The sequence below is a fragment of the Heterodontus francisci genome, chromosome 15, assembly GCF_036365525.1.
Source record: "Heterodontus francisci isolate sHetFra1 chromosome 15, sHetFra1.hap1, whole genome shotgun sequence".
NCBI classification, from domain to species: Eukaryota; Metazoa; Chordata; class Chondrichthyes; order Heterodontiformes; family Heterodontidae; genus Heterodontus; species Heterodontus francisci.
The window spans coordinates 19,946,529-20,523,244 of NC_090385.1; the positions used below are offsets into that span (position 1 = coordinate 19,946,529).

General features: G+C 43.8%; 1 protein-coding gene across 3 annotated transcripts; it reads right to left on the reverse strand.

Moving 5' to 3' along the window:
- Positions 1–45,331: 45,331 nt before the first annotated feature.
- On the reverse strand, positions 45,332–447,369 carry ar (androgen receptor). Of its 3 annotated transcripts, XM_068047213.1 has the most exons (8): positions 444,584–447,369; positions 242,950–243,101; positions 179,329–179,445; positions 157,342–157,638; positions 123,944–124,088; positions 70,320–70,450; positions 53,293–53,450; positions 45,332–50,069 (listed from the first exon to the last, which is right to left on the reverse strand). In XM_068047213.1, exons 1-8 carry the CDS (start codon positions 445,996–445,998, stop codon positions 49,914–49,916), a joined length of 2,571 nt encoding a protein of 856 aa, XP_067903314.1. In that variant the 5' UTR covers positions 445,999–447,369; the 3' UTR covers positions 45,332–49,913. The 3 variants fall into 3 exon arrangements, with proteins under 3 accessions (XP_067903314.1, XP_067903317.1, XP_067903315.1); XM_068047216.1 differs by lacking the exons at positions 45,332–50,069; positions 123,944–124,088 and having other exon boundaries at positions 53,362–53,450; XM_068047214.1 differs by lacking the exons at positions 45,332–50,069; positions 53,293–53,450; positions 70,320–70,450 and adding an exon at positions 97,426–97,514.
- Between the last annotated feature and the right edge of the window lie 129,347 nt (positions 447,370–576,716).

Here is a 576,716-nt window from a genome sequence, read left to right on the forward strand (position 1 = left end):
ACACAATATTCCAGTTGAGGCTGAACCAGTGTTTTATAAAGGTTCATCATAACTTCCTTGCTTTTGTAGTCTCTGCCTCAATTTATAAAGTGCAGGATCCCATATACCTTTTAACCACGTTCTCAACCTGCCCTTCCACCTTCAACGATTTGCACACAAATCCTTCAGGTCTCTCTGCTCCTGCATCCCTTTTAGAATTGTATTCTTCATTTTATATTGCCTATCCTCATTCTTCCTACCAAAATTCATCACTTCACACTTTTCTGTAGTAAGTTGCCATCTGCCCATTCCACCAGCCTGTCTATATCCTCTTGAGATCCATCAATATCAACCTCACAGTTCACAATACTTCTAAGTTTTGTGTCATCTGTAAATTTTGAAATGGTGCCCAGTGCTCCCAAGTCTAGGTCATTAGTATAGATCAAGAAAAGCAGTGGTCCTAGAAGTTTGCAGAGGACACAAAGATTGGCTGTGTGGTAGATAGTGAGGAGGATAGCTGTAGGCTGCAGGAAGATATTGATGGTCTGGTCAGACCGGCAGAAAAGTGGCAAATGGAATTCAACTCGGAGAAGTGTGCGGTGATGTATTTGGGGAGGTCAAACAATGCAAAGGAATACATGATTAATAGGAAAATACTGAGAGGTGTAGAGGAAGTGAGGGACCTTGGAGTAAATGTCTCCGGTCCCCTGAAGGTAGCAGGACAGGGTCGATAAAGTGGTTAAGAAGACATATGGAATCCTTTCCTTTATTAGTCAAGGTATAGAATATAAGAGCAGAGAGGTTATGCTGGAACTGTACAAATAATTGGTTAGGCCACAACTTGAGCACTGTTTGCAGTTTTGGTCACCTCATTACAGAAAGGATGTAACTGCACTAGAGAGGGTACAGAGGAGATCTATGAGGATGTTGCCGGGACTGGAAAAATGCAGCCAAGAGGAAAGATTGGATAGGATGTTGTTCTCCTTGGAACAGAGAAGGCTGAGGGGAGATCTGATTGAAATGTACACAATTTTGAGGAGCCTGGATAGAGTGAATGGGAAGGGTCTATTTACCTTAGCAGAGGTCAGTGACTAGGGGGCATAGATTTAAAGTGATTGGTCGAAAGATTAGAGGGGAGATGAGGAAAAGTTTTTTCACCCAAAGGGTGCTGGGGGTCTGGAACTCACTGCCTAAAAGGGTAGTTGAGGCAGAAACCCTCAACTCATTCAAAAGGAGTGTGGGTATGCACCTCAAGTGCTGTAATCTGCAGGGCTACGGACCAAATGCTGGAAGGTGGGATTAGAATAGGTGGGACATTTTCGGCTGGCACAGACACGATGGGCCAAGTGACCTCTTTCTGTGCTGTAAACTTTCTATAATTCTATTATTCTAGTACCGACCCCTGGGGAACACCGCTGAATATCTTCTTTCAATCCAAAAAACAATTGTTCACTCGTACTCTATTTCTTGTCACTCAGCCAACTTTGTATTCATGCTGTTCATTTTATTTCAGATGCTTTAACTTTGCTGGCAAGCCTAGGATGGTGTGTGGCTTGGAGGGGAACTTGCAGGTGGTGGTGTTCCCAAACATCTGATGCCTTTGTCCTTCTAGGTGGTAGAGGTCATGGGTTGGAAGGTGCTGTCAAAGAAGGCTTGCTGATTTGCTGCAATGCATCTTGTAGATGGTACACACTACAGTCACTGTGTGTCGGTGGCGGAGGGAGTGATGTTTAACCTGGTGGATAGGGTGCCAATCAAGCGGGCTGCTTTGTCCTGGATGGTGTCAAGCTTCTTGAGTGTTGCTGGAGCTGTAACCATCCAGCCTTGTGGAGAGTATTCCATCACACTCCTGACTTGTGCCTTGTAGATGGTGGACAGGCTTTGGGGAGTCAGGAGGTGAGTTACTCGCTGCAGAATTCCCAGCCTCTGACCGGCTCTTGTAGCCACAGTAATTATATGGTTGGTCCAGTTCAGTTTCTGGTCAATGGTGACCCCCGGGATGTTGATAGTGGGGGACTCAGTGATGGTAATGCATTTGAATGCCAAGGGAGATGGTTGAATTCCCTCTTATTTGAGATGGTCATTGCCTGGCACTTGTGTGGTGCGAATGTAATTTGCTGCTTATCAGCCCAAGCCTGAACGTTATCCAGATCTTGCTGCTGACACGGACTGCTTCAATATCTGAGGAGTCGCGAATGATACTAAACATTGTGTAATTATCAGCGAACATCTGACCTTATAAAGAAGGGATGGTCATTGATAAAGCAGCTGAAGATGGTTAGGCATACGACACTACCCTGAGGATTTCCTGCAGTGATGTCCTGGGACTTAGATGATTGGCCTCCAACAACCACAACTATCTTCCTTTGTGCTAAGCACGACTCCAACCAGTGGAGAGTTTTCCCCGATTCCCATTGACTCCAGTTTTGCTAGGGCTCCTTGATGCCATACTCGGTCAAATGCTGCCTTGATGTCAAGGGCAGTCACTCTCACCTCACAAGTTCAGCTCTTTTGTCAATGTTTGGACCAAGGCTGTAATGAGGTCTGGAGCCAAGTGGCCCTGGCAGAACCCAAACTGAGCGTCAGTGAGCAGGTTATTGCTGAGTAAGTGCCGCTTGATAGCACTGTCGATGACACCATCCATCACTTTGCTGATGGTCGAGAATAGACTGATGGGATGATAATTGGCTGGGTTGGATTTGTTCTGTTTTTCGTGTACAGACATACCTGGGCAATTTTCCACGTTGTTGGGTAGATGCCAGTGTTGTAACTGTACTGGAACAGCCAGTTCTGCAGCACAGGTCTTCAGTACTATTGCCGTGATACTATTGGGGCCCACAGCCTTTGCAGCATTCAGTGCCTTCAGCCGTTTCTTGATATCAAGTGGAGTGAATTGAACTGGGTGAAGGCTGGAATCTGTGATGCTGGGGACGTTAGAAGGAGGTAGAGATGTATCATCCACTTGGTACTTCCGACTGAAGATAGTTGCAAATGCTTCAGCCTTGTCTTTTGCACTGATATGCTGGGCTCTCCCATCATTGAGGGTGGGAATATTTGTGGAGCCACCTCCTCCTGTTAGTTGCGATTTGTCTACCACCATTCACGACTGGATGTGGCAGGACTGCAGAACTTCGATCTGATCCATTGGTTGTGGGACCACCTAGTTCTATCGCATGCTGCTACTGCTGTTTGGCATGCATGTAGTCCTGTGTTGCAGCTTCACTAGGTTAACACCTCATTTTTAGGTATGCCTGGTGCTGCTCCTGGAATGCCCTCCTGCACTCTTTATTGAACAAGGGTTGATCCCCTGGCTTGATGGTAATGGTATATGCAGGGCCATGAAGTTACAGATTGTGGTTGAATACAATTCTGCTGCTGCTGATGGCCCACAGCGCCTTATGAATGCCCAGTGTTGAGTTGCTAGTGTAGTGTTGAGTTCTGAAGAAGGATCACTGACCTGAAACGTTAACTCTGCTTCTCCCTCCACAGATGCTGCCAGACCTGCTGAGTATTTCCTGCATTTCTTGTTTTTATTTCAGATTTCCAGCATCCGCAGTATTTTGTTTTTATTTGAGTTGCTAGATCGGTTCTATCCCATTTCGCACAGTGGTAGTGCCACACAACGTGATGGAGATTATCCTCAGTGTGAAGATGGGACTTCGTCTCCACAAGGACTGTGTGGCGATCACTCCTACCAATACTGTCATGGACAGATGCATCTGCGACAGGTAGATTGGTGAGGACAAGGTGAAGTAGGTTTTTCCCTCTTGTTGGCTATCCCTCACCACCTGCCACAGGTGCAGTCGAGCAGCTATGTGCTTTGAGACTCAATCAACTCAGTCAGTAGTGCTGCTATCGAGCCACACATTGTGATGAACATTGAAGTCCCCACACAGATTACATTCTGTGCTCTTGCCACCCTCAGTGCTTCTTCCAAGTGGTGTGCAACATAGAGGAGTACTGATTCATTAGCTGGCAGGTGGGTGGGAGGGGTGGTGTTCAGTAGGTGGTAATCAGCAGGAGGTTTCTCTACCCATGTTTGACCTGATGCCATGAGACTTCATGGGGTCCAGAACCAATGTTGAGGACTCCCAGGGAAACTCCCTCCCGACTGTACACCATTGTGCCGCCACCTCAGGCGGGTCTGTACTGTCTGTGGGACAAGACATACTCAGGAATGATGATGATGGTTTGGGACATTGTATGTATGATTCCATGAGTATGCCTAAGTCAGACTGTTGCTTGACTAGTCTGTGGGACAGCTCTCCCAATTTTGACACAAGCCTCCATATATTAGTAAGGAGGACTTTGCAGGGTTGACAGGGCTGGGTGTGCCATTATTGTTTCCAGTGCCAAGGTCGATGCTGAGTGTTCTGTCCAGTTTCATTCCTTTTAGCCTTTCCTCTAGTGGTTTTGTACAACAGAATGTCTTGCTAGGCCATTTAAGAGTCAAACATATTGCTGTGCGTCTGGAGTCACATGTAGGCCAGACCAGGTAAGGATGGTAGGTTACCGTCCCTAAAGGGAAATAGTGAACCAGATGGGTTTTTATGACAAATGACAATGTTTAGAGTCACCATTTTAAAAAAAGTTCCAGATTTATTAATTGAATTCAAATCCCACGATGTCCCCAAAGCATTAGCTAAGGCCGTTAGATTACTAGTCCAGTGATATTACCACTACACCACCACCTCCCCTGGATTCCCTTTTATGTTAGCTGCTAGTCTCTTCGCATACTCACTCTTTGCCTCGAATTTCCCTTTTCACTTCCCCTCTGAACTTTCTATATACTGCCTGGTTCTCACTTGTATATTATCAAGCTGACATCTGCTATACACACCCTTTTTGTGCTTCATCTTACTTGGTTGTCATCCAGGGAACTGTGGCTTTGGTTGCTCTACCTGTGTCCCTTGTGGGAATGTACCTCAACTATACCCGAACTATCTCCTCTTTAATGGCAGCCTACTTGTAGATCTCCGACAACGTTGCTCATGGTGAGTCAGTGCGGTCTCTGTTTTGTAACATTTGGGGTGTGTATGGCTTGTAGTGCATAACTCAGGACCAGTATTTACTGTGACGCAATTCGTCAAATTCGATTTTTATGTATCCCTGGGGTTTTAATTGGTCAATTTCACAACTCTGTCCATTATCATGTGAAAAATATAAATGAATGGATTTTCTATTTTATACAGATTCTTTCAGCTATATGTTTCATTTTAATTTTTTTAACCAATTTTAAATATGAGGATATACAGAAAGGTGGAATCCAATTGCACCAATTGAGATACAGTAGATTTTTGAGGCTAAAATTAACTGTCTTCAGACACAGGAAGACCACCCACCCCAGAGGAATGGGGGTCTAATTTAAATGGCAGTGTCATGGCACAATGACATACATGGCATTTTAACCACAGGCCCAACTGTGGCTCATATGGTCTCTGGCCCACCAGAAAAAGCAGGAGGCAGCAAGAATCCGGGTCTTTTAAAGAAACATTTTAAGGTGCCGCTTGGGTCCAGGAGGAATATTCCTGGACTTCTCCTGCCTTGGACTTCACCCCCTCTCCCGATCCCTATTTACTTTGTTGGGGACTGTTTCTATGGCTGCACTTGGCGGTCTGGCCCCTACCGTTAGTGTCAGGAGGTTGTGAGGCTTCTGGCTGGGACTCTACTGATGGAGCTCGAGGACTGGGGAGGTTCTTAATTCAGTAATGCTGATTTGCTGACAGGAACTCAAGTCCAATGCCTGAAGATCCCTCTTGCAATGCATTAGTGCTGGGTATAGATTCAGTTGGCTAATAATCTGTGAAAGACCAGGCTGAATAGTCCCAATTAAGTACCAAAAGCCAGATTGGGGAGCTCTTCAGTGCATCTACAAAAGCAGTCATTATTGTCACTTCAAAAGCTCTTAGGGCCTTCTCTTGATGCTGAAGACCCTTGGTCTGTTGTATGCACCTCAGTGATCTTCATGACATCTCCTCCATAACATTACAGGTGTTGTTCATGGACTCCGATTTATTCACTGTCTCCAGCACATGAGGAGAGTGTGTGGCATTGTTTCATCAGGGCTTTGGTTAGCTGGGAGGCGGGAAGGATGGTAAGATAGTGGCATAAGGGGTTGGGAGAGAAGCCTGATTTGTTTACATTGCGAGCGGATATTACCAGAGGCGGCCAGGATGGTGGGAGGAGGCCACACTGGAACGTGGCAAGAAGGTAATTAAGCCTGTTGAACAGTCAATTACCTGCAGTTTTACCAGTTTTTTTTTCATTTTATGAAGGGTGCATGGGAATATTGGAGCTTCAGAGCCTCACCAGCGATAAAGAGGCAGAAACTCAGCAGAAGGTCAGTATTGGCTGCAGTCAACAGCCGTTGCAAAAGATAGCATGGCTTGGTAGGGTGCATGTTACTGAGTAGACTGTGGCAGTAGCCATTGGGAGCCATTCTGGTTGAGTGCCCTCTCTGACTTGCCACTTGTATGTACAGAGCAAGGCGAATGGGAGGCCCAGAGACCTGAGCGCAGCAAACTGCTACTGGCCTCATTCATTCGGGCTTTGATGTCCAGTGAGGAGGGACATCAGAGAGGGAGAGAGCTGCAGCCACTGGGAGTGGGGCTGCAACACCCAGAGGAGAACCAAGATCATGGGCCTGTAAGGAAGCACGAATGAGGAGGGTGCAGAGGGGCATGCAACCAGCCTCTTGCGCACAGACAATGGTACGCACCTGAGAGGGTCCACGATCAGAGGTTCAACTTCTTGCAAATGTCGGAGCAGCAGCGTTGCTAAAGACTGCACTTCTCAGGGAGGCATTCTCTCTGTGGTGGTCACAGAGCTGTGTACCATGATGGAGGATGAGCTGAGCCCGACGGGAAGTGGAGGCACCTGTTGCATTGAAGGTCACCGTGGCACTGAATTTCTATGCCTCAAGATCATTCCAGGGATCTTCTGGCGATATATGTGGGATCTCCCAGTCTGCGGCTCATCGATGCATCAAGATGGGCAAGAGGGTCAACTAATATGTGCAGTTTCCCCACTGGTCTGGACCGTCCATGTCAGGAGCGCCCTGAGAGAAGCCCTCGGATACTGCAGACAGCCATTCCGCTACCCTTTCAGGACACACTTGGCCATCCCTGCTCAACTAAAGGAGTCTGAGGACCTGGTGATGACTCCAGGCATCTCCTCCCCCTCTCGCCCAGCCATTGCTCTGCAGAGCTCAGGAAGGTGGCAATGGCATGCAGGACTTTGCACATCCGTCATCCAGTGGGTGGTTTGCTGGATGTGGCTCTCCATGAGGGTCACCAATCTCTCAATGGAGGAAGCCATGCATGCACAAGCAAGAGACATGGCTGTACTCATGGCCTGGATGGGCTCCTCCATCGTCCGTGCATGGGTGCACAAGCCTCTGGAAGCTCCGCTAGATGCTCACACACCTCATGCTGCAGTTCTAGCATCTGCCTCCTTGTTGATAACTCCAGAGGCATTTTATCAGCCTGAAGCTGAGCATTGCCGGCCCTCCCACAGTCCTAGGTGTGAGTGGTCACAACTGTCACTGCCTCCGTAAGCTGCTTGGGTGTGTCTGTGATGTGCACACCAGATTGTGACCCCATTACTACTCGCACATGACTACTCACCGACGTGAGAGTATCTATGCTGGTGAAGTATACAGAGGAATGATGTGATGGTGCATCTCGAGGTCTCGTCCCCCTTTTCAGAGGTGGAGGGCTGTCATGCAGGCTCAGCAGCTGGCTGCTTTTTCCATGACCTGTGTGAGACAGAAGGTTGATGAGGGGGCTCTGTGCTTTCCAGCACGTCCTTTCGACTACTCATCATGGAGTTCTATGGGACCAGTGGTTTACACATGAGCACTGTGCTTTGTGCTCACCGGAGGGTCTCTTGCGCCCATCCATTACGCCTTTCATTCTCCCGGGGCTCCACATTCATCTCACCATCCCCGACTGTCTTCCCTGCCTCCAAGCCACCTAGCTCCAACACCTCTTCCTCAATAGGAATGAGGATGGCCATATAGGGCATGTCGCCTCTAGTTCTTGATCCTTCCCCTGCGTTGTGAACTCTTCTCCTGCAAGCAGATACATTCCCATCGTTACTCACTCAAAGACACGCATGACTCTTATGTTGGTGACAGTCTAACCTAAAGACCTGCTACCTGGCCTGAACCCGACGGGACCCGACGACATGTGTCGGGTTCGGGTCGGGTCGGACCCCTCTTCCGGATCCGGATTTTGGGCTTGGGTCGGGTAGGGCCGAATGCAGGTTGGGCCGGGCCAGACACACACGGTAAATGCTCTGTTGGTAAGTATTGAAATTAAAAAACTTACCTGAGCTAGGAGTCCGGGCCGAAACTGAGTCTGTGCAGTGAGTGAGTGACGCCACTATGATGTCATCACGCATATGCTGCAGCTTCCTGGAGGTTCCGAGTCCGAAGGTAAGTAAAGGGATGGTTGGGTCGGGCCGAGTCGGGGTCGGGCTCAGGGCAAAATCGGAGGGACTGCGTCCTCAGTGGTTTGGTTTTGCTTTTTCCCAACCTGAGCAGGCCTTTAGTCTAACTGTCCATCATGGTACCACAGGCATGCCTCCTGCATGCAGCCAATCAGTACTGGCTGTTCAGGAGTCACCTCTGCCTGACCGGTGTCCTGCACAGAGAGACTAACATGCATCTAACAGCCAATACTGATGCCTGGGCAACTCCACTAACTGGGTGGCAACCCCTTCTCCAATCTCATATTCATCTTTAGTCACATTTAAAGCTGCAAGCTAATATTATGCACGGCACTCACTTTGCCAGAATGTATCAGGTCATTGAACCTCTTTTGGCACTGCAGCCAGTTATGGGAAACAACACCAAAGCTGCAACACCTCCTCTGCTATCTCCATCCAGGCCTGCTTGGTTTGGTGAGGGAACAGGACTTCCCTCCGAGCCCTTGAAGCCTGGAAGAGCAGTTCAGGGAGGTACAGAGGAGGTTTATCAGGATGAACATAGGGTCTAGTGAGAAGGAGGAACTGTATGAAATCAGTATTAGTAGGGAAACGGTGTTAGGGAAATTGATGGGTTTGAAGGCCGATAAATCCCCAGGGCCTGATAATCTACATCCCAGAGTACTTAAGGAAGTGGCCCTTGAAATAGTAGATGCATTGCTGGCCATTTTTCAAAATTCTATAGACTCTGGAACAGTTCCAACGGATTGGAGGGTAGCTAATGTAAATTGGAGGGTAACTATTTAAAAAAGAAGGCAGAGAGAAAACAGGGAATTATAGACTGGTTAGCCAGACATCATTAGTGGGGAAATGCTACAGTCTATTATAAAAGATGTAATAGCAGAGCACTTGGAAAACAATGCCATGATCTGATAATGTCAACATGGATTTACGAAAGGGAAATCATGCTGACAAATCTACTGGAATTTTTTAAGGATGCAACTAGTAGAATAAATAAGGGGGAACCAGTGGATGTAGTGTATTTGGACTTTGAGAAGGCTTTCGATAAGGTCCCACATAAGAGATTAGCATGCAAAATTAAAGCACATGGGATTGGGGGTAAGGTACTGACATGGATAGAGAACTGGTTGGCAGACAGGAAACAAAGAGTAGGAATAAACAGGTCTTTTTCTGAGTGGCAGGCAGTGACTAGTGGAATAGCGCAGGGATCAGTGCTGGGATCCCAGCTATTCACAATATATATTAATGATATAGATGAGGGAATTAAATGTAATATATCCAAATTTGCAGATGACACAAAGCTGGGTGGGAGTGTGAACTGTGAGGAGGATGCAGAGAAGCTCCAATGTGATTTGGACAGGTTGAGTGAGTGAGCAAATACATGGTAAATGCAGTACAATGTGGATAAATGTGAGGTTATCCACTTTGGTGGCAAAAACAGAAAGGCAGATTATCTGAACGGTGATAGATTGGGAAAGGGGGAGGTGCAGCGAGACCTGGGTGGCCTTGTGCACCAGTCACGGAAAGTAAGCATGCAGGTGCAGCAGGCAGTTAAGAAGGTAAATGGTATGTTGGCCTTCATAGCGAGAGGATTCGAGTACAGAAACAAGGATGTCTTGCTACAATTATACAGGGCCTTGGTGAGACCACATCTGGAGTATTGTGTGCAGTTTTGGTCTCCTTATCTGAGGAAGGATGTTCTTGCTATGGAGGGAGTGCAGCGAAGGTTCACCAGACTGATTCCTGGGACGGCAGGACTTATGTATGAAGAGAGATTGGGTCGATTAGGTTTCTAGTCGCTAGAGTTTAGAAGAATGAGAGGGGATCTCATAGAAACCTACAAAATTCTAACAGGACTGGATAGACTAGATGCAGGAAGGATGTTCCCGATGGCAGGGCAGTCCAGGACCAGGGGTCACAGTCTAAGGGTAAGGAGTAAGTCACTTAGGACTGAGATGAGGAGGGATTTCTTAACCCAGAGCGTGGTGAAGCTGTGGAATTCTCTACCACAGAAAGCAGTTGAGGCCAAATCATTAATTATATTCAAGAGTCAGATATAGTTCTTAGGGCTAAAGGAATCAAGGGATACGGGGAGAAAAAGGGAAGAGGGTGCTGAGTTTGGACAATCAGCCATGATCATATTGAATTGGTGGTATAGTGGACAGTGAAGAAGGTTGTCTAAGATTACAACAGGATATATATAAATTGGGAAAGTGGGCAAGGGATTGGCTAATGGAATTTAACGCAGACAAGTGCAAAGTGATGCATTTTGGGAAGTCAAACCAGGGCAGGACATATACAGTGAATGGCAGGGCCCTGGGGAGTGTTAGTGAGCAGAGACCTCGGTGTGCAAGTACATAGTTCCCTGAAAGTGGCATCACAGGTAGACAGGGTGGTGAAGAAGGCGTATGGCATGCTTGCCTTCATCGGCCGAGGCATTGAATACAAGAGTTCGGACGTCATGTTACAGTTGTACATAACGTTGGTTAGGCTGCATTTGGAGTACTGTGTGCAGTTGTGGTCACCGCACAGGCAAGATGTGATTAAGCTAGAGAGGGTGCAGAAAGGATTCGCAAGGATGTTGCCTGGTTTGGAGGGCTTGAGTTATAAAGAGAGATTGGATAGGCTGGGTCTGTTTTCCCAGGAGTGAAGGAGGATGAGAGGGGATATAATAAAGGTATATAAAATTATGAGAGGCATAGATCGGGTAGATAGCCAGTGTCTGTTTCCCATGGTAGGGGTGACTAAAACTAGAGGGCATAGATTTAAGATGAGAGGGAGGAGGTTTAAAGGGGATCAAAGGGGTAAATTTTTCATACTTCAAAATAGTGCCATGGGACCTTTTACATCAACCTGAGGGAGCAGGTGAGGCCTTAGTTTAATGTCTCATCCAAAAGACAGCACTCATTCAGTGCTGCACGGAGTGTCAGCCTTGATGTTTGCATTCAAGTCCTGGAGTGGGACTTGAACCCACAATCTTCTGATTCAGAGGCAAGAATGCTACCAACTGAGCCTTGGCTGACATTGAACAAGGGGGCTGACGAGGGCTCAGACCCACTGCCCTCCTTAGAGACAGCAGCATCTGCAGCTCCCACAGCACCAGTTACACTTCCATGGGTTTGGCATCATCTGCTCTCCCACTGATCAGCAGGAGACCAAACTGTAGAAGGGCAGTGGCACAATAAAAACCCTCTCCATTGAATCGCCTAGCCTGTCCACACTGCTGCACAGTCTTTCCTAGATGTAAAACTGTATTTGATCAGGAATATAACTGCATGATCATAAAAGCAGGGCCAAGTGACCTGAAATACCCCATTATATATGAGACAACAGTTCAAATTTTCTTCCACTTCTGGAAATGTGCCTTCATTCATAAATTAAAATGTATACTGTATACACACACTGTTGCGAAATTCAAACAACATTAGTTCTGTTTTGGGAATTTGGTCAACTTCATACATACTGTTGAGTCAAAATTCTCTTTTGATATAAAAGGCACATAAATAGTAACCCTAAACCAGTCTAAGACACAAGTACATAAAGGCACATGGCTTCCTCCTCAAATGCAATATACAATAAGATGGCATGCCATTTGCCGTCCAAAAATGCTTTTGTGAGTTTTATTATAAAATAAAGCTGGATAAAATATTCCTGAAGTACCTTCATATCTTGCCATACTTGGCTGCCTAATGTTTGAAGCATTAAAGTGTACACATAAAGATCTGGACAAAAACATATTCTTGTAATTGAACAGAAGGTTAATTGGTACAATATGTACAATTTTGGTTCATATTAGTAATTTCTATGAAGCTGCAGACACTCGTGGAATTAATTGTAACATAGCCAGAAATCAACAAATAGTATGTTCTAATATGTTGCTGCGAAATAATGTTTTAAAAATTGAAAACAAAGACTAACCAAAGAACAACCAGCAAGTTATTAGTTGCATATTCTTTTGTCCAATAATTGTTCATATTACACCAACCAAACTTTCAGTTTAAGTAGTTCTTTACGTCTTACGGTTCAGTGTCTCTTTCTTTCCCTGACCTCTTCCTTCTTCAACTAGAGACACTCCAGACTGTGAACTTTTCCACAGCCACTATCAGCACTCTAATATCAGCTAACAGGATTTCCTTTTCTACATCTGTTTACCTCTTCCTTTCCCTTTTGAGACAACAATCTGAATTTTTCTCTGAATTACCAATCTTTATCTGCAGTTTGGAGCGATCAATAGAGTAAAATTGTACAATAATACCCAACACTTGGTGGAATTTAGAATTGTATTGGAATTATTCTCCCACATCGGCTGTCCCTTTTAATACCCATTGGGATCCTGCACTGCAACATTAATATGGAGTAACATGGATATGGTTTATTTCTCTGACCCAATTTCCCCAACTTCTGCCACAAACCTGCCCCTAATTTAATTATATAAGTGCCATCAGACAGATCACTGAGGCATGCCTGTGAGAGATACTGCTTGAGACCATTTTACTTGCCATAACTGAAGATTGGTGCTACTTTTTCAGCAAATCTAGCTGTTTGGTACTTTAAATAGGTTCTGTCAGAAATTTTGCTATTTTTAGTTAGCTCTGCGAAAGTACAACTTTGCACTGTGGATATGGATTTCTCAGTAGGAAACTCTTTACTCCTATGTTGAGAAGGAAGAAGAGGAGGTTCAGGTCATGGAAGAGACTAGATTGGAAGCTGTTACAACCAGGTGAGAAAGAGGTCTAAGGTTCCCTTTCAGCCTTCACCTGGTCTTACTGTAACAGGGTTTAATTTTAAACACACCGTGTTTTTAGCTCCCCCTTGGTGAGTCCTTGTTCACCTCCTTCCAATTACAAGGAAAGGAAACCAGCACAAACAGACTTTCTTAAGTTTAAAGAAGAAAAGTTGAAATTGATTAAACTTGAACTCTAATTCAGTTAATGCCTACGGATACATGACGCGCCCACGCTAGCATGCATATGCAATACACACATGCAAATAGAGACAGAAAAGAGCAGAAGAAAAATAAAGTGGAAAAGTTTGAAGCAATATCTGAAGAGTTTTTGTTATAGTTCTTCCAGCTCACTGTAGAGTCCTTGATTATAGGTAGATCTTACCTTTTGATGGGGCCCAGTATTCTTCTTAAACCTTGTTGACTGTAGGAGACTTTTCTCTCTTGGGGTTCATGTGTCTTCAGTGGATTCAGAGGCTTGTGAGAAAGAGATGGGAGCAGACAGGAGAGATCTTCTCAATCCAGGAGCAAACAGTCTTTCTGTGTTCAAAATGTTGGTACAATTCAGAAAACCCAGGTTACCCAGCAGGTTAGTCATGTGACTAACTGGTCTGACCACATCTTGGATTGTATCACCTTAGCAGTCTCTGGAATACTTCTCTTACACACAATACCTGGTGATCAAGGTCCATTGTGGGTTGAATGTGTGAGGGAACGGTCCTTTGTCCTCCCAATCACCGTCTGTTAATATGCAAATGTCTTTTCCAGCCATGGCTGATTAACAAGACCTTTCTTCACTCCAGTAACAGTTTAAAATCAATGTTCATGACAAAATTAATGTGCCTCATCCTTGGCAGGTGGGGGCCTAGCACGACAAAGCACATAGTGCGGCTTTACTGAAGACCTTTGTTTCTTGTACAAATCAAGGTGTTACTTACTTAGACTTCTCTGCACATCATTCCGTCAGAAGATTGCACTTTCCCTAGCATGCTATGTGGCCCAATTTAACCTCTTTAATGTTTTCTGTACACAAAATATTTTCTCAAAAGTTTCCAACAAAAATTCAGTACCTGTAATCACGACTTACCGCCCTTCGCATCCTATAATGATGCAAGTGCTTTGTCCCTCTAAATCAAGTGTGCTTGAAGACTAGAATTCCTTTTGGCAAGCAATGTGAGTTGACGAGTGATTTTCAGTTACTATGTTTCAGTTTTTGCATATGTGAGTTTCCCTGACACGCAGGGGCTAAAAGAGATGAGCAAGGGGTGGAGTGAAAGTGTTACCACTGGTACAGGATGTGAATCGGCAACTGTGCCTCGACTTACCATGATCATCTTTGAGATCATTGAATCTCTTTCTACATTGTGTGGCAGTTTCTAGAGTGATGGAGGTTGCACTGACTGCCTCTAACACCAGAGCCACTCTCTTATGGGGTTTCTTAGTCTCAGTTCCCAACAGCCCTACATTTGTGACCCTCATTTCTGTCAAAAGATCCTCATTAGATGCATCCAAAAAATCTGAGGACCCTTCCAGGTGTTGACACCTGCCCAAAGTTGCAGATCTGTCAGATATCTTATAATCTTGGGTGCTCAAAAAAAAAGTACCCTCTGAACTGCACGTTGTTTCCCTCCATTCCAGTGGCAATAACCCAATAATGAGTGGGATTGCCACCCCAAATCTTCCCTGCAAAGGAAATGAGGGCATCGGGGGAAAAAAAACGGGCACTTGAATGGCAGACGGTTAAGTCCCATCCTACTGTTTACTGGGAAATTGAAGGAAAATCCAGCCAAATGTGCAAAGCAGGATTCAACATTTCATTGTGGCAGCACTGTCAAAAACTAATGGCATGCTCTGTGTGAAGTTGGATGTAGCTAATGGGCTACACTTGACATGGTTTGTATTTCTTCTCCTTCACTGGAGGTACTGTGGAAAACCAGTGTAGGTACGCAAATATGATTTCCGCAGTATTTCCAGCAAAGTTACAGTGGCAGAGCAGGAGCACTCCAAGGAAATTCTAGACAATAACAACTTGTACTTATATAGCACCTTTAAAGTAATAAAAAGTCCCAAGGTGCTATATAAGTACAAGTTGTTACTGTCCAGAATTTCCTGACACTGAGCTACATAAGGAGATATTAGGGCAGGTGGTCAGGATGTAGGTTTTAGGGAGTGTCTTAAAGGAAGAACATGAGGTAGAGAGATATATATTTTTTTATTTTAGAGATACAGCCCTTCGGCCCACCAAGTCTGTGCCGACCAACAACCACCCATTTATACTAACCCTACAGTAATCCCATATTTCCTACCACCTACCTACACGAGGGGCAATTTACAATGGCCAATTTACCTATCACCTGCAAGTCTTTGGCTGTGGGAGGAAACCGGAGCACCCGGTGAAAGCCCACGCAGTCACAGGGAGAACTTGCAAACTCCACACAGGCAGTACCCAGAATCGAACCCGGGTCCCTGGAGCTGTGAGGCTGCGGTGCTAACCACTGCGCCACTGTGCCGCCCCACAGGAGGGAACTCCAGACCTTAGGGCACAGGCAGCTGAAGGCACGGCCAATGATGGAGCAATTAAAATCGGGGATGCTCAAGAGGGCAGAATTAGGGGAGCACAGTTATCTCGAAGGGTTCTGAGGCTGGGGAATATTACAAAGATAGACAGGGGTGAGGCTATGGAGGGATTTGAAAACAAGGATGAGAATTTTAAAATCAAGGCGTTGCAAGTAACGTTTGCGACTCACAAGTGCCAGGCAGTGACTATCTCAAATAAGAGAGAATCTAACCATTTCCCCTTGACATTCAATGGCATTACGATCACTGAATCCTCCACTATCAACATCCTGGGGGTTACCATTGACTAGAAACTGAATTGGGGTAGCCATATCAATACTGTGGCTACAAGAGCAGGTCAGAGGCTCGGAATCCTGCGGCAAGTAACTCACCTCCTGACTCCCCAAAGCCTGTCCATTTTCTTTTGGGCCTCCTTATCTCGAGAGACAATGGATACGCGCCTGGAGGTGGTCAGTGGTTTGTGAAGCAGCGCCTGGAGTGGCTATAAAGGCCAATTCTGGAGTAACAGGCTCTTCCACAGGTGCTGCAGAGAAATTTGTTTGTTGGGGCTGTTGCACAGTTGGCTCTCCCCTTGCGCCTCTGTCTTTTTTCCTGCCAACTACTAAGTCTCTTCGACTCGCCACAATTTAGCCCTGTCTTTATGGCTGCCCGCCAGCTCTGGCGAATGCTGGCAACTGACTCCCACGACTTGTGATCAATGTCACACGATTTCATGTCGCGTTTGCAGACGTCTTTATAACGGAGACATGGACGGCCGGTGGGTCTGATACCAGTGGCGAGCTCGCTGTACAATGTGTCTTTGGGGATCCTGCCATCTTCCATGCGGCTCACATGGCCAAGCCATCTCAAGCGCCGCTGACTCAGTAGTGTGTATAAGCTGGGGATGTTGGCCGCTTCAAGGACTTCTGTGTTGGAGATATAGTCCTGCCACCTGATGCCAAGTATTCTCCGAAGGCAGCGAAGATGGAATGAATTGAGACGTCGCTCTTGGCTGGCATACGTTGTCCAGGCCTCGCTGCCGTAGAGCAAGGTACTGAGGACACAGGCCTGATACACTCGGACTTTTGTGTTCCGTGTCAGTGCGTCATTTTCCCACACTCTCTTGGCCAGTCTGAACATAGCAGTGGAAGCCTTACTCATGCGCTTGTTGATTTCTGCATCTAGAGACAGGTTACTGGTGATAGTTGAGCCTAGGTAGGTGAACTCTTGAACCACTTCCAGAGCGTGGTCGCCAATATTGATGGATGGAGCATTTCTGACATCCTGCCCCATGATGTTCGTTTTCTTGAGGCTGATGGTTAGGCCAAATTCATTGCAGGCAGACGCAAACCTGTCGATGAGACTCTGCAGGCATTCTTCAGTGTGAGATGTTAAAGCAGCATCGTCAGCAAAGAGGAGTTCTCTGATGAGGACTTTCCGTACTTTGGACTTCGCTCTTAGACGGGCAAGGTTGAACAACCTGCCCCCTGATCTTGTGTGGAGGAAAATTCCTTCTTCAGAGGATTTGAACGCATGTGAAAGCAGCAGGGAGAAGAAAATCCCAAAAAGTGTGGGTGCGAGAACACAGCCCTGTTTCACACCACTCAGGATAGGAAAGGGCTCTGATGAGGAGCCACCATGTTGAATTGTGCCTTTCATATTGTCATGGAATGAGGTGATGATACTTAGTAGCTTTGGTGGACATCCGATCTTTTCTAGTAGTCTGAAGAGACCACGTCTGCTGACGAGGTCAAAGGCTTTGGTGAGATCAATGAAAGCAATGTAGAGGGGCATCTGCTGTTCACGGCATTTCTCCTGTATCTGACGAAGGGAGAACAGCATGTCAATAGTCGATCTCTCTGCACGAAAGCCACACTGTGCCTCAGGGTAGACGCGCTCGGCCAGCTTCTGGAGCCTGTTCAGAGCGACTCGAGCAAAGACTTTCCCCACTATGCTGAGCAGGGAGATTCCACGGTAGTTGTTGCAGTCACCGCGGTCACCTTTGTTTTTATAGAGGGTGATGATGTTGGCATCGCGCATGTCCTGGGGTACTGCTCCCTCGTCCCAGCACAGGCATAGCAGTTCATGTAGTGCTGAGAGTATAGCAGGCTTGGCACTCTTGATTATTTCAGGGGTAATGCTGTCCTTCCCAGGGGCTTTTCCGCTGGCTAGGGAATCAATGGCATCACTGAGTTCCGATTTGGTTGGCTGTATGTCCAGCTCATCCATGACTGGTAGAGGCTGGGCTGCATTGAGGGCAGTCTCAGTGACAGCATTCTCCCTGGAGTACAGTTCTAGGTAGTGCTCAACCCAGCGGTCCATCTGTTTGCGTTGGTCAGTGATTATGTCCCCCGATTTAGATTTGAGGGGGGTGATCTTCTTGATGGTTGGCCCAAGAGCTCTCTTCATGCCATCATACATTCCTCTGATGTTTCCGGTGTCTGAGGCCAGCTGAATATGACTGCATAGGTGTTGCCAGTAGTCGTTTGCGCAACGCCTAGCTGTTCTTTGTGCAGTACTTCTGGCTGCTTTAAGTGCTGCGGATGTTAAATCGCTGGGGGCTTTCTTGTAGTTCAAAAGTGCAATGCGCTTAGCGGCTATGACAGGTTCCAGCTCTTCATTATGAGATTGAAACCAGTCTGCATTTCTCTTCGCACTTTTGCCGTAGGTGGTCAAAGCTGACTCATAGATGGCGTCTCTGATGTGGGCCCACTTGGTCTCAGCATCCCCTGTGGGAGTGTTTTGAAGGGCTGTTACAAGTGAATTTAGAAATTTTTGTAACAGCTGTGGGTGAGAAATTCTGCTCGTGTTGATGCGCGGGTAGCCCTTCTGCTTGGAATGATGCAACTTCTTTGGTCTGAGTCTAACCTTGCTGCACACCAGGGAGTGGTCGGTGTCGCAGTCCGCACTGTGGAAGCTGCGTGTGATTTGAACACTGTTTAAGGCGGCTCGCCTTGTGACAATGAGGTCTACAAGAGCAGGTCAGAGGCTCGGAATCCTGCGGCAAGTAACTCACCTCCTGACTCCCCAAAGCCTGTCCATTTACAAGGCACAAATCAAGTGTGTGATGGAATACTCTCGACTTGCCTGGAAGGGTGCAGCTCCAACAACACTCAAGAAGCTCGACACCATCCAGGACAAAATACTTACCTGGAGAGTGGCGGCAGGTGGACCTGGGAGGAGGCTGATCCGGAGCGGGACCTGAAAAGGAAAGAGTGGGCCTCAAGGCCCTTACTTACCTGGAGACCAGAGAGGCGTCAGGCAGACCTGGGAGGAGGCTGATCCAGAGCGGGACCTGAAAAGGAGAGACCGGGGCTCGAGACCCTTACTTAGCTGGAGACCGGAGAGGCGGCAGGTTCTCTCTCTCTCTCACTCTGTGCCGGCGCACGCCGAGATTTGAAAGAGGGGGGGAAAAAAACTTAGTGACATCACGGGAAATCTGCAGGGTGATTGGTTGAGTAAATAACAGCTGTTTGTGCATTTAAATAGCTTTAAAAAAGGGGAAAGTTTTTAAAAAAAAACTCATAACTTACCGTATAAGTGATAAGGTTAGCACTATTAAAGTGCGTTTTAAAAAAAATTAGTGTAATTTATTAAGAACTTTAGATTGTAGTGGGTAGTGTTTGGAATAAAACAAGGCCCCTACTGTAGTATTTTTTATAGGGAGTAACTAAATAATCTAAAGGTAAGTCATGGTAGGAAAGCTCACACCCGTGATATGCTCCTCCTGCACTATGTGGGACAACAGGGACGTTTCCAGGGTCCCTGACGACCATGTGTGTAGGAAGTGTATCCATCTGCAGCTACTGACTACCCTCATTACAGAGCTGGAGCTGTGGGTGGATTCACTGTGGAGCATCAGCGATGCTGAGGATGTCGTGGATAGCACGTTTAGTGAGGTGGTCACACCGCAGGTAAGGGCTGCACAGGCAGAAAAGGGATGGGTGACCACCAGGCGGAGTAGTAGGCGCAGGTAGGTAGTGCAGGAGTCCCCTGCAGCCATCCCCCTCTCAGAGGGAAAGCAGCAACAGCGAAATTCGTGACACCACAGATGGCTCTGTTGTACAGCAGGTGGGGAAAAAGACTGGGAGAGCCATAGTGATAGGAGATTCAATTGTAAGGGGAACAGACAGGCATTTCTGTGGCCGCAAACGAGACTCCAGGATGGTATGTTGCCTCCCTGGTGCTAGGGTCAAGGATGTCTCGGAACGGCTGCAGGACATTCTGAAGGTGGAGAGTAAACAGCCAGTGGTCGTGATACATGTTGGTACCAATGACATAGGTAGAAAAAGGGATGAGGTCCTGCAAGATTAACTTAAGGAGTTAGGAGCTAAGTTAAAAAGCAGGACTTCAAAGGTAATAATCTCAGGATTACTTCCTGTGTCACGTGTTAGTGAGTATAGGAACAGGAGAACAGATCAGATGAATGCGTGGCTGGTGAAATGGTGCAGGAGGGAGGGATTTAGATTCCTGGGACATCGGGACCGGTTCTGGGAAGGTGGGACCTGTACTAGTGGGACGGATTACACCAAGGCAGGACCGGAACTGGTGTCCTCGCAGGGGCGTTTGCTAGTGCTGTTGGGGAGGATTTATACTCGAATGGCAGGGGGATGGGAATCTGAGTGGGGACCATCTACAAGATGCATTGCAGCAACTCACCCAGGCTCCTTTGACAGCACCTTCCAAATCCATGACCTCTACCACCTTGAAGGACAAGGGCAGCAGTTGCATGGGAACACCACCACCTCCAAGTTCCCTTCCAAGCTACACACCATCCTGACTTGGAATAATATCGCCGTTCCGTCACTGTTGCTCGGTCAAAATCCTGGAACTCCCTTCCTAACAGCACAGTGCATGTACCTACCCCACATGGACTCTTCTTCTTTGGCCTCCTTGTCTTGAGAGACAATGGGTAAGCGCCTGGAGGTGGTCAGTGGTTTGTGAAGCAGTGCCTGGAGTGGCTATAAAGGTCAATTCTAGAGTGACAGACTTCCACAGGCGCTGCAGATAAAATTGGTTGTCGGGGCTGTTACACAGTTGGCTCTCCATTTGTGATTCTGTCTTTTTTCCTGCCAACTGCTAAGTCTCTTCGACTCGTCACTCTTTATCCCCGCTTTTATGGGGGTCCGCCAGCTCTGGCGATCACTGGAACTGACTCCCACGACGTGATCAATGTCACAGGACTTCATGTCGCATTTGCAGACGTCTTTAAAGCAGAGACATGGACGGCCGGTGGGTCTGATACCAGTGACGAGCTCGCTGTACAACGTGTCCTTGGGGATCCTGCCAGCTTCCATGCGGCTCACATGGCCAAGCCATCTCAAGCGCTGCTGGCTCAGTAGGGTGTTTATGCTGGGGATGTTGGCCACCTTGAGGACTTTTGCGTTGGAGATATGGTCCTGCCACCTGATGCCAAGGATTCTCCGGAGGCAGTGAAGATGAAATGAATTGAGACGTCGCTCTTGGCTGACATACGTTGTCCAGGCCTCGCTGCCGTAGAGCAAGGTACTGAGGACACAGGCTTGATACACTCGGACTTTTGTGTTCCATGTCAGTGCACCATTTTCCCACGCTCTCTTGGCCAGTCTGGACATAGCAGCAGACCCCTTTCCCATGCGCTTGTTGATTTCTGCAACGAGAGACATGTTACTAGTGATAGTTGAGCCTAGGTAGGTGAACTCTTAAACCACTTCCAGAGCGTGGTCGCCGATATTGATGAATGGAGCATTTTTGACGTCCTGTCCCATGATGTTCGTTTTCTTGAGGCTGATGGCTAGGCCAAATTCGTTGCAGGCAGCCGCAATCCTGTCAATGAGTCTCTGCAGACACTCTTCTGTGTGGGATGTTAATGCAGCATCGTCAGCAAAGAGGAGTTCCCTGATGAGGACCTTACGTACTTTGGTCTTTGCTCTTAGACAGGCAAGGTTGAACAACCTGCTATCTGACCTAGTGTGGAGGAAAATTCCTTTTTCTGAGGATTTGAACGCTTGTGAGAGCAGCAGGGAGAAGAAGATCCCAAACAGTGTAGGTGCGAGAACACAGCCCTGTTTCACATCACTCAGGATAGGAAAGGGGTCTGATGAGGCGCCGTTATGCTGAATTGTGCCTTTCATATTGTCATGGAATGAGGTGATGATACTTAGTAGCTTTGGTGGACAGCTTCCACGGTGCGGACTGCGACACCGACCACTCCCTGGTGTGTAGCAAGGTTAGACTCAAACCAAAGAATCTGCATCACTCCAAGCAGAAGGGCTGCCTGCGCATCAACACTAGCAGAATTTCTCATCCACAGCTGTTACATAAGTTTCTAAATTCACTTGAAAAAGCCCTTCAAAACACTCCTACAGGGGATGCAGAGACCAAGTGGGCCCACATCAGAGACGCCATCTATGACTCTGCAATGACCACCTATGACAAACGTGTGAAGCAGAATGCAGACTGGTTTCAGTCTCACTTTGAAGAGCTGGAACCTGTCAAAGCCGCTAAACGCATTGCACTGTTGAACTACAAGAAAGCCCCCAGCAAGTTAACATCCGTCGCACTTAAAGTAGCCAGACGCGCTGCACAAAGAACAGCCAGGTGCTGCGCAAATGACTACTGGCAACACCTATGCAGTTGGACTCCAACACCAGAAACATCAGAGGAATGTATGATGGCAATAACAGAGCTTTTGGGCCAACCATCAGGAAGATCGCCCCCCTCAAGTCTAAATCAGGGGACATGATCACTGACCAACGTAAGCAAATGGACCGCTGGGTGGAGCACTACATAGAACTGTACTCCAGGGGAAATGTTGTCACTGAGACCGCCCTCAATTCAGCCCAGTCTCTGCCAGTCATGGATGAGCTGGATGAATAGCCAACTAACTCGGAATTCAATGATGCCATTAATTCTCTAGCCAGTGGAAACGCCCCTGGGAAGGACAGCATTACCCCTGAAATAATCAAGAGTGCCAAGCCTGCTATACTTTCAGCACTCCATGAACTGCTTTGCCTGTGCTGGGATGAGGGAGCAGTACCACAGGACATGCGCGATGCTAATATCATCACCCTCTGTAAGAACAAGGGTGACCGCGGTGACCGCAACAACTACCGTGGAATCTCCCTGCTCAGCATAGTGGGGAAAGTCTTTGCTCGAGTCGTTTTAAACAGGCTCCAGAAGCTGGCTGAGATGCCTACCCTGAGGCAGTGTGGCTTTCGAGCAGAGAGATCCACCATTGACATGCTGTTCCCCCTTCGCCAGCTTCCGGTAGAAATGCCGCGAACAACAGATGGCCCTCTACGTTGCTTTCATTGATCTCAGCAAAGCCTTTGACCTCGTCAGCAGACGTGGTCTCTTCAGACTACTAGCAAAGATCGGATGTCCACCAAGGATACTAAGTATCATCACCTCATTCCATGACAATATGAAACGCACAATTCAGCATAACGGTGCCTCATCAGACCCACATGGACTGCAGAGATTCAAAAAGGCAGCTCACCACCACCTTCTCAAGGGCAATTAGGGATGGGCAATAAATGTTGTCCTAACCAGGGATGCCTACATCCCATGAATGAATTTAAAAAAATTTAACCCAGGAGTCAACATAGGTCAGCGAGTACAGGGATGATGGGTGAACGCTACTTGGTGCAAATTAAGACAGAGAGAGCAATGTTTGGATGACCTCAAGTTCATGAAGGGTAGAATGTGGGAGACCAATCAGGAATGCATTGGAATAGTCAAGTCTAGAGGTAACAAAGGCATGTGTGCTTTTCAGCAGTAAATGAGCTGAGGCAGGGGTAATGTTACGTTGGTGGAAGTAGGCACTCTGAGTAACAGTGCAGAGATTCTACTCTGAGTTCCTCACGCCTCTTGTTAGAGGTGAAGGTGGAGGAGACAGGGGAGAGGGCTTTAAGAATAGCACTCTCCTGTGAAATAAAATCATAATATAATCTCAAGTCGTCTCGAAGCAGCAGTATCCCATCACCTTACATTCAATTCACCATTTTTCACTGTGCAAAGTCTCTTAGGAATTATACTAACAATTTTGTTTTATCCAATAATGTATGTAAAACACGATCTTACTTGTGCCACCACTACCATTAAAAGTTTTTTTTTATATTTTAATTTAGTGTAACACTAAGTGGCGAATTTAACTAACGGAACCATTTATATTGTTTATTGAAAGGTAGTTACAGATTCTGAAACAAACACATATCAAAAATTATTTTCAGCAGAATGTAAGTGAGCATATTCTAGCTCATCTGGCACATTATAAACATACCATTATTATGAACATTAAAACTAAAGTTTGCTCTTGATGGGCATTAACAATGTTTTTGGACAGTAAACATGAAATTCTGTGTGACTACTATCTAAATACCGAAAGGAAAATCTACCGAAAGGATCACTTAATTCTGTGCATTTTAAACCCCACACAGCTTATCTGTGTCTTATCTACACAGAGAGTTTGCAGTAAAATATGACTAAATGTGTAATCAAGAGGCATCAATTGGAGATTATGATCAGGCAGCATGCAATTTGCTGGTGTATCTCCACACATAAGAATTCAACAGTAGTACAGGCAGACATTTTTTTCCCCTATGGGATGTTCCTGCAATGAGATCAGCTGTACTCAAGACTAACGAACCTTGCTGCTCATCAGCCATCCAGAAAGGGTAAAGCACCATAGAAAACAGCCGCAAAAAGGCAAGGATGAAGACAAAGCCACTGAAACATGCAAGGCAGTGACGATCTACATTGGCAACTTCATTTTGTGTAATGCCAATAGCACGCTGAGCAGGTGAAGCCCCAGAGCAGCTCTGTTTTCCAGGATTTCCTACATTTAGCAGTGTGTGGATGAAAGGCGAGTGTTGGGGTCCTGTGGTTGCTTTACATGTTGGTAGGAACAATAAGTCTTGGTTTACAGGAAAGCTGAGATAACCTGCAGAACAAGGAATTCATTTCTGGATTTATACCAGTTTTGACCGGTTCACTAGAAACAGCAGGATCATCAATCTTAACATGTGTATCCGAGATCTGCGCAACAACTACATTTCATCGATAATTGGAAGTACTCTCAGGACAAGATGTCTTTAGGAGATTTAAATTGTATGGGTGCATGGTTGCTGGCAAGGTTTTCTGAGGCAACTCAGGAAAAACTTTAACTGAACTTGGGGATAGTTGAACTGGGTTAACCAGTGCACAACTGCAGCAGATAAGAGTAGTACCTGACTGTAAGAGAATAAACTTAAAATATTGAGCTCAGAGCCTTTGTATATTAATGCTGTAAGAATTGTAAACAAATTTTAAAAATAGACATACGCATTGGAGACATGGTTTAAAAAACTTGCATTTACATAGCATCTTACACTACCTTGCATCCTCCCAAACAGCTTTACAACCAATTTGTACACAGCAAGATCCCACAAACAGCAATGGGATCATAAGCAGATAATCTGTTTTTGTAATATTGATTGAGGATAAATATTGGCCAGGACCGTATTGATAATTCATCTGATCTTTGAAATAGTACCATGAGATCTTTTATGTCCACCTGAGAGGGCAGGAGGGCCTTAGTTTAACATCTCATCTGAAAGACGGCATCTCCGACAATGCAACACTCCCTCAATACGAAACTGAAGTGTAATCTTAGATTTTTGTGCTCAAGTTCTGGTGTGGGACTGGTTAGATGAAAATAATGGTTTAGAAATTAATTTAAAAGTATTCAGAAAAAATAAGTAAAGGTGGAGTGTAGAAATAGTTATCAACGAAAGTCTAATTGCTCAATAAAGATGTGATTTGTTACATCAAGTGCAGCAGAAGCAATTTGGGTTCATCTCAATCGGGCTCAGGGCCATAGACTAATTACTGGTACTTGTTAAACAGCTTCAGGACAGACAACTGATCATGATGAGGCACTCTGGAAACAAATTGCAAACTCTTATGTTAATTTCCTTATTGACGACAGCGACCATCAGAGTTTGCAGCTGCCCTCTTTTAAAGTGGCACCAACATTTAACTGCAAATTAAATCAATTTAAATCATCTTAACAAATCAAATTAAAATTTGGTCCCAGGATGATTGATGCACTCCAGTTCCTCCAGCGCTCAATGGTCGGGGCAGGCCTCAGGCTTACTGATGGACACCTCCTGCTCCTTCTCCAGGGACACCAGGGCACGGAGGTAGGTGCAGGAGAGAGGCATGCAATTGGACTGAACAACCCCACTGTTGTAACAGGTGATTTGTTTGATGGGAGACAATAATTCAGACACAATGTTAAACCATCTGATGATGTGGGCAATGCAGCTTGTAGATGTGTAGAAAATTACACAAGACTGTGTAACATATTAATAAGAAAACCAGAGACAGTCATACACTAGATCTCGAGGATTAGCAATTGCACTGGTAAGGTTACAGTTCAAGTTTCTGAAAACTATTTGCATAATCAGAAACATTAGATCCTCAATGAACCAGCATAATCAGGCAGCGTAATAGAATGTGATTATTTTTTCTTTCCATTAAAAAACATTCCTTGATGCATTTAAGACGAGCAACTTAGTGCAATTTTATTAACAGCTGAAAACGGGCTTATCTCCAAAAATAAGAATTCTAATAATTGTCTACTCTCCCATCCGTGAATAACATGATTTAAAAATCACCGAAAATGACTTTTAGGAAAAAAACTATACTGAACCATTTAATAGTCAATTTCTTAGTAACTTAGGTATTTTCTGATATGAAGAAACATTTTAAAACATGTCTGTGTTCCTAAGGAAATGAGGGCAATTTGAAGAGCCTTCCCTAAGCAGTGCAATTTCAAGCTTGGGTGTGGCCAGTTTTAAATGAATTGAATCTTTAACCATGAGGGTGTGGTTTTCGGCATAACTAGATATGCCAACCAATTTATCGGGAGAGGCAGACATTGTAAGTAAAATTAAGCCTCACTCATCATGCAATTTTTAAAAATAAATCTCTGGATTTTCTTTTCTTATAGTTGCGCTGTCCATCTCTCGCTCTCAGTGGAAATCAATCTTGCATGTTCCTGATTTCCCACTACCATATGCTTTAATTGATGTCTGCGCTGACCAATCAGCCATGGCCGCCCAAAAGAAGGCAGAACAAACTCTGCTGGGCTTTGCTACAATTCGTCCCCCCAACACTAATTCTTAAAGGGGCAATGCACCACACGCAATGTTTAGGGTCGGAATTTTATGGCCCCCCAACGAGCGAGCTGGTGGTGGGGGGGGGGGGGCTATAAAATTGAGTGGGTGGCAGAGGGACCATTTCCCACGCCTTCCCACCCCCACTGCAATTTTACGTGGGACAGTGGCGTTGAGAAATGGCCCGCCCGCCCCAGGCCAATCAACTGCCACTTAAGAGCCACCGCTGGTATTTTACTCCCAGTGGCCGGGCGGCAAAGGCCTCAAAAATGCCTTATTGTGGGCTGTGGGTGGGGGGGGCCTACAGTTCAGGCACGCTGTAGCACACGGAGGGTCCCCCCCAACAGCCCCCACTGCACAACAATTGTCTCCGGCGAGGCTCCAAAAACTTAGTTCTGGGGCCATCCTTCCTCTTGATGCCGTTGGCCGGGTGCAGCCCCAGCAGTGGCCACTGCTCCTGGTGGCACTGCTGAGATTAAGAGCTGCCAGCCATCTGATTGGCCAGCAGCTCCATTAGGTGGGACTTCTTGCCTCAAGGAGGTGCAAGTCCTGCCCAAGGCCAATTAAGGGCCTGGGGAGTGAAAAATCCCAGTGTGACTCCCCAGGCCCGGCAGAGGCAGACTCGCCCCTGACTTTTGGCTGGTGGGCAAGGCCTCCTGCCCAATGTAAAATTCCAGCCTAGGATTCAATGTGGATTACTGTAGCTGCAGGGTGAATAAGTTTTTTTGGTGCTTTTCTAATAAACCAATGATGCTCTTCCCATCAAACTATAAAACAAAAGGAAACCTAAAAAAATTAACTATCAGCCTTGCCCAACTGCCATCCCAATCACCAATCACTGAAATACATAGCAACATGGTGATGACAGGTAGGATTTTTTGAAGTTTTCTGTATTGCATTTTCAGATGCAGGAGGCCGAGTTTTTAAACAACTGCGGAGGTGGGACTGGAGTAGGATGGGCTCGCTATTTCCCACCTCGGGGCCATTTTTGAAGACCTGGTTGGTGGTGGGAAAGATAGAAAACCCCAACCCCCTGCATTTGGTGGGTAGCCAATTAAACCCCTTAATGGGCCTATTGGACTCCCTGTTAAGGCAGAATCCCGGCCAATGAATAGAGGAAGCCTTCTGGCGGCAGCAGACCAGGGGCCAGTGCTCCACCTATGATTTTTACCCTCCACCTCCCCCCACCGGCCACTATTGCAAGATAGCTATCGCTGCAGCCACAGGCTACCCGGTGGAAAGGTTCTCCCTCCACATTGACAGCCTGGCAGTTATGGCCACTTTTTATTTTTAAAGTTCTTTGGAAGTCTTCGGAGGGCACCTCAATCTTGGGGCACCCTCTTTCACTGACCTACATCGGCAGCTCCCACCCGTAACAGTGGAGCTGCCGATACGTCAATGCTGGACAGCCTCCTATCACCCTCCATCCTCAATTGGACCGGGTTCCCAGAGGCAGGCACTTAGTTGACTGCCTCCTCAAAAATCAGCTTCTGGGTCCCGACACCAGCACATGTGGGTTCCCAAACCATGTTTCCACCTGTCAACGGGACTGGGACCCACAAATGAAAATTCAGTCCAGTAATTTAGATTTTATAAAGAGCTCTGTCCTGTTAGAGATTAAGTCATTAATGAGGTTTTTAAATCAACTGTCAATCTATATTGGTTCGTGTTTGAAAAAAAAAGCAACTCATGATTTTTTAACCAAATTTCTTAATTTTTATGAGTTTGTCTCTTGAGTTTTGAAACAATGGGGTTGGCATGTCTGTGTAACTTGCTTACATTTAGAAATAAGATTTTAAAAAATTCATTCATAGGATGTGAGCATCGCTGGCAAAGCCAGCATTTATTGCCTATCCATAACTGTCCTTGAGAAAGTGGCGGTGAGCCGCCTTCTTGAACCGCTGCGGTTCATGTGGTGCAGATGCACCCACAGTACTGTTAGTTCCAGGACTTTGATTTAATAACATTGAAGGAATGGTGATATAGTTCCAAGTCAAGTTGGCGTGCGACTTGGAGGGGAATTTGCAGGTAATGGTGTTCCCATGCGTCTGCTGCCTTTGGTTCTAGTACACTGGTTTGGTCAATTTTGCCCAGATTGCACTGATATTACTAGCAGCAAGCCTGACTCAGAATCAAATCACCCCGTGGGGTAACAGTGACCATAAAACCATTACTTTTCACTTGGTCATTAGAACACAAAAGATATTGAGAATACACTGTCAATCCCAAATTTTAAAAGGGTTAAATTTTACGAAATTGGCAGAGTACTTAAATTAGTCTAGTCTACTAAGTGGGGATACCACTGATAAACGACGTCTTTTGACAACACATTAAATTACAAAGAAGCTATGTATACCACTAAAGTCAAAAGAAAGTCACAAGGTAAGGCTGTGCCAAAGTGGCTGACAAGTCATGTACAAAGGCAAATTAAACAAACAACAATGTTTTCAGAGATTAAAAGAGCCATCAAACATCAGCATGTAACTGTCCTATTAGATTGCTGTGGCATTGTTGTAGGCTTAATTTCTAAAATAATTTCATAGATTGGCATGTAATATTACATTTATATTACTGGAATCTTTAATATAATGGAATTCCCATATCATCTAATATATCTTGTAATTTTATGTAATTATGTATGTGCAAGATTTGACCATCTGCAGTAAGTTAAAAATTAGGCTCACACCTTCCCTGGTGTTGTGAAAGCTTGTACAGACCAATATGAAAATTTGCACTGTTAACCTGTGTGGACTGAGAGAAAAAGTTACCCATGGAAGACCCAAGTTAAGTAGCACTAATGTTTCTCTTTACTGCCAAGGCACTCATTATGGGAAGCAATATGGGAAACTGCCTCCCAAGGATGTGTTTTGTGCATCTCATGTCACTGCTGCTAGTGTATCTGCTGGAACAGAATTGTCTCTGCCATGTACTTGCTGTCAGAAGGAACTCTTATATGAAAAACATAAGGTTAACTGAATTCTAGCTAATTTGATGATCTAGCAATCACTTGTGTGGGGGCTGGAGTTTTCCACATTTGTGCTTGCAAGACCACAATTTTTCTATTAAAATGAACAGTGGAAATATTTGGAACCGGTGGTTGTACAAGAGAAAATCTCTGGTAGTATGTGGGATATAGGAATTAAGGGGTTAACCTCTGCCAAGTTTTATCTGTTGAATGAATCTATGTAAGTTATGGCCAGATACAAACGCAAGTGAGATGTTTTAAAGTAGAATGATTTTAAGTGATTTTGCGGTTATGCTCGGGAATAGTTATACTTTGTATATGTATCAGATTAGAACTAAGTTATGGACTTTGTGTTTAGAATCATGTTGTTCAATGTGAAATGTATATTTGTATACTGTAGTGAGGAGATGGTGTTTATTGTCATGACAATAGCAGAAATAGCTTTGCTATGAGATTGGATGTCTTGATTACTGCCCATTCTGCATTTCAATTATGACAGACTCAGTCACAATAAGGGATAGACTTGTAGGCCCCATGAGGATGGTAATGCAAATAAAGATATTCAGAGACCATTCAAGACTGGAATGTTGATGGGGATAGCAAAGATTCTCCATTGTGTGACAATATCTTGGGCCATCAAGCTGTCTGCAGAAACAATGTACAGAGGGTAAGGTCATATCTGTTGTAATCCAACTATATAAACTAATCAAGAAGAGATAATGTATAAAAATGAGGTCATAACCGACCAATCAAAAGGGAATAAGGTGGACTGAAACCAAAGGGACCCTCAGAGGGAACCATAAATAGCAAGGTGCTGGGACAACTCAGGGCGCCCTGATTCAAGAAGAAACCAACCTACAGTGAACAGAACATCCTCCAATCAACAGAACACCTCAAAAAAGACTGCGCCACAGCAGCTCAGAAAGCAAGGACCGAGGACACCCTACACTCAATGTATAAATACTGCTGTTGGTTAAGTATTGCTTGTATATTCTTGTTGTACTTAATAAACTCTCTATTTTTTTTTTAGATTAGAGATACAGCACTGAAACAGGCCCTTCAGCCCACCGAGTCTGTGCCGAACATCAACCACCCATTTATACTAATCCTACACTAATCCCATATTCCTACCAAACATCCCCACCTGTCCCTATATTTCCCTACCACCTACCTACACTAGTGACAATTTATAATGGCCAATTTACCTATCAACCTGCAAGTCTTTTGGCTTGATTATCTTGATTAAGAAACCAGAATCTGTACCTTGTGAGTCAAAAGCTAGTCAACATCCCACCTAAATACACAAAAATCTTATAGGGTGAAGGTCTGAGCCTGAGGTTAACTCATAAAACTTACCTATATAAAGATTCAGCATTAGTGGTGTATGCCAATTCTATTCCTGCTCACAGTTGTGCTAATGGCCCAAAGTTAATCTCCCAATTATATGTCAGTACTCAATCATTTAAACAAAGAAAGACATAGGTTCAACGCCCAGTTTGTGCTGGCTTAACAGCGCATAGCTGGGGTGGGAGCAGCACAGGAAATATAACTGGTCTCAGCACTCATGGGGCTTGAGGAAGAATCAGGATGCCTGCTCTTGATGACTGACTACTAATTCCAGCTGAAAAATCCAAGTGTGGGCATGAATGCACTCAACTCATGTTCCATGGCTACATGCTTGTTAATACTCACATTCTGGAGTGACAAAGAATGTTTTTTCCATGAAATAAGGGAGGACAACAGTTGCCATGGACAAGTCAGTGCCTTCAGGAAGGGGTGGGGAGGGTGTTTGAACACTTTCAAAATATCAATTGAAATGGAAAGAGCTAAATGATAATTTTTTTACTCTGAATTTATAAAGGAGTCCTTATTGTGCAAATCCACCATTCAGCACCCATTAAATCTGAGAGACTGCTTGCTCTCACTGTTATGTGCAGATTATCTTTTAAAATATGGTCTGTTAGCTGTAAAATCACCAATTACGCTTATAGAATATGGAAACAAACTTCATTCTAAGCAAATGTTTCATTTAGCTTGAAATTTCCAGGACTCAATCACCTATGAGTATTCAAGTTATAATTTATTTTTAATCTGATAGAATATTGCGATTGGTATGATAGTGTTGTCATGGATAGTATTAATGGAAGGCTACGATATAAAATTTATACAATTCAACTTGTAATACACAAGCCAATCACCATGAAATTATTTTTGCAAAAACATCTCGTTACATCGAATTTTTGAAATGGCCAAAAAGCATAAAAATAGGCAAGTCATTAATATCACTCAGTTCTCATAAGGATTCGGTGGCTCATTTGCATTCCCGGGGCGGGCTGTCAGTCACCGGCAATGGCGTTAACTGCCTGTGCGCAGGCGCTGACGCTATTTTGAAAGGGCTGTCAGCCCTACTGGCTAATTTAAATATTTAAAGCTCAATTGAATTAAAATAAATATATCTATTTTACCGCTTTCCCACCCCCCGTGACAAATTATTTGCCCTTTTCCTTCAAAACACTTACCGTTACCATCTGACCTGCCCCCCAAACTGCACAAAGTTTCAAATACAACCCTTCCCACCATCCCCTACACCCATGACATTAATTTGACCCCATTCCCCCCCCCCCCGCACTGATAAACATACCTTCCCCCTTCCCACCAGTGTTGCACGTCGTTTCCCCGGATTGCGTTCCAAAGGTGCAGGAGCACCGGCCGCCGGGCCGCAGATCACAGCGGGACATCAGGCCGCAACATGAGCTTAATTAAAACAATTATTTTAATTTATTTAAATATTCAAACTGGGGTGCCGTCGCCATGCGGTGGGGGGAGGACACCATGAGGCCTTACCACCGCTGGAAATATCGGGCCGGGCCCTCCAAGCGTCTGGGTACATGGCGACCCTCTCTTAGAGGCATTTTCCGGCCCCCCTGCCATGAAACCCGACCTTGAGGGGGGGGGTCGGTAAAATCCAGCCCAGTGGCTTTAACAACACGATATGAAAAGGAATGTCTCCATATTTTCATATACGAAAGTATCTTGATGTCTAAAAGCCAGAATAATCATGCTGTCTGTGATATGAAAGAATAGTAGACTTAATTGTGGTAAGTGCCAAATCAACAAAAAAGTAGAAAGATACACTTTTTTGTACAACAAAAAGGTAGAAAGGTACACTTTTTGGTACAAGATAAATAAGCAAAACTGCTCTGCGCTGTATATACAAATGTAATAGAAGATTAAATACAAAACTTTAATGTTTACAGAACACGCAAATCACTACCATGCACATGGTTTCACATTTAATATTGCTTTACACCTTTCATTAATGATTATATTGTTCAAAAAAGAGGAAAGATACTGGGGTATATTTTGCTCTTTTAATATGAAAACTTTTCATTTGTTCTTTTCTAAATTTTAATAGCTGCTAATTAGGATGGCAGCCAAATGATGACTGTGCTTTGAAATTTTACATGAATTTACTAGCAAAATAAATTATGAAGCACCTGCAATAATGTTGGTTTCACAATTCTCAATTATTGAAATTGTTTATCAATTGGAATAAATCTGTAATAAACTGTTGATTCGGTTAGACCAGCTGAAAATAAAACAATCATTCAGACAGGTTGTGAAATTCAGAATATAGATTTGCAGACAACAAAGTGGATAGTGCTCTAAAAGAAACAATCTTTTTGCTTTTGCAGGACAATTAATCACTCTACAGTGAAGACAATAGGGGTCATGGATGGAAAATACTGTGGGGTCCACTGACCTCTGCAACTAAGTTCCCAATATGTACTCCAGATGGGAATGTGAATTTCAAAAAATTACATTAATGAGTGTTGCAATACATCAAGGACCATGTGAACGCTTGAGCTTCAAAAAAAGACAGGCAGGAAATGTACTAAAAAATTACATGATGAAAAGTATTACTGCCAAGGGAAAACTACAATTTAAAACTTCAAAGCACAGTGCAAATAAATGAGAAATTGAGTAATTGTTTCTTACTGAGAAATTCATTTCCAAGTGAAAATTCACCCTGCCTTAAGCCAGACAACTATTTTCATAGGGTTATGTGGCAATAGGAGATTCAGGATTGCAACAGGTAGTTGAGGCTCCTGGGCGGAAAAGTACTAACTCAATATGGGAGGAGACTTTTACTACATTATTAGGGACTCTGTTGAAGGGGTTTGTCTTGATGAATTTGGAGAGGAGTGCCGATGGATATGCAGACCAAGGGCTGTATTTTATAAGGCCTCTGACATTGGGGGTCATGGCGGGGGGGCCTGTAAAATTCTTCCGGGAGAGGCCCGCCATGACCCCTGACGCCAAGAAGGCCCCGCTGCATTACACCGGAGGCAGTGAGGCCTCGGTGTGGAGCGGCGGGGCCTTCATTTCAATATTAGATAATGAAGTCAGCGTGACTAAGGGAAAGAGTAGGCAGGGAGCAGATGATGAAAGCAAAGGGACTGGTGGTCTGAGGTGTATTTGTTTTAATGCAAGAAGTGTAGTAGGTAAGGCAGATGAACTTAGGGCTTGGATTAGTACCTGGGAGTATGATGTTATTGCTATTACTGAGACTTGGTTAAGGGAAGGGCATGATTGGCAACTAAATATCCCAGGATACCGATGCTTCAGGCGGGATAGAGAAGGAGGTAAAAGGGGTGGAGGAGTTGCATTACTGGTCAAAGAGGATATCACAGCTGTGCTGAAGGAAGGCACTATGGAGGACTCGAGCTGTGAGGCAATATGGGCAGAACTCAGAAATAGGAAGAGTGCGGTAACAATGTTGGGGCTGTACTACAGGCCTCCCAACAGCGAGCGTGAGATAGAGGTACAAATATGTAAACAGATTATGGAAAGATGTAGGAGCAACAGGGTGGTGCTGATAGGAGATTTTAATTTTCCCAACATTGACTGGGATTCACTTAATGTTAGAGGTCTAGATGGAGCAGAATTTGTAAGGAGCATCCAGGAGGGTTTTCTAGAGCAGTATGTAAATAGTCCAACTCGGGAAGGGGCCGTACTGGACCTGGTGTTGGGAAATGAGCCGGGCCAGGTGGTTGACGTTTCAGTAGGGGACTACTTTGGGAATAGTGATCACAATTCCGTAAGTTTTAGAATACTCATGGACAAAGACGAGAGTGGTCCCAAAGGAAGAGTGCTAAATTGGGGGAAGGCCAACTATACCAAAATTCGGCAGGAGCTGGGGTATGTAGATTGGGAGCAGCTGTTTGAAGGTAAATCCACTTTTGATATGTGGGAGGCTTTTAAAGAGAGGTTGATTGGCGTTCAGGAGAGACATGTTCCTGTGAAAATGAGGGATAGAAATGGCAAGATTAGGGAACCATGGATGACAGGTGAAATTGTGAGACTAGTTAAGAGGAAAAAGGAAGCACACATAAGGTCTAGGCGGCTGAAGAAAGACGAAGCTTTGAAAGAATATCGGGATTGTAGGCGCAATCTGAAACGAGGAATTAAGAGGGCTAAAAGGGGTCATGAAATATCTTTAGCAAACAGGGTTAAGGAAAATCCCAAAGCCTTTTATTCATATATAAGGAGCAAGAGGGTAACTAGAGAAAGGATTGGCCCACTCAAGGACAAAGGGGGAAAGTTATGCGTGGAGTCAGAGAAAATGGGTGAGATTCTAAACGAGTACTTTGCATCGGTATTCATCGAGGAGAGGAACATGACGGATGTTGAGGTTAGGGACAGATGTTTGATTACTCTGGGTCAAGTCGGCATAAGGAGGGAGGAAGTGTTGGGTATTCTAAAAGGCATTAAGGTGGACAAGTCCCCAGGTCCGGATGGGATCTATCCCAGGTTACTGTGGGAAGCGAGAGAGGAAATAGTTGGGGCCTTAACATATATCTTTGCAACATCCTTAAACACGGGTGAGGTCCCGGAGGACTGGAGAATTGCTAATGTTGTCCCCTTGCTTAAGAAGGGTAGCAGGGAAAATCCAGGTAATTATAGACCGGTGAGCCTGACGTCAGTGATAGGGAAGCTGCTGGAGAAGATACTGAGGGATAGGATCTATTCCCATCTGGAAGAAAATGGGCTTATCAGTGATAGGCAACATGGTTTTGTGCAGGGAAGGTCATGTCTTACCAACTTAATAGAATTCTTTGAGGAAGTGACAAAGTTGATTGATGAGGGAAGGGCTGTAGATGTCATATACATGGACTTCAGTAAGGCGTTTGATAAGGTTCCCCATGGTAGGCTGATGGAGAAAGTGAAGGCGCATGGGGTCCAAGGTGTACTAGCTAGATGGATAAAGAACTGGCTGGGCAACAGGAGACAGAGAGTAGCAGTGGAAGGGAGTTTCTCAAAATGGAGACGTGTGAGCAGTGGTGTTCCACAGGGATCCGTGCTGGGACCACTGTTGTTTGTGATATACATAAATGATTTGGAGGAAAGTATAGGTGGTCTGATTAGCAAGTTTGCAGACGACACTAAGATTGGTGGAGTAGCAGATAGTGAAGGGGACTGTCAGAGAATACAGCAGAATATAGATAGACTGGAGAGTTGGGCAGAGAAATGGCAGATGGAGTTCAATCAGGGCAAATGCGAGGTGATGCATTTTGGAAGATCCAATTCAAGAGTGAACTATACAGTAAATGGAAAAGTCCTGGGGAAAATTGATGTACAGAGAGATTTGGGTGTTCAGGTCCATTGTTCCCTGAAGGTGGCAACGCAGGTCAATAGAGTGGTCAAGAAGGCATACGCCATGCTTTCCTTCATCGGACGGGGTATTGAGTACAAGAGTTGGCAGGTCATGTTACAGTTGTATAGGACTTTGGTTCGGCCACATTTGGAATACTGCGTGCAGTTCTGGTCACCACATTACCAAAAGGATGTGGATGCTTTGGAGAGGGTGCAGAGGAGGTTCACTAGGATGTTGCCTGGTATGGAGGGCGCTAGCTATGAAGAGAGGTTGAGTAGATTAGGATTATTTTCATTAGAAAGACGGAGGTTGAGGGGGGACCTGATTGAGGTGTACAAAATCATGAGAGGTATAGACAGGGTGGATAGCAAGAAGCTTTTTCCCAGAGTGGGGGATTCAATTACAAGGGGACACGAGTTCAAAGTGAAAGGGGAAAAGTTTAGGGGGGATATGCGTGGAAAGTTCTTTACGCAGAGGGTGGTGGGTGCATGGAACGCATTACCAGCGGAGGTGGTAGACGCAGGCACGATAGCGTCTTTTAAGATGTATCTAGACAGATACATGAATGGGCAGGAAGTAAAGAGATACAGACCCTTAGAAAATAGGCGACAGGTTTAGATAGAGGATTTGGATCGGCGTAGGCTTGGAGGGCTGAAGGGCCTGTTCCTGTGCTGTAATTTTCTTTGTTCTTTATTAAAATTAAGCTAAAAAGATGCACATCAACTTACCTTGCCCCAGCGGCTGTCCCACGCCGATATTACGGCCGCTGGCTGCAACTCCCCGCCTTGGGAACTCTGTTCTGAGGGGTGACGAGTGGGGAGGAGTGAGATTATCATTCCGGGGGGGACAGGTGGGAGCAGGAAAAACATTTTTTATTGGTTGTGGGGTGGGGGGGGGGGGGGGGGGTGATGGTGTGACGGGGTTGAAGGGCAAATATTACGAGGTGGGAGGTGGGGGAGCTCAGGTTGGGAATAAAGTTTCTTTTCGTCTTAAAGGCCCAAAAAAACATTGGGGAAGGGGTGGGGGTGGGGGTGGTGGGGAAAAGGCCTCCAGATTTTATTTTTTTTAAAAATAAAATGCACAGGAATATAACTTTATAAATTTAAAGCTTCTCTAAGGGCTTGAAGCCCTTTCAAAATGGCGGTGGTGCCTGTGCGATGGCGCCAGATGTCATTGCTGGGAACGGAGCGGCCGCCCCCTCTAGGTCTTCAGGGGTGGCTGCTCCTCCCCCTCCATTTAAATGAGCCCCAGCGCGAAACATCGTGGCGTCTTAACAATGGCGAATCTGCACGAGCGGATCGCTGAGATCAGAGTGCGCCTCCGCAATTTGCGGCCCTCTCATAAAATTCAGCCCCAAATGTCTGCTCCATATGTTCTACTACTTTGACCATACAGACTGATTGCGCACGTGCTTAATGGTTCGTTTAATGTCAATAAAATATCCAAATTGATGTGCATTCTTATTTGCTAACATTATCTCCCTCTGCTCTCTTCACAGTGTAACATCCAGCAGCACAGAAACACTTTCTACAGCACCACCTGTGAACATCCATACTTGTGCCAAGCATCATGTCATATTCGAGCAGCTTACAAAAAAGATAGTGGTGCTGTGAAAACATTTTCGGAAAGATGGGACTGACTAAGAACTAAGAAGAGGCAGATGAGGTAGGGAATGTTCAGAGATGGGCAAATACAGAGCAACAGGCTGGCTAGCTGCTTGACCTTTTTTAAGTTGTTTCAGGCTATCGACTTTATGCGGTTTGCTCTTGCGCATAGAATGCAGGAACACATGCAATGCCAAGCAGTCACTTGCCTCTATACAACTGATACTCATGGTAGTGGAATGTACTGTGGTTGGACTGCCTCAAAAACACACATAAGCAAGCATGAGGGAAGGAGTCAAAGTAGTCATAGATGCCCACATGCTCGAGAATTTCAAGGGTGCCCGTGAAGTCACAGGCTTTGGCATGCATAGAGAAACACAAGAGCAGTTGCTGATTTGCTTTCATCAGTGGCAGTTCAACAATATCAACCGCCTTGCACAGCTATTGCAGGTAACAAATTAAGTAGTAGTAAACTCTGATTACAGCAAAGCACCCCTCCAATTCTGAAATGTGAACAGCAGATAAAAAAAAGTAGATAGAGGTAGTGCTTCTTAGGAATCCCATGCAGCTGGCCAGTGGATTGAATGGTTACCCACCTCAACTCTGTGAACTAGGGGAGCATTTAGGATTTTGGCATTACGTGAAACTACACAAAGGAATACACAACTGAAAAGTGAGAAATGCAGCAGAAAAATGATACTGAACACTTCAGCATATAAACAGAAAACACCACCTCTACCGAAACACCAGGTACACTCAGCCAACAGGTTCGTTGAAAGACATGAAAACTATATTATTTTGAATATGTTATACTGTCGTTATGCATGTAATAGTTATTTGTCCAAAAGTAAACACCCTATACTACTAGAAACAAAGCTTGAAAACCAACTCGCAGTAATGCTATTCAAAATATGCCCCATTGAAAAAAAGTGTCCAAGTACAACATTCAATCGGAGAAAGATGAGGCAAATGAGGTTCTCACATGTTGCTGCCTTCGGGAAAGGAGTAGAGTCGGACCTGTGAGGAATCAGCTAAACAGCAGGACCAGATGAATACAGAACCAGGCTCATGGCCTGCACATACCTTTGGGGGAAGGGTGGATTTCGACCTGTGAAGGAGCAGCTAACAATGGAAACAAATAAATACAAAGCCAGGCTCAGGGCCTGCACTTACCTTTGGGAGAGGAGGGGAGACGGACCTGTGAAGGAGCAGCTAAAAAGCGGGAGCAGATAAATACAGAGCCAGGCTCGTGGTCTGCACTTACCTTCAGGAGAGGAGTGGAGTCTGCCCTGTGAGCGAGCAGCTAAACAGCAGGAGCAGATAAATACAGAGCCAGGCTCGGGGCCTGCACTTACCTTCGGGAGAGGAGTGGTATCGGACCTGCGAGGGAGCAGCAGAACTGTGGGAGTAAATAAATCTCGAGCCAGGTTCGGGGCCTGTACTTACCTTTGGGACAGGAGTGGTATTGGACCTGCGAGGGAGCATCTAAACAGCTTCAGAAGTTGGCACGCACTGACCGTATTTGAAAAAAAATTCAATAGCTGAAAATTAGAAACAAAAAACTTAAAATTTATGTAATTACCTTACAATTAATTAAGGCAAATAAGCAGAAGGGAAGTAAGAAGCTGCTGAGTCTACAGTTCTGTTTTATTTTTAAGTGGTATTACCAAGGCTTAAATTGGTGCAGTAAGTGCTGGTGAGGAGAGTCATGAACTAAACCATTAAATAAGTAAATAATTAATTAGCTATTTATAACACAATAAGGATAACAGGGCAGGTGATGTGCTGCAGCTGGAGTGTGTGGGAGCTTGTGGACACCAGCATGATCCACAGCAACCACGTCTGCAGTTAAGTGTCTGCGGCTCAAGGAACTTCAGCTCAGAGGTGGATGAGCGAACTGAGCATGGCACCATGGTACAGGAAACCATTCAAACAGGAGGAGTAAATAGGAATGTAGTGGTAGTAGGGAATAGCGTAGTCAGGGGGATAAACACAGTTCTCTGCAGCCAAGATTAGTGTAGGATTAGTATAAATGGGTGGTTGATGTTCGGCACAGACTCGGTGGGCCGAAGGGCCTGTTTCAGTGCTGTATCTCTTTAAAAAAAAGAGCGAGAGTTCAGACAGCTGTGTTGTGTGTCAGGTACCAGGGTTGGAGATATCTGCTCTGGGCTGAAGAGGAACTTGCAGTCAGAGGGGGAGGATCCAGTGGTTGTGGTCCATGTAGGTACCTACGACATAGGTGGAACTAGGAAAGAGGCTCTACTGAGGGAGTATGAGCAACTAACGTCTAAATTAAAAAGCAGAACTTCAAAGGTAATAATCTCTGGATTATTACCTGAGCCTCTGCAAATTGGCATAGGGCAAATAAGATTAGAGAAATGAATGCGTGGCCCAAAGGCTGGTGTAGTGGAAGTGGGTTCTGGTTCGTGGGGCACTGGTACCGGTACTGGGGAATGTGGGGGCTGTACTATTGGGACGGTCGACACCTGAACCATGCTGGGACCAGTGTTCTAGCGAGCTGCAAAACAAGGGAAGTAAAGAGGGTTTTAAGCTAAATATTGGGGGCAAGAGATCAAATTTGGGAAGATATGGTAAATCCAAGAATAGAGACAGGGCAATAGAGAAAGGTATTAATATGGGAAATGATAAAGAGACCATGACAGGAAGGCACAGAGTGTACAAATTTAAGAGTAAATCAGCAGATAAGGCTAGAGGTTGCAAAAATAATAAAAGGCCAAAACCAAAGGCCCTGTATCTGAATGCACATAGCATTCGAAACAAAGCAAATGAACTGATAGCGCAAATATAAATAAATAAATATGATCTGATAGCCATTAAAGAGACATGGCTGCAGGATGACATAGATTGAGACCTGAATATTGGAAGGTACATGACATTTAGGAAGGACAGGAAGCTAGGAAAAGGTGGCGGGGTGGCTCTGTTAATTAATTATGGCATTGGCGCAATAGAGAGGGATGACCTAAGTTCAGGAAACCAGGATGTCGAAGGGGTTTGGGTAGTGATGAAAAATGATAAAGGCAAGAAGTCACTTAAGGGAGTGGTGTACAAGCCCCCTAACAGTAACTACAAGGTAGGACAGGGTTTAGTTTAGTTTAGAGATACAGCACTGAAACAGGCCCTTCGGCCCACCGAGTCTGTGCCGACCATCAACCACCCACTAACCCTACACTAATTCCATATTCCTACCACATCCCCACCTGTCCCTGTATTTCCCTACCACCTACCTATACTAGGGGCAATTTATAATGGCCAATTAACCTATCAACCTGCAAGTCTTTGGCATGTGGGAGGAAACCGGAGAACCCGGAGGAAACCCATGCAGACACAGGGAGAACTTGCAAACTCCACACAGGCAGTACCCAGAATTGAACCCGAGTCGCTGGAGCTGTGAGGCTGCGTGCTAACCACTGCGCCGCCCTATGAAGGGTATGAAGGAAGAAATAATGGGAGCTTGTTAGAAAGCTATGGCGATAATCATTGGGGATTTTAATCTACATATAGACTGGACATAATATAAAAAACAGCAAAGAATGACTAAAATATTAATAAGGAGGGAAAAATTAGAGTACAAGAGAAAGCTAGCTAGAAATATAAAAGTAGACAGTAAGAGTTTCTATAGATATTTTAAAAAACCAAAGAGTTAACAAAGTGAGTGTTGGTCCTATAAAAAGTGAGTCTGGGGAATTAATAATGGAAAATAAGGAGATGGCAGATGAATTAAACAGGTATTTTGCATCAGTTTTCACTATAGAGGATACAAGTAACATCCCAGAAATAGCTGTAAATCAGGAAATGGAAGGGAGGGAGGAATTCAAGAAAATTACAATCACCAGGGAAGTGGTACTGAGCAAATTGATGGAGCTGCAGGCTGACAAGTCCCCGGGTCCTGATGGACTTCATCCTAGGGTCTTAAAAGAAATGACTAGTGAGATAGTTGATGCGTTGGTATTAATTTTCTAAAATTCCCTAGATCCGGGGAAGATTCCATTGGATTGGAAAATAGCGAATGTAACTCCTTTATTCAAAAAGGGAGGGAGACAGAAAGCTGGTAACTACAGGCCAATTAGCTTAACATCTGTCATAGGGAAAATGTTAGAAGCTATTATTAAAGACGTTATAGCAGGGCACTTTGAAAAATTCAAGGTAATCAGGCAGTCAACATAATCTTGTGAAAGGGACATCATGTTTAATCAATTTATTGGAGTTCTCTGAACAAGTAACAATTGCTGTGGATAAAGGGGTGCCGGTACTTAGATTTCCAGAAGGCATTTGATAAGGTGCCACATTAAAGGTTATTGCCGAAAAGCTCATGGTGTAGGGGGTAACATTTTGGCATGGATAGAAGATTGGCTAGCTAACATGAAACAGAAAGTAGGCATAAATGGATCATTTTCTGGTTGGCAGATGTAACCAGTGGTATGCCACAGGGGTCTGTGCTGGGACCTCAACCTTTTACAACTTATATAAATGACTCGGATGAAGGAACCAAAGGTATGGTTGCTGCATTTGCTGATGACACAAAGATAGATAGGAAAGTAAGTTGTGAAGAGGACATAAGGAGGCTACAAAGGGATTATGGATAGGTTAAGTGAGTGGGCAAAGATCTGGCAAATGCAGTATAATGTGGGAAAAATGTGAAATTGGCCATTTTGGCAGTAAGAATAAAAAAGCATATTATCTAAAAGGTGAGAGATTGCAGAGCTCTGAGATGCAGAGGAATCTGGGTGTCCAAGTGCACGAATCGCAAAAGGTTAGTATGCAGGTACAGCAAGTAATTAGGAAAGCTAATAGAAAGTTATTGTTTCTTGCAAGGGGAATTAAATGCAAAAGTAGGGGAATTAAATACAAAAGTTATACAGGGCATTGGTGAGACCACATATGGAATACTGTGTACAGTATTGGTCCCCTTATTTAAGGAAGGATGTACATGCATTGGAAGCAGTTCAGAGAAGGTTTACTAGACTAATACCTGAAATGGGTGGGCTGTCTTATGAGGACAGGCTAGACATGTATCCACTGGCATTTAGAAGAGTAAGAGGTGGCTTGATTGAAACATATCAGTTCCTGAGGGATCGTGACAGGGTGGTTGTGGAAAGGATGTTTCCTTTTGTGGGAGAATCTAGAACCAGGCGTCACTGTTTTAAAATAAGGGGTCACCCATTTAAGACAGAGATGAGGAGAATTTTTTTCTCTGAGTCTTTGGAACTCTCTTCCTCAAAAGGTGGCAGAAGCAGAGTCTGAATATTTTTACGACAGAAGTAGATAGATGCTTGATAAACAAAGGGGTGAAAAGTTATCAGGGTAGGCGGGATTGTGGAGTTGAGGTTACGATCAGATCAGCCATGATCTTGTTGAATGGCGGAGCAGGCTCGAGGGGCTGAGTGGCCTACACCTGCTCCTAATTCATATGTTGGAATGCAGTGCCTGCTGCTACTCAATTCATGCCCACTGTGAGGGGTCACTTGCCATGGGAATATTACACAAAGTGCAATTACAATTTTTCTAGGGCTACTGTAAGGCTCCCTGTCTCTTCCACAAGCAGTCAGCACCCCCAATTCCTTGATCGATGAAGACTTTGATTCACAAATGTGCATATTTGTATTTAATCTTTTCTGGTGAATTGGGGTTTGTGCAGAAGTGTCAATCATGGTTGCACCAAGTAACCCAGAACTCAATGAGTTAGCCGGCAATCCTTCCCTCTTCAAAGACCAATTCAATAATTAAGGCCACACATACTTCCCAGGAAGTGTATATCGGCAGACATTATTTTCTGATGAGAATCACATACCATTTAACTTTTCTCCGAGTATTAGCCCTTCCTTGGAAAGTGAACTACGGCATTGTTGGTCGTCACATGAATGGCTAAGATTATGCAGGCAATGGTGCTCTGTCCCTCAGGAAAATCACCAATGTTTAAAAACACTTGCTGCCCCTGCAGCTGTTGCTCTCTGGCAATGTGTAAAACAAAGCTTCAGTTTATTCCTTAATACAGTAATGGACAGCAATATTGACTGACTCCTGCATTACCCCCACAGGTGTCAGGAGGGAACATGGGGCATTAAACCTGAAAGGAAGTGATGGTAATGTTTGAATGTGCCTTCAGGTCTTTGAGAATTAGAAAGCACACCTCAGTCACAACATCCCTGCTAAGCCTGAGTTTCCTCATGTACAGGTTGGTTTGGTAGGTGGTGTGCCTCCTATGTAGCGTGTGCTTCTAGGCCACCCTATCCTGCAACTCACATTAAACTGTGGTATAACTATCAAAAGGTGCCGTAGCCATTCTAGTGGGTGAAAAAAAAACCTTTGCACTGTTCATTTACAGAAATACCAGGCTGGATTAAGATGTCGTGATCCGTGGTGGGGGGGCCTGAAGATGGCTCCAGATGAGGCCCACCATGGACCTCGATGCCCGCAGGGCCCGGCCTGATCCTCCCAGCGGCGGCAAGGCTCCGTGGTGGCAACCCCCCCACCCCCCCCACCACTGGGCGACGGGACTGCAATTAACATATTAAAATCAATAAAATGAACACAATTAAATTCACTTAGCTGCAATGTTGAGGGCCGGCTGCAATCTCCTGCGCGGCGGTCGGCACTCCCGCGCCTTCAGATCCCCATTGGGGAAACACGTCGTGACACTGGTGGGGAGGGGGGAGGGGGTAAGATTTTCAGTGGGGGTGGTGGACGGGGTCAAATACTTGTAATGGGTGTAGGGGATGGTGGGAAGGTGGGGGGATCTTTCGTTAAAAATTTAAATATGCCGGCAGGGCTGGCTGCCCTTTTAAAATGGCGCCAGCGCCTGTGCAGAGGCAGCTGATGCCATTCCGGCGATGGACAGCCCACCCCTTACATGTGATTGGGTGGGGGGGGGGGGGGGGGCTCCCTAGATATTTAAATGAGCCGCTGCACTTAAGATCACAGTGGCTCACCGGCGGTGAGCTCATAAAATCCAGCCCACTGTGCTGAAACATTCAAACTTGCCCTTCCTTCATGTGCTTGAGTCCCATTCTCAAAAGGAGCAAAGAATATAATTTTCTTTTATCAGTGCTTGAGGAAAACTGCCATTTAAATAATGTTAACAAGCTCTTATTTTGCTACTCACCTCATACCTATTTTAGGCTGCTTTTGAAAATCAGATTAATGACACTAATAGAAGAAAAGTCAGATACTTTTCCTCACAACTTTAGCAATATCTGTTTTATTGCTAATATTAACATTCAGAGCAAAATATACCCCACTGTGACAACCCTAATGATACAGCAGCACAATTTTTTCATTGCAGCAGTCTGTCCTGTCCAAATGCAAGCAGCCAGACAGTCTCCACCTGTCTGTATCATTTGCATAACAAATCTTTGACTAATAAATACAATAGCAAGGACAAAGACAGAGCACAGCATCAGTGTTACAGCAACATTTTCTAACACATTGCATGAAATTACTGTGTTGCAAAAGCTGTGTATGTATACATACTGTTCCACAATAGAATATACAGAAGTATGCATATTCCTTTTATTAACAAATGCTCAAGAATACAAAAAAGAATCAAATAGGCTGACAAAAATTGTCACTTTTAAGGTGCTTATTCTTACAAAATATTTCTATCCTCTGACCATTAAAGGGACAAGCACTATATATTGACAGTCATTAAAATTGAAAATGGGGTGACAAACATCATTCAATACATGGTATTGGTCAGGTAGGGAATTGTACCCTCAAAATGTACAGAAAAATCACGCTAAACAGCCACTTGAAATTGGCCAGGTTTGGCTGGGAAAAAAGGGGTTTAATATTACACTGCTCCAGTAAGCTTTCATTCAAGAATTATGAAACATATATGAGAGGACTGATGAATTACAAGTATTCCTCTTTGCAGGCCTTTTTGGACCATACTGTACAAAACTGACCATTTTAAAACAAAAGCAAAAATCTTCAGATGCTGGAAATGAAACAAAAACAGAAAATGCTGGAAACACTCTGCATCTCAGGCAGTATCTGCGAGAGGACAGAACAGTTAACATTTTGAGTGCAGAACCTACTTCAAAACATTTGCTTAAGGTCTACACCCAAAATGTTAACTGATGTGTTTTCTCCCCAGATGCTACCTATCTTAATGAGTGTTTCCATCATTTTCTGTTTTTGGTTATTTCAAAAAGTGGATGCTAATGCATCCACAAATATTCTAGCCACCGTACATACAGGAAAACACCTAGGCCGGAATGTACTACAAGGCAGTAAAATATCAAGTTGAAATGACATTAGAAATCATGGTGCTTTATTGTTGTCCATACAACGTATGCCAAAGCCTTGCAATACACTTTAACCTGTGTTATTCTTTGCATTATACATAAGTGTTGTTGGTGGGAGTTTCTCCAAAATCTTTTGTCAGCAATTTTTTTCTTTGCTGGTGCTGCATGTCAAAGTGGATAGTGATGACTGGCAAATTTCTGCTTCAAATTGTGATTTGACTGAAAGTAATTCAACACCATTTGACTTGCCCAGCAGTGGTAACAGGATTAATTTCACTGCACAATACAGGAATGTAACATACCCTGTTTACATAATGCAGTGCAACTTATCCTTTATAAAGTAACCACTATAACAGTATTTACTTGCATACTGATACCATCATACCTATTATTACAAAAGAATTAAAAGTGTCCTGATTTCTAAATCTGTAGGCTTTATAGATTCAGAAACTGATGAAGTGAAACATGGGATAAAAATGTAAAACATGGTGAGGTTGGGGGAAGGGGGAAGAATTTGAACATGCCTTGCAAAATCAACCCAGAAAGACAGGATCCTAGTGACATTATTCCAGTTAAAAGTAATTTATGAATCTTGTTTAATGAATGCCTAATAGCATTCTAACACATTAAGATCTCATATTTTCCTTTGTGTGCTAATTTTACCAAATTTGTAAAAGCTCTGACAAAGGTATCTACAAATTTGTGACCACTAAGGCAGAGGGAAATACTTATAGCTATTTGTTAGCATTTCAGAGTAAATCTTCCAAAAAAGAAAAACAAATATTAATAAATTTTATAATAAGTATATGCATGCCAACAGGCAGCTTCCTAATAAAGATAGCTGTTTAAGGGGAACATCATGGCAGACAACTGTTTAGTTCCTATACATTGTGTACTGTCTGCTTAATAGGAATGACTGGATAAAAGAAACATTTTGCTTGCCATAGTGGTGTTTCCATTAAGCGACATCTATTGAATGCATTATAATTACAGCCCTATTAACATATTACCATTCTAACAAAGATTTGTACATTTACAAAATATAACTTACTCATACTAACTGATCACCCCATTTTTGAAACTCTTGAGCATTTTGAAAGCTTTTTTTTTCTTGTGACATTCCAGGTAATGTTTTCAACAAATTTTGCAAAACACTTTCACAGCCTGAAAAGGCCAATGAAAAAAAGGGATATTTCAAATTTAATACAGTGATTCATTATATTTCATTCTTCCTGATGCCATGAATTATAGCTGAGGCTGGAAGAATTGTAGTGTTATGAGTCAAAGAATTTAGATATGGTAATATATGTTGAGTAAACATTAAATATTTATTTATAAATCTTGGACAATAAACACTGGTCCATTCCATAGCTCTCAAAGTTTACATCTTTTTTTCTAGGAGAACAAAAACTCTATATTCAGTTTATTTTTTTCTGGGAAAGAAACTGAAAAATATGTTTTTAGGGTTTTATTTGCCCTCACTCCCTCCAATCTCCCAGGTTACTGAAAGTCATGGATTCAGTGACCAAGTTCTCAAGGCGCTAACTCAAGACATTTAAGATATATTGCAACCCAAACACAACAACAAAAAATTAGCCTGTTCTGCTGACAGACCAACCTCATTCCTGCATACCCAAAAAAGGAACAATTAAGTCATTGTAAAATAAGTAGTAAGTCCTTTTAATTTGCTTAAAAATATTAACAAGTGCATTCCTCTTTCCTTCCCTCCCCCCAAAAAATACAACTTTTTGTTAAAGAATTTGCGTATAGAATTGTACACCTAGCTTTAGCCTGTCATGTGGCTGCACTAAACATAAGAAATTTTAATTCAGAAAGGAGTCCAAACAAGATATGCAGTACATTGGTACTGTGCACAGATGATGAAAAAAGGTTTTAACGTTTTGAGGCCTACAATAACATTTTTACACAAGTCATTCAGTTCTGAAAATACTGCAAAATGGAGAAATGCATTATCTTTATTCTATACTACTGAAGTTTGGAAATTTACACCGTTTTTCTTTTTTGTAGACACTAAACAACTAATAACATGCTCATATCTCAAAATAAAAAGGACAGTTACAATTCTATTTTTGAAAATTTTTACTGGCATAGATGTCTTTCTTTTTCAGATGCAAGACGCTTTCACCAAGTGGCCTATATTCATACGTCATTTTTGTAGAAGAGCAACAAGAGTTTCAATGATTTTCAGTAAGCCAAATGTGATGCAAATATGATGGTACCATACAAATGCACATATTTATGACATTTTCAGACACGGTTTTATATTATACTGTTTGTGTTTTTGTTATGCCTTTGCACATGTTTAACAAAGGGGTATGTAAAAAAAAAAATCAAAATGCAAAAGCAGCAAGGTAGATTGCATACCAAAGAAAAATTCTTTACACTTTTAATTAATAAAAATAATTAAGTAGTGTGTGCCTTCTATTGCCTGGTGGAGTTTACCTGCATTATTTAAAGGCAAAATGTTTAAGTCACTAAATATTCTTTCTGACTAAGTATGTGCAGGACAAAACAAATTTTGGCATGGCATAAGAGCACTAATTCAGATTTAATATTCAAATATGCAGTGAGTATTGTGCTACACTATGTGGATTATTAAATAAAAGAGTATTACAGAAACCTCATTTAAGTTTTTAAAAAGACTTTGGTCGATATAAAATTTTGAATTTCACTGCTTATTATCTTAACCAGGCAAAAGTTCAAATCCATCAACTAAGTATGTCCGCCATATACCAAATTCTGCACAAAAACAGCATAGTACTTGCATGTTCCTCAAAAATGAAATATGAAATACTTGGGGTTCAAAAATACAAATTCTGTAATTTTATGTTTTTGAATATACGTTTTTAAACATTAGAGAGAAAGAATTCTAGTAAATAATAAAAATGCTACCAACAAATCAATATAATGTACTTTTTTGTAGCTTTAAAAAAATACATTTATGAATTCTGGAACCTCCCCTACTATTCTACCATAACACATACTGTTCTTCTGACATTCAGGAAAGGAAATATTTTAGTGCAAATTTAAAAAGAAAATGCAATTTACATCAGATTTTGCTTTTTAGCAAAAATGTTTTTATAAATGTAATGAAACATGATGTGAGGAATATCTAACACCAGGCAAAATTAATATCTGATATGTTTTAAGGATGTAAAATGAAAACAGGTCACTAGGTAGTTTCAAAATAATAAAAAATGTAGGTAGCTTTAAGTAAAAATCAGAAAATGAAACTATTCTGAAGGACCAATGAAGAGGTGAATGCAGCTGATTTTCACTAAATGTAACCAAGGTATCAACCAGTAATTTGTGTGGTCCAACATAACAACTAGTCAATAAGATTACAACCAGCCTACCTCAGTTTGGTTGTATAACATGACCAACTCTGTAACTGGGTGGTCAACTGACCACTGGAAATAAAGGTAGATTTTGCACAATTCTTTTTCATTTCTTAATCAGAACAGATGTAGTATTTGACTGAACTGATGAATTTGAAAACGACAAACTCTAGGTAGTACAGTTACAGGCAGTATAACATATGTAAGCAATGACTGTCACTGTTCATGAAAAAGAAGCGGTTTGGCCATACCAGCGAGAATCTTTGGTACCTGGGCAGAGATTATCTCTGCCATCATTTCAGGGAACTGAACGCTCAGAGATTGAGACTGAACAAATAGATCGAATGTAAACTGGTGAAGTTTCCTCACTGTCTGTTAAAAACATAAAAAAATATAAACTGGTTAAGTATTAAGTATTAGCCATAACGTTTTTGCTTCTTTATTATTCTAATATTCGCATGAATTATAGAGAACGGTGCATATTTGTTAATGAATGAAAAGGCACTAGCAGCAAATAATTATCAGGACTTTATAGCTTGTAACAAACCATTCAAGTGGTCCATGCTCACTTATGAATTCTAGATTAGATTACTGCCCTAAATTCATATCCAGTTATCTCTTATTAATAATTAATATATACACACACCTGACAGCTTAAAGAAGCTATATGGTTATTTCTTTGACATGAAGGTATTCAAACATAATTTGAATTTGAAAGTAGCACTGTAGTAAAAACTATTTACGACTAAAGTAAATTGATTATTAAAGTAAGATCAACAGTATTACTGGCTGTGAGGTTTAAAGCAGATTGCACTTAAAATGTTTGGTTTTAAATTAATTTAAACTTTTTGGTTAAAGCATTTCTTTTACAAATAAAATTGACACATATGGCTGGATTTTGTGTGGCTCCATGAAGCGGGATTGGAGGTGGGGGGGTACCGAGTATCACAACGAGTGGTGGTGGGGGTGGCGGTGGACCTGTCACTAAGCGATCTTCCCGGGGCAGAATGGGCCGACTATGGCCTTCCCACCCAAAGGCCAATTGAGACCCTTTAGTGGCCTATTGAAGGCCAATTAAGAGCCTCTTCCCACCTCCACTGGGATCTTGGGGCGGGGTGGGGGGTCCACCTCCATGCGGGGAGGATGCCTTGCAACACGAGATGCCCTCCCTGCAGGCTAGGGGGTTGGGGGGCCCTTCTGCGTGGGCAATTTGTGGTCCATGGAGGACCCCCATTGGGAACCAAAGCACCCCTGGGAACCTCCTCCCCTGGACTACAAGACCACCCCCCCAGCACCATCTCAATGAGGCCTTCCGGATTGGCCCCAGCGACCCCGCCTCACCTACCTCTTCTCCAGGGCTCCAGTGCTGGGTCTGGCTCCGAGGTTTCTGCAGTACTGGTAGTGGCCACTGCTCCCAGTGGCACTGCTGATACTGCTGAGCTGCTGGCCCTCTGATCGACTGGCAGCTCATGGAGGCAGGATCCCCATCTTTAAAGGAACAGGGATCCCGCCTCCTGAAGCTCTGATTTACAAAGACTGCAGGATCACTCTGTGGGGAGGGGATTGCAAAAAGGCAGAGGTGGGGACCCACCCACCCCCACCCGCCTTTTCAGCCCAGTGCCGGGAGCCCCACCTCCAATAGAATTCTAGCCCACACAGTTTAAATAAACATATGCAGAGTATACTCAGGATTACGAGTTATCTTACTAAGTTATAGAAGCAAAATAAGGCAGAGTTGAAGGTCATGTAATTCCATTTGCTACCAGTGCCTTTAAGTTATGTTCTTTCTTTTATACTTCCCTTCTTCCAAATCATCTTGTGCCTTGTACCACCAGAGTGGAAGACCAACAGGGTTGAGAGGTGTTCTGCTGCCAGATCTCTGCCAATGCCACTCTTAAGTTGATGAACAAGAGGTGTGGGACAGTCACCTGATTAACTGATACTCTGATTTTCCATTTCTCCCTGTAGGAGAAATGGCTTCTTTTCTGGCCTCTACAGAGCATCATACCCAAATGAATGACTGAGTTTGGGAATCACAGTGTTGTGTGTGTTTGCAACCCTACGTTCCTATCGCACTGTGTGTTAGTACTTCACCATGCTGTGCCACATCGCTACTGGCTACGCAATTAATGAATGTGGTAAATACCTATTATCCCAATAGTTTAGCAAATAAACTGAACATTAAAAAGTGATTATTTATTATAATATCCAGGGCTCCTCTGCATGACATTATCTGAAGATGCAAAGGTGTAGCATATTTTACTATGTCTATGTATCTCTTTGGCCTCCTTATCTTGAGAGACAATGGGTAAGCGCCTGGAGGTGGTCAGTGGTTGTGGAGCAGCGCCTGGAGTGGCTATAAAGGCCAATTCTAGACTGACAGGCTCTTCCACACGTGCTGCAGAAAAATATGTTTGTCGGGGCTGTTACACAGTTGGCTCTCCCCTTGCGCCTCTGTCTTTTTTCCTGCCAACTGCTAAGTCTCTTCGACTCGCCCGCCAGCTCTGGCGAACGCTGGCAACTGACTCCCACGACTTGTGATCAATGTCACAGGACTTCATGTCGTGTTTGCAGACGTCTTTAAAGCGGAGACATGGACGGCCGGTGGGTCTGATACCAGTGGCGAGCTCGCTGTACAATGTGTCTTTGGGGATATGCCAACTAGTAAAACTCACCAATTATTCTTTTTGTACATTCTGTTTTTCTTTAGTTGTTTAAACATTAAAAAGGATGACATCATAAGCATATCATCTAACCTTAAAATTAATCTCCTGAAGTCACATGGATACTCACATATTGATACAATTAGGGGTAATTTTGTTCAATTTATGCTGTGTGTAGGTTTCACAATGTGGAATCAGCTATCAGCTGGAGAAAACATTTAACTCTCACTGCCTATCTCTATTCAGCTGGTTATACTGCTATATTTGAAGTGGACCACTATCCCAGCCATGTCCTTTTTCATAAAAGTTATGAATTAATCAAAGAGAGACTGCCTGCAAAAATATATCTAATATTCATCTCTCAAATATACAACTTTCACCACTTCCAAGAAAATACTGCATTTGATACTACATGTAGTGATGCTATCTCCATGACATTTTTTGTATTTTGCAGAGCGATGCCACTGTTGGGAAGAAATGGCTCTCAGAATAAGCATTTCAGTGGTATCATTGAAATTAATCTACAATCTACATGTCAAAGTTAGTATTTAAAGTAAATATTTACATCTAATGTCTCACTGTTTTAATTACTAATCTAAGTGTAGTTTAATTAGAAAACAGACTGAGCCACATGATTAATATCTCGCAAGCAGTACTGATCATAATTCATTGTGAGTTATAAGGTTAGCCCAGTCAAGATGGAAATCATATTCCATAATTCAACAGTAATTGTGTTTATTTTTGCTCATTTTTGTACTTAGTTAAATGTAACTTAGAAAACAAATGCTAATGGTAATTATAATTTGTAAAAATAAAAAAAACACTGCTACAATGCTGCTGTCAGCACAGGAAAATTTGTAGAGCTACCAGATCATTCAGCATTAATTTTGTCTAATCTAAACAAACTATTGGTAAACAGAATCACAACTTACTATCTGCAGTGTGTCTAGGAGCTTAGTTAGTTGATAAAAACGCTGGGGATTGTGTGTGGCATCCTTCCCTTGAAAGGAAATTACTCTGTCCAGTTCCTGAATGTAGTTCAAACGCAGCTCATCAAAGTATTTCTGGTTTTTCAGACCTTCGACTGGAACTGGCAATGAGACAGTGAAGTTTGGCTTACAAAGTTTCATGGACATGACATTTTAGCAGTATTTATCTACCTTATCCTATTTCAAATGTAACAGACAACTTCCCAGATTATCATTCAATTCAGAAAATGCAACCATGTGGACAATAATAATTGCAACCTTTAAAATTACAAACAAAATCAATAAAATACAATGATGAGCATATTCAAACTATTTTAATAAGTCTGCAACCTATACTAATCACAGCATCTCCATTGGCCACCATATATTGTGACCGAACAGCTATCCAATACCATAAATATCAACATGATTAGAACTCCACCTCCCCTGCACACCAACCCCCCTCCATCAGTATAGGGGCGGCACAGTGGCGCAGTGGTTAGCACCGCAGCCTCACAGCTCCAGCGACCCGGGTTCAATTCTGGGTACTGCCTGTGTGGAGTTTGCAAGTTCTCCCTGTGTCTGCGTGGGTTTTCTCCGGGTGCTCCGGTTTCCTCCCACAAGCCAAAAGACTTGCGGGTTGGTAGGTAAATTGGCCATTATAAATTGCCCCTAGTATAGGTAGGTGGTAGGGAAATATAGGGACAGGTGGGGATGTGATAGGAATATGGGATTAGTGTAGGATTAGTATAAATGGGTGGTTGATGGTCGGCACAGACTCGGTGGGCCGAAGGGCCTGTTTCAGTGCTGTATCTCTAAACTAAACTAAAGTATTGTCCATAACAAATTAATTTGGCAGCTGTTCTTGGTTGCCTTATTGAAAACTCTAATTTAGGTAGATGTGAAAACGTAATTAAAACAAAATAGAACGCTGCACGATTGGAATGTTTTAACACTATGGATAAAAATTCTGGAAAAGGTGTTCTGAAGCAAGAGCATAGCACAAAAGATCTGCTCATATACTGTGTATGGATGTTTCCACTATAACTTCCAATTTTGTCCTAATTATTACAATGCAGTACGCCTTAGGTCACTGTGGTCATACCGTGCAACTTATCACTTGATGCATGTAGATAAAACTGCAATCAGCTTATTAATTTGTGCATTCTTTTACGGTACTGCATGACTGCCACTTTCATTTTTGCTTCGATGAGGAGATTCTACACTCCCAGCAGGAATGCCACACTCACATGGTATGCAGGTGAATTCTCCAAACTGCACTTCCTGTGAACATAACTTGTCAGAGGGAGGGGAAATCATGGATTCCATTCTCAAATTCCATATCCAATGCCTGACTTCAATGTGACAAAAAATGAGTTTTCAAAGGCAGTACACTGTGCAGGCACAGCTTCCTTTGCATATGTAATGATGCTGATTGTTCGTAATATTCTAATTACATTAAATCACTTGTTTGCATCTTTTTAGGTCTAAAATTTCATGAAGAAGCAACCTCTATGTTGTAAATGTGATAAGGAGCAAAATACACCAGAAGTCTTAATCAGAGTTATCCCTCATAACTTACAAACAAAATACAACAATCAAAGAAATATTCTGAAATTCAAGTCAATAAGTATAGTGATTATTCTGGGTACAGTCACTTCAGTGCACTATAGGTTAGCTTGGGCCAGCCTGTCAGTCAGTTCTAGCATAGATTTTGCAGGTCTCTCAAAATCGGGGTTTGTGTGGGGGGGGGGGGGGGCATGCATCAATAAGATGAAGGCTTCCTCTCTGCTGTAATATTATGATGAGATTTGAAAATAGGTCCTATTATGGTTTTGTCTATCTATCCATGTGTGTGTATATAAACACAAGAAATAGAAGCAGGACTAGGCTAAATGGCCCTTTGAGCCTGCTCCACCATTCAACAAGATCATGGCAGCAGATCTTCAACTTCAACTCCACTTTCCTGCTCCATCGCCATATCCCTCGATTCCCTCAGAATCCAAAAATCAATTGATCTCAGGCTTAAATATACTCAATGACTGGGCATCCCAGCCCTCACTGATAGAAAATTCCAAAAATTCACAACCCTCTGAGTGAAGAAATTTCTTATCTCAGTCCGAAATGGCCAACTCCTTATCCTGAGACTATGGCACCTAGTTCTGTCCTCTCCAGCCAGAAGAGCCTCTCAGCATCTACCCTGTCAAGCCGTCTCAGATTCTTATGTGGAAAAATTCGAGTACTCCAGTTTTTGGACGTGGTGGTTGTGATTCACGATTACCCTGCACTTGGTCCCATTGAACAGGCAGCACATAAACTTTGTGCTGCCTCACTTCAATGATTTCAGTGTGCAGCTGAGCATGACCCATGCTGCTAAAAGCTGCATGCTCAACAAAGAGTCAAAGCAGTCTACATAGCTAGCACATGTTTCAGCAAGCCTACAAGTCTTAAAGGCAGCCTGTCCCTCTTAAAGGGGAGTTGTACTCATCGTACAGAAGTTGCTACTGACTGTTTGTGGAGGAAGTGGCTACAAAGAAAAGTACACCAAATGGAACAACAGAGCAGGAGAGCTCCCAAGTTTTTCCATGCGGCACTGGAGGCATTAGTACAGCAGCTGCAAAGGAAGGGAGAAGCAATGGCTGAGATTTTAACTGGCCCCTTGAGGCAGAGTTGGAGGTCATGGATTAACTAGACAGTTGGCAGCTGGCAGAGGCCACGTTGCCTCCCCATCACCAAGCAATCTTCCCGGGGGCGGGACAGGCCGATGACGGCCTTCCCACCCAGAAGCCAATTGAGGCCCTTAAGTGGCCTATTAACGGCCAATTAAGGGCCTCTTCCCACCGCCACTGGGCTCTTACTTATAACATTAGTGAGGGAGGTCCCTTATAAGAGGCTGTCAACTGGAGCTGTGCGGTTCAAATTGGCTGAAAGGACATCAAATGAGCTCAAAAGGCTGACTGACAACACGATCTGCCCACTCTGCATGCATTGCGTAGGCCATGTCAAAGATGGCCGTAAGCATTCTGGCTGCCATTATTTCTCTTTGGGGCTTATGTAGTGCCGGCACCAGCCAGCGGTGCTATGGAGCCCAATTTCGCAGCCAATGTGTTTCAGTAAAATCACCTCTAATTCTTCTAAACTCCAGAGTATATAGGTCCAATCTATTCAATTTCTGCTCATAGGAATCCCAGGAATTAATCAAGCGAACCTGATTGAAGTCTTCAAGATATTTACAGGAAAAGACAGGCTAGATAAAGATAAACTATTTCCGCTGGTTGGAGATTCTAAAACTAGGGGGCATAGTCTAAAAATTAGGACCAGACCGTTCAGGAGAAATGTTAGGAAGCACTTCTTCATGCAAAGGGTGACAGAGGTTTGAAACTCTCTCCCACAAACAGCAGTTGAAGCTAGAACAGTTGTTAATTTTAAATCTGAGATAGATAGATTTTTGTTAAGCAAAGGTATTAAGGGATATGGGCCAAAGCCAGGTATATGGAGTTAGGCCGCGGATCAGCCATGATCTCATTGAATGGCGGTACAGACTCGAGGGGCTGAATGGCCTATTCCTATCTTCCTATGAATCTTTGTTGCATCCCCTCTAAGGCAAGTATATCCTTCCTTAGGTACCGAGAACAAAAACTGCACACACTACTTCAGGTGTGGTCTCATCAAAGCACTGTACAATTGCAGCAAGACTTCCTCACTGTTGTACATTTGTATGTACATTGCATCACAGAATTGTTACAGCACAGAAGGAGGCTATTCGGCCCATTGTGTCTGCACTGGCTCTCCGAGCGAGCAATTCACTTAGTTACATTCCCTGTCTTCTCCCCATAACCCTGCACATTCTTCCTTTTCAGATAACCAACTAATTCCCTTTTGAATGCTTTGATTGAACCTGCCTCTCTGGCTGTGCATTCCAGATCCTAATCACTCGAACCAACACGCTACTTCAGGTGTCGTCTCACCAAAGCACTGTACAATTGCAGCAAGACTTCCTCACTGTTGTACTCCAACCCCCTTGCAACAAAGACCAACAGATCATTTGCCTTCCTGCTTGCAGCACCTTCACATTAAGCTCCGGTACTTTGTGTACAAGGACATCCAAATCCCTCTGACACCAAAATTTAATAGTTTTTCACTATTGAAAAAATATAGTTTTTCTATTCTTCCTACCAAAGTGAATGATCTCACATTTCCCCATATTATACTCTATTACTTTGTTGTGCACTCACTTAACCTATTTATATCCCTTTCCAGGATTTTGCCCTTTGCATTGGGACCCCAACATCGGGATCAAATGTGGATCACAACCCCACAGTGGGGGGAATTTGATGGAGGCTCTGCAGCCGGTCAGTGACATCCTTTACCCTGGCACCAGGGAGGCAACACACCATCCTGGATTCATGTCTGCGGCCAAAGAAACGCCTGTCTGTTCCCCTGACTATTGAATCACCTATCACTATGGCTCTTCCAGTCTTCCCTGTACCCGGCCCGGTGCAGCTGCTCCACCCGTGGTACCATGGACTTGCGTCTGGCTGCACTCCCCAGATGAACCATCGCTCTCATCAGCATTCATAACTGAATACCTGTTGCAGAGTGAGATGCAATCGGAGTCTCCTGTACTACCTGCATGTTTTGTTTTGACTGCCTGGCGGTCACCTATTCCCTCTCTCCCTGCATAATCTTAAGCTGTGGGATGACCACATCCATGAACGTGCTATCCACCTAGCTCTCATCCTCATGAATGCACCGCAGTGTTACCAGCTACCGCTCAAGTTCTAAAACCCAGAGATCAAGCTGCTTCAATTAACGACAATTAACAAATGGCTATCCAGGATATGGGAAGCATCCTGGAGCTCCCACATAGCACATTAGGTGCACTCTTGAGGTTGAAACAACCCTGCCATCCTTTATTTATTAGTTGACCCTCAGCTATCACTAAAAAAGAAATGTTACCAATACTAAATCACCTCAGATCTATGAATAAAACCTAACTAGTACTGATAAATACTAATCAACACAGTTCACCAGTTAAAATAAAACTTACTCACAAAAAGATAATACTCATCAGCTACTCACTTGTTCCTTATTAATAATACTTAATTTTCGATCTTCAATCTACAATCTTCAATGTGTATAAAAATAATAATAGGGTAATTATATTAGGTGATTTCAACTTTCCCAACATTAATTGGGATAGTCATTGTGTTAAGGGCTTAGATGGAGTGGAGTTCTTAAAATGTATACAGGAGAACTTTTTAGCTCAATATGTAGAGGATCCAACAAGGGAGGGTGCAGTGCTGGACCTAATTCTGGGGAATGAAGCCAGACAGGTGGTTGATATGTTGGTGGGGAAGCATTTTGGTGAAAGTGACCATAACACGGTACAATTTAAACTTGTTATGAAGAAAGAAATAGACAAGTTACAAAAAAAGGTTTTGGACTGGGGGAGAGCGAATTTTAGTAAAATAAGGCAGGATCTGGCAAAGGTAGACTGGAAAGTGTTACTTGTCCGGAAATCTACAGAAGTGCAGTGGCGGGCATTCAAAAAGGAAATGGGGAGGGTACAGGCCCAACATGTTCCCTCTCGGCTAATAGGTAGGAGCAACAAGCCCAGAGAACCATGGATGACCAGAAACATTCAGGGTACAATGAGAAGGAAAAGAGAGGCTTTTAGCAAATACAAGGAGAGCAAATCAATGGAAGCATTAATGGAGTACAGAAGGTGTAGGATGGAGCTCAAGAAAGCAATTAGGAGAGCAAAGAGGGGATGTGAGAAAGCTCTGGCTGGTAAAACCAGGGAAAATCCCAAGATATTCTATAAGTATATCAATGGGAAGAGGATAACCAGGGAAAGAGTCGGACCCATTAGGGACCAAGGGGGAAATTTGTGGGTGGAGCCAGAGGACATTGGTAGGGTGTTGAATGAATACTTCACATCTGTCTTCACCCAAGAGAGTGAGGATGTAGATATGGAACTGAGAGAGAGACTTGAGGTTCTTGAGCAAATTGTCATAGGGAGTGACAAGGTATTGGAGGTTTTGGCAGGCTTAAAAGTGGACAAATCTCCAGGTCCGGACGATTTGTGTCCCAGGATCCTGTGGGAGGCGAGGGTGGAGATTGCAGGGGCTCTGACCCTAATTTTTAATTACTCTCTGGCCACGGGGGAGGTTCCAGAGGACTGGAGGACAGCTAATGTGGTCCCACTATTGAAGAAAGGTTGTAGAGATAAGCCAGGGAACTACAGACCATTGAGTCTCACGTCAGTGGGAGGGAAACTATTGCTGAAAATTCTGAAGGAGAGAATCTATCCCAACTTGGAGAGGCAAAATTTGATTAGGAATAGTCAGCATGGCTTTGTAAGAGGGAGGTCATGCCCAACAAATTTGATTGAATTTTTTGAGCATGCCACAAGGTGTGTAGATGAGGGTAGTGCAGTTGATGTCGTTTACATGGATTTCAGCAAAGCCTTTGACAAGGTCCCACATGGGAGACTTATCAAGAAAGCAAATGCACATGGGACACAGGGTAACTTGATAAGGTGAATTCAAAAATGGCTTAGCTGTAGGAGACAGAGAGTGATGATAGACGGCTGTTTTAGTGACTGGAAGCCAGTGTCCAGTGGCGTACCACAGGGATCTGTGCTGGGTCCCCTATTGTTTGTCATTTATATAAACAACATAGATGACTATTGGGGGGCAGGAACAGTAAGTTTGCGGATGACACAAAGATTGGCCGAGTGGTTAACAGTGAGGTTGAGTGTCTTGGGTTACAGCAAGATATAGGCGGGATGGTCAAATGGAAAGAAAAGTGGCAGATGGAATTTAACCCTGAAAAGTGTGAGGTGATGCACTTTGGAAGGAGTAATGTGACATGGAAGTATTCAATGAATGGCCTGACACTGGGAAGTTCCGAGGAACCAAGGGACCTTGGAGCTCAGGACCTTGGACCTGTGGAACTCAGGAATAGGAAAGGTGCAGTCACAATGTTGGGGGTTTACTACAGGCCTCCCAACAGCCAGCGGGAGGTAGAGGAGCAGATATGTAGACAGATTTTTGAAATATGTAAAGGTAACAGGGTTGTAGTGGTGGGTGATTTTAACTTCCCCTATATTGACTGGGACTCACTTAGTGCTAGGGGCTTGGATGGGGCAGAATTTGTAAGGAGCATCCAGGAGAGCTTCTTGAAACAATATGTAGATAGTCCAACCAGGGAAGGGGCCGTACTGGACCTGGTATTGGGGAATGAGCCCGGCCAAGTGGTCGAAGTCTCAGTAGGGGAACATTTCAGGAACAGTGACCATAATTCCGTAAGTTTTAAGGTACATATGGGTAAGGATAAGAGTAGTCCTAGGGTGAAGGTGCTAAATTGGGGGAAGGCTAATTATAACAATATTAGGCAGGAACTGAAGAATTTAGATTGGGGGCGGCTGTTTGAGGGTAAATCAACATCTGACATGTGGGTGTCTTTCAAACGTCAGTTGATTAGAATCCAGGACCGGCATGTTCCTGTGAGGAAGAAGGATAAGTTTGGTAAGTTTCGGGAACCTTGGATAACAAGGGATATTGTGAGCCTAGTCAAAAAGAAAAAAGCATTCGTAAGGGCTAGGAGGCTGGGAACAGACGAAGCCCTTGAGCAACATAAAGAAAGTAGGAAGGAACTTAAGCAAGGAGTCAGGAGGGCTAAAAGGGGTTATGAAAAGTCATTGGCAAACAGGATTAAGGAAAATCCCAAGGCTTTTTATACGTATATAAAGAGCAAGAGGGTAACCAGGGAAAGGGATGGCCCACTCAAAGACAGAGGAGGGAATCTATATGTGGAGCCAGAGGAAATGGGCGAGGTACTAAATGAGTACTTTGCATCAGTATTCACCAAAGAGAAGGACTTGGTGGATGATGAGTCTAGGGAAGGGAGTGTAGATAGTCTGGGTCATGTCATTATCAAAAAGGAGGTGCTGGGCGTCTTGCAAAGCATTAAGGTAGATAAGTCCCCAGGGCCTGATGGGATCTACGCCAGAATACTGAGGGAGGCAAGGGAAGAAATTGCTGGGGCCTTGACAGAAATCTTTGTATCCTCATTGGCTACAGGTGAGGTCCCAGAGGACTGGAGAATAGCCAATGTTGTTCCTTTGTTTAAGAAGGGTAGCAAGGATAATCCAGGAAATTATAGGCCGGTGAGCCTTATGTCAGTGGTAGGGAAATTATTAGAGAGGATTCTTCGGGACAGGATTTACTCCCATTTGGAAACAAATGAACTTATTAGCAAGAGGCAGCATGGTTTTGTGAAGGGGAGGTCGTGTCTCAATAACTTGATTGAGTTTTTTGAGGAAGTGACGAAGATGATTGATGAAGGAAGGGCAGTGGATGTTGTCTATGTGTACTTCAGTAAAGCCTTTGACAACGTCCCTCATGGCAGACTGGTACAAAAGGTGAAGTCACATGGGATCAGAGGTGAGCTGGCAAGATGGATACAGAACTGGCTCGGTCATAGAAGACAGAGGGTAGCAGTGGAAGGGTGTTTTTCTGAATGGAGGGCTGTGACTAGTGGTGTTCCGCAGGGAGCAGTGCTGGGACCTTTGCTGTTTGTATTATATATAAATGATTTGGAGGAAAATGTAGCTGGTCTGATTAGTAAGTTTGCAGACGACACAAAGGTTGGTGGAGTTGTGGATAGTGATGAGGATTGTCAGAGGATACAGCAGGATACAGATCGGTTGGAGACTTGGGCAGAGAAATGGCAGATGGAGTTTAATCCGGACAAATGTGAGGTAATGCATTTTGGAAGATCTAATACTGGTGGGAAGTATACAGTAAATGGCAGAACCCTTAGGAGTATTGACAGGCAGAGAGATCTGGGCATACAGGTCCACAGGCCACTGAAAGTGGCAACGCAGGTGGATAAGGTAGTCAAGAAGGCATGCGGCATGGTCAGGGCATACAGTATAAAAATTGGCAAGTCATGCTGCAGCTATACAGAACCTGAGTTAGGCCACACTTAGAATATTGCATGCAATTCTGGTCGCCACACTATCAGAAGGACGTGGAGGCTTTGGAGAGGATACAGAAGAGGTTTACCAGGATGTTGCCTGGTCTGGAGGGCATTAGCTATGAGGAGAGATTGGATAAACTTGGATTGGTTTCACTGCAACGACGGAGGTGGAGGGGCGACATGATAGAGCTTTACAAAGTTATGAGTGGCATGGACAGAGTGGATAGTCAGAAGCTTTTTCCCACGGTGAAAGAGTCAGTTACTAGGGGACATAGGTTTAAGGTGTGAGGGGCAAAGTTTAGAGGGAATGTGTGAGGCAAGTTCTTTGCACAGAGGGTGGTGAGTGCCTGGAACTTGCTGCCGGGGGAGGTGGTGGAAGCAGGTATGATAGCGACTTTTAAGAGGCATCTTGACAAATACATGAATAGGATGGGAATAGAGGGATACGGTCCCCGGAAGTGCAGAAGATTTTAGTTTAGACAGGCATCAAGATTGGAGGGCCGAATGGCCTGTTCCTGTGCTGTACTGTTCTTTGTTGGCGTGTTTGTCCAGAGATCTCTGAAGGCAGAAGGGCAGGTTAATAGGGTGGTGAAAAAGGCATATGGGACACTTGCCTTTATCAATCGAGGCATAGATTACAAAAGCAGGGAGGTCATGTTGGAGTTGTATAGAACTTTGGTAAGGCCACAGCTGGAGTACTGTGTGCAATTCTGGTCGCCACATTATAGGAAGGATGTGATTGCACTGGAGGGGGTGCAGAGGCGATTAACCAGGATGTGGCCTGGGATGGAACAGTTAAGCTATGAAGAGAGGTTGGATAGGCTTGGGTTGTTTTCGCTGGAGCAGAGAAGACTGAGGGGTGACCTGATCGAGGTGTACAAGATTATGAGGGGCATGGACAAGGTGGACAGGCAGCTGCTGTTCCCCTTAGTTGAAGGGTCAGTTACGAGGGGACACAAGTTTAAGGTGAGGGGCAGGAGGTTTAAGGGGGATTTGAGGAAGAACTTTTTTACCCAGAGGGTGGTGACGGTCTGGAATGCACTGCCTAGGAGGGTGGTAGAGGCGGGTTGCCTCACATCCATTAAAGAGTACCTGGATGAGCACTTGGCCCATAGCCTTGAATGTTATGACGTGCCAAGTGCTGGCAAATGGGATTAGGTAGACAGGTCAGGTGTCTTTAATGCATCGGTGCAGACTCGATGGGCTGAAGGGCCTCTTCTGCACTGTATTATTCTGTGAATCTGTAAGTGATTAGGCAGGAGGGCAGGGGAGAACAGGGCGGTCATTTATTTTCATTGTATGCGGGGGAAGGGGGGGGGAGAATGGGTCAGAAATTTATTTACTGTGTAGTGGGGGGCAGGGTTTACGGGGTTCAACTGTGCAGGTCTGGCAGCCCTTTAAAAATGGCACCAGCGCCTGCGCAGAGGCAGCTGACGCCGCAACGTGATGGGGGGGTGAAATGAGCCGCTGTGGTGGCGCCCTGCGTGCGGGCCGCCATTATTTGCGCCTGTCGCCGCTCCTGGTGGCGGGCAAATGAAATTCAGCCCACTGTGTGGGGAACAGTCACCTGAGTGATTTTCCCCAGAGGACGGGTTCACCGTCCAATTAAAGATGGCAGGCAGACTCTTGAACCTCGAGGACCAATAGGAGGCCTTCCAGTACTGAAGAAGCAGCAGCTTGTAGTTCAGGAAAGTGAGAGAAAGGGCGCTTCAATTTTCAGGCACCATCTCTCCAACTTTTTATACTTTTAAATTTAAAAGTGTCTTCAGCAGCTGGCCCACAATTGTGGAGGGGGAGCTCCTCAACAGGCTGTGGCTGTGGCCAGGCAGGTGCGGAGGTCCTCAAAGCCTACCTGGAGTGCTGGACCCCAGTCTGCTGCCTCCGGGACCCTGAAAATTCCAGTCGGCCTCTGACAATAGGAGCTGAATTTTAATAGCTCGCCACCGTTCTCGGTGGTGAGCTTCAAAAAGTGCACGGACGAGACATGTGCCGAGGAGCGGCTGGGATATTTTGCGCTGCGGCTAATTAACATGGAGGGGGCGGACTGCCCGCCCCTGATGACGTAGTGGGGGTGGGCGCTTCATCCCCGGCAAAGGCTTCCGGCACCACCACACAGGCACCATTTTTAAAGGACTTCGAGCCCTTCAGTTTAATTTAAATTTTTTAAAGGTCCCGTTGCTCAAAAAATTTAAATAAAATTTTAATGTCACTTTGAATCCCCTCTCCACCACCCCCGCCATTGAATACTCAGTTTCTCAATTGCCCTACCCTCCCAAAAAAACATTTTTTGCAATCCCGAACTTTCTCCCCCAAACTTCGTTACTTTTGACCCTCAACCCCTTCCCACCATCCCTGCAACCAATGGGAACACATTTCCCCACTCACCACCCCCCACCCTGAAAAATTCACTCTTCCCCCTTCCCCACCAGTGTCACGCCTTGGATCTCCCAATGGAGATCTGAAGGCGCGGGAGTTCTGGCAGCCGGAACATCAGCTTGTTACGGCCACTGGGACAAGGTAAGTGTTTATGCATGCATTAACATTTATTTAAATTAAGGTTCTGCCGCCGAGCAGTGGCAGGGGGTGCCACTCCGAGGCCTCACCGCCGTGAGTAAAACGGGGTGGAGCCTTCCCGGCGTCGAGGCCCATGGCGGGCCCCTCTCTGAAGTATTTTCTGGGCCCCCCCACCATGACCCCCTATGTTGGGGGGCTGGTAAAATTCAGCCCTAGGTCTTTAGCTGCTGTTAATTGGCTACCTGTCACTTGTGGGAGAGTAGTCCTACTATGCCCCCCACCCATCCAGGAAAATAGCACGGGAGTGGTATGGTGCCAGCAAACCGGCACTCTGGCTAGTGGCACAAAATTTCGCACCGCCTGCCTCCACACTCGCCCCCCACCGTTGAGGCCTGAAAATCCTGCCCTATGTCTTCCTTACAGTTTACTTTCCCACCTAGCTTTGTATCGTCGGCAAACTTGGATACATTACACTCGGCAATATCTAATAATATTACATACAGGTTATTGCACATGATAAATAGGAGAATATATCTTCTTTGTCTCCTCTTCTGCTTTCACTACTCTCTTTTCTCTTCTGCTTCTCGTTCCCTAAATCTTTTTGTGTCACTTTCTGCCACCTTCTGCTTATTTCTCTATCTTTTTCTTCTTTTAGGTAGATTTGAGTGTGGGTGGTGGGGAAAGGAGACAATAGATTGCATTTAGGTAAATATTGTAGGGAAAATATGCCCCATGGTGGCTGTCCTATCATTTTCAAAATCATCACGCTGTAGAACCATAGAACTGTAGAAAAATTATGGCACAGAAGGAGGCCATTCAGCCCATCGTGTCTCCGCCGGCTGAAAAAACTAGCCGCCCAATCTAATCCCACGTTCCAGCACCTGGTCCATAGCCTTGCAGGTTACAGCACTTTAGGTGCATGTCCAGGTCCCTTTTAAACGAAAGCAAAATGCTGCAGATGCTGGAAATCTGAAATAAAAACAAGAAATGCTGGAAATACTCAGCAGGTCTGGCAACATCTGTGAAGAGAAGCAGAGTTAACGTTTCAGGTCAGTGACCCTTCATCAGTTTTAAATGAGAGTTTCTGCTTCCACCACCGTTCCTGGCAGTAAATTCCAGACATCCAACACCCTGAAAAGGTTTCTCCTCATGTCCCCTTTAATCCTACTACCAATCACCTTAAATCTGTACACCCTGGTAACTGACCTCTCCGTTAGGGGAAACAGGTCCTTCCTGTCTACTCTATCTAGGCCCCTCATAATTTTCTACACCTCAATTGTCACCCCTCAGCCTCCTCTATTCTAAGGAAAACAACTCTAGCCGATCCAATCTTTCCTCATCGCTGCAACTATCAAGCCTTGGCAACATTCTTGTAAATTTCCTCTGTACTCTCTCCAGAGCAATTATGTCCTTCCTCTAATGCGGTGACCAGACCTGTACGCAATACTCCAGGTGCGGCCTAACCAGATTTTATTTTTACAGTATACAGCGTTTTATACCAGCAATACATCCCTGCTTTTGTATTCTACACCTCGGACAATAAAGGAAAGCATTCCATATGCCTTCTTCACCACTCTATCTACCTGCCCTGCCACCTTCAGGGACCTGTGGACATGCACTTCAAGGTCTCTCACTTTTTCTACCCCTGTCAATGTCCTCCCGTTTACTGTGTATTCCCTCGCTCTAGTTGCCCTCCCCAAATGCATTACCTCACACTTCTCTGGATTGAATTCCATTTGCCACTTCTCCGCCCACTCAACTAAAACATTGATATCATTCTGCAGTCTACAACTATCCTCTTTACTATCAACTACACGGCCAATTTTTGTGTCATCAGTGAATCTTCCAATCATGTCTCCCACATCTAAGTCCAAATATATACCACAAACAGCAAAGGACCCAACATTGAGTCCTGTGGAACGCCACTGGAAACAGCTTTCCATTCCCAAAACATCCGTCGACAACTACCCTTTGTTTCCTGTCACTGAGCCAATTTTGGATCCAACCTGCCACATTCCCCTGTATCCCATGGGCTTTCATTTTACTGACCAGTCTGCCATGCGGGACCTTGTCAAATGCCTTACTAAAATCCATGTAGACCACATCCACTGCACTACCCTCATCAATCCTCCTGGCTACTTCCTCAAAAAACTCAATCAAGTTAGTTAGACATGACCTTCCCTTAACAAATCCATGCTGACTATCCCTGATTAATCCGTGCCTTTGTCCGTAGCAGTTCATCCTGTCCCTCAGAATTGATTCTAATAATTTGCCCATCACCGAGGTCAGACTGACCGGCCTATAATTATTTGGCCTATCCCTCGCACCCTTTTTAAACAATGGTATAACAATCGCAGACCACCAATCCTCTGGCACCTCACCAGTATCCAGTGAAGATTTGAAGATGATCCTCAGCGTATCCGCTATTTCCTCCCTGGCTTCCTTGAACAACCTGCGATGCAATCCATCCGGCCCTGGCAAATTATCCACTTTCGAGGATGTCAGACCGTCTAGTACTTCCTCTCTCATTATGCTTATCATATCTAATATTTTACACTCCTCCTCTTTAACTACAATGTTTGCATTAACCTTCTCCTTTGTGAAGACAGAGACAACATCATAAAGAACCCTGCCACATCTTCTGCATCCATGCATAAGTTCCCTTATACATCTCTGATAGGCTCTTCCTGTTCCTTAGTTATCCTCTTGCTCTTAATTTACTGATAAAACATCTTCGGGTTTTGCTTGATTTTACCTGCCAATACCTTTTCATGTCCTCTCTTTGCTTTTCTAATTTTGCTTTTCTAATTTCCTTTTTTTTTCACCCCTGCACTTTCTATACTTCTCTCGGCATTCTAAAATATTAAGTTTTTTGTGATCGTCATAAGCTTTCTTTTCTGCTTTAACTTACCCTGTAAGCTTCGAGACAACCAGGTAGTTCTAGTTTTGGCAGTACAACCCTTTATGTTTGTGGGGACAAGCCTACACCATGCCTGTAGTATATCCCTTTTGAATGCCACTCACTGGTTTGCCACTGATTTTCCTTCAAGTAGCTGTATCTAGTCCACTTTCGCCAGATCACCTCTCAGTTGTGTAAAATTTTCCTTCCCCCAATTTAGAACTTTTACTCCTGTTTTATCTTTGTCCTTTTCCACAATTATGCTAAAACTAGTTGTATTATGGTCACTATCTCCAAAATGGTCACCCACTGTTATTTCATCCACTTGCTCAGCTTCATTATTGAAGACTCAGGCTGGAATTTTATGCCACCCCGACAAGCGGGATGGTGGCGGAGGGGTGGCGTAAAATGGAGCGGGAGGCCGCCACTTTACATAGGGTGACGGGGGCGAAAAACAGCTCACCCGTCCCAGGCCAATCAAGGCCCTTAACTGGCTATTTAACGGCCACTTAAGGGCTCTTGCCCGCTTCCATGCAGATTATACATGTGGCTGGTCAGGCGGCTGAGGACTGAAGAAGCCGCTTAACAAAACCAGGCAGCTTCCGAGCGTCTCGGGGTGGAGGGCCGCCCGGCCTACCCCAACCACTTCCAAGACTCATCACTCGCCCCCCCTTCCCCCCAACCGACCACCCTTGCCTTTCCGGGGCCCCACCGATTACCCCCGGCGAGGCAACCAAAACTTACCTGCTGTCCCGGCTCCCAGGCATCCTCTCGTCATGCTGGGCTGCAGTCCCAGCAGTGGCCACTGCTCCTGGTGGCGCTGCTGGGACTAAGAGTTGCCGGCCCACTGACTGGCCGGCAGCTCTATTAAGCAGGACTTCCTCACGTAGGTGGATGTCCTACCTCACACCAATTGAAGCCTGGGGACCCGCAAAATACAGGTTGGATCCCCGGGCGAGGCGGATGCAACTTTTTAGTCGGTGGCCGGCTCCCATCCGTCTACTGTAAAATCCTGGCCTAAATCTAGAATTGCGGCCCCTCTCGTTGGGCTAAAAAAGTTCTCTTGAATGCAGTTGAAGAATTTTGTGCCCTCTGTGCCCTTCACACTGTATCCCAGTTGATATTAGGGTTGTTGAAATCCCCAACTATTATTACCCTATAGTTTTTGCACTCAGAAATTTGCCTACATATTTGTTCTTCTATCTCCCTCTCACTATTTGGGGTCTACAGTACACTCCTGGTAGTGTGGCTGCCTCTTTTTTCTTTCTGAGCTCCACCCATGCTACTCACTAGCATGCTTTCTCTCAGCCCCACACACTCGTGCAATATGTCTCACATTTAGTATATCATCCCTCCTCAAAGTTGTTATTGATTCCTTAACTAATAATGTTACACCCCCTCCTTTTTTATCCCCCTCTCTATCCCGCCTGAAAATTCTATACCCAGGGATGTTGAGCTGCCATTCTTGCCCCTCCTTAAGCCAAGTTTCCGTTATAGCAATGATATCGTGTTGCCACGTGTCCATCTGTGCCCTCAGCTCATCGGCTTTATTTACTATACTCCTTGTATTTAAATAAATACCCTTTAACACTGCCAAATTCCTGTGCTGCACACTTTTTAACCTTTGCTTCTTCTGTCTTTCAGAGTTACTCGCTAATTTTCTGCCTCTCGTTCCCTGCCCTGACATTGTTCTAGCTGATACTGCGCTCAGGTTCCCATTCCTCCGCCAAACTCATTTAAACCATCATCAACAGCACTAGCAAACCTTCCTGCAAGAATATTTGTCCCAGTCCTGCTCAGGTGTATACCGTCTGGCTTGTACAGGTCCCACCTTCCCCAGAACTGGTCCCAATGCCCCAGAAATCTGAACCCTCCCTCCTGCACCATCTCTCCAGCCACATATTCATCTGGTGTATTTTCCTATTTCTACACTCACTAGCATGCTTTCTCTCAGCCCCACATACTCAATCATTATGTCTCACTGTGACTCCAGTGGGTAAGTGCTACCAGGGCTGGAAACCAGGCTAGGACCTAGATAACCTGGGCCCCAGCCTTAGGTTGGGATTCCACAGGCCTTTTAAAGTATGGAGCCTTTGTCCATCCCTACCATGGTCAATGTCAGAGGAGGGGGCAGTTCCGGCTCTGGGGGTTCCCTAGTCGGCTCTTATAATCCCAAACTTGCATCTCTTTGTTCTAGTGCCTTCAAAAGTGTTTTTGTTCTTTGCATTCCTCTTTCGCCCTTCTCCTTTGACCTCTCCTCAAAATAAAAAGTGATTTTCCTGCCTTTTTTTGCGACACTCTCTGTAAAGAAAGGTTAGACAGTCTGAACTTCTTTCACACGTCTCAAAGGTTGGTCGTAGAGTGATACTGATTAGACTCTTGGTACAGAAATCCAACCTGCTCTGTTGGGTAGACATGAAAATGGAAGAAAAATAACTTGTGAAGATAAATGCAATACCCACAGCAAGAAACATGATTAAGCTAATATTGAGGAGTAAATTTTCACCTTAAACATTACCAACAATTGCAGTTAGGATACAGCTGGCTTTTCTGCATCTTGCTATGAAGTGAAGTAGCCCATACTTACTGATGCTAAAGAGTAGCAACACTTTCATGCAAAGGAACTCATCCTGAGACAGATGAAGCCACTGAAACTCCTGGGACAGTCGCTGCATTTCCACACAGAGATTATACATTGTTGATTTTTGCATTCGTTGCCTGTAAATGCATGAAACAATATGAACAACAGCTGGTGGCAGAGACTGCAGCATACAGTTTTACAATTTCTATGCTTCCTTTGTTGTTGGTACAAAAAAAGTAACAATGAACAATTTTTTTGTTATTTAAAATGATCAGCATCAGAGATAATTCCACCTATTCACTGTGCACTGAATTAACATCAACACTAACATTAAAATGGGTAATTAGGTACTTTCATAGAAATGGTTTAATAATTTTTACAAAGAAGTTTTATGTCTAGAAGAATGTTAGGTTACCTACTTTGCAGGGTATTCATCAGTCTTCTAATAAAAGGGTGTTACTTATGGGCTCTCCCTTTCCAATGCCAAATATAAAGTTCAGCTCCCCTGGGCAATATCAATCCTTTTTCCCAGGAAAACCAAACTTCACACAAAATATCTAAAATGGTTGTAATTAATTACAATGAATATGCATCATAGTAACAACACACATTACTGAACTTTTTGTATAACTGTCTGAACAGTGGTTTTCGAAAAATGCTTCCATTTAAGGAATGAAGAGGACCCTATAAGGGAGGCAAATTAACTTTAACTTTTTGCTAGGATTCACTGAGCAGCACCCACATGAGTGGGGTAAATGTTTAAAGTGAGATTAGACACCTGCACTCGGAGTGGATTAACTAAAAATCCATGTTATCTGAAAGATTGTAAATAAAGTTAGTAAATGAGGACTGGACTAGGTTAACAGCTTTGCACATATTCTCCAGAGGCAGGCCTGAGAAATGTTTGTGAAGATCTTTATTATTTCCTGGATAAAAAGAAGCATAAGAATGGAAATCTGAAATAAACACCCATGGCAGAATACACAATGGGACCATCAACATATGAAAAGGAGGATTATTGTTTTAGGTAAAAGCCAAATACTGCAGATGCTGGAAATCTGAAATAAAAACAAGAAATGCTGGAAATACTCAGCAGAACTGATAAAGCGTCACTGATCTGAAATGTTAATTCTGCTTCTCTCTCCACAGATGCTGCCAGACCAGCTGTGTATTTCCAGTATTTCTTGTATTTATTGTTTTAGGTGCTACAAACCCTTTTGTTATATACTATGCATATACATTTCGATTGCAGACCTATCAATAATCTTGTGCATGTGTGCACTTCCTTTAAATGCCGTAATTAATTCCTGCAACATTTTGCTGTCACACCTATTTTCATTATGCTATTTTCATGTTGTCTAACTATAATGCTTTTTAAGTCACACAAAAATAGATGAATTTTTGAATTGTATTGTTACAGTGAATTATGATTGGTAACATAACTAGTTTTGCAGGTTCCTTTTTCCTGAGTAAGTAGCACTGTGAATAAGCTAGGAATGTACATTCTAAAACTGGTCCTTAAATGTGTTGAGTTAATTGTTCTGGTGAGAGTCTGCTTTTATTTTATAGTAAATTAAATAATTTTGGCCCGATCCTATGGAGCTGATGCATAAGGGCTTCCTATCAGCACCCAACCTATAAATAAATAAAATTCTGTATAGGCGCTTCTTGCAAATCATATTTAATTCCCCACTTTACTTCAAATAAGTTGAGTTAATTCTCTTACTGAAACTTTTTTCTGTATTTTCTAAGTATGATTAAGTAATTTTACCCTACCCTTTGAGGCTGCTGCTTCAAGGCTTCCTGCACTCCCAAAGGAAAGCCATAGTCAAAGGAAGAGCATCACATGAAATTGTGGGCATGATGTCTATGATTTCCGTCCATTCTAGACTGTGTAGCAAGTGCAAGTATTGTTTCCTTTTTAAACTGCGAGGTCATGGAATTGGTATTCTGAAGTATGCTGATGACATGCTTTTTTATCAGTACAGCTCTTGACAACCCATAAGCAATGCCATAGCCATACCCACTAGTAATATATTAAATGTCTTGCATCTAGCACACACTTCCTGTAACACTTGTATATTATCCTTTCTCCATCATGGTATTTCCATCATGTCCTTCTCATTACTCAAAGATCCTTGGACTCCTTTGCACTGTTTACACGTCAGGGACATCTAAATACTCTCAAACTCTCAATACTTGTAAGCCTTCCTCCCCAGTTCTTCAAGATCCAAAGATCTCTTTCCTGATACTCTTAAGATCTCACAAATGAAGGGGTTCCTTTTGATTGGCATTTCCGTCGAGTGGGAACCTCTAATTTGACAGGATGGTGGAATATATGATTTGGCTTACTGCTGGACTCCTGATTACTGCCAGCAATAAGGAGAGCAGATTCCATGGGCCTGACCATCCCAGGTCTGGCAACACTGACTTGTAACCTTCCAGGAGATCATTAAATTTGATTTTTTGTGATTGTTTACAAGATGATGAGTTCTTTTACATCAGAAATGTTTCCAATTACAACTTTTTAGCATAGTGTTGCTTAAAAGATAAAACCTTGACATAAAAATTGTGCCATAATGCAAGAATTTTAATATAATTTTTTATATATAAATTGTCAGACTAGTTCATCACACTTTAGGCATCATAATTTGCCAAACAAGAAAATCTTTCAACCACTGTATAAAAAAGAGAAAGCTTGTTTTTCTCAGGATTTGCTAAAGTGAAGTAGTGCAACTGGTCTCTAAATGACAAACCAATTACACATATATGCACCTTAGCAGCAGCGCAATTGATTTTATGCAATAGGTGGTATAATGGTCTGTTCTTGTAAAATAGCACATTTATGAGTGGATTTATGAGCTAGGCAATGGACGATCCATTCGTAGCCTCTCTTTTCAGATGCTGACTGTCTACTGTCATATTCTTAACAATTTACAATGTTTTTCTTCCCAATAAATGACAGGCTATATAGGAGGCATCGTATCTTCGGATTAGATAAGTGAAGGTTCATTATCCATTGAATATTCACTTCATCAGCTTGCCTGTGGAAATTCATTGAGCATATTCAAGACAGAAATCGATAGATATCTGGATACTAATGACATCAAGGGATAGGGCGGGAAAGTGGCATTGAGGTAGATGCTCAGCCATGATCTAACTGAATGATGAAGCAGGCTCAACGGGCTGAATGGCCTACTCCTACAGTCCTATGTTCCTGGCTAAAACCAAGGCAATCAACAAAATTTGTCTTAATACTACAAATTCAAGAATGTGACAGCTGAAGTGTAAGTGTGTAAGCTTATGAAGGATCAGATCAAATCAGGCAGGTATCCAAGACAATCTCACTGTATAATCACAAAAGTGGACCAGCATGCACCACACTGGTCAGATACATAGCAAAAATTGTTATTTAAACTCGAGTGCCAGTATCACCAACACAAAAAGAATTTTCAAAAGTATTCCTTTTGCTTGCACATGAAATAGACCATTATGGTCTTGCCTGTTTAGAAGATACAGATTAGGTTCTCGTATTACAGAATGGCTGAACAGCAAACTGTTCCATTCAGTTTAAAATGCTGCTGAGAGCTTGTTCAAATATTTGGACCTCATCTATAGAAGCATATAAGTCTACAGCACAGAAGGAAGCCATTTGGCCTACCGTATCGGTGATAACTCCTTGCTAGAGCAATCCTGATTAAGAAATAAAGCCTGAGTTAAAAGCACAATTTTAGTTTAAAGGCCATGATTTAGTAGCTGTTACAGAGACCTGGCTACAAACTGATCATTGAGATTTAACTGAACAGACTGTCAAATCTTTAGAAAGGACAGAGAAATTGGGAAAGGAAGTGGGAGTAACAATATTGATAAAAGACATAATTACAGGGATTTTAGTATAGGTGATCGGGAAGTGGAAACAATATAGGTAGAGTTAAGAATGGCAAGGATGCAAAACTCTGGTAGTTGTCTATGGATCTCCTGATAGTAGTGATGCAGTGAGGCATCAGAGATCAGGAAGCATGTGGTGAAAAAGCGGTTATAATGGGAGATTCTAATTTTCCATAGTCGGGCAGAAGCAGAACAACTCAAGTAGCAAAGGCAATGAATTTCTAGAATGTATTTGGACAGCTTTTTAGAACAATATATTTTCTAGCCAACAAGAAAATAAATATGCCATACCAGATGTAGTGATTATTAAACTGGATAGAGCAGTTAATAGATAAACCTACTAACAGTAGGAAGTATTCGAAATAGTATTTGGTACAGTACAAAACCCATACATACCCTTAAAAGGCAAAGACTCCACTTGTGTAATTAAGCAACTATGGTAAACATATGAGAGAAGGGACAGTATCAAGCTAAAAGAATAGGTTTACACATAAGAAAGGAAAAGGGAAAATCCAGTGAACTGGAAAAGCTACTAAAAAGCAACTCAGGTATGCAAAACAGTAATGAGATACAAAAGAGGAGTATGAGAAACTTGCAAGGGATATCAAAGCTAACAGCAAAATTTTTAAATAACTATATTAGGAGGAAGAGTGAGAATGGAGAATTTAGGCCCATTAAGAACAGATGCAGGTAGACTATAATGAACAATAAGGAAATTACCGACTTGTTAACTAAGTATTTTGCATCTGTTTTCACAGTGGAGGAAAAGGATATAATACCAGCGGTACAAGGGACCCTAAAAATAAGTCAAGGGAAGAAACTTAGTGGATTTAATGTAAGTAAAATAAATGGTAATGAGAAAATAATGGGACTTAAGATGAACACATTTCCAAGGTAATAAATTGCAATTACATGAGTCATAATGTTCCAATACTCTCAAGATTCAAGAATTGTCCTTATGGATTGGAAAATTTCAAATATCATTTCATTATTTAAGAAGGGAGGGAAAAAGCAGGTAACTATACACCTGCCTGTTACCATCAACTGTGGGGATATTACTGGAAACTACTGTCAGAGACAGGGCTGAATTTTATTCTCCTGCCGCCGAGTGCGGCAGCGGGTGAAATAAATGGCGGCCTGCAACTGCGAGCCACGCGCTGCCATGCCGCCACGATCTACCAAGCGGTGGCTCAAGGTAATGCCTTGGTCAGGTCAGCCCCCAACCCCCCAATCAAGTGGCGGGGGTGGGCTCTGCGATACAGACAATGGCGTCAGCTGTCTGTGCGTAGGTGCCATTTTTAAAGGGCAGTCAGCCCTGCCGCTAAATTTAAATATTTAAAATCGTACCCCCAGTACACCGCAATAAAAAATATCGCCCCTTCCCACCACCCCATAACACCTACAGATAATAGTTGCCCTCACCCCCCCACCTCAAAAGACGTAAATGCAAGACTTGACCTTCACCCCCGCCAACCAAACTGTTCAAAGTGCAGAGGTCAACCCTTCGCCCCCTCCCCTACAATGCATATTTGACCACAAACCTCTCCCCCTACTCACTGAAAATCCTAAGTACCCCCGTTCCCCACCTCGGTGGCGCCAGCTTTCCCTGGTCGGGAAAGTGAAGGCGCGTGAGTGCTGGCCGACGCACAGAAGATCCCAGGCAGCAGGTAAGACTGCTAACAGTTTTATTTCATCGTGTTCATTTTCTTAATTTATATATTCAAAGTCGGGTCCCACTGCCCAGCAGTGGGGGGAGGGCCGCAAGAGAGCCTCACCGCCGCCGGGAAGATCGGGCTCGGCACTCCCGGCGTCAGGCTCGGTGGCGGGCCGCTGCCAGTACAATCTGATACAATCTCCCGGCCACCCCCTGCCACGGATCCCGACGTCGGGATCTTAACAAAATCCAGCCCAGAGTGACAGTATTTGGGCAAGTATCAACTGATCAAAAAGGGTCAGCATGCATTTGTGAAGGGTATATCACATCTGAATAGGATGTCTATGGATACTATTTACTTGTACTTCCAGAAACCAGTCAATAAGGCTCTGCAAAAAGAAATTCGTAGCAAAAATGAAAGTGCATGGAATTGTGACATGGATTGGTAATTGGTTGGGAGTAAGGAAACAGCGAGCAGGGACAAACAGTTCATTCCCTGATTGGCAGGATGTGATAAGTGGCATTCTCCAGGTCTCTGTAATGGGGCCTCAGCTTTTTGCCATGTCTACAAATGTCCTGGATGAAGGAATACAAAATTGTACATCCACATTTGCAGAATATGCCAAGTTCGGAGGCACAGTAAGTTGTGTGAATGGGAGCAGAAAGTTACAAATGGATACAGACAAAGTGGGCAAAGCTACGGCAGATGGAGTTCAATATGGAGAAGTGTGAGGTTATCCATTTTGGATCTGAGCACGACACTTCCAAACACTTTCTTAATGGTGAGAGAGCTGTGGAGGAGCAAAGAGATTTAGGTGTTCATGTGCACAAAGTTGCTACACAGGTACAAGAAGTAATCAAAAATGCTCATGAAATTTTGGCGTTTATCGCAAGGTGAGGTTGCAATTCAAACATATGGAAGTGATGCTTCAGTTGTACAGAAGCTTGGCCAGACCCCGTTTGGAGTACTGCATTCAACTGCGGCCACTGAATCTCAGGAAATGTATTGGAACAGGTTGCATAAACTTGGTTTGCCTTCCCTTGGGTTTAAAAAGCAGCGGGGAGGAACATATGAACATAGGAGCAGGAGTAGGCCATTCAGCCCATCGAGCTTGCATTCAATATGATCATGGCTGATCATCCATTTCAATGCCTTTTTCCCATACTATCCCCATATCCCTTTATGCCATAGGTATTTAGAAATCTGTCAATCTCTACTTTAAACATACTCAATGACTGAGCTTCCACAGCCCTCTGGGGGAGAGAATTCCAAAGATTCACAACCCTCTGAGTGAAGAAATTTCTCCTCATCACTGTCCTAACCTCATGGCCCGGCATATCCCCCACTCTACCACTACCATCAAGCTAGGAGACCAACCCTGGTTCAATGAAGAGTGCAGGTGGGCATGCCAGGAGCTGCACTAGGCATACCTCAAAATGAGGTGTCAACCTGGTGAAGCTACAGCACAGGACTATCTGCATGCCAAACTGCGTAAGCAGCATGCGATAGACAGAGCTAAGCGATCCCATAACCAACGGTTCAGATCTAAGCTCTGCAGTCCTGCCACATCCAACCGTGAATGGTGGTGGACAATTAAACAACTAACTGGAGGAGGTGGCTCCACAAATATCCCCATCCTCAATGATGATAGAGCCCAGCACATCAGTGCGAAAGATAAGGCTGAAGCATTTGCAACAATTTTCAGCCAGAAGTGCTGAGTTGATGATCCATCTCGGCCTCCTCCTGCAGTCCCCAGCATCACAGATGCCAGACTTCAACCAATTTGATTCACTCCGTGTGACATGAAGAAACGACTGAAGGCATTGGATACTGCGGCAAAAATACTGAAGACCTGTGCTCCAGAACTTGCGGCGCCCCTAGCCAAGCTGTTCCAGTACAGCTACAACACTGGCATCTACCATGAAATGTGGAAAATTGCCCAGGTATGTCCTCTACACAAAAAGCAGGACAAGTCCAACCCGGCCAATTACCGCCCCATCAGCCTACTGTCAAGTGATGGGAAAGTGTCATCGACAGTGCCATCAAGCGGCACTTGCTTAGCAATAACCTGCTCACCGATGCTCAGCTCCTGACCTCATTACAGCCTTGGTTCAAACATGCACAAAAGAGCTGAACTCGAGGTGAGGTGAGAGTGACTGCCCTTGACATCAACGCAGCATTTGACTGAGTATGGCATCAAGGAGCCCTCACAAAACTAAGGTCAATGGGAATCAGGGGGAAAACTCTCCGCTGGTTGGAGTCATACCGAGCGCAAAGGAAGATGGGTGTGGTTGTTGGAGGTCAATCATCTGAGCTCCAGGACATCACTGCAGGAGTTCCTCAGGGTAGTGTCCTAGGCCCAACCATCTTTAGCTGCTTCATCAATGACCTTCCTTCAATCATAATGTCAGAAGTGGGGATGTTCGCTGATGATTGTACAACGTTCAGCACCATTCGCGACTCCTCAGATAATGAAGCAGTCAGTGTAGTAATGCAGCATAACTTGGACAATATCCTGGCTTGGGCTGATAAGTGGCAAGTAACATTCGTGCCACACAAGTGCCAGGCAATGGCCATCTCCAACAAGAGAGAATCCAACCATCTCCTCTTGACATTCAATGGCATTACCATCGCTGAATCTCCCACTAGCAACATCCTAGGGGCTACCATTCACCAGAAACTGGACTGGAGTAGCCATATAAATACCGTGGCTACAAGAGCAGGTTAGAGGCTAGGAATCCTGCGGCGAATAACTCACCTCCTGACTCCCCAAAGCCTGTACACCATTTACAAGGCACAAGTCAGAAGTGTGATGGAATACTCTCCACTTGCCTGGATGGGTGTAGCTCCAACAACACTCAAGAAGCTCGACACCATCCAGGACAAAGCAGCCCACTTGATTGGCACTTCATCCAGAAACATTCACTCGGTCCACCACCGATGCACAGTGGCAGCAGTGTGTACCATCTACAAGATGCACTGCAGCACCACACCAAGGCTCCTTAGACAGCACCTTCTAAACCCACAACCTCTACCAATTAGAAGGACAAGGGCAGCAAATGCATGGGAACACCACCACCTGCAAATTCCCCTCCAAGTCACACATCATACTGACTTGGAACTATATCGCGGTTCCTTCATTGTCGCTGGGTCAAAATCCTGGAACTCCCTTCCTAACAGCACTGTGGGTGTACCTACCCCACATGGACTGCAGCGGTTCAAGAAGGCAGCTCACCACCACCTTCTCAAGGGCAATTAGGGATGGGCAATAAATGCTGGCTTAGCCAGCGACGCTCACATCCCATGAATGAATAAAAAAAAGGTGGCTTCCCCCTTATTTTGAAATCGTCTTGCCTGGTTCTAGACTCCCCAACCAGGGGGAACATTTTAGCTGCATCTACCCTGTCTATCTCTTTAAGTAAAAGCAAAATAATGTGGATGCTGGAAATCTGAAATAAAAACAAGAAATGCTGGAAATACTCAGCAGGTCTGGCAGCATCTGTGGTGAGAGAAGCAGAGTTAACGTTTCAGGTCAGTGACCCTTCTTCAGAACCCGTTCTGAAGAAGGGTCACTGACCTGAAACGTTAACTCCGCTTCTCTGTCCACAGATGCTACCAGACTTGCTGACTATCTCTTTAAATATTTTAACAAAGAACAAAGAACAGTACAGCACAGGAACAGGCCATTCGGCCCTCCAAGCCTACGCCGATCTTGATGCCTGCCTAAACTAAAACCTTCTGCACTTCTGGGGACCGTACCCCTCTATTCCCATCCTATTTATGTATTTGTCAAGATGCCTCTTAAACGTCGCTATCGTACCTGCTTCCACCACCTGCCCCGGCAGCAAGTTCCAGGCATTCACCACCCTCTGTGTAAAGAACTTGCCTCGCACATCCCCTCTAAACTTTGCCCCTCGCACCTTAAACCTACGTCCCCAAGTAACTGACTCTTCCACTCTGTCCATGCCACTCATAACTTTGTAAACCTCTATCATGTCGCTCCTCCACCTCCGTCATTCCAGTGAAAACAATCCGAGTTTATCCAACTTCTCCTCATAGCTAATGCCCTCCAGACCAGGCAACATCCTAGTAAACCTCTTCTGTACCCTCTCCAAAGCCTCCACGTCCTTCTGGTAGTGTGGCGACCAGAATTGCACGCAATATTCTAAGTGTGGCCTAACTAAAGTTCTGTACAGCTGCAGCGTGACTTGCCAATTTTTATACTCTATGCCCCGACCGATGAAGGCAAGCATGCCGTATGCCGCCTTGACTACCTTATCCACCTGCGTTGCCACTTTCAGTGACCTGTGGACCTGTACGCCCAGTTCTCTCTGCCAGTCAATACTGCTAAGGGTTCCGATGAAGGGTCACTGACCCGAAACGTTAACTCTGCTTCTCTTTTCACAGATGCTGCCAGACCTGCTGAGTGGTTCCAGCATTTCTTGTTTTTATTACTCCTAAGGGTTCTACCATTTACTGTATACTTCCCACCTGCATTAGACCTTCCAAAATGCATTACCTCACATTTGTCCGGATTAAACTCCATCCACCATTTCTCCGCCCAAGTCTCTAACCGATCTATATCCTGCTGTATCCTCTGACAATCCTCATCACTATCCGCAACTCCACCAACCTTTGTGTAGTCTGCAAACTTACTAATCAGACCAGCTACATTTTCCTCCAAATCATTTATATAGACTACAAACAGCAAAGGTCCCAGCACTGACCCCTGCGGAACACCACTAGTCACAGCCCTCCATTCAGAAAAGCACCCTTCCACTGCTACCCTCTGTCTTCGATGACCGAGCCAGTTCTATATCCATCTTGCCAGCTCACCTCTGATCCCGTGTGACTTCACCTTTTGTACCAGTCTGCCATGAGGGACCTTGTCAAAGGCTTTACTGAAGTCCATATAGACAACATCCACTGCCCTTCCTTCAATCATCCTCGTCACTTCCTCAAAAAACTCAATCAAGTTAGTGAGACACAACCTCCCCATGCTGCCTCTCGCGAATAAGTTCATTTGTTTCCAAATGGGAGTAAATCCTGTCCCGAAGAATCCTCTCTAATAATTTTCCTACCACTGATGTAAGGCTCACCGGCCTATAATTTCCTGGATTATCCTTGCTACCCTTCTTAAACAAAGGAACAACATTGGCTATTCTCCAGTCCTCTGGGACCTCACCTGTAGCCAATGAGGATACAAAGGTTTCTGTCAAGGCCCCAGCAATTTCTTCCCTTGCCTCCCTCAGTATTCTGGCGGAGATCCCATCAGGCCCTGGGGACTTATCTCCCTTAATGCTTTGCAAGACGCTCAACACCTCCTCCTTTTTGATAACGACATGACCCAGACTATCTACACTCCCTTCCCTAGACTCATCATCCACCAAGTCCTTCTCTTCGGTGAATACTGATGCAAAGTACTCATTTAGTTCCTCGCCCATTTCCTCTGGCTCCACACATAGACTCCCTCCTCTGTCCTTGAGTGGGCCAACCCTTTCCCTGGTTACCCTCTTGCTCTTTATATATGTATAAAAAGCCTTGGGATTTTCCTTAATCCTGTTTGCCAATGACTTTTCATGACTCCTTTTAGCCCTCGTGACTCCTTGCTTAATTTCCTTCCTACTGTCTTTATATTCCTCAAGGGCTTCGTCTGTTCCCAGCCTTCCAGCCCTTACGAATGCTTCCTTTTTCTTTTTGACTAGGCTCACAATATCCCTCATTACCCAAGGTTCCCGAAACTTACCAAACTTATCCTTCTTCCTCACAGGAACATGCCGGTCCTGGATTCTAATCAACTGACATTTGAAAGACTCCCACATGTCCGATGTTGATTTACCCTCAAACAGCAGCCCCCAATCTAAATTCTTCAGTTCCTGCCTAATATTGTTATAATTAGCCTTCCCCCAATTTAGCACCTTCACCCGAGGACTACTCTTATCCTTATCCACAAGTACCTTAAAACTTATGGAATTATGGTCACTGTTCCTGAAATGCTCCCCTACTGAAACTTTGACCACCTGGCCGGGCTCATTCCCTAATACCAGGTCCAGTACGGCCCCATCCCTAGTTGGACTATCTACATATTGTTTCAAGAAGCCCTCCTGGATGCTCCTTACAAATTCTGCCCCATCCAAGCCCCTAGCACTAAGTGAGTCCCAGTCAATATAGGGGAAGTTTAAATCACCCACCACTGCAACCCTGTTACCTTTACATCTTTCCAAAATCTGTCTACATATCTGCTCCTCTACCTCCCACTGGCTGTTGGGAGGCCTGTAGTAAACCCCTATCATCGTGACTGCACCCTTCCTATTCCTGAGCTCCACCCATATTGCCTCACGGCATGACCCCTCCGAGATGTCCTCCCGCAGTACAGCACTGATATTCTCCTGAACCAGTAATGCAACTCCCCCACCCCTTTTACATCCCCCTCTATCCCGCCTGAAGCTTCTAAATCCCGGAACATTTAGCTGCCAATCCTGTCCTTCCCTCAACCAAGTCTCTGTAATAGCAACAACATCATAGTTCCAAGTACTAATCCAAGCTCTAAGTTCATCTGCCTTACCTGTTATACTTCTTGCATTGAAACAAATGCACTTCAGACCACCGGTCCCGCTGTGCTTCGCAACATCTCCCTGCCTGCTCTTCCTCTTAGTCTTACTGGCCTTATTTACTAGTTCCCCCTCATTTATTTCACCTGCTGTCCTACTGCTCTGGTTCCCACCCCCCTGCCACACTAGTTTGAACCCTCCCGAGTGACGCTAGCAAACCTCGCAGCCAGGATATTTGTGCCCCTCCAGTTTAGATGCAACCCGTCCTTCTTGTACAGGTCCCACCTGTCCCTGAAGAGATCCCAATGATCCAGATATCTGAAACCCTCCCTCCTACACCAGCTGTTCAGCCACGTGTTTAGCTGCACTATCTTCCTATTTCTAGCCTCACTGGCACGTGGCACAGGGAGTAATCCGAGATTACAACCCTAGAGGTCCTGTCTTTAAACTTTCTACCTAACTCCTTAAACTCCCCCTGCAGGACCACGTCACTCTTCCTGCCTATGTTGTTGGTACCGACGTGCACCACAACCTCTGGCTGTTCACCCTCCCACTTCAGAATGCCCCCTGTCCGTTCAGAGACATCCTTGACCCTGGCACCAGGGAGGCAACATACCATCTGGAGTCTCTTTCACGTCCACAGAAGCGCCTATCTGTGCCCCTGACTATAGGGTCCCCTATAACTATTGCTCTTCTGCGCTTTGTCCCTCCCTGCTGAACAACAGTGCGAGCCGTGGTGCCACTGCTCTGGCTGCTGCTGTTGTTTTCCCCTGACAGGCCATCCCCCCCAACAGTATCCAAAACGGTATACTTGTTAGAGAGGGGGATAGCCACAGGGGATTCCTGCACTGACTGCCTGCCCCTTCTCGCGGTCACCCATCTATCTGCCTGCACCTTGGGTGTAACCACTTCTCTAAAACTCCTGTCTGACGCTTTCTGCCACCTGCATGCTCCTAAGTGCATCTAGTTGCTGCTCCAACCGATCCATGCGGTCTGTGAGGAGCTGCAACTGGGTACACTTCCTGCAGATGTAGTCATCCGGAACGCTGGAAGCATCATGGACCTCCTCCATCTCACAGGTGAAGCACTTTACCCCTCTAACTGACATTTCTAGCACTAATTAATAAATTAATTAAAAATAAATACTTATTAAATCTTTACTAAATTATGTTACAATTAACCATATGGTCCCTAGTGCTAGATTTCTACTATAAATATTAAATGCTCATTAAATACAGTAATCTCCTCCCTCTGGTTTAGTTACTCTCCTGTGACATCACTTTTTCAATTTTTTTTTACCAGAGGTAAGTTTTTTATACTCACTGCTCCGGAACTCTGCCCTCCGAGTCTTCTCCGTGAATGAAGGCTGCGAATCCCCGAGGTAAGTTTTTTATACTTACAGGTCCGGAACTCCGCCCTCCGAGTCTTCTCCGTGGATGATTTTGTAGGTTTCAATGAGATCACTCATTCTTCGAAACTCTAGAGAATACAGGCCCAGTTTCCTCAATTTCTCTTCATTTAACAGTCCCGCCATCCCGGGAACAAGTCTGGTGAACCTTCGTTGTACTTCCTCTACGGCAATAATATCCTTCCTAAGGTAATGGGACCAAAACTGCACACAGTACTCCAGGTGCAGTCTAACCAAGGGTCTATACAATTGAAGCAAGACTTCACTACTCCTGTACTCAAATCCTCTTGCATTAAAGGCTAACATACCATTAGCCTTCTTAATTGCTTGCTGCATCTCCAGGTTAGCTTTCCAAAGAACCATAGAAAAAGTACAGCAAAGAAAGTGTTTGCGCCGGCTGAATAAACTATCCGCCCAAACTAATCCCACTTCCAGCACCTGGTCCATAGCCCCGCAGGTTACAGCACCACAGGTACATGTCCAGGTACCTTTTAAAAGAATTGAGGGTCTCGGCTTCCATCACCATTCCTGACAGCAAATTCCAGACACCCACTACCCTCTGGGTGAAAAAGTTTCCCCTCATGTCCCCTCTAATCCTTCTACCAAAAACCTTAAATCTGTGCCCCCTGGTAACTGATCTCCCTGCCAGGGGAAACAGGTCCTTCCTGTCCACTCTATCTAAGCCCCTCATAATTTCATACACCTCAATCAAGTTACCCCTCAGCCTCCTCAGTTCCAGGGAAAACAACTCTAGCCTATCCAATCTTTCCTGATAGCTGCAACCTTCAAGCCCTGACAACATTCCAGAAAGTCTCCTCTGTACTCGCTCCAGAGCAATTATGTCCTATCTGTAATGTGGTGACCAGAACTGCAGGCAATACTCCAGTTGTAGCCTAATCAATGCTCTACACAGTTCCCGCACCACGTCCCTCCTTTTGTACTCTATACCTCGGACAATAAAGGAAAGCAATCCATTTGCCTTTTTCACCACTCTCCACCTGCCCTGCCACCTTTAGGGACCTGTGGCCATGAATTCCAAGGTCTACTCCTCTCAATATCCTCCCATTTATTGTATATTCCCTTGTTTTATTTGCCCTTCCCAAATGCAAAACCTCACACTTCTCTGGATTGAATTCCATTTGCCACTTTTCCGCCCACTCAACCAAAACATTGATATCATTCTGGAGTCCACGGCTTTCCTCTTCACTAGTAACTACACGGCTAATTTTTGTGCCATCAGCGAATTTCACAATCGTGCCCCCCACGTTTAAGTCCAAATCATTAATGTATACCACAAACAGTAAGGGACCCAACACTAAGCCTTGTGGAACGCCACTGGAAACCACTTTCCATTCACAAAAACATCCGTCAACTACTACCCTTAGTTTCCTGTCACTGAGCCAATTCTGGATTCAACCTGCCACCTTCCCCTGTATCCCATGGGCTTTTAACTTTACTGACGAGTCTGCCATGCAGGACTTTGTCAAATGCCTTACTAAAATCCATGTAAACCACATCCGCTGCATTACCCTCATTTATCCTCCTTGTCACTTCCTCAAAAATCTCAATCAAGTTAGTAAGACATGACCTTCTCCTAACAAATCCATGCTGGCTATCCCTGATTAATCCATGCCTTTCTAAGTGACAGTTTATCCTGTTCCTCGGAGTAGATTCTAACAATTTACCCACCACCAAGGTCAGACTGACTGGCCTGTAATTACCTGGCTTATCCCTCGCACCCTTTTTAAATAATGGTACAACGTTTGCAGACCTCCAATCATCTGGTGCCTCGCCTGTACCCTTCAGTGACTTATTGACAAGGACACCCAGGTCACTTTGCACATCTACACTTTCTAATCTCTTACCATTTAAGAAATACTCTGCACATTTGTTTCTCCTATCAAAATGGATAACCTCACATTTTTTTCACATTATATTCCATCTGCCATGTTTTTGCCCACTCACTAAGTCTGTCCAATCCCCTTGAAGCCGCTTTGCATCATCTGCGAACTTGGAAATATTACATTTGGTCCCCACATCCAAATCATTGTTATATATTGTGAACAGCTGGGGCACTAGTACTGATCCCTGTGATACCCCACTAGTCACAGCCTGCAGAGGCAGGAATGACCCGATTATTCCTACTCTCTGTTTTCTGCCTGTTATCCAATCCTTAATCTATGTCAGTATATAACCTCCTAGCTCATGTGCTTTAATTTTGCTCACCAACCTCCTGTGGAGGATGTCATGCAGGCCCCCACCTGCCAAGACTGAGGCTCACATTATTTCACCACATGAACATTAAACTTAAAATTGTGGCTGGTAAGAAAAGAGGGCCTATCACAAGGAATTGCCAAGCCCCTGACTGGAAATACATTTGCATGCTAGCAGACAGTGTTGGAACAAGGGACTCAGTCCTTTCTTCCCCAATACACAGAATAAGTGGTCAGACCAGTTTAGTCACGTGACTAACTGACTGTTGGAGTTTTTTGAATTTGAACTTGCTGAGAGAAAGAAACTCAGAAAGCTGTTTGCTACTGGACTGAGAACACCTCTCTCCTGTCTGCTCTCAGATCGTTCTCACGGAACTGAAGACCCATGAAACCCAAGGGAGAATAGTCTCCTACAGGAACAAGGTTTAAGAAGAATACTGGGCCCCAACGAAAAGCAAGACTACTTACAAAAGGACTACAGTGAGCTCGAAGCACAGTAAACAAGAAACTCTTCTGATATTGCCTCAAACCTCTCCTTTATTTTTCTTCTGCTCTTTTCCGTCCCTATTTGAATGTGCGTATCACGTATGCATGCTAGCGTGGGGCACGGCGTGTATCCAGAGGCGTTAACCGAATTAGAGTTTAAGTTTAAGGTTTAATAAATTTCACTTTTCTTCTTTAAACCGAACAAAGCCTGTTTATGCTCATTTCTTTGCCTTGTAATTGGAAAGTGGTGAACAAGGATTCACCAAGGGGGAGCTCAAAACACAATGTGTTTAAAAAAATTAAACCCTGTTACAGTAAGAGCAGGTGAAGACCGTAAAGACTCCTAGACACCTTTCTCACCTGGTCATAGCAGGGACTTTATCAAAGGCCTTCTGAAAATCCAAGTATACTATGTCCACTGATTACCCTTTATCAATTCTGTTCGTAAGATCCTCAAAGAACTACAACAGTTTCGTCAAACATGATTTCCCATTCATAAATCCATGTTGACTGTGCCCTATCAGATCATTATTATCACAAGTGTCCATTTATCACATCCTTTAGAATAGATTCTAACATTTTCCCTACAACTGATGCAAGGTTAACAGGTCTGTAGCTCTCTGTTTTCTCTCTCCCTCCCTTTTGAAATAGTGGGGTGACATTTGCGACCTGCTAATCTGCAGGAACCGTTCCAGAATCTATAGAATTTTGGAAATGATCACCAATGCATCCACTATCCCCACAGATACCTACTTCAACACTCTGGAATGTAGAACATCAGGTCATGGGGACTTATCAACCTTCAGCCCCATTAATTTCTCCAATACAATCTTACAAATATTAATTTCCTTCAATTCCTCATTCTCCCTAGTCCTTTGGATCTCTAATTCTGGGAGAGTTTTTGTATCTTCCTCAGTGAAGACGGACACAAAGTAATCATTTAGCTTCTCTGCCATTTCTCTATTCCCCATCATAAATTCTCTGGACTCTGCTTGTAATGGACCCACATTTGTCTTAGCCAAATGTTTCCCTTTTACGTACCTATAGAGGCTTTTACAGTCCATTTTTATGTTTTTTGCTAGTTTACATTCATATTGTCAGACAAACCCCCCTCCACCCCCCCCACCTGCCAAGACTGAGGTGCACATGATTTCGCCCCATGAACATTATAACTTAAAATTGCAAGACCCTGACTGGAAGGACATTTGCATAGTACTAGCAATGTTGGAACAAAAAGAACCCAATCGTTACTTCCCCAGTACACAGAAGAAGTGGTCAGACCAGTTTTAGTCACATGACTAGCTGGCTGTTGAGATTTGAACTTGCAACAAAGGTTTTGAATTGAGAAAGCACCTGGCTCCTGCTTTGATAAGCCCTCTCTCCTGTCTGCCCTCATCTCGCTTTCACCAGCTTTGGAAACCATTGAAGACACATAAACTCAAAGAGAGAAAAATTATCCTATGCGAACAAGGTTTATAAGGAACAGTAGGCCCCAACAAAATGCAAGACCATATCTTCAATCAAGGACTACAGCGAGCTCGAAGCACAATAACAAGATTGTGTCAAACTGCTCTACTTATCTTTTCTTCTGCTCTTTTCTGTCCCTATTTGCATGTGTGTATTTCATGTGCATGCTCGCGTGGGCGTGTCGTACATCCGTAGGCGTTAAGCGTATTAGAGTTTAAGTTTAAGGTTTAATAAATTTTACTTTTCTTCTTTAAACCTAAAGAAAACCTGGTGTGCTCATTTCTTTGCCTAATAATTGGAATGTTGTGAACAAGGATTCACAAAGTGGGAGCTCAAAACACAGTGTGTTTAAAATTAAACCCTGTTGCAATAAGACCAGGTGAAGATAGTAACAGATCCCTGAACATTTTTCTCACCTGGTCGTAACAGAAATTGGGTGCTAGCATCCGGATTGTTACCCACAGACGGACGAGTGAAATTGGAAGTGGGAAGCCAAATTGTTCCCCAATCAAAAAGAGCAAAATATCAATACAGGCTTTCTTGTGGTTGTGTGTGATTGAACACTAACATGTCTACAACTGAAGTGAGTAGCTCTCCAAGCAAGGGTGAAGTAACTTGGGGTAAGTTAAAAGCACTGTCTATGGAGGAGTTGAGAAAAATGGCTGAGCAGTGTGGGATCACTGTACATGGCAAGGCTAGGAAATCTGAACTCCTAAGGCTAGTGGCCAACCATTTTTCCCTTGAATCTGAAGATGCAGAAGCAGTGTTAGAAACAGAATCCAACAGGATACTGTTCGCAAAGATACAATTGGAACAAAAGAAACTTGAAGTAGAAGACAGGGAAAGAGAAAGGGAGAGACAGGAAAAAGAGAGGGCAGGAGAGGGAGAAAGAGAGAGCCTTCCAAAAGGAACGTGAAGAGAAAGAAAGACAGGAGAGAGAGAGAGAGAGAGAAAGAATATACCGGAAAGAATTCGAAGAGCGAGAGCTGAAGCGGCTTAAGTTAACCAGGGGACGAGAGAGTAACCCTAGTGAAAGCATGGCCAATATGGAGGAACATAATTCAGCGCTGGGTACAAAATTGCTAAAACTCGCTCAATTAATTCCAAAATTCAATGAGGAAGCTATGGAAGCGTTTTTTGTGTCTTTCGAGAAACTGGCAAGGCAGCTAATATGACCATCTGAGACCGGGTCTCTTTTACTGCAAAGCAAACTAATCAGAAAAGCCCATGAGGTTTATTCCTTGTTGCCAGATGAGAGTTCATCCAATTCTGAACGGACCAAAAATGCTTTCCTCGGGGCCTATGAATTAGTACTCAAAGTCTAACGCCAAAGGTTTAGAACCCTCAAAAAGCAAGCCAATTAAATTTATCTGGAGTTTGAAAGAAGTAAGCAGCTGGCTTTTGACCAGTGGCTGAGGGCTTTAAAAATGCAACTCAGCTATGAGACTCTCAGAGAAGTAATCCTGTTAGAGGAATTTAAAAACTCTCTCCCATTCTCAATAAAAACCCATGTAGCGGGCTCAGGGAGCCTTGCAAGCAGCCCTTCTGGCCCATGAGTTTGCTTTAATTTATAAGTCAGTTTCCCAGGGGAGAACCTTTCCTGATCACCCCCACAAATCCAAAAAAGACAAAGGGTGGGAAGGTGATATCTGCCCAGGCAGTCCTGGAAGAGAAAAGAAATCAGGAGACACAGGGGGGCCTCCTCCAGCCAAAAAGGAAGGTGCTATGAGCAAGAGTGAGACCCGGAGAACTGTGTGCTTCCATTGTAATAAGACAGGGCATTTAAAAGCAGACTGCTGGAATCTAAAGGGGAAACCAGTAGGGTTAATCAGGGCACACCCGGTCAGTGAAGACAAGGGCCTGATGGAAAACACAGAACAAGCTGTGGCTTTAACTGCAGTTAGAGTGCAACTCAGGAAGCTTACGATGGCCAGTGCAGGAAAAGTTAATCAGATTCCTGAAGGTTATCAGGGTTTTGTATTTGAAGGGAAAGTAACCCCATACCCCTCGAGTGGGGCAAGCAAGCCCATCGTAATTACTGGGGACACAGGGGCCACCAGATCCCTTTTACTGGGAAAAGGACTGACCTTTCCCTCAGAGAGTGCACTGAACACCAGAAAGGTGGTGAATGGTACTGGAGGGCAGTGTATGCCTGTACCTGTACAATGGGTGCACCTGGAGTGCAACCTAGTTACGTGACCGGTGACTGTAGGGATTGTCCCTAGTTTGCCTGTGGACAGGGTTGACCTGCTCCTAGGTAATGATCTGGCAGCAGTAAAGGTGGCAGCCCCCACCCCACACCCAGTAGTGAAAGAAAGACTGCAGGAGGTCAGAGAGACAGGGCGATGGCAGGAGACGGTCTCCTGCAATGTCCCTGAATGCGTAGTGCATCAAGCCATGATTAAACCAGCTCCCCCAGAGGAGACTGCATTGGCACTGCAGGGAAATGACCATGAGGTCTTCCTGTGCGAGCCTACCTTTGGAAAGTTAGCAGACCCAGGGAATGAATTAAATGGATTTTCCCTAGCTGAGGCTCAGTGAACCAACCCAGTATTGCGAGAATTAGCACCGCTGCCCAGTCTGAAAGTGAAGCAGAGGGAATCCCTGATTGCTACTTTTTAAAGAATGAGATACTGATGAGGAAATGAAGTTCTCCTCACAAACCGGAGGGCAAGGAGTGGACAGCAGTTCATCAGTTAGTGGTGCCGCAGAGGTACCAGGGAGAAATATTAAGAAGGGCCATGAGACTACAGTAGCTGTACATGCCAGTATATGAAAGACCAAAGTCCACATAAGGCAGCAGTTTGATTGGCCAAAACTCCACAAAGATGTGGTGGAGTACTGCAGGAGTTGTCACATGTGCCAGGTTGAGGGGAAACCCCAACTACAATGAAACCAGCATTTTTAAGTCCTGTACCGGTGTGAGGAGGACCCTCTAGCAGAGGGCTGGTGAACTGTAAGGGACCTACGCCAAGAACAAAAGGGGATATGCAGGCAAATGGCTGGCAAAAGTTTCGAAAGGAAAGGGGAAAAAGTGACCAAGAGGGCAGCTTAAAGGAAGTCCGGGAAGAATCCTGGATGAAAACCCCTACTGTCTGGTCAACCAACCCCGAAAAATGTGAAAACCTAGACCCCAGATCCTCCTATGTGAATGCAGACTCTAGAGGTACCCCACCAGAGTTGCTAACAGCATTTACAGGAACCTGTAGAGACAAAGAGAGACCTCTAAGGGGAGAGAAACCATGAGGGTGATGCCTCACCGAGTTAAAGTGTTACAGGAGAATGCAGTTAAGTATGCACAAATACCTGCAGGTAGGCGTGTCCCAGAGAACAAAGGGGAGAGTAACAAAGACTTCTCCCCTACAGCCAGAGGAAAAGGGGGTTCAGGATAGACCTCTCCGACCCTACTAACTCTCCCGAGAAAAAGAGAAAATTAAAGCAGCCCTGGCAGCCAGAGAAGACCATTTTTAATAGGCTTTAAGATTGGTGAATGAATGGAAATGAATGAGAGAAATGCATGGTTTTTCTTTCTGGGTGTGGAGGTGTCAGGCAAACCCCCCAACTGCCAAGACTGAGGCATACAGGATTTCACCCCATGAACATTATAACTTAAAATTGCAAGACATTGACTGGAAGGACATTTGCATAGTACTAGCAGTGTTGGAACAAAAGGGACCCAATCGTTGCTTCCCCAAAACACAGAAGAAGTGGTCAGACCAGATTTAGTCACATGACTAGCTGGCTGTTGAGATTTGAACTGAGAAAGCACCTGGTTCCTGGTTTGATAAGACCTCCCTCCTGTCTGCCCTCATCTTGCTTTCACCAGCTTTGGAAACTACTGGGCGGCACAGTGGCTAGCACTGCAGCCTCACAGCTCCAGGGACCCGGGTTCAATTCTGGGTACTGCCTGTGCGGAGTTTGCAAGTTTTCCCTGTGACCGCGTGGGTTTTCGCCGGGTGCTCCGGTTTCCTCCCAACGCCAAAGACTTGCAGATGATAGGTAAATTGGCCATTGTAAATTGCCCCTAGTGTAGGTAGCTGGTAGGAAATACGGGATTACTGTAGGGTTAGTACAAATGGGTGGTTCTTGGTCGGCACAGACTCGGTGGGCCGAAGGGCCTGTTTCAGTGCTGTATCTCTAAATAAATAAAATAAATAAATAAAAAGACATGTAAACTCAAAGAGAGAAAAAGTCTCCTACGTGAACAAGGTTTATAAGGAGCACTGGGCCCCAATGAAATGCAAGATCATATCTTCAATCCAGGACTACAGCGAGCTCGAAGCATAATAACAAGAGATTGCCACAAACTGTTCTACTTATCTTTTCTTCTGCTCTTTTCTGTCCTTATTTGCATGTGTGTATCGCATGTGCATGCTAGTGTGGGCGCGTTATATATCCGCAGTCGTTAACCGTATTAGAGTTTAAGTTTAGGGTTTAATAAATTTTATCTTTCTTCTTTAAACCATAGAAAGCCTGGTTTGTGCTCATTTCTTTGCCTAATAATTGGAAAGTTGTGAACAAGAATTCACAAAGGGGGAGCTCAAAACACAGTGTGTTTAAAATTAAACCCTGTTACAATAAGACCAGGTGAAGATAGTAACAGACCCGTTGACACCTTTCTCACCTGGTCGTAACAATATTCTATTCTCCCTTGCTTTATCAGTTTCTTGGCCCTCCTTTGCTGTACTCTAAAATACTCCCAATCCTCAGGTTTCTTACTATTTCTGGCAACTTTACAGGCCTTTTCGTTTAATTGTATACAATCCCTAACTTCCTTTGTTCGCCACGGTTGACTGCCTTTGCTTTTGGGATTTTTGTGCCTTGAAGGAATCCATAGTTGCTGTAAACTATGTAATAATTCTTTGAAGACTATCCATTGCACTATCATACCTTTTAATGTTTTTTCCCAATCCACCTCAGCCATATTGCCCCCTCATACCTTCATAATTTCCTTTGTTCAAATTTAACACTCTGGCTTCAGACTGAACTACCTCACTTTCAAACATAATGTAAAATTCTATCATATTATGGTCACTCATCCCTAAAGATTCCTTTACAACAACGTTATTAATTAGTCCTTTCTCATTACATACTAGATCTAAAATAACCTGTTCTCTAGTTGTTTCAACATACTGCTTTAGAAAAACATCCCTAACACACACCAAAAACCCATCCTCCACAGTATTAGTGCTCATTAGGTTTACCCAGTCTATATGCAGATTGAAGTCACCCATAATTACATGCTTCTCTAATCTCCTGATTAATACCATGCCCCATACTACCACTACTGTTTGGTGGCCTATAAACAACTCCTACCAATGTTTGCTGCCTCTTGCTGTTTCTTGCTTCCACCCAAATAGATTCCACATTTTGTTCTTCCAATCTGAAATCCTCCCTTACTAATGTACTGATACCATCCTTGATTATCAATGCAACACCACCTCCTTTTCCTTTTTGCCTGTCCTTCCTAAATGTTGAAATGAGGTCTTAATTGTTAATTGAGGTCTCTAAATGATAAAATGATTCCATCAGAGAGATATAGAAATTATAGAGTAATCCAGAACATGAGGCCAAATCTTAAAGTTAGAGCCAAGCCATTTTGGAGTGAAATCACGAATCACCTTTTCACATAAAGTGTAGAGGAAATCTAAAACTCACTCCCCTAAAAGTCTGCTGATGCTGAGTCAATTGGAATTGTCAAAAATGAGATTGGTAAGATTTTTGTTGGGTATGGTTGACAAGGGATATGGGACAAAGCTCAGTAAGTGGCATTGAGCTATACAGATCATCCATGATCTAACTGAATTGCGGGAACAGGCTCGAGAAGCTGAATGGTCTTCCCGTGTTCCTATGTTCCTAACTGTACCACTTTCTTTGCTATTTCTTACAACATATGGATTCTGTCTTAACACAATCCTTTGAGACATCCTTACATTTTAGCACTGTGATAGAATCCTTTATTAACACTGGCAGTCCATGTGTTCCCATTCTTGCTGATGGCTAAACCACATCACTATTATAGCGACCATTATCTACCCATAGTTTATTAATAATTTTAATTCTCTGAATCTGCTTGGGCTGCTATACATCTTGACTCCAATTTTTTGGCATTCTATTTTTTTCTTTTAATTTAATATTTTGATACCACTTGCCTCTTCTATAGTTTTCTTTTAAAAAATCCCTCACTACCTCACGTCCTTAATTTCTCTTTCTGCTCTGAAAGTATTTTCTCAATATTCAGCTAAGCCTTCTGCTTCTATTCCCACAGTTTTAACCCATTTCTTCCTATCTAGTCTTAAATCTAGATTATCTTCATTATATTTGTTTAAGTAACCCACCACTTGTCTACGTAGCCTCTCTGAAAGGATACTAGTTTTGTTTTGGTTCAGGTGGAGATTGTCCTTTCAGTATAGCCTTGCTAGGACGTCAGAAATGCTCCATCCATCAATATCGCCGACCACGCTCTGGAAGTGGTTCAAGAGTTCACCTACCTAGGCTCAACTATCACCAGTAACCTGTCTCTCGATGCAGAAATCAACAAGCGCATGGGAAACGCTTCCACTGCTATGTCCAGACTGGCCAAGAGTGTGTGGGAAAATGGCGCACTGACATGGAACACAAAAGTCCGAGTGTATCAAGCCTGTGTCCTCAGTATCTTGCTCTACAGCAGCGAGGCCTGGACAACGTATGTCAGTCAAGAGCGACGTCTCAATTCATTCCATCTTCACTGCCTCCAGAGAATCCTTGGCATCAGGTGGCAGGACCGTATCTCCAACACAGAAGTCCTCAGGGCGGCCAACATCGCCAGCATATACACCCTACTGAGCCAGCAGCGCTTGAGATGGCTTGGCCATGTGAGCCGCATGGAAGGTGGCAGGATCCCCAAGGACACATTGTACAGCGAGCTCGTCACTGGTATCAGACCCACCGGCCGTCCATGTCTCCGCTTTAAAGATGTCTGCAAACGCGACATGAAGTCCTGTGACATTGATCACAAGTCGTGGGAGTCAGTTGGCAGTGATCGCCAGAGCTGGCGGGCAGCCATAAAGGCGGGGCTAAAGTGTGGCGAGTCGAAGAGACTTAGCAGTTGGCAGGAAAAAAGACAGAATCACAAGGGGAGAGCCAACTGTGTAACAGCCCCGACGACCAGTTTTATCTGCAGCACCTGTGGAAGTGTGTGTCACTCTGGAATTGGCCTTTATAGCCACTCCAGGCGCTGCTTCACAAACCACTGACCACCTCCAGGCGCTTACCCATTGTCTCTCGAGACAAGGAGGCCAAAGAAGACAGCCTTGCCTTGTTCCAAAATTCACTTCAATGCTCCAAGGATATGACTCCTTCCCTCCTGCACTAGCCCTGCAGCCATACAATATTTTCCATCTTCCTCTATTAACCTGTCCAGCATGTGAAAGAGGAAGTAATTTGGAGATCAACATTCTTGAGATCTTGTTTATTAATTTGTGCATAATTCCTTAAACTATCTCTGTAAATTTTCAAATTTGCTTCTATCTATGTCACTGGTTCCAACATCTCTTTTGGGATAAAAACAAGAAAAGCTGGAAATACTCAGCAAGTCTGGCAGCATCTGTGGAGAGAGAAGCAGAGTTAACATTTCAGGTCAGTGACCCTTCATCAGAACTCCTTTGGGATGTCCTTCATCCTGGCATCAGAAACATGACATAATTTTAAATCCTTCTGACCATGATTGCAAAAAGCCTGTCTATACCTGACAATTGAAATCTGTACAAACAAAATACTGCAGATGCTGGAAATCTGAAAGAATGATGTTCTGATGAAAGGCCAACAACCTGAAACATTTACTCTGCAGCTCTCTCCACAGATGCTGCCAGACCTACAGAGTATTACCGGCATTTTCTATTTTTATATCAAATCTACACACCTAACTACAGAATCTGCCATGACTGCCATTATTCTCTGGCTTGCCCTCACTTTTCTAGGTTTTCTCTTACAGAAAGTGTCACAAATTTTTAATATATTATTGTTACAGCAATGGCCACCATCAAGCTATTAAATTAATAGAGCAGCATGCACCAGTAAATTACTGATTTAGTAGAACAGTGAACACCAAGGAATTAATTAAGAAATTGTGGAAGAAGGCAATTAATTGGAAACTTAATAACCAAGAAAGGGAACAGGACAGGAATGGTTGGAACATTGCCCAAAATCAGACCGGGTGGCCTCAAGCAGGTCAGGTAATTGGAGGGGTCCAAGCTACCCCAAAAACTGGATAATGAGAAACAAAAATCAGCTAACAACAGTGGATGAGTTGTGCCATCTGCTGCAGAATGACCAGCACAATCTGGGTCAGGAGTTCTTGTTCCCATAACATTGAAGGCTACCACTGCATAAACTTTTCATTTAACAGGATCCTTCCAAGATTCCCAAGGAGACATCTGCCACATCAGACAGTCTGCAATATAAACATGTATTAAATAAGCAAGAAATATTACAAACATACGAATTAGGAGCAGGAGCAGGCCACTCAGCCCTTCGAGCCTGCTCCGCCATTCAATAAGTTCATGGCTGAACTGATTACTCCACATTTCCACCTACTCCCAATAACCTTCCACCCTCTTGCTTATCAAGAATCTATCTACCTCTGCCTTAAAAATATTCAAAGACTCGGCTTTCACCGCCTTTTGAGGAAGAGAATTCCAAAGACTCATGACCCTCTGAGAGAAAAAATTTCTCCTCACCTGTCTTAAATGGGCGACCCCTTATTTTTAAACAGTGACCCCTAGTTCTAGATTCTCCCACAAGGGGGAACATCCTTTCCACGTCCACCCTGTCAGGACCCCTCAGGATCTTATATTTTTCAATCAAATGTCATCGCACTGTCAGTTTCACAGCTGACACCTGCTGAAGCAGGAACGTGCTTCGCTACTTCAGAAAGATTCGGAGTTTTCCAACTTTTTTAAAAAGCCTGCCAGAAAACACCGAATCTGTCCGAAGATGGGAAGCGCGTTCCTGCTTCAGCAGCTGTGAAACTGACAGTGCGATGTTTTTAAAAAGGTAAAAAGACAATGGGAAATTTCCCATCTCCAGTCACGGACCCTTGGTGAGGATGAGGAACGGCCCCAAGTACAGTTTATATCCGTGGGCCAGATAGAAACCTTCGACGGGCCGGATGCTGGCCCATGGGCCATATCTTGGACAACTCTGTTCTAGACTCTCCAGCCAGGGAAGCAGCCTCTCAGTATCTGCTCTGTCAAGCCCTCTCAGAATCTTATATGTTTCAATGAGATCACCTCTCGTTCTTATAAACTCCAGATAGTATAGACCCATTCTATTCAATCTCACCTCATAGGACTAATGTCTCATCCCAGGAATCAATCTAGTGAACCTTTATTGCACCCTCTGTAAGGCAAGTATACCTTCCGTAGGTACAGGGACCAAAACTGTACACAGCTGGACAGACGCGGAGCCTCCGGTAGTTGCCAGGGTTCGCAGGAGTAGAAAGTGCCATATAAAGTATCCATATGGGCATCAGGACTTCATATCAATCACCCAGCCTTTAAGTACAGAACAGTTTCCATTAAACAATTTTTAGGTTGTATTTGCCCACAACCATTATGTATGTCCAAGAAGCAGCCATCATGCGTTTATTGTGCAGTATGTTTAGGCGCAGTATTTGAATGTGAAGAAACATCTGATGTATAGCTCTTAGACAAACCTTGCTATCCTCTGCTTTCATGGCTGTTATACCCATTGAGAAACAGCTCAGCCTAGACACCAGCATCTATTTGCTTCCACTATTAAGAAATGTGCATCACGCAGCTGAAAAAGTGTGGGCAAAGGACAACGGCCATGCACAAAAATACAAATGGTATAGCCACTGCTTCCAACTTAAGCTTGTGCCAAAGTTGAAGGGCTCAGAAGAAGTGTGTGCATGAGAGAAAGATACTTTGCTCCTGATACCAGCAAACTATTTCTTCATTCGCAGCCAGTATAAGGAATTTGAATGATCTCCCTCCTTGGAGCTTGCACCTCTGCTTTTACTGGAGATTCCCGACTGCACCACCCTCTTCGGTATATCTTCTGTAGCAGGACTGCAATTTGTCTGTATCAAAGGGAGCAGTGCTACCCACATTTCTCCACTGTGACATGATCAGCAAGTAGTGTCCTTTTATGCCACAGCCACAACATACAATTTTATGGCAAATTGCATTCCTTCAAGAGTTTGACTCACTAGATTTTGCACATCTCCAGCCAAGTATTGTACAGGCCAAGCCTATCCTGTATCCAAAATCTACTTAAAATTGAGAAAAGAGCTCAATCCTGCATGCCCTTCTCCCAGTGCTATTAGGAAACCTGCGCCTGCCCAATGGGCATATGCAACCAAAGTTATGCTAGTATCATAAAATTAGGACTGCATATAAAATTAATTTGGCCATTCACACAAATTGCGCCCATGAAAACAATTATGCAAATGATACTAAGTCACGCAAACAGATACATATGCTTACGTAGGAGCCAATAATGTAATCTGAGCACAGTGTTGCCATGAGTGAAGCCCTTTTGGCACTTGCAGTACACTGAGCTAACCTCATACTACAACGCAAGGTCAACTTATTATGCTCTTGCTTGCACATAATGCATGACATGCTGAGAGCATAGGGGCAAGTTATTTGGCACCTGCACTTTTAAAGGGCTATTAGATATCCATAAAAATGCCTTACTAGAGAAGAGTGTGGGGAAGAGGGGTGTAGGAATAGCTGAAATAAGATAATGAAGCACCAGAGCATTCTGGATGAAGGTTGCAGAAAAAGTGAATGCTGTCCCACCTGTGCGCTAAGCCATGGTGCAGGCAAAATAATTTTAATTAATTTAAATTTATATACTCTGGTCCCATTGAGGTGGCGTATTAGGAACTGTCAGGACCAATTTGCTAAAGATGTTGGCCTAGAAATTCTGTGTCAACAGCTGTGTCACTGGAATTGAAGTATGGTGGACACCCATTCTGCTAATTAGCTTCAGTCATTACTTAATCATAAATACCAAGGATAGTCATTTGCATAATGGGGCACCAGAATTACCAGGAACGCATGTGATGCAATAGTCCTGTTGGCTGCAGTGAGTGGGCAAAGCTATGGACGATGGAGTTCAATGTGGGGAATTGTGAGGGCATCCGCTTGGATCTGAGAAAGTCAAACTGGAATGTTTCCATAATAATGAGAGAATAGGAACTATGGAGGATCAAAAAGATTTAGGTATCCATGTACACAAATCACCAAAAACTAACAGGTAAAAAAAGTAATGAAAAAGGCTCATGGAATTCTGGTGTCTATCTCAAGGCGGTTAGAATTCAAAAGGAAAAATCAATATTTCTGTTATGCAGAGCCTTGGTCAGACCCCGTCTGGAGTAGTGCATTCAGAGTTGGACACTGAGAAGCAGGAAAAATATACTGGCCTTGGAAGGCCTATAGCACCAGTTCACCAGAATATCAGGGCTTAAAGAGTTAAATTGGGACAGATTGCATAAACTTGGCTTGTATTTGCTTGAGTTTAGAAGTTTGCAGTGATCTAATCAAGGTATTTAATTGAGGGATTTGATAGGCTAGATACAAAGAAACTATTTTACTCTGTTGATTAAGAGGGCATTAAAATTAGCATTAAGCCATTAAGGAATGAAATCAGGAAGCACATTTTTTTTTACAGCAAGGGTGGTGGTAACCTGGAACTTGCTCCCCCTAAAAGCTGTTAATTCTGGGTCAACTGAAATTTTCAAGACTGAATCGATAAGATAGTTCAGTAAAGGTAACTAGGGCTTTGAAACAGAAGCGGCTAAATGGAGTTAAGGCACAGACGAGCAGGGGGTGTGGCGTAAAACGGAGCAGGAGGCTCCGGGAGACCTTCCCAACCCGCTCCTGTCTCCACTTTACATAGGGCAGTGGGGGCAAAAAACGGCGCACCCGCCCCAGGCCAATCAAGGCCCTTCAGTGGCCACTTAACAGCCACTTAAAGGCCTTCGCCTGCCTCCATGCAGATTTTACACGTGGCTGGTCGGGCGGCTGAGGACCAAAGAAGCCGCCTGACAAAACCAGGCGGCTCTCAAGCATCTTGGGGGGGACCCTCATGATTGGGCACCCGCTACCTCAACCACCCCCAAGACCCAACACGCATCCCCTGCCACCAAACTGACCACCCTTGCCTCGCCGGGGCCCGACCAATTACCCCCGGCAAGGCAACCAAAACTTAGCTGCCTTTCTGGCTCCCAGGCACCTTCTCTTCATGCTGGGCTGCAGTCCCAGCAGTGGCCATGCTTCCAGTGGCACTGCTGGGACTAAGAGCTGCTGGCCTGCTGATTGGCTGGCAGCTCTGTTAGACAAGACTTCCTACCTCAAGCGGGTGGAAGTTCCGCCTCACACCAACTGAAGCCTGGGAACGCGCAAAATACGGGTCGGGTCCCCAGGAGAGGCAGAAGCGGGTTTGCCACCGACTTTTCAGTCGGTGGCCGGCTCCTGTCCGCCTACCGTAAAATCCTGGCCATTGTTTTAAAGGGTTACTGCATCTGCATAGGAGGCAACTCAAATTACAGGATGAGTTAGACAAAAAAATGTAAGCGTGCAGAACAATGGCAAAGGAAATTTAAAATAGACAAGTATGAAGTAATGCACATAAGGAAAAACAAGCAACACATGCACTCCATGTACGGTACTGAAATACAGTGAAGCTGTTAAGACAACTGGGAGTTGACTCAATGCTTAACATGTCCAAACAATGAAGAGCAGCAATCTATAAAGCCAATAGAATGTTTAAATATATGGTGACAAAGGTGAAATATAAATCAGAGGAAGTTGTGACCAAACTGCTTTTTTGTCATAATGCACCTTGAGTACTGTGTCCAGTTCTGGTTGCTGAAACACAGGTCGCTAAAGCACAGGAGAAAGTGCAGAAAAAGAGTCATGAAGCTGATCCTTAAAGTCAGAGAACTGGGTGGTTATGAAGAAATTCTGGAGAGTATTGACTTTTCAGGAAGTAAAGGGTATATTTATATATATATATATATACCCTTTACTTCCTGAAAAGTCAATACTCTCCAGAATTTCTTCATAACCACCCAGTTCTCTGACTTTAAGGATCAGCTTCATGACTCTTTTTCTGCACTTTCTCCTGTGCTTTAGCATATATATTATATATGTATAATAGTTTAGAGAATGAAAAAAGTCAATTTGGAATATTACTTTAGGTTAAATTACAAGAGTGGGATAAGGGGACAAAGATTCAAACTAGTAAGAAGTAAAATTATGGCTGATATCAGGAAGCTGTTCTTCACATAAGGAGTGATCAATGTATGGAACAGACTTCCAGATAGAGCAGTGAAGGCAAAAGCCCTGGAATCATTTAAGAAACATTTGAAATGGGGAAGACTTTAGGATCCTTCTGGATGCATTAAGATGAACTGAATGGCCTTAATCATCTGTAATTGTCCTCTGGTTTCCCTATGCTGTTGGTATAGCCTTACTCCAAAATATAATGGATGCTAAATTGAAAAATTCATATTTACTTTAGCTCTACAAAAACGAATATTTCAGAACATCTATATTATTGAAATAATCTTCCAATCCTTCTTTGAGACTGGTGTGGTGCCAGAAGACTGGAGAATTGCAAAGGTTACACCCTTGTTCAAGAAAAGTGTGTAAGGATAAAAACAGCAACTGAACGAGTCAGTTTAACCTCACTGGTGAGAAAGCTTTTGGAGGTGACAAGCTGGGACAAAATTAACAGTCATTTTGACAAGTGCAGATTAATTAGGGACAGGCAGCACAGATTTGTTAAAGGCAAATCGTTTTTAACTAACTTGAGTTTTTTGATGCGGTAACGCAGTTGATGTGGGTTAGTTGAACTTCCAAAAGGCATTTGATAAAGTGCCATATCATAGACTTGCCAGCAAAGTTGAAGCCCATGGAATAAAAGGGACAGTGGCAGCATTGATACCAAGTTGGCTGAATGACAGGAAACAAAAAGTAGTGGTGAACAGTTGTTTTTTGGACTGGAGGATGGTATGCAACGGGGTTCCATAGGGATTGGTACTAGGGCCACTGCTTTTCTTGATATATATTAATGGTGTGGACTTGGGTGTACAGGGCACAATATCAAAATCTGCAGATGACACAAAACTTGGAAGTATTGTGAACTGCAGACTTCAAAAGAACATAGACAGGCTGGTGGAATGGACAAATATACGGCAGATGAAATTTAAAGCACAGAAACATAAAATTATACATGTTAGTAGGAAGAATGAGGAGGGGCATTAGAAAATAAAGTGCACGATTCTAAATGGAATGCTGGAACGGGGACACTAGGCTGGAGGGAGGAGGGTATATGTGCACAAATCGTTGAGGGTGGCACGGCAGGTTGAGAAAGTGCTTAAAAAGGCATACAGATTCCAGGGGTTTATAAACGGAGGCATTGAAGAAAAAAACAAGGTTATGGAGAACCTTTATAAAACACTGGTTTAGACTCAACTGCGAGTATTGAGTCCAATTCTGGGCACCACACTTTAGCAAGAATGTGAAGGCTTTAAAGAGGGTGCAGGAAAGATTTATGTGAATGGTTCCAGGGATGAAGGACTTCAGTTACATGGATAGATTGGAGCAGCTGGGGTTGTTCTCCTTAGGGCAGAGGGGGAGAGGAGATTTGACAGAAGTGATCAAAAGGTGTCTAGACAGAGTAGATAGAGAGAAACTGTTCCTTTTGGCAGAAGGGTCGAGAAGCAGAGGACCAGAGATTAAAAGTGATTGGCAAAAGAAACAATGGCGACATGAGGAAAATCTTTTTTACGCAGCAAGTGGTTATGATCTGGAATACCTGAGAGTGTGGTGGGGTCAGATACAATTGGAGCTTTTAAAAGGGAATGAAGTAAGCACCTGAAGAGAAAAAAAAATTGCAGGGCTAAGGGGAATGGGACTAGCTGAGTTGCTCTTGCAGACAGCCTGCAGGGACACAAAGGCCGGATGGCTTCCGTCGGTGCTGTAACCATTCTATGATTCTAATGTAATAACTGAACTCAGGGTTTTCCTCAATGACTAAAGTTGTGTTTTTATTCTGCCATGGTCATTTATAAAATGCTGCTGTGTAGTAGGACCTGTTATTCTTTTTATGACCATAAGAAAATGTTGCCAGCAAATGGTGACAAAAATAGAAAAATATCTAAAGAGCATTTGGAATGCTGCTTAATATAAATTACAATTTAATACGAACAGGATAAATTACTTTGGAATTTTTTTAGTTCTGAAATTTTACAGTTATTTCTTATTCAAATTATAATTTGGAGAGCACTTTCTTCACACAGTGAAGGTATATTTAATTAGCAGCTTTTACTTCTTATGAGAAAAACATTTATGCAAATAGAAAAGTATTGAATGGCACTTTCAAGATTCTTAAAACACAAGGAAAGTCTGCATGGAATACATTTTGTTCAAAGTACTTTTTAATAAAAAGAATAAATGACCTTTTTAAAATTTGACTTCTTTCAATTTATTTCACTGAATTATTTTCAAGCTAACAATAGATTAGGAAAGAAAAAAAGGAGAAAGAAAGGCTTGCATTTGTACAGTGCCTCATTACATCTCTCAGAAACAATCCAAAGTGCTTCACAATGAATTGCACTTCAAAGTGCATTCACCATGTTATTTTGGCAGGGAGAACTTTGTATCAGAAATTCCTCCATTTATTAGGGGTGGGCAATAAATACTGGTCTTGTCAGCAACGCCTACATCATGTGAATCAGTTAAAACAAAACTAGGCAGAAAAATTAAACGGGACAACGGTTCATCAGTCGGGAATCTTCAAATGAGCAAATTTGAGCCCCTGAATAGATATATCTCCATTTATTTAACAGCTGATCGCTACGTTCCTCTTACTGATCCTGGTGCTTTTATGTCCTTTTCTCCCCCAAACCTTTTCAACTGCTACCACTGGCTTTTCACATCAAATCTTTTGTGAGCTTCAGAATAATTCAACAAGGTCTGAAAAGAAACTGTATGTAAGAACAGTCATAGATAAGAAACTATTCTGTTCCTCCTTAACAGTTGATCAGTGTGTTTCTCTCTTGCTACTTCACACATTTTGGCCAACTGGTCTCCCAACTTATGTAAAAATACTTGCAGTAAGCGAAATACAGATAATTGGTGCATGGATAATTGAGGTTCCTCTGTATTTGCTTTTTGAATCATTTCAACAAGGTGTTTCAAATTTGAATTTGAAATTTGGATTTTCCTCATCTGTACTGCCCAATTTTGAAATTCTGCACAAATCCTACCTCATCAGAGAGGTGCTGAGTTTATGTTCTGATGTACTTTCAGCAGTGGGAGAAGCCTCCCAATTTCATTTTATCATTAGTTTGGGGAGGGGTGGGAGGAATCAGCCCAGCACACCATAATCTTGAGCTGTGTCATTGCGAATGGCTGTCATGTCATTTGACATAGATATCCAGGTTTATTAAGTGGAGATAATAATCCTGTAGGTAATGGAAGTGACTCAATAATATAAAGGTATGTGTACTGTAGCTATTTCTAAACTATTTGTTTCATATTTTTCTCCTATTAATACTAAGGCTGTTGTCATGCAGACCCCCACCTGTCTAGAATGAGGCAGATTAATTTTGTCATATGAACATTGATTTTAAACTGTTGCTGGAGTGAAGAAATGACTTGTTTGAAGATCACCAGACACTGGGCTGGAAGGACATTTTCATACTAAGAGATGCTGCTTGTGGAGACAAAGGGCTATTCCCTGCTCCAATTAATGCAAATGGATTTTGATCACCAGACATTGAAGGTGTAAAAACGTGCATTCCAGGCACTGCTAAGATGATACAATCCACAGAGCCAGGACTGGTTAAACCAGCTGGCCACATGACTAACTGGCTGGTCCAGGTTTATTGAACTAGCCACAGGACAGTTGAAATTCAGAAGGAGTGTGCAACTGAAGCTGGAACAAGGAATTCTCTCTCTCTCGCTTTCCCCCAAGCCACAGAAGACACGTAAACCTCGAGAGAGAGAGAGAGAGAGAGAGAGAGAAAAGACTCCTACATCAGATCAAGCTGAAGTGTGAAACTGGGTCCCAATGAATTGCAAGACTTACTGGCAACCAAAGATTCCACATTGAACTTAAAGGACTGTAACTACCAGATATTGCCTCAAACTTTTCCCCTTTATTCCTTCTACTTTTTCTCTCTATCTGCGTGTGTGTTTATTGCGTATGCATGCTAGCATGGTCATGTCGCATATTCGTAGTCGTTAACCAGATTTGAGTTTAAGATTAATAAACCTCTACCTTTCTTGTTGAAATCTAAGGAAACCTGTTTGCTTTCTTTGCCTTACAATTGGAGCAGTGAACCAGGATTCACTAAGGGGAAGCTAAAAACACGGTGTTTTAAAATTAAATCCTGTTATTGTTAAACCAGACAAAGGCTGAAAGGGAACCCCCCGAGACCCTGTCTTGCCTGGTCGTAACACTGTCCTGAACATCTATAACAATCAACATTAATTTCTCATTCACTGCTAATTTCCACACGACAAATCCCTCTGGAAGAAGAGATGGTCCTATGAAGGGATGCCTGAAAGATGTCCTGTCCCTAGATGCTGGTACTTGCATAACTGCATCCAAGATAGAAATGAAAATACCGTGATTTCATACACCATGAATGTTGGTGGAGGCTTCTCTTCCTAAAGGAAGCCGAAACACCAAACACAATAGCATAATTTAGGATACATGAATAGCTGGCTAACCAATGAAATGTGACAGAACATAAGAAATAGGAGCAGGAATCGGCCATACAGCCCCTCGAGCCTGCTCCGTTATTCAATACGATCATGGGTGACTTTCTGCCTCAACTCCACTTTCCTGCCTGCTCCCCATATCCCTTGATTCCGAGAGACTAATAATCTGTCTATCTCAGCCTTAAATTTACTCAACGATGGAGCATCCACAACCCTCTGGTGTAGACAATTCCAAAGATTCACAACCTTTTGAGTGAAGAAATTTCTCCTCATCTCAGTCCTAAATTATAGACCCCTTATCCTGAGACTGTACCCTGTGTTCTAGATTCTCCAACCAGAGGAAATAACCTCTTAGTACCTGTCAAGACCCTTCAAAATCTTGTTCGCTACAAAGAGATCGTCTCTCATTCTTCTAAACTCCAGAGAACATAGGCTCAATCTACTCAGCCTCTCATTATAGGAGAAACCTCTCATCCCGGGAACCAACCTAGTGAAGCTCCGCTGTACCACCTCCAAGGCAAGTATATACTTCCTTAAATATGGAGACCAAAACGGCACACAGTACTCCAGCTGTGGTCTCACCAAAGCCCGATACAATTTAGCAAGACTTCCTTATTCTTGTACTCCAATCTCCTTGCACTAAAGGCCATCTGCCATCCTAATTGCTTGCTACACCTGCATGCTATCTTTCTGTGTTTCTTGTATGCGTACACACGTCTCTCTGAACATCAACATTTATATTCTGCTTTTCTAATCTTACTACCAAAGTGAATAACCTCATACACCCCCACAATATACTCCATCTGCCACCTTGTTGCCCACTCACCTAACCTGTCTATATGTCTTTGCAGCCTCTTTGTGTCCTTCTCACAACTTACATTCCCATGAGTCGTCAGCAAACTTGGATACATTACTCTTGGTCTCTTCGTCCAAGTCATTAATAGATTGTAGATCAGGATAAGACTGGCAATGTACAAATTAATAGGAGTATGGTAGCATAGTGGTAATGTACCAATGGACTAGTAATCCAGAGGCCTAGGCTAATGCTCTGGAGACATGGGTTCAAATCCCACCACAGCAGATGGTGAAATCTGAATTCAATTAATAAATCTGGAATTAAAAAAGTCGAATGGTGACCATGAAACCAGTGTCAATTGTCATAAAAACCCATCTGGTTCACTAATGTACTTTAGGGAAGGTAATCTCACCTGGTCTGGCCTACATGTGATTCCAGACCCACAGCAATGTGGTTAACTCTTAAATGCCCTCTGAAATGGCCCAGCAAACCACTCAGTTCAAGTACCAATTAGGGATGGACAATAAATACTGGCCTAGCCAGCAACGCTCACATCTCATGAATGAATAAAAAAAAGTAATCCAGAAGCCTGCAATAATGATCCAGAGACAGGAGTTCAAATCCCACCACAGCATCTCGGGAATTTAAATTCAGTTAAATAAATGAAAATCTGGATAAAAAGCTAGTATCAGTAGTGGTGATCGTGAAACTACTGGATTGTCATAAAAACCCATCTGGTTCACTCGGGAAGGAAATCTGCTGCCCTTACCCAGTCTGGCCTCTATGTAGCTCTAGACTCTCAGCAATGTGGTTGACCCTTAACTGCCTTCTGAAATGGTCTAGCAAGTTACCCAGTGGTATAGGGGTGGGCAATAAACGCTGGCTTTGCTAGAACACCGACATCCCGTAAATCAATTGAAACAAAATTATGCAGAAAAAGTAGTAAAAAGGACAATGGTTCAGCAGCGGGCAATCTTCAAATGAGCAAATTTCAGCCCCTGAATAGGTATATCTCAAAAGGCAAAAAGGGGTGCATCAAAGAATAGCATTCCACAGGTAAAGAGCTAGAACTAAAGTGAAACTTAAAGAGAATCAAATGACAAAACTAAAGCAAACAATAATAAAGAAATGGGGAATATGGAAAGTGAAGTTGGGAGGTGAAAGAGCAGCTACTGCGTGTCCTTGATAAGTATGTACCTGTCAGGCAGGGAGGAAGTTGTCGAGCGAGGGAGCCGTGGTTTACTAAAGAAGTTGAAGCGCTTGTCAAGAGGAAGAAGAAGGCTTATGTTAGGATGAGACGTGAAGACTCAGTTAGGGCACTTGAGAGTTACAAGCTAGCCAGGAAGGATCTAAAGGGAGAGCTAAGAAGAGCAAGGAGAGGACACGAGAAGTCATTGGCGGATAGGATCAGGGAAAACCCTAAGGATTTCTATAGGTATATCAGGAATAAAAGAATGACTAGAGTTAGATTAGGGCCAATCAAGGATAGTAGTGGGAAGTTGTGTGTGGAATCAGAGGAGCTAGGGGAAGCGTTAAATGAATATTTTTCGTCAGTATTTACAGTAGAGAAAGAAAATGTTGTCGAGGAGAATACTGAGATTCAGACTACTAGGCTAGATGGGATTGAGGTTCACAAGGAGGAGGTGTTAGCAATTTTGGAAAGTGTGAAAATAGATAGGTCCCCTGGGCCAGATGGGATTTATCCTAGGATTCTCTGGGAAGCCAGGGAGGAGATTGCAGAGCCTTTGTCCTTGATCTTTATGTCGTCATTGTCGACAGGAATAGTGCCGGAAGACTGGAGGATAGCAAATGTTGTCCCCTTGTTCAAGAAGGGGAGTAGAGACAGCCCTGGTAATTATAGACCTGTGAGCCTTACTTCGGTTGTGGGTAAAATGTTGGAAAAGGTTATAAGAGACAGGATTTATAATCATCTTGAAAAGAATAAGTTCATTAGCGATAGTCAGCACGGTTTTGTGAAGGGTAGGTCGTGCCTCACAAACCTTATTGAGTTTTTCGAGAAGGTGACCAAACAGGTGGATGAGGGTAAAGCAGTGGATGTGGTGTATATGGATTTCAGTAAGGCGTTTGATAAGGTTCCCCACGGTAGGCTATTGCAGAAAATACGGAAGTATGGGGTTGAAGGTGATTTAGAGCTTTGGATCAGAAATTGGCTAGCTGAAAGAAGACAGAGGGTGGTAGTTGATGGCAAATGTTCATCCTGGAGTTTAGTTACTAGTGGTGTACCGCAAGGATCTGTTTTGGGGCCACTGCTGTTTGTCATTTTTATAAATGACCTGGAAGAGGGTGTAGAAGGGTGGGTTAGTAAATTTGCGGATGACACGAAGGTCGGTGGAGTTGTGGATAGTGCCGAAGGATGTTGTAGGGTACAGAGCTGGGCTGAGAGATAGCAAATGGAGTTTAATGCGGAAAAGTGTGAGGTGATTCACTTTGGAAGGAGTAACAGGAATGCAGAGTACTGGGCTAATGGGAAGATTCTTGGCAGTGCAGATGAACAGAGAGATCTTGGTGTCCAGGTACATAAATCCCTGAAAGTTGCTACCCAGGTTAATATGGCTGTTAAGAAGGCATATGGTGCGTTAGCTTTTATTAGTAGGGGGATCGAGTTTCAGAGCCACGAGGTCATGCTGCAGCTGTACAAAACTCTGGTGAGACCGCACCTGGAGTATTGCGTGCAGTTCTGGTCACCGCATTATAGGAAGGATGTGGAAGCTTTGGAAAGGGTGCAGAGGAGATTTACTAGGATGTTGCCTGGTATGGAGGGAAGGTCTTACGAGGAAAGGCTGAGGGACTTGAGGTTGTTTTCGTTGGAGAGAAGGAGGAGGAGAGGAGACTTAATAGAGACATATAAGATAATCAGAGGGTTAGATAGGGTGGATAGTGAGAGTCTTTTTCCTCGGATGGTGATGGCAAACACGAGGGGACATAGCTTTAAGTTGAGGGGTGATAGATATAGGACAGATGTCAGAGGTAGTTTCTTTACTCAGAGAGTAGTAGGGGCGTGGAACGCCCTGCCTGCAGCAGTAGTAGACTCGCCAACTTTAAGGGCATTTAAGTGGTCATTGGATAGACATATGGATGAAAATGGAATAGTGTAGGTCAGATGGTTTCACAGGTCGGCGCAACATCGAGGGCCGAAGGGCCTGTACTGCGCTGTAATGTTCTAAAAAAAAAAAGGGCTAAAATGCAAAAAGGAAGAGGCTAACAGATGAAAGTAAGTAAAAATTATAGATTTTTTTAAGCACTAGAAATTAGAATGTAACTGTCGAAGAGAATGTAAAACAACTTTTGTAGATAACTGTGACGATATTGTATTTAGTAAAATAGCAAATCTTGAGTAGGTAAGTCACAAAGTACCCTAGGCTGTTGAAGGAAGTCAGAGAGAAGATAACAGAGGGTCTGACCACAAATTTTCAAGGCTTCTTAGATGTACAAATTGGGCAGGAGACTGTCAGACAACCAATGTAACACATCCATTTCAGAAAGATAAACCAGCCTTCTAATTTAACAGTTAATTTTACATGATTTGGGAGAACACTTAGAATCCATCATGTGAGATCACATTTTTAAAAAAGCTAGGATTAATCAAGTCAGCTCAGATTTGTTAAAGGCAAATCCTGTTAAGGACAGAATTCTATATTTTGAGCAAGTTACTGATTTTATAGATAAATGGAATACAATAGGCTTTTCAGAAAGCATCACAAGACTTATTCCAAAAATCCAGATGTATATCAGTGAAAATAAAACAGCATAAGATGCAAAATGTTTTGACAGACAGGAAGCAAAGGGTAATGTTTGATGGGCATTGCTCCAACTGGAGAGGGGTTGGAGGTGGTGTACCCAGGATTTAGTACTATGTCCATATTTTTATTTGTCTCTCTTTCATATGGACCTGGGCTGAAGGAGTAGGATGATTTTTTTTACAATGAGGACTGTAAAGGATAGCAGCACATAGACAGGTTACTGGAATAAATAGAAAGGTGGCAGATATTATTTCATGCCATGAAGTGTAAGGTGATGTATTTTGGGAGGAAAACAAAGAATGGATTCAACTCAATGGAAAGATTCTGAAGGGTGTGGAAGAATAGAGACTCTTCTGGGTTCAAATGTATAATTTTCGGAAAGCTCGTAGGTAATAAAGCTATAAAAAAGGCCAATAGCATGGCAGGTTTTATAAATCACAGGCACAGAGTAAAAGGGGAAAGAGGGTCTGATAAATTTCTGCAGGCCACAACTGTACACAATTTTCCTTATAGAATGGATTAAAGCCATGAAGAGCATATAGATTCACCAGGCTGATAGCAGATATGAGAAAATATAGTTATGAACAGAGTCTTGACATACAGGGACTATTTCTACTGGAACTGATGCCAATAGAAATTCAATAGAGATGTTTTAAATTATGAAGAGTTGTAATAGGGTGAATAGGGAAAGACTATTTCCTCTGATTGGGAAACAGTGATGAGGGGCTATCAAGTTAAAAGACAGATTAGAAGAACTTTCTTTATGCAGATAGTCACTGCAGCATGGAATGTTTTGTCGCAGGGAGTCACTGTGGCAGAAACCATTGTGTCTTTCAATGAAAGAGTATGTAAACGTTTGAAATGGAGTAAAGTTCAATATTATGGAGAAAGAGAAGTGTGCTCAATTTTAGATTGCGCTAGCAATGAGCCATAGACATAAGCCTTGAATTGCTTAATTACAATTTTAACCATTATCACATTCTTCAACTGCTCCATCCTTTTAGATTCGACTTAAATGCAATATTCATCCCCACCACTACTCTCCTCTTTCGATCTGACCAAATCTACACCTGAAGTTATGCTAATGAACTGATCTAGGAAAACTGGTGGCAACTTCCATTCGTGTCTGTCTAAAACCTGCCAATAGCTGTTTAGGCAGTAATATGCCAAAGCGGAAAACCTAGGTTGATGAGTCAACTATTATTCCGAAAGCCCCTTTCAGTTTCCCTGTGCTAATACATTTGTTGTATTCTTACAATGCAATTTTTCACCTAATCTGAAATACTTTATATTGGTCCATACTGAATTTAATTTGCTATTTGTCTGCCCAATTGCATAACTGATCTAAGTGCTACTGTAAACGTTACTACTAATTTGTTATTTCTCTCATTATTAAGAGTCATTTGCAAATCTGACAAGGGTACATGTGGTTTTGCAACCAGATTATTCATGTAGATTAGAAACAATAGGGGTTCAAGACAGATTCTGTGCAGAACTCTACTTAACACTTCTCCCAATCTCATGTAAGAACTTTCAAGAGTACCTTCTGTTTTTCCTTTTTTAAACCAATCTTTTATGTTCTACCTTGGACTCCCAAGGCATTTAAGTGTTTAGTTGGACATTTTTCATGGGAGATCCAGGTCTTTGGTTGGAGTTCAGACTTCTTATAACTGACTATAAAGCTACTCTCCTGAACTGCGGAAACCAACTGCTGAACTGTGGTGTCATTAGACACCTAATGGAGAGATATGATGGGTTAGTTTTCCAGATACATAAATATGTGAAGGCAAGCACCTTATGAAGAGCCTGGGTGCTTTTGAAAGGCCAAAAGTAGGTATCTAGTTCTGGTAGCTTTGCACCATGATACGGAACCTGAAAAGGTTTGGAGATGAGCTTAAATGGTAAAAGGAAAATTGTCAGCTTTTCAGTCTATAACAGCCAGTTAGTTCTCTGGACATACTGCCTGTTTCAGAAAAAGCTAGTCTATAGTCTCACAAATTGATTGATGTAGGACCTGTACATTTTTGTACTGGAAACCTTTCCTGCTCAAAGAACTGGTTTAAAGTAAACTATCCCTCCTTGTCCTTCTTGACCTGTCTGCAGCCTTTGACATGGATTACCACACCATCCTCCTCCAATGCCTCTCCACTGTCATCAAGCTGGATGGAGCAGCTCTTGCCTGCTTTCATTCTTATTAATTGTAGCCAGACTATCACTTGCAATTGTTTCTCTTCCTGCTCCCATATCATTACCTCAGGTGTCCATCAAGGATTTATCCTTAGCGCCCTCCTATTTCTCATCAACATGCCATCCCTCAGAGACATCATCTGAAAGCACAGTGTTAGTTTTCACATGTACACTGATAACACCCAGCTCTACCTCACCACCACCTCTCAATTTCTTCACTGTTGTTAAATTATCAGATTGCTTATCCGGCATCCAGTAGTGGATGAGCAGAAATTTCCTACAATTAAATATTGGGAAGACTGAAGCCATTCTTTTCAGTCTCTGCTCCAAACTCTGTTCCTTAACTACAAACTCCATCCCTCTCTCTGGCACCAGTCTAAAACTGTTCACAACCTTGGTATCATATTTGACTCTAAGATGATCTTCCGACCACATATCCGCACCATCACTAAGACTGCCTATTTCTGCCACCATAACACTGCCCAACTTCGTCCCTGCCCCAGCTCAGCTGATGAAGCCCATAATTCATGCCTTTCTTACCTCTGGATTTGACTATTCCAATGCATTCTTGGCTGGTCTCCCACATTCTACCCTCTGTAAACTTCTGGTCATTCAAAACTCTGCTGCCCGCTTCCTAATTTGTACCAAGTTCCGTTCACCTATCTTCGCTGAGCTTGCTGACCTACATTGGCTCCCAGTCAAGCAATGTCTTGATTATAAAATTCCAAATACGTCCACGGCCTCACCCCTCTCTATCTCCTCCAGCCTAACACCCTCTGAGATATCTGCACTCATTTAATTCTGGCCTCTTGAGCATACCTGATTTTAATCATTCCACAATTAGCAGCCATGCCTTCAGTTGCCTAGACCCTAAGCTCTGGAATTTCCTCCCTAAACACCTCTGTCTATTTTGCTTTCGTCCTTTAAGACACTCCTTAAAACAAACATCTTTGACCAAGCTTTTAGTCATCTGACCTAATATCTCTATATGGCTTGGTCTGATATTTTATTTTGTAATGCTCCTGTGAAGCACCTCAGGACGTTTTGTGAGTTAAAGGTGCTATATAAATATATGTTGTTGTAATACTCTTGAGCTCAAGGATGGATGGAATTCTATGCTTCTTGGGAGCTACAAAGTACCAGGAGTACAAATCTATAAGTAAACACATTAATCCTGTGCTCCTGCAGGAAGCATGCTTAAAGGTCTACAATATTACAGCACCTTTCAAGCTCAGCTCCCTGCTTAGAGTGTAGAATTATTAAATTTATCATTTACTCTCTTCTGCAGGGGATGAACTCATTTGATTGTCCCAAAAGTTAGTATCTGCCCAACTTGATGTTGGTGCCATTTGGATCTGGTTAGATTCCTGTCATTAGATTAGTAACTTAGTTCATATGCTTGGATTTGTAGCTTAGTGGCTTGTCATTAAAATCTTATCTTGGGTATTTTTTGTTTGGGAAAAATTGAAAGGACAACTACAGAATCAGCAATCTGAAGTGATGTATAATGGGGATGTGAGGATTAAATTTAATATTTCCAAGTTTGCAGATGACATAAAACTAGTTGGAAGTATGATCTGTGTGGAGGATGCAAAGACGCTTCAAGGGGGTTTGGAGAGGCTAAGCAAGTGGGCAAAAATTTGGCAGATGGAATACAATGTGGCGAAATGTGAGGTTATCTACTTTGGTAGGAAAAACAGAAATACAGAGTATTTCTTAAATGGAAGAGGCTGGGTAGTGTTGAATTTCAAAGGGATTTGGGTGTCCTTATTCATGAGTCTATGAAAGCTGACATGCAGGTACAGCAAGCAACTAAGAAGGCAAATGATACGTTGGCCTTGTCATGCTAGGCTCCCACCTGCCAAGAATGAGGCATATTAATTTTGTCATGAACATTGATTTTAAACTGATACTGGAGTGAAGAAAGGACTTGTTAAACAGATCAGCCATGGCTGGAAAAGACATTTGCAAATGAACAGACGATGATTGGAAGGACAAAGGACCATTCCCTGACACATTCAACCCACAATGGACCTTGATCACCAGGTATTGTGTGTAAGAGGGGCATTCCAGAGACTGTTAAGGTGATACAATCCAAGGCGTGGTCAGACCAGTCACATGACTAAACGGCTTGGCAACCTGGGTTTTTCTGAATTGTACAAACAGTTTGAACTCAGAGTGTCTGTTTGCTCTTGGACTGAGAAGATCTCTCCTGTCTGCTCCCATCTCTTTGTCACAAGCCTCTGAATCCACTGAAGACACATGAACCCCAAGAGAGAAAAGTTTCCTACAGCGAACAAGGTTTCAGAAGAATACTGGGCTCCAACAAAAACTACCTACAATCAAGGACTCCACAGTGAGCTGGAAGAACTGTAACAAAAACTCTTCAGATATTGCTTCAATCTTTTCCACTTTATTTTTCTTCTGCTCTTTTCTGTCTCTATTTGCGCGTGTGTATTGGTAATGTATGCTAGTGTGGGCACGTCGTGTATCCATAGGTGTCAACTAAATTAGAGTTTAAGGTCAAGTTTAATAAATTTAAACTTTTCCTCTTTAAACCTAAGAAAGCCTGTTTGTGCTGGTTTCTTTGCCTTATAATTGGAAAGCGGTGAACAAGGACTCACCAAGGGGGAGCTAAAAACAGTGTGTTTAAAATTAAACCATGTTACAGTAAGACCAGGTGAAAGCTGAGAGGGACCCCTAGACACCTTTCTCACCTGGTATAACAGCTTTCATTGCAAGAGGATTTGAATATATGAGTAAAGATATCTTACTGCAATTATATAGAGCCTCGGTGAGACTGCGCCTGGAGCACTGTGTACAGTTTTGGTCTCCTTACCTAATGGAAGATATACTTGACATACAAGGAGTGCAACTCAGGTTTACCAAACTAATTCCTGAGATGGCGGGATTGTCCTAGGAGGAAAGATTAAATAGACTGGGCCTTCATTCTCTGTAGTTTACAAGAATAAGAGGTGATCTCATTCATTTTACAGGGCTCAAGAGGATTGATGCAGTGAGGATGTTTCCCCTGGCTGGAGAGTCCAGAACCAGGGGACGCAGTCTCAGTATAAGCGGCAGGCCATGTAGGACTGAGAGGAGGAGGAATTTCTTCACTCAGAGGGTGGTGAATCTTTGGAATTCTCTGCCCCAGTGGGCTGTATGTTCAAGTATTTTAAGTATGTTCAAGACGGATATCAATAGATTTCTCCATATTAAAAACATCAAAGGTTATGGGGATAGTGCAGAAAAATGATGTTGAAGTAGATCAGCTATGATCTCATTGGATGGTGGAGTGGGCTTGAAGGACTGAATGGCCTACTCTTGCTCCTATTTCTTATGTTCTGCTAACTAATAGTATGCCCTTAATACTAGATCCCATCAATTTAAAGTACAGCGTCTATTTATCGGAAGAGAGTGGGGAGTCGGACTAGCTGAATTGCTCTTGCAGAGAGCTGGCATGGATTCAGCCTGGCTTCCTGGAGAATTAATGCATTTGCTATGTATATATTTGAATCAAATTCTTCCTACACAGCATTCTGTATTTGCTGACTAAAACAACAATAACATGCATTTATATGGCATCTTTAACATTAAAAAAGGCCCACGGCACTTAAAAGAAGCATAATCGGACTGAAAAGGATACCAAGCTAATGAAGGAGATGTTAGAAAGGGTGACCAAAAGCTTGGTCAAAGAGGCGAGTTTTAAGGAGGATCTTAAAGGATGAGGAAGATGTTTAGGTAGGGAAATATAATGCATAAGGCCTAGATGGCTGAAGGCAAGGCAGCCAAAAATGGGGTGGAGAGGGGATATGCACAAGAAATGAGACCAGAGGAGCAGTTTGGTAAGTGTGGGAGGCAGGGTTGTAGAAAAGGAAAAAGTCATGAAAGAATTTATGTATGAATATGAGAATTTTAAATTGAAGGGAATGAGACCCTTGGAGTTAATGTACGACAGCATGGATGTAGGGTGAGGTGGGTGATGAATGAATAGTACTTAATGCAGTTTAGGATAAACCCAGCAGGGTTTTGGATGAGCTGAGGTTTATTGCAGGTGGAGGATTGGGGGGTCAGCCAGGATCACATTGCAGCTGTTGAGTTGGGAAGTGACAAAGGTATGGATGAGGGCACCAGCAACAGATAGGCTGATACAGGACAGATTCACACCATGCTACAGAGGTGTAAGTAGCCAGGTTTTGTGATGAAGCGTATAGGTTTAGAAGATCAGGTGGGGATCAAACAGAACACCAAGGCAGCAAACAGTCTGGTTCATTATGAAATAATGGTCGGGGAGGTGGAAGGAATCAGTGTCAACAGCACAATGTGACATTTGATTAGGCTATTTCAATGCTGCAACAGGGGCAGAAACCTGATTGGAGAGATTTGTATATGGAGTTGTAGGAAATATAGGCATGAATGTAGGAGGAAACAACACGCCCAAGGAGAGGAAGGTTTTAGATGAGATGGGAGTTTACAAGGACATAAAGGTTGAGGATATGTAGTTTGAGGAAAGAGTAATGACAGCAGTTTTGAAAGGGAGAGCAAGAGTAGGTGTGGACAGAAAACCACTTACAATGTCAGCTAGCAAGGGAAGGTGGCAGAAGGGAAGCTGGGCAGTCAGCTGTTTAGTGAGAATGGTGTGAAGGGAACACAATGTGGGTCTCAAGGACAAGGTGAGTTTGGAGAGGGCATGAAGGGAGACAGTAGAGAAACTAGTAAAATTCACAGGTTCAGGGATATAAAGAAGGAAGTTGGCTTGATCAGAAAAGGGAAGAGGAGTGCAGACGAATGGATGATCTCAATCTTAATGACAAAGACGTCGATGAGTTCCTTGCACTTCTTATTGGAGGTGAGGGTGGAAAGGGAAGGGATAGGGGCTTAAGGAGATTGTTGGCAGTAAAAGAAAACTAAAAACACCCTTTAAGCTAACCAAAGCTAAAACACTAAAACAATTAATCGTATATATTTGTGCAGTATACAATTAGGGCTAAATTGTGGCGAGTCGAAGAGACTTAGTAGTTGGCAGGAAAAAAGACAGAGGCGCAAGGGGAGAGCCAACTGTGCAACAGCCCCGACAAACAAATTTCTCTGCAGCACCTGTGGAAGAGCCTGTCACTCCAAAATTGGCCTTTATAGCCACTCCAGGCGCTGCTTCACAAACCACTGACCACCTCCAGGCGCGTATCCATTGTCTCTCGAGATAAGGAGGCCCAAAAGATACAATTAGGTTAAGCGGCTCTGGAGATTCTTGCTCCTTAAAATTTAGTGGTCGCTTCATTTCCATTTATATGAAAGCATACCCTATTCTTGCAGTTAATGGCCTAGAGATTTGCAGAGGCCAGCGCGATCTGTTGCAGGGAACAATCCTTGTGCCAGAACGGGTAAGGTTCAAGGCACACTCGATATTGGGACTTGGGACTCATTTACATGATGCCGACATCTGCTGGGTGCCCAGGCGGCTCGTCAGCAAAGAAAATTGGATTTCAGTTCACTGCTGCACCTGCAGTGATCCTCAGGTAGGTCGGGGGAGAGAAGGTGGGGTTGGGGAAGGCAATAGGTAAAGAGGTGATCAAGATAGGGAATGATTGGGAAGGGTTTAGCAACAGTCTTCAGCACTGACGTTGACCTGGGAGGACACTTTTGTGCCTCACAGCTCCACATTCAGGTTAAGTAATATTTAAAAAATATAACCTTTTAGGTGGCTGTCTCCAGCAGTCTCTTTAAGGACTAGGCTGCATATATACCACAGACAAGGCTTCAAACAGGCATTAGGCTGCCCATTTGCATCTTTTGTTGCCTTTACCAGTACGGGAGGCAGTGCACTTCTGCTGTATAATGAGCTTGTGTGCCATATTAGCTGCTTAGGCCCCTGTTCTGTGCTTGAAAAGTGGCTGCGCCTCCATCAAACTTCTTGGTTAATGCATTTTGAGAACTTGGCAGCGCTTGAGGGTAAGCTTTAGGCCTTATAAGGCTGAGATTAGATTGGTTCAGTTGATTCAGTTTGTAGAACACTTCGTGCTTAATAGTCAGGGAGCTTTTGCCACATGGCTCACATGTCCACCTTGGATGCATGGTTATATCTGGTTATGCCTACAGGTTTTGTGACCTTAAAAAAATCTGCTCATTTAATTTGTATACATCAGTGTTGCTTTTCCCTTTCTACATTTCTCACTCTGGTATTCAGCCTGTTTCTCGGTTATTTGATTATTGTATTTGTCACTCTTACTCTTTATGTTTCTCTATTATTCTCTTCTTGTGTCCATTTTATTTGTGTGTGTCTCTCTCTTACTCTGTGGTGCTTCCTCTGGTATTCCAGTGATCTCTGCCAACTGCATTCTTTTGTTCCAGTGATCTATAATGGTAACCTTTCCCCTCCACCCCCACCCCCCCACCAAACGTGATTTTTCACAGAAGTATTACAGATGTAGGAGCTAGGACCAGAGCAGAAGAAGGGTACAAAATGGAGAGTGGGGAGTAACTTAAGCCGGCAACAGATAGCCGTGGATGAGGGACTTATAAGAATGTGCTTGTCCTCTGTCTTCTATACATATTTTCTTCGTATTGGGTTAAGCTACTGCCTCTGGCAGTGGAGACTGTATCCTGGTTGCAGCTTTTAATTTTGTGTGGGGATGACATGATGGAATAAGTGGAAGACTGAACAGGGATTAATTAAGGATTGATTAATTAATGACCTCATAGTGAAGGCGCCCCTAGGTATCAGTGACCAGAAGATTGAATTTTACATTCAGTTTGAAAGAGAGAAGAGTGGGTCCAAGACTTGTATTTTAAACTTAAATAAGGACAGTTATGAGGGCATGAAAGCGGAGATATATTTCAGAATACACAGAATAGATACTTTCGAATGAGGGGAGGACTCACCATCTGTGGTCAACTAAAAAAGTTAAAGATAGTATCAAAGTTAACAAAAAAGCATATCATTACGCAAAGCTCAAGTGAGAAGATTGGACAGAATATAAAAAACAGCAAAGAATGGCTAAAAGATTGGCAAGGAAGGAAAAATTAGAGTATGAGAGAAAGCTAGCTAGAAATATAAAGACAGATATAAAGAGTTTCCACAGATATTTAAAAAAGAAAAGTTAACAAAGTGAGCATTGGTCCGATAGAAAGTGAGTCTGGGGAATTAATAATGGATAATATGGAGATGGCAGATGAATTTAACAGGTATTTTGTATCAGTCTTCACTATAGAGGATACAAGTAACATCCCAGATGTAGCTGTAAGTCAAGAAATGGAAGGGAGGGAGGACCTTAAGAAAATTACAATCACCAGGGAAGTGGTACTGAACAAATTGTTAGAGCTGTGGGCTGACAAGTCCCCGGGTTCTGGTGGACTTGATCCTAGGGTCTTAAAAGAAGTGACTAGTGAGATAGTTGATGTGTTGGTTTTAATTTTCCAAAATTCCCTAGATTTGGGGAAGGTTCCATTAAATTGGAAAATAGCAAATGTAAGCCCTTTATTCAAAAAGGGAGGGAGACAGAGAGCAGGAAACAACAGGCCAGTTAGCTTAACATCTGTCTTAGGGAAAATGTTGGAAGCTATTATTAAAGACGTTGTAGCAGGGCACTTCGAAAAATTCAAGGTAATCAGGCAGAGTCAACATGGTTTTATGAAATGGAAATCATGTTTAACCAATTTATTAGATTCTCTGAGGAAGTAACATGTGCTGTGGGTGAAGGGGTGGATGAAGGTGGATGTACTGTACTTAGATTTCCAGAAGGCATTTAATAAGGTGCCACTTCAAAGGTTATTGCGGAAAAAAGTGTATTTTAGTAATTTTAACCGAGTTAGAGTGATAAAGCTGATAAACTTATATCTTTCTTGTTTAAACCGGTTCATTTGCAACTGCAAATAACGTGCAGTGAGGAAAGGCTCACTGAGGTGATAAGCTAAAATCACTGTGTTTTAAAAGATAAATCCTGTTATGGCCAAACCAGGAAAGGGGCAAGAGGGGAGCTGAGACCCCTTCCTCACCCGGTCATAGCAGATGTGATACTGATGGACGATAACACATAAATTTAGTATGACACTCAATATTCAGAGCGCGCTGTTTTGTTAGGTGCTGTCTTTTGTATTAGATGATAAAACAAGGCTGCTGCTCAAGCAGATGGAAAAGGACCTGTGGCACTATTCAAAGGAAAAGAGGGAGCGCTTCTGATCACAGCCAATATTTTTTCAACCAATCAATACCAAAAACAAATCATCAGATCATTCATCCATTTACTATTTGTGGGGCCTTGCACACGCAGATTGGCTGCCATGTTAACCTACATAACAGAGAATACAGTTCAAAAGTAATCCATTAATTTTGTAGTGCTTTTGCACATCTGAAGATGCTATATAAATGCAAGTTCTTTCTTTTCTTTATCAGTGATAGTGCTTGGCCATTACATTTTATATAGTGACTACAGTCATTGGCAGAAGCTATAAAGACATTCTGGTCCTGAAATTCTTTGGAACACAAGCCCAGCAGTTAAGCTAGGAGCATACCCACTGGTGTCCTCTAGAACTGAACCCACCAGAATTTGTCACATTTCAGTGTAGTGGCTTAGCCCCCCACCACACCTTCCCTTGTTTATCTGTGAACTTTGTTTCTCTTTGTTATATTGCTCTCTATTTGCAGTTTTTATGACTGCCTTAGAAACACATAATGGAATTGCTGGCAGTGTATTTAAAAGCGTGCTACTTGGTGCTGGGTTTAAAAACAGGCTTTGCAGTTTTACTTTTTTTTGTATATGTGTTCTAAAAAGAAAGTAACGAGTTCTTTTTTCCTTTTTGAAGAGCCTTATTTGATGCTAATTGAGTTCCATAATCGGAGTCCTAAAATAGAAACCTGAAAGAATAACTGTGCTGATGAAAACTAAATAATTATAATCGCATTTGTTGAAACTGTGATGGCCTATTTATGCCAACCTACAAACTATGATAACATTGAAGATTTGACCCAATTCAATATTGGAAAATGCAATGATTGGAAGATAAATACAATCTTTCAGCTGCGCAAAAACAAACTGATATAATTGCGCTTGTTCTCGATAAAATAAAGGAACGGAGACCACATGTAACATTACCCATCTTGACTGCCATGACACTACAGTGTTGATTTTTAAGCATGTGCCCTAATAAAGAAAGTAACAAGTTCTTTTTTTTCCAAAGTACCTTGGCTGATGCTAATTGGGCTCGACAATGAGTCCGAGAAGAGAAACCTAAAGATAAACTGCGCTGATGAAAATGAGTAATTATGACAATGGTAGAAACTGTGAAGGACTATTTATTTTAACCTACAAACTGTGATAAGATTGAAGAACTAACCCAATTCAATATTGGGAAATACAATGACTAGAAGACAAAATCCAATCTTTCAATTGGGGAAAAGGAAACTGATGCATTTGCGCTTGTGCTTGATAGTATACATGAACGACAATCACATGTAGCATCACTCATCCCTAACAACATGACGCCACTTTATATGGCAGTTGAAATACAATGGAGGGAATATTATGGAGCTGACAGGCGTCTCGGCAGCTGGCTGGAGAGCCGGCAAGAGACCCACATTGCCTCCTTTGGGGAAGGCCTGCCATATGACAAGCCAATCAGGCCACCAGCGGGCCTTTCCTGAGATCAGGACCCCAGAGGCGGGAAGTCCCGCCTGTAAAAATGCTGTTAGCCAATCAGCTCTTTTGCTCAGCAGCACCATCGGAGAGGCAGTGGCTGATGCCAGAACAGCACCAACCAGAGGCCCAGGATCGCAGAGCGACCCAGGCAAAGGTGAGTGATGGTGGCAGGGTTTTTGTGGGGGAGAGGGTTATAGGAGGTCGGCAGCAAGGGCAGGGGTTCGCTCCTTCCCGATACCAGGTCCCTCGATCAGGCACTGAGTACCTCTGAATGAGTGATGAGTGACCCCCGGGAGCCAGCAAGCAACCCCACATGGGTTGACGTGTTGTGCTCTCCATGTGATGACAGGCCTGCCCGCTGCTGGGTTAATACCAGCAGCAGCAGAAAAAAGCCCTTAATTGGGCAAAATCATATTACATCATTCAGGAATTATATCAATATTGAAGCATGTTTCATGTAAGTTGGTTTAACCAAACAAACTGGACGAATTTGCGCAGCGGTCTTCCTGAGAAATTGACATTCCTCCCATATTTTATCTTTTGATAAAAAATTGTACACTGGCTGATATATTGGTGTAATTGCACCTTTTCCTAAACTTATAAATTGTCATTTTTTTTCCAAAAGCAACTGTAAATCCTGTTCCTAATGGACTTGTATCCAATGGAGCTGCATATCCGTTGGCAAATTGTAACTATTAGATGTAATATAAACTACTTTACAGCAATATCAATGTGCATGATTTGTCCATATCTCAGCTAAAAGTGAAGTGTAGGTAAACAAGGCCAAAAAAGCCCTACCCCACCATATTATTTCACCCAATATTTCAGAACCCTATGAGGCTTCCAAAGTGCTGGGCAGATAAGGAGGAGAAAAAAATAGCTGGAAGATTTTATGGGTGCATTTGCAAAGTGCACAACTCAAGAAAGTCAAAAATGGAATTTCATAATTGGCGCATGCTAAACAACAAATACTACATTTTAAACAGTTTAACATTTTAATGTCAAAGATTAACATGAACAAAAATAATACCAGTAATAACACAATTTTAAAAAGAAGCAAAATCCACACAGAATTCCCCAGAACAATAGTTAAACTGGCACACATATTTCCATAATTTGTAGACATTTGATAAGTAGGCAATTGTCTTTTAAACCTCAGTTGAGAAACCAGACTATTTCAGATTCCCATCATCAATGGTAGCCAATGATAACTGTGGATGAATTAATTTCCTGTCTTCCCCTCAGCCTGTATGAAGAACTGATGAAAATCAATTCATTTAGGTATGAGAGAATCATTATGCTCCAACAAACAACTTTTGTAGATGGCCGAAACAAGTACCTAGCAATACTGCCAGTTTTGCTGTATACTTTTTTAAAATTTAAAAACACATTAATCTAACAATGAGTCAATAAGATAGAATCAGTAGTATCACAATTTCTTAAGGTATAGAGCATTAAATGCATTTTTTTAAGCTTGGTCTGTCAAACCTTTCATTTGCCATTACTTTTAATTTGTCCAACAATATTAGAAGTTGATGTATTCTCAAAAGTGACAAGCAGTTCCCTTGAGGCATGGACAGGAAACAAGAGCGTTTCAGCAGTACTGAAAGCCAACAACAAAGTTAGGGCCTGAAATGATAGCAGACCAAGCATCAGTGATAGGCTTGGAGTCAAGCATAAATCAACCAGGTTCCTTACTCAGGGAGGGGAAGACTGCCACAGCTAAAAGCTAGTTTTTAGGAATTACTGACTGAATATTTAGTGTGAATACTTATAAATTATGTAATTTTAACCTGAGTTGGTGCACAGCACACTCCTACCAGAAATATGTTCACTTACTCATTAAATACCAAGTCTGGTGCAAAGTAGAGCATTCTGGAATTCACAATTCTATAGGACCTCCATCCCATTGCGAAGACCATAACTGCCATCCACGAATACTGTATGAGACTCATTTGGTCATCCACATGTAAATTGCGAAAACCTGCAGACAAGGAGCACTTCTGCTGAAATAATGTTAAATTATAGTACACAGCTGTGCAAAGAACAGACCTTCTTAGGAGATAAGCACAAAAAGCAAAATTAACAATGGCGCAAATGCATACACAGATATTTGAAGTTTTGTGCACTGATCAGACTGCATATTTTTAACCACAATCTCAGACTCATGTGGTTAATTTACATTGCTCGTATAGATTCACGCTGAATTCAAAAGGTCTTTATTTTTTCACTTTATTATAAGCAAATAAGTCTTAGTATAACCATCTTAGCTACATAAGCCATTTCCAGAGCAGCTTCTAACAATCAAATGTAGTTACCGATAATTTCTTGAGATGAACATGAACTACATCTAAACAATTCCCCATTGGAAAAAAAATGATTGCTTAGGCATTGCTGTCAACAAATATGTGATAGTGGCCAACAATGTTAGAGGTGCAAAATAATGGTGTTTGCTGCTGTTTCCAAGTCATTTCCAAATTGCTGCAAGATAAATTTATTGCATGGCTGCGAAAGCACTCAATTCATGCAGTAGGGCAATTAACCCAAAGATCAGACACTTAACAATGAAGTGCCCATATTGCAATACTAACACATCGCTTGTTCAATGCATTCATTTCAAATGATTTTATGCTGCTGCAGAGCTTGCAGTGAGAAAATTGAACGCTTCATTTAAAGGTTAACTGCAAATATCCTTTCCACATTCTATATTTTAATGTACTATGGGGACTGCATTCAATATACCACCAGTACTGGATCTGGTAGAGCTAGACCAATAATAGCAGTAAATAGCTTGTGCTGTCAGATGGCATGCAAAATTCACCGCCAAATACCATTTTTCTATTGCAGTGAGTCTCCCATATTATGTCCTAGTAATGATGGTGAAGGTGTGCCTAATGATGTAAGGTTTAGCAGGAAAGCATTAATAGGTGCCATCCACTTGAGAAAGATCACCAGACAATCAAACATGCATTTGGCACAATAGATGTCAAAGTCAGCCTGATCCTCAACTTTATGCATAGGACTCCTTCCAAGCTAGAACTGGGGATGTCTACAGTTTCAGCAGCTTTCTTTCCACAGATGTACCATCAAACTCACAGATACATTATTCAGCAGAGCTTTGTTTCATCAGATTGGTCGTTGATTAATAGAGGCAAAGTGACCGGAAAACACAATTCTAAAAAGATATCTGGGAATCAAGCAAGTTAAGTCCAAAGGATTATGAACTGGATCCATGCTGGCATTTGGGCAACCTGTGCATAATGCTGCGCCCATAATGAACCAAAAAGATTTATAGCATCTCACTGCGCATGTGGTATCTGACCACCAGCATAAAATCAGGCAGGCCAATGCTTACTTACCCAAAGGCTTTCATGATGGCTTTATTTTAAAGCTGTCATCAATATCACTCTTATATGAAGTTCAATAAAGAGTGGAAAGATTGTACCAACAAGATCAAGGTTATCCTATGTAAATCAGGCCACAACACCTAAATGCCAACAATGGACAGAAGCAGAATGCAAGTACATCAAAGCTTATGCTGCAACCAGAATGATCAAAGCTGTGCTTCACACATCTCGACTGATCGAAATCAGGCTTACAATAAAAATCCCCCCCCACCCCTACCGCAGTGTTTAACAGTAACAATCTGCATGGTCCACGATTTCACTTGAAAAGGAACTTCAATGTGCAGGTCAATGTCCAGCATAGCAAAGCCACGAAAGAGTAAGAGAGCAAATATGTCAATGAGGAATTAGCAGCAGTGCCAGCAATGGAGCAAGGAAGGCTGCTGTGCCTTCCTAGGAGTACCATAACTATATCAGTTTTTAATGGGACAACATATATCTTCAAAATAAATGTGTTGAAGCCATTTTCTTCTGCAATTTCATGCTCAATTGTTCAAATACATTCCATTAGCATTTTATGTTGGGTTCCTGTCTGTAGTAAATGACAAATACCCATCACAATGAATGCAAGGCACTTATTTCCCTTATTATGTAGTGTCAATTTGGCAACTTGACCTGGCATGGTACTGTTAGTTGATACTTATACTTCTTTCAGATATTTAACACATAACCTACCATTGCTTCTAAGTTGATTTCTTGTGGAAGCAGTTAAGAGCGCAAGCAGGCAGCAGGGTTTCATTGTATCAGCTGAGAGTCTACTGGCTAGACTTCCTTGGGATGTATACTAAGGGCCCTGCATGTGAATAAAGGGTGTCTAGGACTGTAATGACTAACTGATGTTACCAGTATTAAGCCACTTCCTCTCATGCCTGGCAAATAACTTACTTCTGAAGGGAGAGGGGACAATACAGACTGTGTCCCTCCTCTTCCTGACTGTTTTTGGTAAGGTATGCAGCATCTGGCCTGCAAAAATGACTTTCCTCAATTTGTAATACCCAATTCTACAGCAGTTTTAATAAGTAAACATATGTTTTGCTTAACTTCAGGACCATACCACTTTCTAATCGGAGTTTAGAAACATAGAAAAATAAGAGGAGTAGGCCATTCAGCCCTCCCAGCCTGCTCCGCATTCAATACGATCAAGGCTGATCATCCAAACTCAGTACCCTATTCCTGCTTTCTCCTCCGATCCCTTGATCCCTTTAGCCCTCAGTTTACAGCTGACTAGGAGCTCAAATTTTAGCGCACTGACCTAAAACAGCAAAATTGTTTGAATAAGTAGCAGGCTTTGTTATTTCAGTAAACCACAATTAACCCTTCGATAGGATACCAACAGTATGTTCCAGGCATATCTGTTAACAATACTGTACCATCTTACATGACCGTAACATCACCCAACTCCGGCCGTGCCTCGGCTTATCTGTTGCTGTATTTATGCCTTCATTACCTCTAGACCAGACTATTCTAATGCACTCCTGGCCAGCCTCCCACATTCTACCCTCTGCAAATTTGAGTGAGGTTATCCAAAACCCTGCTGCCCATGTCCTAACGCACACCAAATCCCGTTCACCCATCGCCCCTGTCCTCACTGACCTACACTGGCTCCTGGCTAAAAAACGCCTTGATTTTAAAATTCTCATCTTTGTTTTCAAATCCCTCCATTACCTCACCCCTCCCTATCTCTGTAATCTCCTCCAGCCTCACAATCTATCATGCATTTGGCACAATAGATGTTAAAGAGATCTGAGCTCCTTTATTTCTGGCCTCTTGAACATCTCTGATGTTAATTGCTCCACCACTGGTGGCTGTGCCTACAGCTGCCAAGACCCTAAGCTCTGGAATTCCATCCCTAAATCTCTCCAACTCTCTACCTTCCTTTTCTCCTTTAAGACACTCATTCAAACCTACCTGTTTGACCAAGCTTTTGGTCTCCTGCCCTAATGTCTCCCTGGGCTGAATCTTGTGTGCCCGCTGCTGATGTTGGCGGCCGGCAAAAAAAAGGCGGCCCGCACGTTGTGGAACTGCCGCAATCTTCCGTCCAGCAGCTCATTTGAATAGCTGGAGTGGGCCGCCGCCACCCCACCCCCACTCCCGGATTACATGGAGGGGGCGGGCTGTCCGTCCCCGCCAATGGCATCAGCTGCTTGTGTGCAGGTGCTGACGCCATTTTTAAAGGGCTGTCAGCCCTACTGGGAGATTTAAATATTTAAAGATAACGTGAATAAAAAAAACATTTATTTTGCCCCTCTCCCAACCCCCCAATAACCATAAAATTATTTGCCCTTCCCACCCCAAACACTTACCTGTACAATCTGACCTTCCGCCGTCAAACTGCACAAACTTACAACTCCACCATCCCCTACACCCATGACGTTACTTTGATCCCGTTCCCCCACCGCCTCACGCACTGAGAAACCTATCTCCTCCCCCCTCAACAGTGTGCACCTTGTTTCCCTGGACGGAGATCCAAAGACGTGGGAGTGCTGGCCACCGGGCCGAAGGTCGGAGCGGGAACTCAGGCAGCGACATAAGTAACAGTAATTTATTCATTTTCATTAATTTAAATATTCAAATGGGGGTCCCATTGCCGAGCAACGGGGGGGGGGGCCCGCCACGAGACTCGCCGCTGCCGGTAATATCAGGCCGAGCCCTCCCGGCGTCGGGTGCGTGGCGGTCCTCTCCCGGAAGTATCTTCAAGCCCCCCCCCCGCCATGGAACCCGACGCTTGGGGGAGAACTAAATCCAGCCCCTTATATGGTTCTGTGTCATATTTCGTTTTATATTGCTCCTGTGAAGCACCTTGGGATGTTTTATTACATTAAAGGCACTATATAAATACAAATAAAATACAAGCATAGCCATTCGTACCTGAACATCTGTGTTCGGGACTCATTATGCATCCATTTAGAGCTTCTGCCCATATAGGAGGCTGTCTCTTGGGGCTCAAACACTGAAATCAAGGATATTCTGTAATGGTGCAGCTAGTTAAAGGACTCCTGAAGCTACTGAAACTGAAGTGAATATTTGAAAGCCCTTGCACAAATGACAGTAGGTGTCAGAAAGTAGGCAAGACCAGCCAACCATGATAGAAACAGAAGGCGCCATAAGAGTTGCAGAGCCATCTCAACAGCCAGCACAAGGAAATATAGGGCTACTTTTGTCCTAAGCAGCTTCCACTGAGATCCAGCTTGCCATCATAGTTATTCTTTTCACTGAGGAGTGACTTTGAAGGAATTGGATTTAAGATTTAAAAGGCAGAGACAAAACACAAGCAATGGGCCAGAAAACAATATCACCTATGCATATTCTAAAGCAGAGAAATAAATTGATTGCACTTTATGTGAACATTGTCCAGACTTTTGTTCCAATGATGCAGAATAAGGTAGCAGCACAGCATAGCACAGCACACAACTACAGTGAATAGTAACTGGGACAGTGCCGAGGATAATATTGTGAACAGTATTTTGGGTCAGTTGATGCATTGAAGAGATCCTTAAATAGTTGGTTCAAAACATGTTGAATGTGTATCCTGTATGACCAGTTGATGCAACCATCATCTTGGCTGCAAAGGTGTTTATATGGCGACATGGGGAGGTGGTGGCATAGTGGTAATTTCACTGTACTAGTAATCCAGAGGCCCAGGCTAATACTCTGGGGACATGGGTTCGAATCCCACCATGGCAGATAGTGAAATTTGAATTCAATTAATAAATCAGTAATTAAAAAGCTAGTTTAATGGTGACCATGGAACCATTGTCAATTGTTGTAAAAACCCATCTGGTTCACAAATGTTCATTAAGGAAGGAAATCTGCCAGCCTACATGTGACTCCAGACCCACAGCAATGTGGTTGACTCTTAAATGCCCTTTGAAATGGCCTAGCAAGCCACTCCGTTCAAGGACAGCCCACATCCCATGAATGAGTAAAAGAAAATTCATCTGTGTCATTATCAGGGCCTTGCTCTGCTCTTCCTTGCAGAGTGGCCACCTCATCTTCGTCCATGGTTAGGCCTCTATGTATTGCAAAGTCATTCAGCAGACATAATTACAATCTTCAAGACAGACTGTACTATACTCTATGACCTGTCAGGATATTTAAGTGCAGTCAGGATGCTAAGAAGTTCTATAAAGACCCTCAGAGCTACGTGACTGCTGCATGTGTATTCCGATTCTGGTGTCGTTAACAAGGGCTGAATAGGGTAACACTGGTTTACTAGTGGCAACACTTATTTGAAACCAAAGGCAGCCTTCATCCTTATAGACAACCTTTGTCTCCAAATGAGAATGGCACAGTTGAGTGTCTTAGAAGTAAAACATTGTGGTTGATGCCTGGAAAGCAGGCACTACTGGTCATGATCAGGATATTCTAATTAATACAACATCCCACCACATCAGTTGGGCAATTTAAATTCAGTTGATTAATTCAATAAATTCTGGAATAAATAGCTAGTAGCAGTAATGGTGACCATGAAACCACCAGATTGTCATAAAATCCATCTGGTTCAAAAACATCCTTTAGGAAGGAAAACAGCCATCCCTACCAGGTCTGGCCTATATATGACTCCAGACCCTCTAAACTGGCCTAGAATGCCACTGTACAGAGAATTAAAACATTGTGGCTGATGCCTGGGAAGGAGGCATTGCCCAACATGATCCAAATTTTCTTATTAATTCAAGTCATTTGTTTAATACATCTATATATAGAAAATTGCCTGATATTGCAGATGTTACATTCTATAAACAGAGTCAATAATCCCCAAAAAAGCAAAAGAAGAATAAAACTGGTTAGACCATTTGGATGGAAAGCAAAGAGTTGATTTTAAAGGGAATAACACTGGATTCGGACACGACAAAGGCACACCAGACCAAATTGACCGAACAAAGTCTTCCTCACGAACATCTGGGGTCTTGTGCCAAAATCGGGAGAGCTGTCCCATAGATCAGTCAAGCAACAGCCTGATCTAGTCAGTCATACAAAATCATACCTTTCAGCCAATGTCACAGAGTCTTCCATCACCCTATGTGGGTATGTCCTGTCCCACCCGCAGACCAAATGGACCGAACAAAGTCAGACCCACCAGAGGTGGCAGTACAGTGGTATCCAATCGAGAGGGAGTGTTCCTGGGAGTCCTCAACATTGACTCCAGAACCTATGAAGTCTCATGGCCTCAGGTCAAACATGGGCAAGAAAATCTCCTGCTGACTACCACCTACCACCCTCCTTCTAGATGAAACAGTACTCCACTTGGAAGAAGCACTGAGGGTTGCAAGGGCAGAGAATGTGCTGTGGGTGGGATACTTCAATGACAATAGTGGCTCAGTAGCACCACTATTGGTCGAGCTGGACGAGTCTTGAAGAACATAACTGCCAGATTAGGCTTGTGTAGGTGGTTAATCAACATGAGAGAAAGACCTAATTGACCTTGTCCTCACCAATCTACCTATTGCAGATGCATCTGTCCATGACAGCACTGGCATGAGTGACCACTGCACAGTCCTTGTGGAAACGAAATCTCGTCATCACACTGAGGACACACTTCATACTGTGTTGTGTGGCACTACCACCGTCCTAAATGGGACAGATTCAAAACAGATCTAGCAGCTCAAAAGTGGGCATCCATGAGGTGCTGTGAGCCATATGCAGCAGCAAAATTGTATTCCACCACAATCTCTAACCTCATGGCCTGGAATATTCCCCGTTCTCCAAACGAATAAAAAAAAACTGTATCATTACCATCAAGCCAGGAGACCAAACCGGGTTCAATGACAAGCCTGCCAGGAGCAGCATTAGATGCACCTAAAAATTAGGTGCAGCCTGGTGAAGCTACAACACAGAACTATATGCATGCTAAACAGCAGATGCAGCATGCTATAGAAAGAGCTAGGTGATGTCACAATCAGAGAATTGGATCAAAGCTCTGCAGTCCTGCTACATCCAGTTATGAATGGTGGTGAATAATTAACAACTAACGGAAGGAGGATCCTCTATGGATATCCCCATCCTCAATGATGATGGAGCCTAACACGTGAGTGCAAAGGACAAGACTGAAGGGTTTACGGTCATCTTCAACCAGAACTGCTGAACAGATGATCCATCATTGCTTCCTCCTGAGGACAGCACTATCACAGACGCCAATCTTCAACCAATTCGAGTCACTCCACGTGATATCAAGAAATGGCTGAGCGCACTGGATTCAGCAAAGGCTATGGGCCCTGACAATATTCCGGCTGTAGTACTGAAGACTTGTGCTACAGAACTAGCCACACATCTAGCCAAGCTGTTCCAGTACAGCGACAACACTGGCATCTATCCAACAATGCACATGTATTAGGCACTTTGCAATCCTCTGGCCTTAGTAGTGACAATTATAGCTCTCTCTCTTTGGCAGGAGATACTGGGTATATGGGATGGCTGTTTCCAGTGGGTGGGTTGGAAGGAGGAAATAGGAGAACAGAAGGAGGAATGGTTTTATTTTAGGATAGGAACTCTCTGTCGAACATCAATCTGTACGCTGAGTATTTACCTGCTTTTTTCTTGCCTAAGCCCCTAGCCCACCGCAGCCTGCTCCACATCCTTACCTATTCACAATTCTCTGTGTCTTGTAAACGTCTAACAACATTTCAGCTATCTCTCCTGCTTTCCATCCTATCGCAGACTTTCCCTCACCTCTGTCAATAAGTGTGAGGAGCTCATGGACTTCTTTGACTAGCCCACTGGGCCAAACTTCCTCTAAAGATCCCCCCTGCCCTCACTCTGAACTTGCATCTTTCTCTAGTTTCTCTCCTATCTCCGCCCAGGCCTTCTCAAAGCTCACTTTGTCCATGAGTCCCACCGCCTTCTCCCTTGACCCTATTCCCATGAAACTGCTGACCACCCAACGTTCCTTCCTGGTGGCCATGTTAATGATTCCCTCTCTCTCCAGGTACTGTCTCTCTCCCCTCTAATCCACCATCATTCCCCCTTCTCAAAAAAAAGACTCCTGACCTTTCTGTCCTTGCAAATTAGCACCCCATCTCCAACCTCCCTTTCCCCTCCAAAGTACTTGAATGTGTTATAGCCTCCCAAATTTGTGCCTAACTTTCCTGGAGCTCCATGCTTGAATTCCTCCAATCAGATTTCCACCTTTCCCACAGTACTGGAATTGTCCTCATCATAGTCACAAGTGACATCCAATGTGACCGTGACTAAAGTAAACTATCCCTCCTGGTCCTTCTCGACCTGTCTGCAACCTATGACACAGTTCACCACACCATCCTCCTCCAATCTTCTACACTGCTGTCCAGCTGGGTGGGACTGCACTCACCTTGTTCCATTCCTATCTATCTAATCATAGCCAGAGTATCGTTTGCAATGACTTCTGTTGCTGCTCCAGAGCAGTTACCTCTGGGGTCCTCCAAGGATCTACCCTTTGCCCCCTTCTGTTTCTCATCTACATGCTGTCCCTTGGTGACATCATTTGAAAACACAGGCCATAATCTTACCTGTTCAAAATGGATAGTGATGGAGGCGGGCGGGGAATTAAAATAGCACAAGATGACGTTTTGTCAGGCCCCTGACGTCATGAGCCTGGGGGGAATGGCAAACCGAATGGGGACTCTGCTTGCCATCTGCAAAGGAGTAATTAAAGGCCAATTAAGATCATTGAGGAGCCAACTGACACTGATTTGACGTGCTCCTCAGAATTTTAAGAGCTGCACACGAGCCACACGGGGGTGGGGGGGGGCCTCGGAGCCTTGGCAATTTAAAGGGTGGCAACAGGGCTGCAGCTGTAGGGGTTTGCTGCACTGGCAGATGTTCACTGAGGCCTTTTAATTTTGTAGCACAGAAGGGCAAATATTTATGTTGGCTCGAGGCCCCCTTGAGCAGTTAGGCCTTCTGGCAGGGGGCTCATTGAATAGGGGCTTAATTCAGGGGGGTGGGGAGGGGAGGAAGGACTGGGTGGCCTTCCTGCAACAACAGGGTTACTCCTTTAAAGCAGAATTGTCCAGGTGGCATGGGGATCGTGCATTGCAGAGGAGGTTCCCCCCAGCGAGGTGGAGAACCTGGCAAACGTAAATGGACATCAGCAACCCACTGGCCACCTGCAGGGGCTGCCTCGTGCCGGGGAAGTGGCAGAAGGCTGTAGAGGGGTAGAGGGGACCGGGCGCAGAGACCAGCATGGAGACGAGGGTACCCAATGGCCAGGGTGCACAGACAATGGATGAGCTACCTCTAGATGTCAGAACAGCAGTGACTCCAAAGACTGCGCCTGTCCTGAGAGAGCATGGGCCATGATGGCGGCGGAGGTGAGCTCCAATTGCATTGGGCATCAATGCCGGTGGCTCTAAAGATCACTGTGGCCCTAAATTTCTATGCCTCAGGCTCATTCCAGGGCCCCACTGGAGACATGTGGCATCTCTCAATCAGCCGTACACCACTGCATCAAGGTAGTGACAGATGCCCTGTTCAGGTGGGCCAAACAGTACATCGAGTTCAGAACCAATGTGGACAGTCAAGCCGGAAGCTTTGGCACCATGGCTGGATTTCCCAGGTGCAAGGTCTCATAGACTGCACGCTTGTGGCCATTAAAGCTCTCTCAGGCCAGCCAGGGGCCTTCATCAACTGGAAGGGATTTCGCTCCCTCAATGTGCAACTCATCTGTGACCACAATGAGTGGATCCTGCAAGTTTGTGCTTGTTATCCTGGGAGCATTCACAATGCTTACATTCTCTGGCACTGCCAGATCGCACAACTTTTCACCCCCGCCAGCACACTTGCAAGGATGGTTAATTGCCAACAAGGGTTACCCACTGAAGAGATGGCTGATGACACTAGTAAGGAACCCAAGGACTGAGGCAGAGGAACGTTATAATGCGAACCACACACCAGAGTGACAAATGCAATTCAGGTGCCTGAACTGATGGAGTGGCTCTCTTCAGTATGCCTCAGCAAGGATCTCCCAGATAGTGGTGCTTTTCTGCGCTTTGCACAATCTAGCGCTGCAGAGGGGCGAAGCCCTGGTTGCCAAAGACATAGTGGAGCGTGAGGCATCCTCAGACAATGACGATGATGAAGCTGAAGAGGAGTCATAGCATGCTGACAAGTGTGAAGGGCTGCATGGAATGAGCCAAGATCAAGATTGCAAAGGAAGTTTGGGAGGCACTTATCCTCACTTGTTTCTCCTGACCCATACCACTTCAGCCATCCAGACAAATAAAGATCCAAACCCCAAGCACACAAAAGCCACACACCTCTGCTGGAAGCCCAGACCCCCTTGTCCACTAGCACTTGTTGCTTCTGCCACGTGCAGATGATGAGTTTACACCCATGGTCAACCCCAGCCAGCCGACATTACCCACCCTTTCACTTCTGAATGGTCACCATCACTGCACTGAGATGGTCATACGCAACTGTTAGCATTTACTACATTGACACTTGCACATTAGTGATTAATCATAACTTTAACTACCACCCATGAAGCCTAAATGCAGCTAAAGTGATGTTCCCCCTTTGCTTCCAGCTGAGGTAGAGGCAGGAGGCTGATCTTGCTGCCCCATGGCCTGGGATAAACTTGCTGGCCATCCTCTGGCTGCCAAAGGTCAGGAGGGCTTCAACATGCACAGGTGCCGGAGCTTCCTTTGTCGTCGTGGCTACCTGAGGTGCTGGTGTCCCTGGCACAGGAACTGAGGAAGCGATGCCCACATCAGGAGCGCTCTGAGAGGAGCACCCTGATGCATAAGGCAGCCACTCCTCTTCCCTCTCGAGACACACTTGTATCTCCTTGCTAACCTGAGAAGGATGAGGATCTGGTGGTCACTGCAGGCGTCTCATCCCCTCTCATCTTGCCACTGTTGGCCATTGTCTTCAGTCCCTGCTACAAACTCCGTTCCCTAGCCACCGACTTCATCTCTCTCCCTGGCAACTGTCTGAGATTGAGCCAGACTGTTTAAAACCTTGGCGTTATATCTGACCCCAAGATGCCCCTCAATAAAAAGCCCAGGATCTCGTATGCTTTATTAACCGCTTTCTCAACCCGTCCTGCCACCTTCAATGATTTGTGCACATATTACTCAGATCCCTCTGCTCCTGCACCCCTTTTAGAATAGTGCCTTTTATCTTATACTGCCTCTCCTTGTTCTTCCTGCCAAAATGAATCAATTCACGCTTTACTGCATTAAATCTCATCTGCTGCGTGTCTGCCCATTCCATCAGCCTATATTTTCCTGATGTCGATCACTATCTTCCTCATAGTTCACAATAATTCCAAGTTTTGTCTCATCTGCAAATTTTGAAATTGTGCCCTGCACACCCAAGTCTAGGTCATTAATATACATCAAGAAAAGCAGTGGTCCTAATACCAACTCATGGGGAACTCTACTATATACTTTCCTCCAGTCTGAAAAGCAACCCTTCACCACTACTCTCTGTTTTCTGTCACTCAGCCAACTTCGTATCCATGCTGCCACTGTCCCCTTTATTCCATGGGTTTTAACTTTGCTGACAAGCCTGGTCTGTGGCACTTTATCAAATGCCTTTTGGAAGGCCCTGTACTCCACATCAACCACAGTATTCTCATCAGCCCTCTGTTAACTCATCAAAAACGCAATCAAGTTAGTTAAATGGGATTTGCCCATAACAAATCTGCGCTAGTTTTCCTTAATTAATCCACCCTTGTCCAAGTGATTGTTAATTTTGTCCCAAATTATAGTTTCTAAAAGCATTCCAACGACCAAGTTTAAACTGACAGGCCTGTAGTTGCTGGGCTTATTCTTACACTATGTTTTGAACAAGAGTGTGGCGCATTTGCAATTCTCCAGTCCTCTGAGACCACTCCGTATCTAAGGAAGAGTGGAAGATTACGGCCACTGCCTCTGCAATTTCCACCCTTACTTCACTCAGTATCCTACGATGAATCTCATCTGGTCCTGGTGACTTATCAACTTTAAGCAGAGTTAGCCTATCTAATGCCTCCTCTTTATCAGTTTTTAGCCCGTCCAGTGTCTCAATTACCTCCTCTTTCACTATGACTTGGGCAATACCTTCTTCCTTGGTAAAGACAGATGTACTCATTTAGTACCTCAGCCATACTCTACCTCCATGTGTAAATCCCTCTTTTGGTCCCTGTCCTTTTACCACCCTTTCACTATTTATATGCCTATAAAAGACTTTTGGATTTCCTTTTATGCTAGCTGCCAGATCTTCTCATACTCTCTCTTTGCTTCTCATTTCTTTTTCACTTCCCCTCTGAACTTTCTATATTCTGCCTGGCTCCCTCTTGTAATATCAACCTGACATCTGTCATATGCTCCCTTATTCTGCTTCATCTTACTCTCTATCTCTCATCATCCAGGGAGCTCTGGCTTTGCTTGCCCTACCTTTCCCCTTCGTGGGGATGTAGCCCAACTGTAACCAAGCAATCTCCTCCTTAAAAGTAGCCCATTGTTCTGTTACAGTTTTGCCTGCTAATCTTTGATTCTAATTTACCTGGGACAGATCTGTTCTCACCCTACTGAAATTGACCCTCCTCCAATCTCATATTTTTACTTTACATTGCTCCTTGTCCTTTTCCATGGTTAACCTAAACCTTATGATACTATGATCACTGTTCCCTAGAAGCTCACCAACTGACACTTATTCCACTTGACCCACCTCATTCCCTCGAATGGTCCAGCAATGCCTCCTTCCTCAAAGGGCTGGAAACACACTGATCAAGAAATTTTTCTTGAACACACTTCAGAAACTCTTCTCCATCTCTGCCCTTTACACTATTACTATTCCAGTCTACATTGGCATGATTAAAGACCCCATTATCATTACTCTAAAGGTTTTACACCTATCTGTAATTTCCCTGAAAATTTGTTTCTCTTTATCTTTCCCACTAGTTGGTGACCTATAGAATAAACCCAGCAGCAAACTGGTATCTCTATTGTTTCTTAAATTCAACCAAATAGATTCAGTCTCTGACCCCTCCAGGACAACTACCCAGAGGAGGAGGCTCCAGAAACATCTCCATCCTCATTGATGGGGGAGGCCAGCATGTCAGTGCAAAAGACAAGACTGAAGCATTTGCATGCATCTCCAGCCAGAAGTGCTAGATTGATGATCCATCTCATCCTCCTCCTTGAGATTTCCAGCATCACAGATGCCAGACTTCGGCCAATTTCATTCACTTCATGTGATAACAAGAAGCGGTTGAATGCACTAGATACAGGAAAGGCTATGTGCCCAGATAACATCCCAGCTGTAGTACTGAAGATTTGTACTCCAGAGCTAGCTGCACCCCTAGCCAAGCTGTTGCAGTACAGCTACAACACTGGCACCTACCCGACAATGTGGATAATTGCCCAGCAATGTCCTGTCCACAAAAAGCAGGACAAATCCAATCCGGCCAATTACTGCTTTATCAATTGAATCTCAATGTGGTGTTGGTGACAGTGCTATCAAGCAGCACTTACTCAGCAATAACTGCTCACCGATGCTCAGTTTGGGTTCCACCAGGGCCACTCAGCTACAGACATCATACAGCCTTGGTCCAAACACGAACCAAAGAGCTGAATTCCAGAGGTGAGGTGAGAGTAACTGCCCTTGATATCAAGGCAGCATTTGACTGACTGAGGCATCAAGGGACCAAGCAAAACTGAAGTCAATGGGAATCAGGGGGAAAACTCTCCACTGGCTGCAGTCATACCACACACAAAGGAAGATGGTTGTGGGAGGTTAATCATCTCAGCCCCAGGACATTGCTGCAGGAGTTCCTGAGGGTAGTGTCCTAGGTCCAACCATCTTCAGCTGCTTCATCAATAACCTTCCTGTCATCAGAAGATCAGAAGTGGGGATGTTCACTGATGATTGCACAATGTTCAGTACCATTCGCAACCCTTCAGATACTGAAGCAGTCCGTGCCCATATGCAGCAAGACCCAGACAACATTCAGGCTAGGGCTGATAAGTGGCAAGAAATATCTGCATTACACAAGTGCCAGGCCCTGACCATCTCCAACAACAGAGAATCTAACCACCTCCCAATGATGTTCAATGGCATTACCATTGCTGAATCCCCATCAACATTCTGGGTGTCACAGAACAGAAACTTAAGTGGACCAGCCATACAGCTGGAGAGAATAGGGAGCGGCGGTGGACCTGCGAGGAACCTACTGGGGACAGAATAACTTTAGACTCAGGTTTGGGGCCTTCCACTTACCTGGAGAGAGTTGGGAGAGGTGGTGGACCTGTGAGGAACCTAACTCTATGCGCCGGAGTTTGAACAAGAGAGGGAAGAAAGAAAAAAAAAAAATCAAACTGTGACATCAGAGGAAAACAGTGAGTTGATTGGCTGATGAATATTTGCTGCTAAGGAACTCGATTTAAACAACTGGGTGTTTTAAAACGTTAAAATTATTCAGTATTAATCACAAGTAACAAGTGGGTGGCTGGTGAGTCTTATCTTTTGTTTTAAAATAAGGTTTATTTTTAAATAAGATTTATTACTATTGGTGAGGTTATTACCCCTACTGTTAGCGTTTTAATATTGGCCAGGTATATTAATAGTGGTAAAGTAGATTAGTATTGGTAAAGTTTAGTATAAGGTTATTATTACTATTGGCAGGGTTATTGGTATTAGTAGTAGCAGGGTTTATTTGTAGTACCAAGGTTTATTATCTAATTGGTAGAGGAATGGCAGGGCTGCTCGACCTCAGGAGTGCACATCCTGTGCCGTGTGGCAACTCCAGGATGCTTCTCGGGTCTTGGATAACCATATGTGCAGGAAGTATCGTTGGTTGCAGCAGCTTGAGCTCGGGTTGCGGAACTTGAGCAGCAGCTGGCATCACTGCGGCACATCCATGAGGACGAGAGCTTAGTGGATAGCATGTTTATAGATGTGGTCACCCTGCAGCTTAAGAGTATGCAGGGAGGGAGGGAATGGGTGACCATCAGACAGTCAAGAAGAAACAGGTAGGTAGTGCAGGAGACTCTTCAATGCATCTCACTCTCCAACCGGTATTCAGTTCTGAACAGTGAGGAAAGTGATGGTTCATCTGGGAGTGCAGCCAGAGCCAAGGCCATGGCACCACGGGTGGTTCAGCTGCACGGGGGGGGGGGGGGGGGCACAAGAAAGATTGGAAGAGCGATATGATAGGAGATTCGATAGTCAGGGGAATAGACAGGTGTTTCTGTGGCCGCAGTTGTGAATCCAGGATGGTATGTTGCCTCTCTGGTGCCAGGGTCAAGGATGTCACTGAATGCCTGCAGAGCACTGAGGGAGGAGGGTGAACAGCCAGCAGCTGTGGTCCACATTGGTACCAACAACACAGGTAGGAAGAGGGATGTGGTCCTGCAGAAAGAGTTTACTGAGCTAGGTAAAAAATTAGCAAGCAGGACCTCAAAAGTAGAAATCTCCAGATTATTCCCAGCATCACGTGCAAGTGAGTATAGAAATAGGAGGATAGTGCAGAGGAATGCGTGGCTGGAAAGATGGTGCAGGAGGGAGGGCTCTAGATTCCTGGGACACTGGGACCACTTCTGGAGAAGGTGGGAGCTGTACAGGCTGGACGGGTTGCTTCTGAACAGAGCCTTGTGGGGCAATTTGCTAGTGCTATTGGGGAGGGTTTAAACTAACTTGGCAGGGGTGTGGGAACCAGGAGGAAATATCAGAGAGGAATACCAAGGTGCACAGAATACTGGGATAGATAGATAGCACTAGAGTAGACAATAGTAAGTTATTAGGTGGGGTTAGAGTAAGGGAGAAAGTAATAAAGTCCAAATCAGGATTAATGTGCATGTATGTGAATACACAGAGTGTTGTTAATAAGATTGGTGAGTTACAGGTGCAGACTGGCATGTGGAAGTATGTAGTTGTGGTTACAACAGAGACCTGGCTCAAAGAAGGGCAAGACTGGGTATTGAATATGCCTGGATTCAAGGTGTTCAGGAGAAACAGGAAAGGGAAAAATGGGGGCGGGGTGGCGGTATTGATTAAGAAGAGCATTGCAGTGCTGGAGAAAAAGGATGTCCCAGAGGGGTCGAGGACAGAATCAATTTGGCTAGAGCTAAGGAAAAAAAATGTGCAGTTACAATGCTTGGTGATGGCTATAGGGCACCAACTAGTGGGAAGGACATGGAGGAATAAATTTGCAAGGAAATTACAGAGAGGTGCAAAAATTATAGGGTAGTGATAATGCGGGGCTTTAATTATCCAAACATAGACTGGGATAGTAGTAGTGTAAAGGGCAGTGAGGGGCAAGAGTTCCTAGCATGTGTTCAGGAAAATTTTCTACAGCAGTATATTTCTAGTCCAATGACAAAGGAGGCACTGCTAGACCTGATTCTTGGGAATAAGATGGGTTAAGTAGATCAAGTATCAGTAGGAAAGCATTTAGGGGACAGTGATCATTGTATCATAAGGTTTAGGCTGACTATGGAAAAGGACAATCCAGAGTAAGAATAATTAATTGGGGAAAAGCCAACTTCAATGGGTTAAGAACGGAGCTGGGGCAAATAAATTGGAGTCAAAGGTTGGCAGGATAAACAGTAGCTGAACAATGGGCTACCTTCAGCGATAGTTCGGGCACAGCAAAGTTATGTTCCCTCAAAGGGGAAAGGTAGGGTAAACAAATCCAGAGCTCCCTGGATGACAAAAGAGGTAGAGATTAAGATAAAGAAGAAAAAGTGTGCTTATGACAGATGCCAGGTAGAAAATACTATTGAGAACCAGGCTGAATATAGAATGTCCAGAGGGAAGTGAAAAAGCAAATAAGAGAAGCAAAGAGTGAGCATGAAAAGAGACTGGCAGTTAACAATAAAGGGAATCCCAAAGTTTTCTATAGACATATAAATAGTAAAAGGAGGAATTGGGCCCATTAGGGACCATAAAGGCAATTCACGCATAGCTGAGGTATTAAATGAATACTTTGTATCTGCCTTTACCAAGGAAGAAGATGCAATCCAGGCAATGGTGAAAGAGGAGGTAATTCAGACACTAGAAGGGCTTAAAGTTGATAAGGAGGACGTCATAGAGTCATTTACGGCACAGGAGGCCGCCATTCGGTCCATCGAGTCCATGCTAGATCTCCGCAGCGTAATCCAGTCAGTCCACTCCCCCACTCTATACCCATATCCCTGCAGTTTATTTTCTTCAAGTGGCCATCCAATTTCCTTTTGAAGTCATTCATCGTTTCCTCTTCTACCACCCTCGTGAGCAGAACGTTCCAGGTCATTACCACTCAGTGCATAAAAAAAGTTCTTCCTCACATTCACCCTCCATCTCTTGCCCAAAACCTTCAATCAGTGTCCCATAAACCTTTTACCGTCAGTTAAAAGAAACAGTTTTTCCTTGTCAACCTTATCTAAGCCTGTCATAATCTTGTACCCCTCTATCAAATCTCCCGTTAATCTCCCCTGCTCTGAGGAGAACAACTCCAGCTTTTCCAACCTAACCGTGTAACTAAAATCCCTAATTCCTGGAACCTTTCTGGTAAATCTCCTCTGCACCCTCTCAAGGGCCCTCACATCCTTCCTGATGTGTGGTGACCAGAAATGGACATAATACTCTAGTTGGGGCCTAACCAGAGCTTTATAAAGGTTCAGCATAACTTCCTTGCTATTGTACTCAATATCTCTACTTATGAAGCCCAAGATCCCATATGCTTTGCTAACCACTCTCTCAATATGTCCTGCCACCTGCAAAGATCAATACACATGCACCCTCAGGTCCCTTTGTTCCTGCACACTCTTTAGAACTGTGCCATTAAGTATATATTGCCTCACCCTATCCCTTCTGGCAAAACGCATTACCTCACACTTGTCTATATCAAATTCCAACTGCCACTTCTCTGCGCATTCTGCTAGCCTATCTATGTCCTGTTGCAGACGATTTGTATGTTTGGTGTCATCAGCAAATGTTGAGATTCTACTGTTTTCCAAGATCCAAGTCATTTATATATAGCAAAAAAAGCAGTGGTCGTGGCACTGATCCTTAGGGAACACCACTGTCTACCATCCTCCAGTCTGATAAACAGTAATTTACCATGACGCTCTGTTTTCTGTCCTTAAGCCAATTTTTTATCCAAGGTGACACTGGCCCTCCTATTCCATGAGCCTCAATTTTGTTCACCATCCTTTTATGTGGTACTTTGTCAAAGGCTTTCTTAAAATCCATAGACAACATCCACCACATTCCCTTCATCAACCTTCTCTATTACATCAAAAAATTCAATTAGATTAGTCAAGCATGATCTACCTTTTACAAATCCGTGCTGATTATCCTTAATTAACTTGGAACCTCTCCATTTCTGATTATTGTTTCTAAACTTTACCCACCACAGATGTTAAACTAACTAGGACTGTCTTACATCATTTGTTAATAAGGGTGCCACATTTGCCGTTCTTCAAGCCTCTGGCACCTCCCCATTTCTAGGGAAGACTAGAAGATTATGGCAAGCCCTTCCGCTATCTCCGCCCCCACTTCCTTCAGCATCCTGGGATGCAAGCCATCCAGCCCAGGTGACTTATCTAACCTAAGCATAGCCAGCCTTTCCAGTACCTTCTCCACCTCAATTTTTACCCTGTCCATTGCCTCTATTCTGTTCTGATATTTTGGCAGATTCCTCTTCCTTAGTAAACACTAGTACAAAATACTGATTAAGTATTCTAGCCTTACCCCTGCACCTCTAAGCATATATTAATTACCCTCTTTGTCTGTAATAGGTCCCACACCACCTCTTACTACCCGTTTATTATTTACATGCCTGTAGAAGATTTTTGGGTTCCCTTTTATGTTGACTGACATTCCATTCTCATATTCTCTCTTTGCCAGTCTCATTGGGAGTGGAATTGAGATTTACATTGATAAGTAAAAACAGAACTGATTAAATTCTCTCTGAAATAGTATGGTCATTGCATTGATGAAATTGTGGACATGTCATGACATTAAAAGCAATTGGACAGTAATTAAAAACCAAATGAAATTGGGGGGGGGGGGGGTCTCACTTATCATTGTGTTTGTAAGGAAACTTTACAAAACTTTCTTTCGTATTAGATAGGCTGTCAGTACTTGAAGTGGATAAAACACCAGGACCAGATGAGATGCACCCAAGGATACTGAGGGCAGTGAGGGTGGAAATCACGCAGGCACTGGCCATAATTTTGCAGTTTTCCTTAGACTCGGGGGTGGTGCCAGAGGACTGGAGAATTGCAAACGTTACACCCTTGTTCAAAAAGGGTGTAAAGATAAGCCCAGGAACTTCAGGTCAGTCAGTTTAACTTCAGTGATGGGGAGAATTCCAGAAAGAATAATTTGGGACAAAATTAATAGTCACCTGGACAAATGTGGGTTAATTAAAGAAAGCAGCATGGATTTCTTAAGGTAAAATCATATTTGACTAACTTGCTGGAGTTTTTTGAGGAGGTAACAGAGAGGGTTGATGAGGGCAATGCTGTTGATGTGGTGTACATGGACTTTCAAAAGGCGTTTGATACAGTGCCACACAACAGACCTGTCAGCAAAGTTATAGCTCATGGAATAAAAGGGATAGTAGCAACATGGAAACGGAATTGGCTGAGTGACAGGAAACAAAGAATAGTGGTTAATGGATGTTTTTCAGGCTGGAGGACAGTTTGTAGTGGAGTTCCCCAGGGGTCAATGTTGGGATCCTTGCTTTTCCTGAAATATATTAACGACCTAGACCTTGGTGTAAAGGCACAATTTCAAAGTCTGTGGAGGATATGAAACTTGCAAGCATTGTGAACTGTGAGGAGGATGGTGTAGAACTGCAAAAGGACATAGACAAGTTGGTGGAATGGGCAGATAGATGGCAGATGAAGTTCAATGCGGAGAAATGTGAAGTGGTTCATTTTGGTAGGAAGAACAAGGAGAAATAATATTAAATAAAGGATACAATTCTAAAGGGGGTGCAGCAGCAGAGGGACCTGGGCTTATATGTGCATAAGTTATTGAAGGTGGCAGGACAGGTTGAGAGAGAGGTTAATAAAGCATACAGTATCCTGGGCTTTATTAATAGGGGCATAGAGTACAAGAGCAAAGAAGTTATGTTGAACTTGTATAAGACACTAGTTCGGCCTCAGCTGAAGTACTGCGTCCAGTTCTGGGCGCCGCACTTTAAGAAAGATGTAAGGGCATTGGGAAGAGTGCAGAAAAGATTCTCAAGAATGGTTCCAGGAATGAAGAACTTCAGTTATGAAGACAGATTGGAGAAGTTGGGTCTGTTTTCTTTGGAGAAGAGAGGCTGAGAGGTGATTTGATAGAGGTTTTCAAACTCATGAAGGGTCTAGACAGAGTAGATAGGGAGAAACTGTTCCGACTCATGAAAGGATCGAGAACGAGAGGGCACAGATTTAATGTGTTGGGTAAGAGAAGCAAAAGCAACATGAGGAAAAAAATTTTCATGCAGCGAGTGGTTAAGATCTGGAATACGCTGCCTGAGAGTGTGGTGGAGGCAGGTTCAATTGAAGCATTCAAAAGGGAATTAGACTGTTATATGAAAAGGAAGAATGGGCAGGGTTATGGGGGAGAAGGCGGGGGAATGGCACTAAGTCAATTGCTCTTTCGGAGAACTGGTGCAGACACATGATGGGCCGAATGGCCTCCTTCTGTGCTATAACAATTCTGTGACATAAATACCATGGCTAGAAATGCAGATCAGAGGCTGGGAATTCTGCAGTGAGTGGCTCACCTCCTGACTCCCCAAATCCTGTCCATCATCTACAAAGTACAAGTCATAAGTGTGATGAAACACTCTCCACTTGACTGGATTAGTGCAGCTCCAACAATACTCAAGAATTTTAACACCATCCAGGACAAAACAGCCTGCTTGATTGGCACCCCATCCACCACCTTCACCACCGACACACAGTGGCAGCAGTGTGTACCATCGACAAGATGCACTGCAGCAACTCGCCAAGCCTCCTTCGACAGCGCCTTCCAAACCTCCAACCTCTGCCACCGAAAACAACAAAGGCAGCAGATGCATGGGAACACCATCACCTGCAAGCTCCCATTCACACATAATCCTGACTTGGAACTATATTGCCATTCCTTCATTGTTGCTGGGTCAAAATCCTGGAACTCCCTCCCGAACAGCACTGTGGGCGTACTTACACCACATGGACTTCAGTGGTTCAAGAAGAAGGCTCACCATCACCTTTGCAAAGGCAATTAGGATGGGCAATAAATACTGGACTTGTAGCAGTGTTCACATCACATGAACAAATAAAAAGTCCTCTCTTTGCAGCATTGTATTATTCTCCTTAATCATTACAGCCACCCCTGCTCCTTTCTTTCCCTCCCCATCTATCTTTCCTGAACACATTGCATCCACGAATATTTAGTATCAAATCCTGTCCTTTTTTGAGCCTTGTCTCCATTATTGCCACAACATCATATTCCTAAATCTTGAATGAACTTTAAATTGCTCCAGCTAAACATTGGGAAAATTAAAATTAAATCCATCATCTTCAGCCTCCACCACAGACACTGCTCCCTTGCGACTGACTCCATCGACCTTCCACGCCACAGTCTCAGGCTGAAGCAGACTGTTTGCAATGTCGAAATTCTATTCGATCCCAAGCTGAGTTTCCATTGCCATATAATTTTCATCACTTCTAAGGCCATTACATTGCCAAATTCCACCCTTACATCAGTCTATATTAGTGCAGGTTGTTTTGTAGTTGGATAACTGTAGAGGACATTATGAAAACCATAGACTGGACCTACTATTATACCTCTCTAATATACTTGAGAAGTTGGATTATGCTGTGATTGGGGTCGGAATTGAAAGATTCATTTGTGACCACCTTGCTTTTGTTATCAATCCAGCTTCACCTCTTACAACATAAACATCGGCTAGGAATGACTGTTAATGATATTAGCAGGCAGTCATATGACAACTATCCACTATTTTACCAGAGGTGTTAATTTTTTTTAAATAAATGAGTTATGACTCGATTCTTAAAGCAGGCACAGGAATGTCATACTTATGCCGTATTAAACACTGTCAGTTAATATCAGCAACAGCACGTTCTAGCCTTACATATTTTTATTCTAAATAAATATTACAACTAGGTATGGAAGAATTGTTATAATGTTATAATCATAGAATCACAGAATGATATAGCACACGAGGAGACCATTCGACCTATCACGTCTGTACCAATTCTTTGGTGGAGCTATCCAATTAATCCCCCTACCCTGCTCTTTCCTCACAACTTGTAATTTTTTTCCCTTCAAGTATTTTTCTAATTGTATTTTGAATATTACAATTGATTCTGCTACCACCACTCTTTCAGGCAGTGCATTCCAGATTACAACAACTACTGCTTCCTCATGTCGCCTCTGGTTCTTTTGGCAATCAACTTAATTCTGCGTTCTCTGGTTAATGACCCTTCTGTCACTGGAAACAGCTTCTACTTATTTACTCTATCAAAACCATTCATGATTTTGGACACCTCTAATCAAATATCCTCTTCATCTTGTCTGCTCTAAGAAGCACAACTCTGGCTTCTCCAGTCTTTCCACACAATTGTAGCCCCTCAACCATGGCACGATGCTAGTAAATCTCTTCTGCATCCTCTCGAAGGCCTTGACGTCCTTCCTAATGTGTGGCGCCTAAATTGAACAGAATACTCCAGCTGAGGCCTAAAGAGCATTTTATAAGGATTTAGCATAACTCTATCATCTTTTAATAAAGCCAAGGATCCCATATGTTTTACAGCCTTCTCAATTTGTCCTGGCATCTTTAAAGATTTGTGTACATGCATATCTGCCATGTGTCTGCCCATTTTACCAATTTATCTATGTCCTCCTGAAGTCTCTTGCTATCTTCCCCACTGTTTGCATTTGGGTTTCGTATCATCTGCAAACTTTGAAATTGTGCCTTGTATACTCAAGTGCAGGTCATTAATGTATATCGAAAAGAGCAGTAGTCCTAATACCGACCCCTGGGAACACCACTGTATACTTCCTTCCAGTCTAAAAAGCAACCAGTCACCTCTACTTTCTGTCCCTTAGCCAATTTTGTATCCATATTGCCAGTCCCTTTAATCCCATGTACTTTAATTTTGCTAACAAGTCTACTGTGTGCTACTGCAGGGTTTGATAGTCCATATAACAAGAGCAACCCTCTCTGTAACTTCATCAAAGAACATGATCAAGTCAGATAATCAAGACTTGCCTTTAACAAATCCATGTTGACTTTCATTTATTAGTCCATCCTATTCCCAATGCCAATGAATTTTGTCCCAGATTGTTGTCTCCAAAAGTTTCCCCACCATCGACCTTCAGCTGACTGGTCTATAATTACCAGGTTTATCCTTCTCCTCTTTGTTGAACAGGGGTGTAACATTCCAAAGATTTCTCTGAGTGACGAAATTTCTCATCTCAGTCCTAAATGGTCAACTCATTCTTCTGGCACTGTGACTCCTACGTCTAGACTCCCCAGCTGGGGTAAACATCCTCCCAGCATCTACCCTGTCAAACCCCTTAAGAATTTTCTATATTTCCATGAGATCACCTCTCAATCTTCTAAACTCTAGGGAATATAGTCCCAGTCTTCTCAATCTCTCCTTCATAGAACAATCCTCTCATCCCAGGAATTGGAAGGCCGAACCTTTATTGCACTCCCTCTAGTATATTCTTCCTTAATTAAGAAAACGAAAACCATTCTTAGTACTCCAGGTGTGATCTCAGCAAGGCCCCATACAATTGCACTAAGTCTTATTCACTCTTATAGTTCAATCCTTTTGTAATAAAGGCTAACATCTGCTTTCCTAATTGCTTGGTGTACCCTGCATGTTATCTTTCTATGAATCATGTATTATGACATCTATGTCCCTCTGAATACCAACATTTTCTTGGCTTGCACCAAATAAAAACTATTCTGCTTTTCTATTTTTCACTAACTTCACAATTCCCCACTTTATATTCCATCTATCATGTTCTTGCCCCTCACTTAAGCTGTCTATATCCCTTTGCAGCCACTTTGCATCTTCCTCTCAGCTTACTTCCCAGTTAACTTTGTCCCCTTATCTAAGTAACTGATATAGATTATAAATAGCTGAGGTCCAAGTACTGATCCTTTGGTACCCCACTCGTTACAGTCTGCCAACTAGAAAAAAAAACCTATTTAATTGCTGCTCATTTCTGTCTGTTAACCAATCCTCAATCCATGTTAACATATTACCCCCAAACCCATGTCCCTAATTTTGTGTAATAACCGCTTATGTGACACGTTAGGAAAAATAAACAAGGTGCACAAAGGAGGTATTAGTGGGGTCAGACTAAGAGGAAATACAGTAAGATCTAATTCAGGTTACAGTGCACGAAGCGTGGTAAATAAGGTTGTTGAGGTGCTGGTGCAAATAGCCACATGGGATATGATGTTGTGGCAATAACAGACTTTGCTCAAAAAGGGACAGGACTGGGTACTAAATATTCCTGGATACAAGAAAAGAAAGGAGGAGGGGGTGGCAGAATGGATTAAGGATAATATTACAGTGTTGGACAGAAAGAATGTTCAAGGGGTCAAGGACAGAATCTATTTGGTTAGAATTAGAAACAACAGTGATGCCTTTACACTTCTGTGTGTATTCTATCGGACACCAACAAGTGGGAAAGATAGAGAGGAGCAAATTTGCTGGGAAATTACAGAGAGTGCAAGAACTATGGAGAAATGATAATGATAGGAGTTTCTGAAGTATGATCAGGATAACTTTCTTGATCAGTATGTTTCCAACCCAGTGAGGAAGGACATTCCTGGACCTGGTTCTGGGAATGACCTGCATCAAGTGGATCAAGTGTCAGTCGGGGAACATTTAGGGAACAGTCATAATATCATATTAGATTAGCTATGGAAAAAGACAAGGTGCAATCTAGAGTAAAAGTACTTAATTAGAACATTACAGCGCAGTACAGGCCCTTCGGCCCTCGATGTTGCGCCGACCTGTGAAACCATCTGACCTACACTATTCCATTTTCATCCATATGTCTATCCAATGACCACTTAAATGCCCTTAAAGTTGGCGAGTCTACTACTGTTGCAGGCAGGGCGTTCCACGCCCCTACTACTCTCTGAGTAAAGAAACTACCTCTGACACCTGTCCTATATCTATCACCCCTCAACTTAAAGCTATGTCCCCTCGTGTTTACCATCACCATCCGAGGAAAAAGAATCTCACTATCTACCCTATCTAACCCCCTGATTATCTTATATGTCTCTATTAAGTCACCTCTCCTCCTCCTTCTCTCCAACGAAAACAACCTCAAGTCCCTCAGCCTTTCCCCTTAAGACCTTCCCTCCATACCAGGCAACATCCTAGTAAATCTCCTCTGCACCCTTTCCATAGCTTCCACATCCTTCCTATAATGCGGTGACCAGAACTGCACGCAATACTCCAGGTGCGGTCTCACCAGAGTTTTGTACAGCTGCAGCATGACCTCGTGGCTCCGAAATTCGATCCCCCTACTAATAAAAGCTAACACACCATATGCCTTCTTAACAGCCCTATTAACCTGGGTAGCAACCTTCAGGGATTTATGCACCTGGACACCAAGATCTCTCTGTTCATCTACACTACCAAGAATCTTCCCATTAGCCCAGTACTCTGCATTCCTGTTACTCCTTCCAAAGTGAATCACCTCGCACTTTTCCGCATTAAACTCCATTTGCCATCTCTCAGCCCAGCTCTGCAGCCTATCTATGTCCCTCTGTACCCTACAACACCCTTCGACACTATCCACAACTCCACCGACCTTAGTGTCATCCGCAAATTTACTAACCCACCCTTCTACACCCTCTTCCAGGTCATTTATAAAAATGACAAACAGCAGTGGCCCCAAAACAGATCCTTGCGGTACACCACTAGTAACTAAACTCCAGGATGAACATTTGCCATCAACCACCACCCTCTGTCTTCTTTCAGCTAGCCAATTTCTGATCCAAAGCTCTAAATCACCTTCAACCCCATACTTCCGTATTTTCTTCAATAGCCTACCGTGGGGAACCTTATCAAACGCCTTACTGAAATCCATATACACCACATCCACTGCTTTACCTTCATCCACCTGTTTGGTCACCTTCTTGAAAAACTCAATAAGGTTTGTGAGGCACGACCTACCCGTCACAAAACCGTGCTGACTATCGCTAATGAACTTATTCTTTTCAAGATGATTATAAATCCTGTCTCTTATAACCTTTTTCAATATTTTACCCACAACCGAAGTAAGGCTCACAGGTCTATAATTACCAGGGCTGTCTCTACTCCCCTTCTTGAACAAGGGGACAACATTTGCTATCCTCCAGTCTTCCGGCACTACTCCTGTCGACAATGACGACATAAAGATCAAGGACAAAGGCTCTGCAATCTCCTCCCTAGCTTCCCAGAGAATCCTAGGATAAATCCTATCTGGCCCAGGGGACTTATCTATTTTCACACTTTCCAAAATTGCTAACACCTCCTCCTTGTGAACCTCAATCCCATCTAGCCTAGTAGCCTGAATCTCAGTATTCTCCTCGACAACATTTTCTTTCTCTACTTTAAATACTGACGCAAAATATTCATTTAACACTTCCCCTACCTCCTCTGATTCCACACACAACTTCCCACTACTATCCTTGATTGGCCCTAATCTAACTCTAGTCATTCTTTTATTCCTGATATACCTATAGAAATCCTTAGGGTTTTCCCTGATCCTATCCGCCAATGACTTCTCGTGTCCTCTCCTTGCTCTTCTTAGCTCTCCCTTTAGATCCTTCCTGGCTAGCTTGTAACTCTCAAGTGCCCTAACTGAGCCTTCACGTCTCATCCTAACATAAGCCTTCTTCTTCCTCTTGACAAGCGCTTCAACTTCTTTAGTAAACCACGGCTCCCTCGCTCGACAACTTCCTCCCTGCCTCACAGGTACATACTTATCAAGGACACGCAGTAGCTGCTCCTTGAATAAGCTCCACATTTCGATTGTTCCCATCCCCTGCAGTTTCCTTCCCCATCCTACACATCCTAAATCTAGCCTAATCGCATCATAATTTCCTTTCCCCCAGCTATAATTTTTGCCCTGCGGTATATACCTGTCCCTGCCCATCGCTAAGGTAAACCTAACCGAATTGTGATCACTATCACCAAAGTGCTCACCTACATCTAAATCTAACACCTGGCCGGGTTCATTACCCAGTACCAAATCCAATGTGGCATCGCCCCTGGTTGGCCTGTCTACATACTGTGTCAGAAAACCCTCCTGCACACACTGGACAAAAACTGACCCATCTAAAGTACTCGAACTATAGTATTTCCAGTCGATATTTGGAAAGTTAAAGTCCCCCATAACAACTACCCTGTTACTCTCGCCCCTGTCGAGAATCATCTTCGCTATCCTTTCCTCTACATCTCTGGAACTATTTGGAGGTCTATAAAAGACTCCCAACAGGGTGACCTCACCTCTCCTGTTTCTAACCTCGGCCCATACTACCTCAGTAGACGAGTCCTCAAACGTCCTTTCTGTCGCTGTAATACTCTCCTTGATTAACAATGCCACACCCCCCCCCTCTTTTACCATCTTCTCTGTTCTTACTGAAACATCTAAATCCCGGAACCTGCAACATCCATTCCTGCCCCTGCTCTACCCATGTCTCCGAAATGGCCACTACATCGAGATCCCAGGTACCAACCCATGCCGCAAGCTCACCCACCTTATTCCGGATGCTCCTGGCGTTGAAGTAGACACACTTTAAACCAGGTTCTTGCTTGCCAGTGCCCTCTTGCGTCCTTGTAACCTTATCCCTGACCTCACTACTCTCAACATCCTGTACACTGGCACTACATTTTAGGTTCCCATTCCCCTGCTGAATTAGTTTAAACCCCCCCGAAGAGCACTAGCAAATCTCCCCCCCAGGATATTGGTACCCCTCTGGTTCAGGTGAAGACCATCCCGTTTGTAGAGGTCCCACCTACCCCAGAAAGAGCCCCAATTATCCAGGAAACCAAAACCCTCCCTCCTGCACCATCCCTGCAGCCACGTGTTCAACTCCTCTCTCTCCCTATTCCTCGCTTCGCTATCACGTGACACGGGCAACAACCCAGAGATAACAACTCTGTTTGTTCTCGCTCTAAGCTTCCACCCTAGCTCCCTGAATTTCTGTCTTAAATCCCCATCTCTCTTCCTACCTATGTCGTTGGTGCCTATGTGGACCACGACTTGGGGCTGCTCCCCCTCCCCCTTAAGGATCCCAAAAACACGATCCGAGACATCATGAACCCTGGCACCTGGGAGGCAACATACCAACCGTGAGTCTCTCTCGTTCCCACAGAACCTCCTATCTGTTCCCCTAACTATGGAGTCCCCAATGACTAATGCTCTGCTCCTCTTCCCCTTCCCTTCTGAGCAACAGGGACAGACTCTGTGCCAGAGACCTGTACCCCATTGCTTACCCCTGGTAAGTCGTCCCCCGCAACAGTATCCAAAACGAAAATTGAATGGCCAATTTCAGTTAGGTGAGAACAGTCCTGGCCCAGGTAAATTGGAATCAAAGGTTGGCAGGCAAAACTAATGAAAAAATGGGTTGCCTTTAAAAAGATGATTTGGGTACAGTTCAGATACATTCCCACAAGGAGGGAAAGAAGGACAATCAAAGCAGGATAGGCAAAAAGGAAAATGAGGTGGGGTAGCATTGTTAATAAAGAATGAGATAAGTACATTAGTGTGAGAGGATCTTAGATCGGAAGATCAGGATGTAGAATCAGTCTGGGTAGAAGTAAGAAACAACAAGGGGCAGCAAACTCTGATAGGAGTTGTTCATAGGCCATCGAACTGTAGTGTTAATGTAGGGTACGGTATAAATCAGGAAGTTATAGGTGCATGGAACGAAGGCAATACAGTAATCAGGGGAGACTTCAATCTACATACAGACTGATGAACCTAATTAGCGCTAATGCTGTGGAGGACGAATTCCTGGAACGTATACAAGAGGGTTTTCTAGAACAGTATGTTGAGGAAGCAACTAGAGCAGGGTTATTTTAGATCTAGTATTGTGCAATGAGAAAGGGCTAATTAATAATCTTGTTGTAAAGAAGCCTCTGTGGAAGAGTGGCCATAATATGACAGCATTTTACATGAAGTTTGAAGGTGATGTAGTTCAATCAGAAACTAGGGTCTCATATCTAAACAAAGAAAACTACGAAGGTGTGAGGGGCAAATTGGCTGTGGTAGTTTGGGAATCTACGTTAAAAGGTATGACGATAGACACGCAATGACTAGCAGTAAAAAAAATTGCTGCATCCCCGGCAACAGTGTCCGGCACCAACGCGCAGGCGCCAACGCCATTTTTAAAGGGCTACAAGCCCTTAGGAGAAATTTTAATTTTTAAAGTGACATTGTAAAGCATTATTTATTAAAAAATAAATAAATGATGGAGGCCCTTTCCCAACTCCCCACCCCCCCCACCACAATGTTTTTTTACCGGACATTAACATAAAAAGTAAGTTTATTACCAACCCGTACTTCCCCCCCCCCGAACCTCTTAACATTTGCCCTTCAACCCCTTCCCACCATCCCCACATCCAATAAAAAGTGATTTCTCTGCTCTCCCACCCCTCCCGCCCTGAAAATGTTGTTCCTCCCCCCTCCACACCAGGATTGGGCAAAGTCAACATGGATTTATGAAAGGGAAATCATGTTTGACAAACCTATTAAAGCTTTCTGAGGACGTAACTGGCAAAATAGATAAGGTGGAACCAGTGGATGTGGTGTTTTTGGATTTTCAGAAGGGTTTTGATAAGCTCCCACACAGGACGTAAATAAGCAAAATTCGAGCACATGGAATTGGTAATATACTGGCATGGATTGAGAATTGGTTAATGGACAGAAAGAAGAGTAGGAATAAACGGGTCATTCTCAGGTTGGTAGACTGTGACTAGTGGGGTACCTGAATGATCAGTGCTTGGGCCCCAGCTATTCACAATCTATGGCCGGGATTTTATGCTAGGCGGACGGGAGCCAGCCACCCTGTAATTTGGGACTGGTGCTACAGTTCACTGGGAACATGATACACGGATGCCTGTGCTGGAGCTTCCAAGTTATATTGAATAGTTGTCCAGTAAATATTTGTCATCGATGCTGCTGCTCCAGTGGAGCTGGCAACTTTTCAGACTCGCCTTATTGTTTCTCTCTTCTTCTTCTGGGTCTTCTTCACCCTCCTCTTGCACCTTCCACAAGGTGACAACCTGGACATTGATGAAAATCCTTCCTATTCATGAATGACATTGCATTGCTGAAAGATGCCTATATAAACACACAGGTCACATCAATGAGGATTGAAACTTTCAGAAGCCTGCCAGTCAAAAAAGGTGAAGAGCTCTCTCTTGTTGCTAGTTGTTTAGAATAGTGATGAAATCCTTCACCTGGCAAACAATGTATCAGTAACCTCAGGTGAGCAGTAGTGCACTGCAGATTAAGTGATGTCAGATGTCCATTGAGGCAGCTTGAAAAGACCCAGTGCCACGGAAGTTGAAGCCAATAATGACTTTCACTACCACAGGCAGAGTCACCCTATACACGAGTAAGGTTTGCTGGTCTAACTGCAGGAAATGTCAATTCTGAGAATGCCTCTTTCGTGAATTGTGGTGTTATCGGTACATTGACCTTCTTAGAAGGAACAAGACAATGAAGCATTCTTCCAATTCAGGCACACCTTACCTTCTAGATCCCTAGGAGCAGTAAGAGGACTGAGAGAGATAGAGAAATAAAGACAGAGAGAGAGGGTTTCTATTTGCTCAATATAGAGGGACAGACCTGTAAAGATACAGGCTGGAATTTTTCGTTGGGCAGGAGGCCCCGTCCACCAGCTGAAAAGTCGGTGGTGAGCCCGTCTCCGCCAGGCCTGGGGAGCAAGACTGGGATTTTTCGCTCCTCAGGCCTTTAATTGGTCTTGGGCAGGACTTCCACCTCCTTGAGGCAGGAAGTCCCATCTAATGGAGCTACTGGCCAATCAGCAGGCCAGCAGCTCTTAGTTCCTGCAGCGCCACCAGGAGTGGTGGCCACTGCTGGGACTACACCCAGCTTCAGGCGGAATGACGACCTGGGAAAGCAGGTAAGTTTTTAGGGCCTCGCCAGGGACAATCAGTCAGGCCCCATCGAGGCTAGGGGGGGATCAGTTAGGGTGCGGGGGAAGTGTTGCGCATTGGGGGCGGTTGAGGCTTCAGGGGTGGCCTTCCGTGGGGCACAGGGTGCCCAATCAGGAGGGCCCTCCACCAGCCCGCAAGAAGACCTCCTATTTTCACCAGGCGGGATTTTTGAGCCCTCAGCCACCCGCCAGCCAAGGGCAAACTACCCATGGTGGTGGGCGGAGGCCCTTAAGTGCCAGTTAATTGGCCACTTAAGGGCCTTGATTGGCCTGGGGCGGGCAGGCCTTTTCTCGCTGCCGCCGCCCTGCGTAAAATTGCAGCGGGAGCAGGAGGGGCCAGGAACGGCCCCTCCAACACCACCCCCCGCTCCCATTCAATTTTACACCCCCCGACCCCCCCCCCACCCCGCCCCTTCCCGCCACCAGCCTGTTCTCTTGGGGGGCGTACAATTGCAGCCTCAAGGTCAGAAAGCTTATGTACAAAATGGCAAGACTCAGAACTTAGGGAACCCCATCCCTGTAGAGGGTTACTGCTGGAGTTCAATCAGCTAAAACAGCTTACCAGCACATCGCACTGGTAATTTTCCCATTGCTTGTCCAGCGAAGAAAATCTCATCTATTATGGCATTGGTTTGAAGAGTTATTTAAATCCTGGGAGAATCTTTATGCCAGGTCCCCTCACCCAGTTTCTAGTAGAGGTAATTTAGCTGATTAACAATGCACTGCAGGCCTACCTGGCACAGGAATCAAATTACCTAGATTGCCACAAAAGATTAACTGCATTACCATCTCCCTTTGCTAGACATGACATCTTGGTGCCAATTTCATCCAAAATTGATTCTATTTACTATCCCAGAACCCCCAAGAATCTTGCTTCAGCTAACTCAAAAGGCTGTGGGTTCAAGCCCCAGTCCAGGACTTGAGCAAATAATCTAGATAAACACTTCAGTGTCATACTGAGGAAGTGCTGCATTGTTGGAAGATGCCATCCTTTGGATTAGATGTTAAACTGACACTATGTCTGCCCATTCGTGTGTACATAAAATACCTCTTTGAAGTATTTAATGAAGAATGGATTTTTCCTGGTGGACTGACCAACTTATTTTCTCCAACCAACACTACCAAAACAAATCAACTGGTCATTCATTCAATCTCACTCGAGAAACCTAACTGTTTTCAAATCTATTCCCATGTTTGCCTCATAACAATAGCGATTGCATTCAAAACAACAATGAATGTGAAGAACTTTGCCATGTTGTAAGGACATAAGGCACTATACAAATGCAAATTCTTTCTATATCAGGCAACTGACAAGGATGGGCTTATTAGGTAGCTTGCCGATACCAGAAGATAATGAACGAAGAATGAAAATGCAAATTAATTTTTAATTGTAATTTTACAAGTAATGGACACTGCTTTTTCTTCAAATACCATCACAACCTAAGATGTCAGTCACCGAATTCCCAATAAATACCAGCTAGATGTAAGTGAACTGAGTTTTTAAACACAGTGAAGACTCTTAACCGGCTATATGAATTACAACTCCTAAAAACAAACCATCTTATTTTTCTTGAATAAGTGTTTGATTTTTATGCTGTCTTTAAGAGGAAGTGGGTTAAACAATAAAACATGTTAGCAAATTACACTTTTCTTTTTCCTATTTCTAGAGACCATGTATTCTAAATTAATGTTTTGCATGAAACCTGAAATACTCGAAAGATTCACTTTCTTACCTGGTAAGACCTTTGCCCATTTGACAACCCGCACAAGTTGTCTTTCCCCAAGTTCATTGAGGCTTGTTAACAAACTGGCAGATGTATCAGGCTGTGTATTGTCATAGCCTGCATATACCATATCAGGCTCAATGGACTGCAGCACAGCAAGAAACAGAGGTTGACACTGAAATTTCTGCATCCTTGGTACACCAATCCTTGGTACAATAGACAGAGTGGTGTCCTGTTGCTTTTGTATAACTGAAGAGTCAGTTTCCTCTGCAGTTTGGAATGGTCGCGTATTCTTTAATTTTCGACCTTGAAAGTAAAATTACAAAATGATTAGCTCTGGTTAAATAATCACAAGACAGAATAAGAGGCAATTCAATTTAAAAATTGCAAACACACAAGAAATTAAATATTGAATTAAAAGTCTGAAATCAAGAAAGGTGAGAGACAAGCTAGCTAGCTCCGATATAGTTGTTTGAGCAGAAGGGTGTTTGAACCAGAACCAAGGGTCCATGTGGAATAGATAACCCTGCTGCAGAAGGGGACCACAGCTTCTGGAGTGTTGAGTCAAACGCCTTTATCGCAAGGAAGGAAATAGATCGACTCAGTCATGCTGCTCCTAAGGCCAAGGTCACATAAGCTCTGGAATATTGCTTATCATGCACATAAAGTATTTGATAGACTGGCTATTTAATGCTACAAATTTGTCAGTTATCTAAGGATTTAATATTAGAATAAACTCACTAATTACAATAATTACAGACTCTGACAGTTATTATGATTAGTACTCAGCATCCGCTAATGATGATTTACAGTGATACACTGAATTGCCAGTGCAATCTCTGCTACTCATTTTGTTAAGTGACTGTCCATTAATTGTTGCTATTCAAATTGCTAGGTAACTTCGACAACAACTATCACAACTATTAAGTGTTCGTATGTCCAATGTTTAATTTTAAGTTATAATTTTGTAACCAATAAATAGTTGTTAATGCATGATTTGTTGCATGTCTTCTTGAATGAATTAACTCTTTTTTGCCAAATCAGCAATCAGTAACTTGTGGGTATCCTAATCAAAGTTGATCCGAAATGGTGAATGTAAGCCAGTGTGGTGAGGCGACTCGGGTATTATTTACTCTGGTGGTGGTTAGATAATGTCCTCATCAGGGAACTCCTCTTTGCTGACGATGCTGCTTTAACATCTCACACTGAAGAGTGCCTGCAGAAATAATCAAGAGTGCCAAGCCTGCTATACTCTCAGCACTACATGAACTGCTGTGCCTGTGCTGGGACGAGGGAGCAGTACCCCAGGACATGCGCGATGCCAATATCATCACCCTCTATAAAAACAAAGGTGATCGCGGTGACTGCAACAACTACCGTGGAATCTCCCTGCTCAGCATAGTGGGGAAAGTCTTTGCTTGAGTCGCTCTAAACAGGCTCCAGAAGCTGGCCGAGCGCGTCTACCCTAAGGCACAATGTGGCTTTCGTGCAGAGAGATCGACCGTTGACATGCTGTTCTCCCTTCGTCAGATACAGGAGAAATGCTATGAACAACAGATGCCCCTCTACATTGCTTTCATTGATCTCACCAAAGCCTTTGACCTCGTCAGCAGACGTGGTCTCTTCAGACTACTAGAAAAGATTGGATGCCCACCAAAGCTACTAAGTATCATCACCTCATTCCATGACAATATGAAAGGCACAATTCAACATGGTGGCTCATCAGAGCCCTTTCCTATCCTGAGTGGCGTGAAACAGGGCTGTGTTCTCGCACCCACACTTTTTGGGATTTTCTTCTCCCTGCTGCTTTCACATGCGTTCAAGTCTTCAGAAGAAAGAATTTTCCTCCACACAAGATCAGGGGGCAGGTTGTTCAACCTTGCCCGTCTAAGAGCGAAATCCAAAGTACGGAAAGTCCTCATCAGGGAACTCCTCTTTGCTGACGATGCTGCTTTAACATCTCACACTGAAGAGTGCCTGCAGAGCCTCATCGACAGGTTTACGGCTGCCTGCAATGAATTTGGCCTAACCATCAGCCTGAAGAAAACAAACATCATGGGGCAGGACGTCAGAAATGCTCCATCCATCAATATTGGCGACCACGCTCTGGAAGTGGTTCAAGAGTTCACCTACCTAGGCTCAACTATCACCAGTAACCTGTCTCTAGATGCAGAAATCAACAAGTGCATGGGAAAGGCTTCCACTGCTATGTCCAGACCGACCAAGAGAGTGTGGGAAAATGGCGCACTGACACGGAACACAAAAGTCCTAGTGTATCAGGCCTGTGTCCTCAGTACCTTGCTCTATGGCAGCGAGGCCTGGACAACGTATGTCAGCCAAGAGCGATGTCTCAATTCATTCCATCTTCGCTGCCTCCGGAGAATACTTGGCATCAGGTGGCAGGACCGTATCTCCAACAAAGAAGTCCTCGAGGCGGCTTATACACACTACTGAGTCAGCAGCGCTTGAGATGGCTTGGCCATCTGAGCCGCATGGAAGATGGCAGGATCCCCAAAGACACATTGTACAGCGAGCTCGCCACTGGTATCAGACCCACCGGCCGTCCATGTCTCCGCTTTAAAGACGTCTGCAAACGCGACATGAAATCCTGTGACATTGATCACATGTCGTGGGAGTCAGTTGCCAGCGTCCGCCAAAGCTGGCGGGCAGCCATAAGGGCGGGGCTAAAGTGTGGCGAGTCGAAGAGACTTAGTAGTCGGCAGGAAAAAAAGACAGAGGCGCAAGGGGAGAGCCAACTGTGTAACAGCCCCGACAAACAAATTTCTCTGCAGCACCTGTGGAAGAGCCTGTCACTCTAGAATTGGTCTTTATAGCCACTCCAGGCGCTGCTTCACAAACCACTGACCACCTCCAGGCGCTTATCCATTGTCTCTCGAGATAAGGAGGCCAAAGAAGGTGGTTAGATGCAATTACAACGCCAGCCTTCCTGATATAGATAGCAAGAAACCCATGCAATTTTGGTGCTCAGGCCTTATTAGGGTGGAAGTGGCAAGCTGACAATGGTAACAAAACGATTTGACAGGCAATTTGTTGTTCTGGAGAGTGGGAAATGTAGCATCCAATTGGTAAAGCCAGGCTGACAGAACTCCATTATAGGAGAAAGATAGGCTGCTCGGGGGAGTGAATTGCAGATATGAAATTTAATGTTTGGGTGGATTTTTAACAAGGTGTAGGAAGTGCAATTATAGTCATCCTGCATCTTTAAAAAATCCTTACCAAACTGTTTGCATTTTTTCAGTGTGGTTTCCAACAATCCCTTTAAGGAACACTGACTAGTCCTATGCTGCACATGCCTGGAAAAAAAAGGCATTGCAGTCCTATCAGGCCCTGATCTGCATTGCTGAATGAGATTCCTCCCTCTTTTCACTATGAGTTGGCCAATTATATAGAAAATGACAATTAGGTTTTTCTTTGATGTTGGTCTTACGACCACTCCATTCCCATTAAAAAATGGAGTGGTATAGAGACCAAATCCGTCTCCATGCTCTCTGTTGCAATTACTAACGCTGGTAGTGCATTTCACAGCCTCACAATCCTCTGATTTAAGATACAAATTGAGGAATACCGATGTTAGGGAAACATCTTAGCATCCATCCAATCTTGCCTAACGGTCAGAACAAATCAACATGCCCCTAATTTGCTCTCATCGGCAGGCATCAAGATCGGCGCAGGCTTGGAGGGCCGAATGGCCTGTTCCTGTGCTGTACTGTTCTTTGTTCTTTTGTTCTATCCCACTCACTCCCTCAATCTGAAATGTGATACCATTAAGAAATATCAAAATTGAAATGACAGGTATATGAACAAAGAGAATGCAATAAATGAATGTGAAATATATAAAAATGTTTTATAGCTGTAATGTACATATAAGTCCCAATTTTGTGAGATTGGCCCATGCGTGCTAGCACTTTGAATGAGGATTGCCAAATAATGGAAGGCTGATCCATCCTCCTCATTGTACTAGGCTCCCTGCACTAGGGCTGCTGCTTGCAATTAAAGGGGAGGGTGGAATTATTACTATGTCAAAACTGTTGTCCGTTCACAAAATAATTAATGATTGCTATACATTTAGCTGCAGAAATATGTCGGGAGAATGTTCTGCTGCAGGAGATGCAGCAAAGAAAGCTCGATGTCTTTGGATGAGAAGACCACCATCCTGTGAAAGCTGATGTGCAATGGATGCAGCACAATGAGTAAATTAATTTACCCAGGTCTGCAGCAGAAATTAGCCAGCATTAAAAGGAGAGCCAAAATAAGTGTTTCCATATCTTTGTATATTATTACTACAAAGGGGCAAAGAAAGCCTGGCACAAATGTTATTTATTGAGCGGCTGCACTCTCAGGGACATAACAAGCAAAGGATGGAGAAAAAGGTTCCCTTTTCTCAACACTTTTATTTCAGAGATGATGCAGAACACACTAATAGTAGCATGTATGTGCTCCAGATTATGCCCTTAATCAGTAGTTGCCACCACTAACATACGGCACTGAAATGCCTTTGCAGAAGTAAGGTTCTGAACCAGCTATATGCCACGTGAAAAAAGTTCGATGCCTTTTCAGCTGCTTCATCCTTTCAAAGATGTTCCACTGGCAATCATGGTTTCCACCACATGCTTTATGCCTTCATAAACAGTAGAACTGGCAGATCTTCCTGCTGTGAAGTGTAAGGTTTCTGTAGCATAGAAGCTTTACGTAATGGTCAGCTTTACAAATATGGGAAGAGCCATCCAAGGACCTGAGGTTCTCTACAAGTTAGCCTGAAATAAGTGAAGCAGCTCTGTGACAACCTCTGCATTGCAAGAGAAGTAGTGAAGACAGGTCCCCGCAGACATATCATTCTGTGGTTGCTCGGATCAATAAATACGGGTCTGGGAGCTTTAGTCGTTGTGCACCTTTGCAGGTAGTGTTGTACCAACATAGCAATGTAGGAAATATGAGCAGGTGTAGGCCATTCAGCCCCTCGGTTGATGTGGTCTACGTGGAGTTTAGCGAGGCTTTTGACAAGGTCCCACATGGCAGGCTGGTTAAAAAAATAAAATCTCATGGGATCCAGGGAAATGTAGCAAGGTGAATACAAAATTGGCTCAGTGGCAGGAAACAAAGGGTAATTGTTGACGGGTGTTTTTGCGACTGGAGGGCTGTTTACAGTGGCGTTCCGCAGGGCTCAATACTGGGCCTCATGCTTTTTGTGGTATATATTAACGATTTGGACGTAAATGTAGGGGGCATGATCAAGAAGACTGCAGACGACACAAAGATTGGCTGTGCATTAGATAGCGAGGAGGATAGCTAGAGGCTGCAGGAAGATATTGATGGTCCAGTCAGATGGGCAGAAAAGTGGCAAATGGAATTCAATCTGGAGAAGTGTGAGGTGATGCATTTGGGGAGGTCAAACAAGGCAAAGGAATACATGATTATTAGGAAAATACTGAGAAGTGTGGACCTTGGAGTGAATGTCCACAGATCCCTGAAGGTCGCAGGTCAAGTCGATAAGATGGTTAAGAAGGCTTATGAAATCCTTTCCTTTATTAGCCAAAGTATAGAATATAAGAGCAGGGAAGTTACGCTGGAACAGTATAACTCATTGGTTAGGCCACATCTTGAGTACTGTGTGCAGTTCTGGTCGCCTCATTACAGTAAGGGGTGTAATTGCACTAGAGAGGGTACAGAGAAGATTTACGAGGATGTTACCAGGACTGGAAAAATGCAGCTATGAGGAAAGATTGAATAGGCTGGGGTTGTTCTCCTTGGAACAGAGAAGGCTGAGGGGAGATTTGATTAAAATGTACACAATTTTGAGTGGAGGTGAAGCGTCTATTCACCTTAGCAGAGAGGTCAGTGTTGAGGGGGATTTAAAGTGATTGGTCAAAAAATTAGAGGGGAGATGAGGAAAACCTTTTTCACCCAGAGGGTGGTGATGGTCTGGAGCTCACGACCTGAAAGAGCAGTTGAGGCAGAAACCCTCAACCCATTCAAAAGGAGTCTGAATATGCACCTCAAGTGCCGTAATCTGCAGGGCTACGGACCAAATGCTGGAAGGTGGGATTAGAATGGGTGGGTCGTTTTTCGGCTGGCACAGACATGATGGGCCAAGTGGCCTCTTTCTGTGCCTTAAACTTTCTATGGTTCTATTCTGTGATTCTTTCTTGAATATACTCAATGACTGAGCCATTACCCACCTCTGGGGTAGATAATTCCAAAGATTCACCACCCTCTGAGTGAAGAAATTCCTCCTCATCCCAGTCTTAAATGGCCTACCCCTTCTTTTCACATGGTGTCCACTGGTCCTAGAACCCCCCCTCCCCCCCCACAGCCAGGGGAAACATCCTTCCTGCATCTACCCTGTCGAGCCCTGGAATAATTTTGTATGTTTCAATGAGATCACCTCTCATTCTTCTAAACTCTAGAGGATACAGGCTCAGCCTCCTCAATCTCTCCTCACAGGGCAATCTCGCCATCCCAGTAATTAGTCTGGCGAACCTTGGTTGCAATTAATCTATGCCAAGTATATCCTTCCTTAGGTAAGGAGACCAAAAATGTACACAATACTCCAAGGTGCAGTCTCACCAAGGCTCTATAGAATTGCAGCAAGACATCTTTACTCCTGCACTCAAATTCTCTTGCAAAAAAGGCCTTCCTAATTGCTTGCTGCACCTGCATGTTAACTTTCAGTGACTCTTGTCCAAAGGGACCTGGGTGTCCTTGTTCATCAACACTTCCCAATCTCTCTCCATTCCAGAAATACTCTGCATTTCTGTTTTTCCTACCAAAGGGATAACATCATATTTTTCCACATTATATTCCCCATCATGAAATTACAATCCACATTGAAATCAGACAGCATAATCAGAACACCCAAAGAATTCCCATTCTTAGCACGTTAGAAAACCACAGCAAGGAAAATGGCTGCAGAAAAATTAAAGGTTTTTGTAAAGATTGCAAAAATCAAAGGTAAAAAGAAAACACAAAACACACTAGTATTGAAAGACACAAAATCAAGTTGAACTTAGCAAAGGGCAGAATATGAGCAGCTTTGGACAATCTAGAGGATATGGAGGTGCAGGATGGGAGGTCAGCAAAAGAGCAAAGAATTGGTGAAGACTGCTCTGGAGGTGGCAAAGCAGCAGAGGGGCTGAGATAGGGATGGAGGTAGAAATCTTTGTGGTGGAGAGGATATATGGTAGGAAGCTCAGCTCAAAGTCAAATAGGCTGTTGAAGTTGTGTACAGTCTGGTTCAACCTAACAGACTGGATGTAAACAGGGCTGAAATCAGTTGGAAAGGGGCAGTTTTTGGTGGTGGGGATGGGGCAAAGATGATTACTTCTGTCTTCCCAATGTTTAGCTGCAGCTCTACAATGCAATACCACACACAAATGCAATACTGGATGTCAGACAAGCAGCCTCAGCAGCCAGCATGAGCAGCAGTTCATCTATTAGAAGATAGCAGAGGGGGAGGACAAAGTCCAGACTCTGCTTCAACTTCTGCAAGCACTTCATGGCAAATGTTAATCACTATCTTTTCCCAACCATCAGCTCAGGGGAAATCCACTCAGAAAATGCACCAAAAGGAGGTGGTCCTAGGTCTCTTGTATCTTGCTGCAAATTATTTTTTCTATTTGTTCGGGGGATGTGGGTGTCGCTCACTATGCCAGCATTTATTGCCAATCCCTAATTTCCCTCGAGAATGTGGTTGTGAGCCCCCTTCTTGAACCACTGCAGTCCTTGAGGTGTAGGTACACCAACAGTGCTGTCTGGAAGGGAGTTCCAGGATTTTGACCCAGCAACAGTAAAGGAACGGCGATCGATATCGTTCCAAGTCAGGATGGTGTGTGGTGTAGAGGGAACTTGCAGGTGGTGGTGTTCCCATGCATCTGCTGCCTTTGTCCTTCTAGCTGGTCGAGGTTGCAGGTTTGGAAGGTGCTATCGAAGGAGCCTTGGTGAATTACTGCAGTGCATCTTGTAGATGGTATACACTGCTGCCACTGTGCACTGGTTGAGGAGGGAGAGAATGCTGAAGGTGGTGGATGTGGTGCCAATCAAGCGGGCTGCTTTGCCCTGGATGGCGTCGAGCTTCTTGAAAGTTGTTGGAGCTGCACCCATTTAGACATGTGGAGAGTATTCCATCACACTCTTGACTTGTGTCTTGTAGATGGTGGACAGGCTTTGGGGAGTCAGGAGGTGAGTTACTTGCCGCAGAATTCCCAGCCAGTGACCTGCCCTTGTAGCCAAAACATTTATGTGGTTGGTCCAGTTCAGTTTCTGGTCAATGGTGACCCCAGGAGTTTGATAGTGGGGGCTTCAGCGATGATAATGCCACTGGCATCAAGGGGAGATGGTTAGATTCTCTCTTGTTTGCGATGGTCATTGCCTGGCACTTGTGTGGCACGAATGTAACTTGCTACTTACCAGCTCAAGCCTGGATTTTGTCCAGGTCTTGCTGCATATGAACGTGGGCTGCTTCAGTATCCAAGGAATTGCGAATGGTGCTGAACATTGTGCAATCATCAGTGAACGTTCCCACTTCTGACCTTATGATGGAGGGAAGGTCACTGATGAAGCAGCTGAAGATGGTTGGGCCTAGGACACTACCCTGAGGAACTCCTGCAGTAATGTACTGGGACTGAGATGATTGACCTCCAACAACCACAACCATCTTCCTTTGTGCTAGATATGACCCCAACCAGTGGAGAGTTTTCCCCGATTCCCATTGTCTCCAGTTTTGCTGGGACTCCTTGATGCCATACTCGGTCAAATGCTGCCTAGATGTCAAGAGTAGCCACTTTCACCTCACCTCTGGAGTTCAGTTCTTTTGTCCATGTTTGGCCCAAGGCTGTAATGAGGTCAGGAGTGTCCTGGCGGAACCCAAGCTGAGCATCAGTGAGCTGGTTATTGCCGCTTGACAGCACTGTTGACGAGACCTTCCATCACTTTGCTGATGATTGGGAGTAGACTGATAGGTTAGTAATTGGCTGAGTCAGATTTGTCCTGCTTTTTGTGCACAGGACATATCTGGGAAATTTTCCACATTGCCGGGTAGATGCCAGCATTGTAGCTGTACTGGAACAGCTTGGCTCGGGGCACGGCAAGTTCTGGAGCACTGGTCTTCACTGCTATTGCCAGAATATTGTCAGGGCCCATAGCTTTTGCAGTATCCAGTGCCTTCAGCCATTTCTTGATATCACATGGAGTGAATCGGATTGGCTGAAGACTGGCATCTGTGATGCTGGGGTCCTCAGGAGGAGGCAGAGATGGATCATCTACTTGGCACTTCTGGCTGAAGACAGATGCAAATGCTTCAGCCTTGTCTTTTGGCTGAGTGCTGAGCTCCCCCATCGTTGAGGATGGGGATATTTGTGGCCCCTCCTCCTCCTGTTAGTTGTTTAATTGTTCACTACCATTCGCAACTGGATATGGCAGGACTGCAGAGCTTAGATCTGATCCGTTGGTTGTGGGATCGCTTAGCCCTGTCTATTGCATGTTGCTTCAGCTGTTTGGTATGCAAGTAGTCCTGTGTTGTAGCTTCACCAGGCTGACACCTCATTTTTAGGTATTCCTGGTACTGCTCCTGGCATGCCCTCCTGCACGTTTCATTGAACCTGGGTTTCCCCCACCCCGGCTTGATGGTAATGGTACAGTGGGGGATATTCCAGGCCATGAGGTTACAGATTGTGGTTGAATACAATTCTGCTGCTGCTGATGGCCCACAGCACCTCATGGTTTTGAGTTGCTATATCTGATTGAAATCTATCCCATTTAGCATGGTGGTAGTGCTACACAACACGATGGTGGGTACCCTCAGTGTAAAGATGGGTTTTTATCTCCACAAGGACTGTGCGGTGGTCACTCCTACCAATAATGCCATGCATCTGTGACGGGTAGATTGGTGAGGACGAGGTCAAGTAAGTTTTCCCTCTTGTTGGTTCCCTCACCACCTGCTGCAGACCCAGTCTAGCAGCTACATCCTTTAGCTTGGTCATTAGTATTGCTACCGAGCTACTCTTGGTGATGGACATTGAAGTCCCCCACCCAGAGTACATTCTGTGCCCTTGCCACCCTCAGTGCTTTTTCCATTAGAGTTCAACGTGGAGAAGCACTGATTCATCAGCCGAGGGTGGGGGGCAGCAGTAGGTGGTAATCAGCAGGAGGTTTCCTTACCCATGTTTGACCTGATGCCATGAGACTTCATGGGGTCTGGAGTCAACGTTAAGGACTCCCAGGGCAACTCCTTCCAGACTATATACCACTGTGCCGCCACCTCTGGTGGGTCTGTCCTGCCGGTGGGACAGGACATACCCAGGGAAGGTGATGGTGGTGTCTGAGACATTGTCTGCAAGGTATGGATTCCATGTGCATGACTATGTCAGGCTGTTGCTGTCTGTGGGACTGCTCTTGCAATTTTGGCACAAGCCCCCAGATGTTAGTAAGAAGGACTTTGCAGGGTCGACAGGGCTGTGTTTGCCGTTGTTGTTTCCAGTGCCTAGGTCGATGCCGGGTGGTCTGTCCGGTTTCATTCCTTTTCTTAGACTTTGTCATGGTTTGATACAACTGAGTGGCTTGCTAGGCCATTTTAGAGGGCATTTAAGAGTCAACCACATTCCTGTGGGTCTGGAGTCACATATAGGCCAGATCAAGTAATGACTGCAGATTTCCTTCCCTAAAGGACTTCAGTGAACCAGATGGGCTTTTACAACAAATCAACAATGGTTTCACGATCACCACTAGACTATCTTTTTAATTCCAGATGGATGAAGTATAATGTTATCTGAAGCCAGGCAGAGCGGATGTCATCTTGATTTTTGTACATATTTCTTCTGGGATCCATCAAAAATAGTTCAAACCTAGGTTGGAAACTGCTGTACCCTTTAAAATATTATGGATAACCAATGCCTTGTTGCACAAGATCATTATATCTACGCAGCATAGTATATTTTTCTTGACCAAGGGAACAGTTATTGAATGCAAACCATTTCTGTCATTGGAGGTCAAGGGAAGGGAATCTTGCCACCCCGTGACAGCTGACTGCCCTATCAGGTTGTCATTATCTTTCACAAGAAAAAAAAGTGATGAGGTGTTGTTCTTGACAAACGTAGTATTCCAATTGTGATAGACATATTTCAGCAGGCCAGGGTTCCAGGACTCGTGTGCATTGTGTATAAATGAGCAAGCAGCATGTTATGGCTGCAGCCTCAGCAACAGTAATAAAAGTTGGCATGGCATCCAATTTGAATAGCAAGTTCTCATCTTTCCAAATGAAGACAGGCACCCCAAAAAGCAGCGCACAGCAAATCAGGCTAGAGTGCCATAGCTGCAAGTGTGCAGAGGAATGGCAGAGCAATATTTTCTAAAAGGCTTCTGCTCACTGTTTTGTCAGAGTGCTGCAAAGAAATTGCAATTTTGCATTGGGCCAAAAATGTTCTATTCGATGAGGAGCCATTAGATATTTAACTTAAAGGTCCTTATTTCTAGATCAAAGGAAACATGCCTCTCAGAGCAAATATGCAACAAGCACAGCAGACAATGCTCAGAGAATCAATGTTGACACCCATGACCATGTTCATTTCTCTTTGTATGGCCAAATTGTGTAGCATGCTGAAAACAATAATAATTTTGCACACCACACCTGGACTGAAAAGCAGTATCTTTCCCAATTAGTTTAAGTTTTGAATTGTTACTTGAACATCCTAAACAGGGTCATGAGCCACGGATGCAAAGGCAGCTCTTGGTTCATTCTTGCAGATGCATCCTGATAGGATTTTTTTTTTTAAATCACCATGAATGAGGTTGCATTCTTTGGAATCACATTTCAAAAAATTGCCCTTTTTCAACTCAATTTCAACACATTGTTGGTTTTTATTTTTGAAAAATTCTATCCAATTTCTCAATATAATACTGCAGTACACCTAAGCTGGTTGAAAATCATTACTTTTCCACTGAACAGCCTGTTGACCCATTTTTTCCCAACACTGTGAAACCTCAGCATTTTTACAACAAACAGCAAAAATGACTATGTTCTGATGAAAGGTCACAGAACTGAAACATTAACTGTTTCTCTCTCCAGAGATGCTGCCAGACCTGCTGAGTATTTCCAGCACTTTCTGTTTTATTACAGCTAAAATTACTCGCTTCATTACTGGACAGTAACTCTATGATTGATGGGGATTGCAGGTCTAAAAGGAGAGGCCGAAAGAAAAAATATATTGTTGCATATAGTGCCTTTCAAGGACATCCCACAGCACTTTACAGCCAATTAATCACCTTTGAGGTGTAGTCCCTGTTTGGAAACACGGCAGCCAATTTTCTTTTTATTAATTTATGGGTTATGGGCATTGCTGGCAAGGCCAGTATAACTTGCCCATCCCTATGCAACTGAGAGGCTTGCTAGGCAATTTAAGAGTCAACCACATTGATCTGGATCTGGAGCCACATACAGGCCAGAGCAGGTAAATACGGCAGATTAACTTCCCTAAAGGACATTAGTGAACCAAATGGGTTTTTACAGCAATTCAGTAGTTTCATGGTCACCATTACTGATAATAGGTTTTTATTCCAGGCTTTTTGTTCAGTTAACTGAATTTGAACTGCTATCCCCAAACTATTCAAAAGGAAATTGGAGGGACGAGAGAAATAAACTTGCAGGACTACAGGGATAGAGCAAGGGAATGGGACCAACTGGATTGCTCGACAGAGCCACATAAGGAAATATTAGGTCAGATGTCCAAAGGCTTGATCATAGAGGTAGGTTTTAAGCAATGTCCTAAAGGAGGAAAGCAAGGTAGAGAGGTGGAGAGGTAGAGGGATGGTCTCCCAGAACTTAGGGCCGAGGCAACTGAAGACACAGCTACCGTAGAGCGATTAAAATTGGGGATGCACAAGAGGCCAGAATTAGAGCAGCACAGATATCCAGGTGGGTTGTGGGGCTGGAGGAGATTACAGAGATAGGGAGGGGCAAGGCCTGGAGGGATTTCAAAAGAAGGAAAATCAAGACATTACTTGACTGGGAGCCAACGTAAGTCACCGTTTACAAGGATAGGGGAACAGGACGTGTTGCGAGTTAAGACATGGGCAGCAGAGTTTTGGATGACCTCAAGTTAACGGAGGGTAGAATGTGGGAGAACAGCCAGGAGTGTGTTGGAATAGTCAAGTCTAAAGGTAATGAAGGCAGGAATAAGGATTTCAGCAGCAAATGAGCTGAGAAGCAGGTCAGGCACTTTTGCAGAACCACTATGCTATTGTACCTCACAAAAAAAACAAAGATATAATGACCAGATTATATTTTATGAGGGATAAATATTGGTCGGCACTCTTGAGGATAATGCCCTGCTTTTTGTCAAAATATTGTTATAGGATCTTTTCATCCACTTGAGAGAGAAGATGGGGTCTTGTTTTAACATTTCATCTAAAGGATGGCACCTCTGACAGTGCCACACTTCCTGTAGCAGCCTTGACTTAGTGTTCAAGTCTCTTGAGTGGGCCTTGAACCCATAATCTTCCACCTCACAAGTGCGAGTGAACTGAGCCACGACTAGTGCCCCACAAGTACAAACACTGTGAAAACCTGAACTGCTTCACAATAGAGCACTTTTTAAATACATGGGCTTCATCAGGATATATCAACAATAGCAACTTACATTTATGTAGTTACACAGTAAAACATCCCTAGGTACATCACAGAAGCTTAAGGACAAAAATGGACATTGAGCCAAAGAAGCAGACATTAAAAGTGACCAAAAGCTTGGTCAAAAATAAGGGTCTTAAAGGAGGAGAGTGAAAATCTAAACAGGGGAATTTATTTAGGGATATCATTCTACAGCATGAGGCCTAGGTGGACATCAATGGTAAGGGGTTGGATAGGAGAAGCACAATAGACCACAGTCAGAGGTTTAGAGAGTTTGGCGGACATTTATAGCTCTAGAGAAGGTTACAGAGATAGCAAGAGTCGAGGCCACAAGGAGATTTAAACTTGAGAAGAATTTTAAATTTGAGGATTTGGGAGAGCAGAAGCCAAGATAGGTTTGCAAGGATTAAAGTGACGGGCACATGGGACTTGATGAAAGATGGGATATGCACAACAGTTTGGAGGATGAGAGGTCAGCCAAAAGAGTATTGGATTAGTTGAGTTGGAAAGCGACAGCCATGGATGAGGGTTTCAGTGACAAATGGACAGCAGTAATGGAAACAACTATGTTTTAGAACTATAAGTACTCTTACTGATAGAGAGAATATAGGGTGAGAAGCTCAGCTAAGGAAAAAATGGCACACTAAGGTAGCTCAGATGGAGACATTGGCTGGGGAATGTGATCAAATCAGTGGCAAAGTTACAGATTTTGTAGCGGGAGTTGAAGACCATGGCTTTGGTCTTTCCTATGTTTAGCTGCAGAAAATTGTGGATCAGCTGAAACACGAAATCAGACAAGGAGCCAGACTTTTTTTTTATTCTTTCACAGGATGTGGGTGTCGCTGGCTAAACCAGTATTTATTGCCCATCTCGAATTGCCCTTGTGAAGGTGGTGGTGAACCATCTTCTTTTACTGATGCAGTCCATGTGGCGTAGGTACACCCAACATTGCTGGTAGGAAGGGACTTCCAGGATTTTGACCAAGTGACAGTGAAGGAACAGTGACATAATTCCAAGTGAGGATGGTGTGTGACTTGGAGGGGAACTTGCAGGTGGTCTTCCTATGCATCTGCTACCCTTGTCTTTCTAGGTGGTACAGCTCACAGGTTTGGAAGGTGCTGTTGAAGGAGCCTTGGTGAGTTTCTGCAGTGTATCTTGTAGATGCCACTGTGTGTCGGTGGTGGAAGGAGTCAATGTTTAAGGTGGTGAATGGGGTGACAATCAAGCGGGCTGCTTTGTCCTGGATGGTGTCGAGCTTCTTGAGTGTTGTTGGAGCTGCACCCATCCAAGCAAGTGGAGAGTATTCCATCAGTCCAGACTTGTGCCTTATATATGGTGGAAAGGCTTTGGGGAGTCAGGAGTTGAGCTAATCGCTGCAGAAATCCCAGCCTCTGACCTGCACTTGTAACCACAATACTTATATTTTCATGACCCTGTACTTTTTTTTCAGAATGTGCAGTTTGCCTTTAAGGCTTGCAAGGGATCAGTACTGCTTTAAGAGCCGGCTAGCCTTAGGAGTTATAGGAAGGTGCATTTTCGTTGCCTTAGAAACAGCCATTTGGAGACTGCGATTCAAAGGGTGCATTCTCGATACCATGTAAACAGCCACTGGGAGTGAGCCTGGTGCGATACATTTGTCACAATTCAGTTTGAACTGGCAGTTAGTAAGACAGTTTGAACACACAGACAGCTGTGGTGTCAGCACTGAAAAAGAGCTCTCAACCATTTAAACTGAAGGAAATAGGATTTTTGCCTGTTTAATTATTATCTCTCCAAATTCTAAAGAGTCAAGCCAAGACAGAGATCTCTAGTAATTTAAATTGAAGAAAGGGAAGTTAGACTGTGACAATCTTTTATCCCTCAAAAACTCTAAAGTCAGATTGATTCTGTTGAAAGTGTTTGCAAGTTGTTGATTGTTGAAATTTGCTGGAGAAGGAAAGCATCACCTACTGAAGTTAGACTACGGACTGTTCTACTGTGGAAGAACCTTTTTTCCCGCATCGGACGACTGTGAGGACTTCAAGCAACCTTGGACTGTAAATTTGCAAGGACTCTAATTTTTTCTATTTTATATGTTGTTTATATCTTCATAGTATTTAAAAATTTAGTTCTTTTAATTAAAGAGTTAATTTGTTGATTTAAAGACACCTGGTTTGGTTAGCCTCATTCAGGGGTTAATAGATGGTACAGTGTGGTGGGTCTTTCGTTAATTTGGAAAGTTTTTAAATGATATGTTAGCCAATCTGGGGAACGACGGGATTGAATTAACAGTGCATTGGTCCCACCACAATCAGAATCGTATATTTTGATTGAGGGCTTTGACAGGAGCGGTCGGTCATAACAATATGACTGGTCCAGTTCAATTTCTGGTCAATGGCAACCCACAGGATGTTAATAATGGGGGATTCAGCATTAATAATGTCATTGAATGTCAAGGGAGATGGTTGGATTCTCTCTTTTTGGAGACGATCATTGCCTAGCACTTGTGTGGCGTGAATGTAACTTGCCACTTACCAGCCCAAGCCTGGGTGTTGTCCTGGTCTTGCTGCGTGCAGGCATGGACTGCTTCAGTATCTGAGGAGTTGGAAATGGTACTGAACATTGTGCAATCATCAGCGAACATTCCCACTTCTAACCTTATGAAGGAGGGAAGGTCATTGATGAAGCAGCTGAAGATTGTTGGGCCTTAGACACTACCCCGAGGAACTCCTGCAGTGATGTCCTAGGACTGAGATGATGGACCTCCAAAAACAATAACCATTGTCCTTTGTGCTAGGTATGACTCCAACCAGTGGAGAGTTTTCCCCCTGATTCCCACTGACTCCAGTTTTGCTAGGGATCCTTGATGCCATAATCAGTCAAATGTTGCCTTCATGTCAAGGGCAGTCACTCTTATCTCACCTCTTGAGTTCAGCTCTTTTGTCCATGTATGGACCAAGGCGGTAATGAGGTCAAGAACAGAGGGCTGTGGTGGAATGAAAACTGAGCATCAGTGAGCAGTTATTGCTGAGTAAGTACAGCTTGATAACACTGTCGATGATACCTTCCATCATTTTGCTGATATCGAGAGTAGACCGATGGGATGGTAATTGGCCGAGTTGGATTTGTGCTGCTTTCTGTATACAAGACACCTTGACAATTTTCCACATTGCCGGGTAAATGCCAGTGTTGCAGCTGTACTGGAAAAGCTTAGCTAGGGATGCGGCCAGTTCTGGAGCACAAGTCTTCAGTACTATTGCCGGAATGTTGTAAGGGTCCATAGCCTTTGCAGTATCCAGCGCCTTCAGCCATTTCTTGATATCACGCGGAGTGAATCGAATTGGCTGAAGACTGGCATCTGTGATGCTGGGGACCTCAGGAGGCCGCCTAGATGGATCATCCATTCGGCACTTCTGGCTGAAGATGGCAGTGAATGCTTCAGCCTTGACTTTTGCACTAATGTGCTGGGCTCCCCCATCATTGAGGATGGGGATATTTGTGGAGTCTCCTCCTCCTGCTAATTGTTCCATTGTCCGCCATCACTCACGACTGGATGTGACAGGACTGCAGAGCTTAGATCTGATCTGTTGGTTGTGGGATCGCTTAGATCTATCGCATGCTGCTTCTGCTGTTTGGCATATGTGTAGTCCTGTGCTATATCTTCACCAGGTTGACACCTCATTTTTAGGTACGCCTGGTGCTGCTCCTGGCATGCCCTCCTGCACTCTTCACTGAAGCAGGGTGATCACTTGACTTGATGGTAATGGTAGTGTGGGGAATATGCTGGGTCATGAGGTTACAAATTGTGGTTGAATACAATTTTGCTGCTGCTGATGGCCCACAGCACCTCATGGATGCCCAGTTTTGAGTTGCTAGACCTGTTTGAAATCTATCCCATTTGGCACGTCTCCACAAGGACTGTGCGGTAGTCACTCCTACCTATACAGTCACGGACAGCTGCATCTCTGACAGGTAGATTGGTGAGGACGAGGTCAAGTTGGTTTTTCCCTCTTGTTGGTTCCCTCAACACCTGCTATAGACATGTCTAGCAGCTATGTCCTTCAGGAGTCGGCCAGCTAGGTCAGTAGTGGTGCTACCGTGTCACTCTTGGTGATGGACATTGATGTCTGCCACCCAGAGTACATTCTGTGTGCTTGCTACCCTCAGTGCTTCTTCCAAGTGATGTGCAACATGGAGGAGTACTGGTTCATCAGCTGAGGGAGGGCAGTAGGTGGTAATCAGCAGGAGCTTTCCTTGCCCATGTTTCACCTGATGCCATGAGACTTTGTGGGGTTTGGAGTCAATGTTGAGGACTCCCAGGGCAACTTCCTCCAGACTGTACACCATTGTGCTACCATCCGGTGGGTCTGTCCTGTCAGTGGGGCAGATCGTACCCAGAGATGGTGATGGTGGTATCTGGCACATTGTCTGTAAGGTATGATCCCATGAGTATGTCAGGTTGTTGCATGACTAGTCTGTGGAACAGCTCTCCCAATTTTGGCACAAGTCCCCAGATGTTAGTAAGGAGTACTTTGCAGGATCAACAGGGCTGGGTGTGCCATTGTTATTTCCGGTGCCTAGATTGATGCCGGGTGGTCTGTCTGGTTTCATTCCTTTTAGACATTTCTTTGGCAGTTTGGTACAACTGAGTAGCTTGCTGGGCCATTTCAGAGAACATTTAAGAGTCAACCACATTGCTGTGTGTCTGGAGTCACATGTAGGCCAGACCAGGTAAGGATGGCAGATTTCCTTCCCTCAAGGACATGAGTGAACTGGATGGGTTTTTACAACAATCGACAAATGTTTCATGATCACCATTACTGTGACTAGCTTTTTTAAATGTCAGATTAATTGAATTTAAATTCCACCAGCTGCCTTGGTGGCAGTTGAACCCCTGTCCCCAGAGCATTAGCCTGGGCTCTGGATTGCTAGCCCAGTGACATTTCCACAATGCTAATGCCTCCCCTCAACAAGGTAGTACAGACTTTCCTCTGGGGGTTTGCTGGCGCTGTCAGGGAGGGTTTAAACTAGAATGGCAGGGGGATGGGAATCTGAGCAGGGAGAAAGAGGAGGGGGAAACAAGGATAGAAATGAAAGACAGAAAGTTAAGAAGCAAAAGTGGAAGGCAGAGAAAACAAGGGCGAGAAACAAATGGGGCCATAGTGCAAAATAAAGCTAAGATGACTAACAACGTTAAAAAGACAGGTCTAAAGGCATTGTGCCTTAATGCACGGAACATTCGCAATAAGGTAGATGAATTAACAGCGCAAATAGATATAAACTGTTACGATATAGTTGCGGTTACGGAGACATGGCTGCAGGGTGACCAAGGATGGGAACTGAACATCCAGGAGTATTCAATATTTAGGAAGAACAGGCAAAAAGGGAAAGGAGGTGAGGTAGCGTTGTTAGTAAAGGAGGAAATCAATGTAATAGTGAGGAAGGATAGTGGGAGTGGCTCGGAAAATCATGATGTGGAATCTGTATGGGTGGAGCTAAGAAACACCAAAGGGCAGAAAACGTTGGTGGGGGTTGTCTATAGGCCCCCAAACAGTAGTGGAGATGTAAGGGATGTCATTAAACAGAAAATTAGAGACGCATGCAATAAGGGTACAACTGTAATCATGGGTGAATTTAATCTACATATAGATTGGACAAACCAAATTAACAATAATACTGTGGAGGAGGATTTCCTGGAGTGTGTACGTGACGGTTTTTTCGACCAGCACGTTGAGGAACTGACTACAGAACAGGCTATCCTAGACTGGGTATTGTGCAATGAGAAAGGATTAATTAACAATCTTGTTGTGCGAGGTCCCTTGGGGAGGAGTGACCATAACATGATAGAATTCTTCATTAAGGTGGAAAGTGAAGTAGTTGAATCCGAAACTAGGGTCCTGAATCTAAATAAAGGAAACTACGAAGGCATGAGGCGCCAGTTGGCTATGGTAGATTGGGGAACTTTACTAAAAGGGTTGACAGTGGATAGGCAATAGATAATATTTAAAAAATGTGTGCATAAATTACAACAATTATTCATTCCTGTCTGGCGGAAAAATAAAATATAAAATTGCCAGAAAAAGCAGCAATTCTGAGGATTGGGAGCAGTTTAGAATTCAGCAAAGGAGGACAAAGAGGTTGATTAAGCGGAGGAAAATAAAGTATGAAAGTAAAAATGTGTGGGCAACATAAAAACTTCTATAAAAAGCTTCTATAAATATGTGAAGAGAAAAAGATTAGTGAAGACAAATGTAGGTCCCTTACAGTCAGAAATGGGGAAAATTATAATGGGGAACAAAGAAATGGCAGAGCAATTAAACACATACTTTGGTTCTGCCTTCACAAAGGAGGACACAAATAACCTCCCAGAAATGTTAGGGAACCAAGGGTCTAATGAGGGGGAGGAATTGAAGGAAATCAGTATGAGTGAAAAAGAAATGTGCTCGGGAAATTAATGGGGTTAAAGGCTGATAATCTACATGCCGGAGTACTAAAGGAAGTGGCCCTGGAAATTGGTGGTCATCTTCCAAAATTCTATAGACTCTGGAGCAGTTCCTACAGATTGGATGGTGGAAAATGTAACCCCACTATTTAAAAAAGGAGGGAGAGTAAAAACAGGGAATTACAGACTAGTTAGCCTTACATCAGTAGTGGGGAAAATGCTAGAGTCCATTATAAAGTATGTGATAGCAGAAAACCTGGAAAGCATAATTGGCATTGGGCAAAGTCAGCATGGGTTTACAAAAGGAAAATCATGCTTAACAAATCTACTGGAGTTTTTTGAGGATGTAACTAGTAGAATAGATAAGGGAGAACCAGTGGATGTGGTGTATTTGGATTTTCAGAAGGCTTTTGATAAGGTCCCACATAAGAGGTTAGTGTGCAAAATTAAAGCACATGGGATTGGGGGTAATATACTGGCATGGATTGAGAATTGGTTGACAGACAGGAAACAGAGAGTAGGAATAAATGGGTCTTTTTCCAGGCAACAAGAAGTGACTAGTGGGGTACTGCAGGGATCAGTGCTTGGGCCCCAGCTATTCACAATATATATTAATGACTTGGGTGAGGGAACTAAATGTAACATTTCCAAGTTTGCAGACGACACAAAGCTGGGGGGGAAAGTGAGCTGTGAGGAGGATGCAAAGAGGCTCCAATGTGATTTAGACAAGTTGGGTGAGTTGGCAAATGCATGGCAGATGCAGTATAACGTGGATAAATGTGAGGTTGTAAAAACAGAAAGGCAGATTATCTGAATGGGGATAGATTGGGAAAGAGGGAGGTGCAACGAGACGTGGTGTCCTTGTACACCAGACGCTGAAAGCATGAATTCAGTTGCAGCAAGCAGTTAGGAATGGTATGTTGGCCTTCATTGCAAGAGGATTTGAGTACATGAGCAAGGATGTCTTACTGCAGTTATACAGGGCCTTGGTGAGACCACATCTGGAGTATTGTGTGCAGTTTTGGTCTCCTTATCTGAGGAAGGATGTTCTTGCCATGGAGGGAGTGCAAAGAAGATTTACTAGGCTGAATCCTGGGATAGCAGGATTGACGTATGAGGAGAGAATGGGTCGACGAGGCCTGTATTCACTGGAGTTTAGAAGAATGAGAGGGGATCTCATAGAAACCTATAAAATTCTAACAGGACTAGACAAGCTAGATGCAGGGAGGATGTTCCCGATGGCTATGGAGTCCAGAATCACAGGTCACTGTCTCAGGATACGCGATATGCCAATTAGAACCGAGATGAGGAGAGGTTTCTTCACTCAGAGGTGGTAAACCTGTGGAATTCTCTACTGCAGAAGGCAGTGGCGGGCAAGTCATTAAATATATTCAAGAAGGAGATAGATATATTTCTTAATGCCAAAGGGATCAAGGGGTGCGGGGAGAAAGCGGGAACAGGGTACTGAATTAGATGATCAGCCATGATCTTTTTTGAATGGCGGAGCAGGCCCGAAGGGCCGAATGGCCTACTCCTGCTCCTATTTTCAATGTTTATGTTACTATGAAAGAGGTGGTGGATATATTGAGCTTTGTGTTATCAGCATACGTGTAGAAGGTGAACTCATGTCTTTGGGCAGTGCAATAACGGGAAAACAGAAACCACTCATAGTGATCCACTATTATCACATATTAGAGTTCTTCACTCCAAAATCATAAAGTTAATTTAACATATCAGGGGCAATTTTACACTAAATATCTGTCTCCAGCCTGCTCCAATCATCAATAATGAAGTATACAGCTTAGTAACAAGTGACAAGTACACAGATGTCTCCTTTTATATCTAAAATTATGTGAAAATTCAGAAGAATATGCATCCTCTTTAATCAACATTATTCAACCACCTAAACCTTGTCAATCAAAACTGCGGGAACGTTTCTTACCTCCAAGCGTCATTCCAGCTGCAAAGCACTTTCTCAGACGACATGATGGACAGTTTTTTCTCCGTACTTTATCAATAGTGCAATCATTTCTGCTGGCACACAGAAATTTGTGTTTTCCTAGGGGAGAATGAATGAAATAAAATTTGTGGTAGACTGCAAAATTCTGCGATCTAGTGATTAGAATAAATGTAGACAACAGTAAACGAGGCAGTAAAACTAGAAGTGGTGAGCAAGACCATTAAAAATTGCATTTAACTGTTATTACTAATACTACGGGACTAACTTTGATCGCCCTGAACTGAGGGCAGGGATCGTGATGTGTGATTACCCCATGCCTGCTGACTGCGATGCAGGCAGCATACGAACTTCGTGCTACCTGCTGTTTTAACTGATTTCAAGGTACAGCCAGTGGTAACAATGCTGTTGATTGGCCTGAGTGAGGTGTTAATAGCATGAGCAGGGGGTCAATAGCATGAGTGGCTAGCATTAGTTAAGCTAGCCTGCACCTCTTAAAGAGGAGGTGCATTGTGGCTGAAAAAAGTGCTGGCAGTCTTCTGGGAGCTGAATCTGTACTGGGAGAAACAGAAGAATGGCACACCATGGAGAGAGCAGGCTCTAAGGTTTTCAGACGCTGCACTGGAGGCCTTGGAGGAGGTGGTGAAAAGTAGGAGAGATGTTCTGCATCCGCAGGGGACCAGGAGGGCCTCAAGACACATGCTCAGAAGGCAGTGGGAGCAGTCAGCTATGGAGGTCAATGCCTGGAATTAAGCCCTGACGACCTGGATGTGGCACTATAAGAAGTTCAATACCCTCACACAAGTGGTCAAGGTCAGTGAATGCAGCTTCAAATGCCCTATCTTACCAACTATATCACTAGCCTCAGACACTGCTTATTTTACCATTAACTCCATCAATCAGCTACCAACAATCTCTATCAGGACTTATACCTGACATTCACGTGCTTCACCGCAATCTCACATACTTAGCACTGCTGCAAGCCTCAAACCGGCATCTCACAACTTGTACACACTACCAGCTTTTCAAACATGACACCATATCAGCCAAACAAGACTACATGACACTCACTAATATGCTTCCCTCTCTCTTGCAGGGCAAGGTGGCACACAACTGGAGGCAGTAGGAACTAACCAAAAGGAACAGGCCCGCCTGTACATCCTGACATCCATAGAGAAGATGGTGCTGGCCATTACTGGGCTGCCCACTGCTGAGGCCTTGGCTAATGGAGACACTGAAACCAAAGATGATGCTATTCTCATACCTAATCCTTCTTCATACATTCCATCCCCCCCTCATCACACACACTTTTCTGATTTACAAGCTGCAGACGGTGTAAGAATGCATCTCATACTTTCCTCCAATCCTTACATCACAACCTTACCCATGTGTCTTTCTCCTGTCTGATACCCAAGAAGTGCAATCTGCCCAGGCACCGGTGGAACAACAAGACAGTGATGAAGACACAGCATTGTTACTTGATTTCAAACTCGCAGCCACCAGCTTAGATACTGACACTGTGCATAATTTAGAGGATAGCAGAGAGGCTGGATCGGCATGTGGTAAGGCACCAGTCACGAATGGCCTGCAGCCAGGGCAGGTGGCAAGGTTGCACATGAGTTCTGCTGCAGAGGTGTCAAATGAGCATTCTGATGGGGCAGCGTGTAGAAGTAGCTGATGGATATGACATAACAAAATGTTAGGTGGACTGGGAAGCCTGCTGGAAAGCATGCAGTCCATGTCAAGCAGCATGGAGAAGACTGTCACCAAGTTGGCACAGGGCTTTGTGCAAAGCTTGGTGCTCATTCTTTCCAGCAGGGAACTGGTGGCCAACTCCATCAGCACGCTGGTGGACCCAACCATAATGCAGCATCTGATGGCCGATGTGTCAGCTTCTATTTCAGCACAAACAGCTTCCACCAGAAGTCTGAGTGCTGCAGTGGAAGCTCAGACGGCTGTTATGCAAAGTCTGCTTGCTGCCATGCAAGCTCAGGCTGTTGCCATTAAGGCTGTGGATTATAGTGTGCAAAGGTGCTTGCAGCATGACACAGCAGTTCAGCAATCAGTCCTCTAACAGATTACCAAGTCAGCTGAGGTGCTGCTCTGGGGGAAAGGCAGTGACTCCATGGAGCATGAACCTGCTATCCTTTTCAGGAAGACAGCTTTCATCCTCCCACTCTTGGCACTCTGCTAGTGACCCTGCTGTTGCCTGTCAGCCAGCCCTGACTGCTACTGCGCATGCTAAGGTGATGCAGTCCAAAGCTGGGCCTTCTAGCTGCTTGAGGTCATCCTCCAAGGCCATCTGTAGTCTCCTCCATTGAAAGTCAACAGCATTCCACTAGCATTGTATAGCAGCATTAGAACAGATGAAGGGACATGAAGGATAGGCACTAACGGAACGCACAAGGGTCATTAGTTGATGTTTGCATGCAGTGTGGAATGGTTTGACTTGTAAATCTGGTTTGGAATATATATTTTATGGTGGTTTTTATTTTTGTATTGTGGTTAAGTGGATGCTGTGATGGTCAGCAACAGGGGCAAGATAGCAACATAGGAAAAGACGAGGCCATTTAACCCCTCGAGCCTGTTCCGCCATTCAATGAGATCATGGCTGATCTACAACCTAATTACATATACCCGCTTCTGCCCCATATTCCTTGATACCTCTGGTTAACAAAAATCTATCAATTTCAGTTTTAAAGTCTCTTCCTTAGATGTAGGGGTGGTGCCTGAGGACTGGAGAATTGCAAATTTTATCCCCTAGTTCAAAAAAGGCTGTCAGGATAAGTCCAGCAACTACAGGTCAGTCAGTTTAACCTCAGCGATGGGAAAATCTTTAGAAACAATAATCCAGGTCAGAAATGTGGATTAATTAAGGAAAGGTGCAGAAGTAACAGGGTTGTTGTCATGGGTGACTTCAACTTCCCTAATATTGATTGGAACCTCCTTAGTGCAAATAGTTCGGATGGAGCAGATTTTGTCAGGTGTGTCCAGGAAGGTTTCCTGACTCAATATGTAGATAGGCCGACTAGAGGGGAGGCTATGTTGGATTTGGTGCTTGGCAACGAACCAGGCCAGGTGGCAGATCTCTCGGTGGGAGAGCATTTCGGTGATAGTGATCACAACTCCCTGACCTTTACTATAGTCATGGAGAGGGACAGGAGCAGACGGGATGGGAAAATACTTAATTGGGGGAGGGGGAATTACAATGCTATTAGGCAGGAACTGGGGAGCTTAAATTGGGAACAGATGTTCTCAGGGAAATGCACGACAGAAATGTGGAGGTTCTTTAGGGAGCACTTGCTGCGACTGCTGGATAGGGGGTTTGTCCCGATGAGGCAAGGAAGGGATGGTAGGGTGAAGGAACCTTGGTTGACAAGAGATGTGGAACGGCTAGTCAAGAGGAAGAAGGAAGCTTACTTAAGGTTGAGGAAGCAAGGATCAGACAGGGCTCTAGAGGGTTACAAGGTAGCCAGGAAGGAACTGAAGAATGGACTTAGGAGAGCTAGAAGGGGGCATGAAAAAGTCTTGGCGGGTAGGATTAAGGAAAGTCCCAAGGCGTTCTACACTTATGTGAGGAACAAGAGGATGGCCAGAGTGAGGGTAGGGCCGATCAGGGATAGTGGAGGGAACTTGTGCCTGGAGTCGGAGGAGGTACGGGAGGTCCTAAATGAATACTTTGCTTCAGTATTCACTAGTGAGAGGGACCTTGTCGTTTGTGAGGACAGCGTGAAACAGGCTGATATGCTCGAACAGGTTGATGTTAAGAAGGAGGATGTGCTGGAAATTTTGAAATACATGAGGATAAATAAGTCCCCAGGCCAGCCGGGATATACCCAAGGTTATTACGGGAAGCGAGGGAAGAGATTGCCGCGCCTTTGACAATGATCTTTGCGTTCTCACTGTTCACTGGAGTAGTATCAGATGATTGGAGGGTGGCAAATATTATTCCCTTGTTCAAGAAAGGGAATAGGGATAACCCTGGAAATTACAGACCAGTCAGTCTTCCGTCGGTGGTGGGCAAATTATTGGAGAGGATTCTGAGAGACAGGATTTATGATTATTTGGAAAAGCATAGTTTGATTAGAGATAGTCAGCATGGCTTTGTGAGGGGCAGGTCATGCCTCACAAGCCTTATTGAATTCTTTGAAGATGTGACAAAACACATTGATGAAGGAAGAGCAGTGGATGTGGTGTATATGGATTTTAGCAAGGCGTTTGATAAGGTTCCCCATGGTAGGCTCATTTAGAATGTAAGGAGGCATGGGATACAGGGAAATTTGCCTGTCTGGATACAGAATTGGCTGGCCCATAGAAGACAGAGGGTGGTAGTAGATGGAAAGTATTCAGCCTGAAGCTCGGTGACCAGTGGTGTTCCGCAGGGATCTGTTCTAGGACCTCTGCTCTTTGTGATTTTTATAAATGACTTGGATGAGGAAGTGGAAGGTTGGGTTAGTAAGTTTGCCGATGACACAAAGGTTGCTGGAGTTGTGGATAGTGTGGAGGGCTGTTGTAGGTTGCAACGGGACATTGACAGGATGCAGAGCTGGGCTGAGAAGTGGCAGATGGAGTTCAACCTGGAAAAGTGTGAAGTGATTCATTTTGGAAGGTCGAATTTGAATGCAGAATACAGGCTTAAAGACAGGATTCTTGGCAGTGTGGAGGAACAGAGGGATCTTGGGGTCCACGTCCATAGATCCCTCAAAGTTGCCACCCAAATTGATAGGGTTGTTAAGAAGGCGTATGGGGTTTTGGCTTTCATTAACAGGGGGATTGAGTTTAAGAGCCGCGAGGTTATGCTGCAGCTCTATAAGCCCTGGTTAGACCACACTTGGAATATTGTGTTCAATTCTGGTCACCTCATTATAGGAAGGATGTGGAAGTTTTAGAGAGGGTGCAGAGGAGATTTACCAGGATGCTGCCTGGACTGGAGGGCATGTCTTATGAAGAAAGGTTGAGGGAGCTAGGGCTTTTCTCATTGGAGCGAAGAAGGATGAGAGGTGACTTGATAGAGGTGTACAAGATGATGAGAGGCATAGATAGAGTGGACAGCCAGAGACTTTTTCCCAGGGCGGAAAGGGCTATCACCAGGGGGCATAATTTTAAGGTGATTGGAGGAAGGTTTAGGGGAGATGTCAGAGGTAGGTTCTTTGCACAGAGAGTGGTGGGTGCGTGGAATGCACTGCCAGCGGTGGTAGTAGCAGATACATTAGGGACATTTAAGCGACTCTTGGATAGGTACATGGATGATAGTAGAATGAAGGGTATGTAGGTAGTTTGATCTTCGAGTAGGTTAAAGGGTCGGCACTACATTGTGGGCCGAAGGGCCTGTACTGTGCTGTACTGTTCTATGTTCTATGAAAGCCAGAACTGATTTGTTCAGGGAAAATCTGTTTAACTAACTTGACTGATCTTTTTGAAGAGATAACAGAGAGAGTTAATGAGGATAATGTGGCTGATATGTGTGTACATGGACTTCCAAAGTCGTTTGATAAAGTGCCACATAATAAGCTTGTCAGCAAAGTTAAAGCCCACGGAATAAAAGGGACAGTGGCAGCATGTATATGAAGTTAGATAAGTGACAGAAAACAGAGAGTGGTAGTGCAAGACTATTTTTCTGTTGGAGGAAGGCATATAGTGGGGTTCCCCAGGGGTTGGTACGAGGACCACTGCTTTTCTTGATCTATATTAATGACCTAGACTTGGGTGTGAAGGGCACCATTTCAAAATTTGCAGATGACACAAAACTTGGAAGTATTGTGAACTGTGAGGAGGATAGTGACGGACCTCAGCCAGAGTCGAGCCCACCTCCGCTGGGCCTGGAAGTCATGCAGCAATTCTGTGTGGACCAGGCCCTTAACTGGCCTCAGACAGGACTTCTGCCCCTCTGAGGCAGGAGATCCTGCCTCCAAGAGCTGCCAGTCAATCAGCAGGCTGGGAGCTCTTCACTCTCAGCAAAACCATGGATGTCAGCCCTGAAAAAGGCGAATGGGATTTTGGGCTTCGCCGGGGATAATCGGCTGGACCCTGGTGAGGAGGGAAGGGGAGGGAAGTGCTTCATCGGGGGCGGCTTGTGCTGCTGGGGCCCTCCCCTAGCCCTCCAGGAGGCCACCTGATATTACCAGGCTGCCTCCTCAGAGGCTGAAGTTCCTGGCCGTCACTGGTAAAACACCAGCGGTGACGGGAGGAGGCCCTTAAATGGCAAGCAGTTGGCCACTTAAAGGCCTCAATTGGCCTGGGATGGATGGGCCACTTACAACTTCCACCTCCCACTCAATTTTACGCCCACCTGCCCTCCAGTCTGCTCCCGGCGGGGGCGTATAATTCCAGCCTTCAAGAGGATATAGATAGGCTGGTGGAATGGGAAGACATGTGGAAGGTGAAATTTAATGCAGAGTAACATGAAGTAATACATTTTGGTAGAAAAAAACGAGGAGAGGCAATATAAAATAAAGAATACAATTCTAAAGGGCATGCAAGAGCAGAGAGACCGGCTGAGTATATGTGAACATATCACTGATGGTAGCAGGGCAGGTTGTAAAAGCAGTTGATAAGGCATTCCAGATCGGGGGCTTTATAAATCAAGGCACAGATTATAAAAGCAAGCATGTTATGAAGAACTTTTCTAAAACAATAGATTGGCCTCAACTAGAATATTGTGTCCAATTCTGGGCACCTCACTTTAGGAAAGATGTGAAGGCATTAGAGAGTGCAGAAAAGGTTTACAAGAATGTTTCTGGGAATGAGGGACATCAGTTACATGGATAGATTGGTGAAGCTGGGGCTGTTCTTCTTAGAGAAGGTTGAGAGGAGATTTGATAGAGATGTTCAAAATCATGAGGGATCTGGACAGAGAAACTGTTCCCATTGGTGAAAGGGTGAAGAACCAGAGGACACGATTTAACATGAATGGCAAAAGAAACAAAGGCGACATGAGGAAAAAGTTATTTTTTTCACAGCGAGTGGTTAGGACCTGGAATGCACTGCCTGAGAGTGTGGTGGAGGCAGATTCAATCGTGCCTTTCAAAAGGAAACTGGATAATTATCTTGAGAAAAAATTTGCAAGGCTACAGGGAAAAGATGGGGCGTCAAACTAGTTGAGCTGCTCTTGCAGGTAGCTGACACAACACAATGGGATGAATGGCTTCCTTCTGTGCTGTAAGCATTCTACAATATTAACAACTGATCTAGCATCAATTGCTGTTCGTGGAAGAGAGTTCCAACCTTCTACCACCCTTTGCATAAAGATGTGTAAGGGTTAGGTGTGGGGCTGTTGGTGAATGGGGAATTTGGGTTGCAGTAATTGGTATTGCACTTATAGGATCATAGAATAGTTATAGCACAGAAGGAGGCCATTCGGAGTGCTTCATGGACATCCCAGCCAGAAAAGGGATGACTAGGTTGGCTCTTCTCTTTGTCCTCCTCCTTTCTCCTCGTACTCCTGCTCCTCAGCTGCTCACTGTGGGAGGTTCTGCCGCACGCAGTAGACCACCATGAATCTTGACATCTGCTCTGCTGAGTACTGCAGCTCTCCTTCAGAATAGTTCAGGCAGCGGAAACTTTGTTTCAGTATGCTAAAGGTCTATTCTACCACGTCCTCTGGCAGCATGGCTTTCATTGCATGCATGCTGCTCACATGTGCATGGGTTGTGCACTGGAATCATCGGACATGCCATCAGCGGACAGCCCTCGTCATCCAGTAGCCACCCTTTGGATGGCATGGTGGCACAAACGCAGTTGGCATAGCAGACTACTGCAGATTGAAGGCATCATGACTGTTTCTTGAATACAAGGCACTGACCTGCATGGTTCTCTGCATATGGTCACACACAAGCTCAATGTTGAAGGTGTGAAATCCCTTTTGGTTGTGGTATGGGGCAGAGTTGACATGCAGTGTCTGCAAAGCCACGTGCATAAAGTCAAGAGCACCTTGCACCATGGAGAAGTCTGCAATCCTAGCTAAGCCGTGTGTTCACTCTGCCTGCTTCACTCTGGCAAGAGGGAATGAAATGCAATTAGCTCTGAATGAACAGAGAGCCTCAGTAACCTCCCTAATGCAGCAGTGGATGGCAAACTATGAGGTACCGCAAATATCTCCTGCTGTAAACTGGATGGAACCAGATGCATAAAGACTTATCGCCATGGTCACCTTCACAGCCACTGGCAATGCAGTTGAAGCCATAGCAGATGGCAGATATCACAGAGGAAGTCCTTAAATGAAGCACATATTGTTCCTTGCTGAGGTTCAGGTAGGAGAATTGCTCCGTCAAGACCTTGGATGGATATGGCCTCCTGCCAAGAACCCTTCTCCTCTCTTCCTGCTCTGCATGGCCTCTGTTCATTCTCCAAGTTATGCTGTAATACAAGGGGAATGTTTACTAATGCACCCATGTCTAGGAGCAACTGGTTTGTGCAGAAGCCTTGAAGTCAGCAAAAACTCCTTAAGCACCACGCCCTGCAGACTGGCAACTTTAACACAACTATGGAAAGCATCAGACAGTTGTGGAATCAAAGCAACAGCCAGAAGAAATCAACCAGCAACTAACCTTGAAGTAGCTGATGATCCATTTAAATAGTGCTGGTGGAGGGGTGGGGGGAGTCCATCTTGCTGCCGAATGTGCTCAGCTGTGCAAGGTTAAGAGGTGTTAGCTGGAGCGCTGAGCTCCTATATGGCACTGATGGTGTCAAATCAGTGTTGCACTCTGATCAACATCAGGATCTGCCTATTCTGCATAATTCCAGCAGCCATCCACAGAATACGTGCTAATGCCCTCAACCAACATGGCATCCGGCTTGACTCACTGCAAAACTGTACAACGCATGCTGTGGACACCATTTTGGATATCAAATGGTACGCACAGCACCCAAGCAATCGGTGCTACCGATCTGAATGTCATGCTGTTTGTGTCTTGCTCCAATCGTGAAATAGAAGAAAACTAGATATTAAAACATTTTTGTGATAGGAACAGGAGTTGGCTATTCAGTCCCTCAAGCCTGTTCCGCCATTCAGTGAGATCATGGCTGATCTGCAACCTAATTCCATGTACCTGCCTTTTCCCCAGATCCCTTAATACCCTTGAGGTCTCAGATTTAAAATTTACAATTGATCTAGCACCAACTGCCATTTGCGGAAGCAAGTTACAAACTCTACCACCCTTTGTGTGTTGAAGTGTTTCCTAATTTCACTCCTGTTATTTTTAGACTGTGCCCCAGTCCTAGACTCCCAATCAACAAAAATAGTTTCTATCTACCCTATCAGTTCCCCATAATATCTTGAAAACGTCAATCAAATCACCTCTTAACCTTCTAAATTCCAGGGAATACAGCTGTAGCTGTGTAATCGCTCCTCCTAATTTAACCCTTTGAGTCCAGAAATCATTCTGGTAAACCAACGCTGCACTACCTCCAAGGCCAATCTATCCTTCTTAAGGTGTAGTGCCCAGAACTGCTCACAGCTCTCCAGGTGTAGTCTAACCAGGGTTTTCTATAGCTCAAGCCTGACTTCTACCCCCTTGTATTCTAGTCCTCCAGATATAAAGGCCAGCATTCCATTAGCCTTTTGAGTATTTTCTGTGCTTGTACATGACATTTAAATGATCTATGTACCTAGACCCCCAAGTCTTTTTGGACCTCCACTGTTTCTAGCTTTTCACCATTTAGAAAGTACCCTGTTCTATCCTTTTTAGGTCCAAAGAGGATGACCTAGATTTGTCACAGTTTTGCGCATTCAATTAATCTATCTTTCTTTGTAATTTTATGCTTCCATCTACACTGCTTACAATGCTGCCTATCTTTGTGTCATTGGCAAATATGGATATGTGGCTTTCTATCCCATCATCTAAGTCATTAAGACATAAAGTGAATAATTGAGGCTCCAACACAGTTCTTTATGGCACATCACTAGTCACTTCTTACCAATAAGAATACCTGTCTATTATCCGTGTACTCTGTCTCCTGCTACTCAGCCAATTTCCTAACCAGGTCAATAACTTCCCTTCAATTCCTTGGGCTTCAACTTCAGCTAACAGTCTGTTATGAGGAGCTTTATATAATGCCTTCAGGAAGTCTACTACTTAAGCCTCCTCTTCAAAAAAGTCAATCAGGTTCGTCACTCATGACCTACCCTTTACAAATCTATGCTGGCTCTCTCACACTGATCAGCTGAAAATTTTCGTGTTCAGTCACCTTATCCATAATTATAAACTTAAAGCAATGTGAATGGCTTATCCTGGAAAACTCACGTAGAATTGTGCAGCAAGTAGGCTGGGGATATAAATGAAAAGCGAATCCTGGACAAAGGAAGATTTCAAAGTAACAGAACAACAGGGATGACTTCTTCTGAGTGTCGCGGCGTTCCTGATGGCGGGACCGGAAGTTATCATACCTTCTTCTCCCGCTGCAAATCCCGTTTCCCACACGATTTTATATTTAAATTAACCATGCGGCAACGGGCACAGGGAACACTTGGGATCATATGGCTGGGGCCTTTCTTTGGTGGAAACCACTGTCACTGCCCCAAGCACCATGATCGCCACAGATATAAAACATTCTTTGCTTGCAGCCTCAAGTAGCAGCAGTCTTTCTTTCATGTAAGTATCTTCACAATAAATTAACTTGAAGATTTCACTTAAATCAAAAAGTTTTTTTTTATTTTGTGGAACTCACCACCAACTTCATATCATTTATTTTCCCTACAGCCAAGGTGAATCAAATGGTGGCAGCAAACAGGCAGCGTCCCGCCCCACAGTTCAGTGATGCCTCCCTGCAGGTTCTCCTCCAGGCCGTCAAGGAAAAGGTGGAGGTCCTCTTTCCTGCAGATGGAGTGCAAAAACCCTCCCGCCTCTTAAGGCAGCCTGGATGGAGGTAGTCTGGAGGTCTCGAACTGTGGGGATAACTCTTAGAACATGGGTGCAGCGCTGCAAGCTAATCAATGACTTGATCAGATCAATGATGGTAAGTGGCCCTGGCCAAGCAGCTCCATTGTTTTCTTCCACAGCTTCATGTCTTTAAGGCAGAGGGGATGCAAGGAATGCAGTGGAATGCGTGAGCAGCCTCGGTGCCATTCACTAAATGATGCTGCGTTAAGATGAAGCTTGGCATTGTTTATGTGATTGGATGTGTCATGCAAAAGCCATTGAAGAATGAGTGAAGTTGATGCATGCATGCAAGGTTGTGATGCATCATTTGCCATGTCATTAAATGTGCATTGTCCGTTGCAGGATAAACAAAGCCACAACCAACGCATGCGTGCCAAGACAGGAGGAGGTCTAATGGCCACATGAGTACAGTCGATCACCCCTTGCACTCTAGGGAAGCCAGCGATGGCGCTGAAGGCCGCAGACCTTGCTGCCTGGCTGTCCTCGTCTACAGGTAAGTAGATAAAATCATTGGCATGTCGAAAAAGGACATTGGTCATCTCTTTGATACACCTGTGGGTACAGACTGCGAGATGCCACATATGTCACCCGTCGATCCCTGGTAGCAAAGAAATTGAGTGCAATAGTTACCTTGAGGGTAAGTGGCATGGAATTCCCAATGAAAACAAGCGGCTACTGGTAATGCTGAAGGATCGTACACATTTCTGTCGCCATTGCAAGTCACATCCTCATGCTTCTCTGGCACTGCCTCTCTGACATCTGAAGGTAACGTATCCTTGTCCTGAGGATGCGATGACACGCCAGCGCCCATCTTCGATAATGCCTTTCTTGGATGGCTTCATTCTGAGCAGCTTCACCCTCTTGTGCTGCCTGTTGCTCCTGTTGCGGCATCATCCGTGAATCGCCAAGATCCCTCCTCAGTCTCTCCCTCTGAAATTGTTCGCATGTTAGAGATCAAATTGCATGTATGAGGCTCATGTCTTTGCAGCTTTTCAATTTTTGAGATGAGAAGCGTGTTGTAAAACCATCCTTCTTCTGCCATTCAGCAGAACCATGAGTCATAAGCAGATCGCTGTTATTTGCCTTACATTTTCATGCAGCAGGAGATCCCACCCACCATTTGTCTCCTTTCAATCGACTTGCATTCCTTCACTGGACACATGGTTTGCATTCTTCTTCCAGAAAATGTTGCGTCTGCGATACCAGGTAAGTTTGTGCACCTTCCAAACACCTCCTACCACCTTCCAGCCTGTACCCATCACCCTTGACCCACCGAACTTAACCTTCAGTCTTCCCCCTCTACCACAGAACCTCCTGCCATTACCGTGGACTGACCCATCATCAATTTATACATGCCATCCCTCCCCCCATCCCTACTGCGGTCAACCTCCAAGAGTCCACCTTGATATAGTTACAGATTCCCAATCCCCTCCCTATGATGACCTGGAATACCCAGCCCTAAGTCTCGACCTTCACCCCTACCACATACAATTGCCCCCTGTGACTGTGACCATACCTTCTACCAGCCAGTACCCTAATGGGGACACACAGGACTCTGACGACGGCAGAGATCCTCCCTCCTTTTAAGCCTCTCATGACCTTCAGTTTTCTGACAGTAACATATCAACTCACCACTCCCTGCAACCACACATAGCTAGCCACTACACACCCTGGACTCTGCCCTCCTCCCTCCCCTGCTCCTCAATGCACCCAACTACAAACCTTGGACACTGCCCTCCTCCCTCCGCTGCTCCTCCATGCACCCGAGACTCCACCCTGCCCCGCCCAACTACCCTTCCATGCTCCTCCATGCACCCAAGACCTCACCTTTCCCTCCCTGACTACCCTCTCCTGCTCCTCCATGTAGCCCCCACCCATGCCATCGCCGCCATCTCCTGAGATGATTCACCCTTGCTGGTGCCGGGCCTGGAGGCAAACATTCATTCCAACGCTGGCGTTAGTTTAGCGGCTGAGTGAAAGAGAGAAGAGCACAGTCCTGAGAGTCAACTGCACAAATCCGACTGTTGCATGCCACATTGAAACATTCGTGTACCAGTTGGCATGGGAATATCGCTCGTCCTTCAGTTAATCTTGCAGGTTGGACTAAATCCTAACTATGCGTGGGGTAATGAGTATACATGGCACGTACATGAATGCAAAGCTACAATCCGCTACTGTGCTAGGGGAACCCTGGAACGCCGCAAACCCGCCACGACTTAGTTCCTCTAAAAATATTCCACCTTCGGGATTCTGAGAAAACACCACCCGCCTAATTATACTGCCTCGCATGCCAGCAAATCCACTACGGCGGACTGCATAAAACTCCCCCCCCTCCAGTATTTGTTTAATAGTATACAATAAGGCCATAGATAATTCATTAACTTTTATCAAAAACATATCTAAAATAATCTAAACTCATTACATTTACAAAAAGGTTTTAAGTGTCCAAAATAAAGACCTGCTTAAACATATGCTAAAAACATCATATTATGGAAACTAATATTGAAGCTTTGCTCCGATGAAGTTCTGTACATCCCAGTCACATCACTAACAGAAACTTGCAATGCCACTTACAGCTGTGAGGAGGGATGATATGTTGGAAGGTTCCTTTGTATATTCAAACTCTCTGGCAAGGACAAAAGAATACATTCAAAGCTAAGAGGTGTCAATTACACCCATCTTGAACCCATCAAGTAACATATTTGAATTTAATGGGTTCGTCTGACACACAGGTGTGAAGTAGTCACATTGTGGGCCACTGTCCATCACCACAGAGAGGAAAATCTCTCTCCTAACAGAGGCGAGATATGAGAGACCTTTAGTTTTAAAGGCAGCTCTCTGAAGAGAGAGACAGACCCAGGAAAAAACATCAACAAAACTTATCCAGCTGACAGCTGGGAGAAAATCCAACAAGTCAAAAGGTGCCCTGCTGTGAATTCTACATCTCAACTTGTGGAGCAGTGAACTGGAAGTGATCCCCTGTCTTCAAACTGAACCTTTAACCAACAGAGAAATCTACAAACACTCCAGGCCGGCAACTAAAGAGAACTTGACCTCCGAGAAAATTCAGCAGGTTTACCGTGAACCCCAAAACCCTACCTCACTTCAAACCACTTACATCTTTTCTTCTCTGTCTCATGTGCGTGTCCGTATGCGTGAGTGGGTGTGGAAGCTACAATTTTGGGAAAAGGCATATTGATCAAGAAGTAATTAATCTGTTTTAAACCTACAAGAAAAACTGTCGCTGTCTGTTCATTTGACAAATAAAATAGAAAGTGGTTAAAACCCTAATAACATAAACACTTGCTGCGGTCAGGTGGGAACTGTAAAGTTGATACCACCCACACCCCTCACCACGTGGCTGTAACAATATCAGAAGTCATATTAACAAAATACAACAGAAGTTTTGCCTACTTGATACAGGAATTCATACACAATTCTGCTATTAAAGTGATTCTATATTTAACACATCTTGCCCTTTCAGGCAATATATGCTAATTGCTATGAACAGGGAAATCCTGATGCTAATTATTGGTTACCTACTTTTTCTGAAAGAAGTTTGCAGATTGACAGATACATTTAAACGGACTTGTAGAAAACCAGCAGTTGAAACTAACAAAAGATGCACAACTGAAGTATACCCATTGTGATGTTGATATTAAGTGACCAGGGATGAAGGACACTCCAGACTCCTTTTTTTCAAATGTCCATTTTCACAGAAGATGTCAAGGCCTTGTTTCCCAATACAAAGGTAGTATTTACAGAATCAGACGATATAAGTGCAGAAAGGGGAGGCCAGACTTTCTAAAGATGCAGTGTCACTCAGTCTGGCCCTAGCAAGCATCAGCTCAGAGACTGGCACCACAGAGGGTAGCTTAGCGGAGGAGTTTCACAGTGGTAAATCACTAGTGTTACGACCAGGTGAGAAACAGGTCTAGGGGGTCCCTCTCAGCCTTCACCTGGTCTTACAGTAACAGGGTTTAATTTTAACGTGTTTTTAGCTCCCCCTCGATGAGACCTTGTTCATCGCATTCCAATTATAAGGCAAAAGAACCAGCATAAACAGGCTTTTCTTAGGTTTAAAGAAGAAAAGTTGAAATTTATTAAACTTAAACTTTAATTCGGTTAACGCCTACGGATACACGACGCACCCACGCTAGCATGCATACGCGATACACACATGCAAACAGAGACAGAAAGGAAACAGAAGAAATAAAGTGGAAAAGTTTGAGGCAATATCTGAGGTTTTTTGTGTTACGGTTCTTAGAGCTCACTGTAGTGTCCTTTATTGCAGGTAGATCTTGCTTTTCGTTGGGGCTCAGTATTCTTCTTAAACCTTGTTCGCTGTAGGAGACTTTTCTCTCTTGGGGTTCATGTGTCTTCAGTGGATTTGGAGTTCTGTGAGAAAGAGATGGGAGCAGGCAGACAGGAGAGGCTGTGGCGAGCCAGCCAGGAGAGATCTTCTCAGTCCAGGAGCATTCTGCTTTCTGCCCAAACTGTTTGTACAAATTCAAGAAACTCAGGTTGCCCAGCAGTTTAGTCATGTGATTAGCTGGTTTGACCATGTCCGTTTGTGAATTCGGCCATCTTAGCAGTCAACCTGGAATGCGAGCTCCCCCACCTTCAACATCTGGTGATCAAAAGTCCATTGTGAGTTGAATGTGTCAGGGAATGGTCTTTTGTCCTTTCTAAACACTGTCTGTTAATATGCAAATGTCTTTCCAGTCAAGGGTCCATTGTGGGTTGAATGTGTCAGGGAATGGCTGCTCTGTCCTTCCAAACACTGTCTGTTTATATGCAAATGTCTTTCCAGACAAGATCTGGCAATGTTTTTAAAGCAAGTCCTTTCTTCACTTCAACAACAGTTTGAAATTTAATGTCCATGTGGCGAAATTAATATGCCTCATGCTTGGCAGGTGGGGGTCTGCAAGACACCTCCACACCCAGCAGAATGAAATGCAATTTGAGAGAAGCGTATTTCATTAAAAGGGTTGAGAGAAAATATAAGATATGGAAAAAAACATGCATTTCACTCATTCATTCACAAATCCTAAAACTTATTAAAATTGCCCCCCTTTTTGGCATCCCAATAAACATGTGGTTCTTTTTTGGGGAAGTTTCTCTTCTGTTTGCCCATTTCCATGGCTGCCTCGGGTCATTGTTCCTGCTGAGGTAATTATTTTTTAAAGGAGATTCAGTAGTGAGCGGGTCTATCCTGAACTCTCTTTCAGTGCTTTGCTGAGTCATAGAGTCGTACAGCATACAAACAGGCCCTTCGGCCCACTGTGTCCATGCCGACCATAATGCCTATCTATACTAATCCCACCTGCCTGTATTAATTCCATATCCCTCTATGCCTTGCTCATTCAAGTGCCTGTCAAGATGCCTCTTAAATGTCGCTACTGTTCCTGCCTCCACCACCTCCTCAGGCAGCTCATTCCAGATGCCCACTATTCTTTGTGTGAAACATTTACCCCTTTGATCCCCTTTAAACCTCCTCCCTCTCACCTTAAATCTATGCCCTCTAGTTTTAGTCACCCCTACCATGGGAAACAGACTCTGGCCATCTACCCTATCTATGCCTCTCATAATTTTATATACCTCTATCATGTCCCCTATCAGCCTCCTTCGCTCCAGGGAAAACAGACCCAGCCTACCCAATCTCTCTTTATAACTCAAGCCCTCCAAACCAGGCAACATCCTTGTGAATCTTTTCTGCACCCTAAAGTCATGCAAAGGCTTTTGACTTTAAGGGGATGGGTGGTTTTCTTTTTTCGGACTGTGGGGGAGGATTCGTTGCCAATCTCTCCTTTGTCCTCTGGAACACTCCTGCCTGCAGGTATTTATGCAACCTCTACTGCACTCCCACTGTGGCACTTTGACTAGGTGAGGCATTATCCTCATGGTTTCTCTGCACACTAGAGGTCTTTCTTTGTCTCTGCAGGATCCTGTAAATGCTGTTAGCAACTCTGGTGGGGTGCTTCCAGGGTCTGCATTTACGTAGGAGGATGTGGGGTCTAGCATTTCACATTTTTTGGGATTGGCTGACTGGACTGTAGGAGTTTTCATTCAGGATTCCTCCCGGCCTTCCTTTAACCTGCCCTCTTAGTCACTTTTCCCCCTTCTCTTTCTAAACTTTTGCCAGCCTTGTGCCTGCCTGTCCCCTTTTGCTCTCAGTGGCGGTCCCTTACAGTTCACCAGCCCTCTGCTGGAGGGCCCTCCTAATACCGGTACAGGACTTAGGGGTGCAGGTTTCATTGTAGGTTGGGGTTTCCCCTCAACCTGGCACATGTGGCAACTCCTGCAGTACTCCACCACATCTTTGTGGAGTTTTGGCAAATCAAACTGCTGTCTTATATGGGCTTTGGTCTTTCGTATACCAGCATGTACAGCCACTGTAGTTTCATGGGCCCTTCTTAATATTTCACCCCGTTACCTCTGTGGCACCACTAACTGATGAACTACTGCCCACTCCTTGCTCTCAGGTCTGTGAGAAGAACTCCATTTCTTTATCAGTACCCTCATTCTTTAAATAGTAGCAATCATGGACTCCCTCTGCTTCACTTTCAGACTAGACAGCCTGTGCTAACTGTCACGATACTGGGTCAACTCGCTGAGCCTCACCTAGGGAAAATCCATTTAATTCATTCCCTGGGTCTCCTAACTTTCCAAAGAAAGTCTCAGACAGACAGACCTGGTCATCTGCCTGCAGTGCCAATGCAGTCTCCTCTGAGCGAGCTGTTTTGATCATGGCCTGATCCACTACACATTCAGGGAAACTGCAGGGGCTGTCTCCTGCTATGGCCCTGTCTCTCTGACCTCCTGCAGTCTTTCTTTCACTACTGGGTGGGGGGGGGGCTACCACTTTCACCTCCCAGAACATTACCTCGGAGCAGTTCAACCCTGTCCACAGGCACTAGGGACAATCCCTACGGTCACCGGTCCCGCAATTGGGTCACACTTCAGGTGTACCCAGTGTACAGGTACAGGCACAGGCATACACTGCCCTCCAATACCATTCACAATCATTCTGGTGTTCACTGCACTCTCTGGGGGAAAGGTCAGGCCTTTTCCCCGTAAAAAGGATCTAGTGGCCCCTGTGTCCCTAAGAATCACTATGGGCTTGCTTGCCCCACTCGAGGGGTATGGGGTTACTTTCCCTTCTGAAACAAAACCCTGATAACCTTCAGGAATCCTATAAAATTTTCCTGCACTTACAGCCGTAAGCTTCCTGGGTCTCACTCTTACTGCAGTTAAAGCCACAACTTGTTCTGCTGTGCTTTTCATCGGTTTGTTTCTTCAATGAGTGGGTGTGCCCTGATTAACCCGACCGGTTTTCCCTTTGGTTTCCAGCAGTCAGCTTTTAAATGCCCTGCTTTATTACAATGGAGCATACAGGTCTCCAGGTCTTACCCTTGCTCACAACACCTTCCTTTTTGGTGGGTCCCCTGCATCTCCTGCTTTCCTTCCTCTTCCTGGATGGCTTGGGCTCCTATCACCTTCCCACCCTTTGTCCTTTCCATATTTGTGGGGGTGACAGGGAAAGGTTCTCTCCTGGGAAACCGACTTATAAATTAAAGCAAACTCATCGGTCAGAACGGCCACATGCCAGGCTTTCTGAACCCACTGCTCCTCTACATGGGTCTTTATGGAGAGTGGGAGAGAATGTTTAAATTACTCTCACAGAATTACTTCTCTGAGATTCTCGTAGCTGAGCTGTACTTTAACAGCCCTCAGCCACTGGTCGAAAGCCATCTGCTTACTTCTTTGAAACTCCAGATAAGTTTGATTAGCTTGCTCCTTGAGGCTTCCAAACTTTTGGCGATAGGCTTCGGGTACTAATTCATATGCCCCGAGGATAGCACTTTTTGTCAGTTCATAATTTGACGAACTCTCATCTGGCAACAGGGAATAAACCTCATGACATTTTCCAGTTAGTTTGCTTTGCAGTATAAGAGGCTGGGTCTCAGCTGGCCATTTTACCTGCCTTGCCAGTTTCTCAAAGGACACAAAAAATCCTTCTACATCTTCCTCATTGAATTTTGGAATTAATTGAGCTAGTTTTAACAATTCTGTATCCAGCCTTGAATTACACTCTTCCCTATTGGTCATGTTTTCACTGGGGTTACTCTGTCACTCCCTAGTTAACTCAAGCTGCTTCAGCTCTCTTTCTTTGTATTCCTTCCGCAATATTCTTTCTTTTTCTCTCTCTCCTTTCTCTCTCATTCCTTCTCCTCTCTATTTCTTCACGTTTCTTCTGGAAGGCTCTTTCTTTCCCCCGCTCCTGCCTCTCTCTCTCTTTTTCCTGTCTCTCCCTTTCTCTGTCTTCTAATTCAAGTTTCCTTTGTTCCAATTGTATCTTTGCTAAAAGTACCCTGTCAGGGTCTACTTCCTAACACTGCTTCTGCTTCTTCAGATTCAAAGGAAAAATGGTTGGCCATTAGCCTTAGGAGTTCAGGTTTCCTAGTCTTGCCACATACAGTGATCCACACTGCTCAGCCATTTTCCTCAACTCCTCCATAGACAGTGTTTTCAACTTATCCCAAGTTACTTCACCCTGGCTTGGAGAGCTACTAGCTTCAGTTGCAGACATGTTAGTATTCAATCATACACAACTACAAGAAAACCTGTATTGAAATCTTGCTCTTTTTTTTGCTTAGGAATAATTTGGCTTCCCACTTCCAATTTCACTTGTATGTCTGTGGGTCAATTCCAGGCGCTAGCACCCAAAGTTCCGTTACAACCAGATGAGAAAGAGGTCTAGGGTTCCCTTTCAGCCTTCACCTAGTCTTAATTTAAAACACACCATGTTTTTAGCTCCCCCTTGGTGAATCCTTGTTCACCGTTTTCCAATTATGAGGCAAAGAAACCAGCACAAACAGGCTTTCTTAGGTTTAAAGAAGAAAAGTTGACATTTATTAAACTTAAACTCTAATTTGGTTAACACCTATGGATACATGATGCGCCCATGCTAGCATGCATAAGCGATGCACACATGCAAACAGAGTCAGAAAGAAAACAGAGGAAATAAAGTGGAAAAGTTTGAGACAATATTGGAGGAGGTTTTTTGTGTTACGGTTCTTAGAGCTCACTGTAGTGTCCTTTATTGCAGGTAGATCTTGCTTTTCGTTGGGGCTCAGTATTCTTCTTAAACTGTGTTCGCTGTAGGAGACATTTCTCTCTTGGGGTTCATGTGTCTTCAGTGGATTTGGAGTTCCGTGAGAAAGAGATGGAAGCTAGCAGACAGGAGTGGCTGTGGCGAGCCAGCCAGGAGAGATCTTCTCAGTCCAGCAGCATTCTGCTTTCTGCCCAAACTGTTTGTACAAATTCAAAAAACTCAGGTTACCCAGCAGGTTAGTCATGTGATTAGCTGGTTTGACCATGTCCGTTTGTGTATTCGGCAGTCAACCTGCAATGCCAGCTCCCCCACCTTCAACATCTGGTGATCAAAAGTCCATTGTGGGTTGAATGTGTCAGGTAATGGTCGTTTGTCCTTTCTGAGTACTGTCTGCTAATATGTAAATATTTTTCCAGCCATGGATCCATTGTGGGTTGAAAGTGTCAGGGAATGGCTCCTTTGTCCTTCCAACGCTGTCTGTTGATATGCAAATGTCTTTCCAGACAAGATCTGGCAATGTTTTTAAAGCAAGTCCTTTCTTCACTTCAACTACAGTTTGAAATTTAATGTCCATGTGGCAAAATTAATAATGCTTCACGCTTGGCAGGTGGGGGCCTGCATGACACTAGCCATTAACCACCAGGATAAATAAACAAGCACAGAAAACATGCAATAAGAGGGTGTACAAGGGTAATTCTTAATCCTCTCAGATATTATACACAGAGGGAATTGAGTTATTGAATTAAATAATCTTTGTCCAGATTTGGTGTTGTTTTTATACTGCAATGAGAGAAAGGATGGATTGAAGGAAGATAACCTGATGCTAATAGTAATGGTGCTGTTAAGGATTGTAGGACTACTGGTGTATTGGGGATGGAAGAGATGGTTCACATTGGATGAGTTACCCTCTAAAAACTGATAACTAGGGGTACTGGTGGTCAATGTTTCTCATGCTATTTCTCCTGTTTGTGCTGTTCTTCCTGCTGCATTTCTTGATGCTCAGGTGATGGTAAAGGCAGGACATTGAGGGAGTGGGGTGCCTTTCAATTCAGAAGGATACCAGAACGATGATGGGGTGCATGCAAGGCAATGTAGGTCCAGTCTATGGCACTTTGGACCCAAGGGAAACCAGCAAAACTTGCTTTGCTGCGTCCACTGGAAAAGTGATGTAGGTCTTCCTGTTGGCATAGAGAGTCTCCATTAACTTCTCTGATACAGCGGTATATAGGAAACAGGGGGATGTTGCTGATGTCACATCCTGCAGCCTGGAACGAGCCTGTTGCAAAAATGTTAACAGGCATGGTTACCATGACAGCCACAGGTAGTGCATATGACTTGGTTTGAGGCTCTAGTTGTGGCTGCAGCAGGTGACAGTGATAGCCTGATCACTGAAGTAAAAGCACCTGACATGTTGCTCCTCAGTGAAGCTGAGGTATGAGAAGTGCTCCCTGAAGATTCACTGCGTAGTGCCTTCCTCCTTCCCTTTCTCCCATCTGCCTTCTTCGCAGTTCTCCCTCATCCTCCAGCCCCCAAAATGACCTACCAAACCACCCATGATTGCATGAATTCTGATGAAATGTCACAGACCTGAAACATTAACTCTGTTCCTCTCTCCACAGATGTTGCCAGACCTGCTGAACATTTTCAGCACCTTCTGTTTTTATGTCAGATTTCCAGTATCCGCATGATTGCAATAAAGCTGTTTTGAAGGCAGACTAAAGCAGTCCAGCAACAACAAAAAGCTGTTAGCAGAAGTCACAATTCAATTGTGGAACACAGAAAATAAGCAAAAAATGCCCAGACGTTAACCAGCAGCCTAACAAGACAAGCCAGCAGCTAACCTGTATGGTGTGAATGAGCCCTTTAAAAAGCACTTCTCAAGGGGCTCTGCTGACTGTTAGCGTCATAATTTCCTAAACAAATTTATCTTATGTTATTAAGTGGCGAGCAGGTACTGGGGAAGATCAATTTCACAAACAGGTCCTTCAAAAAGCATTATTTAAACATTGTAACAAGCATTATTAATACTTCTAGCATGCGTCCTGGACGTCTATACAGGAATCTGCTCCAAAACAGCGGACAACACATTTCAGGTGTGGGATGAACACATGCATACTTTCTGCCAAAATGGACTCTTGGTTGCTCATTTGATGCCTGTAAAATGGTAGCAGTACGATTACATTTCAAGGAGAATGGGATTTATTTTGGTGAGAGGGTAAAAACAGGTGCTAAATGGGTGCTGTGCTAATAGACCCTGTTTGAAAGTCTGGTTTGCATTCAATTTTGGGCCTAATTGCTGATAACCATAATTTGAACTTGCCTGCAGGTGCTAAATCAGACACCTGGAAGTTTAGAACTCGTTGATTGGACTCAATTTTCGTGGAGCAGTTTATGTGGACTCCGCGCACCCATTTACACTGTAGGTGTGAAATGAGCTGGCTGACACACCCAGTGAGCTTGAAAGAAGGCGCGGTGCATGCGTGACTCGTGCCGCTGAGCCTCCGCGATATTTCGACTCATTTAAAGGGAGGGGGCGGAACAGCCGCTCCATCCCCAGCAACGGCGTCCAGCGCCACCATGCAGGCGCCAGCACCATTTTTAAAGGACTTCAAGCCCTTAAGCCAATTTTACATTTTTAAAAAGACATTGCTTTAACATAGATTGTAAGAAAATAAAGGCTGAAAGCCCCTCTACCAACCTTCCCCCCACCACCCCCCCACCCCCACAATGAACACATACTTTATTTTTGGGCCTTTCCCACCAAAAAAGCTTGATTGCCAAGCCGAGCTTTCCCCCCCGAACTTAGTCACCTTTGCCTTTCAAACCCTTCCCACCATCCCCTCGGCCAATGCAACAGTTTTCTCCGCTCCCCCCAACCCTGAAAATTTCACTTCTCCTTCGTCCCCACCAGAGTCACGCCTCAGATCTCCAAACGGAGATTCGACGGCGCGGGAGTTCCGGCCACTGCCTGGAATATCAGTGTGGGATAACCATCAGGTCAAGGTAAGTTATTTTGCATTTGTTTTAATTAATATTTAATTGAAGGCCCCGCCGCTCTGCGGCAGGGGGCCGCACCGAGGCCTTGCTGCTGCCAGTAAAATGCGGTGGGGCCTTTCCAGCTTTGGGTGTCGTGGTGGGCCTCTCCCGGAAGAAATTTCCAGGCCCCCGGCCACGACCCCCCCAACATTGGAGGGCTGGTAAAATTCAGCCCGCAGTTTCAGGTTTCAAGATAGGTGAGAGGGTACACAGGCTCCTGGACGTGGCACTGGAAGTCCTGATGTAGGAGGTCCAGAGGAAAAGGGACACACAATGGGAAGGACGTCACCTCGCCCTCCTGTCCCTCTCTCCTGCAGCAACTGGTGCTGCTTTGCCTGGCCTGAAGGCCTCCCCACATTCTTCCTGCAGAACAAGATGCCGATGACTAAGTACTCCCTTTCTCCAGGTGACTCCTATAAGGTGTCCAATAAAGTAGATTAGCACAGCACTCATTCTTTTTAGGTGACGACCTCAGAGAATTTCCAGAACAAATGCAGATAAGAATTCTGGCGAAATCTTGACAAAGTGTCCCTGAAAGTCATCCAATGTGTTTCAAATGTCCTCTTTGAACCTCCAGCAGCAAGTGAACAGTAAAAGGTGATATACCTTGAGGTAGTGTTCAAGATCCTTTGCAATGACTAGTGTACTCCCAATCAGCTGGTCGCTGTTGGGAGAGGACATTAGGTCAAGTGCTACCCACCAGAAAGCCATGCAGCCTCGTTAATAAGCACGAGCAGCCAATTTAAGTGGCAATCAGCAATTAACAATCCTCCAGGTGGCCATTCCTAACACGAGCTTCAACTGCTTTACCAAGACAGTGTCTTACACTATACATGGGCTAAACGGCATCACAGTTTAAGCCGAAATCCTGGTCACCTTGGAGGCTCTTTCGTACATAATAGTATCCAGGGAAAATCGTCCACTCTATTTAATTTGCTCTTCAAATGAAAAAAAGCTAGATTTTGTAAGCTCTAATTACGACTTGTAATTTGTTGATAGTAATAAGAATGTTACCTTACATCAGTTTCCCACTGGAGGCAGGCTTCTGACCCGAAAACAAACCCGGCTCCTGTTTCCTGCCTCTGTGGCAAGATTCAGCTCCAGGAATCCATCAGTAAGCCACACTTCATTCCACCCAGAGCTGTACCAAAATCTAAATTCACCTTCCAAGATTCTGCAACTAAATCTCCTCCCTCTCCCCAGTACTGTTAAATACTTATGTCTGGTATTTCCATTGGGGGTTCTCCTGATCTCCAGCAAAAACTAATGGAAACTCATTTTTTCCTGTACTTCTGCCTAAGTTAGAATAGATCAAGAGAACCACTAGGAAAATTCTACCCTCAGATAGCTACTTCAAATTAGTACATCTTGCATCTCATCTTGTTATGTATTCTCAGTTTAAAAATGAGTAGGGATAAAAAAAAAATTGAAGTTAAGGAAAAACATATAAAATGAAAGATCACTCATTTAGTTTTCACAGAATAATGAACAGAATTGTGAAATACAACCCATAGAGCATGAGTAAAAGTCCCAACCTAAATTTTAAAGAAATAAATAGAACATGGACTTAGTCACTGTATATCAGTGGCCTATTCAACATGGCATAAACATCCCTAGTGTTGTAATGTGGCAAATCTCTGACTAACAGTGAGCACTAACACAAGGCATCAACCAGTAATAGCTATAATTCTTTATATAGATTTCTTTGTGCATCTTAGTTTCAGTTGCTAAGTATCTGACAATGAGTGACAAGGCGGAAAATTAGGGACAAGGTGTGATTTAAAGGGAGGCTTGCCACATATAAGATAGATTCCTGGGATCTGAGGAGTGGCAAGGCAATAGGATTTCCTGTCAGGATGCTTTTTTTTTAAAAAACAGTAAAATCTTGCAGAATGAAACAGTGTGGCAAATAGTACTGGTGGCTGAGTTGGGAAGAGATGTTGGATGATGAAAGGAGGAATTGTACAGGTGCTGAGGAAATGCAGAAACACATGCAATGACAGATAACATAGAAAAGCAAGGACTAGATCTCGGGACAGGGCAAAGTACAATGGTGACAGAGTCAGCAAGAATGAGGAGAGTAGAGGAGATGCATGTTCTTGGGTAGGTGGGGATGGAAATGTGGAAGTTGGAAAGAGAGAGGTGAAAGAAAATTCTCTCCTCCTTCCCTATGAAAAGTTATAAATCTAAAGGGCTTTCTTTTGCTATACTGGAACCTTGTTTTATTTAAATGGCAGTGTCTATTATGACCGAGGCAGGAGGAGTGCAGTTAATTCAGTCCCACTGCACACAATACTCCAGATGTATAGTCACCAAGGCCCCATATAACTGCATTAAGACATCCTTGCTCCTGTACTCAAATCCTCTTGCAATGAAGGCCAACATACCATTCGCCTTCCTAACTGCTTGCTTTCAGCGACTGGTGTACAAGTCTCGTTGCACCTCCCCCTTTCCCAATCTATCACCATTCAGATAATAATCTGCCTTTCTGTTTTTACAACCAAAGTGGATAACCTCACATTTATCCACGTTATACTGCATCTGCCAACATTTGCCCACTCATCCAACTTGTCCAAATCACACTGGAGCCTCTTTGCATCCTCCTCACAGCTCACTTTCCCCCCCAGCTTTGTGTCGTCTGCAAACTTGGAAATGTTACATTTAGTTCCCTCACCCAAGTCATTAATATATATTGTGAATAGCTGGGGCCCAAGCACTGATCCCTGCAGTACCCCACTAGTCACTGCCTGTCGCCCGGAAAAAGACCCGTTTACTCCTACTCTCTGTTTCCTGTCTGTCAACCAATTCTCAATCCATGCCAGTATATTACCCCCAATCCCATGTGCTTTAATTTTGCACACTAACCTCTTATGTGGGACCTTATCAAAAGCCTTCTGAAAATCCAAATACACCACATCCACTGGTTCTCCCTTATCTATTCTACTAGTTACATCCTCAAAAAACTCCAGTAGATTTGTTAAGCATGATTTTCCTTTTGTAAACCCATGCTGACTTAGCCCAATACCAATTATGCTTTCCAGGTTCTGCTATCACATCCTTTATAATGGACTCTAGCATTTTCCCCACTACTGATGTCAAGCTCACTGGTCTGTAGTTCCCTGTTTTTTCTCTCCCTCCTTTTTTAAATAGTGGGGTTACATTTGCCACCTTCCAAGCTGTAGGAACTGCTCCAGAGCCTATAGAATTTTGGAAGATGACCACCAATGCATCCACTATTTCCAGGGCCACTTCCTTTAGTATTCTGGGATGTAGATTATCAGGTCCTGGGGAATGTCAGCCTTTAACCCCATTAATTTCCCTAGCATTTTTTTTTAAACTAATATTGATTTCCTTCAGTTCTTCCCTCTCATTATACCCTTGGTTCCCTAACATTTCTGGGAGGTTATTTGTGTCCTCCTTTGTGAAGACAGAACCAAAGTATGTGTTTAATTGTTCTGCCATTTCTTTGTTCCCAATAATAATTTCCCCCGTTTCTGACTGTTAGGGACCTACATTTGTCTAAACTAATCTTTTTCTCTTCACATATTTATAGAAGCTTTTACAGTCAGTTTTTATGTTCCCTGCAATTTTACTCATACTCTATTTTCCCTCGCTTTATTTAACTTAATTTTCCTTTCACAAAACTATATTCACTCTGCCTGATTACCTTGAATTTTTCTGAATGCCCTGCTATAATGTCTTCAATAATTCCTTCTAACATTTTCCCTCAGACAGATGTTAAGCTAACTAGCCTGTAGTTTCCTGCTGTCTCCCTCCCTTTTTGAATAAAGGAGTTACATTCACTATTTTCCAATCCGATGGAACCTTCCCCAGATCTAGTGAATTTAGGAAAATTAAAACCAACGCCTCAACTATCTCACTACTCATTTCATTTAACACCCTAGGGTGAAGTCCATCAGGACCCGGGGACTTGTCAGCCCACAGCTCCAACAATTTTTTCAGTACCACTTCCCTGGTGACAGTAATTTTCTTGAGATCCTCCCTCCCTTCCATTTCCTGATTTGCAGCTAATGCTGGGATGTTACCTGTATCCTCAATAGTGAAGACCGATGCAAAATACCTGTTAGATTCATCTGCCATCTCCTTATTATCCATTATTAATTCCCAGACTCACTTTCTATAGGACCAATGCTCACTTGGTTAACTCTTTTTTTTTAAATACCTATAGAAACTCTTACTATCTGTCTTTATATTTCTAGCTAGCTTTCTCTCATACTTTAATTTTACTTACCCTATCAATCTTTTAGTCATTCTTTGCTGTTTTTTATATTCTGTCCAATGTTGTGACCTGCCTCCCATGTCTGCACAATTATAAGCTTTTTCTTTACATTTGATACTACCTTTAACTGTTTTAGTTAACCACAGATGGCAGGTCACACCCGTGGAATTCTTCTTTCTCGCTGAAATCTATCTATTCTGTGTATTCTGAAATATCCCCTTAAATGTCTGCCACTGCATCTCTATTGACCTATCCCTTAACCTAATTTGCCAGTTCACTTTAGCTAGCTCTGCTTTTATGCCTTCATAATTGCCCTTATTTAAGTTTAAAATATGAGTCTCGGACCCATTCTTCTCTCCCTCAACCTGAATGTAAAATTCAATCATATTATGATCGCTGCTACCTAGAGGCGCCTTAACTATGAGGTCATTACTTAATCCTATCTTGTTGCACAATACCAGGTGTAGTATAGCCTGCTCTCTGGTTGGCTCCAGAATGTACTGTTCCAATAAATTATCTTGAAAACATTCTATGTACTCCTCATCTAAGCCAACTCTGCCCATCTATTTTTCCCAGTCTATATGTTGATTAAAATCCCCCATATTTATCGCTGTACCTTTCTGACAAGCAGCCATTATTTCTTCCCTTATACCCCATCCTACAGTGTGGTTAATGTTAGGTGGCTTGTATACCACTCCCACAAGTGACTTCTTGCCTTTATGATTTCTCATCTCTACCCAAACTACTTCTACATCCTAGTTTCCTGAACTTAGGTCATCCCTCTCTATTGCGCTAATACCATCAATAATTAACAACGTTATCCCTCCACCTTTTCCTAGCTTCTTGTCCTTCCTAAATGCCATGAACCCTTCAATATTCAGGTCCCAATCTATGTCATCCTGCAGCCATGTCTCTGTAATGGCTATCAGATCGTACTTATTTATTTCTATTTGCACTCTCAGTTCATCTGTTTTGATTCGAACGCTACATGCATTCAGATACAGAGCCTTTACTTTTGTCCTTTTATTATTTTTGTAACCTCTAGCCTTATCTGTTGATTTACTCTTAGATTTGTATGCTCCTTCCCATCAAGTCACAGTCTATCATTTCCCATATTAATACCTTTCTCTCTTGCCTTGTCACTACTCTTTGATTTATCATATCTTCCCAAAATTGATCTCTTGCCCCCACTATTCAGTTTAAAACCCTCTCTACTTTCCTAGTTAAGCGGCTCGCTAGAACACCAGCCCCAGCAGGGTTCAGGTGCAGACAGTCCCAACGGTACAGCTACCACTTTCCCCAGTATTGGTCCCAGTGCCCCATGAACCAGAACCAACTTCTACCACACCAGTCTTTGAGCCACACATTAATTTCTCTAATCTTATTTGCCCTAGGCCAATTTGCACGTCACTCTGAGGTTCTGCTTCTTAATTTGGTGCCTAGTTCCTCATACTGACTATGCAGAACCTCTTTCCTTGCCCTGCCTATGCTGTAGGTACCTACATGGACCACGACGACTGGATCCTCCCCTTCCCACTTTATGTTCCTCTCCAGTCCTCAGCAGATGTCCTGAACCCTGGCACCAGGCTGGCAACATAGCCGTCTGGACTCTCGCTTTTTGCTTTAGAGAACAGTGTCAATCCCCCTAACTATACTGTCCCCTACTACCACTACATTCCTTTTTTCTCCCTCCACTTGAATGGCTGCCTGTACCAAGGTCAGGTTGCTCATCCTGCAGCCCCCACTCTCATCCAAACAAGCTGAAAGAACCTCAAACCTCTTGGACAATTGCAAAGCCTGAGGCTCTGGCACTCCTGCCCTTTGGGTCCCCTTACCTGCCTCAGCTGCAGCCACACTCTCCTGCCCTTGACCACTGACCAAATCAGAAGACCCTATCCTATGGGTGTGACCGCCTCCTGGTACAAAATGTCCAGGTAATTTTCACCCTCCCTGATGTGTCGCAGTGTCTGCAGCTTAGCCTCCAGCTCAATGACTCTGAACTGTAGCTCCTCGAGCTGCAAACACTTACTGCAGACGTGTTTGCCTTGGATTACACCGGCATCCAGAAGCTCCCACATGCTGCAGCCGTGACACATCACCTGTCCTGCTATCCTTAATGTGTTTCAATTAATTACTTAATTATGTTATTCAATTATTTATTTTATTTTCCTTTTTAAAATATATTTTATTAAGCGTAATTAAGCTACATACATCCAAAAGCCGATTAACATGGGGGAAAAAGGGATTTTTGTTTACAGCTGTTACAGAGTAAGGATTCTTCAAAGACAGGAACAGCTTTCCTATGAACTCCTGGCAGGTCCATATCAAATTCCAACTGCCTGCTTTAGTCCAAACCCACTGGCTTTTAACAGTTCAAAAATGAAACTACTTTTCCAGGCAAGTCTCATGCTGGTCATAAATTCTCTTGTCACAACAAAGCATCGCTCCTGTGGTGTTTACTTGAAATCACCTAGTTTCCAGCATATGTTTACTGGTCAAAACCTGGAACCTCTTGTTAACCTTCCTTTTTAAAAAAAGCATCCATAAAGTTCAGCTAGCTCCAAATGTTTCAATGTCTATGAAATCCTTCTGTAGTTTTTAGAAGTATAGATTCCCAGGTTTTACCACAAAAAACTGAAATTCCAGAACACTATTAAATAACAATGGAGTTGACCACAGCATGGGGAATATCACGACATGTGTCAAGAAAAGCATAGGTCCTGCGATGAACAAACAGAAGTTTTAAGTTTGTTGAGCACTGCATATTTTGTAAGACTTCTTGGGGCTGAATTTTACTGGCCCGCCTCGGCTGAAAAGGCCAGCTCCTTTCTTTGCTGTTCTGCACAAATATGCCCCCCAATAGGCCTGGCATGACGAGGAGAGACGTCAACAGGATTCCTCCTCGGTCTATGAGAACGCTGAGGACCTACAACATGAAAGACGCATGGGAAGGCAGATGGCACCCAGGCTCTGCACGCAGGGCTAGAAGTGAGCTAGGGATGTACAGCAGTGGCTTAACAGACAAAGGCTGTCTGCTCCATAGGAATCGACATGAGCTCTGCAAGCCACACATCACCCTCGCTCACTTGCTGTGCACCAGTCCACATCTGCAGCATCCCTGTGTAAACCATTATACACACCAGCTGACTGAGCCATTGTCCATGTCACTGCATCTGTGGAGACGCTCATGAGTAATGGTGTCATGGCAATGATGTTATTGCAAACGTTGGCTCTCCTGAAGGGCCAATGATGCAAAGGGATGTGACATTGGCACTACATGCAGGCACACATCATTCACACAGAGAAAAGGACACACATGTAGGTGAGGAACATTTAGTGAAAGACTTATTTACATTGCTGTGACACTCCCATTTGTGTCAGTGTGTTCTCTGTAAATGGAGAGGTTGCCCCTTCTTGATGCAACCTCTGTGCTAGCAGCCTGGCTGGAGGAAGGCTGCTGATCTGATTGCCTTTTGGCTGTGGATGACTTTGGCACTCATACCCTGTGCACACGAGGCCTAGCGGGCCCCAGCTGGCTGAAGGCGTGCTCTTTTATCCCCCTCCAGCATTGGACCCTTTGACAGCGGATGGCCCCACAGCTATTCATCTCCTCTGCCATCTCCAGCCAGACTGCCTTGTTCAGGCAGGAGGGCCTCTTCTTACCCTCGCTGGTGAAAAGGACCTCCCACCTTGCCTGCACAGCCTGGAGGAGAGTGAGCAGGGAGGCATCGTTGAACGATGGGGCCACCCTAGAGTACCCCTCTGTCATCCTCGGCTTTTGGAGCGGTCCTTTAAGTGTAAAGGTGACTTCACCGTGTAACAGCTCTAACTTCTGGCTGCAAGGTTTGTCTTGTACATGTTTGAAAACCAATGCAAGACTGGTGGGGAAATCTGTGCTGTGGTCATGGTTTTTCAACGATTACACATCGACACATGTTCATGAACACTTTGCTCTTGCAGCAGCTGATCATATTCCTAGTTGGCAATGCAGCTAGAATATGACTATATTTTCCTTTTTTTTAAAACAAAGATCGTATAATTGCAGTTTCATAGATTTTCAGGTAACAATTAGCAGAGAATTGAATACAGATTCCAAATGCACATTAGTCTGTGGTTTTTCACAGTCAGATGATTGGATGCTTATAGTAGGTAATTATTCTTCAATTATGGTTTTATTTCTGTTGTGTATTTGTCTTTTATGGCATATTTAAGTCTCAGATCATGGAATGTGCAAAATTAAGATTGTTCAATCAGGTGCAGCAAGCCTACAAGAAGGAATGTCACACTTGAATGAAAGAAGAGGATCGCAACTTCAGTGGACACTGGGACATAGCAGGGTAAGTATGTGACAGCAAAGCAGAAAGTGCTGGGGTAACTCAGCAGGTCTGCTAGCATCTGTGGAGAGAGAAGCAGAGTTAACTTTCAGGTCTGCGAACTTGATCAAGTTAACTCTGCTTCTCGCTCCACAGATGCTGCCAGACCTGCTGAGTTTCTCCAGCACTTTCTGCTTTGCTGCCAGATTGACAGCAGCCCCACTCTTCAGCAGTCAGGTAAGTATTTCTTTAACAGTTGTCAGGAAGTAGGCGTTGGGGCCCCAGCTCCTGCTGCATGCTGCACAGCTGTCAAAATGTCTCTCACTGCGTTGAATGTCCCGCTCCTCCCCACATAATATGGGGGGCGGCAGTTCAGCGCAGTGACGCTAATGAGCCACTGTGCGGAATATCGCGGGGCTTTGCAGTGGCCGCTAAATGCGGGCACCTACTGAGTTTAAAGGGCGCCTCCGCGGAGCACAGCACCCGGATAAAATTCAGCCCATGGTTTAAAAAGCAATTAAAATGCTTAATAAATCAAAAGCCATTTCCTTCCCACAGCTAGAACCTGACACAACACTCAGGCAGTTTGAGCATATCATTGGGGATCACTTAGGGGTTAGGACCACTGGCAGAGAGTGAAAGAGAGCAGGAAATGCCAGACAGAGAAAGAGAGAGAGGGAGAGAGAGATCAAGGAGATGTTAGCTAGGATAGAAGAGCAGCTCAGGAAGCAGATAAGATTCAGTGGCAGTTGGGCTCATGGTCTGGTAGCAAAGACGAAAGCAGGAAGCGGAGGAGACGAAGAGCAAGGAACCAGTACTTGGCATTGAAGCGAGGTCCAGGAGGAACCAACTAAATTTTTTTAAAAGTTCAAATTATTTTTAAAACTTTACTTACTGAAAGCATGGGGAAAGCAGCCGGATAACAGTTTTTGGATATGTAGTTGGAAGGACCACCCTGAAATCAGTCAGATGGCAGGCAGAAATCAGCTAATCATAAATAAGTATAATCACTAGACCAGCACCAGCTAGCTTGGAAACCAAGCATGGAGGACTCAGCTGGATAAGTAATCAATAGCAATATATAAGCATGACAGGTAAGCATGATGGAAATAGTGTGATGTGAAAATGTTCTGAACAGCTTATTTATATGCATTTCTTAAAGTTAGCCATGTTGCTAGTATTAGTACATTTTCAGGGAAGTGAATATTCAAGATGATAGCTCAAAGTTCACAAAATGATTTTAGCAATTTGACTGGTTGCTTCCTGCTATTTGTTTACCAGGAATGGGAGCTTTCAAAAAAATGGTAATTCAATTGTTCAGTGCTGTTTACTCATCCCTCATTGGTAGTTACTGACCGAATCAAATTGCTTTTGAAACATTTGCATTTACTCAACATTTGGCTGGTGACTGATTTATCAATATTTAAACATTTCCTTTTAGAGGTATGAAGACACGGTATGCATGCTGAAATGTATACTAAGTGCACAACAACTTATTGTTAAGGGCAAACAGAAGCTAGATATACCTCTGCAACACTATCCTTGTCCACTACTATTCAGTGCTGATGAAAAAGATTCAGGTTAGAAATCAAACCATATGTACATACGAACATACAAACATACGAATTAGGAGCAGGAGTAAGCCACTCGGCCCATCGAGCCTGCTCTGCCATTCAATAAGTTCATGACTGAACTGATTACTCTATATTTCCACCTACCCCCGATAACCTTTCACCTCCTTGCTTATCTACCTCTGCCTTAAAAATATTCAAAGACTCTGTTTCCACCGCCTTTTGAGGAAGAGAATTGCAAAGACTCACAACCCTCTGAGAATAAACATTTCTCCTCATCACTGTTTTAAGTTGACAACCCCTTACTTTTAAATAGTAACCCCTAGTTCTAGATTCTCCCACAAGGGAAAACATCCTTTCCACACCCACTGTCAAGACCCCTCAGAATCTTATATGTTTCAATCAAGTCGTCTCTTACTCTTCTAAATTCCAGCAGATACAAGCCTAGCCTGTCCAAATTTTCCTTGTAAGACAGCCTGCCCATTCCAGGTATTAGTCTAGTAAACCTTCTCTGACACCTCCAACGCATTTACATCCTTCCTTAAATAAGGAGACCAATACTGAGCACAGTATTCCAGATGTGGTCTCACCAATGCCCTGTACAGCTGAAGCATAACCTCGCTACTTCTGAATTCAATTCCCCTTGCGATAAACAATAACAATCTATTAGCTTTCCTAATTACGTGCTGTACCTGCATAATTCTGCGATTCATGCTCGAGGACACCCAGATCCCTCTGAATCACAGAGCTCTGCAATCTCACCATTTAGATAATATTCTTTTTTATTCTGCCTGCCAAAGTTGACAATTTCCCACTTTCCCACATTATTCTCCATTTGCCAGGTCTTTGCCCACTCACTTAACCTATCGATATCCCTTTGTAGCCTCCTTATATCTTCTTCACAACTTACTTTGCTACCTATCTTTGTGTCATCAGCAAATTTAGTAGCCATACCTTAGGTCCCTTCATCTTAGTCATTCATATAAATTGTAAAAAGTTGAGGCCCCAGCACTGATCCCTGTGGCACACCACTCATTACATCTTGCCATCCAGAAAATGACCCATATATGCCTACTCTCTGTTTCCTGTTTGGTAGCCAATCTTCTATCCATGTCAATACGTTACCCCCTATACCACAAGCTTTATTTTCTGCAATAACCTTTGATGTGGCACTTTATCAAATGCCTTCTGGAAATCTAAGTACAATACATCCACGAGTTCCCCTTTATCCACAGCACATGTAACTCCCTCAAAGAACTCCAATAAATTGGTTAAACATGATTTCCCTTTCAAAAAACCATGTTGACTCTATCTGATTACCTTGAATTTTTCTAAATGCCCTGCTATAAAGTCTTTAATAACAGCTTCTAGAATTTTCCCTAAGACAGATGTTAAGCTAACTGGCCTGCAGTTTCCTGCTTTCTGTCTCCCTCCCTTTTTGAATAAAGGAGTTACATTCGCCATTTTCCAATTTAACGGAACCTTCCCCGAATCGAGGGAATTTAGGAAAATTAAAACTAACGCATCAGCTATCTCACTAGCCACTTCATTTAATATCCGAGGATGAAGTCCATCAAGACCCAGGGACTTGTTAGACTTGGAGCAGGGAACTACAGGCCAGTTAGCTTAACATCTGTCTTATGGAAAATGTTAGAAGCTCCAACAATTTGTTCAGTACCACTTCCCTGGTGACAGTAATTTTCTTGAGTTCCTCCCTTCCTTCCATTTCCTGACTTACAGCTAATGCTGGGATGTTACCTGTATCCTCAATAGTGAAGACCGATGCAAAATACCTGTTAGATTCATCTGCCATCTCCTTATTATCCATTACTAATCCCCCAGACTCACTTTCTATAGGACCAATGCTCACTTGGTTAACTCTTCTTTTTAAAATAGCTATAGAAACTCTTACTATCTGTCTTTATATTTCTAGCTAGCTTTCTCTCATACTTTAATTTTACCTTCCCTATCAATCTTTTAGTCATTCTTTGCTGTTTTTTATATTCTGTCCAATGTTGTGACCTGCCTCCCATGTCTGCACAATTATAAGCTTTTTCTTTACATTTGATACTACCTTTAACTGTTTTAGTTAACCACAGATGGCAGGTCACACCCTTGGAATTTTTCTTTCTCGCTGAAATCTATCTATTCTGTGTCTTCTGAAATATCCCCTTAAAATGTCTGCCACTGCATCTCTATTGACCTATCCCTTAACCTAATTTGTCAGTTCACTTTAGTTGGCTCTGCTTTCATGCCCTTATAATTGACCTTAGTTAAGTTTAAAATACGAGTCTCGGACCCATTCTTCTCTCCCTCAACCTGAATGTAAAATTCAATCATATTATGATCGCTGCTACTGAGGGGCGCCTTAACTATGAGGTCATTGATTAATCCTATTTTGTTGCACAATACCAGGTCTAGTATAACCTGCTCTCTGGTTGGCTCCAGAACATACTGTTCCAAGAAAATAGCCCGAAAACATTCTATGTACTCCTCATCTAAGCTACCTCTCCCCATCTGATTTTCCATTCTATTTGTAGGTTAAAACTCCCCATAATTATCGCTGTACCTTTCTGACAAGCTGCCATTATTTCTTCCTTTATACCCCATCCTACAATATGGTTAATGTTAGGTGGCTTGTACACCACTCACACAAGTGACTTCTTGCCTTTATAATTTCTCATCTCTGCCCAAACAGCTTCGACATCCTGGTTTCCTGAACTTAGGTCATCCCTCTCTATTGTGCTAATACCATCATTAATTAACAAACCTTTTCCTAGCTTCCTGTCCTTCCTAAATGCCATGAACCCTTCAATATTGAGGTTCAAATCTATATCATCCTGCAGACATGTCTCTGTAATGGCTATCAGATCATACTTATTTATTTCGATTTGCGCTCTCAGTTCATCTGTTTTGTTTCAAATGCTACGTGCATTCAGATACACAGCCGTTAGTTTTGTCCTTTTATTATTTTTGTAACCTCTAGCGTTATCTGTTGGTTTACTCTTAGATTTGTACGCTTTGTCCCTTCCTGTCACAGTCTGTTTATCACTTCCCATATGAATACCTTTCTCTCTTGTCTTACCTCTACTCCTTGATTTATTATCGGTTCGCAAATTTGATTTCTTGCCCCCACTATTCAGTTTAAAACCCTCTCTACTTTCCTAGTTATGTGGCTTGCTGGAACACTGGCCCCAGCACGGTTCAGGTGTAGACCGTCCCAACGGTACAGCCACCACTTTTCCCAGCATTGGTGCCAGTGCCCCACAAACCGGAACCCACTTCTACCACACCAGTCTATGAGCCACGCATTAATTTCTCTAATCTTATTTGCCCTATGTCAATTTGCACGTGGCTCAGGTAATAATCCAGCGATTATTACCTTTGAGGTTCTGTTTCTTAATTTGGTGCCGAGCTCCTCATACTGACTATGCAGAGCCTCTTTCCATGTCCTTCCTATGTCGTTGGTACCTACATGGACCACAATGAGTGGATCCTCCCCTTCCCACGGTAAGTACCTCTCCAGCCCTCAGCAGATGTCCCAAATCCTGGCTGGGGCAGGCAACACAGCCGTCTGGACTCTCACTCTTTGCTGCAGAGAACAGTGTCAATCCCCCTAACTATACTGTCCCCCACTACCATTACATTCCTTTTTTCTCCCTCCACGAATGGCTTCCTGTACCACGGTGCCATGGTCAAGTTGCTCATCCACCCTGCAGCCCCCACTCTCATCCAAACAAGCTGAAAGAACCTCAAACCTGCTGGACAATCGCAAAGGCTGAGGCTCCTGCACTCTGGTACCCCTTACCTGCCTCAGCTGCAGCCACAGTCTCCTATCCCTAACCACTGACCAAATCAGAAGACCCTATCCTAAAGGGTGTGACCGCCTCCTGGTACAAAATGTCCAGGTATCTTTCTCCCTCCCTGATGTGTCGCAGTGTCTGCAGCTCGGCCTCCAGCTCAATGGGTACCGATGCTTTTGGCGTGACAGAGGTGGAGGTAAGAGAGGAGTGGTAGTTGCACTATTGATTAGGGAGGACATCATGGCAATACTTAGAGAGGATATCCCGGGGGGAACGTCCAGCGAGGCCATGTGGGTAGAACCTAGAAATAAGAAAGGGGTGATCACTTTGATGGGAGGATACTATAGGCCCCCCAATAGTCAGAGGGAATTGGAGGAGTATATATGTAGGGAAATCACAGATAGGTGAAGGAATTATAGGATTGTAATAGTAGGTGATTTTAACTCCCCTAATATTGACTGGGACTGCCTTAGTGCTAAGGGATCAGATGGGGAAGAATTTGTTAAGTGTGTCCAGAATAGTTTTCTGAAGCAGTATGTAGATGGCCCTACTAGAGAAGGGGCTACACTCGACCTCCTCTTAGGAAATGAGGATGGGCAGGTGGTTGATGTGTCAGTGGGGGAGCACTTTGGGACCAGTGACCATAACTCTATTAGCTTCAAGATAGTTATGGAAAAGGATAGGACTGGTCCTCAGGTTGAAGTCCTAAACTGGGGGAAGGCTAATTTCGATGGCATCAGACAGGAACTCTCAAAAGTTGAATGGGAGAGGCTGTTTACAAGGGACATCTGGCAAGTGGGTGGCTTTTAAAAGTGAGATAGGAAGAGTTCAGGGCCGGCATGTTCCTGTTAGATTGATGGGCAAGGCTGGCAAGTTTAGGGAACCTTGCTTGACGAGGGATATTGAAGGTCTGGTCAGGACAAAGAAGGAGGCATATGTCAGATATAGGCAGCTGGGATCAAGCGAGTCCCTCGAGGATTTTAAGGGATGTAGGAGTACAGTTAAGAAGGAAATTAGGAGGGTGAAAAGGGGCCATGAGATTTCCCTGGCAGATAAGATAAAGGAGAATCCTAAAAGATTCTATAAGCATATTAAGAGTAAAAGGGTAGCGAGGGAGAGAGTAGGTCCCCTTAATGATCAGTGTGGTAATCTATGTGTGGAGCCACGGGAAATGGGCGAGGTCTTAAATGAATACTTCTCGTCTGTATTTACTGTGGAGAAGGTCATGGAAGGTAGTGAGTTCAAGGGAGGGAACAGGGATATCCTGGAGCATAGCAACATTACAAAGGAGGAGGTGTTGGAGATTTTGAAGTGCATTAAGGTGGATAAATCCCCAGGGCTTGACCAGGTGTATCCTAGGATGCTATGGGAAGCAAGGGAGGAGATTGCTGGGGCCCTGGCAGAGATTTTTGTATCATCGTTAGCCATGGGTGAGGTACCGGAAGACTGGAGGATAGCTAATGTTGTGCCTTTATTGAAGAAGGGCAGCAGGGATAAGCCAGGGAACTACAGGCCGGTGAGCCTTACATCAGTGGTGGGAAAGTTATTAGAAGGGATTCTGAGAGACAAGATTTATATGCATTTGGAAAGGCAAGGTCTGATTAGGGACAGTCAGCATGGCTTTGTGCGTGGGAAATCATGTCTCACGAATTTGATTGAGTTTTTTGAGGAGGTGACCAAGAGGATTGACGAGGGCAGGGTGATGGACGTTGTCTACATGGACTTTAGCAAAGCCTTTGACAAGGTCCTGCATGGTAGGCTGGTCCGGAAGGTTCGAACACATGGGATCCAGGGTGAGCTAGCCAATTGGATACAAATTGGCTTGGTGATAGGAGGCAGAGGATGGTAGTGGAGGGTTGTTTTTCAGATTGGAGGCCGGTGACCAGTGGTGTGTTGCAGGGATCGGTGCTGGGCCCTCTGTTGTTTGTCATATATATTAATGACTTGGATGTGAATGGAGGGGGCATGCTTACTAAGTGTGCAGATGACACCAAAATTGGTGGTATAGTGGACAGTGAGGAAGGTTGTCTAAGGTTACAGCAGGATATAGATCAACTGGGCAAGTGGGCAAGGGATTGGCAAATGGAATTTAACTCAGGCAAGTGCGAAGTGATGCATTTTGGGAAGTTAAACCAGGACAGGACATATACAGTAAATGGCAGGGCCCTGGGGAGTGTTGTTGAGCAGAGAGACCTTGGGGTGCAAGTGCAAAGTTCCCTGAAAGTGGCAACACAGGTAGACAGGGTGGTGAAGAAGGCGTATGGCATGCTTGCCTTCATCGGCCGAGGTATTGAGTACAAGAGTTGGGACGTCATGTTACAGTTGTACATAACATTGGTCAGGCCGCACTTGGAGTACTGTGTGCAGTTGTGGTCGCCGCATTACAGGAAAGATGTGATTAAGCTAGAGAGGGTTTGAGTTATAAAGAGAGATTGGATAGGCTGGGTCTGTTTTCCCTGGAGTGAAGGAAGCTGAGAGGGGACATGATAGGGGTATATAAAATTATGAGAGGCATAGATAGAGTAGATAGCCAGAGTTTGTTTCTCATGGTAGGGGTGCCTAAAACTAGAGGGCATAGATTTAAGGTGAGAGGGAGGAGGTTTAAAGGGGATCAAAGGGGTACATTTTTCACACAAAGAATAGTGGGTATCTGGAATGAGCTGCCAGAGGAGGTGATGGAGGCAGGTAGAGACATTTAGGAGGCATCTGGACAGGTACTTGAATGAGCAAGGCATAGAGCGATATGGACTTAATGCAGACAGGAGGGATTAGTATTGATAGGCATTGTGGTCGGCATGGACGCAGTGGGCCGAAGGGCCTGTTTCGATGCTGTACGACTCTATGACTCTATACTGACTCTGAGCCAAAGCTCTTTGAACCGCAAACATTTACGGCAGATGTGTTTGCCCTGGATTGCACTGGCATCCAGGAGCTCCCACATGCTGCAGCCGTGACACATCACCTGTCCTGCCATCCTTAATGTGTTTTAATTAACAACTTAATTATTTTATTCAATTATTTATTTTATTTTCCTTTTATATATTTTATTAAGCTTACCACTAGTTCCTTTACTATTTTAAACGTTAGGATTAGAATGGACCTTAACCACTTACCAGATAGCATAATGCAAAATAAATAAATGTCCTGAGTATTGTCCTTTTTACGTGATGATAATTTAAAAAAAAATTTTTTTTAAAATGTATATTTGTGTCAGCTGTGGCTCAGTTGGGAGCACTCACGCCTGAGTCAGAAGGTCTTGAGCACAACAATCTAGACCGACACTCCAGTGCAGTACTGAGGGAGTGCTGCACTGTTGAACGTGCGTCTTTCAGATGAGACTGAGGCTCTGTCTTCCCCTTCAGTGGGAGGTAAAAGATGTCATAACAGTATTTCAAAGTACAGCAGGGGAGTTATCCCTGGTCTCCTGGCCAATATTTATCCCTCAATCAACATAAAAAAATAGATTATCTGGTCATTATTATTTTGGTGCTTGTGGGAGTTTGCTCTGCGCAAAATAGCTGCCGTGTTTCCTACATAAGAAGTGGTAATGTCACTGAACTAGTAATCCAGAGGCCCAGCAAATGCCCTGTGGACATGGATTCAAATCCCACCACAGCAGCTGGTGCAATTTAAGTTCAATTAATTAATAAAAATCTGGAATTGAAAGCTTGTCTCAGTAATGGTGCTATGAAACTATCATCGATTGCTGTAAAAATCTATCCAGTTCACAAATGTCCTTTAGGGTAGGAAATCTGCCGTCCTTACCTTGGCCAATACAGACCCACAGCAATGTGGTTGACCCTCTGAAATGGCCTAGAAAGCCACTCAGTTGTCAAGGGCATTTAGGGATGGGCAACAAATGCTGACCTTGCCAGCAATACTGACATCCCATGAAAGGATAAAAATAACTTCATTGATTGTATGCAGGTTACTAGAATGCTGGCTTTGTCAGCGACGCCCACATCCCATGAAAGAACACATACGAACGTAAGTAGAAGAATCCAAATGAGGAGCAGGAGTAGGCCACCCGGCCCTTCGAGCCTGCTCCGCCATTCAACAAGATTATGGCAGATCTGATTGTAACCTCAACTCCACATTCCCACCTACCCCTAATAACCTTTCACTCCTTTAGTTTTCGAGATACAGCACTGAAACAGGCCCTTTGGCCCACCGAGTCTGTGCTGACCATCATCCACCCATTTACACTAATCCTACACTAATCCCATATTCCCACCACATCCTCACCTGTCCCTATAGTTCCCTACCACCTACCTATACTAGGGGCAATTTATAATAGCAAGTCTTTTGGCTTGTGGGAGGAAACCGGAGCACCCGGAGAAACCCACGCAGACACAGGGAGAACTTGCAAACTCCACACAGGCAGTACCCAGAATTGAACCCGGGTCGCTGGAGCTGTGAGGCTGCGGTGCTGACCACTGCGCCACTGTGCCGCTTATCAAGAATCTATCTACCTCTGTCTTAAAATTTTTTTTTTAATTCATTCATGTGAAGTAGGCCTATGCTAAAAATTATTGCCCATCCCTATGGTGGTGAGTTGCCTTTATTTTATTTTATTTATTTAGAGATACAGCACTGAAACAGGCCCTTCGGCCCACCGAGTCTGTGCCGACCAACAACCACCCATTTATACGAACCCTACAGTAATCCCATATTCCCTATCACCTCCCCACACTAGGGGCAATTTACAACGGCCAATTTACCGATCACCTGCAAGTCTTTGGATGTGGGAGGAAACCGCAGCACCCGGCGAAAACCCACGCAGACACAGGGAGAACTTGCAAACTCCGCACAGGCAGTACCCAGAATCGAACCCAGGTCCCTGGAGCTGTGAGGCTGCAGTGCTAACCACTTCTTGAACCGCTGCAGTCCATGTGAGGTAGGTACACCCACAGTGCTGTTAGGAAGGGTGTTCCAGGCTTTTGACCCAGCGACAGTGAAGGAACGGCGATATAGTTCCAAGTCAGGATGGTGTGTGACTTGGAGGGGAACTTGCAGGTGGTGATGTTCCCATGCATCTGCTGCTCTTGTCCTTCGAGGTGGTAGAGGTCGCGGGTTTGGAAGGTGCTGTCTAAGGAGCCTTGGTGCATTGCTGCAGTGCATCTTGTAGATGGTACACACTGCTGCCATTGTGCGTCGGTGATGGAGGGAGTGAATGTTTGTGGATGGTGTGCCAATCAAGTGGGCTGTTTTGTCCTGAATGGTGTCGAGCTTCTTGAGTGTTGTTGGAGCTGCACCCATCCAGGCAAGTGGAGAGTATTCCATCACACTCCTGACTTGTGCCTTATAGATAGTGGACAGGCTTTGGGGCGTCAGGAGGTGAGTTACTCGCCGCAGGATTCCGAGCCTCTGACCTGCTCTTGTAGCCACAGTATTTATATGGCTACTCCAGTTCAGTTTCTGGTCAATGGTAGCCCCTAGGATGTTGATAGTGGGGGATTCAGCGATGGAAATGCCAAAGAATGTCAAGGGGAGATGGTTAGATTCTCTCTTGTTGGAGATGGTCATTGTCTGGCACTTGTGTGGCGCGAATATTAGAACATTACAGCGCAGTACAGGCCCTTCGGCCCTCGATGTTGCGCCGACCATCTGACCTACACTATTCCATTTTCATCCATATGTCTATCCAATGACCACTTAAATGCCCTTAAAGTTGGCGAGTCTACTACTGTTGCAGGCAGGGCGTTCCACGCCCCTACTACTCTCTGCGTAAAGAAACTACCTCTAACATCTGTCCTATATCTTTCACCCCTCAACTTAAAGCTATGTCCCCTCGTGTTTGCCATCATCATCCGAGGAAAAAGACTCTCACTATCCACCCTATCTAACCCTCTGATTATCTTGTATGTCTCTATTAAGTCACCTCTCCTCCTCCTTCCCTCTAACGAAAACAACCCCAAGTCCCTCAGCCTTTCCTCGTAAGACCTTTCTTCCATACCAGGCAACATCCTAGTAAATCTCCTCTGCACCCTTTCCAAAGCTTCCACATCCTTCCTATAATGCGGTGACCAGAACTGCACGCAATACTCAAGGTGCGGCCTCACCAGAGTTTTGTACAGCTGCATCATGACCTCGTGGCTCCGAAACTCGATCCCCCTACTAATAAAAGCTAACACACCATATGCCTTCTTAACAGCCCTATTAACCTGGGTAGCAACTTTCAGGGATTTATGTACCTGGACACCAAGATCTCTCTGCTCATCTACACTACCAAGAATCTTCCCATTAGCCCAGTACTCTGCATTCCTGTTACTCCTTCCAAAGTGAATCACCTCACACTTCTCCGCATTAAACTCCATTTGCCATCTCACAGCCCAGCTCTGCAGCCTATCTATGTCCCTCTGTACCCTACAACACCCTTCGACACTATCCACAACTCCACCGACCTTCGTGTCATCCGCAAATTTACTAACCCACCCTTCTACACCCTCATCCAGGTCATTTATAAAAATGACAAACAGCAGTGGCCCCAAAACAGAACCTTGCGGTACACCACTAGTAACTAAACTCCAGGATGAACATTTGCCATCAACCACCACCCTCTGTCTTCTTTCAGCTAGCCAATTTCTGATCCAAAGCTCTAAATCACCTTCAACCCCATACTTCCGTATTTTCTGCAATAGCCTACCGTGGGGAACCTTATCAAACGCCTTACTGAAATCCATATGCACCACATCCACGGCTTTACCCTCGTCCACCTGTTTGGTCACCTTCTCGAAAAACTCAATAAGGTTTGTGAGGCACGACCTACCTTTCACAAAACCGTGCTGACTATCGCAAATGAACTTATTCTTTTCAAGATGATTATAAATCCTATCTCTTATAACCCTTTCCAACATTTTACCCACAACCGAAGTAAGGCTCACAGCTCTATAATTACCAGGGCTGTCTCTACTCCCCTTCTTGAACAAGGGGACAACATTTGCTATCCTCCAGTCCTCCGGCACTACTCCTGTCGACAATGACGACATAAAGATCAACAACAACGGCTCTGCAATCTCCTCCCTGGCTTCCCAGAGAATCCTAGGATAAATCCCATCTGGCCCATGTTATTTGCCACTTATCAGCCCAAGCCTGGATATTGTCCAGGTCTTGCTGCATTTCTACACGGACTGCTTCAGTATTCGCGAATGGTGTTGAACATTGTGCAATCATCAGCGAACATCCCCACTTCTGACCTTATGATGGAAGGAAGGTTACTGATGAAGCAGCTGAAGATGGTTGGGCCTAGGACACTACTTTGAGGAACTCCTGCAGTGATGTCCTGGAGCTCAGATGATTGACCTATAACAACCACACCCATCTTCCTTTGCGCTAGGCATGACTCTAACTAGCAGAGAGTTTTCCCCCTGATTCCCATTGACCTCAGTTTTGTGAGGGCTCCTTGATGCCATACTCGGTCAACAAACAAAGAACAAAGATAATTACAGCACAGGAACAGGCCCTTCGGCCCTCCAAGCCTGCGCCGATCCAGATCCTCTCTCTAAACATGTCGCCTATTTTCTAAGGTTCTGTATCTCTTTTCTTCCTGCCCATTCATGTATCTGTCTAGATACATCTTAAAAGACTCCATCGTGCCCGCATCTACCACCTCCGCTGGCAATGCGTTCCAGGTGCCCACCACCCTCTGCGTAAAGAACTTTCCACGCATATCCCCCCTAAACTTTTCCCCTTTCACTTTGAACTCGTGTCCTCTAGTAATTGAAACCCCCACTCTGGGAAAAAGCCTCTTGCTATCCACCCTGTCTATACCTCTCATGATTTTGTACACCTCAATCAGGTCCCCCCTCAACCTCCGTCTTTCTAATGAAAATAATCCTAATCTGCTCAACCTCTCTTCATAGCTAGCGCCCTCCATACCAGGCAACATCCTGGTGAACCTCCTCTGCACCCTCTCCAAAGCATCCACATCCTTTTGATAATGTGGCGACCAGAACTGTACGCAGTATTCCAAATGTGGCCGAACCAAAGTCCTATACAACTGTAACATGACCTGCCAACTCTTGTACTCAATGCCCCGTCCGATGAAGGAAAGCATGCCGTATGCCTTCTTGACCACTCTATTTACCTGCGTTGCCACCTTCAGGGAACAGTGGACCTGAACACCCAAATCTCTCTGGACATCAATTTTCCCCAGGACTTTTCCATTTACTGTATAGTTCACTCTTGAATTGGATCTTCCAAAATGCATCACCTCGCATTTGCCCTGATTGAACTCCATCTGCCATTTCTCTGCCCAACTCTCCAAATCTATCTATATTCTGCTGTATTCTCTGACAGACCCCTTCACTATCTGCTACTCCACCAATCTTAGTCAAATGCTGCCTTGATGTCAAGGGCAGTCACTCTCACCTCACCTCTCGAGTTCAGCTCTTTTGTCCATGTTTGAACCAAGGCTGTAATGAGGTCAGATGCTGAGTGGCCCTGTCGGAACTCAAACTGGATATCGTTGAGCAGGTTATTGCTAAGCAAGTGCTGGTTGATGGCACTGTTGATGACACCTTCCATCACTTTGCTGATGATTGAGAGTAGACTGATGGGGCAGTAATTGGCCAGGTTGGACTTGTCCTTCTTTTTGTGTACAGGACATATCTGGGCAATTTTCCACATTGCCAGGTAGATGCCAGTGTTGTAGCTATCCTGGAACAGTTTGGCTAGGGGTGCGGCAAGTTCTGGAGCACAGGTCTTCAGTACTATTGCCGGAATATTGTCAGGACCCATAGCTTTGTAGTATCCAGTGCCTTCAGTCGTTTCTTGATATCACGTGGAGTGAATCAAATTGGCTGAAGTCTGGCATCTGTAATGTTGGGGACTTCAGGAGGGGGCCGAGATGGATCATCAACTCGGCACTTCTGGCTGAAGATTATTGCAAATGCTTCAGCATTATCTTTCACACTGATGTGCTGGGCTCCCCCATCATTGAGGATGGGGATATTTGTGCAGCCACCTCCTCCAGTTATTTGTTTAACTGTCCACCACCATTCATGGCTGGATGTGGCAGGACTGCAGAGCTTAATCTGATCCGTTGGTTATGGGATCACTTAGCTCTGTCTATTGCGTGCTGCTTATGCAGTTTGGCATGCAAGTTGTAGCTTCACCAGGTTGACACCTCATTTTGAGGTATGCCTGGTGCTGCTCCTGGCATGCCCTCCTGCACTTTTCATTGAATCAGGGTTGATCTCCTGGCTTTATGGTAATGGTGGAGTGGGAGATATGCCAGGTCATGACGTTACAGATTGTGGCTGAGTACAATTCTGCTGCTGCTGATGGCCCACAGCGCCTCATGAATGCTCAGTTTTGCATTGCTATATCTGATTGAAATCTATCCCATTTAGCACGGTGGTAGTGCCACACAACACGATGGACGGTATCCTCAATGTGAAGGTGGGACTTCGACTCCACAAGGACTGTGCGGTGTTCACTCCTACCAATACAGTCATGGACAGAAGTATCTGCGGCAGGCAGACTGGTGAGAACAAGGACAAGTATGTTTTTCCCTCTTGTTGGTTCTCTGACCACCTGCCGCAGACCCAGTCTAGCAGCTATGCCCTTTAGGACTCGGCCAGCTTGGTCAGTAGTGGTGCTACCGAGCCACTCTTGGTGATGGACATTGACGTCCCCCACTCAGGGTACATTTTGTGCTCTTGCCACCCTCAGTGCTTCCTCCAAGTGGTGTTCAACATGGAGGAGTACTGACTCATCAGCTGAGGGAGGGCGGTCGGTGGTAATCAGTAGGAGGTTACCTTGCCCATGTTTGACCTGATGCCATGAAACTTCATGGGGTCCAGCGTCAATGTTGAGGACTCCCTGGGCAACTCCTTCCCTACTGTAGACCACTGTCCCGCCACCTCTGCTGGGTCTGTCCTGCCGGTGGGACAGGACATACCCAATGATAGTGATTGCAGTGTCTGGGACATTGTACGGTATGATTCCGTGAGTATGACTATGTCAGGCTGTTGCTTGACTGGTCTGTGGGACAGCTCTCCCAACTTTGGCACAAGCCCCCAGATGTTAGTAAGGAGGTCTTTGCAGGGTCGACAGGGCTGGGTTTGCCGTTGTTGTTTCCGGTGCCTAGGTCGATGCTGGGTGGTCCGTTCGGTTTCATTCCTTTTTATTGATTTTGTAGTGGTCAGGTACAACTGAGTGGCTTGCTAGGCCATTTCAGAGGGCATGTAAGAGTTAACCACATTGCTGTGGGTCTGGAGTCACATGTAGGTCAGACCAGGTAAGGACAGCAGATTTCCTTCCCTAAAGGACATCAGTGAACCAGATGGGTTTTTTTTTTTCACAACAATCGACGATGGTTTCATGGCCATCGTTAGACTATTTTGTAATTCCAGATTTATTAATTAAATTCAAATTCCACCTTCTGCTGTGGTGGGATTCGAACCAAATACCCTGGGTTACTAGTCCAGTGATAATACCACTACGCCACCGCCTCCCCTGCTTCCACTGCCTTTTGAGGAAGTGAGTTCCAAACACACGACCCTCTGAGAGAACAAAATTCTCATCTCTTTCTTAAATGGGTGACCCTTATTTTTAAATAGTGACCCCTAGTTCTAGATTCTCCCACAAGAGGAAACATCCTTTCCACATCCACCCTTCAAGACCCCTCAGGATCTTATATGTTTCAATCACGTTGCCTCTTACTCTTCTAAACTCGAGCAGACAAGCCTACCCTGTCCAACCTTTCCTCATAAGACAACCTGCCCATTCCAAGTATTAGTCTAGTAAACCTTCTCTGAACTGCTTCCAACGCATTTACAACCTTCCTTAATTACGGAAATCAATACTGTACACAGTACTCTGGATGTGGTCCCATCAATGCCCTGTATAACTGAAGCATAACCTCCCTACTTTTGTATTCAATTCCCATCGCAATAAACAATAACATTCTATTAGCTTTCCTAATTACTTGCTGTACCTGCATACTAACCATTTGCGATTCATGCACTAGGACACCCAGATCCCTCTGCATCTCAGAGCTCTGCAATCTCTCACCATTTAGAGAAAATGCTTCTTTTTTATTCTTCCTGTCAAAATGGACAATTTCCCACTTTCCCACATTATACTCCATTTGCCAGATCTTTGCCCACTCACTTAACCTATCTATATCCCTTTGTAGCCTCCTTATGTCCTCTTCACAACTCACTTTTCTATTTATCTTTGTTCATCAGCAAATTTAGCAACCATACCTTCGATCCCTTCATCCAAGTCATTTATATAAATTGTAAAAAGTTGAGGCGCCAGAACTGATCCTTGTGGCAAATCATTCATTACATCTTGCCACCAGAAAATGACACATTTATGGCTACCCTCCATTTCCTGTTTGCTAGCCAATCTTCTATCCATGCCAAAATGTTACCTCCTGCACCATGAGCTTTTATTTTCCGCAATAACCTTTGATGTGGCACCTTATCAAATGCTTTCTGGAAATCTAAGTGCAGTCCATCCACCAGTTCCCTGGTAAAAAAAAAACATCCTTGATTGTATGCAGGTTACTAGGTCTTGATTAGTCATGGTAGATTTTCTGGTGGCATTTATGTGTACATCTGGCAGTTAAGCAAATAAGAATAGTGAAGTGAACAGACAGTAATGTTCAAGTCCATCAACATGATACCATATATATGGCACAACCTTGATTTAATATCATTAAACATAAAACTTGTGTTGCATTACTAATAGCCTGGATTTTGCGGTGATAATAGCAGCTAATCACTGACGCCACTCCACTGAAACTGACAACAACTTCTGGAGTCTGCACTTGCACAGAATAACACAGAATCCAGATGTTGCTGCCAGCGATTCTAAGCTTCTCCAGAGGGTGTGTGGTTGAGGCACACCCAGACTGCAATCAATGGGAAATCTTATGAATTGACAAGCTTTTAGACTTACTGTAAAAACCCTTTAAAAAGGTACACCTTGTTGAATGTGATGTAACTGGGTTTTTAATGGCGTACTAACTTCATAATTACTGCTAAACACCCTTACTGGCCCTGGGAAGGTAATGTTGTATTTGGAACATGATATTTCTCCATAATAATAAAACATAATTAATTTTTTCAAGTTTATTTATCTTTGGTTTAACTTTTATCTTAATCTAATCATAATCATTTAGTTCACTATCTAAAAATGTAAATTAAAAGTGAAGGATATCTAGTGCTTCTAACTTCCTGGTTTGCTGTGATTGGCTGCCCACTTGCTTGCTGCTGCTCCATACCAAGACATCCCCTTGACTTGGTGCCAAATTTAAACTGCAATTGGGAAATAGGAAAACCACGCCACAGAGATTGCTAGATCTTTGTGGGCAGCTTCCTTCAAGGTCAGTGTCGAGCACTGCTTTGCCGTTGACTGCAAAATCCAGGCCACGATAACAATAGTAACAGTGTGAAACAGCTGGAAATCAATGAAATGAAAATCAGTTGTGTTCTATAAAGGGTAGGCAAAGGGCTCTGCCAGATAAGCATCCAACCAGTGAAAATGTAAATCTATCCCTGTAAGCAGCAGCTAATGATTTCAAATGGGCAGATCAAGCTTGATCAAAATCCTTATCAATTTGAGAAAGCGATACCCCAAATGCAAGCTAGAAAGCCCGATGATATTGTGTGTTTCACATGAGAAAATGCTGACCCTGTCATTACAATCAACAAAGCAAACAAAACACTGAAATAATTAACAGAAAATGGTGGAAATACACAGCTAATTCGTCAACATCTGTGGAGAATAAAGCTTGACATTTTGAGCAGACCCCCTTCTTGGTTGCTGAGATCAGTACAAATTTGAGGCAGTGGTGCTTGAGCTCGATTGGCTCTGTCCAATTTGTGTTCAATACTGCCTTTAGTTCTGGTGACCAAGACACAAGACCCAAACCCTAGAAGCAGTACTGAGAAGGAAAACATTGCTCTGAGATCTGCCATGAGAAGTGAAGTTTAAGTTATGAGAAAAGCTAAATAAAACATTTGCACTCTTCAAAGTTGACACAAAGAGAATGAGGGAGGACCTTATCGAAGTAAAACTTGTTGAAGTTAAACCATCACTGCTGGACAGGAGAACACAGGAGACCACAGGACCAAATTGGCAAAAGGCAAGTTCAAGACTGATATCTGGAAGCAACTCCACAAAAATCTTTTGGGTAAGGCGATGGAGGCAAAAGCTCTGGAGTTATTCAAGAGGTAGTTAGGTGCAATGAGATGAGGTGGGTGAGGGAAATGGGACATTTTATGTAAAGTGAGCTAGATGGGCTGAATCATCTGTATTTATCTTTATGATCTTGAGACTGCCACATGAAATGTGCTTCAGAAGAAACATTTTAGAACGATAAATTCAATATTTTGGAGCAGAATTATGCAGTGTTTTGACAAATACTAGCACATGTTGATATTAATATGACATTGTTAACTTAGGAGCTGAAAAGGCTTGAAAATGAGATACTATACTTTTCAAGGTCTCAAAAAAAATTAATTTTGCAGCCAAAGCAGAGTAGCTGACATGCCAAATATTTTCAATAGAAGACAGATTCCAAGCTTTGTTGCCTGCCAATTCAGATGAATCTTTAAGTGCTCACTATCATACAACTCTACCACATTTTATTTAGACAAGGAAATAAGCTTGGAATCATACAATTTTCTTTTTGCTTTCAGTTATTTTAAGTTTCTTTTGTTCTCATTTTAGAAAATGATCAGCTGTGCGTATTTAAGAGAAGGCGTTAACAGATCCTGTGAGGTCCAAAGTGGCAGGTCAGTTGCCAAATCAGCACCCGTATTTATACATTCCAACCCCCTTCCCGACTAGATTACTACTATCAGTAGATCTGTGGACAACTAGCACAGTCTTACATCAAGTGCTGTTACTTAATACGATTCATACCATTTCCACTTCATGATCATCCTTACAGAAATAATTTCTTTCTGCTTTGGTAACTGTGGGCTGCTATTTACAAGGTTGTCTCAAAGATGGCCATCCACACGCTTTACTCAGCGGAGCTGTTGCAATATTAAACGTGGTGGCTCATTTACAAGGCCGGGGTGGACTGCCCCCCGACACCCCCGATGACGTGGAAGGGGTGGGCGTTCCATCCCTGGCAATGGTGTCAGGCGCCGACGCCATTTTTTAAGGGCTTCGAGCCCTTCAGTTTAGTTTACAAATTTAAAGATATATACCTTGTAAATTTTATTTAAAAATTAAACGCAATGTTTCTTGCCCCTCTCCCACCACCCCCTTCAATGACCAGACAGTTAATTCCTTGCCCTCTCCTCCCCAAAATACTTACCATGCATTCCTGACCGTCCCCCCCCCACAAAGTTTATGAACTTCTCACTTCAACGCCTTCCCACTATCCCCTCCACCAATCGGATTGTTTTGACTCCGCTCCCCCAACCCCCGCACTGAAATACTTACCTGCTCCCCACACCCCACCAATGTCCCGCATCGGATCTCAGGACAGAGAACCAAAGGCACGGGAGTGCCGGCCGCCGGCACAAATATCGCACTGGGACCGACGGTGGGAGTGGGTAAGTATTTAATATATTACTTTGCATAAATTAACATAATCAAATTTTGATCCAGTCACCGAGCAGCAGGGGGTGCCACCACGAGGCCTTATCACCATCGGCAGTATGGGGTCGGGCCTTCCCGGCATTGAGGCCCGTGACAGGCCTCTCCCTGAGGCATTTTTTGCCCCCCCACTCCGATGTCGGTGTGGGGAGGGGGTCTGTAAAATTTGCCTCGGTATCTTGATCAATATTGCCACTCCCTATCCTTTCCCAACTTCCCTGTCCCTTTTAAAGATCTAGTAGCCTGGAATAATTACATCCTAATGATGCTCAGGGTGTAGCCAGGTCTGTAACGGCTACAACATGAAACCGTTTTAGCTGAATTTGTGCTTCAAATTCACTTTTTTATTTTTTACTATACATACATTTATGTACAAAACTCTTACCGAGACAACTTTCCCTACCCTGCTCACATGTCCTGGTCTTTTCCTTATACATTTTGACTTACAATTTGCAATTTTCCCTCATGTGGTTACTAATTTATTTCCTAGCTTTAGGTCTTCATGGGTTCAGACAAGCAGGATACTTTTGTCTCACACCCCCTCCCACCAACAAGCCAGCTTTTGACATGTGGGGCTGAACTTTGCCGACCCCCTGACGTCGGGGGCCATAGCCTGGGGGGGGGGGGGGGGGGTGAGGTGGGGGGGGATAAGGTGGGACTGAAATTGCCTCCGGGAGAGGCTCACTGCAGACCTCGAGACCGGGAAGGCCCGACCCCATATTGCTGGCGGTGGCGAGGCCTCGTGGCGGCCACCCTGTCCCCCCGCCGCTCAGCGACAGGACCGCCATTTCAATATATGAATTAATGTAAATGAATGCATTAATGACTTACCTGCTCCAATATTGTGGTCAGTGGCTGGCACTCCCGCTTTGTCCAATCTCCGACTAATGATATAAGGCAGAACACTGGTGGGGAAAGGGGGTGCAGGTAAGTTCCTCAGTGCAGGAGGGAGGGGAGCGGGGTAATAGTATTTTCTTTTGTCTAGGGGGTGATGGGAAGGGGTAAAGATTTAAGGTTGTGAATTTTAGAGGTGGGGGGGGAGAGGTCAGTTGCACAAGGTAAGTAATTTGAGGGGGAGAGAGCAAAGAATGAAGTGTTTGGTCTTTGGCAGGGTGGGAGAGGGGCTTGAAACTTTTATTAAAAATGTTTCAATAAAGTGTAAGTCTCTATTCCTTTAGAAATTTAAATTAAATGTAAGGGCTGGAGGCCCTTTAAAAATGGTGCTGGTGCCTGCGCAGTGGCGCCGGATGCTGTTGCCGGGGACGGAGCGCCCACACCTTCACATCATCGGGGCGTGGGGTGCGGTCCACCCCGGCCATGTAAATGAGCTGGGCCCCCATTCTTTATTTACGGCGGCAGCAACATAAAATCCAGGCTGTGGTCTGGAACACTTCCCTTCTCTCTTGGATAAAGCATTTTTTGTTTGTATAAGCCTTCCCATTTAAATTAACGCTTGCATTTCTAATATTCAGTCATACTACTGACTCCATTTTGAGGACAAATTTAAGCCAATATTTGGAGCATTTCTCCTATAACTTACACTAGTTTTCAGCTGAGGTGAGTTCTGCTGTTGCCTACAAAAGGTGCAATAAGTAGAACTGCCCCATCCATGTCCCCTTGACGTGGGGTGAGGAAAGAGCAAAATATTTTTTCATATGTTTGTTTCATGGGTTGTGGGCATCACTGGCAAGGTGTTGCCCATCCCTAATTGCCCTTGAAAAGGTGGTGGTGAGCTGCCTTCTTGAACTGCTGCAGTCCATCTGGTGCGGGTACACCCACAGTCCTGTTAGGGAGGGAGTTCAAGGATTTTGATTCAGCAACAGCGACGGAACGGCGATATTTCCCATGGTTCACTCCAACTGCAGTCTACAGGAGTGGAACTGCAGCAGAAACTGGTTCTGTCCCAAATTCCTGGCCTGCTGGGTGGAAACCTTGCCTTCTCCAGTCGCAAGACTTACAGGGTCAAAATAATTTCCTTTGACTTCTAATCAGACACGAGTGGACTGCAACCAGGCCAGGGGTAAAGGATGGTTCATTCGCGAGCTCACCGGAGGATGAGATGGCAGATCATTACTGCTGCAGAGGGCTCAGCTGAGAACCTCAACTGGGCTGCAGATAGGATTGAATGGGCATGCACACCAAGATGCTGGGTACATTGGCTAGCCTGCCAGACAGGTTGCTGTCACTGTCAAGGAGCAGGAAGGAGTCCAGCTCCAACCTGGCAGAGGGCATGGCACAGAACTTGGCCTCTCCTTTTCCCTGTTGTGCTACAGTTCCAGAGGCACTGTCACTGCTGCCTCCATACCTGTTGCAGCCTTTGTGTGGACAGATCTCCTACTCCCCTGCCATCCTTCGTGATGCGACAAATGAACAAAAATACCTTCAAAAACACTCGAGCGCTTTCAGATACTTTCCAATAGAAAGAAATTCCATAAATTTGACTTACCTCGGGGATTCTCGGAGCAGACTCGGAGGTCGGAGTTCTGGAGCAGTGAGTATATAAAAAAACTTACCTCGGGGATTCACGGAGCAGACTCGGAGGGCGGAGTTCCGGAGCGGTGAGTATACTGAGTAAGTTACCTCTGGTGGGAAAAAAAACTGAAAAAGTGACGTCACAGGAAAGCTGTGACCTGAGTGTCTGGTAGGGAATCTGTACCGAATTTGAAAATAAAACTGATAAAAATTGATTAAAAGACTAATTAACTAATTAATAAGTAGAGTAACTAAACCAGAGGGAGGAGATTACTGTATTTAGACAGCATTTAATATTTACTGTAGAAATCTAGCACTAGGGACCACATAGTGAAGTATATCATAATTTAGTAAGGATTTAATAAGTATTTATTTATTTTATATCAATTAACTAATTAGTGATAGAAATGTCAGTTAGAGGGGTGAAGTGCTTCACCTGTGAGATGTGGGAAGTCCGTGACGCTTCCAGCATTCTGGGCGACTACATCTGCAGGGAGTGTACCCAGTTGCAGCTCCTCACAGACCGCATGGATCGGTTGGAACGGCAACTGGATGCACTTAGGAGCATGCAGGTGGCGGAAAGCGCCATAGACAGGAGTTTTAGAGAAGTGGTTACACCCAAAGTGCAGGCAGATAGATGGGTGACCGCTAGAAGGGGCAGGCAGTCAGTGCAGGAATCCCCTGTGGCTAGCCCCCTCTCTAACAAGTATACCGTTTTGGATACTGCTGCGGGGGATGGCCTATCAGGGGAAAACAGCAGCAGCCAGAGCAGTGCCACCACGGCTGGCACTGTTGTTCAGCAGGGAGGGACAAAGCGCAGAAGAGCAATAGTTATAGGGGACTCTATAGTCAGGGGCACAGATAGGCGCTTCTGTGGACGTGAAAGAGACTCCAGGAAGGTATGTTGCCTCCCTGGTGCCAGGGTCAAGGATGTCTCTGAACGGACAGAGGGCATTCTGAAGGGGGAGGGTGAACAGCCAGAGGTTGTGGTACACATTGGTACCAATGACATAGGCAGGAAGAGTGATGAGGTCCTGCAGGGGGAGTTTAGGGAGTTAGGTAGTAAGTTAAAAAACAGGACCTCTAGGGTTGTAATCTCTGGATTACACCCTGTGCCACGTGCCAGTGAGGCTAGAAATAGGAAGATAGTGCAGCTAAACACGTGGCTGAGCAGCTAGTGTAAAAGGGAGGGTTTCAGATATCTGGACCATTGGGCTCTCTTCAGGGACAGATGGGACCTGTACAAGAAGGACCGGTTGCATCTAAACTGGAAGGGCACTAATATCCTGGCTGCAAGGTTTGCTAGCGTCACTCGGGAGAGTTTAAACTAGTGTGGCAGGGGGGTGGGAACCAGAGCAGCAGGACAGCTAGTGAAGTAAATGAGGAGGACATAGTAAATAAGGCCAGTAGTACTAAGAGGAAGAGCAGGCAGGGAGATGTTGCTGAGCACAGCAGGACTGGTGGTCTGAATTGCATTTGTTTCAATGCGAGAAGTATAACAGGTAAGGCAGATGAAATAAGAGCTTGGATTAGTACTTGGGAATATGATGTTGTTGCTATTACAGAGACTTGGTTGAGGAAAGGGCAGGATTGGCAGCTAAATTTTCCAGGCTTTAGAAGATTCAGGCGGGATAGAGGGGGATGTAAAAGGGGTGGGGGAGTTGCATTACTGGTTAAGGAGAATATCACAGCTGTACTGCGGCAGGACATCTCAGAGTGGTCATGCAGCGAGGCAATATGGGTGGAGCTCAGGAATAGGAAGGGTGCAGTCACGATGTTGGGGGTTTACTACAGGCCTCCCAACAGCCAGCGGGAGGTAGCGGAGCAGATACGTAGACAGATTTTGGAAAGATGTAAAGTTAACAGGGTTGTAGTGGTGGGTGATTTTAACTTCCCCAATATTGACTGGGACTCACTTAGTGCTAGGGGCTTGGATGGGGCAGAATTTGTGAGGAGCATCCAGGAGGGCTTCTTGAAACAGTATGTAGATAGTCCAACTAGGGATGGGGCCATACTGGACCTGGTATTGGGGAATGAGCCCGGCCAGGTGGTCGAAGTTTCAGTGGGGGAGCATTTTGGGAGCAGCGACCATAATTCCATAAGTTTTAAGGTACTTGTGGATAAGGATAAGAGTAGTCCTCGGGTGAAGGTGCTAAATTGGGGGAAGGCTAATTATAACAATACTAGGCAGGAACTGAAGAATTTAGATTGGGGGCGGCTGTTTGAGGGTAAATCAACATCTGACATGTGGGAGTCTTTCAAACATCAGCTGATTAGAATCCAGGACCAGCATGTTCCTGTGAGGAAGAAAGACAAGTTTGGCAAGTTTCGGGAAGCCTGGATAACACGGGATATTGTGAGCCTAGTCAAAAAGAAAAAGGAAGCATTTGTAAGGGCTGGAAGGCTAGGGAACAGATGAAGCACTTGAGGAATATAAAGACAGTAGGAAGGAACTTAAGCAAGGAGTTAGGAGGGCTAAAAGGGGTCATGAAAAGTCATTGGCAAACAGGATTAAGGAAAATCCCAAGGCTTCTTATACATATATAAAGAGCAAGAGGGTAACCAGGGAAAGGGTTGGCCCACTCAAGGACAGAGATGGGAATCTATGCGTGGAGCCAGAGGAAATGGGTGAGGTGCTAAATGAGTACTTTGCATCAGTATTCACCAAGGAGAAGGACTTGGTGGATAATGAGCCGAGGGAAGGGAGTGCAGAAGATAGTCTCAGTCATCTCATTATCAAAAAGGAGGTGTTGGGTGTCTTGCAAAGCATTGGTAGATAAGTCCCCAGGGCCTGATGGGATCTACCCTGGAATACTGAGGGAGGCAAGGGAAGAAATTGCTGGGGCCTTGACAGAAATCTTTGCATCCTCATTGGCTACAGGTGAGGTCCCAGAGGACTGGAGAATAGCCAATGTTGTTCCTTTGTTTAAGAAGGGCGGTAAGGATAATCCAGGAAATTATAGGCCGGTGAGCCTTACGTCAGTGGTAGGGAAACTATTAGAGAGGATTCTTCGGGACAGGATTTACTCCCATTTGGAAACAAACAAACTTATTAGCGAGAGACAGCATGGTTTTGTGAAGGGGAGGTCGTGTCTTACTAATTTGATTGAGTTTTTTGAGGAAGTGACGAAGATGATTGATGAGGGAAGGGCGGTGGATGTTATCTATATGGACTTTAGTAAAGCCTTTGACAAGGTCCCGCATGGCAGACTGGTGCAAAAGGTGAAGTCACACGGGATCAGAGGTGAGCTGGCAAGATGGATACAGAACTGGCTCAGTCACAGAAGACAGAGGGTAACAGTGGATGGGTGTTTTTCTGAATGGAGGGATGTGAGTAGTGGTGTTCCGCAGGGATCAGTGCTGGGACCTTTGCTGTTTGTAGTATATATAAATGATTTGGAGGAAAATGTAGCTGGTCTGATTAGTAAGTTTGCGGACGACACAAAGGTTGGTGGAGTTGTGGATAATGATGAGGATTGTCAGAGGATACAGCAGGATATAGATCGGTTGGAGACTAGGGCGGAGAAATGGCAGATGGAGTTTAATCTGGACAAATGTGAGGTAATGCATTTTGGAAGGTCTAATGCAGGTGGGAGGTATACAGTAAGTGGCAGAACCCTTAGGAGTATTGACAGGCAGAAAGATCTGGGCGTACAGGTCCACAGGTCACTGAAAGTGGCAACGCAGGTGGATAAGGTAGTCAAGAAGGCATACGGCATGCTTGCCTTCATCGGTCGGGGCACAGAGTATAAAATTTGGCAAGTCATGTTGCAGCTGTACAGAACCTTAGTTAGGCCACACTTAGAATATTGCGTGCAATTCTGGTCACCACACTAACAGAAGGACGTGGAGGCTTTGGAGAGGGTACAGAGGAGGTTTACCAGGATGTTGCCTGGTCTGGAGGGCATTAGCTATGAGGAGAGGTTGGAAAAACTCGGATTGTTTTCACTGGAACGACGGAGGTGGCGGGGCGACATGATAGAGGTTTACAAAGTTATGAGCAGCATGGATAGAGTGGATAGTCAGAAGCTTTTTCCCAGGGTGGAAGAGTCAGTTACTAGGGGACATAGGTTTAAGGTGCGAGGGGCAAAGTTTCGAGGGGATGTGCGAGGCAGGTTTTTTTACACATAGGGTGGTGAGTGCCTGGAACTTGCTGCCAGGGGAGGTGGTGGAAGCAGATACGATAGCGCCGTTTAAGAGACATCTTGACAAATATATGAATAGGAAGGGAATAGAGGGATAAGGGCCCCGGAAGTGCAGAAGGATTAGTTTCGGCAGGCATCAAGATCGGCGCAGGCTTGGAGGGCCGAATGGCCTGTTCCTGTGCTGCACTGTTCTTTGTACCTGCAATTAGGTTGTCTGGCCCTTTAAATAACTCTACTGCAGGGCCTGTCTTGCCGCTTCATGCTTTTTTCAGAAGTGGACAATGCAGGCGTTGCCAGGACCAGTGTTGTCCAAATTTGGAATTCTGGCATTACATCAGCTGGTTAGGCTGTGTGACACCAGGATAGCGTCAATACAATTTATTCGGGTGCATGCAAGGACCTCAGCTCCATGTGTTCATCTCAATGAAGGACACCACGCAGGCCGCATAGGTAGTGGCAACAAGGTAGGCATTTGTATGCGACTGAATTTCTCACCCATTAGGTCCACTGAGATTGCTTAATTACTAACTACCGTGGGAGTACCTTCACCACTTGCAGCGGTTCGTGGCAGTGGCTCACCCCCATCTTCTCAAGGGCAACTAGGGTTGGGCAGTAAATGTTGACCTTACCAGTGACAACCATATGAATAAATACAACATTTTTAAAAATTCTGTAATCACCTCCAAAAATTCCAGTAGATTTCTGGTGCATGAAATATATGCTGACTTCCCCTTTTCCTATGCTTTTGAGATGAAAGTGAAATGTTGTTGATACGTTCTTCACTGAAATGCAGGAGATCTGATGTCACAATGTGGATGATAACAAATCAATAATATCAGTATGATCTGAAGGCAATAAAATTATATTTTTAAAAAGACGATAAACCATTAGTGAAGTCTTTTTGCAATTTCAGGATATCCATCATATTTCATATTACCAAATAGCCAGTGACGTTGCTCACAGTAAGATGATGCAGTGCTTTGTAAGGTCAGGAATATTCTAATCATATGAAACACAATGTATTATTCTAATGAAGAAATGTGGCTTTGAGCTCCTTTAAGGCTACAAAGTGTAACTAATATTTAGTTAACTCTAGCATGAGCACACTCTACAGTTAATTGCTGGAGACAGAACCTTGGTACTGTTTATGGGAAGATCAATTAAGCAGGTTCAGACATTTTGGCTCCAATATGTGTGTTCCTGCAGAGTTCCTCTGTAGATACCAAGTGTGACCTTTGTTTCTGTATATTTTTCAGTGCAACAATAATTTGCATTTGACAAGGTGCACATGCATAAAGCCTTCTTTACTGTTGTATAGGAATATATATTATAAATTTCAGTGGCAGCAGTGCAGGCATCGAAAACCTTGGGTTTCCCAAGTTGCTGATATATGATGAAATACATTAGAAACGTTTAAAATTGTGAAATAACAGGGGCTAAATTGTATACTGTCCAAAAAAGGGGGCAGGGATCGCAATCTGCAATTAACTCCTGCCTGTTGATTGAAATGCTGACAACACACCAACCTTGTGCTGCCCACTCATAATGATTTCCGTGTGCAGCCAGTGTTAACTGTGCTATTCATTCACTGTATGCATCAGCAGGGGGCCCAAAACTGTAACTTTCTGGCACCACTTAAAACTAGCCTGGACCTCTTAAAGGCATTGCGGCTGGAGTAGGTGGTGGAAGTCAGGGAGGAAATGAATCCGTCCTGGGAGACAGAGAGGAATGGTACAACTAGGGAGAGTGCGATTCCAAGGTTTTCGGACGATGCACTGAAAGTCTTGGTGGTGGAAGTGGGAAGGAAGAGGTGTCCTGTATACACAGGGGGACAGGAGCGACACCATTCACATGCTCAAAAGGCAGTGAGAGCAGATAGCTGTGAAGGTTAATACCAGATCTCAAGTCCTGAAGACCTGGATACAGTGCCGCAAGCAGCTCAAATGACCTCCCTTGGTCAGTGAATGCATCTTCAAATGCCATATCCTGCCAACTGCAACAGTAGTCTCAGACACTGCTCAATTCACCACGGCCCATTACTCACCTACCAATAATCTCTTATCAATTCGGACTTAATACACAACATTCACATGCTTCACCTCACCCTCATACACTTAGCACTGTTGCAATCCTCACATCCACAGCTTGCACACACTGCCAGATATTCAATCATGACAGCCTCATCAAACCGAATGCACAACACTCACTGACACGCTTTCCTCTCTCTTGCAGGACAAGATGGCACACAACCAGAGGCAGCAGGAGCTAAACGGAGAGCGACAGGCACGTCTGCATATCCTAACCCCCATGGTGGAGATGGTGCTGGCCATTGTTGGAATGACCACTGCTGAGGCCATGACCAGCGGCAGGGCTGAAACCATTGAAGTTGACTGTACCTTAGTAAGCAATCTTCCTTCACACAATCCACATCTGCCTCATTGCACAAACTCTTTGGATTTACATGCTACAGATGGTATAAGCATGCACCTCTCAATTTTCCTCCCTCCCCTCACCACAATCTTACCCTTGTGCCTTTTTTATTTCAGATACCTAAGAGGTACAATCTGGCCAGGTAGTGCAAGAACACGAAAAAGAGATGATAATGAAGACACAGTACCGTCACTTGTTTTCATGCTTGTCGCCACTTCTACTGAAACTGTGCGCATCTTACAGGATAGATTAGAGGGGGGATTGGCACATGATGCGACACTGGGCATCAGGGCAGGGTACAAGGATAGCGCAGGTACCAGATCACCAGAGGATAAGGTTTCTCATGGGTTCTGCTTCAGAAGACTCAGATGAGTACTTCGATGGGGCAGTCTAAAGAACAAGGCTGATGGGTATGCACAACAAAATGCTTGGTGCATTGTGAGACCTGCCAGTAAGCCTGCAAGAAATATCAAAGAGCATGGAGGAGTGCAGCATCTACTTGGCATGGTGCTTTATGCAAGCTGAAACTGCTTGCACTATGGCTGTGGATTACAGTGTGCTAAGAGGCTTGCAGGGGTCACAGCTGTCCTCCAACAGATTATTAGGATTGCTGAGGTGCTGCCCCAGGGGAGTGGTTCCATGAAGCATGGGCCTGCTGAACACTTTCAGGATGACAGCTTTAGTCCTCCCACCCATGCCACTCTGCCAGTGCCCTTACTGTTGACTTATCAACCAGCCAGTCAGACTACTGACACCCATTCCAATATGGGGCAGTCACAGATGGGTCCTTCAGACCCAGAGCTACTTGAGGTTATCCTCCAAGGCTATCTGCGGTCTCTTCCACTGAAAGTCAGCAGCTTTACACCAGCCATGCTGCAGTCAGTAGGATTGCACCATGTAGGAGCAGTAGGACAGGCAAAGGTACAAAAATGCCAAGCGCTAAGTGAGAGCCCAAGGATGATTGGTTTACATTTGTTTTTGATAATGGCATGATTTCATTTATAAATCCGGTTTGAAATGGTTATTTTGTGGTGGCCTTTATTTTTCATGTGGCCAAGCAGATGCTGTGGACAGTGACAGAGAGAAAGTAAGGTGTGGGGCTGTTGGTGAATAGGGAATTTGGGTGTGGCTATAACACTCAGATGAGTTCTTCACTGACAGTCCAGCCAGAAAGAGGTTGTTTAGGGTGCCTCTTCTTTTCTTCCTCCTCTTCCTTCTTAAGCTCCTGTTGCTCAGCTGCTCACTGTATAGCTGGTCGCAAGGCCTGTACCCTCAAGATTGCGAGGTTATGCAGCAGACCACCAAGGACCTTGACACCCGCTCTGCCAGTACTGCAGGGCTCCTCGAGTACAGTCCAAGCAGCGGAAGCATTGTTTTAGCTTGCAAATGTATTTCTCTATCACATTTCATCTGGCAGCATGGCTTTCATTATATGCATGCTGTGCAGGTGTGCTTCGATTGCACACTGGAATCATGAGCCATGTCATTAGCAGATAGCCCTTGTTGCCCAGTAGCCACCCTTTGGTTTGCTGTTGGGGTTCCAATGCAGCTGTCACAGCAAACTGATGCAGAATGAAGGCAGGATATAGAGACTGACCTGCATGATTCACTGCCGAAGATTGCACACAAGGTGGACACTGAGTGAGCAGAATTGCTTTCGGTTTTGGTATATGGCAGAGTTTACATGCAGTGCCCACAAAGCTACGTGCATGAAGCAAATGGCCCCCTGCACCATAAGGAAGCCTGCAATCCAAATGAAACCACATGCTTGCTTTTCCTGCTTCTCTATGGCAAGAGAGAATGGACTGACGTTAGCTGTCAATGAATTGAGAGTGTTAGTGTCCTCTCTCATGTAACAATGGACCACAAACTGGGATATGTTGCAAATATCTCCAGGTCTATCCTGGAAGGAGCCAGATGCATAAAATGTAATCGCCACTGTCACCTTAATAGCCATTAGCAATGCGGTCCTCGCCCTGCTCTGAGGTTGCAGTTGTAGCTGCAGCAGGTGGCAAATATCAGTGAGGACATCCTTATAGAAATGCAGACATCTCACACATTGTCCTCTGTTGAGATTCAGATAGGGAATTGCTTCCTGAATACCCTGGTTGGATATGGCCTCCGGTGGAGAGCCCTTCTCCCTTCTAGTAGCTTGTCTTGCTCTGCATGGCCTCTGCTCATTATCCCAGTCATGCTGTATTTCAAGGGGAATGCCCACTAGTGCGCCCATGTCTGGGAGCAACTGGCTTGTGCAGATGCCTTGTATCATATAAGTACAGAATCATAGAATGGTTACTGCACAGAAGTCAGCACCTGCCACAAAACTCACTGTAGACTTTTGCAACTTGAAAGAACTATGTAAAGCACCAAACATTTGTAGAATTGTAGCAACAGCCAGAAGAAATTAATCAGCAACTAACCTGTAAGTAGATGATGATCCCCTTAAATAGCACTGGTGATGGTGGTTGTGGTGGGGGGGGGGGGGTGGTCTTTCCTGCTCTTAATGTGTATTCAGCTTTGCGAGTGAAGATAGGATGTAGGCTGGAGTGTTCAGTTCCAAAATGGCATCACTGGCATCATATCAACGTAATGATCTGTTTGCTCTATATACTTCCAGTGGACGCTAGCAGCATGCATTCTAATGCCCTCACCAAGACGCAGAAGTGTGCGTGCACACACAGGACGCCATTTTGGTCCTCGAACAGCACTTGTAGTAGCCAAGCAATGGGCGCCTAATGACTTTAAGTCATGATATAATTTGCATTTGAGTAACAGAAATTAAAATGGACAAGACTCGAAGGACAGTTTTAATCTCGGATACATATATGCATACTTTTGTCATATATCATTTTATATGCTAAAGAGTTAACTCAAATAAAAACGTTGCACGCACAAACAAAACAAGGAGTTATGGAGTTATGGAATGTAATGAAATCAAATCAGCAGCTTCCATTCTACTCAGTGAACACCAATCTGGATAATCGGAGTTGCCTCTGTCAAATAAGGATATAAATAAGATGGTGTCTGTACCTTCAGCTGCTCTCTTGAAGAATACTTTGCAACTGCCACAGGTGAGTGCTCCATAATGACATCCTGATGCCTCATCTCCACAAATGAGACAGGTTTTCTGAGGTTGAAAAAAGTAGTCCATTTGGAGACCAAGATTCCTTGTATTATCCAATCTTAAATGAAAACAAAGAACATGTAAATCTAGGAGTTTCTAATATAATGATTTCTAAAGATCTGTCAAAACAAGTTAGAATGATCAGAAATGTTCTGCACAATGACTGAATATCAGGCTCAATTTTCTTAGATTGCTTTGTCTAATTTTTTTTTACCAGAGTTTTGATGATTGCCTTCTGCAAGTTTATATTTTATCCATTAAAACATCAAACCGGCAGCCTTCAGAATAAACTGCAGTTCGAATCTAATTAGTTGAATGAAAACTTGTTATTTGTGAGGGATTGGAAAGAATCATTTCCCCATTTGGGAATTTTAAACCATTTTTGACACATAATATTTATGTTGAAATGTTGCTTAAGTTAATGTGAATTTATAGAAGTTCAGCATATACCAATCACGTCCAAAAGTTGCTAGGACACAGAGAGCATTGGTACATTAATGACTTCAGCGGGGAGGTAATGGGAAATCTCATTTCTGACGCTCCAGCAGCCAATCACACTTGACATTTTTGTGATGCAGATACAGGATGAGGTAGACTGCTTGACCTTCCACCTGCCAGAGTGGTGATTGGTTTAACGTGACCACCCTCCATCTCCTTTGGACGCAGCAAAGAAATGCAGATTGGACCAACAACTTGCATTTCTACAGTGCCTTTAACGTAGTAAAATGTTCCCAAGCACTTCATATGAGTGATTATCAAGCAAGTAGATAAGGAGCTATTAGGACAGGTGACCAAGGCAGCTTTTAAAGGAGTATCTAAGGAGGAGAGAGATGCGGAGGGTTTTAGGGAAAGAATTCCAGAGCTTATGGTCTAGGCAGTTGAAGACATGGCCACCAATGGAATGACGAAGGAAATCTGGGATGCACAAGAGGCCAGAATTGGAGCAGTGCAAAGACCTCAGAGGGTTGTAGGGCTGGAGGAGGTTACAGAGATAGAATGGGCAAGCCCATGGAGATATCTGAAAACATAGCTGCATATTTTAAAATCGAGGCATTGCTGGTTCGGGAGCAAGCACAAGAGTGAACAATGAGACTTGGTGCGAATTAGGACATGTGCACCAGAGTTTTGGAGGATCTAAAGTTTACAGAGGGTGCAAGGTGGGAGAGCATTGGAATTGCTGAGTCTAAAGGTAACAAAGGTACACATGAGGGTTTCAGCAGCAAATAAGCTGATGCAGGGCTGGAGTCAGGTGATGTTATGGCAGTGGAGGTAGGCAGTCTTGGTGATCGAGACAATGTGGGGGTGGAAGCTCAGCTCAGGGTCAAATAGCACACCAAGGATGCCAACACTGCTTTCACCTCAGATGGTGGTCAATGAGAGGGATGGAGTCTCTCAGAAGGAATTTATGGCGGTTAATTGGAGGAAATTTCTGCTCATCCTGTTCAGCTGCGGAACAAATCAGAATAGAGGCCTGCTACCCAACCCCGAACCCGACGACATGTATCGGATTTGGGTTGGGTTGAGCCCATCGTCAGGGTCCGGCGTTCGGGTTCAGGTCGGGTCGGGCCGAGTCCAGGTCGAGTCGGGTTGGGTCGGACACACATGGTGAGTGCTCTGCTGGTAAGTATTGAAATTAAAAAACTTACCTGAGCCCGGAGTCCGGGACGAAACTGAGTCTGTGCAGTGAGCGTCATCACGCATGCACTGTAGCTTCTTGCAGGTTCGGTGTCAGGAAGATAAGTAAATGGATGGTTGGGTCGAACTCAGGTTGGGTCAGGCCCGGGGCTAAATTGGAGGGGCTCAGGGCGGGTTGGGCTTGGGTCTGCTGTGGTTTGGTCGGGTTCGGGTCGGGCTCCTTTTTCCCAACATGAGCAAGCCTCTAAATCAGAAGCAGTGGAGGGGTCAAGAAAGGTGGTGGTGAGGTAGAGCAAAATGTAATGCGGAACCTGACATTGTGTTTTTGGATGTTGTCACGGGGACAGTATCCAGATGTGAAATAGGAGATGGCCAAGGGTAGATCCTTGGGGTATGCCAGAGCTAATGGTGTGGCAGTGGGAGAAGAAGCTATTACAGGCAATTTTTTGGCGACAACTGGATAAGATAGGAATGGAAGCAGGCTTGGGAAGTCCCACCCAGCTGAGCAACTCAGGAGAAGCACTGGAGGGAGATGGTGTGGTCAATCATGGCAAAGGCTGCAGACAGGTCCAGAAGGTTGAGGAGGGACAGTTTACCATTGTCACAGTCACATTTGTGACTTTGATAAAGGCTATTTCAGTCCTTTGGCAGGGACAGAAACCTGACTGGAGGGGTTCAAATATGGAGCTGTGAGAAAGATGGGCACAGATTTGGGATGCAACAACACCTTTCAAGGACATTGGAGAGAATGGGAGATTGGTGATGAGGCGGTTGTTTGTTAGAAGAGAAGGAAAAGATAAACAGACCATGACAGGAATGGACATCAATTACAAATCTAAGAGTAAATCAGCAGATAAGGCTAGAAGATTGCAAAAATAATAGAAGAATAAAACTAAAGGCTCTGTATCTGAATGCACGTGGCATTCAAAACAAAACAGATGAACTGATAGCGCAAATAGACATAACTAAGTACGATAAATACCTAAGTACAATAAATAACTAAGTACGAACTGAGAGCCATTGCAGACATGGCTGCAAGTTGACAGTTTGGGACCTGAATATTGAAGGGTACATGACATTTAGTAAGGACAGGAAGCTAGGAAAAGGTGGAGGGGTGGCTCTGTTAATTATTTCAGAATACACAGAATAGATACATTCCAACGAGAAAGAAAAATTCCATGGGCAGGACCCACTATCCATGGTTAACTAAAAAAGTTAAAGGTAGTATCAAACGCAAAGAAAAAAAATATAATTGTGCAAAAATGGGTGGCAGGTCAAAAGATTGGACAGAATATAAAAAACAGCAAAGAACGACTAAAAGATTAATAAGGAGGGAAAAATTAGAGAAAGAGAGAAAGCTAGTGAGAAATATAAAGACAGATAGTAAGAGTTTCTATAGATATTTTAAAATGAGTTAACAAAGTGAACGTTGGTCCTATAGAAATTGAGTCTGGGGAATTAATAAGGGAAAATAAGGATATTGCAGATGAACTAAACAGGTATTTTGCAATACAGGATACAAGTCACACCCCAGAAATGGCTGTAAATCAGGAAATGGAAGGGAAGGAGGAGGAACGCAAGAACATTACAATCACCAGGGAAGTGGTACAGAGCAAATTGTTGGAGCTGTGGGCTGACAAGTCCCCAGGTCCTGATGAACTTCATCTTAGGATCTTAAAAGTGGCTCGTGAGACAGTTGATGCGTTGGTTTTGATTTTCCAAAATTCCCTAGATTCGGGCAAGATTCCATTAGACTGGAAAATAGTGAATGTAAGTCCTTTATTCAAAAAGGGAGGGAGACAGAAAGCAGGAAACTACAGGCCAGTTAGCTTAACATCTGATTAGGGAAAATGTTAGAAGGTATTCTATAGCAGCGCACTTTGAAAAATTCAAGATAATCAGGCAGTCAACATGGTTTTGTGAAAGGGAAATCATGTTTAACCAATTTATTGGAGTCCTTTGAAGAAGTAACGTGCTGTGGATAAAGGGGAACCGATGGATGTACTGTACTTGGATTTCCAGAAGGCATTTTAGAAGGTGCCACATCAAAGGTTATTGCGGAAAATAAAAGCTCATGGTGTAGGGGGCAACATATTGGCATGGATAGAAGATTTGGCGCCATCGCTGGTTTCCCGAGAGTGCAAGGGGTGATCGCCTGCACTCACGTGGCCATTACAGCTCCCTGGGTCCAGCCTGCTGTCTTTGTCAATCGCAAAAGTTTCCACTCTTTAAATGCGAAACTGATTTGCAACCACAAGAGAAGAATCATGCATGTTTGCGCACGTTTCCCAGGGAGCTGTCATGACTCAGATTTTGAGGAACTCCCAGCTGCCAGCAGTTTTCGAGGAACCAGCTGAAGTGAACGGCTGGATCCTGGATGACAAGGGATACCCCCTTTGTACATGGTTGATGACACCAGTGCGTCATCCCCAAAGCACTGCTGAAGACAGGGACAATGCTACACACACATCCACCAGAGCCATCATTGAACACACCACTGGCATGCTAAAAATGTGATTCCGTTGCCTTGACCAGTCTGGAGGGGCTCTTTGGTACGTGTCACAGTGGGTGTCATGAATAATCGCCTGCTGTGCCTTGCACAACCTTGCAATTAGACGTGGCAACATTCTGCTTGCGGAGCAATAGGAATAACACCAGTTCTCCTCAGATGAGAATGACTATAAAGAGGGTGAGGAGGAGAACAACAATGACAATGACAATGCTGCTGTCATTGATATCAGGGCCATGGAGAGACATGCAAGGGACATCAGGGAGAACCTCATTTATGCACATTTCAGCCAACAATAAGCCACATCCTCTAGGAACGTTGGGAGGAGAAACATAACAATTCCCCACAGAAATTCCCTTTTGAATGAGGTCTTATTCATTGCTGCAATCTTAACAAAGCATTGCTACAATTTCACATGATTGGCATTTGAAATCATCTATGGGCTCTGATGAATGCGACTACACACCAATCCAAGCAACGTTGTTATGACCGTAGAAAACAAAAGTAAGGCACAATAGTATTGGACAAAGATACTAATCATCAATAGGAAAACAGCCATCATTGAAGACTGAAGACTAAAGACTAAAATTCCAATGAGATATGGCCACTGGACATTTCCTGAGATGCTTTGCAAACATCTTAACATTCCTGCCTTAGCCCTCAAAAAAAATCTTTGTATCCATCTGTAACCAAGCAGAACAATACCAGGAGTGGATCAAATTTTGCATGAAATACAAATGTATTAATAAATCTTTACAATTGTCACAATTTGTATAGCACCCATGCCACCTTCAAGCTCAAAACTCTTTCAACGTCCTTTTTCTCCCACTCTGTCTAGGTGCTACCCCGACATTAGCAGCTGAGGTGGAGACAGTCTGCTCAGTACGCTGCCCCACTAGATTAGATTAGATTAGAGATACAGCACTGAAACAGGCCCTTCGGCCCACCGAGTCTGTGCCGAACATCAACCACCCATTTATACTAATCCCATATTCCTACCAAACATCCCCACCTGTCCCTATAGTTCCCTACCACCTACCTATACTAGTGACAATTTATAATGGCCAATTTACCTATCAACCTGCAAGTCTTTTGGCTTGTGGGAGGAAACCGGAGCACCCGGAGAAAACCCACGCAGACACAGGGAGAACTTGCAAACTCCACACAGGCAGTACCCGGAATCGAACCCGGGTCCCTGGAGCTGTGAGGCTGCGGTGCTAACCACTGTGCCACTGTGCCGCCCCACTGTGCTGTGGATAATTGTGGCGGGTGTCCTCTGGAGGAAAGGGGCCTTAATGGCTTCATCCTACTGGGGGGTGTGCAGCCATGGTGCTTGAGTATCCTCCCATGTGCTCATCTGCTGGAGGTAAGGGGGTTAATGTTGCGGGGGGGGGAGGTGCGGAGGATGAGACACCGCTTACCCTGGGGGTGGCCTGAGAGGAAGACCCCAGGGCAGCTATCACATGCTCCTCCTCCATCTGTGTGCACAATGGCACCTGCCTGTCTCCATGAGGGGAAGGGTCACCTGGAGGAAGGTCCAAGTTCCTCGTCCCTCTCTCACTTAGACTCTGCTGCATGGAGTCAACGGCAATAGCGATGGAGTCAATGGCAATAGCGATGGAGTGCAGGTCAGATCGCATATGGCTTGAGTGCTCAACCAGACTCACCATGGAGCTCAGCAGACTCTCGACTAAGGAAGCCATATGTTCATATGCCTGGGACATGGCAGATGTCATGGCCTGCATGGACTCCTCCAGGGCATGCACAAAGCCTCACATGACCTCAGGCTTCTCTTGACATATTTTGCACATGGTTTTGCTGCACATCCAGCAGACGTCTTGTAGCAACAAACAGAGGAGCATGGGGCTGAGCAGGGGCCTGATCCCCAGCAGTCCTCTGATGGTTAGGTGACCCTGCTGGCACATGCTCCCTCAGCTGCTGGGATGTGTCTGTATCGTGCACACTGGCTTGTGACCCAGGTTCTAATCTTAAATGTCATACATGCATCAACATCACTCATTCTGCAGTGACTTTTGCATGACAAATCCAATCACATAAACAATGCCAATCTTCATCTTGGCACTACATCATTTAGTGAACGGCACCTAGGCTGCACACACATTCCACTGATTTCCTTGCATACCCTCTGCCTTAAAGACATGGTGTCATGGAAGAAAACAATGGGGCTGCTTTCCCAGGACCATTTACCCTCGCTGATCTGAGCACTCATTGATGCACTGGTGGCACTGCACTCATATTCTACGAGTGACCCCACGGTTCGAGACCTTCTCTGCTACCTTCATCCTGGCTGCCTTGATGAGGCGGGAGGCTGTTCACATTCCATCTGCAGGGAAGAGAAACTCCTGCCTTTCCCTGACGACCTGGAGGAAAACTTGCAGGGAGGCATCACTGAACCATGTGGTGGGACGCTGCTTGCTAGCTGCCATGTGATTCAGCTGCAGGTAAAATAAATGATATGAAGTTGGTGATGACTTTTACAAAATAAGGGAGGCAAAAACGTTTTGATTTAAGTAAAAGCTTCAATTTAAGTTATTCTGAACATACTTACATGAAAGGAAGGCTGCTGATCCTTGAGGCTGCAAGCACAGAATGTTTTATATCTGTGGCGATCGTGCTGCATGGGGCAGTGATGGCGGGTTCCACCAATGAAAGGCTGCCCCCGCCAGATGATTTCATGTGCCCCCGTGTCCACTGCCGCATGGCTAATTTAATTACAAAATCATGTGGAGAACGGGATTTCCGGCAGAAACAGAGGTTACGACAACTTCCGGTCCCGTCGTGGCACTCATAAGGTTCGACCCCTGGTCTCACCAGGGCCCGATACAGATTTAAAGTAACCTTTCTGGATTGGTATATTATACCTTTTACAATGCATCCCAAAATTCAGGGTGCTTTTTAAAAGCCTGGGATCAGTGCTGATCGTTTGGTGATCTGTCCACTAAAACACCAAGATGTCTCCGGTTCTGCTGCCTCAAGTGCCAATTAGCACATGATCCACATCAACACCACCACACCCCCACCCCCCCACCCCTTTCTCATAGCTGCAACTTTCGAGCCATGGCAACATTCTTGTAAATCTCCTCTGTACTCTCTCCACAGCAATTGTGTCCTTTCTGTAATGTGGTGACCAGAACTGTACGCAATACTCCAACTGTGGCCTAACCAGCGTTTTATACAGTTCCGGCATTACATCCATGCTTTTGAATTCTATGCCTCGGCCAATAAAGGAAAGCATTTCATATGCCTCCTTCACCATTCACTCCTCCATCGTGTTGTGTGGCACTACCTCCGTGCTAAATGGGATAGATTTTGAACAGATCTAGCAATGCAAAACTGGGCATCCATGAGCCGCTGTGGGCCATCAGCAGCAGCAGAATTGTACTCAGCCACAATCTGTAACCTCATGGCCCGGCATATCCCCCACTCTACCATTACCATCAAGCCAGGAGACCAACCCTGATTCAATGAAGAGTGCAGGAGGGCATGCCAGGAGCAGCACCAGGCATACCTCAAAATGAGGTGTCAACCTGGTGAAGCTACAACCCAGGACTATCTGCGTGCCAAACTGCGTAAGCAGCATGCGATAGACAGAGCTAAGCGATCCCATAACCAACGGATCAGATCTAAAGTCTGCAGTCCTGCCACATCCAGCCGTGAATGGTGGTGGACAATTAAACAACTAACTGGAGGAGGTGGCTCCACAAATATCCCCATCCTCAACGATGGGGCAGCCCAGCACATCAGTGCGAAAGATAAGGCTGAATCATTTGCAACAATCTTCAGCCAGAAGCGCCAAGTTGATGATCCATCTTGGCCTCGTCCTGAAGTTCCCAGCATCACAGATGCCAGACTTCAGCCAATTTGATTCACTCCGCGTGATATCAAGAAACGAATGAAGGCACTGGATACTGCAAAGGCTATGGGTCCTGACAATATTCCGGCAATAGTACTGAAGACCTGTGCTCCAGAACTTACCGCGCCCCTAGCCAAGCTTTTCCAGTACAGCTACAACACTGGCATCTACCCTGCAATGTGGAAAATTGCCCAGGTATGTCCTGTACACAAAAAGCAGGATAAGTCCAACCTGGCCAGTTACCGCTCCATCAGCCCACTCTCAATCATCAGTAAAGTGATGGAAGGTGTCATCAACAGTGCCATCAAGCAGCACTTGCTCAGCAATAACCTGCTCAGTGACACTCAGTTTGGGTTCTGCCAGGGTCACTCAGCTCCAGACTTCATTACAGCCTTGGTTCAAACATGGACAAAAGAGCTGAACTCGAGAGGTGAGGTGAGAGTGACTGCCCTTGACATCAAGGCAGCATTTGACCGAGTATGGCATCAATGAGCCCTAGCAAAACTGAGGTCAATGGGAATCAGGGGGAAAACCCTCCGTTGGCTGGAGTCATACCTAGCGCAAAGGAAGATGGTTGTGGTTGTTGGAGGTCAATTATCTGAGCTCCGGGACATCACTGCAGGAGTTCCTCAGGGTAGTGTCCTAGGCCCAACTATCTTCAGCTGCTTCATCAATGACCTTCCTTCAATCCTAAGGTCAGAAGTGGGGATGTTCGCTGATGATTGCACAATGTTCAGCACCATTCGCAACTCCTCAGATACTGAAGCAGTCCGTGTAGAAATGCAGCAAGACCTGGACAATATCCAGGCTTGGGCTGATAAATAACATTCGCACCACACAAGTACCAGGCAATGACCATCTCCAACAAGAGAGAATCTAACCAACTCCCCTTGACATTCAATGGCATTACCATTGCTGAATGCCCCACTATCAACATCCTAGGGGCTACCATTGACCAGAAACTGGAGTAGCCATATAAATACTGTGGCTACAAGAGCAGGTCAGAGGCTAGGAATCCTGTGGCGAGTAACTCACCTCCTGACTCCCCAAAGCCTGTCCACCATCTACAAGGCACAAGTCAGGAGTGTGATGGAATACTCTCCACTTGCCTGGATGGCTGCAGCTCCAACAACACTCAAGAAGCTCGACACCATCCAGGACAAAGCAGCCCACTTGATTGGCACCAGAACTACAAATATTCACTCCCTCCACCACCGACGCACAGTGGCAGCAGTATGTACCATCTACAAGATGCACTGCAGCAATGCACCAAGGCTCCTTAGACAGCACCTTCCAAACCCGCGACCACTACCAACTAGAAGGACAAGGGCAGCAAATGCATGGCAACACCACCACCTGCAAGTTCCCATCCAAGTCACACACCATCCTGACTTGGAACTATATCGCCGTTCCTTCACTGTCGCTGGTTCAAAATCCTGGAACTCGCTTCCTAACAGCACTGTGGGTGTACCTACCCCAAATGGACTGCAGCGGTTCAAGAAGGCAGCTCACCACCACCTTCTTAAGGGCAATTAGGGATGGGCAATAAATGCTGGCCTGACCAGCAACGCCCACATCCCATGAATGAATAAAAAAAAAATTAAGGACAGAAAACAGCGATTCATGGTTGTTTTTCAGACTGGAGGATGGTAGACAGTGGTGTTCCCCAAGGGTCAGTGCTAAGATCCCAACTGTTTTTGCTATATATAAATGACTTGGATCTTGGAATACAGAGTAGAATTTCAAAATTTGCTAATGGTATCAAACTTGGATGAGTGGCAAACATTGAGGATGATACAAACTGCGTGCAACAGGACATAGATGGGCTAGCAGAATGGGCAGACAAGGAGCAGCCGAAGGTATGATTGCTAAATTTGCTAATGACGCAAAGATAGGTAGGAAAGTAAATTGTGAAGAGGACATAAGGAGGCTACAAAGGGATATAGATAGGTTAAGTGAGTGGGCAAAGATCTGGCAAATGGAGTATAATGTGGGAAAATGTGAAATTGTTCATTTTGGCAGAAAGAATATAAAAGAAGCATATTATCTAAATGGTGAGAGATTGCAGAGCTCTGAGATGCAGAGGGATCTGGGTGTCCTACTACATGAATCGCAAATGGTTGTACACAGGTACAGCAAGTAATTAGGAAAGCTAATAGAATGTTATTGTTTATTGCGACGGGAATTGAATACAAAAGTAGGGAGGTTATGTTTCAGTTATACAGGGCATTGATGGGACCACATCCAGAGTACTGTGTACAGTATTGGTCCCCTTATTTAAGGAAGGATGTATATGCATTGGAAGCAGCTCAGAGAAGGTTTACTAAACTAATATCTGGAATGGGCAGTCTGCCTTTTGAGGAAAGGTTGGACAGGCTAGGCTTGTATCCGCTGGAGTTTAGAAGAGTAAGAGGCGACTTGATTGAAACATATAAGATCCTGAGGGGTCTTGACAGGGTGGATGCAGAAAAGATGTTTCCCCTTGTGGGAGAATCTAAAATTAGGGGTCACTATTTAAAAATAAGGGGTCACCCATTTAAGACAGAGATGAGGAGGAATTCTTTCTCTCAGACGGTCATGAGTCTTTGGAACTCTCTTCCTCAAAAGGCAGTGGAAACAGAGTCTTTGAATATTTTTAAGGCAGAGGTAGATAGATTCTTGATAAGCAAGGGGGTGCAAGGTTATCGGGGATAGAAGGAAATGTGGAGTTGAGGTTACAATCAGATGTTGAATGGCGGAGCAGGCTTGAGGGGTCAAGTGGCCTACTCCTCCTCCTATTTCATATGTTTGTATGTATGTTCGTATGATGCAACACGAGAAGTTTGTCAGGGGTTGAAAGTATTGTGGGTGACAATGCTAGGGACAGGCCAGATATGAAGGAAGGAAAATAATTTTAAATAAGCAATGAGTAATAAAGTTAGATTAGGATATATGGTAGGTTTTTTTTCTTTGAATGATGAGCATCTTCTCCACACAGTAGAAGTGACCAACTTGATCAGTTTTGGGAAAACCTTGTTCTAAGTATGCATAAAACGTCATCATGACAATGCAGCTAAAAAGTCCTGCATAACATTTCCTACCTGAAGATAGAGAAATACTTAACCAATATTTTTCAACAGTGTCATAAAAAATTGTAAAAAAAAAAGCTAGCTTTGTGGGTATTTTTCAACGGTAAATGTAAACAAACTGAAAAGTTTTAAAATCTGACATATTGGGTAGGTTGTTGAAGCTCAACACAGATAAGGCTCCTGGCTCTGACAACTTTATCCCAAGGTTCTGAAGAAATTGGTGCAAATGATTTTGAGTCCTCTTGTGGATATACTTCACTGAACTCAGGCTAAATCCCAGAGAATTGGAAAATAACAAATGTATGTCCCATCTTCATAAAAGGGGTAAGGGTTAAAACCCATGTCCTGTGCCATTCATCAGTTCATTTTTATCGAAAGCTGAACTGAAATGAACTAGCCACTTAACACACAAAAACCATACCCCTGGAAAGTCTGTTGGAATGGGTAGATTGAAGTGAAATTAAGATTGAAGTCAATGGAAGTGAAAATTAGGAGAGATGTATAATGCGCAGCTGAATTAGTATCACTCAGTTTACACTGTCACCTAGTCAAAAATATCCCCAATGTTCCAGCTCTCAGTTCTATGACAGCAGATAAAATAATAGGGCGATTTTTCACCTGAACAATGCTCAAAAACAATCCTAGATCCCCACTAAGGGTTTTGCAGTTCATGTACTCTACCAACCAAAATTAACACGAACACCGAACTTCCGGCAGGGTTAGCACTGGAGGTTCCTGTCGAATGGATACCACAATTCAACCAGGATCAAAGACCCATGGAACATGAGATAGAATTAATCACTTTAGTAAAGCAGACCATAAGTACAAACTTTTCCAATTTTGAGCTTTATTACTGGATGCTCTGCAGGAACTGATCAAGATGTTAAGGGACAGGTACAACTGGCAGTTTAAAAAAAATAATTACACAGGCAATAGGACTGTTTTCAAGTTCAAAGGCAATAACTGACACGAACTAAGGAGTTAGTATTATAACTTTTTCTCAGTCTGCTCGTAGCTTTCGTAATATAGTGGTAAGACAAGAAGTGTAGCTAACATGACATAAGTAATAATGTCCACAAAAAGTGCCCCAGGGTGATCATGGATCTGTATTCAAGCAGAAAATGGGGAGTGATGGCTGTCAGAAGAGTAGAACCTTGATGAAACCAATTCCTGAAAATGTCCTGAACTATCTCCAAGTGGATCTTCCACTTCTGAGAGTGAATTACAGGATGACAGTATTTGTCACTGTAGTTTACGATGTTTTGTGTGATTGAGTAGTCCCATGATGCACACAACAGTGTGCCAGAAGGATCACACCTTGGCAAAGGAAGCTGGAGCAACTGTCCCACTTGATGTAGGAGTCCATAACTGTTGTCTGATCAAACATGTATTAGACAGTTATCCGAAAAGGAAGAACATGCAGGGTTACGGGAGAAGGCAAGGGAATGGCATTAGGAGAGCCTCTGCAGACATGATGGGCTGAATGGCCTCCTTCTGTGCTGTAAGAATTCTGTGATTTTGTGATTCCTGTTATAAATTACTCTCCAATCAGGGGCGGCATTTAGTATTAGAAAATCTTGCAGTTCATCTTTGCAATTGCCAGGAATTCTGTAATACTTGGTAAACAAATCCTGCTCAACGAGCCTGGTATCTTGTCATTCTATTCTGATTGGATCCTTTTTAATAAATTAACCAAGTGCAACCATTCAATCGAAATTTTGTTCGTAGGGTTCAGAATTTCCTCTTTAGTAAAACCCTCAAGTATAATTGAGTCAGAAACAGGTGTGTTCCACTAAGTCTTCACAGATCTTGTATGCTTGGCCTATTTTAGACAGCAGGCATCTGAGATCAAAATAAAGGGTCCTCTCTTACTTTGGGGGCCCTGAACCTAGAAGATTAAGGATTTGAACGACTTCTGCATTAATATAATGTCTTTGCATTCTGAACTGTGGTCTAACAAAGCATCACTGAGTAATTCATCACCATCTTCCTCCTCCATTTCTTGTTCTCGGGAGAATTCTATTCCTAATCACATGTGGCTAGAAGGAGGCATTTTAAAGTCGGGGTCGTGGTGGCGGGCCGGAACATGCCTCCAGCAGAGGCCCGGCATGGACCTCGATGCCTGGAAGGCCCGACCCCATACTGCCAGGGGTGGCGAGGCCTTGTAGTGGCTCCCCGCCGAGTAGTGACAGGAACACCATCTAAAAATGTTCATAAATGTAAATGAATGAATTAATTAATTACCTGGTCCTGCCGGCCATCCTGCTCTGATATTGCGGTCGGTGGCCGGCACGCCTGCACCGTCGGATCTCTGACCAGTGACATAAGGTGGAACACTAGTGAGGAGGGGGAGCAGGTAAGTTCCTCAGTGCACGGGGTGAGGGGAGTGGGGTCAAACTATTTTAATTGGTCTGGGGGTAATGGGAAAGGGTAAAGATTAAGGTTTGTGACCTTTGGCGGGGGTGGGGGGAGGTGTGACAGGTAAGCATTTTGGTGGGGAGAGAGCAAGGAATGAATTGTTTGGTCATTCGGAGGTGGGAGAGCGGCTTGAAACTTTTATTAACTTTTTCCAAATAAAGTCTACGTCTCTATTCCGTTAAAATTTCATATTACATGTAAGGGCTTAAAGCCCTTTAAAAATGGCGTCAGATGCTGTGGTTGGAGCACCCGCCCCCTTCACGTCATTGGGGGTGGGGGGAAGGAGGGGCGGTCTGGACCGGCCATGTAAATGAGCTGCTGCGTTTAATATCTTGGTGGCTCCGCAGAGTAAATCCTGTGCGTGCGTGCCATCATCTTTGAAGCTCGCCGCCAAGATCAGCAGCAAGCTTGTAAAATGCAGTTCCTGTCTGAGGGGATTCATCTCTTAATTACCTTCTTGTAGGATCTTCAGCTTATTCCGAATGTTGCAACAATTAAGTGTTAGAAGGATTTTTTTTGTATTAAAACTTAGGATTCTGTGTTTTTAAAAGCTAAGAAGCATTTCAGTGGCCATTGAGACATCTGGAAATAGCTGAACTTTATTTGGATGTTTTGAAAGGAAGTTCAACAAAAGCTGAATTGGTATACAAGGACTGGAATGCAGGTAATTTCAAGGAAACCAGCAGGGGGGTTGATCGCCGAGCTACCCTCTGTTATGAAAAGAGAGAATTTACGACTGAGCATGTGTCTTGTTTATGTAAGGTTTTGGTTTCATTATTGAACTTTAAAAGCCAGTGGGTAAAGCAAGCATTTTGAAATTTGATTTTGACCTGCCTGGAGATCAGAAACAGGACCAGGAAAAAGTATTATCTCTTTGCAAAGAATCCTTGCTCTGGAGAAGCAAAAGCTTGTATGAAGTGGTACTGTTGCCTCCTGTATTTTTGAAGAAACACCGAATTTGCAGAAAATCTGGCATCTTTAAAAAAAAAGGACTTTTGCATCGAATGTGAGAACTGACACCTGCTGCTACACCCCTGATGGAAGATCTATGTGACACCTGCTGCAGTTGAATTTCCTTGAATGCCTACCCATCACAGCCTGTTCATTAACCTCGCCTGGAAAGACTTTGAGTGGCACCTAACTATTCGACTTTGCGACACTTTGCCAACCGAAGAACTTTTTTCCAGATCAGGACAGTCTAAGTTTATTATTCCTTTCATTCCTTTTGAAACAGCTGCAAACCAAAAATCCCTTTTTTCCCATTTTTTGGGGATGTATGTGCGTGTGCATGAGGGCTAAGGAAAAATAAGGAGCTTTAATATCTCAATTCGTGTACAGGTTTACTTCATTACTGGTTAAGATTTGGTCTTATAATAAATGGTTAATTTTGTTGTTGATTAAAGAAACATGGTTGGTGTGCTTTATTCTGGGAACAAATAGAGTATCTAACTGGCTGTTTCGGTAAGTGGGAAAATTTATTGATATTCTGTGACCTACAGGCCTGCAACCCGACCCGAACCCGACGGGACCAGACGACGTGACGGGTTTGGGTCAGGTCGGGCTGATCTTCAGGGTCCGGATTTTGGACTCGGCTCGGGTCGGGCCGGGTTCAGGTTGAGTTGGGTTGGGTCAGGCCGGACACACATGGTATGTGCTCTGTTGGTAAGTATTGAAATTTAAGAACTTACCTGAGCTGGGAGTCTGGGACAAAACTGAGTCTGCGCAGTGAGCGAGTGACATCAGTGTGACATCATCACGCATGTGCTGCAGCTTCTTGCAGGCTCAGTGTCAGGACGATAAGTAAAGGGATGGTCGGATTGGGCTCGGGTCGAGTTGAGTAGTGGTGGGTTCGGGTCGGGTCGGGTCGGGTCGGGCTTGGGGCAAAATTGGAGGGACTCGGGTCGGGTCGGGCTCGGGCCCGCTGTGGTTCGGTCGGGTTCTTTTCCTGACCTAAAGCAGGCCTCTACTGTGACCTGTGGAGAAGTGGAACTGAATTAACAGTGCACACCTCCCACCTCAGTTGTGACATAAGGAACTGCCATCCTTACACATGCATTTTGTGAACCAAGGGTGATTTAGCAAGTCACAGTACTACATTTCAATGACATGTATAATATGCAATAATTGTGAATGTCAGTAACTACTGTATTTAAAGACTTTGACAGATGTTGGTGGACCAGTTGTGAAGGATGCAGAAAGTATATTGCATGGGTCAGTGACAAAGAGGGCAAAGTATGAACAAAGCCCAGATACAGCACACAATGTGCTGAGTATAAAATTCTCTTTTGTGTCCTGGCCTTTTGTATGCTAACACTTGGTTGTTTATTTCAGTTTTAAAAGTTCTCTACAGCTTGGAAATTGCTGTTGTATGATACTTAGGGGTTAACTAGGCTTACTTTTGGTTTTTGAGGGTTAAAAAGGAAGTATCTTAACACATAGGCAAAAGAGTCAATTTTTACTCTCACACAGTGAGCCAGGCAATGTAACAAGAAGTTCATGATAATCAAAAAGCTGAAACAGCATTTGGGAGGCCAGGACATCTGCTAATTGAGCAACAATACTAAAGAATAGGACATTACAGAGTAAAGAAAGCCAAGTTTTCTCTTCAGACTCCTGAAGCTGCGATGCTAAGTGTCCGGGAATAAGGAACACATATTAGAACCACAGAAGTTTACACTTCTTCTCCAAGTATTTATCTAATTTCCCTTAAAAGATACAATAGTTTCTGCCTCAACCACTCCTTGCAGCAAAGCATTTCATGGTCTCCACAAAGAAATTTCTCCAAAACTTTCTCACTTCTGTTAACAATTTTGAATTTATGACCCTATCACTGACTTTCCACCTACAGGAAATAGTCTCTCTATTCACTCCATCAAATCCCTTCATTTAAAAAAAATCTCTTAATTTTTATCTTAGCTTTCTTTGCTCCAGCAGTAGTGGTCCCAAAATCTCAAGTGTCTCTTTACAACTATAATTTCCCATTCTTGGCATCATCTCAGCAAATCTATGGCTCTACAATCTCTACGAATGTAATGTCCCTTCAATAATAGGGTGCCAAAAAGTGCACACAGTACTCAAACTGAGGCCTAACCCATGTTATGAACAAACTTATCAATTCTTCTTTCCACTTGTAACCTATAACCTGACTTAGGCGTCAGCTGTGGTTCAGTTGGTAGCACTCTTGCCTCTGAGTCAGAAGGTTGTGGGTTCAAGTCCAACTCTAAAGACTTGAGCACAAAAATCTAGGCTGACAATCCCCTGCAATACTGAAGCAGTGCTGCACTGTTGGAGGTGCCATCTTTTAGGTGAGATATAAAACTGAGGCCCTGCCTGCTCTTCAAGATGGACGCAAAAGATCCCAGAGCACAATTTTGAAGAAGAGCAGGCAGTTATCCTCAGTGTTCTGACCAATATTTATCCTTCAAGCAACATCACAAAAATAGATTATGTAATATTACATTACTGTTTGTGGGAGGTTGCTGTGTGCAAATTAGCTACAGTATTTCCTAGATTACATCAGTGACTACACTTGCAAAGTTCTTCATTGGGTGTAAAGCATTTTGAGATGTCCTGAGATCGTGAAAGGCACTATATAGATGCAGATATTTCTTTATAAAATGTAACTGGCTTTTTAATGGCTTTATCCACCAGCACCCGCACAGTAAATTATATATTTGAACCCTTAGGTCTGGTTTTGCTCATCCATATCCTGAAGCGTCTTTTAATTGCATGTGTACTCCCATTTTCTGCTACCTGTCTACCCATTCTGCTCACCCATGTTTTCCTCTTGTGGAGCAGGTATGGACGGTGCGGTTGAAAGCAGGCAACACAGGTCAACCACCACAGTACCAGACATGGCTGACTCTCAAAATGCACGGCTCAAGAAGATCTAGGGTCAACACATACTAGAATGTTGTCAGCACCTGCTCTTTGCATAAAGGATTTGCCAAGAAGGTATTGTTGATCGAACGGTCACTCATCTGAAATAAAGCCCAAATATAAAAGGGCAGCAGTGTGTCAACAAGATGGCAATATTCAGGCACCGCACAACAGTTTAAATAAATGCAATGCAACTGATTTGAACGTTATGCTGAGTATTTATTTTTCACTGGTTATAATGAGGCTGCAGTGATGCTGCGGTAGTCTGGTGTTCAGCTGTTTTTTTAAGTTGATGAGTTCTATAACTATTGCTCGTCTTTCTAAAGTGTTTCTGGTGTATGGGAGATGCCTGAGCACTTTATGGTTTGGAAGAGGGGAAAATGAGCATGGTAGATGCGTTTAGATGCAGGCGCATGGCAGAAAGCCTGGCTTCGCTCCCCCGCTTGAGGGAGCCGTAGTGGGAACCCAGCCCCAACTCTAGCCCGCTGTCGGGCTGTGGGTGAGCGGCGGTGAGCGACCACCGCCGGCACCTGGGCCACGGGCATCGCCTGAGGAAAGTGAGACTGACCAAGCCCACCTTCTACCAGCACTGTACAGACTTCATCCGGGGCTCGGCGGCTTTCAGTGCGATCGTGAGTCCGGGGCCTGCTCTGGGAATCGCGTTTCGAATGCTCGGAGAGCAGGGGTGCGGTGGTCGGCTTTGTTGGGGAAATGTCTCCGGGTGAAGGCGGATTCTCCGCCTTCTCGGTGTACTCTACTTGTTAGGGCCCCTGCTCAGGGATACGAGCTAACAACCCCATCGCTTTGTGGGCGTCTCGGGAGAGACTAAGGCTAAGGGAGTAAATCCTAACAGAAAATCCGGAGTGGAGCCCCTAAGGCGGTCATGTGTAACCTTTGGCATGTGTCCGGCAGTTCCTGCAGCCAAACTGGTGCCAAACATCGTGCTCCGCACTCCTTTGGACCCCGCTAGGAAGGCTGAGAGGGGGGTTTTGATGCATAGGCAACGCACAACCTCCATACATTCCGCCCAGGCATGCGCCATGGAGAAGTCACTCCATAGTCGCCTCACTGTGACTAAAACAACATGGAAGGCAGCAGTTACGGGTTTTAAGTCCAGCTCAACTGGCGTAGAGATTGGGCACCACGGATTGCCTTTGTCGGTGGGAGAGGTGGTCGCATCTCATTGGACAGCTACCGACTGCCTCAAACCGGGCAGCACCCAGTCAGAAAGGTTCTGTCCCGCCACAGTCCACCTGCTTCAATGGGTGCTTGGAGCTTAGGGTCATTGCCTGACAAGTGGACTGCAATACCGCACCAAACAGCATGACAAAAAAAGGAAAGAAGGTACCAGCCCTTTGTTTTGCAAGCTGGAATATCAGAACTATGTGTCCTGGCCTGTCGGAAGATCTTACACAAATCGACAACTCCCAGAAGACCACCATCATTAACAACGAGCTCAGTAGACTCAATGTGGACATTGCAGCACTTCAGAAGACATGCCTCCCTGCGAGCGGATCACTAAGGGAGCAAGACTACACCTTCTACTGGCAGGGTAGGGATCCAGAAGAATCAAGACAGAATGGAGTGGGCTCTGCCATCAGAAACTCTTTGCTCAGCATGATAGAGCTACCTATAAATGGCTCAGAATGCATACTGTCCATCCAACTGCTCATCGCCACTGGTCCAGTACACCTACTCAGCATCTATGCTCCAACACTCTGCTCCCCACCTGAAGTTAAAGACCAGTTCTACGAGGAACTCCATAATATAATTAGTAGCATTCCTAATACCGAACATTTGTTCCAGCTGGGGGACTTTAACACCAGGGTTGGGGCAGACGATGACTCATGGCTCTGCTGCCTCGGGCGCTATGACATTGGAAGGATGAATGAGAACGGACAGAAACTGCTGGAGTTGTGTACCTATCATAACCTCTGCATCACCAACTCTTTCAAACTAAACTCTGTCATCAGGTTTCATGGAGACACCCAAGATCACGTCGTTGGCGCCAGCTGGACCTCATCGTCACAAGGCGAGCCTCCATAAACAGTGTTCAAATCACATGCAGCTTCCACAGTGCGGGCTGTGACACCGACCACTCCCTGGTGTGCAGGAAAGGTAGACTCAAACCAAAGAAGTTACATCCCTCCAACCAGAATGGCCCCCCGCGCAGCAATACCGACAGAATTTCTTACCCATAGCTGTCACTAAAGTCTGTCAATTCGCTTGAAAAAGCCCTTCAAAACACTCCTGCAGCGGATGCAGAGACCAAGTGGGCCCACATCAGAGACACCATCTATGACTCAGCAATGGCCACCTTTGGTAAACGTGAGAAGCAGAATGCAAACTAGCCTCAGTCTCACTTTGAAGAGATGGAACCCGTTATAGCCGCCAAGCGCACTGCACTGCTGAACTACAAGAAAGCCCCCAGCAAGTTAACATCCTTAGCACATAAAGCCGCCAGAAGCACCGCGCAAAGAACAGCCAGGCGCTGTGCAAACGACGACTGGCAACACCTATGCAGTCGCATTCAGCTGGCCTCCGACACCGGAAACATCAGAGGAATGTATGACGGCATTAAGAGAGCTTTTGGGCCAACCATCAAGAAGATCGCCCCCCTCAAGTCTAAATCAGGAGGAATGATCACTGACCCGAGCAAGCAAATGGACCACTGGGTGGAGCACTACCTAGAACTGTACTCCAGGGAAAATGATGTCACTGATACCGCCCTCAATGCAGCCCAGTCTCTGCCAGTCATGGACGAGATGGACGAAAAGCCAACAAAATCGGGGCTCAGTAACACCATCAATTCTCTAGCCAGCGGAAAAGCCCCTGGGAAGGACGGCATTACCCCTGAAATAATCAAGAGTGCCAAGCCTGCTATACTCACAGCACTCCATGAACTGCTTTGCCTGTGCTGGGATGAGGGAGCAGTACCACAGGACATGCGCGATGCCAATATCATCACCCTCTATAAGAACAAGGGTGACCATGGTGACTGCAACAACTACGGTGGAATCTCCCTGCTCAGCAGAGTGGGGAAAGTCTTCGCTCGAGTCATTTTAAACAGACTCCAGAAGCTGGCTGAGCGTATCTATCCTGAGGCACAGTGCGGCTTTTGAGTCCACTATTGATATGCTGTTCTCCCTTCGCCAGCTACAGGAGACATGCTGCAAACAATGGATGCCCCTCTACATTGCCTTCATAGATCTCACCAAAGCCTTTGATCTCGTCAGCAGATTTGGTCCCTTCAGACTACTAGCAAAGATCGGATGTCCACCAAAGCTACTAAGCTACTGCTTACCTCGTTCCATGACAATATGAAAGGCACAATTCAGCATAACGGTGCATCATCAGACTCCTTTCCCATCCTGAGTGGTGTGAAACAGGGCTGTGTTCTTGCACCCACACTGTTTGGGATCTTCTTCTCATTGCTGCTCTCTCATGTGTTTAAGTCTTCAGAAGAAGGAATTTTCCTCCACACAAGATCAGATGGTAGGTTGTTCAACCTTGCCCATCTTAGAGCGAAGACCAAAGTATGGAAAGTCCTCATCAAGGAACTCCTCTTTGCTGACGATGCTGCATTAACATCCCGCACTCAAGAGTGTCTGCAGAGACTCGGCGACAGGCTTGTGGCTGCCTGCAACGAATGTGGCCTAACCATCAGTTTCAAGAAAACGAACATCATGGGACAGGACGTCAGAAACACTCCATCCATCAATACCGGCGACCACACTCTGGAAGCGGCTCAAGAGTTCACCTACCTGGACTCAAGCATTACCAGCAACCTGTCTCTTGATGCAGAAATCAACAAGCGCATGGGAAAGGCCGTCTGCTGCTGTGTCCAGACTGGCCAAGAGTGTGTGGGAAAATGGCGCACTGACACGAAACACAAAAGTCCAAGTGTTTCAAGCATGTGTCCTCAGTACCTTGCTCTACGGCAACAAGACCTGGACAACGTATGTCAGCCAAGAGCAACATCTCAACTTATTCCATCTTCGTTGCCTCCAGAGAATCCTTGGCATCAGGTGGCAGGACCGTATCTCCAATGCAGAAGTCCTCGAGGCAGCCAGCATCCCTAGCATGTATGCCCTACTGAGCCAGCGGTGCTTGAGATGGCTTGGCCATGTGAGCTGCATGAAAGATGGCAGGATCCCCAAGGACGTATTGTACAGCAAGCTCGTCACTGGTATCAGACCCACCAGCCGTCCATGTCTTTGCTTTAAAGACGTTTGCAAACGTGACATGAAGTCTTGTGACTGACCACAAGTCGTGGGAGCCAGTTGCCAGCGATCGCCAGAGCTGGCAGACAGCTATAAAGGCAGGGCTGAAGAGAGGCGAGTCGAAGAGATTCAGCAGTTGGCAGGAAAAGGAACAGCAGTGTAAGGAGCGAGCCAACTGTGTAACAGCCCTGACAACCAACTTTACCTTCAGCGCCTGTGGAAGAGTTTGTCACTCTAGAATTGGCCTTAACACCACTCCAGGCGCTGCTCCACAAACCACTGATCACCTCTAGGCGCTTACCCATTGTCTCTCGAGACAAGGAGGCCAAAAGGAAGGAATAATGAGGCAGGAGCCCAGCATAAGATAGCAATAGATGCTAGTTAAGGAACCAAGCATGAAATAAGCTAGTTTACACTAGTTAGCAGCTTTAAGAAATAATATAATACTTGTTGGAAGATATCTTGAATCAGTGCCTAGAAGACCAGTCTTCCTTGTTGCATTGCTAGTTCTACAATTAATTGCTCATCTTTATTTTTACCCTCTGACACTGCCCGCAGATTCATCAGGTTCCATGCTAAAGCCTCTTTGTGAGCTCAGATATGCAAAATGAAGAAGACAACAACTAGTCTTGAAACCCAGAGGGGAAGGTACTCTACATCATTCAAAGTCATCTGTGCAATGCTTCAAAATTCTAATGGCATGTTTGATAATTCTAGTTGTGGCTTAAGCTTCTCTGTATTTGTAATCTGTCTGTCTGTGGTCGGCAAAGAGTGTCATGAGCCATGAATTCAGTTGCCCAGAAGCCATCTTTCCAGTCTTCCTTCCCTTTCAAATAAGGGTAACACAGATCTTTGCCATAAAGTAAAAGCATCAAAAGAACTCAATGGGAATTTCTAATGCATATTAGCTGGACACAGAAAAAAATCCCTTTTTGTTCCTACAGGGCATACCACTTTGCATAGGAACCCAAAAAGGTCCAATTGCTGAGCTCTTGGACTCTGGAAGACTCTGTAGAACTACGCTGTCTTCTAATTTTGCAGATATTGGTTAGTGGCAAAAGTGATAAAAGTGTTTAGTCCTGCTGAATAGTGCATCTGTAGCTTTATTGGTACATACATGAGCATCAATCAAAACAGATGTCTTCATTACAAGCTTGCCAACTGTTTGACACAATATCGTTGAAAGCTAAGGTGCCTCATGGCTACTGGCTGATAATAGTTTGTCTGGAGGTCTTCCAGAAAAAGACTGCACAATACCACCAGGTTCAGCTTCAGCTTCCTTAGGTACATCTCTTCAGTCATTCTAAGGTAACGGTGCCCAGTACAGAAGATGCGTTGCATTATGGCAGGATCGGATAGCATTCTTTGCACACCAATGACATTACAAGCAGTCTTTTCTACTCTTGCTGTTCTTCCTTTGTCAAGCTGAGTGCTACAGGTGCACGACAAGCAATCCCCACAATGAAGTAAAAATTACTGCAAGCATGCAGCGGGTCACCTTTAAATTATGCCCTAAAGCCACAGAATACGGTTTCGCTAGCAACATCAATTCTATACAAGGCCTAGTAAAACATCTGCACTTTATTAGCATAAAATGTAGAGAACTGTCTCTTAACAAGCTATCGTCGTCGGCTGTCCCTTGATTCGAGGATAGCGACTATTCAAGGTCATGAGCTTCTGCCGTGGGTTTCCAGATGACTGAACAGGCCGATTCTTGACCCGCAGATCTTTGGGCACATGGAGCAGGACATCCCGTGGAGTAGTGAGATCAGGAGTGCAGGATTTGCTTCCTTTTCTTCACTTCTCTGCTGCCACTCTGCCTCATCATTAAGGCATTTGGACTCAAAGCATGATGAAGCTTAATGGATAAAGTGTCGCCATTTTGAATGACTGGTAGCAAGCTCCTCCCAGTCATCAGTCAAAGCTGTCGCGCTTCAACAAGAGCTTCAGAGTATCTTTGAAGTGTTTTCTTTGTCCTCCTCTGGAACGATGGCCATTTGAAAGTTCAGAAAACAGGTCCTGGCAGGAGAAATGGTTTTCGGCCATCCAAACACAGTGTCCAGTCCATCGATGTTGGTTTTGCAGAAGTTTTGCCTGAATGCTTGTGGAGCTTGGCTTCAAGAAGGGCATTACCATTTGTTAGACGGTCCTCCCATTGAATCCAGGGGATGCAGTGGAGGCATTGCTGATGGAATTTCTCGAGCGCTCTTATGTGTTGCTGATACACAGTCCAGGTCTCACTGCAGTACAGGAGTGTGGTGACAACTGCTCTGTACACTAAGGCTGACACTAACAAAATTAATGACTAGAGCACACATTTTGAGTACTGTAGTGTTCAGAACCACCTTTCAATCAACATCAATTTTGGAGTATTTTGAAAATAGCTGTTGAGTGACAGTTAACCAGCACTCGCTAAATTACTTTTCAGTAACCCTCAAATACCACAATAGGCTTTTGAGAACAGCAGTTTCCAGGCTTATACAGTCATCTAAGGAGTATAGGATCTAAATAGCATAGTTTTCTTTTCAGACTAATACATCTTCTGGTGAATTGTTGTATGTTGATGTCATGCAGGCCCCCACCTGCCAAGAATGAGGCGCACATTATTTTGCCACATGAACATTAAAACTTAAAATTGTGCTGGGAAGAAAAGAGGACCTATCACAAGGAATTGCCAGACCTTTTTTGCATAGTAACAAATCGTACTTGGAACGGACAAAGGGGCCCTGCTCCAATTTAATCCACAATGGACTTTTGATTACCAGGCGATGAAGGTGGAGAGGCTTGCATTCCAGGTTAACTGCTAAAATGGCCGAATACACAAACAGATGTGGTCAGACCAGTTTTGTCACATGACTGATTGTTGGGAGTTTTTTTTTAAATTTGAACTTGCCACAGGGAACTTGAACTCAGAAAGCTGTTTGCTCCTGGACTGAAAAGATCTCTCTCCTGTCTGCTCCCATCTCTTTCTCACAGAACTAAAGACCCATTGAAGACACATGAACCCCAAAAGAGAAAAGTCTTCTTTAGTGAACAAGGTTTAAGAAGAATACTGGGCCCCAACGAAAAGCAAGACTACCTACAATCAAGGACTACAGCGAGCTCAAGGCACAGTAAAATCCTCTCTTCAGAGATTGCCTCAAACTTTTCTACTTTATTTTTCTTCTGCTCTTTTCAGTCTCTATTTGCATGTGCGTATCGCGTATGCATGCTAGCGTGGGGTGGCGTGTATCCGTAGGCGTTAACCGAATTAGAGTTTAAGTTTAAGGTTTAATAAATTACACTTTTCTTCTTTAAACCTAAGAAAACCTGGTGCACTCATTTCTTTGCCTTATAATTGGAAAGCGGTGAACAAGGATTCACCAAGGGGGAGCTCAAAACACAGTGCGTTTAAATTTAAACCCTGTTACAACAGGGCCGAGTGAAGACAGCAAAAGACCCCTAGACACCTTTCTCACCTGGTCGTAACATTGCTCTATGTTTCTTGGTTAACCTGAAAAAACCCCCAAGAAAAACTGGATAGGCTGGATCATCTAATGTCTGACTAATCTAAGCTGTCCTGTAAAAAGGCTTTATATCATTATTTAAAGATTATCTGCTGCATGTTTTAGTGCAAACATCAAGTTTTTCTTTTATTCTATGGGGAATCATATAATGCACTAGAAGCATTGGGCTGAACGAAAGAAGAACATTAAGAACAGACAAGGGCTGCACTCTCTCAATTGGTCCAATGTGAGCACCAAAGAATCGTTAGCTGTGGAAAACCAACCAGTGGAGTGGTGCCAATCCTGGAAATGTATATAGCGCAGGAATAGGATGCCACACGAAGCACTGCACATCTTTATGTGCATGGTAAGGATATGTCCTACTGAGTTGGACTACATACTGCTGGTGTGTGGACGGTGCAAGATGAAGAACTTATTAAAAGAAAAGATGGATTTTTAAAAAAATTTGCAACGGCCAAAACCAAACATTTACTGGGTATTTTATTTATGCCTGTATAACTGTCATTTTTTTGCTTGTGAGTTGTTCTTCCACATCTTTTCACAGTCTCAACTATTTTCACAATCTGTTCTTTTTGGCTTTGATTTCCCTCTTTGGGCAGAATTTTGGTAGGGCTGTATTTCCACTCACCCCTCCATACCTATCCCCACCCAACCACTGTAAGAGTTGCAGCTCATTAGACAGGCAATGCTGCAGCATGGACTATATTGCAACACCCAAAGGTCCAACAAAGAACTTAAATGGGTAGAGGTGTCCTGAGATTACAATGAGATAATATTAACAGGATCTCCAACATTCAAATCTTATGGTCTGTCTGGGTATTTACCACTGTTTCCCAGGACTTACAGCCAACACCAAGGAGTGGCAGTAGATGTGGGTGATGTGCAGGGAAATCCACCAGAATCCTCAGGTCTACATCTACATGATCACTTACATGTGGCTGGTAGGGAAGAAGCAGGCAGCAATAGTCCCAACAGAGAAGAATGTCTCCCCCTTATGCCTTTCATAACAGAAATTTTCAGACCATTCAATGCACTAACTCTGGATCTATAACCATGGCATTTAGTTTTTTTCTCCTGACTAAAATGTTTCCTATCTTTAGCCTTCAGTTTTGATAAAACATATATGCCTAAAGCACTACTTTAACTTTTTTCTTTACAGATGTGGACAGATTTTAACCTGGTCTTAAGTAGGGAAACCACTGCATCTTTCCCATCAGGTGAAAGCAGGTTGGCAACTGTCGGGAAAGACGAACAGGCCCTCCAAAGTAATTGAAAACAAAGCCTTTGTTATCCTGGATGTTCCCCTCTTTTCTCCCATGATATTCTCTCCATTGTTGCTGGCTGGTGGCCTCCAGAACTTCTGTTCAAACCTGCCTGCTTTATGTCACTTTCTACCCATTTCAGGTGGGCTATTGACCAGAAGTGTGCAGATGAGGGAGTTCAAATAGCCAGGCCTCAAACTTAGGCCAATGAGTGTTTTGCAATCACCTGCCTGCCAGAAACTCACCCTCCTCCCATTGGCCCATTTTAGCCAGTCATTCATTCTGAAATTACAACTTTTTTTTTCAAAAAAGGAACTCAACCAGTCCTTTCATAAAACCCGCTATAGTTTTCTTTACCACCACTCCCGCTGGTAATCTCTCCTATAAATTTATCAGTTTTTAATTAAAACAATGTTGTCTAAATTTCCTATTTTCTTTTGACAACTTTAATTTAAACAGTGTGCCTGCCTTAATCCTTGAATCCTGTGCCTGACAGAGGAGCTTTCCTGGATCCAAATTCTCCATGTCCATGAAAATGTAAAAGACTTGGGCTGAATCTACTGTGCCCGCCGGCAGCGACAAAAACGGCGGCCCACCTGCGCTGTCCTAATGTTGCGGAGCTGCCGCAATTATCCGTGCGGTGGCTCATCTGAATGGCCAGGGTGGCCTGCACCCACCCTGATCATGTGGAGGGGGTGGCCTGTCCGTCCCCGGCAATGCCGTCAGCTGCCTGTGCGCAGGCGCTGATGCCATTTTTAAAGGGGCTGTCAGCCCTACCAGCAGATTTAAATATTTAAAGAAAAAGAGATTTAAAAAAAATACATTTATTTTGCCACTCTTCCACCCCCCCCCCCAATAACCATAAAATTATTAATTTTTCCTCTCCCCAAAACAATTACCTATATAATCTGACCTTCCCCCCCGCCCCCAAACTGCATAAAATTTAACCTCCCACTCATCCCACAATCCCCTACAACAATAATGTTACCTTGACCCCGTTCCGCCCCCCGCTGCACTGAGAAACCTACCTCCTCCCCCCTCTCCACCAGTGTGGCACCTCGTTTCCTCAGAAGGGGATCCGAAGACACCGGATTCCCGACCAGTGGCAGGAAGATTGCAGCGGGATGGAAGGCGGCGGCATTATTATAATTAATTCAATACTTTGACTTTATTTAAATATTTAAATGGCGGTCCCGTCGTCAAGCAGCGGGGGCGCCACCATGAGGTCTCGCCGCCGCCGGCAATATCGGATTGGGGTGCCTGGCGGCCCTCTACAGGAGGTATCTTCAGGCGCCCCCCACCCCCCCCGCGGCATGAACCCCGACGCCTGGGGGAAAACTAAAACCAGCCTGTTACGTTTTGGGGTTTTTAACAATGCATATTCTCCTTGCTGTCAGCATCACTGATAACTTACATAAATAGACCCTCTGTCCCCATCTCTTTTCAAAGGAACTAACGTAGCTCTACAAATTCAGGAATCAACCTCACAGGCTTCCTCTGGAATAATTTTACATCTTTCCCGTAATACAGAATTTAAAACTTAACAGAGTTCTGCAAATGTAGCTTCATCAAGGCCAGAAACAACTTCAACATCATCTCCTGGGGCCTCAGCTATTTACAATCTATATTATTGACTTAGATGAGGAGACAGAGAGATTATCTTAGACTTTTCATCTCTCATGGAATCAATGGATATGGCAAGCGGGCAAGAAAGTGGAGTTGAAGCCTAAGATCAGCCACGATTGTACTGAATGGTACAGCAGGCTCGATGAGCCATATGGTCTACTCCTGCTCCTATTTCTTGTGTTCCTTTGTTCTCCTTAGATGTAAATGCACGGCTGCTATGGATCCCAAAATTGGACTGGATTTTAAAGCCCCTTTGCTGTTGGGAACAGTGACAGGAGGGCAATGAAGTGGCAGGCCCTGTACCGATCTCGGCAGCAGCAGCGAGGCCTCGTGGTGGCCACCATGCCGTTCGGCAATGGGATCTGCATTAAAATATGTTAATGCCTACTCACATGTAGGCCGCAGCGATTCAGCCACCACATTCCAATCTTTATTCTGGCGGTCAACAATGCCGTGTCTTCGAATCCCTGTTCGGGGAAACGTGATGCGACACCTGTGGGGCAGGGGTAGTGTCTCAGAACTTTTCTTCTTTTTCTCCTCAGATTAAAAACAGTATGTGCCTTTAAAACTCTGTTTAGAAACAGTGTGCCTTTAAGACTGAGCACAGGGTGGCAGCTGCACCAGTCCCTAGGCCACAGTAGGAGAGGTCACATGGTATAATATTTCCACTTAACTATGTAAAAACCTGCTGAAACCAGTTTTGAGACTCTCCAGCGAGGCATGCTACTGAAGAAAAGAGCTGTCTATTTTCTCTCAGAAGAAACTGTGTTAATTGTCTAAGAAAAAAAGGAATCCTTTTTGAAGAGAACATTCGTATTGCTGGAGGTAGCAAAAAATCCCTTTTCTTTACTTCCAATGTAAGAGTCTTTGCTTCAAGATTGACTGGTTGTGTTTTCTGGAATTGGCAGTTAAGTTTCGACTGAGATCTACAATTTTAAAATCCAAATAACAGACCTTTTATTATACTCCGTGTTTAGGGAACTGTGTGACGCCTGCTGCAACTGAAGTGCTTTGAATGCCCATCTATTGAAGGACTATTTCATCAAATCCGCGTGGAGACTTCAAGTAGCGTTTGACTATTTTCACATTAGAATACCTTATCCATCAGGAATGTAACCCACAAAGACTTACTTATTTATTTATTCTTAAGAAACAGCTAATTTTTAAAACGATTTAAAAAAAACAGGTTAACCGTGATTTTTGAGTGTATGTGTGTGTATGGGGAATTAGGTTAAAATAAGAAGTTATAAGGTCTTTAGACATAGGTTTATCTTAATAGTGTTTAAGATTTAATTTTTTAATAAACAGTTCATTTGTTGTTGTCTAAAGATACCTGGTTTGGTCTGTTTTATTCTGGGGGTCACTAAAGGGTTTAATTTGGCTGTTTTCCGGTTGGGTGGGAAAACATTAATAATATTCTCCGAAGCTCCCGCTTCGGTTCTAACAGGAGGATGTGATTTTTTCTGTACGGGGGTGTGGGGGTGTGGGTAACAATGCTCCGGATTGTTCGGAAGGGGAGTGGGAAGGGGTAAAGGGCAAAGGTTCCAAACTCTGTGCGGGGGGGAGGGGGAGGGTGGTGGTCAAATTTGCAAGACAGGTATTCCAGGCGGGGGAAAGAACAGGAATGTTGTGATGGGCTGTGGGAGAGTGCATTGAAAGGTCATTTTATTCATTTTCGCAGAACTTTACTTTAACTGGCCTTTTAAATTTTAAATGTACAATGAGGGCTGTAAGCCCTTTAAAAATGGTGCCAGCGCCTGTGCATTGGCACCAGACGCCGTTGCCGGTTTGCCCGCTGCCTACATGTCATTGCAGGGGCCAGGTGCCGTGGCCATGCAAATGAGCCGCTGCCTTTGAAATCACAGTGGCTCAGTGACGTGATCCCGATGTGTGCAGGCCGCATTTTTCTACGCCCACTGTCTGTTTCGGCAGCGGAGTCTTAAAATGCAGCCCATTTTGTTTGATTTCTTAACATCATATAAACACTGAACAGTTTGAAAACTATTCACCCAGATCTCTTCTCTGTCTGTTCCTTCTAGCACATGACCATTTCCTATGTAATTCATATCTTCATTTCTTCTGCCTAAGCTTATGACATTACAATCATCCAATGTTGAGTTCTATCAGTCACTTCCACTTCCTTGATGATTTCTGCTGAGTATTTATTTAAAAAATATAACATAGGCTCCCGCAAGTCACTGCTGGGAACCCCTTTAATACCACACCACCATCTCCCACCGCACTTTTGTATTTGGTCAAAATCCGACTCCAAGCTGTAACCTGAGCGAGGGTCACGAAGCTCCCCACACAACTGCAAAAGCTGCATTTCCTTGTCATTTTACAATAATAAGGGTGCTATGCCATGTGATATCAGGGATAACGATTTACAGTAACTGAAATGTCAAATTGTGTTATGTGGTATTCTAGGAATTATACCAAGATCAAATTCCACAATTCTGATCATTTCTCTATAAACACGTGTGACAATGAATGATATTAAATATATCTTTATGAATTTCATCAACTCCATCTCTTACCTTCTTTAAAAGACATGGGCTGGGATGTTATGCTGGCGATGAGGGTCTCGACGTCCAGAAAAGGCCAGAATCCCACATTGCCTTTTCTGTGGAAGACCCGCTGAATCTAGTGCCAGTTAGGCACTTAAGTGAACAGCAGCAGGCCCTCCATGGGATCAACGTCCCTGGCACCATAAGTCCCGCCCTCAAAGAGCTGCCGGCCAATCAGAGGCCAGCAGCTCTTCCACTGTGGAGGCAGTGGCTGCTGCTGCTGGACCCAGGCCACAGGTAAGTCGGGGGGGGCGGGGCTTCGCAGGATGGGTTCACGGGGGATGGTGGTGGGGGGGGGGGGGGGGCAATCGTTAGCAAGGGCAGGGGTTGGCTCTCAGCGGGTACTGCTTCCAGATGCTGGGTCCCTCCGCTGGGCTCCAACTGTCCTTTAGCGAGGGAAAGAGTCAGGAAGCAGCCCCACGGTTTGTTGTGCCGTACGGCGACAGGGCTATCCATCGCATGGCTAATGCAGCGGTGGTGGGATGAGGCCCCTAGTTAGGCATTAACTGCCTAGTTAAGGGCCTCAACTGGCAGCGGGAAGGCCATTCACAGGCCTTCCTGCCCCGGACTTAATTTTGGCAGATGCGGGTAGGTGGCAGGGGTCACCCATCCACCACCCCAACCATCCCAGGCGATTTTAAGCTGTCCCCACCTCCAAACCTGCCATAGGGGAGAGCATAAAATTCCCCCCAAGAATACACAGCAAGATGGTAGAACATATGCAAAAGTAGAGATAGGTAGGTGTTTAGCAATGATGGAGAAGGAAGAAATCATGGAGTGATTTTGGGGTTTATCTCAACAAAGACAGGGGTAGCTGGGGGTGGGGGGTTGCGGTGGGGGTGGTGGTCAGGGGCAATGGTAGTTTTCATCTCAAATATTTTTGTTTTCAAATAAGTTCCAGAATTTCACTACCTTACATATGAACACACAAATTAGGAGCAGGAGTAGACATTTGGCCCCTCAAGCCTGCTCCACCATTCAACAGAATCATGGTTGATCTAACTGCAACTTCAACTCCACATTCCTGTCTACCCCTGATAAACTTTCACGCCGTTGCTTATTACAAATCTATGTACCTCTGCCTTAAAAATATTCAAAGACTCTTCTTCCAATGCCCATTGATGAAGACATTTCCAAAGACTCACAACCGTCTGAGAGACAACATTTCTCATCTCTTTCTTAAAAGGGCGATCCTTATTTTTAAACAGTGACCCCTCGTTCTAGATTCTACCACAAGAGAAAACATCCTCTCCACATCCACTCTATCAAGTTCCCTCTAATCCCTTTGTAGCCTCCTTTTGTCCTCTTCACAACTTACTTTCCTACCTATCTTTGTCATCAGCAAATTTAGCAACCATACCTACAGCCCCTTCAGCCAAGTCATTTACATAAATTGTAAAAAGTGGAGGCCCCAGCACAGATCCCTGTGGCACACCACTTGTTACATCTTGCCAACCAGAAAATGACCCATTTATGCTTACTCTCTGTTCCCTGTTAGCTAGCCAATCTTCTATCCATGCCAATACGTTACCCCCTACACCATGAGCTTTTATTTTCTGCAATAACCTTTGGTGTGGCACCTTTTCAAATGCCTTCTGGAAATCTAAGTACAGTACATCCATCGGTTCCCCTTTATCCACAGCACTTTAATTCTTCAAAAACGCCAATAAATTGGTTAAACATGATTTCCTTGATTACCTTGAATTTTTCAAAGTGCCCTGCTATAATGTCTTTAACAATAGCTTCTAACATATTCCCTATGGCAGATGTTAAGATAACTGGCTTGTAGTTTCCTGCTTTCTGCCTCCCTCCCTTTTTGAATAAAGCACTTACATTTGCTATTTTCCAACCTAATGGAGCCTTTTCCGAAACTAGGGAATTTTGGAAAATTAAAACCAACGCATCAACTATCTCACTAGCCATTTCTTTTAAGACCCTAGGATGAAGTCCATCAGGACCCGGGGACTTGTCAGCCCGCAGCTCAAACAATTTGTTCAGTACCACTTCCCTGGTGATTGTAATTTTTTTGAGTTCTTCCCTCCATTCCATTTCCTGATTTACAGGAATTTCTGGGATGTTACTTGTATCCTCTATAGTGAAGACCAATGCAAAATACCTGTTCAATTCATCTGCCATCTCCTTATTTTCCATTATTACTTCCCCAGACTCACTTTCTATCAGACCAACGTTCACTTTGTTAACTTTTCTTTTTTAAATATCTATAGAAACTCTTAGTGTCTGTCTTTATATTTCTCACCAGCTTTCATTTGTACTCTAATTTTACCCTCCTTATTAATCTTTCCATCATTCTTCACTGTTTTTTATATTCTATCCAATCTTCTGACCTGCCACCCATCTTTGAGCAATTATATGTTTTTTTAAAGTTTGATACTATCTTTAACTTTTTTGGTTCACCACGAATGGTGGGTCCTCCCCTTGGAATTTTTCTTTCTTGTTGGAATGCCTTGTTTCTTAAACATGGTTATATTAATTATTATAATGTTGATTTGAAAGTACAAATAATCAAAGCGAAGTAAAGCACCGCTGCAAGCAATCGACCATTGACTATCCAAAATGCTTACCTGAAAAACTTTCAAAATTCAAGGCCAATTTGTTTTTTGTTGTTGAAAAAAAGGACTCAGAAATTACTTTTCAACATGAGGGTAAAGACCCTGAGAAAAATATTCTATTAACAATCATTGTTTTCAAATTCTAATATTTCTCTAAATGAAGAATTAAAAATAATAGAAAGCATGTGGTGGTAAAATTTGATTTTTGGTTGGTCTTTCTATCTCTCTCTCTCTCTCCCAATCCCTTTCTGCCTGGTTGTCTAGCTGTGTCCGAACTAAAAATGAAACAGCTGATAATAAATGTGAAACTTTACCTTTAAAAAAATCACTCCAGCTTGTTTTCAAATCAGTTGGAAGTTCTCAAAGAAACTCAAATCCTTTAGCATTAAAAGATATGCCTTTCTACCTGCAGTCACAGATTCTGAGAAATGCTTGCTGGAAAATTACTCATACATTTAGACTGGGATATCTCTCGTCAACTGATAGAGTGATGCCTCTGGGGAAATAAAAAACAACTATTCTGATCTTGGGCACTATTATATTTTAAGTCTTATTTTGAACATTAGAAATTTCAGATACTGAAAAATGGCTGGTATATTTACTGGAGCAAATAGTTATCACTTTGCTTTGTTTGTACTTTTAGATGTGCATTGTAGTTACTGAGTTGTGACTGTTTGCATTTGAAATTTGAGTGAATCAGAAAGTATGGTGCAAAGTGTGAATCAGTCAAAAAATGTGGCATCAAAGTAGGACTGAATCAACAAGTGTGTTGCAAAATGGTACACAGAAAGTTTTAATGTGCTATCATATTTCAATATTATTGATATGCATGCAACAGTTATTAGTTTATTTGATGTTCTGTATATGTATACAATCTGCTATGCTCTGCACATGTATACAATCTAACTACCTTTTTTTGTTCCTTATGTAATTAATTTTGATTACAAAGTATCAAAATATATTTGTGTATAATCTTGGAAATAAATCTATTAGTCTATAATTGTGTTTAGGAACACATACATGCAGATAATATTTTTGAATTAATGTTTCAATCTTTTTGCTCATTCTATTCCTGATAATCAATAATCAGGATCAGAATTTACATTTCAAGTGGCTGCTATTTCTAGAATAACAGCACAAGCAAGGCAAACAAAGAGAAAGAAAAATAAGCACTTAACAGTTGTTTACTTACAAATTGAACTAATCTCTACTCTAAGATGGCCTCATTTCACTTAAATTTGAAAAGCTCAGTCAAAGGCCTTTATCTTTATCGTAATTTATATCTGCAACCGGGCATCTGTAACCAAGTGTATAATTCATCTCCAATGGCAGAAGTGAATCACCTATCAATAGCATTGAGTCTCACTTTGTCTACAGTGTGCCAATTCTGGTGTTAGATGTTTCACACAAGTAAGCAACTATTCAAGGTCACATTCTGTGCTTAATAAATCTGTATTACAAAACTTGCATTTCCTCAGGATACTTCTCACGGTAATTTACTTCACCTGTTTTGGAAAAGATTATAATCACCAGTCAACTTCCCACTGTTTTTTAAAAATTTGTTCTTGGGTAAAAAGCAACACTGCAAGACATCATTTATTGCCCATCTGCAATTTGCCTAAGAGTATGAAGAATCAACCAGGTAGTATGAAGCTAGAGTTTCATTTAGGCCAGACCAGGTTGGGGTGTGATATTGGTGAATCATTTAGGTTTTTGCAAATATCCAACAGCTTTCATGGTCATTTTTCCTGGTGTTAGTCCACAAGTGACCAGATTGACCAAATTCAATTTCACAATTTTCCCTGATGGAATTTAACCTCATAACCTCTGGGTTGCTAATCCAGTACCAAACCTTAGGTGATGATACTTATTTTGGCCCTTGTCTTTTTCTTTCCTTTCAAATGGAGGACAGAGGTGGTGAAAGGAAACAACCCATCAAGGTTGCAGGGAAAATGTGACTTACAGAATTGACCTTCCCAATCCCTCTCATAATCACTCATGCTTCCCCAACATCACCACGTTACCATCATGCCTCTTCAACTTCTCACTTCCAGTTCTCCTTCCCATCAGCAATCCAAACTCTAAACTTCTGAATACCCCCTCAGAATTGAATATCTCATTAGTACAGCTGGCTGCATAGTAACAATGCGTTCTTGGAAGATATATGCACTGCATATATAACACCAGGCAATCCAAGTTCAACTGTGTCAGCTCTGGACAAAAATATAAAATCCTAACACTAATTTTTGGGAAAGTAAAAATTTTAATGAAGGCATTAAAAGACAGAAAATACAATTCAATCAATAAATGAAATCATCTTAGTGTAAAAAAGTAATTTTTAAAATGTTATTTTGGTAAACCTCTACTTTTGATATTAGAAATCCCAGTTGCTGCAGAACATAACATTAAATGCAAAAGATTTCAGAAAGCATTTTCAGGAGTTGGAGGAGAGAAGACTTGCATTTTTCTAGCACCTTTCATACCTCAGGACATTCTAACGTGCTTTACAGACAATTAACTACGTTTCTGGAACTGTAGTCATTGTAGGAAAGGTGGCAGCCAATTTGCACACAGCAAGCATCCACAAACAGTAATTTGATAATGACTAGATATTTGTTTAAGTGACGTTGGTGGAAGGATAACTGTTAGCCAGGACACCAGGAGACATCCCCCTGATTTCTTCAAGACGGTACCAGGGATCTTTTATGTCCACCTGAGAGGGCAGACAAGGCCTTGGTTTAATGCCTCATCCAAAGGATGGCACCTCTGACAGTAGACCACTCCCTCATGTCAACCTAGATTTTGTGCTTAATCCTCTGGAACAGGATTGGAACGCACAACCTTCTGATAAGAAGGTGAAGTTAGAACCACTAAGCCACAACTGCTGAGCTGGTAGCTTGAATAATTTAAACTCAGATCTGATTGGACGTTTTAATTTAGCACACGTGGTAAGTTATGATGCAGTGTACGTGAATTAGTGGCATTTCCAACTAGATGTTAAATGTCTCCATTTATCAATATATAGCTAAGGCACCTCAAGGTCTAATTTAAAAGTTGCATCTTCAATTGTTTAAACTTAAAATTGAAAATGGTAACATTAAACTTGATTCAAAGCTATAAATGTGAAAAAATTCAGGTTTCAAAATATTGAAATGTCACCATAGTTTCTGATTTTAGATTAAATCTGCAGTAAACATATTCACCTTTGTGAAACCTCCAAAATAATGGTAATGCTTAATGTACATTTTTAATTTAAAATGTGTACTAAGAATATCAACTTTTAGATTTATAATTTTACTTCCCAATTTCACAATTTAAAGGTCAGATTTGCAATTCTGGTTTCAGAGTACAAGTATTCTCTCATTTTCTCCAAACTACTCCATTGTGATGGAAAGAAATAACCTAGCAACAGAAAGAGGAGGGGGAAGGAGGGGAGAAAGAAGAATTCAAAATAAATGAATAAAAAACACCATTCACCTTGGCAGATCCAATAAAACGGTTCTATAATATTCTGTTGGTGACAGACAATCTGTCCCTTAATGCAAAGCTCGATACACGAAAGCAGTTATCACCTTTGGCCGACTCGCAAAACGCACATGGGATAACACCAAGCTGACCCTTAGGACCAAGCTGCTGGGTTATAAGGCCTGTGTTCTCAGCACCTTGCTGTATGTCTGTGAAACATGGCTGACTTACAGCTACCAGGAAAAGAAGCTCAATAATTTCCATCCTAGCTGTCTGCGACACATTATGGGTATATCCTGGCAGGACAAAATCACAAATGCAGCAGTCCTCTCAAAGGCAGAGTTCCCAAGTGTGTTGGCACTAATCAAAGAGAGGCGGCTTCAGTGGATCGGACACATCGCAGGATGGAAGATGGTCACATACCCAAGCACCTTCTGTATGGTGAGGTAGCCGGGGCCAGATGACCAGTGCAGAGTCCAAAGCTCCGCTTCATGGATGCTTGCAAGCATGACATGAAGGCCGTAAATGTTGACTATCGCACCTGGGAGCCACTAGCTGGCGAAAGAGGGAAATGGCAACACATCCTGTAGACTGGTGTGCATTACCGTAATGACCAGTTGCTGCAGTAGCTTGGCAACAGGCGCCAACGTCAAAAACAACAACTCACAGCGTCACTTGGCAGCTTCATGTGCAGCACCTGTGTAACAGAACCTGCCTCTCAAGGACTGGCCTTTACATCTATCAGCAAAGGTGAACCAAGAGAAGACAACCCTAAATGGATTGTTTGCTGTGTGTCCATCATCTTTCGTTGCTGGAAGGATGCCAACCATAATATTCTGCCCTTGAAAGACCAGGCATTTATAACACTATATTGCAATCATTTACAGTGCTGACGCCTGGCAAACACAACAAGAGCCTTGAAGACAAAAGCTTCATTGTGTACAGAGGAATAACGATACTAATTATGACCTGCCACACAGATGCCAAGCCTTGGCTTCTGATTAGAAGACCATGGTCAACACTGTTACAGTAACTATGCAGAACTATTCCTCCAAGTCTAATGGTATTCAAAATATCTCTCTTTTACATGGAAAATCGAGCAACTGAAAAGCTGAGGTGCATCGCTGACACACAAAAAAAATTAAATGTATCAAGTATACTGCGTTAAGTTGATGCTCACTGATTCTACTTCAACTGATGAATATAAAAGTTGTAGCCTAATAGAGCGAGGGCTGAAATATAAAAGCATTTTGAAAGCATACAATTTCAGCAACTATTTTCTGATTCTGGAAGGAAATCCTTTTTTTGTACTTTATTCCTAAGTTTCCATAATTGTAGAGGGAGCCTCGTCATCGCCATCCCATTTGACATAAATCAATACTTGTCAACAAACTTCAACATACTCCTTTAAAACAAAACCCATGTTGATTTAAAATATCAGCCTGAATTTTACACCCCGAGGGAGTGGGCTGGGAGGTGGGGGAAATTGAGTGGAAAGCAGGGGTGCCGTTCCTGTCGCACACCTGCCCCTGTTGCTATTTTACCAGCAGCAGGGAAGGTGGCAAACAGCCTGTCCGACCCAGGCCAATTGAGGCCCTTCAGTGGTCAATTAATTGCCACTTAAAGGACTCCTCCCGCTGCCACTTCAGCACCTCAGGAGGCCGCCCAGTAATACCTGGCGGCCTCCTTGCAGGCTGGGCAATAGCCCCTCCTGATCGGGCACCCTGTGCTCCATGGAGAGCCCCCCCGTGGAGGAGGGACCTCCCCGCACCCCCCCCCCCCACTTCTGCTCGAACTACCCCCCCTGCCCTGCATTCCAACACCCATACTCCTCATCAAGACCCAGCCGACTGTTCCCGGGGAGGCCGACCTTCACTCACCTTTTCTGGGGTCTCCTCCATTATTGCTGGTCCTCGCTGGGTGCAGTGGCACTGCTGGGACCGAGGAGCTTCTGGCCTTCAGATTGGCAAGCAGCTCTTGAAGGCGAGACTTTCCGCCTCAAAGGAACGGAAGTCACCACGGCCAATTAAAGGCCTGGGCCAGGCAAAATCTCTGCATGGCTTCCAGGCCCAACAGAGGCAGGCTCGCCCCCAACTTGTTAGCGAGTGGGCAGGGCCACCGTTGCAATGTAAAATTCCAGCCATTGTTCAAATTTGTTGTTATTTATAAGGGAGAAGGCTAATGGTAAGACAAGGGGGCCAATTTTCATCTGTGACATACATCAGCTGGGGGGAGGGGGGCACTTTTACACTCACCCAATGACAGCGATGGCAGGCCTAATATAGGGAGCTCTTCATTTCAAAGTGGGGAGAAAAGAAGGGGGAATCTAGTATGCTTATCGCTTCTTAAAGCCAGGCTGGAACCTCATAACGGAGAGGTAGAGTTTTCACTGGTGTGTGGAAACAACATTTCTGCAACAGCAGGCACAAGGCTGAAGACAGACAGGGGACATCAGTGCAAAAGACAAGGCTGAAGCATTTGCATCCATCTTCAGCCAGAAGTGACAAGTGGATGCTCCATCTTGGCCTCCTCCTGAGGTCCCCAGCATCATAGATGCCAGTCTTCAGCCAATCCGATTTGCCCCATGTGACATCAAGAAACTGCTGATGGCACTGGATACTGCAAAGGCTATGGGCCCTGACAACATTCGGCAACAGTACTGAAGACATGTGCTCCAGAACTAACTGCGCCCCTAGTCAAGCTCTTCCAGTACAGCTACCACACTGGCATCTACACGGCAATGTGAAAAGTTGCCCAGGTATGTACTGTGCACAAAAAGCATGACAAATCCAACCCAGCCAATTACCGCCCCATCAGTTTACTCCCAATCATCATTAAAGTGCTGGATGGGTCGTCGACAATGCTATCAAGCTGCACTTGCTCAACAATAACCTGCTCACTGATGCCCAGTTTGGGTTCCGCCAGGGCCACTCAGCTCCTGATCTTGGTACAGCCTTGGTCCATACATGGACAAAAGAGCTGAACTCAAGAGGTGAGCTAAGAGTGATTGCTCTTGACATCAAGGCAGCATTTGACTGAGCATGGCATTCAGGAGCCCTAGAAAAATTGGAGTCAATGGGAATCAGTGGGAAAACTCTCCGCTGATTGGAGTCATACTTAACACAAAGAAAGATGGTTATGGTTGTTGGAGGTCAATCATCTCAGTCCCAGGACATCACTGCAGAAGTTCGTCAGGTTCATCTTCAGCTGCTTCATCAATCATCTTCCTTCCATCATAAGGTCAGAAGTGGGAATGTTTGCTGATAAGAACATAAGAAATAGGAGCAGGAGTAGGCCATTCAGCTCCTCAAGTCTGCCCCGTCATTCAATAAGATCATTAGAATTAGAATTAGAATATTACAGCGCAGTACAGGCCCTTCGGCCCTCGATGTTGCGCCGATCATCTGACCTACACTATTCCATTTACATCCATATGTCTATCCAATGACCACTTAAATGCCCTTAAAGTTGGCGAGTCTACTACTGTTGCAGGCAGGGCGTTCCACGCCCCTACTACTCTCTGCGTAAAGAAACTACCTCTGACATCTGTCCTATATCTTTCACCCCTCAACTTAAAGCTATGTCCCCTCGTGTTTGCCATCCTCATCCGAGGAAAAAGACTCTCACTATCCACCCTATCTAACCCTCTGATTATCTTGTATGTCTCTATTAAGTCACCTCTCCTCCTCCTTCTCTGTAACGAAAACAACCCCAAGTCCCTCAGCCTTTCCTCGTAAGACCCTCCTTCCATACCAGGCAACATCCTAGTAAATCTCCTCTGCACCCTTTCCAAAGCTTCCACATCCTTCCTATAATGCGGTGACCAGAACTGCACGCAATACTCAAGGTGCGGCCTCACCAGAGTTTTGTACAGCTGCATCATGACCTCGTGGCTCCGAAACTCGATCCCCCTACTAATAAAGGCTAACACACCATATGCCTCCTTAACAGCCCTATTAACCTGGGTAGCAACCTTCAGGGATTTATGCACCTGGACACCAAGATCTCTCTGTTCATCTACACTACCAAGAATTTTCCCATTAGCCCAGTACTCTGCATTCCTGTTACTCCTTCCAAAGTGAATCACCTCGCACTTTTCCGCATTAAACTCCATTTGCCATCTCTCAGCCCAGCTCTGCAGCCTATCTATGTCCCTCTGTACCCTACAACATCCTTCGGCACTATCCACAACTCCACCGACCTTAGTGTCATCCGCAAATTTACTAACCCACCCTTCTACACCCTCATCCAGGTCGTTTATAAAAATGACAAACAGCAGTGGCCCCAAAACAGAACCTTGCGGTACACCACTAGTAACTAAACTCCAGGATGAACATTTGCCATCAACCACCACCCTCTGTCTTCTTTCAGCTAGCCAATTTCTGATCCAAAGCTCTAAATCACCTTCAACCCCATACTTCCGTATTTTCTGCAATAGCCTACCGTGGGGAACCTTATCAAACGCCTTACTGAAATCCATATACACCACATCCACGGCTTTACCCTCATCCACCTGTTTGGTCACCTTCTCGAAAAACTCAATAAGGTTTGTGAGGCACGACCTACCTTTCACAAAACCGTGCTGACTATCGCAAATGAACTTATTCTTTTCAAGATGATTATAAATCCTGTCTCTTATAACCTTTTCCAACATTTTACCCACAACCGAAGTAAGGCTCACAGGTCTATAATTACCAGGGCTGTCTCTACTCCCCTTCTTGAACAAGGGGACAACATTTGCTATCCTCCAGTCTTCCGGCACTACTCCTGTCGACAATGACGACATAAAGATCAACAACAACGGCTCTGCAATCTCCTCCCTGGCTTCCCAGAGAATCCTAGGATAAATCCCATCTGGCCCAGGGGACTTATCTATTTTCACTCTTTCCAAAATTTCTAACACCTCCTCCTTGTGAATCTCAATCCCATCTAGCCTAGTAGGCTGCATCTCAGTAATCTCCTCGGCAACATTTTCTTTTTCTACTGTAAATACTGACGAAAAATATTCATTTAACGCTTCCCCTATCTCCTTTGATTCCGCACACAACTTCCCACTACTATCCTTGATTGGCCCTGTTCTAACTCTTATCATTCGTTTGTTCCTGATATACCTATAGAAAGCCTTAGGGTTTTCCTTGATCCTATCCGCCAATGACTTCTCGTGTCCTCTCCTTGCTGTTCTTAGCCCTCCCTTTAGATCCTTCCTGGCTAGCTTGTAACTCTCAAGCGCCCTAACTGAGCCTTCACGTCTCATCCTAACATAAGCCGCTCTCTTCCTCTTGACAAGCGCTTCAACTTCTTGAGTAAACCACGGCTCCCTCGCTCGACAACTTCCTCCCTGCCTGACAGGTACATACTTATCAAGGACACGCATTAGCTGCTCCTTGAATAAGCTCCACATTTCGTTTGTGCCCATCCCCTGCAGTTTCCTTCCCCATCCTACACATCCTAAATCTTGCCTAATCGCGTCATAATTTCCTTTCCCCCAGCTATAATTCTTGCCCTGCGGTATATACCTGTCCCTGCCCATCGCTAAGGTAAACCTAACCGAATTGTGATCACTATCGCCAAAGTGCTCACCTACATCTAAATCGAACACCTGGCCGGGTTCATTACCCAGTACCAAATCCAATGTGGCATCGCCCCTTGTTGGCCTGTCCACATACTGTGTCAGAAAACCCTCCTGCACACACTGGACAAAAACAGACCCATCTAAAGTACTCGAACTATAGTATTTCCAGTCAATATTTGGAAAGTTAAAGTCCCCCATAACCACTACCCTGTTACTCTCGCTCCTGTCGAGAATCATCTTCGCTATCCTTTCCTCTACATCTCTGGAACTATTCGGAGGTCTATAGAAAACTCCCAACAGGGTGACCTCTCCTCTCCTGTTTCTAACCTCGGCCCATACTACCTCAGTAGACGAGTCCTCAAACGTCCTTTCTGCCGCTGTAATACTTTCCTTGATTAACAATGCCACACACCCCCCCTCTTTTACCCTCTTCTCTGTTCTTACTGAAACATCTAAATCCCGGAACCTGCAACATCCATTCCTGCCCCTGCTCTACCCATGTCTCTAAAATGGCCACAACATCAGGATCCCAGGTACCAACCCATGCTGCAAGCTCCCCCACCTTATTCCGGATGCTCCTGGCGTTGAAGTAGACACACTTTAAACCAAGTTCTTGCTTGCCAGTGCCCTCTTGCGTCCCTGTAACCTTATCCCCTACCTCACTACTCTCAACAGCCTGTGCACTGGAACTACAATTTAGGTTCCCATTCCCCTGCTGATTTAGTTTAAACCCCCCCGAAGAGCACTAACAAATCTCCCCCCCAGGATATTGGTACCCCTCTGGTTCAGGTGAAGACCATCCTGTTTGTAGAGGTCCCACCTACCCCAGAAAGAGCCCCAATTATCCAGGAAACCAAAACCCTCCCTCCTACACCATCCCTGCAGCCACGTGTTCAACTCCTCTCTCTCCCTATTCCTCTCTTCGCTAGCACGTGGCACAGGCAACAACCCAGAGATAACAACTCTGGTTGTTCTCGCTCTAAGCTTCCACCCTAGCTCCCTGAATTTCTGCCTTAAATCCCCATCTCTCTTCCTACCTATGTCGTTGGTGCCTATGTGGACCACGACTTGGGGGTGCTCCCCCTCCCCCTTAAGGATCCCAAAAACATGATCGGAGACATCACGTACCCTGGCACCTGGGAGGCAACACACCAACCGTGAGTCTCTCTCGTTCCCACAGAACCTCCTATCTGTTCCCCTAACTATGGAGTCCCCAATGACTAATGCTCTGCTCCTCTTCCCTTTTCCCTTCTGAGCAACAGGGACAGAGGAGTTAAGGCCTGGGAGAGATCAGCACCCCATTGCTTACCCATGGCATAGAGGGATATGGAATTAATGCAGGCAGGTGGGAATAGTATAGATAGGCATTATGGTCAGCATGGACGTGGTGGGCCGAAGGGCCTGTTTCTATGTTGTACGACTCTATGACTCTATAAGAGCAAGTCAGAGGCTGGAAATTCTGCAGCAAGTAACTCACCTCCTGACTCCCCAGTGCCTGTCCATCATCGACAAAGCACAAGTCAGGAGTATGATGGAGTACTCTCCACTTGCCTGGATAAGTGCAGCTCCAACAACACTGAAGAAGTTCGACACCGACCAGGACAAAGCAGCCCACTTGAATGGCACCCCATCCACCACCTTCAACATTCACTCCCTGCACCACCGACGCACAGTGGCAGCAGTGTGTACCATCTACAAGATGCACTGCAGTAACTCACCAAGCCTCCTTAGACAGCACCTTCCAAACCCTCGACCTCTACCACCTAGAAGGAGAGAGTTACAGATGCATGGGAACACCACCACCTGCGTTCCCCTCCAAGCCACACACCATCCTGATTTGGAACTATATCGCCGTTCCCTCACTGTCGCTGGGTCAAGATCCTGGAACTCCCTTCCTAGCTGTACTGTTGGTGTACCTGCACTCCAAGGACTGCAGCGTTCACGAAGGCAGCTCACTGCCCCTTCTCAAGGGCAATTATGGATGGTCAATAAATACTGGCCTAGCCAGTGACGTCCACATCCCACAAACAAATAAAAAAAAAATGTTGGCCATCAAAGTACTCTTAATTATGGATTCTGCCAAGGACATGCTTATTGAACAAATCAGGCAGGTAGGAGGTCCTTTTTTTAAATTCAGATAGCAGATTGGTACCATACCAAACCAGTCAACAGACATTGTGAGAGGTCCCTGTGCAGGCCAGTGCCAGAAGCAAATATTCCTGGGGCTGCCTGTGCAATAACCTTACAAGGACCGCCAAGGTAAGAGTCCTCTTCACATATCATGGCATCTTGTACTTTGAACATGCCAAACTGCACCCCCCTGCCCAACACCACACTAACGCTTACCTACCTTCCAATTACATGACACTTCATTGCACCCTCCTTCTCTTTACACTCACTGTTCAACACTTGCAACTGCCCTCATTACTAGCACAAAAGCAACATTCCCTCCCCACCTGCTATTCTGTTGTAACTATTTACATCTTCTCTGAGCCCATCTTTTGTTTCTATACTTGTCTGATTATCATCCCCTTTTGCCTTGCACCATCAACCCTTTTATCATTTAATCACTCCTGCCCTCTATCATATCACAGACTTCTCTTTTTCTTTCCTGGCCCCCATTTTTCATTTGCTCTATTCTTGCTTAAAAGCTGTTCATCTCTAACATCTTCCAGTTCCGATGAAAGGTAATTGACCTGAAACAGTAACTCTATTTTTCTCTTGATCTGCTGAAATGTTCGAGTGTTTGAAGCATTTTCTGTTTTTAATTTTGATCTTATGTTATCTAGGTTTGAATAATTATCACATTTCAATTAAGTTCTTTAATACTTCATACTGTATACACTTTCTTTTATTCAAAGATTTCCCCCACTTGCACAAACCTGCTGCTTCTTCCCTCCAATCCATCAATATTATTGTCAGAGTGAGAACTCATAGCATTAGGGTTGGCAAGGCTAAAAGCCACAGTCAGTTTGGCCATTAATTTTTACTCTTTCTACTCAATTCTATATCTCACACACTCAAACAACAAACAGCACGCCACCCTCGATTGCACTGCCGTTCATCTGCTTCTGCTTACCCTTACCATTACATCCTGACTTTTGCCTCTCTACCCTTTCTCTAGGTCCGACTGATTGCTTGGGTCCTGCAACCACACAGTTGGAGAAGAGGGAGCACCTTCACAAAGATGGACCATCATTCTCTCATTCCTTCCCAAGCATGAGCACAGAAATCAGCCTTCCATGTGGTATAGATATTGAATTTGAGGGACTTGTAGAGTAATTCACATTACAGTAGTGAGCATGGGCAGGGGAAAGTGAAAAGGACAGCCCAGGAAAGTGTTCCCTGGGTCCTAACACTGCTGAAGAGGGCAGAGATGCAGACTTTTGGGGCCGAACCTTCAAATTAAAAGATTTACATGTACACAATTGAGGTTCACAAGGAGGAGGTGTTATCAATTTTGGAAAGTGTGAAAATAGATAAGTCCCCTGGGCCAGATGGGATTTATCCTAGGATTCTCTGGGAAGCTAGGGAGGAGATTGCAGAGTCTTTGTCCTTGATCTTTATGTCGTCATTGTCGACAGGAATAGTGCCGGAAGACTGGAGGATAGCAAATGTTGTCCCCTTGTTCAAGAAGGGGAGTAGAGACAGCCCTGGTAATTATAGACCATTACTTCAGCCTTACTTCGGTTGTGGGTAAAATGTTGGAAAAGGTTATAAGAGACAGGATTTATAATCATCTTGAAAAGAATAAGTTCATTAGCGATAGTCAGCACGGTTTTGAGACGGGAAGGTCGTCCCTCACAAACCTTATTGAGTTTTTCGAGAAGGTGACCAAACAGGTGGATGAGGGTAAAGTCGTGGATGTGGTGTATATGGATTTCAGTAAGGCGTTTGATAAGGTTCCCCACGGTAGGCTATTGCAGAAAATACGGAAGTATGGGGTTGAAGGTGATTTAGAGCTTTGGATCAGAAATTGGCTAGCTGAAAGAAGACAGAGGGTGGTGGCTGATGGCAAATGTTCATCCTGGAGTTTAGTTACTAGTGGTGTACCGCAAGGATCTGTTTTGGGGCCACTGCTGTTTGTCATTTTTATAAATGACCTGGAAGAGGGTGTAGAAGGGTGGGTTAGTAAATTTGCGGATGACACGAAGGTCGGTGGAGTTGTGGATAGTGCCGAAGGATGTTGTAGGGTACAGAGGGACATAGATAGGCTGCAGAGCTGGGCTGAGAGATGGCAAATGGAGTTTAATGCGGAAAAGTGCGAGGTGATTCACTTTGGAAGGAGTAACAGGAATGCAGAGTACTGGGCTAATGGGAAAATTCTTGGTAGTGTAGATGAACAGAGAGATCTTGGTGTCCAGGTGCATAAATCCCTGAAGGTTGCTACCCAGGTTAATAGGGCTGTTAAGAAGGCATATGGTCTGTTAGCTTTTATTAGTAGGGGGATCGAGTTTCGGAGCCACGAGGTCATGCTGCAGCTGTACAAAACTCTGGTGAGACCGCACCTGGAGTATTGCGTGCAGTTCTGGTCACCGCATTATAGGAAGGATGTGGAAGCTATGGAAAGGGTGCAGAGGAGATTTACTAGGATGTTGCCTGGTATGGAGGGAAGGTCTTATGAGAAAAGGCTGAGGGACTTGAGGTTGTTTTCGTTGGACAGAAGGAGGAGGAGAGGTGACTTAATAGAGACATATAAGATAATCAGAGGGTTAGATAGGGTGGATAGTGAGAGTCTTTTTCCTCGGATGGTGATGGTAAACACGAGGGAACATAGCTTTAAGTTGAGGGGTGATAGATATAGGACAGATGTCAGAGGTAGTTTCTTTACTCAGAGAGTAGTAGGGGCGTGGAACGCCCTGCCTGCAACAGTAGTAGACTCGCCAACTTTAAGGGCATTTAAGTGGTCATTGGATAGACATATGGATGAAAATGGAATAGTGTAGGTCAGATGGTTTCACAGGTCGGCGCAACATCAAGGGCCGAAGGACCTGTACTGCGCTGTAATGTTCTAATTCTAAAAAAAAACAAGTAATTGCTCAATGGATTAGATTATCTGCAGGGACCTACTGCACCATGGCACAGATGATGAATGAGTCCTGTACAAACCTGTATGGGGTTCTAATGCTTCGCACCAACCCTCTGCGTCAACAACAGTGTAGTGTCATCTCAATGTAGGCTGTAGTTGGGCCCTCCCTGAAGGAGTCTGTGGATCAGTAATAGCATCTCTCAGGGATGCTCACACTGGCACCAACTTTCTTCTCTGCCTTGGGATAGCTGCAAGATTAAATAGATAGGGGCTCCAGTCGTATTGCTGATCTCCTATAGGGTGCTCTTCTGAGTATCAACGAGAGTGCAGAGCTGCAGCCTGCTCACAGGGGCAGTTCTACACTGGAAATGGAACATGTTGCTATATCTTAGGATGATAACACATCTGGAAACTTATTACACTCAACCAATACACATCTGGGTAACAGAAAGTAAGCCGTTAGCCTGCTCGTCGGATGCACAGATGCTACAGTCTGCAACCAGGCATCCTCAGACTTGAGATCCTATAGGTCACTGACCATGAGCATCTCAAGAGCCATCTGAGCAACAGCAGCCTTCCTCGCTGATGTTACTGGGGAAGTACCTTGTGGAAGTAGTAGAGTAAGAAAGAGATCACTTAAGGAAAACATAATGGGCTATTATGTGGATGATAATTATTTGATGCCATTTGTGTAAACCAGAAAAATTGTAAATAGCTTTGAAATCTTTTTGTGCAGGTTGTTCCTATAGTACCTCTGTACGCTGCATAGAAATATACAGAAGGTAGAACACAAAAACAGTCATTCGGCCCAACCAATAACTCACGCATACTAACAGTCCTAATCACATTTACTCGCCCTGTTCCCATATATCTTTGTTCACCTTTTGAATGTTGGGCTGGATTTTGTGTAGGAGGCGGGACTCCTGCGCCGGGCTGAAAAGGCAGGGGGAACCCTGCCTCTGCCTTTTCCTGCCCCCCCGGAGCGATCCTCTGGACTTTTTACATCAAAGTTTCACAAGCTGAAATCTCCATCCCTTTAAAAACAGAGATCCCACCGCCATCAGCTGCTGGCCAATCAGAGGGCTGGCAGCTCAGCAGTATTGGCAGTGCCACTAGGAACAGTGGCCACTGCTAGTATTGCAGAGGGCTTGGACCCAGACCCAACAGCGGAACCCCAAACCAGAGGTAGTTGAGGTGGGGTCCCCAGGGTCAGTTGAGAAGGCTCTGGCAAGCGGGGGTGTGGTGCAAAGGGGGAGGGGGATCCTGGACATGTCGTGGTCCCGGTGGGGATCCTCCCGTGGGCTACAGATTACCCAAAGAGGAGGGACCCTCCCCCCCACAAGCTGGCTTATATTTCTAGTTAGCCTTCGCTCGTACCCTATCCTTTAGTCATTTTTTGCTGTTTTTTATATTCTGTCCAATCTTCTGACCTGCCTCCCATCTTTGTGCAATTATAAGCTTTTTCTTTAAGTTTGATAATATCGCTAACTGTTTTAGTTAACGGCAGATGGTGGGTCCTTCCCTTGGAATTTTTCTTTCAAGTTGAAATGTATCTATTCTGTGTATTCTGAAATATGCCCTTAAATGTCTGCCACTGCATCTCTATTGACCTATCCCTTAACCTGATTTGCCAGTTCGTTTTAGCTAGCTCTGCTTTCATGCCCTCATAATTGCCCTTATTTAAGTTTAAAATACCTACTCTTCTCTCCCTCAAGCTGAATATAAAATTCAATCACATTATGATCGCTTCTACCTAGGGGCACCTTAACTATGTCATTAATTAATCTTATCTCGTTGCACAATACCAGGTCTAGTATATAGTATCTAGTAAACAGCCTGCTCTCTGGTTGGCTCCAGAACATACTGTTCCAAGAAATTATCCCGACACATTTTATGTACCCCTCATGTAGGCTACCTCTGCCCATCTGATTTATGTAGGTTCAAATCCCCCATAATTATCGCTGTACCTTTGTGACAAGCTGCCATTATTTCTTCCTTTATACCCTGTCCTACAGTGTGGTTAATGTTAGGTGGCCAGTACACCACGCCCACAAGCGACTTTTTGCCTTTATGATTTCTCACCTCTACCCAAACTGCTTCTACATTCTGGTCTCCTGAACTTAGGCCATCCCTCTCTATTGCGCTAATACCATCATTAATTAACAGAGCTACCCCTCCACTTTTTCGTAGCTTCCTGTCCTTCCTAAATGCCATGTACCCTTCAATATTCAGGTCCCAATCTATGTCATCCTGCAGCCATGTCTCTCTAATGGCTATCAGATTCTCTTGGATTTGTACGCTCTGTCCCTTCCTGTCACAGTCTGTTTATCATTTCCCATATTAATATCTTTCTTTCTTGCCTTTTCTCTACTCCTTAATTTACCATATCTTAGCAAATTTGATCTCTTGCCCCCACTATTCAGTTTAAACCCTCTCTACTTTCCCAGTTAAGCGGCTCGCTAGAACACTGGCCCCAGCACGGTTCAGGTGTAGATTGTCCCAACGGTACAGCCACCACTTTTCCCAGTATTGGTGCCAGTGACCCACGAACCGGAACCTACTTCTACCACACCAGACTTTGAGCCACATATTCATTTCCCCTATCTTATTTGCCCTGTGCCAATTTGCACGTGGCTCAGGTAACAATCCAGAAATGATTACCTTTGAGGTTCTGCTTCTTAATTTGATGCCTAGTTCCTCATACTGACTATGCAGAACCTCTTTCCTTGTCCTGCCTATGTCGTTGGTACCTACATGGACCACGACAACTGGATCCTTCCCCTCCCACTAAAAGTTCCTCCAGCCCTGAGCAGATGTCCCGAACCCTGGCAACAGGCAGGTAACACAGCCGTCTGGACTCTCGCTCTTTGCTGCAGAGAACAGTGTCAATCCCTCTAACTATACTGTCCCCTACTACCCCTCATTCCTTTTTTCTCCCTCCACTTGAATGGCTTCCTGTACAATGGTGCCATGGTCAAGCTGCTCATCCACCCTGCAGCCCCCACTCTCATCCAAACAAGCTTAAAGAACCTCAAACCTGTTGGACAATCGTAAAGGCTGAGGCTCCTGCACTCCTGCCCTCCGGATCCCCTTACCTGCTTCAGCTACAGCCACACACTCCTGTACCTGACCAAATCAGACGACCCTATCCTACGGGGTGTGACCACCTCCTGGTACAAAATGTCCAGGTAACTTTCCCTCTCCTTGATGTGTCGCATTGTCTGCAACTTGGACTCCTGTTTAATGACTCTGAGCGGAAGCTCTTCGAGCCGCAAACACTTACTGCAGATGTGTTTGCCCTGGATCACACTGGCATTCAGGAGCTCCCACATGCTGCAGCCCTGACACATCACCTGTCCTGCCATCCTTAATGTGTTTTAATTAACTACTTAATTATTTTAGTCAATTATTTATTTCATTTTCCTTTTTTTAATATATTTTTTGAGCTTACCACTAGTTCAATGGCAGTGTGCCCATTTTTCAGTCGCTAAATTGGTGCCTAAGGCTCCAATACGATGGGCAGGAAGCACATGCTCATTACAAACTGGAAATACATGCCTACCATATTGGTGTAGGCAAAAAAAAAGCATCCAGGGCCTTAATCTGAAACACAGATGCCCAGTTGAAGTAACTCATTATTGATTGAGCTTCCTTTATGCTGCTGGCGTGAAGCAGTTTTTCCTTGATCGGCCGAGCTGACCATGGTGACAGATTCCCTTTCCATACAATGTTGTGACTGTTTCCATAGTTTTCATTAGTGTTACGCATCATTTTAGCAAATAACCATTAAGTGGTAACTGAAGAAGTAATGAACACACAATAATCAAAAAGCACTTACACACACTACTTTTTATGTTACCATTTTACCAATGAACACAGAAAAAGGTTAAAGTACACATCACGTGGTGTGCAAATATGTGCACTGCTATCACTTGCCCAATGACTGTGTCTATTAGTCACTTTTTGTTTACTCATCAGAAATGCAGTTGGCTACATTTGGATGTGGCTAGTGGCTAATGTGTTGCATAAGACTGGATTAGGGCAGCTGGTGCAAATCACTGTTAATGTGAGAGTGAGGGATGGATTATTCAGCTACTGAAGCAATCCTCCGTGAGCTCTGTTGAACGGTTCTGGCTGCAGGTTAGTATTGGTGCCCTCCTCCATCTCCTTCAATCCTCTATGCCACTGTGTCATCTTCATCATCTGTTTGAAGGTCTTCATTCAATGGTGGCTCCAAGTGTCATCCCCATTGCAGAGCAAAGTTGTGCAGCGTGCAGCAAATCACATGAATACAGATCACTCTCTCTGGCCTGCAATGAAGAAAGCCACTGAAGAAAGCCACCAGACCTGTCCAGTTAGTAGGAAGTGTTGCACGAGCATACCAACCGTCTGCTGATAAGAGCTCTGTAGATCTGGTTGTAGCATAGTATGGCCAGCGAGCTTGAGAATTCACATGCCAAGTATGCATGAGACTGCATTTTCCATAAGCAGCTAGTCTCTCATTTGCTCTGTAGAGTCAATAAGTATGGTGTGACGGAAATCACACCTGCCAAATGGAAACATATTAACTTTGTCAGCAGGTCTGGCAGCATCTGTGGAAAGAGAAGCAGAGTTAACGTTTCGGGTCAGTGACCCTTCTTCGGAACTTCTTGGGTTCCGAAGAAGGGTCACTGACCCGAAACGTTAACTCTGCTTCTCTTTCCACAGATGCTGCCAGACCTGCTGAGTGAATCCAGCATTTCTTGTTTTTGTTTCAGATTTCCAGCATCCGCAGTATTTTGCTTTTATATTAACTTTGTCATATGGGACACTACTTGAAACCTTTTACTGGACATTGCAAAGAACCTATTTCAAAAAAACAGAACTGAGCGGCTGAAAACATGGTGGCACATTTGCATTTTGAGAGACCATGAATGGAGAGACAATCGGGGTGCTCCTTGATTCAATTAACAAGATTGGTTTGGACAATGGTGATGATCAAAAGACACTGACAGCTTTTGACTTTGTAAGAGACAAAACTCCACCCCTCACGGAGTATGTCTGGGAGGCTCTGGAATCCAACCACCCTCCAAGAAGTGGCTGTTTCAAACAGAGATGGTCACATGACTTACCTGCTGCCCAGACTGGAACCCACGGCGGCAGTGTAAACTGCAAGAATACAGACAAAGCATATCGTCAGTCTTCTGGTCCCAGAGAAGCAAGTCTGAAATTGTGCACTGGGCCCCAGCGAGACCTCCAAGACCTTAACTTCAATCAAGGACACAAAAGACAGTACCTGTATTCCATTTATTGACAACTCTACTTCAACCAACGCACCCCCCCAATTCTTTCTTCCCCTCTGTATATATTTGTGTGTATGTGCCTCTCGTATGCATGCGAGTGTGGTTGCATTGCAAATTTTAGTAATTTTAACCGGGTTAGACTGATAAGGCTAATAAACTTACATCTTTCTTGTTTAAACCTAAGAAAATCTGTCTGATTGGTTCATTTGCGATTACAGTTAGAGTGCAGTGAGTAAAGGCTCACTAATCACTGTGCTTTAAAAGATAAACCCTGTTACGGCCAAACCAGGAAAGGAGCAAGAGGGCATGAGATCCCTGCCTCACCTGGTTGTAACAATGGGGAGGGAAGATTGGAACAATAAAAATGCATCATGGCAACTGGCAGGAAAGTGGGCACAGATCTGCATGATGTACTGTTCGACATCAGATAGCAACTAGAAGTTAACAGAATTGAAGCTCTTGCAGTAAGTGAAGGCAGTTGACTTGCTCAGCGGAACAGAAGAAAGAAATAAGGGCAAAGGGACTTGCATTTATATAGTGCCTTTCACAACCACAGGACGTCCCAAAGTGCTTTTCAGCCAATGAAGTACAGGATCGTTTAAGTTCACCTGAGAGGCCATATGGGGCCTCGGCTGAATGTCTCATCCAAAGAAAGCACTATCGACAGTGCAGAATTCCCTCAGTACTGTACTTGAAGTGTCAACCTAGAATTTGTGCTCAAGTTTCAGAAGTATGGCTTAAAATCATGATCCTCTGACTCAGAGATGAGAGTGCACTGAGCCATGGTTAACACCACACCAGTGCAAACACATGAAAATGTTAATTTCATCAAAATAGGATGATACTGCAAAAGCCACTTTTCAACACGCAGGTTTTATCAGGATCTAGCAGCAGCAACAACTTACATTTATATAATACCATAGAAAAATGTCCCAAGGTACTTCACAAAAGAATACAGATTCTGCACCAAAGTGACCGAGAATCAACAGCAAGTTGCCTGCCAATGGTTTACAACAATTTAAATGCCTCTTCAAATAGCACTGGAACTGGCCAACTCCCTGTATCACTCATTAATTTGTAGGTGGGTTCTGGGTTCAGGGAATAGTGGTGGTACAGCAGTTAGCCTTGGTGTTGGGACATAAATATGTCATAGGACCTTCATGTTAACCTCTTAATTAGACCCCCAATAGTCTTGGGTGGAAGCACATTGCTTAAATCGAGGCCCACCTAAAAGTCATGATTTTCACCCTTTACTACCCTGTTCATGCTGAAAAGTGACACCTTTGAATGCATTTACACTAAAATAGTTGCAGTTCTTTTTTTACAAAAATATGCTTTATTCATCAAATTTGTAAAAATACAGAACAATTCAAAGTGCAATAAGGATCAGTTTCTCTCAATGCAGAACATGAGGCGCCTCATTACCCTTGCCAATTCAGGTTATATTAACAATGTACATTGCATTACATACCAAAGACCTTCTCTGATGTATACAGACCAGGGGGTTTTACAGGTTTCCAGCTCCTTGGTAAACTATGGCGGGAGGACCTTACACAGTGACCTTTCCCCATTGAGCCTTTGCGGCAACTGACCCAAGCCCTGGGCAACTTGGCCAGACCCAGCCGTCGCAACACCGGGGACAGACAGAACCTCAGAATGTAGTGACACTTGTCGTTTGTGTACTGGGAGTCTATGCACAGCTTGATACAGCCACAGACAAAGGGGGCCATCAGGATGAGAGCAATATTGGGTATGTTTTCTCCCCCCTTTATCTAGAGGTTTGAACATCGTCTCCCTGCAGACACAGTCCATTTTCAATCTCCAGACAAACTGGAAGATGGCTTGGGTGACTGTCACAGCGCAAGAGTGGAGTAAGGACCAGATCTGCGCCATGTACAGCAACACCGCAACCCCTTGCACCTAATGACCAGGTTCTTACTTCAATGGAGCCAGAGCGTCGCTCCCACAACACCAGTTTCTGTTTCACCAAGGCTGTTCGCTCCTTCCAGTTTTTGACGCATTCCCCAACCCCTACGAACCATATCACCAACAACTTCAGGTAGTCTGACCTGACGGTAAAGGAGACAAAGGATCGGTTGGGCCAGTTCTCAAAGCTCTTGACGAGATTTACTTTGACTTTCGAAGCCAGTTCGAACTGATTGCAGATGCTCATCAGTCTCTGAACTGACAGCAGATTGAGCTGAAGACGGTGATGTCATCCATATACAGGAAGGCTTTGGCCTGAGTACCTCTGCTGCCTGGGATCGTCACCCCTCTTGTGCCCATATCCTTCCTGATGGATTCAGCAGAAGATTCGGTACAGCCAATGAACAAGACAGGGAGGAAAGGACAGCCCTGCCTGACTCCAGATTTCATCGGAAAACTTTCCAATTCACACCCATTGATTGAGTCTGCGCTACTGATGTTGTGCACAGCAGTTGAATCTAATTTCAGATCCTTCCCAAACCCCATTTTGGACAGCACATCGATCATGCAGTTTCATTCCAAATCAAGACTAAGTTGTACTGAAAGTATACAGACTCGGGAGCCTGATCTGATTCTGGAGTATGAAGAGAGCTGCAGTTTGTCAGATCAATCTCTAATTCTAGATTAATATTAGAGAATTTAACTGACGATACAAAGTGAAACTTCCTTAACTCAATCCTACCATTGAAAGCCAAAAACAATTTGCAATTATATAACATCTTTAACGTAATAAAAACATCCCAAGATGCTTCACAGCAGCATTATCAGACAAAACTTGACACCGAGCTGCATTAAAGAGATATTAGGGCAGATGACCAAATGCTTGGACAGAGGTAGATTTTAAAGAGCATTTAAAAGAGGAGAGCGAGGTAGAGACGTGGAGAGATTGAGGAAGGGAATTCCAGAGCTTAAGGCCTAGGCAACTGAAGGTACAGCTGCCAATGGTGAAGCGATGAAAGTTAGAGATGCATAAGAGGCCAGAATTAGTGGAGTGCAGAGATCTGAGAGCTGCTGGTCTGTAGGTCTTACAGGGCTAAGGAAAGGCAAGGCCATGGAGGGATCTAAATGCAAGCATTAGAATTTTAAACAGTATCTATTTGCAGGACCAGGAGCCAATGTAGGTCAGTAGCAAATGGGGTGGTTGTTGTGTAAACATAGGCTATGGGTTCAAAATTGAAACAAATTGATCTCTACCTCCCGAAAATGAAGATTAGAGTTTTACGTTAAGTCTTTGGCAAATCTTTTTACTCTGTTTGCCAAGCCTATAAACAATCCCACACATTGAACTGAGACACATTAAATGCATTACAAAAATATCACTGCACCACTTGTATGCAATGCTAGTATTGCAAAAAAAAACATAGTTTTTCTGCTATTCTCCATCCTCAATGACCTAAAAATAACCTCTCTAAATTCAAGAAAATTCAAGAAAACTGAAAAGCTATACAATGGCAAAATGTGAAAAAGTCATGCTTAGGAACTCAATTTTCATGAAAGCATAAATACAGACATTGGTTAAGGACAACTATTTCAGAAAGTAGTATCATTTTATCCAGGCTTATTAAAATTGTGAACCTGCGGATCTACAGATATCCACACGAAATTGTTTTTTCTCATCCAAATTTATTATCATTGCTTTTCTAAAGATTGTGACATAGGCAAATATTATTCCATGAACTCAAGAGCTTTCTTTATGAGTGTGCTTCAACAACAAATGTAGGAATATCTGGCCACTGTGAAAAGCCAAAATCAATTAAGCTAGTGTATTTTTGTGTATTATTCATCTGTGGTAAACATTTTGAAACTATAAAGAACATCTTGTCAGTTCCCTGGTCACCATCATGTTTGTTCTTCAATTTAACTTCTTCTTAAGTGAGCTATCTGCATGCCAGGGCTACTCAACTGGTAGAGTGTGGTGCAGCCAATATGTAGAAAGTCTTACTAAACAACCACGAGCTCCGTTTATGACCCCATATCCCTCCATCACCAAGTACTTAAACCTCCCCAACATTGCCTGTCCCCAGCCCAACTCAGCCTATCTAACTCTACCCATTTGGCAATCATTGTGACAAGTGCTTTTGTTTAGGTGTGAAAACTGCTTCCTCAGGTGTTAATGCTCAAGCTTTGTGATGTATTTTGAGCTGAAAGACACAAATTATCTGCTCTCCATCTATAAAGGCAAGCAGTAACTCAAGAACTGTTTTTAGATAACAATTAATTGTTAAATACTATGCAATATTGCTGGATGTGATTAATCAGATTTTAACAGTCCTTTTTGTTTAAAGGTTTGAGCTGACCTCATTAAAAAACATAAATATGCACTTATAATAGGAGCCCTTTGGGAATTGCTGCTTCAGTGTGTTTAATTTGCTCATTCTATGCCACCATGAAAAACATGGCACAAACATTCAGAAAGCAGGCAGAAGCAGCAATATTTAAAGTGATCTTCACTTCCATTCAGGTCTGTTTTTATGCAATATAATCTATATGATTCTATATAATTCTATGAAATTCTGAGAGACAATAATCTGAGACTAAATTAATTGTCGCTTGGAAAAATACACGTTAATAAGTGACAACCAGCACAGAGTTATTAAAGGCAAATCATATTTGAATAACATAATTGAGTTCATTGGAGAAGGAAAAGAAAGGATTGATGAAGATAGTGCAGTTGATGTTGTGTATATGGACTTTCAAAAGGCGTTTTATGAAGTACCATGTAATAGACTTGTTGGCAAAATTGAAGCCTACAAGATTAAAAGGGCAGTGGTAACATGGCTATGAAATTGGCAAAGGGACAGAAAGTAGAGTGTATTGGTGAATAATCGTGTTTCAGACTGGAAAGAAGTATACCATGTAGCACCCAGGACCTCTTCTCTTTTCGATACACATATAAATGACCTGGATTGGGGTATACTGGGTACAATTTAAAAGTTTGCAGATGACACAAAACTCAGAAATGTAGTAAGTAGTGAGAAGGACAGTAATAGACTTCAGGAGGACACAAACTGACTGGTAAAATCCAGACACATGGTAGATGAAATTTAATGCAGAGAACTGTGAAGTGATGCACTTTAGTAAGAAGAATGAGGAGAGGCAATTTTAAACTAAATGGTATAATTATTAAGGGGGCAGAACAACAGAGAGACCTGTGAGTGTACGTACACAAATCTTGAAGGCGGCAGGACAAGTTGGGAAGCTTATCTAAAATGGGATCCTTGGCTTTATAAATAAAAGTACAAAAGCAAGAACGTTATACTAAAGCTTTATAAATCATTGCTTCGATCCCACTTGGAGCATTGTGTCCAATCAGTTGCATGACATGTTAGGAAGAATGTCAAAGCCTTAGAAAGGGTGCAGAGGGGATTTACTAGAATGGTACCAGAGATGTGGAACTTCAGTTACATGGAGAGACTGGAGAATCTAGGGTTGTTCTCCTTAGAGTAGAGAAGGTTAAGAGAGAAATTTAATAGAAATATTCAAAATCATGAAGGGTTTTAATAAAGTAAATAAGGAAAAACTGTTTGCAGGAGAAGGGTCGGTAACCAGATACACAGATTTAAGGTGCTAAGTAAAAGAACCAATGCCCAGATAAAAGTTTTTTTTTACACAGCTAATTGTTATGATCTGGATTGCAGTCCCTGAAAGCATGTTAGAAGCAGATTCAATAATAACTTTCAAAGGGGAATTGGAGAAATACTTGAAGGGCAAAAACCTGCAGGGATATGGGGAAAGGGCACTGGAGTGAGACTAATTGGATAGCTCTTTCAAAGCACAATGGTTCGAATGGCCTCCTTCTGTGCCATGTCCTTCTATGATTCTATGCAGGCTACTGATCAACAGGCGAGGCCTCTCAGATTTGCCTTCATTGCTAGATTTCCCCAGGAGCATTGGCTCAACAACTGCAGACTCAAGTGTACATGCAGCTCTTCAAGAAACAGCCACATTTTATAGAAAATAAGGAGCTCCATTTGCTGGACTGACCACAGGCAGTGAATATTGCAAAGCTCTATCTGGCTTCTTGGCATTAGTCATAATGCCCTCACACTGCATGAGTCCTTAATCTTCCTTGACTTTGACCCAGGACAGCGGCTGCCAGCTCACGTCTTGGAGAAAGGAGATGTCTTTTTAATATCTGACTAATGTCACTTGCCAGAAATCTAAGCACAGATGCTGAACGTTGTCATGGCAGTATAGTTTTTCTTTCTGTTTAAAACAGTGTGCCTTTAAGACTCTGTTTAAAAACATGTGCCTTTGAAAACTAAGGGGGCAGTGTACCTGTTTCCTAAGCAACAGCAGGAGAGGTCACATGGTGTACTATAACTTTTAACTGTGTGTAAAAACTGGCTAAAACCAGTTTGAACTGGAGACAAATGAAGCGTGCTCTATACTGAAAATAAGCTGTCTATTTCTCAGCAGAGAAAATCTACATTGAGCTCAGACTGTGTTTGCCGAAGGAGGGAAAAACCCTGAAAATAACAATTTTTGTTACAGAAGTGACTCTATTGCCTATTTGAGTTTGCTGGAATTCTGAGTAAAGTTTTGAGCAAAAGACTGCCGATTTTAAATCCAAGTAGACCTAATGCAGTGCTTATCGTTGAAAGAACTGCAGCAGCTGAAATACTTTGAATGCCTATCTATCAAAAAACTGTTTTGTCGAATTCGCCTGGAGACTTCGAGTGGCATCTGGTTACGATACTCTGGGATACCTCATCAACCGGGAACGTAACTCACCAGGACTTACAACCCAGCTACTTATTTTATTCCTAAGAAATACTATTTTTAAAAGCGGTAAACCGTTAGTTTTTGAATGCATGTGTGCGAGCATAGGGGTTAGGTTAAATAAGAAATTATAAGGTCCTTAAACATAAATTTATCTTAATAGTGTTAAGATTTAATTTATTAATAAATAGTTAATTTGCTGTTGTCTAAAGATACCTGGTTTGGTGTATTTTATACTGGGGGTTAATAAAGTGTTTAATTTGGCTCATTTCCGGTTGGGTAGGAAAACTTTAATAATATGCTGCGACTTATGAAGTGATGGGACTGAATTGACAATGCATTGCTCCCGCCTCAGTCGTCACGTCAATGCAATGAGAGACACACTTAAACCAGAGCTCACATTGAGGAAGTCAAATGCACCCTAAAGCAAAGGTTTTGGTGCCTGATCCAACCCGGTGGAGTCCTGCAGTATAGCCCGAAGCAAGTTTCCAGATTTGTAGCGATTTTCTACATGCTACGCAACTTTTGTCACTCAGATGGGCTAAGTCTTGCAGCTGCCACACGAAGAAATGCAAAAGCTAGATGAAGAAGTGGAGAAGAGGATAATGAGGACAACCAAAACCAAATAGTGATGTCAGTTGCCAGAGCTGTGAGGGAATGAATTATTAAGGAGAGATTCTCCTAAGCAAAGCCTCCTCCCAGCATATCAACAGTCTCATCATTCCACCCACTCCTTCCACCCACCTTCTGAGTGCCCTCCAACTACTATAGCACTACTATCTCATGGAACCTCCTCTTACATAATTAAGGATAGGAAGACCAAATCCAATGCAAAACAAAACCCTCTAATTCACATAATAAACACTGTGGATATAGCAACTTTATGTTTTCTTGATACTGAAATGAAATCACCCTAGTTCAATCTATTACTGCCTGTCCACTCTGCTCATTTCCCTATTTGAGTGCTCCCATGAGATGGTTCCCCTGACATCGGAGCCTGGGAGATGCAATGGTGTTGATCATCCATGCAGGGCACTTGAGATTAGCATGGTGGGGAACCTCAAGCAGCTCTGGGCCTTGACAGCCCAGATATAGACTGCGTATCTTGGAGTTGGCCAGGGCAGTCTGGACCAGCTGGCAATGCAGAACCAACAAAGGCTCCCTTGGTCAGAGGCTGGCAAGGGAGCATGTGTGCAGCCACCCTGAGAAAGAACAGGAGCCTCTCCCGTGGAGCCAATGCGACTGTCAATGGTGATGAGCCTTCAAATTGCCTCTGATCTGTGTGAGCAGTGAAGCAATGCCATGATGTTCTGGAAGCCCTATTCATGCTCTCCACAGTTGTATCTATGCTGGCCTTCACGGATGGAAAGGATGAGGAGATACTGGACTGCAGCAGTTTCAGCTCCCAGTGAAGCTGTCAGAGCTCTCACCAGAGGCTCCATCATTTTGGGCCTCACTGCATTATTCCTAGAACTGACCACTCACTCTATGGTTGACTACATCAACTCAATGTTGTTATACAACCCAACACAAGCTGGAGCTGGTCTCCCTCATGCTCTGTGCTAAAGCCTGGCTACCCGACCAGAATCCGACCAGACCCGACTACATGTGTCGGGTTCATGTCAAAATTCCGAGTCCAGCATTTGGGCTCGGGTAGGATCGGGATGGACACTGCTTCCAGGAAGTCACAGGATCAGGCTTACCCATGGTGTAAAGATAAGCCCATCAACTGCAGGCCAGTCAGTTTAACCTCAGTGGAGGGGAAGCTTCTAGAAATGATAAATCGGCACAAAATTAATAGCCACTTTGGGCGGCACAGTGGTTAGCACCGCAGCCTCACAGCTCCAGCGACCCAGGTTCAGTTCTGGGTACTGCCTATGCGGAGTTTACAAGTTCTCCCTGTGACCACGTGGGTTTTCTCTGGGTGCTCCGGTTTCCTCCCACAGCCAAAGACTTGCAGGTTGATAGGTAAATTGACCATTATAAATTGCCCCTAGTGTAGGTAGGTGGTAGGAGAATGGTGGGGATGTGGTAGGGAATATGGGATTAATGTAGGATTAGTATAAATGGGTGGTTGTTGGTTGGCACACACTCGGTGGGCCGAAGGGCCTGTTTCAGTGCTGTATCTCTAAATAAAATAAATAAATGCGGGTTAATTAAGGAAAGCCAGCACAAGCTTGTGAAGGGCAAATCATGTTTAACTAACCTGCTGGAGTTTTTTGATGAGGTAAAAGAGAAAGTTGATTAAGGCAATGCTGTTGATTTGGTGCACATGGACTTTCAAAAAGCATTTGATAAAGTGCCACACCATAGACTTGTCAGCAAAGTTATAGCTCATGGAATAAAAGGGACGGTAGCAACATGGATACAAAATTGGCTGAGTGACAGGAAAGAGAGAGTAGTGGTTAATGGATGTTTTTCGGACTAGAGGAAGGTTGGTAGTGGAGTTCCCCAAGGGTCGGTGTTAGGATTCTTGCTGTTCCTGATATATATTAATGACCAAGACCTTGGTATACAGGGCACAATTTCAAAATTTGCAGATGATACAAAACTTGGGAACATTGTGATGAGGATAATGTAGAACTTCAAAAGGACACAGACAGGTTGGTGGAATGGGCAGGCAGATGAAATTTAATGCATAAATGTGAAGTGATTCATTTTGGTAGGAAAAACAGAGAGACAATATAAAATAAAGATTCAATTCTAAAGAGGTTGAAGGAGCAGAGGTGTATATGTACATAAATCACTGAAGGTAACAGGACAGGTTGACAGCGCGGTTAATAGAACAGACAGCATCCTAGGCTTTATTAATAGGGGCATAATGTACAAAAGCAAGGAAGTTATGTTAAACTGTATAGAACACTCGTTCAGCCTCAATTGGAACATTGTGTCCATAATCTAATGCTGCCATGCCCTCAATCATTCTTGTTCCTCTCTTCTGTGTCCTTTTAATAGCTGCAATATCATTTTTTGCACCGTGGTGACCAGAACTCTACACAGTATTCTAAGTGTATTTGTACCAAGGATTTATCATGTAGTAGCATCACCTCACTATTTTGGCTCAATATCTTTCATTGCTACCTATCCTAGTTTTATATGGTTTGCTCCTATGTTGTTTTCCTTTCCTGGGGTATGCAGTGGACATGTATAATATTTCTTGCAGCTAATTCCAGTCTGTAGCATAGACTAAGGAGGGAGACACACATTGATAAGAAATGTATGGGACAGATTTTTAATGTCAACCTGGTGAAAAATTTGTGTTGTGAAATGGTCACCCATTATGGAAAATTCAAGACTTTCATTTCCATTGAATAGAAAATAAAATTGTGCAGTTTCTATATTGGCAGCCGATCAGTTTTACGTCCAGGCAGTAAATCAAAATCTACCCCATGGTGCAGCATAAGTAAGCCCTGTCACATCACTGTTTGAATTCCTAAAGAATACAGTCTAAATTTTATTACACACTGCAATCTACCTCCATAATAGTTCTTACTAATTTATATAAATAAAAATCCTGCATAAGTGTATGCCATCACACTGCAACTGTCACAATGAAAGGCAGCGCAATGGCACTTGATTAGCACAAATCTTCTTTTCAATTACCAATACAGTATGACTGAACGGATACACAAAGTAGGAAAAATCAACAAGACCATGTATAAACAAATATTACCAGCTATAAAATTCAAAAACAACCAATCCAGCAACTGCTACCAATAACAAGTACAACAAGGGCCTAAATATTTTTGAAAGAATTTTCAATCATCATCTTGTTTCATTGCTAAGATGGTGATAATGCACTGAATAAGATTTCTAACAATAACTGGAACCACTACTGCATGCCAGGAAAATCTTGACAGTGCTGTAACAGGATTGCCACTGCAGCATCAAAAGTAGCAGGTGGGTATTTAAAGCAAGGGGAAGTCAAAAATTAGTTTCGGACCTTGAAATCAAGCCCTAAAAGGTAAATCCACTGAGCCAAATGGAGGGAGAAGAGGACTCTATTAGGTCTTCTCCTTCCATTAAGAGTCCTTGGGGCCACAGCAGACTACATCGGGCTCCTTACCACCTTTCACCAGGTGGTCTTGGGGCCAGCAGTCAGAATGGCAGGCTGAGTGGAAATAACAAGAACACAGGCCTCACTCCCATCCTGCATTTAGATGTAGCAGGAAGGAAAGGACTTCCAGCAGGTCTCCCAGCAAAGGCATGGGGAGGGAAGTCGAAGTCTGGGTGAAACTCAACCCTTTTTCCTACTGTTTCTGTTGAAATCTACCCCAGAGGATCAGTTAGGAAAGCTGGCGTTCCTGAAACTGAATAGACAGTGGCAGATACAGACAGAGAAATAATCTCTAATGCATGCGAGAACAGAATTAGAGCCTTCCAAAAGCAAAACTGGTCACCTAGCCCGAAAAGGATAAAAGGTGGGTGGGTGATAGGAGCCCGAACAGCAATGGGCGAGAAGGGAAAGCTGGACACACAGGAGGCCTTTCTCGGGCCAAAAAGGATGATGCTAAGAGCAGGAGTGACACCTGAAAATCTCTAACAACGCAGGCCACCTTCGAGCTGTCTGCGAGAAGTTATTAGATTAGATATACAGCACTGAAACAGGCCCTTCGGCCCACCGAGTCTGTGCCGACCATCAACCACCCATTTATACTAATCCTACACTAATCCCATATTCCTACCAAACATCCCCACCTGTCCCTATATTTCCCTACCACCTACCTATACTAGTGACAATTTATAATGGCCAATTTACCTATCAACCTGCAAGTCTTTTGGCTTGTGGGAGGAAACCGGAGCACCCGGAGAAAACCCACGCAGACACAGGGAAAACTTGCAAACTCTACACAGGCAGTACCCAGAATCGAACCCGGGTCCCTGGAGCTGTGAGGCTGCAGTGCTAACCACTGCGCCACTAGTTATGGGAAGAACCTGTAGGATTAATCAGGACACACCAGACCAGTGCAGAAACGGGGACCTGATGGAAAGCACAGCAGACCAGGCTGTGGCTTTAACTGCAGCAGTAAGACCCAGTAAACATACTGCTGTGAAGGTGGGAAAAGTTAACAAAATTCCTGAGAGTTACTAGGATTTTGTGTCTCAAGTAAAAGTGACGCCATACCCCTCAAGTGAGGCAAGCAAGCCCACAGTCATACTTAGGGATAGAGGAGTCATCCAATCCTTTCTGCTGGGAAAAGGCATGACCTTTCCCCCAGAGAGTGCCTTGAATGCAAGAGTATTAGTAAATGGTATTGGATTAAAGTATATGCCCATACCTTTATCCCAGGTGCACCTGGAGTGCGACCTTATTTCATGAGTGGTAACTGTGAGGATTGTCACTAGTTTATCTGTGGATGGAGTCGACCTGCTCCTGAGTAATGATCTGGTGGGGGCAAAGGTGGTAACTTTCGCAGTGGTGTTAGGGAGACCGAAAGAGGTCAGGGAGACTGAGCAGTTGCAGAAGGTCCCCGGCATTTTCCCTGACTGTGTGGTGACCCAGTCCATGGCCAAACAAGCTCCTTCAGAGGAGGCAGACTGGCACTGCAGACAGATGATCCTAAAGTCTGGTTATCAGAAGGTGGTGGCATAGTGGTAATGTCTCTAGACTAGTAATCCAGAGGCTCAAGATAGTGCCCTGGTGTCATGCTAGGCCCCCACCTGCCAAGAATAGGCACATCAACTTTGTCATGAACATAGATTTTAAACTGTTGCTGGAGTGAGGAAATGACTTGCTAAAAAGATCAGCTGTGGCTGAAAAAAAACATTTACATACTAACAGACATTGAAGCTGAGGAAGTGCATTCCAGGGCCTGCTAAGGAGGATACAATCCACAGCTGGTTAGACCAGCTGGTTTCATGACTACCTGGCTGTTCCAGGGTTTTATTTTGAACCAGCCACAGAGAGTTTGAAGGCAAAGTGGCTGTTTGCTCCTGGACTGAGAAGGTCTCTCTCCTGTCTGCTCCCATCTCTTTCTCACAAACCTCTGAATCCACTGAAGACCCTGGAACCTCAAGAGAGAATAGTCTCCTACAGCGAGCAAGGTTGAAGAAGAAGGACCCTAACGAAAAGCAAGATCGACATACAATCAAGGACTCTACATTGAGCTCGAAGAACCGTAACAAAAACTCTTCAGATATTGCCTCAAACTTTTTCACTTTATTTTTCTTCTGCTCTTTTCTGTTTCTATTTGCATGTGTGTATCACGTATGCATGCTAGCGTGGGCGCATCGTGTATCCGTAAGCGTTAACCGAATTAGAATTTAAGTTTAATAAATTTCAACTTTTCTTCTTTAAACCTAAGAAAGCCTGTTTGTGCTGGTTTCTTTGCCTTATAATTGGAAAGCAGTGAACAAGGATTCACCAAGGGGGAGCTAAAAACACTGTGTTTAAAATTAAACCCTGTTACAGTAAGACCAGGTGAAGGCTGAAAGGGAACCCTAGACCGCTTTCTCACCTAGTCATAACACCTGGGTACACGGGCTCAAATCCCACCTAGGCAGCTGGTAGAATGTAAAAATTCAATTGATTAATAAAAATCTGGAAATGAAAGCTAGTCTCAGTTATGGCGCTATGAAACTATCACTGATTGTTGTTTAAAAAAAAAACTTTGTCTTCACAGAGGAAGATACAGAAAATCTCCCAGAAATACTAGGTAACCAAGGGACTTGAGGAACTGAAAGAAATTAGTATTAGTAAAGAGGTGGTACTTGAAATGTTAATTGGACTAAAGGTTGATAAATCCATTGGACCAGATGAGCTACATCCCAGAGTGTTGAAGGAGTGGCTATAGAGATAGTAGATACATTGGTGGTTATCTTTCAAAATTCTACAGATTCAGGAAAGGTTCCTGCAGACTGGAAAGTAGCAAATGTAACCCCACTATTTAAGAAGGGATGGAGAGGGAGAATGGAGAACTGCAGACCTGTTAGTTTGGTGACAGTAGTAAGGAAAATGTTAGAACCTATCATGGCGCAGTGGTTAGCACCGCCGCCTCACAGCGACCCGGGTTCAATTCTGGGTACTGCCTGTGTGGAGTTTGCAAGTTCTCCCTGTGTCTGCGTGGGTTTCCTCCGGGTGCTCCGGTTTCCTCCCACATGCCGAAGACTTGCTGGTTGATAGGTTAATTGGCCATTAGCAATTGCCACTAGTGTAGGTAGGTGGTAGGGGAATATAGGGACAGGTGGGGATGTGGTAGGAATATGGAATTAGTGTAGGATTAGTATAATATGGGTGGTTGATGGTCAGCACAGACTCGGTGGGCTGAAGGGCCTGTTTCAGTGCTGTATCTCTAAAACTAAAAAAAAAAACTATCATAAAGGATGAGATAACTGGAGACTTGGAAAATAATGATGTGATTGGGCAGAGTCAACATGGATTTATGAAAGGGAAATCTGTTGGATGTTACTTGCAGCATGTATAAAGGAGAAACAGTGGATGTGGTGAATTTGGATTTTTTTTTGATTCAATCATGGGACGTGGGTGTCGCTGACCAGGCCAGCATTTATTGCCCATCCCTAATTGCCCTTGAGAAGGTGGTGGTGAGCTGCCTTCTTGAACCGCTGCAGTCCATGTGGGGTAGGTACACCCACAGTGCTGTTAGGAAGGGAGTTCCAGGATTTTGACCCAGTGACAGTGAAGGAACGGCAATATAGTTCCAAGTCAGGTTAGTGTGTGACTCGGAGGGGAACTTGCAGGTAGTGCTGTTCCCAAACATTTGCTGCCCTTGTCCTTCTAGTTGGTAGAGGTCGTGGGTTTGGAAGGTGCTGTCTAAGGAGCCTTGGTGCATTGCTGCAGTGCATCTTGTAGATGGTACACACTGCTGCCACTGTGCGTCGGTGGTGGAGGGAGTGAATGTTTGTAGATGGGGTGCCAATCAAGCGGGCTGCTTTGTCTTGGATGGTGTCGAGCTTCTTGAGTGTTGTTGGAGCTGCACCCATCCAGGCAAGTGGAGAGTATTCCTGACTTGTGCCTTGTAGATGGTGGACAGGCTTTGGGGAGTCAGGTGGTGAGTTACTTGCTGCAGGATTCCTAGCCTCTGACCTGCTCTTGTAGCCACGGTATTTCTATGGCTACTCCAGTTCAGTTTCTGGTCAATGGTAGCCCCTAGGATGTTGATAGTGGGGGATTCAGAAATGGTAATGCCATTGAATGTCAAGAGGAGATGGTTAGATTCTCTCTTGTGGAGATGGTCACTGCCTGGCACTTGTGTGGCGCGAATGTTACTTGCCACTTATCAGCCCAAGCCTGGATATTGTCCCGATCTTGCTGCATTTCTACACGGACTGCTTCAGTATCTGAGGAGTCACGAATGGTGCTGAACATTGCGCAATTGTCAGCGAACATCCCCACTTCTGACCTTATGATTGAAGGAAGGTCATTGATGAAGCAGCTGAAGATAGTTGGGCCTAGGACACTACCCTGAGGAATTCCTGCAGTGATGTCCTGGAGCTCAGATGATTGACCTCCAACAACCACAGCCATCTCCCTTTGGGCTAGGTACGACTCCAGCCAGCGGAGGCTTTTCCCCGATTCCCATTGACCTTAGATTTGCTAGGGCTCCTTGATGTCATACTTGGTCAAATGCTGCCTTGATGTCAAGGGCAGTCACTCTCACCTCACCTATTGAGTTTAGCTCTTTTGTCCATGTTTAAACCAAGGCTGTAATGAGGTCAGGAGCTGAGTGGCCCAGGCAGAACCCAAACTGAGCGTCACTGAACAGGTTATTGTTCAGCAAGTGCCTTTTGATGGCACTGTTGATGACACCTTCCATCACTTTACTGATGATTGAGAGTAGGCTGATGGGGCGGTAATTGGCCGGGTTGGAGCTGTCCTGCTTTTTGTGTACAGGACATACCTGGGTAATTTTTCACATTGCAGGGTAGATGCCAGTGTTGTAGCTGTACTGAAACAGCTTGGCTAGGGGCGCGGCAAGTTCTGGAGCACAGGTCTTCAGTACTATTGCCGGAATATTGCAGTATCCAGTGCCTTCATTCGTTTCTTGATATCACGCTGAGTAATCGAACTGGCTGAAGTCTGGCATCTGTGATGTTGGGGGCCTCAGGAGGCCGCCGAGATGGATCATCAACTCGGCACTTCTGGCTGAACATTGTTGCAAATGATTCAGCCTTATCTTTCGCACTGATGTGCTGGGCTCCCCCATCGAGGATTTGAGGAGCCACCTCCTCTAGTTAGTTGTTTAATTGTCCACCACCATTCACAGCTGGATGTGGCAGGACTGCAGAGCTTAGATCTGATCCGTTGGTTATGGGATCGCTTAGCTCTGTCTATCACATGCTGCTTACGCAGTTTGGCACGCAGGTAGTCCTGTGTTGTAGCTTCTCCAGTTTGACACCTCATTTTGAGGTATGCCTGGTGCTGCTCCTGGCCTGCCCGCCTGCACTCTTCATTGAAGCAGGGTTGGTCTCCTGGCTTGATGGTAATGGTAGAGTGAGGGATATGCCGGGCCATGAGGTTACAGATTGTGGTTGAGTACAATTCTGCTGCTGCTGATGGCCCACAGTGCCTCATGGATGCCTAGTTTTGCACTGCTAGATCTGTTCAAAATCTATCCCATTTAGCACGGTGGTAGTGCCAAACAACACGAAGGAGGGTATCCTCAATGTGAAGGCGGGACTTCGTCTCCACAAGGACTGTGCGGTGGTCACTCCTACCAATACTGTCATGGACAGATGCATCTGCAGCAGGCAGGTTGGTGAGGACGAGGTCAAGTCTGTTTTCCCTTCTTGTTGGTTCCCTCACCACCTGCCGCATACCCAGTCTAGCAGAAATGTCCTTTAGGACTCGGCCAGCTAGGTCAGTAGTGGTGCTACCGAGCCACTCTTGGTGATGGATATTGAAGTCCCCCACCCAGAGTACATTCTGTGCCCTTGCCACCCTCAGTGCTTCCTCCAAGTGCTGCTCAATATGGAGGAGTACTGACTCATCAGCTGAGGGAGGGCGGTAGGTAGTAATCAGCAGGAGGTTTCCTTGTCCATGTTTGATCTGATGCCATGAGACTTCATGGGATCCAGAGTCGATGTTGAGGACTCCCAGGGCAACTCCCTCCCTACTGTATACCACTGTGCCGCCAGTCTGCTGGGTCTGTCCTGCCAGTGGGACAGGACAGACCCGGGGATGGTAATGGCAGTGTCTGGGACATTGTCAGGTATGATTTCGGAGTATGACTATGTCAGGCTGTTGCTTGACTAGTCTGTGGGACAGCTCTCTGAACTTTGGTACAAGCCCCCAGATGTTAGTAAGGAGAAATTTGCAGAGTCAAGGGCTGGGTTTGCTGTTGTCGTTTCTGGTGCCGAGGTCGATGCCGGTGGTCCGTCCGGTTTCACTCCTTTTTATTGACTTCGTAGCGGTTAGATATAACTGTGTGGCTTGCTAGGCCATTTCAGAGGGCATGTAAGAGTCAACCACATTGCTGTGGGTCTGGAGTCACATGTAGGCCAGACCAGGTAAGGACAGCAGATTTAAAAGCAAAATACTGCGGATGCTGGAAATCTGAAACAAAAACAAGAAATGCTGGAATCACTCAGCAGGTCTGGCAGCATCTGTGGAAAGAGAAGCAGAGTTAACGTTTCGGGTCAGTTCCGAAGAAGGGTCGCGGACCCGAAACGTTAACTCTGCTTCTCTTTCCACAAATGCTGCCAGACCTGCTGAAGGACAGCAGATTTCCTTCCCTAAAGGACATTAGTGAACCAGATGGTTTCATGGCCATCATTAGACTAGCTTATTAACTCCAGATTTATTAATTGAATTCAAATTCCACCTTCTGCTGTGGTGGGATTTGAACCCATGTCCCCAGAGCAATACCCTGGGTCTCTGGGATACTAGTCCAGTGACAATACCACCACACCACCGCTTTTGATAAGGCCCCACACAGGAGATTAGTAAGTAAAATTCGAGCACATGGGATTGGGGATAATATACTAGTATGGATTGAGAATTGGTTAACAGACAGAAAGCAGAGAGTTGGAATAAACGGGTCATTCTCAGAATGGCAGGCTGTTAATAGTAGGGTACCACAAGGATCAGTGCTAGGGCCACAGCTGTTCTTAATCTATATAAATGATTTGGTTGTGGGGACCAATTGTAATATTTCCAAATTTGCTGATGGCACAAAACTAGGTGGAAATGTAAGTTGTGAGGAAGATGCAAGGAATCATCAACGGGACTTGGACAGGCTGAGTGAATGGGCAAGAACATGGCAGATGAATTATAACATAAAGAAGTGTGAAGTTATCCACTTTGGTAGAAAAAAGACAGAATATTTCTTAAATGGTGAGAGGTTGCGAAGTGTTGAAATCCAAAGGGACCTGGGTGTCCTTGTTCATGAGTCACTTAAAGCCAACAGGCAGGTGCAGCAACCAATTAGGAAGGCAAATGTATGTTGGCCTTCATCGTAAGTGGATTTGAGTACAGAAGTAAAGATGTCTTGCTGCAATTGTAGAGAGCCTTGGTGAAACCACACCTGGAGTACTGTATACAGTTTTGGCCTCCTTATCTAAGGATGGATATACTTGCAATAGAGGGAATGCAACAAAGATTCACCAGACTAATCCCTGGGAGGGCGGGATTGTCTTATGAGGAGAGATAGGCCTGTATTGTCTAGAGTTTCGAAGAATGAGCAGTGATATCATTGAAACTTACAAAATTCTTACAGGGTGTGACAGGGTGATGTAGATAGGATGTTTCTCCTGGCCGGTGTTTCTAGACATAATCTCAGAATAAGGGGTTGGCCATTTAAAACTGAGATGAGGAGGAATTTCTTTACTCAGAGGGTGGTGAATCGTTGGAATGCTATACGCCAGAGGGTTGTGGAAGCTCAATTACTGAGCAAGTTCTAGACAGAAATCAGGAGATTTCTTGAGACAAATAACATCAAAGGATATGGCAATAGCGCGGGAAAGTGGTGTTGAGGTTGATGATCAGCCATGATCTAATTGAATGGCAGAGCAGACTCGATGGGCTGAATGGCCTACTCATGTTCCTGCCTTCTTTGGGGAGTTAGAGGACCCAAAGGGTGTGTTAAACAGGTCTTCCTTGGTCAAGGCTCAGCAAGCTGACCCAGTATTAAAAAAGTTAGCACAGGCTGCCCAAACTGAAGGTAAAGCAGAGGGAATCCCAGAGTGCTGCTATTTAAAAAATGAGGTGCTGATGAGGAAGTGGAGACCTCCTCACCGACCTGTGGATAGTCGTTCACTAGATAGTGGTGCTGCCGAGGTACCGTAAGGAAATACTAAGAATAGCCCACAAACTTCCAATGGCTGGACATAGCGGTATACAAAAAACCCAAGCCCGCGTAAGACAGCATTTTGACTGGCCAAAACTCTGTTCTGTAAGACTTGCCACACATTCCAGGTTGTGGGGAAGCCCCAACCTGCAATAAAACTTGCACCCCTAATTCCCATACTGGCTTTTGGGGAACCCCTCAGCAGAGTGCTGGTGCATTGTGTGGTACCCTGCTGAAAACAAAAGGGGGCTACCAGTATCTTCTCACCATTATGGAGGTAGCTACCCAATTTCCAGAGGCTATCCCTCTAAGAACTATCGTGACCAAGGTAGTGGTGGAGGGGTTAACCCAATTCTTTACTCGAAATGGACTATCTGCCGAGATCCAGACAGATCATGAATTTCATGTCTGTTATCTTTCAAAAAGGCAAGGGTAATCTGGGCATAACCCAGCTAAAGTCCTCAACCACAGTCACAAGGGGCTTTGGAACAGTACCAGCAGACCCTAAAGACAATGATCAGGGCTGCTACGAGTACCCCCATGACAGGGACAAAGGGCTGGGATTTCTCCTGCTTGTCATGAGTACACTGGGCTTTAGCTCCTTTGAATTAGTTTATGAGCACGAGGTAAGAGGTCCTCTAAGCTAATCAAGGGGTGGTTTTGGGGACACAGGGATGAGCCTTCCATGTTAGACTACATCTCCCTGTTCGGAAGTGGCTCAAAAGAGTCTGTGCAGTGGCTCAGGAGCACCTAAAAACCTAGAGTTATGAAAAGGCAGGCAGATAAACATGCCAAGGCCAGAACAATTCGGCCTGAAGACCATGTGTTAGCACTACTCCCAATACAGGGCGAACCCCTGAAAGCCTGGTTCAGTCGCCCCTATGGAGTAGTAAAGAGAATTGGCAGGATGAACTATTTAATTGACCCCCCAGATGGTAGGAAAAAACAAAGGCTGTGCCAGATCAACATGTTAAAACAGTATCAGAGCTGGGAAGGGGACAACCGAGCCCAGGTCTGTCAGGCAGTTAGGACAGAGGAGGACAAAAAGGACAATGAGGACGAGTTAGAGAAGGGACTGGAGGGTTCCCAAATCAAGCCCCCTACTGTCCGGTTAGCCAACACTGAAATATTGCGAAGTTAGACACAGTACTCTCCTACCTAAATGAAGAACAAAGAAACACCCTAATAAGGCTGTTCACAGCATTTAAAGAAATCTGCAGGAACACACTAGGGTGCACAACCCTAACCCTACACAATGTGAATGTAGGAGAAACATCTCCCATAAAACAGAACCCCTACCGCCTAGGTCCCAGGAAACTGACCCAGGTTCGGGAGGAAATTCGGTATATGCTGGAAAACAAGCTGATTGAGCCCAGCCAGAGCAGCTGGAGTTCCCCAGTTATGCTTCTGTCCAAGCCCGAGGATTCAACAAGGCTCTGCATTTATTACAGGAATGTTAATGCAGTGACCAGAGCTCATTCCTACCCAATTCCCTGCCTGGAAGACTGTACTGATAGAGTAGGGAATGCCACCTACATAACCAAAATAGACATGCTAAAAGGGTCTTGGCAGGTTCCCTTAACCCAACTGTGTAGTGTACCTGGATGATTTGCTAGTGTACAATAAGACCTGGGGGACCACCTAGACCAATTAGAAGCTCTTTTCCGAAGGTTACAGTCAGCTAGCCTAGTGTAAACCTTGCAAAAAGCGAGTTTGCTAAAGCTCAAGTAACCTTCTTAGGGGCGAGTGCTGCCCAGAGCGCTGATAGATTTTCCCATCGCCACGATCAAACGGGAAATAATATGATTTTTGAGGATGTGTGGGTTTTACCGCAAGTTTGTCCCAAATTTCAGTACCATAGCCACCCCACTGACAGACCTATCGTAGAAAAGAGTAAAGGTAGTGTGGTCAGAGAGGTGCCAAACAATTTTCGAGAGGCTAAAAGCCATTTTAACCAATGAACCGGTGCTTGCAGCTCTGAATTTTAGTAAATCCTTTAAAGTTGCAGTTGATGCTAGTGACTTAGGGGTAGGTGCCCTCCTGCTCCAAGATGATGAGTCCGGCATTGAGAGACCAGTTGGGTACTTCTCCAAAAAATTAAACCGACACCAGAAGAGGTATTCCACTGTAAAAAGGAAACACTGGGAATGTTGCTAGTTCTCCAGCATTTTGAAGTTTATGTCCGAAATGGATGTAGAAAGACTATAGTCTACACCGATCATAACCTTAACCTTTGTGGAGAAATTCAAAAATCAAAATACAAGGCTATTTCGATGAAGCCTGCTTTTACAACCCTACCACTTAAAAATTACCCACGTTGCAGGAAAAAGCATTACCCAGAGTCTAACTCAGTGCAGAATCATCCCAGATGAACATTAAACCAGAGCCTAGCTATGAGTTGAGAAGTGAGTGTCTGAGAATGAACGTGTGTGTACAGTTTTCTTTTACTTACAACCTTATAATGAAATGATCCTGTCGTCACATTTCATTCCGCGTGGTGGGGAGGTGTCAAGAAAACATACTATGCTGAATGAGGATTTCTAATTCATCAGTTGTAAACCTACATTAAACTTTTAAAAAGTAAAGCTGGAATCTTACATTTAACCTTTTAAAAACTGGCAGCTAAGATGGCCACTACAATTTGCATTGACATACCTCATATTCCAGGACATCGAAGTGGAGACGCATATCTAAAAACTCCCATCCAGGACAATGGCTTGAACAGTTAAATAAATTATCCAGTATCACCCTCGTTAGCAGGACATTCAAAGCCATCTTGGAGCAGTCACTAGTGCAGGCATACCTCCAGGGGGTAAACACTGAAACAATACAACCTGTGAGAGATTTGGGATTCTTAGACTTTGGACCGCATTAAAAAAAAGTATTAAGAGAACCATGTAACAGTCTCCCCAGTCTGTGTGAACTTGGAGTTTTTTGTTGCACGCAGCAGACAAGCTTTGAAAGCTAACCAGTGCAAGACCCCAGTGGGGCTGTGTATCACACACTCTCTCTCTCTCTTCAGCAAACATTGCAAGTTTTTGAAATCAGTTTGTGACTGTGGAACATCCAAGTCTTTCATTGCTACAGACAGAGACCCCGAGAGAAAGCCACCTACACCAATGTCTCCAAGAAAACCCTGAACCAGGTGGATCAGCTGCAAGTGCACTTCTACCAGCCAGAGTCTGAAGAACCACAAACTCATCCAGAAGCCAAATGAATTACCAGACCCCACAGATTGTATATTATTTTTATTTGTTCTGGACTCTAATCCAACCAAAGTATTCTTCATCACTCTGCAACCTATTTGTGTGTTTGTGTGATTCTCGTGGGTGTGTGGCTGTGTGAGTCTATGAAAGTTGGACAGTAGTTTTATTATTTTATTTAGATCAAGTTTAGATTTTAAGTACAATAAACTAACCTCTTTCTTGTTTAAACTCAAGAAAACCTATCCAGTTGGTTCTTTTATGATCAAAGCACATAATGGGTTATACACTCACTGAATTGGTAAACACACCCACTGTTTAAAATGGAATAAACCCTGTTGCAGTCAAACAAGGAGAGCGACAAGAGGAGAGCCTTCTGACCTCTCCTTAAAGGCCTGCTCTTGGAAAAAGAACCCGACCTGAACCCAACCAAACCAAGCCCAACCCGGATCCCTCCAATTTTGCCCCGCGCCCGGTCCGACCCCGACCCGACCATACCTTTACTTACCTTCCGACTCAGAACCTCCAGGAAGCTGCGGAGTATGCGTGATGACATCATAGAGATGTCATAGAGACGTCACTCGCTCACTGTGCAGACTCAGTTTCCATGCTTGACTTCCCGAACTCCCAGCTCAGGTAAGTTTTTAAATTTTAATACTTACCAGCAGAGCACTTACCGTGTGCGTCCAGCCCGACCTGGACCCGAACCCGAACCCAGAAAAGAGGCCTGACCCGACCCGACCCGAACCCGACACGTCGTCAGGTCCCGTCAGGTTCGGGTCGGGTAGCAGCCCTTTACCTCTCCTCGCCTGATCGTGATACTAGTTTAACACAGAAAAAGGCAGCTCAACCTATCAATTTAATTATACATCAAAATAATTACACCGAGAATTAGTTAATGAATGACTGTTTCCATGGATGCATGCCACTGAGGATTAAACCCATGTAGTGGTGTTGAATTGGATCAATGATTCAGATACTATTGAGTTTTCCATCTGAACATGTCACTATTGGGAAATACTAAATGAAAACCAGATGCTCTTTGTAGGAAAGGGAGGATAAATTTGAAGAACTCATTCTCAGGCCACTCTTCCACGCTTTATTAGTTTTAGAACGGCACTCATGACATCCCATCATCATGGTGTGTAGCATAAAGGGACCCAATAAGGAAAAGGGAGAAAATTGTGGGGGAAGGGGAGGGTTCATGAAACAAAATAAATTGAAAAATAATTCAGAATGATTTGAGCTACAGCATGACAACCTATGCTACAACAAAAAAACTCAAAAAATATAAACATTCTAGCAAGCACGCGATCATTCAATCTTCAATTCTGTACTCAAAAAATCCATAAATAATAGAAAACCTCTTCCAATATTTCTGCATTTAAAAAGCTCCCAAATAATAAGTGATAAATCCACACTAATATGGAACACACAGTACACACTGAAAATGAACTTTTCAATTTATTCACAGCACAATCTCTTCCGCAATCTACAGAACCAATGTACTGAATTTTCCACGAGAGTTCACTGAAAAACAGCATCAATTCTGTCAGCATCTTCTCACTAAAATCAAACATTAACTGGAAAAGGTGAACTAACTGCCAAATAAGCACAGGCTACATTGTTTTCTTCAGGTCTTCAATTATTTCTCTCTCATCTCTCCCACAGTCTCTTCTTCAATCTTGCAAACACATATTACTCTCGTCTTTTTGCATACTCATTCACACAAAATCTCAATACGGAAGGAGAAAACCAGAATCTATGAAGCATATTACACAGAATGTACTTATGCAGGCCATCCAGTCCAACTGGTCCATGCTCCTTTTATGCTCCATGCGAGCCTTCTCCCATCCCTCATCTCACCCTATCAGTATAAATTTCTATTCCTTTGTCCCTCATGTGATGAGAAAGCATGCTGTGAATGACCTCACACTTGCCTGTACTGCAATCCATTTGCCAAAGTTTTATCCATTCACTTAGTATTAATTTCTCTGCATTTTTATGCTTCCATCTACACTGCTTTCAACGCCACCAATCTTTGTGTCATCGGAGAACCTGGATACGTGGCTTTCTATCCTGTCACCTAAGTTGTTAATAAATACATTAACTAGTTTAGCCCCAACACAGATCCCTGCCAATTAAGAGTACATGCCCAGTATCCCTACTCTCTGTCGCCTGCCGCTAAAGCCAATTTCCTAAGCAGATCAATAATTTGTCCTCAATACCATGAGCTTCAATTCCAGCTAACAGTCTCTGATGAGGGACATTATCCAATGCCTTCTAGGCATACAAACAACATCCATAGGCATTCCCCTGTCTATTATTTTAGTACCCCCCTCCAAAAATTCAAACAGGTTTGTCATGCATGACATAACGTTTACAAATCCAATGCTGGTTATTTCTATCAGTTGAAAAATTTCAAGGTGTTCAGTCACTTTATCCTTAATTTATATACTCCAGTAATTTCCTGACAGCAGATGTTAGGCTAATTGATCTAAAATTCCTTGGTTTCCCTCGCTCACTCTTCTTAAATAGCAAATTGCCATCTGAAATTTTCCAATCTAAAGGAACGATTCCCGAATTGAGAGAATTTGGAAAATTATAGTTAGGGCATCTGCAATATTCTCACCCACTTCTTTTAAAACTCTGGGATGAAAACCATCAGATTCTAGGGATTTGTGTCCTTTTGTGTCATTATTTTCAATATTAATTTTGGTGAGTCCCAGAATCTGATTCAATGGCCGGAATTTACCGTTATAGGGGAGGCCCCACCCACCGGCTTAAAAGTCGGGGAGGTGGGGTGGGGGGGGGGGGGCACCTCCGTCGGGCCTGGAAGCCACGCTGTAATTTTATTTGGCCCTGGCCCTGGCCCTTAATTGGCCTTGGTCGGGGTGCCTGATCAGGAGGGCGCCCCTCAGCCTACAAGGAGTCCGCCAGGTTTAACTGGGTGACTTCCTCAGGTGGAGAAGTGGCTGTCTGCCCTAAGTGGCAATTAATTGGCCACTTAAAGGCCTCAATTGGCCTAGGGCAGGCGGGTCATTTGCCACCTCCCCCGCTGCTGGTAAAAAATGGCAGCGGGAGCAGGTAGGCAATAGGAACAGCGCCACACCGTCCCCCCCACCTTCTCCCACTTGACCTTATGACCCCCCACCCACCCAGCCCACTCCTGGGGCGGGGTAGGCATAAAATTCCAGACAATGTTAGTTTCCTTCAGATGTCTGGCATGCTATCCTCTTCCTCTACTGTAAATACTAATGCAAAGTAATTATTTAACACGTTTGACATTTCCTTACTTCCATTTATGTCACCATTATCAATTTTTAAGGGTCCTCATTGCTCTTAACCACCCTTTTTTCTAATATAATTGTGAAAGTTTTTTGTGTTGGTTGAGTTTCTTTTGTAGTTCTTACAATGTGTTTTATCATTCTTTACTGTATATCTCTCCTATTTGCCAGGATCTGTGCTGTTTTTTGAATTCTTGTATAGTTTCTCTTTTAATTTTAGGTTGTTGTCCCTTACCCTTTTAGTCATCCATGACATTTTTATTTGCAAGTAAAGCTCTTGTCCCTCAGGGTATAAACTGGTACTGTGTCATGTTAAATTTGTTTTTGTACACCTCAGCCTCCTCTGTTCCAAAGATAGCATACCCAGCCTATCCAATCTTTCCTCACAGCTAAAATTCTCCACTCCTGGCAATATCCTTGTAGATCTCTGTACTCTCTCGAGTGAGATCATTTCCTAATATAATAGAAGTTTACATTCAGTTTGAGGGAGAGACACATATTTTAAACTTAAATAAGGGCAATTATGAGGGTATGAAAGCAGAGCTAGCTAAAGTGAACTGGCAAATTAGGTTAAAGGATAGGTCAATTGAGATGCAGTGGCAGACATTTAAGGGGATATTTCAGAATAAACAGAATAGATACATTCCAACAAGAAAGAAAAATTTCAAGGGGAGGACCCACTATCTGTGGTTCATTTAAAAAGTTAAAGATAGTATCAAATTTAAAGAAAAGCACATAATTGCACAAAGATGGGTGGCAGGTCAGAAGATTGGACAGAATATAAAAAACAACAAAGAATGACTAAAAGATTGATAAAGAGGGAAAAATTAGAGTACGAGTGAAAGCTAGCTAGAAATATAAAAAGATACCAAGAGTTTTATAGATTTTTAACAAAGAATTAACAAAGTGAGCATTGGTCCTATAGAAAGTGAGTCTGGGGAATTAATAAGGGAAAATAAGGAGATAGCAGATGAATAGAACAGGTATTTTGCAACAGCCTTCACTATAGAGGATACAAGTAACATCCTAGTATTAGCTCTAAGTCAGGAAATGGAAGGGAGGGAGGAACTCAAGAAAATTATCACCAGGGAAGTGGTACAGAGCAAATTGTTGGAGCTGTGGGCTGACAAGTCCCCGGGTCCTGACAGACGTCATCCTAGGGTCTTAAAAGAAGTGGCTAGTAAGACAGTTGATGTGTTGGTTTTAATTTTCCAAAATTCCCTAGGTTTGGGGAAGATTCCATTAGACTGGAAAATAGTGAATGTAAGTCCTTTATTCAAAAAGGGAGGGAGACAGAAAGCAGGAAACAACAGGCCAGTTAGCTTAACATCTGTCTTAGGGAAAATGTTAGAAACTATTATTAACGACATTATAGCAGAACACTTTGAAAAATTCAAGGTAATCAGGCAGAGTCAACATGGTTTTGTGAAAGGGAAAGCATGTCTAACCAATTTATTGGTGTTCTTTGGATAAAGGGGAACCAGTGGATGTACTGTACTTAGATTTCGAGAAGGCATTTGATAAGGTGCCAAATCAAAGGTCATTGCGGAAAATAAAAGCTCATGGTGTAGGAGGTAACATATGGCAATGATAGAAGATTGGTTAGCTAACATGAAACAGAGAGTAGTTATAAATGGGTCATTTTCTGGTTGTCAGGATGCAAGGAGTGGTGTGCCGCAGGGATCAGTGCAATTTATATTAATGACTTGGATGAAGGGACCGAAAGTATGGTGGCTAAATTTGCTGATGACACAAAGATAGGTAGGTAAGTAAGTTGTGAAGAGGACATAAAGAGGTTACAAAGGGATATGGATAGGTTTAAGTGAGTGGGCAAAGATCTGGCAAATGGAGTATAATGTGGGAAAATGTGAAATTGTCCATTTTGGCAGCAAGAATAAAAAAGAAGCATATTATCTAAATAGTGAGAGATTGCAGAGCTCTGAGATGCAGAGGGATTTGGGTGTCCTAGTGCATGAATCGCAAAAGGTTAGTATGCAGGTACAGCAAGTAATTAGGAAAGCTAATAGAATGTTATTGTTTATTGCGTGGGAAATTGAACTCAAAAGTAGGGAGGTTATGCTTCAGTTATACAGGGCATTAGTGAGACCACATCTGGAGTACTGTGTACAGTATTGATTTCCGTATTTAAGGAAGGATGTAAATGCGTTGGAAGCAGTTCAGAGAAGGTTTACTAGATTAATACTTGGAATGGGCGGGTTGTCTTATGAGGAAAGGTTGGACAGGGTAGGCTTGTCTGCTCGAGTTTAGAAGAGTAAGAGGCAACTTGATTGAAACATATAAGATCCTGAGGGGTCTTGAAGGGTGGATGTGGAAAGGATGTTTCCTCTTGTTGGAGAATCTAGAACTAGGGGTCACTATTTAAAAATAAGGGTCACCCATTTAAGAAAGAGATGAGAATTTTTTTCTCTCAGAGGGTCGTGTGTCTTTGGAACTCCCTTCCTCAAAAGGCAGTGGAAACAGTATTGGTCTCCTTATTTAAGGATGTAAATGCATTGGAAGCAGTTCAGAGAAGGTTTACTAAACTAATACTTGGAATGGATGAACTGTCTTATGAGGTAAGCTTGGAGAGGCTAGACTTATATCCGCTAGAGTTTAGGAAAGTAAGAGGTGACTTGATTGAAACATATAAGATCCTGAGGGGTCTTGACAGGATGGATGTGGAAAGGATGTTTCCCCTTGTGGGAGAATCTAGAACTAGGGGTCACTATTTAAAAATAAGGGGTCGCCCATTTAAGACAGAGATGAGGAGAAATATTTTCTCTCTGAGGGTCATGAGTCTTTAGAACTCTCTTCATCAAAAGGCAGAAAGTCTTTAAATATTTTTAAGGCAGAGGTAGATAGATTCTTGATAAGCAAGGGAGTGAAAGGTTATTGGGAGTAGGCAGTAATGTGGAGTCGAGGTTACAATCAGATCAGGCATGATCTTATTGAATGGCGGAGCAGGCTCGAGGGGCCGAGTGGACTACTCCTATTCCTAATTCGTATGTTGACAAATATTGGTTGATGAATGCTCCAAGTAAACTGCATGCCTTTCTGACATCTAGAATAGTTACCTCAAAATGTTAAATTTGAAACCATTTGCTTTTAGGTGTCAGAACTGCTCCAGTTTTTTTTAAAATTCAGCAATGGACCATATTTTGTGATACCAAGATGGCATCATGTGCTAGTTGGATGATGCGTGACTCACAGAACTATCAAAAACAAGGCACATGCAGAAGTAAATGCAATGTGTGTTTTTGGAGTCCATCAAGCACCGGCAAATGGGTTATAAAAGTAAAAATTGTTTCTCCATTTAATACAAATGATATAGATGATGTAGGTGCAGGTGTTACAAGGCATCATCCTGGAGGATATGCACCAGGAAGAATTTCCGGTTAAACAATCTAGATCATTTATTTCAGCTGTGACGGAAGCCACACCTGCCAAATGGAAACATATTAATTTCATCATATGGAACACTACTTGGACCTTTTTATTGGTCATTGCAAATAACTTGGACCACAAAGGTTGTAATCTCTGGGTTACTTCCAGTGCCACGTGCTAGTGAGTATAGGAATAGGAGGTTAGAGCAGATGCTGCCAAATGGAAACATATTATTTTCGTCATATGGAACACTACTTGGACTTTTTTACTGGACATTGCACATAACAGGACCTCAAAGGTTGTAGTCTCTGGGTTACTTCCAGTGCCACGTGCTAGTGCGCATAGGAATAGGAGGTTAGAGCAGATGAATGCGTGGCTGAAGAGATGGTGCAGGAGGGAGGGCTTTAGTTGCCTGGATCACTGGGCCTGTTTCTGGCGAAGGTGGGATCTGTACAAGTTGGATGGGTTGCACCTGAACCGGAACGGGACCAACATCCATGCTGGGAGGTTTGCTAGTGCTTTTGGGGGGGATGGGGGGGGGGGGGGAATCGGCAGGTTTAAACTAATTTGACAGGGGGATGGGATACAGAGTGGAGGTACAGTAGGGGGTGACGTACAATCAAATATAGAAGAGAAATTAAGTCAGTCTGGAGGGCAGAGCAAATATAGACCAGTTAAGGCATAAGTGAATAATGCAAGGCTGGATTGTATCTATTTTAACGTAAGGAGTCTTACTAGTAAGGCAGATGAATTGAGGGGGTTGATTAATACATGGGAATATGATATTATTGCTATCACAGAGACATGGTTGAGGAAACGGCAGGACAGGCAGCTCAATATCCCAGGGTATAGAATCTTCAGGCGTGATAGGGGAGAGTGTAAAAGAGGAGGTGGCATTGCATTGTTGATTAAGGAGTCAATTACTGCAGGAAGAAGGGATGATATCTTGGAATGTTCCTCTAATGAGGCCATATGGGTAGAACTTAAAAGCAAAAAGGGGGCAGTCACTTGGCTGGGAGTGTACTACAGACTTCCAAACAGTCAGGGAGTGATAGAGGAGCAGATATGTCGGCAAATCTCTGAGAGGTGCAAAAATAACAGGGTAATAATAGTAGGGGATTTCAACTTACCCAATACTAGAGGGGATAGTTCTAGTGCAAAAGGCTTAAAGGGGGCGGAATTCATAAAGTGCATTCAGAAGAGCTTTTTGAGCCAGCATGTAGAGAGTCCTACAAGAGGAGGGGTGGTCCTGGACCTAAACCTAAGGAATGAAGCTGGACAAGTGGTAGAAGTGGCAGTGGGGGAGCATTTTGGGGATAGTGACCATAACTCTAAGATTTAAGGCAGTTATGGAAAAGGACATAGAGGGACTGGAAATAAAGGTACTGAATTGGGGGAAGGCAGATCTCAATATGATAAAACAGGAATAAAAACAAGAAATGCTGGAAATACTCAGCAGGTCTGGCAGCATCTATGGAGAGAGAAGCAGAGTTAACGTTTCAGGTCAGTGACCATTCTTCAGAACAGGATAAAACAGGATCTGGCCAAAGTGAACTGGGAGCAGCCACTTGTAGTAAAGTCTACATCAGACCAGTGGGAGTCATTCAGAAAGGAAATATTGAGAGTTCAGGGCCAACATGTACCCGTAAAGGTGAAGGGTAGGACCAACAAGTCCAGGGAACCCTGGATGTCAAGGGATACAGAGGATTGGATAAGGAAAAACACTGAGGCTTATGGCAGATTCAAAGCGCTGAAAGCAGCGGAAGCCCTAGAGGAGTATAGAAAGTGTAGGGGGGTACTTAGGAGAGCGAAGAGGGGGCATGAAAAAACACTGACAGACAAGATAAAGGAAAATCCCAAGGCATTTTATGTATATTAGGGGCAAGAAGATAACCAGGGAAAGAGTAGGGCCCATTAAGGACCAAAGTGGCAATCTGTGTGGAGCCAGAGGACATAGGTGAGATTTTAAATGATTACTTTTCATCTGTGATCACTATGGAGAAGGATGATGTAGGTGTAGAGATCAGGGAGGGGTATTCTGATATACTTGAACAAATTAGCATTGAAAGGGAGGAAGTATTAGCTGTTTTAGCGGGCTTAAAGGTAGATAAATCCCCAGGCCCAGATTAGATGTATCCTAGGCTGCTATGTGAAGCAAGGGAGGAGATAGCAGAGGTTTTGACACAAATTTTCAAATCCTCTCTGGCCACAGAAGAGGTGCCAGAGGACTGGAGGACAGCAAATGTGGTACCATTATTCAAGAAGGGTAGCAGGGATAAACCAGGTAATTATAGCCCAGTGAGTCTAACATCAGTGGTAGGGAAACTATTGGAAAAACTTCTGAGGGACAGGATTAATCTCCACTTGGAGAGGCAGGGATTAATCAGGGATAGTCAACATGGTTTTGTCAGGGCGAGATCATGTCTAACAAATCTGATTGATTTTTTTGAGGAGGTGACTATATGTGTAGATGAGGGTAAAGCAGCTGATGTCGTCTACGTGGACTTCAGTAAGGCTTTTGATAAGGTCCCACATGGGAGATTGGTTAAGAAGGTAAGATCCCATGGGATCCAGGACAATTTGGCAAATTGGATCCAAAATTGGCTTAGTGGAAGGAGGCAGAGGGTGATGGTCGAGGGTTGTTTTTGCGAATGGAGGCCAGTGACCAGTGGTGTACTGCAGGGATCGGTGCTGGGACCCTTACTGTTTGTAGTGTACATTAATTATTCAGACGTGAATATAGGACGTAGGATCAGTAAATTGGCAGGTGACACGAAAATAGGTGGTGTCGTAAATAGGGAGGAGAAAAGCCTCAGATTGCAAGACGATATAGATGGGCTGGTAAGATGGGCGGAGCATTGGCAAATGGAATTTAATCCTGAGAAGTGTGAGGTGATGCAGTTTGGGAGGACTAACAAGGCAAGGGAATATACAATGGATGGTAGGACCCTAGGAAGTACAGAGGGTCAGACAGAACTTGGTGTACTTGTTCACAGATCACAGAGGCAGCAGCACAGGTAGATTAGATGGCAAGGAAGGCTTTTTTAGGCCTTTATTAGCTGAGGCATAGAATATAAGAGCAGGGAGGTTATGATAGAGCTGTATAAAATGCTGGAGCACTGTGTACAGTTCTGGTCACCACACTATAGGAAGGATGTGATTACACTGGAGAGGGTGCAGAGGAGATTCACCAGGATGTTGCCTGGGCTGGAGCATTTCAGTTATGAAGATAGACTGGATCGGCTGGGGTTGTTTTCCTTGGAGCAGAGAAGGCTGAGGGGGGACCTGACTGAGGTATACAAAATTATGAGGGGCACTGATAGGATGGATAGGAAGAATTTTTTTCCCTTAACAGAGTGGTCAATAACCAGGGGGCATAAATTTAAGGTTTACAGAGGAGGTGAGGAAATTTTTTCACCCAGAGGATTGTTGGAATCTGGAACACACTGCCTGAAGGGGTGGTAGAGGCAGGAACCCTCACAACATTTAAGAAGTATTTAGATGAGCACTTGAAATGCCATAGCATACAAGGCTACGGGCCAAGTGCGGGAAAATGGGATTGGATTGGATGGGTGCTTGATGGTCGGTGCAGACGCATTGGGCCGAAGGGCCTGTTTCTGTGCTCTATAACTCTATGATTCTAACTTGTTTAAAAAAAACCCAACAGAGCTGAACAGCTGAAACATGGTGGCACATTTGCATTCTGAGAGACTGTTGAATGGAGAGACAATGGAAGCGCTCACTGATTCAATTAACAAGACTGGTCTCGGCAATCATAATAACCTTCTTTGTCTAAGAGCCAAAGCTCCACACCCCCTGAGTGTGACTGGAGAACATTGAGAATCAACAACCTTCACAGAAGTGGGCGGCACAGTGGCGCAGTGGGCGGCACAGTGGTTAGCACTGCAGCCTCACAGCTCCAGCGACCCGGGTTCAATTCTGGGAACTGCCTGTGTGGAGTTTGCAAGTTCTCCCTGTGTCTGCGTGGGTTTTCTCCGGGTGCTCCGGTTTCCTCCCACAAGCCAAAAGACTTGCAGGTTGGTAGGTAAATTGGCCATTATAAATTGCCCCTAGTATAGGTAGGTGGTAGGGAAATATAGGGACAGGTGGAGATGTGGTAGGAATATGGGATTAGTGTAGGATTAGTATAAATGGGTGGTTGATGGTCGGCACAGACTCGGTGGGCCGAAGGGCCTGTTTCAGTGCTGTATCTCTAAACTAAACTAAACTAAACAAGATGCTGTTTCAAACAAAGAACTAGCCACATGTCTTACCTGCTGGCCAGATGGGGAACTGTTTGAAATATGCCTCACAAAAAGGTTTGAGTCAGATTGCAATTTGAAGACCAAAGAGAAGGAAGATCTCTCTCTTTCAAGAAAAATCCCAAACACCCACTGAAGCAGCAGACTTTCCCCACTATGCTGAGCAGGGAGATTCCACGGCAGTTGTTGCAGTCACCGCAGTCACCCTTGTTCTTATAGAGGGCGATGATATTGGCATCGCGCATGTCCTGTGGTACTGCTCCCTCCCAGCACAGGGAAAGCAGTTCACAGAGTGTTGAGAGTATAGCAGGCTTGGCACTCTTGATTATTTCAGGGGTAATGCCGTCCTTTCCAGGGGCTTTTCCACTGGCTAGAGAATCAATGGCATCCCTGAGTTCCAATTTTGTTGGCTGTTCGTCAAGCTCATCCATGACTGGCAGAGACTGGGCTGCATTGAGGGCAGTATCAATAACAACATCATCCCTGGAGTACAGTTCCAGGTAGTGCTCCACCCAGCGGTCCATTTGCTTGCGTTGGTCAGTGATCGTTTCCCCTGATTTAGACTTTCCAACCCTAATTAAACCTCCCCCTTTAATTCTTTCTCCCCCTCTATCTATTTGTGTGTGTGTTTATCTCGTATGCACGCTAGTGTGGTGGTGTCGCGTAGTTTAGTTATTTTTAACCGAGTTAGAGTGATATGGTTAATAAACTTACATCTTTCTTGTTTAAACCTGAGAAACCTGTCTGGTTGGTACATTTACAATTACAATTAGAGAGCAGTGAGCTAGGACTGAGGTGTTAAGCTCAAAACACTAAAAAATTAAACTCTGTTACGGGCAAACCAGAAAAGGAGTCAGAGGCGAGCCTGAGACCCTTTCCTCGCCCGGTCATAACATAGTCCTACAAATTTATTTAAAACTTATATTTGCACAAAGCTTGCTCTACAAGGCTAGGCAAAGATGAAAATTAACCACAAAGGTCAGATGTAACAAATGAAAACTTGTATTCAAACCTTGGCGCTACTTGCTTTGTTTTATCATTCTCTTGTATAACAGTGTGTGTCTGACATGATTACAAATACAGGTGCAGCAGATAAATGATTGGTTTAAAGGAGAGAAATGTTGTAAAGATTATACCAACATTCAAGTAAGAAGAGGAGCTAAATATATTTTTATATAGAAAGTCTTCATTTAGATATGGTTATATAGTCAAGAACATTTTATTACCAATAAGTCCTGTTACAGAAATGCTGAAGAAGCAAACTTGCCAATTCTATATTTTTCTGAGTTTTGAAATATTGAATTTTACTGCAACTTCGAATCATAGAATAGTTACAGCACAAAAGGTGGCCATTCGTTTCTGCGCTGGCTGTCTGAAGGAGCAATTCACCCAGTGCCACTCCCCTGCCTTCTCCCTATAGCCCTGCACATTCCTCCTTTTCAGATAATCCAATTCCTTCTTGAATGGCTCGATTGAACCTGCCTTCACCACACTCTCAGGCAGTGCATTCCAGAGGGCAATCAGGGTTCAGTGCCTAGAGTCTGTGATTGTGATTGGATTTCAAGGCGGGTGGGGAGGTTAATGAATAAATCATGTTTGATTATTATGGTTAAGCTCAAATTTGATACATATTTCTTGGAAATGTATTAGTACTTGTATTAGTTTTGTTCAGAAAATTATATTTTCTATTTCCAAACATTAAAGAATTATGAATACATGAAAGAAAAAGAGAGAATAGGTAGAGATGGACTTATTGATCAAAAAGCAAGGAAGGTAACAAATGAAACAGACTATCTATTGGAATTAGGCAGATTTATACTGGAAATCAAAATCCCTGGAACACAATGAGCAAATATACCCATGTGTGCTGCTAAAATTAATGACTGGCCAAGGGTAATAAGCAGGATTGGATTCAAAGCATCAGACTGGATGGGAGATATACTTGATACATCTCAAACAAGCAAGATGTACTAGATATTGAGCCAGTGTAGCTGCTTTTCCAGAAAGTCTAGTCTCAATAAGATTTCTACTGTTCACTATAGTAATCACAAATAGAAAACAGCAGAATTATCTTCCATTGAAGTTTCTCAAGATCAAGGTTAGGATAAAGCCAAATGTCAATGCTAAGTTTCACAAACCATGGTCTGTCCTACATGAGCTGACAGTTGTAATAGACAAAAACTGAAGCAACTGGAAATCAAAATTACTTGCACTCAGTTGCACAGTCAGCTCTCCAAAAGTGCTGGAAAATCCTCAGCAGTTCTCTCAATCACCCATTGTAACTTTTGCATGGGACTGACAAAACCCCAGAGAAATGGCGTAAACAGATGTTTTTTGCTGATTATGCTGTTCCTCCAAGGGTCCCACCAACATCCAGTCAACATTACGACAGGTGATCAGGCACACTCCTCCACCCCTTGGAATTTCAGAGACCTTGCAATTAAATCTGAGAGGTCAATAATGATGACAATAACAATCAATTGGTATCTTTTCGATAAATATCCTGTTCCAAACCTTTTCTCTGGTGGAGCTCACTATATCAAATCTGACAAATATTGGTTGATAAAAGCTCCAAGCAAACTGCATGCATTTCTGACTATTGGAATAGTTATCTGGAATGCTGGACAGTATTTTAATGGAACCAACCCGCTCGCAGTGGGGGCGGGCGGCAATGGGGCAGGAACCTAATTCCGAGTGGAGCAGGCTTTGCCATGGCTGTTTAACTCAGCTGTGGATTTCGCAGCCCACATCCAGATTTCCAATCACTCGGAAAGTACATGCATGGTGATGACCTCCACCTGTCAATGAAAGAATTTCTATTTAAAGGGACCCCGGGAGGAGTCAGAAAGGCTCCAATGAAGATTGATTAGTGAGGCTTCATCAACTAGAAAAATGGAAGGACCAAGTGGCAAATTCTCAGACATTTCCCTGGAGGCCATTCTGCGGGCTGAGAAGGCCCGCAGAGAAGTATTGTTCCCTGTGGACAGGAGGAACAGTCCAGCCTCTCATACCAAAAAGGCAAGGCTGAGGAAGTGAGCAATAGGAGTATGGTCTCTCCAACCTGCATTCTGTGTTGCAAGAAGCTCAATGACTTCTTGAGAACAGGAAAGGTGAGTGGCATCCCACATGTAGGTGTCAACCCCCACACTCCAACTTCCCCAGCCTTTTCTTGCACAATACTCTTCAGATCAACACACCTTGCAGCTCCACTCAGTCCTCTCTCTCTCTCTCTCGAGGCACCTCTTTACATCCCCATCTGAACAGCCAACATTTATACTCACCCTCGTCTAACTGTCATCTCACACCCAACCTCCTCAAATGTTACAATTCCATCCTCTCCACACAGTCCATTTCTCACACTCATAACTCTTTGCTTTTGTTCCTTGCAGAAAAGAGTGCAGAACTCCAGGGAGAGACAGGGAGCTGGGTACGGCCCTCCTGTAAGTGCCACCCTGATGGCTATAGAGGAGGCAGCCACGGAGATTGACAGGGTTGTGAAGTTTACGGCCATTGGTGATGGAGAAATGGTGTGTCCCAGGTACCTGGTGACAGAATTTGACATCACATTGCCATATGGCACGTAGCAATCATGAATGTCAATTTTCTGTCGCCACCAACTATAACATGAACATCTGCGCAATGATGACTTTGAACCCTTTCTCCTTGTCAGTTCTAATTCATGTCTTTGATCTCCCACAGGTCCTTCAAGTGCAACACAGGGGTTGGAGTGGGAGGAAGCCGAGGAGTCCTCAGAGGAGGTCGTGCACGCTGAAGAAATACCGTCACATTACTCATGCGCACCCTGCAGCAGCACAGATATACACATCTCGGTGGGGATCCAAGGGAGATAGCTAGGTTTCAACATGGTGAGGCACACATCACAACTGAGCAAGAGCAGGTGTTGGAGTCAGACAGCAGTGGAGAGCCCCCATTGGAGAGAATATGGCAGTCCAAGCTCTGCTGAGCTGAACGCAGATGTTGAGCCCGGGTGCAGGGCGGGGGCGGTGGTGCGAGTCATCTACAAAGAGGACAATTCTGGAGCAGCAGCAGAAAATGTGCTAGGTTCTGCCAACATTTCCAGAGGCACTGCACACCCTTGGAGAGAGACTGAAGGAGTCTATCTCAAACATGAGTGCTGTGATGCTGTGCTGATGTGCACCTCAATAGAAAGAGTGGCCACCTGCATGAAGAATCACACACGGCAGGCAACCGAGTATAAGTTTGCCCTCACAATGGCCTGCACACTCAGGGGAGTATTTTATTTTGGTGCCGGGGTTCTCAGCCACTAGCTGAAGAGCTGGCAAGAGCCCCATATCGCCTCTTTTCGGCAAGGCCTGTTGCATCACGTGCCAATCAGGAACTTAACTGGGCATCAGCAGGTCTTCCCTGGGATTAAGGACCATCGCGACCAAAGTCCTGCCCACTGACAGCTGTTGGCCAGAGGCTGGCAGCTTATTACTGAGCAGCGCTAGCCTGGAGGAAGTGGCTGCTTCCAGCACCCACTCAAGGCCTAGGATCATCAGGGGAGCCAGGCCACATGTGAGTCACGGTTGGAGGGATTTCGTGGGATGGGAGTCATGGGAGGGGGGGGTGGTGGGTGGTAGGGGGGGTCAGCAGCAAGGGCAGAGAGGTGGCTCATAATGGGTTCCCCCTTCCCGATGTCAGGTCCTTTGATCAGGCACTGTCTCTTAGAATGAGGGGACCCCACCCCGGGAGCCGGCAAGCAACCCACACAGGTTTGCTTGCCGTGCTCCCCATGTGGTGACAGAACCACCCACTCCTGGACTAATACCGGCAGTGGCAGGAATGAGGCCCTAAATTGGGCATTAATTGCCCATTTAAGGGCCTCAATTGGTGGCGGGGCAGGAAGGCCGTCCATGGGCCTTCCTGCCACTGACTTAATTGGGGTGGAGGCGGGAAGGTGGCGGGGTCCCCACCCACCACCATCACGCCCAATTAAATACTCCCCGCCTTCAAATTCACTGTGGGGGAGAGCATAAAATCCATCCCTCAGTCTACTACTTTAAATAGGATTGAGGAAAGCTTCGCCTTGGCTGTTCAGCACCCCAATGAAATGTAGCAAAGTACTTTCCTGCTCTTGGCTAGCAGGGACGTGCAGATGAGCCATGAGAGACAGGATGAAGAAAAGGGAAAAGAAAGTGGGGACTCTGTTCAAGGCACTCCCACTTCTCATCCCTTTTCCCGTTCCCTTACCCCCACCTCAATTAGAGCCCTACATGCTGCCTCTGGCCCCAATGACTGAGTCTGCCCCTGCACAGATGCAGGTAGGGCAGTCTTTGATGGTACCATAACAGGCCCCAAAACCCAGAAGACATCAGCCACAGATATCTCAGCTGTCAGAGCATGGGAACAAGCAGCCTGCCTCTAACTCTGATGGTGCCACAGTTGCAGCACCATGTCATAATACAAAAAGGAAAAGATTTTTAGGTGCACAAGGGGATTCACTTGGGTGTTCATTACAATGTCATTGGCCTGAACTTTACTAGTGCGCCGCCAATCGCGACGACGCACTTTGAAGTTGATATTTCATGCAGGGGCTCATTTAAATGGAGGGGGTGGAACGGCTGTCCCGGATGGCATAGAAGGGGCGGCCACTCCGTCCCCAGCAATGGCATCCGGCACCACCACCGCTGGCGCCATTTCTAAAGGGCTTCAAGCCCTTAGTGGAAATTTGAATTTTTAAAGGAACATTATTGTACATGGTCTTTAAAAAATTAAATAAAAGCTGGAGGCCCTTTCCAACCCGCACCCGCCACCCGCCTCCCACCCCCCCCCCCCACCACCCCAATGTTTGTTTTTGGCCACCGAACCAAAATAAACTTGATTCCCAAACTGAACATCCCCCCCACCCCCAACCTCTGCCCTTCAACCCCTTTCCGCCATCCCCTCAGCCAATACAAAGTGTTTTCCCTGCTCCTCAACACCCCTCACCCCCGCCCTGAAAATGTCACTTCTCCCCGCCTCCCCACCAGTGTCTTGCCTTAGTTCCCCAAATGGGGACAAATGAAGGCTCCATCGGCGTGCGGCGGAGGGGTGGGGCGGCGGTGAGGCCTGGCGGCAGTGAGGCCTCGCCACCGCCAGTAAAATGCGGCAGGGCCTTCTCGGCGTAGGGGGCCGAGCCAGGCCTCTCCCAGAAGTATTTTCCAGACCCTCCTGCCACAGCCACCAATGTCAGAGGGTTAGTAAAATTCAGCCCATTGTCTTAACGCATTTGGAAATGTTAACGAATCATGCACTTTATTTCAAGTTTCCACTGTCCCATCATCTTCGTTGTAGCCTCCCACCTTCCAAATGGACATTAGCCTTGAGGAGAATGGTATGATCAGAGTAAAAGACAAGCACAAGGTGTGAAAGAGATGGAGAATGTTTGACTGTGACAATGATTTGTGTTGAAGGACGGTGGAGGGCAGCTGATTAAGAGATGGTGTGCCATAAGGCTTCACACACTCAGGTTATCTGAACTATGCCTGGCTGAGTCCATCACAGGCTTCTCTGACAGGTGAATGGCTGCAGTCACCCTGGTCCCATCAGGCTCCTCCTCATCCTTCTCCTCTAAGGATGCAGAGCAGACCTTCTTCCTCCTGCAGCGCTATGTGGTGTAAGGCACAGCAGACCACCACCCATCTGGTACATACTGAAGGGTATCCTTATCTGTGCAGGTACCTGAATCGCATCTTCAGCAACCCAGTGGCTTGCTCAATGAGTGTTCTAGTGCTCACATGGCTCCAGATGTATCTTCCCTCTGCATCAGTGGTAGGGTTCTTCACAGGTGTCATCCGACACGTCCTTACAGGTTAGCCCTTGTCTCCAAAGAGCCACCCACTGACTCTGCTTGGAGGTGCAAAGACCTGTGGGAGATGTGACTGATGCAAAATGAATGCATCATGGCAGTTTCCAGGATATCTTGTAGTCATGCATGAAAACCTTGCATGAAAGCTGGTCACATACTAGCTGAACACTGATTGGGTGGAATCCCTTTTAATTGACAAAGACTGCTGGTTAATTTGAGGGTGTCTTGATTGTCACACATGTGCACTCCCTATACCTTTGGGAATCCAGCCACTGCAGTAAAAGCGAGACCCCTCTGGTTGTGCCTGTCCTCATCGGTAGCAAAGTGGACATAAATGTCAGCCCTAGCAAACATGGAATCGGTCACTTGGGGAGATGCACTTGTGGGCAGCTGGTTACGAAATCCTGCAGATTTCACCAGCAGATCCCTAGAAGGAGCCAGAGGTGAAGAAATTCAGGACTGTGGTGACTTGATGGCCACTGGCAATGTAGGCCCACCTAGTCTATTGGGAAGGAGATCTTGTTCCAGGAGCCTGCAGATGTCAGCAACAGCCTGCCAAGAAAGTCTGAGTCTCTTGAGACACAGCTGCTCACTCATGTCAGGGAAATGGATCCTCCGTCTGTACACTCCATGTCGAAGGCATTGTCTTGTTAGAGCTGAAGCTGTGCCTATCCCCTCTGTCCTGTGGAGTGGCATGTGGCTGAAGAGGAGGTAGCTGGTGTTGCTCTTCTTGATCCTGGTGCTGCTCCTCCTGTTCGATATTTGAGGTCCAAGATATTGGTGCATTTGCTATTCCCATGCTGCAGTGAAGACTAACAGCAGGGAAGTGCAGAACAAGGTGAGCAATGCCCAAAGTAGCAAAAACGACTTTGAAAAGGTTGGAAATCACTTGTAAAGCAATGATAGCACACTTCCAGAAGACTTCTTGTGACCAGCCTTTCACCTGGGCAAAAAAGCAGCAGTGCTGTTTCAGTCTTTAAAGGCTTTCTAGCCTGTAAATTACAGAACCAACAATCCCCGCTGTACTCTCGCCTTGTTGACCCTGGCAAGTTTCATGCAGCTCGGTAAACCCGTGTGCTGGCTGTTAAAGCCAGAATGTTGGGTCAAATTTACAATTAATTGCCTCTTAACATATTCAAATGGCAGACCTAACATCCCCACTGGGTTTCCTGCACACTGGTTAAAGGCAGAAGTGAGCGGGATCATGTTGGGTTTCTGATGTGCTGGTATATTTTGTGGATTTAACACCCAGACCCACCCCTGGAACTCAACCACCTGCCTGCCCACCTTGCATTTTAAAATTCTGACTGCTATATTTGAAACAATTTGCTTTTTGCTATCAACTTCTCCAGTTTTATTTGTTCAGCAATGGAGTATTTTGTGACACCTGGGTGGCATCATATGCTAACTGGAAGACACTTGGCTCCAGCACTATTGAAACTGGATAACAATGATGTTTATATATAGACAAATGCAAGCTTAGTGTTAAAAGCTGTTACGTTATTCAAAAAATTCAAATATTCAGTCATTCAAATTAAGTAATTTTAATGAAACAGCACTGCAAAACCTAAGAATATTTTAAAAGACCCCATTCAACATCAAAATAACTGCTCAAATGCATGTGACAGAAACTTGAGAATTGTACAAGCTGAGCAATGCAATGTTCAGTCATTTTGCAAAGTACTTGGTGATTGCAGTTTCCTTCCTGCTCAGAGCATATTTGTCCACAAAATTATCAATTCTATCTTGTTCACAGCAAGTTCCATTCATTTATACAGAAAATCAGAACTGTTACAGCATTGTTACAGGGGGAGGCGGTGGCTTAGTGGTATTGTCACTGGACGAGTAACTCAGAGACCCAGGGTATTGCTCTGGGACATGGGTTCAAATCCCACCACAGCACAAGGTGGAATTTGAATTCAATTAATAAAAATCTGGAATTAAAAGCTAGTCTAATGATCATCTAATGATGGCCATGAAACCATTGTCAATTGTTGTAAAAATCCATCTGGTTCACTAATGTCCTTTAGGGAAGGAAATCTGCTGTCCTTACAGGGTCTGGCCTTACCTGGTTGACTCTGAAATGACCTAGCAAGCCACTCAGTTGTATCTAACCACTACAAAGTCAATAAAAAGGAATGAAACCGGATGGTTTCGACCTAGGCATCAGAAACAACAACGGCAACCCAGCCCTGAAGACCCTGCAAAGTCCTCCTTACTAACATCTGGGGGCTTGTGCCAAGTTGGGAGAGCTGTTCCACAGACTAGTCAAGCAACAGCCTGACCGAGTCATACTCACGATATCATATCTGACAGACAATGTCCCGGACACTGCCATCACCATCCCCGGCTATGTCCTGTCCCACTGGCAGGACAGACCCAACAGAGACAGGCACAGTGGTATACAGTAGGGAGGGAGTTGCCCTGGGAGTCCTCAACATCGATTCTGGACCCATGGCATCAGATCAAACATTGACAAGGAAACCTACCACGCTCCTTCAGCTGATGAGTCAGTACTCCTCCATGAACAGCACTGAGGGTGGCGAGGGCACAGAATGTACTCTGGGTGGGGGACTTCAATGTCCATCACCAAGACTGGCTCGGTAGCACCACTAATGACCGAGCTGGCCGAGTCCTAAAAGACATGTCTGCTAGCCTGGGTATGCGGCAGGTGGTGCGGGAACCAACAAGAGGGGAAAACATACTTGACCTCGTCCTCACCAATCTGCCTGCCGCAGATGCATCTGTCCATGACAGAATTGGTAGGAGTGATCGCACAGTCGTTGTGGAGATGAAGTCCCGCCTTCACATTGAGGATACCCTCCATTGTGTTGTGTGGCACTTCTTTCTTTTTCTTTTGGGCCTCCTTATCTCGAGAGACAATGGATACGCGCCTGGAGGTGGTCAGTGGTTTGTGAAGCAGCGCCTGGAGTGGCTATAAAGGCCAATTCTGGAGTGACAGGCTCTTCCACAGGTGCTGCAGAGAAATTTGTTTGTTGGGGCTGTTGCACAGTTGGCTCTCCCCTTGCGCCTCTGTCTTTTTTCCTGCCAACTACTAAGTCTCTTCGACTCGCCACAATTTAGCCCTGTCTTTATGGCTGCCCGCCAGCTCTGGCGAATGCTGGCAACTGACTCCCACGACTTGTGATCAATGTCACACGATTTCATGTCGCGTTTGCAGACGTCTTTATAACGGAGACATGGACGGCCGGTGGGTCTGATACCAGTGGCGAGCTCGCTGTACAATGTGTCTTTGGGGATCCTGCCATCTTCCATGCGGCTCACATGGCCAAGCCATCTCAAGCGCCGCTGACTCAGTAGTGTGTATAAGCTGGGGATGTTGGCCGCTTCAAGGACTTCTGTGTTGGAGATATAGTCCTGCCACCTGATGCCAAGTATTCTCCGAAGGCAGCGAAGATGGAATGAATTGAGACGTCGCTCTTGGCTGGCATACGTTGTCCAGGCCTCGCTGCCGTAGAGCAAGGTACTGAGGACACAGGCCAAAATCATGTGTGGCACTACCACTGTGCTAAATGGGATAGATTTCAAACAGATCCAGCAATGCAAAACTGGGCATCCATGAAGTGCTGTGGGCCATCAGCAGCAGCAGAATTGTACTCAACCACAATCTGTAACCTCATATCCCCCACTCTACCAATACCATCAAGCCAGGAGACCAACCCTGGTTCAATGAAGAGTGCAGGAGGGCAGGCCAGGAGCAGCACCAGGAATACCTCAAAATGAGGTGTCAACCTGGTGAAGCTACAGCACAGGACTATCTGCGTGCCAAACTGCGTAAGCAGCATGCGACAGAGAGTGCTAAGCGATCCCATAACCAACGGATCAGATCCAAGCTCTGCAGTCCTGCCACATCCAGTCATGAATGGTAGTGGACAATTCAACGACTAACTGGAGGAGGTGGCTGCACAAAGATCCCCATCCTCAATGATGGGGGAGCCCAGCACATCAGTGCGAAAGATAAGGCTGAAGCATTCGCAACAATCTTCAGCCAGAAGTGCCGAGTTGATGATCCAACTCGGCCTCCTCCTGAAGTCCCCAGCATCACAGATGCCAGACTTCAGCCAATTCGATTCACTCCGCGTGATATCAAGAAACGAATGAAGGCACTGGATACTGCAAAGGCTATGGGCCCTGACAATATTCCGGCAATATAACCCTAACCCTATTAATAAAGCCCAGGATACGGTATGCTTTATTAAGCGCTCTCTCAACCTGTCCTGCCACCTTCAATGACTTATGCACATATAGACCTCGGTCCCTCTGCTCCTTCACCCGGTTTAGAGCTCTACCCTTTATTTTATATTGTCTCTCCATGTTCTTCATAGCATAATGAATCACTTCTCATTTCTCTGCACTGAACTTTATCTGCCACTTGCCACCAACTTGTTGATGTCCTTTTTAAGTTCTACACTATCCTCCTCACAGTTTACAATGCTTCCATGTTTCGTATCAAACGCAAATTTTGAAATTGTGCCCTGTATACCAAGGTCTAGGTCATTAATGTATATCAGGAACAGCAAGGCTCCTAACACCGACCCTTGGGGAACTCCACTACAAACTTTACTCCAGTCCAAAAAACATCCAATAACTACTACCCTCTGTTTCCTTTCACTCAGCCAATTTCGTATCCATGTTGCTACTGTCCCTTTTATTCCATGAGCTATAACTTTGCTCACAAGTCTGCTGTGTGGCACTTTATCAAATGCTTTTTGGAAGACCATGTTGTTACGAGTGCTTCCAATTTTTGTTAAATTTTTAAGATTTGTGGTTTAAAACTGAAAAGGAGTCCATGGATGTGTTTTAACAAGGGTAACTGAGAGGTCTGGACCGTAAACAGTTACTGGAAGGCATCTGAATTCAAATAATTACCCAGCAGGAGTTGTTTTTGATTTTGGGAAGATGATAACTAAGAAGTGACAGGTCAAGATTTAGAGAGGTCAGGAGGTTTGACTCGTGACACTTTTATGGTTTCATTTTGGACAGTAAGTTGGGACATGGACAATGGTTTGAAAAGGCAGCTTGGGAGAACTTGCCGAGGAAGCAAAACCCCAGCTAAGTCTGTTCCAGCTCTTTGAAAAAGCCTGCCTGTTTTCCATCTCTTGAGAAGCTGAGAAGCAAGTGTAAGAAACTGTCTGACACCCAGTTACTGCATTTTCGCTGGAAACCTGCACAAACTTATCTTCAATGTTGCCTGACATGAACTGTTCTATAAAGATCCCAGTGACAGCCGTCTATAGATATTTGGGACGCCAAACCAGAAAAGTGCTTATGACATCTTTTCATATCTTCTCTTTTTTCCTTCAAGAATTAGCAAGTATTTTTGGCCAATGTATTCTTTTTTTTGTACTGGAGCTCTAAAGAGTAAATCTCATTTTTTTCCCCCGGTTAACCAGTGTGTGTGTGTGTGTGTGAGGGGCTAAGGTAAAAAGGGAACTTTTATATTTTGATCTGCTTCATTACTGGTTAGGACTTGTTGTATAATAAACTGATAATTTCTCGTTTATTAAAGAAAGCTGGTTGGTGTGCTTTATTCTGGGATAAAAATAGAGTCTATGATTGACTGTATCAGTAAGTGGGAAAATATTTAAATATATGTTGTGACCTGTGGAGAAGTGGAATTAGAATTAACAGTGCACTCCTCCCACCTCTTTCGTAACAATGTCCACCCCATTAACAGCATTGCCCTGGTCAACCTTCCCCATTACCTCATCAAAAAACTCCAGTAAGTTAATTAAACACAATTTTCTCCTCACAAATCTGGGCTGGTTTTCCCTAATTAACCCATATTAGCCCAAGCGACTATCAATTTTGTTCCAAATTATCATTTCTAGTATTTTCCCCACCACCTACATTTTCCCACCACCTTCATTTTGGAAATCATAAACAGTGTCACATGAGTAAATCCTCCTGACCCCTTAGTTGCTAGGCTTATCTTTACAGCCTTTTGTGAACAAGGGTATAACAATTGCAATTCTCCAGTCCTCTGGCACCACTCCTGAATCTTAAGAAGACTAGAAAATTATGGCCAGTGCCTCGGTAATTTCCACTCCAACTTCCCTCTGTATCATTAGATGCATCTCATCCAGTCCTGGTGCCTTAACAACTTTAAGTTTAACTTTAAGGTATTCAAAATCATGAGTGGTCTGGACAGAGTAGATAGAGAAACTGTTCCCACTTGTGAAAGGGTCAAGAACGAGAGGGCATAGATTTCAAGTATTTGGTAAGAGAAGCAAAAGTGACATTAGGAAAAGCTTTTTCATGCAGTGAGTGGGTAAGGTCTGGAATGCACTGCCTGAGAGCATGGTGGAGGCAGGTTCAACTGAAGCATTCAAAAGAGAATTAGACTGTTATATGAAAAGGAAGAATGGGCAGGGTTATGGGGAGAAGGCAGGGAAATGGAACTGAGGAAATTGCTCTTTCGGCAAGCCGGTGCAGATACAATGGGCCACATGGCCTCCTTCTAAACTGTAACAATTCTGTGATCTGTGATTCTGTGGAGTACAGCTAGCCTATCCAATATCTCCTCCTTATCAATTTTAAATCCTTCAAGTGTCTGAATTACCTCTTCTTCCACCATGATCTGCGCAGCAGCATCTTCCTTGGTAAAGACAGATGCAAACCATTCATTTAATACCTCAGACATGCCCCCTGCCTCCATGTGTAAATCCCCTTTTTGGTCCCTAATTGGCCCCACTTCTCCTTTCGCCACCTTTTTACTACTAATATGCCCATAGAAGACTTTTGGATTCCCTTTTACATTAGCTCTCCCTTTGCTGATCTTATTTGCTCTTTTACTTCCCCGCTGAACCTTCTATATTCTGCCTGGTTCTCAGTTGTATTATCCACCAGACATCTGTCATAAGCAAACTTTTTCTTCTTCATCTTAATCTCTATCTCTTTCACCATCCAGATGGCTCTGGATTTGTTTGCCCTACCTTTCTGCTTTGTGGGAATATACCTTTACTATGCCTGAACTATCTCTTCTTTAAAGGCAGACTATTGTTCAGTTACCTGTGAACTTGTCCTGTCAACACCTTCTCTTTGGTTATCTCTTGCCCCACCCCCGCTTTACTTGCTTAAAACCTATTACATTTCTAATATTTGCCAGTTCTGATGAAGGGTCACTGACCTGAAATGTTAACTCTGCTTCTCTCTCCACAGATGCTGCCCGAACTGCTGAGTATTTCCAGCATTTCTTGTTTTTATTTCAGATTTCCAGCATCTGCAGTATTTTGCTTTTATTATAGTGTTCAATTACCGTTTTGTCTGCCAACCTTTGATTCCAATTTATCTGGGTCAGATCCATTTTTACCCCATTGAAGTTGGCTTTCCCACAGTTAATTCTTACTCTGGATTACTCCTTGTCCATTTCCATAGCTAACCTACACCTTATGATACAATGATCACAGTCTCCTAAATGTTACCCTACTCACACTTGATCCACTTGGCCCACACCATTCCCAAGAACTAGGTTGAGCAGTACCTCCTTTCCCGTTGAACTGGAAACATACTGAAGTAGAAAACTCACCTGAACACACTCTAGGAACTCATGCTCCTCTCTGCCCTTTACACTACTATCCCAGTCTATATTTGGATAATTAAAGCCCCCCCACTATATTCATTCTATAATTCTTGCCCCAATGCGTAATTTTCTTGCAAATCTGGAAGAGATGTTATCCACTACTTCAGAAATGGCCATGGTGGGGGCTTGCTTCACTATATCCATTTGCAGGTAGGACCCAATTGCTTGAGCCTCTTCCTTGTTTTCACTCCTACTTGCAGCAGTATCCTTCCACATAGCATCAACAATGCCACATTGATCAGCAATTCTGACATCAGGGGCAGGATTTTCTTGTGAGCTCTGAGCCCCATCAGGCTCAAATGGAGGTCAGAAGCCCACACCGGGGGAGGAGGGGGAGTTAATGATCTCCCCTGTGGCGACTTTAGAGGCGGAGAAAGCACTTAATCAGGCGGGATGGTGGCGGGAGACCCCGCCACCTTCCCACCTCCACCCCAATTAAGTCCGTGGCAGGAAGGCATGGACGGCAAGCCCACCCCACAGCCAACTGAGGCCCTTAAGTGGCATTTAATGCCCACTTAAGGGCCTCATCCTGCTTCTGCTGGTATGAGCCCAGCAGTGGGCGGGCCTGTTGCCACACGGGGAGCATGCCAAGCAAACCCTTGAGGGCACCCGAAGGTGCCAGCCAGTTCGAACAACGTCAACATGCCTAGGCAAGCGCAACAGCAGAAGGAACGTTCGGAAACTCAAGCATCCCACTCACTTGCCTCAGCAAACACCACGTGCCTCACCTGTGGCAGAGTGTGCGGATCCAGAATTGAACTATTCAGTCACCTAAGGACTCGCAACCCTGGAGTTGAAGAAAGTCATCCTTGTTCTCGAGGGACTGCCTAAGGAGGAAGGAAGGAGTGAGAGACCTTTACTGTTGAGTAAGCCTTCAATGAAAAAGGCACAAATGAAACTTGATATGGAGCATGATAAGGCAATTGTTTTTGGATAGTCTGAATTTGCAGTTTACCCAGTCAGGGCATTATTGTATAGCCTTAACAAAACCTGATGTTTCTAGTCAGAGAAGTATTAATGGCATCAGGTATTAAGAATCAGAGATAAAAAGCAAATTGTCTTAAAGTTACACAGACAATTTTCTCATCCTTCTTGTCAGAGATTAAAAACCCTGCTGAAGGATGCAGATGTGATTGATGAAGAGTATAAGAGGATAATAGAAGAGATTAGTGAAAAGTCTGAAGTCTATAAAAAGTATCGGAGCACACCATCACATCCTATTGCAAGCCTTCCATTGGCATGTGACTTTAACGAGGCAGTTGCCATGGATTTAAAGATGTGGGACAAAGATAAGAATATTTTCATTCTAAATTTTATAGACCTAGCAACTAAATTTAGTCTTTCTACAATAATACATAGCAAGGACAAAAGGGTGATTATAGACAAAATTATGGAGAAATGGATAGGGACTGGAGTTTGGGCAACAGCTAAGTTTCTGACAGATAATGGAGGGGAGTTTGCCAATGATGAGTTCAGAGATATGTGTGAAAACATGAACATTATGGTTATGAACATTGCAGCTGAAAGTCCTTCCAACAATGGGCTCTGTGAAAGGAATCATGCAGTGGTTGATGAAATGCTGCATAACATCTTAGCTGACCAGCCAAACTGCAAGCTGACAACTGCCCTGGCATGGGCAGTTCATGCGAAGAATTCACTTCAGATAGTTGGAAGATATAGTCCCTATCAATTGGTCTATGGGTGGAATCCCAAATTGCCTTCTGTACTGTGCAATAGTTTTTTAGTTTTAGTTTTTTTAGTTTAGTTTTAGAGATACAGCACTGAAACAGGCCCTTCGGCCCACCGAGTCTGTGCCGACCATCAACCACCCATCTCCGGCTCTAGAAGGTATTACAATTAGCTCAATTTTTCCTGCACATTTGAATGCTTTACATGCAGGGTGATGGGCTTTCATCAAGACTGAGGTCTCTGAGAAAATTCAGAGAGATCTGAGACATCGTCTAAGGCCATCTGAGGCGGAATTTAATTCAGGAAATTTGGTGCATTATAAAAGAGAGGATCATAGAGAATGGAAGGGCCATGGTAAGGTCTTGGTGGTAAGACAGTAGTTATCAAGCATGGAAATCAAACTGTTAAGGCTCATTCCTCATGATTGATTGAGGTTGATTACAAAATCTCAGAATCTGAGCTGTTGATAGAGGAAAATGATGCACCTTGTACTTCAAATACTCATGCGTTTTGTGATGAAGGTCCTGAGGAACAGAATGAGGTAGATCAAGGATTGGATAGTAATGTGAGGGATCATGACGCTCAAACAGCTATTGCACCCAAAGGACAATTGCCCCGAGTATGTACTCGGGTGACATATATTCCAGAGGGGTCTAACAGATGGAGGGATGCAACACTTGTGGGATGTGCAGGAAAATCTAAAGGCAAGTTTAAATATTGGTTAAATATTCAAAATTGTGGCCAAGAAGCAAGGTCCAAGGACTGGCAGGATGGGGTGAAAGAGCGGAGGGTAAGGAAGTGCAGAGCAAATTCTAATAGTGGATCTGGAAGTGACTCTTGCATAAGGAAGCGATCACGTATTGGAGAAAGAGCCAACAATAATGTGCGAGGGAGATCTTCTAGCAGTAGTCCTGAAAGACATCAAAGTGCTTATAGAGGACCTAGTTTGAGCAGATTTTACAATGAAACGAAGGCTAGAGAGCAGTCTCAGAATAGAACGAGAAGCAGAAGTCCTCATGACCATGAAGTTTTAGTGGCTGCCAACAAACTTGAGGGTAAACTAATAAGAGAAGCAAAACATAAGGAATTAGAGAGTTGGAGAGAGTTTGGAGTTTATTCTGAGGTACCTGATAAGGGACAGCCACAGCCTTGTCACATAGATGGATTTATACTGATAAAGTCCTTCCCGATAGAACTTATCAGACTAAACCGAGGCTAATTGCAAGGAGTTTTGAAGAGCGACTGGATGATATCGATGTTTCCTACAGCTGGAAAAGTAATCTCAAAAATCTTTTTAGCTCTTTTAGCACATTCATGGACTGTAGATCCATTGACATAAAAGCCGCTCTTCTGCAGGGTGATACTTTTCAGAGAGAAGTGTTTCTGAAACCACCCAAAGAGGCAGCAGATGGAGATGGAAAACTATGGAAACTGAACAAATGTATCCATGGTCTTAATGACGTTTCCAGGTGTGATATTTCTCAGTGAGATCTGTTTTGTTGAAAATTGGTTGATTTCAACTAAAAGCAGATTCTTCAATGTTTTATTGGTATCATAAAGGGAAACTTTCAGGCTCTTCATGATGTATGTTGATGATTTCTTATGGGGTGGTGCTGCGGATTTTGAGAAATATATTAATAAGATTAGGGTTGAATTTAAGATTGGATCAGGCTTGTGGGGGCTTTAAATATATTGGTTTAGATATTAAGCAGACTATATCTGGAATAACGTTAAATCAACAATCCTATTTAGAGAGTGTTACTCCCATCCCGGTTAATCATGTTAGGTCATCACAGAAAGATGATATATCTAAAGCAAAGACTGAGCAATTATGAAGATTGATTGGTCAATTAAACTGGTTGTACTCTCAAACTAAACCTGATGCTAGTTTTGATGTGCTGGAGTTAAGTAAGATGATGAAACATTCAAACGTTGAGAATGTTTTAAGGGCAAATAAAGCATTAACAAAAAATAAATCTAGAAAAATGTGTACTGAAGTTCCCATCCTTAGGTGACCCAAAGAACATAAAGCTAATAATTTTTAGTGATGCTTCACATGCTAATCTTGATGATGAGTATTCGAGTGCTGCTGGTTTCATAATATTTCAGATGGGTGAAAATGGGAAATGCTGTCCTTTAGCTTGGGAAGCGAAGAAAATAAAACTGGTCATTAAAAGCAGTTTATCTGGGGAAACACAGGGTCTTGTGGATATGGGGTTCTATTTGGCAAATATTTTGGGTGAAAGTTTGAACAAGGGACGTACTGAACATTGTTATGTGGATAATCCTTCTTTGTGGGACAATGTACACTCTACAAAAAGTCGAGTGAAAAAAGACTACATATTGACCTTGCTGGTGTTACAACCGAGGCAAGAGGAGTGCACTGTTAATTCAGTCTCACAGGTCACAACATATCAATAAATTTTCCCACTTACCGAAACAGTCAATTAGATACTCTATTTGTCCCCAGAATAAAGCACACCAACCAGTTTCTTTAATAAACAAAGTTATCAGTTTATTATAAACTCAAGTCTTAACCAATAATACAGTAAACATACATGCGAATTGAAATATTAAAGCCCCTTATTTTTTATCCTAGTCTTCACACACTCACATACACAATCGGTTAATCGGGAGAGAAAAAAAAAGAGGGATTTTTGTTTACAGCTGTTACAAAGAAATAGAAGGAAAACAATCTTATACTGAAGAGAAGAGATGGAAGTCCTTTGTTATGGTGAGGTGTCCCAAAGTCGAATAGGTGGCTGCCACTAGGAATCTTTCCAGGCGATATTGATGAAGTCGTTTGTGCTGGCATTCAAAGAAATTCAAATACAGAAGGCTTCACGTAGGTCTTCCATCAGGCATACAGCAACAAAGGTTTCAGTTCTCACATATTCAATGCAAAGTTCTTTTAAAGATGCAAGGTTTCGACAAACATTCAGGATTTTTTTCAAAATACAGGAGGCAAAAGTACAACTGCATAGAAATTAGAACCAGAGTAGATAAAAATGGTAGGAAGTCAAAGCTTAAGGCTCTTTATCTGAATGCACATAGCATCTGTAACAAGATAGATGAGCTGACGGCACAGATATTCATTTATTTCTATGATTTGATAGCTATCACAGACGTGGTTGCAGGATGACCAGGACTGGAATCTTAATGTTCAAGGATATTCGGTGTTCCGGAAGAATAGGCAGAAAGGAAAAGATGGTGGGGTAGCTTTGTTATTAAAAGAAAGGGATCAGTGCAGTTGTGAGTAATGATATAAGTATAATAGATCATGATGTAGCATCAGTTTGGGTGGAAATAACAAATAGCACGGGAAAGAAATCACAGGTGGGAGTGATCTATAGGCCCCCGAAGAGTATCCTCTCTGTAGGACAAGATATTAAGCAGGAAATAATGGAGGGGTGTAAGAAGGGCACTGCAATTATCACGGGTGATTTTAATCTCCATACGGACTGGACAAATCAAATTAGCAAAGGTAACATGGAAGACGAGTGCCTCAGGGATTGTTACTTCGAGCAATATGCTGCAGAACCTACCAGGGAACAGGCTATTTTTAGATTTGGTATTGTGTAATGAGGTAGGATTAATACGAGATCTTGTAGTTAAGGACCCTTTAGGGGGAAGCAATCATAACATGGTAGAATTCCAAATTCAGTTTGAAGGTGAGCAACTTGGGTCTCAAACTAGTGTCTTCAACTCAAACAAGGACAATTAGAGGTATGAAGAAAGAGTTGTCTAAAGTGGGCTGGGAAGATAGACTACAGGGGAAGTCAGTAGATGAGCAGTGGCAGACTTTTAAGCAGATATTTCATAGCACTCAGCAAACATTTATTCCAGTTAGGAGGAAGGACTCGAAGAGAACGATGAACGACCCGTGGATAACAAAGGAAGTTAAGGAGAGTATCAAATCAAAAACAAAAGGAGTACGATGCGGCAAAAACGAGTGGTAGGCCAGGGGATTGGGAATTTTTTTTTTTTAAGAAACCAGCAACGGATGGCTAAAAAAAAAAAATAGAGGGAGAAATTTGATGAGAGTAAATTGGCAAGAAATATAAAAAACAGTAAGAGCTTCTACGGGTATATTAAAAGGAAGAGAGTAGCTAAAGTAAGCATGGAACCCTTAGAGGATGAGACTGAGGAATTAATAACAGGGAACATGGAAATGGCAGATAATTTAAACCAATATTCTGCATCGGTTTTCATGGTGGAGGACACTATAAACATCCCAATAGATGAGCAAGGTGTAAATGGGAGGGAGGAACTTGTAACAATCTCTATCATGTGGAAAAGGTGCTAGACAAACTGATGGGACTAAAAGCAGACAAGTCGCCAGGACCTGATGGCCTGCATCCAAGGGTTTTAAAAGAAGTGGCTGCAGAAATAGTGGAGGCATCGGTCATCATATACCAAAACTCACTGGATTCTGGTAGGGTACCAGCGGATTAGAAAACCGCTAATGCGACACCCCTATTCAAGAAAACAGGGAGACAGTAAGCAGGAGACTATAGACCAGTTAGCTCAACATCTGTCATTGGGAAAATGCTAGAGTCCAGTATTAAGGAAGAAATAGCAGGACATTTAGAAAAACATAATGCAATCAGAGTCAACATGGTTTTATGAAAGGGAAATCATGTTTGACAAATTTGTTAAAGTTCTTTGAGGATATAACAAGCAGAGTGGATAAAGGGGAACTAGTAGATGTAGTGTATTTGGATTTTCAGAAGGCTTTTGATAAGGTGCCACATAAAAGGTTATTGCACAAAATAAGAGCTCAGCGTATTGGTGGTAATGTGCTGGCATGGATTGAGGATTGGCTAACACACAGAAGGCAGAGACTCAGGATTAATGGGTCTTTTTCAGGTTGGAAAGCTGTAACTAGTAGGGTGCCACAAGGATCGGTCCTCGAGCCTCAACTATTTACTATCTATATTAATGACTTGGAGGAAGGGACAGAGTGTAGTGTATCCAAATTTGCTGACAATACAAAAATAGGTGGGAAGGCATGTTGTGATGAGGACACAAAGAATCTGCAAAGGGATATAGATAGGTTAAGTGAGTGGGCAAAAACTTGGCAGATGGTGTTCAATGTGGGAAAATGTGAGGTAATCCACTTTGGTAGGAAGAATAATAAGGCAGATTATTTAGATGGAGAAAGAATACAAAATACTGCAGTACAGAGGGATCTGGGTGTTCTTGTACATGAAACACAAAAGGTTAGCATGCAGGTGCAAGTAATTAGGAAGGCAATTGGAATTTTGGCCTTTATTGCTAGGGGGTTAGAGTTTAAAAATAGGGAAGTCTTGTTACAACTGTACAGGGTGTGGGAGCGACCACACCTGCAGTACTGCGTACAGTTTTGGTCCCCGTATTTAAAGAAGGAAATACTAGCATTGGAGGTAGTTCAGAAAAGATTCACTAGGCTGATTCCTGGGATGAAGGGGTTGTCTTTATCAAGAATGGCTAAACAGGTTAGGCCTTTATTCATTGGAGTTTAGAAGAATGAGAGGTAATCTTATAGAAACATAAGATTTTAAGGGGGCTTGACAGGGTAAATGTTGAGATGATATTTCCACTAGTGGGGGAATCTCAAACTAGGGGACATAGTTACAGAATAAGGGGGCACACATTTAAAACGGAGATGCGAAGGAATTTCTTCTCTCAGAGGTGGTGAATCTCCGGAATTCTCTGCCTCAGAGTTGTGGAGGCTAGGTCAATAAAAGTATTTGGAGGAGGAGGTAGATAGATTTTTGAAATCTCGGGGAGTCGAGGGTTGTGCGGAACAGGCCCAAAAGAGGAGTTGAGGCCTGGGAAAGATCAGCCATGATCTTATTGAATGGTGGGGCAGGCTAGAAGGGCTGAATGGCCTACTCCTGTTCCTATTTCTTATGTTCTCATAGGCTTTTGCTTTTCAAGAGCAGGGATTCTTCAAAAAGAAAGGAAACAGTTGTCTGGATTTTCTTCTGATCTCCTGGCAGGTCAATATTAAACTCCAACTGCCTCTTGCAGTCCAAAACCCAGCTGGCTTTTACCAGTTCTAAAAGGAAACCAATTTTTTCCAAGCAAGTCCTATGATAATCATAAATGCTGCATTGTCACAAGACAATCCCCTGCTAGGTTTACATGAAATCATGTGCTTTCCAGTACTTGTTTATTGCTCAACCTTTTGTTGACCTTCCTTTTAAAAAAAAACACCCTCAGAGTTCAGCAATCTCTAGCTGATTCAATGTCCACAAAATCCTTTTCAGTTTTTAAAATATAGATTCTCAAGTTTTCACAAAAAAATGGAAACCTCATAACACTGAATTGAAACAAATGCTGGAGAGAAAGAAAATCTCCAAACTTAAATGGGTAGATGTAAGGTGATCAGCCATCGGATTGTTTCACAAAAAGAAATGCTAGTACAAAGACATTGTTGAAGTGCTAGAGAAGCGTCTCAGAATGTAATACTTTGTACCCAATATGGAATTTATTTGAAATATTGTTTGAGCATGTTAGAATTAGAATTAGAACATTACAGCGCAGTACAGGCCCTTCGGCCCTCGATGTTGCGCCGACCTGTTAATCCACGTTGTATTATATAAGGAAATCTGTTAATTGCATATCTTATTTGATTATATGCAGGTGGAGGGTGTTAATTGGGGGTCTTTCTTGAGCACTTTTAAGCAGACACAAACTGAGACTAGTGAAGGGTTTGAGTGAGGAGTTACATGTTTGTAATCCTCATACTCTGTACAATAAATGCGAAACTGAGTAAAGGTAGGCTTCAGCATTATCCTTCCATAACAAGCTTTCTGGAGTTTATCATAGGTAAGCTATAGAAAAGGACAAAGAGCAATCCAGAGTAAAAATAATTTTTTTTATTCATTCCTGGGATGTGGGCGTTGCTGGCTAGGCCAGCATTTACTGCCCATCCCTAATTGCCCTTGAGAAGGTGGTGGTGAGCTGCCTTCTTGAACCACTGCAGTCCATGTCCAATTAATCGAGGTGGGCTAATTTCAATGGGGTGAGAATGGATCTGTCCTGGGTAAATTGGAATTGGAATCAAAGATAGACAAGAAAACAGGCAGCCCTTAAAGCGGAGATAGTTTGGGTACAGTTGAGGTACATTGCCATGAGGGGGAAAGGTAGGACAAACAAAGCCAGAGCCCCCTGGATGATGAAAAAGAGATAGCGAGGAAGATAAAGCAGAAAAAGGATGCATTTCACAGATGTCAGGTTGATGATACAAGTGAGAACCAGGCTGAATATAAAAAGTTCAGAGCAGAAGCGAAAAAATAAGATCGCCAAAGAGATAGTTTAAGAGACTAGAAGCCAACATAAGGAATCCAAAAGTCTTCTATAGGCATATAAAGGCAAAGGAGTGGGACCGGCTGAGTTGCTCTTGCAGAGAGCCGGCAGACACAATGGGCCGAATGGCCCATTCACTGATTCTAGACTAGTAAATGGGGCCACTGTCTAAAACTATCTCCAGTGTTAGGAGAATTTTGCAGGGTCGACTGGGCTGGAATCAATATTGTCCTGATCCAATACCTGAATCATCGCCAATGATTAGGTCCATTTAATATTGATTATGGAGAGGTAGAGAGAGATTTACTAAAATGGTCCCAACGCTGAGGGATTATAGTTACGTATAGACTGAATAAAAAAACTGGGGTCGTTCTTACAGCAGCAAAAGGCTAAGAGGAGATTTGGCTGAAAATTATGAAGGGTTTAGATATAGGAAATAAAGAAGAACTGTTTCCAATGACTGAAGGGTTGATAACCAGAGGGAACAGATTTAGGGGTGATTGGCAAAAGAAGCAGAGGTAGATGAGGAATTTTTTTAATGCAATGAGTGGTTAGGATTTGCAATGCATTGCCTGACATGGTGGAAACAGATTCAGTGGCAGCTTTCGAAAGGGAACTGGATAATTCCTTGTAGGAGAGAAAATTGGAGGGATATGGGGAAAGAGCCAGGGAGTGGGACTAAGTGGATGGTTCTTTAAAAGAGCTGGTGCAGACCCGATAGGCTGAAAGGTCTCTGTTGTACTAGTCTATGATTTTATTGCATAACTATTGTTTCACAACTGAGTGTTTTGCTACATTATTTCAGATTGTCCTAAGTGGCAAATAGTGCTGGATTGGAGAAGTGCACCTTCATATATCCTGTATGTAGTGTTTGATTGATCTGAGTTTGATGTTTTGGTCTGTTCACTGTTTGTTTGCTTAAGCCTCCGGGTAGAGCTAGAGAAGACAGCAGGTTCCAGAAGACAGTTTGAATCTGCACTGCTGTTAAGACATGGGCCACAATCTACAAGACCTTTACAGTTATTGTTAAATAACCAACTGGTTTATTTAAAATACATTAACAGTGTGATATCTGCATTACTCAAAGTCAAATTGGGTATCGAAAATTAAACGCAGAGGAAACACAACAAAAACTTGGCGATGAAGAGGAGTGTTCAGAATCTAATGCTACCTGCTCCAAAACCTTTTCTGCCAATGCCAGGGACTCCTTTATGTTGGGAGCAATGGATTTCAGGGTTCAAGACCTACTTGCTCACAACGGGGATGGACAGTCCAGATATAGCAGCAAATCATAAGCAATACTCATACATTGCTTAGGGGCAGAAAGACAGTGCGTCTTCGAGCAGCTCACAGAAGATAAGTCTACGTTCGATGCGGCAGCGAGTGCTCTCGGAAAATACTTTGGGCCAACTGCAAGCGCGATAGAACGATATGGGTTTCAGGGATCTCAGGGACATGGTGAGTCCATTAAAAAAAAACAAGTGGAGAACTGCAATAACTGCCATCTAGTTGTAAATTTGGTACACGAACCAACGATCTAATCAGTGACCAATTAATTGAAAAGGACCTCAATTCCACGAATTAGAGACCGTCTCCTCAGAGGATGATAATTTAACCTTGGAAAAAGCCATAGCCCTAGCAGTCCAGATCGAATTTGCCATGTTAGATTTGAAGAGGTTACACACACATGCACCCTTAGACTCAGATGCAGACATAGCTTGTGCAACCAGCTTCAGTGCAAGGGTTAAGGCCAAGAAAACCTCAGCAAAAGGTGCCCCATTGTGATCATCTGCAAAACAGTGCCCAAATTACAGATATCTTCAAGTTACAATGCCATGTCTTTCTTCTTTGGCCTCATCTCGAGAGACAATGGGTAAGCGCCTAGAGGTGGTCAGTGGTTTGTGGAGCAGCGCCTGGAGTGGCTATAAAGGCCAATTCTAGAGTGACAGACTCTTCCACAGGCACTGCAGATAAAATTGGTTGACAGGGCCATTACACAGTTGGCTCTCCCCTTGCACTTCTGTCTTTTTTCCTGCCAACTGCTAAGTCTCTTCGACTCGCCACTCTTTAGCCCCGCCGTTATGGCTGTCCACCAACGCTGGTGATCACTGGCAACTGACTCCCACGACTTGTGGTCAAAGTCACAGGACTTCAGGTCACCATGCCATGTCCAACTTGAGAAAAAAGTGTAACTCATGTTCAAAGTGGAACCATTTTGCAAAGATGTGCAGGTCGTCAAAGGAAAAAACTTCATCGGTTCGACAAGTAAGAGTCCCTTCCTGAGAGTGAGGTACAACATGTATATTCCATCACCAAAGGTAAAGCACCAGGTCACTTTAAAGGAGTGCCCAGTCAAGATCGCAGGCATCTCAGTGTCACTTTTCAATGTTGGTGCTAAAGTATCTATTTTGAATGACAAACTCTACCATCAGTATTTTTCACAATTCTCCCTCACTACTGTCGCAGACACTCTTCAAGCTTATGACAACACGATCATTCCAGTTTTGGAGATTATCACAGTTCCAGTACGCTACAAAAATATCACACTAGACAGCTTCACTTTCTACGTTGCTAAAGGCTAAAGCCTTATGGGGGTAAACCTTTGATAGGCTTGGATTCAAACTTGTTGATCCCACCAGAGTCCACATTGTGATTGATAAAGCAGACAAGGAAGAAAACGAGGATCAGGAGCTAGAACCCGAACAGAATGGTTCAGAGTCCATTTCCAAAAGTGAAAGCACCAAGACCAGCACCAAAGAAAGCCCTGATGACAGCCTGATGTCCAGTTTCAAAGAAGAGAAGCGGAAATTGCTAAATCCAGAGGTCAAGAAGTCATACGACTGGGAATTCCTCCTTGGGTTCAAGTTCACAGCAGCTAGCTCCCAGAAGCCAGATGGATTGCCAGCAATTAGCGATATTGTTCTTAAGATTAACCAGTCCAAACCAATTGCAAGACCTGTGGACCTTCACAAATCCTGTTCGAACTCACACTTTCCTATGCAGATTTCAGAAGGCAGCCACAAAGTGCGTGAGCAGGAGCAGTGCTAAATGTTGCATCAAGGAGGTCACAGCACAGGCAAAGGAGGGAGCCAATGAAGATTATTGCAAACATAACTACACATGATGATATCCAGCTGAAGTCTGAGAATTCATGGAAAGCTATTTTAAAACTCAATGGAGGTTTCTAATGATTCTGACGAGCAAAAAACTATTCCAACAAGTGAGAAGCATCCTGAACAAGCTCATGGCACAGATGTTTCAACAGTTGATGAAGCAGGTTCAGGAGCTGACAATTGATAAAGAGAGGCTGAAGGGAGTGACCCAAGAGACCTTCCTATCTCAAAGACTATCTCTGTACTTAAAGAAAACAGACAAGTTGAACACTAAGAAATAACTTGATGTATATGTTTGATGTTTAGAATACTTCAATTTAAAAAGTAAGGTCTTTAGTTAAAGGGGGAAAAAAATGTAGTGTTTGATTGATTTGGTCTGTTTGTTCTGTTTGTTTGCTTAAGCCTCTGGGTGGAGCAAGAGACAGCAAAAGCTTCCAGAAGACAGACTGTTTGAATCTGCACTGCTTTTAAGACATGTACCACAATTTCTACGACCTTTTATAGTTATTGTTAATGTGCTTTAAATAAACCAGTTGGTTATTTAACAGTGATATCTGCATTGCTCAGAGTTAAAATCGGATATCAAAAATAAACACAATAACCCAGTGTAAACACAACATTAAGCTTTTAATTGTTTTATATATTTATCAATTTTTACAAAGGCTTATAGGAGAGAAAAACAAATGACAATGGAGCAGGCATGGGTGAAAGGTGGCAGGACAAAACAAACCCAATGTCAAAATAGGGAATGAATTTTGTGGGCAACGAATGGAGACTCCAAATTCCTGTTTATTCTTTCACTGCAGTATTATCTAATTTTCAGCGCACCTATCAAATCGTTACCTGATGGCAACAATTGCATTAACCTGCACTTCCATCTCCTTTCCCACTTAACAGTATGGCACAGCTGTCCAATATCACTGGACTAATCCATTTCCCAAAATATAAAAGAGATCAATGAAGGGTTTGGAAGATGCAAGTGTGGTCAGGCTTTCTACTGTAAGCTGTAGCTTAAATTTGTGCCTGAAGTATGCAATGCACTGATGCAATGCAAAACATGTATGGTTGCAAGGGGCATTGGTATGTGCATGTGACACATGTAGCACAAGTTGAACAACATTTTGTTGCATGTAACCTTGAACCATCAATCTGATACATGATACTGATGTCTTACCTTGCCAGGATCCCAACAGCATAATGCACCTTTCATGTCTGACCCTGATCCTGCAGATACTACACAAAGCATTCAGCCTGCTATACAACTATCCTGTGAACAGGGTTTCCTAAATTGCCCTCCCTGCACTCATGTCCACTTTGCTATCCATGAAACAATGAGCTGCAGTCTCTTCAGCTTCATCACCTGCCTATAGTAACATTATCAACAGTGTCAACACTTCAAAAGTACTACACTGGCTGTAAAGCACTTTAGGATGTCATGAAAAATGCTAAATAAACACAAGTCTTTTTGTTTTATAGCCTATTTCAAACTCAGATGTTTTTTTTGCTGGTCACCTTTCTCCCCACCATCCCATGAACCTTTGGGAAGGCTAACATACAGGTATTTACTACAGACTGCATCATGTGAAATACTGAATGTTGAGGCAGATGTCCTCACTCATCAATAGGTACATGCCAAGGCTGCAAATATTGGACTGGATTTTCAGCTCCCACTGAGGCCAGGATCAGAGACAGACAGGGCCAAAAATTAGCCCTGCTGGTTGACATGCCAGTTCCTCAGCTCCATCCTGCCTCCGGGCCATTTTTTTGGGAAGATGGGATTGGGGCTGGCAGGGCTTTCCACCCACACACAGCGGTCGTCAATCTAGCTTAAGAGCCTGATTGGACACCAATTAAGGAGGCCGACTGGAATTTTTCAGTTGGCCTCCAGGTTTCTGCACCGGCAGGAGCCAGTTTAGGTGTCTGGAGGCAGGCACCCGGCAGCAGGCTGGGCGTCCAGCATTCAGGCAGGTCTAGAGGCCCTCCTTGTCTGCCTGGGTGCGTGAGGAGCTACATGACACCCTGTAAAAAGGGACTCCCCACCAACCAACACCCCCGCCCCCCAACGTCGACAGTGGTCACCTAGCAGCTGAGTCTATTTTTTTAAAATTTATTTTAAAAGGTTGGCGGGTGCCGCCATTTTGAAGCGACCTTTCCCTTACTTACCTTCCATTGCAGCTTGCTGCTCCTCTCAAGCTGGAAGGCCTCGGGTTGGCCCTCTAGCTTCGAGAGCCCACCTACCATTCTTAATTGGACGGAGAACCTGTCTCCATGCCAATTATGGGGCAATCTGCTCAAAATCCCAATGAGTGACTGCCTCCCTCTGGGGGCTGGTTTGCGACTCAAACATCCCAACCTCTGTTTCCCGCCCCTGGTGGAAAAATCCAGCCCATCTTCTGGGGCCAGCTGATTTTTTTCATCTTGTACCACCTAAAATGAAACATCCTATTTGAGGCATCTTAAGATAAACTTAACCCAAGGAGCAAAAATACAAAATATTTAAAAAGTGAACTATGAAAATTAAACAGCAACTCTGCACTAAAATATATTTTTACAAAGACCCCAAGGCCTTAATGACAGCTTCTAATGACATTCACAAGTCCTCATCACCACATGCACTCCCCTACTGCATTAGGCCACTTTGTGTGCAATAGAGCACAGCAGGCACCAGATAATGAAGCAAGCCAGTGTGGGGAGCACAAGATTGCATTAATTTCTCAAATATGCACTAATTAAAGGTGTCCATGTCCAAGTCTAATGCAGAGGAGTAGAAGCTATCATATTTTCAAATGTTTTTACTTATTTGGGTTAAAAGGGATTTTAAACTTAATTTAATTATTTAGGATATTAGCTGTGGCTCAGAAGGTTGTGTTCAAGTCCCAGTCCAGAGACCTGAGCACAAAATATAGGCAGACACTCCAGCGTAGTACTGAAGGAGAGCTGTATTGTTGGAAATGCTATCTTTCAAATGCTATCTTTCAAATGTGACACTAAACCAACTGCCCTTTCAGGTGGGTAAAAAAGATCCTCTGGCAATATTTTGAAGAGCGGAGATATTTTCCCTTGGCCAACATTTATCTCTCAACCAACATCACTAAAACAGATTGCTTGGTCATCATCACTTCACTGTTTCCTACATTACAGTGACTACACTTCAAAAGTACTTTATTGGTTGTAAAGCACTTTGGGATGACCTGCGATCATGAAAAGCACTATGTAAATGTCAGTTCTTTAATTATGTTGCTAGAAAGCAAATTTAGACTACAGGGGTTTAACTTGCAGAAACACAAAACAACTGGGATGTTCACTGGACCCATGAGCTGGATTTTCAGATTAAGTAATTAACAATTCTGTAAACTCACAAAACCATGAAGTTGTAGACAATGGAGGGCATCGTGAGCACATGTTAGAGAGGTTTGCACCTATAATTAGAGATTGGTTTAATTTATCAAACAGAGAATTAGCTGGTCAAACAATGTGGTTGCCATGGATCCCAGGCAGAGGGTTGGTTTAATTGACAGCTCGATATGCCAAATTCACGAGAAAGTTAAAGGAGGAACAGAAGTTAAATTATCAAAAAAATCAGTGCAGCAGGTTTTAGGCCTGGAACTGTGAGTCAGATGGAGTAGTCTCTTGTGAAAGATAGCAATTCAGTAATACGGAGTTTTGAAGGTAGGCCTCAGTGAAAGGCAAAGCTTGTATACTTTACTACTTTTGGTGTTATGAGGGGTGATGGAAAATAAGTAAAATATCACTCTGAAAACAGTGTTCTATTCAGTCTTGTCTCACTAGTTAACCTTCTGGAACATCGAAGAAATGCAAGTAGGCGATATGCCAGATCACAGTATCCAGTATACACAAACCCTGGATTATACTACTATGCAGCTAAATATTGGGCAGTAAAATCATAGGAAATGTGGGGTCTGCTTCCAGGAGTGACTGTTTAACTCAATGTCATGGAGGCCCCCACCTGCCAAGAATGAGGCACATTGGTTTTGAACTGTTGCTGGAACAGGGAAATGACTTGAACAGATCAGCCATGGCTGGGAAAAACAAACATTTTCATACCAACAGACAGTGCTTGTGCAGACAAAGGACCATTCCTTGACACATTCAACCCACAATGGATGTTGATCACCCAGTGAGGGTGTAGGGAAGCACATTCCAGGGCCTGCAGGGATGATGCAATCCACAGGGGCTAGGACTGGTTGGACCAGCTGGTCACATAACTGGCTGTTCCAGGGTTTTCTGAATTGTACAGTTTGAACACAGAGTGTCTGTTTGCTCCTGGACTGAAGATCTCTCCTGTCTGCTCCCATCTCTTTGTCACAAGCCTCGGAATCCAATGAAGACACATGAACCCCAAGAGAGAAATGTCTTCTACAGCGAACAAGGTTTAAGAATAATACTGGGCCCCAACGAAAAGCAAGATCTACCCACAATCAAGACTCTACAGTGAGCTCGAAGAACCGTAACAAAAAAACTTCAGATATTGCCTCAAGCTTTTCCATTTTATTTTTCTTCTGCTCTTTTCTGTCTTTATTTGAATGTGTGTATCACATATGCATGCTAGCTTGGGTGCATCGTATATCTGTAGGTATTAATCAAATTAGAAGAGTTGAAGTGTAATACATTTCAACTTTTCTTCTTTAAACCCAAGAAAACCTGTTTGTGCTGGTTTCTTTGCCTTGTAATTGGAAATAAGTGAACAAGGATTCACCAAAGAGGAGCTAAAAACTGTTTAAAATTAAACCCTGTTACGGTAAGACCAGGTGAAGGCTGAGAGGGATCCCTGGACACCTTTCTCACCTGGTTGTAATACTCAACCCAAGAATATCTAGTGCAGATCCAAAAATTTTAACAGCAGACAAAGGTAAGTAGAAGCAAATCTTAAGTAGCACTTAGGAACACTGCAAGTTGCATGAGTGGTGCAACACTGCTTTGACTTTCAGGACTGGTTAGCTCAACTTTGATTTCTCTGTAGGACATACCAGTAGACAGCAGCCTCTCTGGTATGCCACAGAAAATATCAGTTTGCTTTTACTAAAGCTATCTATTTGTGATAAAGTATTTTTGATAAGTATACCAGAATGGTGCAACAGATCATTCAGTATTGACCAATATACTTGTTTGAAACAGACCAAAGATCAACAGTATCAGAAAAAAATGCCTGTCTGAAAAAGTCCTTTGGAAACAATGGCAAATAATCTAAATTAGTTAGAACTGAGCACTTATGATATAGAATCTCGACAGCAAAAGAGAAACAGCTGTCATACGCAAGTTTTGAAAAACACTAAAGGCTTTGATATATCTGGCAGAAGGCTGCTTCCAGTTCAAAGCATATGGGGAGTACTCCACATGTCCAAAATTGCCAAGACCAACCCAGCTAAGGAAGTCTTAACCCGAACCCACCTCCTGACTCCCCAATGCATGTCCACCATCTACAAGGCACAAGTCAGGAGTGTGATGGAATACTCTCCACTTGCCTGGATGAGTGCAGCTCCAACAACACCATCCAGGAGAAAGCAGCCCACTTAATCGGCAACCCCATCCACCAGCTTAAACCTTTACCCCCTCCACCTGCACCACCACAGCGGCAGCAGTGTGTACCATATACAAGATGCAACTGCAGCAACTCACCAAGATTCCTTCTACAGCACCTTCCAAATTTGCAACCTCCTCCACCTAGAGGAAGAACAGTAGACACATGGGACCACTACCATCTGCAAGTTCCCCTCCAAGCCACACACAACCCGGACTTGGAAATATAATCGCCGTTCCTTCAGGTCGCTGGATTAAAATCCTGGAACTTCCTCTTTAACGGCACTGTGGGCATTCCCGCTCCAAATGAACTGCAGCAGTTCAAGGCAGCAGCTCACCACCACCTTCTCAAGGGCAATTATGGACAGGCAACAAATGTTGGCTTTGCCAGCCACGCCCATATCCCATGAAACAAATTTAAAAAATTAAGACGGAGGAAGGGATAAATAAAACAGCCCAAAAAAGGAAGAAAACCAAGTAAAGACCAAATAAGAGAAGGAATACTGTGAATGATAAGGGGAATTTTATGCTGTATGCTATGGCAGATTTGATGGCATGCAGGGCGATATAATTAGGCAGGAGGCGTTTTTTGGGATTCCAGATGGCGGGTTATTTGAGAATTAAGTTGGCGGCAAGTTTGCAAAGTTCCAGGGTTCCCTCAGCGTGGTGGCAGATTGCAGCTTTGCATTCATTCAAATAACATGATCATTCATTACCCGACACATAGTTACAATTTAGTCCTACCTGCCAGATTAAATGAACGGCGAGCAATATTCCTATGCCAAAAGATTCACGAACGTTTCAACATGGCATGCAATTGTTGGATTTGTGCAGTTGAGTCTCAGGACTGTGCTCTTCTCTCTTTAATTCATTTGCTAAACACACACCAGCATTGGAATGGATATTTGCCTCCAGGCTCGGCACCAGTGAGGGTGAATCATCTCAGTAGTAGGTGCCGACAGCATGGGCAGGGGCTACATGGAGCAGGGGGAGGGTGGAGTGGGGTGTCCAGGTTGTTCAATGGTTGGTGTTGGTGAAGATGCATTTTATCAGCTGTGAGGGTGGTGCGTTGATTAGATCATTACTGTGTGAAGATATTTGGCAAGGGCCTAAAGGGAGGGATGAATGCTGTCAATGTTGGGGAGCTGTAGGACAAATTGAGGGTACTGGCCAGCAGAGGGAACAGTCAGTCAATGGGGGCAAATGGATTGTGTATGGGGGTGGGGGAAGGTCAATACTAATGGATGGGTATGCAATAACTTCATATGGAAGAGGAAGCAAAAACATTGATTAAAGTAAAAGATTCAATTTAAATTTGTCTGAAGAAAGGAAAGGAGGGCTGCTGATCCTTGAGGCTACAAGCACAGAATGTTTTATATCTGCAGCAATCATGGTGCTTGGGGCAGTGACGACAGGTTCCAACAATGAAAGGCTGTACCTACTGCATGATTCCACATGTTCCCCATACCCAACACTACATGGCTACATTTAAATACAAAATCACGTGGAAAATGGGATTTGCGGCAGAAGTGGAATTTACAACAACTTCCGGACCAGCCGTCGGGAACGCCGCAGCACTCAAGATTCCACCCAAAGGCTGAAATTTTACATTGGGCGGGGGGCCCCACCTCCACTGGGTCTGGGAGCCACACCAGGATTTTACACCCACCCACCCCACCAGGCCCTTAATTGGCCTTGGACAGGACATCCACGCCTCATGAGGCAGGAAGTCCCACCTCCAAAATCTGCTAGCCAATCAGCAGGCCAAGCAGCTCAGTCTCCGCAGTGTCACCGGGAGCAGTGGCCATTGCTGGGACTGAATCCAGCCTCACTAGCAAGAGGGACGCCGACCTGGAAACACAGTAAGTGTCTAGGGTCTCACTGGGGACAATCGGCTGGGCCCTGATGAGGCAAGACAGGTCAGTTGGGAGGGGCAGCATTGTGTAGTGGGGGCGGTTGTGCCATGGGCCAGTCCTCCGTGAGGCACAGGGTGCCCTATCAGGAGAGCTCCCCCCAGCCTGCAAGGAGGCTGCCAGGATTTACTTGGTGGCCACGCACACCAGCCGCTGGTAAGATACCAGTGGCGGCGGGAGGTGGCCCTCAAGTGGCAGTTAATTGGCCACTTAAGGGCCTTGATTGGCCTGTGGTGGGCAGGCTGTTTCTCGCCACCGTCCCTCGTAAATTTGCAGCGAGAGCAGGAAGGCGTTGGGAACAGCACCCCCCACCTCACAATCAATTTTACGATACCCCTCTCCACCAGCCCACTCCTGCGGGGCTTGTAAAATTCCAGCCATAATCTCAATCCATTAAGGCCCTTTTATATGAATGTTACAAACATGAATAACTATATCAATGAACTTGAGCCTGTTGCAGTAATGATATAACAGGGATCTCAGAAACATCCTCCAATGATGGAGACAAGTGGAAAATACAAAGGGTTTAGAGTGTTCATTAAGGACTCACTGACAGGAAAGAAAGTGCAGCAGCTCTGGATGTGAAAGACACCTGAAGGAATCTATCTGGCTACAGCTAAGGAACAAAAACGGCGCACCAACTATTGGGAAGGATGTAGAGGAACAAATTTGCAAGTAAATTACAGAGGTGCAAAAATTATAGGGTAGTTATAATCGGGGACTTTAATTATTCAAGCATAGAATGGGATAGGAGTAGTGTAAAGGGCAGTGAGGGGCAAGAGTTCCTAGAATGTGTTCAGGAAAATTTTCTACAGCAGTATGTTTCTAGTCCAAAGAGAATGGAGGTACTGCTAGACTTGATTCTTGGGAATGGGATGGGCCAAGTGGATCATGTGTCAGTAGGAGAACATTTAAGGGACAGTGATCATTCTATTATAAGGTTTAGGCTGACTATGGAAAAAGACAAAGAACAATCCAGAATAAGAATAATTAACTGAAGGAAAGCCAACTTCAATGGGGTAAGAACATTGGGGCAAATAAATTGGAGTTAAAGGTTGGCAGAAAAAGCAGTAGCTGAACAATAGGCTACCTTCAAAGAGGAGATACTTTGGGCACAGTCTGTCCCCTCAAAGGGGAAAGGTAGGGTAAACAAATCCAGAGCTCCCTGGATGACAAAAGAGATAGAGATTAAGATAAGGAAGAAAAAGTATGCTTACGACAGATAGAAAATACAATTGAGAACCAGGCTGAATACAGAAGCTTCAGATGGGGGTTGAAAAAGCAAATAAGAGAAGCAAAAAGAGCATGAAAGAGAGAGACTGGCAGTTAACATAAAAAGGAATCCCGAAGTTTTCTATAGACATATAAATAGTAAAAAAGGTGATAAAGGAGTGGGGCCAATTAGGGACCAAAAGGGGGTTTGTGCATGGAGACAGAGTATAGCTGAGGTATTAAATGTTATACTTTGCATTTGTCTTTACTCAGGAAGATGATGCAACCCAGGCAACGGTGGAAGAGGTAATTCCAACACTAGAAGGATTTAAAGTTGATAGAGGTGGTACTGGTTAGGCTGTCCGTACTTAAAATGGATAAGGAACCAGGAACGGATTAAGTGAAACTGTTCCCACTCATGAAAGGATCAAGAACGAGAGGGCACAGATTTAAAGCAATTGGTAAAAGAAGCAAACACGACATGACGGATAACTTTTTCATACAGTGAGTGGTTAAGGTCTGGAATGCACTGCCCGAGAGGCTGGTGGAGGTAGATTCAACTGAAGCATTCAAAAGGGAATTAAATGGTTATACGAAAAGGAAGAATGTGCAGGGTTGCGGGGAGTGGCATGAGGTGAAATGCACATTAGGAGAGCCGGTGCAGCACGATGGACGAATAGCCTCCTTTTGTGCTCTAATAATTCTGTGATTCTGTGGGTAAAGAAAATAGACTTTTTGCTAGAGGCTAAGCATTCTAAGATAGTCTGGCTGGAGGTTTATAGTGTGAAGGTAACAAAGATAATTCTATGGACCAGTGGTTGAAAATAAACAGGAGAACAAATTGCTCCATTAAGAGATGAGAGGTATGTGCAAACGGGAAAGTAAGCTAGAGAGGGGTGAGAGGGTTGTGCTATAAGGAGAGATCGAGTAAAACAGCCTATATTCTCAAGTTTAGAAAAATGAGAGGTGATCTCATTGAAATGTGTAAAATCTTGAGGACTTGGCAGGCGAGATGCTGAGAGGCTGTTTCCCAGGCTGGAGAGTCTAGAACTAGGTCAAAGTCTCAGGATAAGGGGTCGATTATTTGGGACTGAGAAGAGGAGAAATATCACTCAGAGGGTTGTGAATCTTTGGAATTCTCTACCACAGAGTTGTGGATGCTCAACTGTTGAGTATATTCAAGACCAGGATCGATAGATTTTTCGACACTAAAGAAAGCAAGGGATATGGGGTCAAAGCTAAGGTAGAAGATCAGCCATGATCTTACTGAATGGCAGAGCAGGCTTGAGGGGCCATATGGCCTACTCCTGCTCCTATTTATGCTATTGTGTTCTTGTGTCAGAGTAACAGGGGCCTTTAATTAATTTAATATAAACTGGCAATGCCCAAGTAGTCTAGTTCTGAGCTTGTAAATGTAATCCATCACTACTTTCTGCCCGACTGTATTAGGGATGTAACAGATGGCAACTTGCATCTTACCCTGGCAATGATTCAGATACCGCATCAGAAACAGAAGCAGTAATACAACTGGACAACAGCAACCGTGATACTGATTACATTTGGCATGATCTGAGATAACCCATCAAAGCAAACCAACTGTCATACTGAATTTTAAAGATACAAATGTAGTTTCAGCATTTTCTCTTTCTATTTAAGATTTTTTTTAAAAATAGAAATGAAGGAGGTAATGAACCTGTTGATGTGTTTTTGATTAAATTGCCTTTTTTGATATTTTAACAAACTTGTAAACCAATTTATTTTAAATGGGAGTAATTTCCTTTATTAATGATAGCCACTCACAAATTAATGCTCAGGGCACAAGATGGAATTACTTGCAGTGACCAATTTCCTTACTATCATTCAACCATGCACACATCTCGGGTAGTCAACCAAAATGCGTGTCCAGTGAATCTCAGTGGTGTCTACTTTAGGATGACAGATCAATAGAAAACCTATCATTAATTACAAAAAACATGTCTGGAACAGGACTTAAAATTGCCTAGAAATCAAATGCTTTTTAAAAAAAGAGAAATTCACATTTTGGAAGTATTGTTTAAAGAATCTGAAGATTTTTTTCTTTTGCTAGTTTATGATTATTTGCTTCATATTTAAATGATGGACTGACAACAGGTCAGCATAAAAAACAGCTATTTGGGCTACTTGAAAAGAGTCATATTATTTTGGTTTTGGCACAAAGATAGGTTTTGAATTGCTTAATTGTTATATGTGCTGCATAGCAGGAAAATCCCATCTGGTGGTTTAATCACCCCAAGTCCCTGATAGCCATTCTTGGAGCATAATCCAGCATGCCTACCCTTGCTGCAGTTTATTTACAACAGTGCGCTATAACTTTAGCTGCATGGAGCTTAACAATAAAAGCAAGAAAACACAAGAATGCCCTCCTAATCCTGAAATACTAAACACTTAGACTGGGGTATGACTAGTACTGGATTACATGGAAACGAAAACAGGTGTTAGGCCCCTTATTGGCATAGGCAAATAAGGGGTCTAACACCTGTTTTCATTTCCTGCTCCACTGATGATTTGACCCGCTACACTTGGAAACCAAAACTACTGAATGCCTGCCAATCAAGAATTAAAGAATGCTTGCCAACCAAGAAGATAAGTAATTACCTGATTCTGGAAACAAGGGCAGGAAAGCTTCTCTGGACCCCACATTAAGGATCTGATCACCACTCAACCTGCCCGATTGTGCACAGCTTACCACCTCCCCCATTTCCGCCACTCCCGACCCCTCTCTCATTGCCACAATGCTGACCCCCAACCCCATCACTACCAGGCTCAACCCGTGACTGTGGACTCCAGACCCAATCCCTTACCATGAATTCCAGACCCTGATGTCCCAAACCCCCAGCCCTGAAATCCAATCACAATCACAGAATCCAGGCACTGAACCCTGATTGCCCTCTGGAATGAACTGCCTGAGTGTGGTGAAGGCAGGTTCAAGCGAGCCATTCAAAAGGGAATTGGATTATCTGAAAAAGGGGGGAAATGTGCAGGGAGAAGGCAGGGGAGTGGCATGAGGTGAATTGCTCCTTCAGACAGCCAGCACAGACACGATGGGCTGAATGGCCTCCAGTAACCATTCTATGGGTGGAATGTTACGCTTGTCGGATGGGAGCCGTCCGCTGACGGAAAAGTCAGTGGTGGTCCCATCTCTGCTGGGCCTGGGGATCCATCAGGGATTTTATGGTCCCCAGGCGGGACTTCCACCTCGGAGGCAGAAAGTCCCACCTAATGGAGCTTCCTGCCAATCACCGGGCCGGCAGCTCTTAGTCCCAGCAGCTCCACTGGGAACAGTGGCCACTGCTGGGACTGCAACCCAGCTTCAGGATCAAGATGACAGAGAGGACGGAAAAGAGGTAAGTTTTTGAGGCCTCACTGGGGGTGATCGGTCAAGCCCCGGTGAGGCAAGGGGGTTGACGGGGGGTGTAGGGGACTTGCTGGGCATAGGGGCATTGTGGGCAGCACATGGTGCCTGATCAGGAAGGCCCCCCCCAGGCAGTCAGAAGGCCACCTACATTTTACAGGTGGCTTTTCTCAGGCCTGGGCCCCCTGCCTGCGAATGCTAAAATCCATGTGGCGGTGGGCAGAGGCCCTTAACTGGCTGTTAACTGGCAACTTAAGGGCTTTGATTGGCCTGGGGCAGGCGAGCCATTTCTCGCCACCATCGCCCCCGAGCCTCCCACTCCTTTTTACAACACTGCCCCCCCCGCCCCACTCTTTGGGGGGGGGGGGGGCATAAAATTCTGGCCTATAACTCTATGTATTATGCTTTATGAAAGGTTAAAGTCACTTATGAAAAGAACTTGCATCTATCTCGCACTGGGGAAGTGGTGGCGTAGTGGTATTATCACTGGACTAGTAACCAGAGACCCAGGGTATTGATCTGGAAACATGGGTTCGAATCCCACCACAGCAGAAGGTGGAATTTGAATTTAATAAATCTGGAATTAAAAGCTAGTCTAATGATGGCCATGAAACCATTGTTGATTGTTGTAAAAACCCATCGGGTTCACTAATGTCCTTTAGGGAAGGAAATCTGCTGTCCTTACCTGGTCTGGCCTACGTGACTCCAGACCCACAGCAATGTGGGTAACTCTTACATGCCCTCTGAAATGGTATAGCAAGCCACTCAGTTGTACCTAACCACTACGAAGTCAATAAAAAGGAATGAAAGCGGACGGACCACCGGGCATCGACCTAGGCACCGGAAACGACAAACGGCAAACCCAGCCCTGTCGACCCTGCAAAGTCCTCCTTACTAACATCTGGGGGCTTGTGCCAAAGTTGGAGAGCTGTCCCACAGACTAGTCAAGCAACAGCCTGACAGTCATAGTCACGGAATTATACCTTACAATGTCCCAGACACTGCAATCACTATCCCTGGGTATGTCCTGTCCCACCGGCAGGACAGACTCAGCAGAGGTGGCGGGACAGTGGTATACAGTCGGGAGGGAGTTGCTCTGGGAGTCTTCAACATTGACTCTGGACCCCAAGTCTCATGGCATCAGGTCAAACATGGGCAAGGTAACCTCCTACTGATTACCAACCACTGCTCTCCCTCAGCTGATGAGTCAGTACTCCATGTTGACCACTTGGAGGAAGCACTGAGGGTGGCAAGGGCACAAAATGTACTCTGGGTGGGGGACTTCAATGTCCATCACCAAGAGTGGCTCGGTAGCACCACTACTGACCGAGTACTAAAGGACACAGCTGCTAGACTGGGTATGCGGTAGGTGGTGGGGGGAAAACCAACACGAGGGAAAAACCATACTCGACCTTGTCCTCACCAATCTGCCTGCCGCAGATGCTTCCGTCCATGACTGTATTGGTAGGAGTGATCACCGCACAGTCCTGGTGGAGACAAAGTCCCGCCTTCACATTGAGGATACCGTCCATCGTGCTGTGTGGCACTAATCACCATGCTAAATGGGATAGATTTCAAATAGATCTAGCAATGCAAAACTGGGCATCCATGAGGCACTGTGGGCCATCAACAGAACTGTACTCAACCACAATCTGTAACCTCATGGTCCGGCATATCCCCCACTCTACCATTACCATCAAGTCAGGAGACCAACCCTGGTTCAAAGAAGAGTGCAGGAGGGCAGGCCAGGAACAGCACCAGGCATACCTCAAAATGTGGTGCCAACCTGGTGAAGCTACAACCCAGGACTACTTGCATGCCAAACTGCATAAGAGCATGCAATAGACAGAGCTAAGTGATCCCATAACCAATGAATCAGAGCCAAGCTCTGCAGTCCTGCCACATCCAGTCATGAATGGTGGTGGACAATTAAACAACTAACTGGAGGAGGTGGCTCCACAAATATCCCCATCCTCAATGATGAGGGAGCCCAGCACATCTGTGTGAAAGGTAAGGTTGAAGCATTTGCAACAATTTTCAGCCAGAAGTGCCGAGTTGATGATCCATCTCGGCCCCCTCCTGAAGTCGATTCACTCCGCGTGATATCAAGAAACGACTGAAGGCACTGGATACTGCAAAGACTATGGGTCCTGACAATAGTAATGAAGACCTGTGCTCCAGAACTTACCACACCCCTAGCCAAGCTGTTCCAGTATAGCTACAACACTGGTATTTACCCTGCAATGTGGAAAATTGCCCAGGTATGTCCTGTACACAAAAAGCAGGGCAAGTCCAACCCCGCCAATTACCGCCCCAGTCTACTCTCAAATCAGTAAAGTGATGAAGGTGTCAACAGTTCCCTCAAACAGCACTTGCTTGGCAATAACCTGCTCAGCGATGCTCAGTCTGGGTTCTGCCAGGGCTACTCGGCTCCTGGCCTCATTACAGCCTTGGTTCAAACATGGACAAAAAAAAAAGAGCTGAACTCAAGAGGTGAGGAGAGAGTGACTGCCCTTGACATCAAGGCAGCATTTGACAGAGTATGGCATCAAGGAGCCCTAGCAAAACTGAGGTCAATGGGAATCAAGTGGAAAACTCTGCTGGTTGGAGTCATATCTATCACAAAAGGATGATGATTGTGGTTGTTGGAGGTCAATCATCTGAGCTCCAGAACATCACTGCAGGAGTTCCTCAGGGTAGTGTCCTAGGCCCAACCATCTTCAGCTGCTTCATCAATGACCTTCCTTCAATCATAAGGTCAGAAGTGGGGATGTTCGCTGATGATTGCACAATGTTCAGCACTATTCGGGACTCCTCAAATACTGAAGCAGTCGGTGTAGAAATGCAGCAAGATCTGGACAATATCCAGGCTTGGGCTGATAAGTGGCAAGTAACATTTGCGCCACACAAGTGCCAGGCAATGACCATCTTCAACAAAGAGAATCTAACCATCTCGACATTCAATGGCATCACCATCGCTGAATCCCCCACTATCAACATCCTCCGGGCTACCATTGACCAGAAACTGAACAGGAGTAGCCATATAAATACCATAGCTACAAGAGCAGGTCAGAGGCTAGGAATCCTGTGGCGAGTAACTCACCTGACTCCCCAAAGCCTGTCCACTATCTACAAGGTGTAAGTCAGGAGTGTGATGGCATACTCTCCACTTGCCTGGATGGATGCAGCTTTAACACTCAAGAAGCTCAACACCATCCACAAATGTTCACTCCCTCCACCACTGATGCAGTGGCAGCAGTGTGTGCCACCTACAAGATGCACTGCAGCAACACACCAAGGCTCCTTAGAGAGCACTTTCCAAACCCGCGACCTCTAAAAGGACAAGAGCAGCAGATGCATGGGAATATCATCACCTGCAAGTTCCCTTCCAAGTCACACACCATTCTGACTTGGAACTATATTGCCATTCCTTCACTGTTGCTGGGTCAAACTCCCTTCCTAACAGCACTGTGGGCGTACCTACCTCACATGGACTGCAGCAGTTCAAGGCAGCAGCTCACTACCACCTTAAGGGCATTTAGGGATGGGCAATAAATGCTGGCATAGCCAGTGACACCCACATCCCATGAATGAATTTTTTAAAAATGTCCTCGGTCCCACAATGAACAGATTACTTTTGAAATGCAAATACTGTTGCCATATAAGTTAACACAAGAACCAAAATTGTGCATGAATAGCAAATAAGAGAAGTGACCAGGAATCAGCTTTTTGGTGATGTTGATTGAGGGATAAATTGAGGCCTAGCACACCAGCAGAACTCCCCTGCTGCTTCTTTTATCTCACTCGAAAGGCACCAATTCTCAAAGTGTGGCATCCCTCAGCACGAGCCTAGATTATGTGCTGAAATCCTGCAATGGTACTTGAACCCATCACCTTTTAACTCAGATGAGAGCTAACATTGAGTCAAGCTGACAGTTACTAAATTCAGTGACTGTAACAAAAGACTTAATAAAGGAAATATTATTCATATAATGTAACATGTTCAGTTACAAAACATTCATACTGAAATTTCTAAATTACTTCCAGGATAAACAAATACTTAATTTATGGTTATATTCATATTTCTCTTTTAAATCAGGACTTTTAAGTACTCATGTCAGTCACTAGTCTCAAAATCATTCTTTTTCCTTCAAATGTAGCTGCTTTTAGCTTTTTATAGTTCTTTGCTCCTTAACTTATTGAACCTTCTATTACTTTTATTCTAATTTACACTAGGGCTTTCTTTCTTCAAATATTTTCATTTTATTTCTTAACTATTCTGGTGGATTCCTCTCTTTAGTCAGTTCACCTCGTTTTCCAGTTGAATCCCTTCAAATCCTTGAGCTGCCACTTAGCATCTTTTTATACTTTTTTCTTCATATTCTGGAATTTGTTCATTTCAAGTGTCAATGTTCTAACTTTTAACAAAAAACTTGCTTTTAACCAACTCCTCTACATCTCCCTTATCCTTTAGCATTGAACTCTGGAGACAAGTCAAATAATCCCCATTCTTTTAATGCTCAACATGCTTCACTATCTGATTCCCCTTTTTGAAAATTCTGCTTGTAACTGTTTGGCCTCTATCTTGAGCTTTACAACTCTTTTGCTGCTTCACTTAACTGGATTTTATTTATATTAGTTTTATTCCTGTCTATGACATATTAGACCAAGGACCTATCTGCCTATTAAGATGGATGTACAAAATGTCATTGTGCTAGATGAGAAAGGAGTTCTCCTAATGTTCTGACCAATATACTTTCCTTAGTCAATACTAACAAATCACCTGGTCATTCATTCGTCTACTGTTTGTGACTATACAAGTTTCATAAATTACTTACACAGTAAGAAACTAGATATGATGACTTGCCCGAGGCAAGGAGATGGTCAGCAACTTAAGCTGATATATTGGTCCAATGCCAACCGACTACTATTCCACATGAAGGTGGTCAAGCAATATATAAAAGAACATACCAACTGGCCTGTTATTTTTCCCAGGTTGACATCAAATTAATGGAAGTCCTGTAAAACTTGTTGGCACTTTACAGACCACTGAAGTACGAGTAACCGATTATCGACTACAAGTTCATTTAAGTTAAATGTAAATCTTCCTGAAGATTAACACACAGGGACTTGCACTGTAAAATTGGGCTAAGATACTTTATAGGTTCCATGCAGCAATGTTTATCCTATGAGGTCACAGCTTCTGTGCTCCAGTTGGTACAACATCCATAGGTAGGTGTTTAGTTGTTTCTCCAGATTTAGGTCATGGTCTTTTTATTTTGTCCAAAATGCAAGCTGCTGTATCTCATCACAAAAAGAAATAAACACTCCAGGAGCCAGAGTTGAAACTGCTTACTGGATACATTTGTCAGACTGCAGAGACTTGTGTAACTCAGACTCTTAAATGTTGATGGCGAGGGCCAGAAAAATGTACTGCCAGCACTACCTTGGATGTGTTCAGGATCTTACTTGCTTTACAGCTCTCAACTGAGAAATGCCTTGCAATTACCCAATGGCGTGTCAGGTGCAGCCATGGACTTTCACAATATTCATTAGTATTGCTTGGGATAGAAATGTAATACTGTACTAATGTGCCTCTTGGCTTGCCGTAATCATGTGACCTCTACCATGGGGCACATTGCAGGCAGTTCAATAAAGACAGTACAAGCAAGAATGTTTTCCTGTGAGCTCGTAACATGGTGGCAGAGTGGAGCTGAGATTGAGTGTTGAAGAGCTGTACAGAAGCACAGCTAATAAAGAGGAAGACAGGAATGTTCAGAGCTGCTGAAAGCTGCTAAAAGCCACAGAAAAGGAACAAAGAAGTGCTGAAAACACTGGATAAGATACAATGGCTGCAAATCTTCCTCTTCCAATGCTGGTCAAAATGAAAGGTAATATGAAGCAAAACTGGCAGTTTTTCCACTCACAATGGCAAAATTATGAAATTGCAACAGATTTAATTAACAAACTAGAGCAACTATGAGTAGCTACACTTTTATCACTGTTGGGGAGAGACTGTTACAAACTGTATTCCACCCTAAAAGCCTTGAAGGCACACTTTGAACCCCAAGTGAACATAACTTATGAACAGTATGTGTTCAATATTAGGGCCCAAGATGAAAGAGTCCATTGATCAGTATGTGACTGCATTAACACAGCTCGCAGAATCCTGTGAATTTGTGCAACTAAAAGATGATCTAATTAAAGACAGGATTATATTAGGCATAAGAGCTTCTGCAGTGAGAGCACATCTACTGAGAGGAGAAACTTACTCTTAGGAAAATTATTTACAACCTCAGCGCTTCTGTACATGTCAATCAGCAGCTAGAGCATATTCATGGCAGAACAGACCAAGCCTTGCATTATGCTAATAGACATTCCAGGCCAAAAGGGCAGGAAGATAATGGACAAAGGGCAGGATGCAAATGCTGCAGAGGACATTATGCACAGGAAAAGAAGGCACGTCCAGCATGGGGAAAGCAATGTTCTCACTGCAAGAAACTGAATCATTTTGCACACAAGTGTTTGGCTAGAAGGAAGAACGAGCAAGTACAGATGGCCACACTGGAGAGAGATATCAGCTAAAGATTTGACAAATCACCATACAACAGGTTGGTTCAGTCAGGTCAATAGGTGATAAATGGTTTGAGACAGTTGGAATGATGACTGCAGGAGAACATCAAATCAACATAAAGCGTCATGCAACATCACAACCTTCACAGACATGTGCGAACTGGCTCAACCTGGCAATCCAAAAATGAAGCCCTCGAAAGTAAGGTTGAGGCTATAATGGTGGCACCATAGTAGTAGCGAGAGGACAAATTACTCAGAGCCCAATGCAATGACAAAAACAAGATCTGGAGTTCCAGATCGTAGACAGCAAGCAAAAGCCACTCGCCTTAGCTGGAGCAAGTCTAAAGCTTAGACTGGTAACCCTCAAAGTGCAAGAGATTTGCAACGTGTCACAGCAGTTACAACCGAGGCAGGATGAGTACACTGTTTTTCTAGTTCCACTTCTCCACAGATTACAACACATTTAAATTTTCTCCCAGTTACCAATATGGACAATCATAGACTATTTTTATCCCAGAATAAAACATACCAACCAGCTTTCTTTAAGAACAAAATTATCAGTTTATTAAAAAACAAGTCTTAACCAGTAATGAAGCAAAGCATAAACACAGATCTAAAAGGTTTATAAAGTTCCCTTTTTACCTTAGCCCCTCACACACATTACACTAGTTAACTGAAAATAAAAGATTTTTGTTGGAGTTGTATTACAAAGAAAACAATGTTGGCCAAATACTTGCTAATTCTTGAAGAAAAAGTGTCAGATGTCCTTTTCTGGTTTGACATCCAAAATGTGTAGACGTCTGTCATTGGGATCTTCCTGGAATAGTTTTTGTCAGGCGACGTTTAAGATCAGTTTGGGCAGGCTTTCCAGGAAAAGAAAGGGCGGCACAGTGGCGCAGTGGTTAGCACTGCAGCCTCACAGCTGCAGGGACCCGGGTTCGATTCTGGGTACTGCCTGTGTGGAGTTTGCAAGTTCTCCCTGTGTCTGCGTGGGTTTTCTCCGGGTGCTCCGGTTTTCTCCCACAAGCCAAAGACTTGCAGGTTGGTAGGTAAATTGGCCATTATAAATTGTCACTAGTATAGGTAGGTGGTAGGGAAATATAGGGACAGGTGGGGATGTTTGGTAGGAATATAGGATTAGTATAAATGGGTGGTTGATGGTCGGCACAGACTCGGTGGGCCGAAGGGCCTGTTTCAGTGCTGTATCTCTAATCTAATCTTTAATCTAAAATACAGCAACAGGAGTTTCAGGCAGTTTCTTATACTTGCTTCTCAAGAGATGGAAAATTGGCAGGCTTTTTTTAAAGAGCTGGAACAGACTGAGGTGGAATTTGCTCCCTTGGCAAGTTTTCCCCAACTGTCTTTTCAAACCATTGTCCATATCCCAACTCACTGTCCAAAGCGAAACCAAAAACAATGCCACAAGAGTCAAGCCTCCTGACCACTTTAAATCTTGGCTTGTCACTTCTTGGTAAACATCTTTTTCCAAGTTAAAAACAACCCCTGCTGGTTAATTATTTGAAAACAGGTGCCCTCCAGTAACTGTTTTCAATCCAGACCTCAGTGACCCTTGAAAATAAACATTCATGGGCTCCTTTTCAGCTTTAAAACACAAATCATCAAAATTTCACAAAAAATTGAAGCACTCATAACACAGCACACCAAACCATTGACAGAACAGATGCTAGAGGAGTACAACGATGTATTTACAGGTTTAGGATGTCTTCCTGAAGAATATCATCTCGAAGGAGATGAGAGGGTAAGACCAATACAGCATCTGCCGAGGAAAGTTCCAGCTGCCCTCAAGGCCAGCCTGAAAGACAAGATAGAAGAGCTAGAAAAGGAGGGAGTAATCAAGAAAGTGACAACCCCTACAGAATAGATTAGCAGCATGGTAGCAGTGAAACAATCTGGAAAGCTGAGTGTATGCATTGACCCAAAGGATCTAAATAAAGCTCTGAAGAGATCTCACAACCCCATCCCAACCAGCGAAAGAATTTTGCCACAAAATTGCAAAGGCAAAATTCTTCACTAACCTAGATGTGAAGGATGGTTACTGGCAAGTGAAGCTGGATGAAAGCAGCAGCTTTCTAACTACATTCTGGATGCCATTCGGAAGATACAGATGGTTGCACATGCCATTTGACATTTCCACAGCTCTAGAGGAGTAGCAATGCAGACAGTATGAGATGGTTAGTGACTTTCCCAGAGTGGAAGCTATAGTGGATGATCTGCTGGTTTATGGATGCAAAGACACAATGGATTGCTGACCACAATCAAAATCTAGTGCAACTGCTGGACAGAGGTCACCAGATGAACCTGAAGCTGAAGAAAAAAAAACTGCAATTAAAGATGCCTGAAGTCAAGTACATGGGTCATGTACTGACAGCAAAAGGACTTTGCCTGGATTGTGAAAAGGTGAGAGCGGTAGCAGCAATGTGGTGACTAACAGATGTAAAAACAGTGCAAAAATTTGTTGGATTCAACTATTTAGCAAAATTCTTTCCCAATTTGTTATCGGAGTGTGAACCATTACGCCAACTCACTGCCAAGGACGGGCAGTGGTATTGGGGCAAGTAGCAGTGTTCACTAAAATCAAGCAACTAGTGACAGCAACAGCAATGCTGAAATACTATGACATAAATGAAGAAGTCACCCTGCAGCGTGACACCAGCGAGACAGGACTTGGAGCAACCCTAATGCAGCAAGAACAACCGGTTGCATTTGCATCCAGGGCATTAACTCAAACGGAACGATGCTCTGCTCAAATTGAGAAAGAATGCCAGGCCATTGTCTTTGTTTGTGAACATTTTCATCAATACCTACTTGGAAGGTACAAAGTGACAGTCGAGTCCAACCACAAGCCACTTCAAAGCATTTTCCTCAAGCCACTATCATCTGCTCCAAAGCGTCTGCAAAAGAATGTTACTCCGGTTACAGAGATATCATCTGGACATGACATACAAGCAAGGGAAACAGATGTATATCCCTGACATGCTGTCGAGAGCAGCATTCCCCATGAAGAAAATAGAGGATGCTAGGCCACAGTATGAAATCTTCCAGATCCAACATGAAGCTGCAGCTTGACATGCTCTGGAAGTCATCAACCCAGCAGAGACATTGAACCTGACAGACAAGCACCTTACTCAAAATCAAGCAAACCACCCAAAAAGATACAACTCTCCAAGTTTTGCAAGAAGTGGTGATGGAGGAATGGCCTGAAAGCATCAAGGACACTCCTGTGATCACAGAACGTATTGGGCATACAGAGATGAATTCACAAACTAAGATGGCATCGTGTACAAAAGGAAGAGAGTCATTATCCAAGGAGTTGAGAGGGGAGATGCTAAAGCGCATCCAGGTAAGCTATCAAGAAATTGAGTCGAGTCTGAGGAAGGTAAGAGAAGTAATCTACTGGCCAAACATGAGCAATGAAATCAAGAACCACATCAGCGACCACAGTGCATGTAGCGAGTACCAAGCTAAGCGCACTGATGACATGTGACATCCCAGACAGACCATGAATGAAGCTGGGTGTAGACTTCTTCACTCACAGGAACTGATTATCTTGTCACTGTAGACAACTATCCTGATGACTGGGAGGTAGACCAGATGACTTCAACAACTAACGGTGAGATTGCAAAATGCCTTTAGCACACTTCGGTCATTATGGCATTCCAGACATTGTGATCAGTGACAATGGCCTTCAGTTCACAAGTGAAGAATTCAGCCACTTCATAAAGGATTGGGAAATTCAACACCATATTTCATCTCCACACTGTCCCTAGTCAAATGGAAAGGCTGAGGTGGCAGTGAAAATCGCCAAAGGAATCAAAGAAATCCAGCAGAGATGTACACAAGGCAATTCTTGCGTGGAGAAACACACCTACCCAAGGCATGGAAAGTAGTCCAGTACAAAGACTAATGTCACACCGCACCCAAACCACTCTTCCAATAGCAAAAAAGCTACTAAAGCCAGAAGTAGCAACAGGCTGAGTGACAGAATCAAGCTGAAACAGCGGAAAGCCAAATTTCATTTTGTCAAAACCACCAAACCATTGCCAGAATTGAGCAATGGACTGCATCCAAAACTCAGCAGCCAGTGTCCTAACTCGCACCAAATCACATTCAACCCATCACCCCTGTACTCGCTAATCTACATTTGCTCTGGTTAAGCAATGTCTTGATCATTCTCATCCTTGTTTTCAAATCCCTCTATGGCCTCACCTCTCCCTAACCTTGCAATCTCCTCCAGGCCTATAAACCTCCAAGATATGAGCTCCTCCAATTCTGGTCTCTTGAGCATCCACAATTTTAATTAGTACACCACTGACAGCACACCTTCAGCTGCCAAGTTTCTAAGTTCTGGAATTCCCTCCCTAAACCTCTCTGCCTCTCTTTCTTCCTTTAAGACACTGTTCAAAACCTACCTCATTGGCCAAGCTTTTGGTCATCTGCCTTTATGCGGCTTGGTGTCAATGTTACTTTGATAACGCTCCTGTGAAGCGCCTTGGGACATTTTACTGCAGCAAAAATGTCTCATGCAAATACAAGTTGTTGCTATTGCCTGTTATCTGTGAACCTACCAAACAAATCAAGTCCCCTTGTTGCATGTCCCCATCTTCCAGTGTCATTAACCACCTGCGCTATTTTGGCGTCATCCACAAACATTAAGTTAAAGCTACTAATCCCAATACCAAGCCTTTAAGAAGGCTACATATCACATCCACCTTTCTAAAAATTCCTATTCACACAGCCTTTGCCCCCATCACCCAGCCATATTCAACCCATCTCAATCACTGTCCCAATAACACATCTGTTAATTTTTCAAACTAATTTTCCACATGGCATCTTAATTAAAAACTTTAGTAAAACCCATGTTATACATATATAAAACACATATTCTTTTCCTTATCTACATGTTCTATTATTTTATTTTTTAAATCTATTAAATTGTTCTGCATTATTTCCCTGTTCCTATAAGTTTGAACTCATGGTCCAATTCCACTTCAAAGACACACGACAATCCAATCTCTCAGGTGGAGAAACACAAAAAGGTGCTGTTGAGAAGCGCTGGGGCTTTTTAGTATGAGGGTGTACCATATGTAGTACTGTCCACTTTGGTTATTACTTTATACACATGCAAAATCACTTGACTACCCCAGACCTCTCTTTCCACAGATGCTGCCAGACCTGCTGAGTGGTTCCAGCATTTCTTGTTTTTATAACACTTATAACTACTTAGTTGTGTTGAAGATGCTGAATAAACAGGAATCTCTAAAATGCATCCAAAGGCAGGGATTTTGTCTTGGCAACAGGGTCTCAACCACTGGCAAAAGCGCCAGCAAGAGCCCCTTGTTGCCTCCTCTGGGGAGGTCCACCAAATCAAGTCCTAAGGACTTAAGTGGACAGCCTTCCCCATGATCAAGGAACCTGCTGACGGAATACCTGCTGACAGCTGTTGGCCAGAGGCCGGCAGCTCTTTAACTGAGCAGCGCCACCGCAGAGGCGATTGCTCTATTGGCAGCAACTCTCACCCGAGGCCCTGGAACCAGGCCACAAGTCACAGCAGGAGGGGTTTTGCAGGAGACGGTGTCCGAGTCAGCACCAAGGGCAGGGGGTGGTAGCTCTTAACGGGCACCCCCCCACCCGCCCCCCCCCACAATCCCCTCGATGCCAGGTCCCTCGCTCAGCCACTAAGTGCCTTTTAACAAGGTAATCCCCCACACTTCCCCAACTCCCACCCCACCACCTCCGCCCCCAGAGCCAGCAAGCAAACCTCACAGGATTCTAAATTGCTCCTAATCCTTGGGCATACCACTTTTTCTGGCAACCCTATAAGCCACTTCCTTTGATCTAATGCAATCTGTAGCTTTTGTTAGCCACAGTTGATTCATCTTTCCTGTTGGGTTTTTGTGATCTAGAGGAATATATATTTGCTGTAGACCATGTAATACAACTTTAAATATTAGCCATCACCAATCTACCATAAAATCTTTTAATGTATTTTCCCAATCCACCATAGCCAACTTGCCCCTCATACCTTCATAGTTTTCATTCAGATTTAAGATCCTAGTTTCAGAATGAACTATATCACTTTCAAACTTAATGTAAAATTCTATCATATTATGGTCACTATTTCCCAAAGACTCCTTTACAGCAAGATTATTAATTAGCCCTTTTTCATGACGTAATACTAAATCTAAAATAGCCCAATCCCTAGTTGGTTCTTCGACATACTGCTCCAGAAACCCATCGCATACACACTCCAGGAATTCATCCTCTACAACATTAGTGCTGATTAGGCTTACCCATCTATATGTAAATTGAAGTCACCCATTATTACTGTATTACCCATGTTACATGCACCTCTAATTTCCTGATTTATACTGAGCCCAACATTACCACTACTTTTAAATGCCTTAAATATAGATTACATTTGAAATGGAGCAAAATGAGAAAAGACAGGCCAGGAACATGAGGAAGCAGCAGTTCATATCGATACATTCTGACTGAGGGCAATTGCTTCAGGTTGGTCCAGATTAGCAGGGAGCCAGTCACAAAGTTTACCATCTGCAACCAGGTTACCACTGCCCACAACTAATCTGCAACTGGTATGTGTGCCTGAAATGTGTAGATATGCATTAGATGCAATGAAAGGGTTGTAACGCTGTCTTGACATTGGTGATCAGTAACTATATAGCAGGTTGGCAGGCAAAAGCTGGTGTCATTTAATCTTGAGCCATTTAAATGGTGCACAGTACTGCTGGGTATTCTTACCTTGTCAGGTTTCTTAAAGTATACCATTTCTCACATCTGCTTCCAAGTCCTGCTGTACACAGCGTGGAACCTGCAATCTTTTAGGGAGAATGCCCTAGAATGTCCAAACAAAACAAACAGTGGTCCTTGCACCAACCTCATGCAACAGCACATCCACTTCACCAGCCAATGAATGGAGGACAGGAACTACACTGCTGTGTCACGTGCCCATTTTGTGCTTCTACACTGGGTTTGCTCCCCCTTGCTTTAGGCTTGGCACTTCTTTCCTCTCATACAGTCTTTGGTAAGGCTGCCAAAACAAAAACTATTTTCTGAAGGCCAGAAGATTTTTTTTTTAACCCTTACCATCAAGGGTCACCTCTTCCCATCAGCACATTCCCTGTACTTGTGCCAGCGTGCATATGGAGTTTGTTCTAATCATTCAAATGGTTTGATTTCACAAATACAGGTGACAGCAGGTTACTATATTACCAGTGGGTTATGCAGCAGTTAATCTCTGGACCATTCTGACAGCACATCCGTATAAATTTGGCCCATTCTTTTTTCCATTTCTTTGGACCTCAATCCAGTTGTCTTGCTATTGTCAACAACTAACATATGCAGAGATGGCAGCTGTCCCCCTGTGCTTAAATTTCTGTGTGATTGATATCAGGCATAGTTCCACATGAAGAGGCACATCTGCACAGGCCCAATGAGCCAAGTGACCACTTTCTGTAACTTTCAGATTCAATTGTAGATTCCTTCCAGAGATGACATTAAGATTAAAAAATAAATTCTGCACCTGCTCACCAGTATCACTGCAATTGGCAGCTGCATTCCACTGGGAATTGAAGAGGCAGAAGGGAGAAATTGAACTTTGCACCCATAGAATTGCCATTAGGACTAGAATTGCTCCAATCACATTATTGGTTTGGTCCTTTTAGTCATGAGGCCAAATGCAAAACCCAAGTTAAAATGGGTGGAACTTGCAGGGACTCCTGAAAACCTCTCAAAATAGGTCTAAGATACTTTCATAGCACTTCGCCTACCCACTGCCGGTGCACTTGCAGCTCTCATTGTGATTGCTCCCTCCCATCTGACATGCCAGCCGGCTCCACATAAGCAGCAGCCATTCTCCTGCCCTATGACCAGTGAGCTGCAGCAGGCACACCAGCTTGCTGCTTTGCAGCTTGTCAACGGAATTTAAATGAGACCCAAAGCTGAATTTGGCTTAGGGCTCAGGCCAGCAGCCCAGCACAATTGCTGCACTGACTTCACACCCAGATTGGGCACATTTGTTCATTCACAGTCTGCATGGGAGACATGTTGAAGTGTCAAATTTCAAGGGGATCAAGCCGATAGTAAAATCGACTGTAATATTTTACTATTGCAGTGATTCTGTAGTCTATGAAGGAGAAACAAGAACAAAATTGATTTTATATAGCTATTTTCACATCCTCAAAAATTTCAGAGCCAATTAATTACTTTTGAAGTACAGCCACTGTTTTTCTGCAAGCAAAAATGGCAACCAATGTGTGAACAAGATTCCACATAAAGAATATTAGGGATGTTACCAGTTAGTTTGCTTTGGTAGCATTGGCTGAAGGGCCAGTATTGGCTAGGGCACTGAAAGAACTCCTGCTCTTTAAAAAAAAGTTTATTTTTACATCCAACTAAACAGGGAGATAGGACATCTCATCTGGAAAACAGCACTTCGTCCAGTACCATAGCCCCTCAAAAAAAGCTAGCCTAGATTATGTGCCGGAGTGGGGTCCAAACCCATTACCTGCCAATTCAGAAACAAGGACACTGTGCCAAACTGTTTCCACTGCTGGCATAACAATTTTAGTTAAGGGTCTGTTGCTTCTTCTTGGAGGTTTACATGGAGAAGTTTGGTGGGTTGAATAGTCTCATCATCCCTAACTTATGTATTTATTACTAATGCTTTTCAGACTCCTATAGGACATTCTCAATGTGGACATTGCAGCACTTCAGGAGACACGCCTCCCTGCGAGCAGATCTCTAAGAGAGCAAGACTACACCTTCTTCTGGCAGGGTAGGGATCCTGAAGAACCAAGACAGCATGGCGTTGGCTTTGCCATCAGAAACTCTTTGCTCAACATGATCCGAGCCATTTGAAGGTGACTCTAACGCATATTGTCCATCCGACTGCTTACCGCCTCTGGTCCAGTACACCTACTCAGCATCTATGCTCCAACACTCTGCTCCCCACCTGACGCTAAAGACCAGTTCTACAAGGAACTCCATAATATTAGTAGCATCCCCAATACCGAACATCTGTTCCTGCTGGCGGACTTTAATGCCAGGGTTGGGGCCGAACATAACTCATGGCCCTCCTGCCTTGGGCGTTATGGCATTGGAAGGATGAATGAGAATGGACAGAGATTGCTTGAGTTGTGTACCTATCACAACCTCTGCATCACCAACTTGTTCTTTCATACTAAACCCTATCACCAGGTTTCATGGAGGCACCCAAGATCACGTCATTGGCACCAGCTGGACCTCAGTCACAAGGCGAGCCTCCATAAGCAGCGTTCAAATCACACGCAGCTTCCACAGTGAGGACTGCGACACCGACCACTCCCTGGTGTGCAAGGTTAGACTCAAACCAAAGAAGCTGCATCACTCCAAGCAGAAGGGCTGCCCGCGCAGCAACACTAGCAGAATTTCTCATCCACAGCTGTTACGCAAGTTTCAAAATTCACTTGAAAAAGCCCTTCAAAACACTTCTACAAGGGATGCAGAGACCAAGCGAGCCCACATCAGAGACGCCATCTATGACTCAGCTATGACCACCAAACGTGAGAAGCAGAATGCAGACTGGTTTCAATCTCACTTTGAAGAGCTGGAACCTGTCATAGCCACTAAGCGCATTGCGCTGTTGAACTACAAGAAGGCCCCGCGAGTTAACATCCGTAGCACTTAAAGCAGCCAGAAGCGCTGCACAAAGAACAGCCAGGTGCCGTGCTAAGGACTACTGGCAACACCTATGCAGTCATATTCAGGTGGCCTCCGATACTAGAAACAGAGGAATGTATGATGGCATTGAGAGCTTTTGGGCCAACCATCAAGAAGATCGCCCCCCCCCCTCAAATCCAAATCAGGGGAAACGATCACTGACCAACGCCAGCAGATGGACCGCTGTGTGGAGCACTACCTAGAACTGTACTCCAGGGAAAATGTTGTCATTGATACTGCCCTCAATGCAGCCCAGTCTCTGCCAGTCATGGTACAGCCAACAAAAATCAGAACTCAGTAATGCCATTGATTCTCCAGCCAGCGGAAAAGCCCCTGGGAAGGACGGCATTACCCCTGAAATAATCAAGAGTGCCAAGCCTGCTAGAACTTTCAGTACTGTACAAACTACTTTGCCTGTACTGGGATGAGGGCGTAGTACCACAGGACATGCGCGATGCCAATATCATCACCCTCTATAAGAACAAGGGTGACTGCGGTGACTGCAACAACTACCTCATCAGACCCCTTTCCTATCCTGAGTGGCGTGAAACAGGGCTGTGTTCTCGCACCTACACTGTTTGGGATCTTCTCCCTGCTGCTCTCACACGCGTTCAAGTCTTCAGAAGAAGGAATTTTCCTCAACACAAGATCAGGTGGCAGGTTGTTCAACCTTGCCCATCTTAGAGCAAAGACCAAAGTATGGAAAGTCCTCATCAGGGAACTCCTCTTTGCTGATGATGCTGCATTAACATCTCACACTGAAGAGTGTCTGCAGAGACTCTGACAGGATTGCGGCTACCTGCAACAAATTTGGCCTAACTATCAGCCTCAAGAAAACAAAGATCATGGGACAGTAATGCTCCATCCATCAATATCAGCGACCACGCTCTGGAAGTGGTTCAAGAGTTCACCTACCTAGGCTCAACTATCACCAGTAACCGGTCGCATGTTGCAGAAATCAACAAGCGCATGGGAAAGGCTTCCACTGTTATGTCCAGACTGGCCAAGAGAGTGTGGGAAAATGGCACACTGACACAGAACACAAAAGTCAGAGTGTTTCAAGCCTGTGTCCTCAGTACCTTGCTCTACGGCGGCGAGGCCTGGACGAAGTAAGTCAGCCAAGAGCGACGTCTCAATTCATTCCATCTTCGCTGCCTCCGGAGAATCCTTGACATCAGGTGGCAGGACTGTATCTCCAACGCAGAAGTCCTCGAGGCAGCCAACATCCCCAGCATATACACACTAATGAGTCAGTGGCGCTTGAGATGGCTTGGCCATGTGAGCCTCATGGAAGATGGCAGGATCCCCAAGGACGCATTGTACAGCTCGTCACTGGTATCAGACCCACCATCCGTCCATGTCTCCGCTTTAAAGACGTCTGCAAACGTGACATGAAGTCCTGTGCCATTGACCACAAGTCGTGGGAGTCAGTTGTCAGTGATCGCCAGAGCTGGCGGGCAGCCATAAATGTGGGGCTAAAGTGTGGCGTGTCGAAGAGACTTAGCAGTTGGCAGGAAAAAAGACAGAAGCGCAAGGGGAGAGCCAACTGTGTAACTGCCCTGACAACCAATATTATCTGCAGCACCTGTGGAAGAGTCTGTCACTCCAGAATTGGCCTTTATAGCCACTCCAGGTGCTGCTTCACAAACCACTGACCACCTCCAGGTGCTTACCCATGGTCTCCAGACAAGGAGGCCAAAGAAGATGATATGACATTCTGAACTAGATTTTACAGGCAGAAACTGCTCAGAATGCACTCCAGTGGTAGGAAACAACTCTCTGAAATATACCCACCCACTTGTAGGAGAGTGCACGCAAATTAGATTAAAATGACAGAAATACAGGCTGTACCATATTGCCTGCTGTTTATCCTGATTTAACACTGGACAACGAGACCACTTCTTAGGTAATCCTATCTTCTCTGGAATTTAAGAATGAGAGGCAATCTAATTGAGACATAAAGATTCTGAAAGGGCTTGATAGGATAGAAGCTAAGAGTTTGTTCCCACTGGTCAGGGAATCTTGAACACAGTCTCAGGATAAGGACTGAGACGGGAAATTACTTCACTCAAAGGGTTGCAAATCTTTGGAATTCTCTACCCCAGAGGGTTGTGGATGTTCCATTATTGAATACATTTGAGGCTGGTATAGATAGATTTTTGGTCTCACAGGGAATCAAGGGATATGGAGCAGGCAGGAAAGTGGAATTGAAGCCAAGATCAGCCATGAATGTATTGAATGGCAGAGCAGGCTCGATGGGCCATATGGTCTACTTCTGCTCCTATTTCTTGTGTTCATGTATAATTTTCAAAGGTCAGCAGTGGGGTATCGAAGTGATTTGGGTGTTTAGGTACACAGATCACTAAAAGCTAGTGCATAGGTACAAAAGTAATCAAAAAAGCAAATTGAATGTTGGCCTTTATGTTAAGGGTGCTGGTATACAAAGAGGAAGTTATGTTTCATCAGTCGACAGACTTGGTCAGAACCCATCTGGGGTACTACATTCAGTTTTCAACTTTCATATCAAGAATACACTGCCCTAGAAGGGGGTCTAGCACAAATTGAACAGAATGATAGAGGTTTAAAGGATTAAATTATGAGGACAGGTTGCAGAGATGTGGTTTTTATTCACTCGAGTTTAGAAATTGATCTATTCGGTGATCTGAGATCTTCAAAATGGTAAAGGAATTCAATAGGTAGATAGAGAAGCAATTTCTTCTGGTGGGAAGAAATCCAAAACAATGGGGGCAAAACAATTTTAAAATTAGCACTAGGCCACTCTGGAGTGAAATTATGATGCACTTTTTCCACACAAAGGGTGGTGGAAATCAAGAAATCTCTCCCCCAATGCAGTTATATCGTGCCTTTCACAACCCAAAGCACTTTACAACCAATGAAATACTTGGTCTAGTCAAATGTTTTAGTGTAGGAAATAGAGCAACCATTTTTGCACATAGCGCCCACAAACAATGTGATACTGACCAGATACACCTTTTTGTGTGATATTGATGGAGGAATATTGGCCAGGACATCGGGGATAACTCCCTTGCTCTTCAAAATAGCGCCTTTTTTTTTTAAGTCCAATGAGAGAGCAGATAGGGTCTTAGTTTAACATCTCATCTGAAAGATGGCACCAAAAATGGTATGCAGTGCCTCAGTTGGTAGCATTCACTCCTGGGTCAGAAGGTTGGGGGGGGGGGGGGGGGATCAAATTCCACTCCAAAGACCTGAGCACAAAAATCTAGGCTGACATTCCAGTGCAGTACTGAGGGGATGCTGACTGTTGGAGCTGCCATCTTGCAGCTTGCAAGATAAGAGCCTGCAAGCATCTGGGAGACCCGTAAAAAAAGACAGTGATGTCAGCACAATGAAAGGATCAGATTGGTGAGTGCTTTTGTTTGTCCAGATCAGGGACAAATCTTAATTTTATTTCTGGCAAGTTTAGGTTGTAGACTAATAGACATGGTAGGGCACCTCAGTCCTGCCAAATGCACATCTTATGCCATGTGGGAACTCCAAGATACTTCTTGCATCCTGGACAACCATGTGCAGGAGGTGTTGTCAGCTGGTGAAGCTCAAGCTCCAGCTTTCAGAGCCTGAGCAGAAGCTGGCATCACTGCAGTGTATCAATGAGGCTGAGAATTGCCTGCATAACACATTGCAACAGGTGGTCACCCTTCAGCTTAAGAGTATACAGGTAGAGAGAGAATGGACGAGCATCAGACAGACAAGGAGGAACAGGCAGGTAATGCAGGAGTCCCCTCAATACATCTTGCTCTCGAACCAGTATTCAGTTCTGAATACTTGTGGGAGGAATGGTTCCTTTGGAGAGTACAAAGTCAATTCCACAACACCATGTGTGGTTCAGCTGTACAGCGTGAGGAAACAAACATAGGTAATATGAGGAGTAGGCCATTCGGCCTGTTGACCCTGCTCCACTATTCAACTAGATCATGGGTGATCTTCTACCTCAATGCCCTTTTCCCCCACACAATCTCCCATATCTCTTCACATCTTTAATATCTAGAAATCTAATGATCTCTATCTTGAACATACTTAACGACTGAGCCTCCACAGATTCACCACCCTCTGAATGAGAAACTTCATCTCAGTACTAAATGGCCTACCTCTTATTCTGAGATGGTGTCACCTGGTTCTAGACCACTTTTTTTTTTCCCCCTCAGCCAACAGAAACATCCTTCCTGCATCTACCTTGTCAAGCCCTGTAAGAATTTTGTATGCTTCAAATGAGATTACCTCATTCAAAACTATAGAATACAGGCCCAGTCTCCTCAAAGGATAATCCCACCATCCCAGGAATCAGTCTGGAGAACATTCGTTGCACTGTCTCCATGGCAAGCAGCGTTCCTTAGGAAAGGAGACCAAAACTATACACAATAGTCCAGATGCAGTCTCACTAAGGCTCTATACAATTGCAGCAAGACTTCTTTACTCCCCTATTCAAATCCTCTTGCAATAAAAGCCAACATATTATTTGCCTTCCTAATTGCTTGCTGCACCTGCACATTAGCTTCCCGTGACTTATGAATAAGGGCACCCAGGTCCCTTCGGACATCAACACTTCCCAATCTCTTACCATTTAAGAAATACTCGGCATTTCTGTTTTTCCTACCAAAGTGGATAACTTCACATTTTTCCACATTATATTCCATCTGCTGTTCTTGCCCACTCACTAAGCCTGTCTAAATCCCCCAAAACCTATTTGCATCCTCCTCAACACATTCCCACCTAGTTGTGTTTTCTGCAACTTGGAAATATTACATTTGGTCCCCACATCCAAATCATTGATAGAGATTGTGAATAGCTTGGACCCAAGCACTGATCCTTCTGGTACCCCACTAGTTACAGCGTGCCAACCTCTTCTGCCGTTGACAAATTCTCAATCCATGCCACTATATTACCCCAAACCCATGTGCTCCAATTTTGCTTACTAACCTGTTGCGTGGGACCTTATTGAAAGCCTTCTGAAAATCCAAAAACACATTCACAGGTTCCCCTTTACCTCTTCTGCTGGTTACATCCTCAAAAAAATTCTAACAGATTTGTCAAGCATGATTTTCCTTTCATAAAATCCATGTTGACTCTGCCCATTATTTTCTAACTATCTAGTTAACACACCCTTTATAACAGATTCTAGCATTTTTCCTACTACTGATGTCAGGCTAACAGGTCCGTAGTTCCCTATTTTCTCTCCCTCCTTTCTTAAATAGTGGTTACATTTGCTACCTTCCAATATTCAGGAACCACTCCAGAATCTATGGAATTTTGGAAGATGATCACCAATGTATCCACTAGCTCTACAGTCACCTCTTGCAACACAGATGTTGATCATCAGGTCCAGGGTATTTATCAACTTTCAGTCCATTAATTTCTCTAGTACTATATTTTTCACGAGTACGGATTTCTTTCAGTTCCTCGTTCTCACCAGTCCTTTGGTTCTTTAGTATTTCTGGGAGGTTTTTTGTATCTTCCTCTGCGAGGACAGACACAAAGTATCTGTTTAGTTTCTCTGCCATTTCCTTGTTCCCCATGATAAATTCGCCTGTCCCTACCTGTAGTGGGCCCACATTTCCCTTTGCTAATCTTTTCCTTTTTACATACTTATAGAATCTTTTACAGTCCATTTTTATGTTTCACACTAGTTTACTTTCATATTCTATTTTCTTTCTTTATCAATTTCTTGGTCCTCCTTTGCTGAATTCTAAAATGCTCCCAATCCTTAGCTTACTACTTTTTTTAGCAACTTTATAAGCCTCATCCTTTGGTCTAATACAATCTTTAACTTCTCTTGTTAGCCATGGTTGGATCACCTTTCCTGTTGGGTTTTGTACCTTTTAATGTAGTTTTCCAATCTGCCACAGCCAACGTGCCCCTCACCCTTGTTTCCTTTGTTTAGATTTAAGGCCCTAGTTTTGAATTGAACTACATCAGTTCCAAATTTAAAATAAACTTCTATCATATTATGGTCACTCTTCCCTAAAGGCTCCTTTACAACAAGATTGTTAATTAGCCCTTTCTCATTGCACAATACCAGATCTAAATTAGCCTATTCTCTAGCTGGTTCCTCAACATACTGTTCTAGAAAATCATTTCATACATTGCAGAAATTTGTCCTCCACAGCAATAATACTAATTCGGTTTACTCCGTCTATATGTAGATTGACTTCCCCCCCCCCACCCCACAATGATTACTACATTACCCTTGTTGCATGCACCTCTAATTTCCTAATTTAGACCGTGCCCTACATTACCAATACTATTTGGTTGCCGATAAACAACTCCCACCAATGTTTGCTGCCCCTTGTTTCTTAGCTCTACCCAAACTGATTCTATATCTTGATCTTCCAATCTAAGATCCTCTCACCAGATACTGATCTCATCCTTTATTAACAGCACTACCCCACCTCCTTTTCCTTTTTGCCCATCCTCCCTAAACATTGAATACCCTTGAACATTCAGTTCCCAGCCTTGGTCACCCTGCAGCCACATCTCTAATGGCAATTAGATTACACCTGTTTAATTCTATTAATGCTGCCAATTCATCTGCCTTATTGTGAATGCTGTGTGCATTCAGATACAATGCCTTTAATTCTTTATTATTTTCACAACCTCTAGCCTTATCTGCTGGCACATTCTCAAGTTTGTATGCTCTGTCCCTTCCTGCCACACTCAGGTCATCAATCCTCTTATTGCTCCCTTGCCTTCTCTTCTCTCTTTAATTTATCACATCTTCCCTCACTTGATTCCTCACCCCACAATTTAGTTTAGTTTAAAGCCTTCTCAACCGTCTTAGTTTTATGATTTACAAGAACACTGGTCCCAGCACAGTTCATGTAAAGACCATAGTACAGCTCCCATGTTTCCCAGTACTGGTTCCAATGCCCCATGAATCAAAACCCATTTCTCCCACACCAATCTGATCCACACATTTAGTTCTTTAATCTTATTTACCCTACTCCAATTTACTCATGACTCAGGTAATAATTCAGAAATTACTACTTCTGCTTTTTAATTTAGACCCAAGCTGCTCTTACTCTAAGCAGAGCAACTTTCCTAGTTCTACCTATGTTGTTGGTACCCACATGGGCCACAACAACTGGATCCTCCCCCTCCCACTGCAAGTTCCTCTCCAGCAGAGACCAGATGTCTCAAACCCTGGCACCAGGCAGGCAACACAGCCTTCTGGACTCTCACTCTTGCCACAGAGAACTGCATCTATCCCCCAATTATACTATCTCCTACTACCTCTACATTCCTATTTTGTCACCCCACTTGAATAGCTTCCTGTAACACAGTGCCATGGTCTATTTGCTCATCCACCCTGCAGCCCTCACTCATCAATACAAGCTGAAAGAACCTCAAACCAGTTGGACAATTGCAAGTGCTGAGGCTCCTCCACTTCTGCCTTCTCAATCCCCTTACCTGCCACACTTGAAGTCACACCCTCCTGTACCTGACCACTGACCAAATCAGAAGACCCAATCTTGAGTGTGACTGCCCTCTGGAACAAAATGTCCAGGTAACTTTTCCCCTTCCTAATGCATCAGTGTCCATAGCTCAACCTCCAACTCACTGACTCCAAGCCAAAGCACCTCAAGCCACCAATGCTTATTGCAGACATGTTTGCTGTGGATGACACTGGCATCCACCAGCTACCACAACACATCATCTGCCCTACCATCTTTATTATGTTAATTAGCTTATATTTCTTAGTTATTTTAATAAACTCCACTACGACCAATCCCCACTACTGCTAATAAGATTTAGTGCTGCTAGTAAGCCTTCCTACTACTAATAAAACTTTAATAAATTACCTGAGTTTAAGATTTTTATTCTTATTTCAATTAATGTTATACTAACCCTAATTAAAATACCTTAGTTTAGATAAGAAAATATTCACCAACTTTCTTTGCTGCAAGGTCACACATCAATTTTTAATTGGAAAGCTCTGAATCCACAGACTCACCACCCTAGCACTTCAAACAGTCATCACTGTCTCTAGGTTACCCTATATTTCTTGGGAGCAAATTGCATCTTCTACAGATGCTGGAGACTGAAAAAGGAGCACCTCATTCCCCTCTGCACTGAGTTCCCACATGAACCAAATTCCCACTCTGATTACATCTCACACAGGCAAAACATCCTCTCTGTGCACCCTTTACTCAGCGTGGTTTGAAAATTGCTTTTATAGAGCCTCTGATGAGTCATGAGCTAGCATAGCTTCCTGCTACAGTGATTAACCCCGAATGAACCAACTACTTGCAGCTGATTGACAGATAACTACCACTCTGTTTAACAAGGCAATTTAACTAACTTGAAAGTTCTCTGTCAGAGCCTGACTCTTAATCTAAATTGAAACTTGAGAAGGAGGAAGGTCAGAAAAGCAATAGTGATAGGGAATTAAATAATTAGGGGAACAGAAAAATTGCAGCAATAGACAAGATTCTAGAATGGTAAGTTGCCTCCCTGGTGCCCAGGTAAAGGAAGTCACTGAGCGGCCACAGAACATGCTGGGCGGCAGCAGGGGGGGAGGATGAACAGCCAGAGGTCGTGGTCCAATGACATATACAGAAAGAGGGACCAGGTCTTACAGGCAGATTTTAGGGTCTTGGGAAAGAAATTAATCAGTAGGACCTCAAAGGTAGTAATCTTCAGATTACTTCCAGTGCCACATGCTGGTGAGTACAGAAATAGGGGGATTATGCAGATGAATGCATCACTGGAGAGATGGTTTAGGAGGAAGATCTTTAGATTCCTGGGGCATTAGCACTGGTTTTGGGGAGGTGGGGCCTGTACAAGTCAGACTGGTTGTACCCCAAGGGCCAGAACCAAAACTGCCATAGGGAGGTTTGTTAGTGCTGTTGAGAGAGGTGAGGGATGCTTCAAATGAGTTGGCAAGGGGATCAGAACCTGAGCGCATATTCGAGGCAAGATAAGCAAAGTTGGAAATGGAAGGCCGAAAATTAGTAAGCATATGTAGAAGGCCAAGGAAACAAACATATATTTATATAGGCCTTTAACATAATAAAACATCCCAAAGTGCTTCACAAGAGTGTTATAAAGTAAAATTAGACCATGAGCCACATAAGGCAATATTAGGGAAGATGGAGGATTGTTTGGTCAAATAGGCAGGCTTTAAAGAGCATCTTAATGGAAGAAAGAGAGGTAGAGTTTAAGAGGTTTAGGGAGGAAATTCCAAAGCTTTGGGCCCACGCAGCTGAAGGCATAGCTACCAATGGTGAAGTCACTAAAATCGCAGATGCTCAAGAGGCTAAAATTAGACGTGCACAGATATCTCATAGGGCTGTGGGGCTGGAGGAGATTACAGAGATGGGGAGGGGTGAAGATTTGAAAACAAGGATAAGAATTTTAAAATCAAGGCCTTGCTTGACTGGGAGCACAGGGATATTGGGTGAACAGGACTTGGTGTGAGTAAAGACAAAAGCAGCAGAGTTTTGAACGACCTCAAGTTTATGGAGGGTAAAATGTGGGAGACCAGCCAGGAGTGTGTTGGAATAGTCAAGTTTAGAGGTAACAAAGACATGAATGAGGGTTTCAGCAGCAGATGAGCTGAGGCAGGGGCAAAGGTACAGAGGTGGAAATAGGCAGTGTCACGCACGGAAGGATGAAATGAACAGTGAAAATGGAGGTATTATGAAGTTAAAAAGTCAACAGTTAAAACTAAATCACAATAACTTGGACACGTAAACCACAGCCAAAATGGAGTAGTGGCAATGTGACCTTCCTGTACTGGAAATCCACAAACTCGTCTGCAAAGATGAGGCTCAATAACCTTGTCTGAAATAGTTCTGTGGAGAACCCCTTTGAAATTGAAAGGAGCTGTTGCATATTAAGGACTCTAATCGACATGATTGAACTAACAGAGGATACTGGAGACAGTATAACCAAGATGAATAAGGTGTGAAGCAGCAGCATCATAACAGAATTATTCCCATTCAAACATCAAACGATGGCCATAGTTATCATCCTTGCCCATTGTCCGGTTACAACAGGGGAGAGGGCCATGCATCTCCTAACTCTTAATGTGAGAGACTTTGACATTTAAAAGGTAGAAAAAGAGAGAGAGAAAGAAAGAAAGAAAGAAGATCAAGTGAACATCACAGAAAACCTGTGAAAAGGATCCAGCAGGCAAGGATCCCTGCTGACCAAGAACAGCCACCACAGCAGAGACATCACAAAGTGACTTTGAGGCGAACCATCTGTGAAGGTAACAAACTACACACCACCAGCGTTGGGCTGTATTACAACCACTAGAACTCTACAATACCTCTGCATATTTAAGACTGCGAATAATCAGACCTGCAACTTTTTATTAAAAAAACTTTTCCTCCTGAGAAGACTCAATAATCTTCTGTAAACCACGAACATTTACCTCACTTGGGACTTAAACTACCTCTTACCCCTTTCTCTCTATCCATTTATTCGTGTAAATATATGTGTGGGTGAATGTGAGTGAGGTCACCATCATTTGGGAATTTGTTTAAAAAATTGTTTTTTTTTAAGCTATGAGAAAACCTGTCATTTGTCTGTTTATTTGAGCTGAAAGAGACTCAGGGGCGAAGGCTTCATTTTAACAAAACACGGTTGCAATAAGTTGGGAGGTGAACAATGGGAACCACCCACTTCTCTTACCACATGTCCGTTAACAGCAGTCTTAGCGCTGATGCAGTGATCTCACCTTGGTGTCAAATACGGTCAAGTCTGGTTTAATTTCAAACAATGGCCAGGGAGAGGGATGGAGTTGATAGCTCGGGAACAGAATTTGGAGCGGGCACCAAAGACAATGGCTTCAGTCTTCCCAATATCTAATTGAAGGAAATTTCTGATCATCCAGTACTGGATGTCGATAAGCAGTCTGATAGTTTAGCAACAGTAGAGGAGTTGAGGTGGTGGTGAGGTAGAGCTGTGTGTCATCAGCATACATGTGAAAACTAACGCTGTGCTTTTAGATGATGCTGCCGAGGGACAGCATATAGATAAGAAGTAGCAGGGAGCCAAGGATAAGTTCTTGGGGGACACCAGAGGTAATAATGAAGAGCAGGAAAAGCTATTGCAAATGATACTCTTGGCTATGGTCAGATAGGTAATAATGGAACCAGGCAAGTGCAGTCCCACCCAGCTGGATGACAATGGACAGGCATGGGAGTAGGATGGTGTGGTTAACCGTGTCAAAGGCTGCAGACAGGTCAAGAAGAACAAGGAAGGATAGTTTACATTTGTCACAGTCACATAAGATGTCCTTTGTGTCTTTGATAAGAGCCATGTCAATACTATGGCGGGACAGAAACCTAATTGAAAGGATTCAAGCATGGAGTTCAAGAGGTGGTGGTGTAGTGTTATTGTCACTGGACCAGTAATCCAGAGGCCCAGGCTAATCCTCTGGGGACATGGGTTTGAATCCCACCATGGCAAATGGTGAAATCTGAATTCAAATAATAAATCTGGAATTAAAAGCTAGTCTAATGGTGACAGTGAAACCATTGTTGATTGTTGTAAAATCCCATCTGGTTCACTAATGTCCTTTAGGAAAGAAAATCTGCCATCCTTACCTGGTCTGGCCTACATGTGACTTGAGACCCACAGCAATGTGGTTGGCTCTTAAAAATGCCCTCTGAAATGGCCTAGCAAGCCACTCAGTTCAAGGGCAACTAGGGATGGGCAATAAATGCTGGCCTAGCCAGTGACACCCACATCCCATGAACGAATTTAAAAATGCAGTACCGAGGGAGCGCTGCACTGTCAGAGGTGCCATCTTTCAGGTGAGACATTAAACCAAGGCCCCATCTGCTTGCTCGTGTGGACGTAAAAGATCCCATGACACTATTTTGAAGACGAGCAGGTGAGCTATCCCAATGTCCTGGCCAATATTTATCCCTCAATCAACATCACAAACAATTTATCTGGTCATTATCACACTGCTGCTTGTGGGAGTTTGCTGTGCACATATTGGCTGCCGCATTTCCTACATTACAACAGTAACTACACTTCAAAAAGTACTTTGTTGGTTGTAAAGTGTTTTAAGACATCTGGTGGTCATGAAAGGTGCTATATAAATACAAGTCTTTCTTTCTTTTAAAGGCAGGTACAGATCGCCCATGATCTGACTGAACTACAGAACATGCTTGACGGGCTTAAAGGCTCCTCTTTCCATGCTCCTAGAAAACCCATCAAGACGTCAGTGCTCTCAGAAGGTTACTGCAGACAGGATTCAGCAACAGCAGCAAAAATATTAAAACAAAAAATACTATTTTTCATATTGCTAGACAGCTCATTCTTCCTCATTCCCAATGGAGAGTCCAGACTATTAGATTTGGATTCTGAAGCCAGGAATCAATTTAGATATCGTCGTCTAATTTTGGAGATGAACATTTTTCAACCATTCTATCAAAAGATTATTTTACATGTCACATGTAAATAAGGAGGTATTTTAGTTTGCGCAGTTTCATGAAAATAAATATATGGGTCCACTGACAAGAAAAAAAATTACAAGGATTTTTCAATGTCTGTACTCAGTGTCTGCAGCTTGCACAACTTCAGCTCAGAACTGCTGAGCTGAAGACTGAGTTGCAGACATTGCGGAGCATCAGGGAGGGGAAGAGTTACCTGGACACTTTGTTCCAGGAGGCAGTCACACCCCTTAGAGTAGGGAGAACATTAGAGATGGCCAATGGTCAGGGACAGGAGGGTGTGACTGCGAGTGAAGCAGGTAGGGGGAATCAGCATGCAGTGATGGAGGAGCCTTGCTACCTGTGTGGATGAAGAGAAGGACTGCAAGGTGGATGAGCAGACTGACCATGGCACCATGGTGAAAAATGCCACTCCAGTGGAGGAAGTCAAGAGGAATGTTGTCGTGATAGGAGACAGTATAGCCAGGGGGATAGATCCCGTTTTCTGCAGCCGCGACCGGGAGCTCCAAAGGCTGTGTTGCCTGCCTGGTTAAGGACATCTCCTGGCAGCTGGAGAGGAACGTGGAGTGGGAGGATCCAGTTGTTGTGGTCCATGTGGGAACGGACGACATAGGTAGAACCAGAAATGATGTTCTGCTTAGAGAATTTGAGCAGTTAGAGTTCAAACTAAAATGCAGAACATCAAAGGTAATCCTCTCCAGATTGTTACCTGAGCCACGTGCAAATTGGCACAGGGTCAAACAGATTAGAGAACTAAATGCGTAGCTCAAAGAGTGGTGTGGGAAGAAGGGGCTTCAATTCTTGGGGCATGGACATCAGTACTCAGGGAAGAGGGAGTTATTCTGTTGGGATGGGCTTCACTTGAACCAGGCTGGGACCAGTGTCCTGGCCAATCGCATAACTAGGGCTTTAAACTAATGGGGGGGGTGTTGCGTAAAGGGAAATTTAGAAATCCAAAGCGAGAGGTCAGGACATCGGAGCAGGATAGTGATGTGGGTAAATGCCAACAAAATGGAACAGGAAGGGACAGAGTTTAACAAAAATTGTACGTCAGCAAATAAGGTATAGAGGTATAAGGGAATAGAGGTAAAAAACATTAAAGTTCCTTTATCTGAATGCACAAAACATCTGTAATAAGATGGTAGAATTTCAAAGTCAGTTTAAGGGTGAACAACTCAGGTCTCAAGCTAGTGTCCTCAACTTAAACAAGGGCAATTACAGAGGTATGAAGAAAGAGTTGTCTAAAGCAGGCTGGGTAAACAGACTAAAGGGAAAGTCAGTAGATGAGCAGTGGCAGACTTTTAAGCAGATATTTCATAACACTCAGCAAACGTTTATTCCGGTCAGAAGTAAGGACTCGATGAGAACTATGAACCACCCGTGGATAACAAAGGAAGTTAAGGAGAGTATCAAATCAAAAACAAAGGCATACAAAGCAGGGAAAACTAGTGGTAGGCCAGAGGATTGGGAATTTTTTAGAAACCAGCAGCGGATGCCTAAAAAACTAATAAAGAGGGAGAAAATTGATTAGGAGAGTAAATTGGCAACAAATATAAAAACAAACAGCTTCTACGGGTATATTAAAAGGAAGAGAGTAGCTAAAGTGTGGGACCCTTAGAGGATGAGACTGGGGAATTAATAACAGGGAACAGGGAAATGGCAGATAATTTAAAGCAATATTTTGCATCGGTCTTCACGGTGGAGGACACTATAAACATCCCAACAATAATCTATGAGCAAGGTGTAAATGGAAGGGAGGAACTTGTAACAATCTCTATCACAAGGGAAAAGGTGCTGGACAAACTGATGGGACTAAAGGCAGACAAGTCACCAGGATCTGATGGCCTGCATCCAAGGGTTTTAAAAGAAGTGACTGCAGAGATGTGGAGGCATTGGTCATAATATACCAAAACTCACTGGATTCCGGTAGGGTACCAGCGGATTGGAAAACCGCTAATGTGACGCCCCCTATTCAAGAAAGGAGGGAGACAGAAAGCAGGAAACTATAGACCAGTTAGCTTAACATCTGTCATTGGGAAAATTCCATTATAAAGGAAGATATAGCAGGACATAAAGAAAAACATAATGCAATCAAACAGGGTCAACATGGTTTTATGAAAGGGAAATCATGTTTGAAAATTTGTTAGAGTTCTTTGAGGATATAACAAGCAGAGTGGATAAAGGGGAACTAGTAGATGTAGTGTATTTGGATTTTCAGAAGGCTTTCGATATGGTGCCACATAAAAGGTTATTGCACAAAATAAGAGCTCAGGGTATTAGGGGTAATGTGTTGGCATGGATTGAGGATTGGCTAACACACAGAAGGCAGAGAGTCGGGATTAATGGGTCTTTTTCAGGTTGGAAAGCCGTAACTAGTGGGGTGCCACAAGGATCGGTCCTAGCGCCTCAACTATTTACTATCTATATTAATGACTTGGAGGAAGGGACAGACTGCAGTGTATCCAAATTTGCTGACGATACAAAAATAGGTGGGAAGGCATGTTGTGATGAGGACACAAAGAATCTGCAAAGGGATATAGATAGGTTAAGTGAGTGGGCAAAAACTTCGCAGATGGAGTTCAATGTGGGAAAGTGTAAGGTCATCCACTCTGGTAGGAAGAATAAAAAGGTAGATTATTATTTAGATGGAGAAAGACTACAAAATATTGCAGTACAGAGGGATCTGGGTGTTCTTGTATATGAAACACAAAAAGTTAGCATGCAGGTGCAGCAAGTAATTAGCAAGGCAAATGAAATTTTGGCATTTATTGCTAGGAGGTTAGAGTTTAAAAATAGGGAAGTTTTGTCACAACTGTACAGGGTGTTGGTGAGGCCACACCAGGAGTACTGCATACAGTTTTGGTCCCCATATTTAAAGAAGGATATACTAGCATTGGAGGCAGTTCAGAAAAGGTTCACTGGACTGATTCCTGGGATGAAGGGGTTGTCTCATCAGGAACAGCTAAACGGGTTTGGCCTTTATTCATTGAAGTTTTGAATAATGAGAGGTGATCTTATTGAAACATATAAGATTCTAAGGGGCTTGACAAGGTAGATATTGAGAATATGTTTCCACTGAAGGGGGATTCTCAAACTAGGGGACATAGTTACAGAATAAGGGGTCACACATTTAAAACTGAGATGCGAAGGAATTTCTTCTCTCAGAGGGTTCTCTACCTCAGAGAGTTGTGGAGGCTAGGTCACTAAATGCATTTAAGAAGGAGGTAGATAGATTTTTGAAATCTCGGGGAGTCGAGGGTTATGTGGAGCAGGCCCGAAAGAGGAGTTGAGGCCTGGGACAGATCAGCCATGATCTTATTGAATGGTGGGGCAGGCTTGAGGGGCTGAATGGCCTACTCCTGCTCCTATTTCTTATGTTCTTATATTCTTATGATCCCGATCTAATTGCCATTACTGAGACATGGTTACAAGGAGATCAAGGTTTGGAAATGAATATTCCAGGGTACAGACAGAATGGCAAAGGAGGAGGGGTAGCCCTGATAGTAAAGGATGACATAAGGACATTAATAAGAAGGGATCCGGCCTCAAAAGATCATGAAGTAGAATCAGTTTGAGTGGAAATTAGGAATAGCAGGAGTGGGAAAACACTGGTGGGTGTAGTTTACAGGCCCCCTAACAGTAGTTATATTATTGGACAGAACATTAAATGGGAAATTATTGGAGCTTGTAAAAAAGGTAATGTATTAATTGTGGGGGATTTTCATCTGCATATAGTCTGGGACAATTATATTGGCAACAATGGTCTAGAAGATGAATGTTTGAATGACAGTTTCTTGGAGCAATACATTGTAGAACCAACTAGGCAGAAAGCTATCTTAGATCTCGTATTGCGTATTGACATAGGGTTAATTAGCAATGTCATAGTAAAAGATCCATGGGGAAACAGTGATTATAATACCACTGAATTTCATGTTAAGTTTGAAAGTGACACACTTCAATCACAAACAAGAATCTTAAACTTAAACAAAGCCAATTACGAAGGTATGAGGGGAGAACTGGCTAAGGTTAATTGGATAAATAGACTGTAAGGTATGGCGGTAAATGAACAGTGGGAAATATTTAAAGAAACAATTCAAAGGGTTCAGCAAAAGTACATTCTGTTCAAAACAAGAACTCATCAAGAAAGACCCAACCGTGGATCACTCAAGAAGTTGAGAGTATTAGACTAAAGGAAGAGGCTGACAATGTTGCAAAAAATAGTAGCAAGTCTGAGGATTGGGAGTGTTTTAGAAACCAGCAAAAAGTTGATAAAAAGGGACAAAATAGAAAATGAGAGTAAACTGGACAGCAATATTAAAACAGACTGTAAGAGCTTTTGGAAGTACATAAAAAGAGAGCAGCTAAAGTAGACATTGGTCCCTTAGAGGCAGAGACAGGAGAAATCATCATGGGAAATGAGGAAATGGCAGAAGCACTGAACAAATATTTTGCGTCCGTCTTCACAGTAGAAGACATAAGTTCCATACCAGAAATAGGCAGTAATCTGGGGGCTAAAAGTGAGGAAATTAAGGAAATTGATATCAGCCGAGAAGAAATATTGGAGAAACTAGAGGGACTAAAATATGACACTCCCCGGGACCAGGTGGCCTACATCCTAGGGTTCTAAAAGAGACAGCTGCAGAGATAGTGGATGCGCTAGCTATGATTTTCCTGAATTCCTTAGATTCAGGCATTGTCCTGTCAGATTGGAAGCTGGAAAATGTTACACCACTTTTCCAGAAAGAAGGTAGAGAGAAAACAGGGAACTATAGGCCAGTTAGCCTAACATCAGTCATTGGGAAGATGCTGGAAGCTATTATTAAAGAAGTCTTAACAATTGTTACGACCAGGTCAGAAAGGCATCTAGGGGTCTTTTACTGTCTTCACCTGGTCTTATTGTAACAGGGTTTGATTTTTAAACACACTGTGTTTTGAGCTCCCCTTTAGTGAATCCTTGTTCACCACTTTCCAATTATAAGGCAAAGAAATGAGCATAAACAGGTTTTCATAGGTTTAAAGAAGAAAATTTAAATTTATTAAACCTTAAACTTAAATTCTAATATGGTGAATGCTTACAGATACACGCCGCACCCCACGCTAGCATGCATACACGATACGTAGATGCAAATAGGGACAGAAAAGAGCACAAGAAAAATAAAGTGAAAAGGTTTGAGGCAATCTCTGAAGAGGGGTTTTTACTGTGCTTCGAGCTCGCTGTAGTCCTTGACTGTAGGTAGTCTTTCTTTCGTTGGGGCCCAGTTCTTAAACCTTGTTCACTGTAGGAGACTTTTCTCTCTTAGGGTTCATGTGTCTTCAATGGGTCTTCAGTTCCATGAGAAAGAGATGGGAGCAGACAGGAGAGAGATCTTTTCAGTCCAGGAGCAAACAGCTTTCTGGGTTTCAAACACACTGTGGCAAGTTCAAATTCAAACAGCCAGTTAGTCATGTGACTAAACTGGTCTGACCCGGTCTCCTGTGTATTGGAGAAACAAGGACTGGGTCCCTTGTTCCAACTCTGTCTGCTAGAGAGAAAAAAAGATCTTTCCGGCAAGGGGCCTGGCAATTCCTTGTGATAGGCCCTCTTTCCTTCCCAGCACCAATTTTAAGTTTTTAATGTTCATGTGCCGAAATAATGTGTGTCTCATTCTTGGCAGGTGGGGGCCCGCATGACACCTCCACACCCAGGGGAATGAAATGCGATTTGAAAAAAAAACAGTGCATTTCATTACAGGGTTTGAGAGAAATAGAAGACACAGAAAGAAAAATCATGCATTTCTCTCATTCATTTCCATTCATTTATCAATCTGAAAAATTATTAAAATGGTCATTTCTGGGTGCCAGTGCTGCTTTAATTTCCCCTTTTTCTTCAGGAAAGTTAGTAGTGGGCGGGTCTATTCTGAACTCTCTGAGTCATGCAAAGACTTTTGACTGAAGGGTTCCCTTTTCCTCTGACTGTCGGGGGGGGGAGGGTGGGGAGGATTCTTTGTTAATCTCCCCCTTGTTTTCCAGGAAACCCCTGCCTGTAGCTATTTGTGCAGACTTGACTGCATTCTCCTGTGGCATTTCGACTAGGTGATGCATCATCCTCACGGTTTCTGTGCCCCCAAGAGATCTGCAGGTTCCTGTAAATGCTGCTGGCAACTCTGGTGGGGTGCTTCTAGAGTCTGCTTTTACATAGGGGGATGCGGGGTCTAACTTTTCAAATTTTTTGGGGTTGGCTGACCAGACCTTGCCCTCAGGTCTGCGAGAAGAACTCCATTTCCTCATCAGTACCTCATTCTTTAAATAGTAGCAATCAGGGATTCCCTCTGCTTCACTTTCAGATTGGGCAGCCAGTGCTAACTCTCACAATACTGGGTCGGCTCGCTGATCCTCAGCTAGAGAAAATCCATTAAATTTATTCCCTGGGTCTCCTAACTTTCCAAAGAAAGTCTTGGCCAGACACACCTCATAGTCATCTTCCTGCAGTGCCAATGCAATCTCTTCTGGGGAAACTGGTTTGATCATCACCTGATCCACTACACATTCAGGGACTCTGCAGAGGACCATCTCTTGCTACTGCCCTGTCTATCTGACCTCCTGCGGTCTTTCTTTCACTACTGGAGGGCTACCACCTTCACCCCTGCCAGATTATTACCAGGATCAGGTCAACCCCGCCCACAGGCAAACTAGGGACAATCCCTACAGTCACCGGTCCCGAAGCTAGGTCACACTTCAGGTGCACCCAGTGTACAGGTACAGGCATACATTGCCCTCCAATACCATTCACCGCCATTCTGGCACTCACTGCAGTCTCTGGGGGAAAGGTCATGCCTTTTCCCAGTAAAAGGGATCTAGTGGCCCCTATGTCCCTGAGAATCACTATGGGCTTGCTTGCCCCACTCAAGGTGTATGGGGTTACTTTCCCTTCTGACATAAACCCTGATAACCTTCAGGAATCTGATTAACTTTTCCTGCACTGGCCGTAGTAAACTTTCTGGGTTGCACTCTTACTGCAGTTAAAGCCACAGCTTGCTCTATGTTTTCCATCAGGGTCTCATCCTCACTGAGCGGGTGTGCCCTGATTAACCCTACCAGTTTTCCCTTTAGTTTCCAACAGTCAGCTTTTAAATGCCCTGCCTTATTACAATGGAAACACACAGGTCTCCGGGTCTCACTCTTGCTCACAGCACCTTCTCTTTTGGCTGGAGGAGGGCTCCGTGTCTCCTGCTTTCCTTTCTCTCCCAGGACTGCCTGGGCTCATATCAGCTTCCCACCCTTTGTCCTTTTCGAGTTTGTGGGGATGATTAGGAAAGGGTCTCCCCTGGGAAACCGACTTATAAATTAAAGCAAACTCATCGGCCAGAACGGCCGCTTGTCGGGCTCCCCGAACCCACTGGTCCTCTACATGGGTCTTTATTGAGAGTGGGAGAGAGTTTTTAAATTCCTCTAACGGAATTACTTCTCTGAGAGTCTCTTAACTGAGGTGTATTTTAAGAGCCCTCAGCCACTGGTCAAAAGCCAGTTGCTTACTTCTTTCAAACTCCAGATAAATTTGATTAGCTTGTTTTTTTGAGGGTTCTAAACTTTTGGCAGTAGGCTTTGGGTACTAATTCCTATGCCTCGAGGATAGCATTTTTGGTCAGTTCATAATTTGATAAACTTTCATCTCGCAACAAGGAATAAACCTCATGGGCTTTTCTGGTTAGTTTGCTTTGCAGTAAGAGAGACCAGGTCTCAGCTGGCCATTTTAGCTACCATGCCAGTTTCTCAAAAGACACAAAAAAACGCTTCCACATCTTCCGCATTGAATTTTGGAATTAATTGAGTGAGCTATAGCAATTTTTGTACCCAGCCCTGAATTCTGCTCCTCCATATTGGCCATGCTTTCACTGGGGTCACTCTGTCGCCCCCTAGTTAACTCAAGACGCTTCAGCTCTCTCGCACTTCGGATTCTTTTTGGAATATTCTTTCTCTCTCTCTCTCATTCCTTCTCCTGTCTTTCATTTTCTTCTCGTTCCTTTTGGGAGGATCTCTCTTTCTCTTCCTGTTCCTTCTGGAAGGCTCTCTCTTTCTCCCTCTCCTGTCTCTCTCTCTCTCTTTCCCTGTCTTCGAATTCAAGTTTCCTTTGTTCCAACTGTATATTTGCTAGCAGTGCCCTCTCTGGGTCTACTTCCAACACTGCTTCTGCTTCTTCAGATTCAAGGGAAAGATGGTTGGCCACTAGCCTAAGGAATTCAGACTTCCTCACCTTGCCACCTACAGTGATCCTACACTGCTAAGCCATTTTTTTCAACTCCTCCATAGACAGTGCTTTTAACTTATCCAAAATGACTTTACCCTGGCTTGGAGAGCTAGTTGCTTCAGTTGCAGACATGTTAGTATTCTAATCAAACACAACCACAAGAAAATCTGTATTAATCTTTATCTTTTTGATTGGGAACAATTTGGCTTCCCACTTCCAATTTCTCTCGTTTGTGGGTAAAATCCCGAACGCTAGCACCCAAATTTCTGTTACTACCAGGTGAGAAAGGAGTCATGGGGTCTTTTACTGTCTTCACCTGGTCTTATTGTAACAGGGTTTGATTTTTAAACACACTGTTTTGAGCTCCCCCTTGGTGAATCCTTGTTCACCACTTTCCAATTATAAGGCAAAGAAATTAGCATAAATAGGCTTTCTTAGGTTTAAAGAAGAAAATTGAAATTTATTAAACCTTAAACTTAAACTCTAATATGGTAAAGGCCTACGGATACACGCCGCACCCCACGCTAGCATGCATACACGACACGTACATGCAAATAAGGGCAGAAAAGAGAAGAAAAATAAAGTAAAAAAGTTTGAGGCAATCTCTGAAGAGGGGTTTTTACTGTGCTTCGAGCTCGCTGTAGTCCTTGACTGTAGATAGTCTTTTTTTCGTTGGAGCCCAGAATTCTTAAACCTTGTTCATTGTAGGAGACCTTTCTCTCTTGAGGTTCATGTGTCTTCAATGGGTCTTCAGTTCCATGAGAAAGAGATGGGAGCAGACAGGAGAGAGATCTTTTCGGTCCAGAAGCAAACAGTTTTCTGAGTTTCAAACACTCTGTGACAAGTTCAAATTCAAACAGCCAGTTAATCATGTGACTAAACTGGTCTGACCAGGTCTTCTGTGTATTGGAGAAGCAAGGACTGGGTCCCTTGTACCCATTCTGTCTGTTAGAGTAAAAAAAGGTCTTTCCGGCAAGGGGCCTGGCAATTCCTTGTGATAGGCCCTCTTTCTTCCCAGCACCAATTTAAAGTTTTTAATGTTCATGTGGCGAAATAATGTGTACCTCATTCTTGGCAGGTGGGGGCCTGCATGACACAATGCACTTGGAAAAGCACCGTATGATTAGAACAAATTAGCATGGTTTTACGATGGGAAATGCTGTTTGACAAATTTATTAGAATTTTTGGGGGATGTAACTAGTAGGGTAGATAAAGGGGAACCAGTAGTTGTAGTTTACCTGTATTTCCAAAAGGCATTTGATAAGGTGCCACATAAAGGATGAATAGGCAAGGTAAGGGCTCATGGTGTTGGGGGTAATATATTAGCATAGAGGATTGGTTAACAGACAGGAAGCAGAGAGTGGGCATTAATGGGACATTTTCAAGTTGGCAGGCAGTGAATAATGGGGTGCCGCAATGATCAGTGCTGGGGCCTCAGCTATTTACACTCTATATTAATGACTTGGATGAAGAGACAGAGAGTAATATATCTAAGTTTGCTTATGATACAAAGCTCAATGGAAAGGTAAGCTGAGGTGAGGACACAGAGAGGCTGCAAAGACTGACAGGTTAAGTGAGTGGGCAACAAGATGGCAAATGGAGTACAACATAGGGAAGTGTGACGTCGTTCACTTTGGTCGTAAAAATAGAAACGCAGAATATTTTTTTTAAAAGGTGTGAAACTGGTGAAGTGTTGATGTTCAGAGACTTGGGTGTACTCTACAAGGAATGCACAAAGCAGCAGGCTATTAGGAAGGCAAATGGCATGTTGGCCTTTATTGCAAGGGGATTTGAGTACAGGAATAAAGAAGTCTTACTAAAATTGTACAGGGCTTCGGTGAGACCACATCTGGAATACTGCAGTTTTGGTCTCCACATTTAAGAAAGGATATACTTGCACTGGAGGCGGTGCAGCAAAGATTTACTAAATTGGTTCCTGGGATGAGGGGGTTGTCCTATGATGAGAGGCTGAGTAAATTGGGCTTATATTCTCTGCAGTTTAGAAGAATGACAGGCGATCTAATTGAGACATACAAGATTCTGAAAGGGCTTGATAGGGTAGAAACTGACAGATTGTTTCTACTGGTTGGGGAATCTAGAACGCAGAGACATAGTCTCAAGACAAGGAGCCAATCATTCAGGACTGAGATGAGGAGAAATCAGTACATTCAAAGGATTATGAATCTTAGGCATACTCTACCCCAGAGGGTTGTGGATGCTCCATCGTTGAATTCATTTAAGGCTGGGATAGATAGATTTTTGGTCTCGCAGGGAATCAAGGACATGGGGAGCAGGCAGCAAAACAGAATTGAAGCTCAAGATCAGCCATGATCGAATTGAATGGCGGAGGAGGCTCAATGAGCCATATCATCTACTTCTGCTAATAGTTCTTGTGTTCTGGCAGCAGCCACTGTCTCCCCAGTGGTGCTGCTGAGCACAAGAGCTGCCGGCCTCTGATTGGCCAGCAGTTCTTGGCGGACAGGACTTCCCGGCCCCCGGAAATGCGATGGCCTCTCATATGCCTGATTGGCTCATCGCGGCAGGCCTTCCCCAAAGGAGGCAATGCGGGTCTCTCGCCGGCTCTCCAGCAGGCAGTTGAGGACTCTGTCACCTCCATAAAATTCCCCCTCTAATTCACCCTATCCTGCTGTCCCCCTGTTAGTAATTAATGTCAGAGTGGAAACCTGTGCAATGCCATATTACTACACTTAATTGGCTCAATGAATCAATTCCCTCACCATATCAGCATCATGTGGGGAAAAATTGATCATGCTGGGAAACTGCTGCATTTTCCTGTGCAGTGCTCACTTCACAGACAGGTGGGTTAGCAGTAGTATTCCTGTTCCTGACTGGTTAACTGCTGCTGGGAAGGAAGGAAATTCAGTTTAAGTGCAGCTAATTAAAGGGCCAAATTTATATAAATTTGTGGGGGAATTCCTTTGATCATTCTAAACATCTCAATTGGATCACACCTCAGGCTTCTATAATAAAGGGGAAGAAGCCAGGTTTATGCAAACTGTCCTCATAATTTAACCACTGGTATCATTCTGGTGAATCTGCACTGGACTCCCTCCAAGGTCAATTTCTGAGACGCGGTGCCCAGAACTGAACGCGGTACTCCACATAGGGTCTAACCAAGGCTCTGTACAACTGAAACATAACTTCCTCCCCTTTGTAAATCCGTCCCCTTGTGATAAAGGCCAATATTGATTGTTTATTATATGCAATGCAGCAGCTCAGAGACTGACACCACATGTATTTTAGAGGCTAGGCTAGAGGATAGGTCTTAACATGGTAAATCACTGGGTACAAGTGTGCAGGAGCTAGGCAGGGGGTTATAGCGCCACAGGTGCAAGCTTGCTGGAGGGTGAGATTCGATACTATCTGTGCTGGAGAGGACTCAGAAACAGACATCAAGGGCCCAGACTACCAAAGAAGGCTAAAGGACATACACTGCAAATTTCTAGGTGCACTGGGCAGCCTGCCAGCGAGCTTGCACACAATGTCGTAGAGCATGGAGACCCTATTCTTCAAAATGCGTCTAGTGGTCACCTCCATCAACAGCGGCTCCCACTGTGATATAGCCCCTGCTGACACCTGTCAGCTGCCCCCTTGGATTTTGGGGCCAGTGTTGACATTGGCTTCCAGGAACATTACATCCCTTCTGCACCCTGTTCTCAGAGCTGGAGGTGTGCTCGGTGCTGTTCCAGGAGAGTGACCTTGGCTCCATGGTAGAGACACTGACTGTCCTCTCTTGCTTTGCTCTATCCAGGGGGAAAGTAATGCAGATGCTCCTCCTGATGCAGAGCACCTTGGTAACCTACATAGTAGAGGTGAACAGCAAACTGGAATATGCCAGTGATGTCACCAGCTGTGTCCTGGAAGGAGACAGTGGAATAAAAGTGAAGGACCAAAGTAACCTTGATAGTCATATGCTGTGTTGTCTATGCCCTGGTGTGAGACTCAGGTTGTGGCTGCAACAGGTGACAGCATGGTTGCAGCCTCCTTTGTGAGGCGCAGACATTGCTCCTCAGAGAGGCTGAGGTAGGAGATGTACACCCTGAAGACCTGCTACAGGTACGGCCTCCTCGTCTCACTAGTTCCAGCTGCTCCTACATGTTACTGTCTTCTTTGCTGCTCCCCCTCCTCCTAAAGCCCCAAACACAGTCCTACCAGTGCACCCAGTGGACTGCAAAATAATTGTTGTGAAGACAGCCAAAACAATGAAGTAGCAGCAAACATTTCTTCTCAACAGTCAGAATTCAGTTTTCAGAGCCATAACATAAGAACATAAGAAATAGGAGTGGGAGTAGGCCATTCGGCCCCTCGCGCCCTGCTCTGCCATTCAATAAGATCATGGCTGATCTGATTGTGGTCTTAACTTCCCTTTCCTGCCTGCCCCCCATAACCTTCGATACCCTTGTCAATCAAAAATCTGTCTAGTTCAGCTGTGAATATATTCAATGGCTTAGCCTCCACTACTGCCTGGGGAAGAGAATTCCAAACACTAACGACCCTCTGAGAAGAAATTCCTCCTCATCTCCGTCTCAAATGGGAGACCCCTTATTTTGAAACTGTGCCCCTTAGTTCTAGATTGCCCATGAAGGGAAACATTCTCTCAGCACCTATCCTGTCAAGCCCCCTCAGAATCTTATACGTTTCAATAAGATCACCTCTTAATCTTCTGAACTCAAATGAGTATAGGCCCAAGCTGCTCAAGCTTTCCTTATAAGCCAAACCCCTCATCTCAGGAATCAGCCCAGTGAACCTTCTCTTAACTGCTTCCAATGCAAGTATACCCCTCCTTAAATAAGGTGACCAAAACTGTACACAGTACTCTAGGTACGGTTTCACCAATGCCCTGTACAGTTATAGCAGGGCTTCCCTACTTTCATACTCCATCCCCCTTGCAATAAATGCCAACATTCCATTTGCCTTCGTAATTACTTGCTATGCCTGCATGCCGACTTTTTGTGATTCATGTAAAAGGTCACCCAGGTCCCTCGGTATTGCAGCATTCTGCAGTCTCTCTCCATTTAAATAACATTCTGCTTTTCTATTCTTCCTGCAAAAGTAGACAACCACACATTTTCCCACATTATACTACATCTGCCAAATTTTTGCTCACTCACTCAACCTATCTATATCCAAATAGTCGTCTGGTAGTACAGAACTTGAGTACTGCTGAAAATAGAGACATTTTGTTGAAGTTTTTCATCTTGCACTCACCAGGACAAATCGCAAAAATACCAATGCAAGGGAAAAGAACAATTTTATACTGTATATGTAAAGAGTGCTGATTAGTAGAGGCGTTGCTATGGAGAATGCACCAGTTTATGGTGACTGATAGTTAACTGCCAGGCTTTGTTTGCAATTTAAACCAGGCCAAAGCATTGCCCTGAGGAATGAACCAGCGACTGGCTGCCACTTATTTCATTTAGCTGAAACAGGCACAAAGTGTGCCCTGAAAAATGCCCAGTCTACCTCAGATTACCCTGGAAGGGTAATGTATCCCAAAAATTTGAGCAACAGGTAAAGCTAGCTGTTTCACGCTGCTACTATGCAGTAGCAACACATGTGGTGTTCGTCACTAACAGGATGCTGCCGTCAAGCCAAAAAGACGTTCTGCCTATCACACAAATGAGTAATGTGATGTATGAATTTCAATGCCAGCGTGATGCTAGGCATATAGGCCGTATGTCCCAAAGACTGGCGGATCGTATCAAACAACATGTCCCTTCTGCTTTTCGCAACGGGCAAGGTACAGGTTGTACCCAACCAGCCTGTTCTTGCAAAACTCAAAATACAGTGTCCATCAGATGTGATTTTGCAATTGGACAACATTTGCTAAACAATCCTCAGTGTGCTCGGAATTACACTGACAACCAATTTAAGATTGTCAGTCGGGTTTGCAGTGTGGTGCATTTGCGCATACTGGAAGGTACATATATTAACTGGGCCCAGACAGAAAGAACATGTACACACATTGCGCCTGTTTCAGCCAAATAAACTAAGTGACAGCCATTCGCTGGTTCATTCCTCAGGGCAATGCCTTGACCAATCAGATTCAAGTTGCCTGGTTTAAAGTTCAGAAGTGAAAGACATTCTTCCAAATAGTTATGACAAGGTTAGAACTTAGTTGCTTAGTTGTAGGTTAGCAATCTGGTCTTATGAGCTAAACATTGGATAAGTCCCATTAGCGGGCATAGGAATACTGCTGGGCGATTATCCCACGCCCGATGGAAGTGATGCAGGCAGTGCACAACTTTCATGCTCTTAAAGGGGAGGTACATTCTTGCTGCAGCAGGTTGGAAATGGATGGGAGAGAAGGTCTCAGTAGGAGACCAAAGCAATGGAGCTGCAGGCCAGAGAGTGAGTCTTCAGGTTCTCGGATACGGTGCTGGAGGACTTAGTCCAGGAGGTGGAATGGAGGAAAAAGGTCATCTTTCCATAGGGGGCCAAGAGGTCCTCCAGACAAGCACTTAGAAAGGAATGGGATTAGATAGCCACAGTGGTCAATGCCAGATGTATGGTCCCAAGGACCTGGTTACATCGTCAGTTAAAGTAACTGGTTACACGTTCAGCAAGGGGCCCAGGTTTGTGCAAGGCTAGCACCAATTAAAGCTAGCCTGTGCATCTTAAAGTCAGTCTACACCTCTCAAAAGGGAGGTGTATTCTGGTTGCAGCAGGTGCTGGAACTGTTTATGAAAGTGTTTTCACAAAGACGAAAGAGAAGTGGAACAGCAAGCCAAAAAGAGGATTTCCAGGTTCTCCGATGCAATGCTGGAGGCTTTCGTGCAGAAGGTGGAAAGGAGGAGACAGATCATGTTTTCACAGGGGGTCAGGAGGCGCGCCAAAAACACACTTCAAAGGGAATGCAAGATAGTCACAGAAGTCAATGCAAGGAATCTGACCCCGAGGACTAGGTTGCAGTGTCGGAAAAAGTTCAATGACATCACGAGTGGTCAATGTCGTTGAATGCATCTTCAAATGTAGTATCTCACCCACTACACCACAAACCTCACACATCTCCAAATGCACCACACCCCATCACTCACCCATCAGAAATCTCTAGCAATCAGGGCTCATCCCCAACCTTCATATGCTCTGTCTCACCCTCATACACTTATCACTGCTGCAAATTTCACATCCACATCTTTCTGCTATTCAGCTATGATAGGCACATCACCAAGACACACTACAACACATTCACTGACACTCTTCCGTCTCTCTTTCAAGACAAGGTGACACATAGCAGGAGCGAGCAGAGAACAGGCAGGGGGCAGGCATGGTTGCATGTCCTCAGTCCCTTGGAGGAGACAATGCTCTGGATTACTGGCACAGCCGTCACTGAAGCCACTGCAACCAACATCACTGAATTATTCCGGGATGACGGTATGTTCCTGCCTTATGCACCTTCTTAAATGCCATTTCACCCTCATCCTGCAGTTGGTATTAAGTACAAGCTGCAGATAGTTTATTAATGCACCTCCTGCTTTCCACCCCTCAACCCAACCCTCCCCTTATGTACTTATGCTTTCAGAGACACAAGACCTGCCACCTGGCCAGCCAGTGGTGCCCGATGATGAAGGATGAGAAGGGCAGATCTCTGAGAAAGAAATACCAGCACTTGATCTGACACATCTGGTAGTACAGAGGCAGAATCAGCATGTGGTGAGTCACCAGGCACAAGTGGGCTGCAGCAAGGCCAGGGGAGAAAGCTTCGCATATATGTCAGCTCCATGAAGGGCAAGGTTGCAACACAGGAATCAAATGGGGACTTTGACAGAGCACGATACACGAAAAGGCTGATGGGCAAGCAGACCAAAATGCTTCTGCACTGGCAGGCCTGCAAGAGAACCTGTTGTCATTGTCAAGCACCATGGAGAGTCGGTTCCAACTTGGCACAGCACTTCACGCAGAGCTGGGAGCCCATTGTTTCCAGTGTGGAAATAATGCCCAACTCCATGACAGCACTTGTGGACCCAACCATGATGCAATGTCTGATGGCCGATGTCTCAGCTTCAACTACAGCACAGGCAGAGGCCACCAACATCTGAGAGCTGCAATGGAAGCTCAGACTAAAGACATGAGATCTCTGCTTGAAGTCATGCAAGCCCAGCTTGATGCCACACAAGCTCAGACTCCTGCCCTCATGGCTATGGATATCAGAGCTCCAAGAGAATTGCAGGGTCTCACAGAAGTCGAGCAATCTGTGCTCCAGAAGATTACTAGGATTACTGAGGCACCACACCAGGGCAGTGGCAGTGGCGCCTGAACCTGCTGACCTCTCTCAGGATGATAGCATCTGTGTTGCCAACAATACCACCTTAAACAACAGTGCTACAGAGCTGAAATTTGTGGCCTATATCTTTATTACTGATGAGGTCAGTATAGGGTTGCAAACAAACGTTTAGGATTCTGTGTCAATTAAAGTATTTTCAATTGCAGGGAGGTTGGGCAGGCTTTTGAAATAGTGATTTTGTTTCATACTTTTTTTTTTGAAGTGTCTCACAAAAATTTGCAATGGGGCATTTAAACTCTAATGGACAAGAAATGCACCCCAGATATACAGATATAGATTTAGCACAGTAGTGCAGCAACCTAATTGTGTGCATGAAAGTCAGAAGTCATAATAACTATCATTTCTAGCAGCCCAGAATTTAACAGCCTAAACATCAATTCACTCAATTTGAAAGCTCAAAAGGCAATGTATTCACAAGTGCTCAACTGTTCTTGCTCAAAATTTAATTGGTTCATCTCACCATTTGAGTGCTACTTCTCTACTGACACGATCATCCACAAGAAACCTTAACATGTACAACAAACAAACCAATCTGAAGATTACAATTATTGTTGTTAGTGCTCTAATTAAGGGTTCATTTCAGTTGTTTAAAATACTTCTGTCATTACAAATTACATTCACTCCCGATTTTGCTGCTTTATCCAAAAGGCATAAGCTGTGTTTTAACAATCATACACACTGCAAGCAATCTAAACTGGTTAACAGCATAAAACATCTATTTACATTACTGTAATAATGCAGGCCAACCGTTAAAGGTGAAATGATGCTTTGCTATGGAGGCCGTCAAACAAATGAAAACCTAGTTTAGTGAACAAATATTGGGCAACAGTCAAAGAAGAGCGTGCAGCAGGCAGGGGTGATAACCACAAAATGGTCAATATTGTCCTGTAAAACTGGTGGAACGGGAAAGATATGAAGACAATGTAAGAAAGCTAATAATGTAAGTTTATAGTACTACAGTGCATAACAAACACCTCACATGTTTGGAAGGGGGCATTGATTTAAGGTGAATGGCAGAAGAACCAGTAGCGACGTGAGAAAAAACATTTTTAAGTGTGTGGTTAGAATCTGGAATGCACTGCCTGAGAGTGTGGTGGAGGCAGATTCAATTGTGGCTTTCAAAAGAGAATTGGATAATTATCTGAGGATAAATTATTTGCAGGGCTATGGGGAAAGAATGGGGTGGGACGGGGAGGAGTGGGACTAACTGAGTTGCTGTGGCAGAGAGTCAGCACAGACATGATGAGCTGAATGGCCTCCTTCTGTGCTGCAACCATTCTATTAAAGTCTGCCCTGGCAAATTTCAATCCCTTATCTGTTGAACCAGGAGGAGGGGGTTAGCAGAGAACCAGAGCAATGAGTAGTTAACATGAATGGAAGTACTTCTGCAAAAGCTGTAATGAGCCAGTGCATATTACAACTAGTGTGGATAGCAAGAACTTCATATAAGGAATGCTTGGAATTAACCTGAATGAGAAATGTTCAATATGCATCAAGTGATAGGGCCCTGAAGTTGCACAGCTGCTTGATTTTGTAACGTTAACCAACTAAGTGGCTGCCACACATGTATCTTCTTCCTCTTCAGCCTCCTTGTTTCGAGAGACAATGTTTAAGCACCTAGAGGTGGTCAGTGGTTTGTGGATCAGCGCCTGGAGTGGCTATAAAGGCCAATTCTAGAGTGACAGACTCTTCCATGGCGCTGCAGATAAAATTGGTTGTCGGGGCTGTTATACAGTTGGCTCTCTCCTTGCACTTCTGTCTTTTTTCCTGCCAACTGCTAAGTCTCTTTGACTCGCCACTCTTTAGCCCCATCTTTATGGCTGTCCGCCAGATCTGACGATCACTGGCAACTGACTCCCACGACTTGTGATCAATGTCACAGGACTTCATGTCGCATTTGCAGACGTCTTTAAAGCGGAGATATGGACAGCCAGTGGGCCTGATACCAGTGACAAGCTCGCTGGACAATGCGTCCTTGGGGATCCTGCCATCTTCCATGCCATCTCAAGCGTCACTGGCTCAGTAGGGTGTATATGCTGGGTATGTTGGCCGCCTCGAGGACTTCTACTTTGGAGATACGGTCCTGCCACCTGATGCCAAGGATTCTTCGGAGGCAGTGAAGATGGAATGAGTTGAGACATCGCTCTTGGCTGACACACGTTGTCCAGGCCTTGCTGCCGTACAGCAAGGTACTGAGGACACAGGCTTGAAACATTCGGGCTTTTGTGTTCCGTGTCAGTGCGCCATTTTCCCAAACCCTCTTGGCCAGTCTGGACATAGCAATGGACGCCTTTCCCATGCGCTTGTTGATTTCTGCATCGAGAGACAAGTTACTGGTGATAGTTGAACCTAGGTAGAACTCTTGAACCACTTCCAGAGCGTGGTCACTGATATTGATGGATGGAGAGTTTCTGACGTCCTGTCCCATGATGTTCGTTTTCTTGAGGCTGATTCTCATTCATCCTTCCAATGCCATAGCGCCCAAGGCAGGAGGGCCATGAGTCATGGTCGGCCCCAACCCTGGCATTAAAGTCTCCCAGCAGGAACAAATGTTCGGTATTAGGAATGCTACTAATGATATTATGGAGTTCCTCATAGAATTGGTCTTTAACTTCAGGTGAGGAGTAGAGTGTTGGAGCATGGATGCTGAGTAGGTGTACTGGACTAGAGGCGGTGAGCAGTCGGATGGACAGTATGCGTTCCGAGCCATTTGAAGTTGGCTCAATCATGCTGAGCAAAGAGTTTCTGATGGCGAAGCCCACTCTATGCTGTCTTGGTTCTTCAGGATCCCTACCCTGCCAGTAGAAGGTGTAGTCTTGCTCTCTTAGAGATCTGCTCGCAGTGAGGCTTGTCTCCTGAAGTGCTGCAATGTCCACATTGAGTCTACTGAGTTCATTGCTAATGATGGCCGTCTTCCGAAAGTCGTTGATTTGTGTAAGGTCTTCCGACAGGCCAGGACACATAGTTCTGACGTTCCAGCTTGCAAAACGAAGGGCTGGTACCTTCTTTCCTTTTTTTGTCGTGCTGTTTGGTGCGGTGTTACAGTCCACTTGTCGGGCAATGACCCTGAGCTCCAAGCATCCATTGAAGTAGGTGGACTGTGGCGGGTCAGAAGCTTTCTGACCGGGGACTGCCCGGTTGGAGGCAGGCGGTAGGTAGCTGTCCAGTGAGCTGCAATGACCTCTCCCACCGACAAAGGCAACCTGTGGCATCCAATCTCTATGCCAACTGAGCTGGACTTATAACCCATAACTGCTGCCTTCCGTGTTGTTTTGGTCGCTGTGAGGCGACTATGGAGTGACCTCTCCATGGCGCATGACTGGGCGGAATGTATGGAGGTTGTCAGTTGCCCAAGCGTCAAAACCCCCTGTCTCAGCCTTCGTAGTGGGGTCAAAAGGAGTGCAGAGCACAACGTTTGGCACCAGTATGGCTGCAGGAACTGCTGAAAATATGCCACAGGTGACACATGACCGCCTTAGGGGTTCCGCTCTGGATTTTCTGTTAGGGTTTACTCCCTTAGCCTTGGTCTAAGTTTTATTGGTCTAAGATGGTTTTTATCTACTGTTAAGGAAGAGCTTCATGGCATGGACACCATACCACCAACTGAAATCAGCACAACAGTTACAGCTCTCGTCACTTGTGGATTCCAAACACGGTATATCCTCCCAGTGGAGGAAAATGGATCGATCGCTAAGACTCACCATTAATCAGATGGACCCGCAGGGTGGCAAGGGACCGGCTTTCCTCGCCAGGCGGCGGATTGTGAGCCAGAATCCCGACACCGGCCGGAGCACGTTTCCTAGGCCCTCAACCTCTGGATGACGACCACGAGCACAGCATCAGCCTGGAGGACGCCGACATTGAGGAGGCTGTCCTCGCACCACCTTCCCCCCTCCCCTTCCCTCCTTCACCTCCTCCCCACTTACACCCCCTTCCCCCTCCTCCCTCTCACTCCCTTCCCCCTTGCTCCTCTCCGCACCCACCCCCTCGCACCCCGTTCCCCCCACTCCTTCCCCCATCGCACCCCCTTCCCCCACCCCCTCCCCACTTGCACCCCCTCCCCCCCTTGCACCCATTCCCCCTCGCTCCCCCTTCCCACCTCCTATTCCCCTTCCCCCCACCCTCTCTCCCCTCTCCCTCCATGAAATCACACAGTTTACTTGTTAGGGCCCCTGCTCAGGGATAGGAGCCAACAACCCCACTGCCTTGTGGGCGTCTCGAGAGACACCAAGGCTAAGGGAGTAAACCCACACATGTATATGCTCAACTGGATAACATCACAGAGAGTAGCAAATAATTAACCAATGCTTGGAGATGGGTATTAGAGACACAATTTTTGGAGTAACAGTCAAGGTATTGCCACTATTCTGGACTAAATGTCCTTAATTAAGTCATGTATTTCTCGATGACTATTCAATTTATCCCGGATTATGGCTTCTAGAAGTTTACGCATTATCGGTATTGGATTAAAATGACAGAAAATGCTAGAAATATGCAACAACTCAGACTAGAACATTTTAGGTGTGTACCACTCATCACAGCCTAACGTATCTTCTCTCTTTACAGGTGCCATGTATTTCTAGCATTTTCAGTCTTTCCTTTTCTACTTTTCTGATATTAGACAAACTGGTCTGTAATTGTCTAATTTATCTCTTTTCCAAGCAGAATCTCTTCAGGCGGAAAATAAATCCTGAAGCTATCCACACCTATTAAACCCATAAGGGAATCACTCGGAGCAATGCTAGGTTAGGTGTTATAATTCACACGTAATGCACCAGCACAACAAGGAAGCACCATAGCAAAATACACTGAACAGTCAAATGCCACAATTAATTCAATAAATGCATTGCACTTAACTTGAACATAGTGCTAAGAATTTTTATGACACTGGTTAGAATAAAGTAGGTGAGTTTACAGGTTTAAGAAATAGGCAGCTTTGGAACTCATTGGAAGGTATCTTGGAATAGTTTCCAGCACTTGTGGTTTGGTTGTTAATTCTTCGTGGTCATTTTTGCACTTCTGGTTTCCCAAAACTTTGCATACTGCTTTTGCAGCATTCTCCTCTCACATCCTAGCACTTGCACAACCACCAACTCCTCCCAGCACCCTGCCTCACTAGCATTCCATACACTTGGCTATACATTTATCACCTTCCCATCCTCATTTATCTTGCCCTATAACACCTCAACTTACCTTTTCAACAGCCACTCATTCACTCTTCCCCTCTTTTTCTGCAGATCAAGACTGAGGAAGGAGTATGTAACATCATAGCTCTCATTCTAGAGAAGCTTAAAGTTCTGGAGATTAGTGGTCTAGGCAAAGTCATGAGCACTGGGGAATGCAAAGCTGGCAACTTATCTGAGCATTATGTGTATTATTGTAACCATTCATTCAACGCAGCAAATATTCAGCATGCTTCACAACTAAAACCTGCATTCTCGAGACTGTCACCTGCTAATGTTCAGCCATTCAGTGCCATCCTAACACTTCACCACCTTTTCACTCTTTTCCCTAGGTCCATCACAGTACCTACATCCACAAAAGATACTGTGGACAAAGACAATCCTCCTGAGGATTCACTGTCAAGCCTCCATCCCTCCCAAGTACCAGCACAAACAATGGCAACCCGCATGGGTTAGATATCGAGCCAGATAGGTCGCTACACCCGAGGAAACATCTTGCAAGAGTGCACAGTAGCAGGTACTAGTGGAAGGAACAGTCCTGGGACAGTATCAGGAGAAATCGTCCTCTCCCAGCTTTGCTAAACAGGACAGAGACAAAACTTCAGGTGCCCAGCCATGAAAAGAAAACTGTTTGCCTCACAAGCAATTATAGTAAGTACTGGAAGGCCTGCCAAAGAGTTTTAGCACTGTGGCTGAAAGCGTGGTGGAATCTACATCCAGCCTTTGTGATATCACAAAAAGGGAGTTATTGTTACAAACCTCAACAGTTTTGGTGAAAGCTTAAATGGTTGCCATGCAGGCTAGATAGGATAAACCTTGGAAATATTGGTGGACCGAATATATAGGAGTTTTCAGGGAGTCACTCATCTTCTTCTGTCTGCCCTCCTACAGATCAAAGAAAGTGATGAGCCCCACTCCCATGAGATTGGTGACAAGCATCTCATGGCTCTCAACATAAGTAGAAGCCTTCAATCAGTTTTTCTGAGAACACTAGAGAAGCATCTCATAGATGTACCAGATTTTCTACTACTTCTTATAATAAAGGCACCATTATTTAACACCTGGTGCAGCAGACAACAGTTCTTCTTTCAAGAGGTAACAGAGGTCTGCAACAGTCTGCTTGAAGAAGAGTAGCCTCCTGATGCACTGCCAGATCCAAGAAGGTGATTCTTAGTCTGTGCTCGACATTGCTTCCTTCAAGCACTCCAGCTGCTGCTGATTACTCTGGGTGTTGCTGATTACTCTGGGTGCTGCTGCTCTTCTTTCTCTTACTGTTCCTCTACTCAAAAAATGGAAGTGACTGGGTGGGAGGGAGGCATGAGGGTTTGGAAAGGGAACGGGTAAGGAGCCTGAGTGCCACATTTTGCCTGCAGCTTCTACCCCAAATGCAGACTGTAACTGTTGGTGACTCCTTCCTCTGTCACACCACACTGTATCACCTCTCATTTGAAAGGGAAGAAGAAAACAAAAAGATAATGAAAAGAAATTAAGGAGTGAGAAGTCGAAGTGAAAGATAGAATCAGAGGGGTGAGAGCAAGAAACAGCAGCACAAGGACAGCAGAGACAGTCAAGAGAGACACCATATTCATCAGCTTACTGTGTGCAAAGCCATGGGAGGCTGACTAGTATTTAAAAAAATAATTAATTCCTTGAAATAAAAGCTTTGAAAATTCAATTTTTACTTTGTTTCAAAATATTTTGGAAAAAGGAAAGCTTTCAAATTTTCACTGGATGAGCAGACACCACCTTTAACTCCTGTTGCTGCACAGCTTTCCTGCTGATAAAGTTTGCAAAGTACACATGCTTAGAATGGCCAGATCTTATTGACAGCTTTGTCTTAACTGTTGTAAAGTTAAATGATTCAATCAAAAGATCCGGCATGTGAGACAGGCTGAGGACGTCAATAAACTTTGATGAAGGCATTAAAAAATTCCAAGAAGCGTCACTGACCCGAAACGTTAACTCTGCTTCTCTTTCCACAGATGCTGCCAGACCTGCTGAGTGATTCCAGCATTTCTTGTTTTTATTTTATATTATATATTATATATTATTAAAAAACACAAAATGATTTCAATGTATAGACTTAATCATGATAGTGAAATATGGAATTTTTGGATGTTGTTTTATTTAAAAATATTGTTTGGCAATTTAGAATTACTGCGGAAAAAATGGGCAATGAAAACAAACTTCAGCAGGTCAAGAAGTCTGCTCCATAATGCCATCCAGTGTAGACAGTGTGGAACTACAGTGTCACACGCTATCATGTTAATAAGAAAATGAGAAAGTCCTGCTAAGAACATGACACAGCAGGTGTCGCTAGATGTGAACAATTAACATGGAAAAACACAAGGGCTTTTGAATGAAAGATGAAAGGAGCAACAATTTGTAATATGTACAGATATGAATGACAGAATCATAGAATAGTTACAGCACAGAATGAGGCCATTCAGCCCATCGTATCTGTGCTGGCTGTTCGAAGGAGCAATTCACCTAGTGCCACTCCCCTGCCTTCGCCCCGTAGCCCTGCACATTCTTCCTTTTCAGATAATTCAATTCCCTCTTAAAGACTCGATTGAACCTGCCTCCACCACACTCTCAGGCAGTGCATTCCAGAGGGCAATCAGGGTTCAGTGCCCGGAGTCTGGGATTGTGATTGGATTTCAGGGCTGGGAGGGTTGGGAAATCAGGAGCTGGAATTCGTGATAAGGGATTGGGGCTGGAGTCTGCAATCGCAGGTCGAGCATGGCAGTGATAGGGTTGAGAGTCAGGATCATGGCAACGGAAGAGGGGACAGGAGTGGCAGAAATGGGAGAGGTGGTAAGCGATGGAAATTCGGGAAGTTGTGAGCGGTGATCAGGTCCTTTAATGTGGGGTCCAGGGAAGCTTTCCTGCCCTTCTTGGCTCCAGAATCAGGTAGATTACTTACCTTCTTGGTTGGCAGGCATTCAGTAGTTCTGGTTTCTAAGTGTAGCGGGTCAAATCATCAGTGGAGCAGGAGATGAAAACAGGCCCTTTATTTTCATATGCAAAGCACCCAACACCTGTTTCAGGTGTAGGCAAAAGTCACCTCTTGTTTGGCCTTACCCAATAAGGTGGCCAGCATACATCTGGCTGGGGATATGCACACACCTCCTTCCAGCCATTTTGGTGCCTTAGGTCACATGGCACTTGAAAAATGGGTGCCAGGCAGCCCAATTTCTAAACCAGTGTACTTAGACTTGCAGAAAGTGTTCAATAGAATTTATGTGGCTAGATTTTTTGCCCGTTGACTGTGACCAGAAGGTTATACTATGTTTGGATATCTGGTGACCAAGAAAATGGCCATCGTCCAGTGGTCTGCACTCTATGGGCCGGATTTTAAGAGCCCACCGTCGCTCCTGGCAGTGAGCTCAAAAAATGGCGGCCTGGACGCACAGGCCATAAGCCAAAGAGCCGCTGCACGTAAATAGCCGGGGCAACCCGCACCACCCTCCGCCCCAATCACCTAGAGGGGGCAGGCTGTCCATCCCCGGCAATGGCATTAGCTGCCTGTACGCAGGCGCTGGCGCCATTTTTAAAGGCAGCCAGCCCTGCTGGCTGTGAATTTTTAAAGTGAACCCCCACCCCCCACAAAATTTACAAAATAAAATTGTAATGCCCCTTTCCAACCCCCCCCAATAAATATTATAGTAAGTATTTGCCCTTCTCCCACAAATCACTTACCTTTGAATTCTGATCTTCCCCCCGCAGACTGTACAAAGTTGAAAGTTCGCCCCTTCCCACCATCCCCTACATGTTTATTTGACCCCATCCACCACCACCCCCCCACCGCAGCACTGAAAATCTTAACTCCCCCACCAGCGCCTGGTTTCGCCAGACAGGGAACTGAAAGTGTGGGAGTGCCGCCGCGACTGGGAGATTGCTGGTAAGCATATTTAAATGAATTTGTTTTAATGATTTAAATATGGAAATCAAGGTCCCGTGGCCCAGCGGCAGGAGGGCCGCCACGGAGCCTCCGAGGCGGGCCTCTGCCGGAACGATCTTCCAGCACCCACCCCTGCCACGGAGCCCGGCGTCATGGGCTTGGTAAAATTATATAGATGGTAATATAGAAGGCAGCTAACATAAGCTAAAGGCAATGGAATCCTAGATAAAACTTGTAGGTGGTAAGGAACTGATTGAAAGAAATGAAACATCAGATAATAATTACAGAAATGACATCAGCTGGGGAGATGTAAGGAGTAAAGTGCCCCTGAAACTCCTCTTATTTCGGAACTATATAAATAATCTGCATTCAGAAACAAAAAATACATAGTCAAATCTACAAATGATAATAATCTAGCAAGATTAGTAGAATTTAGTAAAGTAACTGAGAATTACAGAAAAACTTGGACAATATTTGCAACTGGGCAGAACTAGGCAGTTGAATTTCAATGAAAAATAAATGCAAGGTAGACAGATTGAAGAAGAAAAAGGAACTATCTAGGGAAGAGGCTGAAAGAGTCTTGGAAGTTATAGTGGACTGAACATCAACCATGTACAGTCATTACAGAGAAGCAAGTAACTAAGAAATCCAATGCTGAATTACAGGTTTGGGTTTTCCTAATTACTATCCAATTCAGAGCACTAAACAGTGCTCCGAACATTCATAAATCAGCAACTCCCACAAAATCAATCAGTCAAATCACGTTGTTTTCAGCCATCATTTTCCTTCTTCACACTGGTCAGGTCAGTGTATACAGTTAAAAATAACATTCATAAAAGGAGAGTTCTAAAAGCCCAGAAAATTGATTATTTAATGTTAGAATGTTTGCAACAAGTTTTCTCCACACCGACCTACCCTTCTGAATTAGATATTTCAGCTGGTGCTTTACAATTGCTGTTGACAGAGTGAGAGGGAGAGAGAGCGCGCGAGTGCATGCAAGTGCAAATTCTAGCTTTAATCCCGTTCCTGTGGAACTACCCAGCATGTACGGTGATAACTACAAAAGATTTACAAATAATAATAAGTAAATAGCAAAAAGCTCCATTTCTTTTGGTATTTTCTTCACTTCAAGCGATTAAATAAAATTTCTGAGGCAATAGTGTTGTTTGGGATTAGATTCTTTTGCGTTACCAGAGCACTGTTTTTTTGTGCCAGATCAGAGAAGAAATGCTTATGAGACGCTTTGATGGTGACTTCAGACATTACAGCTGCATGCAGTCCACTAGAGGATGGCCATTTGCTTGTTCAGCGAATATCCAAACATCGTACAACTGTCCAGTCACAGTCAATGGGCAAAAAAATCTAGCCATATAAATTTGCTGTGACAAGAGGAAGAAAACAATACATTTTATAATCACGTAAACAATTGAGAAAAGAAGGATCTCAGGGAGAGAGGAGGGGAGGATAATAAAATACTCAGCAAAGGTCTCAGTTTTATCCCCTTACGCCCCCACCTCAATGAATTTCGCGCTCGGCATGACGTTGAGCTCTTCTTCCGTCGCCTCCGCCTCCGGGCTCACTTCTTTGACCAGGAATCCTCCCCCCGACCAGCAGACCCATTCACCCGCCTCCAGCATTCTCCCTCTACCTGGACCCCTCCCCCTGGCCACTTACCCGCTCTTGATCTCTTCATTGAAAACTGTCGGCGAGACATTGGTCATCTCAATTTCTCTGCCCCCCTCACTCACTCTAACCTGTCCCCCTCTGAACTTGAGGCACTCTGTTCTCTCAGGTCTAACCCCGACATGGTCATCAAACCTGCAGACAAGGGTGGTGCTGCTGTCGTATGGCGTACCGACCTCTACCTTGCAGAAGCTCAACGCCAACTCATGGACACTTCTTCCTACCTCCCTCTGGACCATGACCCCACCACCGAACATCAAGCCACTGTCCAAAGGACTGTCACTGACCTCATCTCCGCTGGAGATCTTCCCTCTACAGCTTCCAACCTCATAGTCCCACAACCCCGGATAGCCCGCTTCTACCTCCTTCCCAAAATCCACAAACGGGACTGTCCCGGCAGACCCATTGTGTCAGTCTGCTCCTGCCCCACTGAACTTATTTCTTCCGATCTAGACTCTATCTTTTCTCCGCTGGTCCAGTCTCTTCCCACCTACATCCGTGACTCTTCTGACACCCTATGTCATTTTGACAATTTCCAGTTTCCTGGTCTCAACCGCCTCCTCTTCACTATGGACGTCCAATCGCTCTACACCTCCATCCCCCACCAGGATGGTTTGAGGGCTCTCCGCTTCTTCCTGGAACAGAGGCCCAACCAGTCCCCATCCACCACCACCCTCCTCCGCCTGGCTGAACTTGTTCTCACATTGAACAACTTCTCCTTCAACTCCACACACTTCCTTCAAGTAAAAGGTGTCGCTATGGGTACCCGCATGGGTCCTAGTTATGCCTGTCTTTTTGTGGGATATGTCGAGCATTCTTTGTTCCAGTCCTACTCAGGCCCCCTCCCCCAACTCTTTTTCCGGTACACTGATGACTGTATCGGTGCCGTTTCCTGCTCCCGCCCCGAACTGGAAAACTTTATCAACTTTGCTTCCAATTTCCACCCTTCTCTCACCTTTACATGGTCCATCTCTGACACTTCCCTTCCCTTCCTCGACTTCTCTGTCTCCATCTCTGGGGATAGGTTGTCTCCTAATATCCATTATAAGCCCACCGACTCCCGCAGCTACCTCGACTACACTTCTTCACACCCTACCTCCTGTAAGGACTCCATTCCATTCTCCCAGTTTCTCCGTCTCCGACGCATCTGCTCTGATGATGCTACCTTCCATGACGGTGCTTCTGATATGACCTCCTTTTTCCTTAACCGAGGATTTCCCCCCACTGTGGTTGACAGGGCCCTCAACCGTGTCCGGCACATTCCCCGCACCTCTACCCTCACCCCTTCCCCCTCCCTCCCAGAACCGTGACAGGGTTCCCCTTGTCCTCACTTTTCACCCCATCTGCCTCCATATCCAAAGGATCATCCTCCGCCATTTCCGCCACCTCCAGCGTGATGCCACTATCAGTCGCATCTTCCCCTCCCTTCCCCTGTCAGCATTCCAAAGGGATTGTTCCCTCCGCTACACCCTGGTCCACTCCTCCATTACCCCCACCACCTCGTCCCCGTCCCATGGCACCTTCCCCTGCAATCGCAGGAGATGTAATACCTGCCCATTTACCTCCTCTCTCCTCACTAACCCAGGCCCCAAACACTCCTTTCAGGTGAAGCAGCGATTTACTTGTACTTCTTTCAATGTAGTATACTGTATTCGCTGCTCACAATGTGGTCTCCTTTACATTGGGGAGACAAAACGCAGACTGGGTGACCGCTTTGCGGAACACCTCCGCTCAGTCCGCAAGCAGGACCCTGAGCTTCCGGTTGCTCGCCACTTCAACACTCCCCCCTGCTCTCATGCTCACATCTCTGTCCTGGGATTGCTGCAATGTTCCAGTGAACATCAACACAAGCTCGAGGAACAGCATCTCATTTACCGATTAGGCACACTACAGCCTGCCGGACTGAACATTGAGTTCAATCATTTCAGAGCATGACGGGCCCCCCACTTTACTTTTATTTTTAGTTATTTTTTTCTTTTTTACATTTTTTACAATCTTTTTTTTGCATTTATTTCATTTCATCTTAGTTTGTTCAGTTTGCTTACCCACCGTTTTTTTTCAGGTTTGCACTTGCTGCTGTTCAATATTCACTGTATTAACACCTAATCTGTACTAATGCTTTGTCTTTCAACACACCATTAACATATTGTCTGCCTTTGCTCCGTGACCTTTTGGTCAGCTATGTGGCCTGGTCCAATCTAGACCTCCTTTGTTATCTCTTGCCCCACCCCCACCTCACTTGCTTATAACCTGTGACTTTTCTAATATTTGTCAGTTCCGATGAAGGGTCACTGACCCGAAACGTTAACTCTGCTTCTCTTTTCACAGATGCTGCCAGACCTGCTGAGTGGTTCCAGCATTTCTTGTTTTTATTTCAGATTTCCAGCATCCGCAGTATTTTGCTTTTATTATATATAATAAAATAATTTATGTTTCTCGAAAATACTGTAAATCCACCATGAGACTAAAGCAAAAAAAAGGCCTATCAATGGGAAAGGGAAGCTTTGAAGAGGGAAAAACAAAATTACAGTGCTAGATAAATAGTATATTACAAATATCACTGAGGCCTGCATTTTTCAGTATCAGTAATGTGCAGTAGTTTCATCTTGTGATATGTTGCTTCTGTTAAGTCTACTGCAGTGGTATCACAAGAGACATCAGAAATTGTTTGCCATGACCTGAACTATCCGTGAGATATAGCACTAATTTATAAAAAAAACTATATACACAAAGAATGGTTAAAATAAAATGACTTGTTTAATAATGACTATACCAAATTGTTTAAAAACTGGAAATGGAACCAAACTATAATAATCTATTTTAGTTCTATTCAAAATTATATTTTCAATACAGTTATCATCACCCATCAACTTGTACAAACCTACAACTGACATTTAGCAGTTCCTGACAACATTAATCATGCACTGTAAACTTTACTTGTAGATGTTGTACAGTTACTCATGACTGAAATTTTCTGAACAAAATGCATGCAATTCAATACAAATTTTAAATAAGTGACAGAAAAAACTCCACTAATAATCCATTAATAGTGGCATTCAGGAACACCGTCCGAACAATTGGAATTTAAGTCCCGATTTTAAGCTAACCCATCCAGCATGAATGGGGCAGGTTCCAGGCAGATGCCTGTTTAACACCCCATCCAATTTTACTCTCCAATGCCTACAACCTACCCAGTTCCTACCAAGTATCCATTCTCCCAGTTTCTCCGTTTCCGACGCATCTGCTCTGATGATGCTACCTTCCATGACGATGCTTCTGATATGACCTCCTTTTTCCTCAACCGAGGATTCCCCCCCCACTGTTATTGACAGGGCCCTCAACCGTGTCCGGCCCATTTCCCGCACCTCTACCCTCACCCCTTCCCCTCCCTCCCAGAACCGTGACAGGGTTCCCCTTGTCCTCACTTTCCACCCAATCAGCCTCCATATCCAAAGGATCATTCTCCGCCATTTCCGCCACCTCCAGCGTGATGCCACTACCAAACGTATCTTCCCCTCCCTTCCCCTGTCAGCATTCTGAAGGGATCGTTCCCTCCGCGACACCCTGGTCCACTCCTCCATTACCCCCACCACCTCGTCCCCGTCCCATGGCACCTTCCCCTGCAATCGCAGGAGATGTAATACCTGCCCATTAACCTCCTCTCTCCTCACTAACCCAGGCCCCAAACACTCCTTTCAGGTGAAGCAGCGATTTACTTGTACTTCTTTCAATTTAGTATACAGTATTCGCTGCTCACAGTGTGGTCTCCTCTACATTGGGGAGACAAAACGCAGACTGGGTGACCGCTTTGCGGAACACCTCCGCTCAGTCCGCAAGCAGGACCCTGAGCTTCCGGTTGCTTGCCACTTCAACACTCCCCCCTGCTCTCATGCTCACATCTCTGTCCTGGGATTGCTGCAATGTTCCAGTGAACATCAACACAAGCTCGAGGAACAGCATCTCATTTACCGATTAGGCACACTACAGCCTGCCGGACTGAACATTGAGTTCAATCATTTCAAAGCATGACGGGCCCCCCATTTTACTTTTATTTTTAGTTATTTTTTTCTTTTTTACATTTTTTACAATCTTTTTTTTGCATTTATTTCATTTCATCTTAGTTTGTTCATTTTGCTTACCCACTTTTTTCATGTCTGTACTTGCTGCTGTTCAACCTTCAGTCCGTTAATACCCTATTTGTACTAATGCTTTGTCTTTCAACACACCATTAACATATTGTTTGCCTTTGCTCCATGACCTTTTGGTCAGCTATGTGGCCTTGTCCAATCTACACCTTCTCCTTTGTTATCTCTTGCCCCACCCCCGCCTCACTTGCTTGCAACCTTTGACATTTCTAATATTTGCTAGTTCCGAAGAAGGGTCACTGACCCGAAACATTAACTCTGCTTCTCTTTCCACAGATGCTGCCAGACCTGCTGAGTGGCTCCAGCACTTCTTGTTTTTATTTCAGATTTCCAGCATCCGCAGTATTTTGCTTTTATCCTACCAAGTATTATGGCCAGGTGGGTGATGGCGTGGTTGGTTTCCACTGTTCACATCCTAACTAACCAAAGCAAGTGTTTTTGTTACTAGTGTTTTAACCCCCTTTGTTTATTTGGCAAATAAAACACGACAGTGACAAGTTTTTCTGTTGGTTTAAAACAGCAGATTAAGTATTTATGAAGCAATACTCATTCCCCGAAAATGTTCTCAACACCACTCATGCACGCATTCACTCTCACATGCACTCTCAAAAGAAGACAGAAAGAGGGTGTTCAGAGTTCAGGTTATACAAGTCTGGTGTTTCAGGAATAACCTGTGGGATCCCCTCGGGAGGTGAATTTTAAAGTTGCAGGCCTGTTTGCTGGTAATCATTGGGCTGTTGCAGTCTCCTGGCAGTTCACTTTGGGTTGAAGACTGAGCTGATATCTTATGTCAATCCTCATCGGTAGAAAAGTTGTTTTTACAAGACACTCTCTTGTCTCTGCTGTAGCTAGCTTCCAATTTGTCTCAGCAGGGTTTAACTGAGCTGGGTGGAACCGATCTCTCTGTCTCAGCCTTATTGGAATTCAAAATGTTTTTTTTGTTGTTGTACTGTGCAGCTGAGGACAGACTGGACTGATGTTGTTGTTTCTAGTCCTGTCTCCAAAGACTCCCCCTTTGCTCCTGAGGGGTCTTGACAGGGTGGATGTGGAAAGGATGTTTCCACTTGTGGGAGAATCTCGAACTAGGGGTCACAGTTTAAAAATAAGGGGTCGCCCATTCAAGACAGAGATGAGGAGAATTTTTTTCTCTCAGAGGGTCGTGAGTCTTTGGAATTCTCTTCCTCAAAAGGCAGTGGAAGCAGAGTCTTTGAATATTTTTAAGGCAGAGGTAGATAGATTCTTGATAAGCATGGGGTGGAAGGTTATCGGGGGTTTGTGGAAATGTGGAGTAATCAGTTCAGCCATGAACTTATTGAATGGTGGAGCAGGCTCGAGGGGTCGAGTGGCCTACTCCTGCTCCTAATTCGCATGTTATTACGTTCCCCAAAACAATTAGCATTTAAGGTGAATTTTACAAGTGTTGTTTTTGCCCAAGTGGCTTCAGGTTTCAGTCCTAGCTGGGCTATATAATGGCCTTGATGATGGACCTATTCTGAGATGAGGGTAGTTCACACTCCATTTCAATCAAGGTTATTCGGAGACGGGAAGTCTGAGAATGGTCTTGTCTCATTGTTTTTGAGTATAGCTCATAGATTTTGAGATTATCTGTCGCATTTCCATGCAGACGGGGCTTAATTGGTTTTCAGTCTTAATTGACACGGATGTGGATTTGAGTGCAAGAGATACTGAGGGTAATGTGTCTTGTCCTCCATTATGTTGACCGCACATGTATCAGTCTTTTAAAAATTGTTTCAATTTTTATAACTCTTCAGTTTGGTTCTGTATTTTCATCGCTGCACTTGTTGTGAGTGTGACACAAGTAAATTAGGTTAAAATCGGAGCTATAGTGTACTTCAGGTGATGCAGTGTAACCAGAACTCAACAGCGAAATAGTCAAAAGACTTTGAAGAATGTAGGCCAGGATTTTCCAAAGCTCCCAACGTCGGGTTCCGTGGTGCGGGGGGGGGGGGGGGGGGGGGGGCGGGGCGGTGGTGCTGGAAGCTCATTCTGGCAGCTGCCTGCCACGGAGCCCAATGCCGGGAGGGCTGTGCCCGATCGTTCCGGAGGCGGCGAAGTTCCATGCGGTCCCCCGCCGCTGGGCAACAGGACCCAGATTAAAATATTCAAATTAGCAGAATGCATACATTTAAATAAAATTGACCGTCAGACCATGATCTTCTGAGCAGTGGATGGCAGTCAGGCGTCTTCACTTTCCCATCTGGTGAAAGCAGGTGTTGCACTAGTGGGGAAGGGAGGAACTTGAGATTTTTGGTGCGGGGTGGTAACAGTGACAAACTTACATTATTAGTGTAGGGAATGGTGGGAATGGGTGACCTGTGCACTTGGTTCAGTTTGTGGGGGGAGAGGGAGGTGATCAAGTGCGGAAGGCAAGTGATTTTGTGGGGGGGGGGGGGGGGGGGGCGGTAGGGGGAGAACAAATAATGAATTTTGTTATTTGGGGGTAGGAAAGGTGCAGCAGATTTTTAGTCAGTACAGTGAAGGGAGTATAACTTTGAAATTTTCAATTAGCCGGCAGGGCTTTAAAAATGGTGCCACCACCTGCGCGCAGGCAGCGAACACCATTGCTGGCATCGGAGAGCCCACTCCCTCATGTCATTTGGGGGGGTCCAACCCGCATATTATTGTGAGCCGCCGCGAGGAAGATTGCAGCAGAATGTGGGCTGCCAGGTGCATAAAATTCAGCCCGTAGTATGGTTCTGTAAACCAATACAAAAGAATGCTGCCACACTTTAAACAACGATTTCATATCTGTTCAATTACAATTATGACTGTAGATAAACGTCCTGTTAAGTAAACAAAATAAAACAATCATTATGCTCTGTGCTGGGGATGAGAGTGGAGCTGTGCAGTTAATCAAGAAATAATATCTTAAAATTCTTCAGTCATAACTGTCAATTTTTATTTTCCTTTAAATAAGTAATGCAACATAAAATAGCATTCTGGATAATTATACACGGCAGGAACTCTCAAAAGCAGCTTTGAATGACTATTTTGAGTCAAAAATTTAGTGTTTTACTAAGTTTAACAAGTATGTTGATTCTTGACTAAATAAAACAATATGAAATCCTTATCTTAAAAAGAAAAAAAGCAATAAAATATACAACCTTTAAATGTATCGTAATTGCAAAGCTGTTTTTTGGTTAATGAATAATATATTACTTTATTATTTCGCACATCCATACTTTCTGGCCTAAACCTTTCCCAATCTCCACCTCCCATTGATTGGGATGTATCTTGGAGGGATGAGAAATATATGCCTGTTACAGTCAATCTTCTGATCTCGGTCAGTTACGGAGTTTTCCCCAACTTCCAGCAAGCAGTCCCACCAAAATTGTTTTCATTCTGATGTTCCTCCTAGACAAGACCACAGTCCATGACTATTTCCACAGGTCTTGATGCCAAAATAAAATTCTTCACCATTGTGACGCCTATAGGTCCAGACTTCTCCCAACAGGTTTCCATGAAAGGACATAAATTGCAAAAAATACATCAAAAGAACATACACTTGTGGCTTGAATTTCATGAATGGCAGGTATATCCTCTACCACCAGATCTAGATAGCAAGAAATGGGGATGGGGGGTTTTTTTCTTTCTTTTGGGCCTCCTTATCTCGAGAGACAATGGATACGCGCCTGGAGGTTTTAGATTAGATTAGAGATACAGCACTGAAACAGGCCCTTCGGCCCACCGAGTCTGTGCCGAACATCAACCACCCATTTAGACTAATCCTACACGAATCCCATATTCCCAACAAACATCCCCACCTGTCCCTATATTTCCCTACCACCTACCTATACTAGTGACAATTTATAATGGCCAATTTACCTATCAACCTGCAAGTCTTTTGGCTTGTGGGAGGAAACCGGAGCACCCGGAGAAAACCCACGCAGACACAGGGAGAACTTGCAAACTCCACACAGGCAGTACCCGGAATCGAACCCGGGTCCCTGGAGCTGTGAGGCTGCGGTGCTAACCACTGCGCCACTGTGCCGCAGTGGTTTGTGAAGCAGCGCCTGGAGTGGCTATAAAGGCCAATTCTGGAGTGACAGGCTCTTCCACAGGTGCTGCAGAGAAATTTGTTTGTTGGGGCTGTTGCACAGTTGGCTCTCCCCTTGCGCCTCTGTCTTTTTTCCTGCCAACTACTAAGTCTCTTCGACTCGCCACAATTTAGCCCTGTCTTTATGGCTGCCCGCCAGCTCTGGCGAATGCTGGCAACTGACTCCCACGACTTGTGATCAATGTCACACGATTTCATGTCGCGTTTGCAGACGTCTTTATAACGGAGACATGGACGGCCGGTGGGTCTGATACCAGTGGCGAGCTCGCTGTACAATGTGTCTTTGGGGATCCTGCCATCTTCCATGCGGCTCACATGGCCAAGCCATCTCAAGCGCCGCTGACTCAGTAGTGTGTATAAGCTGGGGATGTTGGCCGCTTCAAGGACTTCTGTGTTGGAGATATAGTCCTGCCACCTGATGCCAAGTATTCTCCGAAGGCAGCGAAGATGGAATGAATTGAGACGTCGCTCTTGGCTGGCATACGTTGTCCAGGCCTCGCTGCCGTAGAGCAAGGTACTGAGGACACAGGCCTGATACACTCGGACTTTTGTGTTCCGTGTCAGTGCGCCATTTTCCCACACTCTCTTGGCCAGTCTGAACATAGCAGTGGAAGCCTTACCCATGCGCTTGTTGATTTCTGCATCTAGAGACAGGTTACTGGTGATAGTTGAGCCTAGGTAGGTGAACTCTTGAACCACTTCCAGAGCGTGGTCGCCAATATTGATGGATGGAGCATTTCTGACATCCTGCCCCATGATGTTCGTTTTCTTGAGGCTGATGGTTAGGCCAAATTCATTGCAGGCAGACGCAAACCTGTCGATGAGACTCTGCAGGCATTCTTCAGTGTGAGATGTTAAAGCAGCATCGTCAGCAAAGAGGAGTTCTCTGATGAGGACTTTCCGTACTTTGGACTTCGCTCTTAGACGGGCAAGGTTGAACAACCTGCCCCCTGATCTTGTGTGGAGGAAAATTCCTTCTTCAGAGGATTTGAACGCATGTGAAAGCAGCAGGGAGAAGAAAATCCCAAAAAGTGTGGGTGCGAGAACACAGCCCTGTTTCACACCACTCAGGATAGGAAAGGGCTCTGATGAGCAGCCACCATGTTGAATTGTGCCTTTCATATTGTCATGGAATGAGGTGATGATACTTAGTAGCTTTGGTGGACATCCGATCTTTTCTAGTAGTCTGAAGAGACCACGTCTGCTGACGAGGTCAAAGGCTTTGGTGAGATCAATGAAAGCAATGTAGAGGGGCATCTGTTGTTCACGGCATTTCTCCTGTATCTGACGAAGGGAGAACAGCATGTCAATAGTCGATCTCTCTGCACGAAAGCCACACTGTGCCTCAGGGTAGACGCGCTCGGCCAGCTTCTGGAGCCTGTTCAGAGCGACTCGAGCAAAGACTTTCCCCACTATGCTGAGCAGGGAGATTCCACGGTAGTTGTTGCAGTCACCGCGGTCACCATTGTTTTTATCGAGGGTGATGATGTTGGCATCGCGCATGTCCTGGGGTACTGCTCCCTCGTCCCAGCACAGGCATAGCAGTTCATGTAGTGCTGAGAGTATAGCAGGCTTGGCACTCTTGATTATTTCAGGGGTAATGCTGTCCTTCCCAGGGGCTTTTCCGCTGGCTAGGGAATCAATGGCATCACTGAGTTCCGATTTGGTTGGCTGTATGTCCAGCTCATCCATGACTGGTAGAGGCTGGGCTGCATTGAGGGCAGTCTCAGTGACAGCATTCTCCCTGGAGTACAGTTCTAGGTAGTGCTCAACCCAGCGGTCCATCTGTTTGCGTTGGTCAGTGATTATGTCCCCCGATTTAGATTTGAGGGGGGGTGATCTTCTTGATGGTTGGCCCAAGAGCTCTCTTCATGCCATCATACATTCCTCTGATGTTTCCGGTGTCTGAGGCCAGCTGAATATGACTGCATAGGTGTTGCCAGTAGTCGTTTGCGCAACGCCTAGCTGTTCTTTGTGCAGTACTTCTGGCTGCTTTAAGTGCTGCGGATGTTAAATCACTGGGGGCTTTCTTGTAGTTCAAAAGTGCAATGCGCTTAGCGGCTATGACAGGTTCCAGCTCTTCATTATGAGATTGAAACCAGTCTGCATTTCTCTTCGCACTTTTGCCGTAGGTGGTCAAAGCTGACTCATAGATGGCGTCTCTGATGTGGGCCCACTTGGTCTCAGCATCCCCTGTGGGAGTGTTTTGAAGGGCTGTTACAAGTGAATTTAGAAATTTTTGTAACAGCTGTGGGTGAGAAATTCTGCTCGTGTTGATGCGCGGGTGGCCCTTCTGCTTGGAATGATGCAACTTCTTTGGTCTGAGTCTAACCTTGCTGCACACCAGGGAGTGGTCGGTGTCGCAGTCCGCACTGTGGAAGCTGCGTGTGATTTGAACACTGTTTAAGGCGGCTCGCCTTGTGACAATGAGGTCTAGCTGGTGCCAACGACGTGATCTTGGGTGCCTCCATGAAACCTGGTGACAGGGTTTAGTGTGAAAGAACGAGTTGGTGATGCAGAGGTTATGATAGGTACACAACTCAAGCAGTCTCTGCCCGTTCTCATTCATCCTTCCAACGCCATAGCACCCAAGGCAGGAGGGCCATGAGTCATGGTCGGCCCCAACCCTGGCATTAAAGTCCCCCAGCAGGAATAGGTGTTCGGTGTTGGGGATGCTGCTAATGATGTTATGGAGTTGTTCATAGAACTGGTCTTTAGCTTCAGGTGCGGAACAGAGTGTTGGAGCATAGATGCTGAGTAGGTGTACTGGACCAGAGGTGGTGAGCAGTCGGATGGACAGTATGCGTTCCGAGCCATTTGAGGGAGGCTCTATCATGCTGAGCAAGGAGCTTGAATTTCATGAATGGCAGGTATATCCTCTACCACCAGATCTAGATAGCAAGAAATGGGGATGGGGGGGTACAGGGGGAAAAAGGAGGCAGGCACTCTTCTACACCATTCCCTGACCTGGCAGAAAGTCTCGAACAGCATCTCTATTTTTTTTAAATCATTCATATCTCGTAGTGGGGTGAAATGCCTCTGCTAATTTTAGCAAAAAAAAAGTCAACTAATATAAAACAAAGACCACCACATTATGCAAACAACTTTTTTGCTAAAATGAGTGAACAAAGGACTTCCAATCTTCCCCAGTGACAATTTCAGCTTACTTACTGGCATAAGCTAACTGGTCATTATATATAGTTTGGATGCAATTTACTCTGATCTGCAAATTCCAGCATTGGTTTAAGCCAACAATTAATTTTCCAAAGTAGTGTAGCAAAAACAAGAACTTAGATAATGACCGGAATTAATTTATCTGTGTAGTAAATTCCAAATAATTGTATTGATTATAGAAGGTATATAAACAACACTCATACCAGAGTTGAACTCACACTACACTAAAGGAAATTCAATGGAAGTGGTTTCCTTCTGCCCCAATGTATCTGTGAGGTAGTAGTTAACATTAGTGTTTATACGATACTGATGTATGCACTGACACAGGTGATTTTACCTCCTGCTTAATGCACTGTGTATTATGTAAAGGAAGGTCTGTTTGGACAATGAAAACATAGTAACTGATCCCCACATGGGTCACTGCTCAGGTGCTAGAACAGGTCCATCATAGTATCCTTTACAGTTTCCTTTCTGTTTTTTGTTGTTGCACAGTGGCGCAGTGGTTAGCACCGCAGCCTCACAGCTCCAGCGACCCGGGTTCCATTCTGGGTACTGCCTGTGTGGAGTTTGCAAGTTCTCCCTGTGTCTGCGTGGGTTTCCTCCGGGTGCTCCGGTTTCCTCCCACATGCCAAAGACTTGCAGGTTGATAGGTAAATTGGCCATTAGCAATTGCCCCTAGTATAGGCAGGTGGTAGGGAAATATAGGAACAGGTGGGGATGTGGTAGGAATATGGAATTAGTGTAGGATTAGTATAAATGGGTGGTTGATGGTTGGCACAGACTCGGTGGGCTGAAGGGCCTGTTTCAGTGCTGTATCTCTAAACTAAACTAAACTCTAATATTAACAAGTAACAGAAAGGCCGATGGCTAGTCTGAGTGAACAGGCAACCAAGAGGGTACCTCTGTAAACAATAAGGTTTGAGGATTGTGAATTAAACAGCTGATGGACTGAGAAGGGGTAAATTCATGTCACATCAGGTATAGAAACAGAAATAAAAGGCTGAATTTTGAGGCCCACTGAAGTCAGAAAATACTGGTGCCAGGCGACATGTCAATTTCAAGGCACCAATCCTGGTGCCGGCAATAATTACCAGGACAGAGGGAGGACGGGACAGGAATCCAACTCTCCTCCTAATTGAGGGCAGTTAAACTAGTTAAAAAGCTCATTAAGAGCTTGTCGAAGGGGGAATATTTAAAGGGGTGAATGAGTTTTAGAAGTTGTCAATTTCTGCACAGCTGGGCGGCACAGTGGCGCAGTGGTTAGCACCGCAGCCTCACAGCTCCAGGGACCCGGGTTCGATTCCGGGTACTGCCTGTGTGGAGTTTGCAAGTTCTCCCTGTGTCTGCGTGGGTTTTCTCCGGGTGCTCCGGTTTCCTCCCACAAGCCAAAAGACTTGCAGGTTGATAGGTAAATTGGCCATTATAAATTGTCACTAGTATAGGTAGGTGGTAGGGAGATATCAGGACAGGTGGGGATGTTTGGTAGGAATATCGGATTAGTGCAGGATTAGTATAAATGGGTGGTTGATGTTCGGCACAGACTCGGTGGGCCGAAGGGCCTGTTTCAGTGCTGTATCTCTAATCTAATCTAATGAAGGGAGATAGGTACACAGTGGGGAGCCAGTCAAGGCTGCCCCAGGACATCACCCCGGCCCCATAAGAGGGGCAAAGGGGAACTTGGTAATTAGACAATTTGGTGCTGTGCAAGTGGCAGGGAGAGTGAGCAGTCAGTGCTCGGGCATCGAACGGGTTCTTGGCATTGTGGGGGCAGAAGAGGAGGGGGAAAGGCTGGCAATCACAATAGGACAGCCACTATCTAAAAGGAAGGCTGCAGCTGGCATTGGGGGCACGACTGTCAGATTTTAGGCCCAGTGGCGATGAGGGGTAACACCATCCACATGAAGGGCAGAACCGCGGGCATCAGGTGGGCATGGGAGAGAAAAAAGGAGCAGGAAGGCAATGGAGGCCACACCCTCAACACAGGACCTACCACAGGAGACGGAGCTACTGGAGATGACCAAGACCCACTGCTGCAGGAGACTGCGACCCTCCAGGCAGATGGTCACTGACATCTGTGCCCTCGTCGCCAAAGACCTCACAGCACTTGTCACCATGCCCCGTCAGTAGCCTTGACCCTCTTTGTTTTCAAGGATCAGCATGGACCTTGGTGACATCTCGCAAAAAAGCTGCACACCATTGCATCTCATTGGTCAATGATGCCTTCTTTGCCAGAGCTGGACAGCACATTCATTTGGCAATGGACACAGCCTCAGAGTGACACAGGACTCTGTCTCTATCCCTGGATTCCCCCAGTACAGGGCATCATCGATTGCACATGTGGCCATCATGGCACCCAGTGAGATGCATCAACAGGAAGGGCTTCCACTCCCTCAAAGTCCAAGTGGACCATAATAAGAGCTTTCTCCATGTATGCGTTCACTTTCTTGGCAGCTGCCATGACTCCTTCATTCTCTGCCAGTTCAGGCTGCTTCAGGTCTTCATTCCAACCCCCAAATTGTATCAATGGATCCTAGAGGACAAGGGAAATCCCTTGAAGAGATGGCTACTGACACCTCTACAGGAGCTCCAGACAGGGACAGAGGCAATACAACCAATGCCACCTGCTCAGCAGCACAACTATTAAGCAGGCCATTGGGCTTCTGAAAATGTGATTCCGGTGCCTGGACCAGTTGGGTGGCACCCTCCAATACCCTCCTATAAGGGTCTTGGTCACTGTGGTTGTCTGCTGCATTTTCCATAACATGGCCCTCCAGAGAGTGTGGACCTTCAGGACAATGAGGCCCTGGAAGGAGACACCTCACTGGGGGAGCAGCAGGAAGAGGTGGTGGAGGGAGATGACGCTGAACAGAGAAGTGCCCCTGCTGCACAATGAGCTGGCCTCCTCCTGTCACCCTCCGGGAAGAAGACCTCCCTCCTCTCCCTCACTGCTTCCAGCATTAGATCCGTGTCAGCATCGATGAAATGAGGGTCTTCCCTGCCCTTGGTGCCAGATCTCTGGTTCCTCTGTGACATCTCACCTCCCTGTGGTGCAGTAGAAGGATTTGGCACAAATCAGAGATCCCTCCCTCAGGACAACAAGCAGCCTCAGTCCCACACTTCGTCTGACCTGCCTTGCTCCCAGCCCCACTGGGTCCAAGGGGACAAGAAACCCATCTCCATATCAATTAAGGGCTCATTCCCATGAAAATCTAAACTTTAATGAGTTTCCCAATGGAGGCAGGTTTCTGACCCAAGAACGGACCCGGCTCCTGTTTCCTGCCTCCATGGCGAAAATTAAGCACAAAGAGAGGGAAAGTACAATTGAATTGAGAGGAGAGACAGAAAAGGAAAAGGAAAAGATAATTAATTTAGAATTTGACATTTTTAAAGCTCCCCAAAAAGTTCAAAACCTGGAGGAATGAGACTCCACACTGTAATAGTTAATTTTTGATGACAAAGAAGGTGACCGACAGGCATTTACATCGTTAAAAGGGTGCTTACGCTTGTAATTACAAGCCATAAATGTCTGCAGAGGGTTCAATTCATATCTACCTTGCAAATACAGCAAATTTAAGCCTTTAAATGCATGTCAACAGTGAAGTAGACAGCAACGCGACAATATCAGGCAGCTATCGGCTGAGCAGCACAACTCGGACAGAAACTTTTGGATATATGCATTTAATATGCATCTGTTCCTGGTCAGATTTTGCTGAATAAATAATGGCATGCACCATTAGCCTCACCATTACTTTGTCAGCAAACTCTGGCCCATTAACTTTTTTGGTACTTCATGTTTCTGTTCAAATGAACGGGACAAAGTGCTATTCAGGTCACAAAACTAAAATCACGTATGAGTTCAGCTTTGTAACACGAATGTCAGTTTGTCCCATTAGATTGATTAAAAACATGAAATAGCTGCCCTCGACATCAAGGCAACACTCGATCGAGTAAAGCACCAAGGAGCCCTAGCAAAATTGATGTTAATGTGGACCAAAAAGCCCTCCAGTGGCCGAGGTCATACCAGCACAAAAGAAGATGGCTGTATTGGTGAAAGCCTATCATCACTACAGGAGTTGCTTATGGAAGCATCCTCAGCCCAACCATCTTCACTTGCTTCATCAATGACCTTCCTATCATAAGTTCAGGAGCGGGCCTGATGACTGGAGTGTTCAGCTCCATTGGCAACTTCTTCGATAATGATGCAGCACGTGCCAAGCATGGGCTGACATCTGGCAGGTAATAGCCATCTCAAGCAAGAGAAAGTCCAGTGACCTTCAATGGCACAACCTTCAAGCCCTTCACTATCAACATCTATGGAGTCACTACTAGTCAGCCATATCAATACCATGGCTACAATAGCAGGACAGAAACTGGATAGTATCCAACAAGTGCCTCATCTCCTGATTCCTCAAAGTATTCCTACCACCTACAAGGCTCAAGTCATGAGTATGATGGAATACTCACTCATCTAGATGCAATACCCAAGATGCTCAACAACATCCATGACAGAGCAGTTTGCTTATTCAGTGTCCCTGCCACAGAACTCAATATCCACTTTCTCCATCCATCAGTGCACTGTGGTTATTGAATGAACAATCTACAAGCTGGAATGCAACAACTGTACAAGAATACTTCAATTGCACCTCCCTCCACCACCAAGAAGGGCAAGAACAACAATGTAGTGGGAACACCATTAACTCCAAGATCCCCTCAAAGTCACACACCACGCTGACTTAGACATATACTGCTGCTCTTCATTGTCAACAGCTTAATATTCTGGAATCCCCTACCCAACGTAAGTGTAGGAGCACCGTCAGTACAAGGATTGCAGTAGTTGAAGGAAAAGGCTCACCAATACCTTCTCAGAGCAACCAGGAGTGATAATAAATGCAGTCTGGCCAGCATCATCAATATTGGGAATATCTAAGAAAGGCACAATTTTCAAATCTATGTAAAACGTCAACTCAAAGACAATTTTTTTAATGTTTCTGTAAACTCAAAATATTAACTTTTTAAACCTTAAATGGAACGGGCATTTTTCTGGAAATCTGTCAGTATAACTGATTTTATCCTTCAAAGATTTCTCATAAATTTATCAAAAATGGAATTATTTTCATTACTGCTGTCAATTAGGATTTTACAAAAAAAAAAATTCAACAGTGCCTTCTGTTAGTAAATGCATCAATCCAACTAATTATGAAAACTTCTACTGTTCAGATTAAGGAGTTGGCATCTTGCAATAATCCTTGCATGTAAACACATTGAACACTTCAGAATAACTAGCCATGAATAATTGTTCAAGCCAAAAACGTAAAGAACAAAGGATCTGCATTTATATAGCAGTTTTTAATCTTTCAGAAACATCCCAAAGCACTTCATATGCCATGAACTGTAGTATGTGTTATTTTGTAGTCAAATACAGCATCCAGTTTACATGCAGGCAGTTCCCACAAACATCAATGAGTAATCAATTAATCTGTTTTTGGTGATACTGGTTGAGAGAAACATTAGCCAGGACACAAAATTTCTCGCTCTTTGAATTGTGCCAAGAAATCTTTAACCTCTACTTGAATCGTTGCAACTATAAAGTCTCAATATCATTCCTACAACCGAGGAACACAAAACTGCATGCAGTGCTTTAACTGAGGTCTTATAAGATTATAGTTAGGCTCATAATTATCTTTTGGCTTTTGTATTCTATACCACTTGTGACAAAACCTAAAATTCCATTAGCTTTTGTTGTAGTCTTATCAATGTGAGATGCTGTCTGCAATGTCCTGTGAAAATGTAGTCCTCACTGCTGCTCCACAGCACCAAGCCTATTTCCATTCAGAATATAATAACTTTCTTTCTACTGGCATTAAATTTCCTCTGCCACTTTTAAGTCCATTCCATCATATTTTCCATCATTATTCCATCATGGTCTTCTGAAGAATTAACTTTATCTCCTGTTTCTGTATTAACTGAAAATTTACAACATTTCCTTTAGGCCTACATCCAAATCACTGATATGGATAGTGAACAGAAGTGGAACCATAACTGAACTGTGTGGAAAATCATTTCCAGCCAATCTAAAAAAAAAACCGCCCTCGACTCCTACTCTGCATTCTCCTTTCTAATCAATTTTAACACAGTTTGCCATCCTTCCCCAATTCCATACCTCTTAATCTTCTCGAGTAATTTCCCATGTCTTCTTCTTCTTTGGCCTTCTTGTCTCGAGAGACAATCAGTAAGCACCTAGAGGTGGTCAGTGGTTTGTGAAGCAGCGCCTGGAGTGGCTATAAAGGCCAATTCTAGAGTGACAGTCTCTTCCACAGGCGCTGTAGATAAAATTGGTTGTCGGGGCTGTTACACAGTTGGCTCTCTCCTTGCACTTCTGTCTTTTTTCCTGCCAACTGCTAAGTCTCTTCGACTCGCCACTCTTTAGCCCCGCCTTTATGGCTGTCCGCCAGCTCTGGCAATCACTGGCAACTGACTCCCACGACTTGTGGTCAATGTCACAGGACTTCATGTCGCGTTTGCAGACGTCTTTAAAGCGGAGACATGGACAGCTGGTGGGTCTGGTACCAGTGACGAGCTTGCTGTACAATGCGTCCTTGGGGATCCTGCCATCTTCCATGCGGCTCACATGGCCAAGCCATCTCAAGCGCCGCTGGCTCAGTAGGGTGTATATGCTGGCCGCCTCGAGGACTTCTGCGTTGGAGATATGGTCCTCCACCCGATACCAAGGATTCTCCAGAGGCAACGAAGATGGAATGAGTTGAGACGTCGCTCTTGGCTGACTTACTTTGTCCAGGCCTCGCTGCCGTACAGCAAGGTACTGAGAACACAGGCTTGAAACACTTGGACTTTTGTGCTCCGTGTCAGTGCACCATTTTCCCACACACACTTGGCCAGTCTGGACATAGCAGCGGACGCCTTTCCCATGCGCTTGTTGATTCCTGCATCGAGATACTGGTGATAGTTGAGCCTAGGTAGGTGAACTCTTGAACCACTTCCAGAGTGTGGTCGCCGATATTGATGGATGGAGCATTTCTGACGTCCTGTCCCATGATGTTCGTTTTCTTGAGGCTGATGGTTAGGCCAAATTCGTTGCAGGCAGCCGCAATCCTGTCGATGAGTCTCTGCAGACACTCTTCTGTGTGGGATGTTAACACAGCATCGTCAGCAAAGAAGAGTTCCCTGACGAGGACTTTCCGTATTTTGGTCTTCGCTCTAAGACGGGCAAGGTTGAACAACCTGCCATCTGATCTTGTGTGGAGGAAAATTCCTTCTTCTGAAGACTTGAGCAGCAGTGAGAAGAAGATCTCAAACAGTGTAGGTGCGAGAACACAGCTCTGATTCATGCCACTCAGGATTGGAAAGGGGTCTGGTAAGGCACCGCTATGCTGAAATGTGCCTTCCATATTGTCATGGAATGACATGTGATACCTGTCAAAAGGCTTTCTTAAGGTTCATGTACTCAAATATCCAATGCATTTCCACTACCTCCCATATCTGTTAGCTCCTCCAAAAATTCAATGGGGTTTGTCATGCTCAATCACTATACTGGCTACTTCTATTTTTTGTTTATCTAGATGGTTGGTAATTTCATCCTTAATGAAAGACTCTAAATTCCCTCATAAGTACAAAATTAAACCGGACTGCGCCATCACTATTGGTAATCTGATTTATCACTTGGTTTTGATCAGCCCTATCAATGAATTGTCAGCTCACTTCTTACAAACTAACTCTGAACATTTTGGGTCTTTTTGTGGCTTCTCTGGATAGGAAGTTTCTCAGTTTGACCCCGATCTCCTTTCCTGTTTGGACTTGGCCAGTCAGTTTGCCAACTGAACCAGCTATTATCCTTACAACAGTGGATTTTTGCCAGACAACCTTATGCTGTGTACACAGCAAGAACAAAGTTTCTCCCGCCATTTTGTCTGAATACCTACTAGTCATGTCCAAAATGAGATAGCAAGTTACCTATAACCCAGATAATTATGCAGAACAGTTTCAATGGCTGGGTCATTTAATTCCAAGTCAGTTCATTAACATACCAATCCCCTCTGTTTCAATGTCACCAGTCTACTTCTCTATGTCAAAGTGACAGGAAGGATGCTGGACCATTTAAAATGAGCCTTTAAAATCCTGAACCTGAGTTTATATCATAAACATATTTATTTATTGATACAGCACTGAAACAGGCCCTTCGGCCCACCAAGTCTGTGCCGACCATTAACCACCCATTTATACTAATCCTACATTAATCCCATATTCCTACCACATCCCCACCTTCCCTCAATTCCCCTACCTATACTAGGGGCAATTTATAATGGCCAATTTACCCATCAACCTGCAAGTCTTTGGCTGTGGGAGGAAACCGGAGCACCCGGCGAAAACCCACGCAGTCACAGGGAGAACTTGCAAACTCCGCACAGGCAGTACCCAGAATCGAACCCGGGTCGCTGGAGCTGTGAGGCTGCGGTGCTAACCACTGCGCCACCCCTTAATTGTAACTTAAACTGAAAATCCCTGAGATCACAAACAATAATCCCTCGTCATGACACTTTAAAAAATAAAATTGGTTCCTTTTTTTTGGATAGGAATTTTTTGGCAGACTCAGTGTGTGTTTTATAGTGTTTTAAGTGTTTGTAAACTTTGAGACAGTCACTGAAAAGCAATCATCGTGCTTCATAGCCTTCTGACAGACACTTTTCCATATGCTAGATGCAAGGCAAATGCAAAAATGATAGAGAGACATATCATAAAGCTGCCAAAAAGAAAAAAATAATTATTAATTTCAAATTACAGACCAGCAGAGTCTGATTAGTTTTTCTGTTACTAAGTATACTAGCAACTGTAAGCCAGTTCTATGTTATGGATTAAGATCTGCTTAGAAACAAAATAAGACTGACATTTCTTTCAGTCAGCCAACTGTGTCAAAAGATCCTCACCCCCATGGCCGGCATGGCATTCAATCTAGTACCAGAACTGCAAAAAAAGTGATCCAGCGAACAGTCCCAGCCACCGCCCCCCCCCCCCCACCCCACCCCATTTGAATGGTCATTTTTTTCATGAATCTACCACTGCACATCATCAATAAAATTCATAATCAAATCGCTGTACTAAAACTTCCAGCAAATTTAATGCATTTCATACCATTAACAGCTGCAATCTTTGTCAACGTATTGTTGTTTAAAATTTTTTGTATTTATATTCACCACATAATTATTCATTCTTAAAAAATACGCAGTAGAAAAGTTTTGTATGTGAAAGCACATTTTCCTTTGAGATGTGATTGTGGTTCAAGTGCCAGTTACGGTAGAGCTAGCCCTGAACTTGATGTTATTTAGATACAAGTTTTCTCAATGTAAAAACCTTTCACTGCTCACAGTGCAATATGGAAAATTTCCCACACACACAAAAACACCAAGTCTGCAACTTGTCTGCATCTCCTAGTGTTGTCCTGCTATATCCAGGCACAATCAAGGCGAGATATTCTACTTACACCTTGCTGGAGTTACTGAAGTAATGTGACCACTGTGAATTGGAATATATTTTAATTCCTTATGTTTATATTGCCGAAAGAGCTAAACATTCATGCTAACTCCAAGACTTACCAAGAAACCCTAATATTTAACGTTGGTATGGTTTAGAGAATTTCATGCATTATTTTCAACAAAGGAGAATGTTGGAAGACAATAACTGCTGAGGCAGCAGGCACATCAAATCAAACATAATGAAACATATTCTGTAATGGTAGCTACTATAGACACATTAAAGCTAAGGAGAGTTTACATTTTTATTATTCATATATATTTTCAGAATGTTGGAAAATGGTTATCTTCAATCATGAACTTCATAATTCACATCTTCATTTAAGCTTTTTACAATTATCAAATTTGTATACCCAACTAAGTATCACCTCTACCTGGCTTATTCAGTTGGCACCGGCTTACCGTATATTGTAGTATCCGTCAATCCAGCTATCCATTTCACTTTTAATATGGTCTGAAGTTGGATGTGGCACTCTATCAAGTAGTCCGCTTGAGTACCATGATTCAGATGTAATGTTGTCCCGAACTAATAAATCATTTCTTGGATATTCAGGAGAACCACCATAGTCATTCTCAAAACTCCCCTTCTCAACATAACACCAAGATGGCGTGGATCCATAAAGTGGCGTGGTTGTGCAGTTTGTGTATCTGCACTGAGGAGAAAATACTTTGCGGTTGTCCATGATGTTGGGTTCTTCTATTTTAATTTTAATGCTTGTAGCTACACCAAACTGGGCACGGCATGAGTTGCCATTAGTAAGGTCACAGTTATTGGCATCTCTCAAGCCAGCTCTATCTGACAGGTTGTACAAGGTGCTTTCTTCAGAGGAAGGCCGGTCATGACCATAGTTACTGGGAAACATTCTGTCAAAGTGACACTGTTTATGATCCTTGTCAGTATAATCAGTCGCCTGACTTTCACCTTCAATGGATTTGGCTTCTTGGGCCCTGGTGATACATTCATTGGCATTGGAGTCTTCAACTAACCCACTGCAAATTGCTTCCCTTCTTGCATGAGCTATTTCATACTCTGTGGAATATACACTGTTTTCTGACTCCCCAGGTCCCCCTCTATTGAGTTCAGCCCCAGCTTCCAGCCTGTTGGCTAGCCTCATATTTTGGGAGCCAGGGCATGGGTTGTCAGTGGGAACTGCCATCGTGGTGTCGATGCCAATGGCTGTGTTACTGTTAGTGGGAGGGAAGGAGAACATACAGTCTCTCTTGCTCTGGCTGCCGTTGGGACCATACGGCGAGTGCAGTTCCCCCAGCTCATTGCTGTCGATGTTGAGGCCCATGGAAACCGAAACGGCTTTGCAAAGCTCCCGGGCAGTGTCGCTGGTCAGAGAGTAAGAACAACTGCCGCTAAACTCGGTCTCTGGGGGATAAACCCCGCCCAGGTCGCGATCTTCGAAGTCAGCGGCGTCATGGCCGTCGCAGCGGCAATCCCTTCCCTTCTCTCGGTCGGGACAAACGTCGCCCGAGGCGTTAAAGAGCGTCCGGACGACGAACGGCGGGTGCCCGTAGCCGCCAACCGCTGCCTCCTCCTCCTGGCTCAAGATGGCGGCGCTCTGCCGGCACGCGGCGTCGTAAAAGGCGCCAAAACCGTTGCCCTCGGCGCGCTCGCGCGGGGCCGCGAGTTCGGGGGTGCAGGGCGTGCCCGCGCACGGCGGCTCGGCGGCGCGCAGCAAACTGCGCTCGCGCGCGCACGCCGCATAGAAGACACTCTGGAAGGCCGCCCCCTGCCGCTGGCGCTGCATGCCTGCTGCTTCCAAACTGGGCGGCGCGTTGTAATTCCCATACAGGCTCTCAGTCTCCATTGTGTCTGCTTGTAATTTGTGTTGGGATTTTTTTTTTGCAAATTACTTTTTTTGGGGGGGGGTTACAATACAGGTATTGACTGTTTACTTCCACAATGCATTTACAAAAGTAAAACTGGCAAAGTTGGAAAAAGAAACAATGCTCAAAATCCCGTTACTTGATTCATTTTTTCCTCTTCCTCACTTGCAATTATATTAATTTTTCATAGCTCACAAAAAGATTTGAGAATACCTGCACAGTTTTATTGCATTCAGTGAGAGTTACCAGCATTACTTTTCTCCACGCATGGCGATATACTAAATTATGGGTTAAATCCTTTCATTTCACGTCTGAAAAAAAATTTAACGTTGTGCAATCCCATATATTAACTCCGCCCTACTTCTCTCACATCCGTGACACGCGATTTGCACTGCAATCGTGTATTAGCGTCCTTTTTCCTCCTTTCGAATTACTGCAGTCGGTAGCAGACTTTTAAGAGACACTGGATAATTGATAGGTAGATTTTTAATTTCAATTGCACAATGATTTCCCAATTGCAATTCCAGCAGATGTTGTGTGACAATCGTATTCTTGTTTTAAGTGATAAATGCTGGAATTAAACCTGTTCCGCTCGAACCGGTGAAACACCGTAGATGGTTAGAAATGCTCTGGAAGGCAGATCCCGCAGCTCAATTTCTGTGGTTGCTTTCGCTAACAATTATTTAGAAGCGGCCAGAAGTAGACACGTAAAGTACACACGATCCGCTGTTTCCAACTAAAAAGTATGTCAATTCGTCTTTTTTTTTTTGTCGCCCCAGTTTCAAGTGAAAGCGAACAGAAGCAATCTATTCCCGGGAATAGGAGAGTCACGAGCTGAAAACTGGGCTCCCAACATGTGGGAGCGAAAGTAAAAATAGTGATCACAAGCTTTCGCCGAGCTCCAGTAACATCAAGTTTTTCTGAATTGTTCACTTTATCGTTAATTGCACAAATACTTACTTCCAATGCAATGCAAAGTACAGTTTGGGCTACAGCCTGTTGTTAAAAGCACAGGTGAAGTATATTCATCCAGCAAACAGCCATGAAATTAGCAATGTAAAAGAATCGCAAACTTTTCTGTCCCACTTTGCACTCTTCAGTGATTCAGCACGGCTCCGGCAGTCTGATTCCCGTCGCAGCCTTGGATTTGTAAATTATCCCCTCTTCGACGATAATCACACGGCACTCACTTTTATTTTTGCTGTCTCCGATTTTAGTTATCACATTGCAACCATTTTGTTAAATTCAGATTTGCATACTGCGATACCAGAGCACCGTGCCTTCTCTCAGCTACTGAATGTATCTAGCAATTCAAAGTGTTGACGCTACGTTTTGAGACCTTGGGGTTTGGCCAAAATAGCTGCGTCAATCAAAAGAGTGTATGTGTGAGTGAGAGAAGCGAGCACAATTTATAAATAAGCGCCGAGGATATATTAAAATTATATGGTAGGCGGTACTGATTTCTTACAGATGTTGTTATTTCTGATTTGTTGCAGATTTGCTATTACATTATTTGTAGACAACGTTGACAATATTCCATACCGTGCAATCTTTAATTCAAAGAAAACCAACAGGTCTCAGAGGGTCTTTCTTCATTGCTTTGTTGTTGGTGGTGGCCTCAACTGCTTCACTTTAAAGTGTTCCTAGCCACTTGCGTCTAAACACCAGTTTCTTATCCCTGGAAAATCCAATTCTGCTTTCTTTATGAAGATCTTATTTAAAAGCCACTGATGTGTAATGCTGTGTAATATTAAAGAGAGAACTGTAGGCATAAATGCATGATTTAATGAAGTTGTGTTGATTTCTTGTAGTCAAGTGCAGTTGGGTCTTCACCATCGGTTCCTGTAAACCAGAAACCAAGGATGTGCATTTATTTCAATCGTTTAATGGTGGCTTTTGGCGAAGTGTATATAATAGAATCATACACAAATCGTGTTACTACAAACATACAGTATTTTCTACATGTCCTGGAACACCTCTTCAAATGTCCCATCTCAATACGTTGGTTGGCCACCTGAAATCAAAGGGATTTTAAAGGTTAAAACCACCTTTTTCCTGCGAATCTCCAGTTTGTTCTAAACTCTGCGATTACAGGAACCCTGCAATGTGAAAGCTTGCATTACATTTGTTTCTGTGTCCCATTCAACGCCAAGATCACAAAAGAAAAATAATACACTGGTCTAGAAATTTAGGAACTTATTTTAAAAGACTTCCTCAGTAGTATAAGGAGGACATTTATCGCTTATGCTTCATGTATTCCATGCAATTATAAGTCGATACTTCGGTTACAACAGCCTTATAAGGTTTGTGTTTTGATACTATGCCAATCCAAATAATGGTTGTATAGCATGAAACTGCCTTTAATCCGTATGTGGATAACTGCAATTGGGGCAACGGTTAACCTTCAGGTGACCCAACAGTGCAAGGGCAGATTATCAAAAAAAGATACAGCCTTTTTATTATATAGCACAAGATCATCTTATAGAAGCAGCTGTGAGCCCTTGAAAGGCAAACAACAATTAAAGATAGTGAAATTTGTAATAGTTGTTTTATTTATTGCATAATGAAGTTTAAATGAATGGAATATGGAAAGCCAGACATGGAACAGCTCATTTGCCAAATATAGCTGAGAAAAAAGTTAGATCTCTACATACAGCATTAGAACTTCTTCAGTGTCTTAAGATGAACAGGGAGAAAGGCCATTCATCCATTGAAGCACACCCTGGTTATACCTTGGACCAACCAGTTGATCATCCAACATCATTTTGAACATTCTTAGTGTGTTTCTTAGTATCTTTCACCGGGGATTTCCTCAATGGTTCTCCCGATCAAGCATTTTTAGTTGAGTTGGAAATCTTTCATTTGGAACCTTGAGGAAAGCTTTCTGAAAATTCAGATTAACTACACAATTGGAGTTCCAACCGACCAACTTAATCTGCTGCATCTTCAGAAAAGTCAAGGTGGTTTGTCATGCAGGATCTTCAGCTCTTAAATCCAGCTGGAAATTTCTTAGTAAGTTACTGCTTTATAGGTACTCTTCCACTCTGCTTAGAATAGCAAACATTATTTGACCTGTTAATAGATTTGTAGTTGCCTGTGTTTGATTTGTTATCCTTTTTAAAATAATATATTACTATAATATAACATGGTCGATTTTCGGGGGACTGATTCCATCGGGTGGTTGGCAGGTCTTAGGAGCCCAGGAACCCAAGATGGAATTAGAACATAAGAACTAGGAGCAGGAGTAGGTAACTCAGCCCCTCGAGCCTGCTCCGCCATTTAATACGATCATGGCTGATCTCATCTCGGCCTCAACTCCACTTTCCTGCCCGTTCTCCATAACCCTTCAACCCTTTACTAATTAAAAATCTGTCTATCTCCTCCTTAAATTTACTCAATGTCCTGGCATCCACCGCACTCTGGGGTAGTGAATTCCACAGATTCACGACCCTTTGAGAGAAGTAATTTCTCCTCATCACTGTTTTAAATCTGCTCCCCCTTATCCTAAACTATGACCTCTCGTTCTAGATTACCCCACCAGAGGAAACATCCTCTCTACGTCTACTTTGTCAATCCCCTTAATCATCTTACATACCTCGATTAGGTCTCTCATTCTTCTCAACTCTAGAGAGTAAAGGCCTAAACTGCTCAATCTCTCTTCATAAGACAAACCCGTCATCTCTGGAATCAATCTAGTGAAACTCCTCTAAACTGCCTCCAATGCAACTACATCCTTTCTCAAGTAAGGGCACCAAAACTGTATGCAATACTCCAGGTGCGGTCTCACTAATGCCTTGTACAGTTGCAGCAACACTTCCCTACTTTTATACTCTATTCCTTTAGCGATTCATGCACGAGGACATCCAGATCCCTCTGCACCGAAGCACTCTGAAGTTTCTCTCCATTTAGATAATAATTTGCCTTTCTATTCTTCCGACCAAAATGGATAACCTCACACTTATCCACGTTAAACTTCAACTGCCAATTTTTGGCCCATTCACCTAACCTATCCATATCCATTTGTAAATTTCTTATTTCTTTATTGCAACTTACTATTCCACCTATTTTAGTACCATCTGCAAATTTGACTATAGTACCTTCTATCCTTGCGTCCAAGTCATTAATATAGATTGTAAATAGTTGGGGCCCAAGGACTGAACCCTGTGGCACCCCACTAGTTACATCTTGCCAACCACAAAAGGACCCACTTATCCCGACTCTCTGTTTTTGGTCCGAAGTAAGGTCAGAGGCCCAACCGATTCTCATGGTCTGATCTCATTTTCATACTGTCAGCAAGCTGCTGCTACATTTCAAGCAGCATGCTGGTCGGCGAAGGATATAAATCCAGTGGACCCAGCGTGGAGCCCACCGCATAGGTGAAAGAGGGTGATCCCAGGGACTGGTCAGACATTGCAAGGGGTAGTTTTTGTGTGGCTGAGAGGAGCAGGTGGACTGAGTATCAGTGGGAATGTGTCAGTAAGTGGTGCATTTTCATTTTTAACCCTTTACCATCTCATTCCCATCAGGTAGAAGCCCTGAAAATCAGTCCTAAAATTTTCTTGATTCCAGCCCTGCAAATCCTAACCAGTACTTAATAATACCTTCATGGTGATAGCTAGTGCCCTGAAATTTCTTGCTCAGTCTCAATTAGCAGCTTCGGGTGTGTGCCATCTGACCCAGGTGTTGTGTTTTAATTAAGTCTGTATGATAATCTTTTAGAAGAGCTACATAATACTATTGATTATCATCTTTTCCAACTTAATTATAAAACTTAATCTTTTTCTATTGCTGTTTGGGTGAATTATTAATTTCAGAATGAAATATGAATCAAGCCTTCTCTTATGCAGACGTTATTTCTCTTTTTCCTCCAGGGAATTCAAAATGATTTTCCATAAATTTGAAAATAAGTTGTTCAATTTTCTTAACAACACTCCTGCGGTATTTGCTGGCTGAAAACCATGCAATATGTAATAAAATTAAATCCTAATATCAAATGTGCTGAAAATTAACTGCATGATTATTAATATGTGCTTAATTCTTCTTTAAAAGGGCATACAAACCTCAATGAGGAGGTTTCTGACAGGCTCAGCCAAGCTTGTGCTGCAGGAGATGAGCTGAAGAATGGGATAATTTTCCACTCTTTGCTCCCAATGTCAGCATCAAGCATTCCAAAGTCAGAAGCAGGGTAAATGTCCTCCAACATTAACCTGACAATGTCCCAGTAAAGTGTATTTTGGTTGACTCGTGTCAATTTTAGGGACTTCAGAGTAAGTGGCTAGCACAAGCAGGTCATATCAAATAAAGATGTATTATGAGACTTTATGCGCTAGAATATTTCTTGTCTTGCATTTGAAAACAAGTGCAATTGAAACTTGCCTGCAATTGACATTTTAGTCCCCATATAACCAAAAGGGCAGACAGGTGACATATTCCCAATAATCTGGTTATGCTTCTTTGAGCTACCTGCTAAGAAGTGAAAAAAGAGCAGACTAAAGCTATCTTACCAATCAACCTTTCTTCTGTCTCCTGTAGAGAAATGCTTCGTGATTGCTATATTTGTATTTGCATAGATTAGACAAACATCTGAAATTATTAGCGTGGAATTTCCTCCAAAACTTCCACTCGTGGCCTCTAGAGGGAGATACACAGATGATTCCTCTGTATGTTGATATCCAGGCTCATTGGTGCAGGCATTGGTATAAAAGCAAGAAACTTCTCTGTACCCAGTTAATGCACTGTTTAACCTGTACTCTTCAGCAGAGCACTGGGAATCAAACAGGTAAGAGAAAGCAATGCTTGACTCTTGCATTTCTTTCTCAAAATATTTTCATTGCATGTTTTATCAATATTTTTAATACATTCGGGCAGAATTATGAATACTCAAATGCCTGAAGGGCATGGCACCAAGCCAGAAGAGAAGCAAACACAATATCACTCAGTCAAAGCTCCAAGGCCTCCTGGGGGTTGGAGCATTGAAGTCAAGCTGAACCGGGTGCAAAACGTCACCAGCTCACCAAGAATTATCATTTTTGCCACCTGGACGGATATGGCACTGGCACTGCCTCCCACACCCCCAAGACTGCAGCACAATGCTGTGAAAAGTTCCATACCCTCAGCCAGGTAGCACACTACAATCTTCTCCCTTTTCTTCATTGCCCACCCTGGATACCAGTACATTCTTCACCCTCTTGAAGCAACACTTCAACAACTAACCATTCACAATGCTTCTTGCTTAAGGGGGAGATCCACCTTAGCATCTTGCGTTATGGCTGTCTAGTTCCCCTCACAGTAGTCATTCATTATCCACGATCCTAAAATCCTTCCCTCCAATTTAATACCCTAATTTGCTCACATCCCTTATATTACCTCTCACATGCCACTTGGCACACATACCTCAACTGCTAGCCTTACCCTCATTCACTCTATCTTCTTACAGACAAATTGGCATTTAATGCCCACTGCAGGCGAGCTACTGGAGGGGGATTTCTCAAACTTAAGTACTTCATCCATTTTGAGGCAAGGCCATGCAACTCACAGGAAGGTACTCAGCACCTGTGTTGAGCACCTGCACTGTTGCCCTGACATCTCTCTGATGTACTACATGGAGACAACCTTTCACCAACTTCCCTGTTTCATTATTCATTTCTATCCTCTTTTCCTGCAGATCCACTATAGTGGGATGCACAGGAGAGGGAAGAAGATGGTGAAAAAGATGACGAGCATCAAGCCAACGAGGAGTTCAGAATCACAGAATCACAGAATAATACAGTGCAGAAGAGACCCTTCGGCCCATCGAGTCTGCACTGATGCATTAAAGACACCTGACCTGTCTACCTAATCCCATTTGCCAGCACTTGGCCCATAGCCTTGAATGTTATGACGTGCCAAGTGCCATCCCAGGTATTTTTTAATGGATGTGAGGCAACCCGCCTCTACCACCCTCCCAGGCAGGGCATTCCAGACCGTCACCACCCTCTGGGTAAAAAAGTTCTTCCTCAAATCCCCCTTAAACCTCCCGCCCCTCACCTTAAACTTGTAACAAAATTCTGCACAACTCCAACATGACCTCCCTGTTTTTGTAATCTATGCCTCGATTGATAAAGGCTAGTGTCCCATATGCCTTTTTCACCACCCTATTAACCTGCCCTTCTGCCTTCAGAGATCTATGGACAAACACACCAAGGTCCCTTTGTTCCTCGGAACTTCCCTGTGTCAGGCCATTCATTGAATACTTCCGTGTCACATTACTCCTTCCAAAGTGTATCACCTCACACTTTTCAGCGTTAAATTCCATCTGCCACTTTTCTGCCCATTTGACCATCCCATCTATATCTTCCTGTAACCTAAGACACTCCACCTCACTGTTAACCACTCGGCCATTCTTTGTGTCATCCGCGAACTTACTGATCCTACCCCCCACATAGTCATCTATGTTGTTTATATAAATGACAAACAATAGGGGACCCAGCACAGATCCCTGTGGTACGCCACTGGACACTGGCTTCCAGTCACTAAAACAGCCGTCTGTCATCACTCTCTGTCTCCTACAGCTAAGCCAATTTTGAATCCACCTCATCAAGTTACCTTGTGTCCCATGTGCATTTGCTTTCTTGATAAGTCTCCCATGTGGGACCTTGTCAAAGGCTTTGCTGAAATCCATGTAAACTACATCAACTGCACTACCCTCATCTACACACCTGGTCACATGCTCAAAAAATTCAATCAAATTTGTTAGGCATGACCTCCCTCTGACAAAGCCAAGCTGACTATTCCGAATCAAATTTTGCCTCTCCAAGTGGAGATAGATTCTCTCCTTCAGAATTTTCTCCAATAGTTTCCCTCCCACTGACGTGAGACTCACTGGTCTGTAGTTCCCTGGCTTATCTCTACAACCTTTCTTAAATAGTGGGACCACATTAGCTGTTCTCCAGTCCTCTGGCACCTCCCCCGTGGCCAGAGAGGAATTAAAAATTAGGGTCAGAGCCCCTGCAATCTCCACCCTCGCCTCCCAGAGCATCCTGGGACACAAATCGTCCGGACCTGGAGATTTGTCCACTTTTAAGCCTTCCAAAACCTCCAATACCTGGTCACTCCCTATGACAATTTGCTCAAGAACCTCACAGTCTCTCTCTCAGTTCCATATCTACATCCTCATTCTCTTGGGTGAAGACAGATGTGAAGTATTCATTCAACACCCTACCAATGTCCTCTGGCTCCACCCACAAATTTCCCCCTTGGTCCCTAATGGGTCCTACTCTTTCCCTGGTTATCCTCTTCCCATTGATATACTCATGGAATATTTTGGGATTTTCCCTACTTTTACCAGCCAGAGCTTTCTCATATCCCCACTTTGCTCTCTAATTGCTTTCTTAAGCTCCATCCTACACTTTCTGTACTCCACTAATGCTTCCATTGATTTGCTCTCCTTGTATTTGCTATAAGCCTTTTCCTTCGCATCGTAAAGAACAAAGAACAAAGACATTTACAGCACAGGAACAGACCCTTCGGCCCTCCAAGCCTACGCCGATCCAAATCCTCTATCTAAACCTGTCGCCTATTTTCTAAGGGTCTGTATCTCTTTACTTCCTGCCCATTCATGTATCTGTCTAGATACATCTTAAAAGATGCTATCGTGCCCGCGTCTACCACCTCCACTGGTAATGCGTTCCATGCACCCACCACCCTCTGCGTAAAGAACTTTCCACGCATATCCCCCCTAAACTTTTCCCCTTTCACTTTGAACTCGTGTCCCCTTGTAATTGAATCCCCCACTCTGGGAAAAAGCTTCTTGCTATCCACCCTGTCTATACCTCTCATGATTTTGTACACCTCAATCAGGTCCCCCCTCAACCTCCGTCTTTCTAATGAAAATAATCCTAATCTACTCAACCTCTCTTCATAGCTAGCGCCCTCCATACCAGGCAACATCCTGGTGAACCTCCTCTGCACCATCTCCAAAGCATCCACATCCTTTTGGTACTGTGGCGACCAGAACTGCACGCAGTATTCCAAATGTAGTACCCTGAATGTTTCTGGTCATCCATGGTTCTCTGGGCTTGTTGCTCCTACCTATTACCCTAGAGGGAACATGTTGGGTCTGTACCCTCCCTATTTCCTTTTTGAATGCCCCCCACTGCTCTCCTGTAGATTTCCCGACAAGTAACTCTTTCCAGTCTACCTTGGCCAGATCCTGCCTTGTTTTACTAAAATTCGCTCTCCCCCAATCCAAAACCTTTTTTTGCAACTTGTCTATTTCTTTCTCCATAACAAGCTTAAATTGTACCATGTTGTGGTCGCTGTAGTTGTAGTTGTAGCTGCATGATACTGTTGCCTTTCAGAACGTTAACTCCTCATAGGAAAATACCAGTGGGAGGTGACATTAAGCAGCACACTGCAATGAGATGAGCCCCTTAATCTCATGATCTATTTGTATAGTATGAGCAGCCAACCAATGCACTACAATCCTGGCCTTCAGCTGATACCTAGAAGGAGCAAGAAATGGGTAAAAAAAAAAGTTGTGTAAAATCCCTTGTGAAGCATGGTGTGAAGAAAGAATAGATTCTGTGTGTTCTGGAATTGATGGGATTTAAATAGAGTGTTTACTAATGATGCTTTGTCCTGATGGAGGTGAGAGTCATATAGGAAAGGTGCTGATGTCGTGCTGTTGTCTTTGATAATGTGATGATGATTGGCATGCACATGCAGGGGCAAAGAGGGTTGCAATATTGTCATGTAGTAAGATGGGCGGTGGTTTGGAACCAATGACTCGACACAAATTACAATACAATTAATAATCTGGATGTATAAAGCAGGGTTTCACATCATCAAATATAATCATACACATCTAATGTTGATACATGGTGCATAATGAGTCAGATTCAGGGCACACAGAATTTATAAAATTGACAATGTAGATCATGACATGGTGGAAATTTGAAGAAATATATTCTAAGATAAGATAAGGTTCCATAATAATGGTACTTTTAAGTATTAATCTATAACTTACATCCTGAATGATAATTTCATAAATCCCTCTGATCAATAGTTATATGATAAAACAAAGTGTTGGTGCAATTCCACTGAAACATGCTATGTAAACATTCCAAATGAGAGCCACATATTCAAACATCCACAGGTAGTTTTTTCTTATTTGCTCATTGGATGTGAGTATCACTGACAAGGCCAGCATTTAATTGTCCTTGAGAAAGTGGCGGTGAGTTGCCTTTTGAATTGCTGCAGTCCATCAGGTGTGGGTACTCCCACAGTGCTGCTAGGAAGGGAGTTCCAGGATTTTGACCCAGTGACAGTGAAGAAATGGTGATATAGTTCCAAGTCAGGGTGGTGTGTGACTTGGAGGGGAACTTGCAGGTGGTGGTGTTCCCAATTGCCTGCTGTACCTTGGCCAGGTGCTAGAGGTCACGGGTTTGGATTGTGCTGTCGGAGGAGGCTTGGCGAGTTGCTGCAGTGAATTTTGTCACTATGTGCATGTGGTGGAAGGGAGTGAATGTTGAAGGTAGTGGATGGGGTGCTGATCAAGCAGGCTGCTTTGTCTTGGATGGTGTCAAGTTTCTTGACTGTTCTTGGAGCTGCGATCATCCAGGCAAATGGAGACTATTCCATCACACTCTTAACTTATGCCTTGTAGATGGTGGAAAGGCTTTGGGGAGTGAAGAGGTGAGTTGCTCATTGCAGAATTCCCAGTGTCTAAGCTGCTCCTGTAGCCACAGTATTTATCTGGCTGATTCAGTTAAGTTGAGGATGGGGATGTTTTTGAAGCTTCTTCCTCCAGTTAGTTGTTTAATTGTCAACCACTATTCTCAACTGGACATGGCAGGACTGCAGAGCTTTGATTGTGGGATCGCTTAGCTCTGTCTATAGCATGCTGCTTCTGCTGTTACTCTTTCCTTGCGACACTTCCTTATGACAGAAGGTCGGACTCAAATAGGGTTTTTATTTAAAACTGATAAGCTGACCTGTAAAGGTTCCCTGTAATACCACTATGTGGTGCTTATTATCTATCCTCCACAAATCATTCAAAATGTTTTCCTTTTATCTGAAATATCTGTGCAAAATGATTGTTTTAATCAAAATAAAAGAATCAAAAGATTACATATTTATACATATAACCGAAGCGGGCAGGTTTGAGGCATTTTGGGTTTGGATTTGGATTTTTTATTTTATTTTAACTTCTCACCACCCGTTTTTGGGAGTTAAAATAACATCCACTCTGCAGCTGGGATTTATCTGGGCAACCGGGGTCTCGACCACCGGCTAAAGTGCCAGCGAGAGCCCCGCGTGGGGAAGTCCCGCCAAATCAAGTGTCAATTGGGCCCTTAAGTGGACAGTGTCAGGCCTTCCCTGGGATCAAGGACCTTGGTGACAGAAATCCTGCCCTCTGCAAACTGCCAGCCAATCAGAGAGGCCAGCAGCTCTTTTACTTTTTTTTTATTTCCAAAATATACTTTATTCATAAAAATCTGTAAAAAATACATGACAAAACAGTTCCAAACAGCACCAAGTCAAAAATTACAAACAGTGCAAAGGAGGTCAGTTTCCTTCAATACAATCGTGAGTTGCCTCACAACCCTTCCATTTCATTTCTCATGCCATATACATTTTACAGCAAATGAAAAATTTCCCGATACAGTTCAAGGGGTTTCCCATGGATCCAGCCCCTCTGTTCAGCTTGGTGGGGGACCTTACACAGTGGTCTTTCCCCATTGAACCTTTGCTGTGGCTGCCCCAAGCTTTAGTGCGTCCCTCAACACGTAGTCCTGGACCTTGCAATGTGCCAGTCTGCAACATTCGGTCGTGGACAACTCTTTGCGCTGGAAGACCAGCAAGTTTCGGGCAGAACAAAGAGCATCTTTCACTGAATTGATAGTCCTCCAGCAGCAGTTGATGTTTATCTCAGTGTGTGTCTCTGGGAACAGCCCGTAGAGCACAGACTCCTGTGTTACAGAGCTGCTTGGGATGAACCTCGACAAGAACCACTGCATCTCTTTCCACACCTGCTTTGCAAAGACACATTCCAGAAGGAGGTGGGCAACCGTCTCTTCCCCACCACGGCCACTGCGAGGGCATTGTGCGGAGGGGGTGAGACTTCGGGCATGCAGGAAGGATCTGACGGGGAGGGCTCTTCTCACCACCAGCCAAGCTACATCTTGGTGCTTGTTTGAAAGTTCTGGTGATGAGGCATTCCGCCAAATAACTTTGGCGGTCTGCTCGGGGAACCATTCGACAGGATCCGCCGTCTCCTTTTCCCGTAGGGCCTTGAGGTCATTCCGTGCAGACCACTGCCTGATGGATCGATGGTCAAAGGTGTTTTCCCGCAGAAACTGCTCCACGAAGGATAGGTGGTACGGCACAGTCCAACTGGATGGAGCGTTCCTGAGCAGCACCACCACAGAGGTGGTGGTTGTTGCTGGAAGTGCACCCACCGGTAGCCATGGATTGCCGAGGGACCCAGGACACAGATAAGTCAGGGCGGGAGGGGTTTCACGGGGTGGGGGAGCTGTAGGGGTGTAGTCAGCAACAGCAGGGGGGTGGCTCTCAGCGGCTCCTCCCCCCTTCCTAATGCCAGGTCCCTCATTCAGGCAGTGTGCCTTTTAACGAGAGACCCCCCTCCCCTTGCCCAGAGCCAGCAAGCAACATGCATGGGTTTGCTTGGCGTGCTCCACATGTAGCGACAGGCCCGCCGGCCGCTGGGCTAATACCAGTTGAGGTGGGATGAGGCCCTTAATTAGACATTAATTGAAAGACCCCACCACCACCAACCCACCCAATTAAATGCTCTTCTTGCCTCCAAAGTCACTGCGGGGGAAAGCATAAGATTTACCCCTGTGTCTGCAAGGCAGGCAAAAAAATTAGAGTGTAATTTTGTCTTATCTTTAGGCTAAGCGAAAGAGAGAGATGTTCATTTTTCAAACAAACAATCATGTACAATTTAGAAAGAAACAGGAAGTCTTTAATTATCTCCCATATTTGTTCACAGTTAGAAAATGTAAACCTTATAATTGTTGACATCTGTGAAATGGAGGAGTGGAGGAAGACAAAGAAAAATAGAGAAACACAGATAGATGGTGTCTTCTTATTCATGCTTGATTTGTTTGAAAATAAAGTTATGGGTTCAATTTTCGAAGCAAACAATCTCTTTGAGGAAAACAGCTCAGACAAATGGAGATGAGGAGGAGATGAATCAATTGAGGATGAAGGGTCCTTTGGCATTTCTTCACCTACTTTTGCAGGTGAAGCCAATGGAAGTGAGGAGTGGCCGGAGGGTTAAAGGTGAATAGAGTCATAGTTGTTTAAAGGGGTTTGAGCAGCTAGTTCAAAGGGAAAGATTTAGGGGTAATGATGGGAGTGGGGAGCAATAGAAAGGTGACAGAATAGTGAGAAGGTTAAATGCTTGAGGAATGCAAAGGGAGTAACGGATGGGGAGAAGCACATGTTATGGAAAAAGGGGATGAGAAGAGAGCTGCTGATGACCCCATTTTCCCTGTGCTCACAACAGAAAACACAGCCTGTTGTCGGCACAGCCTGTTCCCCGTCACTTCACACCAAGCTGTCTACCGTCACCCAACTGAAACCACAGAAGAAACCAACAAGAGAAAAAGCAGAAAGAGTGGGAAAGGGACAGAAGCAGAAAGCCAGCAATGAGAAGACAACAGAGACAGATAAGAGAGAAAGTGCATAATGTTTGAATTAGCATGTGCAATGCCACACAAGATCTACTAGTACTTATTTAAATTTCACCATGAAAAATATAATTTAACCAAATACAATTTTTTCTCCTATTCTACTAATTTTGTTCCATGAACATTTTTTTTTCAGTTGAAAATGTACTACTGATCTTTTTATTTACTATTATACCAAGTTATGTATTTTTTTATTAATAACTCCTATATAATATTGCAGGTTTTAAAGATAATTTTAGGTGTGTGTGTGAATGATTTTACTTTAACAATTTTACCAGAGGTATTTTACCATGAAATGCGATTGACCAATCCAAACGCTATAATACAGGGATTGACACTTCTCAACCAATGAAAAAAGACACAGCTTGTCCCATTTGACATTGCTTCATCTTAAGAGCATTATAAGGCAGTAACTGGCATCATAGCTGTAACAACAGAGCCAAGCAGAGCTAGATTTATGCATTTTTTCTTTGAAGAGTGAAGTAAAAGTATTCCTTTTAAGGAAAACTTGTGAGCCTGAAGCACCAAGCAGCATCACACTCTATCGTAATTTATATATCAGTCTTTCAATCAACCCTTCAACAACATACTGGGCACATATAAAACTTCACACTGAAATGTGAACCGGCTGTACTGGGCATATATACATCTTCACATTAAAACATTAACCTGAACTGGGCACAGACATGAAATCCACAATGGAGACATTAACCCCTTGTAAAGGATCATACACACACTGAAAACATTAGTCTTTTGCACTCAGCATACAAACACTTCCAGAGCGGAAACAGCAACCCTATATGCTTTGTACATACATATTCCTGATTGGAAACAGTAGATTAGATGTACAAATATTGTAATTTTAATAAGTTCTAAGAATATGCCTTATAAAAGTCTAAAACCACATTGTGGAACCATGCATGGTATTCGTGATGTATCTCAGTGCTACAGGATTGATTTGGTGATTTTTTTTGATCAATTGGGTGTCTGACATTCATGGAAATTCATCAGCATGCTTCAGAGAATCCGAACCAAAATAATGAGAATTCAATATGGTGCTTTCTAATTGCCTGAAATGGAATGCACACCATCCTCCAAAACGTACGCAATCCATTTACCTAAGCCCAGAGAACTTAGAAGTAGTTGGCAGGAGTCAATGTTTAGGAAGCCCCAAATGTGTATAGGGTGCTGCTGGGGTTTAATTTCTAAAACCAAGCCAATTACAGGCAAGCTTCTTGCTTTTTGTCGAACCAAGATAAGTGCAGCAAATAGGTTATTGGTTTGCAGGGTGATTTGGAGCTGTGCGCCAGTTCTATCCTTCATTTCTCATCAATGATTCAGGCAAAGTAGTGAATCATCAATAATGCCCTGGTGTCAGGTACCAGATTAACAAATGTGCCATGGAGGATCAACTTATTTCCCATCTTCCAACCTGGGGCACATCATCTTGGAGCCACTTGACCCCAAAGAGAGTTTGCCTGTCTTCCCCCTAAGGTAGATAGTCACTAACTTGCTATTCCATATTCATATATAATGACCAGAGTAATTTAGCAATTAATTAGTTATCACTGATTATTTATTACTTCAGTATCTCTGCTGTATTTTACTTATTTTTTTTTTCATTATTAACCTATCTCAATAAATAAAAAGGAAGCTTTGAATGATACATGTTGGGGCACTTAGAGACTGAATTATAGGGAAATGCACTGGATACATGTCACAAGTGTACAGGCGCAGTTGATGGTGGCACAGGAAGAGGAACGTGCTGTCTTTGGGGACACCTTACATTGCACCTCAACTGCTGAGCCTGAGGATTGCATGGGATCTGTTTGCAAAACAATAATGCTTTCTTAGCATTAGGTGTTGTTGCAGGCACTGGGGCCCATGTCCTGCAGTGGATTCAATTTAATCTCATGTGTTCAGTCTTGTATGACAACTCCTCAACACTGCAGCCTATCTTGAAGCATGTGGCAACTCCAGGGATACATGCAGCAGTGTCCCTCATGCCATATGCCCTATAGGCAACCAATTCTTTTTCCTACTAATATTCAGACTGTTGTCAGAAAGGTCACAGGTTTCAGAGTAAAACAGGTTATCTCTTCTGGATTTAGTAGTAAGAAGGCTTGTCTGGAATGAACATGGACGAAGGTGTTTTCTTTCAGGATCCAAGCAAACCTAGGTCCTCTCAACAGCACCTTTCAATGCCTATGCAGCTGCCAAAAAGCCAGGGTGATCATGCAGTAATGCAAATGAGAAAGCCTGCAGCATGTTTATCTCAAAATTTAGCTCTTGGGATATAGGAACCACCTCAATGCCAAAAGGCTCCAGTGCATATCTAGCAGTGCCCTTTTTTACAGATGATGTTATGTTTTTGGCAGACAAGAGAAATTCTAGTGTACTCCAATCATCTAACAATGGAATAACTAAGAGGATATGATAGTAGTTACTCCAAGTATGGTATTAAGGCTTTGCACAGCTGAAGAGGAGTTTTCAAAGATAATGATTGGAAGATGCAAGGGGCTGATTCCTTTCACTATCTGGGAATCCTATTGAATGCCATCTGTAGCCTGGACATGATTCCTCAGGATGTCTCTGAGAAGGAATAAGGGCACTTTGGTCTTGTCTTACATAAATGCACAACATGTTCCAATCCACATTCATTTTGTGATGTAAAAAGCACTTGTTCAAGCAGTTGTCTGAAGGTTCAGCAATCCTAGGTGTTCACCATTAGACCTTCCTCTAGTCCATGTGTAAGATTCAGCAACAAGCTGTGAAGTTTATTTGTGGTAAAAAGGAGAAGCAATTGCAAAAAGGGAGAATGTGCCAACGCTAACCTGACTTCTTGGAGAGGAAATCAACCTCATGGTGTGCACATCTCTTTGCCAAAGGCCCTTGCATGAAGATTTGGATTAAGCAGCTGACAATAGTAAGTCTAAATTGTGACATTGGAATTGGACATATAGAACATGAAGATTGTTAATATATCACAAGCGCCCTGTGTAGGTCTTTCTTTTGCGATAAAAGCAAACATCTGTCAGATAGCTGGTGAAGAAACTTTGAAGCTTGGAACAATAGCAACAGAGAGTGATGCATTACTTGGCGACTGGGTATAAAAACATACACTCGTATATCTAGAATTTACTGCTTTCCATGGTTGAGTTGTAGACAGCCAAACTGAATTACTGAATTTCCACTCGTCCAACTGTTGGAACGGCTGCTTGATGGGGTATGGCATGTGTCCATGTTGCAGTCAGGAGGATAGTGGCAATGGACCCATTGGAAAAAAGTCAAGTGAAGTATAAGTGAAAGTCAAGTGGAAAATATAGACAGGAAGCAACAAAGCAGATTAGAAAGATTAAGAAGTAGTAAGAAGACTGGCAGGACGCATAAGAACAAACAGTAAAATATTTTGTAAATAGATAAAGAGTGGGGCCAATTAGAGCCAATAAAGGAATCTTGTTTTAAGGATAAAGAAATGGCATTGTTGACCAAAGTGAGGTACAGTCACCTCCATCTGCCAATGTGAATATGCAGGTATCAGTGGGTGGGAACACAGCTGCTGTTGAACAATCTTATCCCCTGGCATCCTTTCACTGTTCCTGATTTTCTTCTTCTAAATACCTTGGATTCCCAGTGGGAATGATGCTGGAGAAAAACTAAAATAATTTGCAACAGTTTGAACAAAAGCTGATGAGAACTTAAGTGCCAGCCGAAAAATAAATGATTAAGAAATGGCTGAAATATACTTACTTTATCATTACTGCATCCGTTCCATGACCTTCAATTGTTATTACCACCACCGCGCAACCCTGGATCGCAACTTCACATGCATATGATTTACATCAGCACATTGGGAAACAGTATGCAGGATGTCATCATCCCCAAAATTAACATTTAAATGAAGGGCTCTCCTGTTTGAGGCAAGTGCATTCAATATCGTTGATCCTTGCTCCTGTCCTCAGCTACATAATTCAGTCTGGTAGAATGAGCAGCTGGGATTGGAAAATTCAGACTTGTAAATCTGATATTGGAGATTAAACAAAAAAAAAATGCAAATAGCGAGGAACAAATGGAGGGAAGAACAAGGAAAGCTACTTGTAAAATATTAGGTAAACAGTATTGCAATTATGATATCTGTTAGCCCTTTATTTTCTGCTATGCAATATTTGCTCAATAACATTCCTAGTAATGGCTTTTCTTCTGTTTGTAGTCACCTCTGGTGTATTCCATGGATTATTGACCGCTCCACCATCTCCTTAAAATCTCTTTTTAAAAATTCTTTCATGGGATGTGGACATCACTGGCAAGGCTGGCATTTGTTGCCCATCCCTAATTGCCCTTGACAACTGAGTGGCTTGCCAGACTATTTTATTTCAGAGGACAGTTAAGAGTCAACCACATTGCTGTGAGTCTGGAGTCACATGTAGGCCAGACCAGGTAAGGATGGCAGATTTCCTTCCCTAAAGGGCATTAGTGAACCAGATTGGTTTTTACGACAATCAATGATGGTTTCATGGCACCATTGCTGTGACTAACTTTCAATTCCAGACCTTTTTTAATTAATTGTATTTATATTCCACCAGCTGCCATGGTGGGATTTGAACCTCTGCTCCAGGGCATTAGTCTGGGCCTCTGGATTACTAGTTCAGTGACATTACCACTACGCCACTGTCTCCCTTCTTCAATGATGACTTTAAAGCTTTATAGTTTAAAAGAAAAGATATAAACCTACTTGAATTATCTGAGTCGTAAGATACTACCAAGACTTTTAATTTCAAACCAAGTAAAAATGACAGTGAGACCAGGAAATGAGTCTGAAATGAGTTTGAACTATCATTCTCTGAACTGCAGTGGAAAGAAGATCAGGCGCAATGAAAAGTCGGCTGCTGATTCGCAATGAGCTTGCTTTGCGTTGCTGGCTTAGACCAATCTCACCCCTTACTCTTGGAATGGGCTTTTACATGATTGGGAACTGCTGAGAAGCCATTTAACAGAGACATTAGGGAGCATTATACCTAATGGTAATGTAAAAACTGGCAGAAATTTTAGTAATTTACAAAGAAGGAAGAATACAAAGATGGGAGTTTGAATAATAGTCTGGTCAGACTGAGAGGGGAAGCAGAACAAAACTGGCCAAGTTTTTTTTATTAAAGATTCTCAGTTGTCATGTCCATCTTGGTATATCAAGAGTTTGGCTTGCTGCATTGGCATAGTATATTGGATTAGTGAACTTCCAACCATTCTTGAAGAGGGAGATCAGGACTGTGATTCTGGATTTGATCACATACTGAGGTTTTCTTTATTCATTCATGGGTTGTGGGCATTGCTGGAAAGGCCAGCGTTTATTGCCCATCCCTAATTGCCCTTGAGAAGGTGGTTAGTGAGCTGCTGCCTTGAACCGCTTCAGTCCATGTGGTGAAGGAACTCTCACAGTGATGTTAGGGAGGGAGTTCCAGGATTTTGACCCAGCGAGATGAAGAAATGGAGAAATGAAGAAATATTTCCAAGTGAGGATGTTGTGTGGCTTGGAGGGAAACTTGAAGGTGGTGGTGTTCCCATGTGCCTGCTGCCCTTGTCCTAAGTGGTTTGCAGGCACATAAGAATGATTTAAATTTTCATTAAGGCCCTGGATTCATAAACATTGGGATATTTGTATGGTTTAGGTGGCTTTTTAGCTATTTGAAAAATGTTAAAAAATGATTGTTGCAGGCCCATCGTATTTGGCTACTATCTTTCCCAACTTCTAATTGATCTCTATCTTCCAGATGTGCATATTTCAAAATTGTGTGTTGCCATGACTTTTTGTAGGTCATAAGTTATAATGAAAAATAACATTTCTCCAGTTTTATTAACTAAATTAAATTATAACCCGAAAGCACTACTAAAAAATTACAGGAGAGTTGAAACTTCTCCATTAATCAGATACTTTTTTTGTTTAAATAAATGCTGTAAATGTCTCGCTTCTTTCCAGTAACTATCACTTTTTATGAAAAAGTAGCCTCTTTTGCATGTCTCATTGTAAAATATGTAATCCTCACCCTATATAGTCTGATGGCTTTACTGTTTTTTTTGTCAGTCTTTTTTTCAAGCTTACTGTTTCCAATGTTCTGACCTTGACAATACTGCATAAGCATTTTTTACAAATGCTGACATAGGCAGTTCGATTTATGCCATTGTTTTTCTCCAGACTGTAAATCTCAGATTTCTGAATCATTGAATGGCGATCACTTGCCATGCACAAAGTGTCATTGTATTGTGATTTAGAGCCTTCAAGAGATCGGTGATATAAATCAAATCCACTGCATGGTGGCTTCCAGTAAGATCTTACTGTAAGGATAATTATTGATTTGTGCCCAACTTTACAATTGGATTCAAATACCAGAGACAAAAAACAAAAATGAGTAAGTTAGTAAAAAGAAGCAATGACAGGCTGCATTTGTTCAACCATAGAGTAATATAATTGTGGAAAATAAATCAACAGGGAAGGTCGTTAAAGTGGAAATGGGATCAATGGTTTAGATGCATTTCTAAAGAAAGAAAGGATTCTGGAACATGAAGAGAGAGCAAGGGGCAGAGTTTAGATCAATTCAAAAAATCCAGTCCTGTTAAATGTAATGGGCTAGAAATTGGACTTGTATCTGAAATGGACTGCAGGTCAGCAGAGTGCTTGCTGCTCACGTCAGTCCGTGCCGGCGCAAAGTTTGGCACTGGGCCTCATATGCATTTAAATGGCACCAGGCAAGAATCCGGAAGCAGCTTGTTGAAAACAAATAACAGTAAGCTGCAATGCTGGAAATGGTACTACAGGTGGATCCTGCTCCTTCTGACTCCACAAAATCAAACATATTCAAATATTTTGGGCCTTCTTGCAGGGTCCTCCAGAGATCACTAAGAACCACAGGTAAGGCCACTTAAGACCTGGTACAAATGGACTGAGTTTATGTGGCACAAGCTGCCCATTTGTACTCCAATTTTGTAATCCAGGTCCTACAATCAGCATAGGTCTCTGATTTGCGTAAACAGTTGTCCCAATGCCTGTTTAAGCCAGGCGCCCAGGACTTGGCCAAAAGTTACCCAATGCAATATGACCGCCATCAAATTGGGTGCACATTGGGCAAAGTAGATCCAGTCTGATTTTGTTATGTTTTTCAGGTCTTCCCTGGTTTTACACCCAAACTATGGGTGAAATTAAGTTAGATTTCTTCCAAACACCTCACCACCCCCATGCACTAAGTCCTTTTCCTATTCCTAATATACTTTTAAACTGCATTTTCAGGATTATCACTGTTTCCCAAATGACCTATATCCTCAATCAGTCTCGGTTTGTCTCTGTAAATAAAGGTAGCCTGAGTTTTCTACAGGGGTTATACCAAGTATAATCTGTAAAAGAAATTGGCGCAACATTGGCTCTCATGTTGTCTAAGCTCCTTCTGGAACTACTTGCCAGAAGTGACAAGAGGCGCTGTAGAAACATTATGAGAATGACAGAAATACATCAGAAGACTAATTTTCTTCATTTGTATACTACCAAGTTGGATGTGAAGGACACCGGATAATCCCTCGTGTACACCATGGTGGACAGAGCACCCATTTAAAAGGTAAATGACCACAGAGCCTGTACCTATGACGACTATGCGATTGATCTCAAAGGCTTGGCTGTGGTTTTGAAAAATTTGAAAATAACATTTTTCATTTCACACTAGCAAGTCAAAGGTGCCTTTGGAGGTGTTTGGTCATGTAATTTTTGAAAGTTGCATGTTGGGTTGTTTACATGACACATTCCCAAAGGCCACTGCGGTGGCCACACCTCTACCTGTGTCACAGACTGGAGGAAGATCCAGACAATGAGTCTGATTCACAAAAAACTCGTGCCTTCTTTATTTCTGACTGTGTGCTTTGCAAAACACATCACCTCAAACTCCTTGATGTAACATTACGTGTTATGATACTAGCATATGAATGATTATTTCCTGATATGAAATTATTTCCATTACTCTTTCAATGGAAGTGTTAATCTATTTATTTTACATTGATCAATGCCTCTGCTAAAGTGGAGGGAGGGGAATTTCAGATGAGCCTTTTATATGCTTCTACAGTTCATTTCAGGGGACTTGTCTTTCAGACTGGTTCAGTCTAGTTTGTGTACTTATATATCCTGATCTACTTTGACTCCAACAATTACAGCAGTACATTATTAGCCCGGATTTTACAGTAGTAGTGACATGAAACTGTCAGCGTTTGCTGTCATTACTCCACTGAAACTGACAGCAATTTCTAGAGTCAATGCATATACAGTTAAAAGCAGAAATCCAGAAGTCTCTATCAGTGAGTCTACAGGCTGAATTTTCATAGCGCTGAGGAGGTGGGACCACATTTTATTTTTAAACATTGAAAAGTCTTAAGAGGGCACCTCCATCTTGAGGTGCCCTCTCAGTTGCTCACCTACTTCAGCAGCGTCCACCTCTGAGAGTGGGGCTGCTGATCTTTCATTGTTGGGCGGCCTCTTACTGGCTCTCCAGACTTGGGAGCCCATTGTCCTTGAATAGACGGGACTCCAGGTAGGCCACCTCCTCCAAAATGTCCCTCAGGCTCCTGCTGCAAACATTTCCAGGTTCCCAACCCTCATTTCATCCTAATGGTGGTATCAGGTCCCGAGAACAAAAATTCTGGCCTATGCTTCTCCAGAGGGTGCACAGTTGAGGTCCTCTCAGAATGCAATCAATTAGAAATCACTGAACTGATGAGTGTTCCACTCTTACATTCCTGATATTGCTTTTAAAACCTTGAAAGGTTATACATCGCTGAATACGGTGTAAGTATGGTCTTAACGGTTTGCAAAGCTGATAATAACTGCTAAACAGCCTCACTGGCCCTGGAATAGATATTTTATTTTAGTTAAATGTCAAATTTCTCCATTTTGATAAGAATATCTTGAATTTTTTTTTTAACAGTTTGTTAGATTTATCTTCTACCTGAACACTATGTGCATATCCTGATCATTTATTTTGCTATCTGAAAAATTTAAAATTTAAATTTAAGAGATTCAGTGTTTCTTTTCCCCTAGTTTGCTGTCTGGGAAAAGACTTCAATATGATAGGCTGCTTACCCTGCTTGATGACATCACTCTTACTGGACACATGGAGATCCTCTTCACTTGACGTCACATTCAAACTGACATTGGGAAAGGGGAAATCCACACAGAGATTGCTAGATCTTTGTGGGCAGTTTTCTTTGAGGTCAGCAGCGGGTGCCATTATTCCGCCACTGACTGCAAAATCTAGTCCATTACGATTTCCGTGTATCTATCTGTTTATTATATCAGTATCATTTGGAGATCCCAGTAAAGGTCAACTGTGGTATAAATAAAAAATAAAAAATTGTTGTTTATAGTGCCTACTGATTTTCTACTGAATGGTTTTCAAGCGCTCACAGAGATTCCAGGAATCAATAGTTAGACAGCATGAAGGGCCTTGCGTTAAGTCCTTTAAATAAAGCTTTAACAATGAAAGGGAGCCTTGCTTTACTTTATATGTTCAATATTTGCTGACTTTGAATTAATATCAGAATTAACTTGAATAGTCTCAACATTCTAGTAATTACCCTATTCTTTTATCTCTGGAAACTCAGAAATGCAGTCTAGACCTACAGAATAAATTTTTGCTCTTTCTGGGCAGAATCTTATCAGCCATGTGAGGTGACTGTTGAAGTGTTTGGTCGGGGAATTTTTGAAAGTTGCATGTCGGGTCGTCTACCTGACACATTTCTGTCTCCGAGCAATCTTGCTGAAGACGGGATCAGACCAGCACCGAATACTTGCCTGGGAACAGTAGGTAGCCAATTAGTGGCATCTAAGTGCTCACTTGGGGGCAAATTGGTGAACCCTGGGATCTTCCCAATGCAGATGGCCCCCCTGCTGAGGCCAAAGCCGGGCAGCTGGCTGGATGTGGCCTCCCAGCAGCAGGCCATGGGCCAGCAAATCTCCTTCAATTGCCCCTCCCCTGGAACCAGGGGTACCAGAGGGCTGTAGCTGCAGCCATAGGCCATTTGTGGCACCCAATAGCTACCTAAGAAACAACATTATCTTATCTTTACAGGTGTCTTTAGTGAACACCTAATAGATATGAATAGAATAACTAATCATTACACCTGTTACAGTGAATTTTACAAAGTATGCTTTATTCTCCTGCTCAGGAGGAAGGTTGTGAGGAAGATGGAGAAACAAAAAAAAATTCAATTATCCTTGGTTGATTTTGTTACCATAATATTATAATTTCAAAAGGATGTTGAGAAGTGAAGGACAACTGGTGGACTTGGACTCTAAGAAAAGGAACTGGCTGATGCAACTCATCCTGTAAATGCCTGCTCATTTCAGAATCTGATAGGAAAACGTATACATATCAAGGTGGGCTAACCTCAGATGTCAGGAAGTTGGTGTGCTTTACTATAAAAGTGAAATATTACTCCAACAGCTTCTCACAGAGTCAGTTTATTGTATTCTACTCTTAATAACAAACAAGCTTCCTACCTGAAGAATTTCATATTTTGGCTGAAGGTGGAAGAAATATTCAATGGGTAAAAATTCCTTTATGCCTTATTTTTGATGTAATATGTTCTGAGATAATTCCTTTGTTAATGTAGTCATTAAAATGTTTCAGGTGGATAACTCTTTTAAAAGATGGATTTCCCCTGAATATGTTAATGAATTAATTATAAGCAGCACAGAGAGGAATTTCTGTGCCCATGTTGGAGATGAAAAGTTTTGCTAGAGTAGAAAGTGAGAAATTGTTTTCACTGACAGGAGGGTAGGTAACCAAAGGGCACATTTAAGATAATTCGAAAAAGAACGAGAAGGGACATGAGGAGAATATGTTTTATGCAACAAGTTATTATGATCTGGAATGCGCTGCCTGAAAGGGTGGTCGAAGCAGATTCAATAGTAACTTTTCAAAGGGAATTGAATTTATACTTGAAAAGGAAACATTTGCACAGCTATGAAGAGAGAACAGGGGAAAGGCTTTTTGCATAGCTCTTTCAAAACGTTGACACATGAGGAAAGGGCCAAATGGCCACCTTCTGTGTTGTGTGATTCTATGATTCAATGTAAGGAAACACGGAAAACCCACTATCCATATCCAAAAATTCAACTTTGCTTCTGGTTTGAAAGACAGTTGTAGTTATGCTTCTTTTCCAAACAAATCTTCTTCAAAGTCAATGTGTTACCTTTGTGATGAAAGACAGCATTCATGCAAAAAGTGTTGACAGTTCGCGGAAGATAAATAATGTGGCTCATTGACAGAGAATGGCTTTGAAGAGCGTGATGGAAGCAAAGCGACAAATATTGGCAACATTTCTGCCTTATATCTGCTGCATATGAATTAAAATGGACAGGGTAACTGTGGACCTACAGTTACCTTTAAGCACAAACATCTGTAAAAATAATTCCTTTATCTCTGTGACCAGGGATGGTTGCGGGGTTGTTGTGATAGGGGCAGCCAACATACAAAATTGTTCTGATATATCCACAGTTTCAATAAGAGTCAACAGACTTTCTTTGATGCCAACTCTGAAGTTCAGCAAGATTTGTCTTGATCTCCCACTGCACCTTTGGCCATTTTCAGTTGTTTATTGAATGGAGCACTCTCTGACAGCTTCCCTATCTCTAATGGTGTAAAACAAGGGTGTGTTCTTGCACTGACTCTCTTTTCCATCTTCCTCAGTATTATGCTTCAGGAGGCCAAGTGATATTTGACAGAGGGTATTTGCATCCACTTCTGAACATATAGCAGTCTTTTCACTCTACGCCGACTCTTGGCGCTTACAAAGACCATATGAACATACGAACATACATACGAACATAAGAATTAGGAGCAGGAGTAGGCTGCTCCGCATTGAATAAGATCATGGCTGATCTGATTGCAACCTCAACTCCACATTCCCTCCTACCCCTAATAACCTTTCACCCCTTGCGTATCAAGAATCTTGCTTATCAAATATTCATAGACTCTGCTTTCACTGCTTTTTGAGGAAGAGAGTTCCAAAGACACACGACCCTTTGAGAGAAAAAAATTCTCCTCATCTCTGTCTTAAATGGGTGACCCCTTATTTTTAAACAGTGACCCCTAGTTCTAGATTCTCCCACAAGAGGAAACATCCTTTCCACATCCACCCTGTCAAGACCCCTCAGGATCATATATGTTTCAATCAAGTTGCCTCTTACTCTTCTAAACTCCAGCAGATACAAACCTAGCCTGTCCAATCTTTCCTCCTAAGAAAACTCGCCCATTCCAGGTATTAGTCTAGTAAACCTTCTCTGAACTGCTTCCAACACATTTACACCCTTCCTTAAATAAAGAGACCAATACTGCACTCCAGATGTGGTCTCACCAATGCCTTGTATAGCTGAAGCATAACCTCCCTAATTTTGTATTCATAGAGTCAGAGAGTTATACAGCACAGAAACAGGCCCTTTGGCCCATCGTGTCCGTGCCAGCCATCAAGCACCTATCTATTATAATCCCATTTTCCAGCATTTGGCCTGTAGCCTTGTATGTTTCAAGTGCTCATCTAAATACCTCTTAAATGTTGTGACGGTTCCTGCCCTTCAGGCAATATGTTCCAGATTCCAAACACCGTCTGGGTAAAAAAGATTTTCCTCAAATCCCCTCGAAATCTTCTGCCCCTTAACTTAAATCTATGCCCCCTGGTTATTGACCCCTCCGCTAAGGGAAAAAGGTTTCTTCCTATCTACCCTATCTATGCCCCTCATAATTTTGTATACCTCAATCAGGTCCCGCCTCAGCCTTCACTACTCTAAGGAAAACAACCCTAGCCTATCCAGTCTCTCTTCATAGCTGAAATTCTCCAGCCCAGGCAACATCCTGTTGAATCTCCTCTGCACCCTCTCCAGCACAATCACATCCTTCCAATAGTGTGGTGACCAGAACTGTACATAGTACTCCATCTGTGGCCTAACTAGCATTTTATACAGATCCACCATAACCTCCCTGCTCTTATATTCTATACCTCAGCTAATAAAGGCAAGTATCCCGTATGCCTTCCTAACCACCTAATCTACCTGTGCTGCTGCCTTCAATGATCTATGGACAAGTACACCAAGATCCCTCTGACCATCTGTACTTCCTGGGGTCCTACCATCCATTGTATATTCCCTTGCTTTGTTAGTCCTCCCAAAATGCATCAACTCTCACTTTTCAGGATTAAATTCCATTTGCCACTGCTTTGCCCATCTTACCAGCCCATCTATATTGTCCTGTAATCTAAGGCTTTCCTCCTCACTATTTACAACACTGCCAATTTGTGTGTCATCTGTGAACTTACTGATCATACCTCCTATTTTCATGTCTAAGTCATTAATGTACACTCCAAACAGCAAGGGTTCCAGCACCGATCCCTGCGCTACACCACCAGTCACAGGCTTCCACTCGCAAAAACAATCCTCGACCATCACCCTCTGCCTCCTGCCACTAAGCCAATTTTGGATCCAATTTGCCAAATTGCCCTGGATCCCATGGGCTCTTACCTTCTTGACTAATCTCCCATGCGGTACCTTATCAAAAGCCTTATTGAAGTCCATGTAGACTACGTCAACTGTTTTATCCTCATCTACACATCTAGTCACCTCCTCGAAAAATTCAATCAAATTTGTTAGACATGATCTCCCCCTGACAAAGCCATGCTGACTGTCTTTGATTAATCCCTGCCTCTCCAAGTGGAGATTAATCCTGTCCCTCAGAATTTTTTCCAATAGTTTCCCTACCACTGATGTTAGACTCACTGTCTGGTAATTACCTGGTTTATCCCTACCACCTTTCTTGAATAATGGTACCACATTCACTGCCCTCCAGTCCTCTGGCACCTCTCCTGTGGCCAGAGAGGATTTGAAAATTTGTATCAGAGCCCCCTCTATTTCCTCCCTTGCCTCACATAGCAGCCTGGGATACATTTCATTTGGGCCTGGGGATTTATCCACTTTTAAGCCCACTAAAACCGCGAAAACCTTCTCCCTTTCAATGCTAATTTGTTCAAGTATACCACATTCCCCCTCCCTGATCTCTACATCTAAATCATCCTTCTCCATGGTGAACATTGATGAAAAGTAATCATTTAAAACCTCACCTATGTCCTCTGGCTCAACATATAGATTGCCACTTTGGCAATGGGCCCTACTCTTTCCCTGGTTATCCTCTTGTCATTAATATACTTATAAAACGCCTTGGAATTTTCCTTTATCTTGTCCGCCAGTGTTTTTTCATGCCCTCTCTTCGCTCTCCTAATTACTTTTTTAAGTACGCTCCTACACTTTCTATACTCCTCTCGGGCCTCCGCTGTCTTCAGCCCGCTGAATCTGCCATAAGCCTCCTTTTTTCACTTTATCTATTTTTTATTCATTCATGGGATGTGGGTGTCGTTAGCTAGGCCAGCATTTATTGCCCATCCCTAATTGCCCTTGAGAAGGTGGTGGTGAGCTGCCTTCTTGAACCGCTGCAGCCCATGTGGGGTACGTGCACCCACAGTGCTGTTAGGAAGGGAGTTCCAGGATCTTGACCCAGCGAAAGTGAAGGAATGGCGATATAGTTCCAAGTCAGGATGGTGTGTGACTTGGACGGGAACTTGCAGGTGGTGATGTTCCCATGCATCTGCTGCTCTTGTCCTTTGAGGTGGTAGAGGTCGCGGGTTTGGAAGGTGCTGTCTAAGGAGCCTTGGTGCATTGCTGCAGTGCATCTTGTAGATGGTACACACTGCTGCCACTGTGCGTCGATGGTGCAGGGAGTGAATGTTTGTGGATGGGGTGACAATCAAGCGGGCTGCTTTGTCCTGGATGGTGTCGAGCTTCTTGAGTGTTGTTGGAGCTGCACCCATCCAGGCAAGTGGAGAGTATTCCATCACACTCCTGACTTGTGCCTTGTAGATGGTGGACAGGCTTTGGGGAGTCAGGAAGTGAGTTACTTGCCTCAGGATTCCTAGCCTCTGACCTGCTCTTGTAGCCACGGTATTTATATGACTACTCCAGTTTAGTTTCTGGTCAAAGGTAGCCCCTAGGACGTTGATAGTGGGGGATTCAGCGATGGTAATGCCGTTGAATGTCAATGGGAGATGGTTAGATTCTGTCTTGTTGGAGATGGTCATTGCCTGGTACTTGTGTAGTGCGAATGTTACTTGCCACTTATCAGCCCAAGCCTGGATATTGTGCAGGTCTTGCTGCATTTCTACACGGACTGCTTCAGTATCTGAGGAGTCACGAATGGTGCTGAACATTGTGCAATCATCAGCGAACATCCCCACTTCTGACCTTATGATTGAAGGAAGGTCATTGATGAAGCAGCTGAAGATGGTTGGGTCTAGGACACTACCCTGAGGAACTCCTGCAGTGATGTCCTGGAGCTCAGATGATTGACCTCCAACAACCACAACCATCTTCCTTTGTGCTAGGTATGACTCCAGCCAGTGGAGGGTTTTCCCCCTGATTCCCATTGACCTCAGTTTCGCTAGGGCTCCTTGATGTCATACTCGGTCAAATGCTGCCTTGATGTCAAGGGCAGTCACTCTCACCACACCTCTTGAGTTCAGCTCTTTTGTCCATGTTTGAACCAAGGCTGTGATGAGGTCAGGAGCTGAGTGGCCCTGGCGGAACCCAAACTGAGCGTCACTAAGTAGGTTATTGCTAAGCAAGTGCCGCTTGATGGCACTGTTGATGACACCTTCCATCACTTTACTGATGATTGAGAGTAGGCTGATTGTGCGGTAATTGGCCGGGTTGGACTTGTCCTGCTTTTTGTGTACAGGACATACCTGGGCAATTTTCCACATTGCAGGGTAGATGCCAGTATTGTAGCTGTATTGGAACAGCTTGGCTAGGGGTGCGGCAAGTTCTGGAGCACAGGTCTTCAGTACTATTGCCGGAATATTGTCAGGGCCCATAGCTTTTGCAGTATCCAGTGCCTTCAGACGTTTCTTGATATCACGCGGAGTGAATCGAATTGGCTGAAGTCTGGCATCTGTGATGCTGGGGACTTCAGGAGGAGGCCGAGATGGATTATCAACTCGGCACTTCTGGCTGAAGATTGTTGCAAATGCTTCAGCCTTATCTTTAGCACTGATGTGCTGGGCTCCCCCATCATTGAGGATGGGGATATTTGTGGAGCCACCTCCTCCAGTTAGTTGTTTAATTGTCCACCACCATTCACGGCTAGATGTGGCAGGACTGCAGAGCTTAGATCTGATCCGTTGGTTATGGGATTGCTTAGCTCTGTCTATCGCATACTGCTTTGCTTCGGTCCCTTCATCCAAGTCCGATCCTCTATATCCCTTGACATCCAGGGTTCCCTGGACTTGTTGGTCCTACCCTTCACCTTTACGGGAACATGTTGCCCCTGAACTCTCACTATTTCCTTTTTGAATGACTCCCACTGGTCTGATGTAGACTTTCCTACAAGTAGCTGCTCCCAGTCCACTTTGGCCAGATTCTGTTTTATTATATTGAAATCAGCCTTCCCGCAATTCGGTACCTTTATTTCCAGTCAATTTTTGTCCTTTTCCATAACTACCTTAAATGTTACACAGTGTTATGGTCACTATCACGGAAATGCTCCCCCACTGACACTTCTACCACTTGTCCGGCTTCATTCCCTAAGCATAGGTCCAGTACCGCCCTTTCTCTTGTCGGACTTTCTACGTTCTGGCTCAAAAAGCTCTCCTGGATGCACTTTAAGAATTCCACCCCGTTCTGACTATCCCAGTTAATAAACAATAACGTTTTATTAACTTTCCTAATTACAGGCTGTACCTTCATACTATCCTTTTGCGATTCATGCTCTAGGACACTCCGATCCCTCTGCATTTCAGAGCTCTGCAATCTCTCACGATTTAGATAATATGCTTCTTTTTTAGTCTTCCTGCAAAAATGGACAATTTCACCTTTTCCCACATTATACTCCATTTACCAGATCTTTGCCCACTCACTTAACCTATCTATATCCATTTGTAGTCTCCTTATGTCCTCTTCACAACTTACATTCCTACCTATTTTATGTCGTCAGCAAATTTAGTAACCTTACTTTCGGCCCCTTCATCCAAGTCATTTATATTGTTACGACCAACCGCTCCTGTCAAAGCCCCAATTAAAATATACGATTCTAATTGTGGTGGGAGAGACGCACTGATAATTCAATCCCGTCGCTCCACAGATCGCCTAATATATCATTTAAAACTTTCCAAATTAAAGAAAGACCCAGCCAAATTGTGCTGTCTATTAACCCCCGAATGAGGCTAACCAAACCAGGTGTCTTTAAATCAACAAATTATCTCTTTAATTAAAAGAACTAAATTCTTAAACACTATGAACATTTAAAAATAGAAAAATTAAGAGTCCTTGCAAATTTACAGTCCAATGTTATTCGAAGTCCAGAGAATTTCAACAATTAACGACTTGCAAACACTTTCAACAGAATCAATCTGACTTTAGAGTTTTTTGAGGGATAAAAGATTGTCACAGTCTAACTTCCCTTTCTTCAATTTAAATTACCAGAGATCTCTGTCTTGGCTTGACTTTTTAGAATTTCGAGAGATAATAATTTAACAGACAAAAATCCTATTTCCTTCAGTTTAAATGATTTGAGAGCTCTTTTTCAGTGCTGACACCACAGCTGTCTGTGTTCAATTGGGACAAACTGTATTACTAACTGACAGTTCAAACTGAATTGTAACAAATGTATCGCATCAGGCTCACTCCCAGTGGCTGTTTCCAAGGTATCGAGAATGCACCCTTTGAATCACAGTCTCCAAATGGCTGTTTCTCAGGCAACGAAAATGCACCTTCCTATACCTCCTGAGGCTTGCCGGCTCTTAAAGCAGTCCTGATCCCTTGCAAGCCTTAAAGGCAAACCGCACATTCTGAAAAAAAAAACTACAGGACCATGACAATATAAATTGTAAAAAGTTGAGGCCCCAGCACTGATCCCTATGGCACACCACTCATTACATCTCGTCAAGCAGAAAATGACCCATTTATGCCTACTCTCTGTTTCCTGTTAGCCAATCTTCTATCCCTGTCAAAATGTTACCTCCTACACCTAGAGCTTTTATTTTTGCAACAACCTTTGATGGGGAACCTTATAAAATGCCTTCTGGAAAACGAAGTACAGTACATCCACTGGTTCCCCTTTATCCACAGCACATGTTACTTCTTCAAATAATTCCAATAAATTGGTTAAACATGATTTCCCTTTCCCTTTCACAAAACCAAATTGACTGTACCTGATTACCTTGAATTTTTCGTTTGCTATAATGTCTTTAATAATAGCTTCTAACATTTTTCCTATGACAGATGCTAAGCTAACTGGCCTGTAGCTTCCTGCTTTCTGTCTCCCTCACTTTTTGAATAAAGGAGTTACATTCACTATTTTCCAATCTAATGGAACCTTCCTCGAATCTTGGGAATTTTGGAAAATTAAAATGAACGCATCAACTATCTCATTAGCCACTTCTTTTAAGACCCTAGGATGAAGTCCATCTGGACCCGGGGACTTGTTAGCCCGCAGCTCCAACAGAAGTGCACATCTTAGAACTTCTTTTTGCTGATGTTTGTGCCCTTGTGGCATGGACTGTTTTTCAGAAGCAGCAAAGGCCTTACCATCAACTTGAAGAAAATAGAAGTGCTGTTCTAACCCCCACCCCATGAAAATTACAAACCACCACAGATTGATATTGATGGTGAAAGTCCTAAAACTGTTGATCAATACACATATCTGAGCAGTGTTACTTCAAATGCCTCTATCAGCAAAGACATTGACAATCGCTTGTCCAAAGCCAACAGCTCTTTTGGTCGCCTCTCTAAAACGAGTTTGGAAAAATCACTCCTTGTGGATTTTCATGAAAGTCCAGGTGTTATCAATACCCTCTTGTATGGTTCAGAATCTTGGGTCCTGTACAGTAAAAATATTAAGCTTCCATCAATGCTGCTTGCGCTCCATCATGAGTATCAAATGGCAGGACTACATTACAAATATTGAAGTCCTTAGAAGAGCAAGTTTACCCAGCATTGACAGCATCCTCCTACAATGACGGCTGCCCTGGACAGGGCATGTATCACGCATGGGGGACACCAGATTGCCAAAAGCAGTGCTGTATGGAGAACTGTGCCTTGGGAAGCGGAATCGAGGTGCTCCGTGAAAATGTTTCAAGAACCAGCTGAAGAAAAACTCTCCTTGACTGATATTGGACAACGGATGTGGGAGCATGAAGCTGCTGACAGAAACAACTGGCACTCAAAAATCAGGAATTCTACGTGCAGGTTTGAGTCCCTAAGACGTGAAGCTATAGGAGAGAGACATTGAAAACAGAAGAAAGCTGCTTCTGCTTGGGCTCCCCCAGGTAAAGAATTCCTGTGCCCAAAATGCTCAAGATCCTGCAGATCGAGAATTGGACTGTTTAGCCACCAGTGAACCAGCATCGTAGAGCCAAATCTTCCCTTGATCTAGACATTATCATCATCATCATCATCACAGCATTTCTCCAGAAGTTCCACTGATCCCTTGCTGAAGTTATGGCAGGAGATTAAGAGAACAAGAGGAGAAATTCAGGGCCACTTTCTGTTTTCAGAAACTAGTTGGAAAAATTTTCTTTTTCATGGCTTTGTCATTATTTCTTTGAAATGCTCTTTTTAACAAGTCTGTGGGCTGGAAAAAGATTTTATGATGGCTGATACAAGTCTTAATTTTAGGATTTCCAAAAATGGTCAGATTCAGGACATCATAAAGGAGAAATATGAGGAGAAATCAATTCTGCCTAATTTTTGCCTACAATGTGTATCAGCAATATTTCCACGGGCAGGACTTTTGCCCTGTTATGGGGGCAGGAACTGAGGTGGAAGGGCAGGTAATTGCATGCCACTGGCTAATGTGCTGGTTTGCTGCAACATCCTGTCCCTGAGCCATTTTGCTGGAGGTTAATTCAGGGACAGAACGGCTACCTGCCTGCAAGCAGCAGGTAGCTTGTTGGGAAAATTTAGAGTCATAGAGTCATAGAATTATACAACACATGAACAGGCCCTTTGGCCCATTGTATCCGTGCTGGCCATAAAGCACCTACCTATTCTAATCCCATTTTCCAGCACTTGGCCCGTAGCCTTGTATGCTATGGCGTTTCAAGTGCTCATCTAAATACATCTTAAATGTTGTGAGGGTTCCTGCCTCTACCACCCCGTCAGGCAGTGTATTCCAGATTCCAACTACCCTCTGGGTGAAAAAACTTTTCCTCAAATCCCCTCTAAACCTCCTGCCATTTACCTTAAATCTTTGCCCCCTGGTTATTGACACCTTCGCTAAGGGAAAAAGTTTATTCCTATCTACCCTATCTATGCCCCTCATAATTTTGTATACCTCAATCAGGTCCCCCCTCAGCCTTCTCTGCTCTGAGGAAAACAGCCCCAGCCTATACAGTCTTTCTGGACAATTATTAGAGGCTGGCTTGCATTTTCCAGTCAGCCTGCAGGCCCTCTGCATCATTAGGCCCACCTGCCTGGAGGCGGCCTCCTGGCAGCAGACTGGGGGCCAGAGCCCCAGGATGCCTTTGAGGCTCCCGCTTACCTGGCTACAGCTGCTGCCACAGCCCGCCCTATGGAAGGGTTTCCCTCCACAATGGCGGCCTGGCAACTGTGGATATTTTTTTTACCATAAAAGTTTTAAAAGTTCTGAGAGGTTGACTCAAATGGAGGTGCCCTCACTTCCCCTAACCTGCACTGGCAGGCTGCAGCTCTTTCATTTTGGTCCTCCAGCTTCGAGAGTTTGTCACCTTCCTTAATTGGACACGAGCGCACCCTTTGGCCTCTAATTGTCCAATTCAGGTAAAATCACTGTTGGTTGTCTGCTCGTGACACAGTGTGGGATTGGAACTCCCATTTGACCCTGATGTTGGTGTCCTGACCCTAAATGCAAAATCCTACTCCACATTGTAATTGAAGGATACAGGAAGCTGTAAAGGAAAAGAGGTACAATATTCTAATGAGGAAGTTGTCATGTTGACAACACTTCAATTTCTCAGCATTTATGCCAGATCTAGATTCAAATTATTTGTATGCCCACGGATAGTAGGGTGACGGGATTGTTAGGTAACTGTTCGATGAGAATTGAAGATTTAGACAGCCAGAGAAATTCAAACTAATTCTTTAGAAGGGTACTTTGTAAGTGGTTTTGTTTTTTCTTCTCCATTTTTTGCCCACTTATCTGCAACTGGTTCCGGCAAGGTCATATTTTGCTCAGGTCCAAGTAATGTAGACAATGTGATTCTTTATGGCAATTCTACTCGGAAGAAGAAGAGAACCAACAGACAGATGGATGACAGATTGATGTTTTGAGGCCACTATCACTACAAATACATTACTCATGGCACTGGGCAGATATATCACATTTAATTGCTCAGGTTTTCAGTGTTTGAAATCCCAGCAGCTGAGCAGTTGACCCAGTCATTAACCACCCCCATCCCACCTCTGCTATAATCTCAGTTATGTATTTTTATATTGTTTTATTGTAGAACACAGTAGGAGGTATGTGCAACAATACTATTCAGTAAATATCCCAAAGACTTTTTGTTTGCTGGCACTGCTGGTAAATGTTTCCATGCTGTGCTGTTGAAAACTTTACTGCGCTATACATTTTTAGTAGTGCTGTGCATACACGTTAATATTTTGACCTGCAGTCTGGAAAATTGACTCATAGGATACTGGGAGAAAATATCTATACTTGTTCATATTTGGTTAGCATTCCTTCATCAAAATATTTATATTAAAGAACTTAAGAAGTTATTGTGATCGTTGGGTGATGAGATGCAGATTTCCAGGTTATACACATATATTGAACATCTCCACGATGAGCTTAAAAATAATGTGGAAACCAGATATCACTTGGTCAAGGATTATAAGGTTTCTACATTAAGTGTTGTGTTTTATACTAAAGATAATGAATTGACTTTGTCGAAAATTTGGTTGGAAAACAGGCCCGACTACAACTGTCTTCAGAACCAGAAACAACGCTGAACTTTTGAACCTCATGAATGGTGTCAAGAGAAGAAGATTGAAGGTAAGCACACATACTGACCCTGTACCTGGTTAATTGGAAATACAGGAGGCAGCAATAAACTCTATTGACCTTTAGTCCTACGCAAGTGCATTCTCCCTAGAAATGCAATGTCTTCCTCAGCCTCCCCTAAGAAAGCAAGCTATTTGCTCCCAGCAGACCTATCTGTTAATTTGCCAGATTACAGGCCAAAATATTAATGTGTATGCACAGTACTACTAAAAATGAACAGCACAGTAAAGCTTTCAACAGCACAGCATGAAAGCATTTGCAGTAGTGCTCTCAAACAAAAGGTCTTTGGGATCTTTGCTAAATAGTGTTGTTGCACATACTTCCTACTGTGTTCTACAATAAAACAATATAGAAATACATAACTGAGGGTATAGCAGAGGTGGGATGGGGGTGGTTGTGGGGTGGTTAATGACTGGGTCAACTGCTCAGCTGCTGGGATTTCAAATACTGACAATCTGAGCAATTAAATGTGATATATCTGCCCAGTGCCATGAGTAATGTATCTGTAGTGATAATGGCCTCAAAACATCAGTCTGTCATCCATCTGTCTGTTGGCTCTCTTCTTCTTCCAAGTAGAATTTCCATAAAGAATCACATTGTTTACATTACTAGGACGCGAGCAAAATATGACATTGCCAGAATCAGTTGCAGATGAGTGAGCAAAAAAGGGAGAAAAAAACACACAAAACCACTTACAAAGTATCCTTCTAAAGAATTAGTTTGAATTTCTCTGATTGTTTAAATCTTCATTTCTCATTGAACAGCTACCTAACATTCTATTGTACATAGACATGGAGATGATTTGAATCCAGACCTGGCATAAATGCTGAGAAATAGCAGTGTTGTCCACATAACATCTTCCTCATTAAAAATATTGACATGAACCCCCACCTCTTTCTCTTTAGAGCTTCTTGCACCTTTCAAGTACAACCTGGAAATATTACTGATGCTCATTGTAAGTAAAAATCAAGCACAACTGATCTCTGCTCAAACTTCTGCTGTATTACGCCCTGAATCTCTTCATTCTTGGACAGCCTAAAATTAAGACTTGTGTCAGCCATTACAGTCTTCTTTTTCCAGCCTATAAACCTGTTAACATTAGCATTTCAAAGAATTAATGAACTAGCCATGAAAAAGAAACTTTATCAAACTAGATTCTGAGAACAGAAAGCAGTCCCGAAATTCTCCCATTTTCCTGCCACAACTTTAGTAAGGGATCAGCAGAACTTCTGGAGTAATGGTGTAAACAACCAAAAATATCCAAAGTTATGGTGTAAGATCAGGACAAACCCTGCTGAATTTCAGAGCTGGTGTTACCAACAAATGGGGCTGGATTCTAAGAACCCACCACCGATCTCGGCAGCGAGCTAAAAAAAAAAGGCACGCCAAAGAGCTACTGCGATCTCATGCGCGGCGTCTCATTTAGATAGGTGGCCCGCCCTCCCCCCTCCAATCACATGGAGGGTGCGGGCTGTCTGTCCCTGGAAATGGCATCATCTACCTGTGTGCAGGCGCTGGCGCCATTTTTAAAGGGCAGCCAGCCTTGCCGGTCAATTAGAACTTTTAAAGAAACAACACCAAAATTTATTAAATACATTTCTAACCCCCCACTCCCCAAAAACAATTACCTTAACTATTTGCCCTTTCCCCCCCAAAACAATTACCTTTCAAATCTGACCTACCCCCCAGACTGCACAAAGTTTGATGTTCACCTCTCCCCACCACCCCCTACAGCCATTATGTTTATTTGACCCATCCCTGACATGCACTGAAAATCTTAACTCCTTCCCCCTCCCCGCCAGTGTCATGCCGCCTAACACATGACACAATATAAAAATGTTCTTGTGTCTGAATGACATCATCAGACCCCCAACATTTGAATGTGAAGGTGGATCTCGCCTGTTGGGGGGAGGGTCTTGCCCACTTGCACTTGTAAAAGTGACAATGAAGTGGATGTGGATCCAGAGAGTAGGATGCTGCTCTGGTTTTAACACCCAGCATACCCCCTTCTCATTAAGATGAGGTTTAAAATCAGGCCTTTGGTTTTTGCCTCTACTGCTATCTCTGGAAGTGAATTCCACACCCTCACAACTCTTTGACCCAGATTTTGCGTTCAGCGGCAAAGTGACTGCACTTGTCGCTGATCTCAAAGAAAGCTTCCCCCAAAGGTCTAGCAATCTATATGGCATGAATTTCACCTTTCTTGATGTTAATTTCATTCCAGTGCCAGGTCAAGGGGTTCTCCAGGCATCCCGTAACAGTGATGTTATCAAGCAGTTTAAACAGCCAATCACAATGAAGTATTCTCACAGACAGCAAACCAGGAAGTAAAATGTACTGTTTATCCTTCACTTTATGATCATTTTCCAGAAAGGAAAATAAAGATTGGGACATACACATGGAATTAAGGTACAAATAAAAGCAACATAAACAAACATTAAAAAGTCAACATCTGTTACTTGAAAAATCAATGGAATATTTATCATTATGGAGAAATTTGACATTCTGCAAATATAAAATTAGTCTTTTAGAACCAAAGAGGTTCTTCAGCAGTAATATTAATAAGTACGCTGTTAAAAACCAAAGAAGTTAGTTAATTTTTGTTTTAAGTTTCTTGTGGGCCGACAGAAGCTGGCGTGTGTCTCCAGGTCCAACCAAGAAACCTTGGACCTCTTTTGCCCTGGGCTGCCCCTCCCCCATCCCCCCACTGCAGTCGCATCCAGCCACCCATAGTCCACTCACCTGTCTGCCGGGCTCTTTGCACTCTAGCCTATTGGCCTCACTCTGCTTAGGCCCATTGACTTCTTTCCTTCCTTACAGGTTCAGGCAGGGTTGAGCCTGCACTATGCTCTTGAGGCCTGGGAGTTGAAATGCCCCAGTCCCATGTGAGCCTATGGGTTGAGCCCTGAGCTGACCTCATGCACCAATTATATCTGAAGTTTCTCTCAACATTGAAATCTGGATTAGATAGGTAAATGAAGGAAAAGTGTTAAAGGAATATGGGGGCAGGGTGAGTAAATGTGATTAGAACTATTTGCTTGTAGGAAGAGAAAGCCCTGACATGGATTGGTTTGGTTGTTTCCATGCTGTACCTCCTTTGTATTTGTAAAACATTTTCTCCATACTAATGATGTCTTGTGCTGCTTATGAATCTAGACATCCTCAGAACAGACATTTTCACTCACTCTATTCCCTCCTAAACACCAGATCAGATATAGCCACCTGAGAAATTTTGACAGTTAACTAGAGGGGAATGCACTTGATGAAACACACAGCAGGAACAGGTGGTGGTGACAGAGAGGAGGAGGAACTTGCTGTCTGCACTTTATGGACTTGTTAAAAGAAGGATGACACTGGGGACATACCAGGTAGCTTGCTACAGATAGCTGTTAATCCTTTAATTGTGTATCAATTGTTTAATTATATGCAGGTGGAGGGTATTAATTGGGGGTCTTTCTTGAGTACTTATAAGCAAACAGTTACTAAGACTGGTGAAGGGTTTTGAGTCAGGAGCTATTTGTTAGTAATCATTTTGCTCTGCACAATAAATGTGAAACTGAGTAAAGATAGGGTCCAGCATCATCCTGAACAAGCTTTCTGGAATTTAACATGGTAGCAGAGGATAGTTGCCTAAAGCTGAAGGTTGTAAACTAAGAAATTTATTTTTTTACATAACTAAAATCTCACTGGCTATTGTGGTAACTATGACAGAAAGCAAGTGTAAACAGTCAGGGTATGATTACCCTCTGATGTTCTGAGTCTGAACCATATGACCAGTGGAAGAATTGAAGTGGATATGTGGACATGGGTTATGTCCCTAACAAAGAGGAAACAAGATCTCGCCCTGGCATTGTCACTTCCTACCAAAAGTTGCGTCTTCTGTTAGAATTCTTGGATGAAATTTACAAGGAAGATGACCCTATTGAATGCATATGAGGCATGGTCAGACTTTTATAGATTTTGGAAAACAGATGGCTATTCAATGGATGTCTGCTGTCTTCAAGAAAATCCTGGGAAAACTGTTATTTCCTGCAGCCTTGGTAGAATAAACGGGCCATTCTGCAGTGACACAAAGAATGGAGGACTTGATGTTTACTGGATTTTGAAGTGGTTCAGATACTGTACATAGGCATAAGTACATTGTAAGAGTTAAAGACAGGAGGAAGGGGGATGAAAGCACCTTTGGCAGGTCCAACTAATACAGTGAAAAACAGAATTGGAACAGCAATCATAGGTAAATGAATCCCAGGAATGCCCAAGGAACAGTTAATAGATCCTTCAGGTGTGACTCAAAGTATCATTATGCAATGAACTGCCCAAGCAGAGGGGCAGAGTCCTCACAGTAACACATGAAACTGAGTATTCTGAGGCAGAAGATGAAGCACTGATGAATCAGAATGAATTGTACTAATCACAAGGAGTTTTAGTCCTCAGGTGAATGTGTTAGTTGTAGATTCTTTCAACTGTGCTCTATTAGATAGTGCTTACACATCAACAGTGTGTGGAACTGATTGGTTACAATGTTATCTGCATTCACTGAGCAGTGAGGATTGACACAAGGTTAAGGAGTATAAAATTACTACCAGCTTTAGGTTTGGTGATGACAACACTTTGAAGTCACTGAAGAGAGTAGTGATATCATGTAATATAGTTGGAGTAAGCCACTTTATCAGTACTGATGTAGCCTCTTTACCTTTACTGTTGAGTAAGCCTTCAATGAAAAAGCCACAGATGAAACTTGATATGGAGAATAATAAGGCAATTGTTTTTGGAAAGTCATGAATTTACAGTTTACCCTGTCAGGGCATTGTTATATCCCCTTAACAAAACCTGATGTTTCTAGTCAGTGTTAGCTAAGTATTATGGCATCAGGTGATACGAATCAGAGATAAAAAGCAAATTGTCTTAAACTTACACAGACAAACTGCTCAACCTTCTTGTCAAAGATTAAAAACCCTGTTAAAAAATGCTGGTGTGATTGAAGAGTATATGAGGACAATAGAGATTAGTGAAAAGAGTGAAGTCTGTAAAAAGCATCAAATGATGCCATCACATCCTATTGTAAGCCTTCCATTGGCACATGATTCTAATGAGGTAGTTGCTACGGATTTAAAGGTATGGGACAAAGACAAGAAAACTGAGAACTCAATACTACAGAAAGCCGAGAGGAGTATAGAAAGTGGAGGGGTGAAATCAAAAAGGAAATTAGTAAAGCGAAGCAAGGGAATGAAAGAATATTGGCAAACAAAATAAAGGTGAACCCAAAAATGTTTTATCAATATCTCAAGATAAGAGGATAACTAAGGAGAGAGTAGGGTCCATAAAAGTGTGAGGTGATGCATTTGGGGAAGTCAAACAAGGCAAAGGAATACACGATTAGTGGGAAAATACTGAGAAGTGTAGAGGAAGTGAGGGACCTTGGAGTGAATGTCCACAGATCCCTGAAGGTAGCAGGACAGGTCAATAAGGTGGTTAAGAAGGCATATGGAATCCTTTCCTTTATTAGCCAAGGTATATAATATAAGAGCAAGGAGATTATGCTGGAATTGTATAAATCATTGGTTAGGCCACAATTTGAATACAGTTCTGGTCACCTCATTACAGAAAGGATGTAATTGCACTAGAGAGGGTACAGAGGAGATTTACGAGGGTGTTGCCAGGACTGGAAAAATGCAGCTGAGAGGAAAGATTGGATAGGCTGGGGTTGTTCTCCTTGGAACAGAGAAGACTGAGGGGAGATCTGATTGAAATGTATGACATTTTGAGGGGCCTGGATAGAGTAGAGGTGAATGGTCTATTCACCGTAGCAGAGAGGTCAGTGATGACGGGGCATAGATTTAAAATGATTGGCAGAAAAATTAGAGAATAGATGAGGAAAAACCTTTTCACCCAGAGGGTGGTGGGGGTCTGGAACTCACTGCTTGAAAGGGTAGTTGAGGCAGAAACCGTCAACTCATTCAAAAGGAAGTCTGAATATACACCTCAAATACCGTAATCTGCAGGGTTACGGATCAAATGCTAGAAGGTGGGATTAGAATAGGTGGATTATTTTTCAGCTGGCACAGACACGATGGGCCAAGTGGCCTCTTTTTGTGCCTTAAACTTTCTATGATTCTAATATTTTCATTCTATATTTTATAGACCTAGCAACTAGATTTAGTCTTTTTACGATAATACATAGCATGGACAAAAGGATGATTATAGACAAAATCACGGAGAAATGTATAGGGATTGGACTTGGGGCAGCTGCTAAGTTTCTGACTGATAATGGAAGGGAATTTGCCAATGATGAATTCAGCGACATCTGTGAAAATTTGAACATTATGGTTATGAATACTGCAGCTGAAAGTCCTTTCATCAATGGGCTCTGTGAAAGGAATCACGCAGTGATTGATGAAATGCTGCATAAAATCATAGCTGACCAACCAAACAGCAAGTTGACAACTGCCCTGGCATGGGTAGTTCATGCAAAGAATTCACTTCAGATGGTAGGGGAATATAGTCCTTATCAATTGGCCTATGGACAAAATTTTAAATAGCCTTCTGTATTGTGCAACAGTCTTCCTGCGCTAGAAGGTACAACAATTAGTTCCATTTTATCAGTACATTTGAATGCTTTACCTGCAGGGAGATGGACTTTCATCAAGGCTGAGGTCTTGGAGAAAATTCAGAGTTTTGAGGCATCATATAAGGCCATCTGAGGTGGAACTTAATTCAGGAGAGTTGGTTTATTGTAAAAGCGAGGGTCATAGGGAATGGAAGGGCCCTGGTAAGTTAATAGCTTGTAATGGTAAGACAGTAGTCATCAAGCATGGAAATCAAAGTGTTAAAATTCATCCCTCACGATTATAAAATCTCAGAATCTGAGCAGTTGATAGAGGGAAACGAGGTACCTTGTACCTCAAATACTCATGTGTTTTGTGATGAAGGTCCTGAGGAACAGAATATGGTAGATCAAGGTTTGGATAGTAATGTGAGCGATCATTATGCTCAGGAAAGAGCTATTGCATCCAAAGGACAATTGCCTTGAATAGGTACTCGGGTGACATATATTCCAGAGGGACCTAACAGATGGAGGGATGCAACAATTGTTGGACATGCAGGAAAATCTACAAGCGAGTTTAAGTATTGATTGAATGTTCAAGATGATGGCCAAGAAGCAAGGTCCATGGACTGGCATAAAAACAAGAAATGCTGGAAATACTCAGCAGGTCTGGCAGCATCTGTGGAGAGAGAAACAGAGTTAACGTTTCAGGTCAGTGACGCTTCTTCAGGACTCGCATGGACTGGCAGAATGGGGTGAAAGAGTGGAGAGTAAGAAAGCGTAGTGCAAGTTTCAATAGTGGGTCTGAAAGTGACTCTTGCATCAGAAAACGACCCCATATGGAGAAAGCGCCTCCAATAGTATGCGAGGGAAATCTTACAGTAGTAGTCCCGAAAGACATCAAAGTGCTAATAGAGGTTGAAGTTTGAACAAATTCCACAATGAAACGAAAGCTAGAGAGCAGTCTTGGAATATAACTGGAAGCAGAAGTCCCCATGACTGTGAGGTTTTAGTGGCTGCCAATAAACTTAAGGATAAACTAATAAAAGCAGCGTAACATAAGGAATTAGAGTTGGAGAGAGTTTGGTGTTTATTCGGAGATACCAGATAAGGGCGAGCCAACCTTGTCACATAGATGGATTTGGACTTTTTAGCTCCTTTGGCCACATATTCATGAGAGTGTAGATCCATTGACATAAAAGCTACATTTCTGCAGGGTGATACTTTTCAGAGAGAAGTGTTTCTGAAACCACATTAAGAGGCATCAGATGCAGAAGGAAAACTATGGAAACTGAACAAATGCGTTGATGGCTTTAATGATGCTTCCAGGGCATGGTATTTCTCAGTGAGATCTGTTTTGTTGAAAATTGGTTGTGTTCAACTAAAAGCAGATCCTGCGATGTTTTATTGGTATCATAAAGGGAAACTTTCAGGCTCTTCATGATGCATGTTGATTAACCCATCCCGGTTAATCATGTTAGGTCATCACAGAAAGACGATATAGCTAAAGCAGTGACTGAGCAATTGTGAAGATTGATTGGTCAATTAAACTGGTTGTGCTGTCAGACCAGACCTGATGCTAGTTTTGATGTGCTGGAGTTAAGCACAATGATGAAATATCTGAAAGTTGAGAATGTGTTTAAGGGAAAACATAAAAAACTAAATCTGGAGAAATGTGTACTGAAGTTCCCATCCTTAGGTGACCCAAAGAACATGAAGATAATGATTTTTAGTGATGCTTTGCATGCTAATCTTGCTGATGGGGATTTGAGTGCAGCCGGTTTCATAATATTTCTGATGGGTGAAAATAGGAAATGTTGTCCTTTAGCTTGGGAGGCTAAGAAAATAAAATGGGCCATTAAAAGCACTTTAGCTGTAGCAACACCAGGTTTTGTGGAGGCAGTGGATATGGGGTTCTAATTGTCAAATATTTTAGGTAAAATTCTGAACAAGGGACATACGAAGATAGGATACCCATTGAATGTTATGTGGATGTTTTTGTGGGACAATGCACACTCGACAAAAAGTGAGTGAAAAAAGACTACGTATTGACCTTGCTGGATTGAAACAAATGTTGGAGAGAAAGGAAATCTCCAAACTTAAATGGATAGATGCAAATCACCAGCTATCCAATTCTTTCACAAAAAGAATTGCAAGTACAAAGAAATTATTAGGGGTACTAGAGGAGGGGCATCACACAATGTAATACTTTGTACCTAATATGGAATTTATTTTGATTTATTTTGAAATGTTCGTTGAACATGTTAATACTTTGTACATAATATGGAATTTAATTTGAAATGTTGTTTGAGCATGTTAATTTAAGATTTTTTTAATAAAAAAGGAATCTGTTAATCTGTTAATTATGTATCAATTGTTTAAGTGGAGGGTGTTAATTGGTGTCTTTCTTGAACACTTATAAGCAGACAGTTACTGAGACTGGTGAAGAGTTTTGAGGGAGGAGCTACTTGTTAGTAATCATTTTACTCTGTAGAATAAATGTGAAACTGAGTAAAGGTAGGCTCCCGCATCATCCTACCACAACAAACTTTCTGGAATTGAACATGGTAACATAGCTCATGTGGAAGAGTCGAGCAGCTGCAAGTGTACTATTGTGCACAAAGGTTTTGCAAGACTGAAGTCCACGACAGAGTGTGGAGCAACAGTGTGGATATCTAGAGAGTTTTAAAAAATTCATTCATGAGATGTGGGCATCGCTGGCTAGACCAGCATTTATTGCTCATCACTAATTGCCCTTGCGAAGGTGGTGGTGAGCCACCTTCTGGAACCACTGCAGTCCATGTGAGGTAGGTACACACGCAGTGTTAGGAAAGGAATTCCAGGATTTTGACCCAGCGACAGTGAAGGAACCGCGATATAGTTCCAAGTCAGGATGGTGTGTGACTTGGAGGGGGACTTGTAGGTGGTGGTGTTCCCATGCAACTGCTGCCCTTGTCCTTCTAGGTGGTAGAGGTCGCAGGTTTGGAAGGTGCTGTCTAAGGAGCCTTGGTGCGTTGCTGCAGTGCAACTTGTAGATGGTACACAGTGCTGCCACTGTGCGTCGGTGGTGGAGGGAGTGAATGATTGCAGATGGGGTGACAATCAAGTGGGCTGCTTTGTCCTGGATGGTGTTGAGTTTCATGAGTGTTTTTGGAGCTGCACCGATCCAGGCAAATGGAGAGTATTCCATCACACTCCTGACTTGTGCCTTGTAGATGGTGGACAGGCTTTGGGGAGCCAGGAGGTGAGTTATTTGCTGCAGGATTCCTAGTCTCTGACCTGCTCTTGTAGGCACAGTATTTATATGGCCACTTCAGTTCAGTTTCTGGTCAATGGGAACCCCCCGGATGTTGATAGTGGGGGCTTCAGCAATCGTAATGCCATTGAATGTCAAGGGGAGATGGTTAGATTCTCTCTTGTTTAAGATAGTTATTGTCTGGCAGTTATGTGGTGCGAATGTTACTTGCTACTAATCAGCCCAAGCCTGGATATTGTCTAGATCTTGCTGCATTTCTACACGGACTGCTTCAGTATCTGAGGAGTTGCGAATAGTGCTGAACATTGTGCAATCATCAGCGAACATCCCCGCTTCTGACCTTAAGATGGAAGGAAGGTCATTGATGAAGCAGCTGAAGATGGTTGGGCCTCAGACACTACCCTGAGGAACTCCTGCAGTGATGTCCTGGAGCTCAGATGATTGACCTCCAACAACCACAACCATCTTCCATTGTGCTAGGTATGACTCCAAGCAGTGGAATGTTTTCCCCTGATTCCCATTGGCTTCAGTTTTGCTAGGGCTCCTTGATGCCACATTTGGTCAAATGCTGCCTTGATATCAAGGGCAGTCACTCTCACCTTATCTCTTGAGTTCAGCTCTTTTGTCCATGTTTGAATCAAGGCTGTAAAATGAGGCCAGGAGCTGAGTGGCCCTGGCGGAACCCAAACTGAGTGGCACTGAGCAGGTTATTGCTAAGCAAGTGCCTCTTGATAGCACTGTCGACGACACCTTCCATCACTTTACTGATGATCGAGAGTAGGTTGATGGGGCCGTAATTGGCCAGGTTGGATTTCTCCTGCTTTTTGTGTACATACCTGGGCAATTTTCCACATTGCTGGGTAGATGCCAGTGTTGTAGCTGTACTGGAACAGCTTGGCTAGGGGTGCGGCAAGTTCTGGAGCACAGGTCTTCAGTACTGTTGCAGGAATGTTGTCGGGGTGCATAGCCTTTGCAGTATCCAGTGCCTTCAGTTGTTTCTTGATATCAATTGAATTGGCTAAAGACTGCCATCTGTGATGCTGGGGACTTCAGGAGGAGGCCTAGACGGATCATCCACTCGGCACTTCTGGCCGAACATTGTTGCAAATGCTTCAACCTTATCTTTTACACTTATGTGCTGGGCTCCCCCATCATTGAGTATGGGAATATTTGTGCTTTGCATGGTATAAGTCCTAAAACCACTCAGTACATCTCCAGTGAATGCTCCGATTACACAGAGATCTTGGGTTGCCTCTTCCAAATTTTACAGCATTGAGGATTGGCAAGAGAGATTGGTGGGGCAGGGGTTCAGTGATCTCATTGGTACCATGAGGGCTGCTGTCACACTGATCAATGTCCATGTTGAAGTAATGCCCATTCGTAGGAATATGGTTAGAATGGGCCTGAATGATGCTGCAATCTCAGGACAGCAACGTAACTCGTCATTTTTGTAAGCACCCTTGAAAGCTTGCAGTTGCACCCATACAGTTGTACCTGTGTTGCATTTTGCAGCTAATTCACTGTGTACATTCCATTTCCTGCACTTTTACTCTCAACCCTTCCCCTCCCTGCCAGAACCACGTAAAGGTTCCACTTGTCCTCAGCTTCCACATTTAACAGACCATTCTCTGTCATTTCTGCCTTCTCTAGCACCACCAACGACATTGGTAGGACTAGGAAAGAGGTTCTGCTTAGTCAGTATGAGGAGCTAGGCACTAAATTGATGAGCAGAACCTCAAGGGTAATAATCTCTGGATTATTACCTGAGCCACGTTCCAATTGGCAAAAAGCACAGAAGATTAGTGAAATGAATACGTGGCTCAAAGACTGGTGTGTGAGAACTGGGTTTCGGTTAGTCGAGCACTGGCACAAGTACTGGGGAAAGTGAGGGTTGTACTGTTGGGACAGTCTGCACCTGAACCATGCCGGGACCAATTTTTATTTAGAGATACAGCACTGAAACAGGCCCTTCGGCACACCGAGTCTGTGCTGACCATCAACCACCCATATATACTAATCCTACACTAATCCCATATTCCTGCCACATCCCCACCTGTCCTTATATTCCCCTACCACCTACCTATACTAGGGACAATTTATAATGGCCAATTTACCTATCAACCTGCAAGTCTTTGGTTTCTAGCAAACCACATAACTAGGGAAGTAGAGAGGGCTTTAAACTAAACAAGGGGGGAACCGGGATCAAGCTTGGGTAGATGTAACAAATCAAGGGATAGAATCCAGGCAGGAGACCAGAATAGTAATATTGGAAATGAAAGTCAGCGAATGGCAGAAAGGGACAGAGAAAAAAACTAAAAACACACCAACAGTCAAGACTAGATGTTACAAAGATAACAAAAAGACAAAACTAAAGGCTCTGTATCTGAGTGCACATAGCATTCAAAACAAAGTAGACAAACAGCACACATTGAAGTAAATAAATATGATCTGATGGCCATTATGGAAACGTGGCTGCAGAATAAGGATTGGGTCCTGAATTATTGAGGGATATATGACAATCAAGAAGAATAGGAAGCTAGGTAAAGGTGGAGGGGTAGCACTGTTAATCAAGGGTGGCATTGGTGCAATAGTTAGAGCTCTCCTTGGTTCAGGAGATCAGGATGTAGAATCTGTTTGGGTGGAGCTGAGGAATAGAAGGGGAAAGAAGTCACTAGTGCCCTACATGCGCCCTAACAGTAATCAAAATTTAGGCCGAAGTATACAAGAAGAAATATTGGATGCTTTTGATAAAGGGACAGCAATAATCATGGGTGATTTTAATTTACAGAGAACTGGAAAAATCAGATTGGCAATAGTAGCCTGGATGAGTTCATAGAATGCTTTTGAGATTGTTTCTTAGAACAGCACATTCTGGAACCAACCAGAGAGCAGGTTATATTAGACTTGGTTTTGTGTAATATAATAGGATTAATTCATGACCTCAAAATAAAGGCACCTCTGGGTAGCAGCAAGCACAATATGATTGAATTTTACATCCAGTTTGAAAGAGAGAAGAGTGGGTCTAAGACTAGTATTTTAAACTTAAAGAAGGGCATGAAAGCCGAGCTAGCTGAAGTGAACTGGGTTATGAGGCTAGGAGATTCTGCAATAGAGAAGCAATGGCAGACATTGGGGATATTTCAGAATACTCAGAATATTCTTGCTTTTAAGAAACATTCTAAGGGGCGGATCCATCATCCGTGTCAAACTAAAGAAGTTAAGGAAAGCATCAAACTTAAGGAAAAAGCATATAATTGTGCAAAGATGAGTGGCAGGTCAGATGGTTGGTCAGAATATAAAGAGCAGCAGAGAATGACTAAAAGATTAATCAGGAGAAAGAAATTAGAGTATGAGAGGAAGCTAGCTAGAAATGTAAAAACGAATAGCAAGAGGTTCTACAGGTATCTAAAAAGGAAAAGAGTAAGTAAAGTGAGTGTTGATCCTCCAGAGAGTGAGAATGGGGAGTTAATAGTAGATAATAAGGAAATGGCAGATGAAATGAACAAATATTTTGCTTCCGTCTTCACTGTAGAGGATACAAAAAACATGCCAGTAATAACTGTAAATCAGGAGGTGGAACGAAGAGAGGAACTTGGTGAAATTACTATCACCAGGGAAACGGTACTGACCAAACTGATGGAGTCGTGGACTGACAAGTCCCTGGGTCCTGATGAGCTTCATCCTAGAGTCTTAAAAGAGGTGGCTGATGAGGTAGTAGATGCATTGGTGTTAATTATTCAAAATTCTCTGCATTCTGGAAAGGTTCCATCAGACTGGAAAGTAGCAAATATAACCCCTCTATTCAGGAAGTCCGGGGTGGGGCGTGGGGAGGAGACAGAAAACGGGTAACTATAGGCCGGTTAGCTTATGTCTGTCGTGAGAAGCGTGTTAGAATTGATCACTAAGGAGGCTATTGCTGGGCACTTAGAAAAACTCAAGGTAATTGGGAATAGTCAGCATGGTTTTGTATAATGTAGGAAAATGTGAAGTTGTTCATTTTGGCAGGAAGAATGAAAAAGCAGAGTATTACTTCAATGGAGAATGACTGCAGAATTCCGAGGTGCAGACGGATCTACGTGTTCTAGTGCATGACTCTCAAAAAGTTAGTATGCAGGTACAGAAATTCATAAAGAAGGCTAATGGAATGTTATCCTTTATTACGAGAGGAATTGAAAATAAAAGTAAGGATGTGATGCTTCAGTTATACAGGGCATTGGTGAGACCACATCTCGAAGACTGTGTGCAGTTTTGGTCCCCTTATTTAAGGAAGGATTAAATGTGTTGGAGGCAGTTCAGAGGAGGTTTACTAGATTGATACCTGGAATGAGCAGGTTGTCTTATGAGGAAAGGTTGGACAGACTGGGCTTATTGTCACTGGAGTTTAGAAGAGTGAGGGGAGACTTGATAGAAGTTTCTAAGTTCCTGAACGGTTTTGACAAGGTAGATGTGGAAAGGATGTTTCCTCTTGCGGGTGAGTCCAGAACTAAGGGGCATTGTTTTAAGATTAGGGGGAGCCCTTTTAGGACAGATGAGAAATTTTTTCTCTTATATGGTTGTGCAACTTTGGAACTCTCTGCTTCAGAAAGTGGTGGAGGTGGGGTCATTGAATATTTGTAAGGTGGAAGTAGATTTTTGTTAGGCAAAGGAATCAAGGGTTTTCGGGTGTGGATGGGAGTGTGGAATTCAAGACACACACAGATCAGCCATGATCTTATTGAATGGCGGAGCAAGCTGGAGGGGCTGAATGGCCTACTTCTGCTCCTAATTTGTACGTTGTACATCTTCCCTTCCTCTCCTCTTTCAACACTCCGAAGAGACCATTCCCTCAGTGACACCCTGGTTCACTCTTCAATCACCCCCCAACACCCCCTCCTTTTCCAATGCCTCATCCCATGCAAGGGAAGGAGATGCACCTGTCATTTTATCTGCTCCATTCTCACCATCTAAGGCCCCAAACATTCCTTCCTGATGAAACAGCGACTTATTCGTAATTCTGTCAATTGTATACTGTATATGCTACTCACGATGTGGTCTCGTCTACATTGGGGAGACAAAACACAGTCTGGGTAACTGCTTTATGAACATCTTTGTTCAGTCTGCAAGCATGACCCATACTTTCCGGTCACCTGTCATTTTAAATCTCTGCCCCACTTCCACTCTGACCTCTCTGTCCTCGGCCTCCTACACTCTCTCTCCACAAATGCTGCCAGAGCTGCTGAGTATTTCTTGCATTTTTTGTTTTCAATTTCAGATTTCCAGTATCCACTATATTTTTGCTTTCGCTTTTCTTATTAGCACTGCACCCATATAGTACCTGTTTTGACACTTTGTCAAACATAATCCCCATAGTGTCTTAATTATTCAAAACCAACCCTAGGACTTTCCTTTGTCATTCAGATATTGGTGGGGCAGTGGACGACCTTAAAATGAATGCATATAACAGCTGACTGGGAAGCAAGAATTTACTGGCATAATGCGGTGCTGTTGTTGCGAATAGGCAAAACATTTAAAGAGTGAAGTCCTTTCCTATTCACGTAGGCCGTGGTATTTGTGAGAGAGTATGTATGGTCACGTGGGTGTAATTTAAAATCCTCTGACCCTTTGGGAATCCCACCAATTTAATATTACGCAGCTCTCTCATGTTATTGTCCTACAGTTCCCATATGGCACAGGAATTGCAAGCAACTGAACTCAGCTGCCCATCCATGGTCTTAGAAAAAGTCTCTATTCCCTCTTTGAGAACCTGATTAATACCTTGTATAAACTATAAATTTTAATTAATGCCTCTAGACATGCTCGGTGCTGATACTCTTAATACTAACCATGGGATTGGGAGAGTTGGTCAGCTGCAGAGTTGGCCGCAGAAGAACAAAAAAGCAGCAAAATATCAAAGTACAATTTTGAAAGGACACTTGAGCTTGCCAACTGTTTATTTAAATAACTCAAAAGCTGCATCTAGAAACCCTGAACACTTCAGTTATAGGGGTGATGTTTAGATTTTTTTTATTCGTTCCAGGGACGTGGGTGTTACTGGCTAGGCCAACATTTATTGCCCATCCCTAAGATCTCTGTACTTTGAGCATAAAGGCCATAAAATCATTATGACATTTAAAGGAGACATTTGTGCCATTTTTATTCGGGCCAGAGAATCAGCACAACTGGGCTCCACCCACATTTTTCTTCTGTAATTGCACACATTTACAGGGCATAATGGAAACCATAATAAGGACTGTGGCTTTGATACATGCAGCTCCTGTGAACAGAATTTCTATGGTGTTATGAAGAAAGAGCCACCAGTCACAATATATTGATAATATTTTATCACTTCTTAAGCAAATAACGAGACAGTATAAATGTCCTGAAGTCACATAATCCTGCAATTTAGTGTGCAATCACTGTACTAAACAGCTCAATAAAAATGGAAGAATCCTGGTTTGCCCTCGAGTTTCATGTCATCCAGATCTAGTAAATCAAAGATTAAAAGCATGAAACTAATTGAAAATGACAAACTAATACAGCACGAATCCTGAATTCATTTTGTATTAAGTCACAGCATTCAGTATTTCTCGACCCATTTGAAATCTTAGGTTTTTATGTGCTGTTCCAAGAAGTAATACTTTTTATAAAGTGCCATAATGGTTTCTAAAATGAATTTAGATGTAATAGTGCAGGGGACAAAGCATTGTGTAACCTTTTACAGAGGATGTCTTGTAGTTTAGCCTCACTCTTTCATAGAAATTGAGCTAGCACCAGTAATTGTCAAATGGGGTAGAGGAGCAAAGAAATCTAAGAACAGTGCAGATCTGACTGGGATACCAACAGCTGTGGTGGAGAATAAAAGAAAGAGAACAGGGGGACAGTGCAGACCTGATTGGAGACACCAGCAGAGGAAAGCAGAGAGAGAGAGAGAAATACAGTGGGGGAAGAGTGTGGACCTCATTAGAGTATTTCCAAAAAAAAGCAAAGAGTGACATCAGAGCACAGCAGATAGGTGACTGGTTGGTGAGAATTTTTTTTTAAACTAGGGCAGTGGTTTAAACTAGGACCGGAAACTTGAAAGTACTGTATTAAATTTATAGCTTTACTAGTTGACCTAATCAATAAAATTTCAATTGGGGTAATTATAACAGTAAGGGAATTAATATTAATTAGTATCACTAATGTCCTTTAGGGAAGGAAATCTGCTGTCCTTACCTGGTCTGGCCTACATGTGACTCCAGACCCACAGCAATGTAGTTGACTCTTACATGCCCTCTGAAATGGCCTAGCAAGCCACTCAGTTAGGGCAATTAGGGATGGGCAATAAATGCTGGCCAGGCCAACGACGCCCACATCCCATGAATGAATATTTTTTTTAAATTAAGAGTATCAGCACCGAGCATGTCTAGAGGCATTAATTAAAATTAACAGTTTATACAAGGTATTAATCAGGTTCTAAAAGAGGGAATAGAGACTTTTTCTAAGACCATGGATGGGCAGCTGAGTTCAGTTGCTTGCAATTCCTGTGACATGTGGGAACTGGAGGACACTTTAAGTGCCTTGGGGGAATCACATGTGTAGGAAGTACTCCAGCTGCTTGTGCTCAAGCTCAGGATTTCCAAGCTTGAGGAGAAGCTGGAGTCACTGCAGAGCATCAGGGAGCATGAGAGTTTTCTGGATTGTATGTTCCAGGAGGTGGTCACCCCACAGGCAGTGAGTTCAGGATAGTAGATGGGTGGCCAGCTGGAACAGTATAAGAGGCAGGAGGTACAGGAGTCTTCAGGGTGTGTGCCACTCTCAAACTAATACTCCGCTTTGTAGACTGCTAGAAGTGATGACACCTTGCTGGAGTGCAGTCCAGACCATGGCACCAATGGGCAAGGGACTGTACAGGAGGGAGCAACAAAGAGTCGAAATGCAGTCTTTACACAAGATTCCATAGTTAGGGGGGCAGACAGGTATTTCTGTAACCGTCATCATGAGTCCTGCATGGTATGTTGCCTCCCTGGTGCCAGGGTAAAGGACATCATGGATAGAGTGCAGAATGTTCTGTAGGGGGAAGGGATTGAGCAAGATGTTGTGGTACATCTCAGTACCAATGACAGAGAGAGCAGGTATTCAAGTCCTTCGGTCAGATTTTCAGGAGCTATGAAAAAATAGGACCTTGAATGTAGTAATCTCTGGATTATTCCCAGTACCATGCGCTAGCGCGAGTAGAAGTAGGAAGATAGGGAAGATCAATGTGCGACTTGAAGCATGGTGCAAGAGGGAATGCTTAAGATTCTTGGGACATTGGGACCAGTTCTAGGGCAGGAGGCACATATTCAAAAGTGATGATTGCATCTCAACAATACTGCGACCAATGCCCTCACGGGGAGGTTTATTAGTGTGGTTGGGGAGGATTTAAACTAAAATGGTAGGGAAATGGGCACAAGCATATAGAAGTAGAAAAGAGGAATAAGGTGCATAAAGGACTGAGTGTTGGATTGTAGAGAATGGAATAGAATCATATTAGATAGGAGCAGTCTATGAAGGGCTACAAGGAATACAAAGACAGGTTTACAATGCATTTATGTAAATGAACAAAGTGTGGTGAATAAATTGGTGAGCTACAAACACAAATAGCCATGTGGGAAGATGACCTAGTGGCAAGAACAGAAATGTGGCTTAAAAATGGTGAGGACTGGGCACTTAATGTTCAAGGATACAAAGTGTTCAGAAAAAAAGGAAAGGAAAGTGGGATATGGGGAGGCAGTAGTGATTAGGATTGTAGTGTTGAAAAGCAAGGATATCCTTTAAAGGGCAAAGACAGAATCCATTTGGTTAGAGTTGAGAAGCAAAAATGGTATGAACACGCTACTGAGGGTTTTCTATAGGCTTCCAAATAGTGAGAGAGAGATATAGGAACAAATCTGCAAGAAGATAACTGAGATGTACAAAAACTATAGAGTGGTTATAATGAGGGGCTTTAATTACCCAAATATTGATTGGGATAATATTAGAGTAAAGTGTAAGGAGGGGGAGGAATTTCTGAAATGTGTTCAGAAGAACTTCCTTGTTCTTGGTCCAACTGGAAAGTAGGTATTGCTGGATCTGGTGTTGAGGAATCTGGTGGGCCAAGTGTCTATGGGTTAACACTTGGGTAAGAGTGATCATTCTATCATAAGATTAATTGAGATATACAACACTGAAACAGGCCCTTCAGCCCACCGCGTCTGTGCTGACCATCAACCACCCATTTATACTAATCCTACATTAATCCCATATTCCCTCTCGTATCCCCACAATTCTCCTACCACCTACCTGCAGTAGGGGCAATTTACAATGGCTAATTTACCTATCAACCTGCAAGTCTTTGGCTGTGGGAGGAAACCGGAGCACCTGGTAGAAACCCACGTGGTCACAGGGAGAACTTGCAAACTCCACACAGGCAGTACCCAGAATTGAACCTGGGTCGCTGGAGCTGTGAGGCTGCAGTGCTAACCACTGCACTACTCTAAAGGTTTACATTAGTAATGGAGAAGAGCAAGGAACTATCTAAAGTAGAACTTCTAAATTGGAAGATGGCTAACTTTAATGGGTGAAGGGGGATCTCACTAGAGTAAAAGGGAACCAAAGATTGACAGGAAAAACTGCAATGGAACAATGGATGATCTTTAGGGAGGAGATGTTTCAGATACAGGCTAGGAACATTCCATTGAGGGGGAAAGGTAAGGGAACCAAAGCCAGGGCTCCTCGGATGATGAGCGAGATAGAGAATACGATGAAACAAAACAAGAGGGTGTATGATGCATATCAGGTGAATTCTTCAAGCAAGAAGCAGGCCATATACAATAAGTTGAGAGGGGAAGTGAAGAGGAAAATAAGACTGGCAAAGAGATAGTATGAGAATAGAATGGCAATTAACATAAAAGGGAACCCAAAAATCTTCTACCGGCATGTAAATCGTGAGCAAATAGAAAGAGACGGGGTGAGTCTCATTAGGGACAAAGTGGGTGATATACACTTACAGGCACAGGCAAGGCTAGAATACATAATGAGTACTTTGTATAGGTGTTTTTGAAGGAAGAGGATGCTGACAAAATATAGGTAGAGGCGACGATAGTAGAGGCAATGGATGGAGTGAAAATTGATAGGCAGGATGTACTGGAAAGGCTGGCTACGCTTAGAGTGGATAAGTCGCCTGGTCAGGTGGCTTGCATGCCTGGTTGCTAAAGGAAGTGGGGGTGGAGGTAGCTGAAGAGCTTGCCAGAATCTTCCAATCTTCCCTAGATATGGGGGAGGTGCCTGAAGTTTGAAGTGTGGCAATTGGACACCTATATTCAAGAAAGGGTGTAAGAACATTCTTGGTAACTACAGGCTGGTCAGTTTAACATCAGTGGTGGGTAAGGCTTTAGAAACAATAACGAGGGAAAAATTCAACAGACACTTGGAGAGGTTTGTGTTAATTAAGGAGAGCCAGCACAGATTTGTAAAATGCAGATCATGCTTGACTAATCCAATTGAATTTTTTGATGAACCTGATCAACAGAGAAGGTTGATGAAGGGAAAGCAATGGATATTGTCTATATGGATTTTAAGAAAGCATTTAACAAAGTAACACATAAGAGGCTGTTTAACAAAATTGAGGCTCATGGAATTGGAGGGTCAGTGTCAGCTTGGATAAGAAATTGGCTTAAAGTCAGAAAACAGCAAGTTGTGGAAAATGGTTGTTTTTCAGACTTGAGGATGATAGACAGTGATGTTCCTCTATGGTTCGGTGTTAGGACCACTGCAAATGACTTGGATGTTGGAATACAGAGTAAAATTCCCAAATTTGCCAATGACACCAAACTTGGTGGAGTGGCATGCAGTGAGGATGATACCAATTGACTGCAACAGGAAATAGATAAGCTAGCAGAATGGGCAGACATGTGGCAGATGGAATTTAATACAGAGGAATGTGATGGATTTTGGCAGAAGGAATAGGGAGAGGCAATTTAGACTAAATGCACAGTTCTAAAGAGCTTAGAGGGGCAGAGGGACTTGGGGTTCATGTGTGTAGATCTTTGAAGGTGGCAGGACATTTTGCGAGAGTGGTTAGCAAAGCATATGGGATCTTAGGCTTTATAAATAGGGTAGGGACGATATGCTAAACCTTTTGTTATGACAAGGTGAGGAAGGGGGTCTCAGGCTCTCCTCTTGCTCCTTCTCTGGTTTGGCCATAACAGAGTTTATCTTTTTAAGGAAGGCTGGGTTAGTAAGTTTGCTGATGACACAAAGGTTGCTGGAGTTGTGGATAGTGTGGAGGGCTGTTGAAGGTTGCAACGGGACATTGATAGGATGCAGAGTTGGGCTGAGAAGTGGCAGATGGAGTTCAACCTGGAAAAGTGTGAAGTGATTCATTTTGGAAGGTCGAATTTGAATGCAGGATACAAGCTTAAAGACAGGATTCTTGGCAGTGTGGAGGAACAGAGGGATCTTGGGGTCCACGTCCATAGATCCCTCAAAGTTGCCACCCAAGTTGATAGGGTTGTTAAGAAGGCGTATGGAGTTTTGGCTTTCATTAACAGGGGGATTGAGTTTAAGAGCTGCGAGGTTATGCTGCAGCTCTATAAAGCCCTGGTTAGACCACACTTGGAATATTGTGTTCAGTTCTGGTCGCCTCATTATAGGAAGGATGTGGAAGTTTTAGAGAGGGTGCAGAGGAGATTTACCAGGATGCTGCCTGGACTGGAGGGCATGTCTTATGAAGAAAGGTTGAGTGAGCTAGGGCTTTTCTCATTGGAGCGAAGAAGGATGAGAGGTGACTTGATAGAGGTGTACAAGATGATGAGAGGCATAGATAGAGTGGATAACCAGAGACTTTTTCCCAGGGCGGAAAGGGCTATCACCAGGGGGCATAATTTTAAGGTGATTGGAGGAAGGTTTAGGGGAGATGTCAGAGGTAGGTTCTTTACACAGAGAGTGGTGGGTGCGTGGAATGCACTGCCAGCGGTGGTAGTAGAAGCAGATACATTAGGGACATTTAAGCGACTCTTGGATAGGTACATGGATGATAGTAGAATGAAGGGTATGCAGGTAGTTTGATCTTAGAGTAGGTTAAAGGGTCGGCACAACATCGTGGGCCGAAGGGCCTGTACTGTGCTGTACTGTTCTATGTTCTATGTTCTATTTTTTAAACACAGTGATTTTAGCTTACCACCTCAGTGAGCCCTTGCTCACTGCACTCTCATTACAACTGCAAATGAACCAATCAGACAGGTTTTCTTGGGTTTAAACAAGAAAGATGTAAGTTTATTAACCTTATCACTCTAAACCGGTTAAAATTACTAAAATACACAACGCATCCATGTTCACACGCATACGAGAGGCGCACGCACACACACAAATAGATACAAAGTGGAAGAAAGAATTGGGAGGTTGAAGTAGAGTTGGTAATAAATGGAAGACAAATACTGTCCTTAATGTCCTTAATTGAAGTCAAAATCTTGGAGTCCTCACTGGGGGGGGGCACGTGCACAGTGTCAGGCTTGCTTCTCTGGTTCCAGAAGGCCGAAGTGAGGTTTCAACTGGTTGCTTGGTCTTTATCTGTAAAGTTCTGGGTCTTCGTTTAGAAGCAACCGTGGTTTCCCTAGGACTTTGCTGGTGACGGAGACAGAGAGAGAGAGAGAGACTTTTCTTGGCTAGTCCAGTTGCAGTCTTTTGTTCGCTGAGGCACAACTCAAAAAAAAAAACCTCAGCCTTACCCCAGCAGATAGGTCATATGACCATCTCTTTGTTTGAAACCACAGTTACTGGAGGGGTGTTGGAATTTCCGAGTCTTTCAGACATACTCGATGGGAGGTGGAGTTTGGCTCTTACAAAGTCAAAGGGGTGTCGATGTCTTTTGATTACCCCTATTGGCAAAACCAATCTCACTAACTGAATCAGGGAGTACTCCCATTGTTCCAGCTAGACTGGTTAATTTCCTTCTGTCTCTCAGCCAGCCCTTGACTTCTCAGAATGCAAATGTGCGACCAATTTTTTAGTTGAGTTCTGCTTTTTTTTGAAAAAAATGCCATATGTAGTGTCCAGTAAAAGAAGTTCTCAAACAGTATTCCGTATGACAAAATATGTTTCCATTTGGCAGGTGTGAGTTCTGTCTCACTTTATAAAGCTCTGGTTAAGCCACAACTAGAATATTGTGTCCAGTTCTGCTCACCACACTTTAGGAAGATGTGAGGGTCCTTGAGAGGATGCGGAGGAGATTCACCAGAATGGTTCCAGGGATGAGGGATTTTAGCTACAAGGTTAGATTGGAGAAGCTGGGGTTGTTCTCCTTGGAGCAAAGGAGATATGAGGGGAGATTTGATGGGGGTGTAAAAGGTTATGACAGGTTTAGGTAAGGTAGATAAAGGAAAACCTATTCCCATTAGCTGAAGGTAGAAGGACTAGGGAATACAGAATTAAGGTTTTGGGCAAGAGATGCAGGGGGAATGCGAGGAAGAACTTTTTAAAGCAGTGAATGGTAATGACCGGGAACTCTCTGCCTACGAGGATGGGGTAAGCAGAGACGATGGATGATTTCAAAAGGAGATTGGATGGGCACTTGAGGGAAATAAACTTGCAGGATTACAGGGATGGAGCCAGGGATGGAGCCAGAGTCTAACTGGATTTCTGTGCACAGAGCCGGCATGGACTCGATGGGCCAAATGGCCTCCTTCTGTGCCGTAATGACTCTATGTCACAGATACATAAATCATTAAATGTAGCAACACAAGTAGTTAGGCCATAAAGAATTCAAACAAAGAATTGGGGTTTATTTCTGGAGGACTAGAACACAAAAGCAGGGACGTGATTTTAAATGTAGATAGAGACTTTGGGCAGGATTTTGTGCTGCACTTGGAGATGGGCATGGAGGTGGGTGGGCAAAAAAAATGGCAGGGGCCACCGTTCCTGACATTGCCCAGGCTCCCTGCCATTTTGTCTAGGGCTGAGGACAGCCTTCCTGCCCCTGGCCACTTAAGGGTCTTTTCCCACCTCCACTTCAATTTTGTTGAAGGAGGATTTTCCTAGCGCCATGGGGAGACGCCGTCGGGTAGAGCCTGGTGGTCTCCTAGCAGGGTTGGGGGGCGGTTGCTCCTTTGGGGGAAATCCAGGGTGCTGGAGGCCCCCCCGGTGGTGCTGGCTACCCCCCTGGAAGGCCCCCTCCCATCCTCATTAACACTTCTGCCCAACCTGTCGGCGGGGCCTGCCTGAATGGCTCCGGCAACCCCGATCACACTTACCTCTTCCGGGACATCTTCTCCTCTGCAAGGCCTCCAGCAATACTGGCAGTGCCCAGTGGCACTGCTGGTGCTGCAGAGCTGCCAGCCTTCCTTAAAGGGATGGCATCTCCGACGGGGGGCAGTTAATTGGCAACCCGCCATTAAATAGTAACGGGGCTCAACAGAGGGCTGAGACGGAGTCTCCGCCCTGCCTTCTGGCCTGCCACTGGTACCCCTGTTGCAGGAATAAAATCCGGCCTTTCATTATTCCACACCTGGAGCACTGCCTGCAGTTCTATTTTTCATACTACAAATAGGATATTGAAGCACTAGTGTTATGATCCCATTAGGGACCATTAATGTTTAAAAAGAGCAAGTCGAATTCCCAGTTATTGTTGAAAGAATCACGCCACAAGATTTCATATTTTAAACAAAAAATCTTTACTGTACAAGAATTAAACAAAGTAAAACACTACTAACTTTACATTACAATTTGGAAACATTTATATTTTAAACTTAAAATCTTAACAGAATTTGAGGACGTATACTTCAAACTCTAAATCTCAACAAAACACTCCTATTTGACTGTTACTTCCACACCAGGAAGTTTCTTTCCACACCAGGAATTTTCCTATATGTTACAGGATCTTGGCAGTTTGTTCATTTCTCCTGGGACCAATCCAAACTGTACCACAGCTCCTAGGAATTCACTTCGATTTCCTTAGCTATCTTCTGAGGTATCAGATCTCCCGGATCTGGATTCCCCACCTTGAGCAAGAGCCTTACTCAAAACAGAAACACTCATGGTTCCCGATGGCCTCTTTGCTCCTGAGTCTAACTGACTTCCAAAAGCCAACTGCTTGTCCAAAAGCCAGCTGACTGTGTCAGCAAGCACACAGATCAAAACAAAGACACCCCTGCATCATCTATCTCCATAGCATGTGGTACATGTAGGATGTTCCAGATGACAATTTAAACTAATTATTTCCAACTCCAAATCTTCTCTTTGATTCCTGATTCCCACATGAATAATTGATACTGTGAACAATGACCGAACAAACTCACCTAAACTTTCTGGCTGCAACTGCCCAACTAAACAAAGCTACCTGTGGTGTTATGGCTTTCAACTCTGTGCTGAATTATATTCTCCCACCGCCGGGAGCAGTGGCAGGCGAAAGCGCCACTAAGCCACCACGATCTACTGCGCGGCGGCTCAGGATAATATGACAGTCAGACTGCCCCCCCCAATCACGTGGTGAGGGTGGGCTCTGCAACGGGGGCAAGGGCATCAGCTGCCTGTGCACAGGCACTGGTGCGATTTTTAAAGGGCAGCCAGGCCTGCCGCTAAATTTAAATATTTAAAACAGTACCCCACAATACACCGCAATAAAAAATATTGCCTCTTCCCCCCAAATTACACTTATAGATAATAGTTGCCCTCTCCCCCCACCCAAAAAAGACTTACATGTAAGACTTGACCTTCCCCCCCCCACCCCCAAATGTTCAAAGTACAGTTTGCTCCTTCACCCCCTCCCCTACACTATTAATGCACATTTGATCCTGTACCACCCCCTTCCCCATCTTGGTGGCGCAAGCTTTCCCTGGACGGGAAAGTGAAGGCGCCTGAGTGCCGGCTGCTGCTTGCAAGTTCCTGGGTAGCAGGTAAGATCGCTGACAATTTCTTAATTTACATATTCAAAGATGGGTCCCATCACCCAGTGGCTGGGGGTCTCGATGCTGCCGGGAAGATCGGGTCTGCCACTCCTGGCATCAGGCTCCGTGATTGGCTGTAGCCAGTACAATCTTCTGGCCCCCCCGCCACAGATCCCGGTGTTGGAACCTCAACAAAATCCAGCCCTCTGTCTCTGTAAGCACTCATGGAGAGATTTTTGAACTTTAAGTGTTCTTGGAAATCATCTGAACAATTTAAACCCCTGACTGAGGTAGCTGCAGACACACCGTCTCCACCAGCAAGTTAAAAGGGTTTCCATCGTGTAGGGTCTTTACAGTTCTCAATATGACCTTACTAAATAAACATGGGATACCCTTTGATTTGTAACCACTCAAGCTTCTCAAACCAAGTGTTTTCATTTGTCTTGCATTAAAAAAAATCAATTCTCAAATTAAAAGTTACCTTAGAAAATTAATACAACAAAAATACAACAAATGGCGGCACAGTGGCGCAGTGGTTAGCACCGCAGCCTCACAGCTCCAGCGACCCGGGTTCAATTCCGGGTACTGCCTGTGTGGAGTTTGCAAGTTCTCCCTGTGTCTGCGTGGGTTTCCTCCGGGTGCTCCGGTTTCCTCCCACAGCCAAAAAGACTTGCAGGTTGATAGGTAAATTGGCCATTATAAATTGTCACTAGTATAGGTAGGTGGTAGGGAAATATAGGAACAGATGAGGATGTGATAGGAATATGGGATTAGTGTAGGATTAGTATAAATGGGTGGTTAATGGTCGGCACAGACTCGGTGGGCTGAAGGGCCTGTTTCAGTGCTGTATCTCTAAATCTAAAAATCTAAAATCTAAACCATGAACCAGTTGATCGTAACACTAGAGAAAGTGCAGGAAAATTTACAAGAATGTTACAAGAATTGAGAGGATGCCACTATCAGGAAAGACGGAGTAGTCTGGGACTCTTTTCTCTGTAAAAACGACTAAGAGGAGACCTGATAGAAGCCTTTAAAATTATGATGGTGTTCAATAGGATGGTGAGGATAAACTGTTTCCATTTGCTAGTGAGTCCAAAACAAGAGAGCATAAATATAAGATTCACCAACCGATCAAATAAAGAACTTAAAAGGAAAGCCAGTATACAGGAAGTGGTGAGATAGTGAAACACACTACCGTGTGAACAATGAATGCATTTTGTACATGAGGTAGAAAGGAATAGAATGAAATGGGGGTGGAGTGGGAAGACATACTTCAAGTGGGAGGAAGATTGCAAGAGAGCGACATAAACCAGTTGGATTGAATAGTCTATTTTTATGCTGTAGAGTAACCAAGGAACCTAAGAGCGCATGTTGACAGATCCCTGAAGGTAATAGGACAGGTAGATAAGGTGGTTAAGAAGATATATTATTAGCCATTTTTATTATTATGAGCCAAGGCATAGAATATAAGAACAGGAAGGTTATGCTCGAGCTGTATAAAACACTATTAATCACAGCTAGGGTACTGCATGCAAATCTGGTTACCGCATTGTAGGAAGGATGTGATTGCACTAGAGAGAGTAAAAGATGATTTGTGAGGATGTTGCCAGGAATGGAGAATTTTAGGCTATAAGGAAAGATTGGATAGGTTGGGGGTTGTCGTCTTTTGAACAGAAGAGGCAGAGGGGAGATTTAATTGAAGTGAATACAATTTTGAGGGACCTAGATAGGGTGGTTATGAAGGACCTTTTTCCCTTAACAGAGAAGTCAGTAACTAAGGGTAACCAAGGGTAACCAAGGATCTAAAATATGTTTTCACCCAAAGGGTGGTGGGGGTCTGGAACCCACTTTCTGAGAAGAGTCAGAAACCCTCATCGCATTTAAAAAGTACTTGAATATTCACTTGAAGTGCCGGAATCTACAGGACTATGGATCAAGAGCTTTAAAGTGGGGTGAGGCTGAATAGCTTTCTCGGCCCGTGCAGACACAATGGGCTGAACAGCTTCCTTCTGTGATTTCTATGATTCTATATAATTCTATGTAACTTTTAGAACTCAATCTTTTGCTGAATTTAGGAGGCTTGTTTGAGTAGTGAAAATTTGGAACTCACTTCCCCCAAAAAGCTGTGGGAAATTTCCAAACTAAGATTGATAGATTTTGTAAGGCACAGGCAGTAAGGATTATGGAACCAAGGCAGGTAGATAAAGTTAAGATACAGATCAGCCATGATCGAATTGAATGATGGAACAAGCTTGAGTTGCTGAATGACCTACTCCTGTTATTATGAATCCTCACAGTATGAGATTGTTTATTTATCATTGTTGTATGGATACTGGAAAACCTTTTCCTTTCTAATGGCAGGTCGGACCTGGCGCAACATATTCACTTTTTACAGGACTTTAAGAATCCAGCAACATACCATTTGCGAAATTTTCACTAATTTCAGTTAATCTATATTTGAAGGGTAGGAATTCTTAGATCAGTGGTAACTTGGACAAATAGTCTGTTGGCATTTTTGACTGACTTTATATCTCGTTGACTCACGCCGTCTTTTTGTTAAAATTATTCAACAGAAAACAGTGGCCATTAAATATGACTGTAGGAGCTACTGTGTATCACTTCCAGGCCTAATATATAATTCAGACTACAATGATCAATGACTCCTATTCTACTCAGATTTAAAGAGAGATAGAGTTCAGGTGCATATAGTGTAATACTAAAACACAAGATAATTATAGATAAGGAAGCTATTCAACCCAGCTTAATTCTTGTTGATCTATTTATTTTTGGGATATGGGTGAAGCTGGCCAGGCTGTATTTATTTCTCATTCTTAGTTGCTCTGAGGGCATTGAGGGACCTATTTCTGTCTCTCACCCGCCCTGTTTCTCAGTGTGATAAGGTACAGGAATGAAAAGCAAAAAAAAATACTCACTGCCTTACAGCCCAAAGTCGACCTGATTCAGTGCTTCATTAGACCTCTATTTAGACAGACAACATTCCTGCTGGAAATGTGTGGTGGCCTAATAAATATACTCAAACGAAGATCTAATGATGTGATTAGGGCACCATTTTCGTCACACTCAACCCTGCAACCAGTGTTTCCTAAACTTACTCAGAAATCAAGGGCGGTATTGGGTGCGAATCAGCCAGTTCAGGTGGCATTTAAAGTGTTACTCACCTTTTTTATATTCCTTCATGGGATGTGGCATCACTGGCCAGGCCAGCATTTGTAGCCCATCACTAATTGCCCTTGAGAAGGTGGTGGTGAGCTGCCTTCTTGAACTGCTGCAGTCCATCTGGTGCGGGTCCCCCCACAGTGCTGTTAGGGAGGGAGTTCCAGGATTTTGACCCAGCGACAGTGAAGGAACGGTGATATATTTCCAAGTCAGGATGGTGTGTGACTTGGACGGGAACTTGCAGGTGGTGGTGTTCCCATGCGTCTGCTGCCCTTGTCCGTCTAGATGGAAGAGGTCTTGGGTTTGGATGGTGCTGTCTAAGGAGCCTTGGTGAATTGCTGCAATGTATCTTGTAGATGATACAAATTGCTGCCACTGTGCGTCTATGGTGGAGGGAGTGTTGAAGGTTGTGAATGGGGTGCCAATCAAGCTGGCTGCTTTGTCCTGGATAGAGTTGAGCTTCTTGAGTGTTGTTGGAGCTGCACTCATCCAGGCAAGTGGAGGGTATTCCATCACACTCCTGACTTGTGCCTTGTAGATGGTGGACAGGCTTTGGGGAGTCAGGAGGTGGGTTACTCGCTGCAGAATTCCCAGCCTGTGACCTGCTCTTGTAGCCACAGTATTTATGTGGCTGCTCCAGTTCAGTTTCTGGTCAATGGTAACCCCCCAGGATGTTGATAGTGGTGGATTCAGTGATGGTAATGCCATTGAATGTCAAGGGGAGATGGTTAGATTCTCTCTTATTGGCGATCATCATTGCCTGACACTTCTGTGGCACGAATGTTACTTGCCACTTATCAGCCCAAGCCTGAATGTCGTCCAGGTCTTGCTGCATATGGACACATTCTGCTTCAGTATCTGAAGTGTTGTGAATGGTACTGAACATCATACAAACATCAGCGAACATACCCACTTCTGACCTTATGGAGGGAAAATCATTGATGAAGCAGCTGCAAACCTGCACTAATTTAGATTGTAGTCATTGTTTGATAGACATTTTTCTTGTATTTCTCAGTTCTGAGGTATAGAATCATTAGGGGTAATAAGACTTTGTGAGATAGTGTAAAATGAGTGATAATGAATTAACGGCTCATTTTACATTTCCTGATTTTTATTTCCATTGACTTCAGTAGGCTGCAGATTTGCTAGTTTTACACAATTTCACAAAGTCAATATTACCCCCATTGTGTTTTTATTTGTAGTGGCTGTAAGCCCTTCAGGAGCTCGGGTACTATCCATGCTCTCTTTTTCAAAATGAGAATCCCTTTGGCCATCTCCCTTTGGCTAGAGGAGGAGGAGGAGAAGGAGCAGCAGCAATACATGCAGAATCACTTGAGGCTGCAGCTTCAGGCAGGGAGACCACTGATGAGGAGCACAGCTTACAGAAATCCTTACCCTCTTCAGTGTATAGCGGTCCAGATTGTCAAAATAGCAGTGGATAAGGAGACTGTGGGCTGAATTTTACATCGCTGCTGCAGAAATTGGCAGCCCGCAAGTACTCTGTGGCGCCTGATGCCGTTGCCGGGGCGGACCGCAGCCCCTGATGACGTGGAGGGGGCGGGCAGTGCATCCCTGGCAATGGCGTCAGGCGCCATTGTGCAGACGCCGCGCCATTTTTAAAGGGCTTTGAGCCCTACGGTCGAATTAAAATTTTAAAGGGACATTTTTTGAAAATTTTTTTTTACTGATCTGGACCCTCTGCCACCCCACCCCAACAACCATATTTTAATTCCTTGCCCTCTCCCCCACCAAAATACTTACTTTGTGTATTTGACCTTCCCCCGCTCCCGAAAAGTTGATAAACTTTTACCTTCAACTCCTTTCTACCATCTCCTAGACCAATCAGGTTAGTTTGAACCTGCTCACCCACTCCTGCACTGAAATACTTGCCTACTCCCCCCTTCCCACCAGTGTCCATATCGGATCTCCGAATGGAGATCCAAAGGCGTGGCAGTGCTGGCTGCTGCAAACAATATGGCACCGGAACGGATGGTGGGAGCGGGTAAGTATTTAATTCTTTAATTTACCTAAGTTAGCATATTTAAATGTGGGAGGGCCCGCCATGTAGCCTTGCTGCCGCCAGCAATGTCGGGCTGGCCTCTCCCGGAGGCATTTTCTGGCACTTCCCGCCATGACCCCCGACATCGGGGAGCGGGGTTGGGGGGGGTGGGAGGTGGTGGTGCTGTAAAATCCAGCCCTGTGTCTTTGTTACCTCCTTTAACAAGATCTACAAACCACTGCCATAACTGGCTCTGCATTGCCTGTTGCAATCAAGGTTAGGTTAGCCTTCAACCTCTTTGCCTCTGACTGCTTCCAGATTGCAGCAGGGTATATCAGCAATAATAGTCAGTCTGCAGTTCATGCCTGCATTACGCAGGGGGCTGATGTATGTTTGCTAGGGCAAACAATTTCATTACACTCTTCCAGTCCAAAATGTTATTGATTATACACACACATTGCCATGAGGGTTCCTGCAGAAAGGTCTGCTACTTTCATAAATTGCAAGGGCTTCTATTCCATGAATGCTTCCACTGTCCTGTCTGGAAGTCCATTCCACACATTAATCACTCCTTATATGAAGAAGAATTTCCTGATATTAATCCAAAAATTATCTTTTATTAGCTTTGACACTCTTCTCATTTTACTTCCATAATTTAATTAATGTATCCAGTCTAATAACGATCTCACTTTCATGAGATCATTTCATGAATGCTGTCTCCCTAGGCTGAGAAACAAAATTTCTCCAGTCTTTCCTCATAATTCAGACCCCATGACAGATTTTCCTTTGGGCTCTTTTCTCCACAGGCGTCAATGTGTGAATGTCTGTCTTGTTACTTTGTGACCACAACAGGCTGCAGTATGCAGGCACAGTCTGACCAGAACACTATGAAGTTGGAACACTACCTCCTCTGATTTACATTCTACTGTTTTGGTTATGTAGTTCAAAATTCTATTGGCTATGTTGATTGCCATTCTGCATTAGTTAGTTTAGTTTAGTTTAGAGATACAGCACTGAAACAGGCCCTTCGGCCCACCGAGTCTGTGCCGACCATCAACCACCCATTTATACTAATCCTACACTAATCCCATATTCCTTCAACATCCCCACTTGTCCCTCTATTTCCCTACCACCTACCTCTACTAGGGGCAATTTATAATGGCCAATTTACCTACCAACCTGCAAGTCTTTTGGCTTGTGGGAGGAAACCGGAGCACCCGGAGAAAACCCACGCAGACACAGGGAGAACTTGCAAACTCCACACAGGCAGTACCCAGAATCGAACCCGGGTCCCTGGAGCTGTGAGGCTGCAGTGCTAACCACTGCGCCACTGTGCCGCCCCTGTGTTGGAAGTGTCTGGTCTACTAAGACTCCTAAGCTTCCTTTAGCTTCATACTCAGATATTTCAATACCATTCACGGAGTTTGCCTGTGGTCTGTGCTTCTTTCCTAGCACAGCACTTTACACCTGACTGTGTTACATTTCATCTGACATTTTCCTGACCACTTCCATATTTTGTCCAACTCATTCTGCAGTTTCTGAGCTGCCTCTTCTAATTCCACTGCTCTTCCTATTTAATAATCATCTGCAAATTTGACCACTACACTGAGTTTCAGAATCTAGATGAAGAGTTGCGGTCTCAATACCAAAGTCTATACTTCCCCTGACTATGGCACAACTTCTCTACTGAATATGTTGTTTCCCATCCATCAGCCAGTTTTCTTTTATCCAGTCTGAGCTTTTACCCTGAACCTCCACAGCTTTGAGTTTAACTTCCTTGTGGAACTTTGCAACAGGGCTTTCCGCAGTTCACATGGGCTGAAGAGCTTGGTCAGGAAGGATTTTTCTCTTCTGCTGTTTGCTTGATTGTTATCGTACAGATGATCTTCAAGTTTATCTCTGATAATCAATTGCATTATTTTACATAAATGCAAGTAACACTCATAGATTTGTAGCTATCTGTTTTGTCACTCCTTTTGAATATGGTCACCATGCCAGCCTAGATACAATCCACTGGTACTTCCAAGCAAAGAACAAAAGCCATAGGTTCAAGCTATAGTCTCTCCTGCATTAGCCAGAACGGTGGTGTGGGCGGGGGAATTATTCAAGGTCCCCTTATAACCCTTATTGGAAAGTGCATCTGTGTGGATCCCAATTGAGAAAGGATTAGGATGGGCTATGATACCTTCAGTCAAATTGTCTGCAACTACTCATCTTGCACACATTCGAAAAGAAAGAATGTCACTTCGGCATGAGATTGGCAACTGTAGAACTGTACATCAGCAAAAGTTAGTGATTTCACCGGAGAAGGAAGGGAGATAATTAGGAGAAAACACACAGGAGCCAGTATGTTTAAGTTCATTCACAGTAAACAGTCAGCTTACTTTGAAATTGCTGCGTTCTTAACATTGATCCAAAGACTCTCTAATCAAAAGAGTGCCTTGCATCCTCTGCTGCTCCATATTCTGAGTTTGATCTGAAAACTGACTGCATATATCACAACATTGAATGTGTGAGCTGATATTTTTCCTCCAGTTGAACCAAATTGTATCATTTCAAAGTTTGCAGTTAGGAGATCCAAGGAGGAAATTTCATCTTGAGTTGTGCTAGTTTTCCAACATAGTTCAGGCAGCAAGGATGGAAGCTTGGAAAGATATTAATCTCACTGAGTCTCTGCCCATTACTTATCCTGTAGCCATCTTCTGGTGTCACTACCACCGGACCCAGGAAGCACCCATCCTAAAAAGAGACAGGTACATCCAAATAAGGCGGTAATGATTGAGTGGCATCATGCATTATGATTACCATCGTTACCATAATATCACCCTGGACATAAAGGATGCTTATACACAACAGGGGCTGCTTCACCACTTCACAACCAGGTCGTGGTGTAACAAGACTTCTGTCTGCTACTGTAACCCTGCCATAATCCCAACTTATTTTCCTGTGTTGAGGCCCATCACTGATGCAGGACAAGCTCTTGGCAGGATTCCTGCCTCCAAGAGGAAGTCCGCTACTGTAGAAGAGGATAATCAGTAACGTGCTGCAGGAAGGCTGCAGTTGAGGAATCAGAAGAGGTGACCAGATATTTACAGGGACAGAAGAGCCTGAAGAGGCTACCCCAGTTTTTATAGACCTCAGCTCAGACCAAGGCCTAAAAGCATAAGTGCCTTAGGCTGTTACGGAGGAAGAGGAAGCCATTGCTAGACACTCTCCCTCCACTGAATAACATTGGGGATTTACTACTGCTGCCCCTGAACCAACTGTCACTTTTCTCCTTGGAGGATCATAGGGAATTAGTGGTAAGAAGGTAAATGTGTGATGATTCTGGGTCCCCAACAGCATTTATATGCAGTAGGCAGGGAAGTGGTGACTAGTGGCCTTCCCACTGGGAGGGAGAGGGAAATGGAGCTCAGAGTAGGAATGAAGTGGTATCTAGGCCTCACTGCTCAATTCATCCTCCTTTTCTGTCATGTCCTGTGTATGTTTGGGCTGTTATCAGTTAAAAAAAAAAAACCCTCAGCTGTCCAGTGGTGCTAGGGCCAGCAGAGACTTGTTACAAGTGAAAAGCTGCACACCGGGCACATAGCCAATGTGGAACTATGGATTCACAATCTCCTACTGGCACTTCCAGCTGGTTCTAACAGAGACTAGATGTTTTTCCATGGAGGATGGTAGCCACTCTTGGCAGCTGGAGCTGCAGGCACCAGCATCCTACAACTGCATGAATTACCTGGACCTCCCTCCCCTTCTCAGTGGGGCTTCTCAATGGAGCTGGAAACCCTGCAGGGAGCCTAGCATCAATTTAAAATTAGTCCGACCCCAGGACATTTGCCAAGTGAGCAGTCTGACCATGTACCAGGTAGAATTCCAACCCTGCCACACATGCAACAGCATAATTACTAAAGAAGAAAATCCCAGCTGCATGAGACAGCCCAATGCATTCCTTATCCAACAATGGAAGCTTGGTGTTGTTTTCTACAATGGATATGGTTACATGGCAAGAGGAATGCTTTGAAGCATTCCTTCTATTAACTATAAATAGATCCTCAGCAAATTTAGATCATAATAACGAGAGAGAGAGAGAGAGAGAGAGAGAGGGGGAACAGCAGGGACCTGATTGGAGACACCAGCAGCAGCAGCAGAGGATAAAAGAGAGAGAGTGCAGGAACAGCGCAGACTTGACCAGTGTATTTTCAAAAAAGCAAGGACTGACATCAGAGGACAGAGGACAGTTGATTGGTTGTTGAGTATTAGTTTGCTTTAAAACTAAGGCAGTGGTTTAAATTAACACTGAAAACTATAAAGTACTGTATTAAATTTATAGCTTAACTCGTTAAAATTTCAATCAGGATATGTATAACAGGAAATTAGTATTAAGCGCATTAGCACAGAGCAGGTTTACAGACAATTGAAATTAATAGTTTATACAAGGTAGTAAGTAGATTCTAAAAGAGAATAGAGCTTTTTCTTAGTTCATGGATGCGTAGCTGAGACTTGTTGCTTGCAATTTCTGCACTATTTGGGAACTTCAGGACACTTCATGTGTCTTGGAGGATCACATGAGTAGGAAGTTCTGAAGAAGGGTCACTGACCCGAAACATTAACTCTGCTTCTCTTTTCACAGATGCTGCCGGACCTGCTGAGTGGTTCCAGCATTTCTTGTTTTTATTTTAGGAAGTGTCTCCAGCTGCTTGAGGTTGAGCTCAAGATTTCCAAGCTTGAGGAGCAGCTGGAGTCACTGCGAAGCATCAGGTATGATGAAATATAGGTAAAATACCTTAATTAGGTAGAATTTAGATATAATTAATATTATGCCTTTTTAGATTTAAAGATTGAATAAATGGTCAGTTTTCAAGACTCATTGAAATTTCCCTTTAAGGGTAGAGTTAAATCCATTTCAAGGTCTTCCAAGGTCTCTGCTACAATGGAATTAGAACATGACACACATTGAAACATCCTATGTGAAGTCAGTACAGGATGGCTATAAACTTAATTAGTTGATATTGTTAGTGATATAGACAGACTTACTGAAAGGGATGCTACAAGGTAACATTAAAAACAAATACAGATAATAAATTACAAAATGAAATGGTACCAAAACAGATGCCAAGTAAACCCAATTACAAACATTTTGACCAGATAAAAGCTCACAACTTCAAGAGAAGGGAATTTCCAGCAACAACATTAAGTGGGGATGGTAGCTAATGATATAACCATATATGGATCTCAAAAGCAGGAAAAACTCACACAGAAAGGTAACACTTACGTTCCAAAAGATGAGATGATATGTTCATACTGTTTCTATACTGAGAGTTTTGAATCAAGAAACCAGAAGTATTGAATTCCTCGTCGATGCTTCTCAACCTATGGCTTACTAGGGGAATTTAAGGTAAAAGTTTACTTTAAATTTTGATGGATATTCTAAGATATTTTGCAGTAACATTGTTAAGGTTAAACTTTTGGATTCTATTTTAGAAATAAGATTATGCTTTACATCGCTTGATAATCCTTGATATTGTAGTATACTTATCCACTTAAAGTGTATTGCATGTTCAACTCTTTAATAAATATACAAAAGTTAATAATCATCTGAAGTAGCATTCTGTATACAACTACAAGAACCCCCTCTGCCTCCTTAAGTGGGGCGATACTTATTGAAGAGGGTTTCCCAGACCCCTATAATATCTGGGATATTTCTGACTTAGCTATAATTATTTTAAAAATAGGTTATCCGAAAGAGGGTTTTCTTTCTTTGAGGGAAGATTAGTTCAGTTCTTTAGACCCAAATAAGTGTCTATAAGACTTTGTCTAGTTTGAACTTTAATTACGGGAGACTCATAGGGATATATGATTTGGTTTAGTCCCTATAAGGGGTTAAAGACATAATTCACTTCAGTTGGCGCCCAAACCGTGTCTTGTTATCAGAATCCTGTAGTTATCTATTGGTCTTTAATGCTTATTTTAGATTTGTAAGCATGGAAGGAGTGTTTTACTTCCCGCGGTACTAAGACCCAGATTTAAGTTTCTAGAGATGGCAAACTCTTTATCACAGTTTGTGGATCTTAAATCAGAACTCTCTCATTCTACTTTTGAGGTTTGGAAATTTCCTTTAAAGTTCACTTTAAATCCTAGTTGCGATTAGGTCCAGACGCATTTTAACTCCTAGTTCAGGTTTCATTCATATATAATGGCTAATGATGATGGGATCCTTCTTCTTTCTGTCCAGAAGAATTGCTGTCCATACCCCTTGGCCAATGGACAGCACAGTATGCTGAAGCTGCAGCATTACGATATGCCTTGGAAAAGGAAGACCCTATTAAGCCTGCATTAATTTGTACAGTTAGTGATTATTGTAAACAGGCTTACAACCAAGACCTTGTGTTCTGGAAGCAGACAGGCTTAACCAATCATAAAGGTAAACCTACAAAACACAAATCATTGTGGGAAAATATTCTTCATTTGTGAAAGGTGAAATGTAATTGTCAGGTAATTCATGTACCCAGGCATACTATTGGTTCAGTACATTCAAAGGGCAACAGTCTTGTAGATGGACAGGCAAAACATTCAGTCTACATGACATCCCCTCGAGAGGAGTTGGCCACAGTTAATATAATCATAGGGCAGAATGGGCAACTAATCGGGATGAGGAACTGATTCATCTATTAGACCTGATGAAAGAGAATCCAAAAGAACATCCATCAAAGTACTTTTATTCAGAGACCCTGACTGGTATTGTACTGGTTAAGTTGCCCAAGGGTGTCTGGTAAGTACCCCCGAGTCACAAACGAGAACAGCTTGTTAAAGAAGCTCACGAGGGTATAGGTCAGGCACATAGTGGTGCCCGAACAACATTCTGCAAATTGACTCCTTTATAGTGGTGACCAGGTATTCTTAAAGCCTGTAAAACATACGTGGCAAATGGTGAGCCATGTAATTCGATCAACAAATCATCACTTATTTAACCACCACCATTGGCTCCTGTGAAGCCTAATAAATCAATGGAGAAATTTTTTTGTTGATTTCATTGGACCACTTCGCCCATCAAATACAGGAATAATGGGGTATAAACATGTTCTCGTTTGTGTTGATGGCTGCACTTCTTTCTGCTGGCTGGCCCCCACAAAAACTCTTTCGAAAACCGCATTTGTCAATGCTATTACTGACATCATTACTGTAGCTGGTGTACCCAAAGTCCTACACTCTGATCAAAGTGGAGCCTTTGTTTCCAAGGTTTTCAAAGACTATTATGTGCAAAGGAGGATTGGGTTAGGGCACAGTACACCACATCATCCGCAGTCAGTGGGACTGGTGGAACGTAAAAACCAGGAAGTAAAAAAACTATTGACCAAACTGTTGAGAATCAGGTAATAAGCGGGCCGTCATCATTCCGGAGGTACAGCTATCACTAAATAATGTGCCCACGTGTGCATCAGGGACAGTGTTCCCTAGAACACTGTATTATTTAATGTATGGTGTTGAAATGCATACACCACTTACTCGCAGTTCTTTTATTGCCTCTACGCTTTGTGACTCCTTGACCCGACAGCAACAATTAGATTTGAAACAAGAAATAACAGATCAAATTCATGAAATTGATCAGAGGATCAGAGAGAAGAATAGAAAAAACAGGTAACTAACAAAGCTTGGCAACCTGTAACTGGCGAGTGGGTTCAGGAGAGAAATTTTGAACATTATAACATTGGAAGAGTGCGATGGCACAAAGGAAAACATGGTGTAAAAGCTCTTCTTTTTATCGCCAAGTTAGCTTCTGATGGAATGTATACCTGTTTTAAAGATAATTAAGTTCTGAATAACATTTCTATCCGGGAAACATCAGAATTTCCTGATGTTAAGGTCTATTCACTTTATTCTTGGTGCAAGGACGTTGGCTGGAATGTGACTAAAAATAAACTAAAGCACATTTTAGTTTATGCCAACAGGACTTTATCAATTCAAGATCGAGCAGCAGCTACGGAACAAGTGTAGAAATAGGAAGATTTGGAGGATCAATGTGTGGCTTCAGGCATGGTACAGAAGGGTGGGCTTCAGATTCTTGGGACATTAGGACCAGTTCTGGGGCAAGAGGTACCTATTCAAAATGGGACAGGTTGCATCTCAACAGGACTGTGACTAACGTCCCGTGGGGAGATTCACTAGTGTGGTTGGGGAGGGTTTGAACTAAATTGACAGGGGGATAGGCACCAGCATATAGAAGTAGAAAAAATGAATAAGGTTCATAAAGGACTGAGTGTCAGACAGTACTCAGGAAGGAATAGTACCATATTAGATAGAGGCCGACTAAGAAGGACTACGAGGAATGCAAAGACAGGTTTACAATGTTTGTATATAAACACACAAAGTGTGGTGAATAAGGTTGGTGAGCTGCAAGCATAATTAGCTGTGTGGGAATATGATGTAATGGCAATAACGGAAATGTGGCTTAAAAATGGTGAGGACTGCACATTTAATATTCAAGGATACAAAGTGTTCAAAAAAGATAGGGAAGGATGAAAGGGAGGTGAAGTGGCAGGACTGATTAGAGAAGACATTGTAGTGTTGGAAAGAGAGGATGAGCTTGAAAATGCAAAGACAGAAACCATTTGGCTGGAGTTAAGAAGCAAAAAAAGGATGATCACACTACTGGGGGTAATCTCTCAGTGTCCTTTTTTCATGGGATATGGGCATTGCTTGCTAGGCCAGCATTTATTGCCCACTGAAGACATTTAAGAGTCAACCTCATTGCTGTGGGTCATATGTAGGCCAGACCAGGTAAGGACAATAGGTTTCCTTCCCTAAAGGGCATTAGTAAATAAGATGAGTTTTTACAACAATCGACAATGGTTTCATGATCGCCATTAGCCTAGCTTTGAATTCCAGATTTATGAATTGAATTCAAATTTCACCATATGCCGTGGTGGGATTCAAACCAATGTTTCCAGGGTATTATTCTAGGTCTCTGGATTATTGGTCTTGTGACATTACTACTACACCACCACCTCCCCTATATAGTGTGGGAGAGATAGAGGAGCAAATCTGCAAAGAAATCATAGGGATGTGCATGAATTATAGAGTGGTTATATTGGGGGACTTTAACATTAGCCCAATTGATATTTGGCTAATTAGAGTAAATAGTAATGACGGTGAGGAATTTTTGAAATGTGTTCAGGAAAACGTTCGTGACCAGTACGTTATCGGTCCAACTAGAAAGGAGGCGTTGCTGCATTTGGTTCTGGGGAATGAGGTGGGCCAAGTGGGGGAAACACTTGGGTAAGTGTGATCATTGTATCATAAGGTTTAGATTAGTAATGAAGAACAAGGAACAATCTAAAGTAGAACTTCTAAATTAGAGGAAGGCGAACTTCAATGGGATGAGAGGGGATCTAGCAAGGTTAAAATGGAACCAAAGATTGACAGGGAAAACTGCAACAGAACAATGGGTGATCTTTAGGGAAGAGATGCTACAGGTACAGGCTAGGGATATTCCAACAAGGGTGAAAGTTAAGGGAACCAAAGCTAGGCCTTCTTGGATGATAAAGGAGGAAGAAAATATGATGAAACAAAGAGGGTGTATGATGCAAGTCACGTGAATTCTTCAAGCAAGAACCAGGCCAAATACAAGAAGTTGAGGGGAAAGTAATACTGGCAAGAAGAGAATGAGACTAGAATGGCAGTTAACATAAAAGAGAATCCCCAAATCTTCTACTGACATGTAAAACGCAAGCAGGTAGAAAGAAGTGAGGTGGGTCCTATTAGAGACAAAGAGGATGGTATATGCTTAGAGGGGCAGGGCAAGGCTAGAATCCTTAATGAGTACTTTGTATCGGTGTTTATTAAGGAAGAGGATTCTGACAAAATATGGGTAGAAGTGTAGATGGTAGAGATAAAAGATGGAGTGAAAACTGATAGGCAGGATATACTGGAAAGACTAGCTATGCTTAGAGTGGATAAGTGACCTGGTCCGAATGGTTTGCATCACTTGCTAAAGGAAGTGGGAGTGGAGATAACAGAAGATCGTTACATAATCTTCCAATCTTCCCTAGATATGGAGGGAGGTGCCAGAAGATTGGAGAAACACAAAAGTGACACCCTTATTTAAGAAAGTGTGTAAGGACATTCCAAGTAACTACAGGCTAGTCACTTTAACATCAGTGGTGGATAAGGTTTTACAAACAAAAATCAGGGGAAAAAAATCAACAGACACTTGGAGAGGTTTGAGTTAATTAAGGAGAGCCAGCACGAATTTGTAAAAGATGAGCGCACTTGACTAATCTTCTTGAATCTTTTGATGAAGTAACAGAAAAGGTTGCTGAGGGGAATGCAATGGATGTCGTCGATAAGGATTTTAAGAAACTGTTTGATAAATACCACATAAAAGGCTGGCTCACAATGTTGAGGCTCATGGAATAGGAGGGTCAGTGTCAGCTTCGATTTAAAAAAAATTGGCTTAAAGACTGAAAACAGCAAGTTATGGTAAATGGTTGTTTTTCAGACTGGAGGATGGTAGACAGTGGTGCTCCTCAAGGTTCAGTGCTGGAACCACTGCTTTTTTTATATATATATAAATTACTTGGATATTGGACTACCGAGTAAAATTTCAAAATTTGCTGATGAGACCAAACTTGGAGGTGTAGCAGGCAGTGAGGGTAATACCAATTGACTGCAGCAGGACATAGTCTCGCAGAATGGGGGAACAAGTGGCAGAGGGAATTTAATACAGAGAAGTGTGAGGTGATGCATTTTGGCAGAAGGGATAGGGAGAGACAATATAAACTAAATGGCACACTTCTGTTAACTGTGCAGGGACAGAGCAACTTGAGGGTTTATCTGTATTGGTCTTTGAAGGTGGCAGGACATATTGAGAGGGTGGTTAGCAAAGCATATGGGATCCTGGTTTTCATAAATACAGAGATTGAGTGCAAAAGCAGGAAAGCTATAGTGAGCCTTTACAAAGTTCTGGTTAGGCCACAATTAGAGTATTGCATCTAGCTCTGGTCACTACACTTTAGGAAGGATGTAAGGGTCCTTGAGAGGATGCAGAGGAGATTTACCAGAATGATTCCAAGGATGGGGGATGCCAGTTACAAGGTTAGGTTGGAAAAGCTGGGGTTGTTCTTATTGGAGCAGAGGAGATTGAGGAGAGATTTGATAGCGGTGTATAAGATTGACAGGTTTAGATAAGGTAGACACAGAAGTGCTGTTCCCATTAACTGATGGTACAAGGACCAGGGCACACAGAATTAAGGTTTTGGGCAAGAGATGCAGGGGGATGTGAGGAAGAACTTTCTTATGCAGTGAACAGTAATGATGTGGAGCTCACTGCCTTTGAGGGTGGTATAAGCAGAGACAAGGAATGGTTTCAAAAGGAAATTGGAAGGGCCCTTGAGGGAAATAAACTTGCAGGACTATGGGCATAAAGCAGGGAAAAAATACTGATTGTACTGCTCTACAGAGAGCCAGCATGAACTTGATAGGCCGAATGGCATCCTTCTGTGCTGTAATGACTCTATTCCTCTATGATTACTGGGAAACACAACTGTTCAATTCATTTTGCAGCAGTAAATTGAGTTGCTGCTCCAGGGAAAGAAAATCCAATGGTACAATTGCCCTGTTGAGTGTATGGGCGGGATTTGGAGGTGGGCAGGGCCAAAAATTAGCCTCACCAGCCAGACTACTCTTGTAGTTTGAGTATCCAACATTCTACTCCAGTGCGTGGGCTACTATGTGGATTGTTGAACAAGCTCACTAGTGGTCTACGATCAGTTATTACTTTAAATTTGCTTCCATACAAGTCGAGATGAAAGTGTAGGATAACCCATGTGATTGACAGCGCTTCTTTGTTTGCGAATAATGCAATCTGTTTGCCATTGCAACGATTTGATGGATTAACTGTCTTGTCTTTCTGTACGAGAACTGCAGTGAAGCCAACTGGGTTTGTATCCAAGACTAGCTGGGTAGTTTTCTCAGGGTCGAAATAGGCATTTGTGCAACTTGCTGACAAACATTGTTTGATCTGGTGTACCGCCTGCTTGTGTGATTTAGTCCATTCTCACTTGGTAATCTCTTTAATCAGATCGTGTGGCGGAGCAAATAGTATCGCGAGGTCAGGAATGAAATGACTGCAGTACGTGACATGTCCCCGCAGACTATGGACTTCTTGCAGATTTGTAGGATCCCCAGAATTTGCTATGGCTTCAGCTTTCTGTGGAGCTGGTGATACTCCTTCACTACTGAACACATGATCGAAGATTCAATTTTGCTTTCATTGAACAAGCACTTGTCTTTGTTGGAGGTAAGGTTACATTCAATGAGACATTGCAGGCATGTCTCGAGTTCCTTTTCAGTGTGGCCATAGATGAAAATGTCATCACTGATGTTCAGCATGCCTTCAAGTTGTGACAAAAACCACACCTGTCAAAAATGAGACATATTAATTTTGTCATATGGAACATTATTTTTGAACTGTGACTGGACTTGAAAACATGGTTGCACATTTGCATTCTAAAAGACAGTTGCCTGAAGAGGACAATGGGAGTGCCTCCCTGATTCAATTAGCCAGATGGATTTTTGATCAAGAGAAATTGAATGTTTAAAACCCAGCATCCCCCCCCCACCCTTCCGCCACACAAACACAGAGTGTCTGCTAAGCTTGGGGGAAATCCACAAACCTCGGCAGAGAGGTTTTTCCAAATAAGGAGCTAGTCACATGACTAACCTGCTAGCCAATTTGGAGTTGTTTGAATTGTGCTCACAGAGCAGTTTTAGGTGGAGACTACAATTTGAAGACCAAAGAGAAGGAAGGTCTCTACCTGTCACACTCACTCTCTCTCTCTGACTTAGAGTTCCAGGGACCCTTGGAAATAACTCAAGCCTCTAGACATCAGACAATCGAAACAAGTTTGAAAGTGTGCACTGGGCCCCAACGAGAACTGCAAGACTTAACTTCAATCAAAGACTTTACAACAAACCTAAAGCCAGTAACTGAATTCCAGCTATTGCTTCAAACCTTTTCTCCTTTGATTCTTTTTCCTTTTCTGTCTCTATTTGCATGTGTGTTTACCGCATATGCATGCTAGCATGGTCGCGTCATGTATTTCCAGTAGTTTTAACTGACTTAGAGTTTTAAGATTAATAAATTTGCACCTTTCTTGTTTAAATCTGAGAAAACCTGTCTGGTTGATTTCTTTGCCATTCCAATTAGAGTAATGAGCAAGGACTCACTGAGAGGGAAGCTAAAACTGGTGTTTCAAAAATTAAACCCTGTTGTGGCCAAACCAGGAAAAGGCTGAGATGGAACCGGTAGACCCCTTTTTCACCTGGTCGTAACAGAAAATTCGGGGGCTCGTCCGGGATTGGACCCACAGACAAACAAGAAATTGGATGTGTGAAGTCAAATTGATCCCAGTCAAAAACAGAAAAGATTTCAATACAGGTTTTCTTGTGGTTGTGTGTACTAGAATACTAACATGTCTTTGACTGAAGCCAGTAACTCCCCAAGTCAGGGTGAAGTAACCTGGGATAAGTTAAAAGCACTGTCGATGAAAGAGTTGAGGAATATGGTTGAGGGATCACTGTCCATGCCAAGGCTAGGAAGGCCAAACTCCTAAGACTAGTGGCCAACCATTTTTCCCTTGAATCTGAAGAAGCGTGGGTTTTCGCCGGGTACTCCGGTTTCCTCCCACCACCAAAAGACTTGCAGTTGATAGGTAAATTGGCCATTATAAATTGACCCTAGTAGAGGTAGGTGGTAGGGAAATAGAGGGACAAGTGGGGATGTTGAAGGAATATGGGATTAGTGTAGGATTAGTATAAATGGGTGGTTGATGGTCAGCACAGACTCGGTGGGCCGAAGGGCCTGTTTCAGTGCTGTATCTCTAAATAAATAAATAAATAAATAAGCAGAGACAGGGTTAGAAATAGACTCCGATAAGGTATTGCTGGCAAAGATACAATTGGAACAGAGGAAACTTGAATTAGACAGGGAAAGAGAGAAAGAGAAAGGGAGAGACAGGAGAATGAAAAAGAGAGGGAGGAGAGAGAAAGAGAAAGAATCTTCCAGAAGGAACGGGAGGAAAGAGAACTGAGGTGGCTCATGTTAACTTGGGGGCGACAGAGTAACCCCAGTGAAAGCATGGCCAATATGGAGAATAGTAATTTGGGGCTGCGTACTGAGTTGTTAACATTTTCCCAACTGATCCCAAAATTCCATGAAGGAGATGTGGAAGCATTTTGTGTATCTTTTGAGAAACTGACAAGGCAGTTAAAATGGCCGGCTGAGAGCTGGATTCTTCTGTTGCAAAGTAAGCTCACCGGAAAAGCCCATGAGGTTATTCCCTGTTGCCAGATGAGAGTTCGTTAAATTATGAACTGACAAAAAATGCAATCCTTGGGGGAATATCAGCTAGTACCGGAAGCCTATTGCCAGAAGTTCCAAACCCTCAGGAAGCAAACTGATCAAACTTACTTGGAGTTTGAGAGAAGTAAGCAACTGGCTTTTGACCAGTGGTTAAGGACCCTTAAAGTGCAGCCCAGCTATGAAAATCTCAGAAGTAATTTTGCTAGAGGAATTTAAAAACTCTCTCCCACGCTCCATAAGGATTCATGTAGAGGGTCAAAAAGTTGATAGAGCAAGGCAAGCTGCAGTTCTGGCTGATGAGTTTGCTCTAATATACATGTCGGTTCCACAGGGGAAAACCTTTCCCAGTCACTCCACAAATCCGACAAAGGGTGAGAAGGTGATAGAAGCCCAAGGAGTCCTGCAAGAGAGAGAAAAGCTGGCGACACAAGGGGCCCTCCTCCATCCAAAAAGGAAGGTGCTATAAGTCGGAGTGAGACTCGGAGACTTGTGTGCTTCTATTTAATAAAGCAGGTCATCTAAGAGCTGACTGCTGGAAACTACAAGGAAAGCCTGTAGGGTTAATCAGGGCACATCCGCTCAGTGCAGGAGAAAGGACCCTGATGGAAAGTACAGCTGAATAAGCTGTGGCTTTAACTGCAGCAGTAGTAAGGCCCAGAAAACACACTGCTGTGGGTGCAGGAAAATTTAATAGGATTCTTGAAGGTTATCAGGATTTTGTGTCTGTAGGGAGAGAAACCATATACCCCTCGAATGAGGCAAGCAAGCCCATAGTAATCCTCAGGGTTACAGGGTCCACCAGATCCCTTTTACTGGGAAAAGGCCTGACCTTTCTCCCAGAGAGTGCAGTAATCATCAGAATAGTGGTGAATGGTATTGGAGGGCAGTGTACGCCTGTACCTTTACACCGGGTGCACTTGGAGTGCGACCTAGTTTTGGGACCGGTGACCGTAGGGATTGCCCCTAGTTTGCCTGTGGACGGGGTTGACATGCTCCTAGGTAATGATCTGGTGGGGCTGAAGGTGGTAGCCTCCCCAGTAGTGAAAGAGAACAGAGGAGGTCAGAGACAGGGTAGCGGTAGGAGAAGGTCCCTTGCAGTTCCCCTGAATATGTAGTGAATCGGGCCACGATCAAACCAGCTCCCCCAGAGGAGATTGAATTGGCACTACAGACAGATGACCATGAGGTCTGTCTATCTGAGACTTTCTTTGGAGAGTTAGAGGACCCAGGAAATGAATTAAATGTATCTTACCTAGTTGAGGCTCAGCGAGCGGACCCAGTGCTGAGAGTTAGCACAGGCTGCCCAAACTGGAATTGAAGCAGAGGGAGTCCCTGATTGCCATTATTTAAAGAATGAAGTACTGATGAGGAAGTGGAGTTCTCCTCACAGACCTGAGAATAAAGAGTGGACAGTGGTTCACCAGTTAGTGGTGCCACAGAGGTACCGGAGAGAAATATTAAGAATGGCCCATGAGATTACAGTGGCTGCACATGTCGGTATTGGGAAACCAAAGCCCACATCAGTCAGCAGTTTGACTTGCCAAAACTCCGTATGCATGCTAGTGTGGTTGTGTCGCGTATTTCTAGTAGTTTTAACCAACTTAGAGTTTCAAGGTTAATAAACTTACACCTTTCTTGTTTAAATCTGAGAAAACCTGTCTGGTTGATTTTTTTTCCATTACAAATAGAGAGCAGTGAGCAAGGACTCACTGAGAGGGAAGCTAAAACACGGTGTTTTAAAAATTAAACCCTGTTATGGCCAAACTAGGAAAAAGCTGAGAGGGAACCCCCTAGAACCCTTTCTTACCTGGTCGTAACAGTTTTTGAAGTGAAGATTGAATCAAGTGCTGAAATACCTCAGCTGCTGAGCTGACTAAAACATTGAGCTTTTTGTATCGGAAAAGTCCGATCTGAGTAGAGAATACAGTAAGATATCTTGATTCTTCAGTGACCCTTCAGCGGAACTGCCTTTGTTAAGTTCCTTCTCTGTCTGCTTCCAAACATGAAATGGTATTCGTCGCCGTGATATTCAACTGAGGGCACATTAGGGTCTACATGCAGCTTGCGTGTAACACCTTTCAGTTTGCCGATTACCAGTGAAGCGATCAGCATACAGTTCAAGAATGTTTTTGTTATGCATAGGAATTGAATATGTGACTGCAATCATGTGCTGATCTGTTGCTGTTTGGAAACTGATAAGTGTGTCACATTCTTCAGATATGACATAGAATAGAGCATTCATTCTAGTGTTTTTGCATGAGACTGGCATTTCAAAAGTTCTGATGATTTTCAGTGGTTTGTCACTCTTGTAAGAGAAAGTTTTCATGTTCTCTGGTTTGCAGAGAATAGGGGCAATCTTTAAGTTTGTTGAATGTTTTGTTTCCCATTACATTGACAGACACTCCTGCATCTATGAGAGCATCTACGTCACACGTGGTTGTTTGCTATGTCTGAGACAGAGGACAAAAGTATGTTCAGGGTCATCCACATCTACATTAGTTACATTCTGTCGCCTTTCTGCTGTGGTATGCATATGTGGCACTCTTCTGTTGGTATTGGTTTTAGTAGTCGATTTTGCTGATGAGTAACAAATATGAGCAAAGTGGTTTGGTTTTCTACAAGCTTTACACTGTTTACCAGTCTCAGGACACTCTGTCCAGTGTGGGTAAGCACCGCCGCAGTGGAAGCATTCTTTGGATAAGTCGCAACTCTGTGAGACGGCTGTTGCTTTGCAGGTGGTTTCCTGACACATGAGTGATGAATAGTGTTCACAGGAATTGAGATTGGAATGTGGTAGTTACTGTTAGCAGCCTCAATCTCAGTAGCTCTGGACTCTGGAATGGTCTCCAACAGCTCTGACAACTTTCTATCTTTCTCGAGTGCTTTTTGGTGTAGTTGCCTGGAGAGACAGCCTGCAATTATTTGTGTTTTGATTTCCCATTTGACATGTTCAACATCACTGAAGTCACATCTGGTTGCTAGTTGCCTCAATCGCATGCAATATTGAACAACTGTCTCGTTTGCTTCTTGCTTAGTGCATCAGAAGATGATAGTTTCGTATATGGTGTTTTTCTTGGGTGTAAAGTAGGTCGTCAGTGTATTTTTTGCTGAGTTGCAGTAAATTTGCTCAGGCGTAAGTGTCTCTAAGATATCTTCTAATTCTTCACCTCCATAGTGTAGAAGCAAAGCCTTTTCCTTGTGTCTTCTGTGATTGCAAAACCTGCTTTCACACCTTTGAAACATCGCAGACACCTTTGCCAATGTGGGAATACGGATGATGGCTCTGAGTGCACATCAAAAGGTGGTAGATTGGGCATTGACAACGCCATATTGATCAGTAACAGTGATAAGAGATCCAAGATCATGTTCCTTTCAGAGGAAGCTTCCCTGCAATGATCTGAGATTATATTTATTTTTGATTAGATGGTTATTTTGGAGAGATCAGTACATGAGTATACACTGAACAAGCTTCCTGTGTGTCTCCAACTTAAAATGCTGTCTGTAAGAGTAAACAAAAACCTTCCAAAATTTTCATACCTGAAAACAATAGTTCCACTTTTTCATCATCGTTTTTCCTTTTACCTCATTGTCTGGAGTGGAGTTTAGCCGAGTTTAGTACAAGATATATGAGACAGAGACTGCAGCTGTTGAACATAATGCAGTACTCTTTATTCTGTTTTTTAACTTTCACTTTCCCTTTGCTCGCATGTGTGTTCTACAGCAGCCCCAAGTGTACACAAAGCACAATGCAATTTCAAAACACTATAACACTACACTTTGGGATGTCAGGAGATATCCTGAAAGATAACGCAAGATCTGTTTTTTACATAAAGGGATAGAAGCAGGCTAACTGCTGTTTCTGTTTGAATTCTCAATTTTGTTTTGTTTTTGTTCTGTTGAGTTCAACCTACCATTTTTAGGAATAATTGTCTCTCTACCAGCTAAATTTCAAGCCTCACACAGCTTAAAGGGTGCTGCAATTCTCCGGTTTTGAGTTATCTGGGGGAAGTAGATGAGGAGGAACACAGCAAGTCAGGCTCATCAGACTTCACTGAAGGCAGATGAGACCCTCCTGTTGATGCACGGTCTCCCCTTATCCAGAGTGTGTTGAACCCAGCACTCCGACCTGCAGCTGAGCCAGGAGCTCTGTCTGAAGAGGCTGTACTTTAGAAGGAAAGCCCTTGGTGAGTTGTGCTGCCTGTTGGAACCTGATCTCCAGCTAACTGCACTCAGTGGTTGTCAATTGTCGGCTGCTTTGTGGGACATTACCAACAACGCTCAATTGGTTTTGCATCAAACAGTAACTGATGCCATATTGTCAATACCAGCTTTGGAATAGCCCTCCTAGAGCAGCATAACAGGACCATTCAGTTTTACATATCTGTGCATGTCTGGGAAGCCAACAATGTCCCCCCCACCCCCCAATATGGCCATCATTGCCCTTTAAAATAATCCTATGAAATGATCTAAAAATTCCTTTAAAAATAAAGTTGATCAATATTTAACTGGTTTGTGTCCAGCAGCAGCAGATCCTTCATGCTAACACTTGCTATTCTGGCAGCTACAACAATGCATTTACCTTGAGGCAATCCACTGTGCCTGCAACCTTTTACCCAGATAGACAAGTGTCTGTGTGGCTACTTGTTGATTAAAAGCGAACTCTTTGCAACTTTGCCTGATAATACCTATGCAATCCACAACAGCAGCAGAACCATGATACAATGAGGTCCAGGGTTGTACTGGATTCCTAGTACAACACATACTGTAGGAATATAGACCTTATTCAGGTCCCCAAATTTTTTGTGGGGACGAAGTTACTCAGTAATATAGTCTGGCCCAAATCTCTGATAGTGTGTTGCATGCCACACAATTTGGAACTAAAGAGGCCTTGTCATGGAATGTGCAAAGGATTCAGGTCCCTGCATCCATCAAGCAGCCCAGAATAATCAGCCCAATCTTGGTGCCACATTGGACATGGAGATGAGCACTCAACCATATCTTCGTGCCATCACTAAGACCATTTATTTCCACCTGCAAAATATCACCTGACTCCGTCTGCCTCAGCTCATCTGCTGCTGAAACCCTCATTCATGGCTTTGTTACCTCTAGACTTGACTATTCCAATGCATTCCTTTCTGGTCTCCCACATTCTACTCTCTGTAAACTTGAGGTCATCCAAAAACTTGCCTGTGTTTTAATTCGAACCAGGTCCTGCTACCCCTGCACTCGCTGATCTACGTTGGCTCCTGGTCAAACGTCTTGATTTTAAAATTCTCATCCTTTTTTTCAAATCCCTCTATGAGCTCACCCCTCCCTATCTCTGTAATCACCTTCAGCCCCACAACCCTCAGATATCTGTACTCCTCTAATTCTGGCCTCTTGTGCATCCTGATTTTAATCACTCCACCATTGTTGGCCGTGTCTTCAGTTGCCTAGGCCCCAAGCTCTGGAATTCCCTCCCTACTCCGTTCCGTCTCTCTACCATGCTTTCCTCCTTTATGACACTCCTTACAACCTACCTCTTTGACCAAGCTTTTGGTCATCTGCCCTAAAATCTCCTTATGTGGTTCGGTGCCATATTTTGTTTTTCTAATCCTCTTGTGAAGTGCCTTGGAATGTTTCATTATGTTAAAGGCACTATTTAAATATAAGTTGTTGTTGTTAAAGATGGAGCTAAGGAACAGCATTTGATTGCAAGAGATATCTGAAATCAGCTGATTAGGGAGACCTTCCCATAAGAACAGTATCTTCCACTTCATGAGCATCTACCATTTCATCTACCCTTTTTCCATTATTTATAAACACCATCTCCAGACTGTGCTGTGTGCTCCAGAAATCAGGTAGCTCTCACACACCCCATCTCATCCAAAACATTCACGAAATTGGTAAAGGACATTCTTGCTGCACACATAAATTTGGGATAAACAAGCTGTTTTGTTTTTATTCTCCTATTTGTATTTTTCCTGCTGTTTACTAGCACAGTGCTTCCTAACTTGGTGCCACTGCATGATGTTTTGAGTCCTAACCTTAGTCTGGTACTCCTCCGAGGTGCTAGCTGAGGGTCGTGGTTCTTTGAGGTTGCTGACTGTTTACTACAATAATGAGCCTCTTGGGACTGAGGTGACCCTTGTCTGAGGGCAGCTGAGTCCTGGGATGAACCAATTTAGGCTGTTTCCCTGTTGCTGCATGGACAGTTTTTTCCATTCTCTTGTCTGCCAAGTGTACAGGCGTCTGAGGGAACTGGGAGGAGACTGTGCATGACCTGTTATCCTGAGAGGCTGCAGCTTTGTGTGAGTGGAATTCATCCATGCCACAGGCATTGTTCTTTGGTTCTGACTGGTTACTGATCATCAGAATGGTCGACTAAATGGTTGCAGTCACCTGAGATCTGGGAAGTGCTCAGAGATGCTTGTCTGAATCCTGGCCCCAATAGCTTGCAGGCCAGAATACTCCAATTTGGTGCCCCAGTTCTAAATGGCAACAGTCTATGTATCTATAGAAAATGCACTGACATGTCTTTGGGTTTCAGTGTGAGGAGCATGGCTTCCAGATATGCTTGCAGTTGCCATACTGTGCAGGAAACTACCCTGTGCTGATAAACCTTCCCTTATGGTACTGCTTAGGATGGCAGTGGACCTACTGCTATCCCCCTGCTGCATAAGCTGGAGGACCGTTTACAGCAGAGGTGTGAAAGATACGGTTTCATTTGGCCTGCAAACCAGGTTTTCTTGCTTGCAAATCTGACAGCTCATCAGCTCCTTCCCCCACCCCAAATCCCATGCATAACCTGTAGTGGCTATGTGCCTAAGATGGACCCCGGGCAATAATCTGTTACTCCTTGAGCCCCCATTGTCATGTTGCTTTGCTGTAACATACCTTGATTGGCAGTGCAATTAGCCAGCTAGCACATAGTAAGCCGCAGGTAGATGAGTATGCCCATTCAGTGCTGGAAGTCGCTGCCAACGAGAGTGGTGAAAGTGGAGACAATCAATGATTTCAAAAGAAAATTGGATGGGTACCACTCCATAGGCTACATAATAAAATAGAGTCCTATGAGTTTAGTAGGCAGATTTTGAGTCAGCTAAGGATTGGTTGTATTCTTATACAAATCATAGAACGTTTAAGGCACAGAAAGAGGCCACTTGGCCCATCGTGTCTGTGCCGGCCGAAAAACGATCCATCTATTCTTATCCCATCTTCCGCATGATTGTATTGAATGGCAGAGCAGGCTCGAGAGGCCGATTGGCCTACTCCTGCTCCTAATTCGTATGTTCATATTTGGTATTGTTCCACTGCAGCTCCTGATCCTGGGATGATGCCACTATGCATTGTTAATGCAGTTGTTCAGGATGTAAATGGGTCATTATAAATTATTGTTTAGTCAAAGATATTTTATTCTGCTAATACTGAGCAGTGTGATAAATATGGACTTCTTATTCCTGTCATGGTTGTATATACTTCTAAAAAGGTGTCTCGTTCATTTCTTAATTCTAAAATGCAGCCTTAAAGCACAAGATTGCTGCTGGCGCTTCCAAAGATCTAATGACTTTTTCTGTTGATGGAACTGTTCTCTTATCTGATGTGGGTGCTGTGGAAAGTTTGCTTGTAACGCAGGGAGGCATGCATTGAGATTTGTCTGGTTGGACGTTTGCATAGTGTCAATAGCCTGGATTTATCTTCCAAATACCACCTACTGTTTTGGGTTGTAGTGGGCAAATATTAAAGAAAAATGGGGCAGGGAAGCCTGCCAAAAAATCTACACTCCTGAAAATGGTCATTAAAATTTTCATCAACTCGCCCATTGCCCTTCCTATCACATGTAAATAATAGTGAGTGGGCAGGGTCGGTAAGGTGTGTTTTGGTCAATGTTCCATCTTTTGGGAAGAACGCCTGCAGTAGATCGATATTTAAAGATTTTTAGTAAAGGAAACCAAGCAGTATGAAAGCTAAAGATATTTAAGAAGTTACTTTTTGCTGCACCCTTCTAATTCCAGCCAGAGCATGTGACTATTTTCTGAAGCATGACATTTCACATCAGGCTGTATTGTCCCCAGATATTTGGCGGGCAAGTAAGCAATTTCAATGAATGAAATCTGCCGCAACAGCTGATAAATCACCCACTGAGGAGCACTATTAGCACTAGCCTTGAACATGTAATAAACCCTGCTCCCGAATGTTTGAACTGGAGGCTAGAATTCCTGTCCCATTCCATCTCTGATGGAGTCCTTGATGAGAAGGCCACAGATTTCCCACAGACAGAGTGAGAGGTTGTTCTACAGGTGAGATGGGACCTACATATTCTGACCTCTCCAGTTCATGCACTTGTCGCAACATTGTAATTTAAAACGGTTCATCATTTTCATGGTTATGATAACATAAAGAGAGATGAATTCTGTAGTGTATGTCACAACAATATAACAGGCCTATAAACTGATGCTTTGCTGCTAAGGCAAGCCATACCTAGAGAGCTAAGAGGACAATGGTTTCCAAGAGAGACATTCAAGTTTTCGCTCATTGTGTGCTTTGAGAATGTTATGGCAGAAACAGGACATTTTCACTCCCGCTCTTTCTGGCCTACAAGGGACTCTTAAAAATGAAAGGACAAAATTACACACACGAGCCTCCTGTGGCCAGGATTCTTGCTACCACCAGGGAAAATCTGCAGGTCTTAGTTGGGCCTGCAGTTAAAATGGTGCATGCCACATGACATCATCAGCATGCGACTTTGCCATTGATGTTTGGTTCCCGCTTCTCTGAGGTGCACGTTTTCCTTATGCCTGAATTCAGGCAAGTTAAAATGTGATGTGGGAAGCATGTGCTGTCATGCCCCCTTCCATTGTAACACCTGTCCTGTACTGTATCTGCTAGGCAGGGCTGGTGGGGAAGTGGGGGGGAGGAGAATGGCTGGGGCGGAGCTGTTAAAACTTGCCCAATACTGATGTCAAATATACCATTCCAGGCCACCCTTCCTTTTGCAGAAGGAAGCTATGAATATTCTCAGATTCAACACTGACTAATAATTTGGGTGTTTCAAGAGTTCAGCACATTTGTTAAGTTTTTCTTTTGATTGGAAACTGTGACCTGTTATTAATTGGCACCTTTAAAAAAAATTAAAATTGCAATTGATAATTTATCTATGTTTCTTCTTAATAAAAATTCCTCCATGCTTGGAGTATGTTGATTTGGCAGTGAAATATGTAACTGTCAAGACTCAGTTGTTATAGCTATAAAACCACGTAATAATCCGTGCTGTCCTAGACTCCATGTTTTACCAGGGACCATAATGGCTACTACAGCTGCACCTCACTAAATATCAATCCAAAATGTCCGTATGGAATACCTGTGGCTGTAAAATACCATCCCAGACTATGCTGCCACCTAGAACTCTGCCTTGTATATAAAATTAATTATCACTTTGTTGCAGCATACTTCAGCATTTTGGAAACCTAGGACTGCTTATTGATTATCCTGGAACAATTTGTCCAGGTCTTTCTGTACTCCCAATAGCAAGGATCAAATCAGTGAGACATGTGCAAGTGTATCGTGATGTTGTGCTGCCTACTACTTACACAAAGAAGTTAGTGAATATCCTGGTAAATTACATTTGACAGAGTATTATTCAGTTACAAAACTATACATATTATCACAGACATTGCTATGAGTGGCAAAGGAACGGCCTTTGCCATTCACCTTGTGTAGTTGCCCAGAGACCTTTCGCGGGCTTGTCGGTGGAGACTTCCTGTCATCGGGATCTAATCCACTGCGGCACCCTTTGAAGGTGATCGATGAACAGGATAAGCAGCAAGGAGGCTTGTCAACCAATCAGATTGGTGAATCTCCACTGAGTCATCCAGACTGTAAAGCAGAACATAAAAGCAGGAAATATAAATTACATGTAATTCATTGTACAGGAAGCAAAATAAAGATTGGGATATACACATAGGATTAAGGGATAGACATAAAAGAAAAATAATTTAAAACCTTAAATTTTATTTTTATAAAAATCTGCAATGTTAATGGGCGGCACAGTGGCGCAGTGGTTAGCACCGCAGCCTCACAGCTCCAGTGACCCGGGTTCAATTCTGGGTACTGCCTGTGTGGAGTTTGCAAGTTCTCCCTGTGTCTGCGTGGGTTTTCTCCGGGTGCTCCGGTTTCCTCCCACAGCCAAAAGACTTGCAGGTTGATAGGTAAATTGGCCATTATAAATTGCCCCTAGTATAGGTAGGTGGTCGGGGAATATAGGGACAGGTGAGGATGTGATAGGAATATGGGATTAGTGTCAGATTAGTATAAATGGGTGGTTGATGCTCGGCACAAACTTGGTGGGCCAAAGGGCCTGTTTCAGTGCTGTATCTCTAAATAAAATAAAAAATAATTTTCTTCTGAGGGAATGAGACTCCATATTTGTAAAACTATTTTTCAGGGCCGGGGGGTTGTTCGGCAGTACTTATCACTTATTATGCCATTAGAAACTCAATTTTTTTATTAATTCCTGAGATGTGGGTGGTGGTGAGCCTTGGCAAGCTGCTGCAGTGCAGTTTATAGATTGTACAACTCACCAACACTTCTTAGACAGTAGGGCACAAGCTATCCAGTTACTTCAGAGTTTTTAAAGTTCGGGGAGGGAAGAATTCTTGAGAACATGCAGAATTCTTTGCATTTGGTCACAAATGATTTGTACAGTTAGAAAGTTTAGAGATGTTACTTTAGGAGCTCATAATGCTATGGGAATATTGCACTCTGCACTTTGGAGAACCCAGCACCTTGTTAAAACTATAATAGCTCTGTCATATTGTTGCCTGGCGTTAACACCAAACTGAATAAATTCCCCCACTCTCCTAAAATGGTGACAAATACATGCCCAAACTGCACATTGGGTATTATTACACAGGCCCCTGTGACTGCTTAAAGTGAGCTAGTGCTACAAAAGTTGAGTGCTGTGGTTACTTGTACTGACTCCCCCTCTCTCCTTTCTTGCATGCGTTACTGTTTTTCCTTCTCCTCCAATAAAATAGCAAAGAAAGAAATGCCTACTGGGAATCCCATATCTATATCTCAGTTTTGGGGATGTAAGCATTTCCCCACGATCCCATAGGCCCTCTGGTTGTTAGAATCAAGGTCAGTTCAGCCGAGCTGAAAACAGAAAACAAACCTCCGAAAGTTCATTTGTAACTCCAGCAATCACTGAAGGAGCCAAAGTTAATTACAGCATCGACTGATACCAGCAACAGCTCTGCATCTTTTAATTAATCTTGATTGCCCTTCATTGGTCAGCATATGTCATCAGTTCTGGGCACTCCAGTCATCCTTAGCTTAATATATTATAATAACTTCCCAACCACATTGACAAGTGCATGTATGGAAGGCCTGGACCACACAACAGAAATACCAATGCAGCCATTACAGGACAGAAGCCTGCCATAAACAGGTTTTCTCCCAGAATATATCCCAGAAATTGTTAGTATGTTCAAATAGCATCACAAGATTACTTCAAAATATCTGTAAATTGAGTGCCTATGTTTAGTGAGAAAGTGAGTAGCAGTTATTTTATGTATCGAGGTGAGTTACGGAGTGTATGATTCACTGTTTCTCACTATGTACTTTTCATTCACCGATCTTATTTTTATACAAGTATTTGTTGGTTTGGAAGTTGCGTCACAGTTTGGAACGAGTATACATTTAGTCTGCATTCAGGCAAGTTAAAATGTGATGTGGGAAGCATGTGCTGTAATGCCCCCTTCCATGTGATGGCCTGTGGTACGTTCCAGTAGTCAGTGTACAGAGCAACGAGTTTTCTGTTATCATCTCTAGGTTTTGCTGTCATTTACCTGGGTACTGGGTAGGTTCAAGCACACTCCAGTTCAAAGGGGACTGAAGCTGGCTTATGGGAGTGGTCAGTGATACTGAGCTTGAGAAAATACCGAGTGTGAAAATCAAAAAACTTGACAGTGATTGATATTGATCCTGAAGGCTGCATGGACTTAAGTGAGCTTGTAAGACTGGTAAACCTGTAAAATAGGTAATCAATATTAACTAAAGGCATCAGATGAATCTTTTCCCTCTTTTCCTAACTCCGAGAATTGGGTCATTGATCTATCATCCATGTCCAAAAGTTATAAGATGCCAATCTTGCCTTTGAATCTTCTCACATAATCCAATTCAAGTTACAGTGATAATTACACAAGCCTGTTCTCTGCTGCTGTTCATGGCTGCCTCAGAAATTGACTCAAGGGTGTTAGGAGCAATGCTGGGATCTCTTGGATGGCATTCTTGAACTCCTCCTTTTCTGGCAAATAACCCGACACTGGATTGCTTTAATTTGAAGGCATCATGATGCACATTGAAGCTACAACTTATAATTGGAAGTTTTGTCATGCTCACCTTTTCTAAGGACTTTACATATCAAATTATTGTAGCAGAGCTAAGCTCATAGTGCTAGGTCACTTACTGATTTGCAGGATGGGTTATGGGACGAGCATGTTTCGGCACTGATTGTGTGATTCACCTTTATAATATGTCACAGCCATTTCTCAGTTTTCACAAGATGGCATAAAAGACAAGGTACAGATATTTTACTGGAAGAGACTCAGAAATCACCAACCGTTGTCCCCCTTGTAGGACAATGGCCTGAACATCCTGATATTTAAGAACATGGAGGGACGCAGGTGAAGGAGTAGGGCTCCCGCAAACTGAGAGCTCGTGCCATCCTGCTCTTACATTTTGTACCTTCCCATTCACTTCCACATGGGCATTCTGTCATTGTAAGTCTGGAAAAGCAGCCTGACAGTGGACAAGAAAAAGAAAATTAGGCGCTGCATCCTTTACCCTTCTCACCTGTAAGATGAGGCAAGCAGCTCTAAACTGATCCTCTACAAATGAGTCAACTGTCTCAGAAGTTGCAACAAGTTGTTCAAAGTACTTAAGTGAGCCTGTAAGACTGGTAAACCTGTAAAATAGGTAATCAATATTAACTAAAGGCATCAGATGAATCTTTTCCCTCTTTTCCTAACTCCGAGAATTGGGTCATTGATCTATCATCCATGTCCAAAAGTTATAAGATGCCAATCTTGCCTTTGAATCTTCTCACATAATCCAATTCAAGTTACAGTGATAATTACGCAAGCCCAAACTAATTAACACAGGGTGCAATGTGCCAATGAGTGAAGTGCAATAGCTCTACTTGCCAATCATCACCAATACAGCCAAACCCATTGAACATCTATGAAAACACAACTAGTAATATAACAAGGAAGGTGCAGATAATTATAATTATAATTCCAAACCCACGACCTCTACCACCCAGAAGGACAAGGGCAGCAGATGCATGGGAACACCACCACCTGCAAGTTCCCCTCCAAGCCCCACACTGTCCTGACTTGGAACTATATCGCTGTTTCTTCACTGTCACTGGGTCAAAATCCTGGAACTCCCTTCCTAACAGCACTGTGGGTGTACCTACCCCACATGGACGCAGCGGTTCAGAAAGGCAGCTCACCACCACCTTCTCAAGGGCAATTAGGGATGGGCAGCGACGCCCACATCCCATGAACGAATAAAAAAAAAAGTATTTCACGCTATACTATTAACTATATATAATTAAGTATAATATTGTAACTTATTATGTATCACTGTATTTCAGTCTGAATTTGTTTTTGCCTAATGGTTGTATTAGAACTATACTAAGATTGCACGGTTAAGTATATAATCATATTTAATATGTCAGGCTCAAGTTTCAACATTTGGCAATTCCTCTGAAATTTAAATATAAAACATAACTTTATCCTTTTAGTCAGTTGGCTGCCGGAGCATTGCTTTTCTCTGAATGCCTTTGGCAAGTTGCTGCTTATAATTTTTGCCTTTTTTCCCTTTACTTTTCACTTTGCCTTAACTAATTCTGCATGTATATTTTCTGCCTGTAATATTTGCTTTTACTTTATTCTGGGATCAGAGACATAAAGGTAGCACAACTAATGGACACAGCCTTCACATGCTCCTGAACTGGGAAGACAAGACAAGACTTGCCCTAAATTGGGCCTCAGACTCACTTAAGTACTGTGGGCAACCTGTCGCACCTTCTGAGGCAGTTCACTGTTTTCTAGGGGATCAGTTTCGGGCTGCATGCCTCACTATCAACGCCCTCAGGTTGGAGTAAAAGACAATGGAAGCAGGGCTGATCGCATGGTGGCAGTGCCCCTCAGAAGTGCTGTGGAGTGGGGATAAATGCTGGCTCCACATTAAAATTTAAGAAAAGTTTTATTACTTTTTTGCGAGTTAGCCGCAGAGACTACTGAAGAATCCCAAGCAAAGCAGCCTGTCCAATTTAGGAGAGGGTTCTTAAAACAAGCATATGTATGGGGTCTAGCTCTTGTCATAGGTTGGTGCCAGGGTCACCTGAAAAATTGTTCAATCCAGTTTGGAGTCAGGTGCCCTTGGAGGGGTGGGAAAAAGTACCATGGAATTAGTCGTTCGATTTTTTTCCCCCTTAAAAATCTGTTTTTTTTTGCAGAATTGCTTCAATATTTCTTTTGAAATTCTTTTTAACTTTGTCTTTTGATTGAAGTTTTCTTGAAACATCCAAATCTTCTTGGAAAGCCTCCCCCTTCCCCCTAAATTAGCTGTGGGGAAAAGCATAGCTTTACCCCTTAAATTTTACTAAGTCCCACAAAAAAAATCTGTGCACTTATCAAGGGAATTAACTCTGACAAATGGATCCTTCCCAAGGTATTACTCATGAATAGGAATATGTCAGGAGTTATGACTGCCAGATGTCATTATTTTGAGAAAGGCCAGGTGCTATAGTTCTCTTATTGTTAAGAACATAAGAAATAGCAGCAGGAGTAGATCATACAGCCCCTCAAGCCTGCTTTCAATTCAGTATAATCATGGCTGATCTTCGGCCTCAAATCCAATTTCCCCCCACAACTCATATCCCTTGATTCCCTGAGAGACCAAAAATCTGTCTATCTCAGTCTTGAATATGCTCAATGATGGGGCATTCACAACTCGCTGGGGTGGACAATTCCAAAGATTCGCAACCCTCTGAGTGAAGAATTTCTCCTTATCTCAGATCTAAATAATCGCCCCCTTATCCTGAGACTACTCCCCCATGTTCTAGATTCCCCAGCCAGGGGAAACAACCTCTCAGTGTCTACCCTGTCAAGCCCCTTCAGAATCTTATGTTTTAATGAGATCACCTCTCATTCTTCTAAATACTAGAGAGTACAGGCCCAATTCACTCAGCTTCTCATTAGAGAAACCAATCTAGTGAACCTTCACTGCACTGCCTCCAATACAAATATATCCTTTCTTAAATATAGAAACCAAAACTGCACACAGTATTCCAGTTGTGGTCTCACCAAAGCCCTGTACAATTGGAGCAAGATATCCTTATTTTTATACTCCAATCACCTTGCAATAAAGGCCAACATGCCATTTGCCTTCCTAATTGCTTGCTGTATCTGCATGCTAACTCTCCATGTTCCTTGTATGTGTACATCCAAGTCTCTCTGAACATCAACATTTAGAAATTTCACGCCTTTAAAAAATATTCTGCTCTTCTATTCTTACTACCAAAGTGAATAATCTCACACTTCCCCACATTGAACTCCATCTGCCACCTTGTTGCCCACTCATTTAACCTCTTTATCGCTTTGCAGCCTCTTTATGTAATCCTCACAGTTTACATTCCCACCTAAATTTGTATCATCAGCAAACTTGGATACATTACTCTCAGTCTCTTCGTCTAAGTCATTAATATAGATCATAAATAGCTAAAGCCCCAGCACTGAGCCTTACAGCACTTCATTAGTTCCAGCCTGCCAACATGAAAATGCCTCATTTATCCTTACTCTCTGCTTCTTGTCCATTAACCAATCCTCCATCCATGCTAACATAATACCCCCAAATCCATGAGCCCTTATCCTGTGTATTAACCTTTTTGTGTAGTGCCTTTTTGAATGCCTTTTAGAAATCGAAGTATACTACATCTACTGGCTCCCCTTTACCCTACCAGTTCTATCCTAAAAAAAACTCAATAAATTTGTCAAACATGATTTCTCTTTCATTAAACCATATTGACTCTGTCAGATCATGCTATGATTTTCTAAGTGCATTGTGAAGACTTTCTTAACATTTTCCAGCATTTTCCTGATGACTGATGTCAGGCTAACTGGCTTACTGCTATTCTTTGCAACATTATAAGCCTCTTTTAATTCAATATTAGCCTTAACTTCCCTGGTAAGCCATTGATGGATGTTTCTTTGAGTATTTTCTTTTTAATGCAATGTATTTTTGTTGAACATTTTGAATTGTTTCTTTAAATGTTTCCCAATGTTTATTTACTACCATACTTTTTAGTCTATTTACCAAATCAACTTTAGCCAGTTCTTCCCTCATACTTATGTAATTCACTTTGTTTAAGATTCTTTTTTGGACTGGAGTATGTCACTTTCAAACTTAATATGAAATTCAATTATATTCTGGTCACTTTTTCATAGAGGATCTTTTACTATGAGATTACTAATTAAACCTGTCTCATTGCACAATACTAGATCTAAAATAGCTTTATACATAATTGGTACCACAAAATATTATTCCAGGAAATGGTTGCAAAAGCATTCTACAAATTTGTCTTCCAGGCTATCTTTACCAATTTGATTTGTTCAGTCTATATGAAGATTAAAGTCCCCCATGATTATTACATTGCCTTTGTTACAAGCTCCAATTATTTCTTGTTTAATGCTCTGCCCAATGGTATAACTACTGTTAGGGGTCCTATAATCTACTCCCACCCGTGCTTTCTGAACCTTGTTATTCATAATCTCCACACATACAGTTTCTACTTCCTGATCTTTGAAGCCGACATCCTTTCTCACTACTGTTCTTCTGTTATCCTATACTATCAGAGCTACTACTCTTCATTTTCCATTCTATTTGTCTCTTCGAAATGTTATGTTCCCTGTAATATTTATTTCCCACCTTGGTTACCTTGTAACCATGCCTCTGTAATGTTGATTAGATATAAACCATTTATCCCTATTTGTGTTGCTAGTTGATCTATCGTATTATGAATGCTTCGCATATTCAGATAAAGAACCTTTAATTTTTTTTACTACTGTTCTTTGCATGGACCTTATTTGCTGATCCACTATTAACGTTAATTTCTCTGTTCCTTCCTGTCCCACTCTGCTTGTCTTTTACCCAAATTGCTACAATGCTCTATTTCCTCGACTTTTCTCTTTAGATTTCTAAATTTCTCATCGCCTGATTCCTCCTCCCACCCTTTTAGTTTAAAGCCCCTATCCACAGCACTAGTTTTACAAGTTGCCAGGACACTGATCCCAGCCGGTTTAAGTGGAGCCCATGTCAAGGCAACAGCTCTCTCTTTCCCCAGTACTGGTGCCAGTGCTCCATGAATTAAAACTCCTTCTTCCCACACCACTCTTTGAACAACACATTTAATTCTCTAATCTGCTTGACCCTGTGTCAATTGGCAGGAGGCTCAGTTAACAATCTAGAGATTATTACCTTTGAGACCCTAACTGCTCAAACTGTCTCAGCAGAATATCATTTCTGGTTCTACCTATGTCATTAGTTCCTATGTGAACTCAGACAATTGGATGCTCCCCCTTGCACTCCAAGTTTGTCTCCAGCCAAGAGGAGATGTCTTTAACTCTGGCACTGGGCAGGTAACACAACATTCGGAATTCCCAGTCGAAGCTGTAGAGAACAGTATCTATCCCCCTGACTATGCTGTTTCCAATCACTACCACATTCCCTTTCACTCCCCCCACTTGAATAGTGTCCTGCACCATGGTGCTATGGACAGTTTGCTCATCCACCCTGCAGTCCTTGTTCTCATCCACGCAGGTAGCAAGGGCCGATGCGCTTCCATCAGTACATCCTGGATCCCCATACCTGCCTGACTCACAGTTTCCTTTCATGACCAGGATGTTGAGACATTGAGGCCAAAGTTCCAATGCTTCTGTTTATTCATCTTTCTACTACAAGAGCCTTAGCACATTAATCATTTCTTTATTCCAAACCTTGATATGTTTTGTTGAGACCCAGCCATGCAGGCAACATCTCTATTGACTTCTGGCAACACCATATAGGTGTTTTGCTTAAGTTTTATACGGAAAAAAACCCAAAAGAATTAACCCTTTGTTTTACAGCAGTCGGTAGTATAGATCAGAATGGCCAGCTTTTCACCACAACAAGCAATAGCAAAGCTAGTGTTATGACCAAGTGAGAAAGGTGTCTGGGCTCTTTTACTGTTTTCACCTGGTCTTATTGTAACAGGGTTTAATTTTTAAACACACTGTTTTAAGCTCCTCCTTGGTGAATCCTTGTTCACCACTTTCCAATTATAAGGCAAAGAAATGAGCACAAACAGGTGTTCTCAGGTTTAAAGAAGAAAAGTGAAATTATATTAAACTTAACCTTAGACTCTAATTTGCTTAACGTCAACGGATACACGCCGCACCCCATGCTAGCATGCATTAGCGATACGCACATGCAAATAGAGACAGAAAAGAGCAGAAGAAAAATAAAGTAGAGAGGTTTGAGGCAATATCAGAAGTATTTCGTGTTACTGTGCTTCAAGCTCACTGTCGTCCTTTTGTAGGTAGTTCTTGCTTTTCGTTGGGGCCCTGTATTCTTCTTAAACCTTGTTCACTATAGGAGACTTTTCTTTCTTGGGGTTCATGTGCCTTCATTGGGTCTTCAGTTCCGTGAGAACGAGATGGGAGCAGACAGGAGAGAGGTCTTTTCAGTCCAGGAGCAAACAGCTTTCTGAGTTCAAATTCCCTGTGGCAAGTTCAGATTCAAAAAAACTCCAACAGTTAGTCATGTGACTAAACTGGTCTGACCATGTGTGTTTGTGTATTTGGCCATTTTAGCAGTTAATCTGGAATGCTAACCTCTCCACCTTCAACGTCTGATAATCAAAAGTCCATTGTGGATTAAATTGGAGCAGTGAGTGGCCCTTTTGTCCGTTCCAAGTACTGTCTGTTACTATGCAAAAAAGGTCTTTTTGGCAAGGGGCCTGGCAATTCTTTGTGATAAGTCCTCATTTCTTCCCAGCAACAATTTTAAGTTTTAATGTTCATGTGGTGAAATAATGTGTGCCTCATTCTTGGCAGGTGGGGGCCGGCATGACATTAGATATAAACCAAAAGGATGCAGTTAATTAACTTAAGGAGGTGAAAAGAAAGACTAGCAATTTTAAAGTACTTTTCACAACCTCAGGATGCCCTAAAGTACTTTACAGTCAATGAAGTACTGGCCACTGTTGTAATGTTGGAAACATGGAAGCCAATTTGCGCACAGCAAGTGCCCACAAACAGCATTGCAAAAATGACCAGATAATCTGTTTAAGTGTTGTTGGTTGAAGGATAAATTTTAGCCAGGACACAAGGAAGGACTCTGCTGCACTTCTTTGCAATAATGCCATAGGATCTTTCACACCCACCTGAAAGAGCAGACCTCAGTTCAAGATGGCACCTCTGACAGTGCAGCATTTCCTCAGTACTACACTGAGGTGTCATCCTAGATTTTGTACTCAAGTCTTTAGCACTGGGTGAAGCCGAGTACACAAGTGAAGAGGAGCAATTGGAGTGCCTGAGAAGCGGCCATTGACACCTCACAGTATACTCTGAGAAGCGATGCACCGCTTCTGTTGTTGTTCAGTTGGAAAGGAGATGAAAGTGTAGGCCCTGCTGAACTCTAGTTTCAAGGCTGAATTAGACAGAATTTTCATCTACAAGGGAGTCGAGGTTTATGGGGGCAAGGCAGGAAAGTGGAGTTAAGGCCACAATCAAGTTACATTCGCACCACACACGCTGCAGGCAATGATCATTTCAAACAAGAGAAAATCTAACCATCTCCTCTTGACAGTCAATGGCATTACCATCGCTGAATCCCCCACTATCAACATCTTGGGGCTCACCATTAACCAGAAACTGAACTGGACCAGCCACATAAATGCTGTGGCTACAAGAGCAGGTCAGAGGCTGGGAATTCTGCGGCGAGTAACTCACTTCCTATCTCCTCTAAGCCTGACCACCATCTACAAGGCACAAGTCAGGAGTGTGATGGAATACTCTCCATTTGCCTGGATGGGTACAGCTCCAACAACACTCATGAAGTTTGACATCATCCAGGACAAAGCAGCCCGCTTGATTGGCACCCCATCCACCACCTTCAACATTCACTCCCTCCACCACCGCGCACAGTGGCAGCAGTGTGTACCATCTACAAGATGCACTGCAGCAATGCACCAAGGCTCCTTTGACAGCACCTTCCAAACCCGTGACCTCTCGCACCTGGAAGGACAAGGGCAGCAGGTGCATGGGAACGCCATCACCTGCAAGATCCCCTCCAGCTAAACACCATCCTGACTTGGAACTATATCACTGTTCCTTCACTGTCGCTGGATCAAAATCCTGCAACTGCCTCTCTAACAGCACTGTTGGTGTATCTACACCCCAAGGACTGCAGCAGTTCAAGAAGGCAGCTCACCACCATCTTCTCAAGGGCAATTAGGGATTGCCAATAAATGCTGGCCTAGCCAGCGATGCCCACATCCCACGAACAAATAAAAAAAAAATTAGATAAGCCATGATCTTATTGAATGGCAGAGCAGGCTCAAGGGGCTGACTGGTCGACTCCTGCTCCTATTTCTTATGGTCTTATAATCTGTATGTGCCATGCGTTACCAGCAGATTAGCTGCTACAGCAGTGTCAACCAGGAGCTGGGGACATAAACATTGAGGTTGGAAGTGACCTTGAATGTGCTACATGTTGGACTGCAGATATCCTTTAGAGGAGATTGCAAAGTTCTACAACTGGTAAGCTTGTTCACCCAGTGTCTAAGGAGGCAGTTGCCTTTAGCCATTGACAGCTATAGTTTGTGCCCCAACCAGTAACCCTGGAAGTGAATACCACAGCCTCACAACTCTCTTTGTATGGAAATTTCTCCCGTTCTAAGTCTCTTTCAATTATTTTTATATCTATAGCCCCTCATTCTAAACCCTTCAACTACTTGAAACATGCTGACTCTATCAACCTTGCCCCATCCTTTCATAATTTTAAATATTTCCTGGGATCTGTGCTGTTCAAATGGAAAAAAAGACACAAAGGGGAGATTTTCACTGGCACAGTAGGTGGAAACAGGGCAGAAGTGCTCCAAAAATTTCAGGAAAATACTTACTGCTGCATTGCTAATCCAGTCGACACCATGCTGAAAGGGCCTTACCACTTGGTGGCTGGAGCCCCTAACTGTTCCAGGCAGTAGGCCCGTTTTTATCTGTCCAGTTTTATACAGCATTACAGCCAAAGAGGAGCAAAAACGTTAAGTGTAAAATTAGTTCTGTCTTCCATTTTTTTTAAATGGACACTACATTGGTCACAATCCAGTCCACTGGCACTTATGAAGACTTGGTACAGCCTTGTAATATAGGCTAGAATTTTATCCTGGCAACCCTGGTCCTGGTGGCGGGCCAGAAGACGGGGTGTGGTGGGGAGAAGGTGTGGCCCCGCCTTGGCCCTCTGTTGGATTCCCCACTGGAATTCCATGGCGGGCAGCCAATTAACTGCCCACCTTCAGGGTCACCATCCTTTTAAGGGACAAGCTCTCACCTCCAGAGCTGCTGGCCAATCGGAGGGCTGGCAGCTCAGCAATAGCAGCAGTGCCACCGGTAGTGGTAGCTGCTGTCGGTACTGCAGGAGGCCCTTCAATGGCGAAGATGGAGGAGATCCTGGGATGCCGATAAGTGGGGTTAGGTTCGCCGGGACCAATCAGGTAGGCTCCAGTGGAGGGGGTGGTTGGTGAGGGCAGGAGGTGGTTTTGCCACAGGGGCAGCCATCACCACTGGAGGGGGGGGGTCCTTCATGGGCTATGGATTGCCCCCAGAGGAGGTAGCCCACTTCCCGAGAGCCCTCGGAGGCCTCTAGATCTTGCCTGGCAGTGCCTCCATGCAGCAGCGGGCCCTTCTGACATTTGTGAAATGGGAGCGAAGGCGGGAAGCCATTAATGGCCACTTAAGGGCTTCAATTGGCCTTGGGTGTGAAGGCTGTCTTCCAACTTCTCCACCGCAGAGAAAATGGTACAAGGGTAGGACAACATTGGGCACACCGCCTGATGTCACCTCATGCCATTTTTGTGCCCATCTCCAAGGGCAGGATAAAATGCAGCCCATAATCTCTTGGGCCTCAGCAATTTCCTCCTCATCGCAGGAATTAAACCATAGAGTTTTTGTGCTTTCTCCTTTAGCCTTAATAACTTAGCTAAAATTTTTATTTTACCCATCCTAATCAATTGCTTCAGTTTCACCTCCTGTCCAATAACATTCTCCTCAGGGAAAAATGATGTAATTTTTTGATTACCACCTAAAAATTGACAATTCTTTCCTCTCAGGGGTTTAAAAAAATTTTTTTTGCTGATCTACTTGAAAAATACTTTACTGTTCGTTCTGATATTTTGAAATATTTTCCTCACTCTTCCTCTTAGCTTTCCTTATCGCACTCTTAACCACTTCTCTGATTTTCTCATATTCTTCTTTAGTTTTTTGTATCATCTTTGGCATCCTCAAAGACCCTCTTATTCAATAAAAGCAAAATACTGCGGAAGCTGGAAATCTGAAATAAAAACAGGAAATGCTGGAATCACTCAGCAGGTCTGGCAGCATCTGTGGAAAGAGAAGCAAAGTTAACGTTTCGGGTCAGTGACCCTTCTTCGGAACTGACAAATATTAGAAAAGTCACAGATTATAAACAAGTGAGGTGGGGGTTGGGCAAGAGATAACAAAGGAGAAGGTGCAGATTGGACCAGGCCACATAGCTGACCAAAAGGTCACAGAGCAAAGGCAAACAATATGTTAATGGTGTGTTGAAAGACAAAGCATTAGTACAGATTAGGTGTGAATATACTGAATATTGAACAGCAGCAAGTGCAAACCTGAAGAAAAACAACCTGAAAAAAACAGTGGGTAAGCAAACTGAACAAACTAAGATGAAATGAAATAAATGCAAAAAAAGATTGTAAAAAATGTAAAAAGGAATGTAAAAAAAGGAAGAAAAAATAACTAAAAATGAAAGTAAAGTGGGGGGCTGTCATGCTCTGAAATTATTGAACTCAATGTTCAGTCCGGCAGGCTGAAGTGTGCCTAATCGGTAGATGAGATGCTGTTCCTCGAGCTTGCGTTGATGTTCACTGGAACACTGCAGCAATCCCAGGACAGAGATGTGAGCATGAGAGCAGGGGGGAGTGTTGAAATGGCAAGCAACCGGAAGCTCAGGGTCCTGCTTGCGGACTGAGAGGAGATGTTCCGCAAAGCGGTCACCCAGTCTGCGCTTGGTCTCCCCAATGTAGAGGAGACCACACTGTGAGCAGCCCTCTTATTCAATCCTATTTGGTTTCTAATTTCTTTATTTATCCATGACATTCTAAAACTATTAGTACTTTCTATCTGTTTTAATGGAATATACTAAGTCTGCATCTTTGCAATCTGTGTTTTAAAAAAAAACTTCCCATTATTGCTCTGCATCATGTGTGCCAATTTCACCTCACCTCAACTAGATCAAACCTCACATTTCTAAAATCTGCCCCAATCCAATCTGGTGATCTAATTTTTGTACTGACTTCTGCTCTTTCTAGTTGCGTCTTAAACTTTGTCATATTTTCATCACTACTCCAAAGATTCTCACTCACATTTAGCTCATGTACCTAATCTATATCATTGCTCATAACCATATCGAGCAACACATCCACCTTTGTAAGCTGACTAACATACTACTCAAGGAAAGAGTCCTGTATGCATTTAGGAATCTTATTCCCTTTTCTACGTTTATATCCCTCTTTGTCCAATTATTAAGTGGATAATTAAATAATTATCTTATTGTTGCCACCTCTCTAATCTGACTGCAGATTTCATCTTCCATTTTCTTCCCATAATTTGGAGGTTCTGTAATATATCTCAACTAATGTGACAAGACATTTTCTATCTTTGAGCTCCAATCATTTTTATTCTGTTCTCCTTCCTTGTCCAGATCAAACCATTTGAACAGTATCTATTCTCTCTTTTACCAATATTACCACCTCTGCCTCCTTTCTTATCTCTTCTATCCCTCCTAAATGTATACCCTGACATGTTTATTTTCCATTTTTGACAAGTTTGCAACCAGCTTTCCATTAATGTTGTTCCTGTAAAATAATTACTTCCAGTTCCCCCAGTTTATTTCCTAGATTCGATGCATTGCAACACCAGCATTCTAGCCTTTATTGCTTCCCCCCTTTTTTCTAAGCTATCTCCTATGTTTACTTCAGTCTTTTGATATCTAGTCCATTTGATTCTGCTCCTTCACGCCATATCCATCTTGCTAAATTGTTTTCTGCAGGAATCTCATCTTCATCAATTTCTCCCTTCACAATATTTACTTTTATATTCACAGTTCCTTTACCCACTTTCCTGTTTTAAATATGTCATCACTTCCACATTTAAGCATGGTGCCTCCCTTTTTCACTCCAAAAACTGCTCTCCCTCACGGTGTCAGATTCTCTCACTCTTCCCAACACAGAAACCTGGGCTTAGCAACGCTTTAATACAAATCGTAGCTAGTTGGAAAGATTGCAGATAGAAGGAATTGGACAAGAAACATGTCTGTGACCTGCTTGTTTATTTTCCAATCCATCAGCACTCTATCTGCACCTGGTGCAACTGGTGCAGGAGTTAGAGGGAAAATCTACCCGATGGTATCAGAAGTGTTCAAAAGTAAATTTGGCAGTGAAGAATCAGAGAAACAAACTGAAGAGAGAGGCTTGTGCAATAAGGTAAAAGATATTAATGTGGATAAATTACAACTTCCACATAATCTTTAGCTAATAGGAAATTGGCAGAAAATTGGATAAAGTTTAAACAATGGTGAGTGAAAAATTTTGCAGTTGCAGCAAACTGAAAACATCAAGTTGCTGAAATCATCCATTTTTGTGTAGGTATCTGGTGACAGGGCTGTGTTCTCGCACCTACACTGTTTGGGATCTTCTTCTCACTGCTGCTCTTACATGCGTTCAAGTCTTCAGAAGAAGGAATTTTCCTCCACACAAGATCAGATGGCAGGTTGTTCAACCTTGCCCGTCTTAGAGCGAAGACCAAAGTATGGAAGGTCCTCATCAGAGAACTCCTCTTTGCTGATGATGCTGCATTAACATCCCACCACAGAAGAGTGTCTGCAGAGACTCATCGACAGGATTTCAGCTGCCTGCAGTGAATTTGGCCTAACCATCAGCCTCAAGAAAACGAAGATCATGGGTCAGAAATGCTCCATCCATCAATATCGATCACCACGCTCTGGAAGTGGTTCAAGAGTTCACCTACCTAGGCTCAACTATCACCAGTAACCTGTCTCTCAATGCAGAAATCAATAAGCACATGGGAAAGGCGTCCACTGCTATGTCCAGACTGGCCAAGGGAGTGTGGGAAAATGGCGCACTGACACGGAACACAAAAGTCCGAGTGTGTCAAGCCTGTGTCCTCAGTACATTGCTCTATGGCAGCGAGGCCTGGACAACGTATGTCAGCTAACAGCGACCGTCTCAACTCATTCCATCTTCGCTGCCTCCAGAGAATCCTTGTCATCATGGCTTTCATAATAGATTGGGCCGGATCATGGGGCTTCCTTCCCCCCTCCGGCAGGACCGTATCTCCAACGCAGAAGTCCTCGAGGCGGCCAACATCCCCAGCATATACACCCTACTGAGCCAGCGGCGCTTGAGATGGCTTGGCCATGTGAGCCGCATGGAAGATGGCAGGATCCCCAAGGACGCATTGTACAGCGAGCTCGTCACTGGTATCAGACCCATCGGCCGTCCATGTCTCTGCTTTAAAGACGTCTGCAAACGCGACATGAAGTCCTGTGACATTGACCACAAGTCGTGGGAGTCAGTTGCCAGTGATTGCCAGAGCTGGCGGACAGCCATAAAGGCGGGGCTAAAGCGTGGCGAGTCGAAGAGACTTAGCAGTTGGCAGGAAAAAAGACAGAAGCGCAAGGTGAGATCCAACTGTGTAACAGCCCCGACAACCAATTTTATCTGCAGCACCTGTGGAAGAGTCTGTCACTCTAGAATTGGCCTTTTTAGCCACTCCAGGCGCTGCTTCACAAACCACTGACCACGTCCAGGCGCTTACCCATTGTCTCTCGAGACAAGGAGGCCAAAGAAGATCTGGTGACACAACACTACGTATCTATAATACTTTTCACATTGAAGAATAAGAGAATCTGTGCTCACTGTAATAATTAGTTTGAAATATACTTCAAACATAAGTGTGATTTTATGAAGGCACAAATTTTTCCTGTGTTAAAAATTCGCAGGAGAGACCATTGTGACTGTGTTGAATACGATGACTAAGACTTGTGAATGTGCAGAACTGGCAGAATCACTACTGAAGTCCACTGTAGTTCATGCGTAAATACTCATCATGGTACTATTGTGTCTTTGTGACAGAGGAAGTCTCCAGTCCATTTGTGTGTTGTTTATGCCCAAAAGGCAAACTCTCCAGTTTGACAACCATTTCTGTACGACTTGTGAAACCGACAATACCAGTAAGTTGGGGTTGAATTTAAGGGTTATAGTGGAGGTGGGAACGTAGGTGGGTGGGGCTCGAAAAAACTAGCACTGGCCAATGTGCCAGTTTCCCACGCCATTCCCAGTGTTGGCCAGTTTCACCAGGGAGGGGGGAAGGAAGCCCCATGATCCGGCCCAATCTATTATGAAAGCCAATTAACATTGTTAAAGAGTTCATTGAGAGCACATGAAGGGGGAATGTTGTGATTTTGACAGGGGCACACAGGTGGTGTAGTGGTAATGTCACTGGACTAGTAATTTGGAGGCCCAGCTAATGCACTGGGGGCACAGGTTCAAATCCCACCATGGCAGCTGGTGGTGCCCTGCCCTCACCAACCAAATTTAGATGTTGAAAGCTAGTCTCAGTAATGATGCCATGAAACTATCATGAATTGTTGAAAAAACCCATCTGGTTCACTAATGCCCTTTAGGGAAGGAGATCTGCTGTCCTTACCTGGTCTGGCCTACATGTGACTCCAGACCCACAGCAATGTGGTTGACTCTTCACTGCCCTCTGAAATGACCTAGCAAGCCACTCAGTTCACGGAAAGTTAGGGATGGGCAACAAATGTCTGCCAGTGATGCCCACATCCCATGAAAGAATAAAAAAAAATAATCACTTTACTTTGAACTTTCCAATCGCCATGCTGTTTTTTGAATCTGATGCAGAAGTCAACCTGACATCACAGAATCTTCTTGTGCTTCCACTGTGTTATGCATATTCGCTCTCTGCTCTACCTCCATTTCCTTTGAACGATATTAAAGCAACACCCTCCGCAGGAAGGACACAGCCCCAGGCATCAGGAGTGCAGGGGAGAAGAACAAGGGGAAGGAAGGCAACGGTGGTCATACCCTCAACATAGGACCTACCGGTGAAGACAGAGCTACCTGGAGATGACTGAGACCCAGTGCCGCAGGAGACTGTGACTCTCCAGGCAGATGGTCGCAGACGTCTGTGCCCTTGTTGCGAAAGACCTCACACCTCACAGCACTGGTTGCATGCCCTGCTAGTAGCTTTCAAAGTTACTGCAGCCTTGAACGTCTTCGCTTCTGGCTCCTTCCAAGGATCAGCTGCAGACTTTGGTGGCATCTCGCAAACGGCTGCACACCACTGCAACTTGCAGGTCACTGACGCTCCATTTGCCATGGCTGGACAGCACATTCAGTTCACAACAGATGGGGCCTCACAGGCACAGAGAGCAGTGGGTTTCGCTGCAATCACTGGAATTCCCCAGGTCAGGGCATCATTGATCGCATTCAGTGACTGGCTAGTCAGATTCATCAACAGGAAGGACTTCCTCTCCCTCAACATTCAGCTGGTCTGTGACCACAACAAGAGCTCCCTCCATGTGTGTGTTCGCCTTCCTGGCAGTTGCCATGGCTCGTTCATCCTCCGGCACTCCAGGGTGCTGTAGCTCTTCATTCCATCCCCCAAACTCCGTGGATGGATTTTAGGGGACAAATGATATCCCTTAAAGAGCTGGCTACTCACTCCTCTACGATCGTCCCAGACAGAGGCGATATAACTAAAGCCACCAGCTCACCAGTATCACCATTGAGCAGGCCATTAGAGTTCTGAAGATGCATTTCTGGTGCCTGGACCGGTTGAGTGCTGCCCTCCAATACACACCTGCAATGGTCTCGCTCATGATGGTCTGCTGCACTCTCCATAAAATGACCCTCCAGAGAGGTGTGAACCTTGAGCATGGTGAGGCCCTGGAAGGACACAGTTCATTGGAGGTGAAGTGGAGAAATGCAGAACACCGAGGTGCTATTGCTGCACAGGGAGGTGGTGGGGTCTGGCGGGGAGCTTGACGGTCTCGTCAGGATGCCATGAATGTTGGGGATCCTCTGATTCAGGCACATTTCAACTGAGTCCCTCTGGCCCAGGATGAAGGGCATAGTATGGAATTTACTCTGAGGTGCCTGTGCCAAAACTTCCATTGAAGACGCAGCCTGGAACATGTAAACTCTTACCACCAATGAAGGATGTACATCTGCCCAGAGGTTTCGCCCTCATGGTTGAGGGACCCTTAGTCTCCATCATCATCTCATAATTCTTTTCTTGTCCCGCCATTAATAAAAGGAGGCTCACACATCTGGCTTCAAGTGTCATTATTTACACGGTACTCATAAAGGCAAACAGTGCACAGTTAGAGGAAGAAGATATCCCAAAGACCCACTCAGTGCTCTGCGTGATGTGGTGTCCTCCACGCTCAGCTGCTTCTACGCAGTGCTCCCCTGGGGCCTTGGAGGAGTGAAGGCAGCCTGCTTATGTTTCAGCTTGCGGCTGTGAAGCACGTGCAAGAACACAAGAAATGGGAGCAGGAGTAGACCGTACGGCCCATCGGGCCTGCTCCTCCATTCAATATAATCATGGCTGATCTTAGGCTTAAATTCCACTTTCCTGCCCACTCGCCATATCTCTTGATTCCCTGAGAGCAAAAATCTATCTGTCTATCCCAGCCTTAAATGTATTTAACGATGGAGCATCCACAATCCTCTAGGGTAGAGAATTCCAAAGATTCACAACCCTTTGAGTGAAGTAATTTCTCCTCATCCCAGTCCTAAATGATTGGCCCCATTTCCTGAGACTGTGCCTCCATGTTTTATATTCCCTGATCAGTAGAATCAATGTCTCAGTGTCTACTCTATCCAACTCCATCAGAATCTCGAATGTTTCAATGAGATCGCCTCTCATTTTTCTAAACTCCAGAGTGTATAGGTCCAATTTACTCAGCCTCTCATCATAGAACAAACCTCTCATCCCAGGGACCAATTTAATAAACCTTTAGTGGCCATTGTTTTCATCATGGAGGTGCCCGTAGGGGCATCTCCAGAGGCTGCTGCACCTGAATTATTGCAGTGGAGCCTCCATCACGTGGCTCTGCTGCATAAATGCTCCCTCTGTCAGAGTGGCCAAGGAAACCAAAGATGATGATGGTACCCATGAGAAGTTGCATCCTCATCCTCCTCTGTGACATCCTCAGCCCTCGGCTGGTGCTCAGGATGGCTGGAGGGGAGCACCAGCTGGGGTGCAACTAGCATCTCCTGTAAACATCTCTGCACCACCAGTGCCACTGACTGGTCTAGGCTGCGTAGTGTGACATGTGTCCTGTGTACCTCAGTGCACAGTTCCTGCACTCACTGCAAGTGCTGCTGCATATGGCGCTCCATGAGGTTGGCCACTTTCTCAATGGTGGAGCTTGTATGCTCAAAGCCCTGAGCTATTGTGGCACACATGATGAACTGCTCCATTCACCATTCAGTGTGTCAGCTGTGGCTCAGCTGGTAGCACTCCTGTCTGTGAGTTATAAGGTTCTGGGTTCAAGCCCCAGGGATTGAGTACATGAATCAATGCTGATGTGCCATTGTGGTGATGAACAGTGTACTGCATTACTGGAGGTGCTGTCTTTCAGCTGAGATGTTAAACTAAGGCCCCATTTGCTTGCTTTGGTGATGTAAAAGATCCCATGGCACAATTTTGAAGAAGAGCAGGGGAGCTATCCCTGGTGTCCTGGCCAATATTTATCACACAAAGAACAGATTATCTGGTCATTATCACATTGCTTTTTATGGGAATTTGCTGTGCGCTTACTGGTTGCTGTTTTTCTGACATTACAACAGTGACTGCACTTCAAAAACTACTTCATTGGCTGTAAAGCGCTTTGAGGTATCCGGTGGTTATGAAAGGTGCTATATAAATGCAAATCTTTTCTTTTCTTTGCCCATGACCCGGCACTGCGTCCGGGATCTCCGACATGTGGGAGCACATCTGCTGCTCCTGGTCTAGGTAAAGCTTCCTTTCCAGTGACTCCCAAGATCCTGTAGCTGAGCAGGGCTGTGTCTGTCCTCCCTCCTCTGAGGGGAGCTGACCACAGCTGCCTCTGCCTCTGGCACCTTCTCCTGCACACTAGTGCCATGCTTCTCACCCAGTGCCATCCTATCAAACCGCACGTGAGGACCCACCCAGGTGGCTGCATCTGTGCTACTGGATGATACATTTGTAAGTTGTATTGGTGCTTCTTTGAAGCTCTGTTCCTGCTCTTGGCCCAGTGATGGTGAGGTAGATGGCCTGCTTAGCTCGATGTCTGCTCCAGAGGGAGACACAAGAAGAGATTATGAGAGCTTGGAGAGCAGAAGCCTTTGCAGCGCTGAGGCTACCCAATGCAACTCAGTGTGTGGTATACAGTTGGACAGGATGGAGTGGAAGGCTGCTCCTTAATGAGCGCATTGCTGTCTCTAATCACCATCTCCAATATGAGTGCCCATCTTGTCATGGCCGACTTCTGACTTCCTCATGGTCTGCGATCCTGGCTATTTCCATGGCTCTCTCCTCCATGGCTGAGATGACTTGAAAGTAGGGGACCCCTCCACCCGTCTGGGCCCTCTCGTGGGCATTATGAGTCCGTTTCTCGTGCAAGGACAAAAGAGAACGAGATAAGGGCACTGCCATTCTCTATGGCCAATGTTCCTATTCATTAGAAGCTGCATGTTTCAGTGCTGGCAAGTCCTCAGCGGCACTACGGCACTGAGGGGTCAGTAAGTGCCCTTGGCGCACATCCCATGTTCAGGAGCAGCATGTGCCCTGAGGCTCCTCAGGTGGTGTGCCTGCTGGAGGGTGAATACCCAATGGCCTGTGCTCAGGGTTGGAGGTTGCACTCACCTTGCCAGAGCTTATCAGGTCTTTGAACTCTTATGACACTGGATCCAACTCTTTTAGACTGCACTTCTTCCACCGACTGTGTCAGCAATGTTCATCCAAGCCTGCTTTGTCTCGGTGAGCGGCCTTCTCCTGCCACTTTCTGGGAGGAGGACCTCACCTCTCCCTCACAGGGTCCAGCAGGATCTTCAGGTCCACAACAGGGAATCTAGGTGCAGCCCTGCACTGGGTTCCAAGCTTCTGGCTCTCCTGAGACATTCCTGAAAACATTTCTTCTCTGTTCTTCCAGTCTGAAGTAAAAGAACTCAAACGACAGCCACAATAATGGCTGCAGTGGGATTTTTAAATCAGGCCCACTCTTGAGTATCCTGCCTCTGTCCCTGCCCCTGCAGCTGCTAATCCAAACCTGTCTCCATGCCAATTGAGGGGACTCGGGGCTGATTACTGTTTTCCCCTTGGGGTGGGTTTACGACCCGACATCCATTTCCTGCCCCAGCAGAGAAAATTCAGCCCTTGATGTTGTTCTTCCACTGAGTGTTCTCACCAAATTAATGTACATGCTACAGCAACACCAATTCTGATAAGCAGAGAGTAGGAAAAGGAAAAGCAGTGAACTCAATGAGTTGATTACTGCAACGCCCAGTTTTGACAAGCCAATCATTATAGGAGATCTCAATGCATGTGTAGGAAGGGATGCTGTGACATGGTGACACACATGAGGTAGGCATGCGAAAGGTGTTTCTTTATTCCTTAATTTGTAGGAGCGGGATGTTTATCACAAACGCTGTGTTCAAACACCTGGATAAAGATAATGGGATTGTGTCCAAGTTGTCGACACTGGCACCTCATACTCTACATCATTGTGCGTCATCTTCACAATGTTAACATAAACTCTGCCATGTGTGCAGCTCACTGCCGGACCGTTCATTGAATATTTTCAGAGAAATCCTTGTTGGCGATGCCAAGATGCTGCAGGGTAGCAGCGAATCCGCTAAGGTGATTAAATGTTGTATTCATTGATGAATGATGATGTTTGAGTGGTTCTGTGTAAGAGGATCATGGAAGTCCTTTCAAACTCTGATACACCACTCGATAATAATGATTTTGATGTGGAATGCAAGGATCTTCGGAATGTGATATATCAGGAGATTGAGCAGACTATTAGCTTCATACCTAGATGGGGGCATCAAGATTGCTTTGAAGAAAATGACAGGTCCATTCAACTCCTGCTTGATAGCAAGATCAATGGCGGGAAGATGAAGCAGTGAGTTGCAGAGATATGCCACAGGCATTACATGAGACAGTTTTTCATTCGGTGTGCAACTATTTTTGATCCACATCACAATATGATGATAATAATGAAGAGTAGAGATGATAGATCACTGATAATAGATGAAGAGCTAATATGCCAACAAGGAAAAGCAATTTAAGGAGTTGCTCAACATTGTGTCATCTATTTCTGAGGAAGGGTTGGACGACATCCTGCAAGAGGCCAATGTTGACATCTTGGGAAAATAGGGTCCACCTCAAGGTCTTTGAAGAATGGAAGAGTGGAAGAATGGAGGCAGGAGAAGGTCCACAGCACCTAAAACCTGCAGCCATCATCAAGAAACACAAGAACAAAGGAGAGACTTGTTCTTACGGTAACTAATGGGGCATTTCACTCTTTTATTCGTTCATGGGATGTGAGCATCGCTGGCAAGGCCAGAATTTATTGTCCATCCCTATTGTCCTTGAGAGGGTGGTGGTGAGCCACCTTTGTGAAATACTGCAGTCCATGTGGTTTAGGTACATCCACAATGCTGTTAGGGAGGCAGTTTTAGAATTTTGAGCCTGCAACAGTGAAGGAATGGCGATACTTTTCCAAGTCATAGGATGGTGTGTGGCTTGGAGGGGAACTTGCAGGTGGTGTTCCCATGTGTCTGCAGCGCTTGTTCTTCTAGATAGTAGAAGTCACAGGTATGGAAGGTGCTGTCAAAGGAGGTGCTGCAATACATCTTGTAGATTATACACACTTTTGCCACTATGCACCAGTGGTGGAGGGAGTGATTTTTTGTGGATGGAGTACCGATCAAGTGAGCTGCTTTATCCTGGATAGTGTTGAGCTTCTTGAGTATTCTTGGAGCTGTACTCATCCAGGCAAGTGGAGAGTATTCCATCATGCTCCTGACCTATGCCTTGTAGATGGTAGACAGGCTTTGGGGAGTCAGGAGGTGCGTTACACCCCTCAGAATTCCCAGCTTCTGAGCTGCTCTTGTAGCCACGGTATTTATGTAGCTGGTCCAGTTAAGTTTATGGTCAATGGTGACCCCAAGATGTTGATGGTGGGGGATTCAGGATGGTAATGCTGCTGAATATCAAAGGGAGATGGATAGACTTTGTCTTGTTGGAGATGGTCATTGTCTGGCACTTGTGATGTGCGAATGTTACTTCTATCTATAGAATATAAGATTCTGATTAAGATTGTTCTTGATTGCCAGTGCCTGCATATAGTGAACAGGAGGCTTCCTGAATTACAATAATCTGCATTGCTCGCTAAATTCGGGAGAAGTGTAGGGAGCAATATAAAGATCCTGTACATGCCACATGTTGACTTAACTGAAGCTTTTGACACTGTCAATTGGCCTGGACTTTGAATACTTAAAGAAAAATTTGGTATCCAAAGAGATTCTTGCCAGTTCTGCAACATCTCTGTGATGGGATGCATGCCAGAATCAAGATGGTACACTGTCTGAGCTATTTCCTGTGTGAAGCAACGATGTGTACTGTGACCTGTTCTATTTTCACTCTTGTATGTAGCTATACTGGAGGATGGAAAGAGGGACTTTCAGGTTTGGAATTGGGATAGGAATTGTTTGATCTATCAAGACCGTGAAGATGTCTGCTGTCTACTGAGCAAGTCTACTGATAAATTATACACAAACTTTTATATGCTGAGGACTATGCTCTTGAGGTGCATTCCTCATACATACTGGTAATTCAGAGATGATGAGACGCAGGCAAGAGCAACAAACGCTCAAACAAATATTTTATTTTAATAACTGGGTACACAGTATCCCAGCACTGAAATATGGTTCTAAATTGTGTCCTTTTAATTATGCAACATTCATATGGACACATGAAAGTACAAACAAAGGGCATGCCTATTTGTGGCAATTCTTGGCACAAACAGAGTGCATTATTAGATGTAATTATCAGGTCTGAGGAGCTAAGGAAGAATGGGCTCTTAATCACTGACTGAGCAGACAGCAGGTAGAGAGTCTGATCCAACTGTTACATTATCATCTTGCAGACCACAGGCCAATAGAGGAGGAGATTCAAGACCAAATCCATCACGGAATGAAATTCCTGGATGAATTCCATTACTGAGTAAAATTTCCGGGGCAAGAAATTCTAATCATCAGATTAAATGTCGAGAAAGATTTATAGAGATATGATAAAAAGCCTACTTACAGGAAATGATATATTACAAGATTATAAATATATGAAAATAGAAAAATACAAAGGGAACCACTTAGTTATAAATAAGCTCTCCTTCTTTGGCTGAGTATTCAATTGTATTTTTTCCTTACACAGCTTGATGCTTTAAGACATTTCTCTATGTTAAAGGCACCATATGGAGCATTTTATCATTGGAATGTCTGCTGGCAGAATGCATAGGATGTTCACCTGGGAGGTGCAGCTGCAGGCCCACTCCATTTTGAGGGCCATGCCTTGTTTAAATAGATCCAATGAACTACCTGCCCCAAACATGAATCCTGATGTAGCTTGCCCGATTTTGGGTTAGTAAAAAGTCAGGTGGCTGCTTGGCATTGAGGAAAGTCCTGGGTACAGTGGGGGTGGAGTGAGTGAAAAGGTGAAGTGCAGTGCAAGGGGTTGTTCACGATCGTGGCAGCCGCCCAGATTATTTTTGTGGGGGGTGGAGGAGCTCTCCACTTCTTGGAGAGGGCCTGCTGAGTGGAGTTCCCACACAGTGGGCTGAATTTTATAAAAATGGCGGCCCACGCACTCTGGCCACACGCAAAAGAGCCGCCGCAATTCCAAGCGCAGTGACTCATTGAATAGCAGGTGCGGACTGCAACCACCCCCCACCACCCCCCCACCGATCATGTGGAGGGGGCGGGCTGTGCGTCCCCGGCAATGGCGTCAGCTGCCTGTGCGCAGGCACTGACGCCATTTTTAAAGGGCTGTCGGCCCCACCAGGAGATTTAAATATTTAAAGAGAAATTGAATGAAATTCAATAATTACATTTCTTTTCCCCCTCTCCCATCCCCCCATAACAATTAAATTAATTATTTGCTCTTCCCCCCAAAAACACCTTTACTATCTGACTTCCCCCTAAACTGCACAAACTTTCAACTTCAACCCTTCCCACCATCCCCTACACCCATGATGCTAATTTGATCCCATTTTCCCCCCCACCACTCCCGCACTGATAAACATACCGTTCCCCTACCCTCCCCACAAGTGGTCCGCCTTCTTTCCCTGGACGGGGATCCGAAGGTGTGGCAGTGCCAGCCGCCAGACTGAAGATCGCAGCGGGACATCAAGATTAATGGTAAGTACGTGCAAATCTATTAATTTACTTTATTTGCATATGTTGATTGTGCTCCCATCACTGAGCGGCAGGGGCACTACCACAGTGCCCTGCCGCCGCTGGCTGGATCGGGCTGGGCCCTGCTGGCATCGAGGTCTGTGGCAGGCCTCATCTGGGGCCATCTTCAGACCCCCTTCTCCTTCCCCCCCCCACCCCCGCACCAAGGATCCCGACGTTGAGGACTCCTTAAAATTCAGCCCAATATCTACATAATATTTGAATGTATCCATGAGACTCATGCCTGAGATTGGTGGGTATTTATTAAACCAACAGTGGGAATTGCTGGAGGCGGAGCGGGAGGGGGAGTGGGGCAGCAGAAAACCAGCAGTAAATCTACCACTTCGATTTTTATTCCCATCTTGGACAGTTTCTTCCAAGCAGAAGGAGTTAACATACCTCCTTACATATATAAATGTAGTAGTAGATCTAACCACAGCCCTCATTTTTTTTGGACAGTAGCTGCTGGTAATGATTCTGCTGTTTACAGCTCCTTTGGATCCATCTTTTGTTTTTTTTCTTGTCCAGTTACCACCTCCATTTACCTTGCACCATCATCCTTTTTGGCATTTAATCTCTCATGCCTTCCACCCGATCATAGACCTTCCATTTTGGTCTTTCTATCCCTCCCTCTCCATTACATCTCCAATTTATTTCCAATTCTAGCGGATGTTCATCGACTTGTTTCTCTCCACAGATGCTGCCAATATTTTCTGTTTTTATTTCAGATTTCCAGCATCTGCAATATTTTGCTTTTACAGTGTAATTGTTGTTAATGTTTATTTGTTTTGAGAGAAAGAACATGTAAAGATTCATCAGTGTGAGCATTCACATATGTTGCCCCAAGTATCAATATTTCAATGAAGCAATAACCGGTTAGATCCAGCTGGACCACTTAACCAGTATATAAGATGGCATTTATAATTTAGCAGCAATTGGTGCATGCTGTCATGTTTTTGAATAATATATCTCATTCTTGTTTCCCCTTTATCACTCAAAACTGGATTCTTTGGAACCTCTAAAAACTTTTGTTGCTCAATCTAGATCTCTCCCACAAACCTCATCTAAAGAAAGTCAACCTTGACTAAATATGTGCCATGCCTAGCAAGTGAATCTTACAAGGTTGGGTTTTGCAAGAGCAAGGTCAGTCAATATATCTTCCCTGGCTTGGATTCCAGGCTTCAGGAATTATTGTACGCATTTGCGGTGAAGTTGTCAAAGTAATCTGCTTTTCTATTTGATAAAAAAGTGAAAACTAATGGATGAAACTGCAAATTAATTTTGATAGTTGTATATTTCTAATTTTCACATTTATAGACTGTATTGTTTGAATCAGTAAGTATAGCATTTAGTGAAACTTTTTAATTGCAAAACAATGCTTGGGAAACTTGAGACCAAATATCTTCCTATTCAAAATTTGAAGGATTGAAGATTGGATACATAAAAGCTATGATAAACAAATGCATTGCATATTGTCATGGCGGGTTAATTTAGCGGAGCCTTTAACCACTCTGCGCAGTTGTGATGAAGATCCAATTTGGCACTTTATTGAGTCCAGAGTTTGCAAAAGACATGATCCCATTCTTGTCCTGAGATACGAACTAACGAAGGAAAGTGCTTCTGTTTTATCATTACCAGGATGCACTTGAGCAGAACTGTTCATGTGGTACATTGAATAATCCTAGTTGTATTGATTCTCTTTATATCTGTCTTCAGCATACAAAGCCATTCCTTTACTGTAGCTTAGGGATTATGTTACTGGGGTAGTAATCCAAAGGACTGCAGTAATGATCTGGTGATAGGCATTCAAAACCCAAACTGATTCAAATGTGGGGAATTTAAATTTAATTAATCAAAGAAATCTGGAATATAAAAGCTAGTATCAGTCATATTGATCATGTAACTACTGGATTAAAAATCCATCTGGCTCACTGATCTCTTTTCGGGAAGGAAATCTGCTGTCTTTTCCTGGTCTGGACTCCAGACCCATAGCAATGTGATTGATTCTTAACTGCCCTCTGAAATGGCCTAGCAACCACTCAGTTGTCAAGAGAGTGGCTCACCACCACCTTCTCAAGGGCAATTATTGAGGGCAATAAAAACTGGCCTTACCAGTGACTCCACATTTCATGGATGAATAACATATTTAGCATGTTATCATATTCGTCCTTGGTTCCTGTTGCTCCAAAAATCTTTGTGCCAACCTGCCAGAGTCCAACTTTAAATCCACCACACATTAATCAATTCTGCAAGCTACTGATGCTTATTCATCCCATAGTTTAAGCATATTGATTTTCAACACAGTAAATTACATTGATGTAGACATATTTTATCCACAGGAGAGATGTTCCATTGATAAAAAACTTTTATGACTGTGTTGTGTCACCCCTTATTCATTGTTGACTCTCTACCTAGGAATCACAAGTAATGCTTTTAAATGGATGCTGTGAAAGGGAAACCTTGACATATCCATATACTCAATTCACTACCTTTTGTGAATTTTTCAAAACAAAACTGAATTCCTTCCATTGTTAAAGCAGATTCACAACATAGAAACATAAAACATGGGACTTATGAGCAGCAGTAGGTCATTCGGCCCTTTCAGCCTGCTCCGCCATTCGATAAGGTCATTGCTGATCTGGTTGTGGTCTCAACTCCACTTTCCTGTCTGCCCCCCATAACCCTCGACTCCCTTGTCTATCAAAAATCTATCTAACTCAGCCTTGAATAAATTCAATGACCCAGTCTCCATTGCTTTCTGGGGAAGAGAATTCCATGGACTAAAGACCCTTTGAGAAAAAAAAAATCTCCTCATCTCCATCTTAAAATGGAGACCTCTTATTCCTAAACTGTGTCCCCTAGTTCTAGTCTCCCCCTCAAGAGGAAACATTCTCCCAGTATTGACTCTATCAAGTCCCCTCAGGATCTTATATGTTTCAAAAAGATCACCTCTCATTCTTCTAAACTCCAAGTATAGGTCCAACCTGTTCAACCTTTCCTCATAAGATAAATCCTTCATTCCGGAATTAGTTAAGTGAACCTTCTTTGAACTGCTTCTAATACAATTATATCCTTTTTCAAATAAGGAGGCCAAAACTGTACACGGTACTCTAGATGTGGTCTCACCAAGGTCCCATACAGCTTCAGTAAAACTTCCTTACTTTTTATACTCCATTCACCTTGCAATAAACACCAACATTCCATTTGCCTTCCTAATCACTTGCTGTACCTGCATACTACCCTATGTGTTCATGTACCAGGACACCCAGATCCCTCTGTACCAATGAGTTCGGCAATCTCTCTCCATTTAAATAATATACAGCTTTCCTATTCTTCCTGCCAAAGTGGACAAGTTCACATTTTCTTACAATATACTCCATCTGCCAAATTTTGCCCACTCACTTAACCTATCTATATCCTTTTGTAGACTCTTAACCTCCTCTTGACAACTTACTTTCCTTCCTATCTTGGTGTAATTGGCAAATTTAGCTACCATACATTTGATTCCTTCATCCAAGTCATTGATATAAATTGTAAATAGTTGAGGCCCCAGCACTGATCCCTGTGGCACTCCACTAGTTACAGCTTGCCAACACGAAAAAGACCCATTTATCCCTACTCTCTGCTTCCTATTAGCTAACCAATCCTTTATCCATGCTAAAATGTGACCCCCTACATTCTTATCTTGTATAGTAACCTTTGATGTGGCACCTTATCAAATTCCTTTTGGCCTGCAGCTTATTGCCCTGTTTTAGTTTAGATTTTTAAACAATAAAATGATAATTGTATAAAAATACCTGTTCACCTTTAGGATGCTGTTGCATCAATACAGTTAACTGTTGAACTATTCTGTATGTTAACTGTACAAATTTTTCTAGCCTTGGTGAGCTACTACAAAATGCCTAGAAGGAAAGATCAAATCCACAGGCCACGCGTTGTGATGAAGCATAGGTATGATGGGCTTAATTAGGTAGAATTTAGATATAGTTAATATATTATTTCATGTCGCGTTTGAAATAAACACGACATGAAATCCTGTGACATTGATCACAAGTCGTGGGAGTCAGTTGCCAGCGTTCGCCAGAGCTGGCGGGCAGCCATAAAGATGGGGCTAAAATGTGGCGAGTCGAAGAGACTTAGTAGTTGGCAGGAAAAAAGACAGAGGCGCAAGGGGAGAGCCAACTGTGCAACAGCCCCGACAAACAAATTTCTCTGCAGCACCTGTGGAAGAGCCTGTCACTCTAGAATTGGCCTTTATAGCCACTCCAGGCGCTGCTTCACAAACCACTGACCACCTCCAGGCGCGTATCCATTGTCTCTCGAGATAAGGAGGCCCAAAAGAAAGAAAGAAAGAATATATTATACCTTTTAGAATTAAAGATTGAATAAATGGTCAGTTTCCAAGACTCACTGACATTCCCCTTTAAGAAGGTAGAGTTAGAAATCTCAAGGTCTTTCAAAGTCTCTGTTATAATAGAATCTGAACCAGAAACACCTTTTAAGTTGGGAACTCCATTTCAGCATCTCTGTTGCCAGGGACTTGGAGGATAAATACACACAAACATCCTGTGTGACATCAGTAAGAGGAAGCAATAAACTTAATTGATAGCATTGGTAAAATGTAGACAGATTGACTCAAAAGGCTGCTACAAAGACAATTATAGATAATAAAATAATAAAATGGAATAGTACTTACAGGAACAGATGTCAAGTAAACACAATTATAAACATTTTGACCAGATAAATGTTCACAACTTCAAGAGCAGGGGAATTGCAACAAAACATTAAGTGGAGACGTTAGTGAATGATGCTCCCATATATGGATTTCAAGAGCAGGAAAAACACACACAGAAAGGTAACATCTATATGCTAAAAGGTCAGATGATACTTTAGAAATAGTATAAACATGAGGGTTTCTGAAGCAAAAATTAGAAGTGTTGAATTCCTCATCAATACTTCGCACCCTTTGGCTTACTTGGGGAATTTAAGGTAAAAGATGGATATTCTAAGATATTTTGCTGTAACATTAGCAGGCTTAAACTTTTGGATTCTATTTTAGAAGTAAGATTATGTGTTACATCTCTGAGTAATATTTGATATTGTGATACTTATCCACTTAAAAGTGTATTGCATGTTCTTTAATAAATATATAAAAATTAATAAGTCGTCTCATGTAGTATTCTGTATACAACTACAAGAACCCCCTCTCTGTGTCTCTTTAAGTGGAGAGATACGTATTGAAGAGAGTTTCCCAGATCCTAATATATGGGATATTTATGACTTAGCCATAATTATTAAAAAATAGGCTATCCGAAAGGTGGTAATATTCTCTGTTATTTTTCTTTCTTTGAGGGAAAACTAGTTCAATTCTTTGGACCCAAATAAGTGTCTATAAGAATTTGTCTGGTTTGAACTTAATTAAAGGAGATTCATAGGGATGTACACCTGATTTGGTTTGGTCCCTATAAGGAGTTAAAGTCATAAATCACTTCAGTGTTGTGTGCCATTGCATTGGACAGACTAAGAGTTTAGCAGTGTTACTTTCTTCAGCAGAAATCTGTTTGACGTGTAGTAAGTGTCATTACAGAGGGCCCAAGGCTACAACCGCTGTCTACCACCAGTCTTCCTGACAAAGTCAGATCTCTCGCAGAAATCCTTTCAAGGGAAGTCTAAAACAGAAAGGAGCTATGACAGGATTTTGGGTACTGAGCCAACATTTGATCAGACAATACATATTATAAAGTCATTGAATGGATCCCTTTGTGGTTTCTAGAAACAGCAAGGATAGATATTTGTCTTCACTGCCTGGACCAAAGTATGGTGAGGGAGAGGTGGTGGGGAGATGAGGATATCCTTTCACAGAAACCGCCTGATTTAATTCCACCTTTCAGAAATTAGGCAGTTTCTGTAAAGGATGTGCGATGCCTCTGTCCCTATTACCACTCATGTGATGAAGATGGAAATCTACCCCTAGGTTAATTAAGAAAGTTGCATCTAGTTGTACACATGAATTTTAGGTTGTTACAACCGAGGCGGGAGGAATGCACTGTTAATTCAGTCCCACTTCTCCACAGGCCACAACATATATTTAAATGTTCCCACTAACTGAAACAATTAATCAGATATTCTATTTTACCCCAGAATAAAGCACATCAACCAGGTTTCTTTAATAAATAAAAAAAAATCTGTTTATTATAAACCAAGTCTTAACCAATAATGAAGTAAACATACACGCAAATTGAAATATTAAAACCCCTTATTTATCCTAACACACACACACACACACACACACACACACACACACACCCCACCCCCGGTTAACCAGAAAAAATAAAAGGGCTTTTTGTTTACATATGTTACAAAGAAATAGAAGGAATTAAAAAAAAACTTAGGCTTAAAAGAAGGTATGGAAGGAAGTCCTTTGTTTTGGCGAGGTGTCCCAAAGGCGAATAAGCGGCTGTCAATGGAGTCTTCCGAGAATAGTTCTTTCCAGGTGATGTTGATGATCAGTTGGGGTAGACTTTCAAAGAGATGCAGCAAAGAAGGCTTCAAATAGGCCTTACGTCAGGTGTGCAGCAAGAAAGGTTTAAATTCTCACAAATTTGATGTAAAGTCCTTCAAAGAGGCAAAGTTTCTGCAAACATACAGGATTTCTTCCAATACAGGAGGCAACAGGAAACACGCTTGACACAGGATTTGCTTTTCAAGTGAAAGATGGACTGGTTGGATCTCATTCTGTGCTCCTGGCAGGTCAATAAGCAAACTCCAACTGCCTGTTTGTAACAGTTCAAAATGAAACCAAAATCCTTTCAGAAACAAGCCTTGTGACAACCATAAATCTGGGCTTGTCATGTTCTTGAAAATAGCTCTTCAAGCCAAAACACAACCCCTGCTGGGTTCTTCGCAAACAAGTGCCTTCTAGTAAAACTTGTTTACATTCAGTCCAAATCTTCTGGTACCTTCTTTTAAGAAAAACACCCAAAGTTCAGCTATAAGATTCCAGCATCCATGGAATCCCTTTTCAATTTAAAAATATAGATTCTCAAGTTTTAACAAAAATGGAAACCCTCAAAACAAGGGAAATTGCCATAACTCATACACTTAGTATTTGTTTTTGATACTTTGCAACATTAATGAATCAGGTATAATGCTGTGCTTAGTTACCTAATGTGATCTGATTAATGGCAAAGCATGTGGTGCCTTGAATGAGCCAGTTGCAAAGATACATTTAGCAGTGCTATCACCATCAGCAGCACAAACACTGGGGAAGCAATGCAACTGATAGAATTGTCTGTGAGATGGTTTTAAAAATTCTAATGTAAATAAAGGAAAACATGGCCTGCTGCAGGCATGATAAAACTAATCCCTTTCCTAATTAAAGGTCTTATCTGCCTTTTATGCTGCTTACAGCCATCTTTAGGGTTGTTAAGAACTTGATCTCCTATTATTTAGTTTTCTTGGTACTAAGCTGTTTTTAACTGCACAGTTAGCTAAGTGGAAACAAATTACCTGAACTTTCACTGACATATGTTTCCCCCTGTGATATTCCACATTACATATAGTACAGAACCTTTCCACTGGAGCAGTCAGGAGTAAAAGAGCAGTGCAGTAGTAAAAGCCATTAGTGCCAATGATAGAAAGGAAAATTGTACTGCTAAGACCAATTATGCACACCTAGGCAGCAGCTCTGTCCTCTGTACTGAGTTAATGTCGAATGGTGCAGATTGGGGCATTAAACAAGATAAAAAACACCTGCACAGATTGGTCCTGCATGATCTCTCATTACAACATTTAATGATTCAAAAAGATAATCACTCACGATGCCTAAATCTTAACTGAAAATTTATGTGCAGAGTATAGTTTGCCGTATACAAATTTACTTGAAAATGGTTTGGTGCCAGCATGGATTACACTTCTGCCAGGACTTGGGTCAATTTTAATTGTTCTGATGGGCAGGAAGCAGACAGCAGTGGGTCAACTGCTTGGTTTACACTCCACCCGATCTTCCTTTACTGTTATGTAGAGCTGGGTACCTAAAGTGCTGATTTGCACCAGTGCAACCTGTGTTATTAGGCTGAAGCCATCAGTACATCCATTATGAATAGCATGGAATAATGCAATGGGGAATCAGCTGTGGGTCTGCATTCCATCAGTGAACTTGGCTCATTAATACCTAAAAAGTGGTTCTAAGAATTTTGTGTTCGCAGCGTCAAGCCACTGAGTAAACACTGAGCTCACATACAAAACAGACTTGTGTTGGGTCTTCTTAAGGGAGAGTCTGCTTCATAGTTGTATGAAGCATCTACACTTTGACCTATCCATTTAATTATTCCTTTTTGCCATTCATTACTGAAGCTTTGAACATCTGTTTAATTTATGCATTGCCTCCCACCTATAGGTTTTACCAAGGAAACTGTAATAATTGGACCGAGCCTACATAGTGCCAGTTCTATTTATGCCGCAGTGCAGCTAATGCCTTCACACCATAACTGCTGAAAAAGAAGCTGGCCATCTGTATTCCTCATAGGTATTCAAGCCATTCGTAGCTGCACATTTCAGGAGATCTGCATGCAGAAAGCCAACATACAGGAGAAGTTGTGACAGAAATTTGTAGTTTCCTGCAGCTAGACCTTGAAGTAACTTTTGAGGTCACAGGTCTACCATTATCTGTCAAGGTGACCATTCGTTAAGTTTTAATGGCACTATGTTATTTCAAGTAACAGTGTGAGATATGTGATTAATCTCCAGAGCTGCCATATAAAGCTGCATCATGCAGAAGACATGTGCATTGTTTGGTGGGCATTGCCTCATAACTGCATTGATGTATCCAGGAATAAAACTCAGATATACAATGAGGCATAGCAGACCAAACAAAGGCTTAGATGTCTCGGCTCCATCAGGAGAGTCTTGCTGTACAACTAAAGTATCCTTGATTATTGTATTCTGCTGCACTTTATTTCACTTTGCTCTACAAAGGGCCATTGTCATCGATCATGATAAACAGAGTCAGCTTAAACCAATGACAAAAGAAGACCATAGCTAGATGCTAGAATTGACATCAAGTGAACCAGCCATTCAGGTAGGCTGCAATAATTTACTTAAATTCACCATTAATGCACAACAGCCGTTTGGACCTGTGCACAATACTCTAGCAAAAAACAAGATCCCTGTCATTGCTGTCAAGCTCACATCAAGACCCAAGATTATAACCATTTTTTCTTAACTGCCTAACTCTGCCTCATCTCAACTGAATGCTTATGTATCATTACTAGCTAATAGAGATTTTATTCATGTTAACAGCATACGAAGAACCTTAGTTCCACGTGTTTGCCAGTGAATTTCCCTTTTGTGACGATGTTTGGTGAATGTCTTTTACAGATAGTCTCAGTCATCTCATTATCAAAAAGGAGGAGGTGTTGGGTGTCTTGCAAAGCATTAAGGTAATAAGTCCCCAGGGCCTGATGGGATCTACCCTAGAATACTGAGGGAGGCAAGGGAAGAAATTGCTGGGGTCTTGACAGAAATCTTTGCATCCTCATTGGCTACAGGTGAGGTCCCAGAGGACTGGAGAATAACCAATGTTGCTCCTTTCTTTAAGAAGGGTAGCAAGGATAATCCAGGAAATTATAGGCCGGTGAGCCTTACGTCAGTGGTAGGGAAACTATTAGAGAGGATCATTCGGGACAGGATTTACTCCCATTTGGAAACAAACAAACTTATTAGCGAGAGACAGCATGGTTTTGTGAAGGGGAGGTCGTGTCTTACTAATTTGATTGAGTTTTTTGAGGAAGTGACGAAGATGATTGATGAAGGAAGGGCAGTGGATGTTATCTATATGGACTTTAGTAAAGCCTTTGACAAGGTCCCGCATGGCAGACTGGTACAAAAAGTGAAGTCACACGGGATCAGAGGTAAGCTGGCAAGATGGATATAGAACTGGCTCGGTCATAGAAGACAGAGGGCAGCAGTGGAAGGGTGTTTTTCTGAATGGAGGGATGTGACTAGTGGTGTTCCGCAGGGACCAGTGCTAGGACCTTTGCTGTTTGTAGTATATATAAAATGTAGCTGGTCTGATTAGTAAGTTTGCGGACGACACAAAGGTTTGTGGAGTTGCGGATAATGATGAGGATTGTCAGAGGATACAGCAGGATATCGATCGGTTGGAGACCTGGGCGGAGAAATGGCAGATGGAGTTTAATCCGGACAAATGTGAGGTAATGCATTTTGGAAGGTCTAATGCAGGTGGGAGGTATACAGTAAATGGCAGAACCCTTAGGAGTATTGACAGGCAGAGAGATCTGGGCGTACAGGTCCACAGGTCATTGAAAGTGGCAACACGTGGATAAGGTAGTCAAGAAGGCATACAGCATGCTTGCCTTCATTGGTCGGGGCATAGAGTATAAAAATTGGCAAGTCATGTTGCAGCTGTACAGAACCTTAGTTAGGCCACACTTAGAATATTGCGTGCAATTCTGGTCGCCACACTACCAGAAGGACGTGGAGACTTTGGAGAGGGTACAGAGGAGGTTTACCAGGATGTTGCCTGGTCTGGAGGGCATTAGCTATGGGGAGAGATTGGAAAAACTCGGATTGTTTTCACTGGAACGACGGAGGTGGAGGGGCGACATGATAGAGGTTTACAAAGTTATGAGCGGCATGGACAGAGTGGATAGTCAGAAGCTTTTTCCCAGGGTGGAAGAGTCAGTTACTAGGGGACATAGGTTTAAGGTGCGAGGGGCAAAGTTTAGAGGGGATGTGCGAGGCAAGTTTTTTACACAGAGAGTGGTGAGTGCCTGGAACTTGCTGCCAGGGGAGGTGGTGGAAGCAGGTACGATAGCGACGTTTAAGAGACATCTTGACAAATACATGAATAGGATGGGAATAGAGGGATACGGGCCCCGGAAGTGCAGAAGGTGTTAGTTTAGGCAGGCATCAAGATCGGCGCAAGCTTGGAGGGCCGAATGGCCTGTTCCTGTGCTGTACTGTTCTTTGTTCTTAGCTTCCTGAGTGCTTTGCCAGTGGCGAAAGAAGTGGGTTATTTAACTGCTGTGTGCCAGTGGATATGTCAACAGATGAAGGTGTTCCATTACCTCCTAGTGCTGGGCCAAGTCCATGAATATTATCATCCTTTATCTCCTTCACTTTGTTGCATCCTGTTACATATTTGGAGGAATTTGTAAAGAAAGACAGACACCAAAGGTGGCCAGATTTTTAAAAAATTCTTTCATGGGTTGTGGGCATCACTGGCAGACCATCATTTATTGCCCATCTCTAATTGCCCTTGAACTAAGTGGCTTGCGAGGCCATTTCAAGAGGTAGTTAAGCGTCAACGACATTGTTTTGGATCTGGAGTGATATGTAGAACAGACCATGTAAGGACAGAAGATTTCCTTCCCTAAAGATGGGTTTTTATGGCAATTGATGATAGTTTCATGGCACCAGTATTGAGACTAACTTTCAATTCCAGATTTTTAGGAATTGAATTTAAATTTCACCTGCTGCCCTGGTGGGATTTGAATCCATGTCCTCAGGGCATTAGCCTGGGCCTCTGGAGTACTAGTCGAGTGACATGACCACTATGCCACTGTCTCCCCCCACATACTTAATGATGTTATTATGCACTGGCCATGCTCATAGCATAGAATACATTACACTGCTTCCCCTTTTTTAAAGAAAAAAGTGATAAACTATTTACAGGTACACTAACTATAAAACTTCGAAAACAAACAAATCTTTGAGAATATGAGCATAATATGGCAAAATAATAACTGACTTTTTCTTCAAACAATATCTATAAATCAAGACTAAGGTTTATGAAATCTTCCTGATTTTCTGACAGGTTTTGGTACAGAGTTATGTTTTGGACTGTCTAGTTTCAGTTCCGGGCTGACAGAAGATCTTGTTTCTTTTTCTGAAACTGGCACTTCAGACACCAAAGTCTGAACTAGTTCACACTCTGGACAAAACTCAATATCAAGTCGGCCATGCTCAGGTTTTAGCTCATCCCTTGCAGGGATCATGTGATCTACATGGACATTTCTTACTTTAACACCAATTTCAACTAAGTATCTCTCAGTACCACAATCTTCTACGACATTTCCCATGTCCCACTTGTAAAACTTGTGAGTGGGGCTCAGAACACGAACATGTTCATTTCTCCTGAAACTATGTTCCCTTTTGTGTTGTACTGACATTTCTGACTGAACCGTTTTCATTCAACTTGAGCAGTCAAATTTGGCAGAACTAAACTGAAATGTACTCTTAATCTTTGCTTCATTAAGAGCTCAGCAGCTGTACACCCTGTAGTTCAGTGTGGAGTGTTTCTACACTTAGCAGAAAATTAGCTGATTTCTGTTTCGTGCTGAAACTTGAACATCCACACAGCACTTGCCCCTTGAGTGCTTCCTTGACTATTCTCATAGATCTTTCTGCTGCTCCATGTGATGCCGGATGATATGGTTGAGTGAGGTTATGTTTGATACAATTTTTCTTTATGAAATTCTGAAACAGCAGAATGAAATTGAGGGCCGTTATCTGAGACAAGCTCCTATGGTAAACAATGACAAGCAAAAATGGACCATTTCTGTTGTCCTTTCAGTATTGGTGTTTTGCCTACATGCTTTACTTTGGTCCACTTAGAGTGACTCTCAATAAGCACCAAGAAATTGTCACTTTCCTTTTCGCAAAAATCCACATGCACTCTTTGAAATGGATCAGTTGCCCGTGACCATGGTTGTAAAGGAGTTTTCGGCAGCTTATTCCTGCAGTTTTGACAAATGGTACATTTGCTAACCAGTGATTCTAGATCACTGCTTAGACCAGGCCAATAAACAAAACGTCTGGTTCTGGTTTTCATCCTAACTATTCTCCTCTATTCAGTATGAAGTTCTGCCACAACCTTGTCTCTTAAAGAACCAGGTACTACCACTCTGTGACCCCAGTTAATGCATCCCTGTCATATGACAACTCGTAACGTTGATTGTGGAATGGTTTCAGTTCCTCATCTGTACACAGGACAAACTTTGTCCAACCATTCAAAGTCTGTCTGAAGACTCTTCTTAAAACCAGGTCTTTCTGAGTTTCAGCTGCAATTTCTGTTGCAGTGATTGGAAAGTCCTCACCCATATCAAGAAAACACTATATGCCAAATGAGAAATATTAATTGATCAGTTGGAAACTTACATTAGACTTTTAATGGAGAAAATCCTACAGTTAACTTTTAAAAAAACCCAGCAGCCAAGATAGCCACCGCAATTTGCATCTGAAATACCTCACATTCCAAAGCAATGAATTGGTGATACAAGTCTAACAAGAAGCCCAGCCAGGACAATGTTTTGGCTAACTGAGTAGATTATCCACATCACCCTCATTGGCATGACATTCAAAACAATTTTGAAGCATTCATGAGTGAAGACGTCCCTCCAGGGGTTCTTCTTCTCTGGCCTCCTTGTCTCGAAAGACAGTGGGTAAGTGCCGAAAGATGGTCAGTGGTTTGTGGAGCAGCGCCTGGAGTGGCTATAAAGGCCAACTCTACAGTGACAGACTCTTCCACAGGCGCTGCAGATAAAATTGGTTATCGGGGCTGTTACACAGTTGGCTCTCTCCTTGCACTTCTGTCTTTTTTCCTGCCAACTGCTAAGTCTCTTTGACTTGTCACTCTTTAGCCCCGCCTTTATGGCTGTCCACCAGCTCTGGTGATCACTGCAATCTGACTCCCATGACTTGTGGTCAATGTCACAGGACTTCATGTCGCGTTTGCAGACGTCTTTAAAGCGGAGACATGGACGACCAGTGGGTCTGATACCAGTGACGAGCCCGCTGTACAATGTGTC

Excerpts from the sequence above, each read along its gene's own strand:
- ar (XM_068047213.1), bottom strand. The coding sequence starts at position 445,998 with ATGGAGACTGAGAGCCTGTATGGGAATTACAACGCGCCGCCCAGTTTG. Across the intron at positions 157,639-179,328 it reads AGCTGGAATGACGCTTGGAG|GTCGAAAATTAAAGAATACG; the intron begins GTAAGAAACGTT and ends TTTACTTTCAAG. Across the intron at positions 53,451-70,319 it reads GTTGCTACTCTTTAGCATCA|TTCCAGTCGAAGGTCTGAAA; the intron begins GTAAGTATGGGC and ends TCTCATTGCCAG.